General features: G+C 41.3%; 1 protein-coding gene, 1 long non-coding RNA gene, 2 other non-coding genes and 3 pseudogenes across 13 annotated transcripts; 5 read left to right on the top strand and 2 right to left on the bottom strand.

Moving 5' to 3' along the window:
* Positions 1-187946: 187946 nt before the first annotated feature.
* Positions 187947-188048, bottom strand: LOC129542934 (U6 spliceosomal RNA). Its single transcript, XR_008683188.2, has one exon. It is a non-coding gene; the product is annotated as a U6 spliceosomal RNA (small nuclear RNA).
* A 62465-nt stretch (positions 188049-250513) lies between these two features.
* LOC148774848 (uncharacterized) lies at positions 250514-485793 on the top strand. 2 transcript variants are annotated; one of them, XR_016035275.1, is made up of 4 exons: positions 250514-250628; positions 319827-319889; positions 322066-322184; positions 485492-485793. It is a non-coding gene; the product is annotated as an uncharacterized LOC148774848 (long non-coding RNA). The 2 variants fall into 2 exon arrangements; XR_016035276.1 differs by lacking the exon at positions 485492-485793 and adding an exon at positions 406368-406947.
* On the top strand, positions 431150-431646 carry LOC148774850 (vesicle transport protein SFT2A pseudogene; annotated as a pseudogene).
* On the bottom strand, positions 461826-465370 carry LOC129542674 (hsc70-interacting protein pseudogene; annotated as a pseudogene).
* Positions 467406-471187, top strand: LOC148774849 (eukaryotic translation initiation factor 1 pseudogene; annotated as a pseudogene).
* On the top strand, positions 473216-473289 carry TRNAN-GUU (transfer RNA asparagine (anticodon GUU)). Its single transcript has one exon. It is a non-coding gene; the product is annotated as a tRNA-Asn (tRNA).
* A 1450-nt stretch (positions 485794-487243) lies between the features above and the next one.
* On the top strand, positions 487244-543983 carry JADE1 (jade family PHD finger 1). 9 transcript variants are annotated; one of them, XM_088828028.1, is made up of 13 exons: positions 487423-487440; positions 501686-502904; positions 503556-503751; positions 506740-506817; positions 516896-516981; positions 519157-519314; positions 521153-521340; positions 523594-523805; positions 526303-526470; positions 527671-527787; positions 531126-531647; positions 536801-536918; positions 540166-543983. In XM_088828028.1, exons 4-13 carry the CDS (start codon positions 506766-506768, stop codon positions 541074-541076), a joined length of 2532 nt encoding a protein of 843 aa, XP_088684154.1. In that variant the 5' UTR covers positions 487423-487440; positions 501686-502904; positions 503556-503751; positions 506740-506765; the 3' UTR covers positions 541077-543983. The 9 variants fall into 9 exon arrangements, with proteins under 9 accessions (XP_055260468.1, XP_088684154.1, XP_055260466.1 ...); XM_088828029.1 differs by lacking the exon at positions 487423-487440 and adding an exon at positions 490093-500105 and having other exon boundaries at positions 503623-503751; XM_088828027.1 differs by lacking the exon at positions 487423-487440 and adding an exon at positions 490093-500105.
* The last annotated feature ends 6651 nt before the right edge of the window (positions 543984-550634 follow it).

Below are 550634 nucleotides of genomic sequence, written 5' to 3'. Positions count from 1 at the left end.
TGTAAGTTATGTGGCCTGCTATGCCTTTTAATATTATAAAATCATAATATAAAAGATGGCCCTCATATGAGAAAATAAAAGACAAAATAAATACCTGATAACTATAATAGAAGCTCTGAGCCTATAGATCTCTAATATTTCAGGAGAAATAACACTTTTTAAAGGGACCCAGTCTTTGCTTTCTAAGTAACTTGGGTCTTTAGAAAATGAGCTGCTTTTTAGATTGAAAAAAAAAGAGATTAAAGCTTTAGTTTAATGCAGAATAAACTGTTCTTGAATCTTCTGTCATAAATTGGCATGCATAATTCAAATATTGTCATATGCTAGTGGAAATTTTGACTGGCTTTGACTTTGTTATGCTTACTGAAAGGAGGTTCTCCAGCAGCACACAGATTTTTATTGGCAAGCAGGTACAGGAATTTCTAATGAGACGAACCAAAAGATCTCTGCTTTGAATCTTATTTTTCTCTTGTCTGCAGCATACGATCAAAGATCAAGTCCTGTTGATCCCATCTCCAAAATATTATTCCAAATTTGACTGACCACTTCTCACCATGCCTACTGCTACCATCTTGGTACAAGCCATCAGCAGCTCTCATTTAGACCATGACAGCAGCCTCTTGTCTAGCTCCTGGGTTGCAACTCTTATCTTCATAGAGTTTACTTTCAGTCACTAGCCATTTAACAATATAAATCAGATTATCACTTCCTTACATCACTTCCTTACCTATACTTCACTGATGTTTTTACCTTGCAATTAAAATAAAATCCAAACGCAATAATCACGGCCTTTATGATCTGTTCTACACCTACCCTCTGATTGCTCTTGAGTCACATTCCTTGCTTTTTGATCTCCAGTCAGATTGGTTTTCTGTCTTTGAGTGTTCCGAACTAATTCCTGTATTTGAGATTTTGCATTTGCTCTTTTCCAGGCCTGGAATTATCTGCTCCCAGATTTTCTCATGGCTGATTCATTCTCGTTGCTTAGGTCTCAGCTAAAATGTCCATCCCCTGGCAAAGGAAATGGCAACCCACTCCAGTATTCTTGCCTGGAGAATCACATGGGCAGAGGAGCCTGGTGGCTTATAGTCCATGGGGTCACAAAGAGTCAGACACGACTGAAGCGACTTAGCACAAAATGTCCATCTCTCAGAGAAGCCTTATCCTTATCTGTCACCCCTTCTCCCAAACTTTCATTTCCTATTCTGCTTAGTTGTTTTCACAGTATTTGATTCTGCCTGAAAGTATCTTATTTTTCACATTAAAAAAAAATCTATCTCTTTGCTAACCTCCAGTAGAATGTGACTCCATGATGGGTAGAGCTCATCTGTCTTGTTCCCTGCTATATTCTCAGAGCTTGCAATGAAGGTTGTCATTAATGGAAGTTTATTGAATATTTGCTGGATGAATGAAAGACTCAAGTCCAGATGTAGCCCGAGGGGGCCTCCCAAGAGGCCTTTGCGTTAGTAATTTACCATAGTTCAGGGTTGTGGCCCTTTGTTTTAAATGCTCAGATGTCAGCTTTTGCCAGCACATGGAGTTTTTTTCCTCCAGGGCAGAACTTATGTTAGCCAAAGTATAAGATTGACATATAAAATCCATACGCCAATTTATTAGTTTTCAGTGAGCAGTATAACTGTCATTTGGACCCAAACTTCTCAGATTCCAGATTCACTTCCAAGTCTTTAATTATGCTTTTGTATGCCTGTCTCCTTCTATCACTCTCACTCACACCATTTTCAAAAAATGTTGTTGGATTAGTCCTCCAAACTGTAAAAGCATGTTCTTTGCAACAAGACAGACAACCCAGAGATATGCAAAGAAAGATTTTGCACAAAAACTTTCTTTTCTTTTCAGTACCACACATACATACATAGTGTGCTTTGAAATATATATACTTTCAACTAAAATATATCTATGCTATAAAATTTGTATAGTTCTCTCCTGCTCCGCCAACAGGATATCCAGTGTTTGCTGAATGCCAGGCCCTATGCTTTATCGTATTTACGCCACAACTACCATATAAGGTAGGTACTATTATCCCCAGTGGGTAGACAAGGAAATGAAATATAATTAATTTGCCCTAGGTTGCAAAGATAATGGGAGCAGTAATTTGAACTTGAGCAATGCAGCTCTCAGGTCCACTGCTTTTTGCTATCTTCCAAATAATGCTATTTTTGTTCATTTCAGTTACTATTAATATTTTTATGGAGGCCCAGAATTTTTTCAATTATTCTTCTGTTGATGAATGTTGAGGCTGTTTTTTTGCCACTTAAAATACCTCAATATGTAATTCTCCAAAGTGGGATTTGAGGTCAGAGGTCATACTTATTTTTAAATCAGTACATGGCCAAATTATTTTTCAGGGATTGTGTAGCATTTTTATATCCCCCAAAATCATGGGATAGTAGTGTCTGTTCCTCACTAGTTCTGATGATGCTGAAATTTTTAGGTTTAGTTCTTTTTTTGGGGGGGCTCTTTGGTCAGTAGGAAGTGCATATTTGTTTTGATTTGCAAGTTTCCTGACTACAGATGAATTTGAGAATTTTTCTGTGTGTTTTGGGATATTTGCATTTCCTGTTCCATGATTTGTCTATTAATTTCCTCTCGGGTTCATATTTTCTGTTGGATTGTTTGTCTTTGATCATTTTAGGGGGATGGAGCATATTTATAGTAGTAGTAATATTAACCCGTTTTCTGACATATGTTCAAATATTTTCTCCTCTTGGTTCATTCGTCTTTTCAACGCATCCTTGAGTTTAATTGGTTTGTGCTCAAACCTGTTGGTTTTTCCCTCATGGCTTTTGAGTTTCTTGGATTTAACAGGTTTTAGGCATCTCTCTTTTAAGGGTTGGAACAACCAGCTGGGACTCTCCTTGAAGAGTGCTTAATGGTCTTTGATGACTTTTCTCAGGCTCTTTTACCTTTGCTGCTACTTCATAGTCTCCTGAGGGATCTGTTTTCTTGAGATTTGTTACTACATTCAAGCAAATCCTTTCTGGCCTGCGAGTCATTTGTCACTTACAAAAATGCGTTTGCATATTTTTGGTCTTATTTACTATGTGCTCATTTTGTTTCTCCTAGTTTCAAGAAGCAATTACCGTGGTGTCTTCTATTTTACGTTCTGTGTTTTGAGTCATCTTTAGCCTCTGAGTTCTTTAACTTTTTAGAGGCAGTTTAGAGGAAAGATATGCCCTGGGTGTAAGACCTATGGATAGTGAAGATAACTTGGTAATGGGGAAGTTGTGGGCTTGAGAGGAGGTTCAAGAGGAGATTTGATTCTGTCCTTGATTACAGCTGTATAATCCTGGGGAGGTTGTTATAAGCCTCAGGGCCCTTTTTCATAAAACAGAAGTGATAATACTGCTCCGAGGCCACTTTTTGACATAGGATAGGCTTCTAACAGTTTATTTAGATGTTTCTTCCTTTTTGGTCACATTTCAAGAATATTTTAATGAAATCAGGTCTTCACAAATTACCTTGATATCCCTTTTGGCAAAACAAACTCTTTTCATTTGCTGTCAGCTTGTAAAAGAAGGACAAAATTTCTTGGCCTTAAGGACTGGCATTCTTTACAGCTTTCTGGAATGAACTGCCTATATTTCATTATCGAAAAAAGAAACATTTAAACTCTTAGTGGAAATTATATATTTGAGGCCATTGTATGCAAACCACAACTCAGGGCCAAGGATACAAGATAGAGCATGTGTGGATTGGGGGTAGACACTAGGGAGGAGCCTAGCCTGCATTTTGGTGGATTTTAAAATATCCAACTGAATTCATTCTAAGTCATCATTAATGGGCAGATAGAAAAGAAAGTTAGAGGGAACCTAGATTCATCACCCAGGCCTGTCCCCTGCCCTCGAGCTGATGATCATGAAACCAATTAGTGAAAGCAGTTGATTGAATTGATCAATTGATAATATACCTGGATGATAACTAATTTGAGGATTTGAGGCTAAGTACTGAGTCCAAGAAGCTAAATAGAAGTGGGTCTTGGGAGAACTTACGCTTATCCTGTATGATGATCTTCGTTCTTTGCCTTCCACCTCCACATTTGAGGCAGCATCGTGTCTTAGATCAGGATCCAGTAGATGAGGGGCAGGAAACCTAAACCAGTTCCTGGCTAAAAAGTCTTGCTATCCTTCAAGCTCAGGCCTTGAAGGATTCAGACTTTCTGCAGGTATTCAAATCAACTAACATATTTGATTGCTATGTGTAAGGCATTGTGTAAGATGGTGAGGGTGTATGTTTGAGAGAAGCAGAGAGACGTGTTGAAGAGGGAGGAGCGGGTGCAGAAGGCAGATTTCTTGCCCACAAGTAGCAGAGCTTGCTGGTAACTCTAACACTTAAGAGGTCAGGCATATTAAGTTAGTTAAGTGGCTTTGCATGTGTAAGAGAATCTACAGAGTAAACATGGTAATTAACAACAGATACTTTTGTCACTGACAGTAGAAGGTGGTGTGGACTTTGGTAAACTGGAGTCCCTATTTAACAGGAATAGCGCATGCAAGGATCTAGCGTAGTACTTCTCAAAGTATCATCTCTGGACCAGCAACATCAAAATTACCTAGAACTTGTTAGAAATGCAGTTTTTCAGTCCCATCCCAGTCCTAATGAATCAAAAACTCTTGGGATGGGGTCTTGCAGTCTGTATTTTAATGATCTCTCCCTTTGATTATTATTATACTCCTGAACATTTGAGTGTTGCCTTGTGGGAATTTGGGCCCAGTATTGCTAGATCTTTTGATTTTTCAAGAGAAGCTAGAAAAGTAAATTTTTATGGGAGTCTCATGATTCTTAAACATGATAAAAAACTAGAGGATATGTGTAAGTTTTGTTGGGTGGGAGCAGAGGTACCTTTTGTAGTCCAGACTGAAGGCTAAGGAAAGCACATCTATGGGCTTTGGGGTCTCCACGCTTCCAGTTTCAGCTTACAATAGGGTAGTCAAGTATTATGTTGACAATAGAGTAATTGAAAATACTATTGGACTAGAGGACTGACTCTCTGTGTGTGTTTGTTGGGGCGGAGTGGGGCAGCAGGGCATTGGAGTCTGCAGGAGGAGGCTTTGAAGAGTTGGACAGATTCTTAGACTTTACCAGCCCAAATGATTCCCTACTTCCTGCTGTGGTGACCGTCCTAACATTGTCAGACACTGTTCCTCTTGCAAGTCCAGAGCATATCCAAGGGATATCCAGTAAAGTGACAAGAAGCCATGTCACAGGTCTAGAGCTGGTTTATAAACTGTTTTAATATCTGTCTTTGCATCAGATCTTTACAACACATACAATAGGTGTAATGGTTATTGTTTCCATTTAAGGCTGTTGAAACAGGGACTTCCCTGGTAGTCCAGTGATTAAGATTTTGCCCTTTCAGTGCAGAGAGTTGGGAACTAAGATCCCACATGCTGAATGATGCAGCCAAAAAGAAAAGCCGCTGAAATAGGCCAAGTGATTTGTTGAAGGTCACCTAACTTAGAACAGGTAAACATGAGACTAGATACCTAATCTTATAATTTCTAAGTGTTTTTCTCCCATATGTAGTTTTATGTATTTATGTGTTTAACTGTACCATCACTAATTCTTGAAAAAATCTGATGTGGCGCACTTCACTATGACTGGTGACTGGACCTCAGCTGGTCCCCTCCCTGGCTTGGTGTGCTTCCTGGGACCCCAGATCTTCTGTGGGCTGAGAAAGTACCTGCTTTTAAAAGTTCCCTCCTGTCAGACTATAATGCCTAGCAGACACACATACATTCATTCCTCTAGTCCAACAGTACTTTCCATTACTCTATTGTAACAAGATATTAGATAGCATCACTGACTCAGTGGACATGAATTTGAGCAAACTCTGGGAGATAGTGAAGGACAGAGAAACCTGGTGTGCTGCATTCCTTGGGGTCACAAAGAGTCAGACATGACTTAGGAACTGACCACAACACAACAAGATACTGAATTCCTCCTACCAGTTGTTCCTCTTGGAACCCTTCTTCATTACCAGCTTTCCTTTTGGCTCTGTGGTCTTCTGGATTTCCTTGTTCTGGACTGTTTTGTCACCCAATAGGCCTCAGGGGAACACTCTGAATCCAGAGCTGTCCTGAGTACAGGTGGCATGTGACCTGGACATCAATTGTCTGGAATTGGACTAAGCACTCTGACTCTTTACATAGGCTGCTAAAAAGCTCCCAAAGTTGACATATGGTAAATTTGGATGATAAACGATAGATATTATTAAGGGACCTAGAACATGGGAAATAGATGGGGAAACAGTGGAAACAGTGTCAGACTTTTTTTGGGCTCCAAAAATCACTGCAGATGCTGATTGCAGCCATGAAATTAAAAGACGCTTACTCCTTGGAAGGAAAGTTATGAACAACCTGGATAGCATATTAAAAAGCAGAGACATTACTTTGCCAACAAAGGTCTGTCTAGTCAAGGCTATGGTTTTTCCAGTGGTCATGTATGGATGTGAGAGTTGAACTGTGAAGAGGGCTGATCACTGAAGAATTGATGCTTTTGAACTGTGGTGTTGGAGAAGACTCTTGAGATTCCCTTGGACTGCAAGAAGATCCAACCAGTCCATGCTAAAGGAAATCAGCCCTGGGTGTTCATTGGAAGGACTGATGATGACTGAAACTCCAATATTTTGGCCACCTCATGCGACGAGTTGACTCACTGGAAAAGACTTTAATGCTGGGAGGGATTGGGGGTGGGAGGAGAAGGGGATGACAGAGAATGAGATGGCTGGATGGCATCACTGACTCGATGGACATGAGTTTGAGTGAACTCCGGGAGTTGGTGATGGACAGGGAAGCCTGGCATGCTGTGATTCATGGGGTCACAAAGAGTCAGACACGACTGAGTGACTGAACTGAACTGAAAGTATTCTCCCTAGTCTAGCTTAAGATGCAACAGTCATACATCTGGGTATCACTACCAGAAGAATTTTAGTAGTCTGACATTTCTGGGGTTCATTAAATGCTGGAGTTAACCCTTTTCAGCAATAGCAGGCGGCTGATGGTGTAATTGGGGGACCCTCTGGTGGAGTAGAAAGTCCCCATATGATTTAAAATCGGCTTTCCCTGCATGGGTACACTTTCTCCATATTAGCGGTTCCATATCTGTGGATTGAACAAACTGGATTGTTCTAGTATTTACCATTTTAAAAAATGTATTCTAGTATTTACCATTAAAAAAAATTTGTATATAAGTTGGATCCATGCATTTCATACCTGTGTTATTCAAGGGTCAGTTGTATTCTGAAGAATTCTGGAATGTGCAAGATTAGGTGGACATTGTGGCTATCTTTGATATAGCCTTTTAAAGGGATTGTTTCTTTCATGTCTGGAAACTGGCCAGGGAAGAATGGTGGGGAGAGCTGGTTACTGCTGGGTATCTCAGTACTTATAACAGAGCTCTGCATGTCAACTGTATGAAAAGCTGTTCAGTCTATTCCTTCTCATCTTCGCTCCAAACCATCATTGAGACTGACTATGTGTTTGAGAGGGAGAGAGACACAGGGTGAGACAGAGCGACAGAGAGACAAGAGCAAGGGAGGGAGGAGGGTGTGGGGGTGGTGGACGCTTAGGGACCAAGAAAGCATTGCGTGACAAAATGGCTTGGTACAACCTTGCTGTGAATATTTGTAGGAGGAAATAGTGCCTTTTGCCAGGACCTTGCTTTGCCCAGGATTGGCTTCGATTACAGTTTTTTTTAATCAGGAGTGGCAGATAAGCAGTGGGAAGGGTGTGTTTCAGCCTTATCTTGAATGCTTCCTTACTTTACTTGACTTAATTAAAAAACTGGAGAACAGTCTAGTGTGTAGTTTGTACCATTTCCTTTGCATGTAATGAAAGTTTTATTTAAAGTCCTCATAAGCATTTCCACTTTTTTCAGCAGTAAGAATAATCAAATGAGAACTGTAAACACTTTTGAGGCCACTTTTATTCGACAAAACAATTCTCTTAAGCTAGAGTTTTCTCTTTCACTGTCTGAAACACTTAGGGGCAGGAGAGTCTGACTTTTTTAGGAAAAATATGAATTCTTGTACATTGTCACATACTGTTCAAGGTTTCTTCAATTTAATAATAAATATTTTAAAACCAGACAGGGACTTATTGATATGCTTGTCTCAGACTTCTTCCAACAGAAATAGAGAGTGCAAAGTATTTCTCAGATTATTTGAAAAATATAGCAAGATATTTTAAATTTCCCTCAGTGACCACATAAAATGTCATTTATCTGTCTATTTCAACACAGAGATATTGGTAGCAAGTGAAAACTGAGGGTGGCTTAGAATAATAGCAGCTAATTTATACAGTTGTATGCCAGACTTGTTCATACATGTTTGTGTAAGTTCATACACACACACACACATATTCCTTTTAATCCTCACAATAATGTGTTGGTCAGGTACTATTATTATCACAACTTTACACATGAACAAGCTGAGGTACAATGAAGTTAAACGACCATCCCAGGCCACACAACTAAACTCTGATCACTCACATCCAGGCAGTCAGTACTATATGGACTCCCCTGACATGGCATTGCAGGGGCTCAGTGGAGGGTCAGGATTCTCCCATGCTGGCACCTGTGCCAAAGTTGTCCCACGGTGTTCCTATGGGACATGGCTGCTGTCACTCAGCAATCCCCAAAGGCTGCAATGGCTGACACCCATTGAGTCCTTACTACTTGCTGGGTCATGAAGGAAGTGCTTTACCTATATTATCTTGCCAGTTCTCCCAGCAACTTTATGGGGTAGGAGTGGTTTCATCTTCATTTTACATATGAGGAAACTGAGACCTAGAAAGATTAAGTCACTTGTTCAAGATCACCAGCCAGTAGGGCCAGGACTTACCATTGTGCTCTCCTACTCTTCTGCTCAGGAGCTAGGCTTCTAATTTCTTTGCACTCCTAGTGAGGCTCTGCCAGCACACATTTTCTATATGTCATGACTGTTTTACTGCTGCTGCTGCTGCTGCTAAGTCACTTCAGTCGTGTCCGACTCTGTGTGACCCCATAGACGGAAGCCCACCAGGCTACCCCTTCCCTGGGATTCTCCAGGCAAGAACACTGGAGTGGGTTGCCATTTCCTTCTTCAATGTGTGAAAGTGAAAAGTGAAAGTGAAGTCGCTCAGTCGTGTCCGACCCTTAGCGACCCCACGGACTGCAGCCTACCAGGTTCCTCCACCCATGGGATTTTCTAGGCAAGAGAACTGGAGTGGCTTGCCATTGCCTTCTCCGGATTGTTTTGCTAGGAACTTTGTATTATGGATTCAGAGGTACTTTCAGAGAGAGAAAGCCCAGTTTACCCGGGAATCTGGAAGAGAGGAGATGACAGGGACTCTTCCATTCAGGGGGATGTGTGCAGATACATTATAGTGTGTTCCTGTTGGGAAGGGGGCACTGACTATTAAAATGGGAGCTGTCAAAATACTTGCTGTGGTTGGTTACATCTTGGTCATCATCCTTAGTACCCATTAGCCTTTGGTTCCACTATATGTAATATCCATTGTCTATTTCTCTTTTATTCATTCATTTGGCCACTTTTGGCGCCTTAAGTGTCTAACTGCCTATTACAGCTGTAAAGCTCTAGCAGCATTACTTGAAAATAAAATCAACTCATCTACAGTCGTACCTCAGAGATATTGTAGGTTCAGTTTCAGATGGAACAATAAGGTAAATATCTCAATAAAGCTAGTTACATGAATTTTTTTAAATTTTAAAGTTTATATAGAAGTAATATTTACACTATATTGTAGCCTATTAAGTGTACAATAGTATTATGTCTGAAAAATAACATACAACTTTTTTTTTTAACATACAATCTTAAGAAATACTTTATTGGTAAGAAATGCAAATCATCATCTGACAGTGCAGGGTTGCCACAAATCTTCAATTTTTTAAAAATGTGGTATTTGTAGAATACAATAAAGTGAAGTACAATAAAATGAGATATGCCTGTATATAAGCTATCAATCAGCTCAGTTCAGTCGCTCAGTCGTGTCCGACTCTCCGCGACCCCAGCACGCCAGGCCTCCCTGTCCATCACCAACTCCCGGAGTTCACACAAACTCATGTCCACAAAGTCGGTGATGCCATCCAGCCATCTCATTCTCGGTCGTCCCCTTCTCCTCCCGCCCCCAACCTTTCCCAGCATCAGAGTCTTTTCCAGTGAGTCAACTCTTCGCATGAGGTGGCCAAAGTACTGCAGTTTCAGCTTTAGCATCAATCCTTCCAATGAACACCCAGGATCGATCTCCCTTAGAATGGACTGGTTGGATCTCCTTGTGGTACAAGGGACTCTCAAGAGTCTTCTCCAACACCACAGTTCAAAAGCATCAATTCTTCAGCGATTAGCTTTCTTCACAGTCCAACTCTCACATCCATACATGACCACGGGAAAAACCATAGCCTTGACTAGACGGACCTTGGTTGGCAAAGTAATGTCTCTGCTTTTTAATATATTATCAAGGTTGGTCATAACTTTCCTTCCAAGGAGTAAGCGTCTTTTAATTTCATGGCTGCAATTAGCATCTGCAGTGATTTTGGAGCCCCCAAAAATAAAGTCTGACACTGTTTCCACCATTTCTCCATCTATTTCCCATGAAGTGATGGGACCAGATGCCATGATCTTTGTTTTCTGAATGTTGAGCTTCAAGCCAACCTTTTCACTCTCCTCTTTCACTTTCATCAAGAGGCTTTTGAGTTCCTCTTCACTTTCTGCCATAAGGGTAGTGTCATCTGCATATCTGAGATTATTGATATTTCTCCCAGCAATCTTGATTCCAGCTTGTGCTTCTTCCAGCCCAGCATTCCTCATGATGTACTCTGCATATAAGTTAAATAAGCAAGGTGACAATATACAGCCTTGACGCACTCCTTTTCCTATTTGGAACCAGTCTGTTGTTCCATGTACAGTTCTGACTGTTGCTTCCTGACCTGCATACAGGTTTCTCAAGAGGCAGGTCAGGTGGTCTGGTATTCCCATCTCTTTTGGAATGTTCCACAGTTTATTGTGATCCACACAGTCAAAGGCTTTGGCATAGTCAATGAAGCAGAAATAGATGTTTTTCTGGAACTCTCTTGCTTTCTCCATGATCCAGCGGATGTTGGCAATTTGATCTCTGGTGCTTCTGCCTTTTCTAAAACCTGCTTGCCAAATTCAGACTTAAATTGAAGAAAGTCGGGAAAACCACTAGACCATTCAGATATGACCTAAATCAAATCCCTTATGATTATACAGTGGAAGTGAGAAATAGATTTAAGGGACTAGATCTGATAGATAGAGTGCCTGATGAACTATGGACGGAGGTTCGTGACATTGTACAGGAGACAGGGACCAAGACCATCCCCATGGAAAAGAAATGCAAAAAAGCAAAATGGCTGTGTGAGGAGGCCTTACAAATAGCTGTGAAAAGAAGAGAAGCGAAAAGCAAAGGAGAAAAGGAAAGATATAAGCATCTGAATGCAGAGTTCCAAAGAATAGCAAGGAGAGATAAGAAAGCCTTCCTCAGTGATCAATGCAAAGAAATAGAGGAAAACAACAGAATAGGAAAAACAAGAGATCTCTTCAAGAAAATTAGAGATTCCAAGGGAACATTTCATGCAAAGATGGGCTCGATAAAGGACAGAAATGGTATGGACCCAACAGAAGCAGAAGATATTAAGAAGAGGTGGCAAGAATACACAGAAGAACTGTACAAAAAAGATCTTCACAACCAAGATAGTCACGATAACGTGATCACTGACCTAGAGCCAGACATCTTGGAATGTGAAGTCAAGTGGGCCTTAGAAAGCATCACTACGAACAAAGCTAGTGGAGGTGATGGAATTCCAGTTGAGCTATTTCAAATCTTGAAAGATGATGCTGTGAAAGTGCTGCACTCAATATGCCAGCAAATTTGGAAAACTCAGTAGTGGCCACAGAACTGGAAAAGGTCAGTTTTCATTCCAATCCCAAAGAAAGGGAATGCCAAAGAATGCTCAAACTACCGCACAATTGCACTCATCTCACACGCTAGTAAAGTCATGCTCAAAATTCTCCAAGCTATCAATATTATATTATAAAAATAGTTGTAGTAATTCCAGTTATTGTAAAATGAAAGTATAAATATAAAATATCAGATTTTACCTGAGAATAATAAGTGTTTAATTCTGTGTTTAATTAGTGCTGTTATAATAAACAGTTAATTCTGTTTTTATAGTATATTAGATGCTTTACCTGTGATTGGGATATGACTCTCAATACCTCATGTTGCTTTTGTGTTTGAATATGAAGTTTCTGACAAAAAAATGTGTTGATAGAATATATCTCCATCAATGGGAGCAATTAGTGAACTGACTCAGTTGTCATGAAGGAATATTTAAATTTTCTTTTTGACAAAATAGTGATTTATTAATAGTGATTTAAAAATATTAATAGTAAGTAATGCATTGGGGAATTCCCTGTTGGACCAGTGGTTAGGTGGGCCACACTTTCACTGCCAAGGGCCCAGGTCGGGGAACTGGGATCCCACAAGCTGGGAGGTGTGGCCAAAAAACAAATAAACAAAGGAAAAGTGGTAAGTAATGCATCAACAATTGTTAATTTTTTATGACGTATCATTAAAATAACAATGAAGGAAAAAATATAGAAAGACTTCACTTATAGTTACTGTTTTTATTCTCCAATGTTCTTTTCTAGGCCTAGGCTCTACGTTTGTGAAGCTGCCAAATGGGGTTCCTGTTGCAATTCTGTGGTGGAGGAATTCTTGTGGAAAATTGTGTTCCATTTGAGGGTAGTACTTCAAACCAGCTCTGGTAGTACCCACATTTAACTTACTGTAATTAGCTAGCTTTAGTCTGTTGGCTTAGAACTTTGGTGGCACCATTACAATACTGAGATGTATCTTTGGTTTTTTTTTGGTATTGATGGTGGGGCTATGACTTTACCATCAGCACATGGAAGAGGAGAAGGCAGTGGCACCCCACTCCAGTATTCTTGCCTGGAAAATCCCATGGACGGAGGAGCCTGGTAAGCTGCCAGTCTATAGGGTCGCTACGAGTCAGACACGACTAAGCGACTTCACTTTTCACTTTCCTGCATTGGAGAAGGAAATGGCAACCCACTCCAGTGTTCTTTCCTTGAGAATCCCAGGGACGGGGAAACCTGGTGGGCTGCCGTCTATGGGGTCACACAGAGTTGGACACAACTGAAGTGACCTAGCAGCAGCAGCAGCATGGAAGAAGAGCTATACAATACTAGGTTTTCATTGTATCTTTTGTTGTATATAGTGAGTTTGTGGGTATTAATAGGACTTTACACATTGAATTCCCTCTTTAGCTTGGATTCCTGTGTATTGTTGAAAAGTTCTCAGTTCAAGATAGGCAGTGGATGGGGCCTGAAGTGATAATCTACCTAATTCTTTGAAAGGGACAGCAACATGTATTCCCAAACTCAGAGGATAAACAACTTCCTCTGGCCTCTCCCTTTTCCTAGTTTTCTTTCTGAAATTGTGGATTTCTTATCTTAGTATTTGGAAAACTTGCCTGATTATAAAAATCATCTAAAGTGTTGGTGAAAAACACAATTTTCTGGGTCATTTCCAGGCCTGTTGAATCTGAATTTTGAGGAATAGTATACTTTACACAGAGCTTCCCTGGTAGCTCAGCTGTTAAAGTATCTGCCTGCAATGCAGGAGACTCTGGTTCTATTCCTGGGTCGCAAAGATCCCATGGAGAAGGGATAGGCTACCCACTCCAGTATTCTTGGGCATCCCTGGTGGCTCAGGCAATAAAGAATCCACCAGCATTGTGGGAGACCTGGGTTCAGTCCCCGGTTGGGAAGATCTCCTGGAGGAGGGCATGGCAACCCACTCCAGTATTCTTGCCTGGAAAATCCCATGGACAGAGGGGCCTGGCGGGCTGTAGTCCATGGGGTCACAGAGAAGTCGGACATGACTGAGCAACTAAGCACAGCACACAGCATGGTTTAAATAAGCACCCTGGACAATTCTTACAGTCTAAGCAGACTTGAGAAACAATAGTTTATTTGAAGCAAATTCATAGCCATATGAAATATAGCACAGGAGATCAGATTAGGTGGGAAGATCATCTTACCCATCCAAAGTCATCATGCAGAAGACTGCCACAGCTGTCACTTTGCCTCAGTGAAGAGGGAAAAATGTGTAGATGGATAATTTTCTCTGTGTCACTTGCAGCTTCAGGATTCCACTCCTCACTGAAATTACAGTTAGGTACATGATGGGATGTGTGTACATTTAGAATTTTTTCTAATGCTTCCTTCATGTGGTTATTGGGTTGTTTAAAATTCAGTTTATGCACTGAAAAATTGCTCCCTCATTAAACTCAGTGGTTTAATTTGAAAGATAAGCAGAGTTTATGTAACTCTAGGTCATTGCCCAGGTCTGAAGTAGTATTCCCTGGAAGTGAACTGGTCCCAAAGTTGGGAAATATTGGGGCTTTTTGAGTTTAAACTCATTTCCTTCCTCTCCTCACCCTGGGGCATCAGGTCTCTCCTGCTGTCCTCCAGCTGCCTACTCTGTCACCTCTCTCTCCTCTTCCTTCCTTGGTAGTGTTCCATGCCCCAAAATCATCTTTCCCTCCATTTGAAGGTCTTCCCCTGAGTCAAAAGATAAAACAGAATGGCAGAAATAAAGCATAATCCATATGCATTTATGGAATATGGTCAATCAATAATCCAATAATTCTTATCCTCTAGATTTGGTGATTTCAGCCAGCTAGTAGAAAGAAAAGAATGGATAAATGCACACATGCCCTAGTGGGAGTGACTGATGGATGACTTATTGCATTAACAAACTGTCCCACATTGAGAATAGACTGTTGGTTGCCAAGGGGAAGCAGGGTAGGAGAGGGTTAGGTTGAGGGTTTGCGATTAGCAGATACAAACTGGTGTATATATAGAATGGATAAACAATAAAGTCTTACTGTATAGCACAGGGAACTATATTCAATATCCTGTGATAAACCATAGTGGGAAAGAATATGAAAATGTATATGTATGTATAATTGAGTCATTTTGCTGTACAGCAGTAATTAACACAGCATAGTAATTCAACTATACTTCTCAATTAAAAAAGAAAAAAGTGTCATTGGCATTCTAAGACAATGCATGTTACTAAAGGAATAAGTCTCAAATACATGCTATCAGGCAGTTACAGTGGAGAGTGAGGGGAAATTTGGGGCAGAGGGATCTTTAAATCAAACCAAAAGGGCCGTAGTTCACTCTGCTACCCAAGGTCAGCCTAGGGTAACACGTTGCTCTTGGAAACACGTTGATACGGTGTTCAGCCAAGAAAACCAGGGAGACATGCTTTTGTCTGGTTAAAGGGCAATTCCAGGCCTTTCTCCCCACCCTCTTGGTTTCTCTCACCTCTAGCAGGGCACACTACCTGGCTACCCTCTGCAGGTAGGTTGTTCCAGGAGCAGACAGTTTCCAGAAGAGCCACAAACTGTGCAAATCCACATTCAGAGTCCTCACATTTTTTATATTTAAGGCTGTTGACTTGTGGATTAAATGGTTGTCAGAGTCCTTTTACATAGATAGAATCAAGAACCTTTGGCTCAAGCTCTTATCACTCTGTGTAAAGGTGAAAAATTGATTGGAAGAAAACATGGCATTTTATTCTCCCTCGTGTCACTTGAAAGTTTAGTTTCCATATCTTTCTGTGTCACTGAAATAATAAATGCAAATCCAACCAGGCAGGCTTTTTTTCCTTCACTAAAGGGTTCTGAATTAGGAAATGAAAAATTTGACAGAGTAAATGCAGAGTGAATAATAGGAAGCACGTTGTATCCCCCTTTCCTAAGCCAAGATACAAAGCTCAGTCATTCATCAGGCTGTGTGTTGCGACATTTTATGCCATCCTTCGGTCCTTAGGTATCATGATTGCTTGGTGATTTTCAGTGATGGGGCAGACCTACAGAGATAAGATGGGATGTGGCTCTGTTGAATTCAATTTTCACCCCCCCTCACTCATTTACTGCTTTTCATATTTAAAAATCTGAAATATTGGTAACAGAAATTTGATGCGCCTGGTTTCCATCTACAAGATGTATTGAATGATACTGAAGAAATATTTTGGCTCAAGACCAATGATTAAATACGCTAAGAGACCTATTCTTCTGAGTGCCTTTGTATTTAGTGTTGCATTTTAAGTGACTTTGAGGTAGAGTTAGTGTTTAAATTACTTATTCTTTAAGGAACAAGTGTAGATATTTTATTATGAAATAGTAAAGAGTTTATCAGTAGTAAGTGACACTTCCTGGGTGCCAGGCTCTAAGTGTTTTATGTGTATCATATGTTGTTCTCACTACAACCCCAGGAATGGCTGCCATTTTTGTCGGTGTTTTTAGATGGGGAAACTGAAGCACAGGGATTTTGATGACCTCAACAAGGTCTACCCTGGCTAGAGGTGCTGCTGGGCTGTGGGCCAGACAGCACTACTCCACAGTCTTCATGTGCATCCATAGAGCTGTACTGCCTCTGCAGCAACAAGAAAAAGATCTAGAAGAATGCACTGAAACCTGGCAGAACAAGCCCCCTCTAGGATTGCGAGAACTTTTATTTATGATGATAATGTATTCATGTAATAAATGTGATTGAAACTTGTAAAGTTAATGTTGTCAAAGTCCTCAGTCAGGTTATTAATTTCCATAAATTTGTTGCTACTTGAAAAAATTGTCAATTAGACTCTTAAAGCTGGTAAAGAATCTAGGGATTATGTTAAAGAGATTATCTTCTTGTTTTTCAGATGAGGAAACTGAGGTTATATGACTTGCTTAAGCACATAAAACTAGTTAGTGACAGAGCAGGTCTGCTGATTTTGTGTGCTTTCTATTGCATTTTTGAGACATATCTACGTGGAGTAATTTGTAGATCTTAAGTGAATAATTTGAGAATTTTATCAAATGCATGTACTCATGTAACCAATTTCAGAACCATATGTATGATTTAGATCCTGTGATAAAAATAATTTCCATTGCTCCTGAACTAGTTCCCTTGTACTAGGCAACTCTTTGAAAACTTTCCTTGTGTGTATTAGTAAGAATTCAAGTACTTACATTTTATATGTATCCATACATTTTACCTATCTAAGCAAAGATACATCTTAATGTGTATGTGTGTATACTTCTTAAAGACAGAAATAGGATTTTCACAAAGTCGCATGAGCTTCTTTTTATCCTTTTGCAAACCAGTTCCTAATTGATGAAATTGCTAATTGGTGTTCCTTGTTTACAATCATTTGCTCCAGTTGGTCTATAGCCTGACATTATTACATACAAAAGAATTTTTGAGTTGTTTGATGCTCAAGTTCCCCAGACACACTTAGAGTCAAACTATACATGTCCTTTTTTTTTTTTTTTAACTAAGCTTACTCCTTGGAAGGAAAGTTATGACCAACCTAGATAGCATATTAAAAAGCAGAGACATTACTTTGCCAACAAAGGTCCGTCTAGTCAAGGCTATGGTTTTTCCCGTGGTCATGTATGGATGTGAGAGTTGGACTGTGAAGAGGGCTGATCACTGAAGAATTGATGTTTTTGAACTGTGGTGCTGGAGAAGACTCTTGAGAGTCCCTTGGACTGCAAGGAGATCCAACCAGTCCATTCTAAAGGAGATCAATCCTGGCTGTTCATTGGAAGGACTGATGCTAAAGCTGAAACTCCAATACTTTGACCACCTCATGCGACAAGTTGACTCACTGGAAAAGAGTCTGATGCTAGGAAGGATTGGGGGTGGGAGGAGACGGGGACGACAGAGAATGAGATGGCTGGATGGCATCACCGACTCGATGGACATGAGTTTGAGTGAACTCCGGGAGTTGGTGATGGACAGGGAGGCCTGGCGTGCTGTGATTCATGGGGTCGCAAAGAGTCGGACACGACTGAGCGACTGAACTGAACTGAAGCAGTTTTTGTATTGAAGTCTTGAGAAAGTTTTGTGAAGAATAAGATGTATTGACTAAAGGCAGTGTGTCTGAGCATGGGCATCTTTGGTCTGCTGTGCTTTGTGTTCACTAGAAAAGCTTTTCAGCTGAGTTGGTGGTGAATCAGCACAGTGATAGTCTGTCATCTTGGCTCCTTGCACATCCTCCTCTTTCTCTTTCTGCTTATTCTGCAGGCTTGGTGAATGGTGTGTATGTGTAAGAGCTGTTGTCTGGCAATGGTACCAGTGTTCATGAGTGATTTTCAAAACCTATTCCATATTCAAAAGTATGGAAAATGTCCTCCAGGGTGAGTGGATCTCAATTCATGTAAGTTTGACATCTAAAATAGTAGTCTTCTTTTTGTATCTTGTTCTACAGAATTATTCTAAAATCCCTAGCAAATGTTCCCAAAGGAAGTAAAGTAGTTTTTATAGCTATATTCATATCAGTAATACTATAATTGAGAAAATTGGCGGTAACAACTGTTCAATAGAAGAATCATTATATCATAGTGAATATATAGTTACTAAAAATGATTGATATGTGGCCAAGTTTTTACATGAAAATGTTTAAATAAGATAATATTAAACTAAAAAGAAGATCCTAAAGTTTCAATCGCTATTTTAAGTACAATAAATAGTAATTTTTACTTATGTGAAAAGTTTATACCTTAGAAAAAATTGCTTATAAAACTTTTATGCATGAAAATAATTTTAAAAATTTTTTTAATTTTTTGGCTGGGCCATGCAGCATGGCAGATCTTAGTTCCCTGACCAGGGATCGAACCTGTGACCCTTGTAAGTGGAAGCAGGGAGTCTTAACCACTGTACTGCCAGAGAAGTCCTTGGAAATCATTTAGACTTTAATGTTTTAAAAACATTAAAAGAGTTTTTTTATTTTGAAATAATTTAAACTACAGAAAAGTTGCAAGAATGATGTCAGTAACTCTCCCTGACCCTATACCTATAGTCCTTGATTTTTAACATTTTTTTATATTTGTTTTCTTACTTGCTTTCTCTCTTTCCTCATATAGGTACATATTTTTCCTGAATCCTTCGAGAGTAGGAGGTACATCATGCCCATTTACTCCCTTAATCTTCAGTGCATTTTTCCTAAAAACATCAATATTCTCTTGTGTACATACAGTAGAATTATTAAATTCAGGAAATTTAACATGGATATATACAACTTTATTTTTTATTTATTTATTTTTTAATTTTTATTTATTTTTTTTTATTTCTAAAAAAGAATTTTATTAAAAAAGCACAAATGCAAAGAAATGAACAGAGGAAAATTTATATACAACTTTAAACAATGTACAGTGTATATTTCAATTGTCCATTGTCCTAACATTGTTGTTTTCTAGCATTTGCCCCTCTCCAGTTCCAAATTCAGTCCAAGATCATATATTGTATGTAGTCATGTTGTCTCTTTAGTTTCCCTTAATCTTCCCCACCTTTCTTTGTCTTTTATGATATTGGCATATTTGAAGAATATGGACTGGTTATTTTATATTGCTCAGTTTGAATTTGTTTGATGTTTCTTTGTGATAAGATTCAGATTTCTTCCTGAGGAAATTCAATGTTTGACTAGAAAACTACAAAAGAAATGTCATGTTCTTCTCAGCATGTGGCATCTGGAGTCACATGATGTCTATCTGCTCTTCGTTGGTCATATTAATATTGATCATTTGCTTAAAGTATCTGATTTCTGCACAGTATGGTTGCGATTTTCCCCCTTAACAGCTGGTAAGCATTCTGAGGAGAGATGCGTTATGAGAATAGAGGATAAGTATGCTCCTTATCTTACTCTTGGGACTTCCCTGGTGGCTCAGACGGTAAGGCGTCTGCCTCCAATGAGGGAGACCTGGGTTCAATCCCTGGGTCGGGAAGATCTCCTGGAGAAGGAAATGGCAACCCACTCCAGTATTCTTGCCTGGAAAATCCCATGGATGGTGGAACCTGGTAGGCTGCAGTCCATGGGGTCACAGAGTCGGACACGACTGAGCAACTTCACTTTCACTTATCCTACTCTTTCCTCTAGACTTAGCATCTGTCTTGGTTTCTTTATAAAAACACATTTCCCAAGACTCACATATACATACTCTTGATGAAGAGGAAAACTTGAGTGATTTTGCTGAGATTCTATCTTTGTTTGTGATACTCCCATTCAACCCTATCTAGTTTGTACCACAATTTAAGCCTATCTCAAAATGCTGTCTGTACTTCCCTATTTGTAACTAGGTTTAATGTTTTCCTCTTTGACATCCAGGAGCACTTTGTACTTTTCTTGGGGGACATATTAACTTTCTTTGTGCTTGTAACTAATGGTGTACTTCCTCCGTCTTGATTACCACACAGCCAGTGCCTTGAGGGCATGGACTGTGTCCTAATCTGCAACCTTTACTGGGCTTAGAAGAGGCAGTTGATGGGAGACACAAGATCGGTGTTTTTTCGTGAAATGTGTATTTACTCCTACTACTCACTGCTTCTGATATGCTAGAAATACTCAGTTGCATGTTTCAAGAGCTCAATTTCATCTATTTAACATCTCTACACCTCCTGTTTAATAACATGTTGCTATTTTGCCCTTGAATGGAAACCCTTCAGTTTCTGTCATTTTTGTATCCTTAGCTCAGGTGTTAAGAAAAGTGTTGTTGAGTGAATGAATTGCTTCCTTACTGTGAGGATTTGTGTTTTATGTTGTCATGTAAGTTTCTTAATAGGGCACTGGGCCAACTTTTTATGGCTTTGACAAGAAGGTATGATGAGGTCTGCTCTTCCTCTGGGGCATGCTTCTAACACTCATTAAGAATAACTCCATATGGGTATAGATAGGAGAGCAGTTCCCTACCTCAGGACTCCTCTGTGTATAGGCTTTAGAAACTGAAAGTATAACCTGCCAAAATCACAGGAGTTAGGAGCCAAGGTTATTAATTTGTTCACATAGTATTAATTTATTCTGCCAAGACATGTAAGAACAAGCATTAATTTAGTTTGTAAGTTTAATGAATGTTTAGAAGAACTGAAATTCTAAGTAGGTCAATCAAATCTTACGGTACAGCTAACTTGCAATTATACTGGGAAAAGTTGTCCAGACAGATGACACTACACTGCATGTTACTTTATACAGAAAGTGTATAAAATGCATAAAATCCGTCTTTTCTATAGTGTATTTTTTTAGGTTAAGTTTTTGAAATGGATGAAGGCATATCATTCTTCATAGTGGGGCTTTCCTTTCGAACATGAACTGGTCTATTATTTTAAACATAATTTTTAAATTTTACAGTACTTTTAGATTTCCAGGAAAGTTACACAGATAGTACAGAGAACACCTCACCCAGTTTCCCTCTATTGTTAACATCACATTTCAGTATGTACATGTGTCACAAGTTAGAAATAAACATTGGTATATTATTCTTAACTAAACTTAATACTTTATTCAGATTTCACTAATTTTTCTCTAATGTCCTTTTCTTTATTCTGGGATCCCACAGAGGACACTACATTATGTTAAGTTAACATGTCTCCCTAGCCTCCTCTGGTCTGTGACAGTTTCTCAGACTTTTCTTGTCTTTGATGGCCCTGACAGTTTTAGAAGTGTTCAGTTCAGTTCAGTTCAGTCGCTCAGTCATGTCTGACTCTTTGTGACCCCATGAATCGCAGCACGCCAGGCCTCCCTGTCTATCACCAACTCCCAGAGTTCACTCAAACTCATGTCCATCAAGTCGGTGATGCCATCCAGCCATCTCATTCTCTGTCGTCCCCATCTCCTCCCGCCCCCAATCACTCCCAGCATCAGAGTCTTTTCCAGTGAGTCAACTCGTCGCATAGGTGGCCAAAGTATTGGAGTTTCAGCTTTAGCATCAGTCCTTCCAATGAAAACCCAGGACTGATCTCCTTTAGAATAGACTGGTTGGATCTCCTTGCAGTCCAAGGGACTCTCAAGAGTCTTCTCCAGCACAGTTCAAAAGCATCAATTCTTTGGTGATCAGCTTTCTTCACAGTCCAACTCTCACATCCATACATGACCACGGGAAAGACCATAGCCTTGACTAGACGGACCTTGGTTGGCAAAGTAATGTCTCTGCTTTTTAATATGCTATCTAGGTTGGTCATAACTTTCCTTCCAAGGAGTAAGCGTCTTTTAATTTCATGGCTGCAATCAGCATCTGCAGTAATTTTGGAGCCCCAAAAAATAAAGTCTGACACTGTTTCCACTGTTTCCCCATCTATTTCCCATGAAGTGATGGGACCAGATACCATGATCTTTGTTTTCTGAATGTTGAACTTCAAGCCAACCTTTTCACTCTCCTCTTTCACTTTCATCAAGAGGCTTTTGAGTTCCTCTTCACTTTCTGCCATAAGGGTGGTGTCATCTGCATATCTGAGGTTATTGATATTTCTCCCGGCAGTCTTGATTCCAGCTTGTGCTTCTTCCAGCCCAGCGTTCCTCATGATGTACTCTGCATATAAGTTAAATAAGCAGGGTGACAATATACAACCTTGACGTACTCCTTTTCCTATTTAGAAGTGTTAATCGGGTATTTTTTTTAAGACTATCCCTCAATCTAGATTTCTTCAGTGTTTTCCTCATGGTTAGACAAGGGTTTTGGGGAAGAAGACCACAGAAGAGTAGTGTCACTCTTATTACATCATATTAAGGTTACATATAGTCAATATGACTCATCATGTTGATGTTAACCTTGCCATGATGGTCAGGTTTCTATACTGCAAAGTTACTTTTTACTCCTTTTCAATACTCTACTTTTTGAAGCCAGTCATAAGGGCCAGTCTACTCTAAATGGAGTAATAGGGTGGAAAATTAAGTTTTGCTTCTTGGGGAAAGCATTATTGTGAATTCTTCTGTAAGGGATATTCGTCTCTTCTTATTTATTTAATCATTTATTTGTACCAGTATGATCACATTGTATTTGCTTTATACTTTGTGTTATAATAAAATGCTTTGTTATTTAGTTTGTTTTTCAGACAGTTCCAGCTTTGGCCATTGGAAACTCTTTCAGCTAATTCCTGTGTCTCTTTGATATGTACCCATCGTTTTTGTTTTTGGAGCACTGCCTTGTTTTCTGGTGCTAGAGGATGCTCTGGGCTATCTTGTATATTGTTGGACCAGCCCTAGAATCAGCCATTTCCACAAGGAGCCATGGTTCATTTTGTAGGAGAAAGCAAGATCTGGTCCAGTTTTTGATCATATAGTAACCTCATGCGACGAGTTGACTCACTGGAAAAGACTTTGATGCTGGGAAAGGTTGGGGGCGGGAGGAGAAGGGGACGACCGAGAATGAGATGGCTGGATGGCATCACTGACTCTGTGGACATGAGTTTGAGTGTACTTCGAGAGTTGGTGATGGACAGGGAGGCCTGGCGTGCTGTGATTCATGGGGTTGCGGAGAGTCGGACACGACTGAGCGACTGAACTGAACTGAACTGAATGAATTTTGCAAATGAAAGTGAGGTAGAGAACATATGCTTTGATAACAGCTTTAAGTTACTTTGAATCATATCTCCACCATGAATAGGCTGATCAGTCACCCCAGTTTGCATAGACCTGAGAGGTTTTTCCAGGGATATGGGACTTCCAATGAGAAAACAAGGGTGAGTTGTCCACTCTAGTCATGGAATTGGTTATGTTCTTTGGTTGCAAGAGACTGAAATTCAAATAAAGTGACCTCAGTTTAAAAAAGGAATTTAATGACTCATTTAACTGAGAAATGTAAGGATGTATGGATTATAGGAAGAGCTGGATCCAGGGATCAAATTATTTAATTGGGGCTACCTCCAACTTCATGTTTCAACTCCACTTCTCTCAGTGTATTGATTCTTTCTCAGACTTTCTGCATGTGGTGGGAAAACTGTGGACTCTAATGGAGAAGAACAGCTGACCTCAAACCCTAGAATAGGGATCAAAACTGTGCTTAGAGGAGTGAGGCTTGGTGGAGGACAATAGGGAGTGATGGGAACTTTAAGGGAAGCTCTAGTTATCAATGCTATGCAGGAATGCAAGTTTACTATTGCCAAATACTGCCGTTTTTTCAAAAGAAGCCAGAAATGTGAAACCTTGATTTTTAAATGTTGGCAATTAATTAAATAACAACAGCAACAACAATATTAACACTGTTTATACCAAGTAAATGCACCTATGGGGAATATATATTAAAATGTTTTGGGTTGCCAGTTTATAACCTCTGGATTGAGAAGTTCATTGCCACCATCTGTCAGCCTAAGGACTTACTTGGGTACATACCTGTGGAAGGTGGCTCACTTAGTGTTCTCAGGATACATTTACTGCTTTTGAAAATAGATCCCATTTAACTTAATAATCACTAAATTCACCAAGAACTTTCTGTGTGTCAGGCATTGTGATAAGCTATTTATACATCTCTTTTAATCCTTAAAGTAACCTATGAAATAGTTAGTATTATCACCATAGTCCTCCTACAGATGAAGAAACTGGGAGCAGAGAGGATGTGTATTTTCCTCAGTGTTTATAACTGGAAGCACCACGGCAGGTTTTAGATCCCTGTTGGGTCTGACTGCTCAGATTCTTTGCTCCATTGCTCCATTGCTTCAAATGGCTGCAGAGAAGAGACATCTTATGTCTCAGAGTCAGAGAAGGTCTGGGATGGAAAGAACCTTGGAGATTATCCAGTATGTTAACTTCCTTATTTTAAGGTGGGGAAATTGAGGCCAAGAGCATGGAGTGATGGGCTCATATCAGTGGTGAGCTGGGTAAGTGTAAAGCCCTTTTGATGCTTCATGTAGCTTCTGGGATTTGCTAACTGCAAGACTAAATCCATGGTGGGTTTTACAAAGCATTCTGAAGTCTTGACAAATGATCCTTGCAATTGCTGTTTCTGAATTGACATAATTCTTCATGTCTCATGTTAGGCTTTTCAGAGGGAAGGATATTTTCCTGTCTTTTTAACCAGGAAAGAAGTTACGATCATTTTTCTCTAAAGTGATAATTTCATCTATATGCTTAGCCATCACTGTGATTTGAGTATGAGGCCAGAGTGAGATGGGGAAGAAATTTCACAACTGTGATAAATATGTCTTTTAAGGTATTTCTTTCAATTCCTAAGAGATACGTCACCAAGATGCCTTAAAAGTTACATTTTGTCTGCATACAAATGATCATAATGTTCAATTTCAAAAATACTAAATTCCAATGTGTGATTCCTTAAAGGTATATACATGTGAATTTAACAGATATTTAAAGAAAACCATTTTTTTAATTGAAGTATAATTTATTTCTAATGTTGTATTAATTTCAAGAATACAGCACTGTGATTCAGCCGTACATGCATACATATATATCTGTTCTTTTCCCTAATAGGTTATTACAAAATGTTGATTATAGTTCCTTGTGTTATACAGAAGGTACTGTTGATTATCTGTTTTACATTATATATAGGATTGTGTATATGTTAATCCTAGGCTCTCTCCCACCTGCTTTCTCCTTTGGTAACTATAAGTTTATTTTCTATGTTGGTCTGTTTCTGTTTTGTAAATGAGGTCATTTGTATCTTTTTTAAAGATAAGCAATATCATATGATATTTGTCTTTCTCTGGCTTACTTCATTTATTATGATAATCTCTAGGTCCATCCATGTTGCTATATATGGCATTATTTTATTCTTTTTTATGGCTGAGTAATATTCCATTATATATATATACATCAATAGACCACATTTGCTTTTTCTATTCATCTTAGAGACAGCCTTTTGTGTATGAGAAATTTTGCTCGTTTTGGGGGGATATAAAAATTAATAAGGCATGACTCCCATCTTCAGGAAGCTTATTACATAGTATAAAAAAAGATTTATTATTAATAAACCTCAATTACAATAGAATAAAATAAAAGAAAAATAAAACCACTGAGGAAGTACTGGAAAAAGAAGCATCAAATCTGACTGAAAAGATCAGGGAGGACTTCACAAAAGATTTGAGCTGGATTTTGAAGGCCGGTCAGATTTTAGCAGCTACAGACAGGGATGAAAGCTCTAAAGAGAAAATGAAGTGCATGAGTAAAGATACAAAGTGAGAAACACAGGATCCCTTAAGAAAACATGTGATAACAAATCTGGGCATATGTGCAGGGCTCTCTCATTGCCAGGCTAGAGTCTGCTCTACTTGGTAAGCCTGGAGGATCTGTTATAGACTTTGAATAGAGAAATGAGATGATCAGGGATTTTTACGGGTGGACTTCACAGGACTGAAGGTGAACAGACTATTAAAAAAGCTATTGTGAAGCTTTCAACAAGAGCCAGTTCTGGTCTCATGAGCAGCTTGACAGTGGGAGTAGAAAGAACATTGAAGGACATGGTGGAAGTAGTCTTTGGACTTGATAGTGGGATGTGGTAAGGGCTTAAAAGAATTATAGGTGATTTCTGTGGTTGAAGCCTCTGTAACTGGGAGAATGGTAGCATTATTATAGAAATGGGGAAGAGGGAGAGGAACTGGTTTGGAATAGAAGATGGGATAATTTCAAATTATTGAGATTGATGAGCTGTCTAGCTATCAAGGGCAATATATGTACATTTGGGCCTGGGGTTCTGGTATGAGTATAGTTTACAGATTTAGGCTTGGGAGTCATTTACATGGAAAATAAGAGACAGGCTTAGCTGTTTATTATACTATGCCTGTTATTTTCTCTTTTTTCTTCATTTTTTTTTATTGAAGTATACTCAATTTGCAATATTCTGTTAGTTTCATGTACAGCAAAATGATCAGTATATATTTTTTCAGATTATTTTCCATTGTAGGTTATTATAAGATATTGAATATTGTTCCCTGTGTTATATAATAAATGCTTCTTGCTCTGCTATTTTGTGTATAGTAGTTAATATCTGTTAACCTCATGCTTCTTACTTATCCTTCCCCATGCCCCTTTCCACTTGGTAATCAAGAATTTGTTTTCTATGTCTGTAAATCTGTTTCTATTTTATATATAGAATTATTTGTATTACTTTTTAGATTCCACAGATAAGTGATATATATATATATTTTTTCCTCTGTATGACTTATTTCACTTAGTTCATATTTTCTATGTCCATCCATCTTTCTGCAAATGGCAATATTTCAGCCTTTTTATGGATGAATAATATTCCATTATGTATATATGCCACATCTTCTTAAGCCAATCATCTGTAGATGGGCATTTGGGTTATATCCATGTCTTGGCTATTGGGAATAGTGTTGCTGTGAACATTCAGGTGTGTGTATCTTTTCAAATTAGAGTTTTTGTGTTTTCCATATATATGCCCAGAAGTGGGATTATTGGATCATATGGTAGCTCTATTTTCAGTTTTTTAAGGAATTTCCATACTGTTTTCCATAGTGGCTGTACCAGTTTACATTCCCACCAACCATGTAGGACAGTTCCCTTTTCTCCACACTCTCCAACATTTATTATTTATTTGTAGACTTTTTGATGATCGGTATTCTGACCAATGTTAGGTTATACTGCATTTTTGTTGGCCATCTTGGAAACATGTCTGTTTAGGTCTTCTGCCCGTTTTTTAATTGAGTTGTTTGTTTTTTGATATTGAATTGTATGAGCTGTTTGTATATTTTGGAAATTAAGCCCTTGTCAGTCTGCCTCATTTGCAAATATTTTCTCCCATTCTGTTGGTTCCCTTTTTATTTTGTTGATGGTTTCCTTTTCTGTGCAAGAGTTTTTAAGTTTGATTAGGTCCCTTTTGTTTATTTTTGCTTTTATTTCTTTTGCCTTGGGAGACTGATCTAAGAAAATATTGCTACAATTTATATCTGAAAATATTTTGTCTGTATTCTCTCTAGGAGTTTTATGGTGTCATGTCCTATGTTTAGGTCTTTAAACCATTTTGAGTTTATTTTGTATATGTTATGAGGGAGTGTTCTAATTTCATTGATTTGCATGAGGTTGTCCAGCTTTCCCACCACCACCTGCTGAAGAGGCTGTCTTTTCTCCATTGTATATTCTTGCCTTCTTTGTTGTGGGTTACTTGACTGTAGGTATGTGTGTTTATTTTTGGGTTCTTTATTTTGTTCCATTGAAACAGAACTGTTTTTTGTGCCAATACCATGTTGTTTTGCTTATGGAGCTTTGTAGTATTATCTGAAGTCTGGTTGGGTTATGCTTCCAGCTTTGTTATTTTTCCTCAGGATTGCTTTGGCAATTCTGGGTCTTTCATGGTTCCATATAAATTTTAGGATAATTTATTCTTGTTCTGTGAAAAATGTTTTGGATATTTTCATAGGGATCACATTAAGTCTGTAGATTGCTTTGGGTAGTGTAGCCATTTTAACAATATTAATTCTTCTAAGCCAAGAACATGGGATATCTTTCCATTTTTTGAAATCATCTTCAATTTCATTTTTCAATATTTTATAGTTTTCAGTGTATAGGTCTTTCATCTCTTTGGTTAACTTTATTCCTAGGTATTTATATGATTTTTAAGCAGTTTTTTTTTTTTTTTTTTTTACTTTCTCTTTCTGGCATTTCATTGTTAGTGTAAAGAAGTACAGCAGATTTCTATATATTGATCTTGTATCCTTACACCTATTATTTTCTAATCTTCAGATGTGTTTTTTAAAAATATATTGTAGCATTCAGTTCTCATCACAACACCATGAAACTGAGACCCAGAGAGGTTGATTAGTTTGATCATATTCTCAGAGTTTGTTCATCCCAAAGACCAACTTTTTGCCGGATCTTGTTCTGGTGAGAGGCAAAATTTGAAGCATACTGAGTTGAGTTCCTTGTAAGAAAGCTAAGATTTGACTGTATTGAAAGGAGGCTGAGATGGAATGAAGCCAGAATTTACTGGGATTGCAGAGAAGGGAGGCCAGAGTCCTAACAGGGTTTATTGGTAGGTATGGGTCTTCCCATGGTGAAGAGGAAGAGCCAAGGATGTTGCTGGAAGAGCAGACATGGGGGAAGACGTGGATGCTGGCTCTAAAGCAGCTAGGGAAGGGCCTTTTAGGTCTATAGACAGCAATGAAGAAGGAGGGCAGATAGTGGGGAAGTCAGATGACCTTTACCTGAGATTAGGAGAGATTATTAAGTAAAGTTTTAAAATAAGACGGTGTGAGAGGAGTGAGGAAAGCCTAAAGAATGCTTATTCACATTGGAAGGGAGATCTAGAAGATGCATGTAAGTGAAACAAGATGGTTGATAACTAGAGTACATTTGGATGGGGATGAAGATGCTGGTAGCTGGTAAAGAGGAGAGGAAGAGGGATGACAGAAACATTTGAGAGGAGGCTGGAGGGACTGGAAGGTTCTGAAGAAGTCTAGTTGGTATGCTGGCTAGATTACAGTTCTGTGTATACCCTAAAGTGGCGCTAAACCTAACTGCTATAAGTAAACATAGCTCAAGTGTGTCATACTATATAAATATTTTGGAATACAGAATGGAGCTGTTGTACAACAATGCCTGGAATGCTTTCTTTGTATTGACTAATCAAGTAACAATCAACCTGAAAAGGTCAGGAGAGTTCTCTCTTCCTCTCTTTTTAATGGAACAAATGTCATCATATATCAACATTTTCAAATTTGTGGTAGCTACATAAATAATTCTGTGCTTGGGAGGAATAATTCTCACACCTTTTGGGGTTAATTTTACTTCCTTTGAAATACTGTAGAGTTTTAAACAAGTTCCCATTTTTGGATAACTGCCATGCCAGCTTTTAAAAGTGCTAAATGGTTTTGTGTGTATGTGTTTGTGTGTAGATGTGATATTTAATTAAAAAGAAACCTGAAGTACACCCAACTTTTAAAACAACACTTTTCTTTCTGAATTTCAAGCCCCACTCTATGGTTATAACGGACAAGGTGGTGTTCATGGAATTGCTACAACACAGGATCTGGCATCAGATATCCTGCACATAAGGCCAAGCCTCCCATATTTTAATGGAGTGACTTGGTGACACTGCTTAACTTTCTTCAGCTTCAGTTTCTTCATTTGTAAAATAGGAATGGAAACATCTTGCCCAGAGATTGCACATGAAGACGAAGTGAGGTAAGAGTGAAATGATCAGCTTCAAGGGTTGGGTGCTTGGAGCTTAACGTTATAGCTCTCTGTATTGGGGAATTCAGACGTACAGCAGTGTGAGAACTTAAGGTCCAGAATATGGCTACTTTCTCATCTGAGTCTCTGAAATTTCCCATAGGTTCTGTAACCAAAAATAAAACTGCAGTACTTATTTAAAGGGAAGATATAGGAAGTCTTATGGGCCACTGAGGGAATCGAATCAGTTTACTACAGGAATTTTAAGTAGCCTTAGGCACGGCCCTTGAAACTCTGCTTCTGATTCCCTTCTTGAGCTGCAACCTACTGGCTAATCCTTCTTGAGAGACAATGCAGGTTTCTCATCATAATGGTGAGATTAACTCTGATTTAAGAAACTTGTTTTCCTGGCAAGAGTAGAGTTTGTGTTCTATTTATAGCAGATCTTTGGACTAATGCTCTCTCACTTTGCCTCTGAACTGATTCATATACTCCAGGGATTTTAAGATCGGTTCTGATTCAGAGGTTAGGAAGACAGTTCCAAAGTGGCCTTCTAACTCTTTGACCTTTCCTACTTATCTACATTAGTCTGGAAGTTGTACTAATATTTTTGGATGTAGAAGTTGAGGGATTAGGAAATTAGCTTTCATTTTGCTAATTAGATTTTAAATAAGATTATCCTTTTCATGAGGTTGTAGGAATGGATTAGTCCAAAGAATACCTAGACATTTTTTTAGCCCTTAAAGGGTTACCCAGATCCTAACTCATCTCTTCACTTCCCTAACTCTCTTTTCCTCTCCCCTCCTCTCCCTTACTCTTCTCTCTCTTCCTTTCCTTTCTCTTTCTTTCCCTGTTCTCACTCATCTATTATCTGTCATCCATCTATCAGTATGCCTATCCTCTTTTTTTCTCTCTCTCTATCGTGAACCTTTGTCTACCTATATTTGTTTTAGTGGGAATGGGAACAAAGGTGATAGAAAGCAGTAGTTATCTGAAGTTTCAGATATCACTGGAGTTTTTTTGAAATGTTGCATGAAAGCACTTCAATTTTACCTGTCTCGTATCATTTCTTAAAATAATGGTCAAGGAAGAAGAGGACTTTTCTAGAGTCCAAAGAGATACAATTCAGTGTAATGAGACAAAACAGAGCAAAGGAAACTTGTTGGTTAAAAGCTAGAATTCCTGGTGATAAGCAGTTAGGTTTAGCGCCACTTTAGGGTATACACGGAGAAGGCAATGGCAAGCCACTCCAGTACTCTTGCCTAGAAAATCCCATGGATGGAGGAGCCTGGTAGACTGCAGTCCATGGGGTCGCTAAGCGTCAGACACGACTGAGCGACTTTACTTTCACTTTTCACTTTCACACATTGGAGAAGGAAATGGCAACCGACTCCAGTGTTCTTGCCTGGAGAATCCCAGGGAAGGGGGAGCCTGGTGGGCTTCCGTCTATGGGGTCACACAGAGTCGGACACGACTGAAGTGACTTAGCAGCAGCAGCAGCAGCAGCAGTTACCTCTTAAGAAGAGGTACTAGTGGCTCCAGCTCCTCACCTGGCCTCATTTTCCAGTTGCTGTAAAACTTTCTGCCCTGAAATAGACTATAGCCCTTCTGTCTGTGCCTCTCATCTGTGTAAGAAACCATCAGCCCACCAGTGCTATGTAGGTGATCCACTCAAAACCCTGGTCTCTTAATTGCTTGAACTTCTCAATTCCCGTAATCCCCCCACTCCATTGCAGCCAGTCACTGCCACTCCTGTGGTTACACTACCTATTTTTGGTAGTGTTACTAATAGCTTCTCCTCCTTCAAAATCTCTGGACAGTAAATTTTGTCCTGCTATCTGATCACTACCTTCTGAACCTCAGTCTCACTCCTACCAGTTCCCTTTGAACTCTTCTTGGATGCCATAGGGACATTCAGTCCATTGACCCTAGGCTTTCTAAAAATTTTCTTCTCTTTCATATTGTTGTTTACCTTCTTGCCCAGCTAGTTTCTGTGATCTGGTATTTAGTCACATCTTTGCAGAAAAGCTGAATTCAATTGTTGTTCTCTCTCTCCGTAGTACTCATTTGGAAAAATCCAACTTTGTGAAGCCCTGTTATCCTATGCTGTGACCATACCTGAGCAACTGCTGTTTGTAGAGAAAGTTTATACAATTGTGCTGACTGGGCTTGTCTAAATTTATCCACCCTAAATCTGAAATGGTATCCAATGCTGCCAGACAATGCTATTATAGTTTCCTGGCACATTAACTCTACTACACACTAGGATGACCTATATTCTCAAACCTCCATATTTTCATCCTATTTATAATCTTAACCAATTAAATGCAGATAACTAATTGCTACCCTATCTCTCTATCACTGAAACTATCAACCTACCTGCATCTGTACCTCCACATATTTTATTTTCCTTCTGTTACACTGGGAGTAGTGTTTCCACTCCTCACATCTGATGTATTACTATGGATAGTTGTTTAAAATTAAACTGCCTTTGGTCCCACATCCCACTTGTATGTTCTGTTTCTCTCTCTTTCCTTACATAATCTTCAAATTATTTATTTATAACTGTCTTCGTTTCCCATTTTTCTTTCCACAGGTCCATTCCAGGGACACTTTTTGTACCCACCATTCTACTGAAATTGGTCTGTTTACTACCATCTAATCGGTCAATTATCAATTTAATGGTCAATTTCTATCCTCACCTCATTCAACCTCTTACTAGCATCTGACGCTCCAGTGTTCTTGCCTGGAGAATCTCAGGGTCAGGGGAGCCTGGTGGGCTGCTGTCTTTGGGGTCGCACAGAGTCGGACATGACTGAAGCGACTTTGCAGTAGCAGCAGCAGCAGCATCTGACGCAGGTGACCTCTCTTTCTTTCTCCTCTTTCTTCATCTTCTTTTCATATTTAATGATTTTATTGTTTGTTTCACAAATGAAACATGGTAGTGAATAATTCTGAAGTGATGACTGTAAATAGGTAATGAAATCCTGTTGACAACTGAGTTTGACTCCTTCATAGGTGCAGCTTTCCCTTTTTTAAAAAAAGTTTTTAAAAAATATCTATTTACTTGTCTGCACTAGATGTTAGCTGTGACACTTGGGATCTTTGATCTTTGTTGCGGCATGAGAGATCTTTTAGTTGCGGCATATGAGATCTAGTTCCCTAACCAGGGATCAAACCTGGGCCCCCTGCATTGGAGCTTGGAGTCTTAGTCACTGGACCACCAGGGAAGACCCCATCTTTCCCTTTTGAAATTCCTCAGAGATCTCCTGGTAAAGCACACTTGATAATTGAATATGTGACATATTTTGAAGAGTAACTGCTAATTCCTGATTGAGTAGATAAATATCTCCTTTCTTCTTGAAACTCTTTCTTCTCTAAACTGCCACATGTTTCTCTGACTTTTTGCTTATCTCATGGGTTGACCTTTTTGGATTTTTGCTGGTTATTGTTTATTATTCAACCTCTACATTGGAATGCTCCAGCATTGGGAACATAGTCTCTAGAACCAAATTGCTTGGGTTCAAATTCTGTTTCTGTCTCTTCCTATCTATATGACCTTGAGAAATTTACTGTATTATTTTCCTCATTGAGAAGTGAGGGAAAATCACAGTTCCTGCTTCCTAGAGATATTGTAAGGATTGAACAAGTTAATATATAGAGAACATGTTGAAAGTTGTCTGTTAATTAGTGCTATATATTAATGTGATATATTAATGGCAGCTGTTATTATTACCCTCACTTTTTAATTTGGTGCTAAGGTGAAAGGGGACTTGCTTTTGGGTCATGGAGCTGGAAAATGCCAATTGATAACTTCTGGTGGCCCTTTTTTTCTGCTATGTGGAGAAAGTCAACATGAAAAGAATGAGCCCAACATATAAAAGTAGCCAAGAAGTAAGTGAGTAGTGTAATAGTCAGCATTCTTGGTTGTGAACGGCAGAATCAATTCCAGATAGTCCAGCTAAATTAAACAAAAAATGGATTTATTAAAAAACATTAGGTAGCTGGAGGAATTTCCAGGATTACTGGAAAACAGAACTGATATTTCATTGCCATGAAATATTGCAGCCATGAACAGTATAGCTAAGAAAAATGGCTAACCTCTTTAAAAAATTATTCTAGGAGAAGCACCATCCCTACTACCTGCTGCCACTTAACCTGCCCCAACCCTGAACCTGATGTCAAAATCTGTGCCACTGATGCCCCAGAAGACTAAGACCACTCGACTACTGATATTGTTGGAAAAATCAACAAATTTCCCAGTGCGAGGCCAACACTGCAAGTCTTGTGTGGCTAAATTTGTTTGGCAAAGCATAGATCATATTTTTTGCTCTAGTTGCAAAGGAGTCTGGTGAATGTAATTTTTATATCCTACTTTTGGAAGGCAGAATTGACAATGTGGAAAACTATAAAGATATAAGAATAATTTTGGACAGCTACAAGTGATACATTTCCAAATAGATTTGTGTTGTAGAAAGGGGGACCTGTTGATTTCATGTAAATTCCTTGATTTAGTTGTACCTAACATCTATTTCTGCTTCATTGACTATGCCAAAGCCTTCGACTGTGTGGATCACAATAAACTGTGGAACATTCTGAAAGACATGGGAATACCAGACCACCTGACCTGCCTCTTGAGAAACCTGTATGCAGGTCAGGAAGCAACAGTCAGAACTGGACATGGAACAACAGACTGGTTCCAAATAGGAAAAGGAGTACGTCAAGGTTGTATATTGACACCCTGCTTATTTAACTTATATGCAGAGTATATCATGAGGAATGCTGGGCTGGAAGAAGCACCAGCTGGAATCAAGATTGCCAGGAGAAATATCAATAACCTCAGATATGCAGATGACACCACCCTTATGGCAGAAAGTGAAGAGGAACTCAAAAGCCTCTTGATGAAAGTGAAAGAGGAGAGTGAAAAGGTTGGCTTGAAGCTCAACATTCAGAAAACAAAGATCATGGCATCTGGCCCCATCACTTCATGGGAAATAGATGGGGAAACAGTGGAAACAGTGTCAGACTTTATTTTTGGGGGCTCCACAATCACTGCAGATGGTGATTGCAGCCATGAAATTAAAAGACGCTTACTCCTTGGAAGGAAAGTTATGACCAACCTAGATAGCGTATTAAAAAGCAGAGACATTACTTTGCCAACCAACGTCCGTCTAGTCAAGGCTATGGTTTTTCCCGTGGTCATGTATGGATGTGAGAGTTGGACTGTGAAGAAAGCTGATCGCCAAAGAATTGATGCTTTTGAACTGTGGTGCTGGAGAAGACTCTTGAGAGTCCCTTGTACTGCAAGGAGATCCAACCAGTCCATTCTAAGGGAGATCAATCCTGGGTGTTCACTGGAAGGACTGATGCTAAGCTGAAACTCTAATACTTTGGCCACCTCATGCGACGAGTTGACTCACTGGAAAAGAGTCTGATGCTAGGAAGGATTGGGTGTGGGAGGAGACGGGGACGACAGAGAATGAGATGGCTGGATGGCATCACCGACTCGATGGACATGAGTTTGAGTGAACTCCGGGGGTTGGTGATGGACAGAGAGGCCTGGCGTGCTGTGATTCATGGGGTCGCAAAGAGTCAGACACGACTGAGCGACTGAACCAAACTGAACTGAAGCCTGCCCTTGGAGAAGGCAATGGCACCCCACTCCAGTACTCTTGCCTGGAAAATCCCATGGACAGAGGAGCCTGGAAGGCTGCAGTCCATGGGGTCGCTGAGGGTCGGACACGACTGAGTGACTTTACTTTCACTTTCATGCATTGGAGAAGGAAATGGAAACCCACTCCAGTGTTCTTGCCTGGAGGATCCCGGGGACAGGGAGCCTGGTGGGCTGCCGTCTGTGGGGTCGCACAGAGTCGGACACGACTGAAGTGACTTAGCAGCAGTAGCAGCAGCAAGCTTGCCCTTGAATCTTCCTGTTTTATGAGAAGATAAGTTTCTTCATTTAGTTAACATAATTAACAGGTTTTTTTGTTGATTCTATTAATATTTAATGTTTTTATAAGTACAGCTGTGTTTTTTTTTTCCTTCTGATTTAAGTTCCACTATTACAATATCCTCTCAGTTGGTGTTTTAATCTAGGCCTGCCTCCCCTCCCCTTTGTTCATTTTCTTCTCTGGAGTTTTGGATAGTCTTTCATCAACGTAAGCCTGTGTCATTCTTCTGGTTAAAACCCTTCCTGAAAATTAGAGATTCCAAGGGAACATTTCATGCAAAAATGGGCTAGATAAAGCACAGAAATGGTATGGACCTAACAGAAGAGGTGGCAAGAATACACAGAAGAACTGTACAAAAAACATCTTCACGGCCAAGATAGTCACGATAATGTGATCCCTGACCTAGAGCCAGACATCTTGGAATGTGAAGTCAAGTGGGCCTTAGAAAGCATCACTACGAACAAAGCTAGTGGAGGTGATGGAATTCCAGTTGAGCTATTTCAAATCTTGAAAGATGATGCTGTGAAAGTGCTGCACTCAATATGCCAGCAAATTTGGAAAACTCAGCAGTGGCCACAGGACTGGAAAAGGTCAGTCTTCATTCCAATCCCAAAGAAAGGGAATGCCAAAGAATGCTCAAACTACCGCACAATTGCACTCATCTCACACGCTAGTAAAGTCATGCTCAAAATTCTCCAAGCCAGGCTTCAGCAACATGTGAACTGTGAACTCTCAGATGTTCAAGCAGGTTTTAGAAAGGGCAGAGGCACCAGGGATCAAATTGCCAACATCTGCTGGATCCTGGAGAAAGCGAGAGAGTTCCAGAAAAACATCTATTTCTGCTTCATTGACTATGCCAAAGCCTTTGACTGTGTGGATCACAATAAACTGTGGAACATTCCAAAACAGACGGGAATCCCAGACCACCTGACCTGCCCCTTGAGAAACCTGTATGCAGGTCTGGAAGCAACAGTCAGAACTGGACATGGAACAACAGACTGGTTCCAAATAGGAAAAGGAGTCTGTCAAGGCTGTATATTGTCACCTTGCTTATTTAACTTATATGCAGAGTACATCATGAGGAACGCTGGGCTGGAAGAAGCACAAGCTGGAATCAAGATTGCTGGGAGAAATATCAATAACCTCAGATATGCAGATGACACTACCCTTATGGCAGAAAGTGAAGAGGAACTCAAAAGCCTCTTGATGAAAGTGAAAGAGGAGAGTGAAAAGGTTGGCTTGAAGCTCAACATTCAGAAAACAAAGATCATGGCATCTGGTCCCATCACTTCATGGGAAATAGATGGAAAAACAGTGGAAACAGAGTCAGACTTTATTTTTTTGGGCTCCAAAATCACTGTGGATGCTGATTGCAGCCATGAAATTAAAAGACGCTTGCTCCTTGGAAGGAAAGTTATGACCAACCTAGATAGTATATTAAAAAGCAGAGACATTATTTTGCCAACCAAGATCCGTCTAGTCAAGGCTATGGTTTTTCCCGTGGTCATGGATGGATGTGAGAGTTGGACTGTGAAGAAAGCTGATCGCTGAAGAATTGATGCTTTTGAACTGTGGTGCTGGAGAAGACTCTTGAGAGTCCCTTGTACTGCAAGGAGATCCAACCAGTCCATTATAAAGGAGATCAATCCTGGGTGTTCATTGGAAGGACTGATGGTAAGGCTGAAGCTGCAATACTTTAGCCACCTCATGTGACGAGTTGACTCACTGGAAAAGAGTCTGATGCTGGGAGTGATTGGGGGCGGGAGGAGAAGGGGACGACAGAGAATAAGATGGCTGGATGGCATCACGGCCTCTCTGGACATGAGTTTGAGTGAACTCCGGGAGTTGGTGATAGACAGGGAGGCCTGGCATGCTATGATTCATGGGGTCGCAGAGAGTCGGACACGACTGAGCGACTGAACTGAACTGAACTGACTTTCCATTGCCTTTGGATAAAAACATAGTGATTGCACAGTGTACAGCTCTCTATAATCTGGCCCTCCTTTAGTTTATCTTTTTGCTGCTTTCTCTGATCAAATCTTGGTAGGCTTCATTTCATTCTCTTTCATATCATCTTTCCTTTTCACTTTTATCTGTGCATTCTGACTGTTTCTTGTCTTCCTTACTAAGGACTTAAGCCTGGGATACAGCCTCTCATTTCTGAGGGACTGTTCCAAATAGGTCAGGAAGGGAAGAGACAGAGTATATAGAGGTTTTTTCAAAAACAATCAAATCAAAATAAAAACCAGGCAGTTGAACATCAAAGGATTACTGCTAATTAAAGAAAAACCAGACACCTCTAGTTAATGAATCTCCTTTTCTATGTGTGGAAAATACTGTACAAGAGTCTGGGCTTTTTGAAGCTGTTCTTTTAATGTGCACATTAGCTGTCTTAAGCCAGTATCTTGTCTCAGTCCTGAGTTCCCCTCTGGGTGCTAATGAGGATGGTCGCAGTTGCTGAAGGCTTTTGTCTGCAACATCCTTTGTTTACTGTGATGGCAGCAAAAGTCTTTGTTCAAGTCCTTGACCTGCTTCTCACTGGGGTTCTTGAGAGAGTCAAATGATGTGTTCTGTAGAGGGTCTTCTGGTCCCCAGCCTTTTTGGCACCAGGGACTGGTTTTGTGGAGGACAGTTTTTCCATGACCAGAGTCGGCGTATGGTTTGGGGATAATTCAAGTGCATTACATTTATTATGCACTTTAAGTCTATTATTATTACTTTGTGATATATAATGAAATAATTATACAACTCACCATAATGCAGAATCAGTGGGAGCCCTGAGCTTGTTTTTCTGTGACTAGATGGTTCCATCCTGGCTGTGAAGGGAGACAGTGGTAACTGCTCCCCAGCACTGACATCACTGCCTCAGCTCCACCTTGGATCATCATGCGTTAGATTCTCATAAGGAGTGGGCAACCAAGATCCCTCACATGCACAGTTCACAGTAGGATTTGCACTCCTATGAGAATCTAATGCTGCTGCTGATCTGACTCCGGCAGTAATACAAGCAAGGGATGCGTGCATGCTAAGTTGCTCAGTCATGTCCAACTCTTTGCAACCCCATGGACTGTAGCCTGCTTGGCTCCTCTGTCCATGGGATTCTCTAAGCAAGAATATTGGAGTGGGATCCTCCAGAGGATCTTCCTGATCCAGGGATTGACCCTGTGTCACCTGAATCTCTTGCATCGGCAGGCGGATTCTTTACAATTGAGCTACTTGATCTGACAGGAGGTGGATCTCAGGCAGTAATGCTAGCAGTGGGGAGAAGCTGTAAATAAGGTGAAGCTTAGCTTGCTCACAGGCCGATCACCTTCTGCTGTGCAGTCTGGTTCCTAACAGGCCACGGACTGGTATTGGTCTGTGGCCTGGGGGTTGGGGACCCCTGTTCTAATATAAAGGTGCACTCAGCTACCTTTTTTGTGAGTCACAGTACCGTGTTCTTCCCTGAGGTGATGTGTGCTGCCCAAGGCAGGAGTGACTTAAACTCACAGCTCATCTCCTATTTCATTAGATCTGTTCCACCTGATATGTCTCAGATGCTGCCTGTTCTTTCCCCTTCCCTGGAGCCACTAGAGCTGCATTGTGTTTTAAAAGGATGGACCATAAAAGCCTTTGTTAACTTGTCCGTGTACCCTTTATGTCTGTACTTATATCAGATTGTAAGCCCCTAGAGGAGCAGAGCCAAGTTGTTAACTCACATTCATGGTTCTAAATTCAGTGCAGTGAGCAGATCGGGTTTATCATCATCATGATGATGAAGAGGAGCTGGAAGATTTTTCTTCCATTATATCGAGTACAACTACTGAATTTATAGGCTCCGTCTTAGAATTTTCTGGATGGTCTCCTCTTTTTCACTTGAATACCTTATTCCCCTGAAGTGAAATGCAGGATAGAGAGGTAAATGGTCTGAAAACAAATGTACTGTAATACATTCACTTTGGCTACAAAAATAAAACAACCCAAACCTAGTTTTTCTTGCAGTCTTTAAATCCAGATGGTAGTAAAATTTGACATTTCAATTCTGTTTGTGAAATTCATTTTGTTTTTAAATTGGGAAGAACCATAGAGCTAAAAATTGTCTAAAGTACTAGGAAGGCCTGGTGAGACCTCTTTAAGAGTGTTATTAATAAGGGCTTCATATTTTAAAGTAAATTTAGAGAGACTGCAAATAACTGTAATGATTGTGACTAAGGACCCTGATGTCAGGCGGTAGTGTGCTGCCCCATACCTAAGATAAAAAAAGGCAGAGGACTGGCTTGGACAATGAAGGGAAAAGAGAAATCTGGACAAAATTAGAGACAGTTTAGTAGCTAAATGTAGTTAATATTTTTTAGAGTTCTCATTTTTGTTTATAAGTCTCATTCCAAAAGATACATTATCACTCTCAACAAGTCTGTCTTTATATAAAGTTCTAAAATTTAGATCATGTAAGGTCTCTTTATAAGTAAGTACTTATACTGTAAGGATCCAGTTTAATCAGTTAAGCTCAAGATTTAAGGGTCCAGTGTCCAGAGTGTTCAACACCCGAAAAAAAAAATGACCCCCTTATACCTCTGCCCCTCCATTGGCAAGGCATGTTTCTGACTGGGTCTGATCTATATATATATCCCTGGAAGAAATCATAGAAACAAATCAGCAGCTATATGTTATAAGTAGTGTACCAGTTAAGTTTGCTTTGGTTGAAAGTGAAGAAAGTTTAATCTAAATGATTTTAATTAAAAAGGAGTTTATTGACTTTTTAAATAGTCACAGTGGGGTGACTGGCTTAATTGTTGCTTGACACAGATGCTCCAGAAATAGTCTCGAGGGCTGTGTCTTACCTCATCTTTTCTCTCTTCCGTGTATAGATCTCGTTCTTAGAATTATCTGTTGGGGCACAGAATCCTTCTCATTTTCAGCAGATGATCAAAAGCCCTGTTTCTGGTTCTCAATGCCTGCAGTAGGTCATATACTCATCCTTGAATCTGTCACTTTGTGTAAGAGAATTGAATCTGCTGATTAACTTAGTTCTGTCATGCCTTGCTCTCAATTTAAGAGTGGGGACACGTCATTCAAACCACATGCTCTCAAGCTGGTGGGAAGGTAATTCCTTTAGGGAGTTTCATGATGAATATAGGGGCTAATATGATAGATATCAGTTATAAATAATATTTAATCAAACTACTTGAAATTTTGATGGAATATTTACTGCTGTTGACTGTTTACTGTGTGGTGGGACATGTGAAGATGAATACGAAAGCCTCCTCCTTCATGTTTCTTATGGGGAAACCATCTAACTCTTAAAGTAAGGCTGCTAGGACAGCTTTATGTTTTCTAGCTCTGATATGTTTAATTATAAGAGTTTGAGTACCTGGCTGCTTTGATACATTGTAGGGGCTCAGAGGTTAAAGTGTCTGCCCCCAATGCAGGAGACCTGGGTTCAATCTCTGGGTCGGGAAGATCCGCTGGAGAAGGAAATGGCAACCCACTCCAGTATTCTTGCCTGGAGAATCCCATGGACGGAGGAGCCTGGTGGGCTACAGTCCATGGGGTCACAAAGAGTCGGACACGACTGAGCGACCTCACTCACTTATGTTAATGATCTACTTTGTCTTCAGGTTTCTCCAGGGAAACACACATTCTCTGGAGATGGAGAGAACAAGTTTTTTTGTATTCTCTCTTCCTTTTACTAACCACATTCTGTGTATAGGCTAAAAGAAGAAAGAGTTATTTCTGGCATTGGACTGAAGGAAATTCCTCTGTGTGTTTATTGCTGCTGTATACATAAACTGAACATTTTGTGTGCAGTGACAGTTATAGTTTCCTCCACTGGCTCTGGTTCATGTTCTTTTCTCTCTGGTGATTTCTTCTCTGTTTTCTTCCATGTCTTTTCTCCTCCTCCATAAATGCGTAATACATAAATGTGTGTGTGCATGTGTGTATAAACAGTTGATATGAGAATATTTAACAAATGGTGTGTCATATTCATTTACTAATTAGAGTGGATGCCACCTATAAACAACCAGCACAATTGTAGTGGGACACAAAGCCTGTAAAGAAACAGAAACCAAATCTTAAACAAGAAAGAGGAGATTCAGAGATACGAAGAAAAGTGTTAGGGAGCCAGTCGAGGTTGAGAGAAGGGCAGAATTAGGTTGTGAGTGAGAGAGAGCAAAATGGAGAGAACGCTCAGTCTCAGAACTACCTCCAAATTCAGAGGCTTTCCTTTTCCCCGAGGGCTGTCTGTGCAAGTTCCTTTGAGATCCTGTTTCCCTTATTGCTCAATTGATTCTTCCACTAAACTGCCCTCTTCCCTTTAAAATCTACCTTGAGGGACTTTGTTAGTAGAAACTAAAGCTAGCTGTCTAAAATGAGTGGAATTATACTATCTATAGTGTTTTTTAAATTGCTGTAACAACTTTGTCTTTCTCTTATCAATAGCAGACACCTCTCAGGTCAATAGATAACAGAACAATGTCATAGCTTTTGTGGCATCTGGTCTTTGTTAGATACCTCTGTCTCTCATACCTCACATTCTCTCAGCCCCAGTTTTACTCCAGCCTTTGCACAGGTGTTACCTTACATGTACCTGCTTTACCTGCACCAGGTATTTCTGTTTCTGCCCTGGGTTTCTCATATCCTATATGGGAAATCCATGGGGACCCATTTAGCATTTGAGCATGGGCATACTTGAAGTGTGAGGGTGTTAAACTTCATGGGAAAAGCTTCACCAATCGGGTATGAGAGTTGGTGGGTAAATGTTCCCTGATTCTATCTCCTGGAGAGGGACACTGTACATAATTCCTTAGAGGCTTCCAGTCAGATCAAGCTTCAATTTCTCATAGTTTCTGGTTTGAAAATACACCTTTATATTGGGTTTTCCTTTCCTTGTCCCATTCTTCCTGGACCCTTACTACCATTCCCTGGGTTCACCTCTCAAAATAAACTACCTGAACTCAAGCCCTTTAGACTTCTACTTTATGTCCAGACCTAGTCTGAGAGAGTTTTGCTTTGCCCTGGATGCATTCTTATTTATTATTTTCTTTTTAATGGACACGTTGATCATTTCCTTTTTTCACTGTTATAATCAATGTTGTGAGGAATGTTCTTATAAATACATCTTTGCATACTTGATGCTTCTTTTCTTAGAAAAAGATGACTATAAGTTTACTTGCTGAGTCTATTACTGATCAACAGGCACATATATTTTAAAGGCTTTTGAGACATACTGGAGCAAAAACATTTGTATTTAACAGTTTCATATGTTTGTCAAAAAAAATTAGCCACTAACCTGAGTGCATAATCTAAATGACTGAGATGTTGAAGGTTGGCTGCCTTCCATAACTATAAGCTAGCAGCTCAGTTGTGACTGAGGTGGAGAGACTTGCTTCACTTGATCCAAATAAAACTTACTGCCAGGTTCTTTGGGCTTACCTTTGTCCATCACACTTTGGGTCTTTTTAACACTATGGAGTAATAAGTGGCAAGAGATTAAAAATATTAAAAGTTAATCAAGAGACTCACTTTTAGATATTATAAGATGATTCAGTTCAGTTCAGTTCAGTCGCTCAGTCGTGTCCGACTCTTTGCGACCCCATGAATCACAGCATGCCAGGCCTCCCTGTCCATCACCAACTTCCGGAGTTCACTCAGACTCATGATTAGGCTAGTGATATTGCCACTCAAGAAAGTTTTCAAAGAAACAAAGACTTTTAATCTCTAATGCTGAAACTTTTAAGTTTACTACAAGAAAATTTTTCTTGAAAGAAGGGAATTTACATATCTCTGTGTCAGTATCATTGAAAAAGTCATAAGGGGCCCTATGTCTCTCTTCCTTGAAGATGCTGTCAGAGTTGACCCAAAGTAAGCCTCCTAAATTCTGAGTCCTTGGGAAAGGTGCCTCTCACCTTTTGCTTTACTGAAGTGAAAATAAAGGGAAAGTTATCAAGTAAGCAAAGAAAATGGTGTAAGTGTTGATAGCATATCATATTAAATGCATTCTTATGATTGGACTACCTTGATTGCTTACATAAAGTTTAGAATAATATACATGGAGGTGAATTATAGTTGACAATAGACAGTGATTGTAGGTTCCACAAAGGGGTACTAAGTAGATGCTTGGTTAGAAGTATAGCTATTTTCACAGAAAAGAAAATCCTACCGACACTATTTTGACTTACAGCACTTCTTCCACTATCTTGACCTGAAATAAATGTGTTGGGCATTAGCTTCTTAGACAAGAGTGAAAATAGTTATAATGACATTTGTTCTCTGGGAAAACTAAAGTCTATTTACTTTATGTTGATTTAAAATAGCTTTTCCATGAACTTAACTCACATAAATGAAGAATTACTTGCCTCACAAATCTTTTCTCTTTGTATAAACTTATAGGATATGTGATTTAAAATATTAATACAGTTTTAAATTGCTTCTGAATACTATTGCTATTGATTAAATTTGGACAGAAGAGGTGGAGCCAGAACTTAGAAGCTGAGATATGACAGGAGTTTGAGATAGGCTACGTGGAGCCATTTGAAGCTTTTGAGACTTGAACTAATCAGAACAAATCAGGATTTTCAAAACTATAATCTGGCCAGGATGTACATTTTAGGTTGAAAGAAAGTTGGGGGATCAGTTAAAAAACTGGCTTAGGTGATAAAGGCCTGAGCTTATTGTGCTGGCTCGAGAGGCAAACATAAATGAGATAAAGTCATTTGGAAGGATGCAGTGTGCTGAATAATAGAGGGACTGGGGAAAAATGATCAGAAGGACTGTAACTTTGTGTTTGAGTGACTAAGGGCAAGGACTTTGGCTTTTCTACCACTATATCTTTAGTGTCTAAATTAGTGCTTGGCACAGAGTAGATAAATATTTGCTAAAAGAGTGAAGGGCATTTATATCACCAAAAATGAGATGAAATTACCCATATGACCTTCTCAAATTAATTCCTCACTTGATATTTGTGAATCACCCACATGGGACCCAGTGCAAATATTTACCAACCATATAATGTGTGCTTTTTCTTTCACCAGCAGACGTGATTTGGCAGATTTGTTTTGTAACATGTACATCATGTTAGCTTTTCAACTTCCTCTAGAAGTGAATTTTAGTCTCTCTAAGGGGTAATGCTTATATGACTCTTTCATCTTTGAAACAACAAAATGATTTTCTGATAGACCTGCCTATTTATTTACTTCCTCATGAAGTCATGCAGAGCAACATGTTGCATTAGTATTTTCTTGTTTTGCATGGTATACGGAAACTGGAAGGAAAGGATTGACTTGCAGGGAAGAAGCCTATGGGGTCAGAGTTTATGCCTACAGAATCACTCATTAAACAAGGGTTATGGAATGGAAGGATGATCTAGAAAGCTAAAGACCTATCCTCAAGAAACTCAGGTAGAGGAGGCCAAAATAGTATGGTAGAAACAACCTATGCAGAAAATAAAGAAATCTCAAATGATAAAGGGTCTCAAAGACCCTTTCCTGCCTCTTATTTTCTTCATGTTAGAAAAGAGAGACTTGGGTTAGGTACTGTTAGATTTCTTCCAGCCCTAAAGTCTACTATTTTTTTTCTAACCTTCAGTGCATTGACGAAAATATTTATTCTTCACTGTGGCTTCCGTTTGACTTCCTTCTGAATACTTATCCCGTGTTCCATGTTCCTTTTAGCACTTGCTTTAAGCCCGTACCAAACATTTTCATTTATGGAATATTTTTACTATGTTCTGTAGCTTGTTATGGCAGCAACTCCTGAATAGTTTGTTAAGATTTGATTACTTAATCTAAGTCAGACAACACAGCAGTTGTGTTTGGAACAGCTAGTTTGATAGGGTTGTAAAAGGTATCCAGAAATTTATTAAGAGCTGCCTCAGACACAAATCAGTTTGTCTGCCCTTAGCTACTGTTTATAACCTGCATATTTACACTCTCACCACATTTCTCCTTGAGCCACATTATTCCACTGAGGATTTGGGGACTGTGGTTGGCCCTTTCAACTCTAGTCCATCTCTTGAACCAACTTTCTTACCTAATGCCACATGGGCACATAGTCATATCATAAGCATTATTAAAAGTAAGCAGGTTTCTTGTTAGGTGGCACCTCCTACTTGCTGTAAAAGAAGGTCTGAGTTCTTTCTCATATTCTTGATTCAACAGATTTATTATCAGATCACTGTCTATTCTGTTTTTTGAAAGACTACTACATCTCTGAAAAAATTCCTAAATAAATATGCATAGTATTGTTGATCTCAGATTTCTTCATATTTGTTAGATTTGAATGGTAGAGCTTAACAAGGATGGCATAGATTTCCATTGACAATGTAGTACAGTGTCTGTGGTGGATTGATTCCAGGACCCCCACAGATACCAAAATCTGTGGTTATTCAAGTCACTTATGTAAAATGGTTTAGTATTTACATGTAACTTACTCCAGTACTCTTGCCTAGAAAATTCCATGGATGGAGGAGCCTGGTAGGCTGCAGTCCGTGGGATCGCTAAGGGTCGGACACGACTGAGTGACTTCACTTTCACTTTTTACTTTCACACATTGGAGAAGGAAATGGCAACCCACTCCAGTATTCTTGCCTGGAGAATCCCAGGGAAGGGGGAGCCTGGTAGGCTTCCGTCTATGGGGTCACACAGAGTCAGACACGACTGAAGTGACTTAGCAGCAGCAGCAGCAGTACACATATCCTCCTATATATTTTATTATTTGTTTACTTTTTTTTTTTTTAACTGTGTTGTGTGACTTGTTGAGATCTTACTTCCCTGACCTGGGATTGAACCTGGGCCCTCTGCAGTACAAGTGTGGAGTTCTAACCAGTGGACTGCCAGGGAATTCCCTCACCTTATATATTTTAAATCATCTCTGAATTACTTATAACACCTAATACAATGTAAATGCTGTGTAAGTAGTTGCTGGCACATGGAAAATTAAATTTTGTGTTTTAGAACTTTCTGGAATTTGGGGAAAATATTTTGATATGCAGTTGGTTGAAACCACAGATGCTGAACCAATGGATATGGAGGGCCTACTGTATTGGTTATAAATTATTTGTAAAGATTGAATAGAGATGCAGGGTTTCAGTATAACTTTTAACCTTTGCCAATAAATGCAGTGGTGTTGACTCCCTTTAAAAAGGTATTTTTTAAAAAAGAAATGAAAATAGCATACAAGTGCTTAAAGGTACCAAGGACCCAAGGGGAAGTGTTACTCCTGTCTCTTTGGTTGTTGTTTGGATGCTTGATTCACTGTGTGGGATTGGTAGCTGTCTCATTTGTTGTTGTTCAGTTGCTCAGTTGTGTCTGACTCTTTGCGACCCCATGGACTGCAGCATGCCAGGCTTCCCTTTCATTCACTATCTCCCAGAGCTTGCTCAAACCCATGTCCATCAAATTGGTGATGTCATCCAACCATCGCCTCCTCTGTTGTTCCCTTCGCCTGCCTTCAATCTTTCCCAGCCTCAGGTTCTTTTCTAATGAGTTGGCTCTTCGCATCAGGTGGCCAAAGTATTGGAGCTTCAGCTTCATCATCAGTCCTTCCAGTGAATATTCAGGATTGCTTTTCTTTAGGATTGACTGGCTTGATCTCCTTGCAGTCCAAGGGACTCATGTGAGCTGTCTCATTTATGGAGTTCCAGTGGGGACTCTTAATGAATCCCTCATTCAAATAAGAGACCAACTAAGGCTTTCAGTTTAGGAGCTTGTTTCTTAGGGGAACTAATTTACCCCTTGATAAATTTCACATAGGGAAGTGGAGGCTTGGAGAATGCTTATATTCACATACATGGCATGGGCTTTTAAAATATCTGGACAAAAATAAGTCTTATTAAGACTGGATTCCGTAAAGAGTGCCTGCTTTGGTAACTGTGTAGTCTAATAGAGCTCACACAGCCCAATTGTCTGTGATTGGAGATTTCTTCACTGTCTAGTCTCATTCAAGTTCACATGCTGCTGAGGGCTACCCTTTCATGAACCATTGCTCCTCTGGGTGTCATGCACTTAGGAATTTCCTAGGATATCCCTTAAAATGCATTTCATATGGAATTCAGCATGCTTTGGGGCATGTGGATATCTATCGGTTAGATGTTTCAAGGATCATGTGTCAGCCTTTGTCAATAGTGTATTTTCACTCTGAAGTTCCTTAGCATGGCTGACACATGGTTTTCATTAGTATGATATTGATTACTTAATGAGTATTGGCTCAGCTTCCATATGTTTGTCTTGTGTTAATTACCATGTGGTTCTTCCAGGTCCGTTTTTATTGTTTACAAAAAAAAGAAAATCACCTGCACCATTATTTTCCTCTGAACCCCAGCCCAAGGGATCCTGGGAGAGAGAGATTAACCTGGGAGAGGCCAAGAGGATCATTTGCCTTTCTGTAGTCTCTTCCAAGTTTATTACTATGACATGAACTCAGTGCCCTGCTCCTGTAATTATTGCTGTAACTGTCCTAATTCTCTGTTTGGCAATGTGGGTTCCTGAAATTGATGAAGATAGGATCCCAGGAAATTCAGAAAAATAGAGCCATAAAGGTTAATGTTTTAAGATACTATTAATATGTCACTACATATTTCAAAATAGCAATGTCTGGAAGATTTCCTTACTTTGAAGTTTTATGTAGATGTTGAAAGTAATTGGTGGCCCAACTGATCCTAGATTGCTAAAAGACAATTGCATAAGCTCTCCAAGGGTTCTGAAATCCCTGAGAAGCTGGTGAGAATGCAAGTTGAGTAGCTTAGAGAAGAGTTTAGGTTAGTTTCCTGTTCTTGCTCCATGTGGCCTGGGGAATAAAAGACTGTGAGTTTTTTATTACTGATTCCAGTCTGTGCATTTTCCCATAGTCCAGTCTTTAGCACTGAGGCTTAATCAACTGTTATCTGTGGGATGTTTGCCTCTCTGTGAAGATTTCAGTCAAAATTGGAAGTGGATGTGCAACACTATGGTTCTATTTCTACTGGACTTTATATATATATATATATATATATATATGTATGTATGTATATATGTGTATATATATGTCTGTATCTTTCTTAGCAGATAAATTCTTTCTGAGGGATCAGATCTTTTTGTCCTATTATGTTGATGAGAGAGAAGTTACAGAGTCTGTCTTTTCCTTAAATAATTAAAAAAATTTAAATTTATTTATATTTTTGGCTGTTCTGGGTCTTTGTTGTTGTGTGTGGGTTTTTTCTAGTTGTAGTGAGCAGGGCGATTCTAGTTGCGGTGCATAGGCTTCTCATTTCAGTGACTTCTCTTGTGGAGTACAGGCTCTAGGTGCATGGGCTTCAGCAGTGGCAGTCTGCAGGCTCAGTAGTTTCAGTGTGTAGGCTCTAGAGTGTGGGCTCAGTGGTTGTGGTGTCCAGGCTTAGTTGCCCTGAGGCATGTGGGATCCTCCCGGACCAGGGATTGCACTTATGTCCAATTGCATTGGCAAGTGGACGCTCCACCACTGGACCACCAAGGAAGTCCCTAGAGCCTGATTTTGGCAGCAGTCCCTCTTTTCTTGTAGTCCCCCATGTGGGTAGTCCCATAAAATATTTTGAGTAACAACTTAAAAATTCTCCTGGACAACAGTGGCTTGATGTGTCCAACTCTTTGTGGACCTTCTGGACTGTAGCTTGCCAGGCTCCTCTGTCCACGGAATTCTCTAGGCAAAATGCTGGAGGGGGTTGCCATTTCCTTCTCTAGGGGATCTTCCTGACCCAAGGATCAAACCTGCATCTCCTATGTTTGAAAGGTGGATTCTTTACCACTAGTGCCACCTGGGAAGGCCTATAATTATGATTATGTAAATATTATTCACATTTATCTGAGTCACAAAAACATTTACTTCCCTATATAACTTTTTGTGGTTTTTTTTGGGAATTAATAATTTCCGTGTTTACAAATTCATTGATTTTTTTCTGTGCTTACATTGTTATTGTTCAGTTGCTAAGTTGTGTCTGACTCTTTGCGACCCTATGGACTGCAGCATGCCAGGCTTCCCTGTCCTTCACAATCTACTGGAGTTCAGATTCATGTCCACTGAGTCAGTGATGCTGTCTAACATCTCATGCTGTGCTGCCCTCTTCTCCTTTTGCCTTCAATCTTTCCCAGCCTCAGGGTCTTTTCTAATGAGTTGGCTCTTTGCATCAGGTGGCCAAAGTATTGGAGGTTCATCCTCATCAAGAGGCTCTTTAGTTTCTCTTCATTTTCTGCCATTAGAGTGTATCATCTGTCTATCTGAGATTGTTGATATTTCTTTTGGCAGTCTTGATTACAGCTTGTGATTCATCCAATCCTTCCAATGAATATTCAGGATTGATTTCCTTTAGGATTAACTAGTTTGATCTCCTTGCTGTCCAAGGGACTCTTCTCCAGCACTACAATTTGAGGTCATCAATTCTTCAGCACTCAGACTTCTTTATGGTAAATCTCTCACATTTGTACATGACTGCTGAAAAACCACTACTTTGACTTGATGAACCTTTGTTGGCAAAGTGATGTCTCTGCTTTCAATATTCTGTCTAGGTTTGTCATAGCTTTTCTTCCAGGGAACAAGCATCTTTTAATTCATGGCTACAGTCACCATCCACAGTGATTTTGGAGCCCAAGAAAATAAAATCTGTCACTGCTTGCACTTTTCTCCATCTATTTGCCATGAAGTGATGGGACTGGATGCCATGATCTTCGTTTTTTGAATGTTGAGTTTTAAGCCAGCTTTTTCAGTCTCCTTTTTCACCCTCATCAAGAGGCTCTTTAGTTTCTCTTCATTTACTGCCATTAGAGCGTATCATCTGCCTATCTGAGGTTGTTGATATTTCTCCTGGCAATCTTGATTACAGCTTGTGATTCATCCAAGCATTTTGCATGATATACTCTGCATATAAGTTAAATAAACAGGGTGACAACACACAGCCTTGTCATACTCCTTTCCCCATTTTTAAGCAGTCAGTTGTTCCATGAAAGTTTCTAACTGTTGCTTCTTGACTCACATAGAGGTTTCTCAGGAGACAGGTAAGATGGTCTGACATTCCCACCTCTTTAAGAATTTTCCAGTTTATTGATCCACACAGTCAAAGGCTTTAGCATAGTTAGTGAAGCAGAAATAAATATTTTTCTGGAATTCTGTTGCTTTCTCTAATATCCAACAGATGTTGGCCATTTCATCTCTGGTTCCTCTGCCTTTTCTAAGCCCAACTTGTACATCTGGAAGCTCTCGGTTCACTTGCTGTTGAAACCTAGCTTGAAGGATTTTGAGCATAACCTTGTTGTTTCTGTTTGGTTTTCCAGTCTTGTCTGACTCTTTGCAACCCTATGGACTGCAGCATGCCAGGCTTTCCTGTTCTTCACTATCTCCTGGAGTTTGCTCAGACTCATGTCCATTGAGTCAATGATGCCATCCAACCATCTCATCCTCTGTTGCTCCCTTCTTCTCCAGCCCTCAATCTTTCCCAGCATCAGGGTCTTTAACAGTGAGTTGGCTCTTTGCATCAGGTGGCCAAGGTAGTGGAGCTTCAGTTTCAGCATCAGTCCTCCCAATGAGTATAACCTTGCTAGCATGCAAATTGAGGGCAATTGTGTGGCAGTTTGTACGTTCTTTGGCACTGCCTTTCCTTGGGATTGGAATAAAAGACCTTTTTCAGTCCTGTGGCCACTGCCAAGTTTTCAAAATTTGTTGACATATTGAGTGTTGCACTTTAACAGGATCATCATATAGCATTTTAGACAACTCAGCTGGAATTCCATCACCTACACTAGCCTTGTTTGTAATAATGCTTCCTAAGGCCCGCTAGACTTCAAACTCTAAGATGTCAGCCTCTAGGTGAGTGATGACACCATTGTGGTTATCTGGGTCATTAAGACCTTTTTTGTTTAGTTCTTCTGTGTATTCTTGCTGCCTCTTTTTAATCTCTTCTGCTCCTGTTAGGTCCTTACCATTTCTGTCCTTCTCATGCCCATTCTTGCATGAAGTGTTCCCTTGATATCTATAATTTTCTTGAAGAGACCTCTAGTCTTTCCTATACTATTATTTTTCTCTACTTTGCGTTCCTTTAAGAAAGTGTTCTTTCCTTGTTATTCTCTGGAACTCTGCATTCAGTTCGGTTTTTCTTTCCCTTTCTCCCTTGCTTTTCTTCTCTTTTTTCCTCAGCTGTGTAAAGCCTCCTCAGATGACATCACTTTGCATTTCTTTGCTTATATTAGGGGGCAGCAAACTATACCTCATATGCCAAATTCAACTCACTACCTGTTTTTGTAAAAAATTCACTAAAATCATACCTATATGTTTACATACTGTTTATATCTGCTTTCACCCTGCAATAGCAGAGTTAAATAGTGTACCAGCCTTCATCCCCTGAAAAACCTAAAACATTTACTCTTTGGCCCTTATAGGAAAAGTTTGCCTGTATTCATTTTTTATAATTTAGCCTCAAACTCTGCAGATTTGCAGAGTACCTCCTCTAAGTATATCCAGAAACAATAGATATTCTATTAACTTCTTGGAGCAGTCTCTTCTAGAACTTTCTAATTTGGTTTCTGATCTTTCAACCTAGACTGGTTTCGCCTGGCCTGGTACACAGCTGTCTGTCTGGTGTTACCCATTATTACCTGTTTGGGGATTCCCTTTGCTGTCTTCTGTGTCACCCTTGTTAAGAAGGAGTCTTAGACTTCCCTGGTGGTCCAGTGTTTTAGAATCTGCCTGCCAATGAAGGAGACATGGGTTCAGTCCCTGTTCTGGGAAGATTCCACATGCCATGGGGCAGCTAAGCCTGTGTGCTGCAGCTACTGAGCCTGTGAGCCACAACTGCTGAGCTCGCATACCACAACTCTTGAGCCCACGTGCTGCAACTGCTTAAGCCCATGCACTCTATAGCCCAAACTCCACAACAAGAGAAGCCATCACAATGAGAAGCATGCACTTTGCAGCTGGACAGTAGTCCCTGCTCGCCACAACTAGAGAACACACATGTGTAGCGATGAAGACCCAGTGCAGACAAAATAAAAATAAATTTATTAATTTTTTAAAAAGAAAGAGTCTTAAAAGATGTGAAATGTGACATGAAAAGCAAAATATATGTGTGGGGGCAAGTAAAACTCCAGAGCTTTAGAATGTATTCAAACTTAACTTGTTATCAACTTAAACTAGATTGTTATAAATATAAGTTGTTATGTCTAAGTCTTATGATAACCACCAAGCAAAAACCTATAGCAGATACACAAAAGGTAGTGAGAAAAACATCTAAGCATGCCACTAAAGAAAGTTGTCAAAATACAAAGGAAGAGATAAAGAGAAGAAGAAAAGAACAGAGGAGCTACAAATAGCTAGAAAGCAGTGAACAAATGGTATTAAGTACATACTTTGCAACAATTGAGCTTCCCTGGTGGCTCAGAGGTTAAAGCATATGCTCGCAATGCGGGAGACCTGGGTTCGATACCTGGGTTGGGAAGATCCCCTGGAGAAGGAAATGGCAACCCACTCCAGTATTCTTGCCTGGAGAATCCCATGGATGGAGGAGCCTGGTGGGCTACATTCCATGGGGTTGCAAAGAGCTGGACACGACTGAGCAATTTCACTTTCACTTGGCAACAATTCCTTTAAATGTAAATAGACTGAATTCTCCAATCAAAAGACATAGAATGGCTGAGTGGATTAAAAACAAGACCCATCTGTATACTGCTATGATAGGCTCACTTCAGATGTAAAGATATCACAGATTGAAAGTAAAGAGATGGAAAAAAAATAGTTCATGCAAATGGAAGCCCAAAGAAAGTTGGGATAGCTATACTTATATCAAACAAAATAGGCTTTAACACAAAGATTGTAATAAGAGACACAGAAGGGTATTACATATTGATAAAGGGATCAATGAAACAGGAAGATATAACATTTGTAAATATTTATGCACCCAATGTAGAAGAACCTAAATATATAAAGAAAAATATTAACAGACTTGAAGGGAAAAATAGCAATATAGTAATCAGTTCAGTTCAGTCGCTCAGTCGTCCCCACTTATATCAATGGATAGATCATCCTGACAGAAAATCAGTAAGGAACTATCAGCTGTAAATGACATATTAAACCAGGTGGACTGAACAGATATATACAGGACATTCTGCCCAAGAACCCTGGAATATACAATCTTATCAACTGCACATGGAACATTCTTTAGGCTAAATCATATATTAGGTTACAAGTCAATACTTAATAAACTGAAGAAGATTTCAATCATATCAAGTCTTTCCCAACAACAATGGTATGAAGCTAGAAATCAGTTATAAGAGGATATCTTCAAAATTAAAAAAAATATTTGGGGATTAAACAGCATGCTTCTGACACAACCAATGAATCAGCAAAGAAATAAAAAGCAAAGTTTTAAAAAATATATCTTGATACAAACAAAAATGTAAATACAACATGCCAAAAATTAGGGGATACAGCAAAAACAGTTCTAACAGGAAAGTTTATAATGATAAGTCCCTACCTCAAGAAACAAGAAAACTCTTAAATAGACAACATAACTATACTTCAAGAAACTAGGAAAATAAGAACAAATGAAGCCCAAAATTAGTAGAAAGAAGGAAGTAACAAAGATGAGAGCATAAATAAATGAAACAGAGCCTAAAAAGGCAAGAGGAAAGATGAGTGAAACCAAGATTCTGTGAAAAGATAAAATTAAAAAAACATTTAGCTTGACTCATCAGAAAAAAGAGCAGATTCGAGTATAAAATCAGAAATGAAAGAAGTTACAGCTGATACTGCAGAAATAAAAGGATCATAAAAGATTACTCCTTCCTGAGAAAAAGGTGTGTGGAATAATTTTTTGAAAGATTATGTAGTCAGGGTTTTGCCCTGGCAGCGTATTTGAAGGCAGACCTTCTTAATTAGATGGGTGTATAAAATTACTTTGTAGAATTTTAGAGAGATATATGCCCAGGCTTGCCTTGGAAAAGAACAGAGATCATTCTGTCATTTTTGAGATTGCACCCAAGTACTGTGTTTCAGACTCTTTTGTTGACTATGAGGGCTATTCCATTTCTTCTAAAGGATTCTTGCCCACAGTAGTAGATATAATGGTTATCTGAATTAAATTCACCCATTCTGGTCCATTTTAGTTCATTGATTCCTAAAATGTTGATGTTCACTCTTGCCATCTCCTGTTTGACCACTTCCAATTTACCTTGATGCATAGACTAACATTCCAAGTTCCTATACAATATTGTTCTTTACAGTATCGGAATTCACTTCCAACACTAGTTCCATCCACAAATGGGTGTTGTTTTCACTTTGGTTCCATCTCTTCATTCTTTCTGGAGTTATTTCTCCACTCTTCTCCAGTAGCATTTTGGGCACCTACCGACCTGGGAAGTTGATCTTTCGATGTTGTATCTTTTTGCCTTAATGACCCAGATAACCATGATGGTATAATCACTTACCTAAAGCCAGACATCCTGGAATGCGAAGTCAAGTGGGCCTTAGAAAGCATCACTACGAACAAAGCTAGTGGAGGTGATGGAATTCCAGTTGAGCTATTTCAAATCCTAAAAGATGATGCTGTGACAGTGCTGCACTAAATATGCCAGCAAATTTGGAAAACTCAGCAGTGGCCACAGGACTGGAAAAGGTCAGTTTTAATTTCAATCCCAAAGAAAGGCAATGTCAAAGAATGTTCAAACTACCACACAGTTGCACTAATCTCACACATTAGCAAAGTAGTGCTCAAAATTCTCCAAGTGAGGCTTCAATAGTACATGAACCAAGAACGTCCAGATGTTCAAGCTGGATTTAGAAAAGGCAGAGGAACCAGAGATCAAATTGCCAACACCTGCTGGATCATAGAAAAAGCAAAAGAGTCCCAGAAAAACATCTGTTTCTGCTTTATTGACTATGCCAAAGCCTTTGTGTGGATCACAACAAACTGTGGAATATTCTTAAAGAGATGGGAATACCAGACCACCTTACTGGCCTCCTGAGAAATCTGTATACAGGTCAAGAAGCAAAAGTTAGAACCAAACATGGAACAACAGACAGGTTCCAAATTGGGAAAGGAGTACGTCAAGGCTGTATATTGTCACCCTGCTTATTTAACTTATGTGCAGAGTACATCATGTGAAATACTGGATTGGATGAAGCACAAGCTGGAATCAAGACTTCTGGGAGAAATATCAATAACCTCAGATATGTAGATGACCCCACCCTTATGGCAGAAAGTGAAGAGGAACTAAAGAGCTTCTTTAGTTGCTGAAAGTGAAAGAGGAGAGTGAAAAAGCTGGCTTAAAACTCAATATTCAAAAAATGAAGATCATGTCATCCGGTCCCATCACTTCATGGCAAATAGATGGGGAAATAATGGAAACTGTGACAGACTTTTTTTGGGGAGCTCCAAAATCACTGCAGATGGTGACTGCAGTAATGAAATTAAAAGATGTTTGCTCCTTGCAAGAAAAGCTATGACCAACCTGGACAACATTAAAAAAAAAACAGACATTACTTTGCCAACAAAAATCTGTCTAGTCATAGTCTGCTTCTGCTACTAAGTCGCTTCAGTCGTGTCCGACTCTGTGCGACCCCATAGACGGCAGCCCACCAGGCTCCGCCATCCCTGGGATTCTCCAGGCAAGAACACTGGAGTGGGTTGCCATTTCCTTCTCCAATGCATGAAAGTGAAAAGTGAAAGTGAAGTTGCTCAGTCGTGTCCGACCCTTAGTGACCCCATGGACTGCAGCCTACCAGGCTCCTCCATCCATGGGATTTTCCAGGCAAGAGTACTGGAGTGGGTTGCCATTGCCTTCTCCGAGTCATAGTCTAGTCATAGTCAAAGCTATGGTTTTTCCAGTGGTCATGTATAGATGTGAGAGTTGAACCATAAAGGAGTCTGAGCGCTGAAGAAATGATGCTTTTGAACTGTGGTGTTGGAGAAGACTCTTGAGAGTCCCTTGGACTGCAAAGAGATCAAACCAGTCAATCCTAAAGGAAATCAATTCTGGGATGTTCACTGGAAGGACTGATGCTGAAGCTGAAACTCCAGTACTTTGTCCACCTGATTTGAAGAACTGACTCATTTGAAAAGACCCTGATGCTGGGAAAGGTTGAAGGCAGGAGGAGAAGGGGACGACAGAGGATGAGATGGTTGGATGGCTTCACCAACTCAATGGACATGAGTTGAGCAAGCTCTCAGTATTGGTGATGGACATGGAAGCCTGGCATGCTGCAGTCCATGGGGTCACAAAGAGTCGGAGATGATAGAGGGACTGAACTGACGCCCAGGCTTCAGTCCTAGTTTTTGACTGATAAATAACTGCATTTGGCTTTGTATCTGGGGTATGATACTCAGTATGTATATTTTGAAAAAGCCCTTGGGGGTAATTCTGAGAAGCATCTCTGAAAAAGAGCCATTACTTTAAGGCAGCAACTCTAGAGTATAGTCTCAGGAGTGTGGAATCATGGAGTACAGTAGAGTGGAAAAAATAGTCTTTGAAATCAAACGAGTTCAGTGACTCCTCCTCAACTATCATAGTTGGTTGCTGTGTGATCTTGGGCACATGTTAAATGGGAATAACAATGAAGAACTTGCTTGGGGTTTTGTGAGGTTAAATATGAAAATGCCCACCAATGTGCCTAGCAGCACAGTAAGTCCTAAATTTCCTCCTCTCAACCCCTGCATGTGATATTGAGAAAATAGGTCAGGGTTAGTGTTTTTTTTTGTTTTTATTTTAAGGGAACAGGTAAACCATAGCCTGTGTTTTAACAGAAGGGCATAAGTATCAGGTAAATGCTCTTGTGTGAGTCTTTCATTCTTCACATTCTCACAGCACTTGGAAGCTTGATTTATATTATATTGACCTGTGTTTAGATCTTATGTCACTCAATAATTGCTCTGAAAATAGTTCTGATGGACATTTTGCCTATCCAGTCAGATGACAGATTACACAAAGGTAAGTGTACTCTGAGTAATCCATAGTATCTAGAACAAGGTTCTGTGCATTAAAAATTTATTTCCTCAAATGATAACAACCTAACATTTATCCACTTCTCTGATTGATTGAGGAGACAGAGCATGAATAAAACAGAGCTTAGGAATTTAGGAGAATGTGATTACCAACTCAAATATCCAGCATGATGTTTCTCAACAGTTATATGAATGACAACATAATGATACTGATTTACTGGTGTGTGCATGCATATCGGTTGCTTTAAAAACCACTTAGGAAGATAATTGCAGTAAATTCTTTATTTCTACTTACTGTTAACTATTCATCCCTTTACTGTTCTGCTTGACGATATTGGCATATGTAAAATTGCAGTATGTGAAACATGCATGGTTTTCATTTTATTCATAAGATCCTTCAGGGAAAGAACCTATCCTTAGTAAATTTCATATTTCCGATACCTAGAATAGTGTGTGACACACAGTAAGCATTCAACATAAATTCTGTTGATAAAACCATTTATATATACACATAATACTGAGTAATGATGGAGGCCAGTGATTCTTTGTGATGATAAGCATTTCATCATTTTCAAAACAGAACATTAGTTCTTCTCAGTCTTTTGGGAATCTGTGGACTTTTGGGCATTTAATCATAGATATCTGTAATCATTTTACATTACCAAAAATGTTATGAATTTGGGATTTATGTTATTTGACTTCATAGCATTGCTACTTTTTAATTCAATACACTATTCACCAAATATCATCTGTTTTCAGGATTCCTTGAAATTCTATTATAATGGCAATTTTATTTAAATTTAAGTTAAGGCTGACATTTGATAATTCAAGCAGTTTACAAATAATTGTATTGATAAGTGTACTTTTTTAAAAAATTTTTAATTTTTTATTGGAGGCTAATTATTTTACAATATTATATTGGTTGGTTTTGCCATACATTGACATGAATCTGCCCCAGGTGTACATGAGTTCCCCCTCATGAACCTCCCTCCCACCTCCCTCCTCCCTTTATCCTCCCTCTGGGTCATCCCCACACACCAACCCCGAGCATCCTGTAACATGCTTCGACCCTGAACTGGTGATTTGTTTCACATATGACAACATACATGTTTCAATGCCATTCTCCCAAATCATCCCACCCTTACCCTCTCCCACAGAGTCCCAAAGACTGTTCTATACATCTGTGTCTCTTTTGCTGTCTCATATACAAGGTTATCATTTGCATCTTTCTAAATTCCATATATATGCATTAGTATACTGTATTGGTGTTTTTCTTTCTGGCTTACTTCACTCTGTATAATGGGCTCCAGTTTCATCCACCTCATTAGAACTGATTCAAATGCATTCTTTTTAATGGCTGAGTAATACTCCATTGTGTATATGTACCAAAGCTTTCTTATCCATTCGTCTGCAGATGGACATCTAGGTTGCTTCCATGTCCTGGCTATTATAAACAGTGCTGCAATGAACATTGGAGTACATGTGTCTCTTTCAATTCTGGTTTCCTCGGTGTGTATGCCCAGGAGTGCGATTGCTGGATCATATGGCAGTTCTATTTCCAGTTTTTTGAGGAATCTCCACACTGTTCTCCATAGTGGCTGTACTATTTTGCATTCCCACCAACAGTGTAAGAGGGTTCCCTTCTCTCCACACCCTCTCCAGCATTTATTGCAAGTAGACTTTTGGATAGCAGCCATTCTGACTGGTGTGAAATGGTATCTCATTGTGGTTTTGATTTGCATTTCTCTGATTTGATAAGTGTACTTTTAAAGTATTATTACTGTGGACTATCTTAGAACTGTACTACATTTTAAAAATTATTTAGTTGCCAAATGATTTTTTCATTGTAAAATTAATGTAATATAAAAGTCTCATTTTAACCATTTTTAAGTATATAATTCAGTGACATTTAGGACATGCACAGTGTCATACAACTATCACCACTATCTAGCTTTAGATGTTTTCATCACTCCTAAAGCAAATGGGAGACATTAAGCAGTCACTCCCATTCTTTTCTCCCCAAAACCCCTCGAAACTAGTCTGTTTTCTGCCTACTGTAGATATTTCATATAAATGGGATCATACAATGTGTTACTTTTATGATTGGCTTCTTTTATTAACATAATATCTTCCAGGTTCATCAATTTTGTAGCATTTATCAGTACTCTATTCCTTTTTAAGGCTGAATAATACCAAGGTCCGTCTAGTCAAGGCTATGGTTTTTCCCGCGGTCATGTATGGATGTGAAAGTTGGACTGTGAAGAAAGCTGATCGCCGAAGAATTGATGCTTTTGAACTGTGGTGTTGGAGAAGACTCTTGAGAGTCCCTTGGACTGCAAGGAGATCCAACCAGTCCATTCTAAAGGAGATCAATCCTGGGTGTTCATTGGAAGGACTGATGCTAAAGCTGAAACTGCAATACTTTGGCCACCTCATGTGACGAGTTGACTCACTGGAAAAGAGTCTGATGCTGGGAGGGATTGGGGGTGGGAGGAGAAGGGGACGACAGAGAATGAGATGGCTGGATGGCATCACCGACTCTGTGGACATGAGTTTGAGTGAACTCCGGGAGTTGGGGATGGACAGGGAGGCCTGGTGTGCTATGATTCATGGGGTTGCAAAGAGTTGGACACGACTGAGCGACTGAAATGAACTGAACTGAACTGAATATTTCATTGTGTATATATACTACATTTTTTTTATCCATTTATTTGTTGATGGACATCTGTTTTTCCCACCGTTTGATGTGAATAGTGCTGCCATAAACATTTGTGTATAAGGCTCTGTTTGAGTCTTTATTTTTGATACTTTTGGGTATATACCTAGGAGTAAAATTACTGAATCATATGGTAATTCTATGTCTGACTTACATCTGGTGAACTGCCAAGAAGTGTCACCATTTTATATTCCCACCAGCAATGTATGAGAGTTCCAATTTCTCCATATCCTCATCAACACTTGTTATTTTTTAAAAATATAGCCACCTTACAAATGATTTGAAACTTTGTTATAAATTCTTATCCTTCCATGGGGCATATTTGCAACCCTCCATTGTATATTTTCTGGGACAGCTTTGAGTTTTGGTCCATTGCAGAATTAAGGACACTTGTCCCTTGGGGAGAATGAGCGGGATGCTTTGTGTGATTTTGTGGTTAATGCTATTGATAACAGGGCTCTTTGTCTAGTCAGCACTGTGTTGTTTAGATACCCAAGAGTGTCAGACTTGGAGTGCTGCTATTGATTGCTCTGAACAGTTTTCATCTTTGTAGGGAAAATTTGCAGGTTTATGGCTAGAGCAAGGACTCTTCTTGGTGCTACTTTTGCCACATCCAGATAAGTCTATTGCAACAAATACAGGATAAGTAATCATTCTTACTATTTTGATGTCAGAAAGAGTACATTAGTAATAATTTCACTCTTCTGCTGAAAAGAAGCAGTGTTTTCCTCTGTTAGAAAATTATTTTAGAATGTTGACAAGTTTAAGAGTTTTACTTTCTATTTTTTAACATTTTCTCCTTTGAGAGACAAGTTTACACAATAAAATATACAAGGAGTTGTATAGCAATGTTTAAATACATGGTTACGTGCAGGCTTAAAATCCTGATCTAAACTTTTGAAGAAATGTATAAAAGAGGTTATTTAGGGGTATCAAAGCTACCATATGTATTGTCCCATTTTCAAATGTTATACGTTGCTTTAAGAGTCCCAGAGATCTTTGAGTTAAGTACCGAGATCTAGAGATAAATAAAGAAAGACAATGATCCATTCTTTCTATTAATCAACGGTATTCCTCAGGATAAGTTAGATCATGAAATTAAAGGAAAAAAAGCAATGGTACAACTTATTGATTGCTTAAGGATGTGGGTTAAGTATTATATTCAGTTCAGTTCGGTCCCTCAGTTGTGTCCAACTCTTTGTGACCCCATGAACCTCAGCACGCCAGGCCTCCCTGTCCATCACCAACTCCTGGAGTTTACCCAAACTCATGTCCATTGAGTTGGTGATGCCATCCAACCATCTCATCCTCTGTCGTCCCCTTTTCTTCCCGTCTTCAATCTTTCCCAACATCAGGGTCTTTTCAAATGAGTCAGTTCTTTGCATCAGATGGCCAAAGTATTGGAGTTTCAGCTTCAACATCAGTCCTTCCAATGAACACCCAGGACTGATTTCCTTTAGGATGGACTGGTTGGATCTCCTTGCAGTCCGAGGGACTCTCAAGAGTCTTCTCCAACACCACAGTTCAAAAGCATCAGTTCTTCTGTGCTCAGCTTTCTTTATGGTCCAACTTTCACATCCATACACGACCACTGGAAAAATCATAGCCTTGACTAGACGACCCTTTGTTGACAAAGTAATTAGGTTGCTATTAACTTTCTTATGCACTTTTCCAAAGAACCTATTAGGTAGAAACACAAATGTGTGAAAATATTTTAACACTACCTGTTACATTATTTAGAAAGAAATTTTAGCTTTGTTTAGAGAAAATCAGTTAATACTAATTTAAGCTTCTCAAAAGATATATCTTCAAGATGCTAATAGCTCACCTCAGTGGTACAGAAACCATTAGTAAAAATAAGAAAATTAATGAAAGACCAATAGAGAATAAAAGACACAGAAAGACAAACTATATCTCATAGTTTCTAGTGTGTAAACATAGAATTTTAGGAAGCTCTATTGTACAAAGACATGCATTGTAGGCTTTCAAAAAGTGTAGAATTAATTTGAATAATGTAAGATACAGAAAATGCTATAAATTGAACTAAAATATTCAACTTAATAAGTCGGACAATCCAAAGAGGAAGCGTCATTTGTTTCTATCGCCAAAGGAGCTCAACTTATACTGATCATTCAGCAGTGTTTATTTAGTACCTTCTACACGTCAGGCACAGAGATGAACAGGGAGAGGAGATGATGAGAAGGCCGGGGATGAGAGGAATGTAAACAAAGATGTGCAGTCACAGAAGTCGTTCAGAGGTCAGGAGCAGGCAGGAGAAGGAACTGACATTAACACTGACAAAGTAACGGTGGCCTGTTAGAGAAGATTAACCAAGGAGATGACTGTAGCTCACTTTTGAAGGTACATTCTGGTTAAACAGAAAAGCAATGCACAAGGAAATTCTGAGCAGCTAGAACATGGGCTGATGTGGAGGCATGAAACAATACGGTGTGATCAGGAATTACAAATAATTTGGCATTAGTGGTTCTGAAAGTATAAAGTGTGAGAAGGAATTGTGAAATATAAGCCCAGAAAGATATTCAAGGCCTAGGTCTTGGAGGTTTCATATTCCATGATAAAGGACATGAAAATTATTCACCTTGTAATGATGCGCCATTCAGTTGCTTTGAACAGAGAACTGGCAATTGAGAGTTGGGATTCTTAGTGAGATTCTGTGTGGAGCAGCATTTCTGCTAGGACCACAATGTTACCATCTTCTGCAATGCTTTTTAAAAATTCAGAGGCCTGAATTGCACTGAATCGAATCAGAATTTCCAGGGGGAAACCTTTGGAATCGGCATGTGCCTTCCACCTTGTAGTTTCAAGCTCACTTTCTCAAAGTAGGATTGAGGGAGGAGTGGGCAAGACTAAACGCAGGAAGATCATCTAGGAGGTAACGTGATTATCCAGGTGAGAGGGCTTGAGACAGCCACAGTGGGGATGGAAGGATTAAGAGAAGATTATGAACTTGAGAGATATTTTGCAGATAAAATCAAATGCAGTTGGTGATTAGACTGAGTGAAAAGGAGGGTTTCAATTCAGGTTTCTAGAATAATTGGGTCATGCACAAATAGCTATTATTAATATTTTAATAAATCATAATTTTCCTTTAAATATATGATTTAAAAATTTTATGCAGTCTTAAATTTGATTTGTTGATTTTTGGGGGGGTGGGTAGAGGGTGCCAATCTTTTTGTTGCCATTGAGTTTTATGGTAGAAATAAATGAAAAAATGTCAATTTATTGATATCTGTTACAGTCAACTTATCAGGAAAATATTTATTTAGTTTTAATGCCCCAAATACCTACATGCCCTTTGAATAAAGCAAACAGATTTAGTTCTGATATTTTTGAGAGGACTTATATTTACAAAATGGCAACCCACTTCGGTGTTCTTGCCTGGAGAATCCCAGGGACGGGGGAGCGTGGTGGGCTTCCGTCTATGGGGTCACACAGAGTCGGACATGACTGAAGTGACTTAGCAGTAGCAGCAAGGTCTAACTCATCACACAGCCAAAGTCCTTGAAAGTCTGAGCAGTGAGCTGGAGACACAGTGGGTGTTTTTTTTCCCCCCACTTGGGGTTTAATAGATTTCTCTATTAACTGATTTTTTAAACTGATTTTTCAAGTTGGGCAAAACCCAACAGAACTCTCAACTATGTACGTTTTTCTCTCATTCTTTTTTTCTATTTTTTCATTTCTAATTCTGTCCTAAAGAAGAGATTCCTTACATACTACAACTTGTGTCTATTGTTGTTAACTAACTCTTAACTGATGTATTGATAGATATGAAGCAAAGCTATAATTCTTTATGAGTGTGCTAGAGAGTGTAGTGGTTACTCACTGCTTTGCTTTCATATATTTCCCAGCTGTCTGTGCAATTAAGTTGGCCATGTGACTGATTCTGTACAGCAGAATGTGAGTGGAAAGGAGGTACGCCACTTGTAGCGTCTTCCCTTGTGGCTCAGCTGGTAAATAATACGCCTGCAATGTGGGAGACCTGGGTTCAACCCCTGGGTTGGAAAGATTCCCTCTGGAGAAGGGAATGGCTAAATTTCATAGGTGACTATTAAGGACATTTAAGTCACAAATGAATGGAGCTAATGACAGACTGATAGGCATGGGGGTGACTCTTTTGGTTTGGCCTTAAAACATCGTGAAGTCTACCCTTCTTGAGCTTTGTATTGTATTGAAATCAGAATTTGTCTCTTACTTGTTTGGTCCTGCTTCCATTGTGTTTTCAGTTTTTTGATTTGCAAAATGGGGTGATTAATACCCGTGTAATAGGATTATTGTCAGTATTAAAGAGATGCCATATGTAAAATGTCTAGACCAGCGCCTAGCACATAGCAGGTGCCAGAGCCATCCTGGGAGAGCATCAGAGATGCAGTCCCATAATTAACTTTGTAAATTTCTGATGTGATTCACAGATGGGTGTTATTTACATTAGTGGCAATTAGTGGTTTTAAAATTCCTATCTAAAAATGGAATTTTCCAAATTCCAATATCAGAGGGCTCTGACCCACCTGCCCGAGTGGGTGTATAGATAAGAGTGCAAATCAGTGGCAACTATTGTATTTTCCTGTTGCTCTTCAAAAGTAGATGAGGGCAACATTGCCATTGTGAGGACTGATTATTCTCCAGGCTTGGGCCAGAAAGTCTGAATCTTCATGGCTAGGCTTGTTAGCTAGGCAATGCTGTACAACTGATTGGATTGATGCCAGTCTAACTGATTTGTTCTAAAGGCTAGAAAAACTCAATTGAGCCCTGGACATAATAACTACAGTTCTAATCATGTTTATCCTCAAATTGTTTCTTTGTATAAACAATAGCAGGAAGAGTGTTAAATAGGGGTGGAGTGGTAGATTTCAGAAAACTTAAGATCTGATCTCCATAGTCCTCAGTTTCACTGCTGTGTTCTCAGCTTTACTGCTGTGTGACAATAAAAGCTTTCCAGTTTCATTTTGTCACCTTTGAAATGAGAGCTTGGACTGGGGTATCTTTAAGGATCCTCTAGGATCTAAGGATCTTTTCTGTAACCTGTTATAACCCAGACATAAATGAAGTTCCATAGGGCTCAGTCTCTGTGCAAGGATAATTCAAAGAAATGATGTGGTACCCAAAAAGTAATTATATATTTAGCCACCATGTGCCACGTGGGGTCTTATTTTCTTGACCAGGAATTGGACTTTTTGGGCATACTGTGGCTTGATTGCTCACTTGTTTTTTCTCTGTACTTGCAGTCAACTCTACATAATGCGTAACCAGAAGACAGTGTTGTTTCTGAGGAAGGCCTAGGGTTTAGAGGACAAACTGCTAAGTAATTTCTTGCAGATTGACACAGCTTCCACTTGTCTTATTTCTGCTGTCACAACTGTAAGGCTATACTCACATTAGTTTTGTTTTCACTTCTCCCTAAGGGGAGCGGGGCTCAATAGTATCTCTGGGAGGGTGTGGGTGTGTCCAGGCAGGATAGGCCTGCCCTTGCCTGCAGCTGCAGGCCCCTGCCTGATAAGGCCATAAGCTCACTGGAAAGTCATCCCCACGCATTTTGAAAATTTCACTGTGCCCCAGGTTGTTCAGTTTGTTGTTTTACTGAATTTCATACTGATGAAAATCAATTAAAGAATAAATATTTATTAAGCACCTGCTGTCGGGAAGATCCCCTGTAAGAGGACACAGCAACCCACTCCAGTATTCTTGCCTGGAGAGCCTCATGGACAGAGGAATGGTCCATAGGGTCGCAAAGAGTTGGACATGATTGAAGCAACTTAGCACTCACACACATATATTCAAAATAATGCCCTAAGTATTCTGTGTAACGGTGGCTTCCTGGGTGGCTCAGATGGTAAAGAATTTGCCTGTAATGTGGGAGACTCTGGGTTCGATTCCTGGGTCAGGAAGAGCCTCTGGAGAAGCGAATGGCTCCCCACTCCAGTATTCTTGCCTGGAAAATTCTATGGGCAGAGGAGCTGGTGGGCTAAGTCCATGGGGCCGCAAAGAGTTGGGCATGACTAAGTGACTAATACTTTCATTTACACTTATTCTATGTAATGCATGGTCACTAGCCTCATACAGTTTTTAAATGGAGAAGTATATATAAGCACATAGAACTGAAACTTTTAGGGCAACTTGAATTTTTTTCTTAAGGGAAAATATCTTTGTAATAGGTTGATTGTAATAATATATTTACTATAAAATATTTTGTAATATATAGAAGTATGAAGGAGAAAATATGAGATGAAAAAATTAAAAAAAATTTTTTTAATTTTTTGGCTTACCATGTGGCATGTGGGATCTTAGTTCCCTCACCAGGGATCAAACCTACATCCCCTTCAGTGGAAGCATGGAGTCTTAACCAGTGAACCACCAGAGAAGTCCCAGAAAGATGAAAAATTCTGCTTCCTGGAAATATCTACTGTTTTGATGAACATTCTTTGAGCCATCTTGGTATGCCATACACTCACACATATATTATACATACATAATTTTACATAAATGGACTTATAACACATTTGCTATTTGTAACCTGCCTTTTTTGACTCAAAGTACATCAGGAAACAGCTTCTCTATCAATAAATGTTTACTGGCATCATTATATTTATAGAAGACACCATAATTTATTTAACCAGTCTTTTATTAATGAAAACTTAAATCATTTCCAGTTCTTCAGAATGTTATAAATAATCATTGCATATGTATCCAGTTATTCCTTTACATAAATTACCTGGAGTGGAATTGTTATGTCAAAGAATATGAGCATCTAGACTTTTGATACATAATGCCACTGTTCCCTCAAAAACCAAACACTTGATTCAGATACTGTTAGCCCCTTGGCCCACTCTGGAGACCCCTCAAATGGAGCAGGTTTACAGCCTCTTGTGTGTCTCTGCCAAGGTCATTCTCTAGCTTCCACAGTCAAGAAGGCAAGAAGTGCCAGGGAGTTCATGTGACTCCTAACTGATAAAGAATTGGTGGATAAATGCCCCAGTTTCTTGCCCTTTGGTGGGACTCTTCTGAGATGTGTTCTACACAGTCCTCGGAGGAATTCAGTCTGTTGCCTGTACTGAAATCTTGCTCATTAACTCACTTGTTTGCTTTCCTCCCTTACTGAATGACTTCCTTACCCCTTTACTTGGCTTCCTGGGATTTATACTCAAATCCTTGCCTTAGGGTCTGCTTTTGGGGGAACCCAAATGAAGACATCTTTCATATTTCAGATGAAAAGTGTAGTAGGCATGGTAATGGGCCCCCAAAGATGCCTGCATCTTAGTTCTTGGAACCTGTGAAAATGTTTACCTTATGTGGGATTCTGAAGATTGAATCACATATAAAGAACCTTGAGATGGGAGGATTATCCTGGATTACCAGAGTGGCCTCAGTGTAATCATCAGTTCAGTTCAGGTCAGGCCCTCAGTTGTGTCCAACTCTTTGCGACCCCATGGACTGTAGCACGCCAGGCCTTCCTGTCCATCACCAACTCCCAGAGTTTACTCAGAAACATCAGTAATCATAAGAGTCCTTAAAAGTGACAGAAGGAGGCAGGAGAGGAGAGTCAGAAGGAAATGTGAAGAATAGTTGGGGACATGCAGCATTATTTCCTTGGAAGACAGAGGTAGAGACCATGAGCCAAGAGCTGTGGGTGGCCTCTCAAAGCTGGAAGAGGCAAGGAAATGGACTTACCTTTAGAGCTTCCAGAATGGAATAAGCCCTGCTGGGTTAGCAGACCAAGGGGCAGACCAAGATTGTAAGGTTCGTGCAGGGTATGAAGGGATGGAGTATAAGGTCAGGCCACTCAAATGTTTGTTCTCTTGCCCTCTGTACATCCCCTGCCTCCTTCACTGGTAACCTGCACATGTAACTAACCTTCCTCTGTGTTAATACTTGCCCCAGGCCCCAACTAGTGACTGCTATTATCAAAGGGGCGGTGATGTGCATGCCACTCTACTGGTTCGATGGCAACTAATGAGCCCACCTGATGCTAGGTCCCCAGCCCCGTACCTGGTAATCCCCCCCCACCCCACATAGTGAGGACTGCCATCTCGTCCTGCCTGCTTACTTGCCGTGTGCCACACACAGGACTTTGCGTCAGATACGTAAGCTCTTTCATACACTAAACCATTGATGTCTTTGTTTCCAACTTCAGGCTCCCTTTTCAGTCTTGAAGTCTGGCAAGCACTGGGCTTGTAGGCCTGTGGGGTGCAGCCCAGTAGGACCCATTCCGTTCCGTTCCGTTCCGTCGCTCAGTCGTGTCCGACTCTTTGCGACCCCGTGGACTGTAGCCCACCAGGCTTCTCCGTCCATGGGATTCTCCAGGCAAGAATACTGGAGTGGGTTACCGTTTCCTTCTCCAGGAGATCTTCCCGACCCAGGGATCGAACCCGGGTCTCCCGCATTGGAGGCAGACGCTTTAACCTCTGAGCCACCAGGGAAGCCCATATTAGACTTCTAACCTACGAAATTATAATATAATAAATTTGTGCCAAGTTTGTGTAATCTGTTATGGCAGCAGTAGAAAACTAATAAAAAAAAAAGTTAAATAATACAAGGCAACTGATGCCAGAAGCATCCTGTGGCAGTGCGTATAGTCCCAAAGGAAAGGCATGAACAATGAGGCTTGGAGAAGGAGGAAATTGTGAAATGCATTCCTTCCTCTTGAGCAGTCATGGTTTGCCTATGGGTAAGTTCAGGGTAGATGACTCAGTGACCACCAAACATAGGCCTGGGCCCAGAAACTCTCCCAGCAAGCTAAGGGGTTTGTGTGAGTTTTAATTTACTTGCAAATTCTATTAAGTTCAAAAACTTTCATGAGTGTGAAAACTACCTGGGAAAATAAAAGTTAAAGAAAGGTCATTTGGGGAATTTGTTAAAAATGCAGATTTTTTTATCTTATTTACCAGAGGTGCTGATTCAAAGGTTTGGAATAGGACCCAGGGAATAACATGTAAAAACTAGGTTATTCTGACACATATTGCCTTAGGGACTCTCCTATTAGAAACCTTTGCTCCTTGGCAGCTGGGGATGGGGGTCTCCACGGCGCCTGCTTTCTCAGGCAGGTTGTGGAGGGAAGAGCAGAAGAGAAGGAAATCGCTAGAAATTATCTACTGTTGTATCATGTGCAGGAATCCTACTTTAGTTTCTGTTTGGGAGAGTCAGTCACAACAGTAATTAGAGTTAACTGCAGCCTGATATTAATAAATGGAGGTGGCCTGTGTCATCAGAGACAGAGTATCTGGGCTGCTGGACCCCTGAGGATCTTTTGATCTTGTGGTTGGTTTGCCTGCAGTAGCATTTCCTCATTTGGCTAATGGGCATATCATTTCCAGATGACCTTGGAGAGCCAGGGCAGTTCTGCTCTTACTCACTGGAAAGAAGTGCACTCAAACATTTGGAACATTCTAAGGATTACAGATGTGCCCAAGGGTGTCTTGGATCTCCTCTAATTAGGGCTGTGGAGGTCACTCAGAAAGAATTCTTGCATTTGCCTCATGCGTTTTTGAAGGAGGGTCTGTGCTTGTCTAGCTCCAAGCAGCTCTCTGAAATGTCAGGAGATAAGAAATGCCTCTCAGCACGAAGGCTTCCAGACACATATGTGACAAGAAATTTGGCATCAGCTTTACAAGTGTCAGATGTCTAGGATAAAGCAATATGGGTATAGTATTTCTCGTGCTATTTTGGTGCCTTGTGCATGAGCCTGCAGCATTAGAAAAACTGCTTTTCAACTTTGGGTGATAGCCTGACTGGCTCTCGGCATGCACGTCTGAAAGTACAGTTGGGTCACAAACTGGTGATGGGATGCAGCAAGTCACCCACAGTCATGGTACCAAACTTCAAGGGAGTGCCTTTGAGGGAACCAGACATTCCTCAGCCTGTGATGACTTGGGTGATACAGCCAGAGTCTTGCATCAGATGATGCCTTAAAAGCATTAATCGACTTTTGCAACACCTGCGTGAAGTTGGTAAACACTTATCCTTGCTTTTCAGAGAGAAAACTAAAGCATGGAGGGGTCCAGCAGACAGGGTCACAGAACTAGTTGGTTTTCTTACCTTATTGTTTAATGATGACAGGTGAATGATTTCAGAGCAAGTTTCTACTTTGTATAATTCAGGGAATATGTCTCTTGGTGAGAGAACATTTTTGGCGGTTGTGACTCTGTAGAAGACTTGAAGCTCTCAGTCTGGCTGTTCATTGGTTAGGAGCAAATGCCTGGGGCACTTGACTTAACGACTGTCATAAGTGGTGTGAAAATATGTGTAAGAAAAAACAAAATATGGTGATGTAGTGAGGTTGTTACAGCAATAATATTCAAATAGGAATATTTTATATATTGTCTAGGTGGTAATATAGCCTTTGCTCCCAAGGTACTCAACACTGGCTCTTCTTTTAATTTAACTTTTATTTATTTATTTTTTAAAGTTCAGTGATTAGCTGTGGACACCATAGTTTAAGAAAGTTAGAAAGAGCTTACAGTGGTGACTCCCCCGAATGATTCAAATGTTGAAAAAGAAGTCCTGTGAGAAAAGATGAAGGCATTGCTCTTAACTTGTAGAAAGAAGGTTGATGGAAAGTTATATGGTCTATAAGTATATCACAAGGTATTATTTTTAAAGGCACTTTAATTGTCTATTGATGACAGAAGTTGAAAAAAGTGGGTATATCCAAGAGCATGAAAAGTTTATAGAGTCATAAGAAATAATTTTCTGGTGTGAAAGATGGTTAAAAACCAGAATAGTCTACCCAGAAAAGAACTTCTCTTTTCTTAAGGTCTCATATAAATAGGCTAAATCAGCAAGGCGTGGCTAGTTAGCAGGGTTAATGGCTTCGTATGATAGCCCATGTATCCTGAATGGGCTGCCTAGTTAGTGATGGTAATAATTTTTTTTTTTTCCTGAACTTTTTTGTTGAAATACTTTTAGACTTATAGAGCAGTTGCAGAAATAGTAAGTAGAGTTCCCATATTATCCTTCACCCAGCTTCTCCTAATGTTAACATTTTATACCACGATGGTATAATTATCACAACTAAGAAGTTAATATCAGTACAAAATGGGTATCCAAAATTAATATCCAAAAATGGATAGGGACTTTTGAGGGGATGAGGAATAGTTAAGGCTATGGATAACCACCTATCCTTCAACAGAAGAAATTACTTTGTTTGATATGTCAGAACTCCATGTGAGACTTTGTTTATGCAAGTGATCCTATCGCAAAAAATTAAAAACCCGTGGCTCTAGGGAGAGAGGTAGTTAGATTGACCTCTCTTAGGAAGATTTTGTGCTTTTTATAATTATTTCACTTGTTAAATAATTAATTACAGGGTAAATGTGTTTGGTAATGACACTTATTAATATAACTCAATGTTACAGATTCTTTTTACTGTTTTTTCTTGATTTCTTCAGGCTTGTCTTGCCTCAGGCAGACTCTTTATACTTGCTTTCTCCCCAGCACCAAAAATGATTCCCAACCCAGAGTCTGTGCTTAATTAATATTTGTTCATTGAAACAAATTGGCATACTCACACTTTTCTCATTTTTTCCACATATTGTTGCTCTTGTTGTTCAGTCGCTCAGTTGTGTCTGACTCTTCGTGACCCCATGGACTGCAGCATGCCAGGCCTCCCTGTCCTTCACCATCTACTGGAGCTTTCTCAAACTCATGTCCATCGAGTTGGTGATGCCATCCAACCATCTTATCCTCTGTCATCCCCTTCTCTTCCTACCTTCAATCTGTCCCAGCATCAGGGTCTTTTCTAATGAGTCGGCTCTTTAAATCAGGTCGCCAAAGTATTGGAGCTTCAGCTTCAGAATCAGTCCTTCCAGTGAACATCCCAGGGTTGATTTCCTTTCGGATTGACTGGTTTGATCTCCCTGCAGTCCAAGGGACTCTTAAGAGTCTTCTCCAACACCACAGTTCAAAAGCATCAATTCTTTGGTGCTCAGCCTTATTTGTGGTCCAACTCTCACATCCATACATGACTACTAGAAAAACATTACCTTTGACTAGATGAACCTTTGTCGGTAAAGTAACGTTTCTGGTTTTTAATACGCTGTCTAGATTGATCATAGCTTTTCTTGCAAGAAGCAAACTTCTTTTAATTCCGTGGCTGCAGTCACCATCTGCAGTGATTCTGGAGCCCAAGAAAATAAAATCTGTTACGGTTTCCATTGTTTCCCCATCTATTTGCCCTGAAGTGATGGGACCAGATGCCATGATCTTCATTTTTTGAATGTTGAGTTTTAAGCCAACTTTTTCACTCTCCTCTTTCACTTTCATCAAGAGGCTCTTTAGTTCCTCTTTACATTGTGCCATAAGGGTGATGTCATCTGCACATCTGAGGTTATTGATATTTCTCCCAGAAGTCTTGATTCCACCTTGTGCATCATCCAGTGTGTCATTTCACATGATTTACTCTGCATATCAGTTAAGTAAGCAAGGTGACAGTATACAGCCTTGATGTACTCCTTTCCCAATTTGGAACCAGTTCCATGTCCAGTTCTAACTTTTGCTTCTTGACCTGCATACAGGTTTCACAGGAGGCAGGTTAAGTGGTCTGGTATTCCCATCTCTTTAAGAATTTTCCACAGTTGATGGTGATCCACACAGTCAAAAGCTTTGGCATAGTCAATGAAGCAGAAGTAGATGTTTTTCTGGATTTCTCTTGCCTTTTCTGTGATGCAGTGGATGTTGGCAATTTGACCTCTGGTTCCTCTGCCTTTTTTGAATCCAATTTGAACATCTGGAAGGTCTCACTTCATGTACTGTTGAAGCGTGGCTTGCAGAATTTTGAGCATGACCTTGCTAGCATGTGAAATGAGTGCAATTGTACGGTATTTTCAACATTCTTTGGCATTGCCCTTTGGGATTGGAATGAAAATTGGCCTTTTCCAGTCTTGTGTCCACTGCTGAGTTTTCCAAATTTGCTGGCATATTGAGTGCAGCACTTTCACGGCATCAGTATTTGAAATAACTCAGCTGGAATTTCATCACCTCCACTAGCTTTGTTTGTAGTGATGCTTCCTAAGGCCAACTTGTCTTCACACTCCAGGATATCTGGTTCTAGGTGAGTGATGACAACATCGTGGTTATCCGGATCATTAAGATCTTTTTGTACAGTTCTTGTGTGTATTCTTGCTACCTCTTCTTAATATCTTCTGCTTCTGTTAGGTCCATATCATTTTTGTCTTTTATTGTGCCCATTTTTGCACGAAATGTTCCCGTGGTATCTCTAATTTTCTTGATGAGATCTCTATTCTTTCCCATTCTATTGTTTTCCTCTAATTCTTTGCATTGATCACTGAGGAAGGCTTTCTTAGCTCTCCTTGTTATGCTTTGAAACTCTGCATTCAGGTGGGTGTATCTTTCCTTTTCTCCTTTGCCTTTAGCTTCTCTTCTTTTCTTAGCTGTTTGTAAGTCCTCATCGGACAACTATTTTGCCTTTTTGCTTTTCTTTTTCTCGGGAATGGTTTTGATCACTACCTCCTGTACAACATTACAAACCTTCATCCATAGCTCTTCAGAGACTTTGTCTATTGGATCTAATCCCTTGAATCTATTTGTCACTTCTGTATAATTCTAAGGAAGTTGATTTTGGTCATACCTGAATGGTCTAGTGGCTTTCCCTACTTTCTTCTATTTAAGTCTGAATTTTGCAATAAGGAGTTCATGATATGAGCCACAGTCAACTCCCAGTCTTATTTTTGCTGACTGTATAGAGCGTCTCCATCTTCAGCTGCAAAGAATATAATTAATCTGATTTTGGTATGGACCATCTGATGACGTCCATGTGTAGAGTCATCTCTTGTGTTGTTGTAAGAGGGTGTTTGTTATGACCAGTGTTCTCTTGGCAAAATTCTATTAGCCTTTGCCCTGCTTCATTTTGAACTCCAAGGCCAAACTTGCCTGTTACTCCATATATCTCTTGACTTCCTACTTTTGCATTCCAGTCCACTATGATGAAAACGCCATCTTTTTTTTGGTGTTAGTTCTGGAAGGTCTTGTAGGTCTTCACTGAACCATTCACCTTCAGCTTCTTCGGCATTGGTTGGGGCATAGACTTGGATTACTGTGATATTGAATGGTTTGCCTTGGAAATGAACAGAGATCATTCTGTCACTTTTGAGACTGCATTTCAGACTCTTTGTTGACTGTGAGGGCTACTCCATTTCTTCTAAGGGATTCTTGCCCACAGTAGTAGATATAGTGGTCATCTGAATTAAATTTGCCCATTCGGGTCCATTTTATTTCACTGATTCCTAAAATGTTGGTGTTAACTATTGCCATCTCCTGTTTGACCACTTCCAATTGACCTCGGTTCGTGGACCTAACATTCCAGGTTACTGTGGATTATTGTTCTTTACAGTATCATATTTTACTTTCACCACCAGACACATCACTACTGGGCGTTGTTTCCACTTTGGCTCAGCCGCCTCATTCCTTTTGGAGCTATTTCTCTGCTCTTCTCCAGTAGCATATTGGGCACCTACCTACCTGGGGAGTTCATCTTTCAGTGTCATATCTTTTTGCCTTTTCATACAGTTCACATGACTTGCTCCTTATTCAAATATCTGGTCTTCCCTGTTGGCTCAGATGGTAAAGAATCTGTGTGCAGTGCAGGAGAGTCAGTTTCGATCCCTGGGTTGGGAAGATCCCCTGGAGAAGGAATGGCAACCCACTCCAATATTCTTGCCTGGAGAATTCCGTGGGCAGAGGAGCATGGTGGGCTATAGTCCATGAGGTCATGAAAAGTCGGACACTACTGAGTGACTAACACTTCACCTCACATCACCAACCTGGGGAGTTCATCTTTCACTGTCATATCTTTTTGCCTTTCATACTGTCCTTGGACTGCAAGGAGATCCAACCAGTCCATTCTAAAGGAGATCAATACTTGGTGTTCATTGGAAGGACTGATGCTAAAGCTGAAACTCCAATACTTTGGCCACCTCATGCGATGAGTTGACTCACTGGAAAAGACTCTGAGGAGTCTTTGGGGGGAGGGATTGGGGACAGGAGGAGAAGGGGACGACCGAGGATGAGATGGCTGGATGGCATCACCGACTCGATGGACATGAGTTTGAGTGAACTCTGGGAGTTGATGATGGACAGGGAGGCCTGGTGTGCTGTGATTCATGGGGTCACAAAGAGTTGGACACGACTGAGCGACTGAACTGAACGGTTCACATAAGTTGCTCCTTAGTCAAATATCTGGTCAGGCATTTCTTGACCACCCTAACTAAAATAGCATTCCTCTGTCTCTCTTACTCTCTCTTTATGTTCTGTGTTATTTTCTTTTTATTCAAAGTACTTTTCACTACCTAAAAGATACTTTCTTTGTTAAAAGTTGTATGATATCTCTCCTACTAGTAGTAAGCTCCTTGAGCACACTGACCTTGTCTTTTTTTACTGAATCCCTATGCCTAGAACAGTATTGGGTAGGTGAGTTTACGTGAAACGCTCTTTAAGGTGAATAAATGAATGCAGACATGGTCACCTGTACTTTGTACTTTGAAGATACAATAGTCAACTTCAGAAAGCTTCACTTAAGCATCTTTGAATATACAGTTTGCATATATGAAAACAAACAGTTTGACTATTTTTCAATCAGATCATTGTACTTCTAATTTTCCTTATGCCTCTTACTGATGTTGAAAAATTATTTCTTATTTTAAGATTAAATAATGATACTGCAGCTGGTAACCCCATAGGCACATTTTTGAGAGAAAATGGATAACGTCTGCGAAACCCTTTGAGCTCCAAGAGAGATGATAACTACAGTCAAGATATTTGTATTGTCATTATTAACTAGTGTTATGTAAAAGTGAAAGAACCACACAGTCCAATCAGTGTCATGGGATTCGGACCACCCACCAGATTAATAGGAGCTCAGATCCTATTAAATGAATTAAAATCATTCAAAATATTATACACGTGAGCATCCCACCATATGACAACTGAATTATTTTTTAGGTCCAGCATCATCTGTACACAGAGAAAGATTCACTTGTTATCTGTCTATATGGATGTGAGTGAAGCCCTTAGTATATATTTGCTTTTTTTTTTTTTAAGCATTCTTTGTGCACAAAGGAAAAAAATCTTCATGGTGACAATATTGTGCAAGGTTTGAAAGGGCAGTTTAGGGCAGCTCAGTCTGGAGCTCTTTGCTTTCTTTGATCATTTGGCATTTGTATGGTTTAAGAGCTGGATAGAGGCTTCCTATCCTATACTGAGTGTGGTAGGCAGAATAATGGCCTCCAAAGTTGTCATGTTCTAATCCTTGGAACCTGTGAATATGTTAGGTTACATAGCAACAGGGAATTAAGGTTCTTATAAAATTAATATTGCTTAGCAGCTGACCTTAAAATGGGGAAATTATTTTGAATGATTTGAGTGAGCCCACGGTAATCTGCCTGCAATGCAGGAGACCTGGGTTCAATCTCTAGGTCAGGAAGGTCTCCTGAAGGAGGAAAAGGCAACCCACTCCAGTATTCTTGCCTGGGAAATCCCATGGATAGAGGAGCCTGGCAGACTATAGTCCATGGGTTTGCAAGAGTTGGACCTGATTTAGCAACTAAACCAAAAACAAGGTAATCACAGCATCCTGTATGAATGAACTGAACTGTGTGAATGTCATCCACAGTGAAAGAGGAAGGCAGAAAAAAGTGTTGAGTGTGGTCATGTGAGAAACAATGACCATTTTTTACTTTGAAGTGGAAGAGTATCATGAGCCAAACTCTAGGGCAGCCTCTAGAAGCCAGAAAAGGCAAGAAAGTGGATTCTCCCTTAGAGCCTCCAGAAAGGAATGCAGCCTTGGTTTTAGCCCAACCCTGGTTTTAATAGTTGATGAGATTCTAATTAAAGTACGGAATAAAGATGGCAATCAGTTCAGTTCAGTTCAGTTCAGTCGCTCAGTCGTGTCCGACTCTCCGCGACCCCATGAATCACAGCACGCCAGGCCTCCCTGTCCATCACCAACTCCCGGAGTACACTCAAACTCATGTCCACAGAGTCGGTGATGCCATCCAGCCATCTCATTCTCCATCGTCCCCTTCTCCTCCCGCCCCCAACCTTTCCCAGCATCAGAGTCTTTTCCAGTGAGTCAACTCGTCGCATGAGGTGGCCAAAGTATTGGAGTTTCAGCTTTAGCATCAGTCCCTCCAATGAACATCCAGGATTGATCTCCTTTAGAATGGACTGGTTGGATCTCCTTGCAGTATAAGGGACTCTCAAGAGTCTTCTCCAACACCACAGTTCAAAAGCATCGATTCTTCGGCGATCAGCTTTCTTCACAGTCCAACTCTCACATCCATACATGACCACGGGAAAAACCATTGCCTTGACTAGACGGACCTTGGTCGGCAAAGTAATGTCTCTGCTTTTTAATATACTATCAAGGTTGGTCATAACTTTCCTTCCAAGGAGCAAGCGTCTTTTAATTTCATGGCTGCAATCAGCATCTGCAGTGATTTTGGAGCCCAAAAAAACAAAGTCTGACACTGTTTCCACTGTTTTTCCATCTATTTCCCATGAAGTGATGGCAATAGGACTCACCTATTTCTGACTTCCAGAACTGTAAGATAACAGATTTGTGTTTTTTAAGTCACTAAATTAAGAACTGTACAAAAAAGATCTTCACGACCAAGATAGTCACGATAATGTGATCACTGACCTAGAGCCAGACATCTTGGAATGTGAAGTCAAGTGGGCCTTAGAAAGCATCACTACGAACAAAGTTAGTGGAGGTGATGGAATTCCAGTTGAGCTATTTCAAATCTTGAAAGACGATGCCGTGAAAGTGCTGCACTCAATATGCCAGCAAATGTGGAAAACTCAGCAGTGGCCACAGGACTGGAAAAGGTCAGTCTTCATTCCAATCCCAAAGAAAGGGAATGCCAAAGAATGCTCCAACTACTACACAATTGCACTCATCTCACATGCTAGTAAAGTCATGCTCAAAATTCTCCAAGCCAGGCTTCAGCAATATGTGAACCGTGAACTCCCAGATGTTCAAGCAGGTTTTAGAAAAGGCAGAGGCACCAGAGATCAAATTGCCAACATCCGCTGGATCATGGAGAAAGCAAGAGAGTTCCAGAAAACCATCTATTTCTGCTTCATTGACTATGCCAAAGCCTTTGACTGTGTGGATCACAATAAACTGTGGAACATTCTGAAAGAGATGGGAGTACCAGACCACCTGACCTGCCTCTTGAGAAACCTGTATGCAGGTCAGGAAGCAACAGTCAGAACTGGACATGGAACAACAGACTGGTTCCAGATAGGAAAAGGAGTACGGCAAGGCTGTATATTGTCACCTTGCTTATTTAACTTGTATGCAGAGTACATCATGAGGAACGCTGGGCTGGAAGAAGCACAAGCTGGAATCAAGATTGCTGGGAGAAATATCAATAACCTCAGATATGCAGATGACACCACCCTTATGGCAGAAAGTGAAGAGGAACTCAAAAGCCTCTTGATGAAAGTGAAAGAGGAGAGTGAAAAGGTTGGCTTGAAGCTCAACATTCAGAAAATAAAGATCATGGCATCTGGTCCCATCACTTCATGGGAAATAGATGGGGAAACAGTGGAAACAGTGTCAGACTTTATTTTTTGGGGCTCCAAAATTACTGCAGATGCTGATTGCAGCCATGAAATTAAAAGACGCTTACTCCTTGGAAGGAAAGTTATGACCAACCTAGATAGCATATTAAAAAGCAGAGACATTACTTTGCCAACAAAGGTCCATCTAGTCAAGGCAATGGTTTTTCCCGTGGTCACGCATGGATGTGAGAGTTGGACTGTGAAGAAAGCTGATCGCTGAAGAATTGATGCTTTTGAACTGTGGTGTTGGAGAAGACTCTTGAGAGTCCCTTGTACTGCAAGGAGATCCAACCAGTCCATTCTAAAGGAGATCAATCCTGGGTGTTCACTGGAAGGACTGATGCTAAAGCTGAAACTGCAATACTTTGGCTACCTCATGCGACGAGTTGACTCACTGGAAAAGACTCTGATGCTAGGAAAGGTTGTGTGCGGGAGGAGAAGGGGACGACCGAGAATGAGATGGCTGGATGGCATCACCGACTCTGTGGACATGAGTTTGAGTGAACTCCGGGAGTTGGTGATGGACAGGGAGGCCTGGCGTGCTGTGATTCATGGGGTCGCAGAGAGTTGGACACGACTGAGCGACTGAACTGAACTGAAATTTGTTGTAATTTGTTAAAGAGTAGCAATAGGAAACTAATGTACAAGGCTCATTCATATCCATGTAAGACCCTCCTTTGGACCTACCCAGCATTATCTGCCTCTCCTATTGTATTTCTGCTCTTCTGCTTCAGTGAGATTGGTTTCCTCACTCATGATGCATGCATTCTCACTCCCTAGATCACTTCCAAACTCATCCGTATGTGGGTTTCTATAATTGAGAAAGAATTTCTCCCCCTTGCTAGGATGAATCTGTGTGAACCTTACTTATTCTTCCCTTGAACTACTAGATCAACCTTGATGGCCCTAAATCTTCAGGTGCCCAGATGTTAAAAGTTTAAGCAAGATGAATTGAATATCTCCCATGCACCAGTATTGTTGTCATGAAGATGAAGAAGATTACACGGCTTATTTTTAGGGACACACATGTTGGCTAGCTGAAGAGAGATACACAGAAGCAATTAGGAAACAGCATGCCATATTCTGTAACTGAAATATGTTTGGAGTACTAAAGGAATGACTAACTGCTTGATAGGGTAGATATGAGGGTCACAGATTGGATTACAATAAAACTTCTCAGGTGAGGGAATGTGTGGGCTCACTCATGAACGATGAAGCAGCAAACATATCCAAGGCCTCTGCTTCGTTTATGAAATAGGTATGTTCCATAAATATCAGATGAAATGTAAGATTATTTTGCTTTACTTTGGAAATAATCAGTTCAGTTCAGTCACTCAGTCGTTTCCGACTCTCCGCAACCCTATGAATCACAGCATGCCAGTCCTCCCTGTCCATCACCAACTCCCGGAGTTCACTCAAACTCATGTCCACAGAGTCGGTGATGCCATCCAGCCATCTCATTCTCCGTCATCCCCTTCTCCTCCCGCCCCCAACCTTTCCCAGCATCAGAGTCTTTTCCAGTGAGCCAACTCGTCGCATGAGGTGGCCAAAGTATTGCAGTTTCAGCTTTAGCATCAGTCCTTCCAATGAACACCCAGGACTGATCTCCTTTAGAAGGGACTGGTTGGATCTCCAAGTTCTAACTAAAGTACAGAATAAAGATGGCAATCTGACCCCCAGAGACAGATCTGGAGCCAGGCAATGCTTTCAGGGGGCACCAGTAGAGCCTAGCCTACTTCAGCAGTCCTTGAATCTTTGTGTGTGCAGGCAGAGCAAGATTAATGTGGGCAAAGAAAGTGATTCCAACGACATTAACATACTGATTGCAGTTAAGTGCACTGCTTATTCAACAAGTCTTCAGTAGACTAAAAAATATTTAATTAAAGTAATGGGAAATGGAAAACATCTCTTATTCATGATATTATAAAAATATGTTTCTCATGTCTTCAGTTAATAGTTCTGTGTTTTTGATTCTCAAATATTTCTATCTGTAGTCATTAATTCTCACTTTTACTCTAGTCCCTGATTGAAAACCCTTACAGGACATTTCTAATTAGAAGTTCTGTCATTTCATCAGTGTTTATATAACTGAAACCAAATTAATATTATCTAAGAGCCCGTAATCTTTCCCCAAATCTCAGTTTCTTTTGTAGGTATCACTAATATTATAGTCCTCAAAATTTTCTAAATTGAGAAGGAGTTATAACAAAAAATTCTGGAATAGTTGTCAGAATTTTGGGGTTTTAGTTTAGATTCTGCCACTCACATACCTACTTTTGGTTCATTCACATAACCTTCAGGATCTATTTCCTCATGGGCAGAATGATGGGCCTGGGCTGGAAGCTAGGTGACTCACTCATGTATTTAACAAATATATTTTCAGCATCGACAATGTGTTGGTCAGTCATTAACAGAGCCTGCTGTGGGGATATGATTGACTGAGCTGGGCACAGATCCCAGCATCATAGACCTGTTCTCTGAAAGACCCCTGCATCAGTCTTTTCCTGTGTCCTTTGATTCTGTCCTCAGGGTACCTCTGGGTGGGCTCTTGCTTCTGTCTCACTTTAGTCAGAGAGGGCTCTTACCATCTCATGCTGAGGTGTCTGCCAGAGCACTTTCTTTGTCTCTTTGCATTCTGCCCACACTAATCCATGCTGCATAGTGTACTCTTAACAAATGACTCTCCTCCTCAAGAGTCTGATACCTCCTATTGCTTCTTATCAGTTCAGTTCAGTTGAGTTCAGTTCAGTCGCTCAGTCGTTTCCGACTCTTTGTGACCCCATGAATCACAGCATGCCAGGCCTCCCTGTCCATCACCAAATCCCGGAGTTCACTCAAACTCATGTCCATTGAGTCGGTGATGCCATCCAGCCATCTCATTCTCTGTCGTCCCCTTCTCCTCCCGCCCCCAATCCCTCCCAGCATCAGAGTCTTTTCCAGTGAGTCAACTCTTCGCACGAGGTGGCCAAAGTATTGGAGTTTCAGCTTCAGCATCAGTCCTTCCAATGAACACCCAGGATTGATCTCCTTTAGAATGGACTTGTTGGATCTCCTTGCAGTACAAGGGACCCTCAAGAGTCTTCTCCACCACAGTTCAAAAGCATCCATTCTTCAGCGATCAGCTTTCTTCACAGTCCAACTCTCACATCCATACTGTGAAGAAAGCGATGTCTTATTTTTTAGACTATTGTCAAGGGTCCCTGTAGTTTGTCCTTGAGTGTGTGCTCAGTCACTAAGTTGTGTCTGACTATTTGTGATTTAATGGACTATAGCCCATCAGGCCCCTCTGTCCATGGTATTTCCCAGGCAAGATTACTGGAATGGGTTGCCATTTCCTTCTCCAGGGGATTTTCCCTACTCAGGGATTGAACCTGCAGCTCTTGCATTGCAGGCAGATTCTTTACCACTGAGTCATCTGGGAAAGTCTGTATGTAGTTTGTCCTTACTTCATGTCTAATTTTATCTCTCTTGTTCAACATGAAACCTAGTTTTTGTCAGGTCAGTCTCCTCATTCTTTGCCAATCACAGCTCACACATACATCTCTGCACTTGGTGAGTCTCCCTCTGAGACACTTCCTCCCACCTCACCTCTTGACTAATGGTGCTCCCTCAAAGCTCAGTGAAAGTCCCAATTCTCTAGGAAGTCTTCCCAGAATCCACAAGCCACTGTCTCCATTCTCTCATTTATTTTCCGAGACTCTTAGTGTATATTTTTTGTATTTTGGACATTTGGCTACAGAATGTGATAGCATCCTCCTGTGCATGATAATATGCTTGGGAACTCTTTAAGCACAGGGACAGTCAGATGTTTTCTGTGGCCCAGCCCAGTTCAGGAACGTAAGAGTCAAGGTTAAGACTGTTGTTGTTGTTGTTCAGTCACCAAGTCATGTCCGACTCTTTGTGACCCTATGGGCTGCAGCATGCCAGGCCTCCCTTGTCCCTAACCATCTTCCGGGTTTGCCCAAGTTCATGTCCATTGAATTGGTGATACCATCCAACCATCTCCTCCTCTGTTGCCCTCTTCTCCTTCTGCCTTCAGTCTTTCTCAGCATCAGGGTCTTTTCCGATGTCATCTGTTCACATCAGGTGGCCAAAGTATTGGAGCTTCAGCTTCAGCATCAGGTTAAGACTATGAACTTGTAAATCTGGCAGCCTGAGTTCTTAAGATGGCTTCACATTTTCCTGGCTGTGTGACCACAGGTGATTTACTTATCCTCTCTGAGCTTTCTGTTTTCTTATTTGCAAAACTGGGACAACCATATTACCTGCCCCATTTATTCACCAGTTAATGTGAGTAAAGGGTTTAGAACATATCTTGGAATATAGTGAGTGCTCAAGAAGTTTTAGCTATTATTATTTCATTGAATTATTGTTAGAATTAAATGGAATAACTTATGTAAAACCCTCAGCATAGTGCCCAGCTTGCAGTAAGTATTCAATTAAAATTAACTGTTGTTGTTATTATTCTTTTTAGCAGATGAGGGGGCTTTGTTGAAAGAAAATGGGATGGCATCACCGACTCTGTGGACATGAGTTTGAGTGTACTCCGGGAGTTGGTGATGGACAGGGAGGCCTGGCGTGCTGTAATTCATGGGGTCGCGGAGAGTCGGACACGACTGAGCGACTGAACTGAACTGATAGTCAACATTGTTGTTACATATTTAAAATTTATGAGGTACCATTATAATCTCTATTTTTTAAAGTTGAGGAAACTGAGGTTTACAGAAGTTAAGTAACTTGACAAGGTCACACACCTAGAAAGTGATGAAACAGATTAAACACCTGGGAAGCCCAACTGCAGAATCTGTACCTTTTAAACCAATATTCTTATGTTCCTGGTCCTGGACTAGGCAATTCAGGGGAAATTTTTATCTGTTAGTGAAAATAAACACAAAATTTGGGTTTTCAGTTTGGATTTTCCTATTTCCCATCCTGTCCTTACCACTTACCTGGTCAAGATATTTTATCCTTCAGAGGTTATGTTTCCTTATCTGTAAGATGGAGACGGTAATACCTCCTTCATATGATTGTAGTGGGAACTAAAGAAGTAACGTAAGTAAAGGTCTTCCAGCATAAGACCTGCACTTTAGTAGGTATTCAGGACATTTTGGACTCCTTCTTTCTCTCCCTTTTGAAATTTTATCTAAAAGTTGTACATTTTAGTGCTTTTAATTAGTCTGTGATATGAATTAGAATGCAGCATAGCAACCAGATAAGCAGCCCATGAGACTCGGCTTCTGTTGCCCTGACTTTGTGTTATAAATAACCAAACATGGCTGGTATTCTTGACATGTGAACACATGGGCACAACTTATCCATGACCATTGTCCAGGCAGTGTCCCTAACTAGATGGAGTTCTTTCTACAAGTTGTGGCACGTTCCACCAGGAAAAGCCTTTTGCTCAGCAGGTGGGGGTGAGTAAAGAATTTGAACCTGCCAGTATAGTCTCAGTTGGGAATGCTAGGGTGTGCATGTGAGGAGCAGAGAATGCTGGCACTTTGAGCAAGCATTTCAGTAAGCCTTTTGAAGGTCATGTCCCTCTTTGATGAGTATGCCATGGGAATTTTCCAAGGATTGTTTTACTTTAGTCTTTGGACTGAGTTGGTGGTCACACAATCTGTGGTTGAAAATAGCTTGAGTAATTAGGATAGAGAGAACATTAATGTCCCAAGATGTTAATAAAGCCAGCTACTAAGAATTTGTAGGTAGGAATTCCCTTCCCAAACTTGATTCCTGGGCCCAAGTTATATGATCCATTTCAACAGCAAGTAAGAGAAAACATTAGTTTCTTGCATATGTTGTAACCTTCAAGTAGGCATTACAGAGGCTACACTTTCCTTTTCTTCCTTTTAAAAATTTAATCAAGACGTGTTACCTTACACAGAGTGGATGATCCCCTGTGATTCACTGCTCTCTCTCTCTCTCTCAGGAAAGCTGCTGGCTGGCACAGTCAGCAAAGACAGCACCTTGGGTTTCCATGTGCTTCCCTGTTCTGTTTCCCATCTGATCTCTCATTTCAAGGATCCTTCATAACAGAAGCCTATCTCGTTTCATGGGATTAATTTAGGAATAAAATCATTTCCTAAATATATCCTGCATAATACTTTGCATCAACATATTTGAAATATTTCACATCTGTGATAGAATGAAAGCAGTTGATCATTAAGAATAAAACCCTCAACATTTCTACAGATGTGATTTTTATCAGAGAGACTAGATTAAGCAAGTAGTGCTCTAAATGTAGATTGTCTGAGTTCAAATTCTGGCTCTACTGCTTATTAGATGTATTGCCTTAAGTAGTCTGTTTAACCTATCTGAGGTTATCATGAGGATAACCTTATGAAGCTATCATGAGGATAAAATGAGATAATACAAGTAAAGCCATAGTGCAGTGCCTCTCAATAAACATCAGCTATTTTAAGTACTGCTAATATCAGTATTACAGTGGTCTGCAAGGTTGGACTCTCCAAGAGGTAAATAAGATGGTACTTAAAAAGCCCCTTAATACTTGAAATTGACTAAGCATATCCTTTTGAAGAAACTTGCTTACCTATAAAGAAAATGGTTGGATGAAGAAGAATGGGATTATTTTTCTGCCGTTTAAATGGGTAGGGGAACCACAAGGGGGGAAAGGAGTAAGAGAAATTGGTTGATGGTATTGTCATCTCTATTAGTCCTCAATTTGTCTTCCAGTAAAAAGAAGACATCATAAAAGAGAAAAATTCATGTTAGATTTGCTCAAGCATCTGCTTCTTCACAAAGTCTCTGAGGATTCCCTCTGTTTGTCCATCATTCATGCATCCATCCATCTAAATATTTATTAGGAGGAGAAGGGGACAACAGAGGATGAAATGGTTGGATGGCATCACTGACTCAATGGACCTGAGTTTGAGTAAACTCCGGGAGTTGCTGATGGATAGGGAGGCCTGGCGTGCTGCAGCCCATGGGGTCGCAAGGAGTCAGACATGACTGAGTGACTGAACTGAACTATATTTCAGGGACTAAGTATTTTACTGAAGCTGCAAAGGGGTGAAAAGGGATGAAAACCAAGTTTCATCCCTTAAGACATTTACAAACTGGTAGGGGAGACAGATTGGAGAAGGCAGTGGCACCCCACTCCAGTACTCTCGCCTGGAAAATCCCATGGATGGAGGAGCCTGGTAGGCTGCAGTCCATGGGGTCGCGAAGAGTCGGACATGACTGAGCGACTTCACTTTCACGCATTGGAGAAGGAAATGGCAACCCACTCCAGTGTTCTTGGCTGGAGAATCCCAGGGACGGGGGAGCCTGGTGGGCTGCCGTCTATGGGGTCGCACAGAGTCGGACACAACTGAAGTGACTTAGCAGCAGCAGCAGCAGGGGAGACATATATGAAAACAAATGGTTTTGGGACTTCCCTGGTGGTACAGTGGTTAAGAATCCATCTTCCATTGTAGGGCACATGGGTTTGCTCCGCAGTCTGGGAACTAAGATCCCACATACTTCAGGGCAGCTAACCCCTGTCAGTGTAACTAGAGAAGCCCGCGCACCACAGCAACTAAGCCCATATAGTCTAGAACCTGCACACTGCAACTACTGAGCCTGAGTGCTCTAGTGCTCATGTGTAGCAACAAGAGAAGCCCCCGCATGCTGCAACTAGAGAAAGCCTATGTGTTGCAAAGAAGAGCCCACATGTTGCAGCGAAGATCCAGCACAACCAAAATAGATTTCAAAAAATAAAGAAAGAAAACAAATGGTTTTAAGGCCTTTACAGAGTACGAGGGGAGAGGAATGTGAAAACAAATGATTTAAAAGAAAATAAAGATAAAGGAACATATAAAATAACAAGGATACTTTTCTATTTGGCTTTTACTGAATTCTAAGCAGTTTGCAAGTGTCAGTGCATCATTGTAGTACTAACAATGTTTGAGTTATAAAAAGGAGATACTTCTACATGAAATGTACATATCTGTCACATGACACATTCTGACTTCAGGAATGAGAATAGGTAAAAACTTTGTACCTTTCCCTGAAGAGAATACAGAAATTGAAAGAATTTTTAAGGACCCTCTCAGAGCATCCTCAAATGTGCCTTTCTCTGGAGAGGCATGTAAAGATTTAGGAAAGGTCTTGCTGGGATTTAGCCTCCTAAAGTATCAAAGATGGCACCTTCTGATGGGTGAGGACTCAGAAGGTATCACAGAGGAGGGTGTCATTGAGCACAGAGCTGACAGTAGGTCGACTCTTGAGTGATGAGCCTGAATTCTCCAACATACCCAGCCCTAGTGAGTATTTCATGCCAGAGGCTAAAAGGAGCAGTGCAGGCCTCGTCATAGGTCCTTCGCTAGCTTCTCCAAACAAGGGTCTCCAAACCCAGTTCAGAAAGTCAGTGTCAGGAAGGACGAAACGATTTAGAGCTTTTCCCTGCGAAGAGGCTGGGAAGAGCCATTGTTCCAAAGTCTGAGATAAATGAACTGCTGGATTCCTGTTGGGAGGTCACCAATGCCTGAAGATCATGTCTGATTATTTTTGTGAAAGCACATCTTTGTTGACTTCAAAATAAATAAAACTTCAAAGGTGATAATCCAATAGTTGTGTCATTGGCTGCACCCTTATGAGCCATGGACAGACACTGAAACAGGCAGGAATCAGGCAACTTTCCAGAGCACAGATTAAACCTGAGAGTGTGCTGCTGATTTCAGTGTGATTATTACACCAATAAAAAGTTCTCAAGTTTTCTGAAGCATGAGAGGCACAATGGATAAAACAGGGGCTTTGGACAGCTACTTTTATTCCTTTATGTAAACAAATTAACTTGGGTAAATAACTTCTATGAGCCTATAAAGGCAGTGAGACCATTTACTTTAGTGGTTGTGAATATTAAACCAAATGATATGGCCCAGAATAATGCCTGACAAAAATCACTGCGGACAGTGACTGCAGCCATGAAATTAAAAGATGCTTGCTCCTTGGAAGGAAAGATAGGACAAACTTAAACAGAGAGACATCGCCTTGCCAAAAAACATCTGTCTAGTCAAAGCTATGGTTTTTCCAGTAGTCATGTATACATGGGAGAGGTAGACCATAAAGAAGAATCGATGCTTTTGAATTGTAGTGTTGGAGAAGACTCTTAAGAGTCCCTTGGGCATCAAAGAGATCAAACCAGTCAATCCTAAAGGAAATCAAACCAGAATATTCACTGGAAGGACTGATGCTGAAGCTCCAATACTTTGGTAACCTAATACAAAGAGCCGACTCACTAGAAAAGACTAATGATGGGAAAGATTGAAGGCAAAAGGAGAAGAGGGCGACAGAGGATAAGATGGTTAGATAGCATCACTGACTCAATGGACATGAGTTTGAACAAACTCTGGGAGAGAAGGACAAGGGAGCCTAGTGTGCTGCAATCTATGGGTCACAAAGATTCGGACATGACTTAGCAACTGAACAGCAACAACACAATGCCTGGCAAAAAAAAAAAAGGATTTACTTCTAGATTTTCCTTGTTGGATATGGCAGCCAGTCGTTAAGTAATTCTCCAGTGATTCATTCTCAAGGTATAACAATAGTGAACAATTATTGAATGTTTGCCATGTATCAGATACTATACTGGCTGCTTTACAATGTTATCTCATTCACTCCTTATAATAAGCCATTGAGTTAATAGTATTATCCCTATTTTATAGATAAGGAAACTGAGCCTTAGAGAGGTTCAGTCATTTACCTAAGTTCACAGGTTTACCTAAGTATTAGAGCTAGGATTCTCTGCTGGGTAGTCTGACTCTGAGGCACATGTATCCAGCCATGATATCACGACATGGATTTGATAAGTGAGGATACCTAGAGCTTGTGGCATTCTCTCCTGCACTTTGAGGACGGCTGTAGTCTGCCATCAAGAGAGGCCTAAAGGGAACATGCTACCATTCTGGATTCAGGTGGTTGAGAGATTTGTGAACACTAGGCAAAGACTTAGAATTTCCATAGACTGGCAAGGAATGTACTGTATTATGTGGTTTGAAGTGTAGTGTGAGTGAAGGTCACAGGAGGACTGTCTACTATCACAAAAGTAGCAGCTGCCATGTAACTAGAAAGGCTAGGGTAGGGTGGTGGTGTTGAGGTCCTTCACTATTCAAATCCATGAGGTAGTGGGGTGATACTACCAGTCCATGGTATCTCATGTGTATGCACAGGATGATGAACTTTAGATTGTATGGTTTTTATCACTCCAGTTGTTTTTAACAAAATGAAGATTTTCTCCTTCTGACTGTATGAATGGATTGGTGAGGATGTTGGGTCTCGGAGCTCAAGGAGACTGTTTTACTCTCTGTTTGTAGTCTGAAGTTGTCACAGTCGTCTCAAAGTGGTTGCTTTGATTGAAACAGCTTTCTCAAACTTTTATCACTTTGTAGTCCTAGCCTTTAGTTTGAGAAAAGAGACTCAGCTTGTTTCTTTTCCTGAACTAGAGATTACGATAACTGTGTTCAATGATATCAAGGATGTAACTGATCAGACAGATATTAATACTGCCAAATATTGGGTAGGATATGAAGGAACTGGAAGCCACAATCCTGTCCTCAGGGATATTTTAATCTCGATTAAAGAGAAAACAAAAACACCACTAGCAAAGCTTAATTGCAGTTTTAAGGATTAAGATTACATCTAGCAAAGTGGCGTTAATGAAACACTTTATGAGGAAACTCATGAAATTTTACTGGAAAAATTATTTCAGCATTTACAGGTCTGAATACTTGACATTTGGATGTGAGCCTAACTGAATGCTTATGAACAGAGAATGATGATTAATAACTATTTTTCCAAAGAAGGTTGAAATGTTTAGGAGGGATGAAACAAGGCTCTTTTAAAATTCAGCACATTTACTAATAGATGAGGGAATAGATAATATGGAGCACAAAGGGTAATGGAAACCTTATTCATGATAAAGAAGAGCAAATGGTACTGGGTTGCCTCTGTGTCAGCTCAGGGAAGTCATTTGATATCTTTGAACTCAGGTAAGAAATTTTTTTTTTTAATTACTGAAAGATTATTATTTTCCATGCATTTGCTAAGAGATTTACATATGCCGTGTCATTTGGTTCTTACTATAATCCTATGGGGCTTCCCTGGTGGCTCAGAGGTTAAAGCGTTTGCAATGCGGGAGACCCGGGTTCGATCCCTGGGTCGGGAAGATCCCCTGGAGAAGGAAACGGTAACCCACTGCAGCATTCTTGCCTGGAGAATCCCATGGACGGAGAAGCCTGGTAGGCTACAGTCCACGGGGTCGCATAGAGTCGGACACGACTGAGCGACGGAACGGGAACGGAACGGAATAATCCTATGAGGCCTTTCCAGGTGGCGCTAGTGGTAAAGAACCCACCTGCCAATACAGTAGACGTAAGAGATGCAGGTTTGATCCCTGGGTGGGAAAATCCCCTGGTGAAGGAAATGGCAACCCACTCCAGTATTCTTGCCTGAAGAATTCCATGGACAGAGGAGCCTGGTGGGCTATAGTCCACAGGGTTGCAAAGAGTCAGACACGACTGAGGCGACTTAGCATGCACACACACACACACAGAATCCGATGAGGTAGATACTGTTATAGTCCGCATTTTGAAATGAAAGCTGAGAGGTTAAGTAAACTGCCCAAATTTGCACAGCTACTAATTGACAAATCCAGAGTTCAAACCATGGAGTCTCTGACCCTGAAGCTGTTTTTGACCATTCCTCCCATATATTTTATGAGGATGGTGGTTGGGAGTAATGTAGGATTATTACATGCAGCAAACCTCAGTGATAGGGTTCTACAGTTATGAATATTGAGGATTTAAAGTGATTTATCTGGAGGTGACTGAAGCTGTTTCTCTGGCCATCATTAACCCCCTCGCAAACACCCCACAGTTGCAGGTGTTCGAGTTGATGCCTTGAGCTCAGCGAGATGTGTTGAGTAGAGGAGACTCAGATCCAGAAATGGGATCTGCTGAGGGACTATGGTGCAACAGCAATGGGCTGTTTAGTCAGCCATCTTTTCTCCTGTGTGCAGTGGTCTCTTCAGCTCAGATGGATTAACTCTTTGGCCAGAAGTACTTCTCAGCCTCTGGTATTTCTTAACTCAATGGAATACTTTACAAGCTTCAAAAGTAGACGCATAAGCACCATATCTCAAAATCAGTTCCCTCCTTCAGAGGCTACTGACTGGTTTGTTTACTTTTGGATTCTGTGGATTAAGTACTGGAGCAAATAATTCTTAAAACATTTTTTTCTTTCATTCAGTGCTTTTCTCTCTCTCTCTCTCTGCCCTTTCGATTCTTCGATCATACCCTGTAACGTACTCCTTTCCTCCTTCTCGTTCTGGCCTTCTTTCCTGGTGACCTCTGAGAAATGGTGTTGAGTGTTTTTGTCAGCACCATCTCATAACCCAGAGGCCTGTACTGAGTTGATTCCTCACAGCTTCTTGAGTGGAGACGTGCGGGAAAAGCTAAATATAGCGTGCTGGTCTTTGACCGGGGCTTCTGATCTATACACTTGAAACCAGCAGTCCCTGGGCAATGTGGTTCTCGCTGGTATTCAGGCTGGTATATCAGACCTCCATGTTCTTCAAGAAGTGTCAGCATTCATAAAAGTTGAATATAAGTGAGCTACTCTTATTTTTATAATTTCATTTAAATAATATAATTTATTATCATAAATTTACATGTTACTGTACTGCAAATTAAGCTCTACCAGGCTTAGCTCCAAGCACAAAGTATATCCCTTGTGAATATGATCCTTTTCATAGAGACTCTTAGGAGGGACATAGATTGTATTTTATATTTTAAGAAGTCATTTATTTTCAGAGAATTCTGGGACTCAACCACTGTGATTATTTGTCCAGTCTTCCCAAGATCCCACAAAGCAGGCAATGTTGGGCTCGATGGGACAGTACACTCCATTTATTTAGTCACTGCATATTTATTGAATACCTCCCTGTTCCAGGCACTGCTGTGTGTTAGAGCTGTGGGGAGAGTGGAAATGAACTGGGATTGCTGCCTTGACTATAGAATGTGTCACTTGACTCCACACCAGAGAGCCCACGTGGTCAAAAGTAAAACCGCTTAGCAATGGACACAAGGGAAAATGTCTTCTGGTGAAGCGGCTGATTTGACATTGAAGAGAGATTTATGACTGAAGCAAAACAGGGCCTGCTGACACTCCTACTGATTTAGGGCCTCCTACCTAGGGTTGCCTGCCCAGTGTAGCCTCCTACCCTTTAGAACTGGGGGTTATTTTAGGTGCCACCAACTCCAGGGCCACAAGAGGGTGCTTTCCTCCTTTCAGGTTATATGCCTTTTGGAAATGCAACTCTTCACAGGTCTTAAAGCCAAGTTTCCTGGGTCTTGGCAAATTCGGTCTATTCAGTGAGGGCCAGCAGACTTGATTCTAAGGGAAAAGAAAGATGTAGGCTTGAAAGTGTGTGTTTATTTATCTAATACCTGTTTTTTCCACTGAACTGTGCGCTCTATGACCAGGTCTTGTCTTTTCACTCATCCTTCTTTTCCTGTGTCTGGATTAAATTCTGGCACATACAAGGCCCTTGGTAAATATCTGTGCGTTTAAAAACCTGATCTCACTTCAAGTCTCACTTCTCAGTGGTTTTCAACTTTTCTGTGTATCAGAATCACCCAAGGTCAGCTGGCCCTGGGATTTTCATTCAGTAGTCTGGGATAAGATTGGGAATGTGATTCTAGAAAGCTCTGTGGTATTCTGATTTGAGGACTGCTGTCCAGTTTTTCCTGCCCTGTACATAGAAATTTCATCTTGTTCCTCTGGACTTTGGGGCCCGTGTTTCCTCAGCTGCTTGAGTCTGGACAGCACATTTCTTTTGCTTAAACTTTTTATTTTGTATTGGGGTATAGCCAATTAACAATGTTGTATAGTTTCAGGTGAACAGTGAAGGGACTCAGCCATACATATGCATATGCAGCCACACATATCCATTCTCCCCCAGACTCCCTTCCCATCCAGCCTGTCACATAACATTGAGCAGAATTCCATTTGCTATACAGTGGGTCCTTAGTTGGTTATCCATTTTGAATATAACAGCACATTCCTTTTTCTTTAGCATGCCTCCAATATCCCTTCAGTATGACCAAATCTCCTCCCCATTCTCCTCTTCTCATGAGCATCTCTTCCTGTCATCCCATTCTATAGGAGAAGGAGATGTTCCAAGAAGCCTTCATCTGCTGGTCCAGGGAGGACACCTGGGAAGACACTTAAAACATAAGATCTTGGTTGCCACCCACAGGGTCAACCTCGTTTGAAAGCTGGTGTTCAGGGCCATCACTGGTGGATGACACCAACTTCAATTACACTTATACATACACACTGATGCTGGAATAGATACCACCTTAAAGTTGATGAGAGCCCTTTCCTTATAACAGAGGCTGATAACATGGCTTTCTGAGATCTTTTTTCTATGTTTTTGAGAAGGAAATACATGTGTATCGTGACGAGTTTGGAGGAGAGTAAGTTTTTTTTTTTTTAAACTGGAAAAACTTATTTGAAAAATATATGACAGAGAAGCAATTAACCTTTTTAATATAGAATAAGAAATTATGCTTCAATAAAAAACCAATTTTTATACATACTTAACAATGTTGAACCTCGTTCATAATTAATGGAACAGTTAAATGAGGTCTTATTTTCCCCCATCAGGTTGAGAAAGATTAATAATAATATTAATCGCAAAAGAGGAGTCTTTTTGTTATATGGTTTGGCATTGCTAGAGTAGCACAGGTAATGCAAAGAGCTTGGGCCTTGGAGGCAGATGGCCCGATACAAACCCCCCAACCTGAATGTCTACCTCATTTGGTGTATTTGTGAACAAATCAGTTAACCTCTTTGAGTCTTAACTTCCTTATCTACAAGGCTGGAGAGTGATGTTGACTTTGTAAGGGTTCAAAACAAGCCTACCCCAGATGTTATACTTTTGCATGAACATTATTTTGAGAGGCAATTGAGACTATATATAGGTTCAAGAGAAACTACTGCCCCTCCCTTTACCACCTAGAAGAATTTAAATTGGGCATTTATTCCAGAAAAGTTTTTATCGAAGATAAATTTTTATCAAAACAGACCCATCTATAGGCTGGACAAACATCTAATCACCAAATTTCAGGCCCCCAGCCCATTCTTTAGCTCAGGATGGCATATATACCTCATTTTACCTTTCTGTCTCTGACCTTCTCATGTACATGGGGTTCCTATCCTAATGAAATTAAATTAGATTTTCTCCTGTTAATTTGTTTCATGTCAATTTAATTTTTAGACCAACCAAAAGGGCCTAGAAAGGTAGAGGAAAATTTTTCTTCTTTCCCAACAACTTCACAGGGTTTTAAAATAGCCCAGCTCTGGGCACAGTTGCTTTTAGTTAGTCAAAAGCCATCAGCTTATATTCAAATGTCACTATAAGCAATAGAGTTTGACACTTGTATTTGAAATTTTATTGTAAGGATATTGTTGAGGAAGTTGTTTTGTCCATCATTCAGTGTTCCTCTCCATTGGAGAAATTCTTATTTGGTCTTAATATCAAGAAGTTTCACTTCTCCTGCTGTGCTTTAATCTTATGGATTTGGTGATTTGTATACCTGACTGGTTTTCCTTCTTTGAACTAGCTGCTAGAAAGCCTGGAGCCAAACGTGTGCTCCATCAGTTTCATACATCATTATGGTGTACAATCTTGGCCTCATACCTGGCTCCATTTATACACTGTCATTGTTTTGTTCTGTTTTTTAGATTTGCTTTCACTTTTCATTTATGTTATTGTGTTTTATTTATTCTAAACTGCTTTTTTAGCCTTTCTGAAAAGAGGCAGGATAAAAAAGTCATTACTAAAAAAAGAAGTAAACACATTTAAAGCAGTTTTCACAGTGCCTGGCCAATAGTAGGTACATAACATAAAAGTTAATTTTATATTCCCTTATAAACAAGTCTAATTTTGTTTGTGGACACAGATTGGCCCTTTGTGGAATATATTAGAAAGGATGTGGAAAAGTGATGTTTTTACCATAGACAAGTATCCCAAACTGGAAAGGTGTTACCACACTAGGTAATGGTAGGTATAACTCTAAAGCAAGCTGAGAGCCCAAATGGTCCAATCTGTGCATGGAATCCCCTATAAGTAAGCCCAGCCTAGACCACAAATTATTTAAAAGTGATTTCAGTCTTTGCTTGGGTCTCTCAAAGGACACGAAAGGGGCACTTGTTCTTATCTGTCAGATGCATATCATGAAATGTGGCTTCTTTTCCTTTGCAGTTTTCTTTTACTCACTACCACCCAGCGTATCCACTGACAACTAGATTTACCCTCTCTTACGCCCACCTCCCAGCTCTTTATTATGTAGACTGACCAAGCTTCTCTGATTGGAGTTTTCCTTTTTTCTCACGCCTCTCTGGACTTCTTTCCCACTCCTCATTCTCTGATTCTGTATCATAAAAGATTGATGAACTAGGCTGACAAAGACAATTCTTCTGCTTGCAGGTGGGTTGGGGAATTCTCACCTGTTAATAAATCTTCTCTGTCACCTAGGAAATAAAGGGTGATAATGTGTGATACAGTCCATGGGGTCTCAAGGAGTTGGACACAACTGAGTGACTAAGCACACACACACACGCACACAATGTGTGATAGAAGAGAACACTTTGGAGTGTGGCTGTAGCTCAGGAATACATTCAGGCATGTTGGGGCAAAGGTCAGGGCTTAATTCTTCTGGTCCTGCCTTTACCAAAGCTTCCCTTGCCCAGAGTAAGGGACTTTATGACATCTGTAACTTGGAGGTAGAGTCATGATGACCTTATGTTGGATGGAGTTGAAGCTGTTGGTGCAGAGTACAGGAATAATCTGTTTTTTAGTTGCAAAGTCGTGTCTGACTCTTTACAACCCCATGGACTGTAGCATACCAGGCTCCTCTGTCCATGGAGTTTCTAAGGCAAAAATACTGGAGTGGGTTGCTATTTCCTTCTCTAGGGGATCTTCCCAACCCAGGGATCTAACCTGTGTCTCCTGCATTGGAAGGCAAATTCTTTATCGCTGAGTCACCAGGGAAGCCCAAGAGGATAATGACGGGGGCAAATGATCTGTCCTCTTCTTGGTTTCCTGTGGACTGTGGGAATGGCCATCTAGGCTTACCTCCCTCTGGGTGGGTTAGGCTGAGAGGACACAGTCTTAAATTCATTATACCCAGTTTGCTAATGCAAAATGAGACGCCAAACACTAATTACTTTCTTGCTTTTGTAAACCTATATGCTTATTTATCTTTCACATCAGCTTCAGGGTACCTAAAATCTCTGATGTAAGGTTCACAGTAGAAGAGAACCAGAATGAGAGCTAGACCAAGTCAAAAAATTGAGCCACAGAAATATTGACCCAGTACTGTGGTTAATTAGTTAGTATGATTCCCTTCACATTCTTTTCTTCAGTGACTGTTTATTGAAAGCCACTTGCCAGTTCTTCTAAATGCTGAGAACTTTAAGATGATAGACCAATGGCCCCTGGTGTCCAGGAGCCATAGTGTAGATAGTAAGGGAGACTGACCTAAGAAGGATAATCAGAAACATGGCGTTCAGTGCCACATTTGAGTTATAAATGAAATGTCTTGAGAACCCAGAAGAGGGAGAGAGACTAACTTGAGAGAGTCAGAGAGGAGGAAACACTAGAGTTGGGGTTTCAGGATAAGCAGTCATTTGCTAAGGCTTCCCTGGTAGCTCAGTCAGTCAAGTATCTGCCTGCAATACTGGAGACCTCGGTTCAATTCTTGGGTCAGGAAGATCCTCTGGAGAAGGGATAGGCTACCCACTCCTGTATTCTTGGGCTTCCCTGGTGGCTCAGCTGGTAAAGAATCCGCCTGTAATGTGGGAGATCTGGGTTTGATCCCTGAGTTGGGAAGATCCCCTGGAGAAGGAAAAGGCTACCCACTCCAGTATTCTGGCCTGGAGAAGTCCATGGACTGTATAGTCCATGGGGTTGCAGAGAGTTGGACATGACTGAGTGACTTACACACACACACACACACACACACACACACAGGCATGTGTTCATTTGCCTCAATTATATTTACCTGATTTTAGTTTGATCACATGACCTTATTAATATTAGAAAACACTGTCTAGCCAAATGCAGTCTTAGCATTTGGTCTTTTGATTCTGCAGTTAGAGATAGACCAGAGTGGAATTCCTGGAATGTTCTTCTGAGCTAAAGAATTTGAAAGATGTCATACATAGAGACAAACCACATCCGTAGGGCTTAGCAGATAAATGCTTTGGGACTTTGTTAATGAGGGTTATGGGAGACTTTCACTTGGGCCACCCAGTATTTATTTCCTGTGGCAGTAACACCGTGTAAAATATATGCCGATCAGATGGGAAACGATGGCCACTTGAAGCGTGAATGGGGAGCTCCAGATCCAGGATGAATGGACAGAAGTTGCTGTTGTTTGGGATGTTGGGAATGATGGGGGCTCAGCACATACAGGGGGGATTTCCTTCCAGCGGGAGTAAGGTTATTGGGTCACAGCATGAAACTGGAGGTCTTGCTGAGCACTTGCTTCAGAATCACCACCAGCAAGGGCAGCAGGCTGGCACTCTCTCTCTGTGGCTTTCCTTAGCACTGCAACATATTTCTTTCCCTTCTTTAGAAATAAATTCTGATTTACTGCTTTATATTTCTTTAGTATCTGTTATAAAGGTGACCATTAAATACAGAGTTTTAGTGACTAAAACAGTTGGAGATCACAGCCAGACTGACAGTTTTAGGAGAGAGTTTATTTTCAATTTTTTTCCCCTCCAGCCTGGCTTTAGCTTTAAATTAGATTGTAATAATCATAACAAAGCTCCTCCCTACCTTTAGTTGAAAGCACATTGCAGACCTGGACTCTTTCTGGGACTTAATTTATGGAAGAATCTCATACTGTTTTAGAACTTTTATCTTCCAGGTTGTACAGCATTTTATGGGTCTCTGTTTTCTATAGCATTTCAGAAACCAGTTCAAAACAATATGAATTTTCTAGGTGCTAGAAGGATCTTTAAGAAGAGCAAATCTCCCTGCCTCCCCCACCCTGCCTCATTGTCTGCATTGATGTGTCTCTCATTGCGTTAATACTGGAATACACAGTAAAGTAGGTTAGTTAAGCTGTTGGTTCTAGAGCCTTATTATTTGGGTATATTTCTCAGCCTAGCCATTTACTCACTGTGTGACCTTAGACCCCTTACTAAACAATTCTGTATAGCAATTTTCCCAGCTGTGAAGACAGAACAATGGTAGTGTCAACCTCAGAGGAAGGTTGGGAGGATTTATCAAGTTAAAGTACTTAGAGCACTTAGAACAGTTCTTTGCAGCAACAAGTGCTTAACAAATGTTAGCTGTTGTTATTAGCTCAGAAGCTCATGAAGTTATCTATAATAGATGAATGATACTGAATGGTCTAATAGTCATCAAATAATTCCACTCTGGTTGGTCTGCATGTCCATGCTTGTTAATGGTACGGTTAGGAGATTTAAAACTCTACACAACTATATTCAATTGGCAACTACTTAGAATTATAATTTCCTAGTAGCTTAGAGCATTGAGTTTGTACAAGTTGAGCTCTTCTTGAGAGTATTGGGATTGGAGTCAGACTGTCTAGTCAAATACCAGTTCTATTACTTATGCAACCTCTTGATGGTTTGGTTCCCTCATCTATATAATGGAGGTAATTTCTCATGAGATTGTTGTAAGGATAATGAATATAAATGTTTGGAACATGTTCCAAATATTCACAACAGTTGTCGAGGGGAAGGAGAGGAGGGATTGATGGCTCGTGGGTCAGGTTTGTTTATGACTAGTTCCCTGGTAACAAGTGATCGAAGCTGGGGATTTGCTCAGGGCAGCAGGCATCTGACAGCAAAGGGGAAAACACTCAGTCCTTTAAAACTTCAGGAATGTTGAGAGATATTACAAAACTCAGAAGGGCAAAACTCAGAAGTGTAAGGGTGGACACTTCAGATGAATCATTCTGGATGTGTCCTGTCTCGTCCAAGAATTCCATTTGCATAAGATGGGGCGACATCAGCAGAGAAAAGAAAAGCAGAGGACCAAGTCTTTCTTGTTACTCCTGGAAATAGTGATGGTGGCAGTGCTGCTGGGGGGGTTTATTCACTGTTACAAAGTTCTCAAACTGTAATGGGTGTAAAACTCAAATATGGAACTTGTTTGAAGGCCATCTTTCAGAGTCTCGTCCACAGAAGTTCAATAGGCTGTCAGTGTAGCCTGGAAATTAGCTTGTTTTCAGACTCTCTAGGTGTTTCTGATGCAGGTGGTTAGACTACACTTTGAGAAAGATGCCTCTGGTGAGACTGGGCAGAATGAATTCCCCTGCAGAAGGTGACTGCCCGTGCCTTGGCGTTTTCCCCAGCATGATGGTTTGCTTCTGGAACTCAGAAACAAAAAATCCAGTTTTGCTTTATTTTGCGCCAAGGCACTGTTTAATAACCGATGTTATTTGTTAATTGTTTCTCACAACACTGCACAGATGACAATATTAATTCTATTTGACACAAGAGGAATCAGGGACACAAGGAAGATTTCTTTAAGGGTGCAATGTGGTTTGGTGCAAGCGTGAATTATGGCAAACATTATACGGGTCCTTCAGTTTGTCCCCAGCCATCTGGGTATTGCTAAACACATCTGTTCCTTCTCCTGGAGAGGATGTTCCAGTGCTGGCACACGATTTAAATTATGTCAAGAGAGAGGGTTCCATTTGTCCACTTCTCTGGTGCGTAGGGACGACTCCCCGGAGCCTTAGTTCACCGGGACTGGCGTTTATTCAGTGCCTGGGTACTTAACTCTGAATTTTGATTTGGGCATTTGCCAGGCATGATATTCTGCCAAGGCCTTCCCAGTCTGTTCTCTGCTGTTTTGCTCCTGAAGATTTACAGCTAATGAAGGGATAAAGAAAGGTCACGGCAAGAGGCGGCAGCATGTGGTAGTGACTCATGGTCTGGGCCTGGTGAGGAGCCAGTTTGGGTGGAACGCTCCACTAGCTGCTGCGCTTGTTTTCACGTGGCTCTCTGCCATGGCCCTGCAGGAAGCAGTTTCTCGCCTGTTGCCAGTCAGAGGGAAGGCCTGGTCATTCTCTCCATCCCTGTTGTTATGAACTCAGCTGAAGCCAATGAAGCCTGGTAGCCACTTGACAAAGAATCTTGTGGAGTGGGAACTCAGGAGACAGTGGGATGGTCCAGTCCTGGGAGGGGTCAGGTCTTCGAGATCAGCCACAGATACCTGCCAGGGGCACTTTGACTGTGGGACTAAAGGGAGTCAGAGATGCTGGGACTGGCAGGCAGGGTTTCTCAACTTTGGCACTACTGACATTTTGGACCAAATAGTTCTTTGTTGTGGGGAGGAGAAGTGTGCTGCACATCGTAGGATGGTTAGCAGCACCCCTGGCTACTACCCACTGGATGTCAGTGGCACACCCCATGCTTCCCCTTTGCCCCCAATTAATGCAACCAGTAAAGTCTCTGGACATTGCCAAGTGTCCCCTGGAAGCAAAATACCTCCTGATTGAGGACCACTGTGGTCTTGTTGAATCCCAGGCATGGGACCAGTGTTAAGGATCCACTTTCCATCCTGTTTTCCTCGTCTTTTTTCATTATCATCCCTAAAATTTATTGAGCACTCACCATGGGACACATACTCAATTTTGCATTTGTTATCTCATTTAATCCACACTACATCCCAGGATGAAGAAATTCGTATTGTTCCCATTTTGTGAAAAAGAAAACTGAAGTTTATAAAAGTAACTTGCCCAAGGTCGCATGGCTCGTAGTTGGGGCTTAAGCACAGGTTTAGGCGCCTCTTCCTCACCCTGCTGCCATATGTAATGGAGCCATAATATGTGGGAAATGCTGACACGCAGCATAAAAAGGGGGCTGCCGACCAGAGGCAGGACCTCCACTTCAGGACTGGCATTCAGGATTATAAACTGTAAGCTCTGTGGAGATAATTAAGAGCTTAGATAAACTTGACTACTATGCAGTTGATTCAGATAGAGATCCAGCTACTGGATGCAGGTCAGGGCTTGGTCACAGCTGAGCCTCTGCCTGCTCCCAGCTGTTGTCTCCTGTCCGTGTCACTCCATCCCTGAGATCCCATCCACCTGATGGGATCCCAGTGTGCCTTTTTCATTTCAGATACTGTCCATAGGACCATGGTCTCCCACCCCAAACCCCAGTCCTTCCTTCTGCTTGAATCACTGCTGCTTCTGTTTAAGTCCTGCTGCCAAGTACTGGGGGCATATCTGCTGAGTAACCGACATACGAGGTTGCCCATCACCTCTGGTGCACTAAAGATTCTATGACATGGCAACTGAAGCTGATGTGATTTCTGGTCTATGTAAAATAGTTGTAGTTTGTGGGAACTGATGACTCTGAATTGAATACCAATAGTCAGAGACAACTTTGGGAAGGTTTGCTGGGCAACAGTTGAGATTTTTAAAGGAAGAGTCAGGGCTTCTGGGGGTGTGCTTTTCTCAGTATTAGGGGCACCAGGTGGAGGTGTGGAAGATGTTACTTGAAACCCAAGTGAACCTCTTCAGTGGGCCTTTTAAGTATATTTTACACTTAGTGGGCAGAAGAGATTTTGGAATGCACAGTTGTTTTGTAGTCTGCTTGACACCTAGAACCAAACGGCCTTTGACATTATCAGACAGCACTTGCTTCAACTACGTGGACTTCTGCCACATCCAGTTAGCATGTAAACTCATGTGTGATGTGAAAGCTGTGAGTATCTTTGCAGAGGGAGAATTCCAGCTGACTTGCAGAGGGCTTACTGAGGCCAGCAATAGTGTAAGGGGTTCTTTTTCTTTTTGGCTGCACTGGGTCTTTGTTGCTTTTTTTTTGCAGGCTTTCTGTAGTTGCAGCGAGCGGGGGCTACCCTTGGTTGGCGTGTGCAGTCTTCTCATTGCAGTGGCTTCTCTTGCTGCGGAGCACAGGCTTTAGGCACGTGGGCTTCAGTAGTTGCATCATGTGGGCTCAGTAGTTGTTGACCCATGGGCTCTAGAGCTCAGGCTCAGTAGTTTTGGCTCACAGACTTAGTTGCTTCGCAGCATGTGGAATCTTCCCAGAACAGGGATCGAACCAGTTTTCCCTGCATGGCAAGATGGATTCTTATACACTGAGCCACCAGGGAGTCCTGTCTGGGGACTTCTGCTGCCCTTGTGCCTGATGGGTACTGATGTCCTGTCACGCTTCCTCCATGTGTTAAAGTATATCTTGAATAGTCACCACACAGGCTTCAGCATTCCTGTAAGACTGAAATCATCTCTGCGATTGCCCTGTGTTCTAAATTCCCTCTGCCCTTCCCTGGTGGTCATGCCCTTTCTAGAGGATATTGGGGTTGATAACTTGGCTGGTTTAGTGAGGTGTCAGTTGAGTATAGCAAAGCTGCTCACTGGAAACTTTTTGCTTTTGCTCACTGTCTTGTTACCTTTAACATATCTTTTAAATATTAGAAAAATAATATAAGTTTATTGAAGACAAATTAGAAAATGCAAATAAACAACAAAGGAAAGGAAAAGAAAAATTACCTTTTAATCTTATAACTCAGATATAGCCTCTGTTAACATTTTGGATATGTTCTCATGTTTTTGTTTTGCTTTATACAAAGGGAGGAATTAGAATAAATTGCCATAAGACTTGTGGCATATTCTTAGTAGAATATTCAAAATGATGCTTAAATAAATCTTGATTTCTTGGCAAATGGGCCCTGATAACTTTTGACAATATACATGGTTTTAGAAATCTAAAGAAATGCCATGTATTTTTCTCCTTGCTGATAAAGGGTGTATCTACAGGAGACAGTGTATGTGCATGTGTGTGTGTGTGTGTGTGTGTGTGTATGTGTGCATGTATGTATGTAAATGGAATGTCTGTGGCTCCTGAAAAAGAAATTCTGTTGCTGGATTTGCTGACTCACTGCCAAGCCCTGCTGCAGGCAGGGAACAGATTCTGAGTTATTCAAGCCAAACATTTGGCCCTCATGGTTTATTGGCCACTGTGACAGACTTCTCCTCACACCTCACCTCCTCACGTCTTCCTTGTTGGCACGTGGACATATCTGGCATTTTGTTCATTTTGCCTCCTCATCCCCTCCTATTTCTTTCAGTTCCTCTTTAGCATTTCTCAAATTTATATCAGTACCACCACAGTTCCCTAGTGCACAATGTTAGAAATACCCAGACGCTTCCTTCCTGAGGTCACTGCAGGAAATCACCGTCTCTTTCTAGGACCCTGTCTGTGCACGCTGTGCCTTTGCAGGGCTCCTGATGTAATGGTCGGGAGGAAGACTGACCTTCATTTGTTCCCAGTCACTCATGGAGTGGTTCTCTGTTTCCTTTCCCAGCCCAGAGGAGATCAGGGTATCAAATGAACCCTAAGTTTCGTCCCACCCTGAGGTGGACAGGCTTGGTGAGATGAGGGAGAGGAACTATACAGCTTCATTGGATGATTCCTTTCAACACTGAGTGGAAGATAGTTGTATACTGACTGGTATGGCCAGTAATGCTGTCACTGAGAGGATGCATCTTAGGATCATAGTTTTAAAAAGTTAAAAAGAGAAGTGCTTAGCTCTAGTTGGCAAAGGAACCAGATACAGTGAATGATACTGTAGCTTGCTTGCCTTAACAGATCACTAGGTATGAAGGAGACTGGAATGACATGGGCTTTATACGAAAAACTTGTTTTCGCACTCTGTAGTGTTCCCCCCCCCCCCACAGCCAGTTTTTTGGTTTGCCGTTGGATAATTTTGGAAAAGATCGTCAGCTAAAACAAGGTTATCAATAATTGCTTTCTAAGTCCTAATAATTGTCATTCTAAAATTTCATTCTATGTGACAGATCATATAGTCACTCATTTATACCTTACAAAACCTCCATGGGAGGATCAACCACCTCTATTTTACAAACATGGAAACAGAGTATATACTTTAAGAAACCTACCCAAGGTCACATAACTGGTCACCATAGCACCAGCACTTGGGCCAGGACTCTGACTTCAGAGACGACACTCTGCTCCACCTCATCTTGATATAAATCAGGTGGTAAGACTCTGAGTTCCAGACGGAGCCTTACTGTGTTATCTCAGGCAAGTTAGTCACCTCTCTGCGCCTCAGTTTCTTCATTTAGCTAAAATATCCTGTGATGCTATGGATGCATTTATGCCATTCTCCTCCCCAACCCGTCAATTCTTGGACTGCAGGTAGAGAGAGAAACGCAGTTTGCCTCAGAAGAGATCCAGACTTGGTTTTGCATCCAGTGCTTCCTCTGCTCTTGATTGCATTTCACCTGCAGGAGCGAGCTGCTCTCCTACGGTGGGGGGAGGGGAGGTTTTTGCTATAAACCGAGAAGATTCCCTTGAGGCGGCTAATCTCATTGGACTAATCCTACTGTTATGAGGAAAGGTTCACTATAACTTTAACAAGAAAAGATTTGAGAGAGGGCAGTCCACAAAAATGGAGACAATTCTTCAGTCAGGAAGTGCACTATTCCATGTTTTCAAGACATTTTTTTACTCCACAGACCCAGGACATATTCAAAAGGAGACATAATATGGTTCTGGGGATGAAGCAGTGAATTGGCTGAGGCAAATGCCTTTTTCTTGCTGATTTGCCACATGTTCCCCATAAGCCATATGACCATTTTAGGCTTCTGTTTCTTTGGTGAGCTTGCTATGGTAAGGCCTGAAGAAATACACCTCTACAAATACTGACTTCTGATGGTCTCGTTCAACCTCAGGAAGTTAGGTGTCTCAGCATCTCATCTGTCTGTAAGTCTGCCAGGGGTCCTGCTGCCCTGGTCCCTACTAGTTGAGCAGCATTTTCTGACTCCTGTGGTAGTCTGAGTTAATTCCAGCAGTGTGGAGATGGGGGGTGTGCAGAGAGCCTGCTCCACCCGAGTAGGAAAGCTGCTATAGACTGGAGCCACATAGATCCCCCCATGGTTCTTGTCCTGTCTGACGATGGCCTCAACCGAGATTGAGCTGTCTGTGTGACAATGGTGATAGCAAACATGGCGAATGGGAAAAGGCTTTTGACTTTGTAATGAGTCACCATAATCAATAAAATAGCTTACGCTGTGACATGATGTGTGCGTTTTACTATTTGTAAAACTAGTTCTGTTCTAGCTGTTACACTAAACTTAAGATTGACTTTCTAATTCTTTATCTTCTGGAACAAAATCCATCTGTCTTCCCCTTTTACCATGAATATCATTCTCATTACCTATCATCATGGCCTAGTTTTTAGGGGAAAAAAATTAAGCCTCAATTTCTTCTCTCATTCTTTTTACAGTCTTTGTTTTCTAACTTTTGTCCCATGCACTGCAAGACTCAGTCTTGTCTCTGCTTCTGACCTTTATAAGAATGTCTCAAGACTCAACTTCCATTAGGTGAGATTATCATTCCATAAATGTCTAGGCAGTGTGCCTAGGAGGAGAGCAAATCTTTGCCCTGACATTGGAGAAGCTGAGCACAGATACTGTGCTGAGGTGGAGTGGCAGGGGATTACGCCAGAAGGGAAGATTGGCGTCAGATTGAGATAAGTCCCCTATGTCACACTGAAGGGGGTAGATTTTAAGCTATAAACAGCAAGAAGTTCACAGAAGGTTTAAACAGATCACACGCACATGCACACACACACAGATACGTCCCACACCACATGGATTCAAGACTTGTTTGATTAGGTTTAGTTTATAGTTTAATACAAACATTTGATAAGCACCAATTTTGCATCAGTCTCTGTAACAGGTGCTTGGCGTACAAAGATGCAGAAAGCATCATTATTGCTTTCAGGGAGGAGTCAGAACTACATCATGACATAACAGTACGAGAGAAGTTCAGATTAAGTGCTTAGTCATTTACACTGAGGAGGACAGTTTTTAAGTTTAAATAAAAATACCTGTGATATTGGTGTGGGGAGAGTAGAAATCGTCTAAGTATTAACTGTAAATTTCTATGCAGTGTTGGTTGTCTTCATTATCATGATGTCTTCTGCCAGTTTTGGTCCTTTTGATTTGTGAAACCTGGTATTTCACACTTTAAGAAATCCTACCCAGCAGATTTCTTTCTAGGATTCAGTAGGTAACATCTATTTAAACACAAATAAAACAAAATGAGAGTACCAAAGGAAGAAATCAGTTGGTGCCTGACCAGATTTGCTTTGTATACCATGAGCCCTTGCCTGTTTCCAAATGTTCTGGGTAGATTGTTTGGAGATTGTCCAGCTGAGACTTCTTATGAATAAAAAATGTTGCTATAATTAACGTCTTGCAGACCCAAGTTACCTTTTTCCAATGATTCACTTGTTATTTATGCTTAGAGACATATATAATATCAAATTACCTAAGTGGAGAGGAGGAGGGTGGGAAAGAAAACCAAGCTCTGTTGTAAGGATCAGTTGTCAGAATACTGCTGACTTCATAAACCACTCGGGCTTTTTTTTTCCAGGCAACACTTGATGTATTTATAGCCTTGAAATTTGGTGACCTATCACTTAGCTTATATGTGAGTCACCCATGAAATATATGCACAGAGGCCAGATGGACTAACTGCAAAGGTAGAGCACAGGTGGGAGAGCCCTGTCAAGACCCCTGTTTTAACAACAGTGGCAAATTGTGGGGAAAAGATCATTTATCATTAAATGACATTAAGACTCAATGGCAGAGCTTTTGAGTCTGGATTTAGAGAGCTATTCAACTTTGCTCCTGTCAAGCTGGGCTCCCTATCTTGGAGTCACAGGTTTCTAGTTTGATATGGTATGCTTGCTTCATGGAGTGAGAACCGCAGGGAGAGGATAGTGGTGGGGAGGATGGTAAGGGAGGTTACAGGAGAGGGAATAAAGAGTTGTTTGAACAAAGGCACTTGTGGTAACTTAACTTGGCTTCAGAAATGACATTCTGACATAGCTGTCAAGAATTGCTTTGCATTTATTTATATTTAAACTTCCAGATTATTCTTTCCCTGGAATGATTTTCCATTCCAGACTCTTACCTGGTGAAATCTGATCCATCTCTCAAAATCCATCTCAAAAGTGACTTCCTTCATGGAAATACAGGAAATACATTTTCTTTCAGGCATGTACTAGCATTTTACATTCAAGCTGAAGGTATTATATTTAGGAGGAAGAAAATTTCAAGTTAAAAGTGAACACATTGTCTGGTATTTAACAAAGGCATATTTAAGGTTATTTCATTGATTATTTCTAAAGCTTTCTTCCGCGACTTGTGAAATTGTGATTTCCACCTAGCGTTAAGAGAAACGAATTAGTTACATTCAGGACAGATGGCATACTTTCCTCTCCCTGTGCTTGTCCTTATACAGAGAGAGAGAAAAAAAAAAAAGAACCAGATGTTGGGGAATTTTCTTAAATGAAGTATTCAGGAGCCACCCAGACCTGAAAAATTATTCACTGTGCTCTGAATTTGGATGCAGTGTTTTATCTCTCGACTTGACTGAGTGGTCCATTTCAGTTGTGGAGACCTACCTTCAAAATGTTTTGGCAACAGAGAAACTGAAAGCCAGATAAATTATTAAATTACAAACAGTGAGCCCCAGTATTTAAAATCAAACCTATCACAAACTAATGTTTTCATGCTGTTTAATAGATTCGCTCCAAGCCTCCTTTTGAAGGTTGAATGACGGCCTAATGTACCTAACAGCTACAGAGGGAAAACTCCCCCTTGGCATTTGAGACTTTTGTGGAGCTAGAATCATATCTGGATGCAGGGAGGGTGAAATCCCTGCAGCCAGTGCTGATCACGGTTGCTGGCAGGTCTTGGTAACTGTGCTTCGGAAGCTGCTGGCGATCACTGGGAGGGATGTAGAATTATGTGTGTGTGTTAGTTGCTCAGTCATGTCCGACTCTTTATGACCCCATGAGCTGTAGCTCCTCTGTCTAAGGAATTCTCCAGACAAGAATGCTTCAGTGGGTTGCCATTCCCTTCTCCAGGGGATCTTCCTGATCCAGGGATTGAACCCTTGTCTCCCACATTGCGGCAGATTTTTACTGTCTGAGCCATCAGGGAAGCCTGTGGAATTACAGTGTGCCCGACTCGAGGGCTTTTCAATTGGAAAGATTCAGCCACATTCAGTCAGACAAAACATCCATTGTACTCTCCTCCGCCTTAATTCCTTCATTGTATACACAAAGACTTCATTTAAGAATGGCTGAAACTTGAGCTGTCATTCACTCATTTATTCATTCAAGAGAAAGTTATTGAATGCATATTATATTCTGGGTACTGTGTGAAGTGGAAAGAAATAAATAGGATCTTTTCCTACCAACCTCCTATCCTGTCCAGGCTGGTGTGGGATGAATTGTTCTTGGTTAGTTTATAGGAGGTCCTAGAGATTAGCAGCTTTTTCTAAATTGCTCATGAATCATTTTAAAAACAATTTAAAAATATAAGTAAACCACGGATATGGTTTAAACTAAAAAAAAGAAACGTGTGAAAGAGTTACTATTGCGAAATTGCATCATCACACTCCTAACTTCTCAGAAACTGACACCTTTAATTATTTCTGCTTTTAGTTTGTTTGATGTTACACCTCCATATCTCTAAAAACACATTTACTATATGTTTATTTATTTTTGGCAGCATTGCATGCTTGCGGGATCTTATTTCCCAAACCAGGGATCAGACCTTCACCCTCAGCAGTGAAAGTGCAACATCCCAACCATTGTACTGCTGTGGAATTTCCCCTACATATTTGTTTATTCATCTGCTATAGACATTTTATAATGATACCCTAGCAAAATTACTGCAGAGAGGAGTTAGAGGGTAAAGGAAGTGTTTTTTAAAAAGGCAGAAGGTATGGATAGCCTCATCTTAGAAAGTAAATGGTCAAGAAATTAAGTTGATTGTTGACTGACCAAGAAAAAGATTTAAGTACATTATTTTGAGTTCCAAAAGTAACATTTACAAGAACTAAAAATAGTGATATAATAACATTACAAAAATAAAGAAAGATGAATGAACCAGAGTTTCACCTACCTTTTCATCTGGAATCAGCCTAAATTTAAACCTATAATGTCAACCCTAAAGAAGACTTTCTGCTCTTGACGGACTGGGGTTTTTTGTTGATTTGTTTATGCAGCAAGAGAGATGGTTCTTTTATGCAAACTTTCTTTACACCTCACCTTTTGCGCCTCCAAGTGGGTTTGCCCCTCTTTGAGGAGTTTGAGTTTTAATTTCACCTTAACTCGGAGCAAGTAAATCACTCGATAACCTTGTGCTTCTCGTTGTAGTTTCCTCCTCAAGGATTTTGCATCCCTGGGCTGGAATGGAGTCAGGCAGAGCCCCAAGGTTTGTCTTTGACAAACTTGAATCTTTTCCACAGAGGAAAATATCTGCTTTGATGCTCATTTTTGGGGGACCTGAATCAATGTGTTTGGGATTATAGCTGGCTTTGGGTTGCAGAAACAAGACTTGACCTGTTTTATTCAAAATTATAATGAATATTTTTAGATCATGTCTGATGAAGAAAACATTCAAAATATGCATACTCATGTAGAAATTACTTCAGACCAAATGTTAATTGATGGATCCATTCATTCCATACAGCTAATCTTTATGGCAGAAAGTGAAGAAGAACTAAAAAGCCTCTTGATGAAAGTGAAAGAGGAGAGTGAAAAGGTTGGCTTGAAGCTCAACATTCAGAAAACAAAGATCATGGCATTTGGTCCCATCACTTCATGGGAAATAGATGGGGAAACAATGTCAGACTTTATTTTTTTGGGCTCCAAAATCACTGTGGATGCTGATCGCAGCCATGAAATTAAAAGATGCTTACTCCTTGGAAGGAAAGTTATGACCAACCTAGATAGTATATTAAAAAGCAGAGACATTTCTTTGCCAACAAAGGTCCGTCTAGTCAAGGCTATGGTTTTTCCCGTGGTCATGTATGGATGTGAGAGTTGCACTGTGAAGAAAGCTGATCACCGAAGAATCGATGCTTTTGAACTGTGGTGTTGGAGAAGACTCTTGAGAGTCCCTTGTACTGCAAGAAGATCCAACCAGTCCATTCTAAAGGAGATCGATCCTGGGTGTTCATTGGAAGGACTGATGCTAAAGCTGAAACTGCAATACTTTGGCCACCTCATGCGACGAGTTGACTCACTGGAAAAGACTCTGATGCTGGGAAGGATTGGGGGCAGGAGGAGAAGGGGACGACAGAGAATGAGATGGCTGGATGGCATCACCGACTCAATGGAGATGAGTTTGAACTCCGGGAGTTGGTGATGGACAGGGAGGCCTGGCGTGCTGTGATTCATGGGGTTGCAAAGAGTCAGACATGACTGAGTGACTGAACTGAACTGAATCTTTATTGAATGCCTAATACTAGGAACTGATAATAAGAAAGGATAAGATACTTTCTCCAAGAGGAAGCCATAGCAGCTGTGGAGGCAGTGAATTACCTATTCAGAGAATGACTAGTACTATACCCGTTTGCTTTGCATTAGATAGAGAACTTCAACATGGCTCTGTAGCCAAAGATTTTTATACCCAATGCTACCTGCCTGCTAAGTTGCTTCAGTCGTGTCTGACTCTTTAAGACCCTGTGGACTGTATCCTCTGTCCATGGAGTTCTCCAGGCAAGAATACTAGAATGGGTAGCCATTCCTTTCTCCAGGGGATCTTCCCAATCCAGGGATTGAACCCTGAGTCACCTGTATTTTCAGGCAGATTCTTTACCATTTGAGCCACCAGGAAAGCTCAATATTTTCCTAGGAACAGGAGTTTTTAAAAAAATGACCAATCTGATATGTTTGCAAAGTGTAGGTTTGTTCATTTAGGTAGACCATTTCACAGCATGTGATTGTTCTGATCTATCACTATGTGTCCTACATCCCAAAAGAGACTGAAATGGATTGGCCTGTGTTTCCCACACTGGCAGCTTAGAAGTACTACCGATACTGTACATTGTTGGTTTGAAGTGTCAAAGAGAAATTTTTCAGCTTAGAATTTATTTAATCAGTCATTCATTTTTGCTATAAGTGAAAGTTACTCAGTTGTGTCCCACTCTTTGCGACCTCATGGACTATATACAGTCCATGGAATTCTCCAGGCCAAAGTACTGGAGTGGGTAGCCGTTCCCTTCTCCAGGGAATCTTCCCAACCCAGGGATCAAACCCAGGTCTCCTGCATTGCAGGTGGATTCTTTACCAGCTGAGCCACTAGGGAATCCCAAGAGCTAAATATATACTACATTGTACACTTTTAGATCTCCCTTCCTTTCTGAAAATAAAACCAAACCCTGCTTTTTATTAAGTAGCATGATAATCTTTCCAAAGGTGACTAGGAAATTGTTTTAGGTTAGTTCCTATTTAGTGTAGTTTCCTGAATGAATATTTATTTTGCAGTGTGAGATCTGCCTGTTTCTTATTAGAAGCCCAAGTGAGACTTCAAAGTGTGTGTGTGCGTGTGTGTGTGTGCATGTGTGTCTATGTGTGGTGGTAGTGGTGATGGTGGGGACATCCATTACTTTGAAACACATCAGCATAACTCCTTATTCTTATTCATTATTATTCATTTGGTTCCTCTTACAATATGAATAGGAGAACAACATTTATAGATCACTTAAAACATTTTACTAGAAGAAAGGGTACAAATTAGCCTACTTGAATCACTAGCTTTGCAGAGAATGAGCAGAAGATATATTTAATCTTTCATCAAAGACTTTATTTGAAATTACTAATATACAGTTTCACTCAGAACACTGTGAAATGAGTTATTAGAACATTTAAATATGATCATCATTGTTTTTATTAGCAGCATTATTCCTTACTCCTTTTGTTAGAAAAACACCCTGCAGTGTGTGCAGATCTGTTTAATTGCGATGCTTTTATATTTTTCCTCAAATGCATTTGACTTATTTTATAAATATTTCAAGTATGTAATTGCTATTTTGCTTTAACAAAAATCATGGATGTATTTAGATAATCTAAGGACTTAGAATCCATTTGCTTCCATGTCAGGTTTATAGGAGAGGTAAGTATGATTTGTTGACTTTATGACTTTATGGACTAAAGGAAAGTCTCTCATCCCCATAACCCCCTGCTGTACATTTTCAGAATGAACACCTAAGGAACGCAGTGAAAGCTGTAATATCAGATAGACTTGGACTCCAAGCTCAGTTCTTTTACTGAATAATTGGGTAACCTTTGTCAAATCCTTTATCTTATTTTAGGCCCTGGAATGTTTTGCAGAAATTATTGAACATAATAATATCAAACCTGCCAGACCAACATGAAGATAAATAGATAATATTAGGCACCTAACAGAGGGCCAGGCAAATAGTAAGTATTCAACATATGAGATTTCTTTTCCTGTTGGCTTGTTTTAATTGATAGAAGAGGCTTGCTAAGGAGAGTCTCAAGGTACTGATCCCAATTAGCAGAGATTCATCTGCTTTCTAAAAAATTACTGGGACTAAGAACCCCTGATTTAACCTGGGACCATCTCTTCTCTTCTGTATGCTATGTAAAGAAGTGTATCTTTATCCTCATCCACCCTCATCTTTGTGGTTCAGCAATGATCACAATAGCAAATGTGAAGATGTAGCGGTTGTCTGGAATGGAGAAAAGTGGAGCAGATGCAGAATCCAGGGCTTGGCTAAGGGTGCAGGGAAGTTTGGATGAGGTGGACCTTCTGGGAATCCAGAAAAGCAGATGCCTTTGCAAGGCTGTTCAAGCTGGGGATAAAGGGGATGGGGCAGCGAGGCAGGCAAAGGTATGGTCCTTCTTATTTGGGCAGGGGCAGCTATGTGCATCTTCAGAGAATCCATCCCACAGCCAGTGAATGTTATTTGCTTCTGGAAAGTATCTGGGAAATTGTCCATGTTTTCGTCACTTCACTTTGTAGCTCCGTGCCTGAACAGTGCTCACTGACACACTTTGAAGTTGTTTGGCAAGTTCCTCAGTTCTGTCTCGACACAGCAAAGATTTGGAGTGATGGACATTAAAGCCCTTGGTGTGTCACAGCTCTCAGGTCTCAAATAGGCCATGTTATAGCTCTTAGACAAATCTGTCTTACAGTTCCATGGTCTATTTTATTTAGAAAACAGCAGGAAAATCCATCCTCGAGGCATGAGGGCATGTCGACCCAAAGACACAAAGAGAAGAGCGCCTCAGCACACGGGAGGGGGATAAAGAGAGAGAGAGAGACCCCTGGCCCTTTGGCTCCTCTTTTTATATGTCTTTTCCTCTCGCTGGGCCTGGCCTATGTAAATTGGGCTAGCCAGGAGTGTTGTTTGTTCTACCTGAGGTCCTGACTCCGGTCCTCGGACCTTCCTTTGTTTTGTTTTTGCGGGCTTTTCCCTTCCTTATCTTTTAGCCACCGCCATTCTGGACTCCTGTTTCCTATTCTAACTACGTAACAAAGTTAAACCAGTTACTTCAGTTAATGGCATAGTCTAGCGACTTCCCTTCCAGATACATCTTTCTTAAGGCTTTGTGCTAGAGAATGTAAGCTGCAGGCATGAGCTCATGTGGTTTTTGTGTGCTGCTGTCCTGCTGTGGCCAAAGGGGTAGCTTTGTCTTAAATGCAGTGCCTTGAAAATGTGGGATGTTCAGTGCTTTCTCTGGTATTGTTGCCCAGAGAATGAGTAGGTTGACTCTATTTGTTGTTATTTGTCCCCTATACTACTTCCCTGGGCCAATTTGCAACCCACTGTAGAGGTGTGATGGAAATTGAAGTGGCAAGGCCAAATCTCCATTGACCATCGGTCATTCTGAGGCCCGGAGAAACCAAAAGCTTCCCTGGGGGTTTCTACCCACTCTGGACTGAGCTGAAAGGATCACCAGGCCTTCCTGGGAGTGGAAACCTTTTCTGCACCTCTCACAGTGCCCTGGGCAATGTTGTAACCACAAAACAATTGCTCAGTAAATACTTTCTGGGTGAATAAAAGTTTCTTTGAGACAGGCTCTTTTCATATTTGCCTCTTACACTTGTCTGCTGTGCTTATCATTGTCATCATTGCCAATGTCATCATTATAGTTATAATCAGTAAGAAACATCTATCAAGTACTGATAAAAAGGGTGTGGTAAAAAGGAAAATCTAACAACATACAATCTAAGTGGAATTTGCAGGGAGCAGGGTTGTTATTTTTCAGTAATTAAGTCACGTCCAACTCTTTGTGACCCCATGGACTGTAGCATGCCAGGCACCTCTGTCTTCCACTATCTCAAGGAGTTTGCTTAAATTCATGTTCATTAAGTCGGTGATGCTGTCTAACCATCTCATCCTCTGCCACTGCCGACTCCTTTCACATTCAATCTTTCCCAGCATCAGGATCTTTTCCAATGAGTCAGCTCTTTGCATCAGGTGGCCCAAGTATTTGAGCTTCACAGTTAGTCCTTCCAATGAATATTCAGGGTTGATTTCCTTTAGGATTGACTGGTTTGATCTTCTTGCTGTCCAAGGGACTCAAGAGTCTTCTCCAGCACCACAGTTCAAAAGCATTGGTTCTTTGACACTTAGCCTTCTTTAGGTCCAACTCTCACATCCATACATGACTACTGAAAAAAGCTTCAGTTCAGTTAAGTTCAGTCGCTCAGTCGTGTCCGACTGTCCGCGACCCCATGAATCACAGCACGCCAGGCCTCCCTGTCCATCACCAATTCCTGAAGTTCACTCAAACTCATGTCCACAGAGTCGGTGATGCCATCCAGCCATCTCATTCTCGGTCGTCCCCTTCTCCTCCCGCCCCCAACCTTTCCCAGTATATGGACCTTTGTTGGCAAAAGTTTCTGCTTTTTAATACACTGTCTAGGTTGTCATAACTTTCCTTTCAAGGAGCACACATGTATGTGTACTAAGTCACTTCTGTCACATCCAACTCTTTGTGACCCTATGGATCATAGCCCACCAGGCTCCTCTGTCCATGGGATTCTCCAGGCAAGAATACTGGAGTGAGTCGCCATGCCCTCCTTCAGGGGATCTTCCCAGTGCAGGGATTGAACCAGCCTCTCTTATGTCTCCTGCGTTGGCCGTCAGGTTCTTTACCACTAGTGCCTCCTGGGAAGCCCTTCCAAGGAGCAAGTGTCTCTTAATTCCATGGCTGCAGTCACCACCTGCAGTGATTTTGGAGCCCAAGAAAAGAAAATCTGTCACTGCTTCCATGTTTTCCCCTTCTATTTGCCATGAAGTGATGGGACTGGATGCCTTGATCTTAGTTTTTTGAATATTGAGTTTCAAGCCAGTTTTTTTCACCCTCCTCTTTCATCTTCATCAGGAGGCTCTTTAGTTCCTTTTCACTTTCTGCCATTTGAGTGGTATCATCTATGTATCTGAGGTTGTTATTTCTCTTGGAAATCTTGATCCCAACTTGTGATTCATCCAGCCCAGCATTTAAGTTAAATAAACAGGGTGACAGTATACAGCTTTGTCATATTTCTTTCCCAATTTTGAACCAGTGAGTTATTCCATGTCCAATTCTAACGTTGCTTCTTGACATGCATACATATTTCTCAGGAGACAGGTAAGGTGGTCTGGTATTCCCATCTCTTTAAGAATTTTCCTATTTGTGGTGATCCACACAGTCAAAGGTTTTAGAGTAAAATTGAAGCAAAATTAGATGTTTCTCTGGAACTCCCTTGCTTTCCCCATGATCCAGTGAATGTTGGCGATTTGATCTTTGGTTTCTCTGCCTTTTCTAAATCTAGCTTGTACATCTGGAAGTTCCTGGTTCATGTACTGCTGAAGTCCAGCTTGAAGGATTTTGAACATAACCTTGCTAGCATGTGAAATGAGCACAATTGCACGATAGTTTGAACATTGTTTGGCCTTGCCCTGCTTTGTCCCAAATGGGACTGGAATGAAACCTGGCCTTTTTTAGTCCTATGGCCACTGCTGAGTTTTCCAAGTTTGCTGATATCTTGAGTACAGCACTTTAATAGCATCATCTTTTAGGATGCTAGCTTTGCTTGTAGTAATGCTTCCTAAGGCCCACTTGACTTCTCATTCCAGGATGTCTGGCTCTTGATGAGCGATCACACCATTGTGGTTATCCAGGTCATTAAGACTTTTTATTTATTTTTTAATAGTTCCTCTGTGTATTCTAGCCACCTCTTCTTAATATCTTCTGCTTCTGTTAGGTCCTTACCATTTCTGTCCTTTATCGTGCCCATCCTTGCATGAAATGTTCCCTTGATATCTCCAATTTTCTTGAAGAAATCTCTAGTCTTTCCCATTCTGTTGTTTTCCTCTATTTCTTTGCATCGTTATTTAAGAAGACTTTCTTATCTCTCCTTGCTATTCTCTGGAACTTTGATTCAGTTGGGTTTATCTTTCCTTTTTTCCCTTGCATTTTGCTTCTCTTCTTTCCTCAGCTATTTATAGTCTCCTTGGACAAATACTTTGCCTTCTTGCATTTCTTTTTCTTTGGGATGGTTTTGGTCACTGTCTCCTGTACAGTGTTACAAACTTCCATCCATAGTTCTTCAGGCTCTCTGTCTACCATATCTAATCACTTGAATCTATTTGTCACTTCCACTGTATAATCATAAGGGATTTGATTTAGGTCATACCTGAATGGTTAGTGATTTTCCCTACTTTCTTCAATTTAAGCCTGAATTTTGCAATAGGAGTTCATGATCTGAGACACAATCAGCCCCAGGTCTTGTTTTTGTTGACTGTATAGAGCTTCTCCATCTTTGGCTGCAAGGAATATAATCTGTCTGATTTCAATATTGGCCATTTGGTAATGTCCATGTGTAGAGTCATCTCTTGTGTTGTTGGAAAAGAGTGTTTGCTATGGTCAGTGTGTTCTTTTGACAAAATTCTGTTGGCCTTTGTCCTGTTTTATTTTGTACTCCAACGCCAAACTTTCCTGTTATTCTGGGTATCTCTTGACTTCCTATTTTTGCATCCCAATCTCCTATGATGAAAAGAAGATTTTTTTTTGGTATTATTATTATTTATTTTTTTGGTAGTCTTTCTTTTTTTTTTGGTATTCTTTCTTTTCTTTTTTTTGGTGTTATTTCTTGGTGTTGTAGGTCTTCATAGAACCAGTCAGCCTTGAATCTTAACTGACTTTTCCTTCCTAGAGCCTAGCACAGTTGAGGCACAGCAGGTTGTTGAATGGTACCTGCAGGTGTGAATGTGCAATAAGAACAGATTGGTGAAAAGGCTGTGAGAGCTGAAGAGTAAGCTTTTCCAATCCTATTTTTCTTTCTTTGTATCAAACCACCTCCCTAGCACCTCCCACTGCACACCTGAACGAACTCTGTTTTTGTTTAGTTTGGTAAAGGAGTGCATATTGCCTCTCAGTGCTTGGATCTATTAAGGTGAGCTCAGAATGTGGTGCTGCTGTAACATTAGGATCTTGGCTGCCTTGAAATTTGCAGAGAGAAGAATTCTTTCGAATACTAGGAATAGATAAATACCCTGCTCCTGTTATTTCTCTGTGTCCAGGACACCCACTAAAGTCAAGAGGAGATGGGGGTGTGGGGGGGGACCGTGGAATAGGGGGTTTTGTCTGTTAATTTGAGTTTCATTCTGTCATTTCACTCTGTAAGGTGATTCTGAAAGATGAATACATTTATAAGGCTATTAATAACCATATTTCTCCCCTAATCATTATGATTAAGTCGTTGGTACTGCTAGGTGCCTGCAGCTTACATCACAAAGCCCTGAACAATTTTGCTTTGCCATTTGACTACACTTGAGATGCTCTGACTGACTCTGCCTGAGGAGTTGCTACTGATTTTCTTTCCTTCTTTGTTCAATCGTTTTAAATTCACACTGAAAACAGAAAGTAAAGTTTAAAATAATATTGTAAATCATAAAAGTCATTCTTCAGTTATGGAACAGTAAGTCAGCTTTCCTTTTATTAGACTATTCCCAAAGGTTTTACAGTCAAAATGTCACAGCTTTTTTCCCCCACATTTTCTCTTCTTCCATCTTGAGTGTCTCATGATCTAGTCATTCATTGCAGCCTGTGATTCCTGATACTTTATTCCCCACATTGTATTTCCTGAAACAAGGTCCCATATCTCCATGGATTAACTACTACTCTCCCCTACCCCATCCCCTGCCACCAACAATATTCTGGTGTACATTTGGTAACATCACAGAGCAAGGCAGAGCACAGTCCCTGGAGAGAGCCTGCCTAATTTTGAGGCCCAGGCCTACCGTTTACTAGCTCTGTGACACTGGCAAAGGAGAAACCTCACCAAGCCTTCATTTCTTCATCTGAAAATTAGAATTATATAGCTATCTCCTGGGTTGGTGATGAAAATGAACTTTCCTGGCACATTATAAGTACTCATTGGAGCACTTTTGTTGTTTATGTGAAAGAGGAAAGCAGTCCTCAACATCCAGGAGCCGGACAGACACCAAGGGGTCTTAGTGCTTTCCTGTTAAACAATTTCACAAGCCATCAACATCAGACAAGGCCACTCTGTGACTGTAGAGGATTAAAGAAAGCAACAACAACAAGACTACTGTATAACCATGTTTGAACACAGACAAAATATGGGCATTGTCCAATCCACAAACATAACCAAACATTTCTTTATCCTGGCTAATGTGAGTGACTGTGGATTCTTTAGCAATTACAGTTTCAACCTGGCTCTAGTCTTCCTTCTTTTTTGGAGTGGTGGAGTGCTGTACTGAGCAACATGCGGAACTCCCCAACCAGGGATAGAGCCCATAGTTCTAGTAATGGAATCGCAGAATCTTAACCACCATACAACCAGGGAAGTACTTGTCCCTCTCTCTAGATAAGATTTATTAAGATAGTCATACAAGTACTCCCACTTCCTGATAGCATCCAATCCAGAGGACAGCCTACTTCCTTAATCCCTCTCCCAAATTATCTAATAGAGCCCAAATTCTGTAAGTCCTTTTTAACACTTTCTTATGAGATGCCCTGTGGTTCCTCTGGGTGTGTTTTCCCCACAATCCTAACATATTCAACTATAGGTGTATTTCTGGTGGTCTCCGGCTGGAGGGCATTGACAGTATTCCTTTTGATAACCATGAGTCCCAGGATTTAAACACATACAGCACAGAGCAATGAAAAGGACATTTGGGGACCTTGTGCAAATTATTTAATATCTGTTAGTTTTCTCATTTGTTGAAAGTAGGAGATTACGCTCATGAATTCTATGGTCCTTTTCAGCACCAGCATGCTTTGAGATCTATGTCAGATACTTATCAACATTAGGAGTGCCATGGAACAAAAATAATTAACATAGGAATGTTCTCAAGCTCCCTATCCTTCCTTGGTTGGCAAAGAGAATCCTGTAATTACCAACCTAATTTCTCCCCTCCTCCCACCTGTTTATGGAAAATCTCTGTCTTTGTGGGAGATAGGCTAATATGCTAAGAGTAGGAGGAGTAAAAGGAAAGAAAACCAGTAGTCTAGGGACGGAGGAGGATGTTTTCTGGGGATCACAGAGGCTGGTGGAGAGATTTAAACATCAAAAGGAAGTAGATGAGAGAAGCATAGGAAAAAGGAAAGTCTACACAGATCATGTATGTAGGTAATCTTTATTGCCTTTAAAAAGAAAGCACGTAAATAATAGAATTGATTATTAAATAATTTGGCTTGTTGAACTGTACTTCCTGAAGGGAGTGCTCATTAAAAACTGAACCATGCGGGTCTCTGACTTTGTTAGGGTTTAAGCAGTACCTTACGTTTCTCATATAGTCAGAGAAGCCACCAAACAGGAGGCCTCTTTCTCCTGAAGGGCTTGCCATTTTATAGCTGGTGAAGGAAATAATGGATTCCCAGGTGGCTCAGTGGTAAAAAAAAAAAAAAAAAAAATCCACCTGCCAATACAGGAGATGTGTGTTCGATCCCTGAGTTGGGGAGATCCCCTGGAGAAGGAAATGGAAACCCACTCCGGTATTCTTGCCTGGAGAATTCCATGGACAGTGGAGCCTGGTGGGTTAAAGTCCATGGGGTTGCAAATAGTCGGACACAACTAAGTGACTAAACCAGCACCACCCAAAGGAAGAAATAAACTTTTTTGCCCATGTTTCCAACAGGACCCAGGATTTAACCACATACAACTCTTCCTCATCTCCAATTGGAAGGACTCACCGAGACCACGTCTTGCGTGGATAATAGTGAGAATTTGCTTAAAGGGAGCTGGGTGGAAGGGGCAGAAATTAGTGTTACTAGCTGAAAGTTTCTCCTGGCAAGGTGTTCATGAGGTTTAGTTAACTAGAGCTTTTAATTTGCATGGAAACTCAAAGAAGCTCATCTTTGTCAGATCAGGTAGGGTAACCAGACATTCTGGTTTGCCCATGATTGTGGGGATGTGGGACTTCCAGTGCTAAAATCAAGGATTCCTTGGCAAACTGTGGTTACCCTCATTAGCATTCCTCTTCCTTCACAGCCTCAACTTGTCTTCCTTTCTTCATTCTGTTTTAGGATTAATCCTTCTTTCTAACATGCTCTTTGTATACCAGATCTCTGCCAGTAACGGAGTTCCAGAACTGGAAGGGATTCTCAGATGTCATGAAGTCATCCTCTGCCTCCTAGCAGGTTTCATTTAAATGGTCCCCTCAGACCATCTTTTCCCAGTGACAGGCTGGGCAGGGCTGTCCACAGGTAATGAACAGGTCAATGCTATTTCTATCATTTTATAATTTTTGCTATTTGAATTTCTTACATCCTATCCAGGTTTTTTTTTTCCTTAGAAGTCGTTACGGGATTGGAAGAGAGGTGTTGCTGCCCAAGTTTTTGTAAGGGATTTATGAGGGTGTCCTAAGAGTTTAGAACTGCAGAGCTCTTATTTGTTAGCAGCAATTATGATTGTGGAGGGGGGAAGCTTCCCAGGTGGCCCTAAGTGTTAAAGAGCCCGCCTACCAATGCAGGAGACTTAAAGAGATGTAAATTCGATTCCTGGGTTGGGAAGATCCCTTGGGGGCATGGCAACCAACACCAGCATTCCCACCTGGAGAATCCCATGGACAGCGGAGCCTGGCGGGCTACAGTTTATGGGGTCACAAAGAGTCAGACATAACTGAAGCAACTTAGCATGTATGATTTAGGGGAAATCACTGCTTTGTAATGGGACATTTAAATAAAAATTTCCAGGACTAGAGGTCTAAAAAGGGTTCTGTGTTTAGGGGATTCCTCTCCTCCAAATTGCTGTTAGAACTCTAAGGAGATTGACTTGTCTGGTTCTTAGATGAGAAAGTTGCTGACATTTCAAATTCTGCTAGTTTTACTTAGATTTGGCTGAATTTCAGTCTTTGGCTGGCTAATTCTTTATAGTGGGTTTTCTCATGTCTTATTCAGATATATGTATGTTTCAATAACTTGAGTTTCAGAAAGTGTGATCCATTTTCTTTTGTATATATACAAAGCCCTTTTTATTTTTATTTTGTATATATACTAGCCCTTTTCTAGCTCATCCAGGGTAGATAATTTGTCTAGTCTCAGTTGTTCAAACTGCTATCGAATTCCAGTCATCTTATCTTGGGTAAACTGTACAGAACTGGTTCAAACACTCAGTAGAGAACTCTATTTGTCAAATTCTAGATCCCAAACCTTGGCTTAACTTAATACTTCAAGATATATACATATGTATTGTGTTGTTGTTATTGGTATATAAATGATTTTGTCCCAAATTTATAACCAGTATATGTTCACTATAGTAAAATTTGTAAAATATAGAGAATAATAGGAAAAAGAGAAAAATTACCCTGATTCTACCCAGAAACAGTGACTGGCTTGGTGGGTATTCCCTTCATTCCTGCGCAGCTTTGCTTGTTTTGCATATCACAGTATTGCACCCTTCTTTTTTTCCACATGAATTATAACATAAGCTTTTTTCCCCTGTTTTGGATTCTTTTTTAATAACATTTTTGGTGGTTGCTTAAATCCATGGAACGCAGAGGCATTTCAGAAAGGATACGGCTTGGTGGAGGAGACCACAACATACACATAGAGTCAGCTTTGAGCATGTTCCCAAATTAGTAAGGCAGGGTTATGAAATCTATGGGCAGCAAGAGGGTGGGAGCAGTTGTAGTGTATCTCAGCATGGCTTTTCTTGCTTTGCACTGAACCAGATGAGACACGTGGCTTCAGCAGATACTCTTCATAATAGGTGTCTGGATCTGGAAGGCTCCACAACCCTTTCACCAATATTTTGCATTCTTGGAAGAATTTACGTCAATAAGCTATACACTTTTGTTGAAGATAATTATTACTACACTGAACTTTCCTGGAACCAAAGTCAATAAGAATAAGTGGTGTTCCTGCCTTGGAGGACGTGTCAATTACCAATTTATTGCTTCACAGTTGCAAATTTGTCTTTCATTTTCTACTCTGAGAGAGTGGATAGTAGAGTGTGTGTGCTCTTTTGCGTCCGACTCTTTGTGATCTCATGGAGTGTAGCCCTCCAGGCTCCTCCGTCGATGGGTTTTCCCAAGCAAGAATACTGGAGTGGATTGCCATTTCGTTCTCCAGGGGATCTTCTGACCCAGGGATCAAACCTGAATCTCTTGAGTCTGCTGCATTGGCAGGCCGATTCTTTACCACTGAGCCACCTATGAGCCCTTTAAGTGTTCTTTTCTTTACCAGGTGGCACCATGTTAAGCTTTGTCAGTAAACAATGCTTGAGAGACATTGCAGGAGGAAAGAATTTTGCTTTCCAGCCTGGCCTTTGCGCCCTAGGTAGGTTCCTGGAGTGATGTGGTTTCTCCAGCACTTGGCTCTGAGCAGCACCTATCATATATGGCAGCCAGCTCTACCCAGTGACCTTCATGTTACTCTTTCATCTCTTCTTGGGTGGTTTTGTAGTGAAATGCCTCTAGTGAGACATCTCCCTGTGAAGACCTTTCCCAGCGCACTAGAGCAGGAATTTCCTGCAAGTTCCAGAAAGCAGATTTCCAGCACATTTGGTCAACATGACGCCATCGCTGTTTCTCTTCCATTCATTCTGCGTGTGTGCCCTCTCCAGTGAAGTCTGGATTTCAGCCCTGTTTGAGGTGAGGCTGAGATTGTCCCTTAGGTACTGTGTCTTAGCCCTGGGAGTTGTAGCTCCTCCTTAATTCCATATCCTTTAGAGTTTCTTTTACTTCTTTGTGGCCACTTCCCTTTTACTCCAATCTGCTGATGTAGTTAGTAGTTCTTTATATTAAACATTCCTGTTAAATCACTACGTGTGCTCCTTCTCCTGATTAGACCTAGATTAATAAAGGGGAGGAAGCAGAGTGAGAGCCAGAGTGTCTGTCTCTCCCTTTCTAGCATGATGGAGAGGCCATTTCCCTCATTAGTTACTCCTTGACTCAGCCTTCCTGAGCCCCAGATTCCTCATCTGTAAAATAGTGCTAATGATAGTAATAGTACTTGTCTCACAGAGTTCTTATGAGAGTTAAAAGAGATAATGCATATAAATTATTTGAAACGTTGCCTGGCATGTAGTAAGTGCTTCAGTGTATGTTATTTGTCATTATAGTTTAATCTCGGTAAATCTGTCATTGAGTTTAATTGGAAGACCGCAAGTACAAATTCAATTACTGACAAAAGCGTATACCACAGTTTTCTTCACCATTCCCATATGGTAGACGTTTGGTTGTTTTTGCTATTTTATTATAATAAACAATGCCATCATGAACATCTTTATGTATAAAACCCATTTACTCTGGGATTATCTTTCTTTATGAGGGAAGATGGACAGTCATTTATCCTTCGGGAAGTGCTTCATTAATGTAAATTCTGGCCTGGCCCAATAAGGGAAGTAGAATTAGAAAGTATAGAATAAATCATGTTGAAGATCTCAGCGATTCTGAGATATCACCAACTTCTCAAGAACCTCTTAATGACTTTGCTCCTTAACATGTAACAAAACTAATATTTTCTTTTTGAGGAAATGCTAATAACTAATACACATCAAGTAATCATAGTTCTTCAGATTCTTTTTGTTCTAAGTTAGATACCTTGGAGGTGCCCGTTCTCAGCCAATCAAATTTGTCAATTTTATTAAAATGCCAAATGTTTTAGAAGTTAAACAATTTGGGGATAGAATTTCAAGAATGACTTAATGTTATGTGACCTTGGGCAATTTATTTTAGCTTTTGTGAGTCCTAGAAAAATTCTTTTGGCTTTTCTGAGATGCAGTTTCCTCAAAGTAAATTGGAGATAATCTCATATTAACCCATTAATTAATTCAGTTATTCAACAGTAGATAGTTGCTGAATAGCTATCTACTGAGCTTTTTTTCCTATTTGCCAGATACTATTCTAGGTACTTGGGCGTGCATCAGTAAAAAATAAAATCCTTGCCCCAAAGAATTTTGTGATATAGTGGAGATGGTGAGAAGGAGGGGGACAGATAATAAATGATAAGCATGATGCTTAACTAAATTTTACAGCATATTGAAAGATTGTAAATGCAATGGAAAATATAGAGTCGAAAAATAAAGGAAGAGGAGAATTATGTGTACTTGGAAGAGTTGGGTTTTTTAAAGGATAGATAAGGTGGGCTTTATTGAGGTAACATTTGAGCAAAGTCTTGAAGTAGATAAGGCAGTCAGCCGTGTAGCTCTATGGGGAGAATCATTCTAGGTAAAGAGGAGTGTGTGGACAAAAGCTCTAAGGCAAGAGCATGTCAGGCATGTTTGAGGAATAGCAAGAACACGGCTGCTGAAGTAGAGTGAGCGAGAGGGAAAATGGCAGGAGGTAAAGTCACAGAAGTAAAGTGCCAGATCGTGTTGGACTTCCCAGGCCATTGTCAGAGCTTTGGTTTTTACACTGAATGAAATGGAGAGTCACCATTTCATTGTGCAGAATGGACATGATTAGACTTAGATTTTGTTAAAATCACTCCAGCTTTTGAGTGAGAATAAACCCTAGGGGTTGAAGTTGCTATTGCAACCCTGTCTCCATCATTTTTCCTTCCACGTGGAGGAGACAGCATGATAGTTGAAATTATGGGGCAGTGAGGGGGCTTGGAGAACCATGCAGAAGTAAGGACTGGGGTTGGGGAGGTATAGGCTGGTGGGTCAGCGGCTGAGAATATGGTGGAGAGGGTATGGTGTGGAGGTGGTAGGCAGAACTGGCCAGCATGGTAGGGGTGGGTCAATTATATTGAGCAAATTAGTAAATTAATTGTGCATGTAAGTAAATATAATGAGGATAATAGGAGCCAAGTTTCTCACTGCTGGAGAAGGAATTAATGAGCACAGAAAGGGGAGAGTCTAGAAAGAACTCTGGAGTGTTGATTCACTCAATCTCTTCCTCAAGATAGATATATAAGTATGTGTGTCCATAAATACACATATACATACCTCCTAGTTCTGTCAACTGAGAGGACTTAGAAGCAATGGCATCCAAAAACTATGAGTATGATGAACAACCAGATAATGGTGTCTAAATAACCATCCTGCAATAAAAGAAGCTAGGGATCCATGGAGAAATGGCCAATGGCTGATTCCAAGATGGGGGCATGATCTGAAACATCTTGTGTTGGAAAATAAGGAAATACTCAATGAGTGATGGGGACATTTCAGAAGGATTCAGGGGCTCCCACTGGCCAAATCAGGGACACTCTTAGCATTAAAAAATGGATAATAGATTACAACTCATTGAATATATCAGGAATCCATGAATCCATCAGTTCAGTTCAGTTCAGTTCAGTCGCTCAGTCGTGTCCGACTCTCCGCGACCCCATGAATCACAGCACGCCAGGCCTCCCTGTCCATCACCAACTCCCGGAGTACACTCAAACTCATGTCCACAGAGTCAGTGATGCCATCCAGCCATCTCATTCTCCGTCGTCCCCTTCTCCTCCCGCCCCCAACCTTTCCCAGCATCAGAGTCTTTTCCAGTGAGTCAACTCGTCTCATGAGGTGGCCAAAGTATTGGAGTTTCAGCTTTAGCATCAGTCCCTCCAATGAACATCCAGGATTGATCTCCTTTAGAATGGACTGGTTGGATCTCCTTGCAGTATAAGGGACTCTCAAGAGTCTTCTCCAACACCACAGTTCAAAAGCATCGATTCTTCGGCGATCAGCTTTCTTCACAGTCCAACTCTCACATCCATACATGACCACGGGAAAAACCATTGCCTTGACTAGACGGACCTTGGTCGGCAAAGTAATGTCTCTGCTTTTTAATATACTATCAAGGTTGGTCATAACTTTCCTTCCAAGGAGCAAGCGTCTTTTAATTTCATGGCTGCAATCAGCATCTGCAGTGATTTTGGAGCCCAAAAAAACAAAGTCTGACACTGTTTCCACTGTTTTTCCATCTATTTCCCATGAAGTGATGGGACCAGATGCCATGATCTTTGTTTTCTGAATGTTGAGCTTCAAGCCAACCTTTTCACTCTCCTCTTTCACTTTCATCAAGAGGCTTTTGAGTTCCTCTTCACTTTCTGCCATAAGGGTAGTGTCATCTGCATATCTGAGGTTATTGATATTTCTCCCAGCAATCATGAATCCATACATATACATAAATAAATGAAAAGAGAAAGCTTGTCTTTTTGTAGAATGCCAACTAATAAATGTAGCATGAATAATGTAAATAGAACTGTGATTTGGAAGCCTGAACAGATTTGGTTGATTTTGGCTGAAACAGGAAATCAGCTAAGGTTGAAGGGCGAAGATTCCATGAGGAACAGGGTATTTCAGTATAATCTAGGAATAGCTCTTCATAAAATATCGAACAATTACAAAGAGAAAAGAAGTGGAGAAACTTGGCAGATATCAATATGAATAAGTGATCAAAGTTCACATCACCAGTGTTGTGTGGATTGATGTTACATAACTTTTACACTTTTACACCATGAAATTAAAAGGCTCTTGCTCCTTGGAAGAAAAGCTATGACAAACCTAGACAGTGTATTAAAAATAGAGACATCATTTTGCCAACAAAGGTCCATATAGTCAAAGCTATGGTTTTTCCAGTAGTTGTGTGGGGGTATGAGAGCTGGACCATAAAGAAGGCTGAGCACTGAAGAACTGATGCTTTTGAATTATAGTGGTGGAGAAGACTCTTGAGAGTTCCTCAGATAGCAAGGAAAGCAGTTAATTCTACAAGAAGTCAACGCTGCATATTCATTGGAAGGACTGATGTTGAAGCTGAAGCTCCAATACTTTGGCCACCTGATATGCAGAGCTGATTCACTGGAAAGGACCCTGATGCTGGGAAAGACTGAAGGCAGGAGGAGAAGAAGGCAACAGAGGATTAGAAGTTTGTATGGCCAACTCAATGGACATGGGTTTGCGCAAACTCTGGGAGATAGTGAAGAACAGGGAAGCCTGGTGTGCTGCAATTCATGGGATTGCAAAGAGTCTGACATGACTTAGCGACTGAACAACAACATCTTTTATACTCGGTGTTATGAATCTCAGTGTGAAGCACTGAGAAGAGCATGGCATTGTTTCTGTGGAATTCTTGCCAAGAATAAATTTCCTGAGACTGATCATGAGGAAACATCAGACATCCCATGTTGGAATTTGCTGTGGTCTGAATGTGTTCCTCCAAAATTCATGTGCTGGAATCTCAGCACCCAATGTTATGGCATTAGGAGGTGTGACCTTTGGGAGGTGTTTATGTCATAGGGGTGGAACCCTTCTGACCAAGATTAGTGCCTTGTAAGTGAGGCTCCAGAGAGATTCCTTAGCACCCTTCCACCATATGAGGACACAGTGTGCAGATGCGTACTATGAACCATGAGAGGGCCTTCACCACAAAACATGACCATGCTGGTGCCTTGACCTTGGATTTCCCAGCCTCCAGAACTGTGAGAAATGTTTGTTGGTTTTAAGGTATTTATGATATTTTGTTTTAACAGCCCTAATGACTAAGAGGTTATCCTACAAAATGTGCCATATGCTACGGAGTGTCTAGTAAATGAGAAATGGAGAAAGACTGAGGAATCGTTCTGGGTCAAAGGAGATATAGCATCATAATAGCTAAACACAATATGTGTTCTTAAGAGGACCTTGAACTACAGAGGAAAAAGGAGCATTCTTGAGATAATTAATGAAATTTGAGTGGGATTGTGTGGTATAGTAGTGGTATTGTCTCAGTGGAGCCTGGTGAGCTACACTACATGGGGGTCACAAAGAATCAGACATGACTTAGTGACTGAGTGTGCACACACAATGTCAGTTTACTAATTCAAAGATTTGAATGCTGGTTATATAGGATAGTGTTCTTATTTTTGGAAAATACTTGTTAGGCGGTGCTTTGAGCTGATAGGACTTACTCTAAAAAAATTCAGAATATTTTGTTAAAATTATCTCTAAATAGTTTTATTTATTTCTCTTTTTTTTTTGAACAACATCACTTTCACTTTATTTCTATTATTATATTATTACATCAGCTCCACCACACGTCACCAGGCATTAGATCCTGGAGGTTGGGGGCCCCTGCTCTAGACAGTCAGAGCCTAAAGCTGTGGTGACAGCAGAAATTTTGCTGTTGGATCATTGGGATTAAAAGTAAGGGGAGCAACTCCTATTTCTACCCACTGATTCCTGGACCCATGAGTCTTGGCAATGGGAAAACTGGCACCATAAGTTGGATATTGATTTAGATCGTAGATAGCCTCCTTACTCCAGACCTGCAAGGTTTTCCTACCCCACTGGCATTCTAATTGTGGCTGTAAGATTACTTTAGTCTGGGAATTGATTGAGGGGCTAGTATTAACACAAGTTCATGTGCCCAACACACAGCAAGGTCAAACGAACTGAAAAATTGGGAGTTTGGAACAGAAAAGGGTTTATTGCAGGGCCACACAAGGAGACAAGGTAGCTCATGCCCTAAAAAGCCTTGAGCTCCCCAAAGTGTTTTGGCAAAGCATTTTTATCTTATTTTATTTTTTATTCATATATATAAATATATATGACTGTAACACTTTGCTAGGACTTTAAAAAAATTCAGAATATTTTGTTAAAATTATCTCTAAATAGTTTTATTTCTAAGAGAAGGCTATTGGAGGTGAGAGATGATGGTGACTTAGACCAGGGAGGTGACAGTGGCATTGATGGAAAATGGTCAGATTCTAGATATAATTTGAAGGTAGAACCAGTAGGACTTCCTGGTGAATTTGACATATGTTATAAAAGAAAATCAGAGTATAAGAACGACTCCAAAATTTTTGGCTTGAGCACCTGAATTAGTGGGAATTCCACGAACTATGGGTTGGGCAGGTTTTTTGTGGGGAGTTCTGTTTCAGATATGTTGAGTTTGAGATACTTGCCAGGCTTCCTAAAGAAGATGTCAAAAAGGCAGTTAGATACAGAATCTGAAGTTCAAGACAAGATCTAGGCTAGAGATAGAAATTTGGGAGTTGGCAGTAAGTGTACATACAGTATTTAAAGTTAGTAGGGGATGAAATCACCAAGGGAGGGAATGTAGATTGAATAGAAAGAGGACATTCACAGGACTGCTTGGCCAGGGTTTTTAAGCCTAGGTAATCTCATTGGACGGAGAAGGCAATGGCAAGCCACTCCAGTACTCTTGCCTAGAAAATCCCATGGGTGGAGAAGCCTGGTAGGCTGCAGTCCGTGGGGTCACTAAGGGCTGGACACGACTGAGCGACTTCACTGTCACTTTTCACTTTCACACATTGGAGAAGGAAATGTCAACCCACTCCAGTGTTCTTGCCTGGAGAATCTCAGGGATGGAGGAGCCTGGTGGGCTTCCGTCTATTGGGGTCACACAGAGTCGGACACTACTGAAGAGACTTAGCAGCAGCAGCAGCAATCTCATTGGAAAATGGCTCCAAAATTTCTAGCTGCAATTTGCCCTCAGTATTTGAGAGATCCACATTCATAGATTCAAATATTTGAAACAAAATTCTGGAAAGTTCCAAAAAGCAAAGTTTGAATTTGCTGCACACGGCAGCAATTTACATAGTATTTACATTGTATTTACAACTATTTAAGTAGCATTTACATTATATTAGGTATTGTAAGTGTTCTCAAGGAAGTCTCCAGAAGGTTGTGCATAGGTTATATGTATGCCATTTTATATAAGGGACTTGAGCATCTGTGGATTTTGGTGTCTTTGGGGAATTGGTATACCAAGGAAAACCGTATGTAAAATTCTGTGCTCCAAATCCTAGCATTCTTTGTCCTCAAAGAGTTAACAGTTCAACACATGAAAATAGGATAAATAACATAAAAAAAATGACGATACTATAAGCATTAAATTTACATTATATTTGCTGTGTCAGGCACAGTGCTAAGTGCTTTATATGGATTATCACATTTAATCTTTACCTTAACAATATGAGGAGGTAATAAAATTCTGCTTTTTTTTATATGAAGAAACTGAGTCTTAGAAGATTTAGATAATTTAAGACCTCACAGCTAGTGAGGCTTGAAGTTCATACCCTTGTGCTCTAGGTACATTGCTTTTCATTTTAGTGTCTGCACTGTCCTGCTTAAAGACTAGAACAAGGGCAAAAAAGTCTATAATGGGGCTCTTGGTTCCTCTTGATAGGCTGAAACAACCAAACCAAACCAATATACTCACACACACACACACACACACACACAATTTGTAGCTGATGATTTAAAGGATTTGAGAAAATTCCATCCCTCAGAGTGACTGCTCCTCAATTCCTGGAGGTGCCAGCCTTTGTAGAAGGGTCCCAGAAACTCTGGTGTGATGCTGGGAGGACTGTTGTTGTTGTTTAGTCGCTGAGTCATTTCTGACTCTTTTGCGACCCCATGGATTGTAGCCCTCCAGGCTCCTCTGTCCATGGGATTTCCCAGGCAAGAATACTGGAGTGGGTTGCCATTTCCTTCTCCAGGGGTTCTTCCCAACCCAGGGGTCAAACCGGCATCTCCTGCATTAGCAGGCAGACTCTTTACCACTGTGCCACCAGGGCTTCCCTGATAGCTCAGTTGGTGAAGAATCTGCCTGCAATGCAGGAGATTCCGGTTTGATTCCTGGATCGTGAAGATCCCCTGGAGAAGGGATATGCTACCCACTCCAGTATTCTTGGGCTTCCCAGGTGGCTCAGCTGGTAAAGAATCTGCCTGCAATGTGGGAGACCTGGGATCGATCCCTGGGTTGGGAAGATCCCCTGGAGAAGGGAAGGGCTACACACTCCAGTATTCTGGCCTGAAGAATTCCATGGACTGTGTAGTTCATGGGGTTGCAAAAAGTCAGACACAACTGAGCGACTTTCACTTTCACTTTTACCAGGGAAACCTTGGAGGAAGGGCTACAGGTCAGTAAACTCAAGTTTCTAAGAACCACAGTCCAACAGTAGGTAGCAGAGAGACTCTTCTAGGCTCCCAAAAGAACCAACTATTCCTGGGTTCTGAATACAACCAAGCCTGTGTTTTTAAGACTATATCTTTCCTGAAATTTCCTTCTTTTGGCTTGCTGTTATTTGCAACTTTTATAAGCTACTGAACCACATCAATGGTGTGAACAGTTTCAGAGCTTACATATTTCTTCTTGTAATCAATTTAGTCAATCTTGTAACTATAAAGAGTGAGATGGTAAATCCCGAGTTCCCATTCTGAGTCAGAATTTATGACAAGAACAGCGTGCTTGTGCCCAAACAGAACCATGCATGTATGGTAATATGGCACTTGAAATTTATGTACTTCCTTTTATCCAAGGAACAGAAAGTGCTTTGATAAAATGGATTAGGAGCCAACTGTCTTCAGCAGGCGACAAGAACAGTTCAAAATAAGACTGTGGAGGGAATCATTTAACTTCTGCAAGGCCAGGGTTCATATTAAACAAGCATGTTTCCCAATGTCTTACAGAAGTGGTTCCAGGAGACCACTGCCATTTCAGCCCCTGCTTAGCAGTAATGAATTTAACTGCATCTTTGCCCATCAGCTGTGTAATTGAAGAATTTCCTTCCTCACTTCTATTTGGAGCTGGTTGCCATACAGGACTAGCTTCTGCTATTTGCTGAGGGTACTAGTACTCATTCCTTTCTACTCACTACTTAGCTCTTCTCGTTAGTAAAGGCAACTCTATCATTTTCTTTACTAGTTTTAAAAACTAGCCTTGTAAATAAGCCCACTTTAATTTACAACCCCACTATAAAATAAAATGGCTTCTATATATTACACATTTTAAAATGGCCATAGTGTGATGGCTCCTTGTATCTATTCCTTATTCCTGCAGTGTAACAAATTACCCAAAACGGAGTGCCTGAAAACATTTATTATCTCCCAGTTTCTGCGGATCAGGAGTCCTGGTGTGCCTTGACTTGGTCCTCAGCTTCAGGGTCTCTCGCAAAACTTGAGGCAAGGTGTTACTCAGGGCTATGGTCAAACCCAGGCTTGAGCAGGGGAGAATTGCTTTCCTTCACGTGGTATTTGACAGGATTCCATTCCTCGTGGGCTTTTGGACTGAGGTCTTAGCTCCTCACAAGCTCTTGGTCGAAGGTTTATCTCAGTCTCTGTACACGTGAGTGTCTCACAGGCGAGCGGGTGAGGGAGATGTCAGCAAGAAAGAGAGTGTTAACAAGATGGAAATCAGCCCTTTATATCTTAATCACAGAAGTGACCTCCCGTCACCTCTTATTCTATTAGTTCTATTAAGCTACCAATTCATGCTTAAGTGTGGGGGATTACACAGGGCATTGAAAGCTGGGGGGCCAGGATCATTGTTAAGCCATTTTAGAAGGCTGCCTATCATGGTCCTTCACATATCTTGTCTTACTTTATTCTCATAGTAATTTTCCAACGCGTTTCGGGTCCTCCCATTTTATAGAAGAGGCAACAAGTTCTCTGCCTCTCCTACCTGTACCTACTGACGTTGAAATTCATCCTTAGTGACTCATAGTCTTTATTCATTTGTGTATTTATTTCATGAATATGTAGAATTATAAGATGTTAGATATGCTACTGCGTTAGATAAGTTTGTATTCTTGGTAGAATATAGGTGTATACAAGCATCCTAATAGTGCTTAAGCAAGTGTTTCTTAAAGGGAGCAGCTATTCATAAAGTATATTATAGTGACTAATATAGTACCAGAGATCAAATTGCCAACATCCGCTGGATGAGTTCCAGAAAAACATCTATTTCTGCTTCATTGACTATGCCAAAGCCTTTGACTGTGTGGATCACAATAAACTGTGGAACATTCTGAAAGAGATGGGAATACCAGACCACCTGACCTGCCTCTTGAGAAACCTGTATGCAGGTCAGGAAGCAACAGTCAGAACTGGACATGGAACAACAGACTGGTTCCAAATAGGAAAAGGAGTGCGTCAAGGCTGTATATTGTCACCCTGCTTATTTAACTTATATGCAGAGTACATCATGAGGAACGCTGGGCTGGAAGAAGCACAAGCTGGAATCAAGATTGCTGGGAGAAATATCAATAATCTCAGATATGCAGATGACACTACCCTTATGGCAGAAAGTGAAGAGGAACTCAAAAGCCTCTTGATGAAAGTGAAAGAGGAGAGTGAAAAGGTTGGCTTGAAGCTCAGCATTCAGAAAACAAAGATCATGGCATCTGGTCCCATCACTTCATGGGAAATAGATGAGGAAACAGTGGAAACAGTGTCAGACTTTATTTTTTTGGGCTCCAAAATCACTGCAGATGCTGACTGCAGCCAGGAAATTAAAAGACGCTTACTCCTTGGAAGGAAAGTTATGACCAACCTAGATAATATATTAAAAAGCAGAGACATTACTTTGCCAACAAAGGTCTGTCTAGTCCAGGCTATGGTTTTTCCCGTGGTCATGTATGGATGTGAGAGTTGGACTGTGAAGAAAGCTGATCGCTGAAGAATTAATGCTTTTGAACTGTGGTGCTGGAGAAGACTCTTGAGAGTCCCTTTTACCGCAAGGAGATTCAACCAGTCCGTTCTAAGGGAGATCGATCCTGGGTGTTCATTGGAAGGACTGATGCTAAAGCTGAAACTGCAATACTTTGGCTACTTCATGCGAAGAGTTGACTCACTGGAAAAGACTCTGATGCTGGGAAAGGTTGGGGGCAGGAGGAGAAGGGGACGACGGAGAATGAGATGGCTGGATGGCATCACCGACTCGATGGACATGAGTTTGAGTGAACTCCAGGAGTTGGTGATGGACAGGGAGGCCTGGCGTGCTGTGATTCATAGGGTTGTGGAGAGTCGGACACGACTGAGTGACTGAACTGAACTGAACTGAATATAGAGTGACTTAGCAGCAACTTAGCAGTAGCAGATATTCATAAGAATTATTAATCTGTTAATTTTTTTCAAATATGTAACATAATTTTCAAATATATCTTCTGGTTTTTGAGTGTCTTGGACCCAATCACTGCTGTTTCAGAGTTGAAACACAGATGAGTAGTGGTTATGATATGAACAATGCCCCAGAAACTGAAATGGAGAATTTCATTCTAGTCCTATTTATAGCTCAACCTCAGTGTACAAAGTACATGGGGAAAAAAAGCCATATGTAACTTGAGTTAGCTCCACATTAAATGCGTGAGTATCCACCCCAAGGCTCATCACTGTATTGCTGGTGATATAATGTACAGAAATACTTTTATAAATTAAAAATGCCTATAAACATGAGATGAATCTTTAAAACCGTCGACACTGCTGCTTCCTTAACTCAGGGAGCCTACAATGTGCCAAGCCCTGTGCTAATTGCTTCTTAAAATGCTATTTATTTAATCTTCCTCACAACTGCTCTGAAAAGCAAAATCAGAGCTGGCAGTTACTAGTTGTACAAAAAGGGTTCAATTCTGCTTGCTGAGATGCCTCTGGGGGTGCGTGAGTCCTTGGTGGCCAGAGAAGAAGAGCTCCAAATGAATCCTCCCATACTGACATGGTGAAATCCTAGAGTTTTTGAAAGTGGGGTTGTGTTCCCATCACCAAGACCCACACAGAAACAGACCTGTGCAAGCATGATTTTCCTTTTTAGAAAGGTATAATGCTTTTTGAGATAACAGAAAACACTCTGGGATTTGAAAGTTAGTGAAAGGAACTACTCATGTAGGGTATTTCTTGACTAACGGAAAGGTAGGAGTTCTTCCATGGGGCGTCATCTAGCAGACGAGATGTAGCCCAGAGATGGTGATGTGGTCATCTCCCATCTATGCAGTTACTCTGAGGCCAAAAGGAAAAGCAAGCCCAGTTTAATAAAACTCAACAACAAGCATCTAGAGAATCAATAAATGTTGGTTGATGCCCACAGGGCAACTTGGAAGCAAAGTTACATCAACTGGGGGACCTTTTGCAGATAGTTATTTTTGAACAGCAATCTAAGATGTATAAAAGCAGAAATAGAAATGAGTGATGGCAGGAGCCCTGACTTGTGCCTTAAATCATTCGTATGCTGTTGTTGATTTGTACTTTTTATGGTGTGGTCAAGAGGTCCCCATGATTCAGTGCCTCTTTTTCCTACCACCTGCCTCTCTTAGAGAAAAAAGTAAAACAAAGCAATACTAATTTATTCCTTAGAAATTGAAACCTCTAACGCAGCAGAGCAGGTAGGAAGTAGCTGCTGTAGTTTCTTTTACTTTTTTTCCTCCAAATATCCAGATTTCTAAGGGTGGAAAAAGCACAAACACAAAAACCTCATTAGAATTTTGGATTAAAGACAGCTATCTGTCTTGTCTCATTTTTGATATGCCAGCTGATAATTGGGCTATAGCTGAGTCTAAAAATAACATACCGTACATTGAAATAATATTCCTTGGCTACATTTCCAAAGTGGTATTCTGGGACTTCTGTGCATTAATCCTGTAACAATAACAGGATTTGCGCTTTTAACTCCCTGGTGTAGCTTTGAAAATCTAGCCTAAAGCAGCTAATGTTGCTGCTGAAATCATCCTCTCACTATCCTTAGGGAAACGTGAAGATTAAAAAGATGACAACCCAACTGCTCAAATGACCTATACCTGGGAGAATAAGAGAAACAATCTATTTCTTCTCAGGAACTGGACTGATCAATAAAAATATTTCAAACGGACCATCATCCAGTAAAGGCCTTAGAATTTGTATCCTACTTCAGAGCATCCACCCCGGATATTTCCCATAGGTAGGAGAGGCAGTGTGTTCGTTGAATAAGTGGAATTGACTCACTTGGTGCATGAGCCCGTGTGTGTGTGTCTGTAGAGGGAAGGAAGCTGTCATTATTGTGTATGTTTCTGGTAAACATTCTTTTGCCCTACAGAAATTGGGCATATCCCAGAAATTAGGTAATGTTAATCACATCAACTGAAAAGAAAATGCATATCCTAAAATTTGCACACAGCTCTAAATTGAAGCTCTAACTGGCTCTAAATGGAAGTGGCAGGAGTTTTTCAATGATACCATTAATTGCATTTTATTAATTGAGAAAAGGGGCTTTTGTGTAGCCCTAGTTGTGATGGGCTAGATTTAATCAGTGTAGGTACCACTAACAGGCTGGCAGTGCTTTCGGCCTGCAATGCCTTTGAAATTCTAAAATGGAAAAGGAGGCCAACACACTGAGCAATTATTTCGGAACAGATTGCCCGTTAACATTTCATAATATCACTAAAACACATCCTTTCTGGGACGGAGACTTGCTTTGGCTATGAACCTCCAAGAGGTGGCAGCACCCCACGCTCTGTCGGCTGCTGCATCTTCCAGACCGAGCTCACCACGGAGGTCTCATGATTGCGTCACCTGAAAGCCAGTTTGCAGGGGGGGGTGGGGTGGTGATAGAGGGGAGATACAGCATTTTGCATCTCAGTTCTTCCGGAGAGTTCAGGAAACAGCTGCACAGATTGCTTTAAAAGGATTTGAAAAAGGTTTTTTCTTTTCTTTTTTTTTTTCCCCTGAAATCTTCGGGCCTATGTGATATCTTCCTGTGAAGGCCACATGGGTGCACTTATGCATTTCCTGGTTTGCTCCCTGAGGGAGGAAGAGTTTCAATTGTCAGGGATCCCCTGAGACCTCATTTTCAATTGCCTGTACTTGTCTTTATAAACACAGGAAGGTGGGATTAAGACAGCATCATCGACAATCATTTTTGGAGCATGCGTTTGTGCACGGCACTTAACACAGCGTTGAGAATGTGACGCTGTCCCCGGCCCAACACTTCTCCTCTTCCCCAACCATTCTCCCAGCCCCCTCCCTCATCTTGTGCTAAAAATACACCACAGAACAAATAGCTTTTGAGATAGCATGAAAACCTGCACAAATGAGTAATAGTATATAGCCTGACATGCAAAGTGTCAAATGCCTGAGAGGAAAAGCATCAGGTGATGTGGGTAAGGGAGCTTTGGACCTGGTCCAGACTGGCCGACGTCCAGCTCTCTGTAGAACCTGGCCCTCTGCTTGTGTGTTAGTTTGAGGGAAAGAACTGGGATGCACTGAGGGCACTTTGCTGATGGGGGTAATTGGCAGATACAAGGGACAGGACTCTTACGGGAAACTAGTTTACTAGAGGCCACAAGGAAGCTGAAACTGGGGAACCCAGCATGGCTCAGCCATGGGAGTTCCTGTCCCTACTTTAGCCATCATAGGGACTTGCTTGTGTGTCCACCACAACTACAGTCACCAACATGGCCTAACTTTTAGCGCTGTGCATCTTTTCAGTGGTTTATTTCTTTAGTCTCAACTTTGGCACTCTCATACCTCTGTCTCATAGTTTTCCCACATGGCGTGTGCTTCCTGTATACATTTTTCCAGTTTCTGTTCCCACTGACAACTCAATGACCATATTCCCCGTATTTCTCATTCAATTTCCAGAAAGAGAAAGGAAGAGAGGGAGAGAGGGAAGTGGGGGGGTCAGGGGAGAGAGAGAAGGAGAGTCTCCTTGGCTTGATTACATAATCACATAGTCTCTGTGTGGATTGAGGTTTGGAGGCCTACCCACCTCGCGAAAAATGAGCCAGACTGTGATTGGCAGTCCTTGAGTCACCTTTGTTAAAGACCTGCTTAGGGTGCTCCTCAGCCTGGACAGTAGGCACCGACATTCCTTTCAGGATGGCTGTGGATGTGAAAGGCACTGACTGATGTTTTGTCCTTTCCTCCACACAAGGGAAGGAGCAGCATTGTTCTCTGAGGCCTGACAATGCTGGATGTCCTGTTGTCAGGGTACTGCTGCCCTGGTGGGTTGCTCAAACTCTAGTAAGAGGTGAACTCTTCACCTCTTCTTTGCCGGAGTTCAGTCATGCAGCTTGGAGGATCATCTTAAGGGTGGTATTTTACACTCAACGTTCAATGATTCTGGAGACTTGGAGAAAGGGAAATAGAACCTTTATTTGAACCATGATGTCATGCGATTTTTGTACAGCACAGGTTTGTTTGGGCCAGGCTAAGGGAGGAGAGGGTAGTGGTTGGATTAGGTACCAGTCTCCTTGTTATAATCAAGTTTTTCTTAATAAGATCTGGCTTATATTTTAATCCCAAGACAGATTCTCAAGGGCTACCTCTGGGTGCCATAACATATGAGCAGTGAGCAGCTTACTTGTGGCCCATTGAGTTGGCAGCACCCCTGCTTGTTACTGACAATCATCTGGAGCAGGGGTGAGGAGGGCATGCAGGGTGTGATGGCCAGGTAGCTGCTACCGTTTACTGGTCTTGGGCCTTTGCCTTCCTCTAGTCTCTTCACTGTTACACTGAGGGCGTGTAGCCAAACGAGGCAGGCCTCACAAGGCTGCTTATTTGCTTTTGGTTATAAACCGCCAGAATTTGAGGAACTCTTTCTTCTGCTGTGTGCCTTGAGAGCCTGAATATCCTCTCTGACTTTTCCAGTTGTACCAGTCTCAGCTGTAAGTACTGACAGTCATTAACAGTGGCTGTGAGGATAAAGTAGGGTGCAAACTACTGTTAGGTTTGTGGTGGTGATAGAGTTCCTTCAGCCCATCTATAAGGATTTTTATACATGGTGAATTTGGTCACTGATTGCACTGGTTCATGGCATCATGTTTATCATTACCTGAAGTTTTTTAAGAAAAAAATATGAATTGATGTTTCCTGATGTTCAGTTTGAACTCACTAATTAGGTTGTAAGTTCCTTGAAAGAAAGAAAAGGCTTCTGTACTGCTAAACATCTCCCACAATGTCAAACATCATTTTATATAAAGAGTGGGCGCTCAATAGATACTTCTAATTTCAGGAGAGTTTTTGTTAGATCCTAAGGAGTCTATATCCTTTCCAGTTATCTGTTTGGTCATTTTGACCGAATTCTACCTTCTCTTGATCGTTCAGGAAGAACACCTAGTGAGTTTTTCAGCACTCCGAGTCCCAGGTCAGTGATGAGATTCAAAATGTCCAAGAATCTTCAGCTTTTGGCTTATTACTTTAAAAATCTTCATATATTTATGTATTTCTTTGGCTCCACTGGGTCTTAGTTGCAGCATGCAGGATCTTTAGTTGTAGCATCCGAACTGTTCATTGTGGCATGTGAGATCTAGTTCCCTGAAAGAAAAAGAAGTCACTCAATCATGTCCGACTATTTGCAAGTCCGTGGACTATAGCCCTCCAGGCTCCTCTGTCCATGCATGGAATTTTCCAGGCAAGGATACTGGCATGTGTTGCCATTTCCTTCTCCAGGGAATCTTCCCAACTCAGGAATCAAACCCAGGTCTGCCACACTGCAGGCAGACTCTTTACCATCTGAGCCACCAGGGAAGCCCTTGACCAGGGATCAAATCTAGGTCACCTGCATTGGGAGCATGAGTCTTAGCCACTGGACCACCGGGGATCCCCACTAATTACTTTTAAATTTTCCTCTTAGTTAACTTCCTCTTTCACCACACAGTTCTCTCCTAGTAGGATAGGTGAAGTTATGCTGCAGTGAGGATAGCTTCCAGACTCAGGACAGATTCTGCCTGTCTGAGTGACCCTGGGTCCTAATAGCAGACAGCCTGTCGTCTCAGCAGGCTCTGCGGGGGCTCTGCGGCAGAGGGAGTGAGAGCAGATAATTGTGCCCTAACTCTTAACTAAGTCTCCTCCCCCGCCCGACCCTCCCCCTGTAAAGTGGCACACTTTACACCTGATCATGTTCATTGGCTGGAGCATGTCTTGTGGCCATGCTTGTCTTCAGGGGGATGAAGAAGTTCAGTCCATCCTTGTGCCTTCAGGAGAAGAGAACCAGACATGCCCGTGACCTCCTTGATGACCTACACAGCTCCTCAGAGAGCTTCTAAGTTGCCACCTTCCAATTCATCCTTTATTGAGTCATGGAACCCTTGAGAATCAATAGAAACATTTTGTTTTTTGGGTTTCGCTGGAATTAAAAATCAAAATAAATATTTTTTTTATTTTAAACCCATAATCAAGATGATTTATATCAATAAAAATTTAAATTTATTATGTAAGTATCATTTTTTAAATGTTTTTGGCTCAGCTCAGTGATCAGAAGTAATCAGTGCACTCCTTTCTGAATGCCGTCTGTAAATAGATGGCTGAGGTAAGCAGTCCTCTGTGTTTATAGGTGCAGGTCTGTTCTTGTTTCTGATGCTTCCTGCACCTCACAATCACTTGGAGGCCAAGCAGTTCAAAGACACCTCCACAGAGCAGAGTCGCTTTAAATTCATGGGCTGTGAGGTCCCACTCTTTATTTCCGCCCTATACCTGATTAGACTCTGTTGGTTGCAAAATAAGACCCCAGGCTATTCCAAAGCAGGCAGGAAGCTGACCTACTCACTCAGTTGTCCTGTTTCTCACTCCCCTCAATAATTCCCCTCCCTCCAAAGAATTAATTCTAACCATAAGAATATGAAGTTTATTCACCAGTGTAGTGAGTTTGGTATGCAACTCTTTCAGTCCAAGTCAATGGACTGTTACTTTGATGTGCGAGATAAGAGCCAACCATTATGTGACTGAAAGAGCCTTTGCATTAGAGTCTGAAAGTTGTCAGTCTCATGTTCAAGCTGTGTTACCTTGTAAAAGTCAGTTTGCCTCTCTGAACCTTCATTGGTGAGATTAGAATAATTATATTTACCTTCCAGGATGGAGTTTCCTGTCTATATAATGTAAATTATATCTACCTCTCGGGGTCACAGGGATTTAAGTTATTTTGACAAAGACAATTTCCGGGAAATATATAAGTATGTATATCCCAAGCTGGAAACTTCTTCCCTCCTTTTTTGCTTGCTAATTAAGAGTCATAAATAAAATGCTGACGAGCTGCAGTCTGCCGTCTGTGCTGTAGCTGGAGGGCTGTTTTGACTTTGCCTGACAAATGGCTAACCAGCCGCTCCCGCCATGCCCAACTCAAGTGTTCAGCACTGAGAAATCCAGCTACTGCCAACAGCATCTTATAAACTTGTCACTGTTTACTTACTCGGTGACAGTGTTTTTGTTCACTGATCATCCCTGAGATTTCACCCATCAGGGTGTGTCTGTTTCCCTCAAAATGCCATTTAAACACAATCATTTCCCAAACCACATGAAAGTACTGAAGATCCCTAAGTGAGACTTGGTGCCTTTACAGTTCGTCCCCATTGCAGTGCAGGTGGGGTGGAATGTCGTCTTTACAAAGCAGTAGCTAGATATACCTGGGACTTTATTCAATGGGCAGAAACTTCAGAGTTGCTTCAGTATACTACTAGCCAAGATTCCCAGGTAACCGTGGTTTTGCAAGGTGGTTGATAGTATGTTGGTAAATGGAAATGAGCCGTGGTGGGAGTGTTTGTGCATGTGTGCTAAGTTGCTTCAGTCGTGTCTGACTCTTTGTGACCCTATGGACTGTAGCTTGCCAGGCTCCTCTGTCCATGGGATTCTCCAGGCAGGAATACTGAAGTGGGTTGCCATGCCCTCATCCAGGGGATCTTCCAGACCCAGGGATCAAATCCGAGTTTCTTACATCTCTTGCATTGGCACGCAGGTTCTTTACCATTAGCGTGGGAGTGTTTGCAGCATGAAAATTGGCAAACACTACAAAATCTGGCTTTTTCTCCTGGAGAGCTGGTTGCTAAACATTTACAAGCTCACCACGTGCAATATAACCAAGTCTTTATGTGTCTCGGTCAAGCCCAGATGTGACTGAGGATGGGAGAAAGGACACTACAGATCAGAAGTATGAATGAAACTGTGGAGGTGAGTTAAGGGAGAAGGAGTTAACTTTCTTGAGCCTGTACTGTGCGCCAGGGTCTACTAGATGTAATCTAGATGATTGGGATTGATACATACCAGGAGGTGTTTAGCAAGTTAATGGAGAGGGCCTACCGTGGAGGATAGAGACTCCCAGAGCCTGACTCAAACCTGGTCATAAGAGAGGAGAGACAATTCAAGGTACAGCAATGTGCTTTTCACTTGGGTTTCTATCCAGGCCCAGATGAGACTGGTGGAGTCTGTTTTGGGGAAGGGGTTTAAGTAAAAGCTGAAAAGGCTGCTTCATCAAGTCTGTAGTACTAGGCAGCATGTTTAGATTTGTCATCTTGTTTGTTCCAGGACCTTAGCTGCAGCAGTGTGGGGACAACAGAGGCTTAGCTGACTCCCTGGAGCTCAGTGAGGTGGGCTCATTTGTGAGCACTTTTACAAGAGTACTTTGCAGAGGTCTACAGTGCTGTATGAGCAGATAGGGGCAAGGGTCAGTAGAATTTATTCACGTGACCTGGTATGTACCTTAGCTGATAAGGCAAGGGGGAAGCTTGGTGGCACATATATTTTCTCAGTGTGTTCTCACAACAACCATATGAGAAAGGCATTATTATATTCATCTTATAAGAAAATGGAGAAACTAAGGATCAGAGAGCTTGATCAACTTGCCTGATATGATGCAGAAAATGAGTAGAAGAAGGATTTCCCTGGTGGCCTAGTGGTTAAGACTCCACACTTTCACTGGAGCGGGCATGGGTTCAACCCCTGGTCGGGGAACTAAGATCCCACATGCCAAAAAAGAAAAGTAAGTGGAAGAGCTGAGATCCAAACGTGGCATTGTCTGACTTCAAACACCCCTGGGTTCCCCCTATGTCCTCCCTTTACTCCATGTCTCCGGATATTCTTCTGTCCTGTCCTTCTTTCTGGTCTTGGGGAAAAATTGTCTCTCTTCTCACTAACGTCAGCCTTTTCACTTGTGTCTACGATTTCTGTACCCTCCCACTTTCTGCCCCAGAGTCTTTATAAAGCACTCCCTTGCTCTGCTGTTCATCTTCGATCTGTCCCTCACCACAGATTTCTTTCCCTCTATCACTTGAAGTGAGAGGCTATATTGGTTCCTTCATCAGTCTTCTCTCTCTTCGCCTTTCAGCCACATTTTACACAGTTCAGATTCTTCTTTATTCTTGAAACTCTCCACACTCGGCTTCTATGACTCGATTTTCTCTGCCCTCTGTTACTCCTCTGGCCGCTTCTGGCTCTTCTCCCTTTTTCTAATCCTTGAACTGTAGGCACTATTCCAGGAGTCTTGTGTTGGTTCTCTTCCTCTTCCTCAGTCTTTCCCCCTTGAGGTTCCCTTTGGCCTCAGCTCTCTACACAGAAAATCCCAAATCAGTAATCCACAGGTCTGATTGGGAAATGAATAGAAATAACTTGACTGGGTCTCTAGGGCCAAGAGCAGTCTCTGGCATAGAGTGAGCACTCAATAAACAAATGGATTTCAGATGAAGGGAACATTGTGAATGGAGCTGGAGCACATGTGAATTGATTTATTTGAAGGTTACCCCCTTTAGGGACTGAATTCATCAAAGTCAGGAACTGTGCCTTTCCCCCATTTTTGATTTCTGATCCAGCATAATACATAATAGCTGTTCAATAAATGTCCCTTGAATGAATGAGTCCAAGCTTGCTAATAACTCAGCACAGAATTGTGGCAGTCCTTATATAGGAATTTAGACTTCATTCTATGTGCAGTGGGCTTGGAGCCATCCAAAGGTTTTTCTCATTTGAGTAACTCAATTGGAGCCGAGCTCTAGGATGACTCATCTGGCTGCAGTCAGGGTTCAGAGCCTTGCACCATCTTCCTCCCTTGCCCTTGCTATTCTATCTCTGATCCATGGTCCAAACTTGTTGATTTTACTTAAGAATATGGCTTTATGACTTGTGTCTGTGTTTTTGTTTCTATTCTCATGGCAACTTCCAAGGTTAGCCCTAATTACCTCTCGTCTGGGTTCCAATGCTGGTCACTCTCACTCCAGTCACTGTTCTGTATGCCACAGGCTTTGGCTATTCTACTAATGGTTGGCTCTGTGTTTGAAAAGAAAGAAAAAAAGAACAAAGCTGAATTGGTTCTGGGAAAGCAAGAATAAAGAGGACTAATATAACTCTCCATTTTCTGCCTTTAATCTTATAGGTCCTTTAAATCTGCTTACTGCTTCGGTTTTACCCTTGAATTGCCTGAGTGGATTTATCCTTTCATTGCTTCTTATAACAAAGACTAGGATTTCATCCCCACAATAAAGCCAAGTTGTAGGAGAAAGAGAGTGGACCATTGGAAAGGTTGTGCTTAACTATGATGTTAAAGAGAACAGAGGAAATGTTCTGTCTTTTCGAAAGGAAGAACAGTCTTTTAGGAAGGGGAGGACAAGGGAAGGGGAAAAAGTAAGAGATGGGAGAAGATCTTTAGATAATAGATGAAGGGAAGAAAAAAAGAGAGAACAGCTGAGCTTCTGTCGTTTTCTCATAGGTAATTTTGGGTAAACAGGCCCTTTCTGAAAATACTTTTTTAGAACTTTGTGGATCCAGAATTTATGCTAGTAAAATTAGTGAGCTGATGGGCTTTAGGGGACCTCTTTGGGGACTCCCACATTTGAAAAAATTAGGTCAGTGTTAAGCAAAGTGCGACCTGCCTTCTGCAAGGAGTTAAGTACAAAAATGACAGCAAGTAGGAACTTTTTAGTAATTGTACATTGCCGCTGTGATGGGCTGAAAGTAGGTGGTACCAGCTGGAGGGAGCCAGTTACAGGCATTCCTTCCCATCTCTGTGGCTCAGTAACTTCAGATTGGTAGCTTGGAATCAGTTATGACAAGAAGTATTTTTATCTAACAAATGGGCAAATGCCACAGATCAGGACTCCTCCTCCCCCACACCCTGGGTGCTGAACATCACCAGCTCATCACTGCCTAGCTGCCATATTCACACACCGGATCAGGGGACACTATTGAATAGAATGTTGTTAAGTTTGCACAGTGAGTTGCTTGTGACTGCTGCTGCCTTCTTAGCAAGCATAGTAAGATCTTGTGGCTGCTGCTGCCTTCTTGGCAAGCATAGTAAGATCATGTATCTGTCAGCCAAAGAATGGGGGAAAACTGGTTCTTCATCACGGGGAATTTGAGATGCACTGCCTTAGATCATCCTCAGCTTGTACAAAGCATTCCAGCAGAAGTCTTCATAATAATCACATGGAGTAGCCCACAGGTTTGGAAACGCGCTACTCCAGGTAGCTGGATCCAGGGCAGCATAGAGAAGCAGAGAAGTGGTATGTGAAATAGATGAAGGGGTGTAATTAGTCTACCAGGGCTGCTATAACAGAAGACCATGGACTGAGTGGCTTAAACAACAGAAATGTATTCTCTTATAATTCTGGAGGCTGGAAGTCCAAGATCAAAGTGTTGGCATTCTTTCCTTGGCTTGCTGATTGCTGCCTTTTTGCCATGTCCTTACGTGGTCTTTCCTCTGTGCATGAGCAGTTCTGGTGTGTCTTCTTTTTCTTATAAGGACATTGGATTAAGGGCCCACCCTTTTGACCTTATTTAACCCGAATTACCTCTTTTAAGGCCCTGCCTCTAATGACAGAGTCCAGTGTTGACTCTCTGGACTCATATTGCATTCCAGTCAAGCGTGGGGTAATGACATGAAACTGTCATTTTGAGGAGGCTTCAACTTCACTCTAGGGATATCTTCTCACTTCTCCTGGAAGCAGCTTTCACTTCCCAGCAGTCTCCAACCTCACCAGGTGCTTCCCCTCTGTTGGTTCTCATCTCTCCCATCTAGTCTTCTCTGACTCCTCCTGCTTGGAGAGGAGTCTCCCTCACCTGACTCACCCTAGTGCTCTTGCTGTGTATTGTTAAGTTGGTGATGAATCTTGGCAATGCCTTTCCTGATATCATCTCAGTATATACACTGCACGTATTTAGGGCCTATCTACCCAGCTGGGTTGTAGGTACCTTGAGAAGTGGATATCTCACTCTTCTTGACACCCAGCCTCCTCCATTCAGTGATTAATTAGCTGTGTGCTAATTAATTTTATAGACTAAGAAGTCGATGAATATCACAGAGTTGATGTAGCTTTTCCTAAAACAGTTAAGGTCTTCATACACTCAGAGATGTACGTGGAATCAAATTCATAGCGGTGAGTACTGAGACTTTTTCCCCCTTTATTGTGGGTATTGAGCCAGAATTTTCTAGTAAATGCTCCTGCAATGTCATTTGTGGATATCATTGTTCCAGTGAGTTATTATGATTTTTAACTCTGACACAAAAGAACCCTGGATTCAAGTTCTGGTTTTCCCAGTTACTGCTGTCTGGCTTTGAGTAAGTTATCTAAATTCTGTAAGGCTCCGTTTCTTCATCTGTAAATCACAAGTAATAATCATACCTTATTTCACAGAGTGGTGACAAAGGAGTAAAAGAGACACAAGTAGCACTCTGTGGATAGTAGATATCCGTCACTAATATTACTCTGGTACACAGAGGGAAAAAAGGTAGAAATCTTAACGGTAGATGTAAGTCTCCACTACTCAGAACCAGAAGTAACATGAAAAACATTTGCACACCATCAGAGGGTCAGCCATCAGAGGGTCAGCTGTGCAAATACCACATTTTTCGCCCGATGCCAAGTGCTCCTGGATTAAGAATATTTCGAAGAATCCGGAAGGAACACTTTACTATGATGTGTGTGCTAAGTAACTTCAGTCGTGTCCGACTCTGTGTGACTCCATGGACTGTAGTCCACCAGGATCCTCTGTTCATGGGATTTTCCAGGCAAGAATCCTGGAGTGGGTTGCTGTGCCCTCCTCCAGGGGATCGTCCCAACCCAGGGATTGAACCTGTGTCTCTTAAGTCTCCTGTGTTGTCAAGCGCGTTCTTTACCACTAGCACCACCTGGATGGGTTGACTTCTAAGCAACCTTTGGCCTTCTTGTGTTGTCATCAACCCCCTTCCAAGTCCCACTTCCTTTTGTAAAGCATAAAACATCTTTGCCTACAAAACACTGTACATGTGTGGAGTTCTGTTATTCTGGAGGCTGTTGGGTTGCACAGAATGTACAACATCATTAACTGGAGATAAGTCAGCATGACATTTGTCTTGAAGTTAAGAATAAAATAAAGTTAAGGGACTTTTCCTGCAGTCCAATGGTTAAAACTCTGCCTTCCAGCGCAGAGGGCTTGGGTTTGACCCTTGGTCAGGGAACTAGGAACCTGCATGCCCTGTGGTATGGCCAAAATTTTTAAAAAATTTATAAAAGGCTTCCCTGGTGGTCCAATAGCTAAGAATCCTCCTGCCAACGCAGGGTACACGGGTTTGATCCCCAGTCTGGGAAGATCCCACATGCCTTGGAGCAACCTAAGTCTGTGTGCCACAACTACCAAGCCACAAGAGAAGCCACCACAATGAGAAGCCTGCACACCACAATGAAGAGCAGCCCCTGCTTGTTGCAGCTAGAGAAAGCCCAAGTGCAGTGACTAATACCTAGCACAGTCAAAGAAAAAAAAAAAGAAAAACTTCAAAAAAATGTTCTATAGTCTAACTAAAACTTCTAAATGTTCCAGAGCAAGCTTAGGTGGGAACACTCCTGTAGAGAGAGCGTGAAGGCAGTGAGTGGGAAGACAGCATGATCCTGTGCTTCTCTAGGCCAGTTGGTGCAAAGCAGAGGCTTCCTAAAAGACACAAAGTGGCTTGTCAGCTTTTCCACATGTTCTAACAAGTTAGAAGTACATCCCAAAAGGTATACTGCAATATTAAAGTTCATTTATATACGCTATAAAGTTTCCCCTGTGTGTCCCGCAGGCTGGGAAGTGTCCATGGGTTAATCCCTTTGTGAATTACGTGGAGCTGACAGGGCTGAAACCCACAATGACCTAGATGAGGACTGAAGCTTGTGCTGAAAGAGTGGCTGCCGCCCCAAACATGTAAGCAGGTAATGTTAATCCCCACTGAGCAGAGTGGTGCAAAATTATTAAGGCTGCCTCCTGAAGAAACTTCTAATGCAGTGTGTAATGAAAATGTCAGGTGCGTGAGTTATTAGGCGCTGCCCTGCTGTCCTGAAGCACCAGGTATTTCTCTACCTGTTATCCAAGCAGCAGAGTCTTGCAAGGAAGGCAGTTGGGCCTGAGGAGAGCAGGTAGTTATTTGTGCTGAGAGGATCATAGAGAGTGACAGCAGTGAAGCCAGCCTGAGGAGAGGGTGGCATGTCTGTGGTGGAGAGGGGTGTGTGGGGAAGACGTGTGAGAGGACGATCCTGACTGGCCTTTGACCCTGCATAATGTCACGACCCAAATCATCTGGCCCTGTGGATTTAAAAATTGTTCTCAAGGCAGCTTTCATTATTAGGAATTCAGATGGGATCACTGCAGAAAGAAATATGTTTATGGTTATTTCTGTACTTGTTCTAGAAATGCAAACTCAGTGTTCCGCCTTTATTTACATGTATTATTTATTTTGGACCTCATGTAAGTTTGCATCTCTCCAACCCGTGTGTTGCTTATCTCAGCCAGATTCTTGGAGTCTCTCTGGCTTCCTCTCTTCTCTCAGTCATGTCCATTCATTGTCAAACGGCACTGAGCAAGTTAATCTTTCTTGGTCTCCATTTCCTTGAGCACTACCTTTGCTGTGTTCCTTATAGTCTGTCCTGTTTTCTCTTTGCCACTTTCCCTGCCTGTACTCTGTCTTGTCTAGACTTCCTTCTCTCTGGTCTCCCTTATTCCATCTCTTCCCCTTTGACCTTCCTACGCAGAGCATAGCAGGAGGATAGCTAACACCATTTACTAGATGCTTTTTATGCTAAGCCTTGGAGGGGGGCGGTGTTATGTACATCGTATCTAATGTTTCAGTAACCTTGGAAATGGTATTGTTACTTCCACTGTTCAGCTTGGGAGGTTCTATCCATACTGGCTAATGAGAGCCATGGCTAGAAATTATAACCTAGGGTTGGTGAACCTCACAGTTCATGCTGTTCCCAACATGTGCTGCTTTCTCTGCTTAGAAATCTTCAGTGGCTCCCATTGCCTGATTAGTAGATCAAATCAGGTTTGCTTGTTTTTTTTCTTTTGAAGTCCAGGCTCTTGTAACTCAGCATTCAAGACCCTTTAAAAATCTGTGTTTCTAGGCTCTTCTGTCAACCCCTGTCACACACACTACTATTTAGCCAGAAAAAACGAATAGCCAAACAAACAAAAAGCCTATTTTTATTTACACGCATATTTTCTTTCCTAAGTGCTTTTATACATGCTTTTTTTTTCTGCCTGCTGCAGAGACTCTGTCATTCCTTCCTCTGTGTAAGCAAGTGCTGCCCAAGCAAACACTGAACAGAGTTAAGCTGGAGATCCATTTATTTTCTGGTTCACAAAGGGTATATTGGATCTTTATTAAATAGTCTAAAATGTTCTTTCAATAATGTTTTTCTTTAATATCTTTTTAAAAGACATTTAAAGTGAATCAGAAAGCAATTAAATGATTAATTGCTGCAGCCGGATTCTGCTGCCCTTAGCCCCTGTGGATGCTATCTGACCGATTAACCTCTGTTTCTGAGCTCTGTCTGATTGAAGAAGGCAATGACGGAAAACGCTTGGCCTATCACATGACTGATCTTTGCTGTCATGAGCCATCGTTTTCTAACTGCAAGCTTTCATTTTCAAAGTCCTGGCATGATTTCAGGAGCTGTAAACCCTCGTGTGAGTAAGTGAGCAGTAAGAACTGGCAGTTTTTCAATCTCAAGTCTCCTCAGCTTTAAACCTACATTTAGCTGTGATTTTTTTTTTTTTCCACCTTGAGTTGAGCATTCTTTTTGATAAATAAAATAGGGTAGAGGTGAATTCGACTGAAACAAATATGAGTTGGTCCAATTAGGGCTGACTTTAGAAAATAGCCACAGCTGCCCCAACATTAATTCCATAGTCAGGTTAGGAGGTGAGAGAGGAGTAGTAAATATATGGGGTTCCTAGTTTTCCTTCTACACCCAAGGCCAGAGGGTGGGCAGCACTGAAAATACAGCTGAAAATTATGAGTCCGTTGATGGAGATGACCCATATGCCAGTTCTGATGTCTTGGGGAAGGTCAAGGAGTAACTTCTCCAAGTTCTGACTCTGAATGGAAGAGCTTTGTGAGATATTAGGGAAGGAGATATCATTGAAAATATTACTTTCCTAGTTATAATGCTTAAGTAGTTAGAATTCAATTTAATGCACAATTTAATTGTTCTTAGTGCATTTTTAGCTGGACAGTGTGATTAATATTATTTACATTAAGGGGTGGGTAATCTGAAAACAAAAATGTGAATATACAATGAAAGACTTCCTCAATGATTTGTTCCTGCTTGATGGTTTTATTTTTAAATTTGTATACCAAGTGTTCTGTTATCCTCTTTTTATTTCTTAGCTTTTAAAACAAAGTAGCAAAAGGAGGATAGAGGAGGGAGAGAAGCTGTGCATACCACAAGAATGTTACAGTCGGCAGTGTGTTGAAAGCTAATTGTAATTTCATACTAAGGTTTTGATTCTACATCTGTTTTTTGTTGTTGTTTTTTTCTCCTTTATCATCATATCTAGCAAATAATTATTGACCAGCCAGTGTCCTTATGGTACCATTTTAAGAAATTTGATATAAGAAATCCTATAAGGAAAAAACCATATTTTCATTGTATGAAGCTCTTTTAGAAGACAGTTGCAGACAGCCACAGAAATAGTAGTAGCTTACATTTATGGAGTCCTCACAATTTGCCAAGCCCTACTAAGTGCTTTGTACAGTATTAGCTCCTTTAAGTCCCTCTCAACAACTGTGTGAGAATGGTACTATTATCACTATTTTATAAGTGAGAAAACTGAGACACAAGGAGATTAAATTATTCATCTACATTCACATAGGTGACGGGATCCGTAATTTGAACCCTGTCAGTCTGAATCCAGAATAAAAAGATAAAGCAAATATAACCATAATGAAAGTAACATTGTTCTTTTTAGATTGCCTAAACTTGCTATCACCACCAGTGAACTCTGAATGGTGATTAGTATAGAACTTGTAAGACTCGAAGAGGAATTGTTCGAGAAGAGAGATGGTGAAAGAGAGTGAGAAAAAGTGAAGATGTTAGCAAAGGCACCTGTGTGAGTTTTAAGGTGAGGGTTCCAGGAGGTGGTGTGGAGTACCTTCTGTGTGTGCTAAGCTGGGCCACAGCCTGGACGGGTGGGCAGTGAGGCCTAGTGGGTCAAGGAGTGTGGCTGCTGACTGATTTTTGTCACTCAGTGCACTGCTTTCCTGCTCCTCTGCTGAGATAGGTAATGCCGACAGCTCGCCTTGAATTCCATTCCATCTGAAGCACTTTTAGATTTGCAGTTCACATCTCCTTCTGCAGAGCCAGAATGTGTTTCTTTTCTCAGACCTCTTACTATCTCAGAACACTTAGGACAGGTCCACCATCCTTTGTCTAAACACAAAGAGACAGATATGTTTAGAAAGCCAAAATCTTCTAGGTTTTAGAAAGGTAAAGTGGTAGTTGTCTCATATATTGTATATTATTTCCAGTGGAGTCTGGATCAGCACCCCATACTCAAATATTTTATTTCCACCACAAAATGTATGTGTCATCACACTTTGAGTGAGACAAAGAATGACTATCCTCAGCTATATGTTAAGAAGGTCAGATTTTGGCACCAGACAAATTTTTGTGCCAAATTTATGGGACAAACTTTTGGTTGCAGGGCTTTTTGGATTTTGGAATTGAGGTTGGGGAATATGGAATATATCGTCATCAATTCCTTCCACTCTAACTTGTCAAGAAGTTGACAAAACTGTTCCTGCATTTCCTACACTGGCCAGGAAGGAGTCTAACTTGGGCTGAGCCTGAAGAACCTCAAGTCTCGTCTTCTCATTCCAGGTTTTAGTTGGGAAGGCAGACAATCTGGAAATAGAGTCAATATCTATACACTATATATTCCCTGCAGGTTTGGTGGACAAAAAGTAATAAAGAAAATACAAACTCAGGAAAGACAAGATTTGGGTTTTTTTTTTTTTTTTCCTTTGAAAAACTTATTTTCGCTAGTTAGAAAAGCCTCTCCCCTTCTCTTGGGAATCACTTAGCTTAGCTTGGAGAACCACAGATTAAAGTACAATGTAGTGAATATTATTAAAAAACAACCGGAAAAATGCATTATCCCAAAGATTTAGCAGCTAATTTTCTGTTGCCTTTACTTCTTACATCATTTTTTTCTCTCTCAGTGTATAACCTTCTTTAAATTTTATGTCCTGTTCTCAAATTCCTCCTGGGTTTAATGACTAATCTCTATTTGTGTTACCCTGGTGAAGCCTATAGAAGTAAAATAATAAATTAATGGCATATGTTTGTAGCTGTAAACAGGGAACAGATTCAGAAATATACAAACATGCCAGGTACCCTGTTTCCTAGAGCTGCAATGCTCAGTTCCCAATTAACCTTAGATTTACAAGCCTAATCAAATGGTCCAGTCTGTTTCTGTTGAAAAGCTGTGCAATGTGTATAATCTTTCACCTGACCTAAATATCTAGTAAACCTTGGAAAGTAAACATCTTTGTGGAGCTAGTCACTTTGTTGGATGAAGCTAATGCCCCTTTCTCAGGCCCCAGGCTACCATTTCATGTGCTATAGGGCAAGTGGCAAAGTGACAGTCTGTGGTACTTTATGTAGGACAGTCCTGACTGCTGACCCAGGTCTGTGATAGAGTCATTTGCACTTTGCCCCCAGGTCTTCCTTCCACTGGCAGAGGAGCCTGGTAGGCTACAGTCTGTAGGATCACAAAGAGTCAGACATGACTGAGCATGAAGGCACACACGATACTTCAGTAAACTTTCTTTACAAATAGGGTATGATTTTGGAAGATAATGGTACCAAATATTTATTCACCACCTCTCTGGGTCAGCCATGCATTCTTTGAAGCTCTCTCCACCTCTGAACTCATTTAATCCTTTTAACAAGCAAAGAAAGAGTCAGGAAATGTTATGATCTTCGTCTTAGGATGCAGAAGTTCCAAAAAAGCAAAACTTGAATTTTCCAGGTACCAGCAAGTATTTACATAGCTTTTACATTGTATTTACAACTATTTACATAGCACTGAAGTTGTATTAGGTATTATAAGTAACCTAGAGATGATTTAAAGTACACGTGAGGATGTGCATAGGTTATATGCAAATACTATGCCATTTTATGGGGCTTTCCTGATAGCTCAGTTGATAAAGCTACCCACTCCAGTATTCTGGCCTAGAGAATTCCATGGACTGTATAGTCCATGGGGTCGCAAAGAGTCGGATACGACTGAATGACTTTCACTTTACTTTTTTTGTGTGTGCCATTTATATGAGGGAGTGGAGCATCCAGGATTTTAGTATCTGTGAGGCCCTGGAATAGACCCTGGTGGATTCCATGGTACCACTGTATCAAAAATGATATAGATGCAAATATGTGTGGACTTTGGAGATTACACTTCAGGGTGAACTAGAGGCTACTTTCCTGGGCAAGACTAGATGGAAAGCTGATAAGGAGGAAGGTGGAGAATGCCAGAAGAGATGAGAAAAGAAAGCTTGGTGTGGAAGAAAAAGCTTGTGATTAAGGAAAGTGATGAACAGAGCTTAGGTTAGGTACTGAAATGACCAGTTACGCCTTGTGAGTTGGATTGCTGAAAGTAGGGTTAGGGAAAAGTAGAAAAAAAATTGAGTGAGGCAAGATCAGAGAGCCAGAATGGAAACTTTCCATGTGAAATGGCCAGAGCTCAAAGGACCAAGGAAGAGACTCTCAAGGCTTTATGTAGATAAAGTCCAGAGGAATAAAAAACTAATGTGTAATTTAAAAAAATAAAGTTTATGAAGTTAGTAGATCTGAGAAAAGCAAAGAATTACGGCAAAGCATTTTTATCAGGTACTTTGCCTTGCCCTCAACTAGATGGATTCAAAACTGGTTGAGTGACCTTTCTCTAAAGGTGCTTCCTGGTGGATTACTGTCAGCCTGGTGGCCTTGCTCTTTATTTTATAAAGCTAATGCTCTGACTAAACTCTGACACTATGTGTCACCAAATGATGTTGATCTCATTTATCCTGTGTGTCCATTTCATCTTTATCTAATGGTTGTTAACATGGGTTCCTGGGTGAGCCTCAGGGGGTCCATGAAGCCTCTAAAATTATGATAATAGGTTTCTACTCACATTTCTGTATCCCTTGCTAGACTGTGAGCAACCTGAAGGGATAAGGCAAGTTGTAACTGAGAACAGAAGAGCAATGTATGTATTAATCTATAATTGAGCTATAATTCACTCATTCATTCATTCAACCTTTTCTTGAGTATCTCTAACATGCTTATTACAATCAGCTACTGGGCACACAGGAAAGAGGGGTCAGAATAAATTAACAAAGAGCAAAATAATAATAATTATTATTATAATGTGACGTAGCCTGGAGGCTTAGGTTATCTTCCTAGAGAGGACACTTTACTGCAGCTGTTTTTGGAAGGATACATAGGAATCAGTTGGGTTGGTGGTCCAGCAGGAGTAAGGGAAGGGCATTCCAGGAACAGAGGTGAGAAATAGCATACCTTCGGTGGTTAAATGGGGTGGATGTGGCAAAGGGCATATTGTAGGGGCTGATGTAGACAGGGCTAGGTGGTGACAGGCCTTTTATACCATGTTAAGAATTTATATTTTATTCCCAAGGTCATTGGGGCCATTAGAAAACTGAAAGGGTGTGATGTGATTGAATGTTTATTTTGGAAGAATTGTATTAGCAGTAATGTGAAGAATGTACTAAGGGGCAAGACTGAGGCTAGGGAGTAGTTTTAGAAGGCTACTACAGTAATGGAAGTTAACAGCACTGCCGTGCCATTACTCACTGCTCTTGTTGCTGACATTGACACTGGTGCTGTTTCTTTGTCTATTGCTATTACCACTGCCACTACTCCCACAGCAATGGTAAGGCTGACGGGGAGAAGGTGTGAGAAGCTGAAGAAGAGTCTGAGAAGTGTAAGTGTGATGTTGTGATTTATAATAAATATATATTTGGTCTTTGTCCTGTTTCTGGCACCTAGCTCCTAAAATCCTTGGAATTTTCCAAGTGATGAGAGCAGTGAAGGTGTCTTGTTATGTTATTAATGAGTGACTTTTAGAAAGTTCCTGCAGGAACCTAAGGAGGGGAACCGCCTGCTAGGAGAACAAATCATGTGATTAGAGTGTTGGAACTTTCAGTCCTACCTCCTCCCCCCGCCCCTACCCCCAGCCCCTGGCCTCCAAGGAGGGGAGAGGGTTTGAAGATTGAGTTCAGTCACCAACGACCAATGACTTAATCAATCATGCCTCTGTACTGAAACTTCCATGAACCCCCCAAAAGGACCAGGTTGGGAGAGCTTCAGGTTGATGAACACCTGGAGGTTCAGGAAGAGTGGTGCTCTCAGAGAGCGAGGAAGCTCCATGTCCTTTTCCATACCTTGCCTATGCATCTCTTTCACCTGACATTCCTAAGTTATATTCTTTTATAATAAACTGATAATCTAGTAATTGCAATGTTTCTCTTGAGTTCTGTGAGTTTTTCTAGCAAATTAAAGGAACCCAAGAAAAGGGTTTTTGGAACCTCTGATTTATAGCTGATGAGTGAGAAGCACAGGTGACAACTTGGACTTGTGATTGGCATCTGAAGTTTGGATCAGGGGGCAGTCTTGTTGGACCAAGGCCTAAACTTGTGGAATCTGAGGCTTTGTCCAAGCAGATAGTGTCAGAATTGAGTTGAACTGTAGGAAGCACAGTGTCACGGAATTGCATGGTATGGGGAAAAAAGCACACACATTGGGGTTGGGTATAGAATCAAAGTAAGGAAGGTAGAGGAACTCCGAGGGGTAGAGGAAAATCAGGAGATAATGACCTCCTAAGAGAGGATGGTGAGCACGAACAGGTGATTAGGAGAGGTGAAGGGAAAAAAAGAATTCAACATGTGTTTGTTTATTGATAAAGAAGTTGAGTTTTCTTTCCAGAGCTTCATTAACTTACTGTGATTTGACGAAGTTACACTAGTGGAAAGCAGAGGGTTCAAGGGTTAATACCTGAGACTTTAGAAAGGTAGTTTCCCTGGTGGCTCAGACACTAAAGAATCTGCCTGCAATGCAGGAGACTCAGGTTTGATCCCTGGGTCAGGAAGATCCCCTGGAGTAGAAAATGGCTACCCACTCCAGTCTTCTTGCCCGGGAAATCCCATGGACAGAGGAACCTGGTGGTCTACACAGTCCATGAGGTTATAAGAGTCAGACATGACTGAGTGAAACTAACATTCCCTTTTATAGGCTTTCCTGGTGGTTCAAATGGTAAAGAAGCTGCCTGCCATGCAGGAGGCCTAGGTTCGATCCCTGGGTTGGAAAGATCCCCTGGAGAAGGAAATGGCATCCCACTCCAGTATTCTTGCCTGGAGAATCCCATGGACAAAGGAGCCTTGTGGGCTGCAATTACACAAAGTTGGACACAACTGAAGTGACTTAGCACACACACACAGGAGACTTGTGTCAGTTCCTTGAGTGTTTGAGAAATACTTCAACTCCTGGCCAAGGAAATGGGTCAGTGATGGGTGCCTGTTGTTGAGAATGATGCCCTTGGAGACTTCACCACAGAGGAGAAACTGGCTTGTTTAAATCTGTTCTCAGATAATAAAATACAGGCAAAGGCAACCTGCAGAAATACTGCACCATGTACTAATTCACATCTGATAGTTTCAGATACCCCTTATATATTCAAGTTAGCAGAAATGAAGTAAAAACAAAACTTGTCTTTCAGTTCTCCCCATGCATTTAAAAAATTGTTTCACCCTTGGTTCCTCTGCAACAGCCCAGCAGTCCCAGTGGTGTATATTCAGTGGCAGGTAAGGTGACCACTTGTCTCAGGATTGGCCGCCCCTCCCATTCTCTGATTTCTAGGTGTACTTGGGGAGAGATGTAGCCCTGGCACTCCAACCTCTCACCTGATTTGAAGGCTCAAAGCATTTCAGAAATCAGGTCTCAGTGTTAAAACCCTCAAGTGAACTCTGATGGGCTTTATTGTCAGTCACTTCCCTGGAATGTTGATGAGGAGCAACCAGCTGGCCCACCCATGATTAAAAAAAAACAAAAAAAATTTCTAAAAACCCATGAGCAGAACTATTTTGAATTATGAATAAGAAGATTAAGGAAACATTAGTTTTTGCTATATTTAAAGTATTTTCAAAGGAGAAGTTCCAAGGAGGAGCTGTGCCAAAGGATACACACAAAATTCAGAATCTCTTACTGTAAAATCCAGGTGCTCTCCTGGCATTTACAGAGACCTAGATAACAAATGTGTCCTTCTTGTTTCCTGTAATTGTTATAAAGAAAACAATCCCAGCATCAGTGGAATCTTCCTCAACAACCTCTGAAGTGTCATTTGTCAGTTGAGAGTAAGGCACATGCTTGAAGAAGTTTCAAGTAATTCTCATTTGTACTGGAGTACTTAATCTTTAGTAAATCTGGGGATTGACCCTAAGTAAAGATAGGACTGGGCCGACTGAGCTCCCAGCTGACATAGCAACTTACCAGTCATGTGAGTGAGCCACCTCAGAGATGGGTCCTCAGGCCCAGGAGGGTCACCCCAGCCAACAGCTGACACCGCTGGAGCAGAGGTGACAGGTTCCCACTGAGCCCTGCCCAAATTGCAGATTCTGAGAAAATTAAATGATTCTTGTTTGGTTAAGTTATAAAGTTTTAGGGTGGTTTTTATGCAGCAATAGGCAATCGCGACATTTGATTTCCAGGATGCCATACTCCTAGTTTCTTCCCGCCTCATTGTCACTTTTTCTTGGTCTCCTTTGATGATTCCTCCTCATCTCTCTGTCATTGTTTTCAGCTTTTTTTATGGAAAATTTTACTCATACACAAAGTGGAGAAGTATAATGATCCTCCGTGTACCCATTATGCAGCTTTATAGCTATCTACTCAGGTCCAATTTTATTTCATTGATGCTCCTACCCACTTCCCTCCATCCCAGCCCATTTATTATTAACCAGATTCTCAGACCATTTTTTTGATATCATATTCTCTTGGTGATCTCACGTAGACTCAAAGCTTTGAATTTCCTTCATAACTGAAGACTCAGATTTATTACCTACACTATATCGCTGTGGCTCAAAGCATGGCTTGTGTTACTTCCGTGCCTGAATTAAAATCATGGCCCATCCACAGACTGCCTTTGTGAGCTCAGTTACTTAATCTCTAATGCCTCAGTTATCCAGTCTGTTAAGTAAGAGATGGAACTGAGCAGAACTCTGCAGGCCATCCTTCCTGCCCCCACAAGCACAAAAGCCCCTCCATGTCCCCTGCCTCCCCTATTTATAAAAAAGCTGAAGTCTTCCAGGCCTCTCTTGAGTCACAAAAGTGCAGGCTCAAGCAGCTAATGATTAGGGTGATAGAGTCACAGACTTAGTTTTTGATGCACTTGCCTGAGTTGTTTTAGAGTTATTCTAATTGCCACCAGAGGGGAAAAGTTAACTACATATAGACCAGACTGTGGCTATGACAAAAGCTGCTACATCTTGAGCAGTACTGAATCTATGGCGAGCACAATTCCAAGAACTGGCCTTAGAGAATGAGGTTAACCTATAGCTCATAACCATCTATATCTTTATGGGCATCAGAACACTTGTAGCTTGTTCCACCCATTTGTGTAAATGGGCAACTATAACGGTCAGCAAAGAGATGCCACAGACCCATGTTGACATCCTCCACTCTAAGAATACAATGCCCTATGTCAGCATGAAGTTCCAGAAGATGAACCTTCACCCACGATCCCATAGAAATGGAATGGCATTCTGACAGGTGGGGATTTGTAACTAGCTTTGGGCAGGAAGGATGCTCTACTCATCTCTGGCCCTAGCACACCTTTCAGATCTTTCATTTGTGCATTACCTTGCCTAACCTGTTGGTTCTTTCTATAGATCAAAGAAGTAGAAATGAAGAATGAGTAATTTATAGATGACCAGATCTCCTCCCTAACTTCAACTTCAGTAATCTCTTGAACAAACTGTGTGAACAAGCTATCATCTAAGGAAAGATCATGAGAAGTCGACAAACCTGCATGCAGTGCAGGATGGCTGTGACTCTGACCCCCTATCTCAATGATTGACTGAAATTATTTCCCTTTTACTCTTTAAAAAAATTCATGACTGAGCAGAATCTCTGGAGGTGGTTTTGGGGGGATAGTGAATCCAACCTCTTCCCCAGATTGCCAACCATAGAGCAACTTTCCTTTCTACCAACAGCTGGTATTGATTTTTGAGTGGTGAGTAGGTGGATCTGAGTTTGGTAACAGTGATAATATTTCCTACTATCTCTTGGGATTGTTGTAAGGGTTAAATGAATTAGCAAATATAAAATACTTGTAACAGTATATATGCATGTATACCTATTGGCTTTATTATTATATGTCTAGGCCACACCTTTTGCCTGAACTCCAGGCTTATACAACCAGTTGCTTACTTGGCATCCTCACTTTGATGTCAAATAGACATCTCACATTTATTATTCCAAAATCAAATTCCTGATCTAAACATCAAAATGTCATGTAACCCCTCCTTCAGTCTTCTTCATCTCAGTTAATGGCATCTCTATCCTTCCATTTCCCTGGAAAAGGAAATGGCAACCCACTCCAGTATTCTTACCTGGAGAATCCCATGGACAGAGGGGCCTGATGGGCTACAGTCCATGGGGTTGCAAAGAGTCAGACACGACTGGGTGACTGAGCATGCATACATGCATCCTTCCATTTGCTTAGCCTCAGATGCCATGATGTCATCCTTTCATATCTTACATCTTTCTTGCTTTTGTATCTTACGTCACATCCTGTGGGCTCTGCTTTCAAAATGTATCCAGAGCCTTTCACTATTATTACTCTTGTAGAATCCTCCATCGTCCATCACCTGCCATAGTGCAGTAGTGTTCTCACTGGGCTTCCTTCTTCCACTCTTCCTCCCCTCACCCTCCCTGAATATCTACTCTCAACACCACAATCAGAATGATTCTTTAAAAAATTTAAGTCAAATCATGTCACTCTTCTGCTCAAAAGTCTCCAGTGGCTTCTAATATGATTCAAAGTGAACACCAAAGTCCTTACAACCCTCTCTGACCCCATCTCTATCTATACTCACTCATTCTTCTGCAGCCTCACTGGCCTCCTTTCTGTTTCTTGAACCTGCCAGGAGGGCTCCCACCACAGGTCTTTGCAATTCAGCTGTCCCTCTTCTTGAAATTCTCTTTGCTTGGCTCTTCACAGCTAACCCTCTCACTTTCTTCAGTATTGGTTTAAATGTTACCTTCTCATTTAATGAACATTCTTCTCAGTCAGTCTGAGTCCTGGCCAACCATCCTACTCCCACCTTTAACACTCTCAGTCACTCTTACTCTGCTCTACATTTCTCTTTTCCTTGGTATATATCACCTTCTAACATACTTTATAAAGTGCTTATTGTTTTGTTTATCATTTGTGCTTTGTCTCCTCCTATGAAAATGTGCCCATCAATGAGGCCAACTGAATCTGTTGTTCGCTATTGAATCCCAACACCTAGGACAGTGCCTGCCACAAAGTATACACCAGATGGATAGAACAGATAGGTAGGTAGGTAGATAGAAAAATAAATTTGTGTTTATTGATTCTGTTTTTAATATTTGTCTATTGATGTGGCTGCACTGGGCTTTGGTTGTGGCTCATGGAATCTTCGTTGTGGCTGTGGGATCTTAGTTCCCCGACCAGGGATTGAATCTGGGCCCCCTTGCATTAGGAGCACAGAGTCTTAACCTCTAGACCACCAGGGAAGTCCTTAGATCTGTGTTTTAGAAAGATCACTCAGGAAGAGTTTAGATAGTTCAGAGGCAAGAAAGAAAGGAAACTCTTAAGATCTGTTCAATAATCCTTGGAAGAAATGATGATAAGAAACTGAGCTAGAAAAGAGGCAAGAAGAGTCACAAGTTTTTGTTGGTAGAACCAACAGAAATGGATGGCAGTCAGTTATGGAGGCAGAGAGACAGCAACAGGTTGAGTGGTAACTTTCAGATTCTTTTCCCTTTACCTTTTGTTCTTGACTGAGACCTCCCTGTAATAAAAAACAGATTAACAGGAGAAAACCAGACAGAAACTTAATAACGTGTATACCTCATGTATACCTGGGAGATGCCCAGGAAAACAGTAAATCTCTCTGAAATGGCCCAAGCCACCACCTGATATATCATCATCAGCTGAAGACAAAATAAAGCTGTTAGGGGGTGGGGAGGTCAGTTATGCGAAGTTATCAGGAAAAGTAAGGTAAACAAGGGTAAGATTGTTATACAGAATTAAGTGTCCTTCTCCATTGCTAAGATTCTCTTGTGACCTAGAGTCATCCTTCTCTTTCTGGTACAAAGAGGGAGGTACCTTACAAGTAGAGGTTTCCCTTACAAAAGAGTAAATTCTATATGTTTAGAAATTCTCCTGTGTACATTTTTTTCTAAAAAATAATCAGCTTAAAATAATATTTAAGCCAAAGAGGAATATTTAGGGATGGCATATTCTGCTACCCTTCAATTGTCACCTCTTTTTGTTTGTTTCTGCTACTTGCAGTGATGAACTAATAGCAGGACTTTGACAAATGGTTGTGATTGACTGATAGATAGGCTGAAACATATTTTTAAAATGAAAAAAAGTGGGAATTCCCTGGTGGTCCAGTGGTTAAGACTCGGTGCTTTCACTGTCAAGGTTTAATCCCTGGTTGGCCAAAATAAATAAAAATGAGAAAAGTTTAGCTAATCACCTCACCCCCCAGTCGTTGCTAATTATACCTATGGCACACTGCTAGATGACCCTCAGTCCTCAATCCATTTCTGCCTTCTCCCACAGTGATAGAGTTTTAGCTGGAAACATGGTCACTTGAGAGAAACTGTATTTCCCAGATACCCTTGCAGTTGGATGAGGTCAAGTCACTGAAGTTGGCCCAAGTGATGAGAGTGGAAGTGATGTGTGCCATTTCTAGAACTTTGCTTTAGAACAGTCAGCCAGTGATCCTATTTGAGCCAGCCCCTTGTCCCTTAAGTGAAACAGGACTTTTTCATGACTCAGATTTAGTTTCAGGAAGGGAGACCCCTTTCATAGTCCAAGAGGGTGCTCTTGTCTAACACTTGAAAATGAATTGTCTAAGGAGACACACATGCTGAGCAAGCAAGAGACTTTACTGGGAAGGTGTGTCCAGGAGGGGAGCAGCAGGGTAATGGAACCCAGGAGAACTGCTCTGCCACATGACTTGCAGTCTTGGGTTTTATGGTGATGAGGTTAGTTTCTGGATTGTCTCTGGCCAATCATTCTGACTCAGTTTCCTTCTTGGTGGCGCAGACATTGCTCAGCCAGGATGGATTCCAGTGAGAAGGATTCTGGGAAGTTGGTAGGACATATGGACTGGTATCTTCTCTCTCTTTTGACCTTTCCTGAATTCTTGCTTTTGGTGGTAGCTTACTAGTTCTGCCTTCCTTACCAGGACTTCCTGTTGTAAGATAGCTCATGCAACTGACCACCATCTTGCCTGGCCAGGGTGAGTGGTTTCAGTGTTTCCTTTAACAACTTGACCATGCAGATTAGGTAAAATGCCCTATAGAGGTGGAAAAAAATTCCCTTCTTTCTTTCTAGGTTCTTTGGTTCTAGATTCTGCTTTAAAATTAAATTGATATAGGAAAGGTTAATAGAAAAACAAATTTTAATAACATGTAACTTACATATACTCCCTGTATACATGGGAGATGCCCAGGAAAACTGAGTAACTCAGTGAAATGACTGAAGTCATTGCCTTAAAAAGCACCTCTTCAGCTGAAGACCAAAGAAGATTTGGGGAATGGGGAATCAATGGTTACCTGGACAAGCACAGTAAAAAATGGTTGTTATGAGGATTTAAGTTGTTACCTTTTCCATTGTTAAAAATTTCTTACTTAGAGTCATTCTTCTCGGTAAGAGTGGGAGACGCTTTTACAAATGGAGATTTCTCTTGTGAATGTAATTTTTTTTTTTTTTACAAAAAGGCTAACTTGTACTCAATTTTCAGAGCTTCTGTCACATCTGAAGTTTTTTAAAAAGTAACCAGCTTGAAATAATGAATATGCCAAGGAAGCATATTTTAAGGTGGCAAATCTGCTCCTCTTCAGCCCTATAGGATGGTGGAGAAATAAGATAAAAGGAACCTGTAGCCAGAGATACTCTGCCAGTTACTTGGGAGATAAATAAATGTCTATCATCTCTAAACTTCTGTATTTTGGGATTTCCTCGTTACAAACACTTAGCCTTTATCCCAACTAATACAACAGGTAAACTCAGTTGATGTCTTTGTTCCTCTGTTCCTCCATTATTCAAAGGAAAGATGGGTACATAGAGTTGAGAAATTCTTGAAACACTAATAAAATTATTCTCTTAATTCTGTTTCTTGCGTTGGTAAATGCTTGTTCTCTGAATGTGATAAAGAATTACAGAATCATAAAATGAAAGCAGGATTTGACTCAGGACACTCAAGGTAACTTAATACTTTGATAAATACTGTGGTATTCACAGTGGGTTACTAATTTGGCACAGCAACAGATATGTTTAATTTTTTCCCATCATATCTAGTTCTTTTCTTCTAGTTTCAATTATTTTTTTCTTTTTAATCTTTTTAGACATTCTTTTAAAATAGGCTATACCAGATTATTTTACTATCTCAACTATTTGAGTGTGCTAATCCTCCAAACGGAGAAGGCAATGGCAAGCCACTCCAGTACTCTAGCCTAGAAAATCCCATGGATGGAGGAGCCTGGTAGGCTGCCGTCCGTGGGGTCGCTAAGGGTCGGACACGACTGAGCGACTTCACTTTCACTTTTCACTTTCACACATTGGAGAAGGAAATGGCAACCCACTCCAGTGTTCTTGCCTGGAGAATCCCAGGAATGGGGGAGCCTGGTGGGCTTCCATCTATGGGGTTACACAGAGTCAGACACGGCTGAAGTGACTTAGCAGCAGCAGCAATCCTCCAAAACTTTTTTGTCTGCTCACTCTTTCCCAAGGTAGATTATTTCTGCATACACTTTATGAGCTCATCTTCAGCTGCAGTGGTTTTTTCTATAAAGTCTTCCTTGCCCTAGAGAATGGTTTTGATTTCTTTTTAATACGTGCCAGTCTGGGACCGGTTTTTATGTTCATTTTCTCAGTGTAAATGAGAACTCCTAAAGTGGACATGTCATAAATCTGTGTTTTTTATTTTTCACCCAAATATTCTGGGAAAGGAAACCCTCTTTTGTGTTCTTTGTCACTTCTCTGATGCTGAAAAACAGACATTTTTGGACCCTTTCACTTTGGGCATTAAACTTTGTAACAGCTTTAGTTCAGAATTTCTGTTCTAACTTTCTGTCTCATATGAGCCCAAGGCCATATCACCTGACACCTATCACAACTAATATCCTAGCACTTAATGGACTGAGGTCTCTAGTTTTTAGTCCAGTCCCTTCTCTGGGCCACTGTTACTACTTCAACTTTATGTTTCTTTTTTATTTCTGATACCTGGGGTATCCTTTCTTTGAATCTCAACTATATTAAAAACATTGTTTGTTATATTATGTCAGTCATTTTTAGTCTGTAAGATGAAGGGGTTCTGTGTTGGCTTTGTTAGCCACATGCTGGCATGAGACACCTTTAAGTACTTTTTAGTATTTAGTTAGCTGAAAGACTGAGGTCTTTTTGTTTGTCTTTATGTTCTTTGGTTTATTCCCAGCACCACGAACTGAACACAGCATATAGAGATCATTCAATGTATTTGTACTGAGTGAATGAATGAATGCTGGGTGGCAGGGCTCAGCCTCTCCTGGACATTCTAGTTCTGGATTTAAATATGCAAACCTCACCCTACAAAATAAGAGTCTGCTAGTCATCCCAATCTCACCTCATTAGAACACAACTGAGGGCTTGTCTGTCATGACTTTGTCATAGCCCTTGTGGAATCTCTTCTACCTCCAGCAGCATTTAAGGCATTGCTTTCAGACACATTCAGTATATTCCCCAAAAGGATGCCTGGTAAATATAATTTTCAATAACCTGGGGTTATATTTTCAGTGGAATTTGAGCTCCCAGTCATGTTATAGTTCCTGGTTAAGGCTGTAGTTCTGGGCTTTACCTGGCTGGCCTTACCTGGCTTGTTCATCTCAGAACGGAAGAGGCCAAAGTCTTGCTATACCTTTGTTCATACACAGCTTTTGGAAAGGAAGATTAACTTGTGGTCAACAGAATTCGTACTTTCCATGTGATTATGAGAGCCGAATCAAAAAATTTTTCACTAGGCAATTAGTGACTTTCTGGAAACCTTGAAAAATGGGTTAGACTGGTCCCTAAGACTTTCTGCAACTTGAGAGTATTGCAACTACCCAGGTACTGAAGGGGTCAGAGTTCTCTTACTGCCACATATATGAGGGTCTTTCACCTCCAATGAGCCAAAGTATTAGGTAAAATATTAAGCCAACAAGAAGGGCATGTTTTACTGTGTTTTACATTTTATAGAGCTCTGTGTACCATTAACAGTGAGGCAGTCTTAGCTTTATATTGACTCTGCCACTTACTAACTTTATGCCTTTAGCAAGTCACTTGATTTCTTGGAATCTCAGTTTTTTCATCACAAAAAAACAATACTCATTTTATGAGGGTAGTTGTGAAGATTAAATAATGTAATAGTAGTGAAATACTTAGCACAGAACTTTGCACTAATAGACACTCACTTGAGAAACCTGTATGCAGGTCAGGAAGCAATAGTCAGAACTGGACATGGAACAACAGACTGGTTCCAAATAGGAAAAGGAGTACGTCAAGGCTGTATATTGTCACCTTGTTTATTTAACTTATATGCAGAGTACATCATGAGGAACGCTGGGCTGGAAGAAGCACAAGCCGGAATCAAGATTGCCGGGAGAAATATCAATAACCTCAGATATGCAGATGACACCACCCTTATGGCAGAAAGTGAAGAGGAACTCAAAAGCCTCTTGATGAAAGTGAAAGAGGAGAGTGAAAAGGTTGGCTTGAAGCTCAACATTCAGAAAACAAAGATCATGGCATCTGGTCCGATCACTTCATGGGACATAGATGGAAAAACAGTGGAAAGTGTCAAGACTTTATTTTGTGGGGCTCCAAAATCACTGCAGATGCTGATTGCAGCCATGAAATTAAAAGACGCTTACTCCTTGGAAGGAAAGTTATGACCAACCTTGATAGTATATTAAAAAGCAGAGACATTACTTTGCCAACCAAGGTCCGTCTAGTCAAGGCAATGGTTTTTCCCGTGGTCATGTATGGATGTGAGAGTTGGACTGTGAAGAAAGCTGATCACCGAAGAATTGATGCTTTTGAACTGTGGTGTTGGAGAAGACTCTTGAGAGTCCCTTGGACTGCAAGGAGATCCAACCAGTCCATTCTAAAGGAGATCAATCCTGGGTGTTCATTGGAAGGACTGATGCTAAAGCTGAAACTGCAATACTTTGGCCACCTCATGTGACGAGTTGACTCACTGGAAAAGACTCTGATGCTGGGAAAGGTTGAGGGTGGTAGGAGAAGGGGACGACAGAGAATGAGATGGCTGAATGGCATCACCGACTCTGTGGACATGAGTTTGAGTGAACTCCAGGAGTTGGTGATGGACAGGGAGGCCTGGCGTGCTGTGATTCATGCGGTTGCGGAGAGTCGGACATGACTGAGCGACTGAACTGACTGACTGACTGACTGACATTCTAGGTACCTTTATTCCTATCTACTTTCCCATCCAGGCTCAGTACTTGGACAAAGGGATAGGCTACCCACTCCCTTCTCCAGCATATCTTCCTGACCCAGGAATCGAACCAGGGTCTCTTGCATTGCAGGTGGATTCTTTACCAACTGAGCTATCAGGGAAGCCCCAATATTGCATAGAACTTCTATTTATATATTTATTTGGCTGCACTTTCATTGTGGGATCTTTGATCTTCATTGCATCATGTGGGATCTTTAGTTGCGGCATGCAAACTCTTCGTTTCAGCATGGGGGATCTAGTTTCTCCCTGGATTTTGAGCTTGGAGTCTTAGCCACTGGACCAGCCAGGAAAGTCCCACAGAGAACTTCTTTTTAAACCTCACTTCTCAAGAACCACAGACTTGGATCAGAAAGTTGTCCGTACACTAAAGTATTATTAATCAAATCCTATTTAAAATGTACAGAGGAGGTTTTTCAGAGTCTCCATTCCCTAAAAGTCACTGTGGATTAGAGTTAGTGGTTAGGGTTAGGGTTTAACTTGACTGAATCCAGAGGAACTGAACTATGATAACAAGCAGATGCATCACTGTTCTATAGAAATAGTGTCAGACTTCAGATTAAGGAGGGGTTAAGGAGAAAGGCACGATAGTTCCTGTTGAGAGTGATGGGAATGCTGATCTACTGGTTGAGGAGGGAGAGTAAGAGTAAGAGGAGTTTATTGGGGGGGGGGCGTGCAAGTTAAGGGAAAGAAACTCTGGATCAACTGAGAACCTACTGGACGAACATTAAAAACAGACAAGGGAAAAAAACAGTTATAAAGACAAGAAAAAGCACTTAGGATAATAGCTGTCATTTCGAAAACTCCCGTTGGTTAAGCACCTGCTATGTAACAGTCCCAGGCCTAGATGCTTTATCAACACTCAACTTATCCTCTTATTCTCCAACCAACTGGGTATTATTATGCCCAATATTGATGGGCAAATGGAAGCTCTGGAATATTACAGTGAGCGGCTACTAAGTTGTGGAGTCAGAATTGGGATTCAGACACCAGTACCCATTTCTTTCCATGAGGTGTAAGTGCCCAGGACCAAAAGAGACTCTTCCCATAGGGTCTCCAAATGCTGGTGAAAGATTTTTACCTAAAACTGAGAAAGGAAGAATTAAAGTTGTGGAGAAATAACAATGGGTACCCTTCCTCAAACAGTATGCAAAGGTTGGTAGCTGACTTGCATCAGGCTCTTGGGTATGATCTGAAATGTGGAGCTTGGCAGAAAGAGGAGGCTGGGAATAGTTTGCTCATTGAAAGAGAAATAAAATGCTTCTCTTTGATCCCTCCAAATGTTGGCAGAAGAAAATTATCCAAAGCACATAGTAGCAGGAACCAACCTGGGAGCTGTCATTTTACCACAGGGGTTTGCTGTAAAGGAATCCTGTGGTGAATCTTGAAGAAAGTGTAAATAACATCCTTTCTCCAATTTATCTTTTCTATAACTCTGACTTTTTATGTCTTAGATTCTTTGACAGTAAATTGAAACCATAAAGAAAAATTTTAAAATATTTACTAAATGTCTTGTTTATTTTGAACAATATTCAACATTATGAAACTACAGTGTTGGGAAGATCTCTGGATACCTTCTCAACATTTGTCATGATGACTTGATTTGTAACTGAAAATAAAGTGTTAATTGAAAAACAGTTTTTTTGCACGTCACTTTTATTTTTAAAACTTAAAGTAAATTGGCAATCTGAATTCAGCAGTTTTTACCCTAGCAGGCCAGGAAACAATGTGATATATATTTAATCATAAAGAATGCCACCCAGTGGTAACTGTGGTACTTGGATTATGATTATGTTTTAATTCATTTTGTGCTGAAGGGCATGACCATTTAGAAAGCTGTCCTATAAACATGCCATGTACTAGTCACCTCATGTTATCAGCCTCCTCCTGGAGGAATAGTGGATTTTCTTCCAGTTCACGCTGTGCAATCTCTTCGTCATGTGTGTGAATTTTGCAGGATGTCAAGTGCCCCATTAAAAATGAATGGAGTATTTGAGGGGCTTCTGCAAACCCTCTAATGATCTTCCCCTTTGAACAGACAGAATTCTATTGTGTAAACTACAAAACAACACAGAGCCTGGCATAAAGAAATGGAGAAACTGGCATTAGAACAAGAAAAAACCTGGACCTTAGTCTAAGAACTCGGGAAACATTCAAATGTCACAACAGAATCGTTCGTTTGAGTTGCATAGGAACACTGACAGAATAGGAAATCCTTTATAATGTGGAGTTGGGTGCTAGGTCTCACTCTCAGGTAGAACCCAAGTGAACATCACTGTTCTCTCTGTTGGGCCTTATCCTCTGTCTTCTCAATAGTACTATGATCCCCTTCCCCACACCGTCCCCCCTCCAGTCAGTCACAGTGTGGGAAAACCACCCTCTTCAGCAGCATCTCTTATCTGCTATATTATTGATATCACTAATACTTGATGTTGCTGTGTTTGTTTCTTTTCAGCTGAGCTTTCATCAGTTCAGTTCAGTTCAGTTCAGTCGCTCAGTCGTGTCCGACTCTTTGAGACCCCATGAACAGCAGCACGCCAGGCCTCCCTGTCCATCACCAGCTCCCAGAGTGCACCCAAAACCACATGCATTAGTCGGTGATGCCATCCAACCATCTCATCCTCTGTCATTCCCTTCTCCTCCTGCCCTCAATCCTTCCCAGCATCAGGGTCTTTTCAAATGAGTCAGCTCTTTCCATCAGGTGGCCAAAGTATTGCAGTTTCAGCTTTAGCATCAGTCCTTCCAATGAACACCCAGGATTGATCTCCTTTAGGATGGACTTGTTAGATCTCCTTGCAGTCCAAGGGACTCTCAAGAGTCTTCTCCAACACCACATTTCAAAAACATCAATTCTTCTGCACTCAGCCTTCTTTATAGTCCAACTCTCACATCCATACATGACCACTGGAAAAACCATAGCCTTGACTAGACGGACCTTTGTTGGCAAAGTAATGTCTCTGCTTTTTAATATGCTGTCTAGGTTGGTCATAACTTTCCTTCCAAGGAGTAAATGTTTTTTAATTTCATGGCTGCAATCAGCATCTGCAGTGGTTTTGGATCCCGGAAAAATAAAGTCAGCCACTGTTTCCACTGTTTCCCCATCTATTCCCCATGAAGTGATGGGACCGGATACCATGATCTTAGTTTTCTGAATGTTGAGCTTTAAGTCAACCTTTTCACTCTCCTCTTTCACTTTCATCAAGAGGCACTTTAGTCCTTCTTCACTTTCTGCCATGAGTGGTGTCATCTGCATATCTGAGGTTATTGATATTTCTCCCAGCAATCTTGATTCCAGCTTGTGCTTCTTCCAGCCCAGCGTTCCTCATGATGTACTCTGTATATAAGTTAAATAAGCAGGGTGACAATATACAGCCTTGATGTACTCCTTTTCCTATTTGGAACCAGTCTGTTGTTCCATGTCCAGTTCTAACTGTTGCTTCCTGACCTGCATACAAATTTCTCAAGAGGCAGGTCAGGTGGTCTGGTATGCCCATCTCTTTCAGAATTTTCCACAGTTTATTGTGATCTACACAGTCAAAGGCTTTGGCATAGTCAATAAAGCAGAAATTGATGTTTTTCTGGAACTCTCTTGCTTTTTTGATGATCCAACAGATGTTGGCAATTTGATCTCTGGTTCCTCTGCCTTTTCTAAAACCAGCTTGAACATCTGGAAGTTCACAGTTCACCTATTGCTGAAGCCTGGCTTGGAGAATTTTAAGCATTACTTTACTAGTGTGTGAGATGAGTGCAATTGTGCTGTAGTTTGAGCATTTTTTGGCATTGCCTTTCTTTGGGATTGGAATGAAAACTGACCTTTTCCAGTCCTGTGGCCACTGCTGAGTTTTCCAAATTTGCTGGCATATTGAGTGCAGCACTATCACAGCATCATCTTTCAGGATTTGAAAATAGCTCAACTGGAATTCCATCACCTCCACTAGCTTTGTTCATAGTGATGCTTCCTAAGGCCCACTTGACTTCACATTCCAGGATGTCTGACTCTAGATGAGTGATCACACCATCATGATTATCTAGGTCATGAAGATCTTTTTTGTACAGTTCTGTATATTCTTGCCACCTCTTCTTAATATTTTCTGCTTCTGTTAGGTCCATACCATTTCTGTCCTTTATCAAGCCCATCTTTGCATAAAATGTTCCCTTGGTATCTCTAATTTTCTTGAAGAGATCTCTAGTCTTTCCATTTCTATTGTTTTCCTCTATTTCTTTGCATTGATAACCGAGGAAGGCTTTCTTATCTCTCCTTGCTATTCTTTGGAACTCTGCATTCAAATGGGTATATCTTTCCTTTTCTCCTTTGCTTTTCGCTTCCTTTACACAGCTATTTGTAAGGCCTCCTCACACAGCCATTTTGCTTTTTTGTATTTCTTTTTCTTGGGGATGGTCTTGATTCCTGTCTCCTGTACAATTTCACGAACCTCCGTCCATAGTTCATCAGGCACTCTGTCTATCAGATCTAGTCCCTTAAATCTATTTCTCACTTCCACTGTATAGTCATAAGGGATTTGATTTAGGTCATACCTGAATGGTCTAGTGTTTTCTCCATTTTCTTCCATTTCAATGTGAATTTGGCAATAAGGAGTTCATGATCTGGGCCACAGTCTGCTCCTGTTCTTGTTTTTGCTGACTGTATAGAGCTTCTCCATCTTTGGCTGCAAAGAATATAATCAATCTGATTTCCATGCTGACCATCTGGTGATGTCCATGTGTAGAGTCTTCTCTTGTGTTGTTGGAAGAGGGTATTTGCTATGACCAGTGCGTTCTCTTGGCAAAACTCTATTAGCCTTTGCCCTGCTTCATTCTGTACTCCAAGGCCAAATTTGCCTGTTACTCCAGGTGTTTCTTGACTTCCTACTTTTGCATTCCAGTCCCCTATAATGAAAAGGACATCTTTTTTTGGGTGTTAGTTCTAGAAGGTCTTGTAGGTCTTCATAGAACTGTTCAACTTCAGCTTCTTCAGTGTTACTGGTCTGGGCATACACTTGGATTACTGATATTGAATGGTTTGAAACGAACAGAGATCATTTGTGCTCTAGAAAGTAGAGACTCAGTGTTAGAAGGTTCCCTAGAGAGCTTAAGCCTCTTTTCTTTTTTCCCCAGCTTTATTGGTGTACAACTGACAAATAAAATTATAAGATTTTTTTAATTAAAAATTTTTTAAAATATTAATCTATTCATTTGACTGTGCCAGGACTTAGTTGTGGCATGCTGGATCTTTATCTATGACATGTGGGATCTAGTTCCATGACCAGGGATTGAATTCATGCCTCCAGCATTGGGAGCACAGTCTTAGCCACTGGACCACCAGGAAAGTCCCTATAAAAAATTCAAAATATACATCATGATGATTTCATAAACATAGACATTGTGAAGGGATTCCCACCATGAAGTTAATTAGCACATCCGTCACCTCACATATTCATCTTTTTTCTGTGTGTGTGTGTGTGTGTGTGAGAACATTGAAGTTCTACTTTCTTAGCAGATATTGATTATATAATAGAGTATATTAGGAACTTTAGCTACCATATTTTATATTAGATACTCAGACCTTATTCATCTTATACCTGAAAGTTTATACCTTTTTCCCACCTTCTCCCTGTTTCAAACACCCTCACCCCCAGTCACTTTATGAGTTTGACTTTTTTTTCTTGATATCACATGGAAAAAAATGTGATACCATGTAGTATTTGTCTTTTCTGACTTATTTCACTTAGTATAATGTCCTCAAAGTCCATTCATGTTGTCACAAAGGGCAATTTTTATTTTTTCTCAAATTTAAATAATATTCCATTGTCTATATACCATATCTTCTTTATGCACTTATCCATTGATGGACACTTAGGTTATTTCCATGTCTTGACTATTGCAAATAATGCTGCAGTGAACGTAGGGGTGATGTGTCTTTTTTGAATTAGTGTTTTTCTTTTCTTTGACTATGTACTCAGAACTATCATGTGGTAGTTCTACTTTTTTAAAAAAATTATTTTATTGATTTGGCTGCACCAGGTCTTAGTTATGGCACACAGGGTCTTATGTCTTTGTTGCGGTTTGCAGGATCTTCATCTGTGGCATGCAGATTCTTAGTTCTGGCACGTGGGATCTAGTTCCCTGGCCAGGGATCTTAATCCAGGCCCCCTGCATTGGGAGCATGGAGTCTTAGCTACCGGGCCACCAGGGAAGTCCATCTATTTGTTGTTGTTGTTGTTGAGGCAAGGAATACACATTTATTTGGAAAGTCAGCTGGTCAAGAAGATGGCAGACTAAGGTCTCAAAGTAACCGTCTTCAAGTCCATCTATTTTTAATTTTTAGAGAAACCCTCATGCTGTTTTCCATAGTGGCTGTACCCATTTACATTCCCACCAACAGTGCATTGGGTTCCCTTACTCTACATCTCTGCTAATACTTGTGTTTCTTAACTTTTAAGAATAGCCATTCTCACAGATTTGAAGTTATACCCCTCATTGTAGTTTTGATTTGCATTACCCTGATGATTAGTGATGTTGAGTACTTTTCCTGTACTTTGTCATTTTTATGTCTTCTGTGAAAAAAATGTCTATTCAGATCCTCTACTCATTAGATTTTTTTTTTTTTTGGCTCTTGGGTTATATGAGTTCTTTATATATTTTGGATATTAACCCTTTATCAGATAAGTGATTTGCAAATATTTTCTCCCTTTTGGTAGGTTGCCTTTTTGTTTTGTTTTGTTTATTTCCTTTGCTGTGTAGAAGCTTTTTAGTTTGATGCTGTCCTTCTTACTTATTTTTGCTTTTGTTGCCTTTATTCTTTGTGTCAAATCCACAAAATAATTGCCAAGATCCATGTGAAAGAGTTAAAACCCCTTTTGTGATTAGCATAAAGAAAGCAACATGATTTATGTGATTAGCATAAAGAAAGCAACATGATTTATGAAACATCTGATTCTTAAACAGTATCCCCAGGGTGGAGATAGCCTGGGGCTTATTGATTTTCATGACTTTCTGCTTATTTGGAAAAGGGCCTTTTTTGACATTATATGGTTTTACAATTTCTATTTAAGGGTGTACATCTGGGTATATTATTGTTATTGTTTTCATTTTAGATAGCAAGTAATATGAGTGAACAACATGGCTTTCCTGCTGTAAAATTGTTAGTTTATTAAAACTGTCATCTGGCACTTAGATGTGAATTATTTATATATTTTTTCATAAATTGCTGACAGTGATAAGAGGACCAGAACCATAGTCTGGTTTAGGAAGGTGATTGACTCCTCTGCTTTTCTTGCCCTTAGGGAAAGTTGCAGACAGCATTATCTTTATCATGACTTGTCACTTTATATATACCGACTACTTACAGGCGCATTACAACTACAGGAGTTAGAAAGAGAAGCAGTACACCTCTTTCCTTGTGTCTTCGGGTCAAAGTGTGCCTAAATTCTGATAAAGACTCACCTGTCAGAAGAGGCAGAATGTCAAGAGTCCATCCCAAGGAATCATTTTATGGCTTCTTGATAGGATTAAGAGATCAATCCTGTAACTTCACAGTATAACTGATTATACTTGGTCTACATCAGACTCAACTTGTATCGTGGCATCTCATTACTCTCCTCTTTCTCATTCAATCGCTGGTCCCTTCAAGTTAATTTTTGGCTCTCTGCTTATTTGTCACATTTTGGCTTGACATCCCAGATACTCTATTCCTCTTCTGCTTCATCCACCCATTCAGATGAATGAATCGACTTCATTCAGGACCACTCACTATCTTCCTGAGCCACCAACTTTCTCCTGAAAGAGAGGACACAATAGACCCTCCAATCCTTATTCTCCATGCTGCTGCTGCTGCTGCTGCTAAGTCACTTCAGTCGTGTCCGACTCTGTGTGACCCCATAGACGGAAGCCCACCAGGCTCCCCCGTCCCTGGGATTCTCCAGGCAAGAACACTGGAGTGGGTTGCCATTTCCTTCTCCAATGTGTGAAAGTGAAAAGTGAAAGTGAAGTCGCTTAGTCATGTCTGACCCTCAGCGACCCCACGGACTGCAGCCTACCAGGCTCCTCCATCCATGGAATTTTCTAGGCAATAGTACTTATTCTCCATACTCTACACAAATTGTACACTGATTGGGATGAATGGCCTGCAACCAGTAGGGAGATTTAGAAACAAATATAACTTTCCAGTGGAAGTTGAGAAATGATATTGAATCTGGGGCCCTTCTGTCTTTTGGTCTCCTTTATCATTGTGATCCAGAAATCTGCTTTTGCCAGCCCTGCTTCAGCCTGCTTCACAATTGCAAGGAAAAAAAGTCTGTGGAGAGGAGAGACCATTTCAACTAGGCGACATAGCCTGAAGATAAAAATAGAAGTGAAACCAAGAAAGTATGTTTGGTGAACTGGCTTGACTAGAGTTCATGTTTCAAGTTGGAGAGTTTCAAGTAGGAGGAAGATAAGTGAGATAAGAATATTAAAGACCATTAAATAATTTGGAACTTGATAGCTGGAAATCATTAGAGATATTTTTATGATATTACTGATATTTAGGATAATCATTTACTGAGTAAAGGGTGTAAAAAGCTCTCTGTATGATGGTAGAATGTTTTTTTTCCCTTGAAGTTCTGTCAGTTATTGCTTTATTTAGAGACTGTGTTATTCATTGCCATGCAACTTGAGAACTATTATATCTTCCTTGTAAGTTGACTTTTATTATATAGTGATCTCTTACCTGGAATGATGAATTTTCCTTTAAATCTACTTTGTATGATATCAATACTGTAACACAAGTTTTTTCTTCCTTCCTTCCTTTTTTTCTTCCTTTCTTCCTTCCTTCCTTCTTTCTTTTCCCCAGAGCGAAATATTCTCTTTGGCTTTGGAACATCTTAGAGTTTTGCCTCCTACGTTTCTAATCTATCCTCACTGTGTCTTTCCTTTTTTTCCCTCCTCCTCCTGGTTACACTGAAAACCCAGGCCTTGTGCATTTGTGTACCTGGACATGCATGCTAACTTGTGTTGCTGATTATTTTATCCTAAGAGAGTTTATCCTGTGGTTTTAGCTGTGACCCTATCTTTGAAGCTAGATCTCACATCTTCTCTCCAATCTTATGTTTCTGTCTCTCAGCCTACCTCCATTATCTTCCTCCCAAAAATGAACCTCCTCCCTTTATCTTCTACCCCATTATCTTTTTATCTCGGTTTTGGAGCCTTGGAATCATCTTCTTTTCTCCTTTATTCTCTATATTGTCATAAATCCCTTGGTCCTGGATGGAATGTTAACAGAATCTCAACAGTAAGTTCACAGGGAAGGAGCAAAGCCAGAATCCAGGTGGGTGGGTAACTAATAACTAAAGTCTTACAGATTATCTTCTGAAATTCTCTCTCTTATCCTCAATTTTTACTCCTTTGAAGCCTTGGATACAATAACTGTCCTAGAAAGTATTCCAGTCCAAGATTCCAAAATTCTTAATGAGAATCTTTTTGGTGAAAGTGACATTCAGTGAAAATCTCTGGCAGCATTTTCCCCAATTGGAAAAGAATTGAGGATAAGACAAAGGTTCTGGGAAGCCATGACTCCACAGTGTGTAAACCATATGTTGATAGCTTGTGAAAAGGGCTGGTGGGATGTGCCTGTCCCAGTGAGGAAAACTTCTTCCTAATTAGACTATTGTTTCCCAGTTCTCCCTGAACCCCACGATGAACTTTAAAAAAGAAAATAAGTTCTCCCTAGAAGATTTTCCTTTATTTTTCTCTTTTCTGTATGAGCAGCATGGATGAAAGAGTTCTGTGATTGCGTTGAGATTCTCATCTAACTATTGGGCCATGACAGCGGGTATTGAGCATCACTATTTGTTGCCATATAAGGAACCGAGTGGGGTTTGCAGTTTTAAATGTTATTGTTTTTCTCTATAGTAATATCCCTGTAATCCCCTTGGTTATCCCTTTCCAGTGATATAAAATGCTCTGACTTGTGTGAGAAGTCTCTAACCTTTAGAAACCCTCACTCAGCTTTCTTTTACTGGAGAATTGATTTTCATTCTGAGAAAATGCTCCTTCCTTTTACTGAATAGTGAACTGAGAGTCCTTAAGTAGAATGAAGGGAGATAGGAGTGGGCAGGTCGAATTTGCCATTCTGTCCCCCAGTGAATGAAGAATCTAGTTCTCTGGAATCTAGAGTTTCAGGGGTCTGCCTGAAAGGGAAAAGCCATTCCTTGGTTATTGTAACCTATTTAAATATTCTGTGGAACTTGCAGTCACTTGAGATTTTTCTAAGAAAAGAAAAAGAAAGTCTAAATATAATCCTAGAAGGCAGTTAACCTGACAACAAAGCACACCCAGTTGCAGAGGTTATTTCTCTGTAAATTGGCGAAATAGGCAAAAATCTTCCCTGGTATTACTGGCTGTAGCTACTGCTATTCTTTATTTCATGCTCTCTCTTCCTGGCAGCATCATTGGTCTTTTTCCATGTGGGCTTCCCCAAACCTTATGCCCAGGGGCACACACATGCTTACTCCTCTTATCTGGAAAGCTCTGCTCCATTCTCCCCAAGCTCTCTTCCCACCTGCCCTCAAAAAGCAGCTTGACAACACTTCACAGAGATAGCCTGAATGCCAGCTCTTCCATTATGCCCTTGGTTCTTCCTCCCAACCTCTCAACTTTTAAAACCTGTTAGCAGCGTATCCGGAGAAGGCACTGGTGACCCACTCCAGTACTCCTGCCTGGAAACTCCCATGGACAGAGGAGCCTGGTAGGCTGCAGCCCATGGGATCGCTAAGAGTCGGACACAACTGAGCGACTTCACCTTTCACTTTCATACATTGGAGAAGGAAATGGCAACCGACTCCAGTGTTCTTGTCTGGAGAATCCCAGGGACGGAGGAGCGTGGTTGACTGCCGTCTATGGGGTCGCACAGAGTCGGACACGACTGACGTGACTTAGCAGCAGCAGCAGTGTATCAGGTCCATTGTGCTCTAATGGGGGACAGCAGGAAATGCTGGGCCAGGCTCTTTGACCAGTAATGGGGAGGGATTTCTCCTGATCTGCCCACACTCTGTCATCCAGTCGACCAGCAGAGGCTGGTGGTGAAGGCCAATCATGGAACATGAGGCTCACCTCAGCTGAGCTGCACAGATGCAGCCTGCAGCAAGCAGTGTCTTGTGTCATACTTTCCTGTCCTTCATCTTTATGAATGTTTGACTTCGTCTTTTCTCCCTGGTGGCAGGTGTTTCTATAGACTTTGTGCTTGCGTACATTAAAGAATATTGCTTTGTTGAAAGAGGATAATAAGCAGCTAACATTATTGGGAACTTTCAATCTTGTAGGCATTCTTATAAGCATTCTTTAATGTGTATTAAATTCATTAACTTATTTAATCCTCCCAACAAATACTATGGGGTAGGTATTATTCCATTTTATAATTGGGTAAATTAAAGCACAGAGAGATTCAGTTACTTTCTTAGGGTTACACAGCTCATAAATGCCAAAGCTCAAGCTCCTAACCCTGAGACTATGGTCACTCTAGACTTCAGAGTCATACAAGATATTCAGGGCTTAATAAACATTGACTGGACTCATGAGGAAGTTCAGTCATCTGATATTGTCATTAAACTTGATTTGAAGAAGTGGCTGAAAGTTGATAGAGCTTAGAAATTTAGCTCTAGATGAGACCTTAGGGGTCTTGTCATCAGGGAACCTGAGGCCCTGGAGCAGTTATATGAGAGTACTGTGTACTTCATCTCATCTGACCTGCATCTTCCTGTCGAGGCTCCCAGCAGGAATGAACAGGGAGCAGTGCTTAGTTTGTGTTGTGTGTTCACAACATTCCAGGTGCCAAACAGAATTCTTAAGAAGTGGAAGTTTTGCCCCTTGAGGGTTTTATGTACTAGGATGTGGTTTTAGCATTTTAATTATTCAAATCATAAGAAGGTAAATATGTACAATAATTAAAACCTTTCTTATTTTATATAAAAGGGAAACTTTGGAAACTTAGATTTAGAAACTAACTTTTATTTAGAAATGTCGTTGCATCTGACGAAGTTCACTATCTAAGTCTGAAACTTTCAGGATTGTTTTAATAAAATTTGAAAAAGTAATTTGTCATACTGATCTATAAAAGTGTGAATTACTCTAGGGATTAGCAGGTGAGTTTCTGCAGTAATTAGGTGTGCCAGAAATAATTCCCTGCTTCCCTCCCCATCTTCCTCCCTCCTTTTCTACATTTCCTTGCATTCGTCCTGGCCTCTCATGTCATTCTTCCGGGATTGTCTAATGTAATGAATTTCTCTTCCTCTACCCTAGAAAGTACCACTGTTTCCATTATCTCATGGAGCTATATGTGTGTGTGCATTTTGTTGATCTTGTAGTATTTCAAAGAACTATAAAAACCTAAAATCAGAAATGACCACAGAAAGGGAACTTTATTTTTTTTTAATTTATTTATTGGAGGCAAATTACCTTACATTAATATATTGGTTGGTTTTGCCATACATTGACATGAATCCGCCCCGAGTGTACATGTGTTCCCTTTCTTGAACCCCCCTCCCTCTTCCCCATATCCTCCCTCCAGTTCATCCCCGTGCACCAGCCCCAAGCATCCTGTATCATGCGTCGAACCTGGACTGGTGATTCATTTCACATATGATAATATACATGCTACAATGCCGTTCTCCCCAATCATCCCACCTTCACCCTCTCCCACAGAGTCCCAAAGACTGTTCTATATACCTATGTTTCTTTTGCAATCTCGTATACGGGGTTAAGGTTACCATCTTTCTAAATTCCATATATATGTGTTAGTATACTGTATTGAGGTTTTTCTTTTCCGCTTACTTCACTCTGTATAATAGGCTCCAATTTCATCCACCTCATTAAAACTGATTCAAATGCATTCTTTTTGATGGCTGAAAAATACTCCATTGTGTATATGTACCAAAGCTTTCTTATCCATTCGTCTGCAGATGGACATCTAGGTTGCTTCCATGTCCTGGCTATTATAAACAGTGCTGCAATGAACATTGGAGTACATGTGTCTCTTTCAATTCTGGTTTCCTCGGTGTGTATGCCCAGGAGTGCGATTGCTGGATCATATGGCAGTTCTATTTCCAGTTTTTTGAGGAATCTCCACACTGTTCTCCATAGTGGCTGTACTAGTTTGCATTCCCACCAACAGTGTAAGAGGGTTCCCTTCTCTCCACACCCTCTCCAGCATTTATTGCATGTAGACTTTTGGATAGCAGCCATTCTGACTGGTGTGAAATGGTATCTCATTGTGGTTTTGATTTGCATTTCTCTGATTATGAGGGATGTTGAGCATTTTTTCATGTGTTTGTTAGCCATCTTTATGTCTTCTTTGGAGAAATGTCTGTTTAGTTCTTTGGCCCATTTTTTGATTGGGTCACTTATTTTTCTGGAATTGAGCTGCAGGAGCTGCTTGTATATTTTGGAGATTAATCCTTTATCAGTTGCTTCATTTGCTATTATTTTCTCCCATTCTGAAGGCTGTCTTTTCACCTTGCTTATAGTTTCCTTTGCTGTGCAGAAGCTTTTGATTTTCATTAGGTCCCATTTGTTTATTTTTGCTTTTATTTCCAATATTCTGGGAGGTGGGTCTTGGAGGATCCTGCTGTGATTTATGTTGGAGAGTGTTTTGCCTACATTCTCCTCTAGGAGTTTTATAGAATCTGGTCTTACATTTAGCTCTCTAATCCATTTTGAGTTTATTTTGGTGTATGGTGTTAGGAAGTATTCTAGTTTCATTCTTTTACAAGTGGCTGACCAGTTTTCCCAGCACCACTTGTTAAAGAGACTGTCTTTTCTCCATTTTATATTTTTGCCTCCTTTGTCGAAGATAAGGTGTCCATAGGTGCGTGGATTTATCTCTGGGCTTTCTATTTTGTTCCATTGATCTATATTTCTGTCTTTATGCCAGTACCGTGCTGTCTTGATGACTGTGGCTTTGTAGTAGAGCCTGAAGTCCGGCAGGTTAATTCCTCCAGTTCCATTCTTCTTCTTCAAGATTGCTTTGGCTATTCGAGGTTTTTTGTATTTCCATACAAATTGTGAGATTATTTGTTCTAGTTCTGTGAAAAATATCGTTGGTAGCTTGATAGGGATTGCATTGAATGTACAAATTACTTTGGGTAATATACTCATTTTCACAATATTTATTCTTCCAGTCCACGAACATAGTATATTTCACCATCTATTAGTGTCCTCTTTGATTACTTTCACTAGTGTTTTATAGTTTTCTATGTACAAGTCTTTTGTTTCCTTAGGTAGATATATTCCTAAGTATTTAATTGTTTTCATTGCAACAGTGAATGGAATAGTTTCCTTAATTTCTCTTTCTATTTTCTCATTATTAGTGTATAGGAATGCAAGGGATTTCTGTGTGTTGATTTTATATCCTGCAACTTTACTGTATTCATTGATTAGCTCTAGTAGTTTTCCGGTAGAGTCTTTAGGGTTTTCTGTGTAGAGGATCATGTCATCAGCGAATAGTGAAAGTTTTACTTCTTCTTTTCCAATTTGTATTCCTTTTATGTCTTTTTCTGCTCTGATTGCTGTAGCCAAAACTTCCAAATCCTTGCATTCCTGGGATAAAGCCCACTTGGTCATGATGTATGATCTTCTTAATGTGTTGTTGGATTCTGATTGCTAGAATTTTGTTAAGGATTTTTGCATCTATGTTCATCAGTGATATTGGCCTATAGTTTTCTTTTTTTGTGGGGTCTTTACCAGGTTTTGGGATTAGGGAAAGGGAACTTTAATGGAACAATTTTTTTCTTGACCTGAGGGTTAATCAGGATCCTTCTCTCCATAATTTTTCAACTTCTCCATTGCAACTTTTTTCCTAATCCATGGGTGCACTCTTTGGACTTTGATGAAATGTGAGGCTTTCTGGTGAAAAATGCAAATTGACCAGCAATAAGCCCTGTGTTCAAGTCTCTGTTTTGTCACTTGCCAGCTGGGGAATTGAGTCTTCACTAAGCCATGTGTAAAATAGAGAGAGGAACATTTACCTTGCCTACCCATCAGGACTGCAGAGTGTACCAAATTACATAAAGAGAGTAGAAAAGTCTTGAACAAGCCTTAGGTTTTATTTTGAAGAAGGTGACAACTACCAGGTTTTGAGTGCCAGGAGCCAGGTGTTCTACATGCATTATTGTTGTTTCTGCAACAAGCCTGAAATCTGTCTGCTTTTTTTTATAGATGAGAAAAGTGAGACTTGAGAGATAAAGTGAATTTCCCAAGATTACATCACAGTGGAAAATCACAGTGGAACCAATTTCTTTTATAGCAAATTGTTTCCTTAATTAATGTAAGGCCTTTGTTCTGAGTTCCAGTTCTTGCAGATAAATAAAACTATATATAAGTTTGGCCAGGAATGTAATAACGTTAGGATGTACTGTTTTGCTTTGGGCCCTTTTAATTATAAGAAGCCTTAGGTTTCAGAGAGATTTTGGAGGAATCCAGAGACAAAAATTGAATTATAGTTGGGTCTAAAGGGAAGCTGTAATGGACCGAGGCCATTCTTGTCTCCCTCCTACTTCTTTCTCTGGCTTCACAAACAAAACATTCCTTTTGTATGTTGCCTCCACCCTCTTTTCTCTATTGCCTGGCTCCCTTATAACCACATCTATGTGGCCTATAGTAAGGACTCCAGACCTCTTATGTCACGGCACCTCTTAACATGTCCAGTTGGCTTTTACCCCTCCCGATAACTGAAAATTTCCCTAGAGTCTTTTGGTTCCGTTTCCTAAGGGGAGGAATTTGACAGGCCAAACTCATCTGTTTTACTGATTCCAGGTCATTGATTGCTGACAGGCCCATGAATTGGCTGCCTTTGCATTAGATATCTTCCTTTGGTTATGTCCATTTAGGAAAAGTGGTAGGAAGAGTAGGAAAGGAGAGTTAATATGACAGCTATATCACTTATATCTATTATAAGAAGGTATTCGTTTTTACAGTTCCTAATTTTTCCCAATCTTATTAAAATTGACATATAATTTTAATATTTTACGGTTACATTTTAGCCTTTGTTCCAAAATACCCCTGCTTCTAACATATTCTCAATATTTGGATTCCAAGTGATTCAAACTTTAAGGTATAGACTCTAGGAAACACTGCATTTCATCTTCTGAATCAGCATTACTGATGTTGGTTCTGTATTTCCATATATCATTACTTTATGTGTTTTTGAAGAAGATAGTAAAACATAGTACTTCAAAAGATCTTCTTTCTATTAATGGAAACCATCATGTCCTCAAATTATTGCTGAATTATCTATAATTTAATTTAAAAGGTTATCAAAATAAGAAATGCAAGGATCTCTAAGCATTGTGAATGCATGGAAAGTGAAAGGAATGGTTCATTCTCCAGGAGGGTCTGCAGAATTTGGAACTGTGAACACACCTTTGCTTCCTTTTCTCCACACTTCCTGGTTTGTTTGTTTTTTTCCACTTTGCTGTTGCTCTGCAAATGTATAAGGTACACCTAAGCATAATGTGACTTTTTTTTGGTTAGATACAAAAATCTATATATGTCAGTTTATATAAGTGATTCCAATCCTTTTAATCCTTTGGCACATATAGAAAATTGTACAATTTTGTACAGCACAGTAACAAAAGATGGAATTGATTTGAAAATGTTCTATGTTGTTGTTTAGTCACTAAGTTGTGTCTGACTCTTTTGGACTTTAGCCCACCAGATTCCTCTCTCCATGGGATTTCCCAGGATTTTTCAGGATTTTCCAGAATACTGGAGTGGGTTGCCATTTCCTTCTCCAGGGGATCTTCCTGACCCCAGGATCAAACCCAGATCTCCTGCATTGACAGGTGGATTCCTTACCACTGAGCCACCAGGGGAGCCTGAAAATGTTTTGTAGGGTTTAGCAAAATATTTATTACACATTCTTCATTTTATATAATTATAAATATATATAAAACATTAGATCAGACATGATTATATTTTTATATGCCTAGTTAAAATGTTTTCACATTTTTATATGAGAAACTTTTTTTCATAAACATAACCTTTTTGTATCAGATTTTATATTAGAAATGACTATATACCATTCCTGATCAAGACTTATTTAATAATGATCTCTTCTAATCTCTCCAAATTGTTGTTATAAAAAAAAGCAATGAGAAACTTTGGCCAAATAACAAAAATTACTTAAGACATTTAAAAAGCAATTCAGTTGAAAATGCTTTGAAATCTTCTAAAGCTCTTTATTTCACTGACCACTGTAATGTTGAAATTTCTTATTCTAGCTCATGCTGGTGGGTTCTAGCTTGAGTTTGCTCTCCCTCATTTGCACCTGTTTGGCCTACTTGGTGGACCTCATATCCACTATTAAATACTAAAAGTACAGCTTTATAGAGACTACTTAGCCAGCCACCACAATTGTATAAGGTCAAACCTGTAACAAATCTATCATCTGGGTATATAAGTATGTATCTCTCTATGATCTATCTAACAGTCAATATATCTATCCAGCTAGCTAGGTAACTGATCTCCTAGTGGTTCTGCTTCAAGGATTGAACTCAGACTTTGGCAAAAGACAAATCCAAACAAAAATTCACATAATGAGTGGTTTATAATTCACTATGCAAATGAACTGTTAGAGCAGTTACTTGCCTCTAGCTTGGCAATTACTCAAGTGCACACTGCAGCCATGAAATTAAAAGATGCTTACTCCTTGGAAGGAAAGTTATGACCAAACTACACAGCATATTAAAAAGCAGAGACATTACTTTGCCAACAAAGATCCATCTAGTCAAGGCTATGGTTTTTCCAGTAGTCAAATATGGATGTGAGAGTTGGACTGTGAAGAAAGCTGATCGCTGAAGAATTGATGCTTTTGAACTGTGGTGCTGGAGAAGACTCTTGAGAGTCCCTTGGACTGCAAGGAGATCCAACCAGTTCATCCTAAAGGAGATCAGTCCTGGGTGTTCATTGGAAGGACTGATGATGAAGCTGAAACTCCAATACTTTGGCCACCTGATGCAAAGAACTGATTCATTTGAAAAGACTCTGATGCTGGGAGGGATTGGGGGCGGGAGGAGAAGGGGACGACAGAGAATGAGATGGCTGGATGGCATCACTGACTCGATGGAGGTGAGTTTGAGTGAACTCCAGGAGTTGGTGATGGAAAGGGAGGCCTCTCGTGCTGTGATTCATGGGGTTGCAAAGAGTCGGACGTGACTGAGCGACTGAACTAAACTGAACTGAACTGAACCATGTTACATCCCCTCACTATGTAATAGGTTTGGGGATGGAGGAAATAGGGAGATGCTGGTCAAAGTATACAAGTCCTCAGTTATAAGATGAATAAGTTCTGAGGATCTCATGTATATCATGATGACTCTAGTTAATAACACTGTATTGTATACTCGAAATTTGCCTGAAATTTGCCAAGAGAGTAGATATTAAGTATTCTGAGAGCAAAGGCAGCTGATTAGCACAATAATAATGACTAACTCAAGGTTTTGAAAGAATAGAATTAAATAAGTAATAAAAGACATAAGATGGGAAAGGGTGATCAAGCAGATAAAAAATTAGTAAGAATTTAGAAAATTTGAGCAACATAATTAAGAAGTTTGATTTAATTCAGAGCTACTAACAGATGTGCTGGGTACCCTGGAATGCCAAGTATCAATTACAGATATTGATCCCCTTGGCCCTCAAGACAGGCTGGCAAGGCCTGCCGGCAGCCCCAGGTTATGAGAAGCCACAGCCAAAATTCCTTGGAGGGAGGCTGGAGCAGAATAAGGTTTGACAGGTCTATGATCCATGGAGAAGCTGAGCACAATGAGCAACTTGGAGCACTCACTGCTCTGCCACGGGCAGCTTGCATGACCAGCATGCTCTCCCACCGAGGGGTACTTCAGCAGCCACAGCAGGGCAAGTCTGACTCCTGGGAACAAGGGGCCAGTGGAGCTTCAGGAGAGTTGGTGTTCTAGGTGCCCAAGGAGGAAGGGGTTGCTGGATCATATGGTAATAGTATTTTTAGTTGTTTTTAAAGAAACTCCATCTTGCTTTCCATAGTAGCTGCACCAATTTATACGACCACCAACAGTGTAGGCTGGTTCCTTTTCTCCATTGTAATGGTTTATATTATGTAGTCAACTTGACTATACTACAGAATGCCCAGAAAGCTGGTAAAACATTATTTCCGGGTATGCCCGTGGGGTTGTCTTTGGTAGAGATTAGCATTTCAGTCAGTTAGACTGAGTAAAAAAGATCATCTTCACAATATGGGTGGGCATCATCCAATCATTGAGGGCCTGATTAGAAGAAAAAGGTGAAAGAAGAGTAAATGTTCTCTATGCTTGAGCTGAGACATCCATTTTCTTTTGCCCTCAGACATCAGTCAGTGCTCCTGGTTTTGGAGCTTTTAAATGCTGACCAGGACTTATTATTTTTTTTAATATAAATGTATTTAATTGGAGGCTAATTACTTTACAGTATTGTAGTGGTTTTGCCATACATTGACATGAATCTGCCCCGGGTGTACATGTGTTCCCCATTTTGAACCCCCTCCCACCTCCCTCCCCATACCATCCCTCTGGATCATCCCAGTGCACCAGCCCCGAGCATCCTGTATCATGCATCGAACCTGGACTGGTGATTCATTTCACATATGATAATATACATATTTCAATGCCATTCTCCCAAATCATCCCACCCTCGCTCTCTCCCACAGAGTCCAAAAGACTGCTCTATATATCTGTGTCTTTTTTGCTGTCTCACATACAGGGCTATCATTACCATCTTTCTAAATTCCATATATATGCATTAGTATACTGTATTGGTGTTTTCTTTCTGGTTTACTTCACTCTGTATAATAGGCTCCAGTTTCATCCGCCTCATGAGAACTGATTCAAATGTATTCTTTTTAATGGCTGAATAATACTCCATTGTGTATATGTACCACCAGTTTCTTATCCATTCATCTGCAGATGGACGTCTAGGTTGCTTCCATGTCCTGGCTATTATAAAGAGTGCTGCAATGAAATTGGGGTACACGTGTCTCTTTCAATTCTGGTTTCCTTGGTGTGTATGCCCAGAAGTGGGATTGCTAGGTTGTATGGCAGTTCTAGTACCAGTTTTTTAAGGAATCTCCACACTGTTCTCCATAGGGCTGTACTAGTTTGCATTCCCACCAACAGTGGAAGAGGATTCCCTTTTCTCCACACCCTCTCCAGCATTTATTGCTTGAAATGGCAACCCACTCCAGTATTCTTGCCTGGAGAATCCCAGGGATGGAGGAGCCTGGTGGGCTACAGTCCATGGGGTTGCAAAGAGTCGGACATGACTGAACAACTTCACAGAGACTTTTGGATAGCAGCCATTCTGACTGGCGTGAAATGGTACCTCACTGTGGTTTTGATTTGCATTTCTCTATGAGTGATGTTGAGCATCTTTTCATGTGTTTGTTAGCCATCTGTATGTCTTCTTTGGAGAAATGTCTGTTTAGTTCTTTAGCCCATTTTTTGATTGGGTCGTTTATTTTTCTGGAATTGAGCTGCAGGAGTTCCTTGTATTATTTTTGAGATTAATCCTTTGTCAGTTGCTTCATTTGCTATTATTTTCTCCCATTCTGAAGGCTGTCTTTTCACCTTGCTTATAGTTTCCTTTGTTGTGCAAAAGCTTTTAATTTTAATTAGGTCCCATTTGTTTATTTTTGCTTTTATTTCCAATATTCTGGGAGGTGGATCATAGAGGATCCTGCTGTGATTTATGTCAGAGAGTGTTTTGCCTATGTTCTCCTCTAGGAGTTTTATAGTTTCTGGTCTTACGCTTAGATCTTTAATCCATTTTGAGTTTATTTTTGTGTATGGTGTTAGGGAGTGTTCTAGTTTCATTCTTTTACAAGTGGTTGATCAGTTTCCCAGCACCACTTGTTAAAGAGATTGTCTTTTCTCCATTGTATATTCTTGCCTCCTTTGTCAAAGATAAGGTGTCCATAGGTGTGTGGATTTATCTCTTGGCTTTCTCTTTTGTTCCATTGATCTAAAAATATGGAACACTTCACGAATTAATATGTCATCCTTGAGCAGGGGCCATGCTAATCTTCTCTGTATCGTTCCAATTTTATGTGCTGCTGAAGCGAGCACTGAACGGGACTTTATACATCAGTCCCCCACTGTCAGGCCTTTGAATTTGGGCTGAATTATGTATACCACTGGCTTTCCTGATTCTCCAGCTTGCAGATGATGGATCTTGAGACTTCTGTAATAAATTTCTTATTTCACTCTCTCTGTATATATCCCCTTGGTTCTGTTTCTTTGGTGAACTCTGACTAACATATGCTTGGTTTTTTGTTGTTTCTTTGGTGTGCCTCAGGATCTTAGTTCCCCATCCAGGGATCAAACCCAGGCTGCAGCAGTGAAATTGCTGAGTCCTAACCACTAGACCATCAGGGAATTCCCAATACATGCTTGTTTAAATTTACCCACATTTTAAATTCCCACTATATGCTTATTTAATTTATCTGATCATCCTTGCTCTTTGCATTCCACTTCTTTACTTTTTAGCTAAAGTTTCTTCTTCATGAGTACATACTTAGTATTTTTTTCAATAGAGGTCCACAGATTTAGACTTTTAAAATATGCCTTTTTGTCATTTATTTAAGATCTTTATGCAAAAAGAAAAGACTGGCAACCAGAGGCCAGAACTATGTATCACGACTCATTTCCTTATGCATACATTTTATAAGTTCTTGTTTATATGTGAATACGAGTTTTCCTTCCACCCTCATGCAAACATTTACCCCTTCCAAGAATTACTTTAGGATCCACAAGGAAGGGAGGGCTAGTACTCACAAATAAACAAACTTCAAAAGACAGTCAACTTTACATTGTCAAAACAAGAAGGCTGAAAGAGTTCAAATGTATATATATACATATGTACATAAAGAGATTCAAATATACCTTTTAAAAGAAGGAGGTTCAGAAACTGCTCTGGTGGTTCAGTGGTTAAGACTTTGTGCTTCCACTGGAGGGGTGAGGGTTTGATCCCTGGTTGAGGACAAAAAAAAAGAGAGAGAGGGTTCTTTGTTATGAAGAAATAGAGGAATATGGCATTGAAGATCTGTAAAGGGGTCGTGATAGTTGTTCAAGTGAGTAGAACATTAGAGTATTTTTGTCAGTTCAATTTTTAACTTTTAGAAATCATAGCATAAAGTTTGGTCAGTTATGGAGGTGCTAATTTCATCATTATCTGTGAGCAGTAAACTTTCTCGATCTTTAAAAAGAATATTTCACCTTTACTTTTAATGAGAGTTTAGCTGGGCATTGAATTCTATGTTTATGATTATTTTTGCATAGCATTTTGAGATCTCTTATTTGTCTTTGAATTGCTGAAGTTTTATTATGTTTTGGCTAACTTTGGAGTTAGTTTAACTTATTCTCAGAATTTATTATTATTGAACTTCAGGATTCAAGTTTTTTAGTCATTTATGTAAAAGTTCAGCCATTATCTTTAAAAAATTTTTAAAAAGTATTCTATTTTCCCTATTTTCTACTTTTGGAATTAAATATATATTAGACTTCCTCATTCCCTCTTCCATGTCTCTTAATCTTTCATGTTTTCCAGACTTTTATGTCCTTGTGCCTTCTTGATAAATTCCTGAAATCTGTTTTCCAGTTTATGAGCTTCTTTGCTGTATCAAATTGCTATTTAACCCATCCATATACAGTTTTAATTTCCTTGACATCTCCCTGTACTGATGGATGGATTTTTACTTAGACTGCCTTTTCACATAGGGTATAATCCGTTAAGTGTTGTAACTCTTATGCAGTGTTCTCAGTTCCATCTTTGTCCATATGGGCCCAGTGCCCACGCTATGTCCTCACACAAGCATGAAATTCCAAGCACTTAGGTGAATAGATCAATAATAAACTTTCCATCACTATAATGCAGCTACATCATGAGCAGACACTTTGAAACTTTGTTCTGTTTTCAATTACCTCTTTGTTTCTGGTGCCTGTGGATTTTTCTTTCTTTCTTGAGAGCTTAGCTATGAGTTTAAAACATTTACAAATTATGTTTTATACAGCATTTCTAGGTTTTTGTAGTGAGATTTATCTTAGTCTGCGTTTTGCTAGAACAGAAAGTCTTGAGTAATACTTTAATAATGAAGGGGAAAAAGATCTCATTATTTGTTTTAAAAAGAGAATGACAATATGTGTTGATCTGGGACCAGGACAAATTACTCACACAGCACAAGCCAAAAAGGTTGGCTCTGTCTAGGTTTTAAAGCATGATGGTGGATCTCAAAGCTATCCTACCTCTGCATCTTAGTGGCCACATAATTTACCATCAGAGAGCAAGAACAATTGTGTGATGGGTTTACTGTCAGTCCATGTGAAGTAACTCGTCATAGTGAGTATCAGAATTTTGAGTTCTAGTCATTGGGTCTACCACTGACCGAAAAGGTCAGGATGGCCGGGACCTAATTATTTATTAAATGATTTATAATATTAATTAATTAGATGTTATTAATACAACAAGAAAAGGATTGTGAATCACCTACTATACCAAATCCCAGAGATATGGAAGAGAAGCAGATAAAAGTTGCTGCTCTCAAGGAATTTCCAGTTCAATAGTAAGAGACTGGCTCCTGGAATCCGTTATGATGTAAGTTTACATGGACTTTTGTCAAGGTGCAAAGGACTGGGTGGCAGTTGAATCTTGACAGTAGAGGTGATAATCAAAAATGTTCTGAGTGTAAGAAAGAAGAGAGTTGGAGGCTACTGCTCTTGTGATCAGAGATTTGTAGAAGGATATTGGAGGATACAGGCTCCTCAGTGAGCATGCTCAAAGCCTCTGGAGAATGGATACAAACGTACAGACTTCCGATATCCTTTCCTGGGTATCAGGAGACTTAGAGAGATATCTGCAAAATGTTCGAGACTGCTGAAGAGCTGCGCTACAGGACCCAGGGGGTCTTGCCCTTCTCCGACCATTCAATAAATAGCACTCAGCGGAGATTCTGTCTGAGGAGACTTGTTTTCAAAACAACAGCTCTGAGCCAACCTACTTAAGTAGTTCCATATGTTTCTCCAGAGAGTTTATGGATTGTGGCCTTTGGAATTCTTTTGTTTATCACTGGGAATCCAAGCCCTGAAAGCTGCTAACCAGCCATGAGGTTTGCCGGTTATACAAGCTGTTGGCCCTCTTAAGGACTTTGACATAAAGACCACTTTCCGTGGAATAAGAATTAGTGGTTTAAAAAGAGTGCACTTAACAGTATCATGTAAGTATCAGTTTCTGTATGCCTTTACTGGCCAGACTTTTTTTTTTTTAAACTGGTCTGTGCTTACTTGTGTGTGCCTTTAAGGCCCTTAAAGGGAAATCTGAGCAGAGCCTTCAGAGACTTATAATCAGAGAGGTCTTTTAAAAAAAAAAAATGAATGACTATCTTCAGCAGATCTAAAACTGTGACAGAGCGATGGAACCTTCCCTAAAATGAGCCCCTTTACCCAGAAAGATGGGGACCCAAGGCATAGTCCTTGAAGCCACTGAGGACCCTTCCTTCCTCTGGGCAACTTTCCCTTCTTTGCCTGCCCCACCCCCACCAATACCCAACTTGTAGATATTCTTCTACCCTTTACCTATCTAATGCCAAACACATGGGGGATCTATCCTGTTTCCAGGAAAGAGGTTTCCATGGATTGCCCCAACGGCCTTAATAATAGCTGCTATTTATCGAGCACTTTGTGCAAAGCACTGTACTCTTTTTATACTTCATCCCCTTTAATCCTCACAATAGCCCAATGAGATGGGTGCTATAATTATTCCTCATTTTACAGATAAGGAAATCGAAGCTCAGGGAGTTTGCTTAAAGTTACTTAATACCTACATTAGCCTCCTACTTATAATTCCACTATGAGTGGCAGAGAAGGGACATGAATTTAGGATGCCTGACTCAAAGCTCTTATCCACCATGCTGGATACCCTCCCACTCTCTTAGGAAAGTACTTTCAACTTGATCTCTAAGCCTCTGTCCAGCTTGAAAATGCTATGGCTCTTTTCAAATGTCAGTTGTGTTGCGATTCTTGCTGTTTTTTTTGTTTTCCCATATAGAACAGTGCAGAAAAAGAGGTTGGTCATCTCCCTTCACAAAACAGTCTTCCACACATTTGAAATCATCCATGGTTCAATATAGAAGCTTCTTCACAGAGTGAACTGGCATGGCTGATGCTGAAGGGTAACATCCTAGCAAGGCAGGTCTGAGACCTTGCAGCTCTGCCTGGTACATATTTCTTAGCGCTGACAGGTGAGTCAGCAGAAGTGAACAGACAATATACTATGTTTGGTTTTAACATGATGAGTCAGCCCCAGAATGTGGCCAGCTTCAGTGTAGCCCCCTGAAGTTTTAACAGAATATTAATTGCCCTGTCACTTCCCGTTCCACACAGCTGGGTGGGATTGCTACCAGCCTCGCTGTTGAGAAGTTACACATTTCAACCCAGCCCAGAAAGGTTTCCTGTGGTGGGTGAAATGACAACATGCACAAAGGTCAAACTCCAGATGTGGAAATCTGACTTTTTTCCTCTTGGGGAAAACATTGCCTCCTTACAGTCTCGGAAGATATTTAGTACGGGTTTAAGGCCAAAGTCTACGGAAAGATCCAAGTTCCTCTAACCTGGAGGATAGTTGTCTGTTTCATGTAAATTTGTCTAAGAGTCTGAGACCACCTATTAGATTCCTGAACTGAAGGATCAGAGGAAGAGGGAGGTGTTTCTGAAAGAGGGGACCTGAATGGAGAAGCTGCTGCTTGCTTCTGGAAGTTGGAAAGTACTGCAAGAGGAAGAATGGGTTATTTCTGGACTGATACCTTGACTGGATAGAAATGCCAGGAGGTGGTGGTAAGAATACACAGTAATATGGTAGGGAGTTTATCATTCATTTGGTCATTGATCTGTTTATTCCACAAAAATTCCTATCAGGTTTGCAGAGTTCATCCATATTATATTGAAAGAGGAAAAGAACATGTAGCTTCTTAATTTTTTGTGTATTAATTAAAATAATGTTCCTCCCAAGTTTCCACCACTGGATTCCAAGGTGGGAATGAAATTTTAGTTCATTTTGGTAAACTTAGTCCAATATTATGATCAGGGTAAACACTCAGCTTCCTTTCATCTTCCATATTTCTTCTCCCCACCCCTGCTCCTTGGCAAGTTGATCTCTGGTTATAGAGCTGGCAATGGATGGAATCTGTGGCTCATAGGTGTTGTGACACTATCAGCAGAATAAGGAGGCTTTCCAGTTGTCGCTGGTCACCGGCAGAAAGGTTGATGTGATCTGCTCTCTGGATGGGGAATCACTGAAGAATGTGGCATTCTTTGATGTACTGGCATTCATCCTTGGAGCCCTGGTCATGAAGTCCATTCCTGTGGTGGTGAGGAGTGGCTGCTTTTGTTCTGACCCCGAGCCCTTGCTGCTTCACTAGCACTCTCTGCTGGGGGACTAGGGAAGGGAATTAGCTTTCAGATGAGATCTGTCAGTGAACTTTTGTACCAGTGATGCATCGTAACAAAATACCATTGAGCCCCAGGGGCATACAGCAATGAACATTCATTTAGCTCAGAAGTTAGCAGTCTTTTTCCTTAAGGGGCCAGACAGTAAGTATTTTAGGCTTCATAGGCTGTGCAGTCTCTGTCACAGATACCGAATTCTACCCTTGTAGTGCAAAAGCAACCATAAACAATATATAAACAAATGCATGTGTCTATGTTCTAATAAAACTTTATTTATGGAACTGTAATTTGAATTTCATATAATTTTCAGACTATAAAATATTATTTAATGTGTTATGATATGTTATTTTATTTTTTTAAATCATGAAATTGAATGGCCTGTGATTATTTTTTTTCCACAGGCCATACAAAAACAGGTGGTGGGTGATTTGGCCCATGGACCATAGTTGGCTGGCACTTGATTTAGCTCATGACTCTTCTTTGTATTGGGCTTGGTTTCTCTGGGCTGCACTTGTTTATGAATCTGTGGTCATTTGTGAGTTGGCTCAGCAACTCTGCTGATTTAGGTGGGGTTCATTTACTTGTCTAAGGATTGGTGGGCTACTCTAGGATAGCCTTGGCTGTGTGGCAACCAGGACAACTTGGCTCTGCTATATGACTAGCCAGCAAGTTAGTCTGAACATGTTCTCACAGAAATGGCAGACACACACGAGTACAAGTGGAAATGTGCAAGCACATTTTTTACAGCCTCTGCCTGAATTATGTTTGCTAGCACCCCTTTGGCTAGAGCAAGTCCCCTGTCTGATCCCAGTGTCAAGGGTAAGGCAGAAAATTCAACTCAAAGCATGAAGGCACTGCCAAGGTACATGACAAAAACGAATATAATGAATACATGAATACAATCAATACCAAAGGACCTAAATTGGGAGGAATTTTTAAAATATTCTACTTGTGACCTCTTTCTTTAGGTGTTATGATAGACCAGGGTATGAATGTAAAAGATATAAATGGGAGACATAGGCTTGGCACAGAATGTGGCCAAAAGTGTAGAAACATGAAAGAGCTGTCTATCTATTTCTTGGACTCCAAGGAGATCAAACCAGTCAGTCCTAAAGAAAAATAATCCTGCATATTCATTGGAAGGACTATTGTTGAAGCTGAGACTCCAGTACTTTGGCCACCTGATGCAAAGAGCCAACTCATTGGAAAAGACCCTGCTGCTGGGAAAGATTGAAGGCCAAAGGACAAGGGGGTAACAGAGGGTGAGATGATTAGATAGTATCACGACTCTATGGACATGAATTTGAGCAACTCCAGGAGATAACGGAAGACAGAGGAGCCTGGTGTGCTAGAGTCCATGGGGTTGCAAAGAGTAGGACACAACTTAGCTACTGAACAACAACATCTGTATATCTATCTTCTAGCTATCTAAGATATGTGGGTCTTCTTTCCTTCCTTCTCTCTAATTTTTCCCTCCTTTCTTTTTTAAAAATATGTTTGAACTGGGTGAAAGGGGAAAGTGGTGCTTCATATACTACAAACTCTGACTAAAGTCCTTGGCATCATGGAAAATTCCTTGATTTGTTTTGTGAAGGTTGGCTGTACCCCCAGATTCCACTATTTCAAAGTAGAGATGTGTGTATATGGCTTAGGTTTTATGTAAGGACTATGGAAGATTCAGGTATAAAACATAATGTGCAGTCTTCCTAGGTTCCCAGTAGCAAAAAAGAAAAGTAGATCTATTTGCTATAGAAATTTAAGCTTTAGTTTTCTTGTAATTACAGACGTACCTTTGAAGCTTATTGCAGTAAATTTGAGACCTTACAATTTAAAATGAAAATCAAATGTATTTGGAATTAAATATCATAGCTTTCAGAGTAGAATATTTTTAAAAGCATAAAACCCAAAAAGGTTCTGTATTTATATTAGCTAAATGTTAATGGTTTGCCCTTTTCCTTATCTCTTAAGTCCTGCTGTCCAAGAGCCTTGATTCTTTGGTTAGAATCAATGATGTCATCTAAAAGTAATGTTTGGAGCTCTTTCCTACCTCCACCCCAGTATTTCACATGGCATTAGCTTAACTAGGAAAACAGGCTTTGAAAACAAGTTAGAAGAGAATGATTATTTGTGTTTTGCTTTTATATTTTGCTGCTTTCCCCTCTGGATTATCTAGTTTAAAAAGGAACTTTCATCATCCTTGAAGTTTCATGTTGGTCAGATATTTTGTCTTGGTAATTTCCCCTCATTTTTTTTTACATTACATTAGCAAAGGAAACACAAAGGGGCTGAAATAAATCTTGCCTCACTTTGCTGACAAAGGTTCACGTAGTCAAAGCTATGGTTTTTCCAGTAGTCATGTATGATAATGAGAGTTGGACCATAAAGAAGGTTGAGCGCTGAAGAATTGATGCTTTCAAACTGTGATGCTGGAGAAGACTCTTGAGAGTCCCTTAGACTGCAAGGAGATCAAACCAGTCAATCCTAAAGGAAATCAACCCTGAATACTCATTGGAAGTACTGACGCTGAAGCTGAAGCTCCAGTCCTTTGGCCACCTGATGGGAAGAGTGACTCATTGGAAAAGACCCTGAAAGCAAAAGCTGGGAAAGACTGAAAGCAAAAGAAGAGGACAGCAGATGATGAGATGGTTAGATAGCATCACTGGCTCAATGGACATTTGAGCAAACTCTGGGAGATGATGAAGGACAGGGAAGCTTGGCATGCTACAGTCCACGGGGTTGCAAAGAGTCGGACACAACCAAGTGACTGAATAACAATAAATGAGTTAGCCACATGCTTGGGAGCTCTCCATTTACCCCAGTTCTGTAGGCAGCTACCCTGCTGAGGTAATCTCATCCAGGCCCAGAACTTTATATACCATAAATATGCTGATGGCCTGAGTCATATCTCCAGCTCTGATTTTACTCATACCTTTAGATTTGTATCAGGACTGATCTCCTTTAGAATGGACTGGTTGGATCTCCTTGCAGTCCAAGGGACTCTCAAGAGTCTTCTCCAGCACCACAGTTCAAAAGCATCAATTCTTCGGCGATCAGCTTTCTTCACAGTCCAACTCTCACATCCATCCATGACCACAGGAAAAACCATAGCCTTGACTAGACGGACCTTGGTTGGCAAAGTAATGTCTCTGCTTTTTAATATGCTATCTAGGTTGGTCATAACTTTCCTTCCAAGGAGTAAGCGTCTTTTAATTTCCTGGCTGCAATCAGCATCTGCAGTGATTTTGGAGCCCCCAAAAATAAAGTCTGACACTGTTTTCCCATCTATTTCCCATTGTTTAACTCAGGAGACTCTTGGATGTCTAACAGTCAACTTCAAACTCAACATGGCTAAAAGATACTCTTGATTCTACATACACTTCATTTACTTGTTCCTCTCTCAAACTCCCCATTACCAGTAAATAGTACCACTGTTTACTCAATTGCTTTGTCAAATTCCTGGAGTCACCCATTATCCTCCACTTTATATTATACCTTACCTATCATCCATCATTATGTCCTAGAGCTTCACACTGTATCCAAAGTTGACCACTTCTCAATGCCTCCACTATTACAGCTTAACCATGCCACTGTTCAGTTCAGTTCAGTTTCAGTTCAGTCGCTCAGTCGTGTCCGACTCTCCACGACCCCATGAATCACAGCACGCCAGGCCTCCCTGTCCATCACCAACTCCCGGAGTTCACTCAAACTCATGTCAACAGAGTCGGTGATGCCATTCAGCCATCTCACTCTCGGTCGTCCCCTTCTCCTCCCGCCCCCAACCTTTCCCAGCATCAGAGTCTTTTCCAGTGAGTCAACTCGTCGCATGAGGTGGCCAAAGTATTGCAGTTTCAGCTTTAGCATCAGTCCTTCCAATGAACACCCAGGATTGATCTCCCTTAGAATGGACTGGTTGGATCTCCTGGCGGTACAAGGGACTCTCAAGAGTCTTCTCCAACACCACAGTTCAAAAGCATCAATTCTTCGGCGATCAGCTTTCTTCACAGTCCAACTCTCACATCCATACATGACCATGGGAAAAACCATAGCCTTGACTAGACGGACCTTTGTTGGCAAAGTAATGTCTCTGCTTTTTAATACGCTATCTAGGTTGGTCATAACTTTCCTTCCAAGGAGTAAGCGTCTTTTAATTTCATGGCTGCAGTCAGCATCTGCAGTGATTTTGGAGCCCCCAAAAATAAAGTCTGACACTGTTTCCACTGTTTCCCCATCTATTTCCCATGCCACTGTTACAGTCTCCTAATTGTCTCTCTGTCTCCTTCCATAGCCATTCTTTCTACAGCAGTTGGAGAGATCAAGTAAAGATCAATCTACTGTCACACTTACATTTATTTTATGATTTCTTTTCACTTTGAAATAGAATGTAAGCTCCTCACCAGTGCCTGCAAGGACACACACCTCAGTCTTCCTCCTCCCATTCCCTGTCTCAGCCTCTATCTTTACCTGCACATTCTGTCCCTCAATCTGCCCAAGGCACTCATGTCTCTGGGCCTTTGCTCTTCCCAGCTGAAATGTTCTTTTCCCAGAAGTTTACTGGTTGCTTTCTTTTCAACATGCGGGTCTAATATGTAGTCCTTAGAGAGTCCTTTTTGGACTGTCCTAGCAGAAGCAATGGTAGATATAATGGTCATTTGAGTTAAATTCACCCATGCCAGTCCATTTTAGTTCACTGATTCCTAGAATGTCGACGTTCACTCTTGTCATCTCCTGTTTGACCACTTCCAATTTGCCTTGATTCATGGACTAACATTCCAGGTTCCTATGTAATATTGCTCTTTACAGCATCGGACCTTGCTTCTATCACCAGTCACATCCACAACTGGGTATTTGTTTCGCTTTGGCTCCATCCCTTCATTCTTTCTGGAGTTATTTCTCCACTGATCTCCAGTAGCATACTGGGCACCTACCGACCTGGGGAATTCCTCATTCAGTATTTTATCATTTTGCCTTTTGATACTGTTCATTGGGTTCTCAAGGCAAGTATACTGAAATGGTTTGCCATTCCCTTCTCCAGTGGACCACATTGGAATCCCTTAGAAGAAATGGAGTAGCCATCATGGTCATCAAAAGAGTCCGAAATGCAGTACTTGGATGCAATCTTAAAAACGACAGAATGATTTCTGTTCATTTTGAAGGCAAACCATTCAATATTACAGTAATCCAAGTCTATGCCCCAACCAGTAATGCTGAAGAAGCTGAAGTTGAACAGTTCTATGAAGACATACAAGACCTCCTAGAACTAACACCCAAAAAAGATGTCCTTTTCATTATAGGGGACTGGAATGCAAAAGTAGGAAGTCAAGAAACACCTGGAGTAACAGGCAAATTTGGCCTTGGAGCATGAAATGAAGCAGGGCAAAGGCTAATAGAGTTTTGCCAAGAGAACGCACTGGTCATAGCAAACACCCTTTTCCAACAACACAAGAGAAGACTCTACACATGGACATCACCAGATGGTCAACACCGAAATCAGATTGATTATATTCTTTGCAGCCAAAGATGGAGAAACTCTATACAGTTAGCAAAAACAAGACCAGGAGCTGACTGTGGCTCAGATCATGAACTCCTTATTGCCAAATTCAGACTTAAATTGAAGAAAGTAGGGAAAACCACTAGACCATTCAGATATGACCTAAATCAAATCCCTTATGATTATACAGTGGAAGTAAGAAATAGATTTAAGGGTCTAGATCTGATAGATAGAGAGCCTGATGAACTCTGGACGGAGGTTCGTGACATTGTACAGGAGACAGGGACCAAGACCATCCCCATGGAAAAGAAATGCAAAAAAGCAAAATGGCTGTCTGAGGAGGCCTTACAAATAGCTGTGAAAAGAAGAGAAGTGAAAAGCAAAGGAGAAAAGGAAAGATATAAGCATCTGAATGCAGAGTTCCAAAGAATAGCAAGGAGAGATAAGAAAGCCTTCCTCAGCAATCAATGCAAAGAAATAGAGGAAAACAACAGAATAGGAAAAACAAGAGATCTTCTCAAGAAAATTAGAGATTCCAAGGGAACATTTCATGCAAAGATGGGCTCAATAAAGGATAGAAATGGTATGGACCTAACAGAAGCAGAAGATATTAAGAAGAAGTGGCAAGAATACACAGAAGAACTGTACAAAAAAGATATTCACGACCAAGATAGTCACAATGGTGTGGTCACTCACCTGGAGCCAGACATCTTGGAATGTGAAGTCAAGTGGGCCTTAGAGAGCATCACTATGAACAAAGCTAGTGGAGGTGATGGAATTCCAGTTGAACTATTTCAAATCCTGAAAGATGATGCTGTGAAAGTGCTGTACTCAATATGCCAGCAAATTTGGAAAACTCAGCAGTGGCCACAGGACTGGAAAAGGTCAGTCTTCATTCCAATCCCAAAGAAAGGGAATGCCAGAGAATGCTCAAACTACCGCACAGTTGCACTCATCTCACACGCTAGTAAAGTCATGCTCAAAATTCTCCAAGCCAGGCTTCAGCAACATGTGAACTGTGAACTTCCAGATGTTCTAGCAGGTTTTAGAAAAGGCAGAGGCACCAGAGATCAAATTGCCAACATCCGCTGGATCATGGAGAAAGCAAGAGAGTTCCAGAAAAACATCTATTTCTGCTTCATTGACTATGCCAAAGCCTTTGACTGTGAGGATCACAATAAACTGTGGAACATTCCAAAAGAGATGGGAATACCAGACCACCTGACCTGCCTCTTGAGAAACCTGTATGCAGGTCAGGAAGCAACAGTTAGAACTGCACATGGAACAACAGACTGGTTCCAAATAGGAAAAGGCTGTATATTGTCACCCTGCTTATTTAACTTATATGCAGAGTACATCATGAGGAACGCTGGGCTGGAAGAATCACAAGCTGGAATCAAGATTGCCTGGAGAAATATCAATAACCTCATATATGCAGATGACACCACCCTTATGGCAGAAAGTGAAGAGGAACTCAAAAGCCTCTTGATGAAAGTGAAAGAGGAGAGTGAAAAGGTTGGCTTGAAGCTCAACATTCAGAAAACGAAGATCATGGCATCTGGTCCCATCACTTCATGGGAAATAGATGGGGAAACAGTGGAAACAGTGTCAGACTTTATTTTTTTGGGCTCCAAAATCACTGCAGATGCTGATTGCAGCCATGAAATTAAAAGACGCTTACTCCTTGGAAAGAAAGTTATGACCAACCTAGATAGCGTATTAAAAAGCAGAGACATTACTTTGCCAACCAAGGTCCGTCTAGTCAAGACTATGGTTTTTCCCGTGGTCATATGGATGTGAGAGTTGGACTGTGAAGAAAGCTGATCGCCGAAGAATTGATGCTTTTGAACTGTGGTGCTGGAGAAGACTCTTGAGAGTCTCTTGTACTGCAAGGAGATCCAACCAGTCCATTCTAAAGGAGATCAGTCCTGGGTGTTCATTGGAAGGACTGATGCTAAAGCTGAAACTCCAATACTTTGGCCACCTCATGCAAAGAGTTGACTCACTGGAAAAGAGTCTGATGCTAGGAGGGATTGAGGGTGGGAGGAGACGGGGACGACAGAGAATGAGATGGCTGGATGACATCACCGATCTGATGGACATGAGTTTGAGTGAACTCCGGGAGTTGGTGATGGACAGGAAGTCCTGGCGTGTTGTGATTCATGGCGTCACAAAGAGTCGGACATGACTGAGCGACTGAACTGAACTGAACTGAGCAGAAGCAATAGTACTTTTCTTCCCCCATCACTCTGTTCTGTTTTAATAACTATTTTAATTTCTTCTTAGCACTTAAAACTCTTCAAAATACTTTTGTGTTTATTGTCTGGCTGGCTGTTACTAGCATGTAAACTTCAAACTAGTGGAGGTGATGGAATTCCAGCTAAGCTATTTCAAGTCCTAAAAGATGATGCTATTAAAATGCTGCACTCAATATGCCAGCAAATTTGGAAAACTTAGCAGTGGCCACAGGACTGGAAAAGGTCAGTTTTCATTCTAATCGCAAAGAATGGCAATGCCAAACAATGTTCAAACCACTGCACAATTGCACTCATTTCACATGCTAGCAAGGTCATACTCAAAATTCTCCAAGTCAGGCTTCAACAGTACGTGAACTGAGAACTTCCAGATGTACAAGCTGGACTTAGAAAAGGCAGAGGAACCACAGGTCAAATTGCCAACATCTGCTGGATCATAGACAAAGCAAGAGAGTTCCAGAGAAACATCTACTTCTGCTTCATTGACTATACTAAAGCCTTTGACTGTACGGATCACAACAAACCGTGAAAAATTCTTAAAGAGGTGGGAATACCAGACCACCTTACCTGCCTCCTGAGAAACCTGTATGCAGGTCAAGAAGCAACAGTTAGAGTTGGACAAGGAACAATGGACTGGTTCCAAATTGGGAAAGGAGTCTATCAAGGCTGTATATTGTCATCCTGTTTATTTAACTTACGTGCAGAGTAGATCATGTGAAATGCCAGTCTGGATGAAGTTCAAGCTGGAATCAAGACTGCCAGGAGAAATATCAGTAGCCTCAGATATGTAGATGATACCACCCTTATGGCAGAAAGCAAAGTGGAACTAAAGAGCAACTTGATGAAGGTGAAAAAGATGACTTATAACTCAACATTAAAAAAACAAAGATCATGGTATCTGGTTCCATCATTTCATTGCAAATAGATGGGGAAACAGTGGAAACAGTGACAGACTATTTTCTCAGGCTCCAAAATCACTGTAGATGGTGACTGCAGCCATGAAATTAAAAGACACTTGCTCCTTGGAAGAAAAGCTGTGACAAACCTAGACAGCATATTAAAAGCAGAGATGTCCCTTTGCCAACAAAGGTCTATATAGCCAAAGCTACAGTTTTTCTAGTAGTCATGTGTGGATGTGAGAGTTGGACCATATAGAAGGTTGAGTGCCCAAGAATTGATGCTCTTAAACTGTGTTGTTCGAAAAGACTCTTGAGAGTCCCTTGCACAGCAAGGAGATCAAACCAGTCAATCCTAAAGGAAATCAATCTTGAATATTCATTAGAAGGACTGATGCTGAAGCTCCAATCCTTTGACCACCTGGTGCCAAGAGTTGACCCTTTGGAAAATACTCTGATGCTGGGAAAGATAGAAGGCAGGAGGAGAAGGGGACAGCAGAGGATGAGATGGTTGGATGGCATCGCCGACTCAATGGACATGAGTTTGAGCAAGCTCCAGGAGTTGGTGATAGACAGGGGAACCTGGCATGCTGCAGTCCATGGAGTCGAAAAGAGATATGACTGAATGACTGAACGACAACAACAGCAAAACTTCATGAGAACTTGATTTTGTCTGTTCATTTTGGTATCCCTGGCGCCTAGAAGGTGCTTAGTACAATGTGAGTAAGCAATAAATATTTGCCAAGTTAATGAAAAAACACTAATGGGGATTTCTCTGGTGGTTCAGTGGCTAAGACTCCCAGATCCAATGCAGGAGGGCTGGGTTTGATCCCTGATCAGGGAACTAGATCCCAAAGTCTGCAATTAAAAGATCCCACATGCTGCAATGAAGACCTGGCGCAGCCAAAGAAATATATACATTAAAAAAAACAAAACAAAACACTAATGAGGGAGGATTTATCTTGATGATCTCAGTTTTCTTTTTAAAGCCTGCACTGGGTGTTTAATTCTCCCGGGTACAGATGCCTTTCTCTTACTTGTAGGTCTTAAGAAGCAGGCCCATGTTGCTAAGCCCTGGTTCCTTCCAACTCATGCTCTTATCTTCTCTTCACCAACATTACATCCACCAAACATTCATCTCACTTCCATTATACGCCAGGCACTCTTCTAGGCCCTGGGGAGGTAGATATCAACAAAGCACACATAAACACCTCCTTTCATGCAGCTTAAGTCCTATGTATTTGGCCTATGTTTACCTTTGTCCACGCCCCTACACCACACAAATGTGAGGGAATCAGCTCTGTACCAGTGTCGTGTCAATGGGAATTAGTCTAAACAGTGCACTTTGCTTTTCAGTCGCTAAGTTGAGTCTGACTCTTTGTGACTTCATGGACTGCAGCATGCCAGGCTTCCCTGTCCTTCACTATGTCCTAGAGTTTGCTCAAACTGACGTCCACTGAGTCGATGATGCCATCCAGCCATCTCATCCTCTGTTGCCCCCTTCTTCTGCCTTCTATCTTTCCTAGCATTAGGGTCTTTTCCAATGAGTTGGCTCTTGGCGTTAGGTGGCCTAAGGATTGGAGCTTCAGCTTCAGTCCTTCCAATGGGTATTCAGGGTTGATTTCCTTTAGGACTGACTGGTTTGATCTCCTTGCTGTCCAAGGGACTCTCGGGGGTCTTCTCCAACACTACAGTTCGAAAGCATCAATTCTGGGACACTCAGTCTTCTTTATGGTCCAACTCTCACATCCATACAGTGCATAAGTTTCCCTTGTTTATCAGACATGTGAGGGATTCCCAACTGGATTGCTTGCTTGACCCATAAAAGAGCAAGTGAGACAGCCTCGGCCAGAGTAGGATCAGGATGGCCTTAAGAATGGGATGGGATGCAAGCAGCAGAACAACAGGTCTGCTTGGCATGAATGCATGGGCTTGTGCTGGCAGGTTTATCAGTGCTGTTTAAGAAGTATGTATGTGTGTGTGTTAGTCATTCAGTCATGTCCAACTCTTTGCAGTCCCATGGACTGTAGCCTGCCATGCTCCTCTGTCTATGGAATTCTCCAGGCAAGTATACTGGAGTAGGTTGCCATTCCTTTCTCCAGGTGATCTTCCTGACCCAAGAATCAAACCTGCGTCTGCTGCATTGCAGGTAGATTCTTTACCATCTGAGCCACCAGGGAAGCCCTTAAGAAGTATAAAGTGAAGTGAAAGTGAAGTCACTCAGTCATGTCCGACTCTTTGCGACCCCGTGGACTGTAGCCCACCAGGCTCCTCCGTCCATGGGAGTCTCTAGGCAAGAATACTGGAGTGGGTTGCCATTTCCTTCTCCAATAGGTGAACTTAATTAGCCCTTGGGAGCACAGAACAACCCATGGATGCAGCATCTACTTCCCACTCAAAGGGTTTCATCTGGCCAGAGCTGTTGTCCTTGATTTGTCTTTGCTGCCTGTGGGCTTAGATGTTTTCTAAACCTGAAATTACAGTGAGTTCACCAGTAACACTGTTAGAGACCATTTTTAATTAGAAAACTCCTGTGCAGTCCAGGTAAACTAAATTGTGAGGCTAGAGCTTTTGTCTCAAAGAACAGCTAACTGCCAGGCTAGCATCTAACTTAAAAAAAAAATATATTTAGAATCATTTCATTGTTCTAAAGAGTCAAGTAGTTTTCTCTACAAAAAACGACCAAAACAAAGAGAGTCCTTCACTTGAAAATATCCTCTGAGGCTGCCATTCTGTCTACCATGAATGACAGGGTGGTGGAGTCCTCAGAGGCCACAAAGACAGGACATTCCAAAGCCCAGACTCGCCAGCACTCCCTTTTCTTGTGCACAGGCCAACTCTTATCACCTCCCCCACCCTCCCTGTCCTGGTAACCTCACTGCTTGGCAAGTTAAATGTGATCTGAAGGGCCCGGTGAAGTGATGTTCTGGAATTTAGGGCGGATTAGATGTGTATTCCCAGATGGGCTGCTTCTTGTAAGGGATCAAGCCTCTTGATATTTTAAGTATTTGCCATCTCTCTTGAGACTGAGCAGATTAATGATGAAAGGAGGGTTTCCCCGCCCCACCCCCTCAGCCATTGAACTTCCTGCTGCGAGAGTTCTTCCTCCATATTTGTCACATCACAGTCACTTGCACATAGAAGGTGTTTGTTTTTCAAGGCCCAGGGACAACACCCTTTTTCTTTTCCCTGCTAAGGCTGAAATATACTTCCTCTTATAGGTAGAGTTGTCCTTAGTATCACTATGCCCTTCTGACCCTTAGGTATGAGATATTGGTGCTTACTAGTAAGCTCTTTCACCTTGTAATTTTTTCGGTTACCTCTGAATAGTCTATTAAAAGTGAAACAAAAGGAACAGTATATGTGATTATATTAGTTTTAGAAGGACAGGTTCATAGCTTGCAGCTGGAGACACTAAATTTGCCTTAAGTTTGTTGTGCTTTTTAAATAACTGCTGAGATGTCTCATATAGAGTCTAAATTCAGTTTATTGAGTGCCTAAGAATTTGGCTATGGAACATTATTTTAAAATCGTAGCTTTGTATAATTTTAGTTACTTGATTATATTCATGTAAGAATCTCCTTTCCTCTTTGTAGATGCTCTTTAGGGTCTTTTTTGGTTCTAAACATTTTGATTCCAAATAGTTTGCATTTGGGGTTTGTGTGGATCATTTTTAGTTTGTGGAAATCCTGAGGTGAAAGAATGGCTGTTTCTTTGTTCATCTTTAAGGTGGTTTGCTTGTGGGTGTTTTCCCACCTCCTTAGGAGTGATAATTGAGTTATTGCTCTGTTATTTAAGGCCATTCATTTAAGGGTAGTCCTTTTTGTAGGTGATTACTCAAAATCTGTCAGCTGCCACCAAAATACAATACACTCTCACACTTCAGAGTAGGGGTCTGCTCAATTGCTTCTTGTCAAAGTTTCTGAGATCTGAGCTTTCCCTGTCATTTCTTGATCTTACAAATTGAAGTTTTTATTTAATCACAGGAACTTCACGGGAAAACAGTATTATGTGAAATATTCATTCATCACAGTAATGGTGTAATTGAGGAATCTCAGCAACTGCCCTAAGACCATGGTTGTGAGAATACAATTAAAATTTTAACATGTTTTGTGAAACACTTTTCTGTAGTGCTCAGCTTTCAAAGTAATGAGGAACTGTATATGGTGCTTAAGTATTAATATAAACTCCTACTTAAAGCCCTGTTGTAAGTTTAATGATGAGAAAACATCTTTTTTCTTTGACAAATTCAAACATATTGGCTTATGGATTTTGATAGTTGCTGAAATTCCTAGGTTTAGTCTCAAAGTAAATCTTCAGAATATTGAATGCAAAGATTCTCAAAAGTTTGTGTGGATAAGAATCCTCTGGTGAACTGATTAAAAATGCAGATTTGGCTCAGTTGCTGATGACTTTTAGGGAGCACAATGATTTTGACTATTATGAACAGCTGTGAATGTTTTAGGTTGGGTTATTGTGGTGAACATATGTATATGTTTCTGTGGGGCATATAGCTGGGAATGAAATTTTGGCATTATCAGTTAGCCACATATTCAGTGTTAGAAGAATACTGACTCATTTGAAAAGACCCTGATGCTGGGGAAGATTGAAGGTGGGAGGAGAAGGGGACAACAGAGGATGAGATAGTTGGATGGCATCACTGACTCAATGGACATGAGTTTGAGTAAACCCCAGGAGTTGGCGATGGACAGGGAGGCCTGGCGTGCTGCAGTCCATGGGGTTGCAGAGTCGGACACGACTGAGCAACTGAACTGAACTGAACTGAGAATACTGACAAAGAGTGTTCCAAAGTGATTATACCAATTTATAGTCCCTCTTTTGGTGTGTAAGAATTTCTGTTGTTCCACATCCTCACCAACACTTGGTGTTTTCTGTTTTAATTTTAACTATTCTGGTGGTTATATACAGGTATTTATCATTTAAATTTAAGTTCGATGAGTAAACAGCTTTTGGTATAATCACACAGTGGAATACCATTCAGCCAAAGAGAATGAACAGCCTACAGCTACATACAACAATATGGATGAATATCATAAATATAATTGATAAAGGAAGCCAGGCAAAAAAGAATGCATACTGTATGATTCCATTTATAGACTTCAAAAAAATCATAACCTCAGATGAAACTAATCTGTGGCCTTAGAAGTTAAGATAATGGTTAACCCTGAGGTGGGGAAATAGGTTGTGAGTGAAAGGGAGCAGAAGGGGACCATATTGGTGATATTCTGTTCTTGATCTGAGAGCTGGTCTTTGAGACAGGTTTAGTTGTGAAACTTCAGCAAGGTGCCCATTTATGGTGAGTATACTCATCTGTATGTATAATAAACTTTTTATTAAAACCTTTATCGAGTACAGATTTTCAGGCCCTTATGATGAAAAGTATGTTCCTTTGATGGGGCCAGGGACTTTGCATGCTTAAGAAGCACATAAGTGTTTGGGAGGCAGGTGACCTCAAAGTGCACTCTGAGAAACATTGGTGAAGGGGTTTAGAACAAGGCTGTCCCAGATGTGCCACTTTGACATGTAGACTCTTCTGAGCTAAAGGCAATCTACACCCAGCAGATTTTATATTTTACCTTCCCCTTCATTGTCTAAAAGAAACTAGGTAGAGGGCCTGGTCTAGGAAGAGACCTGTTACCACAGATAATTACATAGAATATGGGCTCAGTGTGGCAAGCAGGGGGTGAGCAGGGCTGAACTGGAGATCCAGTTCCTCCTTGTCTCATTGTACTTGCATGGAGTATATGTTACCAAACATTTGGACTTCCCATCTTGCAAAGAACTGCTTTTTTCCCCCTTGAAGTGCCAGATCCCTACCCACTTCTCCTTGGCTCAGAATGGCATATATGCCTCAACTGCCTAACTGCTTGTGGGTTTCATATTCTTATGGGGCCCTTGTACATAAGTAGTTAAATTGGTTTTTCTCCTGTTAATCTGTCCTATATTAATTCGATTATTAGACCAACCAAAGAACCCAGAAGAGTAGAGGAAAAATTTTTATTCCCTCTACATTGGTAATTACATTCAGTGCAGCAATTTTGAAAGCATTCATCAGCCCTTCAAAATAATTTAATCAGCTGCTTTGTACATTGCAGTTATTTTAGATCATTTCAGAGGGCCCCCCCGCCCCTGCCTGCCACCTTTCATCTTCTGAGAGTGAATCAATCCTGGAAAACGAAAACAGCAAGCGAGCTTCATGTGGGAAAGAGCTGCAGCTTATACTTGATGTGGAAAGGACAATCAAGTGAGAAGTAAATCCATTAGGTAGGAAGAAAAAAACCCCATCAACTGCTGGAATCATAGAAACTCTCTCTGGGAGGAGGACTGATCATTTCTGATGAAAGCCCATTTCATTTATTTAGCCAAGAGTGATAAAGTATGCCTGTTTCTGAGGCATTTGGTGGAGGTTCTGTAAAAACCAGGTTAAGGATTCAATCAAAATCTCTTCCAATTACATGAGAGAGGAAGCTTAGAATGCAAATAACTATAAAGCTATTGCTTGTTGTGACTAAAAAGTCCCCCACATGGTAAGGTCTGAATCAGTTTTCATTTCATCACTAAGGGGAAAAACAGAGCTACCAGACACAATTACAGGCAAGTTTTTAAGGGGAACAAAAGGAGTGGGAAAAAACCATCACTCAGAGCTTGTTTAGAGCTTGCTCTATCCACCAAGTCCTGAGAAAGAAAATGCTCTCAAATGTCAAGAGGGAAGTGGTTCTTAACCAATTAAAAAAATCCTCAGCTTTTAAAGGGGCATTACTCTCCATGGAAATATGGGAGTATAGACAATATTACCTACAGGCAAGCTGATATTAAGCTGATATTCACTGATGTAGCTGTACCAGTTGTTTAAAAAAAATTGAAATACTTTCATACCTGTTGTAGGATTCCCTGAGAGCCCCTCTCCACTTCCACACTTCCTGGCTCCTCTAGACCTCTGGACAGTACAGCAACTAAGGAGTTGATGTTGGGCAGTCCTGGAACTGCCAACTCTCTTCAGCCCTAAGCTACCTCAGAGGTCTTTGCTCTGTGGTAATACCTGTGAAGAAGTAGCCTTGTTTGGGAGGGTAGGCTGAGGGACCCTATCTGTGGTCTTCTCATTCTCTTTAGGCTTTCACTGACCTCCCTCCTGCAATGCTGCTGCTGCTGCTAAGTCACTTCAGTCGTGTCCGACTCTGTGTGACCCCATAGACGGAAGCCCACCAGACTACTTCCCGTGTAATTTGTCATTCTTTAGCTATTTCTCACTAAAGTTATATTCTTAGGCAATGACGGATCAATAATTAAAAATGTAGATATTTTGTCATTAGATTAACCTTTGATTCTGTCAGCCCTCGATATCCAACAGCTTACTGATTCACTCACTCACTCTCTCACTCATTCAGCAAACATCTGTGGAATGTCTGCTACAAGCCAGGCATTATGTTTACCAGTAAGACTCCATCCTCAGCCTAAAATAAAGCTCACAGTCTGGTGGGGATGACCAACCCATAAATAGATAATTTTGGTGCAGTAATAGAAGTATGCAAAAGCATAACAGGAACATAAAGATTATGATGGGACTACCATCTAAGATAGCCTGAGATGTGTCAAGGATGACTTCCTGGAATAGGGGGTTTGAGCCTGGTCTTAATGGAAGAATAGAAACTAGGTGGATGAGGATACAGAATAGAGGAAATTTTGGACAGAGGACTGTATGAATAAGTGAGAAAGATAGTATGTGCAGGCAACATAGTGTAAAATGTGAGAATAAAAGTTGGTAGGAAGTGAGACCTAAGAGGAAAGTGGGGTCAGGAACACTGCCAAGGAGCTGAGATTTGAGTCTGTAAGTCGGAGGCTTTTTGACTCACCAGGTATAACTAAATAATGTGTTACTAATAATAAAGTGTTAGTTTTGTGATGGCTTTACTCCTTTAAAAACTTAAATTAGAGCAAATTCAAGGTTATCCCCATAATATAGTGACTCTCTCCCACTGGCATTCCATATGCTTTTTTGAGAAAGAGAGAAAGAAAGGGATCAAGCTAGGGCTAGAAGCCAGGGCTTGAGAATAACTCTCTGCTCACCTCATCCAAGCAGCAAGCTAGCTTATGGCATTAACGAATCACCTCTGCATTTTACCTTCTTATCAAGATTTTGGGACTTCATCAAATATGGGTACATCCAGAGGACAGTGCACCTCCATATGTGTATATTACTCATTTTGTTGGTCATGAGAGAACTGTGGACACTGGGAATTCAAAGCTGTGGAAGGTTTCCCAGGCTGTGGGCTCACATGCGTTTTATGGCAATTCCTCTGGCTTCACACAGCAGTGATTGGACATCCTGTGGGCAAGAAAATTTCAGCCACATACTCCCAAAGTAGTTATTTTTCACGTAAATTACATATGTTTATTGCTGTGCTAATATTGTACCCATTTAAAAACATCTTCCAAAATGGAAATTGTAAAAGGATAAGAAAATGAGATTAAAACATTTAGAATAATTAGAATAATTTTTATTTTATTTACTTATAGAAAAATCTCATGATTGAATGTGTCTTTTTTTTAAATCTTGGTTTATACTTGTGATACTATGATTTGTAGGTCTTGCACTAAGTTTATCTCAGTTTTGGTTTTAATGGCTGATGTAGTGGAAAAGGCCTCATAAAATGATGTTGACCCCAGAAGTACACTTCCCAAGTCATGAGACTCAGTTCTAGTTCTATCTAGAAATTACATAATCATTTTGTTGAAATTCAGGTCAGTAAATTTTCTTTATCCCTGGTATCAATCAATTGTTCTTATAAGCTAATTGGCATGGGTACGTATTTTTCATAGTGTTAACAGCTTCAGTTTTTAAACCTCTGTTTAAAAATTATAAAAATAAGTGAATAAATTCTGTGTCTATGCCAGATCTTTAAAGTGTTCTGTACAAATGTTCGTATACATGATGCCTTTATATCATTTTGGCAGTGATACCACAAAATGATGGAAACATTTCCAAACATTCTATTCAAATTTCTCTTCAGTAGGGGTTTCTTTTGAAAAGCAGTTATTTTTTCTTTTCTCATTCATTGTCAAACTGTTATCTTTATTTTGAAGGCACTATGTGGTTTTTGTTTATTTGCTTTTGTTTTTGTTTTCAGAAACAACTGCGAGATAGTGTACTGATACCATCAAAGAAAAGGGCAGCAAACGTAGGCTATTGGTCTTTTTGTAAAAGAAAAAATATGCCTCTTCTATAGGTTTGGCAGTTTGAAAACTGTCCTCATTGGATGTTGGAATGGGTGAGAGGAAGGGGTCCAGAGCGAATTCCAAACTTTCCAGTGTGGACGTTTGCCTGAATGTGGTGTCACCAGACGAGCTAGATGGAGGAGAGGATGAGAGCCAGTTCAGGAAGATAATGAGACAGCAGCAGATCTTTGAGCTTGCTGAATTCAGATGCCTAGAGGACTTTCTGCTCTTACTTCATGCCCAACTCATCCTTGGCTTTATGCCCAAACTTCCTTTTCCTCTGTCTGCCTATGTTGGTGGCACCACCATCTCCCAGTCACTTAATACTACAGACTTTTGAGCCATGTGTGACTCGTCCTTTCATTTTCACCTGTATCCAATATGTAACTAAGATCTTTCCTTTGTCATTTGTTCATGCTATACATATATTTATTGAGCACCTGATAAGTGCCAGGGGCTTCCCGCCTAGCTCAGTCAGTAAAGCATCTGACTTCAATGCGGGAGACCTGGGTCGGGAAAGTTCCCCTGGAGGAGGAAATGACAACCCAGTATTCTTGCCTGGAAAATCCCAGAGGAACAAGGCAGGCTACAGGTCACGTGATGGCAAGAGTCGGACACAACTTAGAGCTATCTTTCTTTCTTTCTTTCTAAGGTACTTAGTTAAGCCCTGAGGATATGTGTGAAGGAAACAGACAAGGTCCTTGCTCTCATGGAGCTTATATTCTGTCTTCGGAAAATAGATAATAAACAAGTATGTAAGCATATAAATCAGAAAATTATTGGGAAGTGCTCAGAAGAGAATTAAAGTAAGTGATGTAATCCTGCCTGGGTGGTTGCTATAAAGGAGCTATCCAGGAGGTGCCATTTAGGGTGCATCTGAAAGTCCATGCACTAGCCATAGGGGAAGGAGCTTTCCAGGCAGAAGGGCTCAAGCCCTGGATGAGCTCCGGGAGGTCCAGGCACAGAAGGCTAGTATAGCTGGGGCTTGGTGGCAGTGGGGAAATCCTAATAGTCATGACTTTTTAAAATCTCTGCTACTTGGTTCCTGTGCTCCGTCATCTCATATATGGCCTATTATATGATGCCCTCTAATTTCTCCCTGCTTTCACTCTCTTCTCCAAACTATTTTTCATATGCATGTCTAATTAGCCTGGAATTTTCACATCATTCTGCCATGGTAAAAAGGCCTTCAGTAGTTGAGGAGTAGCAGGCTGACCTTTGGAGGTCAAAAAAGACAGGCAGTTCTACACTCGGGGTATTTGCTTCCTGTGAGATTTCCCCAGCAGCCTTGGAAGGAAATGATGTTTGTCTCTTGTCACCCTCTAGTATTTAACCACCTGTGTGTTCGTTTTCCAGTGGTTTTGTTGTTGTTTAGTTGCTAAGTTGTGTCTGATTCTTTATCAACCTCATGGACTGTAGCCCACCAAGTTCCTCTGTCCATGGGATTTCCCAGGCAAGAATACTGGAGTGAGTTGCCATTTCCTTCTCCAGGGAATCTTGCTGACCCAGAGACTGAACCCATGTCTCCTGCATTGGTAGGTGGATTCTTTATCACTGAACCACCATGGAAGCCATTTCTAGTAGCTTAAACAACACAACGGAGAAGGCAATGTCACCCCACTCCAGTACTCTTGCCTGGAAAATTCCATGGATGGAGGAGCCTGGTAGGCTGCAGTCCATGGGGTCGCTAAGAGTTGGACACGACTGAGCGACTTCACTTTCACTTTTCACTTTCATGCATTGGAGAAGGAAATGGCAACCCACTCCAGTGTTCTTGCCTGGAGAATCCCAGGGATTGGGAGGAGGAGCGGCTGGTGGGCTGCCATCTATGGGGTAGCACAGAGTCGGATACAACTGAAGTGACTAAGCAGCAGCAGCAAACAACACAAATTTATCCTTTTACTGTTCTAGGAGTCAAAAGTCTGAAATGGCCTTACTGGGGTAACATCAATATGCCAGCAGGACTGTATTCCTTTCTGGAGGCTCTGTTTCCTTGTCTTTTTTCAGCTTATAGAGGTCTCCCAAATTCCTTAGCTTGTGGCCTCTTCTTGCATCTTCAAAACCAGCAGGGTAGCTTCTTCCAATCTCTCACTGACTCCAACCTTCACTCTCTCACTTCCTACTTCTACTTGTAAGGACTTATAAGTGATTACACTGGATAGGATGAAAGTGAACTCATCTCAAAGTGAACTCATTGATAACCTTGTTTCTCCCTTATTGTGTCACATAATGTATTCAAAAATATCAGGGATTAGGATATGGCATCTTTAGAGGTCATTATTTTGCCTATGACACCAAGCTTTATTAGACATCTGTGAGTCAAGGGGACTTCCTACAAATGGAAAACTGACTAAGACTAAGAGAAGGCCTGTCATGGGACTCTGATTGCTTTGGTTCTGTACACATAGTGAAGCTTTGCCCATCAATGGAGCAGGATTGTTACATTTTCCTGCAAGGGCAACTGAACATAGGATGATGAGAATAACAGCCATTGTTACTAATAAAGATCACTGACCTTTAGGGTACCTCCTAACCCTGAGAGTTTATGATCTTCCTATTTGATGAAATGACACCCAAATGAGAATGCACTTGGAAGGTGTGGTTATGGAAATAGAGGAAATCATATTAGATAGCATAAGCTCTAAACTCTCAGAAGATTTATTATTGAGATTTATTTTAGTGAACACATCTGTCTTCCCCACACTTGGGTTATTTTTAGGTGAAGAGATACCAGAACATTCCTCAGTGAGACATTCTTCTACTCTCTTCAACCTCTAAGTTATGTCTATATTCTAAAGAAACTATTCTTTGGCAGGAAATCCAAGTGAACTGCCATTATATTGATTTCCATTGGACAATGATCATATGTCCTGAGTTTATGGAAAAGTTATTGCATATAATTTTATTCTTCTCAATAAAGAATTAATTAAATATATAACTAAGCTCAATTAATTTTATACCTTGGTAAGGCTTTTGAACTGTGGTGTTGGAGAAGACTCTTTAGAGTCCCTTATACTGCAAGGAGATCCAACCAGTCCATTCTAGAGGAGATCAATCCTGGATGTTCATTGGAGGGACTGATGCTAAAGCTGAAGCTGCAATACTTTGGCCACCTCATGCGACGAGTTGACTCACTGGAAAAGACTCTGATGCTGGGAAAGGTTGGGGGCGGGAGGAGAAGGGGACGACAGAGAATGAGATGGCTGGATGGCATCACCGACTCTGTGGACATGAGTTTGAGTGAACTCCGGGAGTTGGTGATGGACAGGGAGGCCTGGCGTGCTGTGATTCATGGGGTCGCGGAGAGTCGGACACGACTGAGCGACTGAACTGAACTGAACTGAACTGAAGACTTTTCATACAAATAACTTCACAAAGTAGAACAAGATACTCTGTCTTAATCTATCTTAATTTCAGCTTGAGGAAGTATAGTCAATATATCTTCCTAGTGGTGGAATTTTTTGCCTGAATAACCATATTGCTACAAAACATTCTTAGTCAGTATAGCTGGAGACAAACAAGACTTACTTCTAGGCTCTTTGTATAAGCACCAAATTGGTATTTGGTAATACATTTACTTTGAAAATAGGTAAAAGGAAGAAACATTAAGAACAATGATATCTAATATATATTAAACACCTGACATAATTGAGGCACTGTACTAAGTGCTTCACACATATGGCATTTTGGTTTCAATCTTTAAACCTAAAGATTTACCTTTATTATGGATAGAGAGGCTGAGACACTTAGAGCAATGTTTCCTAATAATGCATAAAGCTGGAAAAGGGAGAATTGATATTTGGATTAACTCACTACCTCCTAAAACTGCTTTAACCCTAAACTTTTCTTCATCTAAGCTCCTCAAGGAGGAGGAGAGACTTTGGAATTTAGGTGAGTTTTAACAGGGAGGAGGTTGGGGTAATTGGGATGGGAAGGCCAACATAGCTGAGGTGGGATTACAGTGGTGTTCTAAAGGGATAGGAACTGGACTGCAGAGAGAACCTATGAGAATATCTCACCAGATCAGGATCCAGGGACCTCTGTGTCTAGGATAGAGATCTTGCTTTGGCATCTTTTGTGATGAAGACCTGATCTGCCACTCCAATCTGACCCATTTCAGAAAATAGCTCACCCTTCTCCCAGCCACTCAAACCTTAGCTTGGAGTCATCTATACTTCCTCTCCTTTTCCCCCTTCCTCAAATCCTACTCATCAGCAAGTTCTGATTGTCCTACTTTAAAATATATCTAGAATCTGGACTCTCCTGTCCATCCTAATAAGCACCACCTTCCTTGGTCTAAAGATCCATCTACTCTCGCTCTCCTGAACTGACAAAACAACTCCCCAGCTGGCTGCCCTGCTTTCAATCCTGCTTTCCTAAAATTATACCATAAAGTCAGCTTTTAAAAACATAAATCAGATGATGTCTTTGTCTCTCCTCCTAATCTCCCTTGACATATTCCTACTGCATTTAGAATAAAATCCCAATCCCTTAAAAGGGCATACAAGGCCCTGGGTGAGCTGGATTTTGTCCCCTTCTCTGAAGCCCTCTGGGATCCCATATGTCCTTTCCCATCTCAGGACCAATGTAGAACCTGGGTTCCCTCAGCTGGGATCACCTCTTTCCTTAGATATTTGACATCATCTCTTTAAAGAAGCCTCAGGTAAGCACACCTTCACATGTGTCTCTCAAATACTCTATCGCATCACTCTTAAACTTGTTGTTGTTCAGCAGTCATTCCAAACTATTATTATTTTATTTGCAGATTGGTTGGTCTTTATCTCTTCTATGGGAGGGCTAGAGCTCATCTGTATTAATTTTCAGTTTCTGACAAATTAGGAGTGCATTAAATATCTGATAAAGATATGAAAGAATGCATCTTAGAGATGTTTTTATTTTTAAGTCCTTAAGCTGGTTCATATAGGGGACACGTTTTGTTTTGGAGTGTCTGCTCAGCTCATAATTACCCTTTTAACTGGGTTTCCAGATTTGGAGGAAATGGCCCCAGGACCATTTGGTTGAATATAACCTTGATCTCTAGCCACATATCCAATCTCCAGTAGATTGGATAGCTGACCCAAGCTGGGTAAACCAAAACTGCAACCCTTGCAGTTTGGAATTAGGACTCAGAGTTATACAGTTGGACTGTACTACTGTATCCTGTATCCTCAGGAGACCTGAGCAGTCATAAGTTCTGCTCTAGGGATCAGAAATGGCTCATGAGCAAACACAGAGAAGACTGAGTCAGTGTGCAAAGAAAAACTGTGACATGAGACACAGGGAGAGAGTCTGGGTGACTTTCCAGGTTCTGATTCCAGTATCTTCTTGCTGCCCAGCTGACCTCTTGCCCTTGAGTTCAGGAAAATATCAGCTGTCTACCCTTCAAACTGGGGCTTCCCAGTGGTGCATTGGTAAGGAAAATGCCTACCAATGCAAGAGACATGGGTTTGATCCCTGGGTTGGGAAGATTCCCTGGAGAAGGAAATGGCAACCTACTCCAGTATTCTTGCCTGGGAAATTTCACGGACAGAGGAACATGGCAGGCTACAGTTCATGTGAGTCACAAAAGAGTCGGATATGACCAAGCGACTGAGTGCACACACACCCTTAGAATGCCATCCCATATGTAAAGTCAATGTGGTGAGGATTTAACACTTCGGGAAAGCAAATTTGCCATTACCATGTTGGTTCTGCTTCAGCACACGCTGCCCTATGTTTCCACCTTATATGATGATAGATGATTGCTTTCAGCTAGAAACTGCATAAGTGAGAAGGTTTCTAGAAGAAGCAAAAGAAGAAAAAAAAAAAAGGCAGTGAGAGCCCAGCATCTTCATGGCATCCCTTGTAAGGAGAGAGTAAGGCAGTGTCTGAAAGCAGGAGGTGTGAGAGATGGAAAAGCAAGAGCTGTAGCAAATAGCAGGGAGCTGTGTGGGCTCAGAGCAGGGCTGCTGAGAACTAGGGGACTTGTCGAATATGAAAGGTATGGTTGCAAGATAGGAGTTTAGGAGCAGTAGAGTGAATCTCCTCAGGTGATGGATCATTATGCTGAAATCAATCTTCACAACAGAAGGCAAAGTCAGCAAAAATGAAATATCCTCTTGAAACCAGAGGTTTAAAGTATAGTAGGCTGCTCCACCATTAGTAACAAATCAATCCCAATTCAGTTTAATACCACACAATCCGTTCTTAGCCCGACCTCATTACACCTGATACTAATGAGGGACTAGCATCTAATGGTCAAGGCTCAGAGTTGTTGCTACAATCTCACCAATTCCAAAGGCCTTTATCAGCAAAAGCGTGGGGGAGGAAAATATCAAGCTCTCAGCAATGCAGCCAGCTGTAAAGTATCTCTCAATGAGTTCACCAACGTGTGAACTTCAAAAGCCCAGCAGGATCTACTTATATTTGAAGATTATTTAGGCATCTGCTGCAGAGAGGAACTGATTCTGAAAATGGTGCCTCTGACTGGTTACTTGTGTGGCAAACCCCAGAACACGGAGCTCTCCAGTGTAACTTTCATTCTTATGAGAGTCTGCATCTCACTCAGCTTGGAGCGTCATTTCTCCTGCCAGGGGTGTCTGGACAGCTTGGGGAGAGCAAGTGGATTCTAAGGACACCAAAGAGTTGAACGTTAGTTACTTTTGTACAGATCAACAGACAACCTGCTACTTCCATGACGAATGCTTTTTAAACCCAAGGTAAGAGTGATACACAGTCAAAGGCTTTAGCATAGTCAATGAAGCAGAAATAGATGTTTTTCTGGAACTCTCTTGCTTTCTCAGCGGATGTTGGCAATTTGATCTCTGGTTCCTCTGCTTTTTCTAAAACCTCCTTGAACATCTGGAAGTTCATGGTTCACGTACTGCTGAAGCCTGGCTTGGAGAATTTTGAGCAGGACTTTACTAGCGCGCGAGATGAGTGCAATTGTGCGGTAGTTTGAGCATTCTTTGGCATTGCCTTTCTTTGAGATTGGAATGAAGACTGACCTTTTCCAGTCCTGTGGCCACTGCTGAGTTTTCCAAATTTGCTGGCATATAGAGTGCAGCACTTTCACAGCATCATCTTTCAGGATTTGAAATAGCTCAACTGGAATTCCATCACCTCCACTAGCTTTATTCGTAGTGATGCTTTCTAAGGCCCACTTGACTTCCCATTCCAGGATGTCTGGCTCTAGGTCAGTGATCACACCAGCCTTTGACTGTGTGGATCACAATAAACTGTGGAAAATTCTGAAAGAGATGGGAATACCAGACCACCTGACCTGTCTCTTGAGAAACCTGTATGCAGGTCAGGAAGCAACAGTTAGAACTGGATATGGAACAGCAGACTGGTTCCAAATGGGAAAAGGAGTATGTCAAGGTTGTATATTGTCACCCTGCTTTTTTAACTTATATGCAGAGTACATCATGAGGAACGCTGGGCTGGAAGAAGCACAAGCTGGAATCCAGATTGCCGGGAGAAATATCAATAACCTCAGATATGCAGATGACACCACCCTTATGGCAGAAAGTGAAGAGGAACTCAAAAGCCTCTTGATGAAAGTGAAAGAGGAGAGTGAAAAGGTTGGCTTGAAGCTCAACATTCGGAAAACAAAGATCATGGCATCTGGTCCCATCACTTCATGGGAAATAGATGGAAAAACAGTGGAGACAGTATCAGACTTTATTTTTCAGTTCAGTTCAGTCGTGTCCGACTCTCCGTGACCCCATGAATCACAGCACGCCAGGCCTCCCTGTCCATCACCAAATCCCGGAGTTCACTCAAACTCATGTCCACAGAGTTGGTGATGCCATCCAGCCATCTCACTCTCGGTCGTCCCCTTCTCCTCCCGCCCCCAACCTTTCCCAGCATCAGAGTCTTTTCCAGTGAGTCAACTCATCGCATGAGGTGGCCAAAGTATTGCAGTTTCAGCTTTAGCATCAGTCCTTCCAGTGAACACCCAGGATTGATCTCCCTTAGAATGGACTGGTTGGATCTCCTGGCGGTACAAGGGACTCGGGGGCTCCAAAATCACTGCAGATGCTGATTGCAGCCAGGAAATTAAAAGATGCTTACTCCTTGGAAGGAAAGTTATGACCAACCTAGACAGCATATTAAAAAGCAGAGACATTACTTTGCCAACCAAGGTCCGTCTAGTCAAGGCTATGGTTTTTCCCGTGGTCATGTATGGAAGTGAGAGTTGGACTGTGAAGAAAGCTGATCGCCGAAGAATTGATTCTTTTGAATTGTGGTGCTGGAGAAGACTCTTGAGAGTCCCTTGGACTGCAAGGAAGTCCAACCAGTCCATCCTAAAGGAGATCAATCCTGGGTGTTCATTGGAAGGACTGATGCTAAAGCTGAAACTCCAATACTTTGGCCACCTCATGTGTTGAGTTGACTCACTGGAAAAGACTCTGATGCTGGGAAGGATTGCTGGTGGGAGGAGATGGGGATGACAGAGAATGAGATGGCTGGATGGCATCACCGACTCGATGGACATGAGTTTGAGTGAACTCCAGGAGTTGGTGATGGACAGGGAGGCCTGGCGTGCTGTGATTCATGGGGTCGCAGAGAGTCAGACACGACTGAGCGACTGAACTGAACTGAAGTGTGATACACACAGTTCACATGTTCTTAATGAGTACAAATATCCTGGGACTCTTCAACTTCAGGGAACTCTGCATCTGTGGCTGCATCCAGGCCGCGCTGGAGTAAATGGCCATGAAACGTAGCTGAAGGAAGTTTCTTTGCCACAAAAGAGAGGTTTCTAAGACCTAGAGCAGTGTTTCCCAAACTGATCTCAACAGGGTGTTAGTATATGTGAGGAGATAAAAGGATTACATGGCTAATGTTTGTGAGATACTGAATTAAACAAGTTAAAATTTTAAATGTATGTATGTGTTAATAACTTTCATGTATAACAAAAATCTATATAAAAACATATGATGTGTGCGTGTATGCTAAGTTGCTTTAGTCGTTTGTGTCCAACTCTGTGTGACCCTATGAACTGTAGCCTGCCATGCTCCTCTGTCCATGGGATTCTCCAGGCAAGAGTACCAGAGTGGATTGCCATGTGCTCCTGTGTGTAGCAATAAAAAGCCATCTTAATAAATGCAATATTACCAATCCCATCAATCCACCTGGATGCCTGTATCTGATTGTGTCCTCCTCTCTCCCCATGTAACCAGTTTTCTGAATTTTGTGTTTGAGTTTTGCTTTTCATCTGGTTCAACTATATGTGTGCTGCTGCTGCTGCTAAGTCACTTCAGTCGTGTCCAACTCTGTGTGACCCCATAGACGGAAGCCCACCAGGCTCCCCCGTCCCTGGGATTCTCCAGGCAAGAACACTGGAGTGGGTTGCCATTTCCTTCTCCAATGTGTGAAAGTGAAAAGTGAAAGTGAAGTCGCTCAGCCACGTCAGACTCGTAGCGACCCCATGGACTGCAACCCACCAGGCTCCCCCGTACATGGGATTTTCTAGGCAAGAGTACTGGAGTGGCTTGCCATTGCCTTCTCCACAACTATATGTGTATATCTCCTTAAATAATGTAATTTAAAATTGTATATGCTTTTGAATTATCTTTAGATCAATAGCATACTGTAGACATTTTTCTGAGATATGCTCTTCTTTCAACTATGTTCCTGGTTTTTGTAGGCATTGACATGCACAACTGTAGTCGTTTTCATTGTTATTATCTGTTCTATGAATATGCCACAATTGTACCATTCTCTTTTTTATGGATATCGTGTTGCTTACAGTGTTTTGCTGTTTCAAACAGTGGAGTTACAAACTTTCTTGAACATGGTTCCTGAGGCACGTGTGCAAGAATTTCTCTAGGGTACATATCTAAGAATAGAATTTACTGAATATGAGAGTTGGCACTTCAACTTTGTAGTATAAACCAACCAAAGTGATGGTTACAATTTTTATACACTTCAGACTTTAAGTTCATTGCTGTGTATCCTCATCAACACTTGGTAATGTCAGAGTTAATTTTTTTTTTTTTTTTTGCCTATTTCATTGTGATTACTCTCTTACTTGTGAGTTTAATCATCTTTTCAAGTTTATTCATTTCAGTTTCATTGTCTATAAATGCTATGCTGTTGCTCGGTTTCTAATTAAATTGTTTTTTCCTTATGAATTTGTAGGAGTTCTTTCTGCATTCTTCATTGGAACTCTTAATTATATGCTTGTAAATTTCGTCTCCCTATCTGTGTTTCAAGTTTTTACTTTCTTGAAGATATCTTTTCGTGAAGAGAAGTTTTACATTTTAACACAGATGGATTTATTAATCTTCTGTTATAGTTGTACTTCCAGGGTCTAATTTAAGAAGTGTTTCTCTCCCCAAAGGTTATAAAGATGCTGTCCTTAAAATTCTAAATTTTTGCTTTTCACATTTAAATTAATCTGTTTTTTAATGAATGGATTTCTTTCCCTCAGGACTTCTCAGTTGTGGACCTCCCTGAAGGGAGATAGAATGCAACATTTCCCTGTTGAAATTTGGCCTTGGGTTTATTTTTCAGAAGCCTCTTAAGGAATGCCTTGGAACACACTTTGAGAACCATGGCTCTGTAAATAGAAATGAAGCCCACTTTCTTCCTACAGTCTTGACCAGTTCTGGAACCTAGATCAACTGTGGGGTCACTTCCTTGAGATTTGCTTTCCTTAGTTTGAAAATAATGACCTTATTGCCTCAGCTAAAATGTAAAAAGCAATAAACTAATATGTGTCAAAACACTAGGGTAAAAACATTAGTGGGCTTCCCTTGTGGCTCAGCTGGATGCTGAAACGGATAAAAGTTATTTTGAATATTCACCATCCCCTCTCTTCCCCATGCCTGTCACTGGGGACAGGAGTATTGTGTGGGAGGTTCCTGCCTGCTGGATTCTCCCCTAGGCTTTCCTGTGGAGAATCTGGGGAATGGCTGGGTGGCAGGAGGGCAAAGAGGCTGAAGTGATGATTCTGATGAAGAGCTTGAGGAGGGGTGGTTCACAGGGGTTTGGGGTATAGACAAGCCTTGATTCCTGCCTATTGGAGAGTTGTCTGGGGGAAGACTTGAGAGTGAGAAGTTTATAGAGCAAGAGGCTCAAAACAACCATGGAGTATGAGAGAAGTGGAGAGACGTTTAAGGGACTATACAAAATGGTGCTGTGAATAATAAAGTAGATCTCTTTTAATGCCCTTGATGAGGTACAAGAAAATATCAGGATAACTTTAAGTTGCTGGGTTTCTTTTATTGCAATGCCACACTAAGGCTTACTAATTGGGGTCACAGATATAAAATTCTTTTACTCATGTGATTTCATAACAATCATTCAGTGAGGTGGATAGGTAAAACATTACCTATCCCCATTTCATCTCGAGAATACTGACTTAGAGACGTCAAGTGACCAAGTCTAAATCTGAGAGTAGTTAGACAAGATTTGAATTCAGAACTCAGATATGGAGTGTGTCTTCCTACCATACCATGCAGCATGTAGGGAAGTCAGATGTGGATGCTCCTGGATAAAATACTTGTGCAAAAACTAACCGCTTCCAAATAAAATGACTATTTTCTGTTATTTGGGTTTCATGATCATAGTTTCTTAAGAAATGCCACAATTTCTTAAGAAATGCTACTCAAAGATTACTGCAAAGTACCTGTATCTTATATTGTAAGATTATTTTAACCCAGTGTTTCTCAAGTTTAGCTCACAAAGATGACTTTAAGTGGACATTTCCATTAGTAATAGGAGTATCTTATTCATAAATTCATAAGCATATAGTTCAAATGTTTCTGTATATTCCTGAGAAAATGATGGCAGAATGGCAATGGAGGAGGCAACTTAATGTTTGTGTTCAACAAGATTAAAAAGTTAACAATCCCTAGGGAAATAAGCCCCCTAACAATTCAGTGAAATACAATAAGATGTTCTCATTTGCTGAGAAATGTATAATACTTAACACTATGGTTGAGAGGATCTCACTTTTCCATTTCACAAAATACATGTGTATATTAATGTGTACTTTCAAGTGGTTAAAAAGGGGCCATCTTAAAACTTGAGATTAATATAACTATTGGTGTTGCAAGGCTAGAGGATTTCAGGTGTTGGAGATATTTCAAGAAATTGTTATTTTATTAACAGTCTCTCTTACTCCTGGCAATTAATTTTCAGCAGTTTCAGCTGAAGTTAATAGTATTTTTTTTTCTTAACTGAGAATTTTTTTTTTCTTCAATAATGCATTGGGAGTCCTATTGTAGCCCCATCTTGGCTGCAGTGTGCAGTTGTTCTGTGCATCATTTCTTCCAGTGATTGGAATAAACGTGAACAGGTACCCCAGTACATAATATATAAAGTCAGATCTGTGGCCCCAATATGATAGCAACAAAAAGTGATTAATAGTTTGTTGTAATGAGGCAACTGGCATTTAATAAGTTATTGATTTTTCTCAGCATCTTACTAAAATGATTTGGAATGTGAAAAAAAATCCTCTATTCATATAAGGCAGTATTGATTAAGTATGAATTCATACACTGGGATTCTAGATGCCTTGTTATCTCAGGGCCAGTGCATATTACCTGATTAATATTGATAGTACTGTGCTCATCAGTGAATTCCCAAGCCATCGTTTTTTAGTCAAGGAAGAATGAAGTGTTTAGTGTGACCCTGAAATCACTTTGTAGCAGATCCAGAGAAAGGTTGTTGATGATTCAGAGCAAGTGGCTGCAGATTTAATTTGTTGAACTGGATTTAATTTGTTCCAGTTGTTTCAGTGTTGTAGTTATGCTTAGAAGATGTTTCCTATTGATATTCTTTTACTTCATTATTTTCATGCACATTTTTCTTTGCCCAATAAATTCCTTCTCTATTTTCTATATGGCAAATTTCTAGTCATCCTTCAGGACCCCACTCAAAAGTCATCTCCAGGACCCTGTTGTTGGTTCCCTTGGGAATATTTTGTTCTCTTGGATCCTCCTACTACCCTTCGTTGTACATAAGTCTTCAATGCAGAGGGATAATACTAGTAATTTTTTTTTTTTTTTTACTGTGCTGGGTCTTCATTGCTTTGCATGGTCTTTTTCTAGTTGTGGTGTGTAGGCTTTTCATCGAGGTGGGGGCTCTTGTTGGGGAGCACAGGCTCTGGGCATGCGGGCTTCAGCAGTTGTGGCTTGTGGGCTTCAGAGCACAGGCTCAGTAGTTGTGGGGCATGGGCCTAGTTGCTCCATGGCACATGCAGTCTTCCCGGACCAGGGACTGAACCATGTCCCCTACAGTGGCAGGCGGATTCTCATCCACTGAGCCGCAGCGAAGTCCAGTAATTATGTTTTATATCTGCTCCCTACTAAACCATGAACTTCTTTTGGACAGGGAAGTAAGTTTTCTTTGGTGATTTGTTTGCCCGGATAATTCCCAGTATCTGAGAAGAAAATATTAATACACAGCTGGCTATGTGTAAATACTTGCTTCTTCCACAATGGGTAGGTGTCTCTTCACAATACCAGAAACATAAACTTCTTGTTCCACAGGATTTGAATGAGCTTTATACTACCTTGGAATTTGGGAGATAACAGGTATCACTGTGCCAAGTATCTTTATTACTCCTACTACCACCACTACTTGTGGAGTGCACCGTGCTCAACACTGTAAACATAGAATCTCAGTTTCTCAGTATGGAGCAAGGTGATTATTAAGTTCTCCATTTTAAAGATAAAGCAAGGCTTAATACTTTCCCAAAGGTCATATCACTAATAAGTGGTGAATCAGAGAATCAAATCAAGTTCTTTCTGACCCCGTAGCCCATGTCTACAGTGTGACTTGAGACACTCTGGTAAAGGTTAATCCAAACGAGGAACCCAAATTTCCACCCTTAGAGATTAACTTCATTTTAAGTCTTGTAGGCTTTACAGGGGGCAGCTGTGGTAGGATGGTAAAACATATTCAGAGTATTCTAATAGATTGGAAATAGTTGGTGAACTGTAACATATTAAATTCCTGCCAACTAATTTCTAATTTGCAAGGAGATCCAACCAGTCCATCCTAAAGGAAATCAGTCCTGACTGTTCATTGGAAGGACTGATGTTGAAGCTGAAACTCCAATTCTTTGGCCACCTGACGCGAAGAGCTGAGTCATTTGAAAAGAGCCTGATGCTGGGAAAGATTGAGGGCAGGAGGAGAAAGGGACGACAAGAGGATGAAATGGTTGGATGGCATCACTGACTTGATGGACATGAGTTTGAGTAAACTCCAGGAGTTGGTGATGGACAGGGAGGCCTGGCATGCTGCAGTCCATGGGGTAGCAAAGAGTCGGACATGACTGAGTGACTGAACTGGACTAATTTCTCAAGGTGGGTCAGTCAACAACTAGAAAAAAGCTTTCCCTTTAGCGGTATTTTACACAGGAAAGAGAATACAGAAAAGGGAACCAGAGAGGATCTGAAAGGAGAGCAGAGGTGCTAAAGACTAAAGGGAGTTGGGGAGGGATTCCTTTTGGTTTTTATAAAGGCTCTGACCACCACTGAGATAATGGTGTTACTTCAAGTAGATCAAAATTGAATGGGAAAGGCAACATTTGCTGCTGTAATAATATGTGGCTTAGAACAACATAAATTTACCCCCTTATCATTCTGGAGATTTTCTTCTAGAGGCTCCTAGGAAAGAAGCTATTTCCTTGCCTTTTCCAGCTTTTAGAGACTACCTGTATTCCTTAGCCTGTGGTCTCTTTCTCTCTTTCCATCCTCAAAGCCAGCAGCATGACTTCTCTGACAGACTCTGGCCCTCATTCTCTTGCTCCCTCATTCACTTAAGGACCCTTGTGATTATTTTGGGCCACCTGGATAACACTGGATTCTCTCTCCACTCAAAACCTGTAACTTAATCATATCTGCAAAGTCTCTTTTGCCACGTGGGGTTCCATATTTACAGATTCTGCAGATTAGGAGGTGGATATCTCTGGGGTACACTATTCTGCCTCCCACAGATGTGTTAGAGTGGAAGTGAGAGAGCAGGAGATGGGTTCCAATCTTGATGCTACCATTGAGATGTCATGTACCTTGGGGCAAACCTCAGGCTCCCTGGGCCATGGCTTCCTGGGCCATTGCTTTCTTTACCTAAATGTTGGGAGACATGGCTCCGGCTAATTAAAAGCCAGACTTGTTTTTACACACCTGCAAATGATAACGTAGTATTTATTTAAGGCCACTGCTGAACATGTCATTAGTCCTTCTAATGGTGTTTCTGCAGGTTCTCAGCTGATTTCTGCTCACCATCCAATATTTACTTACACCTTGCCTACAGAGCCTGTAAGTTTTCAATTTCTCATTTTAAATAGGGAGCCCCAATTCTGTAGTGTGGTCGATACATTAAATATCCACAGCCAAATTGCTTAACGCCCAGGTTTTTATCCCCTTCAAATTAAAGCTTTTAAAACACCCAGACTCCATGCTGGCTGAATGACACACACAGACTTTCTACCGGCTCTCAGGGGCAGGTGATACTGGTTCCTGTCAAGTTCTAAATCTGGATGGTTTTTTATAGTGGAATAACTAAAAGGAATTGCTTCCTTATGATATATAACCACTACTTATTATAGATGGATCCATTTTGCAGTGGGAAGGTGGCAGGCAGGGGGCTGGTTCTTGTTCTTCCTCCAATCTTAGACCCGAGAGAAAGTAACCTTCTAATTGCCTTTTCCATGACAGCATCATAAGCTTCTTTATGGCAGCTTTATTTCACAGTGACCTGCCACACTGCTCTAATTTTTCTGGTGTCACTCATGCAGGTTTAAAAAATGATTGGTTTTATGGCTTTTATTTGGGAATTTGTCAAGGTTTTACATTTGTGGAAGCTTTGAAGCGGTGGCCTAATAGTTCATAATTTGGTGTTTAAAAGATATTGGTGGGTAGCCTGCTCGTGCCCACAGGTGCCTATAGTGATCACATCCTTATGCCTAGCGGGGAAATCTCCATAATTTCTTTTATGCTACAGTAAACCTTTGCTGTCAGAAAATGCCATTCCAGGTTCCAGAGGGCTCCTGGCATCCTGAGATGGGAGAAAAGCCTTTCAAGCTTCATGATCAGGTTGATATTTAAACCTAATTCCCATGAAATGTACTTCAGGTGTTAGTAAACCCAGACTTGGGTCAGCGTATTCTGGCCAGCCAGATTTACGCACTCTTTTTTTATGACTCACAGTCTGGAAATGAAAAGCACTGGACTCTGAATTCTCTCTAGCTCTCTTGCTCTCTCTCCGTAGGATCTCAAAACCCCTAACAGATGTTTTAAAAAGCTTCACTTTTGAAGGCTGTCTTGGCCTCCTGCCACTGTGTATACTTTAAGGCTTAATGAAAATTGGTGCCTCCCGAGCTCTCCTCCTAAGGGGGAAAGCAGCTCCTCTCTGGTGAACTTGCTCATTCCTGCTCAGAAAGAACACACGGGGCTGGTGAGGTCGTGTGTAAACACGCAGCACACACACCTGCTCTGTCCCTGGCTCCTTTCTTTCCTGGCTGCCTGGGTTGCCTCGGCCCGGGGCATACCTGCTGGTGTTGATCACCGCTGGTGTTTCTCCCCCTCCAGTGCGCCTCCGCGGAGCCGGGGCTTCTTTGAGCGGTGGGCGATCTTTCTGAAGTGACCTCCGCGGGCTGGGAGATTTATGGTGGCGTTAGCTTTCATTATGTGTGGAGGCTGCCTCCTGAGCTCACCGCGTCGCTGTCAGAGGAAGAGCAGAACGCTTCCCAGAATAAGCCCCCGGTATTATCTTTGAACATATGTTCTTGATTAAACGAGAAGAGGAAAGTCTCTCCGTTTTTCCCATTTGGAGGTTAAAGTGGAGGGTTTGTCTAAAAACAGATTGCAGTAAATTGTGGGTTTATTTGAACAGTATGTCAACATTATTTACTCATGGAAAAAAAAAAATCTCAAATTGATAGGTTTCTTTTAATTACCTCATCTTGAAAGCTGCTCTCCACAAACAGAAAATATTTCAGAAGCCATTTGGATAAGTCTGGGAATGTTGAATTACTGGAAACCTGCCGAGAATAATACCTTTGAAAACGTTTCCGTCGTTCTGGGTATAAGAAAATTTGATTAGGAAACAGCTTGTCACTGAGCAAACCGGTATTGCCTTCTGTGATCTTGATAGCCTCCTCCTAAAAGATGGATTCTTGCCTAATGATGATCACGCCATCCTGAAGAACAGGTACCTTTCTGAAGCTAGGGTGTTACTGTCCATCACTCCGACCACAGTGGCCTTGTTTAACCCCACTATGATAATATCTTTCTCTTGGGTTCTGTCCAGAAAACACAAAAGCTCAATGAAAAAAGGTTCAGTAATTGAGTGAGTGCTGGGCAAGTCCAAAGCACTCTTCTTGCAAATCCAGGCCAAAGCACATTTTATAGACAGTGTCCTTTGACTTCATGGCTTGGTCCTGACTAGATGAAAAGATCATCTGATAGATGCAGCCATTCCCAGGGCCCAAATCTATTTAGTGGGTGAGGGAGGTAGTTGAGGGGAAGAGAGGACAAGGAGACTCGCGTGCCAGCCACTCATAGACACCCCGGGCTCATGTCCTTCTGTGACATCCTTTCAAAATTGCTTCTGATGTTTGCTTTCTGTGTGTGTGTGTAAGGCACTGTGGAGTGGTAGCAGGGGTTCTGTATGTGAGAGGTTGGGGTGAATTTGGGGCCAGCATATCATGATCTACCCTGGGTCTCAAGTCCTTTGCGGACATCCCATACTTCGGGCGATGTGCCATGCAACAGCATATTGTGTTGCCTTTACCTCTTGGGAAACCTATAAGTAGAGTTTCTCAGTAAGAGTATTTCATATGAAATGGACATATGCAGGGCTGACTCCAGGACTGCTGTGTGTGCTGGTACAGTTGTTTGGTTGTTAAGTATTGTTAAATATTGATATCACTATCAGTTGGTCAACCACTGCCTGAGATGCACAGCCAGGCACCAAGTGTGATTGGGCACTAGAGCCTCGCCACCCTGAGTGTATGTGCAGTTGTCTTGGCCTGAACTTCAGAGAGGCTTCCCTGCACCTGCCTAGACGCTCAAGGCAGCCAGAGTATTGAACTCCTTTGGACCCAATTTGGGTCTGTGTGGAGGAGGTCAGACAGAAAGAGACTTGCCAGGGCACTGCTCCCAGCCATGCCAACAAAATTCACTTTGTAAAAGAAGTTTTGAGTCATGTGGGACATCAAAGGGTCTTTCTTCCTACCCTTGCAACTCTTTCCCTCCACATACCGGTGTGAAGTCCTGAAGCCTTCACCGTGGAGACCAGTTCAAGGACGGAAGATGTAATTCTAGCCCCAGCTCCAACACTTAATAACTCCATGACCTTGGGCAAGGGACTTAACCTCTCCACACTGCAGTTTTCTCATCTGCAGAGTGTTGATATTGGCCTTGATTCCTTCCAGCTGTAACAACAAATGATTTTTAGTCCTAAATTTCTGTTTACCAGCCCATTCACCCACCCAAGTGGAATATCAATGGCTATTCCATTTATGCTTCAAGGAAAAAAAGAAAAATAACATCACCTGCTAACAAATAATGTTTAAACATGAGTTAAGGTAAGAATGATGCCAAGTGCTCTGATGTAGCCTGAAAGAGGGAGTTGACAGGCACAGGAGATGGCTGGCTTGCTCCACCCTTGCTCACCGCATCATCAGCACAGATGAGTACTCTCGATGAGCTCAGCTGATGGAGTTTATGTTAATAGAGCCCTGGCCACTGATACAGTTCCTACTCCACCTGGCTGCTGCTGCTGCTAAGTCACTTCAGTCGTGTCCGACTCTGTGGAAGCCCACCAGGCTCCCCCGTCCCTGGGATTCTCTAGGCAAGAACACTGGAGTGGGTTGCCATTTCCTTCTCCAATGTGTGAAAGTGAAAAGTGAAAGTGAAGTCGCTCAGTCATGTCCGACCCTTAGCGATCCCATGGACTGCAGCCTACCAGGCTCCTCCATCCATGGAATTTTCCAGGCAAGAGTACTGGGGTGGCTTGCCATTGCCTTCTCCGACTCCACCTGGCTAAGGTCATCTTATCTCGTGGTGCTACCCTAGCAACCACTTGAAAAATGTGCATTGTGGTTCATGCCAATGTGCAAAGGGCCTCTAGAAAGTATGCAGATGTGTTAGTGTAAATTCATTATGAACAGGAAAAATAATCTCAACATACAAGCAATAATGTCATATACTTGACATAGAGGGGCATTGTGTCAATGGGATTAACATTGTTTTTGATGTCTCATTTTGAGTATTGCAGTTCTAAGTTATACATCGTGCCATTTCTTTTTGATTTTAAAAGTTTTCGGTCTTTCAACTGGTGATTTTTTTTTCTTTTTAATATGTTGGGCGTATTTTGAGATGGGGGAGAGGAGGGTAAGGTTCCACCTTTCATTTTAGAATAACTATCATTCATAACTTCACAGCCAAAATACAGAAGTTCGTTTTATAGATTTTTTTCTTATCAACTTATTCCCTCCATGGAAACTATCATTAATCATATAACATAGTCATCAACAAGGATTACTATGACCAAAATACCATGATAGTTACTCTTATCTGCTCTTGGGAAGGTTGTTATTTTGTGCTTGTTAAGGACAGACGCATTTATAGATTTGTGTGTGAGTCTGTGGCTTTCTGAAAAGTTTGAGTTCTGGCCCAGGCCATATGTCTAAGGTCTTCAGTGTCATGGTGTCGATAGACAAGGGTTGTGGTGGTTTTATGGTCACCCTTGTTTTTTTTAGGAAAGTCACTTTTTAATCTAGATTCTCATCTCATATCTCTGTTTCACTTTGGCTTCCTCTCTGTCCTCATAAACAAAACTCCTACCAGGCTTGAACTCCAGCTTGGTTTTAGGAATCACAGCCAGCTTTTTTCCCCAAGCGACACTGCAGACATTTAATGAAAGAATTTAAGCTGAGAAATTTAGTACTCTTGAATTAGGACAACCTGGGATTTGTCCCTATTCAACACACTTCTTAATTTAAAAGCTAAAAAATTGATAAATGTCATCCCCAGATGCACATACTAAATTCAGGATCTAAAAATAGCTGCCTAAGTACAACACACACAAGTACAGTATGAATGGGTTGATGTTCCTTCAGCAGTTTAACCTGTCAGTATCTCACACTGAGGGTTTGTCATTGTTGTGATAGCATTTTAGGTTTGAAACTGACTTTACTGTAGTGCCGGATTTATCAGCCATCCTTTGCCCGTCTTCCTTCCTGTGTATTAAAGGACCATGCAAGACCCCTTGGTGAATCGAAGCCTGATCCACCAAAGCTTAGCACTGAAGGAAGAATCTGTACCTTGGGGACGGACAGCCAGGTTTTATGGCAAACATTTGTTCCCAAGACTTCCCTTGCACTTAGGGATTTCGTAGTATGGTATTATCACCACGTTCATCCCCATCAAACATTCCTCCTCCACTAATTCTCAGGACAAGAGTGGACTTAATTCTCCAAAGCACAGTGTGGCTGTGACCAAACTGTAACTTTTAAACAAATTTTTAGGTACCAAAAACTTGGGGCAACAGAAATAAATACTAAGAGTTACATAAAAATGAATGACCTGGTTTGCAAGATTCATCTCTCTGCCTCATTTCTGCCTCATTTGGAGAAAAACTTCTGTCTCTACCACCTGGTGGTGTCCTCTGGCCAGGTCCCCAAGAGAGAAGACTGTTCCCTTCCCACCTATCTCAGGATCTCTCTTTCCAGTCAGGGACCTTCTTCTCTTGGATGGCAGATACTGGCAATGTCCATCCTTATTCTATGGTCTCTAAAAGATCAGAATGAACCTGGCTTGGCCCAGAAGGCTTATGAGACCTACAGGAGGGTGAGGTGTATTTATGTCTGGGCAACGTAGGAAAGTGAGGACCAAACCCCAAATGCTTTCTTATAATAATGATTATGACCCTTTTTGTGTTTACAGAATACTTGCCAGTATTAGAATTTTTGTCAGTACACTTGAAAAAAAAGGAAAATTAGCAAGTCAACAGTCTTTATAGAACAATAACTTCTATGATATAACAGCTCTTGTTGGTCACTAAGAGTTGGACATGATTGAGCTACTAACATACAAGTTGGTTGTGTTTTATCACTTCTCTTGAATAGACCAATGTGTTGATCTGACATTCTCTTCAAGCCTCCAAGAGCAAAGTTCTCCTTTGTTCCAGTGAATACTTTTTTATTTGTTTTGGTTTGATGTTACCACTACCTTATGTCCAATCCTAGCAAGTTAGCCTCCATCCTAAAGGCGATCAGTCCTGAGTGTTCATTAGAAAGACTGATGTTGAAGCTGAAACTCCAATACTTTGGCCACCTGATGTGAAGAGCTGACTGTTTTGAAAAGACCCTGATGCTGGGAAAGGTTGAAGGCGGGAGGAGAAGGGGACGACAGAGGATGAGATGGTAGGATGGCATCACTGACTCAATGGACATGAGTTTGAGTAAACTCTAGGAGTTGGTGATGGAGAGGGAGGCCTGGTGTGCTGCAGTCCATGGGGTCTCAAAGAGTTGGACACGACTGAGCAACTGAACTGAGCAAGTTATCCACTTGTTCTACATCATGTTGCTTCTGTCCATCTAATGGACATCATAATAATAGCCTTCATGCTTGGATGTAGCCAAAATAAAATTTTCACATCATTTAAAATGTATTAGCACACTTATGAAGCTTTCTCTGACATACCAAAGTGCCATAGGACCTCTTTGACAATAACTTTAGTACATTATTATTGGGCACACAGCTGAAAAAGGACACGTGGCAAAGGCGCACCCATAAAGATGGTGCCTGACGGATGTCAGGAGGGCGCAGCCCCAGATAATCACAAAAAATTGTGATTGGCCCCTGAACACTTCCCCTCGCATGAACAGTGCATGATCACCCTAGACATCTGTTGTGATGTCAGCGCGTGACGACCTGAGCTTTAATATGATTGGAGCCAACCGCAGGAAGTCCCTTGCAAAACCCCGCGCTTGCCTTTATATACGGAGAGCTTGTAACAATAAAGCGGAACTGCCTTGACAGAACCCCCGCTGCCTCTGAGTGTCCTTCTCCGGGCGAGGAGGGCTGTGGGGCGGGCGGCCAGCTCACCCTTCCCCTGGGGTTTCTTCCCCACCGCTCTGGCGCGGGGAGGCAAAACGGGCTCCACATCCGAGGCTGAGGACTCGCCGACGCCTTGCTCTCCCCCGCGGCGCCACCAGGGGAAAAGCAAGGGGACCCTACATCTGGCTCCATGACTTGGATTCCTTCGGAGAAAGAGGGCCCTCATCGCACGGTCTTGAAAGAGAGACGACGAAAAGGTTCCACTAGCCTCTGTGCGATGCTCCCATCGAGGAGTGCAACCCCAAGGCAAGTGTATTAAGGTTGAAAAGAAACCTTCAAGGGTGGGCGCTATAATCCTTCTCTCTCTCTCTCTCCCCCTCTCTCTTACTCAGGGGGTTCAGTGAACGGCAATCGCTCGCAGGCGTAATTGAGGCTACCTGCCCAGGGCACTCCCTGGGGGAAGCCAAAGACCCCTCGAGCTGAGAGCTCAGTAACTGGAGCCCAATTGGGTGAACCCCCCCTTTTGTTTCCCTTTCCTTCTCTCACTTCTTGCCGAGAGTGAGGCCAGAACCCCTGTGGGCACGGGACGGGCACTTAAAAGCCGATACGGCGCCCGCCACTTGAAGACTCCCGTGACAGGATAAGGGGGTCACGGAACAGGCTAGAGGCCCCTAGGGCGCCCACCTCCATCAAGAAAATTTCCGTGCAACGACAAAGGCACACAGTTCCATAAGCATCACACAGGCCCAATCACTCAGCCACCAGCGCTCCCCATAGCACCTTTCTCGGTGGACACTCTCGGCAAACGTGCCTTCCTCTGTCTGCTCACCATGGGGACTGCCATTAGCAAAACCGATGAGCCCGCTCTGAAGGCCCTGAAGTACATGCTTAAAAGTAGAGGACTCGAAATCTCCGACACCCAGGCCATCAAAGTCTGGGGGGCTATTACCAGATTGACCACATGGATAGATTCGGCCAACCTATTCTCATGGGACGCCTGGGATAGGGCCCAAACCCTAGCTAGAAAAAGGGAAATCCAAGACGGAGAGGAGCCACCCTTGAGGTTCTACCCCACAATCTCCGCCCTTAAGACTTGTTTCGCCCCCAAAAAGGGACAGGTAAATGAGGGAGAAATTACCACCCATAATACCGAGAGGCAATGGGAACAATTTGACGATGAATGAGCCACCATAAATTCCGGGGAGAAAGAAGGAAAAACCACTATAGCCAATAATTTATGGCCTCTCCCAGGGGAAGAAAAAAGGTCCAACCAGACTGAAGACTTCCTTAGCACTCCCAGTGCCCCAGAGGCCCCAACTTATAAGTCTAACTTGTATCCTCCTCTGGCCCTCCCTTTCAAGGGGGGACTCAATAACGCCCCCCCACCCCCGGAGACTGGAGGAATCTCCATGGAGAGGAAGGACCTATCCTGAAGACCCTTGGGGGTCACCATCACCATGTAATGCAGACTCAATACAGGCCTTCCCCATAAATGTAAACCCCGGGGGAAACCGGCCGGTGGCCTGGTACCCTTGGGAAGCCCAAGACCTAAAAGAACTCAAAAAGGCGGTAGCAGAAGATGGCCCCAATTCTCCATGGGCGGAGACTATTTGCCAGGGTCTAGCTCATCAGCCTTGCACGACCCAAGATTGGAAAATGCTATGTAAGGCGGTACTCCCCAGTAACACCTACATTAAGTGGTGTGCCTTTTTCAAGGAGGAATGTCATGCCCAAGAGGAAAGAAACAAAGCTGCTAACCCCGTCATCCCTGTAACTTTTGGGATGTTATCCGGGACGGCAGATCAATGGAGCATGGGACCCCAACAGGCCACTATCCCTGCTTCTTATACAGACCAGGTGCGAGCCATATGCCTAGCCGCCTGGAGAAAATTAGCTGAGGGTCCCAGCGAACCCCCCATATCTGGCATTACCCAAAAAAATAACGAGGACCTCTCCACCTTCATAGATAGAGAAGAAAAAAGTATGCAAAGAAAATTCGCCCCAGGTCCCTTAAGAGATCAATTTGTCAAAATGCTGGTATGGGAAGGGATGAATTCCGACCACCAGGTGGCCTGCGCAGGGCAGAAAGATCGATCCATGGAATGATGGGTTCAGTTCAGTCGCTCAGTCGTGTCCGACTCTTTGCGACCCCATGAATCACAGCACACCAGGCCTCCCTGTCCATCACCAACTCCCGGAGTTCACTCAAACTCATATCCACAGAGTTTGTGATGCCATCCAGCCATCTCATTCTCTGTCATCCCCTTCTCCTCCAGCCCCCAACCTTTCCCAGCATAAGAATCTTTTCTGAAAGTGAGTCAACTCGTCGCATGAGGTGGCCAAAATACTGGAGTTTCAGCTTTAGCATCAGTCCTTCCAATGAACACCCAGGATTGAGCTCCTTTAGAATGGACTGATTGGATCTCCTTGCAGTCCAAGGGACTCGCAAGTGTCTTCTCCAACACCACAGTTCAAAAGCATCAATTCTTCGGCAATCAGCTTTCTTCACAGTCCAACTCTCACATCCATACATGACCACGGGAAAAACCATAGCCTTGACTAGACGGACCTTGGTTGGCAAAGTAATGTCTCTGCTTTTTAATATACTATCTGCTGCTGCTGCTGCTGCTGCTGCTGCTGCTAAGTCACTTCAGTCGTGTCCGACTCTGTGTGACCCCATAGAAGGCAGCCCATCAGGCTCCCCCGTCCCTGGGATTCTCCAGGCAAGAACACTGGAGTGGGTTGCCATTTCCTTCTCCAAATATACTATCTAGGTTTCTAGGTTGGTCATAACTTTCCTTCCAAGGAGTAAGCGTCTTTTAATTTCATGGCTGCAGTCAGCATCCGCAGTGATTTTGGAGCCCCAAAAAATAAAGTCTGACACTGTTTCCACTGTTTTTTCATCTATTTCCCATGAAGTGATGGGACCAGATGCCATGATCTTTGTTTTCTGAATGTTGAGCTTCAAGCCAACCTTTTCACTCTCCTCTTTCACTTTCCTCAAGAGGCTTTTAAGTTCCTCTTCACTTTCTGCCATAAGGGTGGTGTCATCTGCATATCTGAGGTTATTGATATTTCTCCCAGCAATCTTGATTCCAGCTTGTGCTTCTTCCAGCCCAGCGTTCCTCATGATGTACTCTGCATAGAAGTTAAATAAGCAAGGTGACAATATACAGCCTTGACGGACTCCTTTTCCTATTTGGAACCAGTCTGTTGTTCCATGTCCAGTTCTAACTATTGCTTCCTGACCTGCATACAGGTTTCTCAAGAGACAGGTCAGGTGGTCTGGTATTCCCATCTCTTTCAGAATGTTCCACAGTTTATTGTGATCCATACAGATCAAAGGTTTTAGCATAGTCAATGAAGCAGAAATAGATGTTTTTCTGGAACTCTCTTGCTTTCTCCATGATCCAGCGGATGTTGGCAATTTGATCTCTGGTTCCTCTGCCTTTTCTAAAACCTGCTTGAACATCTGGGAGTTCACAGTTCACATATTGCTGAAGCCTGGCTTGGAGAATTTTGAGCATGACTTTACTAGCGTGTGAGATGAGTGCAATTGTGCGGTAGTTTGAGCATTCTTTGGCATTGCCTTTCTTTGGGATTGGAATGAAGACTGATCTTTTCCAGTTCTGTGGCCACTGCTGAGTTTTCCAAATTTGCTGGCATATTGAGTGCAGCACTTTCACAGCATCATCTTTCAGGATTTGAAATAGCTCAACTGGAATTCCATCACCTCCACTAGCTTTGTTCGTAGTGATGCTTTCTAAGGCCCACTTGACTTCACGTTTGGGTAGTAGCCACCAAAGATATAGGGACACAGCACCACCAAACTCAAGCGATGGTGGCTACAATGGAGGCTCAAACCAAGGCGATAGCTGACGCCCTCGCCTCTGCCTTCAGCAAGGTGTCCATGGCCCAAGGTGCCTCCCCTGAAGGGACCCTCAAAAATCAAAAAACAGGCAATTGTTTTCAATGTGGAAAGGAAGGGCACTTTAAAAAGGACTGCCCCTGAGGCCGGGGAGAATTGGAAATAGAGGGCCACCTACAACCCCCTGTCCACGTTGTAAAAAGGGATACCACTGGAAAATAGATTGTAGGTCCAAATTTGATAAAGACGGGAAACCTTTAAATTAAATGAGGGGCACTCCCCAGCCCCATCATCCCAAGGGGAAACCCCAAGCCCCCCTCCCGGGGTATGCCAGCCTGAGGTTACTGAACTCTCCCAAGAGATGTCTGATAAATTAGAAAAGCCTTTCCCCAGGTGCAATTCTACCAGAAGGCCCCCTTACCAACTAATAGGCATTAATAAGCCCCGACCTACCAGGCAAGAGATTAAATGGACTGTCCCTATAGTACCAGGGCTGAGACCAAAAATGGATATAACAATAGGAGGAAAAAGATTTAGATGTCTAGTAGACACCAGGGCAGACAGAACTATACTGAGGCAAGAAGAGGTTCCTCCCACGTGGCCCATGGCCGAGGGACCTCAACTAGCGGGCGTCGGGGGCGTTACATCCTCCAAGGAATCCTCCAATTGGCTCAAATGGGAGGATCCTTATGGCTCCGAGGGCCTAGTCAAGCCCCTAATCGCCATAGGACTCAATGCCAACCTATTAGGGCAAGACATTCTAGGGCAAGCCGACGCCTATATAACCACTGATTATCGGGGTTTTTACCAAGATTTATTAGATGAAGAAGAATATCAACAGCAATTCCAACCTCCTGGAATCCCCAACTACCGGGGGGATCCAGAATTTGAAAAGATAAGGAAGGGAGAACCACTGACTCGGTGGAAGCCTCACCCCCAATCCTAAGGGCCACTGCTCCCTCGGCGCTCCCTATCATTTGGACACTGGGACCGCCTATATGGGTGGAGCAGTGGCCACTTCCCCTTCCCAAACTCCAGGCATTACAATCCTTAGTAGAGGAACAACTTAAATTTGGACATATCCGGCCATCTAACAGCCCCTGGAATACCCCCGTCTTTGTTATCATAAAGGCCTCTGGAAAATGGCGCCTCTTGCAAGACCTCAGAAAGGTTAACGAAAGGATGAAAATTCAAGGGACACCCGTAAGAGGGATGACCTGGGTCCCCACCATTCCCATTGCCCTGCACCTCCTGGTAATAGATATTAAAGACTGCTTCTTTTCGATACCTCTGGACCCACAAGATTATGAGAAATTTGCCTTTTCGGTATCTTCTGTTAATTATGAAGGTCCAGATAAACGATATGAATGGGTTGTCCTTCCTCAAGGGATGGCTAACAGTCCATCCTTCTGTCAACAATATGTGGCTAATCTTACTCAGCCCATCCGACTGCTATCTAACATCTTATTATACTTATATATGGATGATATCATTCTTGGGGCGCCCAATACCACCGAGCTTACACAGGCCTCCAAACTACTATTTGATTGTCTCGCCCGGGGGCAACTCATAATCTCTCCTGACAAAATCCAGCATGTCCCGCCTTTCAAAGTCCTGGGGACCCAACTTACCCTTGAGGTGGTCTCCCCCCTTAAGCCACAGATAACTATCAAATAAACTTATTCCTTGGTTGAGCTCCAAAGCCTTCTGGGGGAAATCAACTGGCTACGGCCCTGGATCCCCATATCCACAGGGGACCTAATACCTCTCTTTAATTTGCTAAAAGACAGACTCCCCCACGAAAGAATCACCCTGTCCCCGCCCCATAAATAGGTTATTAAAAGGGTTCAACAGGCTCTCGATACTGCTCAACTTTCTCGCTACAACCCCACTCAAGAGCTTCAATTATGGATCTTGGCCTCCCCAGAAACACTCTTGTCCGTGCTAATACAAACAGACAAACCCTTACAATGGATCCATGTCTCTCTGGGGGGAGGACCCCGAGTCTACACCAGCCTAGACCAGATGGCTGATCTGATACAAAAGGGAAGGGACACTTCAATCAGGTGCTTTGCCCGTGAACCCAATAAGATTGTTGTCCCCTACAGATTAGCTGACTTCCAATGGATCCAGAGAAACAACAACTGAATGGCCTTAGCTTTCAAAGGGTTTTTGGGAAAGATTGACTGCCACTATGGGCCTTGGCTCAGAGGTTAAAGCGTCTGCCTCCAATGCGGGAGACCCGGGTTCGATCCCTGGGTCTGGAAGATCCCCTGGAGAAGGAAACGGTAACCCACTCCAGTATTCTTGCCTGGAGAATCCCATGGATGGAGAAACCTGGTAGGCTACAGTCCACGGGGTCGCAAAGAGTCGGACACGACTGAGCGATGGAACGGAATGGGCCTCACAAATGGGTTGCCGCCTTTTGCCAGTTACCCTGGAGGGCACCTCAATTATTCCCTTCCAAGCCCATAATAGATGCCTCCAAGGTCTTCACAGATGGAGGAAAGCACGGCGCAGTCATTGTCATCTTTGAACCCTCCTCAGCCCTTACCGGCGCCCCCCACCAACACCATTGCCCATGCCAGGGCTCAGCGCAATACAAAGAACTCTTCGCCGTCATCCTGGCGCTCTCTAAGGTCCCAGGTCCCATGAATCTTTTTACCGACAGTCTCTATGTGAAAAATTTGCTCCCTGGGCTTCCCCAATCTCATATTCGGTTAGATGATAATCCTATTACCCCCCTTATGATACAGGCACGCACACTCCTCCAGGCGAGGGATCAACCTATCTATTTACACCACCTCAGAGGCCACCAAAATCTGCCCGGGATGCTATCATTAGGGAATTCCATGGCAGATCAGCTGGCGTCTACCCATGTATACACACTCCAACAGGCACAGGATCTCCATGACCTAACCCATATTAATTGGAGAGGCCTACACCAAAGGTTCCCACAAATACCTATCAAGGATCTAAAGAGGATCATACATACCTGCCAGTCCTGTATCCCATTCTTGCAGGTTCCTCCATTACAATCACCAGGGGTTAACCCTCGAGGACTAAAACCTAACATAATATGGCAAACGGATGTTACTCACTACGCCCCGTTTGGTAAACTAAAATATATCTTTGTATCTGTAGATACATATTCCCATGCCTGCTGGGCCACCGCCCATACAGGAGAAAAGGCACCACGTGCCAAGAGTCACTTTCTCCAATGTTTTGCTACTCTGGGCCTCCCAGCCCAAATAAAAACAGATAATGGCCCTTGCTTCATAAGCAACTATTTGCGAGATTTTTTTAAACAATGGAACATCCAACACACTACAGGCATACCCCATAATCCTCAAGGGCAGGCTATAATAGAACGCCAAAATAAAACTTTAAAACTGCAACTACAAAAGCAAAAAGGGGGAATAAACCCTCATCAACAGTTAGGAATAGCTCTCTTTACTCTAAATATTTTCAATTTTTCAAAAAATGAACCACTCACCCCATTCCAGAGACACTGGTCCAACCAAGAGCCAAGACCAGAGATAACAGTTAGATGGAAAGATCCCCTTACAGGGTTATGGAGAGGGCCAGACCCACTCTTAACATCAGGAAGTGGGTTTGGATGCGTGTTTCCCACAGGGGAAACAAGACCCATCTGGATACCAGCAAGGAATCTTAAATATCTACATGATAACCACCAATCAGCCCAAGAACCATGAAAGTTCATGAGGCCGCCTTCTACTTTGGATCTCTTACAGATTGGCAACTAAGAGGCCTTGTCACAGGCTTAGATGAACTCTCCCCTTGCCACCTGCAAATCCCAGGATCGTCGGTCTAACTGTGACCTGCCCTCGGACCCCATAGCTGATTTCACGCGGACAACCAAATGACCCTTGTTTTTGTTTTAGCTGCACTATTAAGTGTGCTCTGCATCTGTTGCCCCAGAGGAGTGGCCTCCTGCACTCCGCTACTCTCTGGCGCTAGGATATCTCGCCTGTTGCGGCTTACTATCAATAGATTACTCCTTTGTAACGACCTATCACTCTCGCTTTCTGACCCGCCCTCTGGCATAACGGTTTAGCCATGATCTTCCTGTGCCTTACCCTGATGGCACTCCCTGGGCTTTTAGACACTGCTTCCTGTCCCTGCTCAGAAATTTATAGCTATGTCCATTCCTCATGCTACCGCACGACCCCTACGCCATTCACCATGCGCATCAACAGCAAACAGACCAAGTCCTTACTTACTGTTAAGGTGCAAAAGACAGGGAGCCAAACGAGCAACTGCTATAAGCCAAATGGGAAAAACATATGTTTTTACCCCCGCACTCACATTGGATACTCAGATGAAGGTGGGATACAAGATACTAACAGACATAAGGCACAACAGCAATACACAAATAATATAATTACCCAACTAAAGGCGACTCCTGAACCTTACAAACGCATAGACCTACTCACTCAGCTGAGGCCTCTCCTGCACCCCCGACCCCGCCGACGATCTACATGTCACCCGCCTCCTCAACACCTCCTTCCAATTTTTTCAAAGTTCACAAAAAAAGCCCTCCGAGGCATGACTGGATATACATGTCACTAACCTCCTCACCGCATATCGCAGTTCCTTTGCCCGACACCTGGGTATCAGCAGGCAATTACACTCTCAAAACCAACAATACCACTGAAAGTGTCACACAGCTTATTGGGCCAGTTGCTGACGATGTCTTGCTTGCCGCCTCTTCAAATCTAACTTGCCTTCTTAATACCTCATCCTCTAATGCTTCCTATTATAACGACACCCACTCTTGCACCTCATGGGTCCCATGGAACAGTACAAGCAACTGCACCAGCCCTGGGATCTTTCTCCTCTGTGGGACCTATGCCTATTCCTGCCTCCCTCCGGACCCTACAGGGTGCATCTTGGTTTTCTTAGCCCCAGGACTAATCTTCATCAATGAAGGGGATATGGATCAAATCGTTGACCATCATGAGGGGTTACCAACAAAGCCTCCTCACAGAGGATGGCAGGCTATCGTTGCTCCTATCCTAATCAGGACTGGCATAGCGATGGCCCTAGGTGCTGGGATCGGGGGCATTTCAACTTCTGCTCATTTTTATTACAAATTGTCTCAGGAACTTAATGAAGACATGGAACAAGTGGTAGAGTCCCTTGTATCCATCCAGAGACAGATTAATTCACTGGCCGCAGTGGCCCTACAAAATAGACGGGCCCTTGACCTCATCACTGTGGAAAAGGGGGGAACCTGTCTCTTCTTGGGGGAAGACTGTTGTTACTTTGTTAATGAAACAGGCATAGTCCAGGGAAAGGTAAAAGAGTTAAGAGATAGAATTGAACGCCGGAAAAAGGAATTGCAAAACTTTTACGACATCCAAGGCCTATGGCATCAATTCCTCCCCTGGCTGCTCCCCTTCCTGGGACCAATAATTATCATTGTTATACTTCTTTTAGTTGGACCCTGTCTTGTCAACCTTTCCCAGAAGTTCCTGCAGGAGTGGATTCAGACCATTTCCCAGGAACAAATGAAGACCATCCTCCTCGCTCAAATACAGGGGACAGACCCAAAATCCCGAAAGACCCCTGGCGCCCCTCGCCAATAGGCTACAAGCCTAAGATGGGGGGCACTCCAGCTGCCCCAACGAGCCAGTCTACTCGCCCGGGACATAAAGGGCCAAAGAACCTCAACACCCGATGGGTCTAGGGTCCAGTGGCGCTTGCGCAAGACCCTTTACTAGTCCTACCCCTGTCCAATACAATATACCTCCATCCAGTGCCATCCCGAAGATCAGTTATAGGCCAAGCCCCTCGCCACAAAGCCTAAGTCCGGCCATCCCTCTGAAAGACCTTCAGCCAGGTCTTAAGCCGCCGGGGCCTATGCTTGACTGGGTAGCCAATGACGGGTAAGATCCCCAGAGGGGGACAACCTAAGACAGGCACAGTCACTGAGTCTCCGGCGAGGCCATGCGGGTGGCCCCCGATGGCTCCCAAGAAAGACCCCACGAATAAATAAATAAAGGGGGATACATAGGGCGCACGGTTGAAAAAGGACACATGGCAAAGGTGCACCCATAAAGATGGCGCCTGACAGTTGTCAGGAGGGCACGGCCCCAGATAATCACAAAAAATTGTGATTGGCCCCTGAACACTTCCCCTTGCATGAGCAGTGCATGATCACCCTAGACCTCTGTTGTGACATCAGCGCGTGACGACCTGACCTTTAATATGATTGGAGCCGACCGCAGGAAGTCCCTTGCAAAACCCCGCGCTTGCCTTTTTGTACGAAGAGCTTGTAACAGTAAAGCGGAACTGCCTTGACAGAACCCCCGCTGCCTCTGAGTGTCCTTCTCCAGGCGAGGAGGGCTGCGGGGTGGGCAGCCAGCTCACCCTTCCCCTGGGGTTTCTTCCCCACCGCTCTGGCGAGGGGAGGCAAAACGGGCTCCACATCTGAGGCCGAGGACTTGCTGAGGCCTTGCTCTCCTCCGCGGCGCCACCAGGGGAGAAGCAAGGGGACCCTACACATTATTAGGGTAATTTGAACAAGATCAGAATTTTCATAGTGCATGTTTTTGGCTAATCTTATTATATAAGCTTGCCTTTAGTGTGCATGTGATAGGTATGTAAAAGATATTTGCATTTAAATTTCCTACTTGTATGTGAATTCAGGTATATGTATATGTTTTAAATAAGCAATATGACAAGGAATGTTGGCTCGCATACAAAGCTCTATAGATGACTTTCTCAGCATGGGCCCTTGGGTTTTGTGGTGCTGTGACTACCTCAAAACAAAGGGAAATGTTTTGCTATGAATTTCCTGTTCCTGGAAGACTACATGGTTGAAAAAATGTCTTCTTCCCTCTTGAGAACTATTCATGTGCCAAAGTAAGAAGAAGCCCTTGAAAGGATTACTCAGTCTTCCCCCCACATTTTCTTCTCACCCCCAAAGTCTAATAATTTTTAAAAAGAAACGGAAGAGCACTTGTCACTAAACTGCTTAACACTTTAAAATAGCCAGATGTAGTGCATGCATCTCTGTCAAGTTTGGACTCACATCAACCATGAAAATGCTCTGTCTTTTTTTAAGGAAATAAATTGCATACATATCTCAAAGAGTATTCCAAAAAGTGGTTTCCTTTTTGCTTTGTCTGAACTACTCACACGTCAGTTTTAACCATGCTCTGAATCCATAAGCATTTTCTTTAGCTTGCCAAACTTCACCGCCTTCTCTGCATATTCACCCAAGTGGCTGTGCTATATCAGTTAGTTGCTAAGAGGTCAAGATCCCTGAATCTTAGGCTTGGACGAGACATTGAGATAGGCTATAAAATGCCCCTCTATTTTTTTTTTTTTTTTTAATAAATGAAGAGATCAAAGCTCAGAGATATTGACTGGCTTCTGGAAGCCACAAACCAGTAGGTAATAGACTAGGACCCAGACTTCCTTAGCTGATTTAAGTTCATAACTGCTGCAGCTTTAGTGAAACTCCTTGAACACTGCTAAGAGTTCTATACATGTAAGGTGTCCATGGAAGGTCGATGAAATTGTTGCTGTGCTCAATCCTTTATCGAAAGTACAGAATCCACCAAAAGTTTGTCTAACTCTAATAAATACTTCAGGGTAAAGAGGACCCCTTTCCTTTGGCCAGCCTTCAGCTATCTCTTACTTCTGAAATGGCTGAGAAAATACAATTCATTATTATTTATTTAAAGCTTTCAGAATTTAAAGTTTGTGAAATCTAGATGTGAACACATAATTGTTACAGAAACACAAATTCAAAATAAGCATTTATTTTGAAAACAATAAATACTTAAAATTTTTCCTATAATCTAAAATCAGCAGCTCAGAAAATGATTTAATTAAAATGCCTTTATCTTCCAGGTTCAGCATCTAATTTGACAAAACAAAATACAATGTTTATGACACCTGACTGTGGAATAGTCTTAGGCTTGTTGATTTGTGATGGGTTTTCATTCACACTAATCTTTATTTTATCCTTTCTTTAAATTTGGGCTGCAATTGTTTGATATTGTGATTACACAAAAGTAACAAAATGATCCACTCTCCTAATTCTGTGATTAGCCTTCACATTTCATTGTTCTGTTGAACCCCTCACTTACCTTTTGCCCTTTCTCCCAGTGCATCCAGATAACTGAGGTTTACATATGTGTCATTTTCTCAGTAACGTCAGAAACCCTCCAGGAATAGAGGCAGTATAGCAGTGCCCGCTTCTTTATGGTAGAGATCCTGGAGAAGTGCCTTTTGCACTGAGTAGCCAGGCTTCAGCAATACATGAACTGTGAACTTCCAGATGTTCAAGCTGGTTTTAGAAAAAGCAGAGGAATCAGAGATCAAATTGCCAACATCCGCTGGATCATCGCAAAAGCAAGAGAGTTCCAGAAAAACATCTATTTCTGCTTCATTGACTATGCCAAAGCCTTTGACTGTGTGGATCACAATAAACTGTGGAAAATTCTGAAAGAGATGGGAATACCAGTCCACCTGACCTGCCTCTTGAGAAACCTATATGCAGGTCAGGAAGCAACAGTTAGAGCTGGACATGGAACAGACTGGTTCCAAATAGGAAAAGGAGTACGTCTAGGTTGTATATTGTCACCCTGCTTATTTAACTTATATGCAGAGTACATCATGAAGAACGCTGGGTGGAAGAAGCACAAGCTGGAATCAAGATTGCTGGGAGAAATATCAACAACCTCAGATATGCAGATGACACCACCCTTATGGCAGAAAGTGAAGAGGAACTCAAAAGCCTCTTGATGAAAGTGAAAGAGGAGAGTGAAAAGGTTGGCTTGAAGCTCAACATTCAGAAAACAAAGATCATGGCATCTGGTCCCATCACTTCATGGGAAATAGATGGGGAAACAGTGGAATTAGTGGCTGACTTTATTTTTGGGGGCTCCAAAATCACTGCAGATGGTGACTGTAGCCATGAAATTGAAAGACGCTTACTCCTTGGAAGGAAAGTTATGACCAACCTAGACAGCATATTAAAAAGCAGAGACATTACTTTGCCAACCAAGGTCCGTCTAGCCAAGGCTATGGTTTTTCCCGTGGTCATGTAGGCATGTGAGAGTTGGACTGTGAAGAAAGCTGATCGCCAAAGAATTGATTCTTTTGAATTGTGGTGATGGAGAAGACTCTTGAGAGTCCCTTGGACTGCAAGGAGATCCAACCAGTCCATCCAAAAGGAGATCAATCCTGGGTGTTCATTGGAAGGACTGATGCTAAAGCTGAAACTCCAATACTTTGGCCACCTCATGCGACAAGTTGACTCACTGGAAAAGACCCTGATGCTGGGAGGGATTGGGGGCAGGAGGAGAAGGAGATGACAGAGAATGAGATGGCTGGATGGCATCACTGACTCGATGGACATGAGTTTGAGTAGACTCTGGGAGTTGGTGATGGACAGGGAGGCCTGGCGTGCTGTGATTCATGGGGTCTCAAAGAGTCGGACACGACTGAGTGACTGAACTGAACTGAGGTTACCTCTAGCGTCATTTAAAGAATGTTTGCTATGGTATCTATAAGTCTATGTAAACATGTGTTATGATATTTGCTTTTAATTTGTTTGGCAGCCAGATTGCCTCAGTTCCTTGTCCCAGGCTAATTTTCAGGGCTTCTTCACAGAATCTAATCCAGGATTATGCTCAGTCATTTGAGACAGCTATGAAGCAGGGTCAGGCTGCCTGCTGTCTGGGTGAGAGTAACTTGTTTATTGAATAGCTGGAACTCAGTGGAGTTTATTCTTCTGTTATTGTCTGAAAACGTGCTCTTGGATCTCCCTTCCCCATGAGTTTCCAGCCATTTTCAGGTGCCGTATATTAAGGTCCACTCAGATCTTCTCCCTTCTCTCCTAATAACCCTAACCCGCAGCTTCTAGGAAGCTTAGGTATCCCCTGGAAGGAGGACAAGTGTGGTCTTTTCTTTCATTTTTCTCTTTTTCATTTCTCGTCAGTTGTTGCCTGTGGTTCTCTCTTCCTTCTTTGCACATAGCCAGGGAAGAGGGATTAGGGACCAGGTGGAAATGTCTCTTATCTGTCAGTGTTATGATCTTGTCTCTGTACCCTTGGTTTTCTTCCAGAACCCTTCTCCCTCTGGCTGACGTACTGTGACCCTTAACAGTATACTCACAGCTGGCCTCTCCTTGCAGCCTGCTTAGTCTTGAAATCTAACCTACTTTCCAACCTACAATCGGCTCCTGGACCACTGTCAGCACCTGCCTTCAGAGAAATTCACTTTCATATATGTGTTCTCACTTGCTACTTTGGTTTCAAATCAATAGGTTTGTTGTTTTAGTTTGACTTTGTTTTTTCCACCCTAGGTGCTTTCCCTCATTTGATTTGAGTCTCGGAGTGTACTTAAAATGTTGTTTCATGCCAGATCTAGTTATTGTAGGGTCTCCTACTGTACTAAGTGTACTATACCAGGGAACCAGAAATTGGACCTTTGAGTTTGGGAAGTTTTGCAAATATCCAGACAGGGAGAAACATGACCATCTCCCTTCATTGCAGAATTGCCTATTCTACAATTGCGTCTGTTCCTATGTGATCCCTCTAAGAATCTATTTTTAAATTTCTAGTTTTACTAGTCTGGACAGTGTGGTAATAGCTGAACTGACTTTTTTGTGTTTTAGTAAGTCTTTTTTTTTTTTTTGGCTCTTGTGTGAGTGCTTAGTAATTACTGTCTCCAGCTTTGGGGCTTTATCCAAAATTCTGAGACAATAGGAAGTGTTCCATCTTGTTCTGTGGTACATAGTGCATGGTTGAGCCCTGGTGTTTTTAGACCATAATGCTTAGTCTCATTTGAAAATGTAAATACTACTTAAACTAGTTAATCCCAGCTTTCTGAGGACCTGGGCTCTACCATTAATTGAGTTGTCTGGTGAGAACTTTGGTTGGCAAAACTGGTTATATGTTTGACTTGAGGTTTCTGGTGTTCTTCTACAAAGTGTAAATATTTAGATTAGCCACCATGGCATATTTGGGATCTTCAACATATATTTCTAGAAAATGAAAATCAATAATCTATCCTATGATGTTTTCACCTTGAGCTTGGACTTCATTGAAATAAGCTGTGTATGACAGGGACTTTATAGTAACAACGTTGGAGAAGGGGGTGTGAATGGGAAAAGCTCATGAGAAATCAGGTTAATGGCTACCACAGCCATTAAGAGCAAAGCTGCTGGTTTCTAATAGCTTTAGCAAAATTCCACATCAAGAGGTTTCCCAAAGGTATGGAAAGCTTCAGGAGGCTTTGGCAGCTTCAAAATACATTGAGCTATATTGTAGACCCCTGACTACCACTCAAATGTTATTGAACCCTAGAATTTTGCACTCTGGGAAGTTTTCTAAACACAGATCTCTGAGAATGATGGTTTGAAGGGTCTATTATCTTATCCTCATGTTTTAATACTCCTTTTCACTCTGCAGCCATGTATTTACGCTATGCAGTCCTCTGGTCTTAATTGATTGGATTAGGGTGGACAAGTTGACCCCTTCTAGGCTTGAACTTTCTTTCAAGAATTTGGAATTGGCACCCAAAAAATATAAAGTCTGTACTTGTGGCTGAATGTTAAGTCTATAAACTCAGGCACTGTACATGGAGAAGCATAAAAGAGACAGGAGAAAAAGAGACACTTTTCCTTGTCTCCTGAGGGTTTTCCAGTTTCCAGAGCACTAACAGCTCTCAGAATTCTTCTAATGAATTTTCCTTTTAGAAAAATTACACAAGTTAATGTCTCTTCTTTAAAACCAAGACAGCCTTGACTAGACAGATAGCCCTCTAGTTTTATAGTATTACTTATAGTAATTTATGTGAATTCTATGAACATGATTTTACTTTTGTTTATGTTGTGAAAAGAGCAGGAGACATGTAATAGAAAGAGGGTTACTGCATTGCTCAGGATTCTGAGTTGCAGACACCAGACTCCACTAGAGTTACTCTAAGCAGAAAATGATAAATTTAAGAGTATTTGATAGTTCACAGAAATTTCTGAACAGAACCAGGCTTAGAGGCTACACGACAAGAACAAATCAGCCAAGTACAGCACATCCAGAACAATTGCCCAGCTATACCATGGCATTATTCTTAGAGGCACCTGTGATGTTGAAGTCTGGGTGGCAGAAATGCTTCCAAAGCTACCCCCAAGTGAAAAGGGTTCCCGATCCCAATTCCAGCATGATTCTGACATGATCTACTTGGAGACAGAATCAAACTCCACAGGCAAAGAGCTCAGTCCCATAAGACCACCCTCCACTTCAGATGCCAGTCACATGTCTAGATTATTACCTGTGTTTCTGACCTAATGACTGTAAATCAAAGGTTTGCATGACCCCCTCTTTGTGTTTGATTAATCTGCCAGACCAGCTCATAGAACTTAGGGAAACCCGGTTACTCAGTAAATTACGAATTTATTATAAAAAGATATTAAAAGATATGAATCAATAGCCAGCCAAAGAGATACATAGAGGAGATCCGAAAGAGGCTTCTGTCCTCTGGTATGGTGGCATAGCATGGCAGAGTCACTGATTCTCCAAGAAGGGTCAGAAAACTATCCTTTTGAGTTTTTATGGAGACTTCATTGCATAATCATGATTGACTAAATCCTTGGCCAGAGATGCTTGATTCAACCTCCCTTGCCTGGAAATCAGTGGATAGGACTGAAAGTTCCAACCTTTTAATGATATGGATCTAAAGTCACCTTCTCTGAAGCTTTTTCAGGAACTGGGGAGGAGAGACTAAATATCCCATTGCTCTTACAGGTCAGGAAATCCCAAGGGTTTGGGAATCTGTGAGCCAGGAACTGTGGATGAAGACCAAATATATATGAGAAATACATACATGCACACATATATATGTAGACACTTGGTCATCTGAATGACCTAATATGTGTATATATTTTCCTATGCATCAGTGTCACACCAGGAAAAGCCAAAGATTTCTTCCACTGTGTTTATTGGAAGAACCTGCTTCTCTGAGGGTTTTGCCACTGCCTCAAATTACTTTCACCTCCAAATCAGTGTTGCTGTGAACCAAGAGTTCCCCCTGAACCTGAAAGGAGTACATAGAGGTTTTGATAAAACAGTGAATCTGAAGAGACCTAGAAACAAGACAAGGAGGTCACAAAGGGTGGAGACCTCCAACCTGGAGGGTATGAGGCGGGAACCTCAGGATCCAGCAGTGGGTTCCAGCTTAACCCCCTTGACTAGCCACACCTTGATGGACACCAGCAGAGGGCACTCAGAGACTAGACGAGACCAAAAATACCAGCTAGCTGGAAGACCAGAGCTCCCTCCTCCTTTCAACTTCCGTCCCTCCCTGGAGGCCATCTTGGGAAGTAAGAGGGAGAGAAGAGCCCTTTTAAAGGATTTGTAAGAATCATCATTGAGAGGAGATTTAACTTTGAATTGATTGACTATTTACCTCAAAGAGGGTGAGTACAATAGAGATTTTTCTAAAAGCAGAAGAGACTGAGGTCTAAATTAAAAAAAAATTCTCTCTCCAGCTACTGAGTGGGAATGGTGTGCCCTGTAGAAAATTGAGATTCATAATAGAAAATGAGTTACATATTTTGCAGTTTTGAGTCGTAATGTTTACATCTCAACCTCCCTGAGTGCAAACTGGGAAAGCTGTACACTCCCTTGGAGCGGCATCTGGTGGTGTTTTGGAAATGGCTGGGTGGGAGTCAGGAAGGGACAGTGGTAGTCCTTTGCTTTTTGTTGGAGCTGATGTTGGCAGTACAAGTCTCGCTAAGTTTCTGGTGGGCCAAGAGAAGACTAAGAGCCTGCTCAGCTGACTGAAGAGACCAGCCAAAGCTGAGGGAGTGGATGGTTGAGGTAGGGAGCAGACACACCTCCATACTGTCCTCCACGGCAACGGCCTGCAGAAGAGGTGCCCTGCTGGCCACTCATGACCACTCTGTTATGGCATGAGGGAGCCAGCCACTAGACGCTGCCAGTAACAGAGGCCTGCTGGGTAAAAAGACTAACGCAGGAGACTGCAGGACTTCCCAGCTGCCCTCAGCAGCGGTGTCTACCAGGTGGCCAGGCACTAGCAGGCCACAGGGGCCCCTTCCCTATAGACATGAGGACATGACTGGGCAGTTACCCCAAAGAGAGAGACTTTATCTGGAAGAAGCTGCTTAAACCTGAGGTGAAGAGAGAAGATAATTTTAGTGGCAAATTTAATTTTATTTCTCACAGTTTAGCATAGTGACTAAGAACTATGAACTCTGGAGCCTAATGACCTGCTCTATTTGCAAGCTGTGTGCCCTTGGGCAAATAACTTGAATCTATGACCTTGGTTGCTCATCCGCTAAATGGGGATCCTAATAGCACCACCCCCTAGGATATGTGAGGATTAAATGGTTAATATATCTCATGTCCTTGGAAGAGTGCCTGGCACACAAAGCAACCAACAGTAAGGTTTTGCTGTTATCATTGTCCTCCAGGATGATGATTCATGAGGAAGTTGAAATCCGTTAGAGAAACTTTAAAAAAAAATGTTCCACGTCTGCTCCATCTCATCTGTGTTGTGTAAATTTTGGAGCCCACCAGAGACAGATACTTGGCTCCAATAGAGTCACACCTACGATAGCAGCCCCTGGGGGTCGTTTGTCAATAGTCCTGCTTCATCCTGTAGACTAAGCTTAGAAACACAGGCTGCAGGGGGCGGTCATAGGTACTCATCCGCCCCTTTAGAGCCATTTCTGTCTTTCAGCATTCTAGGGCCATTTTCAGCCCAGGGGCAACAGGCTGCTCTCCTGCCTTGGTCTGACTGCCTGTTTTAGTTGTTGTTCTTTTATCTCCCACCACTGGGTGAAGTTGCTCTCTGAATTTTTATAGCACTTCAGGATGAGGGAGGCTATTGTTACAAGAAGAAACTTAAGTGTTTTGTTCATTCCTTTGAACAGAGATTTGTTGTTATTTTCAAATTCTAAAGCTTCGGGGCAGTGAGACTTTTAGAAGAACAAACTTCAGTGTGTAATGACACTGGCTCTGTGTTATTATGAAGTGGGAGAACCCTGGTGTCAATTGCCTGTGGTAGAGTCTGATGTTTACAAAACTCAGGTCAGCCTACTATCTTCCTTGGGCTGAGGCTAACTATGCTCTCTGCTCCCTGGCAACACTCTCAGAAGGCCACCTATGGATTTATACAGATATTTACTTATTAAGGCATTGGTGAGGACAGGTGAGGGACCTCGTACGTGATGACCATTTGCTGGGCACCTGCCAAATGCCAGCATCATACCAGACATTCTGCATTAGACACTATATTTATTAATGTCCTAGGGTAAAAAGATCTGATTACCACAGACTTGGTGATTTAAAACAATAAAAATCTTTCTTTCACCATTCTGGAGCCTAAAAATCTGAAATCAAGGTGTCTACAGGGCCATCCTCCATCAAAGGGAAGCTTTAAAAGCTCTAGTGGCGAATCCTTACTTGCCTCTTCTGATCTCAGCTTCTGGCCACATCACCCTAATCTCTGCCTCTGTGGTCACATTTCTTTTTCCCATCTGTGTCTTCTCTCCTGTCTCTTATAAGGATACTTATCATTGGATTATCTTTATGGGTCCTTATCATAAGTGATCCAGGAAGCTCTAAGATTCTTTATTTAAATACATCTGCATAGATCCCTTTTTAAAATAAGGTCACACTCACAGGTTCTGGGGATTAGGGTTTGAATATATAATCTGGGGGGAGAGATCATTAATCCACTATAATACCTCTGAGATTCTTGCCATTATACTCTGAAAACATGTATCATTATCTCAAAACTCAACTTCAAGAAGTTTTAAATTGCTCAGCATGATACTCTTTGTGTGACAGAGCTGATTTTAAAGCACAATTGTCTGATTTCAAAGCAGTTGTTCTTTCTACTATATCATGCTAAAAATAACCATAATAATAAATAACTATAGCTGATATTTATCAACTATCTACTATGTATCAAGCAGGCTAGAAGTATTAGAAATGTTTTTTCTAAGCTTTATGACAATTCTGAAAATTAGGTCTTCTTAGTCACAATTTATAGATGAGGAAACTGAGGCTCATATGAGTTCAAAAGGGTCCAGGTCATATATCTAATAAGTGCTTAAGCTGAAATTTGGAATCAAAGACAGAGCAAGTTAAAAGCTGCTGGAGAAATCTTCAAAGCCTGAGGAAACCTACTGATAGTAGCAGCATGACTTTTGGTAGATGAAGGATTGGCTAAGTCTCTTAGAAAGGCATTAAAATTACTGAAACCTTAGGATCAGCTTAACCCTATCTGATACAGTCTGGTTTGGGCATTTTTCATACTGTGAGTGAGGCAGAGATTTAAGGCATTTTCTTCTTTTTCCAGCCCCTGAGCCTGTCTTGATTGTCAGGTTCTGTCCATGCTTTGACTTTGCCCAGTTAGAGAGAACTGCCTTTAACTATTTAGAAAGGAAAATAACTTCATTTGAAAAGCACCTTAGCATTTCAGAGCTCTGTCTCATTTAGTTCTTAGAACAGTCCCTGAGGTTGGCAGGTAATTATCATTATCAACGTTGTGAAGTTGAGGAGACTGTTTCAAAGTGAGTTGTTACTGGCTATTTTTTTACACAGAGGCAGAAGCCACTTGAGGCCAGAATGTGTGACCGCAATTCTAATTCCTTTTTGAGTGCACCATGCCTGTTTTCGATTAAGGGAAAAAAGGAAAAAAAAAAGAAAACAATAAAGATAAATTTGGCTAGCACCAGCTTTTGGTAGGGTAAGCAAAAAAAAAAAAGTAGGAAAAAGATCTCCTTTCCCTTTTCAGTCTTGCGGGTAAACTATTGCATTTCAGCTGCTGCTGCTGCTAAGTCACTTCAGTCGTGTCCGACTCTGTGTGACCCCATAGATGGAAGCCCACCAGGCTCCCCCGTCCCTGGGATTCTCTAGGCAAGAACACTGGAGTGGGTTGCCATTTCCTTCTCCATTTCAGCACTGGTACTCAAAAGTGATTCGCAGCTGAGAATTTTTTCTTAAGGGCACTTTGCGACCTTATTTTCCCTACGATTCCAAACAAGGGGGCTAAATGTGCTCCGTTATGTCCAGACTGGTGTTTATAGTCCCATCCTCAGATGATAAATGTTACTTTATCAAGTATTATGTAGTTCTAATTCCCTTTTCCAAAGACCGGAGCTGTACATGCCAAAATGTTATGATGACAGGTCATAGAATTGGAATGAAAGAAATGTGATACTCAAATCCTACTAACTTAGATAATAGACAGAAATATCTTTTAAGCTAATGGTTTTTGGTTCTTAAGGCTTCATACTTGAAAGGGAGGTGATTTCCTAATGTTCAAAGTGAAGCATTTAGCCCAAGGAGGATGATTGCTACTGTAAGAATTATTCCTTAACTGTGGTGTAAACGCTTCTTCTTTTCTCTTGAATTGTTATTTCCAACACAAAGGCCATGCACCTTCTTAGATAACTGCCCACTTCTAGGATTTTCAGCTACTCAACAACCATCTCCCACCTGCTCCCCCTTCCAACACACTCCCTGGCTGAGACTGACCAGAGGCCTTGGAAGTTCTCTTAACCCCTCACCTCTCAACTGCAGACATGTACCCACCCCAGCCAGCACTCACCTAGAGTTTTTGGCTCTTCCTGTTATTTCCACATTTGGATGAAACACCACACATCAAGTTGTGGGGTCTAGCACCCCTAATAGTTAGGAAGGTCACTTGATATAACTTGGAAATGTGAGAGTTAATTCCCAGTGGGGCAAATTTTGACCAAGGAGAACCAGACAATGGGAAGTAGCTGGGAAGATAAACTCCCTCTCCTTTGTCCTTCCCAGAGAGTATTAGAGGCATGTTTTCTCCTTGTACCCCATTTTAAGAGGTCTCACATAGTGAAAGTCAGACCTGCTGAGTGACTCACTGTGCCTCCTTATGGTTCGTCACAAAGCAGAAGCCAGTCCTGTCAGGCACCACTTTGCATCGCTTCAAATTCTTCCCTTCATTCCTTTTTCCTTAGCCTTCCTAGCCTGGGTGTATACTTCCCAAATAATACATCAGCCCTCTAAATCCTTGCTTTAGGCTTTTTAAATTTTTTTCCAGAGAATCTAGGCTATTTCTTATTGGATTTTTGTCAAAGAGATCCAAGAATCGTCATTCTCACTTCCAGGCACTCCCCTTCCCCTGTCAGTCCAACACACCACATAAGCATATGTTAAATGTGGCATTCTCCTTTTGTGGGCCCCATTGTTTGTAAAACAGAGCCCACATTCCATCATCTGCATTAGAAGCCCTATAGATTTGCTCTCAAACATTTTCCAACTTTATTTTCCGTGATTTTTCATTTATACACACTGTTCTCTGGCCAAACTGAACTACTTGAAACTGTTTTATTATCCCATATTTTCTGATCTCCATCCTCTTAATCATGCTGTTCCCTCAATCTATAATGTCCACAATTATGTCTCCTTTCCACATGCTTAAATTCTGTCCATCAAGGGCAAGTTCAAATGCCACCTTCTTCTCAGATTAATCATAAATTCCCTCCCCTCCACTGTCAACCCATAAAATCCAATAATCTCTCTTTTCTGAACCCCCAAACCATCTTGTCTGTATTTCTTTTGTGGTATTTACTACTTTTTAACTACTCTGTAATATTTTGTTATATTCATTCTCTCCAGTTAGAGCATAGGCTCCTTGAGGGCACATCCTGATTCATGGTACCTTTCTTTTCCTGACAGTTAGCATGGCTACTTGTGCATAAGTGGTGCTTAAGAAAATTTCATGAAATGAATGTATAGTCCATTCATTACAGAAAAGCCCAAGATTATGCAAAAACTGATTAAATATTTCTTAAGCTCTAGATCCTTGGTTTTTCAGGGATATACAGAAAAAAAAATGGCCACAGGGATGCTTCTATTTGTAAGTTGAAAGGTCAAGAGATATTAATAGTGAGAATGCCATGGCTTCCTGCCTGGGGCCGTCAAACAGAACAAGCCATAGCATTTTGCTGACCTTGGACAGTTGGCTAAGATGCAGGACCGAATGATCTAGCTTCTTAAGACATGAGTAATCTACAGGCTTCTGAATAATTATTCCTCCTGATAATGGAGTAAAATTTTGATTAAAAAAATTCCAACCCGAGTGTATTTTTACAGTGCTTTTAGCATTTTAAAGTCTAACAGGTCAGAGACCATAGAATTTTGAGGAAATTTATAAACTAAACATACTATTTATAGTCATTCCATATTAATCATTTCTACTGGGAGGGATTGGGGGCAGGAGGAGAAGGGGACAACAGAGAATGAGATGGCTGGATGGCATCACCTACTCGACAGACGTGAGTTTGAGTGAACTCCGGGAGTTGGTGATGGACAGGGAGGCCTGGCGTGCTGTGATTCATGGGGTTGCAAAGAGTCAGACACGACTGAGTAACTGAACTGAACTGAAGATAAGTGAAATCTTCATAGGAAGAGTAGGCAAAATCATTGGCTGAGTATTTTTCTGCTATGAAATGATAAACTATGAAATTCAAAAGTATTTGGGAAATTAAATCATATACATATTAACAGTTAGTGAACTTATATAGAAACTCTTACACAGAAATTCAATAGTATCGAGAAGGTAAATAAATAGCACTATTGGGCATTATTAGTTTCCAGTTTATATTAAAACTATCATGTTTATATGACTGATATATATTTAGGTATGTTATATACATATATATTGGATTATATTTGAGATTAGGAAAACTTGTTAAAATAGAAATACATTCTAATTAACAAATTAATGTGAATGGAAAATTATTCTTTTACATACTCCATATGTAAAAGGGTATAATTGTGTGGTCATTCATTTATAGTTAGATTTTGTTGGATAAATAGACTTCATTAAATCAGTAGAAGCAGGCAAATATGAATTGGTCAGCCAGACACTTGGAAAAATACTTAACGATGAATAGCAAGAGATGATCAAGTTTTTCATTCTTAATAACACAAGAGAGGAAAGAAATGGGTTTAGTTGAGATAGTAAGAGAGATCAAATTAAAATAGCTGGGTTAGGGATGAAATAGGATGCAATGAACCTATGCACTCTGGAGTTTTTTGGGCATATCTGTCTGTGGTTTCTCCCATTGGACCATTGTGACTAACATAAGTGAGCCAGCTGTTTGTGGATCCGGGTTGCCTCACTGGTCTTACTTATAGGTATCACTTGTTGGCATGAGAGAGAACAGATCTCATACTTTTCAAGGCTTTTATGGGCCGATTCCCATTTAGGAATCACTGTGATAACCTGCTGCCCCAGTGATTCTTCTTGCTCCTAATCCCTGCTAAAAATCGATGTTTTCTCCCAGAGGAGTCAGCAACAGCTTATTCTAAGTGATTACAGTCTGGGGTCAGGCTCATAAGGCCCAGTTCAGATTAATGCCCCATATAAATAAAAGGATATACTTGTTGCTGGCATGATTTTAAGAACTTGTGTTTTATAGCTTCCTCTTAAAATGGTAAAAACTTTTAAAGAAGATACTTTTTTTTCTTATTAACTATATACTAAGCTAGTTTTCCCAAGTTAGTATTCCCAGCCCTATTGCCAGTGCGCCGCTCCCCCAGAAATTCAGACACCACGGTATTTGAATCATTTTTAGTGCTTCCTCGTAATGCTTTTTTCTGCCTCCCTGTTGGTGACTCTTAGGTTCTCTGCTGTGTTTACCATACTACCAAATCACTAAAGTATGTATACTCTGTGTGAGATGTCAGCAAAAAAAACTTGCTGGGGACAGAATAAGTACAAAATAAGAAATAACCATTCTTCCACCCTAACAAAGGAACAAAACCTAAAACTCTAGGTTTTGTTTTTTGAGTTGTAATTGGTTTTCAATGGTGTGTTAGATTCTAGTGCACAGCAAAGTGATTCAGTTATATACATATATATATGCACACACATACATATATATACATTTTGTATATATACATATACTATTTTTTATAGTCTTTTTTAATGTAATTTTATTTTATATTGCAATATAGTTGATTTACAGTGTTGTGTTACTTTCAGTGTACAGCAAAGTGATTCAGTTACATGTATACATATATCCATTCTTTTTCAGATTCTTTCCCCATATAAGTTATTATAGAATATTGAGTAGAGTTCCCTATGCTATACAGTGAGTCCTTGTTGATTATATATTTTATATATCCTTTTTCATATTCTTTTCCTTTATGGTTTATTGCAGAATATTGAATATAATTTCCTGTGCTACACAGTAGGACCTTGTTTATTTTCTATATAGTAGTTTGTATCTGGGCTTCCCTGGTAGCTTAGTAGAGTCTGCCTGCAATGCAGGAGACCTGGGTATGATCCCTGGGTTGGGAAGATCCCTTGGAGGAGGGCATGGCAACCCACTCCAATATTCTTGCCTGGAGAATCCCTGTGAATAGAGGAGCCTGGTGAGCTATAGTCCATGGGGTCACAAAGAGTTGGACGCGACTGAGCAACTATCTACTAATTGCAGACTCTTAATTTATCCCTCCTCCACTCTCTTTCCCTTTTGGTGACCATAAGTTTGTTTTCTACGTCTGTGAGTTTACTTCTGTTTTGTATATAGTTCATTTTTATCATATTTTAGATTCTGCATATAAGTGATAAAATATTTATCTTTCTCTTTCTGACTTACTTTATTTAGTATGATAATCTCTAAATCCATCCATGTTGCTGCAAATATTATCTCTTTCTTTTTATGGCTAAGTACTATTCCATTATGTATATATACCACATCTTCTTTATTCATCTGTTGACGAATACTTAGGTTGCTTATATGTCTTGGTTGTTGTAAATAATGCTGCTGTGAACATTGGAGTGCATATATCTTTTCAAATTAGAGTTTTCTCCAGATATATGCACAGGAGAGGGATTGCTGGATTATATGGCAACTCTAGTTTCTAAAGGAACCTCCATACTGTTCTCCATAGTGCCTGTACCAATTTATATTACCATCAACAATGTAGGGAGGTTCCCTTTTCTCCACATTGTCTCCAGCCTTATTATTTGTAGACTGTTTAATGATGGCCATTCTGACCACTGTGAGGTGGTATCTCATTGTACTTCTGATTTGCATTTCTTCAATAATTAGCTTCCCTGGTGGCTCAGATGGTAAAGAATCTGCCTGCAATGCAGGAGACCTGGGTTCAATCCCTGGGTTGGGAAGATCCCTTAGACAAGGAAATGGCAACCCACTCAAGTATTTTTGCCTGGAGAATCTCCATGGACCAAGGAGCCTGGTGGGCTATAGTCCTTTGGGTCACAAAGAGTTGACACAACTGAGTAACTAAGCTCACACACAATAATTAGCAAAGTTGAACATCTTTTTATGTGACTATTGGTTATCTGTATATCTTCTTTGGAGAAATGTTTATTTAGGTGTTCTGCACATTTTTTTATTTTTTATTTTTTGTCACTTTATTTTTTAATTGAAGGATAATTACTTTGCAGAATTTTGTTGTTTTCTGTCAAACATCAACAAGAATCAGCCATAGGTTGATTCTTGAATGGGTTGTTTTGGTTTTTTGTTTTTGTTATTAAGTTGTATGAGCTGTTTGTATATATTGGATATTTAGCCCTTGTCAGTCATATCATTGCAGATATTTTCTCCCAAGGCATAGGTTGTCTTTTCATTTTGTTTATAATTTCCTTTGCTGTGCAAAAGTCTATAATTTTGATTAGGTTCCAATTGTTTATTTTTGCTTTTATTTCTGTTGCCTTGGGAGACTGACCTAAGAGAACATTGCTATGATTTATGTCAGAGGATGTTTTCCCTATGTTCTCTTGTAGGAGTTTTATGGTCTATATTTAAGTCTTTAAGTCATTTTAATTTTATTTTTGTGTAGGGTGTGATGGAGTGGTCTAAATTCATTGATTTGTATGTCCTGCTTTCCCAATACCACTTCCTGAAGAAATTGTTTTTTTCTCCATTGTATATTCTTGCTTCCTTTGTTGCAGGTTAATTGTAGGTTTGTTTCTGGGTTCTTTATTCTTTTCTACTGATCCATATGTCTGCCTTGGCCAATACCATGATGTTTTGATTATTATAGCTTTGTAGTATTGTCTGATATCTGAGAGTGTTACACCTCCAGTTTTGTTATTTTTACTAAGTATTTCTTTGGCAATTCTGAGTCTTTTATGGTTCTATATAAATTTTAGTATTATTTGTTCTAGTTCTGTGGAAAATGCCATGGGTAATTTGAGAGGGATTGTGTTAAATCTGTATATTGCTTTGGGTAGTATGGCCACTTTAAATTATTCTAATTCAAGAACATGGTATATTGTTCTACTTCTTTCAATCATCTGCAGTTTCCCTTATCAGGGTTTTGTAGTTCTTGGTATATAGATCTTTTATCTCCCTGGTCAGGTTTATTCCTAAGTATTTAATTATTTGATGCAATTTTAAGAGATATTTAATGCAATCAATTTCTGTGTGTTAATTTTGTATCCCACTACCTTGCTGACTTCATTTATCAGTTCTAGTGGTTTTTGTGTGGAGTTTTATAAAAAGTATTTATATGTATTATTTACTTATTTATTGGCTGTGCTGGGTCTTTGTTGCTATGCACAAACTTTCTCTATTTTCAGCAAGTGAGCAACTTTCTCTAGTTGCAGTTCATGGGCTTATCATTGTGGTGGCTTCTCTTGTTGCAGATAGAGCACAGGCTCTGGGGCATGAGGGCTCAGTAGTTGTGGCACACAGGCTTAGTTGCCCTGTAGCATGTGGGATCTTCTTAGACCAGGAATCAAACTGATGTGCTCTGCATTGCAAGGCAAATTCTTAACCACTGGACCACGAGGGAAGCCCTATGTGGACTCTTTAGGGTTTTCTAGGTAGAATATCACGTCATCTGCATATGATGACAATTTTACCTCTTTCCTTCTGATCTAGATGCCTTTTACTTTTTTCTTGTTTCATTGCTGTGACTAGGACTTCTAATACTATGTTGAATACAAGTGGTGAGAGTAGGCATACTTGTCTTGTTCCAGATCTCAGTGAGAAGGCTTTCAGCTTTTCACCATTGAGTAATATGTTGGCTGTGGTTTTTTCATAAATAGATTTTATCATGTTGAGATATGTTCCCTCTATACCCACTTCAGTGAGAATTTTTATCATGAATGAATATTGAATTTTGTCAAATCCTTTCCTGCCTCTATGGAGATGATCATGTGATTTTTGTCTTTTCTTTTGTTGATGTGGTATATCACATTGAATAATTTGCACATGTTGAACCATCCTTATGACCCTGGGATGAATCCAACTTGATCATAGTGTATGAACTTTTTTATGTGTTGTTGGATTCAGTTTGCCAATATTTTGTTGAGAATTTTTGCATCTATATTCATCAAAGAAATTGGCCTGTAATTTTCTTTTTCGTTAGTCTGGTTTTGGTATCAGGATGATGGAGGCTTCATAGAATGACTTCTGGAGTGTTCCCTCCTCTTCAATCTTTTGAAAGAGTTGGAGAAGAGTTGGTATAAATTCTGCTTTGTGTTTGGTAAAATTCCCCAGTGAAGTCATCTGGTCCTGGACTTTTGTTTGCAGGGAGTTTTTAAAATTACAGATTCTACTTCACTTCTAGTGATTGGTCTGTTCAAATTATCTATTGCTTCTTGATTCAGAACTAATCTCGTGAGTTTGACTCCTTATGACTCTATTAAAATTCCAAAATATTCTTTATGCGTTAAGTAGGGACAGTGCAAAGCTCAAAATTGGATTGAAGACCAAGGGTTCTAAGAAGTAAACACAAATAAAGATTATAAGATATTGTTTTAAAAGAGTTTGAAAAGAATTTGGGACTTCCCAGGTGGCGCTAGTGGTAAAGAACCCATCTGCCAATGCAAGAGACATAAGAGATGATTCCTGGATTGGGAAGATCCCCTGTAGGAGGACATGACCACTCTCTCCAGTCTTCTTGCTGGAGAATCCCATAGACAGAGGAGCCTGGCGGGCTACAGTCCACAGGGTTGCAAGGAGTCGGATACAACTGAAGTGACTTAGCACAAAGAATTGTTGGGAGCAGTAGTTGGGAAATTTTGATAAATTTCCATGGATTCTAACGTTTTGGTTGTGTTTGTTTTATCAACCATAGACCCTTTGTAGCAGAAAAATTCAGGTCAGAAAACATACTCCACACATAAAACTCTCAGTGTAATAAGTCTGCATCATTCCCAGAGGAGTGAGGCTGGCTGAGAGCCTCTCCACTTGGCCAGTTTGAACCTGGTATCCATGTTATTGAGAAAGTATAGTCTCTTAAGTACCTTTCATAGAGTGACTATTCTGTTTATGAGGGTTTTTTTTTTTTACCATTGGGTTAAAATATTTTTTTATTAAAAATTATCACACTTGGGACTTCCCTGGTGGTTCAGTGGCTACGACTTTGAGCTCCCAATACTGGGGGCCGGGATCTAATCCCTAGTTGGGGAAGTTGATCCCACATGTCACAGCTGGGAGTTTACATACCGCAACTAAAGATCCTGCATGCCAGAATGAAGATCGAAGAACCTGTATACTGCAGCTAAGACCCTGCACAGCTGAATAAATCATTTTTTAAATATTTATTTTTATTTATCACATAGTGAAATTTACTTTTTAAATGTTTGTATATAGTTCTATGAACTTAAATACATATATACTTGTGTAACCACTACTACCCATAATATACATAATAGTTCATATGAGATGTTTTTATTATATATGCACTTTACTTTGGGATTCAAGTAGTCAGTGAATATCCAAATCAACGTGCTCCACAGAGTTTGGTCCCCTAGAGAACAGTAAGAGTTAAATATTTAATAATAATAATAGTACTAATTTCAAAGAGTTTTTAATTCTTGGTATGCTCTAGGATGCTTGACTCCAAATACCTGCCCAATGTTAGTTACATGGGCAGCCCATGCTTACCTACTCCTTCGATTGTAATGCCTGTAGCACTTTGAGAAACACTTTCTTTGAAATCTCATTTAATCTTCACAACAATCTTGTATGTTATATATCTTGGATTGGCCAAAAGGGTCATTTATTTTTTTTTTGTAAGATGGTTCTAATAGCACTTAGTTGTCTTAAACTTTATTCAAAAAAATTTGTTGGATTATATTGTGACAGCTGTCATATCAGTGTGCATTTTTAAAAAAACTTATCAAAATTGATGAATTTATGTGTAGCCATTTTAATGCTGAAAGTGGAAGAAAAAAGCAACATTTTCAGCATATTATGCTTTATTATTTCAAGAAAAGTCAAAACACAGCTGAAACACAAAGATTTGTGCAGTGTATGGAGAAGGTGCCATGACTGATCAGACGTGTCAGAAGTAGTTTGTAAAGTTTTGTGCTGGAGATTTCTTGCTGGATGATGCTCCATGGTCTGGTAGACAGATAAAGTTAATAGTGATCAAATTGAGACATTGAGAACAATCTACATCATATGACGTACTCAAAATATCCAAGCATTGAAAATCATTTGCAACAGCTTAGTTATGTTGATTGCTTTGATGTTTAGATTCCATGTAAGTTTGGTGGTGGGGATGGGGTGGGAGTGTATCTTCTTGACGGTAAGATGTTCTGTTTTTTAAACCAAATTGTAAAGTGGATACTTTATAATAATGTGGAATGGAAGAGATTGTGGGGCAAGCAAAGTGAACCACTACCAGCCACACCAAAGGCCGGTCTTCATCCAAAGAAGGTGATGTTGTATATATATGGTGGGATTGGAAGGTAGTCCTCTATAATGAGCTCCTTCAGGAAAACCAAATGATTAATTCCAGCACTTACTTTTCCCAATTAGACCACCTTAAAGCAGCAGTCAACAAAAAGCATCAGAATTAGTCAACAGAAAACAGGAATTAGTCAACAGAAAACACATAATCATCTTAAGAATAATGCAAGACCACATGTTTCTTTGATGGCTAGACAAAAACTGCCATAACTATGATGTGGAACAGCCGAAGAAATAATAATAAAAAATACAATAGAGGAGTGGGAGGAAAACCATGTAAGTAGATTTTTACTGCTAGTTTTATTTTTTTTTTAAAGTTAAATATTTAAAATTATTTAAAGTCATGTGAAGCTGATACCATGATTTCAATGCAGTGTTTAAAAGAAGTCTCAGGAATCTCTGCCTGTTTTAACCAACAGGACAGTTTCCATTGGTTTCTTATGTTTTTCAGTGTTGAGGACCCCATACCAGGCTCCCCACCACCACCCTCCTAGTTGGCGAGTCTAAGAATAATGGAATGGAGTATGCTGACTTAATTTAATTCTTAAAAGTACTCCTGAAGGTCTGGAGCACTAACGCTTTCTAGCAGAACACATCATAGTATCGAATTTCTCTACAAAGTTGAGATAAATTAGAGGAATTCTGAAGAAGAAGTTCAAGAGTATGCAGTTAATTTTTGTTATTCAAGTTCAGAATAAGCTGCTTAAATAGTTTTTATTATTGGAAATTCAGTTTGTACTTATCTGTAAACAAGTAATGCCAGGGTCTGCCAGGGACGTCGATGGTAATAGTCTGTTCACTTTTTAGAGAGGATCCTTTTTCCTCCACCCCCACACAAAAATGCTGAATAAAGAAAATCACAAATTTATATCAGTCTGGGCAGTTGAGTTATGAGTTAGTTACATCAAGGCTAGCAAAAGTGGCCAATGCCTAAATAGTGTCATTGTTATGAATAGTGGGAAAGCACAGGACTGTAAGAAACAGAGGTAGCCCCAAGAAGGGCGATGTGCAGATAAAGTCCCTACAGCAGCCATGAGAATGACCTCCAGGGAATCTTGACCCTTCCTCCCCATCTTCAGCCCCCTAACCCTTGGCTTTCTGTAACTCTCCAAGTACAATCAAGTAGGATGTAAAACATGTCTATCAGAAAACACTGATGTGTTTTAAGCTCCTAAGAGAATTTCAAGGAGAATCAAATTAATAAAAACTCAAAGGCTCTTGGATTCTAGGCTATAAGGTGATCCTGAAGTGAAAACCTAATTCACAAAAGTCTCAGCTCCTGTCACAGGGGCATTTTAACTTAGAATGTGCAAGTGCCTGAACATCCACTTTCTCCATCCTTTGTGGACGACACTCCCCAGTCCCAGACCAGACCTATCACTGTAATCTTTTAGGAGAGTTATCTAAAAGCCTGAGAAAAAGAAGTTGTGCTTCCTCACCAGAAAGGTTACAGGCCATCTCAAGTGAACCCTGATGAGAACATATAGCCTTGGGCTTATGAGCTATATAAAAGGCCAGAGTTATTACAGGGTGGAGGTTTAAAAGTGCATCTTAAAAAACAGCAAATGCATTCCATCTGGGGGTTGATTTTAATGTTTGGGTGGGCATTAGTACTATGTATTAGACATAATCTAAAACAAAAACACTTTCTTCTTTAATATGCCACGTTTGACATCTAATGTTTTTCTGTCTCTGGGAACTGGATTGTGGGTTTTACAGGTCTCTGTGCAAAGTCCATGCCCACCAGCTACCCCTAGCATGACTCTAGTACTCTACTGTCTGGCTATGTCAGCATCACAGGAAGAATGCCCTGGCATTCAAACCATTCCGGTAAAGAAGATCTTGGAAATCAGCTAGCCGCTGAAGGGGACGCAGTTAAAATCACTAACTTGTTTTCATCCAGAACAGAAAAGGGCATCTCCTTTGTCCTCCATTGGTCCAAAAAAAGCTTTTAAACATTCACATGGGAACAGTTTGCAAATGGCCAGCGTACTGGTGGTAGTTATCAATCTGAGTCCTGTTTCCCAGTCTGGAGAAGCCCATGTGTGCAGTCGCCTTTCTGAAGGCTCACTTCCTGCAGAGGTGTTGACAGGGAAGAGGAGAAAAGGAGAATAACGTGACCTCCTTTCACCAGGAAGCCTCAGATCACTTCCCTCTTTCTCTGTGCTCCTCTGTGAGATTTTGACCCAATCTGCTGTAGTGAGAAGAAACTCTCAACATTATTAAAAACAAAAAAAACCCACCCCAACTTTCATTTTCCTCCTAAGAAATGGAATTTTATTTCTGGATGACAAGGGCTTTGGAAGGCCTTGGTATGGTATATGAGTGATCCTTTCACAGCTGTGGAACATCAGTGGACTACATATCCCGAGTATAGAAGTAGCTCTTAAAATATCAGCCAAACGAAGAGTTGAGAGAGAGCAGTGTCTTTAAGGAACTATGTGAATGTTACTGAATCCTTCAAATGATGGTATAGCCCTCTGTGATAAAGCAACAGTCTCTGTGGGCTGTATTTATAGAGATCTGACTTCATGGAGATAGCACAGAGGTCCCTAGAGATGCAGGACCCCTTGTTAGCCATTATCTATTATTAGTCTTTTTCTACACACACTATCTACTGTTTCTGCGTGCCCTGGATTCTCAGCAGAAATACTTTAAGAACGTCTGTATCTTAATCTCCTGCCTGGCATCACCTAGGAGTCCGGGAGTATGGTGACAAGAGGTTAACTGAACTCTTGGAGAAAGGGGCCGTGGGCATAGAGGTAACAAGTTGGTGGAGTCACTCTTCCCTTGGTGATAGGGAAGAAGGACTCTGAAATCCCACAGTGCTTTCTGACATTTGCCACCCACATAAATTAATGAGTTAGTTATTAAGGGCCTTTCTGTTTAATTAGAAATCAAACCAAAGACCCTGGTATCATAATTTATTCTCCTGCAAAATGATGTGACCTGGAGGTTCCAGCCATAACCACAGAAAAATTGGAAGTTGGTAAATGACTCTCCAACTGAAAACTCCAAAGACATAGAAAGGGCAGAGGGAAGAAAATATACAATTAATAAACAGGATGAGGCAAGTGGGCAAGCCTTCACCTATGATGTCACCTGCTTGTATATGATAAAATATTACACAGCCAGTTTTGGAATACCATTTATCATAGGACCCCATTTTTTATTACTTCAACAATGAGAGATACTAAATTAATGTCACATTATTTTTAATAGTTAAACAAAAGCTCAATTCTGTCTGTTGTAATTCACAGATGAGGGAAGTACATGATACGGATGTACTGTGATTTCCTCAGCTACTGCTCTGTCAGTGGGCACCAGTGTTGGTCCCAGTTCTATAAACAATGCTGCAACAAACTTCATGGTTCATGGAAGCTTATATATCAAATGTTTATTCACTTTTTAATGTTATAAATATTTCTAATATACAGAAAGAAATGGGTGATAATACAAAAACACTAGAACACTCAACATTATTTTTAAAATATTTATTAACATTTTGAATATTTACTTCAGATTTTAAAAAAATATATATTAGAATTATAAAGACCTCCTCTTTAAAACTTTTTATTATGTATTGGGTTATAGCCAGTTAACAGAGCTGTAATAGTTTCAGATGAACATCGAAAGAACTCAGCTATGCGTATACATGTATCCATTCTCCCCCAAACTCCCCTCCCATCCAGGCTGGCACATAACATTGAGCACAGTCCCATTTCTACTGTGCTGTATACATGAGGTCTTCCCTGTGGCTCAGCTGGTAAAGAATCTGCCTGCAATGCGAGAGTCCTGGGTTCAATCCCTGGGTTGGGAAGATCCCCTGGAGAAGGGAATGGCTACCCACTCCAGTATTCTGGCCTAGAGAATTCCATGGACTGTATAGTCTATGGGGTTGCAAGAGTGGGACCCAACTGAGCGACTTTTACTTTCATACAGTAGGTCCTTGTCAGTTATCCGTTTTAAATATAGCAGTGTGTACATGTCCATCCCAAACTCCTTAACTGTCCCTCCCCCAATCCTTCCTCCAGTAACCACAAGTTTGTTCTCTGAAGGATCTCTTTATATTCCTCTTCCATTCTATTTCTTTCCCTTCCCTTATAGCTACTTTAAACCAGCTATAATTGTTCACCTCCATGTTTTACTATGTATACCCAGTTCTCTCTAATTTAAAAATTTATATAACTAGGCTCATACTCCAGGTGTTGTTGTTGTTCAGTCACTAAGTCGTGTTCAATTCTTTGTGACCCCATGGACTGCAGCATGCCAGGCCTCCCTGTCCCTAACTGTCTCCTGGAGTTCACCCAAGTTCATGTCCACTGAGTTGGTGATGCCATCCAACCATCTAATCCTCTGCTGCCCTCTTCTTTAGCCTTCAATCTTTCCCAGCATCAGGGTCTTTTCCAGTGAGTTGGCTCTTCACATCAGGTAGCCAAAGGATTGGAGCTTCAGCATCAGTTCTTCCAGTGAGTATTCAGGGTTGATTTCCCTTAGGATTGACTGATTTGTTCTCCTTGCTGTCCAAGAGACTCTCAAGAGTCTTCTCCAGCACTACAATTCAAAAGCATCAATTTTTTTTGGCATTAAACCTTCATTATTGTCCAGCTCTCACATCTGTACATGACTACTGGTAAAACCATAGCTTTGACTATATGGACCTTTGTCGGCAAAGTGATGTCTCTGCTTTTTAATATGCTGTCTAGATTTGTCATAGCCTTCCTTCCAAGAAGCAAGCGTCTTCCAATTTCATGGCTGTAGTCACCACCTGCAGTGATTTTGGAGCCCAGGAGGAGAAGATCTGTCACTGCTTCCACTTCTTCCCCTTTATTTGCAATGGAGAGATGGGACTGGGTGCCATGATCTTAGTTTTTTTAATGTTGAGTTTTAAGTCAGCTTTTTCATTCTTCTCCTCCACCCTCATCAAGAGGCTCTCTAGTTCCTCTTTGCTTTCTGCCATTAGAATGGTATCGTCTGCATATCTGAGTTTGTTGATATTTCTCCCAGCAATCTTGATTCCTGCTTGTAACTCATCCAGCCTGGCATTTCACATGATGTACTTTGCATGTAAGTTAAATAAACAGGGTGGCAATATACAGCACTGTCGTGCTCCTTTCCCAGTTTTGAGCCAGTCAGTTGTTCCATGTAAGGTTCTAACTGTTTTGCTTCATGAACCACATACAGACTTCTCAGGAGACAGGTAAGATGGTCTGGTATTCCCATATCTTTAAGAATTTTCCACATTTGTTGTGATCCACACAGTCAAAGGCATTCATGTAGTCAATGAAACAGAAGTAGATGTTTTTCAGGAATTCCCTTGCTTTCTCTGTGATCCAACGAGTGTTAGCAATTTGATTTCTGGTTCTTTTGCCTTTTCTAAACCCAGCTTGTACATCTGGAAGTTGTTGATTCAAGCACTGCTGAAGCCTAGCTTAAAAGGATTTTGAGCATAACCTTACTAGCATGGGGGGCTTCCCTGGTGGCTCAGATGGTAAAGAACCCACCTGCAGTAGGACATGACTAAGTGACTTTCACGCTTTACTAGCATGGGAAGTGAACCCAATTGTCAGGTAGTTTGACCATTCTTTACCACTGCCGTCCTTTGGAATTGGGATGAAAATTGACTTTTTCCAGTCCTGTGGCCACTGCTGGGTTTTCCAAATTTGCTGACATATTGAGTGCAGCACTTTCACAGCAGCATCTTTTAGTATTTTAAATAGCTCAGCTAAAATTCCATCTCTTCCACTAGCTTTATTGATGGTAATGCTTCCTAAGGTCTATTTGACTTCACACTCTAGGATGTCTAGCTATAGGTGAGTGACCACACCATTGTGTTTATCTGGGTCATCAAGACCTTTTTTGTACAGTTCTGTGTATTCTTGCCACCTCTTCTTAATCTCTTCTGCCTCTGTTAAGGCTTTACTGTTTCAGTCCTTTATCCTGCCCATCCTTGCATGAAATGTTCCCTTGATATCTCCAATTTTCTTAAAGAGATAGTCTTTTCCATTCTGTTGTTTTTCTCTATTTCTTTGCATTGTTCATTGTAGAAGGCCTTATCTCCTTACTGTTCTTTAGAACCCTGTATTCAGTTGGGTATATCTTTCCCTTTCTCTCTTGCTTTTGCTTCTCTTCTTTGCTCAGCTATTTGTAAAGTCTCCTCAGACAAACCACTTTACCTTCTTGTATTTTTTTCTTTGGGATGGTTTTGGTCACTGCCTCCTGTAAAATGTTATGAACTTCTGATCATAGTTCTTCAAGCGGTCTGTCTGTCAGATCTAATCCCTTGAATCTATTTGTCACTTCTACTGTATAATCATCAGGGATTTGATTTAGGTTATACCTGAATGGTCTAGTGTTTTTCCCCACTTTCTTTAGTTTAAGCCTGAATTACGTTATAAGGAACGGATGTTCTGAGCCACACTAAGCTCCAGGTCTTGTTTTAGCTGATTGTATCAAGTTTCTTCAGGTGCAAAGAATGTAATCAATCTGATTTTGGTATTGACCATCTGGTGATGTCCATGTGTAGAATCACCTCTTGTGTTGTTGGAAAAGGGTGTTTGCTATGACCAGTGTGTTCTCTTTGCAAAAATGTTAGCCTTTGCCCTGCTTCATTTTGTACTCCAAGGCCAAACTTGCTGTTATTCTGGGTGACTCTTGACTTCCTACTTGTGCATCTCAATCCCCTATGATGAAAAGGACATCTCTTTTTTCAGTGTTCTAGAAGGTCTTGTAGGTCTTCATAGAACTCATCAACTTCAGCTTCTTCGGCATCAGTGGTTGAGGCATAGACTTGAATCACTGTGATGTTGAATGTTTTGCCTTGGAAATGAACTGAGATCATCCTGTCATTTTTGAGATTGCACCTAAGTATTCCATTTTGGACTCTTGTTGACTATGAGGGGTACTCCGTTTCTTCTATGGGATCCTTGCCCAAAGTAGTAGATATAATTGTCATCTGAATTAAATTTGCCCTTTCCCATCCATTTTAGTTCACTGATTCCTAAGATGTTGATGTTCATTCTTGTCATTTCCTGCTTGACCACATCCAATTTACCTTGATTCATGGATCTAACATTCCAGGTTCCTATGCAGTATTGTTCTTTACAGCATCAGACTTTACTTTTATCACCAGACATTCTGCTTTGACTTAGCCTCTTCACTCTTTCTGGAGCTATTAGTAATTGCCCTCTGCTCTTCCCCAGTAGCATATTGGACACCTTCTGACCTGGGAGGGCTCATTTTCTGGTCTCATATCTTTTTGCCTTTTTATATTGTTCATGGGGTTCTCACCCCAAGAATACTGGAGTGGTTTGCCATTTCCTCCTCTAGTGGACCACATTTTGTCAGAACTCTCCGCTGTGACCTGACCATCTTGGGTGGCCCTGCATGGCTTGACTCATGGCTTCACTGAGTTACACAAGCCCCTTTGCTGTGACAAAGTAGTGATCCATGAAGGGGATACTCCAGGTATCCTTCTGCAATTTTTCTTTTTATTCAACACTGTATCTTTTAAGACCTGTCCACATTAACACATGTAGAGAAAATTCTTTTATTCTATTTATTTAATTTTTGGAGGGGCTGCTCTGGGTCTCTGTTGCTTTCTTTAGTTGCAGTGAGCAGGGAATACTGTTAATTGAGGTCCATGGGCTTCTCTTGTTTGGAGCACAGGCTCTAGGCATGTGGGCTTCAGTGATTGCGGCACACAGCCTCAGTAGTTGCAACACACAGACTTGGTAGTTGTGGCTCATGAGCTCTAGGGCACAGGCTCACATTGTGGTGCACTGGCTTAGTTGCTCCGCGGCATGTGGGATCATCCTGGACCAAGGACTGAATCTATGTCTCCTGTATTGACAGGCAGATTCTTATCCACTGCACCACCAGAGAAGTCCTAGAGGCCATTTTTTAATTTTGATGGATTGAATCTACCAGTTTACTTATCTGATAATCACTTATAAGAGGCAATACTACTTGTATTAGTTCCACTTATTTACTGTTTTAAACCATGGTCTATTAATTTTCCTTATCCATATCTCCTTGAGGTTATAAGGGGGTGTGTATGTATGTATCTGTTCCGTTCCGTCGCTCAGTCGTGTCCGACTCTTTGCGACCCCGTGGACTGTAGCCCACCAGGCTTCTCTGTCCATGGGATTCTCCAGGCAAGAATACTGGAGTGGGTTACCGTTTTCTTCTCCAGGGGATCTTCCCGACCCAGGTATCGAACCCGGGTCTCCCGCATTGGAGGCAGATGCTTTAACCTCTGAGCCACCTATAGTTATGTGTAAATCTGGCTGTGAAGTTGGTGGGACAGGTACTGACTGTTCTTATCAACTTCATAATGATATTGCCAAATTTGAAATAATTTATACTCCTATAATGTGTAAGAATTCTTATTTCCCCACATTTTTACCAGTGCTTGTTAATCTTTGTCAACCTTGTCATGTGAAAGGTATCTCATCATAGTTTTTCTTTTTCATAACCTTATTTATTTTTGGCTGTGCTGGGTCTTGGTTGCTGCACGTAGGCTTTCTCCAGTTGCGGAAAACAGGGGCTACTCTCTAGTTGTGGTGAACAGGTTTCTCGTTGCAGTGGCTTCTCCTGTGGAGCACGGGCTCTGGGGTGTGTGGGTTTGGTCGTTGTGGCTCCTGGGCTCTAGAGCACATGCTTAGTTGTTGTGGCACGCTGCCTTAGTTGCTCCACAGCATGTGGGATCTTCGTGGATCAGAAATTGAACCCCTGTCTCCTGCATTGGCAGGTGGATTCTTTTCCACTGAGGCATCAGGGAAGCCCTTCATCATAGTTTTTATTTCCCATATTTCTGGTGATTTAAGCATATTTTCAAACATTTACTGGCCATTTAGTTTTCCTCATTTGTGAATTCATATCTTTTGTCCATTTTTTTTCTCTTAGATTGATGGTCTTTTTTAAATTGATTTGGAAGAATTCTTTGTATTAGGTTGAATCACACGAAATTTCCATTTTTGAAAGTCAAAATTACTGAATATTGGCAGTTACATATATATATATATATAACAAAGCTTCCTTGGTGGCTCAGACTGTAAAGAATCTGCCTGCAGAGTGCGAGACCCAGGTTCTATCCCTAGGTCAGGAGGATCCCCTGGAGAAAGGAATGGCTCCCCACTCCAGTATTCTTGCCTGGAGAATTCCATGGGCAGAGGAGCCTGGTGGGGTATTGTCCATGGGGTCGCAAAGAATGGGACACAGTTGAGTGACTAACACTTTCACTTTCCACATAAAACAAGTATTTCTTGACATTAATCTTTTGATCATTATATGAATGTCAGCCGCCTTCTGCCAGTTTAAGACTTTTATTTTAAATGTGTTTAAGACATCCTTTGGCATGTAGAAGTAAACATTAACATAGCCAATTTATCAATGTTTTCCTTTATGTTTCATGTTTTTTCTGTGTGTTGTTTAAGGAATCTTTCTTTACTCCTGTGCCATCGAGGAGCTAGTTCAGATTTTGCTGGTGTTGATTTACTAGAAGTGGGATTTCTGGGTTAGAGAATATTTGTGTGTATTTAAATTTTACCAATGTGTTAGAGTATCCCTTTCCAAAAAAATGCCTATTTAATGAGTGAGGAGGAATATATCATTGTTTTTTAAATTTATATTTCCGTCTGGCGGCGCAGGCGCAGACGCAGGAGACGCCTGGCTCCGGCGGCGCAGGCGCAGACGCGGGAGACGCCCGGCTCCGGCGGCGCAGGCGCAGACGCGGGAGACGCCCGGCTCCGGCGCAACCTACCACGTGCAGAATCGTGGCTGAGATGAGCTACCCCGCGCCCAGGGTTAGGGCGGTGGCCGAGAGGAGCTGTACCACGTTCAGGAGGCGGTGGCTGCTTGGGCACCGGAGGGCCGAGAGGAACTGATCTACATTCAAAGCAGGAGGCGTGGCCTTGAGGAGATACCCCTCGTCCAAGGTAAGGTACAGTGGCTGCACCTTGCTGGAAGAGATACTCCACAACCAAGTGGAATATAAGAATCCAGTGTTCTGGGGAGGAAGGAACAAGATGGCGGAGGGATAAGATGGCAAGACCACTTTCTCCCCCACAAATTCATCAAAAGAACATTTGAACGTGGAGTAAAGTCCACAAAACAACTTCTGAATACTGGCAGAGGACATCAGGCTCCCAGAAAAGCAGCCCATTGTCTTCTAAAGGCGAGAGAAGAAATCCAGCTCCACCCACCAGAACACCGACACATGCTTCCCTAACCAGGGAACCCGGACAAGTCACCCGTCCAACCCCACACACAGCGAAGAAACTACATAATAAAGAGAACTCCACAAACTGCAAGAAGAGGGAAAGGCCACCCCAAGCAAAGCAATATAAGCAAGATGAAGAGGCAGAGAAATACCCAGCAAGTAAAGGAACAAGATAATTGCCCACCAACCCAAACAAAAGAAGAAGATATAGGGAATTTACCTGATAAAGAATTTCAAATTTTGATGGTGAAAATGATTCAAAATCTTGAAAGCAAAATGGAGTTACAGATAAATAACCTGGAGAAAAGGATTGAGAAGATGGAAGAAAGATTTAATAAGGACTTAGAAGAAATAAAAAAGAGTCAATATACAATGAATAATGCAATAGATGAGATCAGAAACACTCTGGAGGGAACAGACAGTAGAATAACAGAGGCAGAAGACAGGATAAGCGAACTAGAAGATAGAATTGTAGAAATAAATGAAACAGAGAGGAAAAAAGAAAAACGAATTAAAAGAAATGAGGACAATATTAGAGACCTCTGGGACAATGTTAAACGCTCCAACATTCGAATCATAGGAGTCCCAGAAGAAGAAGACAAAAAGAAAGACCATGAGAGAATACTTGAGGAGATAATAGTTGAAAACTTCCCTAAAATGGGGAAAGAAATAATCACCCAAGTCCAAGAAACCCAGAGAGTCCCCAACAGGATAAACCCAAGGCGAAATACTCCAAGACACATATTAATCAAATTAACAAAGATCAAACACAAAGAACAAATATTAAAAGCAGCAAGGGAAAAGCAGCAAATAACACATAAGGGGATTCCCATAAGGATAACAGCTGATCTTTCAACAGAAACTCTTCAGGCCAGAAGGGAGTGGCAAGACATACTTAAAGTGATGAAAGAAAATACCCTACAGCCCAGATTACTATACCCAGCAAGGATCTCATTCAAATATGAAGGAGAAATCAAAAGCTTTACAGACAAGCAAAAGCTGAGGGAATTCAGCATCACCATACCAGCTCTCCAACAAATGCTAAAGGATCTTCTATAGACAGGATATACAGAAAGAGTATATAAACTTGAACCCAAAGCAATAAAGAAAATGGCTACGGGATCGTACTTATCAATAATTACCTTAAACGTAAATGGGTTGAAATTTTCAAAAAGGCTAGGAAACAATTCTCATAGCCATCAATAGCTCAGTGTTGAGTTCATGAATAGTTTTTAAAGTTTGGGACAAACTGTAGTATTTGCTATTTGAAGTACTATTTGTAATTGGCATATTACGATGTAACATTGGTCTTCATTTCCATCTTAAAACGCCTAAAAATGCCTAACAGGTTTTTAGATTTGTGAATTTTAGTTGAAATGTATTTTACGATGTTACTAAACCTGCAGAAATATTGAAATATTTCAGAGAACTTATTCACTGTACATTTAATTTATTTTATTTATAAAAGTTATGAGCTGTAGAAAGTTTTACTTGTTGGGTCAAATGCTTGTTGCTTCAAATGCTTGTTGCATTTGAAGTGCTAGTTACAAGAAAATCAAATACCTTCAATGTATAAATGCTATTAAGTTTTTAAAGGACTCTATGGATACGACTGAAGTGACTTAGCAGCAGCAGCAGCAGCAGAGTGTAAGTAAGTTTGTTTAAAGAAATTTAGTCTGTTCAACTTGAAAAAAATAAATAAAATTGGAAAAAAAAATAAATTTATATTTCCCTGGCAACTAGTGAAATAAAGCATCTTTTTTATGGATTTCATCATCATTTGCATTTGCTCATCTGTGAGTTTTCTATTCATATTATTTGCTTTTATGTCTGTTATAACTGCTTATCTTTGTCTTACTAATTTGTGGGAGTTTTGGCATTTTACTGAGATTAGCCCCTTATCAGACATATCCATGCCAATTTTTCCCTAACCTAGCATTTACTTTTTAACTTAATCGATTGTATGCCTTTTTTAAAACAAAATTTTAAATATTTTTATATATCAAACATATCCATCTTTCCTTGTATCACTTCTATATTTTTTTTTATATAAACTGTAGGGAAGTCTCTCAGATCCCTAGCTTATACATATAGTTTCATAAAATTTCTTTTGAGAGTTTGGTTTTAAAAAATTCTAAGTATTTAATCTCTCTTGACTAAATCTTTATATTTAATATAAGGTAGGTGTGCAAATAGAATGAAATAATTTTTTCATCCTTGGGTATACTGATATATAAATAATATCACATGAAATCATTTCATATATGTGTTGAAAAGTTATGACCAACCTAGATAGCATATTAAAAAGCAGAGACATTACTTTGCCAACAAAGGTCCGTCTAGTCAAGGCTATGGTTTTTCCATGGTCATGTATGGATGTGAGAGTTGGACTGTGAAGAAAGCTGATCGCCGAAGAATCGATGCTTTTGAACTGTGGTGTTGGAGAAGACTCTTGAGAGTCCCTTGTACCTCAAGGAGATCCAACAAGTCCATTCTAGAGGAGATCGAACCTGGGTGTTCATTGGAAGGACTGATGCTAAAGCTGAAGCTGCAATACTTTGGCCACCTCATGCGACGAGTTGACTCACTGGAAAAGACTCTGATGCTGGGAAAGGTTGGGGGCAGGAGGAGAAGGGGACGACAGAGAATGAGATGGCTGGATGGCATCACCGACTCTGTGGACATGAGTTTGAGTGAACTCTGGGAGTTGGTGATGGACAGGGAGGCCTGGCGTGCTGTGATTCATGGGGTCGCAAAGAGTCGGACACGACTGAGCGACTGAACTGAACTTAACTGAACTGATGTGTTACATGTTTGATTTGCTCCACAGCTCAAAGGTAAAAGAGTGTTAACACACCATTCTTGTTCCAATTCTATTTCAATGAGACTCAGTCCCTTCCATCATGATTGTTGGAGAGTCTGTTCTCAGTCATTTTGAAGGGAGCCCCTTTCACTCATTTGGGATCATAAAAGAACTCTTGTAGCCCCTAGTGGTCAAGGATAAATGGGGATAAAGTCCCTGGTTATCAGTCGTGGAGTTTCTCTTTGAGAGCTTGGTCTTCCTGCCCACAGAATGTATTTGTGGGCGGGCAACTCCTCTGGCAACATCTCGTTCTCTATGCTGGTGCTTGGGCACTGATATCTTCACTGAGCCTCCCTCTCAGGATGCCACGTTCCCGGCCTGCCTAGGCACACACCTGCATCACTGCTGTAGTTGCTATCAGCTCTTGGAACTTAGCAGTTTAGAAAGGTTCAGCCTACTGTCTTCTGGGAGCCAGTGCTCCCTCTTCCCTCTCCCAAAGGTTGGGTTCTTCTGCCTTCTTGCTCTCCAAATAGGCAGCCTTGATCTGAGCTTAGATTCTCTTCCTTGGGCTTGAGAAACATAAAATATGTTACCAGTAGGATAGTGAGGAGTGAGGGCACAAGAGAGTTTTGGTGAAGAAGGTCTAGACTTTATGGTCAAAGTCCTGGCTATATTTTCTCCGGGTAAGAAATATCACTCTTCAGATGTTCAGTAACTCATCTCCTCTACACCAAGTATGAATAGTACGCTTTTCCTCAGATAACAAAAGTTTTATTATATGGTTCATTCTGCCTGTTCTGCTGCATTTAATTGTCGACAACTCACATATTATATACTATATCATATATTATATGTATTTGTGTATATATTTGTAATATATATTTATATAATTGTAAAATATACTATAAATTGTGTATATAATATATGTAAAGATCTGGAAGGATTACATTAACTTACTTGTGGCTGACTCTAAAGGCTAGGAATTACGAAAACTTTTTTTTTCATTTCTATAACTTTCGAATCATTATCATTTTTATCTCTGCAGCTAGAAAAATATATTTAGGAAAATGTCACAGAATGTTAAAAGGATGTTGGTAGCAATCAAAAGCTTTCTAAACAAAACTTGCAAAAGTTTTCCAGATATTTACACTTAGAAAGACCCTTTTTAGGTACTTAGGGGAAGGAAGTGATGATGACTGGACAGTAACAAGTGAGAGATGTCTTATTTATTTCAAAAAGCTGTTCGGTATAATGAAAAGATCCCTGAATTAGCAGTCAGGCCATTTGGAGTTTTGTCATGGCTTTACTGTGAAATACCTGTGTAATTTTGATAAGTGTCTTAAACCCTTAGCTTCTAATTTTTTCCAAAAACTGGACAATCTCTAAAGTCTCCTTCAGCTCTAGAATTTTATAAAAATATGATTTAGAGATTCTTAGCTAATAGCTATGACACCAGTTTCAGCTATCATAGGGTCACTAGCCATAAAACATCCAAACTAACTTTCCTCCTTGAGAAGGTAGATGTATCTGCCTGCCATTCCTTCAGCCCTTCCTGATTTGCAATGACCACTGAACCAAATGCTTATTAGAGCTTTTGCCTGGAAAATGCCACACTGACTGGAGAGCTAAGATTTTGCTCCCCATATGGTGGAGTTAAACAGACTGCCACCAGATCCAACAGCTGGGCTGGCGCCTTCTGGGCAGCCTGCCAGCACATGAGAACAGAGATGTGCTTGCTGGGCACTGGGATCTCCACAGACATTCTTGCCTCTGCTTACTGTCTCTCCTTAGGCCTTCAAGGCCTGAACAGCTGTGCAACTATGTCCTGGTCACCAGGAGAAGCTGCCTTTACGTGGTAAAGATGGCTCTGAGACACTGATCTCCAAAGCTAATTGCATGTCTGTAATCGATTTGTTCTCAGTTTCTACCTTTTAATCGTCTTACTCAGCTCTGCCCTAGGAAGCACTAATAGTTTTAGTCTCCTACCATACCTAACTGAATAGTTCTTTTCAACAAGGTAGAAGAAAAATCTGTTTCCATCATCCCAACACCAGGTCCAACCCACCTTTATACCTGGGGTTTCTTAAAAGTAGCATTTTGGAGAACTGAACCAAGGATGGCAAAAGATGATGCTATTTCCTATAACAGAATCAATGTTCTTTTATCCCTAAAGATGTTAACTCCAGTTATGCTGGGTGTGTAGCCGAGAAATCCTAGGATTTCAGCGTTGGCTATGTTTCAATATCATATTACCTGACTAAATTTCCATATGTTCTATCAATTCATATTAAGAATATATGACTATTCTTAATTCATATGAATAAATAACATGCCCCAGTTCCTGTTGACCAGTCTAGCTTAGAAGTATTGTTGTTGTTCAGTTGCTAAGTTGTGTCCGACTCTTTGTGACCCCATGAACTATAGCCTACCAGGCTCCTCTGTCCTTTGGATTTTCCAGGCAAGAATATTGGAGTTGGGTGCTATTTCCTCCTCCAGGGAATCTTCCCAACCCAGGGATTGAACCCTGGGTCTCTTGTGTCTCTTGTGTTGGCAGGTGGCTTCTTTAACACTGCACCACCTGGGAAGCCCATTTACAGTATATCTGGGCCCTATTTAATAATGGATGATAAGATAGAATGTGATTCATAGGGTCACAAAGAGTCAGACACGACTGAGTGGCTGAACTGAACTGAAGATAGAATGGGATATCATTCTAGAGTAGCTTTTATTTTTTAATTAAAAAAAATTCATTTATTTATTTATTCATTTAATCACTTAGTCATTTGGCTGTGCCGGGTCTTAGTTGCAGCATGTAGGATCTTTAGTTGTAGTATGCGAACTCTTAGTTGCACCGTGTGGTATCTAGTTCCCTGACTGGAATCGAACCTTTGGCCCCTTGCATTGGGAGTGTGGAGTCCCAGCCACTGGACCACCAGGGAAGTCCTAGAGTAGCTTTCAAAGTAAGAAATGCCTAGATTCTAAAAGAATTCTAGTGATAAAAGAATTTAGTCTCATTTAAACCCAGGAGGTTTTAAGCATAAATAAATGAAATTTCTCATTTCTCCCGTGCATGGTGAGTTTGGATGTGAGTATTGGTGGATATGCACTGTGATGTTGTGTATCCAAGCAGACTGTTGTGTTCTTTGAGCCTACTGTTATGAGAACCATTGGAATGGGGAACAAAGAGCATGGGGAGATGGAGTCCTCATGCATTTAATTTATGAAAACTCAGTATATATTTAAATATAATCATTTAAGTTGTACTGGTAATTCTTTCTGACATTCTACATACTGAGGTTGTGTTAGAGAGACTGACGTGCGAGGCAGGGGTCGCTGACTTACAATGTGTAGACCATTTATATACATAGAAATGTGACTTTGTTTTTTCTATAACTGAACACAACTTAGGTCTCAAGCCCTCATTTTTGGTAGGCAAACTTTGTTATTTAAAATTAACTCAGTCACTTCTATACTTAGTCTCTTTGGTCACATACTTGGACACCAGTAGTATTCTTCCCTTCACCATCCTTCTCATCCTTCATCTTCCCTCAGGGAAGACCCAAGTTACAGGTCTTGTCCAAGTGTTCTCTGGTCTTTGCTGACCTCAGCTGAGATGTGACTCTCCTCTTTAGTTTGTGGACTTTGTAACAGCATCTTACTGCTGATGGTTGGCAGTCCAGGCTCCAAGTTCACATTCTGCACATTGCCCTTGATCTAACCCAGGCCTCTTTTGGTCCAATGGCCCTCTTAGCATGTCTTCATCTTCCTCGTGGATGAAGGAACCTTCAGTTTTTCTCCCCTGAATAGTGGAGTACATGGACTGAGCGGCAGGGGGTGAGGCTGCTTTCAGACCTCTGATGCCATGGATGCCTTTGACTTGATGACTGAGAGATGTATTGCCATTAGAATTACTAGAAGCAAACAGAACTCATTCATTATTATTTCAAATCAGACGACACACTGACCTGCTGTTCTCTCAATCAGTCCCCAGTTACCAGAGGCTGAATGCAATTCTGGTGTTTTAAAGATAGTTTTTATCAATAATATTGCCCCTACATGAAAGTCAACCATTTACTTTAGTGCCTAACCAAAGTCAGAGAAAACACTAAGTTAGATTTACTCAGGTATAGCATGTGTTGGGGGACAACAGAGGATGAAATGGTTGAATGGCATCACCAACTAGATGGATGTGAGTTTGAGCAAGCTCCAGGAGTTGGTGATGGACAGGGAAGCCTGGCGTACTGCAGTCTATGGAGTGGCAAGGAGTCAGATATGACTGAGTGACTGAACTGGCTGAGCATGTGTTGGTTTCCAGCTTGGTATCGTCTCACAGAGAATTTCAAAGCTGCTTTTGCTTATTCACAATATTCACCTTATATTCTGATTTTATAAATGTTTTATAGAATTCTGAAGATATGAATCACAGAATATTTCCCTGCTCTGTGATTAATGACTTGATTGCTGAAATAGGATGCAGTGTCTGAAAGAGAACTAATGACAACACAGCTCTTAGAGGCAGAGTTTCTCAGCTGGAGTTTAGAGAAGCCCAGCTAAGAAGGCTGAAGAACTGTGGCTTATACCTTTCATGTAGGAGGGCAATGGCTTACCTGTCTCGTCCTCCTCTGAATCCCTAGCACCTGGCATTGTATTTAGTGCATATTGAGTGCTCAGTATATTTGTTAAATACAGTAAGTGAATTGACAAACTTCTAAATAGCAGTTTTACATCAATGGGACATAGAATGTGCTGGTTATTGAAGCAAACTAGATCAGTTTGAGGAAGTTATGGGCTTTCCAGGGAGCTAGTCATTGGAGAGAGTCTGTATGTCAGGAATACTGACTTTTAGGCTGATCTGATTACTAAAAAAAAGAATAACATATTTTACACATACCCTGAATTAAACTGCCTCCTTCAAGTCTCCAAGTAAGGCAAACTCACCTGATATACCTGACCTTTTGATTTTACATTAAGGAATTATATTTACTTCAGACAGACTATTTTGTCCCCTTTAGGATTTCAGCTAACTCAACCCACAGAAACAGAGACATAATTATTACAAAAGGCCTCTGAATATCCCCAGATAGCTCAAGGTATGAATGAATGGCCCTCCTAAAACTCTCATTCAAACTTGTTTTCATGCTTATATATATATATATTTTTAAGATATCCTTGTTTGATTGCATGATGCATAGAAATTTGAGACCAAAACCTCAGGGGGACAGGGAAGGAAGGCTACTGAAGCCAGTCTCTGTGTCCTTGAAGGAAGAGGCAGGAAAACTAAAGCCCAGGCATGGAAGTGCAGCCCTGTTGATGGACATTTCCCCACTCCAGCTTCCTCTCCTTTGGAGACATCCTCTTCTCTATGTGTTCATCACACTGTGTATAATGCCCCCCACCACGGGGGTAAGTGCTGAAATGATGCTCAGCCTTCCTTGAAACGCAGCATAAACTGGTGCTGGGAGCATGCAGCTCCCGCACACGACTAGCACAGAGGATGCTGACATGAGGCTGCAGATGGCCTTTTCTCTATCACATGGAGAGAGGCATTTTTGAGATTCTTTATAATACAGTGATGAGAGAAAGAGAAGGTGCTCTGATATCTCCAGGCCTCAATGTGGTCCTGAGATCCCTATTCACCAGCTGATGTGAAACTAAAACTGCTTGTGTGTTTGCCCAGGCAGTTTTCAGGAGCTCTTGACACTTACACCTTACAGTCCACGTGGCCCCCTAGCAGGCCCGCGGTAATCTGCTCCCACCCATCCCACCTGCTGGTGCCCCTGCCTCTCCTCTGGCCACGCTCTGCTCTCCCTGTCCCAGGCCTGGAAGGACCAGCTCCCCACTCCTTCTACCATGTCCTTCCGAGGCCACAGAATTTTTCCACAATGCTTTCAGTCCACATCCACATCTTACCTTCTCTGATTTCTTTTGCATGTTTTATCTTTACCTCACAGCCGCTTGTCACAAAGCATCTCTTTCCTCATCACTCCTCAACACTTTACCCTGCTTTAGTTTCTGTACAACACTCACACTTTGACATATTCTGTGTGTGTGTGTGTGTATGCACAGGTGTACTTTGGGACTTTCTGTCTTAATTGTGTTTTTGTCCATTAGAATGTCAGTGACACAACCCCAGCACGAAGAATTGTTCCTGGAAAATGATAGCTAAGTATTTGTGGAATGAATTAGTGCTGTGCTGCTCTCCGATTAGCAATAGAACACATTTGAGATTTTCATTAGTGTGTGTCGTCTGTGGCGTTTCCTCTTTAGAGACTGTAACAATCAGTTTGTTCTGCTTGATAGACATAACTCTCTCAGCCTTATGTCTTAACTCTATCCTTCTGATTGCAAAGTTGAAAGCAAAGATCGGTTCTTACCCACCTTTGTGTCCAAGTTGCTTTTCATACATACAGTTTCTTCTCATATTAGGCCCCGTAAAGAGTTTGCTGTATTTCCTAGTTATACGGAATCTCTCTAGCTAGTCTTTATAGATGGGCTTCCCTTGTAGCTCAGACACCCGCAGTGCAGGAGACCCTGGTTCAATCCCTGCGTTGGGAAGATCCCCTGGAGGAGGGCATGGCAACCCACTCCAGTATTCTTGGCTGGGGAATCCCCATGGACAGAGGAGCCTGGAGGGTTATAGTCCGTGAGGTCACAAAGAGTCAGACACAACTGAGCGACTAAGCACAGTCTTCATCTATACCAGGAACAGTTTTACCTTCTTTATAATTCTTCTGTGTCTCTGAAAGCACCACACAGAGAGAATTGTTCAGAAAAGCATCATGACTTGCTGTGTGTGCGTGCTGAGTCGCCTCACTTGTATCTGACTCTGTGACCCCGTGGATTGTAGCCTGCCAGGCTTCTCTGTCCATGGGATTCTCCAGGCAAGAATGGTGGAGTGGGTTCCCATTTCCTCCTCTAGGGGATCTTCCGACCCAGGGATTGAACCTGAGTCTCTTACGTCTCCTGCATTGGCTGGTGGGTTCTTTACCGCTAGCGCCACCTGGGAAGCCCCCATGACTTGCTGGACTGATCTAAATGCACACACTGAGGCATTACAAGGCCCAGTGTGTTTGGACCACACCACCAGCGTGCACAGCCATTCCACATCCATTTCTCTTGCATCTCCAGCACCATGATACTGAGAAACCCCAGCTGCTGGTGAGTGCTCTCCACAATGCCAGGAACCGATTCAGTTCTTTGCATACATTTTCTCAATTAATCCTTACTTGAGGCATGGACTATTATTATCTTCCCTCTACACAAGTGGCAACTCGGGCACAGAGAGATTAAGCAACTTGCCCAAGGTCACACAGTGAGTCATTGGTGGGGCTCAGATTCAGACCCAGGCCCCTGCTCCAGAGCCCTCACACTTAATCTCGTTGTTCTGCTGCATCTGTGTTGTCTGCTTAACACATCCACTGAGGAAGACTCTAGCAGCCAGGTTGGCTTCCTGTGTAATGTCTAATCCATAAAGGTAATATATAATGTGATTAAAAGTTAAAAAAAAAAAACAAACACAAAATCACAGCCTGTAATTGAGTGCCTCTTTAGCTGCAGGGTGTAGGGAATACAGGCTACAATGCACTTATCTGAATCCTACGCTCTCACGGTCCAAACTTCTACAACAAGCCCAGGCCTATCAGTGTTTGAAATCTGCTTCTCAGTTCAGCATTGTGATTTTATAATGATTTCCACATGCATTAGCATCCCATTAATGGGCCAGTATATGGGAACAGTTGTCTTATGAAGTGAGGGTTTTTTTTTTTTTTCTTCTTTTCTTTTCCATTAAAACCACAGGTCTACAGAATGAAAATGCTCAATCTAATGAGTATAACCTGGAAAGTAATTTCATGGGCTGTAGTACTTTGATGGCAATAATTCTTGGATGTCAAAGGATAAGGACACAGTTTTCTGCTTCTAATTTTATTCTTAGAAAATGATGGTACTGAGCCATCCACAGAGTCCCCAGTAGATTAATTCCAGTTTTTCTTTTGTAGAGGAGATTTAAGGGAAGTCTTAATCTGCTTTATATTTAACTCTTATCTCCACACTATGAATTAAAAATAGAAAGCTCGACTCTAGTCTCACCTCTGCAAACCCTCTGAGGGCTGAAGTTACCCCAGAGAAAGGATGGTCTGTGAGCCACTCCAGGTCTCTTGTCTGGCTGAGCACCCCTCACTGACTTTCCCGACAGTTGCCTCTTTCTAATTTTCAGTCCTCATATTAACATGTCTAGAATGAGCTGTCTTTATCCTATGATGCTTGAATGACATTTAGCATTTTCCTCAGGTACTTTTCATTTGTCGAAAAACTCAGTTAATTCTGAAATTTCCTGCATCCTCTGGTTGTTTTTTCCTAAATCCATGCTTAAGGTGGGAAAAGAAGTGAAGAGTAGTTTACTCTGCTTTCTCTTCAGCCAGTAAAAATTGCTCTGAAGTAGGCTTCCCCAATGCTCCTTATCTTCTTTTCTACCCTCTCTCTCCCTTGCATTTCCCATTCTCCCCACCTTTTCCCAATCCTCTTTTCCCTTCCTTTTCTCCTCCCAGGTCAAACCAAGGTCTGAGACAGCAGGAAGGGCAGGAATACTGCAAGTGCTAGGGGAGGAGTTGGAGTTAGGCTCAGTTTCCTGCCCCATCTCCTAACTTGAAACTTCTGAAATACAGTCGAGAGTCATTTATCCAAGAACTAATCATCTAGTCAATCTAGATAGGAAAGAGTAAGAAACCTCTAGGAAAACCTCTACAGTTTGGGGTTTCTGACACTTCAAACCCGGTGAAGTTTAACATTGTGAACTTGTGAATTGCGGCTTATGTGACTGTGGGGAGAAAGCCAACCACACAGTAAGCAAGCTGAACATCTCTCTGTTCTCCCTTAATTCATAGACACTTTCCCTCCCTCACTTTTTCCTCCTGCATCTTACACCAGTGACAAGTTTCAGTTCTAAAGTCTTAACCCAAAATACCCAAGAGAGCATTTTATGCTTAATTGTAAAATTGTACAACTTCAGGGAAGAGGAGCTGTTGTATTTTTTCTGTATTCCCTCCTTTTCACCACTAAGTCATAGGAGCAATGACAGTGACCCCTTACTGAACACATGCTGTGTGACTGACTGGCAGGGGGAGGGGTCCTGAATGTACATTCAGAGGAAACGGAGCTCTCAAATCGTGGGGCCACCCACCCCCTTTCGGACAAATGCAGACAGACTCCGGGACAATGCTTCTTAAATGGTAGATTGTTTAGTAGAACAGGTTAGTTGTGGAGGTTGGCATTTTTAAAAATAAAGAAAATGGAATGACATAGAACAAAACAGAAAGGTATCAGAGGACATTGCATGTGGTAGGAGTAAGTACTATTTTGTGAGCCTTTGATTTTAGTTAAATACTTGTCTAGAGTGGAGAGTCTGATAGTGCTTACTGGGAGCTCCGCCCGCTCTCCTAGTCTCCCTTACAACCAGCCAGGTGACTGAGGTCTGGCTGTGGTAGCATATCCAGGGTGATCGACGATCACATGGAACTCGCCCACATAGGCTCCTCCACTTTCTTCCTTCCATATATCCGGTGGATGACACCTTGAAGCCACAGGATGTCAGAGCCACAATGTGAAGCAGCCTGGGTCCCTGAGTCATCACTGGAAGGAATGCCACCCACAAGAGTCACTTGACCAGGGACACCAGCTTTCAGCTTTATGTAGAAAGAAATTCTATTATCTTACGCCAGATTGTTCCACCTTCCTTGTGTGTGTGTACGTGCATGTGCCTTATGCTACATTTATTTCTAAATGTAGATTATAGTGAGAGACATTTGAAAGGCACTGCTCAGGACAGAGTGTGGTCCTAGATCAATTGCAGTTGAATCATGTGGGATGCTCATTATTAATGCAGATTTCTGGGCCCTGCCAAGATCTGCTGTGTAAGGATCTAGGGCCTGGGAATGTTTGACAAACTCCACAGAAAAACCTTCTGAACACTTAAGTGTAAAGAGCACTTTGGCCTCAGTATTGGTAGAAATATTTTCTTGGCAGCCCTGGGGCTGGAGAAACTTTATACCTATTTTCTTTGGTCACTGTCCAAAGTGTGAGTCTCTCCCTATTCTCCACTTTATCTATACTCTATATATAATCTTATTACAATAATGCTCTGTACTGATTCACATAATCCTTTTCTAAGAACATTTTCCACTCCTCCCCTTTTTCCTAAACACTTTAACTGTCCTCTAAAAAGTCTGCTGTGTAATTAGCAAATGCCCCTACGCCTACCTCTTCCCTAGACATTTTCTGCCTCTCCCCTGAGTTATCAGTTCTGCTCCCTGTTCAAATGGGAGTTGTTCATTTTCCATGTTTTTAGGTGGAATTTTATGTGTATTCTCAGGGTTGGAAAGCGGGGCAAGTCCCTTCCTCGTTACTCAGCTGCAGCTTCCCAACCATGACTGCCCCCATCCTTTTGGATATGCTCATACTAATTAATGTATAGAGTTACAAAGGAAATTCATAATCTCACATTATAAAAAATGTGATTCTTGAGTGATAACTGGCTAATTCAGCAACTCTTTCCATATTTCTACTTTGTCTTCTTCCACATATTTATCCTTTAACTTGTTTCTTCATGGTCACAAGATGGCTGCCATAACTCCAAATATGACATCCCTCACAGCTATTTCAGTATGAATTTCCTATGGCTGTAACAAATTGTCACAGACTTGGTGGCTTAAGCTATGATAATTTATTCTCTCACTTGTTGGAGGCCAGAAATCTGAAATCAGTATCACTGAGCTGAAATCAAGGTGTTGGCAGGGCCATTTTCCCTCCAAATGCTCTAGGTGCGAATCTGTTCCTTGCCTCTTCCAGCTTCTGGTGGCTGTCACTATTCCATGGCTTATGGCTGCATTACTCCAGTCTCTGCCTTCATCTTCACATTGCCTTTTCTTCTGTGTGTGTCTTTCTTTTCTGTCTGTATCAAATTCCTTTCTGCCTATTTCTTAAAAGTGACATTTGAGACACGTGTGATTGCATTTAGGGCCCACCTGGATAACTCAGGATAATCTCCCCATCTCATGTCCTAACCTTCATCATATCTGCAAAGATTCTTTGCCCATAAAAACTCACATGTATAAATTCCAGAGATTAGCACCTGATATTTCTAAATATTGTTATTTGGCTTACCTACAATATCCAAAGATACAAAGGGCAGTGTCCCCTCATCTACAGTTTCTTAACAGGGAGAAATTCTTTTCTCAGAAGTGCACCGTTTAGCCGGTTCCAGACTGTCAGAATACTATAGACTGGGTGGCGTAAACAACAAGCATTTATTTCTCACAGTTCTGGAGGCTGGAAAGACCAGGATCAAAGCACTGGCAGCCCCAGTATCTGGTGAAATCACTTCCTGATTTGCAGACAGTTGAATCTTGTTATTTCCTTATGTGGCTGAGAGAAAATTTCTCTCAATCACATTTTTTTTTTCTTATAAGAGCACTAACCTCATTTGAAAGTGTCTACCTTCTTGACTTAATTACCTCCAAGAGGCTTCACTTCCTAATACATGGTGATGGTGGTGGAGGGGATGTTAGAATTTATACCTACAAATTTTGAGAGAACACAAGCATTCCGTATGTAACACCCCTACCATCAGTATGTTTCCTGCTAATCCTGTTGGCTGGATATGGATCATAAACCCATATGTAGCCTCTGTGGGGGACAGAGGCTCTGTCACCAAAAAAAGAAAAAGATGAAGGATGAGGGAAGGCTATTGGTTAGACCATCAATAATCTACATTAGGATTCATATCTTTACGGTTCATATCTATTAATATGATATTGATGTTATTCTCTTTTGGTTTTTTGCTGACTCCTTACTTCTGACAATTCAGTTATTCGACATCCTCATATATCAGTGACCATTCTCTGCTCTATCTCTGTCTTTCGGTGCCATAGCTTTACCCTGGACCTGAACATCACCTGAAACTTCTCCTTTTCTTAAATAGCAACTACAGACAACTGCCTCTCTGACCACCTTCTCCCATCCTTCCAGCTTACTCATTTCAATTCTCCTCTGTCCTTTCTGCCTATCCATCAACCATTCCTTTCTTGAGTTTCCTTCTATCCAGAATATATTGCCCGTATTCTAAATTCCCTTGACTCTTGGTCCTTCCATTGAAGTTACCTTGCAAAACCCCAGTCTTGGATGAACCCTCTCTCTGCTTGCTCAAAATTCTTCCTTGTCATTAATCCTTACCCTTTCACTCTCAGCAGATAACTTTACTTCCTTTTTTAATTAAAATAGAAGAAATCTGATAGAAATGACTCAATTTCTCAACACTACATTTATTGTCTGTGTACTGAGATGTTTAATCTTCTGGTCTTGTTACGGTGAAATGGAACTTTTCTGCTAGAGGCCTATCCATCTGCTTATCCTGTGGAAATACAACTAAGTTCTGGTCAATGAGATGTAAGTGGAATTGTAATATGGAGGCATTTAGGAAGCTTTTTAAAAGACAGTGGGAACATATCCTTTGCCCTGCTCCTCTAGTCTGTTCCTCCATCCAGATTCCTGGAAATATGTATGCAATCACTGGAACTCCTGCAGTTATATTTTAAGAATGATGCTCATGTAATGGCAGAGTAGCTAGACAGAACTACTTTAAGTCATTTTTACCTTCTTTAAATCATTCTAATTTCTCATCCACACAGGTATAATGCTTCTCTCAGATTCTCAAACTACACTCTTAGGATGTGTTTAAAATTTTGTTATGCTAAAATAACTTAATTTTTTGCCTGAAAAGTGTTAGTCACTCAGCTTAGTCATGTCCAACTCTTTGCAACCCCATGGACTGTAGCCTGCCAGGCTCCTCTGTCCACGGAATTCTCCAGGCAAGAATACTGGAGAGGTAGCCTTTGCCTTCTCCAGGGGATTTTCCTGACCCAGGGATTGAACCCAGGTCTCCCACATGGCAGATTCTTTACCCTCTGAGCTACCAGGGAAGCCCATAGTACTGAAAGAACTTCTGTCTTCTTCCCAACCTTGATATATATTAATCTCTTTCCATCAGCTTACCTCTGGAAAAGTCCATGTCCCATTGTCCTTTCCCAATTCCTGGCTTTCCTCTTCCTCACAGAGATGATATTAATAGATGTTGAGGGAAAGCAGGGGAGTGTTGTGTATGAAAAGAAGCAAAATTGTATCAACCTCTCTTTTCTCTTCTCTTGTGCTTTAGTTTCTATGCTCCTTTTACCTTGTTTAGAAGTTGACCCAGAGCAGAAACAATACTCAAACTATACATGAGCATCATCAAGCTTTCATTCTTTTTGCTTTCTGATATTTTGAAAATATTAAAATATCTGTGATTTCTTTCCACAGGGGCACAGAAAACACCTTCTTGATGGAAATATAACCTGATTGTTTGTCTCAGAGTCTGAGTTGAACCGAGAAAAGTTTCTTTCAAAAGTTGGCCAAAAAGGAAATGGGGGTAGCTGGTTTACCTCCCCCATCTGACCCCTTTCTTCTGCTTTGCTGCCCAAGTAGCAATTTTGAGAGGCAAACCTGACTGTTCACTCCTACTTAAAACCCCTCGGTGGCTGATCCTGATGCCATCTTTCACCTCTGTCCACCTCACACCCTGTGCCTCCAGTTACCCTGAATTACTTGCAGTAACCTGTGCTATTTCCCAAGTCTGCACTTTCTTTCTGTTGTTCTTTTCTGGACTGACCTGCCACCCCATCCTTCTATTAATAAGAAATACCCATTCACCTTCAGGGCTCAGTTCAAGAAACTTCTTGTCATTTGTGAAGCTTCTTGTCCCCCTTTACCTACCTGTTTCCAACTGACCTTTTCCTTCATTTTGTCCTTCTCTGAATAAGTCTAATAACATGTGCCATACTTGACTGCAAAATTACTTGACGTGTCAGTGTCCTTCTATTTTGACTATAAGCTCACCAAAGGCTTAATCATTCTTTCATTGCCCAAGTAATTCAGAAACATTTTCTTTTTGTAAAAGAATCAACCAATACAGAACATGAATGTTTCCTTTCACTTCTCACTCCCTCAGTCTCCCGACCACCGTCTTATTCATATTTGAACCCTCAGTGACTAGTTCAGTGTCTGGCACACAGAAACACAACGATTGTCTTTTGAATGAATGAAAGAGAGACTAACTATCCTTTTAAGGTTGTTATCAACCAGTAACACATCTGATCATAAATCTGAGTTTAAATATCCACTCATAGTGTGCAGCTTCCTCACTCCACGATAACATCAGGTATGTGCTCTCTTGTGGTTTATTTTTGCTAACTCACTGTCTGAGTCTTCGGTCTCCTTCAGGTCCTGTTTACTTTATTCAAAGCTCTGCTCCTCTGCTAGTGCAGTTTACACTGGGAGGAAGTTTTCCTATTGCCTGTGCAGTGTAAATTGGTTTCTAAACAATCGTGCCCACAGTCTCCATTAACACAGCACTGTAAAGCAAGGCAGGATAAAATATTCAAAGTAGCAGGAGTTACTTTTTAGGATGATTGAATATGATGAGGGAGCCAAGGACAAAGGGTAATTTATTCCAAAGGAAGTCAACACCTTTGCTTTGCACTAGCTCTTGCAGCTAAAAAATAGGGCTGGTAATTGGACTTGCTTTATGAAAATCTCATTAGCATTAGCATATAACTAAAATGCACAGCTCCATAGTTAATTGCAATCCTGCACTGCGGTTAACAACTACAGTGATGACATTTGCATATTGCACATAAAATTAAAAATGCATGTCAGATAGGTGCTCTTTTAGAAAAAAAATCCTTGAATAACATTGCATTCACTACAATAATCGGAAAGATTTTGAATTTGAATGGAAATTATATGTATAGTATGAGCTTTAGAAAGACAGAAGAGCCTGATCAAAGAGGAGGGGAAGCTAAATATGAAGCATTGCATAGGCAGAACTCCAGCAGCTGGGATCTTCTTCAAGGGCAGGGACCTGTAATACTGAACTGTGTGTGCTTTGTGTGAATGCCACCCTTTCTTCTGAGAGTTTCATTTCACTTTCCAGGCATCAGTCTCATCTTGATGCTTTTCCTCTGGACTATAAACTCCTTGAGATCATGGACTTGATCTTTTTAGACCTTTGAGTCCCACAACGCTTAGCATGTACAGGCACTCAATGATTTGTAGGTGTGAACCAACTCAAGCCCTCTCGAATTAGATCCAGTAGACCTGAGGGGCTGTGTACTGAAGTGATTGAGAGTGGATGTTTTCACTTCCATGCCCTTGAGCCAGTTGCTTCAACCTCCCTAAGCCTCTATTTCCTCTTCTATAAAATGTTTTCTGCCTTATAGGATTTTTGAGAAGATTTAGAAAGATAATGCATAATAATACTTACCATAGCACAGTGCCTGGCACATAGCAAGTGCTATTATTGTTGTGGTTGCTGTTGTTTTGGGGTTAAAGATCATGGGAAAGGACATGTTGAGGCTGAGTGTTAGTCTTACTGCCAATCAACTGCAAGACAGGACAGTGTTACTGTGAGTAATAATACTTACCACAAGGGCTGATAATTTTTGTTCCATTTCACCAAAAAAGAAAATGAGTTCTTGAAAAGAGATTGGCAGGGGCATAAGACAACCATACCACTCTCTGTGGTTACAAAGATCCATGACCAGGTTTTGTACATGGGATTCCTCTGAACCACAAATTGCCTACTTCCTGGAAGACAACCATAAGCTAGGAAGTCAGGAAGGAAGTCAAAGTAGGGCCTTCTGTGAGGTAGGGCTCTTTATTTCTTTTATCATTCATTCATTGTTCAGCTAACGCTATTTATTGTGTCCATACCTATGCAATGCATTATGCTAGGAACTCTGAGACAGAGATGACCTTGCATGTGACCTGATTGATATACACTTGGAAATTCTGGACTAGAAGTAAAGTGAAGGATTGGAACTAGAGAAAAAGATATGTGTGTCATTGGCATAAAGAGAAATTTGAACTCTAGACATAGGTGAGGTCCCTTTGGCTGTTCACTGGGAAGCACTCCCAAAACGAGGATAGGAAAGGGAATTGGTACCAGTTGAAGCAAAGGGAAGAGACTGAAGGAGATGAAAATTCTGAAAGAGATGGGAATACCAGACCACCTGACCTGCCTCTTGAGAAATCTGTATGAAGGTCAGGAAGCAACAGTTAGAACTGGACATGGAACAACAGACTGGTTCCAAATCGGGAAAGGAGTATGTTAAGGCTGTATATTGTCACCGTGCTTATTTAACTTATATGCGGAATACATCATGAGAAACACTGGGATGGATGAAGCACAAGCTGGAATTAAGATTGCCGGGAGAAATATCAATAACCTCAGATATGCAGATGACACTACCCTTATGGCAGAAAGTGAAGAAGAACTAAAGAGCCTCTTGATGAAAGTGAAAGAGGAGAGTGAAAAAGTTGGCTTAAAACTCAGCATTCAGAAAACTAAGATCATGGCATCTGGATCCATCACCTCATGGCAAATAGATGGGGAAATAGTGAAAGACTTTATTTTGGGGGGCTCCAAAATCACTGTAGATGGTGACTGCAGCCATGAAATTAAAAGACACTTGCTCCTTGGAAGACAAGTTATGACCAACCTAGACAGAATATTAAAAAGCAGAGACATTACTTTGCCAACAAAGATCCATCTAGTCAAAGCTATGGTTTTTTCCAGTGGTCATGTATGGATGGGAGAGTTGGTCTATAAAGAAAGCTGAGCACCAAAGAATTGATGCTTTTGAACTGTGGTGTTGGAGAAGACTCTTGAGAGTCCCTTGGACAGCAAGGAGATCCAGCCAGTCCATCCTAAAGGAAATCAGTCCTGAATATTCATTGGAAGGACTGATGTTGAAGCTGAAACTCCAATACTTTGGCCACCTGATGCAAAGAACTGAAAAGACTCTGATGCTGGAAAAGATTGAAGGTGGGAGGAGATGGTGACAACAGTGGATGAGATGGTTGGATGGCATCACTGACTCAATGGACATGAGTCTGAGTAAACTCTGAGAGTTGGTGATAGACAGGGAGGCCTGGCATGCTGCAGTCCATGGGGTCGCAGAGAGTCTAACATGACTGAACGACTGAACTGAACTGAAGGAGATGAAAGTTTCAACTTGTAGGGTGGTAGTTGCCAGAGTCAACTCTGTGTAAAGTGAGTGAGGGTTATTGGATTTGGTGATAAGGAAGCCACGAGTGATTCTTCTCCAAGAGGAGGGTTACTGTAAATGAATTTGGAAGAGAACTTCACATCAAGGGTAGGTAGAGAATGGCAGCTGCTGCTGCTAAGTCACTTCAGTCGTGTCTGATTCTGTGCAACCCCATAGACGGCAGCCCACCAGGCTTCTCCATCACTGGGATTCTCCAGGCAAGAACACTGGAGTGGGTTGCCATTTCCTTCTCCAATGCATGAAAGTGAAGTCGCTCAGTCTTGTTTGACTCTTCGTGACTCCATGGACTGTAGCCTACCAGGCTCCTCCGTCCATGGGATTTTCCAGGCAAGAATACTGGAGTGGGTTGCCATTTCCTTCTCCAAGGAGAATGGGAGGGTAGGAAGCAAATGCAGGAAAGTGTAGGCTGTGCTTTGGCAGTAAAAAGGTAAAAAAGCTCAGCCAGCAGCTTGAGGACATAGCACAGTTGAAAAACAACATGTATCATGTTGGAAAGACCAAAAGTAGGAGCCACTGAGAAAAGAGGGAGACAAGACCTGAAACAGCTGGAGGTGGTGAAAAATCAGTCGAAGTCCCAAGCTGCACAGTTATCTTGTGAGTGGTACTATTCTGTGGGACTGAGGCCAACACCTTCTCATATGGGTGAGGTACCCCTTTTCCTTGGCCTACAGCCCTGGTTCTTACCTGTATCCCAGTACATCATATTTTTATGATGTATTCGATTCAATTCAATAAATTGAATTGTTATTTTTAATTTATTCATCTGTCTCCTCCTTTGATGGTGAGCTCCTCAACCACAGGAACCATGTCTTATTCATCTGAACATCTTCATTGCCTACTTCAGGGTCTGGCACTGTCAGTAAAGATTATTCAATTCAACCGCATAGTCCCTCACAGCCAGTCTGTTCCATCAACTGGAGTTCCCAATAATTACACAGTTCAGTTCAGTCGCTCAGTCATGTCCGACTCTTTGCAACCCCATGAATCACAGCACGCCAGGCCTCCCTGTCCATCACCAACTCTCGGAGTCATTCAAGCCCATGTCCAAGTCGGTGATGCCATCCACCGATCCCATTCTCTGTTGTCCCCTTCTCTTCCTGCCCCCAATCCCTCCCAGCATCAGAGTCTTTTCCAGTGAGTCAACTTGTCGCATGAGGTGGCCAAGTATAGGAGTTTCAGCTTTAGCATCAGTCCTTGCAATGAACACCCAGGACTGATCTCCTTTAGAATGGACTGGTTGGATCTCCTTGCAGTCCAAGGGACTCTCAAGAGTCTTCTCCAACACCACAGTTCAAAAGCATAAATTCTTTGGCAATCAGCTTTCTTCACAGTCCAACTCTCAAATCAATACATGACCACTGGAAAAACTATAGCCTGAAGAATTGATGCTTTTGAACTGTGGTGTTGGAGAAGACTCTTGAGGGTCCCTTGTACCGCAAGGAGATCCAACCAGTCCATTCTAGGAGAGATTGATCCTGGGTGTTCATTGGAAGGACTGATGCTAAAGCTGAAACTGCAATACTTTGGCCACCTCATGTGACGAGTTGACTCACTGGAAAAGACTCTGATGCTGGGAAAGGTTGGGGGCGGGAGGAGAAGGGGACGACCGAGAATGAGATGGCTGGATGGCATCACTGACTCTGTGGACATGGGTTTGAGTGAACTCCGGGAGTTGGTGATGGACAGGGAGGCCTGGCGTGCTGTGATTCATGGGGTCGCAGAGAGTTGGACACGACTGAGCGACTGAACTGAACTGAACTGAACTGACTAGATGGACCTTTGCTGGCAAAGTAATGTTTCTGCTTTTTAATATGCTATCTAGGTTGGTCATAACTTTCCTTCCAAGGAGTAAGCGTCTTTTAATTTCCTGGCTGCAATCAGCATCCGCAGTGATTTTGGAGCCCCCCAAAATAAAGTCTGACACTGTTTCCACTGCTTCCCCATCTATTTCCCATGAAGTGATGGGACCAGATGCCATGATCTTCGTTTTCTGAATGTTGAGCTTCAAGCCAACTTTTTCACTCTCCTCTTTCACTTTCATCAAGAGGCTTTTGAGTTCCTCTTCACTGTCTGCCATAAGGGTGGTGTCATCTGCATATCTGAGGTTATTGATATTTCTCCCGGCAATCTTGATTCCAATGGTCTCCTTCCTAGAAGATAATGATGGGCCAGGAACCAGAAGCAGGGAGGAAAGATAAGATAGGGCTTTCTGTGGTGGACTGGGCTATTTTATTCATCATTCAGCTAATATTATTTTTTGTACCCATACCTATGCAATGCACTGTGCTAGGAACTGAGACAGAGCTGATCATGAATGTAGACCCGATTGGTACACAGTTGGAAAGCCTGGGCTAGAAGTAAGGTGAAGGATCAGAACTTGACAAAAATATGTGAACACCTCTGTCTCCATCTTACATATTTCTGATATTAAGGTTACAGCTGCAAGGAGTCTGTGTATAGTTCACTCACCTCTCCATGCCTGGGGGAGTGGAAAAAAACACTTGGGAGCCCTGTCTCACGATACACTAAGTGAGCTGTATGAGCCAATAACAGATGTAACTGGGAAGCCACAATCCTGTTTTCTCATAGCTTTTCCTTAGAGAGTCTCTGCCCTGGAGTCTTTCTACTTCTCTCTCTACTCTTTCCATCCTGGCTAATTTTTTTTTCCCCTCTCCACTTCCTGTATCCTATTTCTACTTTTGGAAGCCTGTTTTTAGACTCAAGCCTTTCATTTGCTTTCTTGTTGTTCAGTCGCTAAGTTGTGTGCAACTCTGTGAACTCCATGAACTGCAGCTTACTGGGCTTACCTGTCCTTCACCATCTCCTGCAGTTTGTTCAAAGTCAAGTCTGTTGAGTCGGTGATGTCATCCAACCATCTCCTCCTCTGCCACCCTCTTCTCCTTTTGCCTTTAATCTTTCCCAGCATCGAGGTCTTTTCCAATGAGTTGGCTCTTGGCATCAGGTGGCCAAAGCATTGGAACTTCAGTATTAGTCCTTTCAGTGAATATTCAGAGTTGTTTTCCTTTAGGATTGATTGTTTTGATCTCCTTGCTGTCCAAGGGACTCTCAAGAGTCTTCTCCAACACCACAGTTCAAAAGGCATCAGTTCTTCCGAGCTCAGCCTTCTTCATGATCCAACTCTCCCATCCATACATGACTACTGGAAAAAGCCATAGCTTTGACTTTGCAAAGTGACGTCTCTGCTTTTTAATTTGCTGTCTAGGTTTGCCGTTACTCAAAGTTTTCCTGTAGACACACTATCTCTAAGAAAATGATTTTGAACCATAATCTGACAGTTGGGATTGTACCAACATTTTTCACCCCTCCCTATCCCATGTGGGTCCAACTCAGACAAAACCCAATACATAAGATCTTTTGCTTAACAGCTTACTCTTGGGCCTCCAATGTACAGTGATGGGCCTTCATGGAAAGCAACAGTCACTACCAAGTCGTCAGAGTTGTGTACCATACTGTCCTCATTTTCCTCAGTAAGCCAATTACTAGCAGAGCTTTCCAATTAGCAATAAAGAAACTTTTTCTTTTTCACTCATGCTTAAAAAATAGTTACTTTTCTTTTTTCAGAAAGTGTTTCACTGGTAACCTTTTCTGGTCTGCTGTTGCTGCTGCTAAGTTGCTTCAGTCATGTCTGACTCTGTGCGACCCCATAGACAGCAGCCTACCAGGCTCCCCCGTCCCTGGGATTCTCCAGGCAAGAACATTGGAGTGGGTTACCATTTCCTTCTCCAATGCATGAAAGTGAAAAGTGAAAGTGAAGTTGCTCATTCGTGTCCGACTCTTTGCAACCCCATGGACTGCAGCCCACCAGTCTCCTCTGTCCATAGAATTCTCCGGGCAAGAGTACTGAAGTGGATTGCCATTGCCTTCTCCACTTCAGGTCTAGTCTCCTGCTATTCAACCTAAATGTGCTGGCTTTCCACATGTTTCGGGATCAGGACAGGTCTGTAGTGACCCAGGGCACCAAGGGGCCGGCAGAGTATGCTGTAATTTTACTCCTGTCACTGACCATCTTCTCCAGGCCACTGCACACCCACCCTCCTGTGAGTTGGAGGTTGCAGGAGCCTGGGGTCTAAGAAAAGGAAGTATTGTCTCCCAGCTGTAAGTCAAGAGTTGTGTTTGTGGGTTTGGTTTTCCTGCTTCTGGCTCATACTTGTTCTTGTTTTCCTGGCACGAGGGCATCTGTGCCCAGAACAGCTGCTTATCTCAGCTGACTGCTATTTGCTGATACCTGGCTCATTCTGTTGTTCCGAAAAGCCCCACAAAGGAAAAAATTGGGAATTCTTTCTGATGCTACATTGAACTTATCTGTGTTAAATATGTCTCAAAAACCCAAACTGCCTTAAAACCTAAACCAAGTTCCACAAGTGACTCACTCTTAGGCATGCAGGCAGAGGGTAAGGTGGGAGAAGGGGAGTTGGGGAGAAAAGCACACATATTCTGATTGCCTACTTTTACAAGTCTTGTCTATTTCATGCTACCACAGACTTAAACCCACAGCTTCTCTCTTGAGTCTCTGGGTTCCTGATTGACACAAGGCTCTCTCCTTGCTCAGTGGGGTTCAGAATTCAGCACTAAGTGGCTTGGGTGGTGAGAGTGGCCACACACAGCGACTCCAACTATTTCCGAATGGGACTGCATCTAACCAGCCTCTTCTCACTCCTTTTCTTGACTGGCTTTGTGGGCTGACACGATTTGCCATTCAGCCTCTTTCTCCCTTCCAGTGCCTGGTGCCTACTTGGACATCTGTTGATGTCCCTGTCTGATGCTGTTTTCTAGAAGCCTGTTGTTTTTGTTCAGTCGATAAGCCATATCAGACTATTTTCGACACCATGAACTGCAGCATGCCAGGCCTCCCTGTCCATCACCAACTCCCGGAGTTCACCCAAACTCGTGTCCATTGAATTGGTGATGCCATCCAACCATCTCATCCTCTGCTGTCCCCTTCTCCTCCTGCCTTCTATCTTTCCCAGCATCAGGGTCTTTTCCAAACAGTCAGTCCTTTCAGTGAATATTCAGTTGTTTTCCTTTAGAATTGATTTTTTTGATCTCGTTGCTGTCCAAGAGACTCTCAAGAGTCATCTCCAATACCACAGTTCAAAAGCATCAATTCTTTGACATTCAGCCTTCTTTATGATCTAACTCTCACATCCATACATGGCTGCTAAAAAAACCATAGCTTTGACTACATGGACCTTTGTCGCAAAGTAATATCTTTGCTTTTTCATATGCTGTCTAGGTTTGTCATAGCTTTTCTTTCAAGAAGAAGAAAGCTTTTCTTCCAAAAAGCTGTTCTACCAAGTCTTTTAATTTCATGGCTGCAGTTACCATCCACAGTGATTTTGGAGATGAAGAAAATAAAATCTGCCACTTTTTCCACCTTTCCCCCACCTATTTGCCATAAAGTGATGGGACCAGATGCCATGATCTTTATTTATTTTAATGTTGAGTTTTAAACCAGCTTTTTCACCCTCTACCCATAACATAGAATCATCTGAAGCATATACCTAAAGACTTTATTCTGTCATCTCTGCTTCCGCTGCGGCTCACCAAAACTGGAGCTGCTTGTTTATCCAGCTGTCAGCCATTTCCCATAAATGTCTGGCCCAGCTTGCTGCGCTGTGGCAGGCATTACTCTAGAACCAATAGGTTGGCCCTCTGCCAGGTCTTCATTGCTGGCTACTCCATCTTGCTATTGAATGCTGAGTATGAGTCAGAGGTGATGCTGATGAAACCCTGGGCAGGTCCTGACAGCAGGGGCAGACCAAGCCACCCAGGGAGAGTAGGTCTGACCTCCTCTCTGCAGAGCTGTGGTTAGTTCTAAAGCTTGGTGCCATCTCAGTGCAAACAGTGTGAGATGCAATTCAATGACTCCGATGCACTCGTCACTGGAGTGGGTTGTCAGAGACACAGAAGAAGTAGATGTTGGTTTCTGTAAGAGCTGTGGCCAGCAGCCACAGGTTCTTAATTGGGTTTAGTTTGAAAATAAATGCCTCACTGGACGGTGACACTTATCAACTCTTTTTTTTTCTTGAAGAAAATTGTTGCTTTGTGTCGGCTGATGTGTAACTTTAATAATCTTATCCTTAGTCCCAAGTACTGTGCTAATTTGTTCCTAGTTTTCTTCATCTTTTACTGTACTTATATAGCAGCAGCTGGTGAATGACTGTATCATGAGATAATACCCGTATTTTGAGAGGTTAAATTTCCTAGAAACCAGTTTCTAGTTTTTGTGTGTCCTTGCTTGTGCTCTTTGAAGAGACTGAAAAAGAATGTTCTACAAAATCCTGTCTTGCTCTGCGGTGATCAGGTCAGACAGACCTCCGCATGAGGCTAAGTAAAGCTGCCATACAACTGTGGGGTGGCTTTGGAAAATTGCAGACATTTGGGGCTCACTTAGTCACCACCACAGCTCAATCCCATGGCTCCTGTCACCACTTCGGTGAGTTGGTAGTACAATAGAGATGTCACTGTGGTAGGGCCTGGAATGAGGGCAGTCATAGGGCAGTTTCACTGGTAAAATGAAAAATAAGTTCTTTCTAGTCATTTCTTATTAGAAGGAATTTCTGAATGGAAAATTCTCCTCCACTAAGTAGGATTTTATCTATATAAAACTTTATTGCTTATGACTATCAGGGTCAATTCCCATTGGCACCTGAGAGCTAGAAAATGATATCTGTCTTCACAATAGAAAGAAGTATTTGTTCTTAAATTGGTCAAAAGCCAAGTCATTAATTGCCTCTAAAGTTACAAAGGGAAAAAAGAATTAAGGGTTTTAATTGCCACAGAAATTCCAGATAGAAAATTTTACATTCAGTTGCACCTGAGGTAGCAGAAAACTCCAAGGGACTAAGTCCAGTGGCCAAACCAGAATTTGGTTTATATAAGATTCCCTAGAAGTGGATCACTGGGACTTGTACATATATTTGTTATATAAAGGTTTTTTCTCAGTATAGCTTCAGGTGGATTATAATTAAATGTATATAAACCTGTATATGTTACCTGTATATTCAGTCTGATGTATTAACCATAAGATACCAAATTATTAAAATTATTTTGAAAGCCTCAAACTATGTGAGGGTAAAGATATTATCATGTAAAATGCAAAAATGCTTTCCAGCTATGCTGATATTTTATGCCAACTGAATGCAGAATTTAACTTAAAACCATAAATTTGTGTATTAAAATGAAATGAAAAAATGTTGACCAGCTATATAGAAAGGGCAGCCATCACGGCCCATGATTTTATTTATAGTCTTAATGTTAAAAAGCCAGGGTTTTCCTCCACACTGTAAAGCACTGGTAATATTTTCAATCGATTCCTACCTATTGGAATATAATGTAAATTCTTGTATGTGTTAATAATTCTTTAGAAATCATTCTTTAGATTGGTATTCATAGAGTGAGAAAGGAATTACTTGATGTATTCCATGTGTTTTTATTGAAACCAAGATTTTAAAAAAAAATGATAAGGACTAGGTAAGTGCAGAGTCACCTCAGATTTTGGTTAGAGGAGGCAGAAGAAGAGAGTGAACGGTGACACGATAGTGGCTGTGGTGGAAGCCATCACTGGGCATAGTGGCTGCAGATGGCTTCATGGGATGACACTCAGAGGTTGTCTTTGATTTTAGTTTATATATTAAAGAAGGTTTTACAGTGTTTCACACAAATAGCTTGACAACTTATATTTCACAGTATTGTTTTGCACAGACATGTCCCATTCCTGGGACATGTTGACTTCACGTTGAAATTCCACCATGTGGAAGGCAGTCTGTAAATGCTATGGTTACAGAAAAGAGATCAAGTCCTTTGGTTTTCTCATCTAAGACTATAAATTAATTCATTAATTTATTCAACAAATGAGCACCCATAATTCTGTAAGAGTATGGGAAATAGTTCTTTTTTTTTTTTTCTGAACTGTGCAGTTGGTGGGATCTCAGTTCCCCAACTAAGGATTAAACCTAGGCCACAGCAGTGAAAGCACCAAGTCCGAACTACTAGGCAATGAGGAAACTCCCTGGAAAATAGTCTTCTATGAGTTGCAATATGCAACAGTTAGTAGTAATTGTGGAATTAATAGAGAAACCTGAATTACCAATCAACATAAAGGAGTCAGGAGTAGTTCAGAGCTCTCCCTGGAGCATGCTGTGTAACCTGGCCGTATAGAAATTGGGCACGCGTTTTGCTATCTAGACAGTTGCTACTGCTCAAATTGCTGCTGTATACCTTAGAGGATGAAATAAGCACAAAATTCTATCAGTAAAATGTAAGTCTTGAAAGATATAGGGAAAATGGGATTTTTTTTGTAAAGGACTTGAGTCAGAAAGGACCACAAGATAGAGACTCACCTTAAACATCATCAGATTACACGATCAAGAAGGAGGTGAGTTTACGATTCAAAAGTCCAGAATCAGCACAATCTATATAAATAGACCTGGTCTGAGAGAAGCAGCTGTTTCTCTATGACTCATTTAAGATGCCTTACAAAACCAGAAGCTCTATAACTTGAGCTTGAAGATATAGGAAACTAGAGCTTAAAGATGTAGGAAAATTAACTACAAATGGAGCAATATTTAATAGCATAGCCCTATGAGTACTGTACAAAGAAAATTTGCTTTTTCATCTTCATCTGGGTATATTTCTATTGAAATACAAACACAATGTACCACATTTTGCAAAACCCAAAAGAGCTCTTAAAATGGGTACTTATGCTTGTCATAACTAGGTAGGGTGGGATGGAGTTCTTCTAAGAATGAAGACATTTACATGCAAAAGCCAGATTGATATAAACCATTATCATAAAAGAAGTGGAAGAAATGTCATGAGTGAATGCTCTGTGGCTGAAGTACAATTTGAATCAGCAAAAGGCTACTATGTGGAAATGATGTGACCGGTAGGCTGGTCTATTGTGAACAGACCCTGATTGACTAGACTTTTGTACTCTTTAACACACTTATAAGTAGTAGAAGTAGAAAAATTTCAATGGCTATAGTCATAACTAGAGAGGTAATACTGTTATTTTCTGAATATGTTAAAACCAGTGTAAAATAGTAGCATTGTTTCATTGCTAAATGCCCCTAAATCATCTGGCTATTTCTATTATGAATGATTTAGATACAATTCCATTGCATTGTAGGAAACAGCTCAGATAAACTCTTGGAATATCTCCAAGTCTATAATTCCCTTGTGAAAAGTACACATAAGAGGAAAAAAAAATTTTTTGCATGTGTGTTTTGCCTAAGATTGTCTCTGCTCAGTTACTCCATTTTCCTCTTCCTTCCATTTGCCGAGATATTGAACCACTGAATATATAACAGAAAATATGCTTAAAATTCTTTCCTAACATTCCCCCCACCTAAGGGCTGTGAGCTGTGGTGAAAATAATGGAGTAGATGAGCAAGCATGTGTTTTCACTACAAACATTATTTTTATTGTAAATAAGTAATACGATGCATATATTTGTGTGTGTGTTAGTCATATCTGATTATTTGTGATCTCGTGGACTGTCGCCCACCAGGCTCCTCTGCCCATGGGATTTCCCAGGCAAGAATACTGGAGTGGACTACAATTTCGTTCTTCAGGGATCTTCTCAACCCAGGGATCAAACCTGCAACTCTTGCATTGGCAGGCGGATTCTTTACCTGTCTGACCAAGAAGGAAGTATAAATCCTGTAGTAATTATTCATTTCACAACATTAGTAGGTTTATAGAAGACTTTTTTGTTACATGTTTTCTCATCCGACTGAATGCTGAGAATATAAATACAATAAAATGGAGAGTCCTCAAGAATTTTTGACTTTAGAAAGGAATTTTAAAACTTGTCACAGGAAGAATTAGGGTGTTAGATGTGGAGGATTCTCTTTGAGGTTAATTTTTCCTATTTTTTTCCTGAGGAGAATATCAGTAGGAGATGCAACAGGAATATTTTAGGATGTTCTGGATGATATTATGTCTGTTTCCACAAAAATTACATGCCTACATTTAATTATGTAACCCTTAAATAGGGGAAATTATAATTCTATTCATTTGAGAATGTATAATCTTCTTCAAACACATTTAGATATAAGCCATATGTTAAATTGAGTAAATCAGGTGTTGAAATAATGTGCTTTACTTTTGAATACATTACCCCAGTATTTTTAAAATTATGAAAAGTCAGTAGCAGCCTGAGTGTAAGTATATCAGAATAAATTATCAGGCTCTTAGCTCTCCTGGAAAAGGATATTGTTTTGACAGTTGAAATTTGGCAGTTGCTAACCTGGTAGATGGTGGTGGATAATAAGATGATACCTGTAGTTTAAGAGCAAGGAGCTTGTGTTCAAGTGTCAGTGTTGTCTGTCCTCGTATCCATTGTCATCAGTGCTGGCCATAGACTTGGGACGTCCAGTTTTTTTGTTCATGCCACCCGTAACTCTAGTAGCATAGTTATCTTTCTTTGGAATGGATTATCCATGGAAGATTATTGGCAGCAGTTTTAATCTGCACCTTCTCTTCTGTCACAATGTTCATTCATTCATACATTGAGAAATACTTTTGGTGTGCCAGGAGCTATGCTCAATGGCGAGATATAATGGTGAACAAATGCAGCCACAGTGAAAAATAATCATGCAATGAATGTACAAAGTAAGATAGGTACTACAGGCCGGGATGAGGGTCATGAGGGACTGTGAACCCAGATGGGGACTTAGATAAGTCTGCCCTAAAGGAGTTGGGCTTGAGTAAGACCTAAAGCTACGCCAGTAAATATGTCCCACAAACTCTGTGATTATTTAGAGGCGTTAAAATTAAATCACTTTTAAAATTTGGTTTCTCCAGCGCACTCAAAGCTGGTGCACTGGGACAACCCTGAGGGATGGGATGGGGAGGGAGGTGGGAGGAGGGTTCAGGATGGGGGACACATGTACACCCACAGCTGATTCATGTCAGTGTATGGCAAAAACCACTATTGTAATATTGTTAAGTAATTAGCCTCCAATTAAAATAATTAATTTTACAAATAAAAATAAAATTTAGTTCTCAATCTCACAATCCACATTCAATGTGTAGCATTGGTCCCAGAGGATTTACCTTCAATACCTACTGGAGTGTTGATTATCTCAGAAGTTAGGTGTCAAGAATTCCGCAGATTAGGGTGACGGATTCCACATGAGGTATTAGGAAGCTCAGAGACTTGGTGTTAATCCAGTCTCAGTGAATGGAGTATTGGCAATCCTGTATATGTGGCATGTATCACTTGCTGGTCAGGTAAAGATGTACATCTCCTAGAGATATATGTGTGTGTATATATGTGTGTATTTGTATACATGCATATGGGTATATACATGTGTGTATAGTGCTGTGACATTATTAGAACTCATGGAATTAGAATTTACTCTGGGTCATTACATACAAGATTCTCAACCTTTTTAAGTCAACAGCATATCCTCATAAGTCTCTAATTGTAGATCAGAGGATCTTATATCAAATATAATCATTGAGCCTGAAATTCAGGAACTCTGGTTGCAGCACACCCTCAATTTTTAAATTGTGAAAAGTTGTAGGAGCTGCAAGCTATGTGCTACTTGTAATTTACTTCTGACAAAATCAAGCTGGAAGGTTTCTCACAGATTAACAAACACAGATTATTGAGATTATTGTTTTAATTATGTGACATTGTCTTTACCACTGACAAAATCAATCAAAATGACTAAAATTAAATCTGTTACAATGACTAGATTCCCAAAGATTATAAGTGTTGTTGAAAAACATTTATTAAATTTCTTACATGTTACTCCAAAAGTGTTACTGAGGTAAATACCCTCCTCCTATGGATTTCAGAATGTGGCTAGAAGTAGATGTAATTCTGGAGATCATTTCATCAACTCTCTCACTCTCTAGATCAGGAAACTGACATTTAGGTCAGGTGCACTGACCATTTTCAGTGACTTTAACCTATACGGATAAAAATGTCAGCAAGACTTTGATAGTAACAGGAACTAGACTGAATGACAATAATACTGTAAGCATTAAATCTCTGATATTACAGAATTGCAGAGTTTTAGACTTTGGATGACTATCGCAGTGCCTGGTCCGGTGTTGGAGTCGCCTTGACAACAGCCTTGTAGGTGGTCACCTGCTGCTACTTAAATACTTACCCTGACAGGAAGCTGGAAAGCAGCCCATTCTATTATGTGGTAGCTTTTCATATTGGAAAGTCTTTACATTGAGTTGGTATTGTTATCCCTATGAATTTCTACCCATGGGCTCTGCCCTCTGGAGCCAAGGTCTGCAAAGTGTTTGCTGACAGCAATTATGTTTGCTCTAATTTTCTTTTTCCAGGAAACACATCTCTAGTTCTGAGTTATATGTCATATTTGGGCCAAAGGTCAAGTGAAAGAAAGAAAATAATGTGCTGTGGCTTATTATTAGAACTCAAGGAGTTGGAATTTGTCCTGGGTCATCAGATGTAAGCTTCTCAACCGTTTTGAGTCAACAGCATGTCCTCATTAGTCCCTAATTGTAGATTAGAAGATCTTATATCAAATACAATCATTGAACTTTGTAATTCAAGAACTCTAGTTGCAGCACATCTTTAATTTTTAGCTTGTGAAAGGACTAGCCATACTAAAAGAAATCAAATGCCATGAATTGTAACATGAGTGGGAGATTCAGTGAAATAAGAAGTGAGACCTTTTGCTTATAAAGACTGTGGTCTGAGACACCTAGATTAATATTATTAATATTAATAATTCTACAGTCTAGAACCTGTAGACTTTATATTGCACTAAAATGCAATAAAATTTTACTCAATATTATAGCTTTGTTATAAAAAATAAAATTCTTAGCAGTTATTTAACTCCATCCTTAAAAGAAAATGTCTCTTCACATCTCTTCCAGTATTAGTTAAAATTCCAGGAAACAACTGATATGCTAGGATATTCTTAGCTACGATTTAAATTAGATTTGGGAAAGTTGTACCGTTTCCAAGTGGTTTGCGGACTGTAAAAATATGTTTACTTGATTTTTAATTTAAATTTAAATCCTAGAAGGCTCTCTTCTCTTTATTCTCTAGAAAACCTAGTACATGAATGGTGCTTATTTAAATATCTACTAATATAATTGTCTTCATGAATTCAAAGTACAAAATTACAGATTTTCTAAATACAGGGGCGAATAAATACATACATTTATCTGGCAAATCTAGCTACACAGATGCTGATGTTTGTTCAAAAACTGATGTACCTACAGTCAGAAGTATTTTTAACAGTCTAAGAAACCAAAGACAAATAGACTTAAAATGGAATTTTGTTACAAATTGCTTTGCGTCTGGTGGGATTTTTGATTTCTGACCATAACTAGATTTGGCTTTATGTAAATTTGCTGTTTAAAGGCCTCAATATGTATAGGCCGATAGCCATTTATTCACTTACCCATTACACATCATTTTACCTAGTGAGAACTGGCGAAAAGTGGATTGTATTTACTAGATTGCCCATGGGAAAGAGTAGGTCCAGTGAAAATATTTTTGCTAAGTGTTTGCTATTTATTTGCTAGGATGATAGCAATGTTAAGCTTGGAGGATGTGTGCATATGCATGTTAAAATTAAATTTGGTTCTTAAGTTGTTGTTTTATACAATGATTTTTCTGTTTATTTAGAATCCTCTACATCCTAGGTAGCTTGTCAAATGTTAGACAGGATGTAAAAATGAATAAGATTGTTCCTGTTCCACATTGTGACTGGTGAAACCAATGCTCAAAGAACTAGTAATATACGTGCTATCTTATAGGATGTACAAAATGTTGTAATATAACATAGCTTATTGTGACATAGGAGAAAATTTCAAATACAAGTTCCAGGTTGAGTGGAAGACTGAAGCTATGTAAGGATCCACCTGCAATGCAGGAGACCTGGGTTTGATCTCTGGGTCTTTAGGATCCCCTGGAGAAGTGAATGTCTACCCACTCCAGTATTCTTGCCTGGAGAATTGGTGGGCTACAGTCCATGGGGTCTCAAAGAGTCGGACACAACTGAGTGACTAACACTTTCACTTCACTTTTTCATGCTGAACCATACAGAAAATTTTTTTAAAGTGTAAAATGAAATTAGCCAGCTCTCTCAAAATCTTTTGTTTTCCACATGTTTCTTCTTTTAAATAAAATATATTGTTTATTTCGTCCTAGCTTTCTGAGCATCTTACTTTTGTTTTAAAGCTTTCCATAAGCTTTTTCAGGGAACTTTCTTGGAGGAAAGAAAATTTTGAGCTGGGGATTGAAGAAATGAAGATTTTCTGAGGAGGTGGGAGCACAAAAGTACTCCAGGTATAGGGACTTGCTTGTGCAAGGCAGGAAGCAGTGAATTTGGGGATTGGGAAACACTGGGCTGCTTACTGGGGTGTGAGAAGGGAAATGGGAACAGATGCAGCTAGGAAAGACATTGAAGCCAGGCTATTAAGCATGTAATGTACATCCTTGGGTAGCAGAGAAACAGCAGAGGTGGTTTTTTTTTGGGGGGGGGCCGCGGTAATTTATTGGCTGTGCTGGGTCTTCATAGCTGTGCAGGCTTTTCCCTAGTTGTGGAGAGTGGGAGCTACTCTCTAGCTGTGATGCGCCGGCTTCTCATTGCGGTGGCTTCTCTTGTTGCAGAACACGGGTTCTAGGGCGCTTGGGCTTCAGTAGCTGCAGTTCCTGGGCTCTAGAGCAGAGGATCAATAGTTGTGGTACACAGGTTAGCTGCTCCGTGGCATGTGGGATCTTCCCGGATCAGGAATTTAATCCTGGTCTCCTGCATTGGCAGGGGGATTCTTTACCACTGAGCCACCAGGAAAGCTCCAAAAGGTTTTAAAATTCTTACTCTTAATTATTTGTAAATAACTTCAGATTTATAGAAAAATTGTGAGTATTAATAATATAAGGAACACACAATACACACATATATATATATCCTTTACTCAGATTCACTTGTTGTTAATATTTTCCCATTTGCTTTTTTATTTGATCTGTCTCTCCTTATTACAATACATACTAAGTGTGTGTACACATATACATACACATATATTTTCTTGTACCACTCAAGAGTAAGTGGAATCATGATTCTCTTCTCCTAATACCTTTGTGTGTTTTTCGTAGAAATAGGGATGTCCTCTTCATAACCACACAACAGTTACCAGCTTTAGTAAATTGAACACTGATATAATACTTTTTAATCTAACTTGGAATTCATATGCCAGTTTTGTCTACTGAAACAATAACATGTTTTAATAGCATTTTGCCCCTTCCAGGACACGATCCAGTCTAAGATAAAGAATCACATTTAGTTATTATGTCCTTTTACTCTTTTCATCTAGAACACTCTATAGCCTTTCTTTGACTTTTATAACATTAATAGTTTTTAAAAAAATAGAACTATCCTTTTTTGGTGCTGGAGATTTTATATAGGGGGTTAAATAATCAGATCTGAATTTTAGAAAATATCATTCAAGAGGCAATGTTAAAGATGGACCAGAAGACAAGGGACTATGGATATGGCAATGAAATAGGGCTTCCTAGGTAGCACTTCCCTGGTGACTCAATGGTAAAGAATCCACCTGCAGTGGGAGACCTGGGTTTGATCCCTGGGTTGGGAAGATCCCCTGAAGGAGGGCATGGCTACCCACTCTAATATTCTTGCCTGGAGAAATCCCCATGGACAGCAGAACCTGGAGGGCTACAGTCCATGGGGTCGCAAAGAGTCGCACACTACTGAGCGACTAAGCACACCACAGCACAGGTAGCGCTAGTGGTAAAGAATCCACCTGCCAATGCAGGAAATACAAGAGATGCAGCTTTGATCCCTGGATCGCAAAGATCACCTGGAGAAGGAAATGGCAACCCACTCCAGTATTCTTGCCTGGAAAATCCCATGGACAGAGGAGCCTAGTGGGCTACAGTCCATGGGGTCACAAAGAGTCTGGCCCAAGAGCCTGACCAGTATCCCTGAAAGTTGGCACAGGCATAGGAATGGAGAGAAAGCAATTCAAAATGTTTGACTCCTGGGTTAGGCTGCTTCAGAAAGAAAAGAATAGTCTGAAACACCAGGTCCATGGGAGTTGCTGGAGAAACAAGACCGAGATCTAAAACAGTGGGCTTGGATTTTAGATTGTAGCATAAAGCAGATCACATAATGTGAGGATCCTGCTGAAAAAAATAGCATTAAATGCATAGTTGAGCTTACAGTATGAAAAGTAAATCCCCAATAAAATAAAGCTAAGATTGAAGAAAAATAAAAATGCTAGGCATGAACTGAATTCTAGCAAACTTGAAAGGAGATTTCTGGTGGCTGCAGGAAGTTAAGCCTTGAGTGCCAGTGAAGCAGGGGAAGGAAAAGGGGTCAATGCATAAAGCAAAGATCATTGAGGGCTACACCTGCCATAAAATAAATAAAAAATAAAAACAAAGCAACTATGGACACTGTGAAGTGATAAGGAAGCTTTCCTGTCTTGGCCTGGGCTTTGGATAGAGGGAAAAAAAAATTTCTCATGTAGGTTTGGATTTTAATTTATACTGCTTGAATTGTCTAAAAAAATTTTCAGCCTAGAAATCCACATAAAAAGCCAGAGATAATACAGATTTGCCCAATAAAAGTAAATGAAGACCTTCTTTGGAGAAACATAACTTCAATGTAATCTATACAAAGATTCCTACAGATAAAGCCTTGCTGAAGATGAATCCAATCAAAAACTATAAAGCATGTGTGAAGGAAGAGGGTCTCTACTGTAAGAATCCACAGAGACAATAAGATAGTAGAGTTAAATTCCCAGAGATTTGAGATAATAGAACTACTGACTTAAGATTATAAAATAAACATTTAAAAATGGCTCAAGACATAAACGGATTACTCTAAACCATAAGAAAAGAATAAGATGCTTGGAGGGTAATACAATTTTGAAAAAATGAACAAGATAGAACTTCTAGAAATACAAAGTATAGTTATTTAATTTAAAATTCAGTTAAATAGAAATTTGGCTACAATAGAAGAAAAATTAGTAAATTGGCAAAATAGAAAAAAGATATTTAAAAGAGTAAGAGATATGGAGGAATGAGAAGAATTATCTGGAATACCAGAAAGAGAGAGTAGAGATCATCATAGAGACACAGTATTCAAAGAAATAAGAGCTAAGAATTTTCCAGAACAGATGAAAGATATGAATCATCAGATTCTGAAGGCACAAAGGGACCCAAATGAAAATAAATATACACTTAGACACATTGTTGGGGAACTCCAAGAAAAAATAATCAAAGGAGAAAAAATATATTAAAAGAAATTTAAGGTAATTAAAAGAAAAAAGATATTGTTTTTATGTTTTTAAACTTTTATTGAAATATAGTTGATTTATAATGTTGTGTTAGTTTCAGTTATACAGAAATGAATATATCAGTTCAGTCCAGTTGCTCAGTCGTGTCCAATTCTTTGCAACCCCATGAACCGCAGCATGCCAGGCCTCCCTGTCCATCACCAACTCCCATATATATATATATATACACACACACACACACACACACACACATGTATATATATTTGAGATTCTTCTCCATTATGTTATTATAAAATACTGAGTATAGATAAAACATAGTCTTTAAATATTCCGTTCCTTTCCGTTCCGTCGCTCAGTCGTGTCCGACTCTTTGCGACCCCGTGGACTGTAGCCTAACCAGGCTTCTCCGTCCATGGGATTCTCAAGGCAAGAATATTAGCAACTGACTAATAGCAACAATAGAAACCAAAGACAACAAAATAATATTTTCACATGCTAAAATAAAATAACTGTGAACTACAAAGTCATACACTGACAATCACTAAAGAACACGAGGGGCGTAAGAAACATTTCTGGACATACAAGCACTCATACATAGATTTATATTTTATTTATTTTTGTGGCTGCACCATATAGCTTGCAAGACCTTAGTTCTCTAATCAGGTGCTGAACCTGTGCCCCCTTCAGTGGAAGCACAGAGCCTTAACCACTGGACCACCAGGGAATTTCCTACAACCAATTCTTAATAAAAGAATTTATAAAGGATGTACTTCAGGAAGAGAAAATTTTTATGCAGAAAGTTTAAGTGTAAGAAAGAATGATGGACAAACAAGTTGTTAAACATGTAACTGAATAAGTATATAATTGAATAAATCACAAAATTATAATGTCTGATTTCATGTTAAGAAAAAGAATTAAAAATTGGACAACAATTACATGTAAAATGAAGGAGAGATGATCAAAGGGATGTTAAAGGGATTTAAGGTTCATGTGTTTAAAATTAGAGCAATTGATTAATTTTAATTTTAATATAAATGCTTTTAAATCTTAAACACTAAGAGAGTAGTTATAAGGTATATATACTGTCCAAAACTTTAGTGAAAGGAAACAGGATTAAATTGTGATTGATCCAAGAGAAGGCTAGAATTTTTTAAAAAATAAAAACAGCAACAACAACAAAAAGAAAGGCAAGGACGAGATGTAAATTAAGACAAGAGAAATAACTAAATATATCAAAATTATAATACATACAAGTGGACTAAATATTCCAGCTTAAAGATTGAGATTCTCAATTGATTTGAGAAAAAAATGATCATCTTTAGCATCTTTACAAGTAACATTCCTAAAATTTCAGAGCATACTTGAAGTACAAGGGTTAAAAATAAAATCAACAAATTAGACAGCTGTATTCTCCAAATCAATATCAAACAAAATATTTTTTAAGGAATGAAGTATCATAAGGGATTAAATAATGAAAAGAACAATTCCCAGGACAATATAACAACTTTTAATTTAAATAGGGCTAATAACATAGCTTTAAATTATATAACAAAATTTGATAGAATTGTATTGGGAGAGAGAGGTGTAGGAGGAAGTTAAATTTGAAATGAATATCTGTGAAACCTCTAATTAGAGACCTTGAAGGGAGTTGGATATAACTGGTCTGTATCTCTAGAGAGAGGTTAGATTTTAAGTGTAAACATTTGAAAGTAGAAGAATGTATTACTCCAAGTTCAGTAGATTCTGAGCTTCTTGAGGAGGAGAATCATATATTAAACTTTGTAAGGCCCTTGTGCTAATCACAGTGTCATATACAAGTGCTCAATAAAGATTAAGTTGACTATATTCTAATAGTTTGAGTGTACTCCGGGAGTTGGTGATGGACAGGGAAGCCTGGCGTGCTGTGATTCATGGGGTTGCGGAGAGTCGGACACGACTGAGCGACTGATCTGATCTGATCTGATATTCTAATAGACAATGGTTTTTTTAGGTTGTGCACATTTTTAGATCTAGAGATTAATATTTAGTGAATGAATACGATGAGGACTATACAAAAGGTTTAAGACATAGTTCCTGCCTTTAGGAATATTGTAATTCAGTTGAAAGATTTTTTTTAACCCAGTAACTCGAGAAAGAGCAATTATCAATTTTCCATAATTAAAGTTAAATTGCCATGGTATCTGGGTGAAAAGAGAAAGTTCACCAGAGATTTGAAGTATTATAGAAAGCTGTACATAGGTGAAATTATAGTTCTTGAAAAAAATGGGCATCTTTGGTTGAAAAAAAGAGGGAAGAGGACATTTTGGTTTGAGGAATTAACATAAACTATTCAGAAGTAGAAATTATTGTGTGTATTTGTGTGACAGTGATGATGGTAGTTTCACTGCAGTTTAAATACTGAGGAGTGGTAAGAGAAAAGGCTGGATAGGTGGTTTTATGAAGTTATGGAGGATCTTAAAAAATTGTCATTAAGGGTATTGGGATTGCTTCAGTTCAGTCACTCAATCATGTCTGACTCTTTGTGACCCCATGGACTGCAGCACACCAGGCCTCCCTGTCCATCACCAACTCCTGGAGTTTACTCAAATTCATGTCCATTGAGTCGGTGATGCCATCCAACTATTTCTTCCTCTGTTGTCACCTCCTCCTCCCACCTTCAGTCTTTCCCAGCATCAGGGTCTTTTTAAATGAGTCAGTTCTTTGCATCAGGTGGCCAAAGTATTGGAGTTTCAGCTTTAGCATCAGTCCTTCCAGTGAACACTCAGGACTGATCTCCTTTAGGATGGACTGGTTGGGATTGCTTATGAGGTTATAAAGTATCATGGCTGGTCTGGCATAATGTTTTAAGCTATTTCTATGAATAATCTGGAAGTAATATATGAGAGGGCTTTAAAGAAGAAGAGAATGGTAAGCAGGAAAATCTGTTAAAAGCTGTTAATATTTAAATTAATTCAGGTATAAACTCATAAGGTCCAGGGCTAAGGTAGAACCAGGGAAATGGAAAAAATGGGATAAATTTGAGAGGCATTAAAAAAAATGATGAAGTTTGGTTTGATTGGATATAAACAAACAAAACTAGAAGTATGTCAAAGTTAAGCCTAGAATCATGGTAGTATCCTGGACAAATGACTAATGTGAAGAAGAGTCAATAATTTATAAATTCAAATTTAGAGATCATAAGGACCTTAGATCAATAACCCCCTATTTGCAGATGACATCACCCTTATGGCAGAAAGTGAAAAAGAACTAAAGAGCCTCTTGATGAAAGTGAAAGAGGAGACTGAAAAAGTTGGCTTAAAACTCAACATTCAGAAAACTAACATCATGGTATCTGGTCCCATCACTTCATGGCAAATAGATAGGGAAACAATGGAAACAGTGAGAGACTTTATTTTGGGGGGCTCCAAAATCCCTGTAGATGGTGACTGCAGCCATGAAATTAAAAGATGCTTGCTCCTTGGAAGACAGGCTATGAGAAACTTAGACAGCATATTAAAAAGCAGAGGCATTACTTTACCAACAAAGGTCCGTCTAGGAGAAGGCAATGGCACTCCACTCCAGTACTCTTGCCTGAAAAATTTCATGGATGGAGGAGCCTGGAAGGCTGAAGTCCATGGGGTTGCTGAGGGTCGGACACGACTGAGCGACTTCACTTTTACTTTTCACTTTCATGCATTGGAGAAGGAAATGGCAACCCATTCCAGTGTTCTTGCCTGGAGAATCCCAGGGACGGGGGAGCCTGGTGGGCTTCCGTCTATGGGGTCACACAGAGTCGGACACGACTGAAGTGACTTAGCAAGCAAGCAAGTCAAAGCTATGTTTTTTCCAGTAGTCATGTATGGCTGTGAGAGTTGGACTATAGAGAAAGCTGAGCTTCGAAGAATTCATGCTTTTGAACTGTGTTGTTGGAGAAGACTCTTGAGAGTCCCTTGGACTACAAGGAGATCCAACCAGTCCATCCTAAAGGAAATCAGTCCTGAATATTCATTGGAAGGACTGATGCTGAAGCTGAAGCTCCAATACTTTGGCTACTTCATGCGAAGAACTGACTCATTAGAAAACACCCTGATGCTGGGAAAGATTGATGGGGGGAGGAGGAGATGACAGAGGATGAGATGGTTGGATGGCATCACCAATGCAATGGACATGAGTTTGAGTAGGCTCTGGGAGTTGGTGATGGACAGGGAAGCCTGACATGCTGCAGTCCATGGGGTCACAAAGAGTTGGACATGACTGAGTGACTGAACTGAAAGGCCCTTAGATCCCTGGGTTGGAACAATCCCCTGGAGAAGGGAAAGTCTACCCACTCCAGTATTCTGGCCAGGAGAATTCCATGGACTGTATAGTCCATGGGGTCTCAAAGAGTCAGACATCACTGAGAGACTTTCATTTCACTTCATCTCAAGGACTTTAAAAGTTATACTCACAGACACTTCTTTTCAGATGAGTAAGTTAACATCAGAAAGTTTATGTAATTAGTTCATGGTCATCTCAGTGATTAGCTTTAGGAAAATGGCTGGAATCTATGAAGAGATACTTTGAGCAGTTGGGATTGTGCTACTGATGGGAAATCACCATTGGATGGATAGATCTGAGGAGTCGTCTGAAAGGCAAAGACATGCAAATGGACATACTCTTCAAAGAGAGATTACCAACAGACAAGAGAAGAGAAATGATGAATGACAGTCATAAGAAATCTCCACTATTAGGAATTCAAACTAGAAGGGAGATGGCTCCCAAAGGAGTTCAGGAAGGATCACATATGAGGACAATCAGAAGTGGCCAGATCCAGATCCTGTAGTGTGTTGCCCTTACGATACATTCAATCTTCTGTTACTTATTTTATTTTGCATAAAAATCAGTATCCTACTGCATTTTTATGTAAACACCATCACATATTCTGTCAATACTTTATTTCTTGTTGATTTTCTTCCTAAGTATGTCCCTTTCTTTGATTATTAATATTTAATAATAAGCAAACGTGAACTAGCATCTCATGTTTGAAACATTGACAAAAATCTACCCGTGTCCTGCTCTTCCATCTCATCTCTCTGACTCACTACAAATATAAGCACTATTATTTGCATTTTTGTATAGTTTTGCCACTATATGTATATACCTGCTAAATGAATTTCATAGTTACTTTTTTACTTTAAAGGGGATATTGTTGTTTTTGTTCAGTCTCTAAGTCGTGTCCAACTCTGCAACCCCATGGACTGCAGTACGCCAGGCTTCCCTGTCTTTTACTATCTCCTAGAGTTTGCTAAAACTCATGTCCATTGAGTCTATGATGCCATGCAACCATCTCATCCTCTGTTGTCCCCTTCTCCTCCTTCTCTCAATCTTTCCCAGCATCATAGTCTTTTCCAGTGAGTTGGCTCTTTGCATCAGGTGGCCAAAGGATTGGAGCTTTGGCTTCAGCATCAGTCCTTTCAATGAATATTCAGGGTTGATTTCCTTTAGGATGGACTGGTTTGATCTCCTTGCTGTTCAAGGGACTCTTAAGAGTCTTCTCCAGCATCACAGTCTGAAAGCATCAGTTCTTCGGTGCTCAGTCTTCTTTACTCTCACATCCTACTTGACTACAGGAAAATACATAGCTTTGACTATATGGACATTTTTTGGCAAAGTGATGTCTCTGCTTTTTAATATGCTATCTATGTTTGTCATAGCTTTTCTTCTAAGAAGCGAGCGTCTTATAATTTCATGGCTGCAGTCACCATCCACAGTGATTTTGGAGCCCAAGAAAATAAAGTCTGTCACTATTTCCATTTTTTCTCCTTCTGTTTGCCATGAAATGATGACCCCGAATGCCATGATCTTAACTTTTTGAATGCTACGTTTTAAGCCAGCTTTTTTGCTCTCCTTTTTCACCTTGATCAAGAGGCTTTATAGTTTCTCTTTGCTTTCTACCATTAAGGTGGCATCATCTGTATATCTGAGGTTTTGGAACTTACTTTTTCACACAGTATTATGTTGTTTAAGATTCATCCATATGGGGGCTTCCCTGGTGGTCCAGTGGCTAAGATTCCAAACTCCCAATGGAAGGAGCCCAGGTTTGATCCCTGGTCAGGAAACTGATACCACATGCCCCAACTAAGACCCAGCACAGCCAAAAGATAAAGATTCATCCATATTGTCATATGTAGCTGTAGTCCATTCATTTTTACTGCTCTGTAATATTTCATATATGACCATATGCTTCACTTTATTTTCCTATATCCAGAAATAGGAAAATTTCCACTTGCCTGTTACCAGATAGTTTATTTTGAATAGTGCTTCTATGAACATTCTTGTGCTTGTCCCCTAGTATATATTGCAAGGACTTCTATTGGGTATATATATACTTACATTCATTTAAAACTCTTTTTGTGAAACATAGCACATTAGAATGGCGCTAGGTGAATTTTCTGATTGTGGAAATTCAAGTCTAAAATAATCAGCATCTTTTCCTAAGGTGAAATATTCAATTACCACCTAGGAGCCTTATATACTACACACTCTAGATAAGGGTTATTTACCAAATGTTTTCTTGGGGAGCAAAATTATAAGCTGGGGTTGGTCACTGATTTTTTTTTTCCACTGACCCAATTTAATGTCAATGCTATTTTCAGGATACAAAAGGAAAACTGAGGGCCAGAGGCAAGGAAGAGAGGTAACAGGTTAACTGAAGCTTAGCACTGTTTGGCAGCTAGTCCAGAAAAATTCACCTTCATCTTCTTTGAGGGTCCTCTTGCCTTCCCTAGCAGCCCTCCTTGTGTGAGGGTGAACAATGTGAACAAAAAGAACCAAGGAGAAGGGCTCTGTCAGCTTTGTTCACGCGGAATCAGTTGATTGTCTGCCAAGAAAAGTTTCTCATTTTCAAGAGGTTCTGAGCTTAAAATTCTCATCTCTTTGTGAACACACAAGAAAGAGCTCTTCTGTGGCCAGGGATCCTACATGTGTGTATGTATGTGCACAGAGGCACAGACAGACGTGCAAAGAAAAAGTGAACACTGGACAGACACAGAAGCTATACTGCCGTTCTCTTTACTATCATTTTCTACTTTTGAAATGTAGCAGATATATTTTCACGTAAATATAAATTGTTAGTATACCATAAATATCAGTAACCTTGCTGCTAAAACTTCCCACTCATTTTTACTTGTAGTAATCTACCTTGAAAATCTACTTAGGTTTTTAAGTCAAACCTCCTAGTTTCCTGCTTTTACCAAACATCTTAGCCTTTGTGCCCAATGACAGTTTACTCCCTTTCACACCCATCTCACAGGGTGTCATGATGAAAGAGAAAGAATGGGTATCTGATTATCTATGGATGCAGAAATGGAGGACCATCCAAAGGGGTCAGTGAATCAGCAGTGTGACGTGAGCCATATTGCCTTTCAGTGGAATCTTCTTTGACAAGATCTTTAGGGAAGAATTTTGTGGTCTGTGATTTCTAGTTATTTGCTATACTCCTATTTTCTTCTTGGTAAACAGATTTTTTAAAAAGTTGAATAATATACAAATGGCATTTGTTTAGGTGGATCACAGTGCCAATGCATTACCAATTATTCCAAGCCCACACACAAAACATACATAAAGAAAGTATTGTTCCTGAATTGCTATGTGCATTCTACAAGGAGATATTTAAATCAGGATGGAAACAGCAGAGGTTTCTTCCTTCTTTGGACAGTACTATAAGGCATAAGAATTCCCCTTACTATGTCAAATGAGCATACATTTCTTAATTTGTTTACCACCTCCATTGAAAGGGCTGGACGTAAATTGTATCCAATTAAGGTCTGTGCCTACAAGTACATTCCTGTAGAGTAGATATTATTTGGAAATTCTCTGTGCAATACCTGTTCAGGATTTATCTAAGCATATTGTTAATATTTAAGTTTTCTAGACTCAGTCCTATGAAATAATATTGCTATCATTCCATGTTTACCCACCTTCAGTTTCCTTTAAAAAATATGAAAATTTGACTGCAAATTGGTAGAGTAGAAAAGGTGAATTCTTCTTGTAGAAAGAGCATTAACTGGAACATTCTGATTCTTGAAAATTAGTACAGCAATTTTTTTAACAGATAAAAGAACCTCTTATCTTATGAAGTGCTGCATTAATTACAGCCTGAAATTCTGTTTCATGCGTCCTCTTTCAGAGCCAAGGAGAAAGCAGAAAAGATGTGTGTTGTTGGAAGTCTGTACTCCATTTTCTTTTTTCTTTTTGTAAAATATCTTTCTGAAAGGTAAATAGTACAGAAATGCCATGAGTTTAGATGGAACACAGTGCCAAAACAATACTAATTTTTCCAACAACAGTAGCTATAACTTTAAAAACAAAAAAACAAATTCCAATGTTATGAGTAACTTTGCTGATCATAATGAAAGAAAATGAAATTTAATGTCAATAGCAGTATGAGTATAGGAGGTAATTCTATTTCATTTTATTTTCAGACAAAACAGAAACAGAACATGGTGATACAAGCAAATCAAATACAAGCAAATGGAAAAATCCAGGTAAAGAATATAGACATATCTTTGATCTATATTAAGACCAAAAGTTTTGGATTTAGAGCTATAAAAGGCAGTTTTCATTTTCATTTCATTTATTTCATTTTCATTTTAATTATGTTAAGACCTTATGTTCCCTTATTTCCTGATATTACCCTTTCTGGGTAATAGTGATCAACTAAATACACGGCTATATAAGAGGGACATGGGAATAATCTATTGAGCAGATATTCTCTATAATGGCAATACTATTGTACATGCAAAGTTCACCAATATCTGCTTCCTATTTTCTTTGTCCCTCTTAATGAACTTTGTCCCCTTTCCTATTTAGCAACAACCCTTGCCCAAGCTTTGTGCAATGATTGGTTTAAATCCAGTATATGTGTGCATACAAGCCTGCTATATAGTGGTGTTATCTACATGCTTAGGGTTAGGGGGAAATTCTTTCATTTTTTTAATGCATCTATAAAAGAAGCCAGGATATTTTTTTTCTCTCTCTTTTTTTTTAATTGGAGGCTAATTATTTTACAATATTATATTGGTTGGTTTTGCCATACATTGACATGAATCTGCTCCGGGTGTACATGAGTTCCCCTTCCTGAACCCCCCTCCCACCTCCCTCCTCCCTTTATCAGGATATTTTTATGCACTGGTAAGAGAGACCACATTCTCCATAACACATCCAGGAAAAAGATCAGGTCAAATGGAATACTTATAAGATATGAAAGAATTTAAAGTAGCAGCAAGCAAGTCTAATTCTATGAGATAAAACACAAGTAACAAAATGGCAATGCACTCTGGTATTCTTGCCTAGAGAATCCTGTGGACAGAGGAGGCTGGTGGGCTGCTGTTCATAGGGTTGCACAGAGTCGGACTCGACTGAAATGACTTAGCATGCATGCATGCATGCATTGGAGAAGGAGATGGCAACCCACTCCAGTATTCTTGCCTGGAGAATCCCAGGAACAGAGGAGCCTGGTGGGCTGCTGTCTATGGGGTCGCACGGAGTCAGACATGACTGAAGTGATTTAGCATGCATGAATGCAACAGTCTTATTCTTCTGTAAAAGTTCTAGATAAATGAACATGTTGAGGCTGGTAAAATAACTGAGTCTAACAGGGAATTGAGAGTCATCAAATTAAAGTCAGTGTCCTTTGGTGCTCCGAATGGGTTCACGTTTACAAATGGTGCTGCCTAATGTAGTAGAAAGAGCCCCACAAACCTAGATTTGAATTTCAGATCTGCCATTGATTGGCTGGTGACCTTGGCCAAGTGACCTTCTGATCCTCAGCACTCCTCCACAATGGGGGAAAATGATGTTTAGCTTGCAGAGCTGTTGGTAAGGATAGCTATTCATTGGGTGGTTGTTCTATAAAGTGTCTAGAAGGGTGCCTGACACATGTGGGCTCAAAAGTAAGTTGCTTTTGTTTTTACTGTTATTACACATCTTGACACACTGCTTTTCTATCAAATGCCTCTAATATTATAATTAACATAAAGACCCCATTGAACCTGAAATCATAAGTAAGATAATAAAATGCCTTAAATTTGATCCGGAGTACTCAAAATCCTCCCATTCTAATTTCTCCCCCGATTAGTTTTGTAACGTGAAAGGAATACTCTTGTGAGCACATCCAGGAGCAGGGGTGAGACAGGATATCACTACCTGGCTGCACCACTTTTACCAGCCAATCCAGGCTAAGTGAAGGGACAGAATGGCACCAGGAGGAAGGTGGGCAAAAGGAAACAAAGAGTGAAGTCTTCACATCTTAGGCCACCAGGGATGTCTCAGAGGATCCCATCCACTTACACATAATGCAAATCAATTTGAGTCACCTGCTGAAAAAATAAATAAATAAATTGGAAAACGTTGCAATTTATATAGAAGCTAAGAAGGAAGGCAAAGACGTGGGTTCCTCTCAAATATCATTTTTAAAAAAATTTTGTCCAGAATTAGCCCAGTCATTGCTTCCCTTCTCGGCTTTTCTCAAGCTGTCAAAAGAGAGCCAAACTTAGTTCTTAGTTCCTTCAGGTTTCTTGCTGGCTGCCAAATATGAGGTCCTTCATCTCCTCCCTGGTGTTGCAATCCTTCACAATTGCTTCATCCACCAACTGCCTCACGCCAACACTTTGTCTACTGCTTTCTTCTCTGTGTCTCCTTCCTGTGTGGCCACTTGGCCAGTTTGCCAGCAGCGGATTGGCCCAGAACAGCCGGCCGTCATATGACCAAGTCCCAGCCTCTGCGAAGCACCCACGTCTGAATTTCCATGACGCACCTGCTGCCGTCACATTGGCTCTCAAGTAAGTCAGTGGTCAAATCTTTTCCAAAAGTGGTTTTGACAGAGAACAGCTTAAATCACCAAAGATGTTGACAAATGCACTGTTATCTAGGAAAGTGAGTAAAGCAACTCATTTGAAGGACAGGAACAGATAAGGCCCACCTCTTTGTCTCCTTGCCTTTTTACACTGATATTCTTGTGGAGACAAAGGGAAAGAATGGAAAGGAAACAAAGCCAAATCTTTAGCGCTGGCTGTCCCAGGGTTGATTAGGATGCTGATCTGTGTGGCAGGTTTCTAGGTTCTCACCCAACTTCTTGGCTGCTATTCAAAGGATTTAACAGTGCGCTTTGTAAATAGTGGTGTACAAAGCCGTTCTAAAAATAGTACATTTCCAGGGTCTGAATTGAGTGAGTGGAATGAGTGGCGATGACTGTATTGTACAAGACAGATTACAAGCAAGTTACTCGATGGTACTTGATATGCAGGGTTATTTACATGCTTCCTCTGGCTTGGTTAAATAATGCAAACACATTTATCAACGTACATGATCATTTTGTTTATTTGTGCTCTGGAGAACTCGTGTGTGTTTATGACTGACAAATGTATGTGTTCTATTTTCTGACAATCAAACAAAGCTCTTGCGATGAGGTAAATAGCTGAGTTAAATAGTGGAGCCGACACTCCTGAGAATCGCTGATGTGACACTATGGTGGTTGTTAATGACAGGTTTCCTGCTGCGCTTTCTGCCCGAAAGGATTTTTGCTGAAGGTGGGAATCAACAAGAGGCTCTGATGACTAGGGGGACTGCTGGGTTTGGCTAAAATCTCTCTGGAAACCATGTACGTGAAAGCTTGTGCCTCAAAAGTAATTTTTTACCGAGGGAGCTACTGCTCTTGTTCTTCCTCGCCCTGGCGCCTGTGGTTGGGCTGTGGTGGGACCTCAGAGAGTAGCACAGTCCTTGCTGTCGCCTACTGCAAAAGGCAGGTCAGAGGTACTTTTCACAGAAGACTCAGGCTCAGGGAGAGCCCCAACGGAACTTTAAATAAGAACATAATTACCTGAAATGAGATGCTGTGATGTGTTTGCAGTCATTTGAATGCAAAAGATACCCCTTCCATTTTCAACTGTAAGTGGTGCTTGTACATTCTGAGAAGAGACATGTTCTCTTACCAAAATGCAATATAATTATTTCTGTGGTGCTTGTACATTCTGAGAAGAGACATGTTCTCTTACCAAAATGCAATATAATTATTTCTTACATAAATAGTTGTCTTTCAGGCAGTTTGGAGATGCTCTTTTTTAATATCAGTAACGATGTGGAAAATCTTAGGTGAAGCCCTTGATTGTTCTGACAGGTCAATTTCCTCTTAGAAGTCAGAAACTGAGAATAGGGACAGCTCTTGAAGGAGTCAGACCAGGGAAATACATTAAAGAGGATTAAAAAAAAAAACCTCAACCTGTCACTTTAGCAAACATTTCTCCTACCCAAATTTCATGCCTATAACTTGATACAGTCTTGGGTAGATTGGCTCTGACAGTCCAATACTCCTCTCTCCCCTACTTTGGAAAGGTCCAAAAACTCTTTGACTCTCCAGTTTTCTCATCCATGAAATGGTTAGAATAATATCCTCCTCACTGTGAAGATTAAATTAGGTAATGTAAACCATGTTCTTGGCCCATGGTAGTAAATGGAATGCAGTTAGACAGCATTCCTGGACATGGCCTCTCACCTGTCAAATAACATCCTAGTCTCCCTCAAAATAGGTATCATCTAATAGGCTGAACACTATTCAAATGTCCAATTCCTTTGAGAACTACCACCCTCATCATTATGATTTTCCTGGTTGTTGAAGAATGAACAGTCCAGACAGCATTAAATCAGAAGTTCCTAGCATTTGCGTCTTTATCAATATCTACCTGATAATGGGTGTTAGGGCTTACCTGGTGGCTCAGACAGTAAAGAATCTGCTTGCAGTGTAGGAGACCTGGGTTCCATCCATGGGTCGGGAAGATCCCCTGGAGAAGGGAATGGCTACCCACTCCAGTATTCTTGCGTGAAGAATCCCACGTACAGAGGAGCCTTGGGGCTACAGTCCATGAGGTCTCAAAGAGTGATACACAACTGAGCAACTAACACAATGGGGGTTAATTTTTCTTTGGAGCTGCCTTGGAAGAGAACATACACCATGATTCCAGCCATGGAATTTCCTCAATCTGGCTTTTATTTCTTATGTAAAGGAATTATGGTTTTTCCCCCACTAATAGGTGGATATTTGCTTACATCCCTAGAGAGTCAGAAAAATGATATAGATTTCATTTCTTGTTTGAGACTGATTTTTTTTTCAAACAGATAAAAGAATATAACTGAGTAGACTATTGGAGGGCACACTCTCAAGCGTGAACAAAGTGAGCTCTGAAAGAGCCTAATGCAGTTATAGGGGGATGAAGGCCAGGTAACATCCTCAAAGTCATGGTCACAGCTCAAACCCTTACCCACCATGTTTGTGAAGTTAAGAAGGGCATATGAGGTGGCTCTATAAATGGAAAAATAAAACTGTGTAAAATAAAGTGTAGATGGTACCTCTGCTAGTGACTATTTTCAAAATTGGCTTTCAGTATCTGTGCTAGTGTTCTATAAATTTATTCTACAAAGAAGATGGTTAGTGATCATCATCCAAAGTTAATTAAGTTACTGTAAACAAAATCTCAGCCAAATATGTGAAAATATTGGAATTGACCTTTTTTAAATAAAGCTTTCACATCAGTATACTTAAAAATCATATTGAAAAGACAAAGGATTTTGAAAAATGTCCAACTTTCATTTTCACTGGCCAAACTGGATTAAATGTTCTGTTTTCTCTTCAGAGGGGCACAATGTTGCCTCTAAGGGGCTTCTCTTCTCAAAGGGATAAAATGTACAAACACAGCAACTAAAAGAATGACACTTTCAATTCATTTGAGATTTGTTTTGCTTTTCTGTTTTATTGTAAGCCTATCTGCTAATGTGCTGACCGTGTTCTAAGCATTGAGAGGAATTAAAAGCTGTCACTGTGCTAATGGATCTTGTTGAGGGTGAGATGACTTTCATCTGAAAACTATTGTACTCAAGACAGTGTCTGTAAGTCTCCAATTAAATTTAATCAACCGCTAATATAATGCCGGAGATCTACAAGGCTGTGTACGGTTAACAGCAGGTAGGCTGGTGTGGCAGAGAAGTGGAATTTAGTAATGGTAGATGAGGGTGGCTGTGGGCTAAATTATGTGCCCCCTATCTCAGAGAGTCGGACACGACTGAGCGACTGAACTGAATTCATATGTTAAATTCCAATCCTGGTTGGTTTTCAGCCTAGAATAGTCCTAGCAGTCCTTGGGGACTCCTGTATTGTGTCATATAGGAACAAAAGCTGTCTGCAGATTCCCACCTGCTGCCACCCTCCCAGGATTGCACAATTCAATGTCACCAGGAGTAGAAGAGAGGAGAGAGCCCCTGACCTGTGGCCTGGTTGGCCCTTGGCCCTTGGTGATGGAGAACTGCTAAGGCAGACGCGAGAGACGCCCGGCTCCCGGCGGCGCAGACGCGAGAGACGCCCGGCTCCCGGCGGCGCAGACGCGAGAGACGCCCGGCTCCCGGCGGCGCAGACGCGAGAGACGCCCGGCTCCCGGCGGCGCAGACGCGAGAGACGCCCGGCTCCCGGCGGCGCAGACGCGAGAGACGCCCGGCTCCCGGCGGCGCAGACGCGAGAGACGCCCGGCTCCCGGCGGCGCAGACGCGAGAGACGCCCGGCTCCCGGCGCAACCGACCACGTGCAGAATCGTGGCTGAGAGGAGCTGCCCCGTGCCCAGAGTTAGGGCGGTGGCCGAGAGGAGCTGTACCACGTCCAGGAGGCGGTGGCTGCTTGGGCACCGGAGGGCCGGGAGGAGCTGATCCACATTCAAAGCAGGAGGGGCGGCCTTGAGGAGATACCCCTCGTCCAAGGTAAGCTGCAGCGGCTGCGCCTTGCTGGAGCAGCTGGGAAGAGATACTCCACGACCAAGTGGAATATAAGAATCCAGTGTTCTGGGGAGGAAGGAACAAGACGGCGAGACCACTTTCTTCCCCACAAATTCATCAGAAGAACATTTGAACGTGGAGTAAAGTCCACAAAACAACTTCTGAATACTGGCAGAGGACATCAGGCTCCCAGAAAAGTAGCCCATTGTCTTCTAAAGGAAAGAGAAGAAATCCAGCTCCACCCACCAGAACACCGACACATGCTTCCCTAACCAGGGAACCCGGACAAGTCACCTGTCTAACCCCACACACAGCGAAGAAACTACATAATAAAGAGAACTCCACAAACTGCAAGAAGAGGGAAAGGACACCCCAAGCAAAGCAATATAAGCAAGATGAAGAGGCAGAGAAATACCCAGCAAGTAAAGGAACAAGATAATTGCCCACCAACACAAACAAAAGAAGATATAGGGAATCTACCTGATAAAGAATTTCGAATTTTGATGGTGAAAATGATTCAAAATCTTGAAAGTAAAATGGAGTTACAGATAAATAACCTGGAGAAAAGGATTGAGAAGATGGAAGAAAGATTTAATAAGGACTTAGAGGAAATAAAAAAGAGTCAATATACAATGAATAATGCAATAGATGAGATCAGAAACACTCTGGAGGGAACAAACAGTAGAATAACAGAGGCAGAAGACAGGATAAGCGAACTAGAAGATAGAATTGTAGAAATAAATGAAACAGAGAGGAAAAAAGAAAAACGAATTAAAAGAAATGAGGACAATATTAGAGACCTCTGGGACAATGTTAAACGCTCCAACATTCGAATCATAGGAGTCCCAGAAGAAGAAGACAAAAAGAAAGACCATGAGAGAATACTTGAGGAGATAATAGTTGAAAACTTCCCTAAAATAGGGAAAGAAATAATCACCCAAGTCCAAGAAATCCAGAGAGTCCCCAACAGGATAAACCCAAGGCGAAATACTCCAAGACACATATTAATCAAATTAACAAAGATCAAACACAAAGAACAAATATTAAAAGCAGCAAGGGAAAAGCAGCAAATAACACTCAAGGGGATTCCCATAAGGATAACAGCTGATCTTTCAACAGAGACTCTTCAGGCCAGAAGGGAGTGGCAAGATATACTTAAAGCGATGAAAGAAAATAACCTACAGCCCAGATTACTATACCCAGCAAGGATCTCATTCAAATATGAAGGAGAAATCAAAAGCTTTACAGACAAGCAAAAGCTGAGGGAATTCAGCATCACCAAACCAGCTCTCCAACAAATGCTAAAGGATCTTCTATAGACAGGAATCACAGAAAGAGTGTATAAACTTGAACCCAAAGCAGTAAAGAAAATGGCTACGGGATCCTACTTTTCAATAATTACCTTAAATGTAAATGGGTTGAATGCCCCAACCAAAAGACAAAGGCTGGCTGAATGGATACAAAAACAAAACCCCCATATATGTTGTCTACAAGAGACCCACCTCAAAACGAGGGACGCATACAGACTGAAAGTGAAGGGCTGGAAAAAGATAGTCCATGCAAATAGAGACCAAAAGAAAGCAGGAGTAGCAATACTCATATCAGATAAAATAGACTTTAAAAGAAAGGCTGTGAAACGAGACAAAGAAGGAAACTACATAATGATCAAAGGATCAATCCAAGAAGAAGATATAACAATTATAAATATTTATGCACCTAACATAGGAGCACCGCAATATGTAAGACAATTACTAACAAGTATGAAAGGGGAAATTAACAATAACACAATAATAGTGGGAGATTTTAACACCCCACTTACATCTATGGATAGATCAACTAAACAGAAAATTAACAAGGAAACACAATCTTTAAATGATATAATAGAAGAGTTAGACCTAATAGATATCTATAGGACATTTCACCCCAAAACAACGAATTTCACCTTTTTCTCAAGCGCACACAGAACCTTTTCCAGGATAGATCACATCCTGGGACATAAATCTAGCCTTGGTAAATTCAAAAAAACTGAAATCATTCCAAGCATCTTTTCTGACCACAATGCAGTAAGATTAGATCTCAATTACAGGAGAATAACTGTTAAAAGTGCCAACATATGGAGACTGAACAACACGCTGCTGAATAATGAACTAATCATAGAAGAAATCAAAAGAGACATCAAAATATGCATAGAAATGAATGAAAATGAAAACACAACAACCCAAAACCTCTGGGACACTGTAAAAGCAGTGCTAAGGGGGAAGTTCATAACAATACAGGCATACCTCAAGAAACAAGAAAAAAGTCAACTAAATAACCTAACTCTACATCTAAAGCAACTAGAAAAGGAAGAAATGAAGAACCCCAGGGTCAGTAGAAGGAAAGAAATCATAAAAATTAGGGCAGAGATAAATGCAAAAGAAACAAAAGAGACCATAGCAAAAATCAACAAAGCCAAAAGCTGGTTCTTTGAGAAGGTGAATAAAATTGACAAACCACTAGCCAGACTCATCAAGAAACAAAGGGAGAAGAACCAAATCAATAAAATTAGAAATGAAAATGGAGAGATCACAACTGACAACACAGAAATACAAAGGATTATTAGAGAATACTATCAGCAATTATATGGCAATAAAATGAATAACCTGGAAGAAATGGACAAATTCCTAGAAAAGTACAACTTTCCAAAACTGAACCAGGAAGAAATAGAAAATCTGAACAAACCCATCACAAGCACGGAAATTGAAACTGTAATCAAAAATCTCCCAGCAAACAAAAGCCCAGGTCCAGACGGCTTCACAGCTGAATTCTACCAAAAATTTAGAGAAGAGCTAACACCTATTCTACTCAAACTCTTCCAGAAAATAGCTGAGGAAGGGAAACTTCCAAACTCATTCTATGAGGCCACCATCACCCTAATCCCAAAACCTGGTAAAGACCCCACAAAAAAAGAAAACTATAGGCCAATATCACTGATGAACATAGATGCAAAAATCCTTAACAAAATTCTAGCAATCAGAATCCAACAACACATTAAGAAGATCATACATCATGACCAAGTGGGCTTTATCCCAGGAATGCAAGGATTCTTCAATATACGCAAATCAATCAACGTAATACACCACATTAACAAACTGAAAAATAAAAATCATATGATTATCTCAATAGATGCAGAGAAAGCCTTCGACAAAATTCAACATCCATTTTTGATAAAAACTCTCCAGAAAGTGGGAATTGAAGGGACATACCTCAACATAATAAAAGCTATATATGACAAACCCACAGCAAACATTATCCTCAATGGTGAAAAACTGAAAGCATTTCCCCTCAAGTCAGGAACAAGACAAGGGTGCCCACTCTCACCACTACTATTCAACATAGTTCTGGAAGTTTTGGCCACAGCAATCAGAGCAGAAAAAGACATAAAAGGAATACAAATTGGAAAAGAAGAAGTAAAGCTTTCACTGTTCGCTGATGACATGATCCTCTACACAGAAAACCCTAAAGACTCTACCAGAAAACTACTAGAGCTAATCAATGATTACAGCAAAGTTGCAGGATATAAAATCAACACACAGAAATCCCTTGCATTCCTATACACTAATAATGAGAAAATAGAAAGAGAAATTAAGGAAACTATTCCATTCACTGTTGCAATGAAAACAATTAAATACTTAGGAATATATCTACCTAAGGAAACAAAAGACTTGTACATAGAAAACTATAAAACACTAGTGAAAGTAATCAAAGAGGACACGAATAGATGGAGAAATATACCGTGTTCGTGGATTGGAAGAATAAATATTGTAAAAATGAGTATACTACCCAAAGTAATTTATACATTCAATGCAATCCCTATCAAGCTACCAACAATATTTTTCACAGAACTAGAACAAATAATCTCACAATTTGTATGGAAATACAAAAAACCTCGAATAGCCAAAGCAATCTTGAGGAAGAAGAATGGAACTGGGGGAATTAACCTGCCGGACTTCAGGCTCTATTACAAAGCCACAGTCATCAAGACAGTATGGTACTGGCATAAAGACAGAAATATAGATCAATGGAACAAAATAGAAAGCCCAGAGATAAACCCACGCTCCTATGGACACCTTATCTTCGACAAAGGAGGCAAGAATATAAAATGGAGAAAAGACAGTCTCTTTAACAAGTGGTGCTGGGAAAACTGGTCAGCCACTTGTAAAAGAATGAAACTAGAACACTTCCTAACACCATACACCAAAATAAACTCAAAATGGATTAAAGATCTAAATGTAAGACCAGAAACTATAAAACTCCTAGAGGAGAACGTAGGCAAAACACTCTCCGACATAAATCACAGCAGGATCCTCCAAGACCCACCTCCCAGAATATTGGAAATAAAAGCAAAAATAAACAAATGGGACCTAATTAAAATCAAAAGCTTCTGCACAGCAAAGGAAACTCTAAGCAAGGTGAGAAGACAACCTTCAGAATGGGAGACAATAATAGCAAATGAAGCAACTGATAAAGGATTAATCTCCAAATTATACAAGCAGCTCCTGCAGCTCAATTCCAGAAAACTAAGTGACCCAATCAAAAAATGGGCCAAAGAACTAAACAGACATTTCTCCAAAGAAGACATAAAGATGGCTAATAAACACATGAAAAAATGCTCAACATCCCTCATCATCAGAGAAATGCAAATCAAAACCACAATGAGATACCATTTCACACCAGTCAGAATGGCTGCTATCCAAAAGTCTACATGCAATAAGTGCTGGAGAGGGTGTGGAGAGAAGGGAACCCTCTTACACTGTTGGTGGGAATGCAAACTAGTACAGCCACTATGGAGAACAGTGTGGAGATTCCTCAGAAAACTGGAAATAGAACTGCCATATGATCCAGCGATCGCACTCCTGGGCATACACACCGAGGAAACCAGAATTGAAAGAGACACATGTACTCCAATGTTCATTGCAGCACTGTTTATAATAGCCAGGACATGGAAGCAACCTAGATGTCCATCTGCAGATGAATGGATAAGAAAGCTTTGGTACATATACACAATGGAGTATTTCTCAGCCATCAAAAAGAATGCATTTGAATCAGTTTTAATGAGGTGGATGAAATTGGAGCCAATTATACAGAGTGAAGTAAGCCAGAAAGAAGAACATCAATACCGTATATTAACGCATATATATGGAATTTAGAAAAATGGTAACCTGAACCCTGTATAAGAGACTGCAAAAGAAACATAGGCATTTAGAACAGTCTTTGGGACTCTGTGGGAGAGGGTGAAGGTGGAATGATTGGAGAGAATGGAATTGTAGCATGTATATTATCATAAGTGACCAGTCCAGGTTCGACGCATAAATTTTCCTCTGTTCATTTCTTTGCATTTGTGCTTTTTTAATAAAATTCTTTTTTAAAAAAAAAAAAAAATTCCAATCCTTATACCTCAGAATGGGACTGTATTTGGTATAGGGTCTTTAAAGAAATAATTAATATGAGGCCATTAGGATGGGCCCTAATCCAATGTGACTAGTATCCTTCTCAAAGAAGATTTAGGATGCAGACACACATAGAAGAGAGGTCATGTGAAGAAACCAGCTCTGCTGACCCCTTAATCTTAGACTTTTGGCATCCAGAATTGCAAGGAAATAAGTTTCTATTGTGTGAGCCACACAGTCTGGGGTACTTTTTTTATTTATGGGAGCCTGTGTAGACTAATACAGCGGCCTTTGAGGATGAGTAAGATTTGTTTAGGTTAAGAAAAGAGGGCAAGTAGATGCTACACTTCTCTCTCTCCTGTTGCTCTTATTTGGATTTTATTTTCCTTGTTTGTGTCCTTGTCCTACTGTTAGGTATAGAAGTTAGAAGAGAGTGGGGAGAAAAAAAAGTGAAGTCACTCAGTCGTGTCCGACTCTTTGTGACCCTGTGGACTATTCCCTCCGTCCGTGGGATTCTCCAGACAACAGTACTGGAGTGGGAGTGGGGAGAAGGGACTTGGGAAAAGAATTTGGGATGAAAGAGGCAAAATCAGAGAATGAATGAGACTGTTGGAGACCAGACTTGTGTTTTACTGGAGACCATCAGACATGGAAAAGCAACAAAAAGCAGCAACTGTAAAAGCAGTGAGCAGTTTTAAAACTAAAGGATAGCATTAAGAATAAGAAACTGTAGAGTGGTTAACAGGATTTTCAAAAGTCTGAAATTTATCTGCACTCAATAAAGAGGTCTTTATTGCTTACTGGTGGCATCTTGTTAAGTTCAGCCTCTATTTCTAAAGATAAATCCCAATATTATCATTGTAGTTATGACTTATTTGATATTTATAACACCCCAGGGTTGCCTTCTTGCCACATTATTTTTACACTGTTGAAGTTTTTTTACAATGGATATAAATGATGTAAATATAATAAGGAAGCATTTATGTCAATAGTAAAGACATGGCTGGACTACTGAGTCGACTAGAACTTGTCACTCAAGTGATTCTCATTATCTATTAAATATTTCCCAGTGATTGAGGGGTTTTCAGTTGTATGAAACAGAGAAAGCAATGGCAACCCACTCCAGTACTCTTGCCTGGGAAATCCCATGGACGGAGGAGCCTGGTAGGCTGCAGTCCATGGGGTCACAAAGAGTCGGACACAACTGAGCAACTTCACTTTCACTTTTCACTTTCATGCACTAGAGAAGGAAATAGCAACCCACTCCAGTATGCTTGCCTGGAGAATCCCAGGGATGGGAGCCTGGTGGGCCACTGTCTATGGGGTCGCAGAGAGTTGGACACAACTGACGTGACTTAGCAGCAGCAGTTGTGTGAAAACATAGTAGGGACAAACACCAGTGTGTAAAGATAAAATACTGCCTCAAATCTAAGCTATTAATCCAAACTCATATGTTCTTCCCTTGTGGCTCAGCTGGTAAAGAATCCACCTGCAATGTGGAAGACCTGGGTTCGATCCCTGCATTGGGAAGATCCCCTGGAGAAGGGAAAGACTACCCATGACAGTATTCTGGCCTAGAGAATTCCATGGACTGTATAGTCCATGGGGTTGCAAAGAATCAGATACAACTGGGTGACTTTCACTTTCATGTATTCTACCACCTGGACATAGTTTGTTTTCAGTGTGTAACGTCAAGAACTTTGTATTTCAGTCGCCACGTGCAGATTGTTGTTTCTTAAGGAAAGAGCCTGCTGCTGCTGCTGCTGCTGCTAAGTCGCTTCAGTCATGTCCGACTCTGTGCGACCCTATAGACGGCAGCCCACCAGGCTCCCCCATCCCTGGGATTCTCCAGGCAAGAACACTGGAGTGGGTTGCCATTTCCTTCTCCAATGCATAAAAGTAAAAAGTGAAAGTGAAGTCGCTCAGTCGTGTCCGACTCTTAGCGTCCCCATGGACTGCAGCCTACCAGGCCCCTCCGTCCATGGGATTTTCCAGTCAAGAGAACTGGAGTGCGTTGCCATTGCCTTCTCCAAGGAAAGAGCCTATGTTTGGCCTAACTCCTTTGAGTACTTTAGTCTCAATAGTGACTTTAGAGAAATGTTTCTTTCATTACAGTTTTGCAAGTTATGTTGGGGAGTGGGCAGGAAACAGAATTACTGAAGAAGGTTTTTATACTCTCGTCTAAACTATTAGGAAAATACTTGGTGTGGAGAACATTTCTCCCTTCAGAACTCTTTTTTTGTTCTCCCAAGAACTAAAAGGTCTGGGTGACTTTAGAGGTCCCTTTGGAGCCAAGGGCCATCTTCTGCACAAGAAGTTCCTGCCCTGGGCGGCTTACAGCCTCTGGGGGTCATGCCAGGCCCTGCCTCAGCCTGCCGGCTCTGCCCTGTGTGCTCACTTTTGTCCGCTCTCTGGTCCAGATTCACACTGTCTATGCATAAAGGGCTTTGATCTTGATACTTTGACCTTCAGTTTCTGGGCTGAAGTGACACTTTAATCAGCTTCCTATAATCAGGGACAGTATTCTTTATTCTCTTGCCTAGCTCTAGTTCCAGAAATTCCTGGCTGAGTATCTGCTTTCTCAGGAGAAAGAGGTGAGCATGTAAAAAATCTGAGTACTTTTCTTTGTATCTCGTTGATAGTAAAATGCTCAGTACACATTTAATGCATGAGAGAGAGGAAAAAAAGAAAATAAAAAAAAGGACAGGAAAGGAAGAAAGACAGAAGGAATAAATGTTGTTTCTTTGCACAATTAGAGGCTTCCCTGATAGCTCAGTTGGTAAAGGATCCACCTGCAATGCGGGAGATCTGGGTTCAATCCCTGGGTTGGGAAAAGCCCCTGGAGAAGGGAAAGGCTACTCACTCCAGTATTCTTGCCTGGAGCATTCCATGGACTGTGTAGTTCATGGGGGTGCAAAGAGTCAGACATGACTAATCAACTTTCACTTTTGCACAATTGCTGCACTTGGCAGTGTGGTCTGAAGCAGTAGGAAAAAACCAGCTAAGTTTCTGTAGCAATTCTGTTTTTAATGTTCTCTTTGACCATTAGCCCCAACCATTATCTCCTCCTAGGGGTTTCCCTGGTGGCTCAGTGATAAAGAATCCACCTGCCAATTCAGGAGATGCCAATTCAGAAGATGCATGTTGAATTGGGAAGATCCCCTGGAGAAGGAAATGGCAACCCACTCCCTTATTCTTGTCCAGAGAATTCCATGGACAGAGGAGTCTGGTGGGCTACAGTCCATCGGGTCAAAAAAAAGTCAGACTCGACTTAGTGACTAAACAACAGTTACCTCCTAACTCACCCACTTCTGTAGAGAATTCTTTTCTCCATAGAAGGATTGTCCCTGCCATCATATCACCAGACTCAAGGGATTTTCCAAGGGTAGGCAGAAACATATCAGAGAACACAACAAGAAGTCAAATCTAGGAAGATAAGGAAGGTCTAAAAAGTACATAGCCTGCCTGCCTTATTTATTCTAGTGATGTTGTTATTGCCAGATCCTGTGTTAGTTCTAATAATCTCCACTTTAGTTATCACAGGGCCTTACATGCCCCAGAATATCTGAATAATTTCCCCCAACTCTTTTCTTAGACTGGCTATATCTCATATGAGATGAAGGAAAAAGCCACTCCAGTACTCTTGCCTAGAAAATCCCATGGATGGAGGAGCCTGGTAGGCTGCAGTCCGTGGGGTCGCTAAGGGTCGGACACGACTGAGCGACTTCACTTTCACTTTTCACTTTCACACATTGGAGAAGGAAATGGCAGCCCACTCCAGTGTTCTTGCCTGGAGAATCCCAGGGACGGGGGAGCCTGGTGGGCTTCCGTCTATGGGGTCACACAGAGTTGGACACGACTGAAGTGACTTAGCAGCAGCAGCATATGGCAGATACTGGGCTAGGTACCTGTGGAAAACACATTTTGAAACGTCTACACAGCCCACAAGGATCCACTCAGCACACTGCTCACCACGAGTGAGGCCCTTTAGCCCTGTTTATGCTCAGTCTACACCCAATAGCCCTAGCCACCCTCCACTGAGAGTGGAGGGAACTCTTGCCATAAGGTAAAGAATCAGATTTTCTTGTGAGACTTAAGAATTGGAGTTATGGATTCCTGTTACCTCTGTGTTAGTGTCTTCGAAAAGGATGCATAAGCTTGAAGGCTATGGGTCAGTCAGCTCTGTTGGTCTAGGGGAGAGAAAGTGAATTCTCACAAAAGGAGAAAAAAATCCAATACACAAAGAGACGCTACAGTGGATCCTGATGGCTTTTTATTTCTTGGTCACGACCTCATTATAAGGTTTAGCTGAATTCTTAACTTTAAGAACAATGGGAAATCACTATAACCTTATAATTAATTTTTTCTGTCTCATTCCCTCTCACTTTTTTCCTTAAACCAGCTCAGGTTGGTTTCTATTACCTGGAAGGTAAGGAATCCTAACCAATAAAGTGATGTGTGTGCTGTACCTTATTTAACATGATTTTCACAACAGTTCTGTGAGGTATTTTCTGTTTTACTGATGAGGAAACATGAATTAGTAACAAAAGTTGCCTAGGCTTTATACTTCATGAATTTCCGGGATGGCATTTGGACTCAAGTTTTGGGCATTCTGAACCTAATCTTTTCCCACTGGGCTCTTACTCTCTTGGAGGTGCTCTGATGTCTAGGGACACCTTCTCCCGTGCTCTCAGAAAGACCCTGAAGTTTTGTAAGCCTTAAGGTAACAAAGATTCCTAGGATCACAATTGTCCCCGGCTCCTGATTCTCTGGCAGGACACCAGTTTCTGACTGTTCTGCCTCCCCTACCCAGTGGGAACACGGACTGTGCATTCTTCTAGGCCTGGAGGAGACACTCTTAGGCTCCTTGGGGAACAGGATACCCCACCCCTGTTCCCACAAAAGAAAAAAATGTCAAGTCTAAAGGATAGTCTGTCCTTAGGATTTGTTGTCTTCTGGCCCCTAAGAGTTGGCAGGGAGCTACAGCACTAGGCTGGTGCACTGCCTCCTGCATTAAGCTCAGAACGCTCCTTCCACTAAACAGTTGGACCAGGATGGGTCAGTCTATTCTTTCCCTGGAACATAGGGTCCTTTTTCCTTCCATTGAAAGCTGTTTTCTGTTTCATTCAGTGATTAATTATTTGGAATTCATCATTTAGACCCTGTTGGGGAGGTAAGAATGCTGCCCATGTGGGACCTGTGGCAGGGAAGTTCTCTAGGACTCCTGTCTTGACCAAGGCCTTTGATACCTTGGTATTGGCTTAAGAACCTGTTAAAGACATGGACATATTCCCCCCGTCTTTCTAATGACATGAGTGATCATTAAATTCCTATTTTGTGCTCAGAATGGGAATTATGATTCTCCCTCTGTGGACCCTGAGCCCATGTACTGAGACCAAGTTCTTGAAATTCTCTCCCTCTGAGGCAGATTCAGCATCACACCACAGAGTTGATAATTGATTTTTTTTTTTTTCCTTTTCTGTGTGATGGTTTGATGATTGCTGTAACCACAGTTGCCTGGCCAGGGTTTACAAAAGGGGAATAATAATTACAATTTGGAGATCACTCTGAACTCCTATCTTCATTTTCAGTTCCCTCTATCTATAAAGGTTTCCCTTTATCTTCGCCAAAACTTTGTTGGCTTAAGTGGTGGCCAGTTTAAGAATTTGGATTAGTTGTTAATGTTGCACTGATAGTTTTCTTAAGTACTTAGAGGGGGAGGTAAAGGAGACTAAGATTAATGTTAGGTTAATCTCACTTTAGTACTTGGTACAGAGTAGTCTCTGAATAAATGTTAAAAGGAGGAATTACAATGATTATAAAACATTGAATAAAAATAGAATCTATGGTACATCACTATACTCAATGAGAGGTAGAAATAAAGAAAAGGAGAAAGAGGAAGAGAAAATTCTTATCTATAGAAAGGGATTAGATTAGGGGAAAAAAAAATCACTGTTTTGCAATCCCAGTGTAATATTTGGTCCAGGCAAGGAACATCAACAAATGCTAAAGCCACTGGGTGAAGGGTTATTAGGAAATAAGTTATTCACAAGTCTCAAAACATCAACTATCAGATCACTTATTAATTACCAAGGGGAAAGGATATCTTTGTAACAGAGAAATAGAGCAAACAACAATTTAACCACACTGTTACTCAAAACATTACCAATAATGGAACAAAGTGATATTATGTCTCTCTTGGTATACAGTTTGAAGTATGCAATGGTATCACCCCCCTTTTTTTTCCCAATAAATATTTCAACCAAAGCTAATTATGAGAAAACTATCACACAAATTTAAAATGTTAGACCTACAAAATAAGCGACCTGAACTTTTCCCAAAAAAGTTAATCTCATGAAAGAGGAACAAATTAGGGAGCTAGTTCTAGATTAAAGAAGCCAGAGACATAACTGACTCTAATGAGTATAAACTGAACAGATCCTACAGCTTAAAAAATATGAGGAAGAACATTTTGGAAAAAATTATGAATAACGATTTGGAAAATTCATATACAGCATATACATTTCATGGTATTAATCAATATTAAACTTCTTATGCGTAATAATGGTTCTGACGTTGTCTAGAAGAATGCTTGTCTTACGAGATACATCATAAAATATTTAGGGGTGAAGTGTCATGATGTCTGTGATTTATTTTCAGATGATTCAGTAGTAAGATTATACATATAGTGCACACACACTGTAGTATGTGTGTGTGTGTGTGTGTGTGAGAGAGAGAAGAGAGAAAGAGACAGAAATTGGTGCAAAATGTTAACAGTTGCTGGATCTAAAGTGAAGAGTGTGTATTGATTGTCCTGTTCTTTCAACTTTTGTGTGAGTTTGAAATTTTTCAAATAATTTGCAGGGGGTAAAGAAATGACAAACACACTGACTTTTATTTTATGAAAAAGTTAGAAAGCCCAGGTAGCTCTTTTTCTGAAATAGGTGAGAAAAATGGGAAAGCCAGGCAGAATGAATAGAAAATAGAATCATAGAATACTATCATTTGAAGGATCTTTAAAGTATGATGTTCAGACTGATTCTGAGAAACAATCTGGAAGAAAAAATTTCTGGCTAAATGGGGAAACAAGGCACTACTCTCTCTCTCTGTCTTGGAGAATCACAATGAATATTATTAGCATGCTAAAGGTCTGAGTAAGGAAATGTGTTTAATATTGTTTAATGTCACAATTCCTAAACGTATTTGATCACAGAACCTCTTTTTAAAAAACATTACCCCATTAATTTCCTCAGAAGCAAATGTTCCCCAAAATAGAGAAATCCTAATCCAGCTTTATTTAATAAGGAAAGAAATAAAGACTCAGAATAGTTGATTTTTTCAAGGTCACAGTGGAAGAGATGAGCCAAGAACTCAGGAGAAAGGTGATTCAAAGACAGTGATTGGTGGCATTCACAGAGGAAAAAAATGTTTCTTACAAAGATCATGCTAATTGAAATAGTTAATGCCATTTCAACCAGCAAAAACCCTGTATTTTATCCCATTTATACAAGTTCTACATATAGGATCTGTTTTGCAAACATGCCACCTTTGTTTATAACCATGGAGACATATGTTGTTTGCTAATATCGTACCATGCACGAGAAAATGAAATGCCTTATATATATATGATGCAAATCTAAGTTTCATTCTGTTATATGGAGTAAATATTACATGGAATTGTGATCAAATCAGCCTGTCTTAAGTTACACTGTTTACTCTATCAGCTGTGATAGGCTAAGGGGGAAAAAACTCCCATGTTCTGTTGCTTTATAAGCCAACCACATTAAGAACATACATCTGCTTTAAAACTATGCAATTTCTTTTCTAATGCCCAAGCAGATTCGCTCTGGGCTCAAGCAGTTATCAAACCCCGCTCTGTCTCTGATGGCTGCAGTTTGCATTCGGAGCATGAGCACAGCCCTGGTGCAGGACGGGCAGTCTCAGGCAACAGATGTCAACTCCCTTGTAAAGGCGCTGCTCTGTCTAACAACTGGCAAAGAGAACTGAAGGAGTTCCCTTCCCTTTATGGCTTTTATCTCTCTGGTTAATAGGGGATGGTGCTTAGAGGAGGCAATTCTTGAGCTATAAATCCAGACAGCAAATAAAGCAAGGGGAGAAGGAGGAAAATTACAGTGTAAGAAGTTTCCTTTGTTTACTATGTTTAATTGGGATTCCACACATGAATGAAGAAGAGAAGAGGTTCTCTCTCCCAGGGTGACTAGGAAGGGGAAAAAGGTGGGTTTCCCTCTGTCTGCTTGCTTTTTAATGTGCAAATTAGTTAGAGCCTTTCCCAGCCTGAGGGAGTTTGTAGTTTTGAGTCCAAGGGCAGTGTCTCAGTGCGTGCTCAGTAAATATTAATTGAAGAAGATGATGGCTTTGAGGAGTGGTCTTAATTATATTCTCTCAGGCGCAGCCCTCTAGATGCACACAAAGGTCACTCTGTCTCTTGCCCCAGGTACTACCCCAGTGACCCTTTCAGTTAATGAGAAAGGTCTTGTTCTCTCATTTGTCTCCTACCTCATCTACAGTTTCATTCCCAACCCACCCTGTGGTCTGTGCTCAGAGACTGATGAGAACAAAAAGTCAAAAGTGGAAACAACAGCTGCTGCAACCTTACTGCTTGTGTGGTCTTTCTCCACTGGACTCAGCACAGTACCCTCCTTGGGCTGGCAGCAAGGGGAGGGGGCTGAAGGAATCAACTGGAGAATTGGGTGGGGGCTGCCAAAGGGAATCTGGTGTGGTGGATTGTGTTGTCATGCCCAGCAACTCACACTCCTTCTAACAGGATTACACAACTTGCAATGCCTCCTGAGGGAGAGTACACAGTTTCTGCACTTTTGATGTCAGGCTTGGACTTGTGAGTACTCTGGCCAATGGATTGTGGGCAATCTTGACTATGCCTCATTCAAGTGAAAGCTCTGAAGCTTCTGTGAACTAAATGTTTGTTCTCCTCTCCCAAAATTCATACATTGAAGCCCTCACGCCCAGTGTGATAGTTTTAGGAAGTGATTAGGTTGTGAGGGTGGAGGCTTCATGAATGGGATTAGTGCCCTTATAAGAAGAGACACATGGTGTGATCACTCACCTAGAGCCAGACATCCTGAAATGTAAAGTCAAATGGGCCTTAGAAAGCATCACTACAAACAAAGCTAGTGGAGGTGATGGAATTCCAGTTGAGCTATTTCAAATCCTGAAAGATGATGCTGTGAAAGTGCTGCACTCAATATGCCTGCAAATTTGGAAAACTCAGCAGTGGCCACAGGACTGGAAAAGGTCAGTTTTCATTCCAATCCCAAAGAAAGGCAATGCCAAAGAATGCTCAAACTACTGCACAATTGCACTCATCTCACACGCTAGTAAAGTCATGCTCAAAATTCTCCAAGCCAGGCTTCAGCAATAAGTGAACCGTGAACTTCCAGATGTTCAAGCAGGTTTTAGAAAAGGCAGAGGAACCAGAGATCAAATTGTCAATATCCGCTGGATCATGAAAAAAGCAAGAGAGTTCCAGAAAAACATCTACTTCTGCTTCATTGACTATGCCAACGCCTTTGACTGTGTGGATCACAATAAACTGTGGAACATTCTGAAAGAGATGGGAATACCAGACCACCTGACCTGCCTCTTGAGAAACCTGTATGCAGGTCAAGAAGCAACAGGTAGAACAACATGGAACAACGGACTGGTTCCAAATAGGAAAAGGAGTACATCAAATACATCAAGGCTGGATATTGTCACCCTGCTTATTTCACTTATATGCAGAGTACATCATGAGGAACGCTGGGCTGGAAGAAGCACAAGCTGGAGTCAAGATTGCCAGGAGAAATATCAATAACCTCAGATATGCGGATGACACCACCCTTATGGCAGAAAGTGAAGAGGAACTAAAAAGCCTCTTGATGAAAGAGAAAGAGGAGAGTGAAAAAGTTGGCTTGAAGCTCAACACTCAGAAAACAAAGATCATGGCATCTGGTCCCATCACTTCATGGGAAATAGATGGGGAAACAGTGGAAACAGTATCAGACTTTATTTTTTTGGGCTCCAAAATCACTGCGGATGCTGATTGCAGCCATGAAATTAAAAGACGCTTGCTCCTTGGAAGGAAAGTTATGACCAACCTTGATAGTATATTAAAAAGCAGAGACATTACTTTGCCAACAAAGGTCCGTCTAGTCAAGGCTATGGTTTTTCCCGTGGTCATGTATGGATGTGAGAGTTGGACTGTGAAGAAAGCTGATCGCCGAAGAATTGATGCTTTTGAACTGTGGTGCTAGAGAAGACCCCTGAGAGTCCCTTGGGCTGCAAGGAGATCCAACCAGTCCATCCTAAAGGAGATCAATCCTGGGTGTTCACTGGAGGGACTGATGCTAAAGCTGAAACTGCAATACTTTGACCACCTCATGCGACGAGTTGACTCACTGGAAAAGACTCTGATGCTGGGAGGGATTGGGGGCATGAGGAGAAGGGGACGATGAGAATGAGATGGCTGGATAGCATCACTGACTCAATGGAGGTGAGTTTGAGTGAACTCCGGGAGTTGGTGATGGACAGGGAGCCCTGGCGTGCTGCGATTCATGGGGTCGCAAAGAGTTGGACACGACCGAGTGACTGAACTGAACTGAACTGAAGAAGAGACATGAGAGAGACGACCTTTTTCTCTCAGCTGTGTGAAGATACAATGAGAAGACAGATATCTATAAGCCAGAAGGCAGACCCTTACCAGACTCTGAATCTGCTGTTACCTTGTTCTTGGACTTCCCAGCCTTCAGAACTGGGAGAAATAAATGTTTGTGGTTTAAGGCATTCACTCTGTGGTATTTTTGTTATTGCAGACTTAACTGACACACACAGATTCATTGTATATTTCCATCAGCTCTCTTGATGTTTTCTCTTTGCCATAATAATGGCATGGCCAAAAAATGGACTCCTCTTTCATCCAGGATCTGGAATGAAGAAAACACAAAGACAAGGCTGATGCCCATGTCTTCTTCATTACAAATCCCAGAAAAAGCCTTTGTAGTTTTAACTAAAAAGCTGGGGGTTGTTTGCATAGCAGCAGAGCTGACTGATTCATGCCATTTGAGTGGAGTAGGAAAATGAAGTTAGTGACTTGACTGCTCCATCAGTACTGGTCTTTACCTGTCAAGCTGCCAACCTGTGATGAATAATAGAAGCTCCTTCAGCCCTTGTGCCTGCTGTTTTGACACTGCCCCCACAGCCTCCTTGAACTAAATAAAGTTGTATGGCATACCATTGCAACTGCCGACAGATCAAGGAAGGGGCTTCTTTGTGAGGGTGCGCTTCTCCAAGGTTAGAGAAAACTTGGCTTTCTCCAGGGACCTGCATGAAAGGCATTGTATCTTTCATTTCTCTGAACTGCAGTCCAGATTTGCCTTAGTATCTCCTCTAACACTGCAGGTACCAGCAGCCTTCCAAGAGGAGCAGTGGGGTCTATGGTAGAGTAGCCTGACCACATGGATAACTTTGACTCATTTGTGCTTTGCATTAGTATTTACGTGCTTTCCCCAAAGCACTTACCTAGTGTATGTTATAACTAAATACTGACTTAGACTAATGTCCTAAACAGGAAAACAACTGAAAAATTAAACATTTATGAATTTGAATTGAGTTATAACTTTGTGTTAAGTTTATTTAGGGATCATTATTTGTTGTTTTATGTTATGCTATGCCTATATAAAGATAGTTGTATGAAAATATTGAATCATACAGCCTCTTTCAGGAACTCTGTGACTATAAAATTCTCATACTCTTGCTAAATTTAATCAGATTACATATTACCAATAGATTTTGACAGCTATCATAAAACAAGGAATTCAAACCAACAGATGATTATAACTGACAACAGTAATGTAACTGTGAACTTTGAAAATATGCTAATGCTATCCCTGTATAGAAATATTAGCCTAAATTCTTTCTATGACATATGTGTATGTGTTTATAATCTATTTTTGTACAGAGTTTAAAAAAAAAATCAGTTCCAGAAATATCACTCTCCCCTTTGACATTTATCAGTGATAGCAATAATGTCAGGGAACGTTAGTATGCTGAAAGAATACAGAGACGCTGCCTAAAGCATACACTTGGGTTTTACTTTAAAAGAGTGTGATACACATCCTGAACACTGGCCTAATTTTAGCTTTAGATCAAATTCCTACATACTGGGTGGTCACTATGTTGGGTCTTGAATCTGGTCCTATTTATCTTTTTAGGCTCAGGAACTTGCATAAAACCCACTAAATAATAGGGCCTTGACTCCGGCAGTTGGTGATGGACAGGGAGGCCTGGTGTGCTGTGGTTCATGGGGTCGCAAAGAGTCGAACACGACTGAGCAACTGAACTGAACTGAAACAATAATTTGGATAGACAGACAGATGGATGGATGAGTGGTGGATAGAAGAATAGATAGCTGAGTCTCCTGTCCTCCTCAAAGACAAGACAAAAAAGTAATCATATTGATATTAATTTAATCAATTTAAGGAAGAAGGCCATGCATGCTTTTAATATAAGTAAGGTAAATCCAAATTAATATAAATTAAACTGTGATAATCATTATCATAGTGATAGCTTACGGTGAACGATGTTGGATTCATGGTCTCTGAAGACGACTTAGCTTTGGGACCATGGACCAGGCTTGATCACTCAAGAGCTTTTGTGTAGCAGAGTTTTATTAAAGTATAAAAAGGGACAGAGAAAGTTTCTGACAGAGACATCAGAGGAGGGACAGAGAGTGCCCCCGCTTACTAGTTTTATCAAGGCCTTATGTACTTTTCCCAGACCCACTCCCACAACATACATCTTAAATTAACAAGATTAGAACAATAGAAAGGTCTTCCCAGACCCACTCCCACAATATACAGTCTTAAAATAACAAGATTAGTCAGAAGGTTCTTGTTAAGGAGATACATGTCCTTGAGCAGGATACATTGTTACATTGACTAAGACAAAGCAATGTAGAAAAAAATGTTTGTCATTTTCTTCTCCTTGAGAGCCCCAGACCCCTTTCTCCTTCTCAGGGACCCTGGACTTACCAACCTACCTAGGAATTGACTCTTTCAGTAGTAATAAATTGGAATGTTCATCTGAAGGCATCTTTTGCTTTAAGTGCTCCTGGAGGCTCAGCAGTGATGGGTAATTTTCTTCATGCCCTCATAGGTTTTCCTTGAGAAGCTTTCCACAGCAACCCCACAGTAAGATATTAATAAGACTGCATCATGTAGGGGGCATATGCTTTAGAGTTCTTGTTACTCTAACGTATAGACAAAAGTTTCTATCTTATTCCTGCAATGCCTTTTATAAGGAAGAAAAGGAACTTCAGATGGGAATATGATTTGATGAGATCTATTGTTCTTGCCTGGAGAATCCCAGGGATGGGAGAGCCTGGTGGGCTGCCATCTATGGGGTCGCACAGAGTCGGACATGACTGAAGCGACTTAGCAGCAGCAGCAGCAGCAGCATAGTTGTTTTAGGATTTCCCTGGTGGCTCAGATGGTAAAGCGTCTGCCTGCAATGTGAGAGACCCAGGTTCAATCCCTGGGTCAGGAAGATCTCCTGGAGAAGGAAATGGCAACCCACTCCAGTATTCTTGCTTGGAAAATCCCATGGACAGAGGAGCCTGGTAGGCTACAGTCCATGGGGTAGCAAAGAACTGGACATGACTGAATGACTTCACTTACTTACTTATAGTTGTTTTAATGACAGGTTGGTTGTCATAACCCTTAGATCCATTGGGTTTTAGTCATGACTATTTGTTTCATCCTTTTTAAAAAATTCTGACTTCTTGCTCTGTGCATCCATTCTCCTCCTAAGTTCTTTGATCATCTTTGTGATAATTACTCTGAACTCTTTCTCAGGTAGATTGCCTGTCTCCACTTCCACTTAGCTCTTCTGGGGTTTTATCTTGTTTCTTCATCTGGAAGATATTCCTCTGTTGCCTCATGTTGTCTAAGTTGCTGTTTGTATTTTTGTGTCTGTGGTGGGTCAGTTATGTTTCTTAACCTTGGAGAAGTAAACACCTTGTAAGAAGTAAGAGCCTTCTCTGTAAGACATCCCATGCGTCCCAACAGTGCACTCCCCTCTCATCACCCAAGCATTGTGCTCTCGGGGTTCCCCCTGGGAGGGCCACATGGGTCCTTCTGCTATGGTGGGCTGATTATGTGGGCAATCTGGTAGCCTAGTGTGGTTGGCTGCCAGGCCCTGTCTTGCGCAGATGCTTTTGGCTGTTGTTTAGCAGGGCTTGGTCATGACGCAGCTGGCTACAGAACCCTTGAGGGCCCTGGGGCTAGTGCTGGCTCACTGGTGGGCAAATTCAAGGTCCTGAAGACTCTGGGGCTGTTGCCCACCCATTGGCAGGTAAAGCCAGATCCTGGGGTAAGTGTTAGTGTAGTGTCAGACAGAGCCAGTTCTTGGAGTCTGACTGCAGGACCCAGGGATCCCAGAGCTCATTTCACATCATTGTGTGTGTGTGTGTGTGTGTGTGTAGGCTGGGAGGTGTTTCTGACACAGTTGGGTGTGGGGTCCAGGGACCAAAGGAAAGCAACCCTGGATATTCATTGGAAGGACTGATGCTGGAGCTCCAATACTTTGTTCACCTGATGCAAAGAGCTGACTCACTGGAAAAGACCCTGATGCTGGGAAGGATTGAAGGCAAAAGGAAGCAGAGGCAGCAGATGATGAAATGGTTAGATAGCACCATCGACTCAATGGACATGAATTCGAGCAAGCTCTGAGAGATAGTGGAGGACAGAGGAGCCTGCCTTGCTGCAGTCCATGGGATCGCAAAGAATGGGATAGAGAACTGTCCCACTTAGCAATGCTAAGTTTGGGGGATACAGAGATGAAAAAGACATGCCTTACCGTGAAGGAACTTGTAAGGGGAGAGGAAGACAAGTAAGTGAAAAAAGGCAAGCAAAGACAAAGTGAGTGTGGCATTTAAGAATCAGAAACTGTGACTGTAAGGAGGAGGAGAAAGTGATACTTAGTAAAAGCATCAAGCAGAGACAGCAGCAAGCTGGACCTTGGAAAATGAGTATAAATTTCCCCACTAAAAATGGGACAGTGGGAAGGGTAGGTTTCCGAAAACAGGGAAAGTATGAGCAAAGGCACAAGTTGTAATTGCACAGCTTATTTCATTCACCTCTTCACCTAGTTGGAGCTCATAAATTGCTCTAACCTCAGAGAAGAGGGAGTAATATGGTGTGCTAACAGCACTGTACGAAGGAGGCAGGTGGCGGGGAGCGGGGAGTGAAGGGGTATGGGAGTAGAAGAAACTAGAAAAGTAAGTTGGGGCCAGCCCATGAAAGCAGATGTTGTTTCATTTATTTGAATGAAATGTACTCTGTACTTCCTGTGAGAAGGATAAGCCCGCTGAATTTTAGGGCTGACATTCACGTATATAGTTACAAAATAATGTAAGTTGACATTAAGTTGAAAAAGTACTGTCATGTGACTTCCTGCCGTACACCAGAGAAAATCATAGCAGTAAAATAAGTGTTTAGTGAGCCAACACACTTTAGATTCTTTTCCAAGCCTCCCTAGGCAGCTTTGGACAAAAATGGGGGGTTGGGGGGAAAGAAAGATGAAGAGAGAGAGGAAGAGGATAAGGGGAGAAGAGAACTGGAGGGGGACGAGAAGGGGAAGAGAGAAAAGGAGGAGAAAGGAAGAAGGAGCAGACCAACAACTCTGTTCTCATACTGAGGCAGTCTTAGCAGGGAAGGGAATGCAGAGTTTATCACACTGCTTTTAATGAGCCTTTGATACCTGCACACCTCACCAGGAACATAAAATCTGGTTTCTCCAATCAGAGGTGGAGTTTTTTTCTTTTATTTTTAGAGATGGATATGCTTTACTCTTGTTAGCCTTAAAGGGACATGAAACATGGTCACCATTCTCCAAGATAGGATTTACCTGAGGCTGGCTAGAAAATGTCTCAGTATGGAATTCATCTCTTCTTCATTCCTCCGAGAAGGAAACCAAAAGAATCTTCTTTAAAGAACAGCACCAACAATAGCTTATAAAGTGACAACGTGGAAATTTGAAAAGCTAGATTTTTAAAACTAGATTATGCATAGCAGTGGATCAAAGGCTGTGTTTTATTAAGAGAGATTAATATGAAAGGATTGATCTGAAAGGATCAGGTGTCAAGAAAGGGAAGAGGCTCCCTGTATTTGTAGCTAGTGGTTGGCTGCCATGATGAATGTGAAGACCAAGGCGATAGAGGAAGAGTTCTAGTTTGGATCAAGGTCATCTGAAGAGGACAACTAAAGAAGAAACTATTAATAAATCAGAGATCTGGCTTCCATGGGTTGCTGCCCAGAAGAATGGGAATAATGTCTGTATGAAATGCTTGCTGGTGAGCAAAGCAAAGTCATTTCCCTTCTTTGTGGCAGGCGGTTGTGTGACACACAGGAGAGCACACCTCCTAATCATAGTAGTAGGATTGGTTTATCTGAAGAAACTGTTAATGTGTTTGAATTGAAAAAGAAATTGCACTTACAGACTGTATAAATGAGAAACTTGCACCTCAAAGGGTTCATGCAGATTTAGAAGTAAGGCTTGAGAAGCCAGAAAGAAACAGTGACATTAACGTGGTGTATTTAAAAGAGATGAAATCCAAGGGAATTTGCCAGATCCAAGAGGAACTCCTCTGTGTTCTATCCAAGCTGAACATTCCATTTTTACAAGGGCTCCTTTGTTGTCATGTTTATACACAGACTAATAAATGCTTGACCTTTTTTAGTGATGAAGGAACAGTCTGTGCCTCAGGAGCATATTATTTCAAGAAGCACAAATGAAGAGAAAGTCCAAACCCCTCTGGGACAGATGGACTAAATATTTTGATATTGGAACCACATGGAGAAGGGCAGGGATTAGGAAACAGAATGGAGCGCTGATAAGGGAACCTGGAAACAGCATCAGTCTTCTCAGATGTTTCAGGCACTCCAGGTATGTATGGACCTGGACAGCAGCCTCACGTGAGGAAGGGATCACGGTGAACTAGACTTTTACCTTGATGTATAGTAAATATGGACCATAAATGAGAAACATATTTGTGGTCTGGCAAAAGTGTTGATTTCTCAACTTTTGGGTTCTGTATAAAAATCACTAGTATTCATCAAGCATTTACTGCCTAGCTTGAACTAAGAGCTTTATATGAATTATTTAGTCATCCCGTTAACTTTATGAAACAGGCACTATTATTTCCACCCCAATCTTTTTTTCTTTTGTAGACATAGAAGTACAGAGAGGGTAAGTAACTTCTGAGAGTCAGAGTACTGGAGTGACTTTGAACCCATTTAGACTGATGCTCAGATCCCAGTGCCTCCCAGTGACTTTGGCATCGTTAGATTCTCATTTGCCTCCCTCTTCTGATGCTGCGTTATTCCCCACTCCCTATTCTAAATAAAAACTGCTGCTAAATTAAGGGTGAACTTCAGATCATCCATTTGAGGTGTGTGTATTTGCCCTTAAAGTACCTCCACACATTTGTGTGTCTTTGAAACAACAAATCCAGGGCAGTCATTACAGTGGTGTGGAGGCATGCTTAGAATGTGGCACTTTACCATTTCTTACTCAATGTCGTTGCTAGTATTATACTGTTCAGACTCATTTTGAGAAGAGAGAATATTAATCAGTGGTGAGGGTGACAGAATGGTCATTTTAAAAATTAAAAATAACATAACTTTTGATTCAAAAAGGCTTTACTTTGGAGGGTCAGAGACGAGTGATGAAAGGTGGGATTCCGAGTGCAGAGCTGAAACCACGGGTATCTAAAATGCAGCGGAAAGAAGCAATGAAGATGTGAAAACCCTAAATAGCATGAAGTGATTGGTCTCGCTGTGGGGCATAATGAACTCCTACCCGCGCTCAGTGCCACACAATGCAGAGTTTACAGCCCCTCTGAGACTGTTCACAGAGAGCAATGTCCAGGGGGAGTGGGGACTGTTCTGCTCAAGGACAGCAAGGTGGTGGGGGCGCGGGTGGGGAGGGGGTGGTGTCCACCCCACCCTGAGTCAGGACCCGCCTGGCCTCAGCACATCCCCCTGCAAGAATCTCAGAGCTCAAGCGTTGACTTTACTTCCTTCATTCTCCCTTTACCCAGCTCCTGTTTTCAGAAGCAATCCGATAAACTCATTTATGTTGAAAAGTTTAATGTGTGACTCTTCCAAGGGGAGTTGGTTTTAACAGAAAATCAAGGCTTAGAACAAAAGTTGCAACAAGGTCTCAAATTTAACTTGCTGTACTCAGAAATGTGAAAAACAAAAGGTAGCTTTCCTAATTTCCAGAAAAGATCTAATCTTACTTTCCGAGCTTTCCCCACACTGGGTGCTATGGGGAAAAAAACAAAACAAACTTAAAATTGCCATTTAAAGCCATTTTAGTCTCTTCCAGTTTCAGATAGTCTTATTTTGAATAATTATTCAGTCACTACAATTTGCTACCTTCATTAGTTTTCTGTTGCTGCTGAAAAAATTAACGTAACTCTATTGGCTTAAAACAGTACAGATCTATTATCTTACAACTCAGAAGTCTGAAATGGGTGTCATTAGGCTACAATTAAAGTGTTGGCAGGGTGGGTTCCTTTCTGGGTCCGCTAGGGGAGAATCCTTTACTTTCCCTTTTCCATATTGCTTGGATTATGGCCCTTTTATTCCATTTTCAAAGCCAGCAACAGCAGGCGAAATTCTTCCATCTTCCTTCTTCCCTGACTCTTCATTCCACATTGAAGGACTCTTACATTACATGAAGGCTTCCCTGGTGGCTCAGTCAGTAAAGAATCCTCCTGCAATACAGGAGACCTGGGTTGGGAAGATCCCCTGGAGAAGTAAATAGCAACCTCCTCCAGTATTCTTGCTTGGAGAATCCCTTGTACAGAGGAGCCTGGAAAGAGCCTGGCACGGGGTTGCAAGAGTTGGACACGACTGAGTGACTAAACCACCAATCCAGGATAGCCTCTCTACTTTAAGGTCAGTTGATTAGCAACTTTAATTCCATCTGCCCCCTTAATTCCCTTTCCTGTCTACCACACCACCCTTTCCAACTTGTTTCTCTCTTTCTCTTGTTGTTCCTTCCTAAAATGGCACACACACGCATTGGGGGAGGGGATAGAGAGCCTCAGACCCAAGGGTTCTCTCTCCTCTGGATCCTTGCTGGTTTCTTTCTTTTTAATATTCATTTGGCTGTGCTGGGTCTTAGTTGCAACACTCAGAATCTTTATAGTTGCGGCAAGTAAACTCTTTGTTGTAGCATGTGGGATATATTTCCCTGACCAGGGATCCAACCCTGGCCCCCTGTGTTGGGAGCATGGAGTCTTAGCCACTGGGCCACCAGGGAAGTCCCCTGCTGGTTTCTATTATAAAGTGCTGGACTGGGCTTGTTTCTGACTGAGCTGGACCTCACTGATTAAAATCTGTGACTAGTGAATTTGTGTTTGTTATTATTATCTCATGATGTGTAACAAACCACCTCCAAAGTTAGTGGCTTAAACCAACAATGTTTTAATCATTAAAACAATAATTTCTTATGATTCTATGGATTGACTGGGATCAACTGGACAGTTTCATCGTTCTAGAGGGCTCTAAATTTATGACCGGTTGAGGTGATGTGCCCTGCAGCTCCTTGCCCCAGGGTCATTAAGCTTCCCCCGCGATAACTCCTGGTAAATGCTCCAGTTGGTTCCATTATCTACATCCTGTAGCTCCAGGGCTGGTCAGAACTCATGGGCACTTTTGGTGCCACAGGCTGCTGGTGGGAACTGAAGCTTGATAATGCTAACTAACTGAGGTAGCTCAAGCAAAGTGTACTGGGCCGTCACCACCACTCTGCTGAGGCTTCTTGGCCACAGTGGAGTACCTCACATGGTGGCGTCAACTGGGAGCTGGAGTTGGAGATAAAATGTGCCTGCTGATGAATTAAACCATTAGGGCATTTTCTGATCTGAGTAGAGGGTCACAGACTCTCTCTACCTTTGGATTTCTCTTGAAATCTATCTCATTGCTCTTTCCTCCAGAATGTTACAACGGAGGTCTAATCAGAGAACAGATGGCTAACTGCTTGATTCTCATCATCTCCAAGACAGAACGATTTTCCCCTCTCCCTGGTAGTGGCTTTTCTAAGTTCATAACTCCTTCACAAAAGGTAGATTTTGTCTGGTCCTCTGCTTACACTGCTGGGATTGATAATGGCAAAAAAGGAGATTACAAAAAAAAAAAAAAAATGGATGAATATTTCCAAAAAACACCGTCCCTATTAATCTCTCATTAGGACATTTAAAGCATCACTCATTCAGGTTGGTAGACTAGAGGTTCTGCCCTGGTGTTTCTCTGCACTGTGACTGCAGGAGCTGTTTCTCTTTGGAAGGTGGCTGGCTTCCAGGAAGCCAGGGCATGAGCGGAAGTTCAGAGGAGACTTTCATGCTGTACTGCCATGTTACTCATTCTCCCCCACTACCAAACACACACACACACAGTTTATATGCACAGTCCAAGAGTCACCTACCAGGACCTGTCACTGATCCTGCTCAGTTCATGGGGCTTCTGTCCCTTTATGCAGTGAGGGCCCAGTGCTTTGATGCCACCCAGTAAGCTGGCATTGAACACATTGTTACGAGTTGGAAGTGGAGCTACAACTGTAATTTGTGGAGGTCATGCGTTGCCCAAGGTCTCTATCCTCTCTGCCTTTGTTGGGATGGTCGGAAAATGCATGATTTTGGACTTGTAGTATATAGCTGGGAAATCCATCTACAGTTATGTGTGTGTTATATTCATCGTCCAGTGTATATGTGTTATATGTAAATATTTCTCATAAGAATTCTGCCTAAATTTTTCATTAGACACAATTATATACTGATGTGGAATATCATTGCTATAGTACTTTGATCATTCTAATGGGCTCTAAACTTACAACATTGAATACTGAAAAAAAGGAAGAATAAGACAATTCCACAGAGCTTAGCAATGGAAAAAGTGTTGATACTATAAAGTTCCTGGAATGTTAGAACTGACCGTATACGCCTTACTTCCAAATTAGGTGGTTTTGATTCAAAAGACTCAGTAATTGCATCTTGTGACTCTTCATTCTCTTGCAACCTAGAGATACCCATATTTAGGATGCACACAGTCCTTCATAAACAGGTGGGTAAAAGGACCAGAAGCTTGCAATAATTGGATCCAAACTGGTCATAGGCTAGAAACCTAGGAGTTAAGAGTTAGAACTTAGTGTGAGGGTCTAGAGAATTTTGCCCACCAGCTGGGAGCTGCTTTAAATTATGCTTTGCTAAGAGTAACAGTGTACTGGGCCAGGAGTCAGGATAGCTGGATTCTAAGCAACTGTCTACGCATGTAAGCTTGGGTGACTCAATCCCTCTGAACCTCATTTTATTTGTCTATAAAATGAAAAAGGTTGCACTACAGGTACTTCATAGTATAAGGTTCTCCTCTTAACATATTCCCATAATAACTATGTACTAATGAGAAGAAATAGAAGGCATAAAGTTACACTCAATCCTGTTCCCACTAGTAGGGTGCTGTTGAGATCTCTGAATGTCAAATAACAAATAGTCACAGAGTCCATTAAGATCTAAGTATCTGCTTTCTTGCTGAAAAAGGCTAGAGTAGGGGAATAGGACTACAACTGAAATCAGGCCTTCTACTCCTTTGCCTCAAGTCTGAACCTTGGGACTTATGGGAGGAACATACTGGATCTGCAGAGCACACACCCAGGCAGCAGGTAGGGTGGCCGGCTGGCTTCTCACTACGTGGTCCTCCAGACCACATGGAATACCGTGTGGGTGCTGGAACAGAGTGCCAGCTTGTCATGTAGGCAGGCAGCTCTGTAGAGAGAGCCCACCCAAAGTAACTGGGTAACTCCCTGAGATGACCCAAGTTACCGGTTTATATCCTATCTTCCCCTAAAGACAAAAGGAAGATTGGCAAGGGCGGTGCATGCATGCGAAGTTCCTTCAGTTGTGTCTGACTCTTTGAAACCCTATGGACTGTATCCTCCAGGCCCCTCTGTGCATGGGATTTTCCAGGCAAGAATACTGGAGTGGGTTGTCATGCTCTCCTCCAGGGGATCTTCCTAATCCAGGGATTGAAGCAGTGTCTCTTGCATCTCCTGCAATACAGGTGGGTTCTTTACAGCTGAGCCACCAGGGAAGCTCTGGGAAGGATGGGGAAGCCACTTATGAGAGGTTACCAGAAAAGGCTCAGTAAACAAGGGTAAGGTTTGCTATGCAGATTTAAGTCTGTGCCATCTCCACTGACAAGAGTTTCTTCTGTTTTGGAGTCATCCTCTTTCTGGTACAGAGAGAGAGATGCTTAAATAGAGACTTCCTTTATGAATATAAATGTCCCTTCTAAAAGGGTAACATCTACTCTGTTTCAGAGCTTCTCCTCTGCCTGTAGTTTCTCAAAAGTAATCAGCTCAAAATAATCTTATTCTAGAACTAAGACTAGAACTCAAATCTTACACCCAAGTCTGTACTTTAAAAATACTTAACGGTGAATTTAGAAACACTTTTATCCAATTCAAAAACCAGTGGAACTGGTTTTGTGGAGTATTCGACCATGTTAGATAATTGATTTCCTAAAGGAAATCAGTCCTAAATATTCATTGGAAGGACTGATGCTGAAGCTGAAACTCCCAATATGTAGGCACCTGATGCAAAGAACTGACTCATTTGAAAAGACCCTGATGCTGGGAAAGATTGAAGGCGGGAGGAGAAGGGGATGACAGGGGATGAGATGGTTTGATGGCATCACCGACTCAATGGACAGGAGTTTGAGTAAACTCTGGGAGTTGGTGATGGACAGGGAGGCCTGGCGTGCTGCAGTCCATGGGGTCCCAAAGAGTTGGATATGACTGAGTGACTGAACTGAGATAATTGAGAAGTTTGAGAACATAGTAAAAGTGCTGATAGAACATTATAAAGCCTAAGGCTTAGGTCAAAGACCCATTGATTAAAAATGATGAGTGCATGGAGCCTGGGGAGTGGGAATTTGGCTCCAGAATTAGACCTGCCGGATGATGGAACAGACAAGGTGGAACACAAGACTGCAGAACCACTAATTGTTTCCTACGTGAAAACTGGTCTGTTGGTCCTCAGTTTTAGTCATGAGAGCTGTGATGACAATCATTATGTCATACTCACGAAACAACAGTGAAGATAGGGAAGGACTGGGAGTCAAAAATGTAGGCTTGCTGAAGAGAGACTCTTTATGGAGGCTGATCTAAAAGCCTGAAACTGTGAACAAAATCCGGGGGTCACTTTAGTACCTGCTGAGTGAAGAGGCAAAGTGAATAATGATATTAAATAGTATCTATCCACAGAGAAATGTGAATTAAAAACAATGATGGCCACAGAATGCTGACAGATATTTTTGAAAAAGAAACTGTGAAAAAAAAAATCAATATTTATTTCCTAATTTTAGCAACGGAGAAGGCAATGGCAAGCCACTCCAGTACTATTGCCTAGAAAATCCCATGGATGGAGGAGCCTGGTAGGCTGCAGTCCATGGGGTCGCTAAGGGTTGGACATGACTGAGCGACTTCACTTTCACTTTTCACTTTCACACATTGGAGAAGGAAATGGCAACCCACTCCAGTGTTCTTGCCTGAAGAATCCCAGGGATGGGGGAGCCTGGTGGGCTTCCGTCTATGGGGTCACACAGAGTCGGATACGACTGAAGTGACTTAGCAGCAGCAATTTTAGCAAGGTACTGCTCTGCTCTCCACTTGCTGGACAATGCTTCCTTTCTGTCTCTGCAAATAATTATTGTGTTGCAGTCTTAAAATTCTATAATAAATGCCAACTGACTATGTCTAAATAAATACATCACTGATCTGTATTATCAGAAAATGAAATGTTACAAAGAAGTGAGTGCTTCATTGAACTGAAGCTTAGACCCTTTAAGTAGCAAACTTTAAAAAATTTAGCTATTTTGATGGAAATTGTATTAAAATAGATTCCATTCTTCTTGGCCTCATTAAACCAAGCATGTACCTGCGTGTGTGCTTAGTTGCTTCAGTTGTGTCTGACTCTTTGCAACCCTGTGGGCTGCCAGGCTCCTCTGTCCATGAGGTTTCCCAGGCAAGAATACTGAAGTGGGTTGCTGTACTCTCCTCCAGGGGATCTTCCCAATGCAGAAATCAAGCCCACATCTCCTGTGTCTCCTGCATTGCCGATGGATTTTTTACCCACTGAGCCACCTGGGAAGCCCAAACCAAGTATATTGAATATCATTTAAAGTTTTCTTAATAGCTCTGAGTCATTGCTGTGAACACCAACTTTACTACTGAGCAGTAGTACAGGACCTCCTCAGGGGTTGGTGAAATGTGCACGGTTCCACTGCAGTCTTTCCTGGGCCCAGAAATGATGCTCATCTTTCCTGCCTATGACCATTATACTGGCTTCCACTCTTAACCCCAGGTCCCACATATATTCTGGTTTCTATTCTTTCTGCTTTAACCAGTGATGCTCTAATACATTATCTGTAACCTTTTTGTGTACTGATAGCTGTTATAGAAATCATATCAGTGATCTTTTAAAAACTGCACCATATTTTTATAGAATCCTTATCAGGTTATAATATAAAGGCTTAGAAATGACCTGGGCTTCTGCCATAAATAAATCACATAGACTTGGTGTCAGGGAGTTTCCTTGATACTTGGACATCTTTTACATTGATGCTACCTGAATCCATAGCTATATTCTGTGTGCTTTTGATATTTTGCAGTCTTATCACCAGATAAAATATTATTATTATAAGTTTTATTTTCCTTTGTTTTCTAAGATGACATTACTCAACACTTGAGTCTCATACTGTTCAGTTCAGTCAGTTCAGTCGCTCAATCGTGTCTGACTCTTTGCGACCCCATGAACCGCAGCACGCCAGGCCTCCCTGCCCATCACCAACTCCCAGAGTCCACCCAAACCCATGTCCATCGAGTCAGTGATGCCATCCAACCATCTCGTCCTCTGTCATCCCCTTCTGCTCCTGCCCTCAATCTTTCCCAGCATCAGGGTCTTTTCAAATGATGCTCTTCGCATCAGGTGGCCAAAGTATTGGAGTTTCAGCTTCAACATCAGTTCTTCCAATGAACACCCAGAACTGATCTCCTTTGGGATGGACTGGTTGGATCTCCCTGCAGTCCAAGGGACTCTCAAGAGTCTTCTCCAACTCCTCAGTTCAAAAGCATCTATTCTTCTGCACTCAGCTTTCTTTATAGTCCAACTCTCACATCCATACATGACCACTAGAAAATCCATAGCCTTGACTAGATGGATCTTGCTTGGCAAAGTAATGTCTCTGCTTTTTAATATTCTGTCTAGATTGGTCATAACTTGCCTTCCAAGGAGTAAGCATCTTTTAATTTCATGGCGGCAATCACCATCTGCAGTGAGTTTGGAGCCTAGCAAGATAAAGTCGGCCACTGTTTCCCCATCTATTTGCCATAGATGGGGAAAGCATAGTCCAGTGTTAGGACTCTGTCCTTTCACTACTGAGGGTCCCAGTTCAATCCCAGGTAACTAATATCCCTCAAGCTGCATAGTGTGTGTGAGGTGGGGGGATATCTCATTCTATCAGATAACTTCTGCTGTGTAAAAAACCATCCCAAAGTGTAGTAGCTTGCAACAAAAAAACATTTATCTCTCTCCATTCTGTGGCTTACTAGATAATTTTCCTAATCTGGGACAGTTCAGTGAGGGCTGGAGCAGCTGAGATCTTTCTCCATGTCACCTCTCGTCATCCAGCAGACAAGCTAGGCTTGTACATGGTGGACAAGAGAAAGTGAACCTCATTATGCAAGCACTTTTTGTCTCTACTGTGTCATGTTTGCTAGTCACCTGGAGGCCAAAGCAAGTTACAGTCAAATCCAAATTTCAGGGAGAAATACGCTCTGTCTTGATGGGAGAGACTACAGAGTCACAGTGAGAAGCATCAGGCATACAAGGATGGATTTCGTGCTCATTTTGCAGTCTCCCATGTTCATGGTACTCATGCCATGACTCAGCAGCATGCGCACCTCTTGGAGACCAGCTCTGCTACCCCTCTGACATACTAAGCTAGTGCTCATCTTCCTACTACCATGAAATTTCCTACAGCAGTAACTTTTCTTATCTCCTCTACCTCCTTCTCCTGGATTCACTTCTTAATTCTTGAAAGCCGATTTCTGTAGCAGCTAAGTAGCTACAGAGGTTATAACTAGGTTAACTAGCTACTGCCCAGTTATCAATGACGTCTTTGCAGACCCTATCTCCCTTGACTGTAGTTTTTAACACAGTTAGCCTCCTTTTTTGGAATTCACTTCTTATAGTTTCTATTACAAGTAAATATGAATTTTCTTCCTAGCTCACTGACTGCTTTTTCTATTTTCTTTTCAGAGCTCTGTTCCTCCTCGCATGACCACATGTGTGGTTCCGTCCTCATCCACCGTCTCCTTCTTACATCTTCTCAGTAAACTCACTCACATTCACAGCTTCATTACAAACCTCTAGGTACTTGATTTCATCAGTTCCTGAACTTCTATTAAATTTGACTCCATCTTCCACCAAGTGGCCCACTGACTAGTTTCACCCAAATGTTTGACCTATATTTCCCCTGAAATCTTTTTTAGCTTCAAACAAAGGAGATAGTTCTGGGAGCTGTATAATGCCCTTACAGCCTGTAAGTCATTTGATTCTAAATTTTCCTTCAGATAAAAGGGACTGGGAGGGAGGAGGTAGGCAGTATGTGACTAACATTTGCTGAATGCCTACTTTGCGCAAGGTGCTGTCGTCCCTCTTAACTGGCCAGATGAACATCTTCTAGGATTACTTTCAAACAGAAGAAAAAGAGGCAGACGTGGAATCTGCACAGGTAGTATCCCAGACAGCTAGTGATACCCAGGTAAAGGCTGCAGTAACACCAAAGGAAATGAGACTCTGGAGATCTCTGTTTGTTGTAATAAACAAGAGGTATCTGACAGCCACAGACTGCTTTCAAAGAGTTTCTGCTAAACGTATCTTAGGGTTTGCAAAAAGAAACATTTTTCTCTTAAGAAAGATCTGGTTTCTGGGGAAATGGATTATAAAATAAAATTGCAGTTCTCCTTTTTTCCCCCTAATGAGAGTGCTTAGAGACTTGTACGGCCTAAATCAAGCTCCTGGCAACATTTCTTCTGTTCTAAGTAAATTTCATTCAATGAAAGGAAAATTTCTTTTTTTAATTAATTGATTAATTTATTTTTGGCTGTACTGTGTCTTGGTTGGTACATGGGTTTTTCTCCAGTGGCGGCAAAAGTGGGCTACTCTCTAGTTGCGGTTGTGGGCTGCTCAATGCGGTGGCTTCTCTCGCTGTGGAGCACAGGCTCTAGGCAGCGTGGGCTTCAGTAGTGGCCATACGTGGGCTCAGTAGTTGCGTCTCCCCAGCTCTAGAGCACAGGCTCAGTAGTTGTGGCGCAGCAGCTTAATTGCTCCAAGGCATGTGGGATCTTCCCAGATCAGGGATCAAACCATGTCTCCTGCATTGACAGGCAGATTCTTTACCACTGAGCCACCAGGGAAGCCCTGAAAGTGAAATTTCTGATGGTCGTAAGACGGACATACTTCCAGTCATTTCCTGTTTTCGATTCCTTGAGGGTGCTCCTGTGGACAGGTCTGTTACAGAAGTATCTGTTTGTAGCCATACTACTGTGTATGCTGAGGGGATACTAAATATAATTAATCTAGTCATGACTTGATATGGAACAGATTCTGAAGATGTTATGAGACGATGATGATGACCTAATAATAGGTTCTGAACCTACATTCTAAATATAGTTGTCTTTCCTTAAAAGTATAAAATAAAACTACCTTTGTTCTTTTATTTTCATATCAATAATGCACATAGTTTTCCAGTGCCAAAACAGAACAGTGTGATAGAATGCCGGCAGGCTGGTAGAATGAATGAAACATCATTCTCCAAGAAGAAGCAACCTACTAGGTTGCCATATGGCCTGAATTATATTAGTGTATCCCCTTTTTTTTTCATTGGATTTTATAAGAATTTGAAAGTGTTACTTATTTTTTCCCTTCATTTTTGGTTTGTTTATATTGCTGTAAATATTCTTGCAGAGCAATTGTGACTCTTCTCATTGACTGCATTCTCTGAGGGCTCATTCTAGGAAAATGCTACTTAAGTATTGTGTATTGGGTATGAATTATCCTGTATTGTTCGTGTATCTTACTGCATTGTCTTTCTTATTGTCAGTGGCAGTAAGTACCATGGTTAGTGAATTTGGCTAACAGTGTTTGAAGCAGATGAGACTTTAGCTCACTCCTTGATAGCTGCATTGGCTCAATCTAAGCTAAAGTCTTATTTTCATTAAAGGAGCAGACATGCTGAGGAAGAAGGTGCTATTTTTACATAGGGACTTTTTCTACTGAAACCACATGATAACACTATGCTGTTAAAATGATCTCAAGCATGCTGAGTTAGCTGAAGAAACAATATGCATGTTGCCAAAATCAAGGCAGTACTATTCTGAGCCTCCTCTGAGGTCCTCTAGCTCTCCTTGGTGGTCATGAAGAGGAGACTAGGAGAGGAACTGGTGAAAATATATGAATTACAGGTGAAGTGGAGGTGACTTTCTGCTACCTACAAGAGATTATCTAAGTTCTTGGTTTTGCCATCAGCCATTGGGATATGAAAAGTTTGGTTACTCAGGTATTTGCATACCACTGTTTGATGAGTACTGTTTTTATTCTCTCTCTAAACACACAAACACACACACACACATATGTTGTTGTTTTAGTCACTAAGTCGTGTCAGACTCTTATGCGACCCCATGGACTGTAGCCCACCAGGCTCCTCTGTCATGGGATTTCCCAGGCAAGACTACAGGAGTGGATTACCACTTCCTTCTCCAATATATACACATATGTATATTTTAAGCAAAACTAGCACAAAACAGTACTAACTTTAGAACATTAGAAACAAAAGTTTAGGCAGAGACCCTCCAAATCTAGTTAAAAAGTGTCTTTATTATTATGAATATGGATTACTATGATCTATTATATAATATAGTAGATATTATACTAAGCATTTTACAAACATTATTTCATTTAGTCCTTATAATATTCTTGCACAGCAGCTATTACCTGCATTTACAGAAGACAACACTTCCCTTTCTTTTCCTTGCTTTTCTGATAGCTGTCACACAAGTTGTACTCAGTCGGAAAGTGACTGAGTTGGGATTCAGGTTTTGGTATCTAGCTCCTAAGTCCGTGTTCTTTCACCAGGTCACGTTTCATCTCTGAGGATGACATGTAGAGTCAATTAGGAAACTGGCCCTCTAGCAACAGTAGTTTTATTCTTCACTCTTCCTCCCCCATTTTCAAAAAATATTAATGAGAATAAGTTATATCACACCAAAATGGAAAAACAATATCTCCCTTCCTGCTAGTCTTCAGCTGCTAAATGTAAATCCCCATCAGAGTTGGCTTCCCTTGTCCTCAACAAATCCTTCTTAGCTTCCATCATTTTACTTCTCTCCAGCTCTGGCACCCTCTGGTAGTTTTTATTGCAAAAGTCACCAATCTGTCAAAGATTTTATGAAAACTGATCTTCTTCACACACTTAAGTTTAACAAGCATTTTAACAGATTTCTTAGTCTCTCTTTGTTCATAGTTAATCAAAGAAAACTTTTGGTTTATTTTAATTTCACATGAAGCAGCAGATAAATAAGGAAGTGTTAAACATAAAGTTAAATTTTGCAGGGTTTTGTAAAAATCTCATTTTGCAACAAATTCCAAAAATTGCAATAACTTTCAGGTCTTAGTTTCTTTGGGATCATTTCTAATTGTTTTCAAATGTTTCCGCAGTTACATGTGTGCGTGTGCTCAGTCACCCAGTTGTGTCTGACTTTGTGATCCCCATGGACTGTAGCCTGCCAGACTCCTCTGTCCATGGGATTTACCAGGCAAGAATACTGAAGTGGGTTGCCATTTCCTCCTCTAGGGATCTTCCTGACCCAGGAATCAAATCCATGTCTCCTGCATTGGCAGGTGGATTCTTTACCATTGAGCCACCTGGGAAACCCACAGTCACATATTTTGCACTAAAATATCTTCTCTTTTGAAAAATTCATCATAGATTTCATTTATATTTCGTAAAAATTGAAAATTTTCTTCTTAGCAAATATCATCAGTTCTGTCACTCAGTCATGTCCAACTCTGCAACCCCATGGACTGCAGCACACCAGGCTTCCCTGTCCATCACCAGCTCCCCACTTGCTCAAACTCATGTCCGTTGAGTCAGTGATGCAATGCAATCATCTCATCCTCTATCGTCCCCTTCTCCTCCTGCCTTCAATCTTCCCCAGCATCAGGATCTTTTCCAATGAGTAACTTCACATCAGGTGGCCAAAGTATTGTAGCTTCAGCTTCAGTCCTTCCAATGAATATTCAGGACTGATTTCCTTTATGAGTGACTGGCTTGATCGCCTTGAAGTCCAAGGGACTCTCAAGAGTCTTCTCCAACACCACAATTCATCATCAATTCAGCATCAATTCTTTGGCTCTCAGTTTTCTTTATGGTCCAACTCTCACATCCATACATAACTACTGGAAAAACCATAGCTTTGACAAGATGGACCTTTGTCAGCAAAGTAATGTCTCTGCTTTGTAACATGCTATCTAGGTTTGCCATAGCTTTTCTTGCAAGGAGTGTCTTTTAATTTCATAGTTGCAGTCACCCATCTGCAGTGATTTTGGAGCCCAAGAAACTAAAGTCTGTCACTGTTTCCATTGTTTCTCCATTTTCCATGAAGTGATGGGACTGGATGCCATGACCTTCGTTTTCTGAATGTTGAGTTTTAAGCCAGCTTTTTCACTTTCTTCTTTCACATTCATCCAGAGGCTCTTCAGTTCCTCTTCGCTTTCTGCTATAAGGTGGTGTCATCTGCATATCTGAGGTTATTGATATTTCTCCCGGCAATCTTGATTCCAGCTTCTGTTTCATCCAACCTGGCATTTTGCATGATGTACTCTGCATATAAGTTAAATAAGCAGGGTGACAATATACAGTCTTGATGTACTCCTTCCCCAATTTGGAACCAGTCTGTTGTTCCATGTCTGCTTCTAGCTGTTGCTTCTTGACCTGCATGCAGATTTCTCAGGAGGCAGGTAGGGTGGTCTGGCAGTCCCATCTCTTTCAGAATTTTCCACAGTTTGTTGTGATCCACACAGGCAAAAGCAAATATCAGAGAAAATGTCTAAACGTTAGTGACTGTCCAATCCTTTGAGTAAATGATAGAAAATTCAAGGAAAATTTGAACATTACCCTTTTGATAACTTCTGGGTAGCACCTTTGATTGTTTTGATAGCTTATCTCTCTCCAACAGTTTGAACTTTCATCTGTTGGTTATAACTAATAGTATTTCATATTAAAAATGTTTAATAACTAATGAGTAATTCTTAATAAAACTACAACTTTGCCAAAATTACTTATAACTATTAGTACTAAATTATATCACCAATGTAATATTTTATTCTCTTGATTTACTTCTAGTTCAAAAATGATTATCAATTTAAAAAGAATGCATTTCTATTTTTAAAATAGCATTCAAAATAAAAATATTTCATGTATGAACTAAAACCTGCATTTAACAAAATCACTGCACAAATAAAAGCAAACGGTCACATAGATTGACAACTGAAGTAAGAAGTTCTGTTACTTAATCTTTAAAGGTGTTGGACTATCATTTATTACACATCACAATTTTAAATACAGGGATATGAAGTACCTCAGAATATGTGGAGCCGAGTCTGATGTCGGGAGGCCTCAGCCTGCCACAGCTTAGAACAGGGCTTGGGTTCCCAACCAGAGATTGGGGTTGGGTAGCGGAGGTGAAAGCTCGTATCCTAGCCACTGGATTAGTAGTCAGTGCCAAGCGTCCTGGCCCTTTGCTTTGCTCAAAACAATTACCAGAAAGACAGAAAGTAGTAAAGCATGTAAAGTATTAAGAGGGGGAAAAGTACAGTACTTGTTGACAGACACATGGGCGGACTCAAGAAGAGAGAGAGAGTCACTGAGTTTGCACCCTTGTGGCAGTTTGAATTACTTTTATGGGGCATTTCTTCCATATTTCCTTTGGCCAATCATTGTGAACTTGCCCCGTTCACAGTCCCTATTTGATATATCTCAAGATCCTTCACTGTGTGCACAGGCATCTCTTAGCCAAGATGGATTTTAATGAAAAAGCATCTGAGTAGAACATCCCTTGACATAACTCCCATTTGGCCTCCAAGGAACCTATCTGTGTGTGTGCAGTCAGGGAGGTCTCCTGACTTCGAGAACGAGAGTACGTGGTGTGGGCAGGGACCAGACTCCTTGCCTTAATTGTTTTGCTCTTCTCCTCTTGGAGTTTCTGTTCATAGGGATGACTCTCTCATTGCTTTACCCTGTTGATCAGTAGCTTAGTCATGTCTGACTCTTTGCGACCCAATGGACTACAGCATGCCAGGCTTCCCTGTCCTTCACTGTCTCCTGGGGGTGGGGGTGGGTGCGCATCTACGTCATCCCTCAAGTCTGTTTGTCTTTTCCTCCCTCAAGTCTAAGGCTACCTGGGTAATTGGAAGACCTCTGAATCCATTTCTATATGGACTACAATGTTTATTAAAGAAAATGTAAGAAATGTGTGAATCTGAAGCCTATTTATATATTAAAAGTTAACAGTAACAGCAGCAATTGTTGAGAATTTAAATTTAGGCCAAAAAAATTTTTTTCCCAGTGAGGGCAATTTCATCACTGACATTGTTTAGAATTACAGAGAATGATGTTAATAAAAAGCAGACTAACTCTTAGTTGGTTTTATTATTGTTCAGTCACTCAGTTGTGTCCGACTCTGCGACCCCGTGGACTGCAGCCTGCCAGGCTCCTCTGTCTGTGGGATTATCCAGGCAAGGATACTGGAATGGGTTGCCAATTCCTTCTCTATGGTTTTATTGTAGTTTTTACATTCTCTAGACAAGGCTGGCCCTGACTGCCTGCCCAGAGAGGTTTGCCCCACGTCTCTGCCCTTGATAAGTATGCCTGAATGTTTTCAGCAAGGAGGAGATATAACGAGCAAAGTGCAGATAATTTTGAAATTAACAACGATAATAAATATTTAAGTGTACATAAAACTTTGTTTAAAGGTTGGAGTTGAGGTAGTAATTTAATGATTTTAAAAGTCAGAAGAATATTGTTTTCTTGATTTTTCTGATTTTAGTTACTAGCTAGGTTTTTGTGAGAAGAGTCATTTAAATATGTATTATAAACACCCTTTGTAGGGTTGCAGCAAGTGCCTTTACTTTCATAAACATCCTTCTCAGTGTAAGTTAAATATCTTTCCGGCCCTTTCAAGGCTAACAATCTGTGATGTCTATTTTGTTTCTTGTGAATGAAAGAACAAACAATCACCCCTACCCCCACCGCTTCATCTCCCACGATTCTCCGCCTTACCCCTAATCCTCAGGGGTCTGCTTGAAGAAGAGATTAAACTTGCACATCTTTCTGCATTTCTATAATCTCCACACCAGAAAGATGTAAGACATGGGCTAAATAATTAGGGGAAAAAACCATAAATACTAAAGCATTTTCCGGGTCTTTGTGAGCCTAAGGGTGTCCATGGAGAGGTTGAGTGCTCTGGGATGGGTCCCATTTCTTATGCAGTGGTGGGTCTCATGATACACAACGGGGAAAAACAAAGGGAACTGACATTTCTCTGCATAAAAATGGCAATGAAAGCTACTATCTTCTTCCTGGGAAGCAGCAGTTCTGAAATTATGATGCATATAGGATTTTGACTCTGTTGTTTCGGAAAATTAGTTTTTGTCCTTGGGAAATGCAGTGTGTGTGTGTGTGATGCAACAGACGCCTCGACAGAAGCCTCCCCCAACCCCACCCCACCCACTGCCTCTTGACTACTAGAGGACTTGTGAAAGTGTATATTCACCTCATACACCACACTGGGAAAATCTGAGGTGGTTCAAATGGAGTGAGTGTGACAGCCCTCCTTCAACTGTCCTGCTGAAGGCGCTTTGATACTGCTCTTGACAGAGTAACTCACTTTGGAAAATATACTGCTGGAGATTGCTAGCTCCTACAGGCCAGAAGAGAGGTGAATCCTATGGTAAGACCAGATCCTAGGGGTGTAATTATCTTCTTTCTTCTCCTCCTAGTGCTCCTCCTCCTGCTGCTTCTTATTTTTTTAATTAATGTACACCAAAAAAGATGGAATGGACTTCCGTGTTCCCATCACTCATTCACAACTTTTGTTCATCTTACCCCATCCTGCTACCTGACACATACAACTTTAAAGCAAATCACAGGTACATATGATTTCATTCTCAAGTTAATGATTCCCTTTTTTACTTGGCCATATTACTTTTATCTTACCTTTAAAAACTAGTAATTCCTCAGAGCATCAAATATCTACTCAGTGTTCACATTTTCAGTTGTCTCATGACTGTCTTTTTTATGTTTTACATTTGTTTGAATCAGTTTCTGTAATGTGAGTAGTTGGTTTTTCTTATTTTCTGTTTTCATCTTTTCTTCCTCACTGAGGTGGAGTTTTCTTCAAGGAAGGTAGAGGTTTGCATTGAGGAAGTATACATACAAATAATGATATCTAATAATTATGGGTGTAGTAATAATAATTACTTGACACAGCATGTACTTTGTGTCCATGCTAGATGAAGTACTTAGCATTTAATCCTCGCAGCAACTCAGTGGGTTAGGAACTACTATTCCCCAGTTTTGCAGCTGAGAAACTGGGGCACAGAGAACTTCGGTAACTTGCCACTGGACATACACCTTGAAAGAGGTGGAGTCAGGGTTTGAATCCAGTTTGTAATCATATGCTGCTGCTTAATGGCTAACAATTATGTAGCACTTATTGTGTCAGGTGGCTCAGACATAGAGAATCTGCTATGTGGGAGACCTGGGTTCCATCCCTGGGCGGGAAGATTCTCTGGACAAGGGAATGGCAACACACTCCAGTATTCTTGCCTGGAGAATATCATGGACAGAGGAGTCTGGCGGGCTACAGTCTATCCATGGGGTTGCAAATAAGCAGACACGACTGAGCAATTAACACACACAAGGCTACTAGTGTCAGGCACTTTTCTAAGTGCTTTACTGAACTCGTTTAAACTTCACAAAGTCCCCATGAAGGCAATACAGTCATGATCCTCATTTCATAGATGGGTAAATCAAGACACAGGGTTTAGATATGAGAAGGGTTTTAAAAAATGCGGCTCCCAGATGGATAACTCAGCAGACTCAAGAGACTACTCACTGTTACCCCAGAATGCTAAAGGAGGAGATCTTTAAAGGGAAATGAAGGAGGCTGACATGTATGTTACATCCTTTGCTATCCTCTCAGTTCGCTATTGGACTTGGTCTCTTCCTTCTGCAGACGCTACACCATTCAGACACTTAAGGGAAACTTTAGAATCCATGTCATCGTTCTCAATAATATTCTCTTACGTCTATTCTAAACATGAGTTCAAAACACTTAGAAATAACTTTACACTCTTCAGCCCTGGAGGCCAGTTACTGCCCAGCTCTAAGGGTCTACAGAGAATAGCACTACTTCACAGAGCTCACCTCAAAAGACCCACTGCATGCACTGCACCTTCCTATCTCCCGTCTTTTCTCTCCACTTCTCTCTTGGGTTTTCTGTACTTGTGAATATTTCTGTGGACAGATAGCGGCTGTACTTAAGTACTTCAGTTCAGTTCAGTCGCTCAGTCGTGTCCGACTCTTTGCAACCCCATGAATCACAGCACGCCAGGCCTCCCTGTCCATCACCAACTCCCGGAGTTCACTCAAACTCATGTCCACAGAGTCGGTGATGCCATCTGGCCATCTCATTCTCGGTCGTCCCCTTCTCCTCCCGCCCCCAACCTTTCCCAGCATCAGAGTCTTTTCCAGTGAGTCAACTCGTCGCATGAGGTGGCCAAAGTATTGCAGTTTCCGCTTCAGCATCAGTCCTTCCAATGAACACCCAGGATCGATCTCCCTTAGAATGGACTGGTTGGATCTCCTTGTGGTACAAGGGATTCTCAAGAGTCTTCTCCAACACCACAGTTCAAAACCATCAATTCTTCGGCGATCAGCTTTCTTCTTAAGTACTTAGAAGTCTGCAAATTCAGGTAGAGTCCAAGCTGACCTCAGACATTGATTTACACTATAGACAGTAATTGAGAGAGAAACCTAGCCACTTTAGAGATAATATTTGGTTCAGTTCTTTTAACACAATGGGAGTGGGTCTCTCTTGACAGATGCTGGAAAAAATCTGGGGCCTCTTAGGGAAAAAACATTATTAATGGTTGCTGGAAAAAATTAATACATTTTTAATTGAGGTTGGAGTTGTTAAAAGATAATTTTTTTAAATTAAAGTCAAGATTATCATGCAAGGATGAAGTGAACCAATGCTAAAGATTTTACTGGGTGCTTTCAATAGTGATTAAACCAGTAAGATGTTACTACCAGTTTAAAGGAAAAAATCTGAAGAGCAAACACTTATATACAGGCAATGGGAAATGAGAAAATTAAGCTGCTAATAGATGTGAAAACTTCATGGGCTAATAAAATGTAATTGTTGGAATCTTCTTTTCTGCAAGGGAAAATCAAATGTATCTCTACAAAACAAAATTCATTTGCCTCTCTGTGGACAAGAATCACTGCATTACTATCAGCCTTCTACTATTTACAGAGTTGTAAAGTAGCCTAGTCAAAGGCAGTAAAAGGAACAGATCCCTATAAAATCAGATAAGCCTCATTGGTCATCTAAACAATGCCCTGGCTTCCCACTGAAAGGATATCCAGTAACCTTTTCCCCATTTCAAAGTCTTTCACAGGGACTACCTTGGTGGTTCAGGGGCTAAGACTCCATACCCCCAATGCAGGGGGCCCAGGTTCAATCCCTGGTAGGGGAACTAGATTCCACATTCCCCAACTAAGTCCTGACACAGACAAATTAAAATAATAAGCAAATAAAAAATTTTTAAATGTCTTTCACAAATTTTCCTAACAGACCCACAAATAAAAACATATTTATCAAGTAGAGTAACCAGGCAAGGTGATTTCTTAAAAAGATTTCTTTAAAAAGATGATGTTCACAGAGAGGCTCTGTAAGCCAGTTATCACTATCCTGCTGTATCTCCCTTTTCCATTAAATTGTCTCTTTTAAGTTGTCATCATGGAAGATTTGGTACTGGGGTAAGGTAGAAAACTTTAACTTTGTATCCAAAAAGTTTGACTCAAGAAAAACGAGGAACTGTCACATCCTTGTTGGCAGGTGGTTTACTCCTAACACTTTTGAACCACCTACAGAAAGCTGATTAGTTACCCACCGACTACTTCAATGCAGTCTCCGATGAAGCGCAGTTTCTCAACATACTTTATGTTCATTAAATTGTACTGACATTTTCAATATCCAACGTTAAGATAAAAATATTGACCAGTGGATGGTTTTTTGGTCTAGAAAGCTCACATTCTCCTCCTTCCTGTTTTAGTGGCAGAGGCCATAACTGGGATGTAAAGCATAACCCTGATGTAAGTTTCACATGTTAGCTTTTCCCAGGCTCTAGTCTCCAAACATGCTTGGGGCATTGTTCTGTCCTGCTGACTTGGACCTCAGATTGTGCCAGTTATTACCTGTTCTTTCCACTCATTTGGATCTTCTTTTCAAACCTGGAGCCAGAAATTTTCAAAAGCACAAGTATTAGAGCCTCCAGGAAGTTCATTTGGCTTAGAGAAAAGGGATCATAACCACAACAGTCCAAAACCAAAGGCCCAGTAGGGATGATTATCCAAACAAGAGTGAGTGCAAGATATTGAAACTTCTTACAGCAGCATGGAACAACCCGCTGGAAATATTTCTCAAGTGAAAGTGTAAGATACTATCCTCCTCACAAAGCTGGAAAATACTTAACTAAATACCCAGTGCCAATGAGGGTTTGTATCTTGGTAAAGACATTTGGGAAATTGAATGGCTCTATGACCAAGAGCCCTAGAACTTCATACCTCTTGGTCTACCATGTCCTCTTCTGGGGACAATTCAAAATATAGTGAAAAGTTTATGTACAAAAAGCTGTATTTTAATACTATTTGTAGCAATAATAGAAGCAACCTGAGTTTAGCAATCAAGATTGATAATAGACATTTGTCTCTATTTTTAAATAAGACATAGGTATTTAAATAATTATTATGAGGAGCTTAAAAAAACACCACAGGAAAACATGATAATTGAATTTTTAAAACTTTTTACTATGGAAAAATATTAGACAGACAAAAAAAGTAGAGAAACTTACATGATGAACCCTCACATTGAACAGTTTGTTATACAATCATTAATGCAAAGCAAATTCATTTCATCTACTGTATTCACTTTACTTCCCAGATTATTTGAAGCCAATCTGAGATGATATCATTTCATATGAAAATGTTTCAGCATGTACCTCTAAGAGAAAAGAATCCCTTAAAAAACATACATGCCATCTAAAAAATTAATAAATATACCCATCAGAAAATAAAACATTCAAAATCCAACATTCCAAACAAATAACCACAATTATTACATCCCTTTCATCAGCTCCTTTGATCCTGTTCTTATTCTACTGGGTCTTGGGTTAGCAATCTGAGTTCACAAAGTTATCAGCTTCAGGACCAAAAAGTAAGTCCTGGAAATCCTGACTCAGAGTCTTGGTACAGACTGAAAATTGTCTAAGGGCTGTCAGTTCAGAAGCCTGTATTCTGAGTCCATTCTTTGAAGTATCGATAATTAGGAAGCCCCAGGACAGTTGTTTTCTTGAGGTTCTAAGTTTTTTTTTTGTTAAAGATCCAACCCGATCTCTGATTTGTAACTTAGAGTGGAGCCTTCAGGCAAGTATGAGAGAAAAGCAGAAATGATCTCTAAGACTGAATGGCTGTGGTTAATTTATTACAGTAACCAGCAATATCAGAATGGAGAACAAAATTGTCTAATGTGTGCATGTTGCATGAGGGTCTGATCAGTGTTTCCCCTGAGGATAAGAACATATTATGGACATCAAGGGCAGTGGCAGTCTTAAGACCTCTCTGTAAATTGTACTATTTCTGAACTATTTATAATAACATTTTACCTCTATAAACTTAACTTGGTGAACGTTGAGCATCTCTTCTGATTGGACAACTCTTCCTATGCTACTCTTAACAATAGTATTGAATTTAAGAATGTACTATGCTGCCCAACAAATCTAATTATGTCTAATATTCTTTTTTCATAAAGTAAGAGAACAAATCTTTGGATTTTCTAGAGGTTGAGTATCTCCAAGATAGTTTTCTGATCATTTTATTTTTTCTGAACTTGGGGGCCAATTTTGGGAAGGCAAAAGCAACAGATTTAATAGAGTAGACTTGGTCCATGATTAAAATAGGATCATGGATGCTTGAGAAAAAAATTTACCTAATCATTAAAACAGTATTTAAAATAGTGAAGTAGGTCAAACAAATTTAAGCAATATTGGCTCTTTCATATGTGAAGAGACTTTCTCCTTTGTTCTTAAAGTAATCACAGACATGATATAATCAACATAAAGAAGCTTATTCTCATGTAATATAAATCTCTGCTATCTGAATGGATTACACAAAAGGTATAAATAGTAGCTGTTTGTTACCTCTTGTTAAGAGCTCTAATACAAATTTAACATTTTAATAGAGAGAAAGGCAGTCTATTTTGCATTAATTCAATATTTGGCAATAAAGAATTCCAAGTTCCTTTTCAAAAAATTATCTTTTGAATAAACCCATCAAAATGAAGATATCTCTGCCAAAATTTGAACATATTTCATTGCTTCTTTTTAGGAAAAAAATGACAAACATGCTTTACTTTCAGTAAACCTCCTACAATTTTCTGTCTCCAAAGAGTGTTGTCTTTCCCTATCGTGTTTCATGTTCTGGAACAGGTATTTTCATTTAGAACAAAGCTGCTCACTTTTTCATTGAAAAACCAAACAAATTTCTCTACAAATGTTGTTCTTGTCTTCATTATAGCTTACACTACTGTCACTATTGTTCTTAGTATGATCTTACTACCTATAGTAGGGCTTCCCAGGTGGCTCAGTGGTAAAGAATCCACTTGCCAATGCAGGAGACGTGTTCAATCCCTAGGTCGAGAAGATCCCTTGGAGAAGGGAGTGGCAACCCACTCCAGTGCTCCTTTCTAGAGAATTTCATGGACATAGGAGCCTGGTGGGTCCATGAGGTCACAAAGAGTCAGACACAACTTAGTGACTGAGCACACAGCACACACACACTACTCACATTAACCATAACTTTAAAACAAACTAACCTCCATTTCACAGAGAAACCTGGGAGATGGGTGATTGATAATTGAGTACTTATAAACAAGCACAAATGAACTTGTTCATTAACATGATATAAATGTATGCTACTCTATAGCATGGTAATAAACAATGATATATGTATTTATTTAAATTATGTTTAGTAATCATTGTTTTAGCAGTTGTAGAGATTATCTAGGTATCCAAAGATTATTCATCAAGTTGGTAATATTAGTCCAATATTTTAAAGAATATTAAAAGTTATATTTTAGTTAATATACTATAGAACATAATAATTGTTGATACCAAAAAGATTGTCACAATTTTAATTCAATTTGGTTAGACACATAATCTTACAGTTTTCATAATCTTTAACATTATTAAATAGTAATACTAACTTATTTCATCAATAACCAGTAGAAAAAGTTGAGGATGCTTAGAAAACAAACTCAGATCTTCTAAAAAATAAAATGTACAAATATATTCTGATTACACTAATATGAGGGGAAAAGATACATTTTTTTCTTAAAACACAATTATAAGCTAGTGTGATTTATCCAGAGTCACTTTAATTGTGTGACTTTATTATGAATTATATATTATGCATATATATTTAAATTATCATATAGAATACTTCTTAGCATTTTCTAAAAGATTATTTTTGCTGAAAGGCTAAAACATTTATAGAGTATTCTGTTGTAGTATTTATTTTCTAGAAGTTCTGGAGATGCTAGATTTATGTATTCATACTGTAAATATAAATGATAGACTTCCTCTTTAAGCTTCCCTGGTGGCTCAGAGGTTAAAGCATATGCCTGCAATGCGGGAGACCTGGGTTCAATCCCTGGGTCGGGAAGATCCCCTGGAGAAGGAAATGGCAACACACTCTAGTATACTTGCCTGGAGAATCCCATGGACGGAGGAGCCTGGTGGGCTATAGTCCACGGGGTCGCAAAGAGTCGGACACGACTGAGCGACTTCACTCACTTCACTTATAAGTCGAGCAGAGTTCCTTTGATTTAAACACCCTATTAATACCCTCCAGAGGTAAGAAAATGTTTTACACACACAATGAGAGAGAAAAGCTATTCTCAGCTATAACATCCTGACTTCAGCTCTATAACTTCAGCTACAGTTGAACTTCAGCTTCAGTTCCCAGTAAACTTTGAAAGAAACCTCACCACTCTAGTTCTCAATGGGCTGTTTCCTTTCTATTGGGCACAAAATTGTTTCTTAATTGATTCGCGCTCACAGTAGATAAATAGCCAAAGAAAAAGACTAACAATTTGGATTAGCTTTAAACTCTCACCTGATGGAAAATAGATGCCCATTATCCACCTGACAGAGATCATCAAATGGTCAGACGGTAAAACCAAATTTCCTATTATAATCAGCCATGTGCTCATCAGAACTACATATACCCACGGGGTCAAGTCTTAACTTTTGAGTTGAGACCTGCCTAGAAGTCTTGATTCTAGAAAAAGACTTGGCCCAGCTTTTAAGTTTTATAGGGATGCTCTAGATTATGCAGTTGAGACCTGTCTAATGGTTAGAGACAAGACATGGACTTAGTGCCTGGACCTAGTTGTGGAAAGACATGCATAGGTTCATATATACCAGCTCTCCCCCCAAACAAGCCATAAAGTGTGCTTATTTCTGTGGTGTAAATTTTCCTATAATTTCTCTTTTTGATTGTGTTACCAACACAACATCATGAATGAAGAATTGGGAAGGGATTCGTATATTTAGTTCCCACAAACCAATATAATCTGCTGCAGGACAAACTGCTTGACCGTAAGTTAATCAAGACAGACAGACAAGCAAACTTGTCTAAGAACAGAAACTAAAGTACAAAATCAGGAAAAATAAAGAAAATCTTTAGAAATACAGTTATTTGGCATTCAGTCTGAGATAAGAAAAAATATGCCTGAGTTTAATCACTTCTTGGGCCATGCAGTTTACTTACACTAGCAAGTAAAGTCCATAGGAGTATCTCAACAGATCTCCCAAAATGGCCCTAGTACACAATATTTCACAAGATTTGTTGTTGTTTTAGTTGCTCAGTTGTGTCCAACACTTTGTGACCCCATGGACCATAGCTGCTAGGCTCCTCTGTCCATGGAATTCTCCAGGCAAGATTACTGGTGTGGGTTGCCGTTTCCTTGTCCAGGGGATCTTCCTGACCCAGCAACTGAACACTCATCTCCTGCATTGGCAGGCAGATTCTTTACCACTGAGCCACCAGGGAAGCCCATGTAACAAGATAACTTGTTTTATTTGTGAACAATTCTCGTAGTTCAGTTCAGTCGCTCAGTTGTGTCCAACTCTTTGCGACCCCATGAATCACAGCACGCCAGGCCTCCCTGTCCATCACCAACTCCCGAAGTTCACTCAAACTCATGTCCATCGAGTCGGTGATGCCATCCAGCCATCTCATTCTCTGTCATCCCCTTCTCCTCCTGCCCTCAATCCCTCCCAGCATCAGAGTCTTTTCCAGTGAGTCAACTCGTTGCATGAGATGGCCAAAGTATCGGAGTTTCAGCTTTAGCATCAGTCCTTCCAATGAACACCCAGGATTGATCTCCTTTAGAATGGATTGGTTGGATCTCCTTCCAGTCCAAGGGACTCTCAAGAGTCTTCTCCAGCACCACAGTTCAAAAGAATCAATTCTTCGGCGATCAGCTTTCTTCACAGTCCAACTCTCACATCCATACATGACCATTGGAAAAACCATAGCCTTGACTAGATGGACCTTTGTTGGCAAAGTAATGTCTCTGCTTTTTAATATGCTATCTAGGTTGGTTATAACTTTCCTTCCAAGGAGTAAGCGTCTTTTAATTTCATGGCTGCAATCAGCATCTGCAGTGATTTTGGACCCCCCAAAAATAAAGTTTGACACTGTTTCCACTGTTTCCCCATCTATTTCCCATGAAGTGATGGGACCAGATGCCATGATCTTTGTTTTCTGAATGTTGAGCTTCAAGCCGACTTTTTCACTCTCCTCTTTCTCTTTCATCAAGAGGCTTTTTAGTTCCTCTTCACTTTCTGCCATAAGGGTGGTGTCATCTGCATATCTGAGGTTATTGATATTTCTCCTGGCAATCTTGATTCCAGCCTGTGCTTCTTCCAGCCCAGTGTTCGTCATGATGTATTCTGCATATAAGTTAAATAAGCAGGGTGACAATATAGAACCTTGACGTACTCCTTTTCCTATTTGAAACCAGTCCATTGTTTCATGTCCAGTTCTAACTGTTGCTTCCTGACTTGCATACAGGTTTCTCAAATGCAGGTCAGGTGGTGTGGTATTCCCATCTCTTTCAGAATTTTCCACAGTTTGTTGTGATCCACACAGTCAAAGGCTTTGGCATAGTCAATGAAGCAGAAATAGATGTTTTTCTGGAAATCTCTTGCTTTTTCCATGATCCAGCATTTGTTGGCAATTTGATCTCTGGTGCCTCTGCCTTTTCTAAAACCAGCTTGAACATCTGGAAGTTCACGGTTCACGTATTGCTGAAGCCTGGCTTGGAGAATTTTGAGCATGACTTTACTAGTGTGTGAGATGAGTGCAATTGTGCGGATGTTTGAGCATTCTTTGGCATTGCCTTTCTTTGGGAGTGGATTCTCATAGTTAGAAAAGTTTTTATTTGTACTTAGCCAAAATTTCTATTTTCCTGTAACTTCTAACCAGAGGGCTTAGTTATGCTCTTGGGAAATGCACAGAATAAATCTAATCATTTATTCAGTAAACTTTCAATAATGATTACAGTTATCTTAGGATTTTAGTGGTAGTCCAACATTACAAATAGGAAACTGAGACCTAGAAAGGTTAATGACTTTCCTCAATTCATATAGTACTGTGATTTGTCACATTTGATGCAATCACAGATGAAACTTAAAAACTGTCACAACACATCCCTCTTAAGTCTTTGTACCATAGTTATGTTAATACTTTAACTAACTAATGTGTCTGTAAGACCTCTCATCATCTTAGCTGCCCTCTTCTTATATAAACAATGTTACTCTGAACATGAGGTTTTGTTGTTCTTCAGTTGCTAAGTTATGTCCAACTCTTTGTGACCCATGGACATGCTAGCATGCAGGCTTTCCTGTCCTTCACTATCTCCAGGAGCCTGCTCAAACTCATACCCATTGAGTTGATGATGCCATCCAACTATCTGTTGCTCCCTTCTCCTCCTGCCCTCAACCTTTCCCAGCATCAGCGTCTTTTCCAACGAGTCAGCTCTTTGCATGAGGTGGCCAAAGTATTGGAGCTTCAGTATAAGTCCTCTGATGAATATTCAGGGTTAATTTCCATTAGGATTAACAAGTTTGATCTCCTTGAGGTCCAAGGATATATCCAGAATCTAATCAGATGCCACAGGCGTCAGCTGATTAGTTCAAGGAACAGTGTATTCTGAATTCTGGAGTTAATATTTTCTAAATAATTTGGCCTGTCACTTTAATTTTTGACTCCTTGTCAAATAACATTTTCAAAAGTTTAAAGCATGGCTTTCATAGAAATATAAAATAAACACAAGTCAAAAAATTTATTCAACTCATTAATAAAGGAAACATAAGACATTAATAATAAAGCTAGTTTTAAAACTGTTTGAGAAGCTAAGAAATATATAGTCCACCAAGAAGTGCATATTGCAGTAAGTTTTTTAAGTTAGAAAAAAATATGTTTAATACCTTATTGGTCAATAAATCATAACTTTTGAAGTTCTCTTTTCCATTAAAGAGAAATCATTTGCATCTCTATCAGGTAAAAACCTATAAGGTGATATTACTTTCATAGTTTCTAGGCTCTAATTGATAAGTAAATAACAAAGCCGAACGAGGTCACTCCTAGCAAATGGAAACATCCTTAACTGATCTCTTTAAACAGTCTCCCAGTATGACATTAAAAGAACGTATAGCCTACTCTTTTGCTTTACCTATAGGGCTTCCCTGGTGGCTCAGAGGTTAAAGTGTCTGACTCCAATGTGGGAGACCTGGGTTCGATCCCTGGGTCGGGAAGATCCCCTGGAGAAGGAAATGGTAACCCACTCCAGTATTCTTGCCTGGAGAATCCCATGGACGGAGAAGCCTGGTAGGCTACAGTCCACGGGGTCGCAAAGAGTCGGACACGACTGAGCGACGGAATGGAACGGATCATAGAATATGTCAACATATTTTATGAGTCATTATTTTGTCAGTCTCCTAAAACCTGATAAAGTGTAACAAGACAGTTTACATTTATTTATATGAAGTTATTTCTATTATTCTAGTTTGTCTTCCTTCCCAGTGCAGGATTCTTTTCTGTTATGTCCATGATAAGTGATGGTCAATGTTGAGGAGCTCTGTGTATTGCCAGGTAGCTCAATTTTTGTTAGAAACTCTCGTGGTTAGAGAGGTCTTGCTTGTACCGGCAGAAATACGCTCCCCTGTAATTTTTACCCACTGAATATTTGAATGAAGGGGTAGAAAAACCAGGCGGCTACTGAGTATTAATTTTAAAAGGCGTGCTAAAGTATCGATGGACATGGGTTTGGGTGAACTCCCGGAGTTGGTGATGGACAGGGAGGCCTGGTGTGCTGCATTTCATGGAGTGGCAAAGAGTCGGACACAACTGAGCGACTGAACTGAACTGAAAGTATCCCTAAGCTCAGTTGTAAAATGTTGACAGTTAATACACATCACTCCTCACATAACTGAGGTCCTGTAAACTGGTTCTGCTAGAATTAGACAGTGCTGTCAAGGGGAAATTGAAAAATGTATATTCCTCATCTACATTAAGTGATCTCTCTTGAGTATTTTTGAGAGGCCAATGCATGTTTAGCATAAACAGATAAGGGCTGGTCCCCCAATTCCAGAACTTTCTTACTGGCATCTAACAATTTGATCACCTAAAATTCCAAAACCCAATAATGCCATGATATTTACTAGAAATGGTTGGTTTATTTTATTATAACAAATTATAAGCACTTTATTAGGCCATAATTTTCCCACCGAGATAATAAAATAACCTAAGATTACAATATAGTACATATTGGATAAAAGAAGGAAATGTGCACCAGCATGAAAGTCAGATAAAGAAACTCAAATGTATTTGGACAGGATATTTAATGACACCCATGTAAATCACCTCTTTTCTTACTTGAGAGCGTAAGTGACTTAGGCTATCCAGTTGTGAGTGACATAAAAGCTGTGAAAAAAATTTTAAAAGTTAAAAGCATACTGATATGTTACCATGTTAATAAATCCTTTGTTTTGGGCATAAAGAACTACACATTTTATTGGCAGGAAAAAAAAAGGTTTCTCCTGCTTTTGCCAGATACATGTTTAACAAATATTAAAGAAGTGCAGGCTTGCATTGCCACCAGATTATGAGCTCTCATCTCATTCTTGCACTGCTGATTAGTTCCAGCTCTAACATCTGGAGCCGTGCCAAGTCAGTTTAATCCAGCTTCCATCTGACCTTCAGATTCTTGAGAACAGTTACCCCATTCTCCTGCTGTCTGTCTTCTTCAGATTAAACAAGTATGCACCTCCTTAGGAATGGCTTCAGGATTGCTTATTTTCATGATTACCTTCCTGCAGAAGCTTTTTAGTTTTCAGTGTGTCCAAAACACAACATAACACATGTCTGATGCCATATTGACATCAGGCCGTCATCTCGCTCAACCTGCTTTGCCAACTCTGTGTTAAATAACAAGGGAAAGTGAAGGAAAATAAACATCTCATGTCCCTTTAATGGAGTGGCTTAGCCTGTTAAACTTCCTGGAGCAATTTAGAGTTCTCACTAAGCTCAGGGGTACTCAGTCAGGGTCTAGTCAAGAGACAGAAACCACATCAATTATTTGAAGAGAGAAGATTTAATGTAAAGCAGTGTTAGCAAGGTAGTAAGTTGTTTAGTAGGTAATTGAAAGGGTAAAGAGGAATTCTAAAGCATTACAGAGTAGTAACTGTGTGAAGCTGTTATTACCCTGTGTTAGCCTACCTCAGGGTAGATGCTAAGACAGGAATGAACCTGCAAAGATTTTATTAGGGGAAATGCCTGTGTAAAGGAAACCCAGAGGGAGCAGGGAAGGCTGAAATGCAGGTATAACCTGAGTGAGAAAGAAATGGCCATAAAATCAGAGGATATTTTGCCAAGCCATAGAAAAGTTATTGGGCCAAAGAGGCTGGTCAGAGGAGTTCCAGTCTCCCAGGAATCAGACACCCCATTGTTTTGGCAGGCTCAGTTAGTATGGTCAGTTAAAATTAGGTTTGTCAGATAAAATGTAGGACATCCAGTTACATTTGAATTTCAGATAAACAATGAATAAAATTTTAGTATAAGTATATCCCAAGTGTTGCATGTGAGATACTTATATTAAAAAGTTATTTGTCATTCATATTTAATTGGCATCCAACTGACAGTTTTATTTGTGAGGACTCTCAATCCTAATTGTACTTCATACGGCTGAAGGTCTGTGAGGTGCATTCTCATGGCTACCATACACTCTTGGGCTTAGGAGAAGAAAGGTAAGAGGTTACAATTATTAAAACTTCAAATCTTAAAAGTGGATCTGGAGAAGATGAAACTCAGACATCTAAGGAAAGGGTCCCCAGTATCTGGGTGGGGATAGAACCGGTTTTACAGCTATTGGAAAACTACAAAGTGGATTTAGCTGCTGCCCTGGGAAGGAACCGCTTGCTCTGGGGATGAAGTGTTGCTGGACAGGACCCCAAGCCAACTGGAAGCAAAGAGAAAGCAGGAAGAAGCAAATCCCTTCTCCCTTCTCCAGCCTTGTAGTCTTGCTTCAGCACCTGCTACTGGCAGAGTCTCACCTGGAGCCACGGGCAAGGCACAAATGCAGAGCAGAGTGTCAAAGACTGGGGTTTGGGATTTAAAGTAAAAATTTAGTAACTAGCACAAATGCAGATTACCACGGATCACACGCAGTTAAAGAAATGCTGGGAAATGACAGGCTATTGCCCTACATGATTGCAGCATGACTCCCAGCTTACAAATTCCATGGTTTAATGGTGATGCTTTGGGACAGGCTATCCCAACAGCAGGTGTTGGGAGTCTCTGAAGTCCTTGAAGCAGGTCATAAGACCCTCATGTGAGAGGTGCCCTCTCCATACCCAGAGGAAAAGAGCATCCTTATCTCCTAATCTCCTTATGATCCTTATCTCCAAAGATAGAGAGACAAGCTGAGCAAACAGGCTTTGCTAAGTGTTTCCCAGTTTACCATTCACAACTTACATCCTTTGTCCTATCTCATTTTTCCACTACTTTCCACTCAAACCTAGTATAAAAATATTCAGGTTTAAGGGACTTCCCTGGCAGACCAGTGGTTAAAATTCTAAGTTTCCAATGCAGGGAGTATGGGTTCAACCCCTGGTTGGGGAACTAAGTTCCCACATGCTGTGCTGTGAGGCCAAAAAATCTTCAAGTTTAACCTGTTCTTCAGGTCTCCATTTCCTTATGAAGGCTCCTCCCTCGTGTAAAACTTACATTAAATACATTTGTATGCTTTTTTCTTATTAATCTGTCTATTGTTACCAGGTCCCAGCCAAGAAAAAAGATATTTTTCTTCCTCTGTGTTTTTTAACAGAAAGATGCTGGTCACCAATTTCCATTCCCCATTTCAGGCAGATTACATGAACAGCCAACATGCCTAGAGACGAATTTGCCTTTCCTTTTGAAATTCTCTTCTTGAAAAAACAAGAGAGGTCCTAACTAGGGTAGGACCTCAAGTCCATAGTGAAGATTGGCAGAGGGATAGGAGAGGATATGCAGTCTTGTGTTACATAAAAAAAATAGCCACAAATCCAAAAGACTCCAGTAAACCTAATCACCAAGGAAAACAGGGATTAGTATCCCCAGGTTGCCAGTGGACACTCATCCCTTAGAACATGGAAGACCTTATAAGGAAGAGGATATGTCACATGTGAATATGCCTCATGGTTCTCCTAGACATTGTCTTGTTTTGAGCCCTGTGTATTTCCACACATGGGGTAGGGGAGCTGATGACTGACCTCAATCCAGAATATAATGAATATTGGAAGTTTTTAAGTGAAAAGGTAATATAGTCTGTGTCTATACCTTAGAAAAGAATCTTACCAGAGGGCAAAAGATAAGGATTTATCAGTAATTCAAGAGATAATGAGGCCCTGAAGTAAACTCTTACTTTAGAGCTTAGAGTGAGTGAAGTCTCTCACTCGTGTCTAACTCTTTGCAACCCCATGGACTGTAGCCTACCAGGCTCGGAGGAATTTTCCAGGCAAGAGTACTGGAGAGGGTTGCCATTTCCTTCTCCAGGGGATCTTCCTGACCCAGGGATCGAATCCGGGTCTCCCACATTGCAGGCAGACGCTATACCATCCAAGCCACCAGGGAAGCTCACTTTAGAGCTTACTCTAGTCCAAACTGGAGCATTTTCTCCAAGATGAAACAGGATTTTAAAGGAGATTTAAAAAGTAAAATATTTAATGAGTAATAGGGGAATTGTATCTAGCTTTTAGTTTTTTAAACCTTTTTTATTGGTATTTCTGCTCCATTCGCATCCATGCATTCACTTGCAAATGATGCCCATCAACCTTTCAAATGTTAACAGATGGAAAGAAAAGTAGCATTTTGGGTGGGATTTCTGTGATCCAAATGAATGAGAGTTAAATGTAAATAGCTGGGAAAAAAAAAAAGAATTCTCTGATAGTGCAATAATTGTTATTTTCATTTCAAAGGTTTCAAAAAACAGAACAGTATCTTCTGGTAATTGCTTCCTATATTAGTTATCTATTATGGCATAACAAATTTTCCCCAAACTTAGTAACTTAAAACAACAAACATCTGTGATCTCTGGCAGTTTCTATGGGTCAGGAATTCTGGAGCAGCTTAGGTGGGTGATTCTGGCTCGGGGTCTCTCAAGAGCCTAGAGTCAAGACATTAGCTGAGACTGCAGCAGTCTGAAGGCTTGATGGGGCTGGAGGATCCCCTTTTAAGATTGCTTATACACGTGACTTGGTTTTGAGGAGGAGAACTTCTCATAAACTTTTCCTAGGGATTCTCCAGTGTTCGCAGGACATGGCAGCTTTCTTCCCCTCAAGCAAGTGACCCAAGAGAGTGAGAACCAGGCAGAATCAATCACTCTTAATGAGCTGGCATTGGACATAGCACCACTTAGCATCACTTCTACCACATTCTATTCATCAGAAGCTCTTCACTAAGTCTTGCCCACATTCAAAGGGAGGGAAATTAGGTTCAACCTTTTGATAGTAGGTATGATAAAGATTTTGTGAACATGTTTAAAAAAACACACACTTTAACTTAAAACAGGTTTTGGCATTTTGTGGACCAAATAAAATTTCCAGCTCATTGAACAGCTTCACAAAACCAAGTGACCTTGCTGGGAATTGATATGTCACTTCTTTGGTCAACAGTAGCTTGCCAGTTTGCTCTGAGATGTCTAAGAGTTGTGCAGTCATAGATGAGTAAAGTGTGAACTTTGTAATCCAAAGAGGGGAAAAAAAACCCTAAAAGGCCCCAAACCACAGTGGTTTCATCATCTGAATTATTTGGCTTGAATTTCTATTGAAAAGACAGTTTCTTAAATTCAAGCTTCAATGTCAGAGAAATGGAAAAGCTCTAACTTGTTCCTAGGAGTATAATATGTAAGCGATGGAATTCCAATAATTTGATACTTACTGTGGTGTTTTAGTTGCTAAGTTGTGTCTGACTCTTGAGACCCCATGGACAGCACTTACGTATTATAGAGTACTGTCCATTATAGAGCGACTCAACCACCACAATACTTATTAGGAGTCAGGAAGAATGTTCCCACCGGGAAAACTAAAACTTCATTACAGCCAAACAAGAAGCATTTCTGCATTTATGTCTTCGTCCATTTGGACTGCTGTAACAAAACAGCATAGGTTGAGTAGCTTATAAACAACCAACATTTATTTCTCATAGTCCTGGAGGCTGGGGAATCTAAGATCAAAGGGTTGGCAGATTCTGTTTGCTCTGAGAGGCTAGGCATCCTAGACAGCTGCCCTTTTACTGTGACCTCAAAAGGTGAAAAGGGTGAGGTATCTCTTTTATAAGGACATTAGGTGGCACCCTCATGACCTAATCACTTCTCAAAGGCTCCACCTCCATATACTATCACTTTGGAAGTTAGGATTTCAACATATGAATTTGGGGGAAGGATATAAACATTTAGTCCATGACAATTTAACTAACTGGAAAAGAAAAGAACCCTCAAGATTTTGAGAATGGCATCTGGGAGAAGAATCAAAGATCAACACTCTAATAACTTTGGGGTTTTTTTGGGGGGGGAGGTGATAACATTCAGAATTCCTGTTATAATTAGCTCAGCTCTTGTTAAAATTCTTTTTCTAAAAATTTTTAGATATAGTCCATATTTTATTGATTTTCATTGGAGTATACTTGCTTTACAATGCCATGTTAGTTTCTGCTGTACAATGAATAAATCAGCTGTATGTGTTCATATATCCCCTCCCTCTTGAAACTAATGACTTTGGTTGCTTCTTCATTGATATGGCAGTTAAACTTAGAACTTTGACTTCCTTTGCTACTGCTTCTCCTTTGAAAAGGTCTGCAACTGTAGCTGTTAGACCTGAAAGATTGGTAACCTTTATCATATATATATATATTTATTTATTTAGCTATACTGGGTCTTAGTTTGAAAGTGAAAGTGAAGTCACTCAGTCGTGTCCAACTCTTTGTGACCCCATGGACTGTAGCCCTCCAGGCTCCTCCATCCATGGAATTTTCCAGGCAAGAGTACTAGAGGGTCTCCCGCATTGCAGGCAGACGTTTTACCATCTGAGCCACCGTAACCTTTATCTTCTTTATATATATATATATATATATTTAATGTATTTGGCTGCACTGGGCCTTAGTTACAGTACATGGGATCTTTAGTTGTGTCATGTGAACTCTTAGTTGTGGCACTTGGGATCTAGTTCCCTGACCAGAGATTTAATCCAGGCCCTGTGCACTGGGAGCATAGTTTTAGCCACTGGACGACCAGGGAAGTCCCCTAACCTTTATCTTTTGCCTCTTGGTTTGATTCTTGGCTTGTTAGAATTCCTTTGCACCTGAGCTGAAATCATGAGTTAACTTCAGAAAACAAATCCCAGGAAGTAAGGCGAGTCTAGCTGAAAAGAAAAATAATACTTTGCCTAGAGCAGCAATATTAACAAGGACCTTTTCAAACTGGTATTGCTTCCTTCTCTCAGGGGCAAGGGGAAACATAAAATTCAGTGGCTATTGCTTCCTTAAGAGAAAGAAGAGACGTGCCCTGCGATTATAGTGTTAGGAGAGAGGGGGGATTTGGAGTCTTTGGGATTGCAAAAGGAAGAATGAAATGAACTTACAGAAACTAAAAAGCAATCAAGATCACCTAGCATTGGCAGAAAACTGAACGTCTACTTGTAAATCATGGGACATGCTGACAAAAGCACTATGGTGTTTGGTGTAGAATTGTAGGAGAGAAGCATACAGTGTGGAAACTGAATGTGTGTGTGTGTGTGCTAGGCTGCTTCAGTCATGTCCTACTCTTTGCAGCCCGTGGACTATATAGCCCACCAGGCTTCTCTGTCCTTGGGCTTCTCCAGGCAAGAATATTGGAGTGGGTTGCCATGCCCTCCTCCAGGAGATCTTCCTGACCCAGGGATTGAACTGGTGTCTTTTAACATCTATCTGCATTGGCAGGCAGGTTCTTTAACCCTAGCTCCACCTAGGAAGCCCTGGAAACTGAATACTAAGAGTTTAAGAGCTTGTGAGTATTAAGGGATCCTGGAGACATCCTCTCCCACTTGGTCCCTACACTTGAGTTTGTTCTAGGAGATAAAGAGTATTGATCTGTCAAATTAATCTTCTACCTCCCCAAACCAAACCGATTTATAACTTTACACCATCTGTTGGAGTTAGTGGTGTGATTCTCTCCTGTACTAATTAATGGCTCAAAAAGAGCTTCAAGGACTGAGTTGTGAATTTTTGCCAGTTTCCACTATGAGTAAATTAAGGTTTCATCTTAATTTAGACCAGTGTCCTTTACTTGTCCCCAAGCCCTCAAGGATCTGCCTTCTCACTCGTAGGAAGTTCAGTTCTCTCCCTTTTTCATTGCATCCCTGCCCCTACTACCGTATTTCTACTGGATACTTCAAGAGAAAGTTTAAAGTCTGGGCCTCTAAACAGAACTTTTAGAAAAGGTCCTTTTACCTCTAACTTCAGTTAAGAAAGCCTTTCCTTTGTCAGGGCCCTTCACACTGGAAGAGAAGTTTGACAGTATTGTAAAAGTGAGAAATCCAGTGTTGAAAGAAGAGAACCTTTATTCAAAGAAAAAAAAAAAAAAGCAAAGTTAACTTTCAGAATCACTGTTTCACAAAAATCAAGTTTCCTAGATTCGCTGATGAATCATGTATGACTTTGCAAAAATCACTGAATTTTCTGTGCCTTCGTTTCCTTATCTCTCAAATGAGAAACCTAGACCAATTACTGTAAAGTATAATTCTAAAGTGACAGGATAGTATATCAACATCCCTCAATGGTCATTGACTGTGTGATATTTGCCACTATCCTTAGGGCCTAACAAAGTATGTGCTATGTCTGGACATGGCACCTTCTAAAATCAGGGTGAAAACTGCTCCACAAGTTGCTTGGGAAGTAAGCAGGAAGTTGAGGGGCAGCTGCATAGTGGCTAGTTGCCTAGCTTCACAATACAGTTGGCTCTCGACATCCATGGGTTCCTCACCTGCCTAGGGAGGGCCAGCTGTATTGCACTATTTTTATAAGAGACTAATGCATTCTTGGATTTTGGTATCTGGGTGGGGGTGAGTCAGGGGGTAGTCCTGGAGCCAGTCCCTGTGGTCACAACCACTCTTCCCCTCCCAGACCCATCACTTCTTCCCTTTCTACTTCCCTGATGTTCCCCCGCCACACCCAGATTCCTAATTCCTCCCCAGGGCTCGAAGTCACGGAGAGAATTGCCACTATCTTCAGAGTCATCCCAGGTGGTGTCCCCTGGGGGCGCTGCCTAGATTAGATGTGGGGTAGCAAAATACCTGACACATTAAAAGCAAGACTCATCTGGTGGGAGAGGTAAAGATTGTTTTTGGATTTATTTAGTTAGTCCCTTTTGCCTCTCAAAATAAACATCTTTGTGCTCAGTTAAAAAGCTTTCCAAGATGTTCACTAGAGAAGGGGAAATTCTTGCCAAAAACTTAAGCCCAGCCAGACAGGGATACTGAAATTTTGCTGCCTGTGGAAGCACGTGGCCAGGCGAGACTTTGGCATAAAATAACAGTAATCTGTGTTTAAATGATGGCAGAGTAGACTTCTGGTGTTCAGAGGCTACATTAAGGGAACCCAGGCAGAGTATATGGGGTCCAACAACTCCCATCGACAGTTCCCCTTCAGTTTCAATTCACAGCACACGCTTGTCTATTTACAGAACTTACAACTCGGCAAACCATGGTCCTTATGGATGGAGGGGTAAAGAGAAACACTCCTCTCCCTCTTCTCACAGTTTTAGTTCTGCTTCCAATTCTGAGCAGTTGCAAAATGCTTCAGAAGATTTAGGCCTGAGAGCCCCATCTGCAGCTTTGCAGTGTTGTGACCTTGGCCAAGACACTAACCATCTCTGAGCTGCAACTTTTTCACCCATAAAATAGTGATAATAATGCCTGTTCTACTTTACTTGCAAGAATGTTGTGAAGATCAAATAAAATAACATAAATGAAAACACTTTGTACTTTAAAAGATGCTGTGTAAACTCAAGCTATTTTTAATTATCAGGTGTCTCTTCTTCCTCTGCTTTTTTTTTTTTTTTAATCTCGTCTGTTTCCGTTTCCTTTAAGCATCTTCATAGTCTTTTCTTAGTCTGAGATTCTCATTGTTGTTAATGCTCAGCTTCTTAAATACGGATGGGCTTGTTCCCGACCAGATAAACCTGCATCTACAGATCTATCTAGCTACCTATTCAGAGACAAATCTACAACCTTTAGTTGAACCTCATTCATTACAACAGTCAGGTATGGAGCACTTAATGACTCGGTGTCCCACGTCAGTGATACACACTTGAATGGGCAGGTCCAACCTTCAAGGAACACACCATCAGATCCAGGCATCTCAGATCAGTCAAACAGATTAGTCAGGTCTATATATAAACTTCAGCAGAATCTTTTCTCTCTGGCCTCTACTCCTTGAAGGTCAGGTCTATCTATTTGGACCATTTGGGCCAAAATTTGAACTTTGAAGTCCCTCATACCTTTTCCTTTGGGGTTTCCCAATTGGCTCAGTGATAGTAAATCCTCCTGCCAAGTAGGACCCATGGATTTAATCCCTGGGTCTAGAAGATACCCTGGAGAAGGAAATGGCACCCCACTCCAGTATTCTTGCCTGAAAAATTCCATGGACAGAGGAGCCTGGTGGGCTACATACAGTCCATGGGGTCGCAGAGTCAGACATGACTTAGCCACTAAACAGCAGTAGGAGCAACAAACTTTTTCTTTTAGAGAAAACAGGTAACTTTATTCAAGTCTTCTTGGAACTATTTTCCTCATCCTTTTGTTGACCAACCCCATATCTCTTATCCCTAATTCAATACCTAACTCAGTGCTGAGGTTCTGCCCTGTGTGAGATTCCATATCAGGCAATGAGATCTGATCCCACTTGTATATCCATATAGCTTGACTACCAGGACGGAGACCTAAGACTACTTGTGGCAACATGACTTATTATTTGTTCTAGGAAATTCTTGCTCAGGAAGATAAACTTGTAGAACAACAAATAATTTCACTGTTTGCATTAGGAAATTCCCCCAAACCAATTTTTTTGAACAATAAATTGCTTGTTAGAGCAAATGATTATTCTCAGGACAATAGATTAATTACCTGAGCAAATGGCTCTTTTACCAAATAACTATTTATTTATCAAGATGGCTTCAAGACCCTCTTTTAGCTATATCTATCAATTCCAAACTACTGTATCATAAATTTTTCCTAGTGTTAACCTGATTCTCACTTGAAAAGACCCACACCACAAACCCTGTACATTCTGCCTCTGACCTCTCCTTCTGAGGTATTCCTAAGATTTTGCCCAGGAGGTAATTGCCCCCCTTGCAGTAGGCTTAACAAACTTCAGTTCAGTTCAGTCGCTCAGTCGTGTCTAACTCTTTGCAACCCCATGAATCACAGCACGTCAGGCCTCCCTGTCCATCACCAACTCCATGCTTAATCAACAGTGACTTCTTAGGGAGTTTGTAGTTGACAACTTTGTGTATCAATCAGCAAAGCAAGAGAAACAGAGGTGAAAAATGTTTTCATCTTATATCTTGCCATTTCTTTTTAAAAGACTTCTATAGTCATCATCATGTTAACACTCAGAATTTCTTTAGCACTTATTCTTATATGATTTGGAGTAGTTTTTATCTTGAATTACCCATGAGATAGTACACATAATTGTTTTCTTGCTTGGAGCTTCTAGAGGGTTCTAGCCAGTCTTGGATACCTCTAAAAATCTCTGTCACAAAACACTCTCTATTCTATCCTTTGTATTTCCACCGCATGTTAGAAAGTGATTAGCTCCTTATGTTCATGGCAAAGTAACTGACTAGTATTTGAGGAACTTAACTGAAAAATCTTTAGACGGGTTGTATTAGAGCCAGTTCATTGTTCACACTAAGTAAAATGACTTGTAATCTGGTTCTCTTATCCAGTTTGAGACCTAGAAGCATATTAAAAATGTCACACATGGAAACGAGCAGTTGTTTAAATTCATGAAATAGCAGTCATTTAGAGAGAAGAGCTTGGTGAGTCAGAAGCCAGTCTTACAGTTCAGTTTGATCCCTGCCAGACGTAGCCTATTCTGAGTTTATAAACTGAAAAAGTTGAAACCAATATAGCAGTCGTGTTAGTTACCATGATCCATGATGTCATGGAGCCTGATATCATGATAATATGTTGTTTTTGTTTTTTGGCCACACATTGCAGCATGCAGGATCTTAGTTCCCCAACCAGGGATTGAACCTGTGTCTCCTGCAGTAGAAGCACAGAGTCTTAACCACTGGACCATCAGAGAAATCCCTCTCTATATATTTTTAAAACATTTTAGGTTTCCAAAGGAAATATTTAAATTTGATATTGCCTTTTGTTGACTCCAAAAGACTTATAATCCTCCTTATCAGTATATATCCCATGGTAAATTCAATCTTATTTTTTTCCCTTATGGATGTCTTTTATTTAGAATTATTTCAGAAAATCTAAATGTTGTAATACTTTAGAGTATCTTGCATGTAGAAATTTAACATACCCTCATTTTGTAAGCAAACTGAGAAAATGAACGTTCCTTGAGTACTGTGTGCCCAGTAGAGACCAAGATGCTTTCAAATACATTACACTGATTTTGACAAAACCCCTGTGAGTTGAGTAATAACCTCCCTATTTTAAAGCTGGTGAAGCCAAAGTTCAGAATTTAAGAAGTTTATTAAAGATCTTGGGAGTGAGTGGTAGAGTCAGACTGATTTCAAAGCCTAATCCACCTCATGCGACGAGTTGACTCACTGGAAAAGACTCTGATGCTGGGAAAGGTTGGGGGCGGGAGGAGAAGGGGACGACAGAGAATGAGATGGCTGGATGGCATCACCGACTCTGTGGACATGAGTTTGAGTGAACTCCGGGAGTTGGTGATGGACAGGGAGGCCTGGCGTGCTGTGATTCATGGGGTCGCGGAGAGTCGGACACGAATGAGCGACTGAACTGAACTGAACTGAATCTTGTTTAATATCTCACTGTGATACCTTACCACAGTATCACAGACGTTGTCTCAACCATTTTTGAGTTGTCTTTGTCTTCCAATTCTTTTATATATAAAAGGATTGGAAGCTCCTCTCTCTCTCTCATATATATGTATATATGTATGTTGCTCACTTATTTATGGCTACAGTGGGTTTTCATTGCTGCGTGGGCTTTCTCTAGTTGAGTCTAGTGGGAACTCCTCTCTAGCTGCTCGGGCTTCTCATTGCAGTGGCTTTTCTTGTTGCAGAGCATGGGCTCTAGGGCGTGTGGGCTCAGAAGTTGTGGATCCCGAGTTCTAGCACAGACTCAATAGTTGTGGCACACGGGCTTAGTTACTCCATAGCATGTGGGGTCTTCCTGAATCAGGGATTGAACCCATGTCTCCTGCATTGACAGGTGGATTCTTTACCACTTAGCCACCAGGGAAACCCTTTGTCTTCCAGTTCTATCATTAATAAGTACTAGTGAATGATATAATTTTCAAAGAATGTATAAGGGTTTTTTTAAAGCTAGGACCAAAGCTCACATGTTTATATACTGACATGCTAATCAAGGTCAAGACTTTTACTTAAGCGAACAAATTATTATCCTAAGGTGAAACTGAACCAAACTCTTTTTGTGAATTTGCTAGTTTGTCTTCTCTATTTGAAAACATTATTCTCTGTGATAAATACATATTGATCTTAATGTATTTTAAATATTTCATCTACGGACATACTATATATGTTCATTATCTTATCAAAAGTTACTTTTCTAATCCTGAAATTCTATTACATTTTGTAAAATGATCAAATGGCAAAGCATCATTTTTTTCAGAAATCTACTTGATTAACAACAGTTCATATAATAGGAAACTGTACCATCTTAAAAGAAGAAACGTCTACTATTAAATTCAGTACATCTGCTTTTTTTTTAACTAAAGATTCAAGATACTAAAGAGATGTAGTCGCATTGGTTGGACTATTTCTCTTTTTTAAATGTTATTTAACAAGTTCTCTTAGTGATCAGAAGGGATTCTCTTCTGCTGCTTATTTTTGTCTTATGCTTTTTTACTCTTGGTCTGTTATCTATCCCATTTCATTTTTACGCCTTCTTACTTTTAAGGACACATATCACACCCTGAAAATGCTGCTTGCACATCTCTGTTCTGTTTATGACTAGAGTAATGTCAATGGCATTTTAATATTTCACAGCATCAATCAAGAGCAGACCTTCCCCTCCTTATTTTTCCTTTTACCTTTCTACTTCTTACTCTTTATTTTACTTAAAGCCTAAATAATAGAGCACCTGTATGAAATTGAAAAAATGCTGATTTTTAAAAATAAGGAGTGGTTATCATTTTGAAGAAAAAAAAAATATTAATACATACCCTGACTGCTCCACAAGTAGAAAGCTGGCAGGAATCCTGGAACATGAAGCCAGTGAAAAGGACCCAGCTTTGTGGGGGAAGAGGAGTTTCTGATTGGCCTGACTACTTGAGAGAGGTTATAAGGAGTGTGGAAAACCTGACCTTTCTTGAAATGAGGAATGCCTTGGGGGGATTCTGCATACAAAACAAATAAAGGCTCTCCAATCACCTGTGGGCTTCCATTTTACGTTCAGAGCAAGGCAGCAGTCTCTTGGTTATTCTTTGGCAGATTTCTTCTACTGTGGCAAAAAGCCTGAACTGATGACCTTTACAACATGTATTTAAAATGGTGTTCCTGAATGGGTAAAACAATGTAACTGCTGTCTTCAACTCAGGCATAGCATAAAAGCAAAGAAATAACTCCTGGTTTCTTCATCTACAAGCTGGCATTCAGCCTTTCTTTTGTCTTTCACTCCTGTCTTCCTGCATTCTAAAGTTCACAGAAGTCTCAATAGTAAAATTGATAAGTCAGCTTAAAGAAAAGCCAAGCTCTCAATGAGAGAAATATATAAATTATCAAAGCCCTGAATTACTACTAGTAATAGTACTTTGTGGAAATTTTTTAAAATTTCACAGTACTATCAAAATTAACCATTTGTCAACCTACTGTGTGCCAGGAACTCTTGGATGATAGAGCTGTGTACAAGAGAGGCAAGGCCCCTGATCTTGTGTAGCTCATACTCTAAAACAGTGGAGTTTTAGAGTATGAGCTTTAGAGTAGAGTTGGTGATGGACAGGGAGGCCTGGCGTGCTATGATTCATGGGGTCGCAAAGAGTCGGACACGACTGAGCGACTGAACTGAACTGAACTGAACTGAAAGAGACCGGATAAGGCAATGGCACCCCACTCCAGTACTCTTGCCTGGAAAATCCCATGGACAGAGAAGCCTGGTAGGCTGCAATCCATGGGGTTGCTAAGAGTCGGACACGACTGAGCGGCTTCACTTTCACTTTTCACTTTCATGCATTGGAGAAGGAAATGACAACCCACTCCGGTGTTCTTCCCTGGAGAATCCCAGGGACGGGGGAGCCTGGTGGGCTGCCATCTATGGGGTCGCACAGAGTCAGACACGACTGAAGCGACTTAGCAGCAGCAGCAGCAGCAGCAAAGAGACAGACAATCAACAAGTAAATAATAAATAAACAGAATATTTTCAGATAATATAGACAATAAGCAAGGTGATATAATATGATGTAATAGAGAATGGCTGTGGACTGTGACTATTTTAGATTGGGTCACACAGGTCACAGTCTCTGTAAAAAGAAAATAGGGCAGAACTTCTTAGACTTTGTGGAGAACTTTAAAACCTATCTATTCTTCCTTATCCTCCAGATATGTTACTGAAGAGAAAGCATAGATCCTGGATATTTACCTCCATTTATGGATGAGAAAACTAAGATCAATAGAAGTTAGTTAAAGTCTTGTAGTCACTAACAGGTGGTGCTTGGCTGTCTCATACAGTGCCTGGGCAGGTATAGTCCTGCAGGTAGTGGCTTGGCCATCACACAGCTCCTTTGTACTTATTAGAAGACAGTGCCCTCTTCTCAGCCAAATGTCCTTATGCAGTGTGCAACCTACACATATGTACATGACATTCCTGCTCATGAAGATGGTGTATCTGGGAATCAGAAGGTGACCCTCATTTCTCTGAGTGGGTGGAAGAACAAGTCATCTAGGAACAGACAGAGTTTCCTTATGGAGCATTTGGTGACTGATGCCCCTTAGCTTTGTAAGTTAGGATGCATAAGTATTCATTTTCTGGGGGAAGGATGTGATGAAAATTTGGGGGACCTGTCAAAGGCAGGCAGGTTTTGACCCTTGATAAGCAGAGCTTTTTGCTGAAAAGAATAAGGAAATCATCTTTAGAGAATTTTCCTAGGGAAGGAGATGACCTCTCTTAACTAAAATTAAAATTAAAGAAACCCATTAATATGGACCAGAGTGTCCTAAGACTTGGTGTCAGATAAAAGCAATAGTATAACTAGCATAACTTTGGCTTGAGTGGTAAAAAGGTGGAACAAGAATGTTTTGAAATAGGAGAGATAAAAGAAGTATGGATCCATAAGGTGACAGATATTTTTTTTAAGAAGGTCTTGAGATGAGTCTGCTAATCACAATCTGTCCCTGTCCCCTTCTCCACCAAACTGTGCTCAGGTATCTGCTTATGCCTCAAAATTCACACACTAATGGGGCAGGCTGGAAGGCCATTGCAGGGTGACTTAGACATGACACGGACAAATGTTCCTTCAGGATGGGACAGACAATTGAATGTGAGTCGCAGGGCTGCCATGCAGTGGTGGTCACAACCTTGATTGTATAGGTTGTATCCATTACAAAGCACTTGGCCCAGGGCTCTGAGAGGGTCTGACATCTGGCCTGATACTCTTTAGCATCAGCTGGGAAAAGGAGGCTCTTTTCCAAAGGGTCTACTCTGAAGGAGCAATTCAGAGAGTCCTATTTTCTGAATCTCACAATGGAATCATCCTTGCAGACATTGTCTCCCAGCCATTCCCCCACCCCCAGTCCCCATTAGAGCAGGTGTAAATTTCAACCATTCTCCTTTCCTCAGTGCCCTGGCCACCTTCCCTAAACATGCACCATCAAAAAGCATAAACTTCTATCTGCTTGTCTATGTGGACCTTTCCCTGCTGCTTCCATTACCTATGAGTCATGAGTATGCATAGTGGTCACTTGGCTCCAACTTTTTTTCTTTGAAAAAGGAAAAGGCAAAAACTTTGTGGCTTAAAAGTAGAAGTGTCAAGATGGTGTTACAATTATAGCACCAAAGTCTGGAGAAATGCCTCAGACATGGAAAGCATTAAAATATAGAAAGCTGGTTTTCTAAAATAGTTTTATGGCACTGATTTAAATGGTTTGGATTTTTCCCATTTTCTCTTTAGGTTTATTTTAAAGTTTATTTTACTTCTTTCTCCTCTTTTGATTGTAATCAGTCATCTATAAGACCACTAGGGGAGGCCTTTGGGAACAGTAGTTTTTAAATGATGATGTGATATCAAAGTGACTTTAGGAGAAAAAAATAAGAAAAGATAACCACAAGTACAGTGACCCAGAAAGTAGCTACATGCATGCAAAGAGATACACAACTCCAGAGCTTAGGTTCAAGGCCATTTCCCATTGCTTAAGGGCTTGACAACAATGAAGGAGAAGATTCCACAACCCCAAACAACAGCAATATAAAATACTGTCACCCAAAGTCTTTCTTCCCAGAGGAAAAATGTCAAGGATATTTCTAAGTTAATTGGACAAGCAGAAGTGACTGTTCTTTTAAGATACCTTCTTCCTTTGAAAGACCTGTGGGTTGATGTCTCTAAACCAGTTCCTTCATGAAGATATTTCATTTTCAGCAAAAATGTGTAGCAAGTCATGTGCTATTTCTAATTTTTTATGTTTTTAGAGCTAATTCTTTTGAGCCACCAGTGATGCTGGGCCTCCTGTTCTAAATAATGCTAATGTTAAGAGTCACATAACCCCAAGCCCTGCCACCGTCTGGAAGTCTACTGGGTGGACATTTCATCAGTGTCGGTAGCTTCATGAAGGGCTTGTGATATTTTTCTGTCTTGTTCTATCATCTCATTATATTAATGAATGCCACCGACAATGGAAAAAGTAACATTTACTGCACTAGAGAAAGAAAAATAAGGTAAGATTCTAATATTGCTAGCCATTTCTCTTGGCAACATATCAGCACCTGCAACATATGCCATAGCATTTCCCTTTTCATATAAATACATCTCAAAAAATGCTCTTTTTTGTCCCACGCCTACATTGCAAAAAGATAAAAGTCAAAATTTTAGTTTAAAGTTCACTTTTTTTAAGTTTATGTAACCAACTTGTGAGAGCTAATATTATAACCAGAGATAATTCAAGTAAAAAAGTCTTATTATATTATGATATACTGGGAAAAAAAAAGAATAGCAGACAGATAAACAGAATGCAGCCTCAGTGACAAATGACTCTGTGAGCAGAAGCGTCAGGCAGTTCACAAAGCATAAAGCAAGCTGTAAACAGCACCAGGCAGAGGGCAGTCTTAATATGCATGTTGTTGTCTGAAAGGCCTGCAGGGCATCAATCATTTCAGTTACAGCACACAGATACCTACTCTAGAAAACCTCTGTGTTAACACCTAACAAAAGGAAAACTGAGATCAACAGTAAGATGTCAAAGACACCCCAAAATATACTGATTTGGGTGGTATGGCATTAGGTCTTGAAGGAAAGAAAATGGGCCACAGATAGCATGCATCCATTCATTCATTTAGCAAAAGTTTATTGAATATCTAAGTACCAAGCACCAGTATGTCCTGGGACCACAAAGATAAAGAAAATATGGTCTCTGTACTGTAAGTGTCAGTTTTTACTAAAACAAATGCTATCTACATATCCTCAATAGGTAGGCATTCTTATGGATATGGTGCACTGAAAGATAGCCCAAGAATTTCATAACAGCTCCATCTGTAGTTCTCCAAACTGGAAATAACCCAGATGCCCTTCAACAGAGAACGGGTAAACTATGGGGTATTCACACAGTGAAATACTACTCAGTAATGAAAGTAACAGCTCCTGAGACAATATGGATGAACTTACAAGCAATGTTGAGCAAAAGAGGTAGATAATAAAAGTCATCCTACATTATTCCATTCATGTAAAGTTTAAAACAGACAAAAAATAAAATGTGGTGAACAAATACCAAATAGGACTTACAGTGGGTTTGTGGCAGTTGAAACTGGTGGTGAACAAGGGAGGCTGCTGGGTAATGTTTTTGTTTTCTGATCTGAGTGGTGGATATATAGTTGTGATCACTACTTACACTTCTTCTTACACTAGTGTAGTGTACTTACACTACAATTCTTCATACACTTACATGCATGTTTGCACATTTTTATTAAAAATATAGTGAAAAATATGTGCCAGATGTTTTAAGGGCTACATTTCAGTATATGTCAATTGTTGGTGGTATTTTAATTCTAGAATCTATTCTTGGCATCTCTAAAACTTGCCTCAGTTTTCCCATGCTGGGCCTGTGTTCAAAAGAGAATAAGCAGTTAGAGATATTGTTAAAGATCTTTAAAAAATTCCTGCTTTTCTTCCAATTTTGAAAAAAAAAAAAAAACACCACATTTTCGTTCACTCATGGGCTCCCCTGGTGGCTCAGGCAGTAAAGAATCCACCTGCAATGTAACAGACCCAAGTTCGATCCCTGGGTTAGGAAGATACCCTGGAGAAGGAAACGCCAACCCACTCCAGTATTCTTGCCTGGAGAATACCATGGACAGAGGAGCCTGGTGGGCTACACCCATGTCAAAAAGAGTCTGACACGACTGAGCAACTAACACTTTACTTTCATAATTTAACAGCTGCACTAGAATATTTAGAATTCTACCAGAGATTTATCTTAAAAGCAAATTAGTATACAAAAACTTGGCTAATATTTGTTTAAATTCAGATCTCAAATAGTTACTTGTTGTGTGCCTTCATTTTTTTTTTTTTTTACTTTTTATATGGTTTTGCCTGCGCTGGGTCTTTGTTGCTGTCTGTGGCCTAGTTCAGGTTCTGTGAGTGGGGACTACTCCCCAGTTGTGGTACACGGGCTTCTCAATGTGGTGACTTCTCTTGTTGTGGAGCATGGCTCTAGGGACACCTGGGCTTCAGTAATTGCAGCTCCCAGGTTCTACAATGTGGGCTCAGTAGTCCTGGAACATGAGCTTAGTTGCTCCGCAGCATGTGGGATCTTCCCGGATCAGGGATCAATGTCCTCTGCATTGGCAGGTGCATTCTTAACCTCTGAACCACCAGGGAAGTCCCGCCTTCTTCATAGAGGCATTTGTCAGGATTTTCTCTTCTGAGAGATACCTCTTTTGGAGGTGAGAAAGTCACACCGCTGCCAGCTCCTGGCTAGTAGCTTTTGCTTATATGGGGCAGAGGCCCTAGGTGAAACCAAAATTTGTCATTGAATAAGATTAAATTCTCATGTAGTGTTGGGGAGAGCACCATAATTCATATTTGTTCAGGGCTAGGACCTTGAATTGACAAGTTTTATTCAGTTCAACTAGTAAAGCTCAGAATTTCCACAGTGCGTTTTCACGTAAGACCATGAGTGTGTTCTCAGAATGAAAAGTACTTTCCTGGGCATTCTGGAGGTATAAGAACACCTTCAGTTTCATCTAGATGGCCCAACTTGGGGACTCACATAGTGTTTAATTTATAAATGGTATTTCATAAAGCACAGAATTCAAGAGCTAGAAAATGTTGTGGTACAGAAACAGCAAATAAACAGGAAATAAATAGCCCTTCAACAGTGGTAAATTATGACACAAAGACAATGCTGAAATAAGCCTAACCTAAATCGTGGCTGCCGTGTCCTTTAAGTGCTACTACATTATTTGCTTTAAAACAGAATGAAAAATTCTCAGCTGTAAATCCCAAGGAGCAGCGTCATCTCCCTCAATGCGGCATAACATCCATTAAAAATATGTCTAATCGTATCAATTTTCAAACATACACAAAAGTAGACAGAAAAGCACAATGTAACCTCATGTATTAATTACACAGTTTCAATAAAGATTAACATTTTATCAGTCTCATTTCATCTATCCCCTCCCGACATACTCTTCTTTCCCTCCTCTGTTTCTTTCCTTCCTTCTTTCTGTTGAAAAGTTGTAAATAGTCTCAGATAACATGTCATTTCCCTTGTAAATACTTTAGTAAATATCTCTAAGTGAAAGAAAGTGAAAATGAAATTGTTCAGTTGTGTCCGACTCTTAGCGACTCCGTGGACTGTAGCCTACCAGGCTCCTCCGTCCATGGGATTTTCCAGGCAAGAGTACTGGAGAGTGGGTTGCCATTTCCTTCTCTAGGAAAATATCTCTAATAAGATGTTAAAAAAAAAAAAAAAACCCACCATTCCATTATCATACCTAACAAAATTACGAATAATTTCTTAATATCTAATGCTTAGGCCATCTTTAGATTTCCCCAGATCTTTTTTAAAAAATTTCTTTTTTATTGGAGAATAATCGCTTCACAATATTAGGTTGCTTTCTGCCATATATCAACATGAATCAGCCACAGGTATACGGGTGTCCCCCTCCCTCTTGAAAGCCCCTCCATATCCCTGCCCATCCCACCCCACTAGGTTGTCACAGAGCACTTCCCCAGCTCTCTTAAAGATGTATTTTCCAGTTGGTTTGTTTGAGTTAGGATCCCCAAATGGTCCATACAATGCATTTGTTTGTTATGGTTCTTAAGTCTGTTTTTTTCTGTAAGGGCCTCCCCCTTCTCATTTCCCTAGCTCTTTTCTTCTTATGCATCAATTTGGTATAGAGACTGGCTCTTTGTTTTCCTGTAGCGTGTCCCCAATTCTGCTTTCGACTGTTTCCTTGTGGTTATTTAACTTGTTCCTATACTCCCTATAATTGATGGTTAAGCCTAGAGGTTGATTAGATTCAAGATTTTTTTTTTTTCCTTTAGCAAGGCACCCATTTTAAACCTTAATCTGCCCAGTCTGCTATAGTTTATTTAGTATGATCTTGGACTCTACATAATTTCCTTCTACATCATTTTGTTTGTTTGTTTTTAACCCCGATTTTTTATGGTGCTTTATTTATAGTTACCCAGCCACCTATCTGCAGAACTGAGGACAGAACCTGAATCTCTGCAGGTTTCATCCTGGGCTCTTTCCGTCACAAAATGCCTCTAGAAGAAGAGCTCTCTCCCCATTTCTCACATCCGCCATGATCTTTTGAAACTAGAACCCTGCGGCAGTCTTGGAAGAAGTACAGTGACATTCTTCCCAGTCAGGATCTCACAAAATCCACAGTGAAAAAACAATGTTTACGTTGTTTTTCAGCTGAAAATTTTCTTTGCCACCCAGCAATTTCTTTCACAGTATTAAAACTGAATGCTGGGCCAGAGGAAAGCAAGTTTCTACTAATTGACTACCGTCCTTTTCTTTTTCCTCCTGTAAAACTTTCCAGATCAGATTATCGTTGTTTTCATTGTGACTGTCTTAATTATTGGAGCTCTCCCTAGTATTAAATTTCTTCTTTTCCTCAAAGCTGGCAAAATGTTGATAATTGCTGAAGTCAGAAAATAAGTACTCAGGTTCACTATAACAATCTCTCTTTTGAAATAAAGTGATGAAACTGGAAAATTATTATTTTTTCTCTTCTCATCATGCCTAAATCAGGTGTCCAGTAGAGACAAAAACATTTAGCCAGGTTGTTTGTCACAGTGACTCAGAGGTTTTGGAAGCTGTCTTTTGACTTGATCACTAAAAACAAGCTTGGGATTTTTCTGAAAGCCCCTGCATTTGGTGCTATTTATTTCAATGGAAGTCAGTGATTGTGGTTTTAGCCTCGCCTCTGTGGAAGTCTATCTGTTATCAAAAGCTGCACTTTATGTTCAAAGACATAAAGTATGAAGTCAGTGTTGTTCTAGATCAGGGAGGGCACAGGGGTGTGACTGTTTTGCTGAAGGGCCGAGGGAAGATTACCTGCCTGAGCCCTGCTTGGTTCTGCTGTAGTGAGGTCATAAAACTCATCAGGTGCAGCTTTGTGAATGAAAACAAGGATGGCCTTTTGCATGCAATTATGAACCTTTAAAGGCAAATAAATGAGTATTAGAGAAACATTATAGCTTCTTTACTGAAACTGCAGATCCTTAAGACCACTGTGGGAAGAAACACTCCAACATCAGAGGTGTGGAAACATAAAAAAGCAAGGCAAAATTTGTTTATATTTCAATAAACAACAGATGTTTTAAAAATTAACGAAATTTTTCACAATATTGACAATTTCTGAAATACATGTTTTATTATTTCCTTTGTTGCATTTGAAAAACTTTTAAATGAAAGGAACTCTTTGCAGGAGAGGAATCACGAGAAATGGAAATATTTACTGTGTATCCTGTCCTGCCTCAAAGGTGGGACTCGAAGAGGAAGGAAAAGTGGTTACAGCTGCAGAAAGAGGTCCTCTAGCCAAATCCCAAAGTGCTTTGGGAAGAGCCAAAGATGTTAGCCTGTGATGAAAAAGCAGTGAAGTTGGTAGGAAGCTTCAACCAGCTTGAGGTCTAATTGTTTCCTCAATAGGTGATGGATTTAGGTAGAGGTCCTCAATGCTAGCTGCACATTAGAACCACGGTGAGTTCTTTCACATACCAGTGCTAGGTGGGAATAACTAGGTTGGGGTGGGGCCTGGCATTTTAAATGCTCCCAGGTGTTTCTTGCATGCTATCAGGGTTTAGAATAACTGAGTTAAGGTCTTTCTCACTTAATATATTTATTTTGCAAGTTCAGCATCTGAATATGTTTTTTTCTGGTTTATTATGTGCTATTACTGTATCCTGCTGTTACATGAGTAATGATCTATTGGTTCTGTGGGTCATGGTCTAGCTAGGCTTCAAGTAGAAGAAACTAAGAAAAAACATTTAGCATACTCATACTTTTTAAAGAAAAAATTAAGTGTACTTTTCAAACACAGTTAAATACAATAAGAGCTGCTATACCTTAAGATAATATCTTGAATAATCTTTAAAGAAATAAATACCCAGAACCAAACTAACGCCTCCTTGCATGCAGGCTAAGTTGCTTCAGTTATGTCTGACTCTGTGACACTATGGGCTGTAGCCCACCCAAGCTTCTCTGTCCATGGGATTCTCCAGGCAACAATACTGGATTGGGTTGCTGGGCCCTCCTCTAGTGAATCTTCCTGACCCATGGATCAAGCACGCATCTCTTATGTCTCCTGCATTGGCAGGTAGGTTCTTTACCACTAGCATCACCAGGGAATCCCTAATTGCAACCAACTGATGTTTATCCTAAGCTTGGTTATTTATGATCAGACTTTAAAATGCTTCCTCCACTCTCTGAATCTTTATCTTAGAGATAGACCACCTTATTTGAAACACTAGTGAGTTTTGGGTGACTGCTTTCATCCAAAAGAAGTTTCTACATTTTGGAAAGAATACTGAAATAACTTGTCCATTTTCCCATACCTCTTTAGTTTCCTTTTTTATGTCTTCTGCAAGTTAAACATGTGATGTACTTTTTTCACCTTAATAACCATAATACAAATTTATTTCTCATATATCTGCCATATAAAAGATTGCATTTATTTTCCTACAAAACATTACATTTTAAAACAACATACAGTAAAAGAAATGGTAGAGTTTAAACATGATCATTTTGCAAGCATTATAGAAATAATTGATTCGGTCCAGAATTGTCAGTGGGTGCTAAAACCATTGAATTCTGAAAACTTGGACAGGATATTTAATTAATCTCAAAGTACTTCCCTACAAATTACAATAACAAAGGGAAAATCTTTGGTAACTGCTTAGTGGAGAAACCTGGGGGCACTACCTTAACTAAGGGAACACAGAAGAGTCAAACTGATGTTAGCTGTCTCCTGATGCGATGCACTGAGAAGGACACAACATCCCTGTATGGTATTCCTGCCAAAAATGCATTGCCTAATCACAAAACAAAGCAGACTAACTCCAGTTCAGGGACAGACTGTAATGGGCCTGCACTCTTCCAGATTGTTTATATCATGAAAGGATGAACTGTTCCAGGTTAAAGGAGACTAAAGAACACAGCACCTGAACTAAACGCATATCCTAGGTTAGATTCTAGATAGAAAAGATAATTATTCTTTTCTATAAATGACAATAGGAGACAGCTAGAAAAAACTGTATATGCATTGTATAGAACTGCACAAATGTTAAATTTCCTGAATATGATCATTGTACCATATCTATGAAATAGAAGTTATTGTTCTTATGAAATACGTGCTAAGATTATTTAGGGGTAAAGAATCATGATGTCTGGAGTTTACGCTCTAATCTTTCATAGCTCATGAAAAGTAATAAAATTATAACAATTATATATGTATTGAGAGAGAGAGGGATAAAGACAGTGTTATAAATTGATGAACACAGATGACAGATATACAGAAGCTCATCAGACTGGATCTATAAGTTCTTCATTTTTTTTCAAAAAAACCATATAAACAGAAAACCCATATAAACCATTTGGAAAACCCATATAAACAGAATACTCAGTAGCCTTGTAAAAGGACAAACAGTTTTTCAAAGGTCATTTTTTCTTCACCTTTTCCTTTACCCACTTTTGGCTGCTTTAACAAATGTTTAATGGTTTGTGAAAAGACAGTAAAGCTCTAGGAAGCTTCCATAAAGGAAATAATTTGAAAATTGACAAATCCTTTTATAGTCCAATAACTATCTCCTAATTTATTGGTTTATTAAATTCAGGGTTTTTGGTAATTAGGCTATTATTTTTTATTTTAATAAAATATACATAAAGTTTACAATTTTACCCATTTAAGAATATTCACATTTAAAGAATATTGACATCATCATTGTCCATCTCCAGAACTTTTTCATCATCCCATACTGATAAACCCATCAAACAATAACTACTATTCACACTTTTATATGCCTTATATACCTTTATATACTCTGGGTATTAATCCCTTACCAAATAGTGATTTGCAACTTTTTTCCCCATTCTGTGGGTTCCTCTTTTAAACTCTGATGCACAAAGGTTTTCAATTTTGATGAACTCCAATTTGTCTCTTTTTCCTTGTGTTACCTGTGTGTTTGATGTTACATCCAAGAAATAATTTCCATTCTGCTTCTTAAAGTTGTGAATAGCATACATTTTTTTCTTTGCACATTGGAATAGGAATGATAGTCATATTTGTTTATGATTTCTGAAATGCACAATCCATACATTTTTGTCTCAGGAGTGTGTAAGTTCAAAATGAAGTTACATTTCCTTTTTATAACTAAATTGTCATTATCCTTTTGCTGAAATGTCCTTTTAAGTCTTCCCTCTGCTCTTCATGGAGATTTCTCAGGGAATTCTCTCATGTACTCCAGAATAATTGATCAATTTTGTTTTCTGTTCAAACCCCTTTCTTTTGCCTGTGCTGCTGGTGACCGTTATGAGATGTTCATTCTGCTGGACACAATTGTATTCCAAATGTATCTGATCCAGAGAAATGAGGAGTTTTTGCCTTCCCCTCATCCCTGATGCAGGTGCCTTGAACTTCTTGGCACAGATACCTGTCTTCAATTCCCTGTTCCTGGGCAGGCACAGCATGTAGCCCTACAGGTGGCAGAAAGGGATTGTATGTCCATGTTCGGAGTCTCAGGGTGGGAACGTGAAGTACTGTTACCAGAAAATTTATTCAGACTCCTACTAAGACAATAAAGAAGACTCTAGTCAGGATGGTTGCAATAGGTTGTCAAGACTGGCAATAATGAAAACAGATCAGACTCAACTCTGAATACAGCAAGGAGAAGTGCAGATTTATAGCCAAGTAGCAAGAGTGAGAAGGAAATGGCAACCCACTCCAGTGTTCTTGCCTGGAGAATCCCAGGGACGGTGGAGCCTGGTGGGCTGCCATCTATGGGTTCACACAGAGTCGGACACGACTGAAGCGACTTAGCAGCTTAGCAGCAAGAGTGAGAGGGGTCAATGGATGGAAAATCACAGAAAGATAGGAAAATTACCATCAAAGGTGGGGGATTCTTGTGGAACTGACTTACCAGCATTCTTACTGAAGACAAGAGTGATTAGGTGTTAAGAGTGGGAGTTGAGGATTCTGATCAGACATCAAGAGTAGGGGATTCTCTCTAAACTGACTTAGCAGGAGTTTTCCTACAATTGAGCTCTGCAGATCCAGGAAGGATGGGGGCAAAGGCATAGTCAAAAAGAGGGCTCAGAGGAGCATGTCTACAGTTTGGTCAAATAAAGTTTTTGTCAGTTCCTCTTCTCATTCAAGGAAAGAAGACACATTTTTTTTCTTCCCTCAGATAATTTAAGTCCATTGCTTGTCAGTTGCTTTTTGTTCAGGGACTAGCTGAACCATCTGTTGAGACTTGGCAGCCAACTGAGACGATTTCTAGACGTTGGCCTTGAAACATCCTAAGATGGTGGAATGAAATTGATAATGATCAATTTCCTGGCTTGTAGTTTGAATGTCTCTGACAGACATCAGTGTCACATGCTTAGCCACTTCAATCGTGTCTGACTCTTTGCGATCCTATGGACTATAGCCCGCCAGGCTCCTCTGTCACAATTGTGGTTATTTTCTGAAGCAGAGCATGGAAGATGTAAGTCTTCCAGTGAACTTTCCAAGTGGCCCACACAGCAGCAGCTCCGGGCACAGAGGGTGTTCAATGTCCAGCTTTAGTGAGCAGGACTTCTTTAGGTACAAGATGACCCAGAATTCAGATAAAGACCTGGACAGTCAGATTCTAATTCTCACTAGCTCTAAGGCAGGAGAGTGTGAGAAAAGTTGAAAATATTATTTTGAAGAGTTGTAGCCAGATATTGGAGGAAACGAGAAAAATTGAAAATTTAATAAGGACTAACAAAAAGTGCAATAGAGCAGGACCTAGTTTAATTTACAGATAGAGAACAAAACCTCATAGACAATGAATCGGACCAGAATCTAATAACCCACAAGGGTGTGCTATAGTTTTCCTATAATTTATGAAGTGTACCTACTTCCTATAGTTTATGAAACACGAAATTTCTTTATATAGTCACTCTCCTTTTTGATTCTTGTTTACAAAATAAATCTGATTTCATTATATTTGGCTCAATAATTTACATAAGTTCAGCAACAATGTATTTGACCACATAGGCTTTTTTTTTTTTATTTTGCTGGAACTTTTAGTAGGGAATCTCAAAAGACTTTTAGAAACCTCATGAAACTAGGAAGCCAAGCCAAAAGCATACTACCATACTTTACCTGAAATACCTGTAGATTTGGATGATTTCCTCTCTTCTTGAGGCCCCTCAAAATATCCTAGGTTTCCGGGGCCTGCCAGGAAGTGACTTTATTTATTTACCTGTAAGACTAGGAATCCTGTAAGTCAAGTACCAGGCTGGTTTTTCCAAGAAGGCTTCATAAGCACTGGCTCCATAAAGTCAATCTTAGTTTTTTAAAACTATCTGGTTTTATCTGATCATATCTGATTCTAGGTTCATCATTCTAAAAATGACATTCTAGTCAAAGCTTGGTTATATAACTAATTTTTCCAGTTATGCTGTGTTACAAAAGGGACAGATTCTTACTGAATTTATGCAAGTAATTAATACTCTATGAGAATTTCTTAATTCTGGAGAAAGACTGGAAAGAAAAAACTGTATTCAATTTGTGTCTAAAAAATATAATTATTAAATTGTTCTGGCTTAAGAAAAGGGAAAAGGGTACTATCAGAACATAGAACATTAAAGAACTAGCAAAGTTCCAAAGACAAAGCCATAATTATCCTTAATCAGCTCATTCAGTCTCATGTAATTAATTTTTCTTCTGCTTAATCTTGAGTTAGCAGTTTTATGAACCTGTAGCTTCTCAACTAGAGTTCTGGAAATTCTTACTCATTTCACTGATATGGTCTCAAAGTTATTTAAGCAATGCCATTTTGGTGACTTTTGGCCTGTATCCCAGAGTACCTGTTGTGTTCTTTTCCCTGAGTTTCTGAGTCCGTCTCTTTTTGTTGAAGATGAAGCACTCTGGCCTGTAGTTGCTTGCAAACACTTTAAAGAAAGTATTACAGTAAAAGAATAACTACTTGTGAATGACAAAAGACTTAAAAGGACCATTGTTAAAGATCTGATGGGAGTTCATTTGGGGGAATTTGGTTATTTCTGTGGCATGCAACATTTAAAAATAATAACTGAAATTATGACTGATAACATTATACTGGACATATGGACAGCAAGGGTACTGACAAATTTCCATAAATGTCACAAAATTTTAAAAATATTTATATTAATGATATTTACCCATGCAAATATAATCAATGGAAAGTTAAGCATCTCTTCTTACTTGACAATGATTTTCATGTCATTCAACATACAGATAAATCTAATTAATTTTTAATATCTCTCTTTTTACAAGGTAAAAGAACAAACTTTTGAAAATTTCCAGAAGCCCTCTGAGAAATCTCAAAGTCAATTCAATATCAAAATTTTATCTAGAATTTGATTTAGGGGAAGGCAAAATTGTCAAAAATTTCAAAAAGCTTGAACACTTGATTAAATAAGATCATAAATCACTGTGAAATGATACTGAGTTACCTGTTTAAACAAAGTGACAAAATAATTCAAAAATAACTATAGGAGGTATAACATGATTTTAATTTTTTTTTTCTTTTCCATTATGGTTTATTATAGGATACTGGATACAGTTGAGCTATTTCAAGTCTTGAAAGATGATGCTGTGAAAGTGCTGCACTCAATATGCCAGCAGATTTGGAAAACTCAGCAGTGGCCACAGGACTGGAAGAGGTCAGTCTTCATTCCAATCCCAAAGAAAGGCAATGCCAAAGAATGCTCAAACTACCGCACAATTGCCCTCATCTCACACGCTAGTAAAGTCATGCTCAAAATTCTCCAAGCCAGGCTTCAGCAATATGTAAACCGTGAACTCCCAGATGTTCAAGCAGGTTTTAGAAAAGGCAGAGGCACCAGAGATCAAATTGCCAACATCCGCTGGATCATGGAGAAAGCAAGAGAGTTTCAGAAAAACATCTATTTCTGCTTCATTGACTATGCCAAAGCCTTTGACTGTGTGGATCACAATAAACTGTGGAACATTCTGAAAGAGATGGGAATAACACAACACCTGACCTGCCTCTTGAGAAACCTGTATGCAGGTCAGGAAGCAACAGTTAGAACTGGACATGGAACAACGGACTGGTTCCAAATAGGAAAAGGTGTACGTCAAGGTTGTATATTGTCACCTTGCTTATTTAACTTCTATGCAGAGTACATCATGAGGAACGCTGGGCTGGAAGAAGCACAAGCTGGAATCAAGATTGCTGGGAGAAATATCAATAACCTCAGATATGCAGATGACACCACCCTTATGGCAGAAAGTGAAGAGGAACTCAAAAGCCTCTTGATGAAAGTGAAAGAGGAGAGTGAAAAGGTTGGTTTGAAGCTCAACATTCAGAAAACAAAGATCATGGCATCTGGTCCCATCACTTCATGGGAAATAGATGGAAAAACAGTGGAAACAGTGTCAGACTTTGTTTTTTTGGGCTCCAAAATCCCTGCAGATGCTGATTGCAGCCATGAAATTAAAAGACGCTTGCTCCTTGGAAGGAAAGTTATGACCAACCTTGATAGTATATTAAAAAGCAGAGACATTACTTTGCCAACCAAGGTCCGTCTAGTCAAGGCAATGGTTTTTCCCGTGGTCATGTATGGTTGTGAGAGTTGGACTGTGAAGAAGGCTGATCGCCGAAGAATCGATGCTTTTGAACTGTGGTGTTGGAGAAGACTCTTGGGAGTCCCTTATACTGCAAGGAGATCCAACCAGTCCATTCTAAAGGAGATCAATCCTGGATGTTCATTGGAGGGACTGATGCTAAAGCTGAAACTGCAATACTTTGGCCACCTCATGCGACGAGTTGACTCACTGGAAAAGACTCTGATGCTGGGAAAGGTTGGGGGCGGGAGGAGAAGGGGACGACGGAGAATGAGATGGCTGGATGGCATCACCGACTCTGTGGACATGAGTTTGAGTGAACTCCGGGAGTTGGTGATGGACAGGGAGGCTTGGCGTGCTGTGATTCATGGGGTCGTGGAGAGTCGGACACGACTGAGCGACTGAACTGAACTGAACTGAACTGGATATAGTTCACTATGCTATACAGTAGGACCTTGTTATCCATTCTATTTGTTTTTTTTTTTAATTAATTTATTTTTTATTGGAGGCTAATTATTTTACAATATTATATTGGTTGGTTTTGCCAAACTTTATTGTTTCTTTTTAAAAATGAGAAGACTTGATCTTCATAAATAATCAAGGGTGTGATAAATATTTACATGAAGCGCAGGAAAATTCTGATATGACACAAAATTTTGTTTTCCTAAGCATATTATGCAAAAAGTAAAGAAAAAGATTTACAATCTCTTATTAAGAGCAGAACAACAATCTAAAAAATTCTTACCATTTTTAGCAGAGAGAAAGTCAAATTCTATTTTTGCATCAGTATTCTTTTGATATCTAAGTTCATTAAGAAACTTATAAATAAGCACATAAAATCTGAGTCTGCTTTGACCACATGAGATAAGATTTCCTCTTTAAGATTCCTTTTCTGCAGACTTTTCACAGAAAAACTTTATATTCATTCAGTTTTTGTCTTATACTTTCCCTTTTCTCATACTGGAGCAACCAGTCATTTAATTTAGGACAAAATTACTCTTCTTCCCTTAACAAAACTACCTCCTACATTTCCTTCTTTTCAGGCAAAGTTATTTCTCTTCATCATTATTATTTGTAGTAGTTTGATTTACATACGATGATTCTTAGCCATTAGTGACATTTTTTTAAAGTTTCCTTCTTTCTTTACCTTTGGCCATGCTGTGCAGCATGTGGGATCTTAGCTCTCCAACCAGGGATCTAACCCAGGCCCTGGCAATGGAAGCATGGAGCCCTGACCACTGGACCACCAGGGAATTCCCTAAAATTGATTTTTTTAAAATGACATGTAATTGCTTTACAATGTTGTGTTAGTTTCTGCTGTACAGCATCATGGATCAGACTTCCCTGGCAGTCCAGTGGTTAAGACTCTACGCTTGCAGTGCAGGGAGCATGGGTTCCATCCCTGGGTCAGAGAACTAAGATCCCACATGCTGTCAGGCCAAAAAAAAAAAAAAAAGAATATGCCAACATTGTGAATCAGCCATATGATACATCTATCCCCCCACTTTGAGTCTCCCTCCCACGCTCCCATCCCACCCCCCTAGGCCTTCACAGAGCATGGAGCTGCGCTCCCTCTGCTGTACAGCAGCTTCCCACTGGCTATCTATTGTACACATGGTAGTGTGTTTATGTCAGTGCTACTCTCAATTCGTCCCCCTCCACTCCTTCCCCACCTGTGTCCACAAGTCGATTTTCTACATCTGTGCCTCTGCTCCTTCCCTACAAATAGGTTCATCAGTACCATTTTTCTAGATTCCAGGCATATTTGCTGGTGTACAGTATTTGTTTTTCTCTTTCTCCCATACTTCACTCGGTATGACAGGCTCTGGGTTCATCCACATTACCTCAACTGACTCTGTTTCGTTCCTTTTTGTGGCTGAGTAATATTTCATTGTCCCCTGGAGAAGGAAACGGTAACCCACTCCAGTATTCTTGCCTGGAGAATCCTGTGGACGGAGAAGCCTGGTAGGCCACAGTCCACGGGGTCGCATAGAGTCGGACACGACTGAGCGACGGAACGGAACGGAACGGAACGGAACGGAACGGAATATTTCATTGTATATATGTACCACATCTTCTTCATCCATTCATTTGTCAGTGGACATCTAGGCTGCTTCCATGTCCTGGCTATTGTAAATAGTGCTGCAATAAACAATGGGGTACATGTGTCTTTTTGAGTTACAGTTTTCTCAGGGTATATGCCCAAGGGTGAGATTGCGGGGTCATATGTTAGTTCTATGTTAATTTTTTAGTGGATCTCCATTCTGTTCTCTGCAGTGGCTGCACCAGTTTACATTTCTACCAACAGTATAAGAGAGTAACCTTTTCTCTACATCCTCTCCAGCATTTATTGTTTGTAGATTTTTTGACGAAGGCCATTCTGGCTGGTATAAAGGGACACTCATTGTAGTTTTGATTTGCATTTCTCTAATAATTAGTGATATTGAGCATCTTTTCATGTGTTTGTTGACCATCTATATGTCTTCTTTGGAGAAATGTCTGTTTAGGTCTTCTGCCCATTTTTGTTTTGATTGTTTGTATTTTTAATATATAACTCCATAAGCTGTCTGTATATTTTGGAGACTAATCCTTTGTCTGTTGCTTTGTTTGCAAATATTTTCTCACATTCTGATGATCTTCTTTTCATCTTGTTTATGGTTTCCTTTGCTGTGCAAAAACTTTTAAGTTTAATTAGGTCACAATTGTTTATTATTATTTTTATTATCTTAGGAAGTGTGTCAAGAAAGATCTTGTGGTGATTTATGTCAGAGAGTGTTTTTTCTATGTTTTCCTCAAAGAGTTTTATAGTGTCCTATCTTTCATTTAAGTCTTTAATCCACTTTGAGTTTATTTTTGTGTATGGTATTAGATAGTATTCTAATTTCATTCTTTTACATGTAGCTGTCCAGATTTCCCAGCACCAGTTATTGAAGAGGTTGTAACCTTTTTTCAACATAGGAAAATTAGGAAGTAGGCAGTTATGATTGTCTGTCACATACCACCATTCTGTAGACTAGTGAATTTAATGAATATGTAATCTGTATGAGTTAGGGCTTTCCAGAGAAACAACAAATAGGATATATATAGATAAGAGAAGATTTGTTATAGGAATTGGCTCACACAATTACAGAGACCAAGAAGTCCCACAGTCAGCTATCTCCAAGTTGGAGAGCCAGGCAAGGTTGATTTAATTCAGTCTGAGTCTAAAGGCCTGAGAATCGAGGGCCTGATGGTGTAAGTCTCAATCTGATTCCAAAAGTACAAGAAGTCGGAGCTCTGATGTCCAGGAGGAGGAGAAGTCGGATGTCTCAGCTCAAGTAAAAAGAGCTATACCTTTTTGTTCTATTCAGACCCATGTTGATTTAGATGATGCCCACCAGCATTAGTTAGGATCATCTTCTTTGCTCAGTCTAGTGAAGCAATGGCTAGTTTCTTCCAGAGACAGCCTCATAGACACACAAAGAAATAATGTTTTACCAGCCATCTGGATATTCCTTAGCCCAGTCAAGTTGGTACATAAAATTAACCATCACTCCATCTTACAGTTTTTATAGGTATAAGCTTCCTCATAGTACAACTTTTCGATGTGGCCAAAAAAAAGCATGTTTATTAACAAATCCAAATATGTTTAGCTTCTGTGTTCCATATAAAATAAAAAGCCAAAAGTATGTAACCTTGTGCTTAGTAATGAATGTTTCAGTAGTTTATCTTACTTAGAAATGATCTAGATATTTAACACATATCTGTTACTTAACTTAGCATAACTCAAAGTTTACATGTTACCAGAAAGACTTTGGAAACTATTTTCAGGCAGATATGTTATTAAACAAAGTTAATCATTATCTCAAGTTATTTCCTTCTTAACTATTTTTACAGCATATGCATGTTAGGCATGTATCACAAATGCAGAACCTATAGAGGTTAAATACATGGGTTCTTTTGTTTTACTGCTGTGCTTGATATGCATAAAGTAATGGATATCACAAAATTTATTTATATTGCATCTTGTCCATTTGTTCTTATAACTTTTATAGTCTTAAACATCTAATAGATATACTATTACTTTATTTGACTAGTAAACCCAAGTGAAATAAAAAAGTATGCTTAATGCTAACACTATGACGTAGTCATTTTTATGATACCAGACTAGTCAAAAATTTACTCAGGTCACATGAATTTCAAAAACATTTGGGCTCGTTTCTATATTTCTGAGAGTTTTAAGAATATTTTATTTAAGGTCTTTAAACCAATTTGAGAGCTACTTTATGAGATTGTGTAAATTAAGTTGGTAATACCATCTGGAAGCAGAAAAATATCACATATACATGACACATATACATACATAAACATATACAAATACACAGACACGAGACCAAATAGCTCCCATTCCGAGATTTTAGTGTTGAGTCTGATAAACACAATAATGTGAACTCACCGATTTACATGAAATAGTTGCTCCGCTTTATATTTTTATCTGAATTATGTTTCTGGCAAACAGGACAAGTTGAGATTACTTACTCAATAGAGAGCTAAAGGATTTTACCAATATTTGTGGAGGAAACATTAAGATTTTCTTTTGCTCTGATGTGTAATCTTAGGGAGGCTATAGAGAGAGAACAAGATGGCAGAGGAGTAGGTAGACATGGAGAACATCTCTCTCCACGGATATATCAGGAATACACCTTCAGACACAGAAGTACCTGCAGAACACCAGCTGAGAGCAGACAGGAGTACCTCACCAGTGGAAAAGAATATACAGACCAACACAAAACTCAGTAGACGAAGGAACTTGGGGGAGAAACAGGAGTGTGAGTAGGACTGGACCTGCCCTCAGCAGGTGAGGGAACTGAAGCAGGGATCCAATCCCCAAATCAGGGCAATTGTCTGAGTCAGAGGAGAAACATTTAAGGCTGAGAGTGAAGCAGCTAATCTGTGGCAGCCTAAATGGAATGAGAATCAGACAGTCCTTGCCACAGCCATACACACCCCAGACAGGGACACATTCCCCTGGAAGGCACAGCAGTTGGGAGCTGGAGTTTAGGGATTGTGAAGCAATCCCTGGGCGAGGGCTGCTGTTGACTGTGGAGAGATGGATTGAGGGGATGTGAGGGAGGAGATTGTGGTGGGAAATGCCTGTGGAGAAAAGCCGAGCAGTCACGGAAGCAAGGTGATACTGCTGAGTCATGTGTAGGGGGTGGAGCCATCATCATAGCCTCTCTCCACCAACATTCCAGCATTGGCAGATGAACAATAGAGTCTGGTCTATCAAACGCCTGAAGCACTGAACTACAGAATAGGATCCCAGCCAGTGTGCCCCTTGAATTGCCTGACACACTGATCTACAGAGTAGGATCCCAGCCAGGGGGGCCCCTCTTATGTGCCTGACGCACCGAACAATGGAGAAGGACCCCAGGCAAGGAAGCCCTCTAAGTGCCTGAAAGGACAGAGCTAGGGATAAAGACTGGCCAAAGAGGCCTTCTGATTGCCAGCTACCAGAGGCTCAAAAAAAGACTCTGTAGGGCCATAACTCCTGCGGCAGAGGCAGTCTGTGTCTCTGTACACTTGGTGCTGCCAGGGCCCCTGCAAGCCAAGCAGCTGTGCCACCTTCATGCTCAACTCTCACTGGGACAGAGCTGCCACAGGCAAAAAAAGTCTTGCATCTATGTGCGCAGGGTCACTTCGGTGGTGTCCAACTCTGCGACCCTGTAGACTGTGGCCTGTCAGGCTTCTCTGTTAGGGAGGGGGTTTCTCCAGGCAGGAATACTGGAGCATATTGGCCAATACTTGTTGCCATACCCTTCTAGAACACTATATTTCCTGCTGCACTAGCCACCAACTCCCCTGAGTACCTGGTGCTACCAGAACCCCTATGACCCAAGCAGCTGCACCACCTCCACATCTGGCCCTCACAGGGGCAAACCCAAGTCCTCCAGGGCAGCCTCAGGAGCAAACCCCAGTGGATGACCCACATTCAGAGGTGGAAATAAAACTACAATTGAAACCTATGGACAGTGTGGCTAAGGAAGAAGGCCCCAAAACCTCCCACCAGCTGTACAAGCTACAGATTAAATCCACAAGATTAACTAGGACTCTGTGTCTATGGGATATATAAAAGGTAAAGAGGAGAGTGAAAAGGTTGGCTTGAAGCTCAACATTCAGAAAACAAAGATCATGGCATCTGGTCCCATCACTTCATGGGAAATAGATGGAAAAACAGTGGAAACAGTGTCAGACTTTATTTCTTTGGGATCCAAAATCACTGCAGATGCTGATTGCAGCCATGAAATTAAAAGACGCTTACTCCTTGGAAGGAAAGTTATGACCAACATTGATAGTATATTAAAAAGCAGAGACATTACTTTGCCAACAAAGGTCCGTCTAGTCAAGGCAATGGTTTTTCCCATGGTCATGTATGGATGTGAGAGTTGGACTGTGAAGAAAGCTGATCGCCGAAGAATCAATGCTTTTGAACTGTGGTGTTGGAGAAGACTCTTGAGAGTCCCTTATACTGCAAGGAGATCCAACCAGTCCATTCTAAAGGAGATCAATCCTGGATGTTCATTGGAGGGACTGATGCTAAAGCTGAAACTGCAATATTTTGGCCACCTCATGCGACGAGTTGACTCACTGGAAAAGACTCTGATGCTGGGAAAGGTTGGGGGCGGGAGGAGAAGGGGACGACGGAGAATGAGATGGCTGGATGGCATCACCGACTCTGTGGACATGAGTTTGAGTGTACTCCGGGAGTTGGTGATGGACAGGGAGGCCTGGCGTGCTGTGATTCATGGGGTCGCGGAGAGTCGGACACGACTGAGCAACTGAACTGAACTGAACTGAAACTCCCACAAAAGAAAACACACTCGTTCTCATAGCTGTGGGCATTGGAGGCAAGAACACAGGAGTAGGACCAGATTAGAATCTGAGCTGCCCCCACAGCAGGTACAAAGATCAGCACACTGTTAGAGGGCATCCTAGGGAGGTGAGGTGGACTGTGACTCCCAGAGAGGGAAAGGACTCTAAGAGCAGTGACTCAAAAAAAACATTTATTATTCTTATGTTTTGACTTGTCCTGTAGATTCTTTTGGAATTTTTTTCTTATTTTTACCATTTTTTTTCCCCTCTCTGTTGTGGTTGTTGATTTTATTGGCACTATGAAATCTATTCAGGCTTTTGAGCTTTTTTTTTTTTTGCTTTTTTTTCTCAGTCACATTTTTTATTGTTGTTATAGATCTCTGCCTCTATGTTGGGCTTTTGCATTTCTGGAGAGTTTTCCTTTTTTTCCTTTTCTCTTTCTTCTTCCATTTTTTTTTCACCTTTTTATAATTTTAATTTTTTAACCTATTATATTTTTTCTATGTTTATTCTTTTGTTTGCCTTTCCTACTGTTCTTTTCCCCTTGCAGTTAATCTTTACTGTATATAAATCTTCTTCATCTACCTCTATTTAACTTTCCATATCTATTCTTTCTTTCTTTCCTTTCCTCTCAACATATTTGTTAGTTTTGTTTTCGTTGCTTTATTCCCCACTTGGTACCCTGCTTCAGTTTTGTTTTCCACTTTGTGTTTTAGTTAGTTTTGTTCTTAACTGGAAAATATAATTCTTTATTTCTTTTGTTTGCCAGGTCAATCTATTGTACTTTAGTTTTCTTGGACTGTTTTGACTTTGCTCATGGGTATATATGTATATTCCATTATTTTAATTATTATTTGCCTGATTTTGTATTTGCCATTTGTCTGGAGTCCATCTTTGGTTTCTTTATTTTGGATATTTGTTTTAATCTCACTTAATGCCATGGCAAACCACTTGTAGAATTTTCATTCCTGACCAGAGATCAAGCCCTGAGCTTGAAGTGGGAGCACTAACTCCAAGACCCTGGACTACCAGAGAACTAACCCTAGGGAGTATCAAATAGTGAGAACTCAAACAAAGGAAACCACTTGAATACAAGACCTGGCATCACACAACCACCAGTAGCACCCTGTGCAGGCTGCCTCATCTAAACAACAAACAAAACAAAAATACTAACCCAATCATCAGCAGATAGGAGTACTACCTCACTCAGCCTTGCCAATCAGAGGAGAAACAAACAAAAACTCAGCACAAATCTCATTCTATACAGAGCTACACAAACCACTGGACCAACCTTAGGAGGGAAGAAAACAAAAAGAAGAATGAGTTCAACCTTGAAGCCTGGGAAAAGGAGACCTCAAACATAATAAGTTAAAAAAAAAGATAATGAAAAGGCAGAGAAATACTACACAAATGAAGGAACAAACTAAAAAGACAGAAGTCCAAATAAATGAAGAGGAAATAGGCAAACTACCTGAAAAAGAATTCAGAATAATGATAGTAAAGATGATCAAAAACCTTGAAAACATAATTGAGAAAATGCAAGAATCAATTAACAAAGACTTAGAAGAATTAAAGAATGAACATACAGAGACAAACAACACAAGTAACTGAAGTTAAAAATACTCTCAGTTCAGTTCAGTTCAGTTGCTCAGTCGTGTCTGACTCTCCGCGACCCAAGGAATCACAGCACGCCAGGCCTCCCTGTCCATCACCAACTCCCGGAGTTCACTCAAACTCATGTCCACAGAGTCGGTGATGCCATCCAGCCATCTCATTCTCCGTCGTCCCCTTCTCCTCCCGCCCCCAACCTTTCCCAGCATCAGAGTCTTTTCCAGTGAGTCAACTCGTCGCATGAGGTGGCCAAAATATTGCAGTTTCAGCTTTAGCATCAGTCCTTCCAATGAACACCCAGGATCGATCTCCCTTAGAATGGACTGGTTGGATCTCCTTGCAGTATAAGGGACTCTCAAGAGTCTTCTCCAACACCACAGTTCAAAAGCATCAATTCTTTGGCGATCAGCCTTCTTCACAGTCCAACTCTCACATCCATACATGACCACGGGAAAAACCATTGCCTTGACTAGACGGACCTTTGTTGGCAAAGTAATATCTCTGCTTTTTAATATATTATCAAGGTTGGTCATAACTTTCCTTCCAAGGAGCAAGCGTCTTTTAATTTCATGGCTGCAATCAGCATCTGCAGGGATTTTGGAGCCCCAAAAAATAAAGTCTGACTCTGTTTCCACTGTTTCCCCATCTATTTCCCATGAAGTGATGGGACCAGATGCCATGATCTTTGTTTTCTGAATGTTGAGCTTCAAGCCAACCTTTTCACTCTCCTCTTTCACTTTCATCAAGAGGCTTTTGAGTTCCTCTTCACTTTCTGCCATAAGGGTGGTGTCATCTGCATATCTGAGGTTATTGATATTTCTCCCAGCAATCTTGATTCCAGCTTGTGCTTCTTCCAGCCCAGCATTCCTCATGATGTACTCTGCATATAAGTTAAATAAGCAAGGTGACAATATACAGCCTTGACGGACTCCTTTTCCTATTTGGAACCAGTGTGTTGTTCCATGTACAGTTCTGACTGTTGCTTCCTGACTTGCATACAGGTTTCTCAACAGGCAGGTCAGGTGGTGTGGTATTCCCATCTCTTTCAGAATGTTCCACAGTTTATTGTGATCCACACAGTCAAAGGCTTTGGCATAGTCAATGAAGCAGAAATAGATGCTCTTCTGGAACTCTCTTGCTTTCTCCATGATCCATCGGATGTTGACAATTTGATCTCTGGTGCCTCTGCCTTTTCTAAAACCTGCTTGAACATCTGGGAGTTCACGGTTCACATATTGCTGAGCCTGGCTTGGAGAATTTTGATCATGACTTTACTAGCGTGTGAGATGAGTGCAGTTGTGCGGTAGTTTGAGCACTCTTTGGCATTGCCTTTCTTTGGGATTGGAATGAAGACTGACCTTTTCCAGTCCTGTGGCCACTGCTGAGTTTTCCAAATTTGCTGGCATATTGAGTGCAGCACTTTCACAGCATCATCTTTCAGCATTTGAAATAGCTCAACTGGAATTCCATCACCTCCACTAGCTTTGTTCATAGTGATGTTTTCTAATGCCCACATGACTTCACATTCCAAGATGTCTAGCTCTAGGTCAGTGATCACGTTATCGTGACTATCTTGGTCATGAAGATCTTTTTTGTACAGTTCTTCTGTGTATTCTTGCCATCTCTTCTTAATATCTTCTGCTTCTGTTAGGTCCATACAATTTCTGTCCTTTATTGAGCCTATCTTTGCATGAAATGTTCCCTTGAAATCTCTAATTTTCTTGAAGAGATCTCTTGTTTTTCCTATTCTGTTGTTTTCCTCTATTTCTTTGCATTGATCACTGAGGAAGGCTTTCTTATCTCTCCTTGCTATTCTTTGGAACTCTGCATTCAGATGCTTATATCTTTCCTTTTCTCCTTTGCTTTTCGCTTCTCTTCTTTTCACAGCTATTTGTAAGGCCTCCCCAGACAGCCATTTTGCTTTTTTGCATTTCTTTTCCATGGGGATGGTCTTGGTCCCTGTCTCCTTTACAATGTCACGAACCTCCATCCAGAGTTCATTAATAGCAGAATATATGAAGCAGAAGAACGAATTAGTGAATTGGAAGATAAAATGGTGAAAATAACTTCTGAAGAGCAGAATCAAGTAAAAAGAATGAAAAGAACTGAGGATTGTCTCAGAGACCTCTGGCACAATATCAAATGCACCAACATTTGAATTATAGGGGTCCAGAAGAAGAAGAGAAAAAGAAAGGGTATGAGAAGATTTTTGAAGAGATTATACTTGAAAATTTCCCCAACATGGAAAAGGAAATAATCAAGTCCAAGAGGTGCAAAGAGTCCCATATGGGATAAACCCAGGAATAAACATGCCAAGACACATACTAATCAAACTAACAAAGATCAGACTCAAAGAAAGAATATTAAAAGTAGCAAGGGAGAAGCAAAAAGTAACATAAAAGGGAAACCCCCTACATTTAACAGCTGATCTTTCAGCAGAAACTCTGAAGACCAGAAGGGAATGGCAGGATATAGTTAAAGTGAAAAACCTACAACAAAGATTACTGTACCTGGCAAGGATTTCATTCAAAATTTATGGAGAAATAAAAAACTTTTCAGACAAGCAAAAGTTAAGAGAATTCAGTACCACCAAACCAGCTTTATAACAAATGTTAAAGGGACTTATATAGTCAAGAAATACAAGAGAATAAAAAAGATCTACAAAATCAACCCAAACAATTAAGAAAATGGCAATAGGAACATATATATCAATAATTACTTTAAATGTAAATGTATTAAATGCTCCAACCATAAGACACAGACTGGCTGAATGGATACAAAAACAAGACCCATATATATGTTGTCTACAAGAAACCCACCTCAGACCTAAAGACACATATAGACTGAAAAGTGAGAGGATGGAAAAATGTATTCCATGCACATGGGAAGCACAAGAAAGCTGTAGTAGCAATTCTCATATCAGACAAAATAGACCTTAAACTAAAGAAGACTACAAGAGATAAGGAAGGACACTACATAATAATCAAGGGATCAATCCAAGAGGAAGCCATAACAATTGTAAATATCTATGCACCCAGCATAGGAGCAGCTCAGTACATGACAAACACTAACAGACATAAAAGGAGAAATTGACAGTAACACAATAATAGTAGGAGACTTTAACACCCCACTCACACTAATGGACAGATCATCAAAACAGAAAATTAATAAGGAAACAAATCTTAAACGATACATTAGATGAGATGGATCTCATTGATATCTTCAGGACATTCTATCCAAAGGCAGAAGAATATGCCTTCTTCTCAAGTGCACGTGGAACATTCTCCAGGATATATGACATCTTGGGCCACAAATCAAACCTCAGTAAATTTAAGAAAATTGAAATTGTATCAAGCATCTTCTCTGAACACAATGCTATGAGACTAGATATCAATTACAAGAAAAAAACTGTAAGAAACACAAACACATGGAGATTAAACAACACATTTCTAAATAACCAACAGGTTACTGAAGAAATCAAAAGGGAAATTAAAAAATTTCTAGAAACAAATGACAATGAAAACACAACAACTCAAAATCTATGGGATGCAGCAAAAGCAGTCCTAAAAGGGAAGTTTATAGCAATACAGTCCTACCTCAAGAAACAAGAAAAACATCAAACAGACAACCTAACTTTACACCTAAAACAACTGGAAAAAGAAAAACAAAAAACCCCAAAATTAATAGAAGAAAAGAAATCATAAAGATCTGAGCAGAAATAAATGAAAAAGAAATGAAAGAAACAATAGTAAAAATGAATAAAAGTAAAAGCTGGTTCTTTGAGGAAATAAACAAAATTGACAAACCTTTAGCCAGACTCATCAAGAAAAAAAGAGAAAAGAATCAAATCAACAAAATTGGAAATGAAAAAGGAGAGGTTAGAGACAATGCAGAAATACAAAGGATTATAAGAGACTATTATTAACGACTATATGGCAATAAAATGGACAACCTAAAAATAAAAACCATTAGATCATCTCGATAGATGCAGATAAAGCCTTTGACAAAATTCAGCACTCATTTATGATTAAAACTCTTCAAAAAATGGGCCTAGAAGGATCCTACCTCAACATAATAAAGGCCTTATATGATAAGTCTATGACAAACATTATTCTCAATGGTGACAAACTGAAAGCTTTCCCCCTAAGATCAGGAACAAGACAAGAGTGTCCACTTTCACCACTATTATTCAACATAGTTCTAGAAGTCCTAGCTCCAGAAATCAGAGAAGAAAAAGAAATTAAAGGAATCCAGATTGGAAAAGAAGAAATAAAACTCTCACTGTTTGCAAATAACATGATAATGTACATCAATCAGTCAGGCAGTTCAGTTGCTCAGTCCTGTCCGACTCTGCAACCCCATGAATCACAGCCTGCCAGGCCTCCCTGTCCATCACCAACTCCCCTAGTTCACTCAAACTCATGTCCACAGAGTCAGTGATGCCATCCAGCCATCTCATTCTCTGTCATCCCCTTCTCCTCCTGCCCCCAACCTTTCCTAGCGTCAGAGTCTTTTCCAGTGAGTCAAGTCATTGCATGAGGTAGCCAAAGGATTGGAGTTTCAGCTTTAGCATCAGTCCTTCCAATGAACACCCAGGACTGATCTTTAGAATGGACTGGTTGGACCTCCTTGCAGCCCAAGGGACTCGAAGAGTCTTTTCCAATACTACAGTTCAAAAGCATCAATTCTTCAGTGATCAGCTTTCTTCACAGTCCAACTCTCACATCCATACATGACCACTGGAAAAACCATAGCCTTGACTAGGCGGACCTTTGTTGGCAAAGTAATGCCTCTGCTTTTTAATATGTTATCTAGCTTGGTCATAACTTTCCTTCCAAGGAGTAAGCGTCTTTTGATTTCATGGCTGCAATCAGCATCTGCAGGGATTTTGGAGCCCCAAAAAATAAAGTCTGACTCTGTTTCCACTGTTTCCCCATCTATTCCCCATGAAGTGATGGGACCAGATGCCATGATCTTCGTTTTCTCAATGTTGAACTTCAAGCCAACTTTTTCACTCTCCTCTTTCACTTTCAAGAGGCTTTTGAGTTCCTCTTCACTTTCTGCCATAAGGGTGGTGTCATCTGCATTTCTGAGGTTATTGATATTTCTCCTGGCAATCTTGATTCCAGCTTGTGCTTCTTCCAGCCCAGCGTTCCTCATGATGTATTCTGAATATAAGTTAAATAAGCAGGGTGACAATATACAACCTTGACGTACTCCTTTTCCTATTTGGAACCAGTCTGTTAATCCATGTCCAGTTCTAACTGTTGCTTCCTGACCTGCATACAGGTTTCTCAAGAGGCAGGTCAGGTGGTCTGGTATTCCCATCTCTTTCAGAATTTTCCACAGTTTATTGTAATCCACACAGTCAAAGGCTTTGGCATAATCAATGAAGCAGAAATAGATGTTTTTCTGGAACTCTCCTGCTTTTTCCATGATCCAGCAGATGTTGGCAATTTGATCTCTGGTTCCTCTGCCTTTTCTAAAACCAGCTTGAATATCTGGAAGTTCACGGTTCACTTATTGCTGAAGCCTGGCTTGGAAAATTTTGAGCATGACTTTACTAGCATGTGAGATGAGTGCAATTGTGCGGTAGTTTGAGCATTCTTTGGCATTGTCTTTCTTTGGGATTGGAATGAACACTGACCTTTTCCAGTCCTGTGGCCACTGCTGAGTTTTGCAAATTTGCTGGCATATTGAGTGCAGTACTTTCACAGGATTATCTTTCAGGATTTGAAATAGCTCAGCTGGAATTCCATCACCTCCACTAGCTTTGTTTGCAGTGATGCTTTCTAAGGCCCACTTGAGTTCACATTCCAAGATGTCTGGCTCTAGGTGAGTGATCACACCATCGTGATTATCTTGGTCATGAAGTTCTTTTTTGTACAGTTCTTCTGTGTATTCTTGCCATCTCTTCTTAATATCTTCTGCTTCTGTTAGGTCCATACCATTTCTGTCCTTTATCAAGCCCATCTTTGCATGAAATGTTCCCTTGGAATCTCTAATTTTCTTGAAGAGTTACTGTACATAGAAAACCCTAAAGATACTGTCAGAAAGTTGCTAGAGCTGATCAGTGAATTTAGCAAAGTCTCAGGATACAAAATCAATACACAGAAATCATTTGCATTTCTATATATTAACAATGACAAATCAGAAAGAGAAATTAAGGAATCAATCCCATACACCATTGCAACAAAAAGAATAAAATATCTAGGAATAAACTTACCTGAGGAGACAAAAGAACTGTACACAGAAAATTATAAGACACTGATGCGACGAGTTGACTCACTGTAAAAGACTCTGATGCTGGGAAAGGTTGAGGGCGGGAGGAGAAGGGGACGACAGAGAATGAGATGGCTGGATGGCATCACCGACTCTATGGACGTGAGTTTGAGTGAACTCCGGGAGTTGGTGATGGACAGGGAGGCCTGGGGTGCTGTGATTCATGGGGTCACAGAGAGTCGGACACGACTGAGCGACTGAACTGAACTGATGAAAGAAATCAAAGATGACGTAAACAGATGGAGAGAGATTCCATGTTTCTGGGTAGGAAGAATCAATACTGTGAAAATGACTATACTTCCAAATGCAATCTACAGATTTAATGTGATCCCTATCAAATTACCAAAGGTATTTTTTATAGAACTAGCACAAAGTGAAAGTGAAAGTCGATAAGTTGTGTCTGACTCTTTGTGACCCCATGGACTATACAGTCCATGGAATTCTCTAGGCCAGAATACTGGAGTGGGTTGCCATGCCCTTCTCCAGGGGATCTTCCCAACCCAGGAATCGAACCCAGGTCTCCTGCATTGCAGGCAGATTCTTTACCAGCTGAGCCACAAGGGAAGTCCTGAAGTAGCACAAAAAATTTCACAATTCATATTCACACAGAAGACCCTGAAAAACCAAAGCAGTCTTGAGAAAGAAGAATGGAGCTGAAGGAATCAACCTTCTGACTTCAGATTACACTACAAAGCTACAGTCATCAAGACAGTATGGTACTGGCACAAAAACAGAAATATAGACCAATGGAGCAAGATAGAAAGCCAAGAAATAAACCCATGCACCTATGGGTACCTTAGTTTTGACAAAAGAGGTAAGAATATACAATGGGGCAAAGACAGCTTCTTCAATAAATGGTGCTGGGGAAACTGGACAGCTACATGTAAAAGAATGAAATTAGAGATGTTCCTAACACTATACACAAAGATAAACTCAAAATAGATTAAAGACCTAAATGTCAGACCAGAAACTATAAACCTCTTAGAGGAAAACATAGACAGAACACTTGATGACATAAATCAAAGCAAGATCCCCTATGACCCACCTCCTAGAGTAATGGAAATAAAAGTAAAAGTAAAATAAACAAGTGGGACCTGATTAAACTTAAAAGCTTTTGCAGAGCAAAGGAAACTATAAGCAAGGTGAAAAGACAACCCTCGGAATGGGGGAAAATAATAGTAAATGAAACAACTGACAAAGGATTAATTTCCAAAATACACAAGCAGCTCATACAACTCCATGCCAGAAAAACAAACAACCCAATCAAAAAGTGGGAAAATGACCTAAACAGACATTCCTCCAGAGAAGACATACAGATGGCTAAGAAACCCATGAAAAGATGCGAACCATCGCTCATTATTTGAGAAATGCAAATCAAAACCACAATGAGATATCACTTCATACCAGTCAGAATGGCCATCATGAAAAAGTCTACAAACAATAAATGCTGGAGAGGCTATGGAGAGAAGGGAACACTCTTGCACTGTTGGTGGGAATGTAAATTGATACAGCCACTATGGAAGATGGTATGGAGATTCCTTTAAAAACTAGGAATAAAAGCACCATATGACCCAGCAATCCCACTCCTAGGCCTATACCCTGAGGAAACCAAAATTGAAAAAGACACATGTATCCCATTGTTCATTGTAGCACTATTTACAATAGCTAGAACGTGGAAGCAACCTAGATGTCCATTGACAGATGGTACATATACACAATGGAATATTCAGTTCAGTTCAGTCGCTCAGTCGTGTCCGACTCTATGCGACCCCATGAATCAAAGCACACCAGGCCTCCCTGTCCATCACCAACTCCCGGAGTTCACACAAACTAGCCATAAAAAGGAATACATTTGAGTCAGTTCTGATGAGGAGGATGAACCTAGAACCTATTATACAGAGTGAAATGAGTCAGAAAGAGAAAGGTAAATATCATATTCTAATGAACATATATGGAATCTAGAAGAACGGCACAGAAAAACTTATTTACAGAGCACAATGGAGAAACAGACATAGAGAATAGACTTATGGACATGGGGAGAGGGGAGGGGAGGGTGAGATGTAAGGAAAGAGTAACATGGAAACTTACATTACCATATGTAAAATAGACAGCCAATGGGAATTTGCTATATGGCTCAGGAAACTCAAACAGGGGCTCTGTATCAATCTAGAGGGTTGGGATGGGGAGTGAGATGGGAGGAAAGTTCAAAAGGGAGGGGATATATGTATACCTATGGCTGATTCTTGTTGAGGTTTGGCAGAAAACAATAAAATTCTGTAAAGCAATTATCCTTCAATAAAAAAAAAGAAAAAAGAAGCTGTGGAATGAATTTTAGATGAGAGACTGAGGGGATATTCAGTCAGTTGTCTAAATGTTTCCAAGGCTCATCTGAGTGGATACGATATCCAGTCTGTTTAAAATTAACCTTTTTTTTTTCTTCCTCGCGTAGTTGCTTCTGGGGATCCCTGAGTCCCTTGGGAGCCCTCATAGGGGCCAAATTCTACTGACTATAGGGAGTTGAGGGTCTAGACAGGAAAGAGAAGTCCTAACAAGGCTAGGTAAAGGAGTGAAGGAGGCATTGTTTGAAGGTCGATTTATCAAAAGGTTCAAAGAATGAAGGGAAAGGGAAAGTGGTGAAAGGAAGAGAAGTGATGGGAAAGTCTTAGATGAGTCAGTTCAGAGAGATCCTTAGTTGCAAATTATCCTTCATAATATCATGCCAACAAGAAAGGAAGTGGACAGTTAGTCCAGTAATGGTGGAGCATGTAGTTAGCAAGTGGTTTCAGTCAACTGAGAAGTTCTGTGGGGGAAGCAGGAATCAAACAGAGAACAAAGAGGCTTCAGAAGGAGCTAGGAAACAAATTTCCAGCCCAGGAGTCAGAGAATAAATCACCATTTGAAAGGAAGAGCCAGGAAGAACTTCCAGCCCAAGGGTCTGATGATGAATCTGATCGCATCTAAGTTGTAGCACCATAAGTGTTAAAGAAAAAGTTGTTCCTCCACCTGTTAAAACAGTAAGAAAGACTTTATTCACGACTATTTTGATAGGTGATCAAGACTATGGCCGTAGGGGAGAGAGACTGGGCTGAACTCTAAACGCAGTAAGAGTGAGTAGAGATTTACAGCCAAGGAGTGTGCGGGGGTCGAGGGGATGAGTCCCTGGGTAGAAAATTAATGAAGAGGCATCAAGAGTAGGGGATTGTTGTTAAATTGACTTAGCAGGTTTCTTGCTAAAGGCCGGCTATGGTGATCTGTTATCACCGGTGGGAGATTCTCTCTACACTGACTTAACAGGATTCTTGCTACATTTAGGCTGTCCAGCAAAGTTGGGGGCCATAGTTGACAATGAGTCCAGAAGAGATTCCAAGGAGTCTAAAATTTGGTCAAGGAGCAAGTCTGTGCTGTTTTGTTACAACAGCCCAGATGGATTAATCCAGGTGGGTCTAACCGACCTTGTTACTAAAACACTTGACTTAAAGACAAATTCCAGTTCCCTGCCCCCACCCAGAATTCAGAAGCAGTCCCCCAAACTGCAGATTTCCAACTTTAAACACTGGAAGATTCAGCCTCCCCCAGTTCTCTGATAGTAAAAGCTCCTGCTGCTGTAATTACACTAAGATTCTTTGACTTTTATTTTCACCAGGCTTTGTGTGTTCACCTTATGTCACACTTTTCTGCCTTCTGAACTTGTCCTTCAAAAGTTTTCTTCACTTATGCGCTTGTAGAACAAGACAAATTTGACAGGAGAGGTGAGAATGGGGAACTTACTATTGAAAATAAAATAGTTTCTTGATCTCTCCATTCTGTCTACATTTTAAGTATTTATAAAAACACATTATATCTTAGTCTCTGATTAAGTAAAACTGAGTACCAAATGGATTGAAAATCTTAATGTTTTCATTCTGAAAAATTACTGCTTTATGAAAACTTCATCTGTAGCAGACAGACAGTGGAGAGAATGATTATTCATATTGCAGACTAATTTTCCCGTTTTCAGAATATTTTACAGAGAGCTACTTCTTGCCCCCAATTCATATCCCGACATTTCCTTTCTTTCTTCACTGCCAAATACTTTCCCATTTTTGCAGGTCTTATAATCTGTTAATACAAACATTTGAGATTTACAGTTTTTATGCCCGAGAATGACATTATGTCTGACATTTCATTTAGTTTTTAAGACTTCAAAGCCTTAATCTCAGAATAGCAAGCAGCTTCTTCTAGAAGGCTAACACCAACAGTTGGTAGTGGCTCTCTGAGTGACACTTTTGCATTTAGCAGAACAGAAAATCATAGTGGGTTAGTGCTGTCTACCCTGAAAGTGGAATGGGGAGTGATGGCAGGGGGGTGCCACATATTTTTCTAACCTTATTTAGCCCAAAGGGAGGGTAAGGTGACTTTTTTCAAGCACCATGGTGGAAACAGTCTGTGACAGGAACCAATAACAGAAGATAGTTTGGGTTGAGAAGGCTTTTCAGTGCCTCTGAAATCTCACTATCCCTACTCCTCAGCTTCTAATTACATGCCCTGGTGGTTCTGCCTTCTGGTTGGTCACCTTTTGATGATGCTTCTCTTACTATGTACAGTCCATGATGGAATGGATAATAGAACATCTTACATATGATGGAGTACAAATCTGTCTTCTTAAGTTGATCTTTTTAAAACCTGTGTTTCCTTATTTTTGGCTGTGCTGGATCTTTGTTGCTGCACATGGGCTTTCTCTGGCTGTGGTGAGCGGGGGCTGTTCTCTAGTTTCAGTGTGTGTGGTTCTCTTTGCAGTGGAGCACAGGCTCTAGAGCTTGCAAACGTCAGTAGTTGTGGTGCATGGACTTACTTGCCCTGTGGCATGTGAAATCTTCCCGGACCGGCTAGCAAACCCATGTCCCCTGCATTGGCAGGCAGATTCTTAACCACCGGACCACCAGGGAAGTCTGAAATGTGATGTTTTTATTGAGCCATTTTGATACAGTTAACCCAAATATGTCTTCAGGGTTATGTATTTCTCTCGAATTTTGTAGGGAAGGAGAAAGAATAAGCAGAAATCAAGACCAGAGGGTGGACTCAACACATGTGTTTGAACATCCTAAACTACTATGATCCTTCTCAGGCTGGTGATGGGTGACATGGTTGAAGTGGAAGGAAACAGGGCAAGTCAGAAGACCACAATAACTGCAACTTTCATGAAAAAACCGAGAGAGGATGGGTTTAACAGTTTGGGCAAAATGAAGCTTGTACTTTGTTTTGCTATACTATCTCTGATTACTGATACTGAGCTTCAGGATATATAAAATGAAGTCCACACCTGATGGCTCAAATGGTAAAGAATCTGCCTGCAATGCAGGAGACCTGGGTTAAATCTCTGGGTTGGGAAGATCTCCTGGAGAAGGAAATGACACCCCACTCCAGTATTCTTGCCTGGAGAATTCCATGGACAGAGGAACCTGGTGGGCTACAGTCCATGGGGTCACAAAGAGTCGGACAAGAATGAGACACTTTCTGTACCATATCAACCTTCTCTAATGTCTTTGTTTATCCTGTACTTGTTAATTTAACTTATGAAAATGATGTCTATATGACTTGAGTTTTCCTAAAATCTGGCGTGAATTCTTTTGATTCAGAGGCCATATGAGTGCTTACAGTCTTTAGGTAACAGAACTGTAAAATACAGAGCCTGAGTTCTTCAGCAGGTTTCTGCCAAGTGTAAAGATTGAAGAGGGATGGAGGAAGAAGAGCTCTAGTTTGGCTTAAAAAGACCCCAGGAATAAAAACCTCAGTTAGATTCTTTGCAAGCTGCTTTCGAATTAAAGTTCAGATTTGAGAATTTAACTGGGTTAGAGTAACTCTAGAGGACCTCAGGGTTTCTGGGATATCTCAGAACCCCAGAAAGCTACTCATCTTCAGAAGACTCAAATCAGGATAAGCCTGGAAGTTGACTAACCAAATTTGGAGAATCCTGCCTATAGAAATCAACAGTAAAATAGCTTTTCACTCTTAAGGCAACCTCAGTCTCCTCAAGGACTAATGTAGGAGCAAATCAGGCAGTTATTAAATATCCAGTTTACTGTTTGAGCAACAGATCAGAGTGCATGTTAGTTTCATGAGCATAGGAAATCCTTTCAGTCGTAGTGTGGATTTGTGATGTCTGTTCATTTTATATTCTTTGAGTAGGAAAGACTGCAGAAGGGAACTCCTCAACACAAATTACAATGGCTTCCAAGACAGAAGTGATGCTTCAGAAATGTCATGTTGCTAGACACACGGGCTTTTTGAACTGTACATCAGAGTATTTGTGTAAAATACTACTGTGAGAGTCCTTTCTGCAAAGCTGTCTATAAACATTTTCACTTCCTTGTAAATAATTACCATAGGATAAAAGGACCAACTAGAAAGTATGAGTTCTATGTCCTAAGTTCTTGTGCCCCATCTAAATTTGCTTTATAAAATCTCTCTGGAAAAATAAGAAATGTGAATTTAATGACCTGGGTGGGTTCTTGCATTGTAAGTCTACAAAGCAGTATGTTGAGAAAGCTTAGTGCTCGGAATCACCCAATGTACTTTATACATTTATTTAGAGAAGAATAGTTTAGTTTTAATTATTTATGATAATAGCTCTCAATACACTAGTAAATGTCCTTGGGTGCATATTTTGTAAAAGTAATGAAGTCTTTGTAATGTGAGCTTTCTCTGCAGCTAGAAGCTGCCTTCTCTTTGCTAAAAAACCAGGGCAGAAGAGTGTGTCTGTGTTTTTGCATAAGACTGTATATAAATTACCAGGCTGAAGGTTTAGCAAGATGCTAATGAACTTGATCAAGGATTTCTAAGAACTATTCCTGGGTATACTCACTACCCCACCCCACAACCACCCTCCGTCTCAATCATAACATTAGCAACTTGATCAAAGAAAACATCACCATGAGGGGAATGACCTGCCTATCAGAACACTGTTGTTATGCTGTTTCAGTGTTTTTCTTGTTGTTCTTCCTTTCTTGCTACAATCTTACGGTATTACAATAAAACACATAGAAAGAAGCAATGTAAATCTACTCTATTTCCTTCTGGCCTGAGTTATATATACTGTGGTCTATGGATAAGTCTTATTATGTCAAAGAGCCTTCTTTCTTCTTTGGTTCCTTTCTTCTGCTTCTCTCTACCCAGCTCCTCTGCCTAGGATTAGCTTTTTCTTCCCCCCTTCACTTATGGGGAATTTATACACACCAAAACCATGGGAGTGTCCACAGAGCAGTCAGCAAGTATGTGTCATTCATTCAGCTAACAGTTTAAAGGGCTAAGACCACCAAAGTTACAGGTTCTGTTTTATACCTTTTTAGTAGTCCCCCTAGTGCTGAGTTAGGGTTCCAACATACCTTGATGATGAGAATGATCTATACTCAGACTAGAGTCAGTGGGGCTAGCACATTTTGATTTAACTTTTACAGCTTTGCTATTTGCAGGTGACCTGAAAAGTGCTGGTGTATTGTTGTCTGTAATCAGGAATCCCATTTCCTAGGGATTTTGTGAGAGTTAGATGAGATGATGCCTTTAACGTACTTTGCATAAAAGAATCGGCCAAGCTTGAAAGCTGGTGGCTGAGATTCACTTAGCTAGTAAACAAATCTAGTTGTGTCTTCATTACAGAATGTTGGAAATCTGGATACTCAAGAAGTCTCTAGACATAGCCATTAAAATTTTACTGTAAAAAAAAAAACAAAAAATTTTACTGTAAGAATATTATTCTGTTTAGCCCTACCATCAGTCCATAGGCTCCCAGACAGAGACTGATTATTAAGAAAGCTGTATGTCAGTACCTCTTACTCAAATGAAATTGCACACAAATCATTGTCATTCGGACAGGAATACAGTTCTAGTAATATCAAAAGTATCCTGCAAATTAAATATGGCTTTTTTGTGACTGAAAGAGACTGACCAGTTTTGCTTAAAGTTCTGTCTTCAGGAAAAGAGCCTCCTGTACATCTGATTTGAAATAAATGAGTCACTAGTGAATTAGAAGCAAGGGCAGAAACCAGATAACCTGGCCATGGGCAAGGGGCTGCCTCTTGAGAGGCAAATGTAATACATGATCCATGAGGCAGTAATGCCAAACAAGACATGAGGGAAACCTGGGCTGATCAGGCAACCTGGATGGGCACAAATGGGGAGTGATTTCTAAAACTAATGGCAATGCCACCTGCCCATCAAGGATGGAATGCCAGCTCATGGGTGCACCAAAAAGGATAATGACAGGTGCTTTAATGAACACCGTTATTCACAAAGCTTTCTCTTTAAATGAAAGGGGTCTGCTGCAGTTACGTTCTGCCGTGTTACAAACGACTCCAAAATTATTGGTTTAAAACACATCATTTTATTTATTTGCTTACCGTTTATGTTTGAATCCATTAGTTCACAATGAGATCCTTCCTCTCCCCACCCATAAATACAGACTATCAGTTTTATTGATCACCTTTAGAGGAAGCTAGAACCAGCTAGCTAATTTAAAATGTGATTAATAGGCAGAATTAAGAACTTATCCCATCTTTCCCATATTATCTGCATTTCAGTGTAACTCAGTATTTGATGGGGGAAATGATTTTTTCTACAAAAAAAAGTCCAAGCTAATAAAGAAGGAAAAAGAAAATATATCATCATGTATATCCTCTAATTGATTCTAGGGTAGTGACCATCAATATCTGGTAATGTCATAATTGAACATTATATGTTTCCTGATACACGTGTGCAGCTCCATCCATGAAGCTATCTTGCCAACAAACACCATGCATATAAATAAACAAAACCCTGAATCTGCTCCAGATTTTAGATATAACTATAATTTCACAGGAAACATAAGAGACAGTGGAATATATTTTCTTAAAAAACTTTAAGGGATGCAGTCAGCATAACATAGACTGTGGGAAACTTAGTAGGTTAAAAAAAAGTTTTTTCACTTAAAAAACAAATTACAAGATTTCTCAGTGGGCAAGAGGGGCAGGCAGGGCAGCTGCCACTGCTGTGGCCCCAAAGCGGGGCCATGGAGAAGCTGCTATGGGTCCTGAGTGTCCAGGACAACAAGGAGCAGGGCCTGACCATGCAGGTCCTTGATGCCTTATCCCTTAGTTTCAACACCAGGCTGAAGTGGTTTGCGATATGTGTTGTCAGCGGCATCTTCTCCATCCTTGGAACTGGATTGCTGTGGCTCCCTGGAGGCATAAAGCTTTTGGAAGTGTTTTATACCTTTGGATATACTGCTGCCTTAGCCAGTACATACTTTTTAATGGGACCGGTGAAACAACTGAAGAAAATATTTGAAACAACGAGATTGCTTCCAACAATTATTATGCTTTTGTGTTTGGTGCTCACATGTGCACTGCTTTTTGGTGGCATAAGAAGGGGCTGGCTATATTATTCTGCATATTACAGTTCCTGTCAATGACCTGGTATAGTCTGCCATACATCCCATATGCAAGGGTTGCAGTAGTTAAGTGCTGTTCTTCTCTTCTGAGCTGAAAGCTCTTTGGAAAGAAGGAAACTCTTTTTTTTTTTTTAAAAAGAATTTTATTAAAAAAGCACAAATGCAAAGAAATGAACAGAGGAAAATTTATGCGTCAAACCTGGACTGGTCACTTACGATAATATACATGCTACAATTCCATTCTCTCCAATCATTCCACCTTCACCCTCTCCCACAGAGTCCCAAAGACTGTTCTAAATGCCTATGTTTCTTTTGCAGTCTCTTATACAGGGTTCAGGTTACCATTTTTCTAAATTCCATATATATGCGTTAATATACGGTATTGATGTTCTTCTTTCTGGCTTACTTCACTCTGTATAATTGGCTCCAATTTCATCCACCTCATTAAAACTGATTCAAATGCATTCTTTTTGATGGCTGAGAAATACTCCATTGTGTATATGTACCAAAGCTTTCTTATCCATTCGTCTGCAGATGGACATCTAGGTTGCTTCCATGTCCTGGCTATTATAAACAGTGCTGCAATGAACATTGGAGTACATGTGTCTCTTTCAATTCTGGTTTCCTCGGTGTGTATGCCCAGGAGTGCGATCGCTGGATCATATGGCAGTTCTATTTCCAGTTTTCTGAGGAATCTCCACACTGTTCTCCATAGTGGCTGTACTAGTTTGCATTCCCACCAACAGTGTAAGAGGGTTCCCTTCTCTCCACACCCTCTCCAGCAATTATTGCATGTAGACTTTTGGATAGCAGCCATTCTGACTGGTGTGAAATGGTATCTCATTGTGGTTTTGATTTGCATTTCTCTGATGATGAGGGATGTTGAGCATTTTTTCATGTGTTTATTAGCCATCTTTATGTCTTCTTTGGAGAAATGTCTGTTTAGTTCTTTGGCCCATGTTTTGATTGGGTCACTTAGTTTTCTGGAATTGAGCTGCAGGAGCTGCTTGTATATTTTGGAGATTAATCCTTTATCAGTTGCTTCATTTGCTATTATTGTCTCCCATTCTGAAGGTTGTCTTCTCACCTTGCTTAGAGTTTCCTTTGCTGTGCAGAAGCTTTTGATTTTAATTAGGTCCCATTTGTTTATTTTTGCTTTTATTTCCAATATTCTGGGAGGTGGGTCTTGGAGGATCCTGCTGTGATTTATGTCGGAGAGTGTTTTGCCTACGTTCTCCTCTAGGAGTTTTATAGTTTCTGGTCTTACATTTAGATCTTTAATCCATTTTGAGTTTATTTTGGTGTATGGTGTTAGGAAGTGTTCTAGTTTCATTCTTTTACAAGTGGCTGACCAGTTTTCCCAGCACCACTTGTTAAAGAGACTGTCTTTTCTCCATTTTATATTCTTGCCTCCTTTGTCGAAGATAAGGTGTCCATAGGAGCGTGGGTTTATCTCTGGGCTTTCTATTTTGTTCCATTGATCTATATTTCTGTCTTTATGCCAGTACCATACTGTCTTGATGACTGTGGCTTTGTAATAGAGCCTGAAGTCCGGCAGGTTAATTCCCCCAGTTCCATTCTTCTTCCTCAAGATTGCTTTGGCTATTCGAGGTTTTTTGTATTTCCATACAAATTGTGAGATTATTTGTTCTAGTTCTGTGAAAAATATTGTTGGTAGCTTGATAGGGATTGCATTGAATGTATAAATTACTTTGGGTAGTATACTCATTTTTACAATATTTATTCTTCCAATCCACGAACACGGTATATTTCTCCATCTATTCATGTCCTCTTTGATTACTTTCACTAGTGTTTTATAGTTTTCTATGTACAAGTCTTTTGTTTCCTTAGGTAGATATATTCCTAAGTATTTAATTGTTTTCATTGCAACAGTGAATGGAATAGTTTCCTTAATTTCTCTTTCTATTTTCTCATTATTAGTGTATAGGAATGCAAGGGATTTCTGTGTGTTGATTTTATATCCTGCAACTTTGCTGTAATCATTGATTAGCTCTAGTAGTTTTCTGGTAGAGTCTTTAGGGTTTTCTGTGTAGAGGATCATGTCATCAGCGAACAGTGAAAGCTTTACTTCTTCTTTTCCAATTTGTATTCCTTTTATGTCTTTTTCTGCTCTGATTGCTGTGGCCAAAACTTCCAGAACTATGTTGAATAGTAGTGGTGAGAGTGGGCACCCTTGTCTTGTTCCTGACTTGAGGGGAAATGCTTTCAGTTTTTCACCATTGAGGATAATGTTTGCTGTGGGTTTGTCATATATAGCTTTTATTATGTTGAGGTATGTCCCTTCAATTCCCACTTTCTGGAGAGTTTTTATCAAAAATGGATGTTGAATTTTGTCGAAGGCTTTCTCTGCATCTATTGAGATAATCATATGATTTTTATTTTTCAGTTTGTTAATGTGGTGTATTACGTTGATTGATTTGCGTATATTGAAGAATCCTTGCATTCCTGGGATAAAGCCCACTTGGTCATGATGTATGATCTTCTTAATGTGTTGTTGGATTCTGATTGCTAGAATTTTGTTAAGGATTTTTGCATCTATGTTCATCAGTGATATCGGCCTATAGTTTTCTTTTTTTGTGGGGTCTTTACCAGGTTTTGGGATTAGGGTGATGGTGGCCTCATAGAATGAGTTTGGAAGTTTCCCTTCCTCAGCTATTTTCTGGAAGAGTTTGAGTAGAATAGGTGTTAGCTCTTCTCTAAATTTTTGGTAGAATTCAGCTGTGAAGCCGTCTGGACCTGGGCTTTTGTTTGCTGGGAGATTTTTGATTATAGTTTCAATTTCCGTGCTTGTGATGGGTTTGTTCAGATTTTCTATTTCTTCCTGGTTCAGTTTTGGAAAGTTGTACTTTTCTAGGAATTTGTCCATTTCTTCCAGGTTATTCATTTTATTGCCATATAATTGCTGATAGTATTCTCTAATAATCCTTTGTATTTCTGTGTTGTCAGTTGTGATCTCTCCATTTTCATTTCTAATTTTATTGATTTGGTTCTTCTCCCTTTGTTTCTTGATGAGTCTGGCTAGTGGTTTGTCAATTTTATTCACCTTCTCAAAGAACCAGCTTTTGGCTTTGTTGATTTTTGCTATGGTCTCTTTTGTTTCTTTTGCATTTATCTCTGCCCTAATTTTTATGATTTCTTTCCTTCTACTGACCCTGGGGTTCTTCATTTCTTCCTTTTCTAGTTGCTTTAGATGTAGAGTTAGGTTATTTAGTTGACTTTTTTCTTGTTTCTTGAGGTATGCCTGTATTGTTATGAACTTCCCCCTTAGCACTGCTTTTACAGTGTCCCAGAGGTTTTGGGTTGTTGTGTTTTCATTTTCATTCATTTCTATGCATATTTTGATGTCTCTTTTGATTTCTTCTATGATTAGTTCATTATTCAGCAGCGTGTTGTTCAGTCTCCATATGTTGGCACTTTTAACAGTTATTCTCCTGTAATTGAGATCTAATCTTACTGCATTGTGGTCAGAAAAGATGCTTGGAATGATTTCAATTTTTTTGAATTTACCAAGGCTAGATTTATGTCCCAGGATAAAGGTTCCGTGTGCGCTTGAGAAAAAGGTGAAATTCATTGTTTTGGGGTGAAATGTCCTATAGATATCTATTAGGTCTAACTCTTCTATTATGTCATTTAAAGATTGTGTTTCCTTGTTAATTTTCTGTTTAGTTGATCTATCCATAGATGTAAGTGGGGTGTTAAAATCTCCCACTATTATTGTGTTATTGTTAATTTCCCCTTTCATACTTGTTAGTAATTGTCTTACATATTGCGGTGCTCCTATGTTAGGTGCATAAATATTTATAATTGTTATATCTTCTTCTTGGATTGATCCTTTGATCATTATGTAGTTTCCTTCTTTGTCTCGTTTCACAGCCTTTGTTTTAAAGTCTATTTTATCTGATATGAGTATTGCTACTCCTGCTTTCTTTTGGTCTCTATTTGCATGGACTATCTTTTTCCAGCCCTTCACTTTCAGTCTGTATGCGTCCCTCGTTTTGAGGTGGGTCTCTTGTAGACAACATATATGGGGGTTTTGTTTTTGTATCCATTCAGCCAGCCTTTGTCTTTTGGTTGGGGCATTCAACCCATTTACATTTAAGGTAATTATTGAAAAGTAGGATCCCGTAGCCATTTTCTTTACTGCTTTGGGTTCAAGTTTATACACTCTTTCTGTGATTCCTGTCTATAGAAGATCCTTTAGCATTTGTTGGAGAGCTGGTTTGGTGATGCTGAATTCCCTCAGCTTTTGCTTGTCTGTAAAGCTTTTGATCGGAAAGAAGGAAACTCTTTGAAAAGACCATTTGAAAGTTGATTTTTTTTTTTTTATGTTCTCTTTTTGGTGAAATGTACTTTTCCTGATACAGTATTCACTCCAGAACAACTGCACTGACCATCTAAGACCATTTTGTATACCGATAAAAACTACATGCTGATTAAACTGTTAAATGCTTGTGACAGTAAATTCATTGGGTCGTTAATCTACTTTCCCAGAGACAAGGAGATTTTAATCATTGCCAATTGTAAATGATATTTAGCCAGTTTTAAAATCTTTTGTAAACTTGATGGACATAAGTTTGAGTGAACTCCGGGAGTTGGTAATGGACAGGGAGGCCTGGCGTGCTGTGATTCACGGGGTTGCAAAGATTCGGACACGACTGAGTGACTGAACTGAACTGAACTGAAACAGCATTTGGGATGTGAATATTTAAGGATAAGCCTATTCTGCAAGATATAATCAGCTTTTTTGGTTGTTTTTAAGTGTCTACATTTTAAAAATACCTTTTTAAAATAAAAGCTTTAAATGTGAAAGTTTTTACCGGGAGTTGGTGATGGACAGGGAGGCCTGGCGTGCTGTGATTCATGGGGTCGCAAAGAGTCGGGCACGACTGAGCGACTGAACTGAACTGAACTGAACTGAAAGATTGCTTTATTATATGTAATAAAAAATAATATATAAATCTTCATAATTTTGAAATAAACTCACACTTGGGAAAATCAAAGAGCAAATTACAAGATAAAAACAGAAAGAAGGGAAACAGAGAGAAAGGAGAGAGAGACTTAAACACTTCCTGAAGAACTGCAGTGTATGGACCTTATTTAGATACTTACCCAAACAATTGCAAACTGCCAAAAAAGGAAAAAAAGGAAGACAAATGAAGGCCATCAGGGAAGTGTGAACACTGACTGGATATTTGAGAATATAAAAGGATTATTTTTAATGTTTTTAGGTGTGGTACTACCATTGTGATTATATATATTTTTAAAAGAGTCCTTATCTTTTAGAGATACATAGTAACATATGTGTAGATAAATTAATGTACTCTCTCAGTTCAGTTCAGTTCAGTCGCTCAGTCGTGTCCAACTCTTTGCGACCCCATGAATCGCAGCACGCCAGGCCTCCCTGTCCATCACCAACTCCCGGAGTTCACTCAAACTCATGTCCATCGAGTCGGTGATGCCATCCAGCCATCTCATCCTCTGTCGTCCCCTTCTCTCTACGAGTTTTTCAAAATAATCAAAGGTGGAGCAAAATTGGCAGTTTATTTATACCTGATGAAGCTAGGCAATAGGTACATTGGGAAATTTATACTATTCACTCTATTTATATGTGTTTGAAAAATCCCATTGTATTTTTTTTAATTAATGGAAATCACTAAAAGAAATGAAACATCATAACTTCCAAACAGTATAGGGTGATGGAAGGACAAGAGGACAAGGAGAAATAAAGCCCAGAAAACCTTACCCATTTAATAGAGGTAGGAAAGAAGGGAAGGAAAACAAAAACAAAAACAGTTGCCCAGTCATCTCCCAGTAAATGAAAATTCTCTAGTAAGCCTTACTTAGCCATGCTTAGACTCTAGAAATCTCACCTCCAAAGTGAAAGCGCTTTTTTGAACTAGGACACTGGGTTCTAATCCTGATCCTCCCTGCTGTAGCCATGATGCTCTCTGGGCTAAACTGTGCAGGACCCTCAGGCTGTATAAGAACCCAGACATCCTTTGGCCATTGGCAGCTCTGTGACAGCTGGCTGGGACTAGAGATTCAGTTTGTGCCACAAAGCTAGCAAAGCCAACTGGGTCGCCTGAGGAAGTAATCTGAGCCCTTAGCTCTAGCCCGGTGAGCTAACTTTCAGTCTGCCCCCTGCTGCTGTGGCTCTTCAGGCAGAGCCTAAAGCTCTGCAACCTAACAGCCAATCCCAAAACACTATTCTAAGAGCATCATCTCTTACAGACTTTTGAAATATGATTTGGCAAGTTTCTAGTAAGAGTGATTTGCAGCCTATTTGAATGAAAATAACTGTCAAAAGACAGGGCAATGGGAATGGAGGTGTGAATATCACAAAGATTGCTGCTGGTCGGGCATGGGGATTTTGAAAAAGAAGAAAGCCTTTCTTCATTCAAATGTGAATTTAAGCTGTTTTCTTCTTTCCAGGTTCATCCTTTCAGGTGCTTTCTATGTATTTTCCCACATGTTCTATGATTTTTTTTTTCTTTTGGTTTCTCCTTTCAGAGTAGAATGGTGCTTATTGTCATCTCCTAAGCACTGCATGGATTCCCATATTTCTCCCTGGATATGCAGTTTTCATATGGCATTTCCATCTCCATTCCTGTTCCCATTTCCTTTTTGTCAAAACTTGCCTCTTTTTAAAAAAAAAAATAAAAAAATCTCTTCTTTTTCCTCTAAATCTCTGTACTTTATTCTCTCTGAAACTCTATGGCTTATTCTGTTCTTGCTCTTGTCCCCTCTGGTGCATAAGATATCCATGAAAAGATTAAGTAGCGAAAAGCTCTCCGAGTAAGGTCAGGATGTGTTGTGATGTGGAGAAGCTTCTGTAGTTACTGTGCTTTATTGGTTGAGGTTGTTGTCCTTTTTATCCTCCTGGGCATTCACTAGGTATAATGTCTGGATTCTTTCTTCATTTGGCTCATAAACTCTCTTAGGGCTCTAAAAGTCAGATTGCCTTTTCCTTTGTATTTCACTTCTCAATTTGATTATCACCCTACGTGGCATCTGGTTCATGATGAGAAGAAAAGATTCAGAGAAAGAATGAGGGGAAAAAAAAAGACCTATGCTACCTTACCAAAATTGACCTTGAACATTGATGAAGTCATAGCTAACTCTTTCTATAGGAAATTAAGGTATACCAGCATAGGCACTGAATAATACAGTATACTTTGATGATCATGGGGGATCTAGAGCTATTTTAAAAAGGGAAAACTGTGTGAAAGAAAGTAAAGAAAAAGAAATTGTAAAAAAAAAAAAAAAAAAGGTAAAAGAACTCCCAGGTAATTGACCCACAAATTACTTATTTCAGCAGAAATAATAAACTTACTACATCAACACAGTTCACAGATTATGTTTACTCATAATCTTCTTCACAGACCACTACTAGCCCAACTCTGCAGATGAGAAAGCTGAGGCCCAGAGAGGATGAGTCTCTTATGGTTACACAGCTGGGAAGTGGCAGCTCTGGGATTTGATCCCAAGCAGCCTGGTTACACTGTTCATGTAATTAACTGCAGTAGCATTTTGATTTTTTAATAGAATTTGTACTTGTCTTCATTTATGAAGATTTAAATGAAGTTTATTTCTCTAATATTTCAGTAGAAAATGAGTCTCAGGGTATGGGCAACCTAAAAATTTTGTGTGGACCTGATCATATTCCAGATCTTTGCTCATATTCATGATTCCAAACAAGTTATAATGAAGAGTACTTAAAAATCCAGCACAGAATTTTCAACAGTAGCAGTAAGGAACATAAGACAATTGTTAAATGATAGTTATCAGAAGAACATTTTATGTGAAAAATTCTAAGTAAAACCATAACATAGAACATAACTCAGAATTTCAAACAACCAAGAAGATAATCGGTTAAGATTAAAATCTAAAGGATCAGAATGTATATACTTGATGAAAGTATGTGATTTTCAAAATCAATATGCAAATTTTAATTTAGGGAAATTTTAACACAGATATATACAGCTATGACATGGATGTGGTATTTATAAATATATCATAGGTAAATTATCAAGGTAATATAAATCTACCACCATTGCTGGTGGTAGAAAAGATACGATTAGTGGCTCTGTCCTGTCTGACTCTTTGAGACCCCATGGACTGCAGCACACCAGGCTTCCCTGTCCTTCACAGTCTCCCAGAGTTGGCTCAAGCTCATGTTCATTGAATTGGTGACGTCATCCAACCATTTTATCCTCTGTTGTCCCATTCTCCTCCTGCCTTCAATCTTTTCCAGGATTGGGTCTGTTCCAATGAGTTGGCTCTTTGCATCCGATAGCCAAAGTGTTGGAGCTTCAGCATCAGTCCTTCCAATAAATATAAAGGGTTGATTTCCTTTAGGATTGATTGGTTTGATCTCCTTGCTGTCCAAGGGACTGTCAAGACTCTTCTCCAACACCACAGTTCAAAAGCATCAATTATTTGGCTCTCAGCCTTCTTTATGGTCCAGATCTCATATATGTACATGACTACTGGAAAACCATTGCTTTGACTTTATGGACCATTGTTGGCAAAGTGATGTCTCAGCTTTTTAATAATGCTGTGTAGGTTTTTCATAGCTTTTCTTCCAAGGACCAAGTGTCTTCTATTTTCATGGCTGCAGTCACTATCCATAGTGATTCTGGAGCCCAAGAAAATAAAGTCTGTTGCTGTTTCCATTATTTCTGTTTGCCATGAAGGAAAGGAACTAGATGCCATGTTCTTTGTTTTTTTGAATGTTGAGTTTTAAGCTAGCATTTTCACTCTTCTCCTTCACGTTCATCAAGAGGCTCTTTAGTTCTTCGCTTTCTGCCATAAGGGTGGTATCATCTGCATATCTGAGGTTATTGATATTTCTCCTGGCAATTTTGATTCCAGCTTGAACTTCATCGAGCCCAGCATTTCACATATGTACTCTGCATATAAGTTAAATAAGCAGGGTGACAATATAGAGCATTGACGCACTCCTTTCCCAATTTGGAACCAGTCTATTGTTCCATGTCCGGTTCTAACTTTTGCTTCTTGACCTGCATACAGGTTTCTCAGGAGGCAGGTAAGAAGATGGTATTCCCATCTATTGAAGAGTTTTCCACAGTTTGTTGTGATCCACACAGTCAAAGGATTTACTATAGTCAGTGTAGCAGAAGTAGATATTTTTCTGGAATTCTCTTGCTTTTTCTATGATCCAGTAGATGTTGGCAATTTTATCTCTGGTTCCTCTGCCTTTTCTAAATCCAGCTTGTACATCTGGAAGTTCTCAGTTCATGTTCTGTTGAAGCCTAGCTTGGAGAATTTTGAGCATTACTTTGCTAGTGAGATGAGTGCAATTGTGTGGTAGTTTGAATGTTCTTTGGCATTGCCTTTCTTTGGGATTAGAATGAAAACTGACCTTTCTCAGTCCTGTGGCCACTGCTGAGTTTTCCAAATTTGCTGACATATTGAGTGCAGCACTTTCACAGCACCATCTTTTAGGATTTGAAATAGCTCAAGTGGAATTCCACTTCCACTAGCTTGTTTGTAGTAATTCTTCCTAAGGCCCACTTGACTTCATGCTTCAGGATATCTGGCTCTAGGTGAGTGATCACACCATTGTGGTTATCTGGGTCCTTAAGACTTCTTTTGTATAGTTCTTCTGTGTATTCTTCCCACCTCTTCTTAATATCTTCTACTTCTGTTGGGTCCATATCATTTTTGTCCTTTATTGTGCCTTTGTTTATCCTTGCATGAAATGTTCCCTTGGTATCTCTAATTTTCTTGAAGAGATCTCTAGTCTTTCACATTCTATTGTTATCCTCTATTTCTTTGCATTGTTCACTTAAGAAGGCTTTCTTATGTCTCCTTGCTATTCTTCGGAACTGCACTCAAATTGGTATATCTTTCCTTTTCTGCTTTGACTTTTGTTTCTCTTCTTTTCTATTTGTAAGGCATCCTCAGGCAACTGTTTTGCCTTTTTACATTTCTTTTTCTTGGGGATGGTTTTGATCACCACCTCCTGTACAATGTTACGAGCCTCTGTCCATAGTTCTTCTGGCACTCTGTCTATCAAATCTAATCCCTTGAATCTATTTGTAACTTCCACTATATAATCATAAGGGGTTTGATTTAAGTTATACCTGAATGGTCTAGTGGTGTTCCCTACTTTCTTCATTTTAAATCTGAATTTGGCAATAAGGAGTTCATGATCTGAGCCACAGTCAGCTCCTGGTCTTGTTTTTGCTGACTGTATAGAGCTTCACCATCTTCAGCTGCAAAGAATATAAGCAATTTGATTTTGGTATTGACCATCTGGTGATGGCCATGTGTAGAGTCTTCTCTTGTGTTGTTGGATAGTGTGTTTGCTGTGACCAGTGTGTTCTCTTGGCCAAAGTCTCTTTCCCTTTGCCCTGCTTATTTTGTATATGTGCTGCCAAAGTGAGCACTGCCCTGATTATTTTGTACTCCAAGGCCAAGCTTGCCTGTTATTTCAGGTATCTCTTGACTTTCTGCTTTTGCATTTCAGTCCCCTCTGATGAAAAAGACATATTTTTTTGGTGTTAGTTCTAGAAGGCCTTATAGAAGGTCTTCGTAGAACCATTCAACTTAAGCTTCTTTGGCATTAGTAGTTGGGGCACAGACTTGAATTACTGTGATATTGAATGGTTTGCCTTGGAAATGAACTGAGATCATTCTGTCATTTTTGAGAGTGCACCTAAGTACTACATTTCGGCCTCTTTTGTTGACTGTGAGGGCTACTCCATTTCTTCTAAGGAATTCTTGCCTACATACATGCTAGGGTGTGTGCATGCTAAGTCACTTAAGCCGTATCTGACTCTTTGCAACCCCATGGACCGTAGCCCACCAAGCTCCTCTGTCCATGAGATTCTCCAGGCAACAATACTGGACTGGGTTGCCATGCCCTCCTACAGGGCATCTTCCAGACCCAGGGATTGAACTGGGGTCTCTTAAGTCTCCTGCATTTGCAGATAGGTTCTTTACCACTAGAGCTACCTGGGGGTATAATGTTCATCTGAATTAAATTCTCCCATTTCCATTCATTTTAGTTCACTGATTTGTAAAAAGTCGATATTGATTCTTGGCCATCTCCTGTTTGACCACTTCTAATTTACCTTGATTCATGGACCTAACATTCCAGGTTCTATGCAATATTATTCTTTACAGCATCAAACTTTACTTTTACCACCAAACACATCCACAACTGAGTGTTGTTTCTGCTTTGGCTAAGCTTCTTCATTCTTTCTGGAGCTGTTTCTCCACTTCTTCTCTAGTTGTATATTGGGCACCTACAACCTGGGGGCTTCATCTTTTTGCCTTTTCATACTGTTCATGGGTTTCTCAAGGCAAGAATGCTGAAGTGGTTTGCCATTCCCTTCTCCAGTGGTAGAAAGGATAAAACTATATAAATCAATTTAGGAATTATCTGTCACTCAGAGAAAGAATTATCTGCAAAATACAATATTTTGACTATGAGCTGGAAAAAGGCTGTTGAACCTTACTGTTAGCTCTTGCTCCTGTGAGGCTGTAGAAATCTGTCTCTCTTGTGTTGTTTACAGTGCATTATCTGTAACCTTTTAATGGTTGTCAGTGAACTTGCTGGGATAGCTGAGTAATTTTCGGTTCTTATACTATACAGATCAATACTCCATCATTAAACTTAGGACATAGATTTCAACTGACTGAGAGGAGAAAGAAACTGACCAAGTTGTTTTTCCAACATCCTGGTGGCAGGTGGTATAGGAGAGTAAACAAATTGTAGCTTGTGGATAAATATCTTTCAGACTCTAAAATTCAAAAGATCACCAGGACATCAAGGATGATTTAGACCCACCTCTTCAATATCTTGTTCCTGGTTCTGTTCTGTTCATATTGGTGGATATTCTGTGTGGCTTATAGACGTTGATAACACACTTGGAACTTCTGCCATGGTCTCTTCCTTTTTTTCTTACTAATGTAAGGTTGAACTAGTGGTTGAATCAGTGGAACACAATTCTTTTGATGTACGTGTACAAATGGGTATGCATGCATGCCTGCAGTTCCTATTCCATATTATAAATAATCGTAAAGAAATTTTTTTCTGATCCATCAACTTTTTAACTTGAAAAATTTTAAATAGATAATTTGCATAGTTCAATTAAAAAGTATTTAAGAGAGTACACATTAAGAAGTCTTTCTCCCCTCTGTTCTCATTCCAACCAATCCATTTTCACTCCTGCAAACAACCAAAGCTATTAGATTTTTGGTATCCTTCCAGAGATATTTTATGTATATACAAGAAAAATTATATAAATATACATTTTTTTCTTTCCTTTTTTCATACAAACGGCTATCTGGTTTATACATTGTTTAGCTTACTTTTTTCAGGCAGCAATAAATCTTGCTGTCTTCTAATACTTTCTCTGCCCTGGCTGTCTCTCCTGTTTTGGTCCACTCTTCTATTTGTCACTCCTAATATGCATTCACTCTCCGCTTTTGTGTGCTAGAAACACATTCACTCATTAGTTGACTTCTTATGCTAAAGATTCTTGTGACTTTTTGTGCTAAAGATTGTACATTTATGCACTCAATGTTGTCTGCTTAAATGTAATCCCCCAAAGGATGTAGTCTTTTTTGGTGTAGACTCTAGCATAGCACCAAGAATAATTACGAGTTGAATGAATATCTTCTCCTAACTTTGACTTCTGATTTTTTGCCATCCACTTAGTGTTTTAAAACCAGATCTATCTACTTTTACTAGAGTGCTAGCTTGTTAACAGACAACATGGATTGGCCAGATTTTGATAGAAGATATATAGAATCATTCTTTTAGTAAGTCAGTATGATAGGAAAATAGATATGAAATAGTTATAAACCTTTCAGTTCTTTTAAATTGTATCTATAAATTTCAAATTTGATCTATATTATAACCTTAAACTACTAAATTTTAAAAAGGACTTGAAATATTTTTGATAACCATACCTAAAACTCATATGAAAATGACATGTGAATAGCTAATTTTTAAAAACAAGATGATAAAAAAGAATAAAAAGATATTAAATTATACTACAAAAGAGTAATAAAAACAGGGTAGCAATGGCAAGCCACTCCAGTATTCTTGCCTGAAAAATCCCAGGGATGGGGGAGCCTGGTAGGCTTCCGTCTATGGGGTCGCACAGAGTCGGACACGACTGAAGTGACTTAGCAGCAGCAGCAGCAGTGTTGGCACAAGAACAAATTAATGAATGGAACAGAATAGACAGAGATACACTAATGTATATATGAAAGTGAAAGTGAAGTCGCTCAGTCGTGGCCAACTCTTTGCAACCCCATGGACGGTAGCCCACCAGGCTCTGCCATCCATGAGATTTTCCAGGCAAGAATACTGGAGTGGGCTGCCATTTCCTTCTCCAGGGGATCTTCCCAACCCAGGGATCGAACCCGGGTCTCCGGCATTGCAGACAGACACTTTACTGTCTGAGCCACCAGGGAAGTCCAATGTATTTATAATTATTATTAATTTTGTGGTATCACAAAAATGATAAAGAGAAGATAACTTAGTAGATAGTTTTGGAAAAACTCATCATATGAGAAAAAATAAATGTAACTGGATACCTGCCTAAAATCCCACAAGGATTAAAGGCCTAAACATGAAAGTTGAAATTATAAAATTAATAAAAGAAAATATAGAAAACTATTTGTGACCTAGGAGGAGGAAAGAATTTGTTTTTCATTTTTTCATGCTGAAAATTTTCAAATATGTCAGAAGTATGATGAATAGAACAATGAACTTTCATATAGCTATCACCCAGATTTTAAAATTAGTAAGATTTTGCCATGCTTGCTTCTTCTACCCTTTTTTCATTAAAATTTTTACTTTGTCAAAGTATCTTAAAACAAATTCAAGATTTCATATAATTTCATCCAATATAGTCCACAGTGTAATTTAAACAATTTGGGCACATTTTCTATTTGTATCTGCAATGCCATCTTTTTACCTATAAAAGATAATAATAATAATTTTTTTTGGTCATACCATGCAGCCTGTGGGATCTTTGTTCCCCGACCAAGAACTGAACCCTGTTCCTGGCAATAAAAGCACTGAGTCCTAACCACTGGATTGCCAGGGAATTCCCAAGATAACAACAATCATGTAAGGGCTTTTTAAGCAATCAAACTTGTACACATCAAGTATATTAGAATAATTTCCTTGGGTGGGGGAGAGAAGGAAAAATGGGAATGAAGCATGGAGACAAAAAAGAATAAATAGAATGAGAGAGAAAAACGTACCTGCGTCAGTGATGATAATATACCATGAAGTGAGGGATAAACTCACCCCCTTTCTGTGCCCAGGCATGTACAGGGATAGGAGGTGGAGAGTAGGTACAATTTATATCTGGATGAAAATAGTCACTTTCCACAAGATTTGAGAAACTAGACACAAATATCTGAACAAATATCTCTCCCATTGCGTGAATCTCAATATAAGAGATTGACCGTAAAAGATTCTTTCGTAGACTGCAAGAGGGGTCATGAAGTGCTCAAAAAACAAACCAAAACATGGGGAGAATGTCACCAGTAGCCAAAGTTGGAACAATTCAAGCAACTTAATAAGGTACTGTAGTAATGAACTATAACCCAAAATACATATCCACGAGTTCTTACTAATATAAATAAATTATTGAATGAATTAATAAATGGGGAAGAAGAGACATATCTCTTATGCAGAAGAATTCCGAATAATTGATGCAGATGTTCCACACACAATAAGGAGGAACATAACTCTACATTACATAAGTGTGGGCTCACATAGTGACTTCCTTCCAAAGAGGGCAGTATGGGGAAGGGAAGAAAGGATAAAAGAGAACTTTTACAGTGGAGGAACCTGACAGATGCTGTCTCAGCCAGGTAATCAAAGGCGATGTCAAGAGTCGTAAATCTGGTTGACAGTATGTACTCTGGGTGTGATGTGATGAGAATATCACTATACCCCAGTGAACTTCTTCCAGCACTCCATAATCGCACGCTAATTATGAGAAAGACGTCAGACAAATTCCAGTAGAAGAGGATGCTACAACATACCTGATCAGTACTCCTCAAAACTGTTAAGGGCATCGAAAACAAAGACAGTCTGAGGAAATCTTTAACATCCCAGAAGAGCCTAAGGAGACATGACAAATAATATAATGTAGTATCCTGGAACCACAAAAAGGCCATGAGGTAAAAACTAAGGATATCTAAATAGAATGGGCTACAGATATTAATAATGTATCAATATTGATTCATTAATTATAATATTATTGTACTAATGTAAGATTCAAAAATAGGGGAAACTTGGGGGTTAGGTGGAGTTGGTATATATTATGGAAACTCTCCATCTCCATTCTTTCTATAAATCTAAAACTGTTCTTTGAAAGAGTGTCATGAGGCACTTCCCTGGAGGTCCAGTGGTTGAAACTGTGTGCTTCCAATGCAGCTGATACAGGTTCGATCCCTGACATGACCAAAAAAAGAAAAAAAAGGAAGGATCCTGAAGTTGGTGGTTAATGGAATTCAAGGCAAAAATGTTCTTTCCTCTCTTCCAGTTGGGAAGGGTTTTTTGTTTGTTTTGTTTTATTATTACTTTTTTTGTTTGTTTTTGCTAAACACAGGAGATCTTTGCAGAGAGACACAGGAAGTGTTTTTCTTCTCCCACTTTTGGGATTATGAGTGAGCTTGCCAAAGTTGAAGACTTCAGAACTCTTCAATAGATAATATAATTATATAATTAGTTGGAAGTTGGAGAGATTCCCAAGACAGCTGAGAAATGGCCAGTAGTGTACACTGATGGGCGGGAGCTTCTACATGTTAGACCAGGGGACTCACTCCTTTGCAATCTTCAAAGTTCTGCCACATGCAGTTAGAATGATAGTTTTAGCCAATCTGAAGTAACATAAGTGATGCTAGTCATAGGATCTCTGAGCAAAGTGTTCAGACAGGGTTACCTGTTGGGGATGTCATCTCTTGCTCCTAGCACGTTGCCTGACATCCAGTAAGTACTTAGCAAATGTTCATGATGTAAAAGGTAATGTGTTCCTAGAGGTCAGTGCCAGATTACAATATTTTACATCTGGTTCTAAGAAATAAAGAGCTATATTGCCTGGCTGGCAAAATAATTATCACCTGAAAAAAGCATTTATTAAATCTATTCTAATTCATGGAATATATCCTTTAGTAGTTCATCTACTGTTTGTTTCAAATCTCTGAATAACAGAACTGTGTCTTTCATTATGCGTAATGCAGGACCACATGTCACTTGAAAGGTGTCTTTCCCTAAGTGTTTTTTAATGTACTGGCTTGAACTCAAAACTGGCCTATCAGGGATGGTTAATGTTTTCCTCATGAGGAATCTCGATGCAGTTGAATATTATAATTTTTGCATGTATTTTTATTAACTCAGAACCTTTTCAGTTCATTTTTGCTAATCTACAATTCCTGTAATTATCACAAAAATGTACTCTGGCAAATTAACCCCACTTCTTGATGCAGGCTTAATAGGAAAAAGTTGTTTTGAAAACACAATGGTTTATAAGCACTGCTTTACAAAACACACTGCAACACACTTACACTTTGAAATACACTTTTAAATAGTTAAATAAGTTCACTGGTATTAAGTGGGTTTATTTCCATTCTTTATTTTCCCCTGTTAACTTCATTACTTAATATACATCTGACTGTTGCTGCTGCTAAGTCACTTCAGTCATGTCCGACTCTGTGTGACCCCATAGACGGAAGCCCACCAGGCTCCGCCGTCCCTGGGATTCTCCAGGTAAGAGTACTGGAATGGGGTGCCATTGCCTTCTCCAAGGCATGAAAGTGAAAAGTGAAAATGAAGTCGCTCAGTCGTGTCCGACTCTTAGCGACCCCATGGACTGCAGCCTACCAGGCTCCTCCGTCCATGGGATTTTCCAGGCAAGAGTACTGGAATGGGGTGCCATTGCCTTCTCCGATACATCTGACTAGATATTGGCAAAGGACCTCCTGGAAGCATGCAGTTATGGTGAAGGGGAGTGAAAAGGAGCCCTTGTTTGTGGAGGAGAGTGGACGTCATTAGAAATAAGTGTGATTTGAACAGCTGACTCTGATGGAAGATTGTTGAGAGAGTAAAAATTGGTTACGTGAAAGTCGCTCAGTCATGTCTGACTCTGCAACCCCATGGACTGTAGCCTGCCAGCCTCCTCTGTCCATGGAATTCTCCAAGCAAGAATACTGGAGTGGATAGCCATTCCTTTTCCAGGGGATCTACCCAACCTAAGGATCAAACCCAGGTCTCCTGCATTGCAGGCTGATTCTTTACCATCTGAGCCACCTGGGAAGTCCAATAAAATTATAATCAGGGATTATGCAGTGAATCTGTGGATTGAAAGTAACTAATAACTGCTCCATATAATCTAAGATTCAGAAATACCTATGATAAAATAACTAAGAAGAGGTAGAATCAAAACGCAGTCCCAGATGTTTTGATTATTGAAGCTGGAACAATGGGAATAACCATGAAAGCTTCTAAAATAAATCCTTATAGGAGTCAGTGAGCAGAGACAAAAGCAGACTTTTAGAACTAACTTCAAAAAAGGTTCTCTATATAATAGGCGTCAAATTGTTAAACTAAAATGATCAAGTCCTCCCAGAGATTCTAGGTCATGTCTCAGCCATCACTGTTGACTCGGACTTTTCTAGAGACCTGGTACATTCACTCTTCATTCTCCACTCCACTCATGGCCCAGGTTTCTGGGCACTAAAATGCCCCATCAGTCGGCTGGATGGTGGTACAGGACCAGCCTCTAAATACAGAGCTCCCTGGGCTCTGCTGTTCACTGGAAAAGGTCTTGTGAGAGCCGGAAAGTGCAGCCTGAGTGTCTGGTGAGATCAAACCTGAAGAGAGAGGGAGATAAGGAGAAAGTTGAGTCATTAGTCACTTCTTTTAACTAACTCTCTGAAGTTGGCTGGCTTCACACTAGACCTGGTGATTAAGGGGAAAGAGATGGCTCTTACAATTCAACTTCTTTAAGTAGAAAGAAATTTAAAGCTTCCCCTGAGCATTCCTCTTTAAATGCTTCAAAACAAACCTCAGTGTCTCTAGGCTAGCACGGGTTCTCATCTTGCACACAGCCGTTGATGGGGAGAGGGAGTGGGTCAGGCGTCTCCTATTGGACGGTGACTCCTTGGTTCTCTGCCTTTTCACAGCAATCTCCCAAAGGGAGGAACAGAGTCACAGCACCCAGGGGCAAACTGGCAACCCTGAGAGGTCATTCCACTCTCAGAGAGCACACACAGGCTGTTATTCTGAAGCGGGGAGACTGCTTGCAGTTTTCCAAGTAGGTAGTCTGGAGTTTGCTAAAGAAGTCCTTTTTTGTTCCCTCATAGAAGAGAACATATATAAAAGTTAAGAAAATTCAATACTAAGAATATTTTCTAATACATAAGTGTGATTCTTACTTCCAGAGACTCAATTACTCAGTTATCAGAGATAATATGGATAAATAAGGTAACAAGACCTATACCATCTACCTCAGTGCGCAAACAGAAATCTAGGATTCATGTTGTTCCCTCTCTTTTCATACCCAGTCTATTAGCCTCATTATTTGTCCTTAATGTATACACATATGTACATATATTTTTTAATTTGTCTGCATTTTGAGTCTCAGTTGCATTGTATGATTTCTTTCATTGCGGCACATGGGCTCTCTAGTTGTGGCACGCGGGCTCAGTAGTTGTGACACATGGGCTTAGTTGCTCTGCAGCATGTGGGATCTTAGTTCCATGACCAAGGATTAAATCCACATCCCCTGCATTGCAAGACAAATTCTCAACCACTGCACCACCAGGGACGTCCCTCAAAATATTTTAATTCATCCAGTTTTCTCCATTCCCATGATACCATTTTACTTTAAATCACAGCCCTATCTCACCTGAACAATTACAATAATCTCTTAAATAGAACTCACTCTTACTTCTCTATACTCTGTCTTGTGGTAGCCAGAGATTTTTTTTTTTAAACATCATACCTTTCATGAGGTTGTGTCATCTTCAGTGGCTTCCTTCAAGGGCTATAGATGATTTGGCCCTTCCCTACCATCTAACTTTATTTCCTACCATGCTCTGCCCTCATACCATGGGCCTGTTTGAGGTCCCTAGGCTAAGCCAACTTCTTATCTGCCTCAGACTTTGCCCTCGTTTCCCCTGGCTGTAATGCTGGCCTCCTCATGACTGGTTCTTTCCTATCTTTTAGGTCTTAGCATAAACATCACCTCCACAGATAGGATCTCCCCAACCTGTCCCCTTCCCTTGTTTTTTTCCTTTTATTAATATCCTCTGCTTATCATGTTCATAGCACTTATAATCTGAAATTGTCCTATTTATTTAATGTATATGCTGACTGTTGATCTCTTCTCTCCCACAACAGAATCTAAGCTTTTCCCAGATAGGAACCATACTTGCCTTTGTGACATCACTGCCTCTACAATACTTGTAACAGTGCCTAGAACATAGTAGATATTCAGTGGGTATTTGTGAAATGAATGAATAAAGAATAAAGAAAGATCTTCTGAGCATGGGTTAGCAAACTCTAACTAACCCGTCAAGGGCCAGAGAGTAAATATTTTAATGTTTGCCACCTACAATCTCTGTTGCCTGTTCTTCATGTAATGACCATTCTTCGCTGTTACAAAATCAGACCACAGGCTGGATGTGTCCCAAGGGTCATGGTTGCCAAGCCCTCATCTAGACTAAGGGAGAAGTTTACCCATGACCATAGTTACCTCTGATATCTAACCTTTGTAAACTTGTCTGAGTTCTAGGATGTAGTAGATAAACAGGAGCAGCTGTGTCAGTTGTTATCTTCTTGTTCATAACCCCTTTTTAGTGAACCAGTTCCCCTCAGTTCTTGGAGAGGAATAACTTTATCAGATAAGATATCGCTCAGTCGTGTCTGACTCTTTGTGAACCAATGGACCGTAATTCACCAGGATCCTCTGGCCATGGCAGATTTCTGAAGTGGGTAGCCATTCCCTTCTCCAGGGGATCTTCCTGACCCAGGGACAGAACCCAGGTCTCCCACACTGCAGACAGATTTTACCATCTGAGCCACCAGAGAAGCCCTATTTATGGGAATAACCACCAGAGAATAAGTTTCTATGCTACCTGATTTCCTCCACACCTCCTACTTGCTACTCATGGCCAGCTGTACTAGAGCTGAACTCTACCCTAATCACATGATGTCTCTGTGGAATTTGGAATTGGGCCACTAAAATTTAACCAATTAGATGCTGTGATGGGCTCTTGAAATAAAATAGTTGAGTAGATCCAAAGCAAATGTAAGAGTGTATTTTCAGAGAATAGAGATACCACAATAAAAAGGAAGTTAGTCTACTAAAAACACTGAGAAAGAAGGAGCTACACAGGTAGAAGCCGAGACCTAAAGCCCCAGGGTCCTGTGAAAAGGACTAGCCTTGGGTCCTGTACACCCACTCCCATGGCCTGCATGGTCTAGGACTGCTTTGCTTACGTCCTTGCTATCTGTGAATTGGTCTATTGTTATCTCTCCTTAACTGACCTAATTTGAGAGAGCTTCTATTCCTGACAATGGGACTGACTGTTTCAAGTTACTATCAAAACTATCAATCAGTACACACATATTTGACAGATGCCTGCTATGTTTAGGACATCTGATAGATATTATATGTATAAGAAATTGTTACTGCCTTTAGGGAGGGTAAATATAGTTGAGGGATGAGGCAGAGATATACAAAATAATAATTAAAAGCGTAAGGACGTGTGCGGTAAGTACCTCATGACAGGATTCTGTGTCTAAGGTTTTAAAAAAATCAATTTTAATGGTATTTAAAGCAAAATGAAAATGGATGCTGAGGAAATAATACTATTTTTTCAAAAGACTTACACAGTGCATCCTTACAAATGAAATTGCTTTTTATTAAGAATTACACTTTTCCTTATCTATTTAAAGGACATTTTAGCAGAATTTTAAAATTAGCCATGAGTCAAATCTATTCAGATTAACCAAGAATAAACCATTCCTGTACTCTTTCTGAAAGAGATAATGACTATCCTCAGACTATCTAAAAAATGTTTGGTCTTAACAACAAAGAACAGATAAAGTCCCTGGTGTATTCAAAGTGAACTCAGGGTATTTTATCAATACAGGCATCAGGTTACCAATTGCTTTAAAAATGCACTCCCTGATATTGTCTCTGTGTGGACAAAATATTCACTCTGAAAAACCATCTCTAGAAATCTGTGTCTAATATAGGTGTGTATAGGAATTAATTCGGAGAAGGCAATGGCAACCCACTCCAGTACTCTTGCCTGGAAAATCCCATGGACGGAGGAGCTGGTAGGCTGCAGTCCATGGGGTCGCAAAGAGTCAGACACAACTGGGTGACTTCACTTTTATTTTTCACTTTCATGCATTGGAGAAGGACATGGCAACCCACTCCAGTGTTCCTGCCTGGAGAATCCCAGGGACAGGGGAGCCTGGTGGACTGCCATCTATGAGGTCACACAGAGTCGGACACGACTGAAGCAACTTAGCAGCAGCAGGAATTAATTTTTCCTGAAAAATGTGTAGAAATACCATTTTCTAGGGATGCTACCTATAAGATCTAAAGATCTCCTCAGTCTGAAGCGGAAATAAACTCCATGAAGAGTTTATCAGGATTGTTTGTTGTTGTCGTGGCATGGGGTATCTTTAGTTTTGGCATACAAACTCTTAGTTGCAGCATGTGGGTTCTAGTTGCCTGACCAGGGGGGCCCCTGCATCGGGAGCACAGAGTCTTAGCCACTGGGCCACCAGGGAATTCCCTATCAAGATTTTTTTAAAGTAAGTTTTTTATCAAAGCATTGTTTTAAAAGGAAATAAAGATGGGAAGTGAGGAGTAATAAGATTAATTGTCTGTTGTATGAATGCATAGAAATTCAGCATATGTACCATAATCTACATTTCAGGTACAAGCGTTTCTTCATCCACTGGGTATATACACTTGATGCAAAACAAGGTAGGAGTCAGTAATTAATTTGTGTTCCTATGCCAATACTGATAGTATTAATATTATACCAGTTAACTAATCAGTGGTTCTCCAGCTTAAGATCAGAATCACTTGGGAGCTTGTCGAAACAGATTTACTGAACTCCCAGAGTCTCTGATTTAGTAGGTAGGCCTAACAATGTGCACTTTTAACAAGTTTCTAAGGTGATACTGATGCTACTGGTCTGAGCGACTGCACTGAGAACCACGGAACTAACAACATTCACATAAGCCTGGACTTCCCTGCTGAATATGCCTAGAGAGTCCACTAGAACTGTGTGAAGAAACAGTCTGAGGTGATTTTCTTATGAATTCTAATGCTCAAAAGTCAGACAGTGATTCTGGGGATTCTGTCTGTAATTCTGATTGATTTTTAATTTCCTCATTTTCACATAAGGCCCCGTGCCAGCTCATAGTGGTGGCTTAGGTAAAGAGGTGCATATAGCAGGCTCCCGTGAGAGTCACCAGCAAAGGACCACAGCAGAAAATCTTCTCACCAAAGAAGTTCACACTAATTGCTCTAGTGACTGTGCTGGGCTAGTCCAGTTGCCATGTTTGAAAAGGACCGTCCAAAAGAAATGGAGTACTGACACATAATACTACATGTGTGAACCTTGAAAATAGTATGCTCAGTGAAAGAGGCCAGTCCTCAGAGACCACGTAATATGTGATCCTATTCATATGAAAGTTCAGAACAGGGAAGTCTATGGATACTGAAAGTAGATTAGTAGTTTTAGAGCTGATGGGGAAGCGGGAAGGAGGGGGAGATGGGGAGGAGGTCATCTAAAGGGTACAAGGTGTCTTTTGGAGGTGATATAAATGTTCTAAAATTGTGATGGTTGTACATACCTGTGAATATACTAAAAACCATCGAATTGCACACTTCAAATGGGAGAATTACATGATATCTGATTTATATCTCAATGAAACTGTTAAGGAAAAAAATACTGTCCGCTGGCAGTCTGGTAATCCTCATGCCATGCTCACCATCTTCCTAGTGTCCAAAAGCTTTCCCTGGTACTTGGGCATGCACAGACTGTCTCAAACAAATGGCCAGGCACTAATACTAGTGGCCATTTCTAAAAGCAAAGAAGGGATTCCCAAAATATCATTAAGCTTTTGCTACCTATTCCTTTTTCCTGAAGTGGCAGAAGAAAGGTTATGAAAAAAGCACGAAAGACCAACAGAACAGTTTTCTGGCTTCTTTCGAAAGTGGTTTGTAAAATAAAAATGAAATGTTCCAAGTGTAAGAATTAGGAGAAATCACTGAGGCGAGGCCTACACCCTAGGAAAGCACAGTTTGAAGGGGACCATGAAACTTGGGCTTCAGAAAGCATCTTTATATATCCCACTATAGAGATGTTATTAAGAAGTGAAGTAACTTTTCTTTCAAGGGCTACATGAAGAAGCTGGTATGTGAAGGAAAATGCCCTGAACTGTCCAGGGCACACTTGGGCACACTTTAAAAAAAAAAAAAACAACTTCAGAAAATGCAAGTCATCCCAAAAGCAAATTACCTCAGAGGTAATTCATGACTATGTTCGTAAAACATTTTCTGAGCACATATAATAGGCCCCAGCACTATAGTCAGACACTGTCCTAGGCTTAAATAATACTGAGGAAAGAGAGGCTGTCCCAGGCTTTAAGAAGCTTATTGTTCTACTACTTTCTGGTGACCACTTTGACAAATTGTGCTTTGGAAGCATAGAAAAGGGACAGGTAAATTATAATGTGGGCTTAGAGACAACTTCCTGTAGAAAATGACCCTTGAGCTGAGTTTTAAAGGATAAGTAGAAGTTAGCTAGCTAGAGAATGAAGGGATAGGACGTGGCAGTGTGACCTTAAGAGCAAATGAGGAAGCTTAGCTTTGGAAGGCACTGTTGGCAGTGGCTTGGCTCCTTCATGGTCCTGGCACATGCAGAATCAGTCTACTGTGGTTCTAGAATTCCCTGGGTAACCCTGATCCCTGGGATCTGGTGACATTACTTCCTCCTTTTATTTTTCCTCTCATAGAATTTACCATTGGTGGTGGTTTGCTATCGTTGCTTGCTTCTGCTTGTCTCACCATCCTGATTTACTTCTTAGCTCTTTCATCAACTCTGTAACCAGTTTACTATAGTAAATGTCCTCTGCTCCAAAGACCAAAAAACGAAAAAAGTGGGAAGGCATAGAAACAACAGATAGTATCATTTCTGATAGGAAACAGCAATTACCTGCGAATGGCTGGGGTGAATGGTTGTGTGAGGGGAGAGGAACAGATACAAGAGAGGTACAGTGTTAGGTGCTAAACTGAAAGCCACAGAGAGTCACGGAAGGATGAAGCAGGTGTCTTATTAGCATTTAGTAAGATCACCTTAGGGCTTCCCAGAAGGCACTAGTGGTAAAGAACCAGCCTGCCAATGCAGGAGACATAAGAGACTCGGGTTCTATCCCTGGGTCAGGAAGATCCCCTGGAGGAGCGCACAGCAATCCACTCCAATATTCTTGCCTGGAGCATCCCATGGACAGAGAAGCCTGGCGGGGCTACAGTCCATAGGGTCCCAAAGTGTTGGACATGACTGAAGTGACTTAGCACACACACATGCAAAATCCTTGGTAGTAATGCAGAGAGCAGGTTTATTGGGGTTGGTCATGCTCAGCTTATCAGTAGGAAAACCATTTAGGAAACTGTTTCAATAACCTGGTGAAGGATGATACTGGCATGGACTAGACATTGGACCAACATTTTGGTCTCAAGCGCCCTTTATACTCTTGAAAATTATTGAAGTCTCCAAGATAGCTGACTTAGTTCTCCACAGCACAGACACAACAAGGTAATAGAAAAGAGATTACTTGTTGATGAATATTTCCATCCAAGAGCCTAGACAACTTTTCTGAAAAATCTCTTGGCTGATTCTCTTCTAGTGCTTAAACTAGTCACTGAGAAGAGGGGGCAGAGGAAGCATCATGTCCTCTGTTTAAAACTAATCGTGATTCTGTCTCTAGAGCCAGGATTGGGGCTGGATTCAGCCTCCTCTGAAGCTGATGGAGGCATCTACCAACAAGGAAGGCTGGGGAAAAGGTAAGGGGTATTAGGGCAGCACTCTTGGTGGCTGTCATAGGACTCGTCAGTGTAGAAGTTGTCCATCAAAGTCCCGGATCTAGCGATGATTAACCAGAGAGACAATGAAGTGAAATGAGCTGTGACCTGAGGACTGGACTGTAATGCTCACTGACACTTACCGAACAAAGGAAAGGCATGCTCTGAAAGAAAGTCTGGGATAGAAGGAATAGTGGTTAGAATCGTTGGGCTCTAAGTCAGGCTGCTATAGTTGAGCTCCAAGAATGCTGTTACCTGTCTGATCTTGAGAAAATTACTTAGATTTTCTAAATCTGTCTTCTCATCTAAAAGATGGCAGAAATAATTATGCCTATTTCATTAGTGCTATTAAGAGGGAGGATTAAATATAGTAATTGTGTAGTTGGCACAGAACCCTTATTAAATGAGGGCTATTGTCTTATTAGCATTTGTATTAATGAGGATCTGCTTCAGAGATGGAAAGATAATCAGATGTACTAGAAGTCAGGAGGGAAGAGAATTTAAAAAAATATCTCCAGTGAGAAATACTGAAAAGAAGTCGCTTAAGATAAGGACTCTCATGAAATACTTAAGGGTTATCCTACTCATATTTTTAGCATCTACTATTGGCTTATATTAAACTAGCAGTCAACTAAATCCACAAGATATTTTTACACAAGCTCCGGTCAGACTAGGCTTTCTGTACCTGTGTAGCTAGCTGCAAGATTTAATTTATGTACTACGTTGTCGCTAACCACTCGCCTTGTAAGATTAATTTGAATCTTTGATCTATTTTGCTTACATTAGGTGACATTTCCATTGTTAATGTCATCTGCACATTTGATGTGTATATCTTGTTTATTTTTGTCTAGTATTTTACCAGTTAAGTGGTAAGTTACGTTTAGAGTCGGACTCAACTGAGTGACTGAACTAACTAACTAACTGTTTCATTCTGTTTCCATATTTATTTCACATAGGGTTGTGATAAATAAGTAAATGCTTGAACATGCCTAGTACTGTGTGTAGCACAAAGAAGATGTTCCTAAATTCTTCCCTACTGCCTTCTCTCTTCTTCCCTGGATCACTCTTCTTTTTCTCTCCTTTCATTTAAAATTTCTTTAAAACTTTGTTTTAACATATTGCCTTGCTTACAAAGAGAAACTACATATAGAATAGGATAGTGTTTTAAAATCCAATTGGCTGGAATAGATTAAACTGAATTTCATGCTTTGAGTTGGTGACAGCTCCGTAAAGTGAGGATAAAGGCATAAATATACTTCTGTCTCCTTTTCTCATGGTTCGCTAATCCCTGCTCGAATGCTCTACCTCCCATCCCTCTCTCCCACATCCGCTCTAGACCCTCGAAACAGCACAGTCACTTCACTGCTAATAGAAATGAATTTATTGAGTATCTATAATGTGTACAATGTCAGGTTAGGACTGAAGTTAAGATACTTGAAGCCAAAAACAGTCTCTCTGCCTTTTAAGACCTAATTAAATCTAGTATCTGGGTTTAATTCCCTTCTGCTGGAGTTTCTTTGTTTTCCTGTAAATTGTCGATCCCATGCTAACAGCTAAGGGAAAGAAAGAAAGGAGATCCCTTGTGGATTTTGCCCTCCCTCCCAGGTAATATGTACATTTTGTACATTTCCTGCTTCCAGCAAATATTTCTGAAACTTACATTGTGTGCCAGGCATGATTATAAATACTAAGGGTACTGTGGAGAATAAGGCAGGCAAGGTCCTTATTCTCGTGGGATTTATAGTCTAGACGGGGTAGACAGACAGTAAACACAAGGAAAAATGCATGTACAGGGCACTGTTAGACATAAATGTGATCTAGAGTATTTGAACAAGTGACACGCTGCAGAGTGGCTCCTTTGGGTTGAGTGGGCAGGAAAAGCTCCTCTAAGCAGGTGACATTTCAGCTGAGACCTGAATCACAAGAAAGAACCAGTTACACTAAGATCTAAAGAACATTCCAGGCAGAAGACTAACTAGTACAGAGCCCCGGAGATAGGGATAAAATCCCTGTGTTCACAGGGCTGAAAGGAGGCCAGCATGGCTGGAGTGCGGCACCCGAGGCGGAGAGTGGTATGAGATAGCAGGAAAGCCATGGGCCAGATCACCTGGCAAGGCCTGGCCAAGCTGGGGGCCTGAGAGAGTGTCCTGGGGAGCTTTAAAAATACTGGGATCCCTCCTCCAGAGGTTCTGATTCACTTGATCTGAGGTGGAGCCCAAGCGACAGAAGTTTACAGAGGCCTCTGTGCAGCCAGGGTTGAGGATTGGTGATATCTGGGTTTCACAAGGCGTGGTAGGGAGTTTGTATTTTCTTCTAAAGTGGAATGGGAAGTCACTAAGGGGTATTAATCAGAAGAGAGATGGGATCTGAGTAATTTATTTAAAAGATCCCTCTAGATGCTACATGGAGAATGAACTATAGAGGATCAAGAGAGGAAACAGGCGATTATTGTCTTTTTGTGGACATATGCTTTCATTTCTCCTGGGTAAATACCTAGGAATGGAGTCGCTGGAAACAATCCAAATGTCTATCAAAAGGTGAATGGATAAATAAACTGTGATGTGTCCATACAATAAAATACCATTCAGGAATAAAAACCAAGAACTACTGCAATAGCTTGGATGGACCTCAAAACCATTATACTGAGCAAACTCAGGCAGACACAAAACAGTATATACTATACTAATCCTCTTATGAGGTTTAGGAAAAGGTAAAACTAATCCGTGGTGATAGCAATCAGAAGAGGCTGCCTCTAGGCGCTAGAGATGAGGTTTAGTAGAGAACTTATTAGGGTAATGGAAATGTGTATTTTGATTACATGAGTATACATGTTTATCAAAACTCCTTTGAATTGTGTGCTTAGGATCTGTGCATTTCATTGTACATGGATTTTATACCAATTCAAAAAATGAAAAAGGACTACTACAAACCTACTGCTGCTACTGCTGCTGCTGCTGCTAAGTCACTTCAGTCGTGTCCGACTCTGTGTGACCCCATAGACGGCAGCCCACCAGGCTCCCCCGTCCCTGGGATTCTCCAGGCAAGAACACTGGAGTGGGTTGCCATTTCCTTCTCCAATGTGTGAAAGTGAAAAGTGAAAGTGAAGTCGCTCAGTCGTGTCCGACCCTTAGCGACCCCAGACTGCAGCCTACCAGGCTCCTCCATCCATGGGATTTTCTAGGCAAGAGTACTGGAGTGGCTTGCCATTGCCTTCTCCACACACCTACTAGAATGACTTTAAAAAATGCCAGGTTCTGGAGAGGATAAAGAACAACTGGGACTCCCAGATGTTACTGGTGGGAGTGCAAAATGGAAATTAGTTAAGTATTTCTGATAAAATTAAACAGGCACTTACCATACGGTTCACCAATCTCACATGTAGATGTTTACCAAGAGAAATAAACTGTGTCACAAAAAGACCTGTATGTGAATGTTTATAGAAAAAAGCAACAAGGGTTGTAGTTAGGAGGCTCTTTGCAGTGTTCTGGTGAAAGATGATGGCATAGTCTTGCTAAGGAGATGTAGGTGAAAGATAGGAGATGGAATGGAGACAGCCCATGGAGATGAAGAAAAGTCAGCAAGTTCAGGATATGTTCTGGAGGTAGAATCTGTGGGAACCCCATTGTTGATTTTGTGAGAAGGAGAGAGGAATCAAGAGTGACTTAGGTTTTTGTATAAGCATCTGGATGGTTGATGATGTCACTTACGGAGCTGTTGAAGACTGGGATGAGTAGGCTAGGGGAGAGGGAAATCAAAAGCTTTTCTAAACCATGTTAAGCCTGAGATGTTTATTAGACTGTGGATATTTTAGTAGTGGGCTGCTAGAAAATATGCTTCCATCTTGTATTGTTAAAATATAAACCTTCAGGACTTCCCTGGTGGTCCAGTGGTTAAGACTCTGTGCTTCCACTATAGGAGTGTGTATTCAAACCCTGCTTGGGGAACTAGGATCCTGCAAATTGTGTGCTATGCTCAGTTGCTCAGTCATGTTCGATTCTTTACAACCCAATGGACTGTAGCCCACCATGGAATTTTCCAGGCAAGAATACTGGAGTGGGTTGCTATTTCCTTCTCCAGGAGAGCTTCCTGACACAGGAAGCATCTTTACCACTGTGACACTTGCTGCGACAAACTGTGTGCTGCTGCTGCTGCTAAGTCACTTCAGTCGTGTCCGACTCTGTGTGACCCCATAGACAAACTGTGTAGTGCAGTCAAAAAGAAACTTTCAATCTGGTCAAGTGGAGAATGCTGTGATGGTAGGTGGCCATAGAATGTAGTTCCTTGAAGTTGTGATAGAGTCAGTAACAGACTTATGAGAAGGAGAATGATGCTAGGAAAGGTTGGGGGCGGGAGGAGAAGGGGATGATAGAGAATGAGATGGCTGGATGGCATCACCGACTCTGTGGACATGAGTTTGAGTGAACTCCGGGAGTTGGTGATGGACAGGGAGGCCTGGCGTGCTGTGATTCATGGGGTCGCGGAGAGTCAGACACGACTAAGCGACTGAACTGAACTGAACTGAATGTTTCTCTATCATTGTGGACCTAACACATAGAAAAGACAGGAAAAAAACTTCAGGGTGAAGTGAAACAATAAATAGTTTTAATCCAAGCCAGTGGTATAATCACTTGACTGGAGGTTTATGAGAACCAATCAGGCTTGAAAATTAGATAATGATAGGATTTGGATTTAGGGATATGGGCTAATATGGCCATTCCTTGTAAGTTATCTCCTGCTATATAACAAATTACCCCCAAATTTAAATTAATAAGAATATAAATGTTTATTATCTCACACAGTGTTTATGGATCAGGAATTTGGGACCAGCTTAGCAGGTTTTGTTTTTCAGCAGAAAGGGCTGCTTAATAGCTGTTCTTGTTTTAATACTTTTCAGGTTTTAAAAATGTTTAAAATTTTTGATTCCCAGTAGGAAAATATTATCTGAATGATTGTTTTAATGTCAAACCACTGAAAATTGTTTCAGCTTCATTTGGGACAAAGGGAGAGAGAGTATCTTCAGAGCACTGTAGCCTTTCCTTCATCAGCAGGTCAGAAGTACACTGGATTCTATTACTGTGACATCTATTAGATGATCTCAGTTGCTTTTCCTTCAGCTTGGACTTTATTTGTCAGAAGGACCTTAGGCTTGCCCTCCAAATTTGGCTGAAAATTTTCTGATATTTCAACATATTGAAGTTCTGGATCACATCCTACAAAGCCGTCATAACTTCTGAAACCTGCATGTCTGTAAGAACCTCTGGATCACTAGTAATTTCATTGAGCCCAAGCATTCCTGCCATTCCAGGCATACCCCATCCCATTCCAGGCATTCTTCCAGGAAAATTACCAGGTGTTGCCCAGGGAAAGCCACCTGAAAAATAGCTATATTGAGCTCCTGTTTGTCTTCTGATTTCTCCCTCCTTCTGGCGTCTTTTCTGTTCCTCCCAAGCCTTCTTAACCCTTTCCATTTTTTCTTCGAGCCTTTGGTCTTCATGGTTTCACTCACACTTTCTCTGTTGTTCAGCAGTTTTCTGGGCCCTTGGTTGAACTTCTTTCAGCATTCCACTAACATCTTCATTGTAATCTAGTTTACAGGCAAGGGCAGGACCGTGGACTGCTTCTACCCAGTGGCCCAGAGGTACATGTGCTTTTCCTGCCCATTTGTAAGGCTGAGCTGAATCAGGATTTATTTCAGTATCTCTGTCAAAGTTTCAGATGGTAGTATTTGACTTCTGTAATTTGATGAAGACTCTGGCTCTCTTGGCATACAGAGAAGATTCAGCTTGCTTGGCATCTGTGAACATATCAATCGCTTTCTATAGCTCACCATCATTTAGGGCCTCAATGGCAACCACATTTTTATCATTTGCCTGATCCACCATCCCCTGTTATTTCAACATTTTCATCTCCCATTCCGTGGCAGGCATCAGTGTTTGATTCAATCACACTTTACATTTTTATTATAAAACACTTTAGTTCAGTCCCTCAGTTCAGTTCAGTCGCTCAGTCGTGTCCGACTCTTTGCGACCCCATGAATCACAGCACGCCAGGCCTCCCTGTCCATCACCAACTCCTGGAGTTCACTCAAACTCATGTCCATTGAGTCAGTGATGCCATCCAACCATCTCATCCTCTCTCATCCCCTTCTCTTCCTGCCTTCAGTCTTTCCCAGCATCAGGGTCTTTTCCAATGAGTCAGTTCTTCGCATCAGGTGGCCAAAGTATTGGAGTTTCAGCTTCAACATCAGTTCTTCTGATGAATATTCAGGACTGATTTCCTTTAGGATGGACTGGTTGGATCTCCTTGCAGTCCAAGGGACTCTCAAGAGTCTTCTCCAACACCACAGTTCAAAAGCATCAATTCTTCTGTGCTCAGCTTTCTTTATAGTCCAACTCTCACATCCATATGTGACTACTGGAAAAACCATAACTTTGACTAGATGGACCATTGTTGGCAAAGTAATATCTCTGCTTTTTAATATGCTGTCTAAGTTGGTCATAGCTTTTCTTGCAAGGAGCAAGCATCTTTTAATTTCATGGCTGCAGTCACCATCTGCAGTGATTTTGGAGCCCCCCAAAATAAAGTCTGTCACTGTTTCCATTGTTTCCCTATTTGCCATGAAGTGATGGGACCAGATGCCATGATCTTAGTTTTTTGAATGTTGAGTTTTAAGCCAGCCTTTTCACTTTCCTCTTTCACTTTCATCAAGAGGTTCTTCAGTTCCTCTTCACTTTCTGCCATAAGTGGTGTCATCTGCGTATTTGAAGTTATTGATATTTCTCCTGGCAATCTTGATTCCAGCTTCTGCTTCATCCAGTCTGGCATTTCGCATGATATACACTGCATATAAGTTAAGTAAGCAGGGTGACAATATACAACCTTGATGTAATCCTTTCCCAATTTGGAACCAGTCTGTTGTTCCATGTCCAGTTCTAACTTTTGCTTCTTGACTTGCAAGCAGATTTCTCATGAGGCAGGTAAGGTAGTCTGTCATTCCCATCTCTAGAAGAATTTTCCACTTTGTTATGATCTACACAGTCAAAGACTTTGGTGTAATCAGTGGAACAGAAGTTGATGTTTCTCTGGAATTCTCTTGCTTTTTCAATGATCCAGCAGATGTTGGCTATTTGATCTCTGGTTCCTCTGCCTTTTTAAATCCAGCTTGACCATCTGGAAGTTCATGGTTCACATACTGTTGAAGCCTAGCTGGGAGAATTTTGAGCATTACTTTGCTAGCATGTGAGATGAGTGCAATTGTATGGTAGTTTGAACATTCTTTAGCACTGCCCTTCTTTGGGATTGGAGTGAAAACTGATCTTTTCCAGTCCCGTGGCTACTGCTGAGTTTTCCAAATTTGCTGGCATATTGAATGCAGCACTTTCACAGCATCATCTTTTAGGATTTGAAATAATTCAACTGGAATTCTATCACCTCCATAGCTTTGTTCATAGTGATGCTTTCCAAGGCCTACTTGAGTTCACATTCCAGGATGTCTGGCTCTGGATGAATGATCATACCATCGTGGTTATCTGGGTCATGAAGATCATTTTTGTATAGTTCTTCCGTGTATTTTTTGCCACCTCTTCTTTATCTCTTCTGCTTCTGTTAGTTCCATACCATTTCTGTCCTTTATTGTGCCCATTTTTGCATGAAATATTCCCTTGTATCTCTAATTTTCTTGAAGAGATCTCTAGTCTTTCCCGTTCTATTGTTTTCCTTTACTTCTTGGCATTGATCACTGAGTAAGGCTTTCTTATCTCTCTCCTTGCTATTCTTTGGAACTCTGCATTCAAATAGGTATATCTTTCCTTTTCTCCTTTGTCTTTAGCTTCTCTTCTTTTCTCAGCTATTTGTCAGGCCTCCTCAGGCAAGCATTTTGCCTTTTTGCATTTCATTTTCTTGGGGATGGCCTTGATCACCGCCTCCTCTACAATGTTACGAACCTCTGTCCATAGTTCTTCAGGCACTCTGTCTATTAGATTTGATCCCTCGAATCTATTTGTCACTTCCACTGTATAACTGTCAGGGATTTGATTTAGATCATACCTGAATGGTCTAGTAGTTTTCCCTACTTTCTTCAATCTAAGTCTGAGTTTGGCAATAAGGAGTTCATGATCTGAGCCACAGTCAGCTGTTGGTCTTGTTTTTGCTGACTGTATAGAGCTTCTCCATCTTTGGCTGTGGAGAATATAATCAATCTGATTTCTGTATTGACCATCTGGTGATGTCCATGTGTAGAGTCTTCTCTTGTGTTGTTAGAAGAGGGTGTTACTTACCTCACTGGATATGTACTTCTTTAGTGACTCAGACCATAAGGAATCTGCCTGCAATTCAGGAGGTGCAGGTTCAATCCTTGGATTGGACAGATCCCCTGGAGAAGGGAATGGCTACCCACTCCAGTATTCTTGTCCGGAAAATCCCATGGACAGAGGAGCCTGGCCGGCTATAGTTGGATACCACAGAGCGACTAGCATTTTCCTTCACTTGAAAGTTTGTCTGTCTTTATGTTTTCCTCTGCCTTCTCAGTATCTGGCTTTTCTTCCTTGGTATGTTCTTCTGACTTAGTTTTATGAGTAGCAAGTGGTATTTTACCCCCGCTACCCTCTACCCAGTCCCTCAGTAAGTACATTTCTTCAGTGTGCAGGACACTGGAGTCTTGCAAACACATTTTCATGCTGGTTCAAAGCTCTCTCACTTTGAGGATTCCTCGGTCCAGCAAGGCTGAGGCTGAAACCAGGTTCCACACCAGGACCACACAGTAGGGTGAGACTGCTCAGTTTTGAGTCTGGATATCTCCTCATGTCACAGGCAGTGTGTTCGGCAGGACTACAGTTATTTGGAGGCTTCACTGGGGATAGAGTAGCTGTTTCCCAGATTCATAAACATGGCAATTGAGTTCTATCTGTTGGTAGGAGGACTCAGTTCATCACCACACAGACCCCTCCCTGGGCTGCCTGAATAGCTGGCTTCCTCCACAATAAACAATCCAGTGGTGTGCAAGGTAGAAGAAGCAATGTCTCTTATGACCTAGCTTCAGAAGTCATTCTCCATCATTTCCACAATATCCTATTGATTACAGGTCAGGCTCATTCAGAGTAGAAGTATCTACACAGGGGAGTGACTAACAGGAGGATAGCATCATTGGAGGCCATTTTGGAGGCTGGTGTCAAGTCCCTTTTCAGGTTTTGTAGTTTATGATATATTAAGAGTATAAAGGGACTCTTCTTTGTGGTGCTATATGAGAAAAATTCCCCTAGATATTTATGGCTCCAGACTTTATATGCAATTCAACCAGCTTTAGAATATCGTCAAAAGAATTTGAGAAGATAAACATTTTTTTAAAAGCAATAAGCATTTTTTAAAACATTGGGAAAGCTTACAATTAAATATAGAAATGTACTAAAAATGAAACACATGGTATTAGTATTTTTGTGTAAAGGATTCTGTATATTTAGTATTTTAAGTTTTTGTAATATTTAGGAGAAGACCTAATAGAATAATAACACATTATATATGTGTAATGCTTATTTAAAAGGTGTAACTAAGTAATTCATTTGCATTTGTGATTTTAAGTGGAAATGTTTCAAATGTAAATGCAACATTAGACATTTAAAAGAACTTAAAATTAACATATTTATAAGATTAATTTATTAGATATATGTAAATTACTTAAGTACTTGGAAAGTGTTTTTTGGTTTCAGTTGGATTTTTTGGTCATTTAACAGAAGAACTCAATATATGTATTTATATATATTAATGTTTATAAAGTTATAAATTTTTTAAATAGATTAATTAAATGTGACTAACCATTAATCGAAAGTCCCCTTAGAAGGGATTGTTTAACTATATCTATAAAAGTTTATAAATCTATATATAAGCTAACATAAATATCTCCTTGGATTTTGATTTTGTAAAGGCAAGCATTAATTTTTCAAAACCAAAGTAACTTTTGAATACTTTTTCTTGAATACACTAAAGTTAACCTTGAGTAAACAGATTCACTTGGATGGCAGGTGGGGAAGTAGGGTATGAGAGATTTTGACTGATGGGTCAACCCTGCCTGGAGAAGCATGGGCCTGAATCGTGCTCCGGCCTGATGACTGAGCTGGTCCACAGATAAGAGCTCTTCTCCGCCTGGGACCGAGGGTGGGGGAGGGGGCAAGGAGCCAGACCTCTGCCGGTGTGGTCTGTTCCCCCTCCCTCCTCCTTGATCTCACGTGCTCCATGCATGTAATAAGTGCCACACTAGCCTTAATTCCAAGTCACAGCATGATTCTTTTTTTCTCCAAAAAAGCTGAGCACATAGCATACTGGTCTTCATTAACTTGCTCTTTGATTGTCCAAGGGACTTCTAACTGACCTGCAGGACTAATTGTGGCTGTATTAAGCAACGAGTACAGTTAAAAACAAAAGAACATCAGCAAGTCCCTAGACATAAAAGCTGCAAGTTCACCACATTGTCATAATGTGACTTATAAAACAAAAATATAGCCAAACACTGATTAGTATGGCTTATAGCATAGACTCACATTTAGCTTTTGGTTGTAATACTGAAGTTTTAAATTTACTGTAACTGATCTTATGCCTGAACCTCCTACCCAGCTGGGTTGTTGGCAGGAGTGCTCTTAAATTTTCCATTAGCTGTATGTTTGTGTCTTCTATCAAAGTTCAACTCCCAGTTCATGCTCTTTGCCTGAGATGGCATCTGGATGCCTGAGAAGAGCCTTGGAAGTGCCAAGTGCCAGGGTGAGGGCTGCTGTCTGACAGAGGATAGCCTGCTCTTCAGAGTGGCACCTGTCCAGTGCCTGGCCCTGTTGGCCTTCCCACCAGTTTTAACATCCACTCCTGAGGAGTCACCATAACCTCTCAATCCCAATTTCTCCCGGAGGCCTCTTCTTCCCCCACCCCAACCCTCCCCAGCACCCCTCCCTCCTCCCTCCTCTGCCCTTCAGCGGTGCAGGGCGCACCTCCCCACTTCCTATCCTGCTTTGAGAATTCATGGTCTAGTGGCCAAGATTAACATATTTTGTGGAAAAGGTGACATTTAAGCCAGAGTTTGAAAGGTGTGTGCAGTTTCGGCAAGCAGAGATAAAGGATAAAAAATGACTTCCAGAAAAAGAGAAGCATGAATATCAAAGGACACAAATGGTTCCTTTTTCCTTCCCCCTCCTAGTTGTACTTCTATAAAAATCATCTTCTTGGTACCGTATGATCACATGGTCTCTATAAGAATCATCTTCTGACCATGTAATATTAGTTGGTAAATGTTGGTGGAATTCATACTCAATGGGCCAATAGTTCTTCCTTGGGAATTTTGAACTGTAACTAAGAAAAAAAGTAGTCACTTTCTCTTGGTTAACAGAAGTTAAGTTTTGGAGCTCTCGATGACTATGACCTTGAGAAGAGAAAGAAAAGAGGAAAAGAGAAAGGAAGAGTAAGAAAAAGAAATGGAGCACATACAGAGGGGAGAAACATCACAGACCGAGAATCCTGGGGACCGTTGTGTCTCTGATTTTGGACATTCCTGAGGTTCAACTGCATTTCTGTGCTTGGGATCCTTGAGATATAGTAATACCTTTCTGATAAATTTCTTTTCCCTTAAGCTGAGTTTTCTGGATGTTTTTTTGTTGTTGTTGTTGTCTTTGTTTTTTGTTTTTGTTTTTGACAATTCTCCTAACGAATTGTGTTAGTTTCCTATTGCTGCTGTACTGAATTATCAAAACCTGGTGCCTTAAAACAACAGTTTGTTCTCTCACAGTTCTGCAAAGTACAAGTCCACAACCAAGGTGTCAGCAGTGACATGCTCCTGCTGAAGAGTCTAGAAAAGATTATTTCCTTGACTCTTTCTGGTTTCTGGTGGTTGTTGGCAAGCCTTGGCATTCTCTGGCTTCTGGCTGCATCGCTCTCATTTCTGCCTCCATCTTCACGTGGCCATCTTCCTTCTGTATGTCTCTCTGTGCCTTCACATGTCCTTCACATTAGGACACCAGTCGTTTGATTTAGCGCCCCACTATCCAGCAAGATCTCATCTAAACTGATTACATCTGCAAAGGTCACACTCTGAGGGTCCAGATGGACGTGAATTTGAGGGGATACTATTCAACTAAGTATACCGTTCAACACACAAAGGCCCTGGGGCTACACGTTCAGGTCCTGTTTCGAGCCAGGTGCTTGAGGAGGTGGCAGGCTCTGCTGAGAATGCTGAGGTTTGCCCTCTACCCACCGAGGAGGCCCTGAGTGCTGCATGCAGGAGAGTGTCGTGGTCAGAGTTTCGTGGAGGACTGCTTTGGTCACAGCGTGCTGAATAAACTGGGGCCGGGAGGGCTAGGGAGGAAGGAACACCAGTGTTCCCATTGGGTAATTCAAGTGATAGGAGATACCATCTTGAGTCAGGACAGATGGTATGGGAAGAGGAGGAAGGAACAAGTGGGAGACATATTGCAAATTCAAAGTTAACCAGTTGTTGTTCAGCTGCTCAGTCATGTCCAACTCTGCAACTCCACGGACTGCAGCGCACCAGCCTTCCCTATCCTTCACAATCTCCTGGAGTTTGCTCAAACTCATGTCCATTGAATTGATGATGCCATCCAACCATCTCATCCTCCGTTGCCCCCTTTTCTCCCTGCCCTCAATCTACCAACATCAGGGTCTTTTCCAATGAGTCAGCTCTTTGCATCAGGTGGCCAAATGATTGGAGCTTCAGCATCAGTCCTTCCAATGAATATTCAGGGCTGACTTCCTTTAGGATTGACTGGTTGGATCTCCTTGCTATCCAAGGACTCTCAAGAGCCCTTCTGTAGCACCACAGCTCAAAATCATCAATTCTTCGGTGCTCAGCCTTCTTTATGGTCCAACTCTCACATCCATACTTGACTACTGGAAAAACCATAGCTTTGACTATACGGACCTTTGTCAGCAAAGTAATGTCTCTGCTTTTTAATATGCCGTCTAGGTTTGTCACAGTTTTTCTTCCAAGGAGCAAGCGTCTTTAAATTTTATGGCTGCAGTCACTATTTGCAGTGATTTTGGAGCCCAAGAAAATAACTTAAAGTTAACCAGACTTGGCAGTTAATATGTTGTGGGCGGGAGGAAACGAGCACAGAAAGGGAAGCATCTAGGTGACTGTACAATATGGGTGGTCCCTGAACATGGCTGAGTGGTTGCCAAGTGAGAGATAGTATTACCCGGAGGTCTTGGATTAAAGGGAAACGCAAGGCTTGAGGATCCCACAGGGTAGACCCCAGAGACTTTATGAGTGGTCAGGGAGATGGAAGTAGGCTTTTTCAGTTGGGATTACTTCCACGAAAAGCATCCCATGTTTGTATAAGAGGATTCCGCGGCATAGTCCTTACCTGCTTTTGCTTTTGTGTTTTCAAATACTCTTTACCTACATCAGGGTCTTTGTCTGGACAGTGTATTTTTTAATTTTAATAGATGTTGCCAGGTTACTTTCCTAAAAGGCTGTAACAATTCACTTTTCTACTGGCATTGTATGGGAGTACCCTTTCCTCCTTTTTCCCACGATTGGTAGGTATTTCACTCTAATTTTTGCTATCTGAAATTATGACTTCTTTTAATGGCTACAAAACATTCCACCATATCAACATACCATAAAATGCTTAAATATTTTCCTATTTTTGGACATTACATTGTTTCCCTTCTTTGCTATAATGAAATTAATAACCCAGAAATGGGCATTTTTACATAAATCTCTGTCTATCCAATGATACTTAGTTATAAGTATAACAGTATGACTGTTATAATTTGAAAGAATATAACATAGATATAGTTTCCCCAGGCTCTTGCTTTGTTATTTTTCTTCCTGTGTGCCTTTCTTTCATTTCACTTGGAATATTTTAGGTGGACAGAGGAGGGTATAAGAAAGGGAAAGGGTTAAAACAAATAGATTTGCCCAGTCACTGAGCCACCACTAAGGACTCAGCAGCCTAGCAGCCTCTCCGTCGAGCCCCCTGGCTTCCCCACGCTCTGCCCCCGCTGCCTGCCTTCTCCGACCACTGCCTCTGCTGGCCGCTTCCACTGAGGAAAAGGAATCATATCATAGGTCTGCTATCCAGAACCTCCACTCCTTTGACTCCTTTGTTGATGCAAGTAAGGGTGGTGATCTGCATTCTGCTGGCACTGAGCGTTATATCCATATAAGAATTCAACAGAGAAATGGCAGGAAGACCCTTACTACTATCCAAGGGATCGCTGAAGATTATGATAAAAAAACAAAACAAAACTAGTGAAGGCGTTTAAGAAGAAATTTGCCTGCAGTGGTACTGGAATTGAACATCCAGAATATGGAGAAGTAATTCAGCTACAGGGTGACCAGCGCAAGAACATATGCCAGTTCCTGGTAGAGATTGGACTGACTAAGGATGACCCACTGAAGGTTCATGGGTTTTAAGTGCTTTTGGCTCACTGAAGCTTAAGTGAGGATTTCCTTGCAATGAGTAGAATTTCCCTTCTGTCCTTTGTCACAAATTTAAAAACCTCACAGCTTGTATAATGTAACCATTTGGGGTCTGCTTTTAACTTGGACTAGTGTAACTCCATGCAATGACCTGAAAAGAGCCATAAAAAATAGATTTTTAATTTTCTATTAATTCTATTCCTGTCTGTCCTTACTAAAGTGATCTGAAATTGCTGTTAAGCCATTAAATATATATATATATGTATATGTATATATATATATATGTATATATATATATTTATTTATTTGACTGTGCCAGTTTTAGCTGAGCCACAAGGGATATTCAGTCTCTGCACATGGGATCTTTTTTGGTTGAGGCATGTGAACTCCTTAGTTGTGGCTTGAGGGACCTAGTTCCCTGACCAGGGATCAAAACCAGGTCCCCTGCACTGGGAGCATGGACTGGTAGCCACTGGACCACCAGGGAGGTCCCTGAGCCATTATTAATTCTCTAATTTTACCTTATCCGTACATGAAGTTTCTCATTTAATGGAGGAAGAACAAATGCATCCTAGTATCCTAGCACTGTCTGTAACCTACAAAACCAGCTTAATTATTTTCTTAGACATTGAAATTCTGAAAAGCATCAAACTTTTCATGCCATGATGATGAAAAAAAAAAGAGATTTAAATCTTTATACTATAAATGGTGTATGTTATAATTGTTGTTTAGTTGCTCAGTTGTGTCTGACTCTCTGCAGCCCCAGGGACTTTAGCCTGCCATGCTCCTCGGTCTATGGAATTTTTTCAGGCAAGAATACTAGAGTGGGTTGCCATTTCCTTTTCCAGGGGATCTTCCCACCTGAGGGATTGAACCCTCATCTTTTGTGTTGAAGGTGGATTCTTTATCACTGAGCCAACAGAGAAGCCCATATGTTATGATATATGACTGGAGAATAAACATCTTTTTCTATATTCCTCTCCCTTAAACTTTAGCTATTAGAGTCAGAATGCTTCGATTGCAGAATTCTCACTTGAGCAAGGTTTTTATGTAACATTATTCATATTCTTGGCCTTGGATGCCAATTAAGTCTCTCAAGTCTAAAACTGCTTTGTTTGCTTTTTAAAGAAATCTGCCCACCTTACAGACCTACAAGTTAACTCACCAGCTTGCTCTCCCCCTTTCCCTCCCCAGAGGACTTTGCTTCTGTTGGTTTCCTGCCAGCTCTTACTTTCAAATTGAAATAGTTCAGTTTCTCTGTTTCTAGAACATAGAATTCATTACTCCTGGATTTTTGCCAACAATGTCCCTCTCATGTTTTTAAAACTAAGATGAATGTTACAGAGTGACCTAGTGGGCTCGACCCATGATTAGAAGTCAGTCAGTGATATATTAGATGTCTACATGGATGCTCTATTCTGGGCAGTGGAGCTGCTAGGGGAACAGGCCTCTGGTAGGGTGGGAAGGGCATCGAGGGCGAAGCCTTGGGGCTGGAGTGGAGAAATATGTGTGAGAGATTAGGTAAGATCTGGCTGATGTGAGGAAAGACTCAAATTCTTCCCCTGCCCTCAGGGTCCTGGTGAGTCTCTACCATAGAAAGGGCATAGTCATTAATTCTTCTTGGCCATTTAGATGGAAAACAGAAAGCCAGGTGACAGAGAATATTTATAAAGGGCTTTAAGAAGAACCACTCCTTTTTTCCTTTTTTAAAATTTTTCAATGCTCGTTTTCTCTTACCCCTGCAACCCTGCTTAGCCTTTTGTTTGTACTGGTACTGAAAAGGTGAGCCTTCCTGCATCAGAGCAGAAATCACAGGAACTTATACATCTGCATCACCTTAGGCCACATGAATTTTTCATTGCTGTGGCTCAGTTGAATGACATTGGGAGATTTCTCTACCTTTTAGGCTACTTTCTAGGAATATGTTAGAGTTTAAATTCTTTTCCGATTGCCTATTTTTTTTTTCAATTAAACTTTCCATTTTGAGATAATTGTAGATTCACATATGGTTATAAGGAATACTGCTGGGACATCCTATGTACCCTTTACCCAGTATCCCACAATAGTAACATTTTATAAATACTATAGTACAGTATTACTGTAGTCTCTGTGGTGCAGTCGGTTGGTGCGTTCGGCTGTTAACTGGAAGGTTGGTGGTTCGAGCCCACCCAGGGACGACTGCCTCTATGATGTTTGGGCTTCTCTGGTGGCTCAGAGGTTAAAGCATTTGCCTGCAATGCGAAAGACCTGGGTTCGATCCCTGGGTCGGGAAGATCCCATGGAGAAGGAAATGGCAACCCACTCCAGTATTCTTGCCTGGAGAATCCCATGGACGGAGGAGCCTGGTGGGCTACAGTCCACGGGGTCGCAAAGAGTCGGACACGACAGAGCAACTTGACTCACTCACTTCACAGTATTACTGTAGGAGACATTCATGTACAATATGATTGGCATTGATACAGTCAAGTTATATAACGTTTTCATCACCACAAAGATCCCTCATGTTGCCCTTTTATAGTCACATAGGCTTCCCTCCTTCCCTGACCCCCTCATTATCACTTGGTAAAGATGATGCTGTGAAAGTGCTGCACTCAATATGCCAGCAAATTTGGAAAACTCAGCAGTGGCCACAGGACTGGAAAAGGTCAGTCTTCATTCCAATCCCAAAGAAAGGGAATGCCAAAGAATGCTCAAACTACCACACAATTGCACTCATCCCACACGCTAGTAAAGTCATGCTCAACATTCTCCAAGCCAGGCTTTAGCAATATGTGAACCGTGAACTCCCAGATGTTCAAGCAGGTTTTAGAAAAGGCAGAGGCACCAGAGATCAAATTGCCAACATCCGCTGGATCTTGGAGAAAGCAAGAGAGTTCCAGAAAACCATCTATTTCTGCTTCATTGACTATGCCAAAGCCTTTGACTGTGTGGATCACAATAAACTGTGGAACATTCTGAAAGAGATGGGAATACCACACCACCTGACCTGCCTCTTGAGAAACCTGTATGCAGGTCAGGAAGCAACAGTTAGAACTGGACATGGATCAATAGACTGGTTCCACATAGGAAAAGGAGTACATCTAGGCTGTATATTGTCACCCTGCTTATTTAACTTCTATGCAGAGTACATCATGAGGAACACTGGGCTGGAAGAAGCACAAGCTGGAATCAAGATTGCCGGGAGAAATATCAACAACCTCAGATATGCAGATGACACTACCCTTATGGCAGAAAGTGAAGTGGTACTAAAAAGCCTCTTGATGAAAGTGAAAAGGGAGAGTGAAAAGGTTGGCTTGAAGCTCAACATTCAGAAAACGAAGATCATGGCATCTGGTCCCATCACTTCACAGGAAATAGATGGGAAAACAGTGGAAACAGTGTCAGACTTTATTTTTTTGGGCTCTAAAATCACTGCGGATGCCGATTGCAGCCATGAAATTAAAAGACGCTTACTCCTTGGAAGGAAAGTTATGACCAACCTAGATAGTATATTAAAAAGCAGAGACATTACTTTGCCAACCAAGGTCCATCTAGTCAAGGCTATGGTTTTTCCAGTGGTCATGTATGGATGTGAGAGTTGGACTGTGAAGAAAGCTGATCACCGAAGAATTGATGCTTTTGAACTGTGGTGCTGGAGAAGACTCTTGAGAGTCCCTTGGACTGCAAGGAGATCCAACCAGTCCATTCTAAAGGAGATCAATCTTGGGTGTTCAGTGGAAGGACTGATGCTAAAGTTGAAACTCCAATACTTTGGCCACCTCATGCGACGAGTTGACTCACTGGAAAAGACTCTGATGCTGGGAAGGATTGGGGGTGGGAGAAGAAGGGGATGACAGAGAATGAGATGGCTGGATGGCATCACTGACTCGATGGACATGAGTTTGAGTGAACTCCGGGAGTTGGAGATGGACAGGGAGGCCTGGTGTGCTATGATTCATGCGGTCGCAAAGAGTCGGACACGACTGAGTGACTGAACTGAACTGAACTGAATCACTAATTTGTTCTCTATTCTTATATTTTGTGATTTCAAGAATGATATGTTAACTGAATCATACAGTGAATAACTTTTTTGAATTGGCTTTTTAAACTCAATATAAATTCGTGAAGATTTGTGTATGTATCAATAGTTTTCTCTTTTTTTAACTGCTGAGTAATATTTCATGATATGGATGTACTGCAGTTTGTTTACTATTCACCCATTGAAAGACATCTGGGTTGTTTCCAGTTCTTGGCTACTATGAGTAGAGCTGCTATGAACATTTGTGTACAGGCTTTCATGTGAACATAAGTTTTCATTTCTCTAGGCTAAATGCCCAAGAGTGCAATTGCTGGGCCTTGTGGTAGTTGCATGTTTAGTCTTGAAAGAAACTGCCAAACAGTTTTCAGGAGTGGCTGGACCATTTTACATTCCTACAAGCAATGTATGAGCAATTTAGTTTCTCCACATCCTTGCCAGCATTTGGTGTTGCCACTATTTTTTTTTAATTTTAGCCATTTTGATAGTAGTGTAGTGATACCTCATTGTGGTTTAAATCTGCATTATTTTCCCGATGGCTAATTATATTGAGCATCTTTTCAAATGCTTATTTGCCATCTGTATATCCTCTTTGGGAAATGTGTTCATGGTTTTAGCCTATTTCCTAATTGAATTGTTTGATTTTTTTCAAATTGTTGAGTTTTGAGTGTTCTCCATATATTCTAGATACTAGTTCTTTGTTGAATATGTGGTTTGCAAATATTTTCCTCAGCCTATAGCTTGATATTTCATTCTCTTAACAGGGACTTTTGGAGAGAGAAATTTTAATTTTGAGAGACCCATATCTACCAGTTTTTCCTTAAATGGATTCTGCTGTTGGTGTCAAGTATAAGAACTCTTTGTCTAGCCCTAGATCCCAAAGCTTTTTCCTATATTTTTTTTCCTCAAAGTTTTATAATTTTACATTTAAGTCTATGCCACATATTTTAAAGTAACTTTTTACATCTCTACTGTCTGAAATAAGTCTTAACATGTGGAATCCTTTTTGCCCTCATTTTCTTTCTCAATCTAGTGAGCGCCAACTGACTCACGTCCCTGATACAGTACAATTTCTGACTGGGTACTTGATTCTGAATTTATAATGAATTAGTTGAGTCATATACTTAAAAGCGTGAACTCTGGAGGCAGACTGCTTGGGTTCAATTCCTGATGCTACCTCTCAGAAGCTTTATGATCTTTGTCAAATTAGTTAATCCCCCTGAATGTCAGTTTTTCACATCACTTAGATCTGGATCTGGATGAAAATGATAATTCCTACTTCTCAGGTTGTTGTGAGAAGAAAATGAGATATTAGGTGTGAAATGCTTAGCGCAGTGCCTGGCACATGCACAGAAAACATTCAATAATCGTTTCTTTCCCTCTTTCCTGCTCCCTCTGCAGATTCTCCTGGCACCTTCCCCACAATCCCCATTTCTTTCTTTCTACTTCTTTTGTTCTTAATTATTCTACTTCATTTATGAAACCTGCTTAACCTATTTCAGCATTGTATAGAATTACCTATCTTCAAGTTATTGTAGTATTTATATATGTGGTCAGGTTACCTTTATCGCTTCTATATAGGTATTATGTGTGCGTGCTCAGTTGTGTCCAACTCTCTTTGCGACCCTATGGACTGAAGCCCACCAGGCTCCTCCGTCCGTGGGATTTTCCTGGCAAGAATACTGGAGTGGGTTGTCATTTCCTCCTCCAGGGATCTTCCTGACTCAGCGATTGAACCCATGTCTCCTGCATTTCAGGAGGATTCTTTTACTGCTGAGCCACCGGGGAAACCCATGGAGCTTTCCAAATACATGTCTTTTGAGAGCATACTCCTCACCCTCCACAGAGTCCAGCTCTATGCTGAATAATTGGCAAATACTCAGCAAGTCCCCTGGAGAAGGAAATGGCAACCCAATTCAGTACTCTTGCCTGGAGAATCCCGTGGATGGAGAGGCCTGGTAGGCTGCAGTCCATGGAGTCGCTAAGAGTCGGCAGTGACTTCCCTTTCACTTTTCACTTTCATGCATTGGAGAAGGAAATGGCAACCCACTCCAGTATTCTTGCCTGGAAAGTCCCAGGGATGGAGGAACCTGGTGGGCTGCTGTCTTTGGGGTTGCACAGAGTTGGACACGACTGAAGCGACTTAGCAGCAGCAGCAGCATGTCCCCAGTCATTGACAATGGTGAATCTAAATTACAACCTGTTTCATTGAAAGCAATTTGGTACAATGAATCTGCAGCCTTAAAACTTTTGACCTAGTAATTTACTTCTTCACAATCTATCCCAAGAATGGTAAAGTACATATACAAAAATTTATGCATAGAAATACTTACAGCCTTATTTGTAGAAGTATGGATTTAGAAAAACATAAATGTGCAACATTAAAGAATCAGGAATCATTCAGATTTCATGTATATGGTGAATATTATACTATCAATAAAACTTAATTTTCCTAATCATAGATTATAGAACTCTCCTTGGACTGCAAGGTGATCCAACCAGTCCATTCTAAAGGAGATCAGTCCTGGGTGTTCATTGGAAGGACTGATGCTAAAGCTGAAACTCCAATACTTTGGCCATCTCATGCGATGAGTTGACTCACTGGAAAAGACTCTGATGTTGGGAGGGATTGGGGGCAGGAGGAGAAGGGGATGACAGAGAATGAGATGGCTGGATGGCATCACCGACTCGATGGACATGAGTTTGAGTGAACTCCGGGAGTTGGTGATGGACAGGGAGGCCTGGTGTGCTGTGATTCATGGGGTCGCAAAGAGTCGGACACGACTGAGTGACTGAACTGAACTGAAGGATATAAGGATATTCACTGAAGTACTCTATTAGTAAAAACACAGAAATAATATAAACCTCCAAATATATGGATAAACTAAGTAAAATATTGTCAGAAAATAGAAATACAGTATGACCCCATTTGTCTAAACTATGTATGTCTATTAAGATACACACACACAAATATACAAAAAGCAGTAAAAATATACATCAAAATTTTAGTGGTCATTATCTCTGAGTAATAGCTTTTTGGTGATTTCAATTTTAATTTTGTTTTCTCTGAAACATAATATTTAATACTCTCAGCATTAGAAAATAAGAATGAACATTATCTGTTTTTTCAAATGGTGCTTTGGAGGCTATTTAATTACACAAATATATTGATCATTCATCCATTGCATTAAAAACATTTATTAACTGCCTACCAGCTGTTAGGCCCAGTACTAGAAACATAATGGAGAGAATAATTGACAAAGTCATTGAATCACAGACAGTCTAGTGAGGGGTACAAAAAAATGACAAAACAGTGAGAGATGCGATTATATAGTGATAATACTGAGTGTCATGGAACCTTAGAAAAAGGTGGGGGTTAGGGAGGTAAGATAAGTCTCTTTGGTAGCACTTGAGTGAATCAGAGCCAGAAGTGGTGTAGGTAGGGAAGAATGTTCCAAGTTTAAGGCTAAGATTTTCAAAGGCTCTGAATGGAGACTACTGAAGAAGTGTGACAAGCCATGGAAGCAGGGGGAGGGTTTGGAAGGAGAACTAGCAAAAGTAAGTAGTTATGTTGATGACACATTCTATCCTTAAGAATAAACAAAGAAAAAAAGGCAATTAATGGTGTTAATGAGAATGCTGTGATCATATTTTTGCTTTAAAAGATCACACTGACTATTGAATAGAGAATGAATTAGAAGAGGATAAGACTGCAGACAGTTAGGGGGTGGTTTAAGTCACTGAGATGATGGTAATGGCTTTAGGGATGGAGAGATAAACCTGACATAGATGTGGTCTGGTGATAGATTGGATTAGTGGTGGTCATGGTGGAGGAGATGTCAAGGAAAAGCAAGAGCCGAGGATGATGTTCTGACTCCCAGTTTGGGCAGCTGTGGACGGTGGTACCACTCATTGAGATCTGGGACAGATGAGGAATCACGAAGTGGGAGGGAAAATGAGTTCACTTTTAGGGTACACCAAGTTTGAATGACCCGTGGGGAGTCCAGTACCCGGGGTGTTCAGAAAAGTTGTTGAAGATACAAATACAGATGTATGTTTTGGGGGCGGTCATGTGAGTAGGTGAGAACACTAAGAGACACGTGTAGCATGAGAATAGAATGGGACTTAGGACAGAACCCTAGAGAACACCAACATTTAGGAGACTGAAAGTGAGAAAGCAAATTAACTCAAAGCTGGTGTGGGACAGAAATTTTTTGTGTGATGTAATTTACAACCCCTTCTGGGAAGCAATTAGCATTCCTGATAAAGTGCGTGAACAGTTTTCTGACAGACTTTAATAAGACTGAGAACTCCTTCTGGGAAGCTAGGGTTACCCATCCAGCTGATTGACTAGCCTAATAATCTTTAACCAGATGTTCTTTCTTTTTTCTTTTTGTATCCATTCTAAACATGGTTGGTGAATCATTCCTTTTTTCTTATAAAATGTCTCAACCAAAATGACTCCTTCAGTTGAATTTTTTGAAAGCTTCTCATTTACTCAAAAACCGTTTGTCTGAGGCATTGCTTTAACCAAAGAGAAAGAGGAGCCTCAGAAAGGGAATTAAGAGGGCAGAGAGAGAGGAGAGAAACCAGAAGACTGTTGACATTATGGAAGCCAGGTTGATCTCAGGTGGCCTCAACCTGCAACAGCTTGGAGCCGGGCCTGGGTTCCCAACCAGAGATTGAGGCTGGGTCACGGCTGTGAAAGTACCAGATCCTAGCCACTAGACCGGTGGTCAATGACATGGACTCTGGCCCTTCGGCTTTCCAGAAAAGAATTCCCACAAAGATGGAAAGTAGTGAAACAAGTAAACTATTTATTAAGAAGAGAAAAAAATACAGTACTTGTGGATGGACGCACAGCTAGACTCAGGGAGAGAGAGAGTCGCTGAATCTCATTCTCATGGCAGTTTGACTCACTTTTATGGGGCATTTCTTCCAGGTTTCCTTTGGCCAATCATTTTGACTTATCTGGTTCACAGTCCCTATTTGGTCTATCTCAGGATCCTTCCAAGTGTGCATGGGCCTCTCTTAGCCAGGATGGATTTTACCGAAAAGGGTAGAACATCCCTTGACATAACTACCCTTTGGCCTCCAAGGAGCCTTTCTGCACATGTGTGGTCAGGTATTCTGGTCTTGGAGTTTTGATCCACAGGAAATAAATCTTAAATTGCTTTACCCTGGGTGTGTGCAGTGGTGTGGGGGTGGGGTGTGCTCATCTATCTCCTGCCTCAAGGTGAAAGTATTTCATGAAACAGGGCACAAAGAACAAGTTGTGGTGACCCAAGGACGAAAGAGCAGATAAAACCAAGGAGGGTCTTGGAATGCAGGAACAGAAAAACCAGACCCTTATCGTCCTTCCCTCCCCCATGTTTAACTATTAAAAGATTTCAGTCCTCCTGAGCAGTATAACCTGTCTCGCCTCCTACCCCACATAGGGAGAAGGTATTTGCCTCACCCAGTATCCGTGCCTCATCCAATCAGCAAATAACCTGCAAGACCCCTGTCCCACTCCTTGTACCCTGGGTATAAAAGTGGACTAAGGACCCCTGTTCAATGTAGGTTTTCCCTTGAGCTGGCCCGCTGTTCTAACAGTGTCTCCCACTCTAATAAACTTTATTTCCCTTTCATTCTGTCTCACACCTGGAAATTCTTTTCCAACCGATGCATGGACCACAACACAAGTGTCAAATGGAAGTGAAAGGTCAAGTAAAATATGGATGAGAAATTGCTCCTGATTTTAGCAGTAAGAATGTCAATGGTGATCTTCTTTCAAAAAGTGTGACTGTAAAAGGGAAGACAGAAATAAAAGAGGAAAAGGGAGATTTGAGTTTGTTTGTTTTTAGTGGGAGACAGAAGTTTATTTGAATGTGTCACGGAAGGAATTAGTACCCAGAGAAGTAGAAAATACCTGAAAGAGCAGGGACAATTACTGAGTTAAGAGATCAGGATTAGTCTCAGGATTCTGAGCCCAGGTGGAGGGAAGGACATGTGCATCCCACTGTGATAGAAAAAGGGGAGGGTGGGCCTGTAGGGAAGACCTTCTGTACGTTTGGTGTTAGAAGGTTAGAGGATTTCCTCTTCAGTGGTTTCTGTTATATGTGTGATGTAGGTTAGGAACTCTGCTGAACATGCCTAGGTAAGTGGCAGGATGGCAGAGCGAGGATAGGGAGAAAGCTCTGAGAAAGATCCCAGTGAGACCAGGAGAGTGAACTGTCTGGGGAAATAGTGATCTCAGGACACAGTGGAAATGGTGGGACACCTTGTGGAAACGACCAGCCCAGGTCTCTGATTTTCTCCTGTGGTACTTTGAAATCCTGATTCATGCATGCGGACAATTAACCTGGACTGTTACTGGTGACTCCCTCGTTTGGAGCCTAGGCTCTGTTTTCTTCTTGCTTTATAGACACTTCCAGCTGATCTCATCCACTCCCATGACCTCAGTTAACCTCTCTATGCTGATAAATCTAAACCTTCCTCTAGAACAGCTGACTCTTGATCCCATTGGCCTTGTGGGTATCTTCAATTGTCTGCTGAACTATTGCATTTTTTTTCCTTGGGAATTTCCTTCTTTTCCTTTGCCCTGGAGGCAGGGGTTTGTCGTTTTCACCACGAACTCTGCTCAGTGTTTAATGAATATCTGTTGGAATTTCAAATGTAGGAGTCCACTCAGTTCCCTAAGCCAGAGACTTGGGAGACATCTTTTACTCCAGCTTCTTCACCTCCGACATCCAATCCATCAGACACAGATGTGCCTCATGGCAGAAAAGAAACAGTGAATTATCAGTTATAACACAGAAACTGAAGTGTTGGCTTTACCTCCTCTTCTTTGCTTCATTAACATTGGAACTAAACCAGTGTGTGTGGGGGTGCCCCCTCCCCCCACACACACACCCTGTGACCTTAGAGAAAATGGGAGCCAGTTTTTCATTTGCTAATGATTTGGGCTCAGGTTATAATGGACCATTAAGGTGTTTTGTGGAAGAAAAGAGGAAAATGGAGCTTTCCGGTGGAGGATAAAGAGACTGGAGTGGGGACCCCAGCACCCCAGGGAGGAGGGGCCTGGAATCCGATCCAGGCTTTTCTGAGAAGAGGGGCCAAGAAGGACCCTGCAAGGGGCTGAGTCCTCCTGACTGGGGCCCCCTCGTTGTCCGCCCAGGGGCTTACAGTTTCAGACTCCGGATTGTGTGCAGGGACAGGGCTTGGACAGCTCAAGCTGTTCACTGCCCAACAGGACTTTCGTTTGGTTGCCTAGATGTTACTTCCTTGAGGGACGACTGCCTTTACCAAGTGGGCACCCTTCTGAGATGCCACAGAGACCTCACAGGCCCCAGAGACATCCCTTGGACACCGAACTGGCTGGGGGGAGGAGCTCTCACTCCCCTACCCAGAGCAAATGCTGAGACCCCTGGAGAGCTGGACTGTGTTCCCCAATCCCCTATCACAGGCTGTTTTGCCTACTTTTCTCCCTTGCATGATCCATGGCTGTCACCCAAGCCTCCATCTCTCACCTGGTAACTGCAGAGGCCTCCTAACCAGCCTCCCTACCTTATTTCTCACCTCTGCCCCATCCTTTTGCACACAGAAGCCAGGGGCTTTATTTAAGAAACAAAAAATAAACCTCCAAATCAAGAAAATGATTAGACCCCCCCAACCCCCACCGCACCCCCAATCTGGTTAACACCTGTAGTCTTTTAGGTTGATGCTTCCTCCACACCCTGTAGTTAATTGTCATCACTCCTTTGCATTTTTAATTGCCCTAAGGGCAAAGAATTAGAGAAGGAAATGGCAGTCCACTCCAGTATTCTTGCCTGGAGAATCCCTTGGATGAGCCTGGTGGGCTGTGGTCCATGGGGTCACAGGAGTCCAGCGGGATTAAGCTACTACTCCACCACCACGGGGGGCAGAGAATAGACCTGCTTACCCGTTTTCTTGCAGCCTTGTCTCCCATGCCTCATCACGTACCTCAAACATGGTATATGAAAGTAAAATCTACTCAGGTGGTTGCTAAACCCAGATCAGTATTGTTTGAAAGGCTTGTTAAAACACAGATGACTGGATCTCCCTTTCTGATTCAGTAGGTCTGGGGTGGGGATGGAAGTAATGGATCTCTGACAGATTCTCAGGAGCAGTTGTTGCTGCTGGTTGGAGATCACAATTTGAGTTATCACTGCTCTGCATCTAATTAGAGAGGACTGGAGGGGTAGATTGGAGTGACTTTTTAGATAAGAAGAAAGGTCCGTGGGAAACAAAATTTGGAAGTTATAGAGGCAGTGGCTAAAAGAGATCTTTGAATTTGATATTAAATTTGGCAAAACTTTCCAATAGTTGACAAGTTTGAGGGAGTAACTATGAGAATGTATGGTTCACGTGGCCTGTAGATGAAGTTATGGTATGCAGGCTGGCCAAGACCTGAAAAAAAAAGTTACTTTAGAAAGAAAATACTGAAAAGATAAAAATGAAAGAAGTGAAAAGAAACATTGTAAAATGAAATACGTGACATCATTCAAATACGTGACATTATTAAAAATGCCTAGGAAAAAAACCTGAAAAATATATGGCAATGTTTATAATCGTTACCCATATAGATGCAATATATCATCTTCCTTTGCTTTTCTAAAATTTGAAAATTCTTTCCATCATGTTTTCCATTCATGATTGAGAAAAGCTTCTCCTATTTTGAAGCTCTGCAGTCTTGGACATTTTCATCTGGCTGAATTAAGTTATTTCCTCTTCTGTCTCTCTGTCAGACTTGTTTCTCTTTGACATCTTGCATTGTGCTAAAAGTATGAAAATCAACAAAATTAAAATAACCAAATCAAAGACAAGCAAAAGAAAACAAAAAGGAAGAACCTTGAGAAAGGCAATAATTTAGTCAGTCCTGACACCTGCAAGAAAGCATCTTGGTCGCTGGTCTTCCAATCATTCTATGTACTGTAACCACCTACTCGGAGGGATTACCAGGCTGTTCATGACTGCTGACTTCATCGACTGGTTAGACAGGGCGCTCTGTTCCCCAAATAATATCATTCAATAAAAGTTATTCTTTTCTGTCATTTAGTTATTAGAGTTATTTTAAAAACTACTTGACCACTTAAGCTTGCTTTATAACAAGGTATTGGGGAATAAATTAAAAGTTCCACACAATTAAAGTACATATAAACTTTTAGAACACAACTCATTTTATCCACGAGAGCACTTGTGCAATAAAAATTGTATATACATATGTCATAACATACACCAATTGGCAATGGTACTTGCCAGGAAGAATTTCTTGTTAAATTTCTTTGAAGGAATGAGATTTATAGGGTTTTAGGATACATATCTACTTCATTTCAAAGATGAACAATTCTGAATTTCATGTCAAGGTTTTATAATTCTTTACCTGCAGAGTAGATACAAATGAAATAACTAGGTAAATATTTATAAGTTTAATCATGTATGATTTCAAAATAAGGAATATGAATATATGTATTCAGTATTTCTATAAACCTATTATTATGGAAGAGAATAATTAAACTGTGTATGCCAATAGCAAAATGAAAGTGATATACAGAATGGTAATTATCACCATGAACACTGATCAGATCAGAAAAGACTAGAATCTTGATAACTACACTGACAACTTTGTACCTATTTTCTTGAATGTCCTTTTTATCTCTGAAAATAAAGTGTGAATTAACAGGACCATTCTAGAAACCAGGAAATTGTGATCATAAATGATTTGGTAAGTTAATAAGTGACAGAGTGCTACCAGAAACTCATTTCCTAATTGCCAGCTTAGTACTTCTTATTCTTTAAATGTGCTGCCACAAGACACTGCTGTCCCATTTTAGAAATAGGATGTATAAAAGTTTCCTTTGTGATCTGGCAGAAGACATTTATTATTTAAAAACTGTCAATTGCTGATCATTAATAACGAATTGTTTTTACACATTATCGATACAAGTTGTCCTCCACTTTTACAAATAATCATTAACTTGTAAGTTTGGTAAGAACAATCAGAAATTACTGAATGTTAATGAGACAAGGGGTGTTGAATATCATCTTGTCTATCATCTCAGTGGGGAAACTAAGATCCAAAGACATTTGTGCAGAGTTATAGTGTGAGTTGATCGGAGGCTGCAGACTTTTAGTCCAGGGCTGCTTATGGCACATGGCACTACCTCATCATGTTCCTGGGACCATCAGTCTTAATTACAGAATCAGTGTGGAGGGTCCATGTATTCTTTTACCCCTTTTTTTTCTCATCGCACTTTCATTTTTGTTGTCTGATGTTTTGGGAGTGGGGATAGTCAGAAAAAAAAAAAAGGGTAAAGGCTGAATGGCAAGTGTAGTTTATTTTTTATTTCTATTTTTTGCAGGGGAACGAGTGAAGTAAGTTTCCCTGGAATGTGGAAAAGTTGCAGTCTTCAAAGGCGAGAAGACCAAGAATGAGAGATAGGAGGGATGGCTCTCATACTGCCAGGGTCTCTGCTGGGCATGTTTATGGAGTTATTCCAGTTAACAACCCTTCAGGTAGGGCCTGTTAACCCCATTTTATTACTCAGGAAGAAACTGAGGCTCAGAGTCAGATTCAGTTCAGAGTCTGTCTGGCTATGAAGCCTGTGTCCTTTTACTTCTGCAGTAGAGTGTGTGTAAAGTGAACCAAGGAAAATAGCAGTAACTTCAGGGCAACATTAATAGCAGTAATAATGATAGCATAGTGTTTTACATATGTGGTCTCTTTGAGCAGGATTAAGTGAGCACATAAACAGGACTGATAGGGTGTCCTTGTACTTTATTAGTGAAGCAGGAAAGAGAGAAAAAGGACATATACTTAAGATTTCCTTTGGTTTACTTTGCTTTCTGAAAAATAATTGAAAGACTCAATTAGTTTTCCCACATTTATCAGATTACTATAATCCTGATGTGGGTGGATGGGTTGGTGTGCGACTTTGTGAAACCAAACCTGACATTCAGAATTCTTCCAGTGGACAAGTATGCCTTTGGGTTTGATACTCAATTTTGTAATCAGTGATCTATGTTCCGGATTATTGAATAGTATTTTCAACCTGTATCCCCATTTTTTTTCTTTTCCCTTTTGAAGCAGAATATCATATAGACTCATTTCTTTAACGGGGGTCCATAAGAGAAGAGGGCTTCCCTTGTGGCTCAGAGGGTAAAGAATCGGCCTGCGATGCAGGACCCCAGGGTTTGACCCCTGGGTCGGGAAAACCCCCTGGTAAAGGGAATGGCAACCTACTCCAGTATTCTTGCCTGGATAATCCCATGGAGCCTGGTGGACTACAGTCCATGGGGTCCCAAAGAGTTGGACATGACTGAGCGGCTAACACTTTCATGAGAGAAGTGTGTTAATCTCCACTCCTTTTTTACACATAAATACCGCTGAATTAATCTAATTTTATGTTAGTCTGCAGCTCCAGTTTTAGCATTAGGTTTAATTCTCCCTATTTGGAAGACAATGTCCAGTTCTGTAACACAGTGTAACGTAACAGTGGTGTCAATTTACAAATAATTACTGTCTCCTAATGAATTAATGCTTATTTGGAATTATCATTTCGATACAAACTTAGGTAAAGATGTGTTCCGGCTCCAAAACTGGATTTTCTATATTTAAAAATGTCATTATAATCCGCAGCTCCCCAAAACTGTTACTACGAAAGAACTATTTATTTTTCCATTCATCTAAAAATAAAACCTCTCACCCAAACTACATTCCTTAATAGCCACAGTTTAATCTACATAATTTTAAAGTAATTTGAAAGAATCCTTTTCTAGTGCAGTCATGTCAAACAAGAGTTGAGACTGGGAGAGTTTGAAAGGGATAATTGAAAAGCCCACTACCCTGCTTGGAGACACCTCAAGAAAGTCTAGGCTCACAAGAGAGATGAAGGAAGAGATCTTAAAAGCTGGAGCATGCGGCTCTTTGCAAGCCCCTGCTGACACAGGCCGAGCCTGCTACGGCGAGGGCCGCGAAGAGTTAACGAGGGACAGAGCCCCCCGCACCGCGGTTCCCGGCGAGCTCCCTCCGCCCTCCCGTCCCCACCCTCTCGTTTTGGCAAGGGATTAAAGTGCTCCCCCCTGTGGCAGCAGTGACCCAGAAATGAGTTTGATTCACACAGTCCTTCCTCCATAACAAGCCAAACGCCCGTCCGAGAGTGCCTCCCTGCGCGAGCGCCGGGTGTGTGCGCGCCGGCGAGAGCAGGGGCCCGCCCGCCACTCCGTCCGCCAGCCTGCCGCGGCCCGAACTCATGCGGCGCCGAGCGAGCGGCGAGGAGCCCAGCGCCGCGGCCGAACCCCTCCGCAGCAGGTACGCGCGCGGGCCGCGGGGGGCGCGCGGGGAGGGCGCGCCGACCGGGAGTCCGCGCGTGTCCGCGTGTGGGTCCGTGTGCGCGTCCCGATCCCGCGGCGGCGGCAGCGGCGGCGGCTGCAGGACGAGCCGAGAGGCTCAGCCATATTTGATGGTTTTGTTGCTTTGCTCGGGAGTTCTCGGGAGTAATTTAATGCCGAAGGTCGCTGCCTAGTGGAAATAATATAGTACGTCATTAATATGGCGCCAAAAGATTGGGTTCTCGATATGTAGCGAAGGAGGGAGGGCCGGCAGCCGCCGAGCGCAGCGTTACTATCCCACCAGTAACTTGGGCATTGCCGGGGCGGGGGCCAGAGGAGGAGGAGGAGAGGATGATTTTTGGATCCTGAGAATTGATCTGTGTTGGATCAGTAAGTTTTATTATGATTATTTTTCAGTTTTGGGGGCTGAAGACTTAAGAGCTTTTTCTTTTGGATTTGCGGAGAACATGCGGTTTTCAGGCGAATCATCAATTAAAACGCGTTCAGGAGCAGAAACCCAGTTTAGTTGGCTTTAGTTATAGAATTTTTTAAACAGCCAAAGTGCATTAGGTTGCATGGAAGTGGAAAGCATAATAGCAACTTGGTAGACAGATGGCAATGGCAGAACAAGGTCCGGGTACATATATGAATCCAGAGTGTGTGTGACCGTGGTGGTGGTGGTGCGGGGGGAAGGGACGACGACTGTATAGCCCAAACATAGGTGTGGGTATAGGTACGTCTGTGTAGGGTAGCTGCAGCCCTGTCTCTTATCACCGCGTCACCACATGTCCAGAATATTCATTGCATCAATTCAAGGGGAGTGAGGGAGGGGTGGGGGGGTGCAGGGACAGTTTAGCAATTAGATTCTTCCCAATTGGGTTTCCAGTGAACGGACCTTTTACTTATAGCGAGACTGCCTGTGAAGTGTAAAACCCTTTATCGGTGAAATTAGGAAGGAGTTGCATTGGTAGACCAAACTACCGATTAACCATGAACTTAAAACGGATCGCAAATTGCAACCTTTGGCACCGTCTGCAAATTGTGAGGGTCGTGTCGTGTCGCTTGGTCCGCCTGAAAACGCGCAGTGTGCACCCCGGGACTGCAAGTTGCGAAGCCCTTCAGTGCACGTGTCCTATGCCTGTGAGTGTGTATTTGTGAGTTGGGGGCTGTTGTTCTGTAGCCAGCAGGCTTTCCGGGTTGTTGGCGCTGGCTTGCAAATGCGGGAGAGGGATGGAATGTGGAATGTTGACCGGGGAACCGAATCCTGTCGGAACGGTCCCATTTGCTAGAGAAATTCGATCCCTTCCACCTCCTTCCCGCTCCCCCCCGCCCCGCCTGCGGGCAGGAGGCGGGGCCGAGGACGCGGCTGCTGCTCAAAGTGGCGGAGCGCGGCGGCGGGAGGCAGGTGCACGGCACCCGCCAGTGGGGGTGCCTCAACTTCCGCGGGCGTTTAAATAGCAGCCTCTCTCCCCTCCCACCGGTAATAGGTGACCTGGCGGCCGAGGGCGGCGGGGGGAGCAGGGACGGGGGAGACCCGGGAGCTAGCCTCCGCGGCACGTGGGCAGGTGCTGGGTGGCCCCGGGGCCAACTTTTGTGGCCCGCCTCTGGCGCTGGAGGAGAGGCGGCTCCATGTGGAAATGGGGACGGGCGGGCGGCGGCCGAGGCGCTGCTTTCTCAGCCGCGCTGGAGCGTCACCTAACGGTCCCAGCGGCGCTGCAGGGGCCCGGGGTGGGGGGTTCCGGGGGCGGGGACGCCCGGCCCACCGCGCCCGCGCCGCGGGAGCCCCGCACAAAGCCCCGCGGCGCGGGGGCGGCCACCGCGCTCCCGCCCAGGGAACGGCCCGAAGCCCGTGGCCGTCCCCGCGTTGATTCCGGCGGGCGGCCGCGGGCGTTTGTTTGTTGGTTCCGCGCCGCCTTCCTCGCCGGATGGCTTCCTGTGACAGAGGTGATACACAGTTTCCAGAACTGTCTGGGGGCGGGAGCGGGAGCCGCGTCCTCTCCGCGCTGCTCGCCGTCCCCGCGGCTCCCGCTCCCACCTCGCAGCCGTTTCTCGCCGGCGCGCCCGCCCCCGTCTGAAGGTGCCGCCCGGGAGGGACTCGGGGAGGGGGGCACGGCGCGGCCGTTTCCAGCGGCGCAAGTGGCTTCGAGACGCGAGGGAGCGTTTGATTTGCAACTGGGGCCGAGCGGATTGGTGCAGCTGGCGGCGGCGGGGCGGGAGGAGCGGCGGCGGCGGCGGCGGGGGGTGGCCACTTTCAAACGGAGAGGGCGGCGGCGGCGGGGACGCCGCTGCGGAGGGAGCGGGCCCCGGTTGCGCCACGAGAAGGTGTCATCACTGCACCGGGGCTGATTCCGGCGGAGGTGCCGGGAGTTACTTTCCCCTCCTCCCGCGCTGTTGTTTCTGTCGCCTTGGGAGGCGGCGGCGGCGGCGGCGAGGGAGAGAGGGAGGGGGCGGCGCCGCTGCGCGAAGCCGCGGCTCTGCGCACAGCCCGGCGGGCGCCGCGCGGGGCTTTCTCCGGTGCGGGGCGGCGGCCCGGTCCCCCCGCCGCGGGACCCCGCCCTCCTGGGGTCCCCAGCTCGCTCCGTCCCGCCCCCCGCACGGGCTCTGCACCCCGGGCCCCCGCCCCCGGCTCTCCTCGCCGCGGGCCCCCTCCCCGGTCGCACCCGCCTCTCCCCGCCGCGGCGTGTCCGCCCCGGGCGCCCCTCCCCGACGCGGGGGCGGCCGGAGTCCCGGCACCCGGTGAATGCGGCGAGCAAACAAAAAAGCGGGCGATTTAAACGTGCCTTCGAAACCCGTTAGGAATGCGTCGTCACCGCGAGACCGTTTAAAAGCAGCTTTGGCTGGTTTTCTAGTAACTGGGAGGCAGGCGCCCCACCTCGCTTCGGCGGGGGCGAGGGTCTGTCGCCTTGTTATTTACCACAGCCGAGGGGGAATTTAAATTTTCTCTTTGTAAAGTGATAGCTGCAGTTGAATGACTTAAGACGGCTGCATTTTTAGGGAATAGAGAATCTGAAGTTTCCATTAATGGGAATGCTTAGGGGCTCTTTTCCCAAAGGTTTTTATTAGGTGAACTATTTTTCCTTTTTAGAAAACCCGCTGTGAACGCCTAGCTCTCTAGTTACTTGTACCTCAAGGCTAATACCTTTCAAAGTTAATGAACTAGTTTTAAGATACAGAGAAATTACTTCCCTGGAAGCTGGTATAGGTAGTGATCCACCAGTGGTTAGAGATTAGGAAGTTGTGTTTGACCAGATCGCCGATAATCAAGATTTGATCACTTTTAGCTGGAGAAAGGGAGCGTTCAGTGTAACTATACTTACACTGACAACACTTTTGATAAAATAATTTACTGTAGTAGAGTGGGCAGCACATACTGGATAGATATACTGCATGTTCTTTGTGTGACACTTGTTTGCAAACACCTTCACTCGAGAATTCTTAATACCCTTTTGTCACAACGATTTCAATCTCATCTAATGTCATTTTTAAATCAGATTGACTTTGGTTATTTGTTTTCTCCCTTAAGTTCATGTGTTTTTATATGTGTATTTGATGAGCTGGCATCCATACCTCCTCCTTACAGCAGCCAGAGATAAAGGGAGTTGCCTGAACTTGCAGTAGAATTTGAACTTGATTCCATCTTAAGGTCATAGGCTGCTTTCTAAGAAGAAAATTTGAGTGGGTCGTAACAGAGATTTTTAACTTTGACAAAGGTGGATGTATGTTCATTTAGAAAGAACAAGATTCCCCACCCCCGACAAGTTCCTCCTCCATCACCAGACAGGTTTTCAGCATGCAAGTGAATGCTTTTCGTTTCCTATTGAAGAGTTTGAAAGAGTAAGCTATAAAGGGAAAATAGTGAAAAATGATGAGTGTCTGAAAAGTGGGAACAGGAGAAAAAACTTTTTGGACTTTAAGGACATGTCGTATTTTAGAATGAACAGTTGCTTAGCCCAGAGACTTTGGGTAGAAGGATTAACTAAAAAAGCAAACAAAACTTGGAGGACTTGGTGAGAGTACAAACACATCTCCATGTGTTTCACCTTCATAAATAATTGATATTTTACTTCAAAGAGCCCTTAGTGGCTTAAAGAATTATTACAGAAATGGTGTTATTTTACATGTGCATGTTTTTAACTAGAGAAGCAAATATAAAAACACATTCCTATCACCTAGAAATCATCATTTTATCATTTTCCAGATAATTGTATATACATATGCATAATGAATCATACTGTCTGTACAGTTGTGTAAGGAGTGTTTTTTTTTTTTTTCCTGTTAGCTATCTTGTCTATTTGGGATACATTCAGATTTTCTTACTTAGCCTCCATATATAACAGCAGCTTTGTCTAAAACACTGTCCAATCAAAGATCATTGAATCTCGGTATTTCCTGTAAGTAGACTCTAGTCTGTAGTAACTTTTTGACAGAACCTCTGACATTGAGGAGGCATGTCTTTGGAGTTAATCATGACTGGATTTGAAAAAGTTAGAATTAAAGTAGCGTTTTTGTGTGTAATTTAGAGTCTTCAGTTTGAAGATTATTTGTTTGAAAACTATGTTAAAGAAATTGTATTTATCTGCACACCTGCTGAGAAAAAAATTAACTGTGTTTCAGTACTGAGGTGGTTAGAACAGCAAACATCTAGGCATCAGACACTGACCAAGTCTTGTATTTTTAGGCATTGTCAGGAGTGAGGAGGAGACCGATGACTCTCACAGTCCTGCTTGCTTGCTTCCTTTCTTTTGGTGAAGCTCTTTCCTCAGTATTATGGGGCACCTGTTACACTATTACAGTTCATGGTCTGTCAGAATTTGCATTATATGCCCAGTTTTCCTACATGGTTAATAAAATAAGGCATTCTCTAGAGGAAAATATAACACTTTTGTCAATATCTTGCTGCTTATTTGGATTGGCTCTGAAAAGCTTGACTTAATTGGTCAAACAGTGGGAGTTATACCAATGTTAAACTTCTTTCGTCTCTGTTCAAGCCTGTGATAGAACACTGTTGCCTTGTTTAACAGTAAATTAAAAAAAAAAATTTCAAATAAAGGTGGACTTTGCTTGGAGTTGTTAGTGTCTTAGATTATATCAGAAGCCTGACAGGAACCTTAATTGGGAAAGTTTTAGTTCCTGAGACAAGTAGTTGTTTCCTTTAAAGTTTTAGTGTTCAGCTGGTTTTCTCTATATTAAGACCTTGTTCAGTCATTAAGCTGTGTTCTACTCTTTGCGACCTCATGGACAGCAGCATGCCTGGCTTCCCTGTCCTTCACTGTCTCCCAGAGTTTGCTCAAACTCATGTCCATTGAGTCGATGTTGCCATCCAACCATCTCATCCTGTCACCCCCTTCTCTTCCTGCCCTCAATTTTTCCCAGCATAAATGTCTTTGCCAGTGAGTCGGCTCTTCTCATCAGGTGGCCAAAGTATTGGAGCTTTAGCATCAGTCCTTCCATGGACTATTCAGGGTTGATTTACTTTAGAATTGACAGATTAATCTTCCTGCAGTCCAAGGGACCGTCAGATGTCTCCCTCAGCATCACAATTCAAAAGCATTGTAAAAGCATTGTGTCTGACTCTTTGCAACCCTATGGACTATATAGCCTGCCAGGCTCCTCTCTCCATGGAATTCTCCAGGCAAGACTACTGGAATGGGTAGCCATTCTCTTCTCCAGGGGATCTTCCTTCCCCAGGGATTGAACCCAGGTCTCCTGCATTTCAGGCAGATTCTTTACTGTCTGAGCCACCAGGGAAGCCCATATGAAGACCTGGCAGCACTTTATTTGGTAATGTATTTAAAATTTGGACAGTTGATATGTTTATTATATATAGTATATAAAATTTCAAAAAAGTTGAGACAATTGAGAGTCTTGCTATTTGCTTGGTGAAAGTGAATGGGACAGTCGCTCAGTTATGTCTTGATTCTGTGACCTTATGTACTATACAGTTCATAGAATTCTCCAGGCCGGAATACTGGAGTGGGTAGTCTTTCCTTTCTCCAGGGGATCTTCTTAACCTTGGGACCAAACCCAGGTCTCCCTCATTGCAAGCAGATTCTTTACCAGAGAAGAACTACCAGGGAAGCTACCAGGAATACTGGAGTGGGTAGCCTATCCCTTTTCCAGCGGGTCTTCTGACCCAGGAATTGAACCCAGGTCTCCTGCATTGCAGGTGGATTCTTTTACCAGCTACGCATTTGGGAAGCCTATTTGCTTGGTGTGTTTATGCAAAGAATATTGATATATGATTGTGAGGGATTTATATTTTGGTATTTTCACAGATGGTTGGCTCTGATGGAATAAGTAAACTCTTCATTCCTAATAAATGGAAGAGTGATCCGGGAGCCCCTTTTTACCTTTCAGTTGAAGTGGCTTCTTGTTAAGTTTAGGCAGGGTTGAATGTCGTGGAACAGAGAGAAAATTTAGTCTAAGAGAATGTTGATTGTGACCCTGGCCATGTTATTGTTGCTTGGCCTTATCTAGCCTAGACTTTGAAAGTTTATTCAGGATGTCTTCCTTACCTGAAAGCAACAAAATTAGGAAGAGTCTGGGTAGTTGCATTTTTGAGTCCTTTGTTAACTCTAGTCTAGTGGTGTATTACATGCACTGAACAGATGTTCAAGGACCAAGCTTTTAATGAATACTCTAAAACAAGTTACATGTTTACTTTTTTTGCTTTTGGTTCTTCAGGTAGAGTTAAAGACTGTTAAGGTGACTGAAGTAAGTTCATTTTTTAAACTTTAGGTTCTTTCTGGCTGATTTGTTGAAGGAATTAAATCACAGTTTACTCTTGTTTTGAAAGCACTTTCCAACTGGCAATAATATATAGTTTTTGATTCTGATCTGCACAGGATCAGACATTTAATAATGTCTGCACAGGAGATTTTATTAATTTGAAAATTCATGACAGCTTCTAAGACAGTTTCTAAGCAGTTATTTTAAGTGAGGTTTCACTGGTGAGAGTCCAAACTGAAGAATAAAATGAACATTTTTTTCTTTTACTCCTTTCTCCGGAGTAAGCAGCAAGAATTGGCAAGGTTAACAAGTTGCTGGAGTTTGAGCTGCCTGGTTTGTGTTTGTTTAGCACAAAGTACACTTTACATGATTTAAGATTTTTCTTGATTCGTCATGGTCATTTTTATGACCATCAGTTATTTCAGTGTTGAAATAAAAAGATGCACTTTAGATGTGTAGGCTGAGTACTTGTGACTTGTAACTTTTTTAAGGTCAAGGACACTTGAGATCCAAAACCTGTGGGAACCTCTCCAGCAGAAAAAGTGAGTTACTCAAAAATTTGCATGTCATTTCAGGGTCTGGATGAATACTTTTAAGTGCATCCTTGGATTTCAATTTGGCATTTAAATTCTGGTGACTTCTTTTTATGATTTCTCTCTGATCCTTTTACATCACTGTTAAACCACACATTATAGTTAAAATGCCTATCTAAAACAGTCATTTTTCTGCTTATTGGTTACTGGCTTGAAAATCAGATAAGTTTATTAGTTTTTATAACTTAGTGTACACTGGCCCCAAGAAGGAGCCTCAGGGGTTTTCCTTTGAGAAAAATTCACAAGTTTCTAGACATGGCTTTAATTTAAGTTGCTTAGAACACCACCCCGTTACCCGCTTACTGCTAGTTTGTTGATTTAAAGCAGAGATCAGTAACCTTTTTTAGTAGAGGGGCCAGATAGCAAATATTTTAGGCTCTGTGGGCCTGATAGTCCCTCTTACGGCTGTTCAGCTCTTCCATCGTAAGTGCAAAAGCAATCAGTGGACAAAATGTGAATGAATGAATGTGACTGTGTCCCAATAAAACTTTATTTACAGATAGTGAAATTTGAATTTGGGATACTTTTCAGGTGTCCTGAAACGTTCTTTTGATTCCCTTTCCCAAACCATTTAAATACATAAAAACCATTCTTATGTATTGAACAACAGCAGGCTGTAGACCCCTGATTTATAATGACACAGCCATACCTGTATACATATTGAAAAGCTGTACTACAGTATATACACCTGAAGAACAGTATACACCTGTTAGTGTAATGTGTGCATGCGTGCTGAGTCTCTTCAGTCATTTCTGACTCTTTGTGACCCTGTGGACCTTAGCCCGCCTGGCTCCTCTGTCCATGGGATTTTCCAAGCAAGAATACTAGATTGGGTTTCTGTGCCCTCCTGCAGGGGATTTTTCCGACCCAGGGATCGAACTAGCGTATCTTACAGCTCCTGCATTGGCAGGTGGGTTCTTTGCCACACGTGCCACCTGGCACGAAGCCTGTAGTATAGTACAGTGATACAGTTTTAGCTAGTCACCAGATTGTTTGTGCTGGGACTGAATTCCGTTTCTGATAGGAACCTGAAACAACAAGTTGAAATCAGAAGTTTGTTTGATGAATGTGAAGGCAGTTGACTCATCTGAGGGCTGTGGCTCCTAACTCTGGTTCCTAGATAGCTTTTGAGGGTAGGATGTGTAATACAGGACCCCGTGTACCTTGCAAAACACAGCTAGGTAGTCACACCCTCCCAGGAGGCCAGGCCAAGAAGCCCTGTGTGAGGGAATATACATTATGACCTGGGACTGCATCCAGAGGGAGACGTATCCAGAGGAGTGTGATGTCTCTCTGCGTAGGGTGTGTGTCACACCAGTCAGAAGTGAATACCTGCTGTTCAGAGGACACATAGCCCTGTGATAGTGTTCAGGGAACCACTCGTGTGCAGTCTGCCTGGCTCTCCCTTGTGTATGCTCCAGCAGGCAAAATGGCATTTGCAGCCATCTTCACATCAGCTTGCCAGGAAATATGTTTCAAGTTCTAAGTTAACAGACTGTTGTTTGTTGAGTACATTTTAGTTGTCTGACCCCTGATACCACGTATAGTCCGTGGCCTTAATATTCGCAATAACCTCTTTGTAAATCTCAGGAGGTGTCCAGGAGCAGGAAGTCCATGGTACCATCACCTGGGAGGAGGATGGATGGCACAGAAGGGCTGTTCATCTTGGGGACAGGTCTTTGATTCAGCCTCTGGCTTTGCCCTAGACCCATCTGTGTGTCTTTGCTCTTGCTGCTTAACCTCTCCAGAACTTACTGTACATACCTCTTTTAAAATTAGGAAAGGTCAGTTACCTCCAAAACATTTTCTAGAGGTTAAGTTAGGATTTTATGTGTTTCTTTGGAGAAGATGTCCTGTAGACACAAACCATGGCTGAGACTGTTTTCAGCTTTAGCCTCAGAGACTACTTTGCAGACCTTGCTGCTAGGTTTTGAGACTGTCTTCTGTTTCCATGACTGTAGTAACAGGACTTGTACAATTGTGATGAAATGTGTTTTAATATATAATTCAGATTATGTGTAAATGCAGTTTTTGTTGTTGTTAAGTGAGTCATCTGGATCTTCTAGTGTACAACATTGGAAGTCTGAATTTTATTTTTTAAACTGTACTTTAAAATTTTTTGGTGACTTAACATTGTTAGTGGTAACTGATAGTTTCTGACAACCGGCTATAATCAGGGAACAAAGTTCCTTAAAACAGCTGCATTTCAGCCTGTGCACAGTGTAATTGTCATTCGTTGGTTGAGTTTGGTTTCTGCAGAAGCCGCTTTGTATATCCTGTATAAGAACATCTGGTTTGAGCGTTTAAAAATCTTTTAAAATTACCCTGTAGTCACTTTGCATTTATTGGCTTATTCTTCCAAGAGTCAGATAAGGGAGTGTAGACTCCTTTCCCAACCTTATTTTGACATTGGTTCATTCAGAACTATCTCCTGCTAACTAACACTTAGTTTTTTTGTTTTTTTTTTTAGGTGTTATTTCTCAGTGAAGTTTGATCTGAAGAATGTGCGTGTGTATGTGTTAAAAATTAGAATTTGGTTCAAAGATCCCAAGGCTGAATGAAACACAAACTTTGCAGTGAAGTGTTTTATAAAACACTTTCTTTTCATATATTCTGAAGAGATTGGTCTTATGTTCGTTTTCACCAATAATTTGTTAAAAAGGAAAAGAAAAAAGTGTGAAAAGAGGACCTACAGGGCAAGTAGACTGCGTCTTTCATGTGAATTTTGATACAGTGATAGCACTGTGTTAAGTGTTAAGGAGGATTCTGAGGTCACGCCTGGGCTTGTGGGAAAAAAGAATGACCTAATTTATTAACCATGCCTGCCATGGGTAGAGGAAATGGTGTGTTTGGTAACTATCTCTGGAATGTAGCTTTCTTTTTCTCCCCCAAAATAGTACTGCTCTTGAAATGGATAAGAGGTTGAGTATTTATTTGACTTTGAATTCTGTAAAGGTAGTTTAAACCCTGGTTTTCTTGTCTGAGTTAGTTTTTCTATTCTTACTGCATATATTTTTAGTGACCTGCTACTGGCACACTAGCTATTCTTATGTTTTGAAAACTTTTCACTTTTGAATTAAATAGTGAATGAGTGATAGTAGCATTTTACGGCATTATCCTGTTACCGTTTCTATTTTTTTCCTCCTTTGCTAGTTCATCAGGTATTTTAAAACAAGATAAGCCTTTGATACCCCATCTCAGGAAGGAGGTGGAATATATGTAGTTTGTTGGTAGCTGCTCATTTTAGGCTGGTGCCTGTGCGGGGCCAAGAAGCTGTGCTCCCAGGGTCTTCTATAATGTGAGGAGCAAGAAACAACAGTTCTAGATTTTAAATCTTTACTGTTACAAATAGCATAATGCAGGATCATGGTAAAAAGTTAAAATCATCTAAAAGGTCATTCAGTTCAGTTCAGTCGCTCAGTTGTGTCCGACTCTTTGCGACCTCATGGACTGCAGCACGCCAGGCCTCCCTGTCCATCACCAACTCCCAGAGTTTACCCAAACTTATGTCCATTGAGTCGGTGATGCCATCCAGCCATCTCATCCTCTGTCGTCCCCTTCTCCTCGTGCCTTCAGTCTTTGCCAGCATCAGGGTCTTTTCCAAAAAGTTAGTTCTTCGCATCAGGTGGCCAAAGTATTGGAGTTTCAGCTTCATCATCAGTCCTTCCAGTATTCAGGAATCAGTCCAATATTCAGGACTGATTTCCTTTAGGATGGACTGGTTGGATCTCCTTGCAGTTCATGGGACTCTCAAGCGTCTTCTCCAACACCCCAGTTCAAAAGCATTAATTTTTCGGTGCTCAGCTTTCTTTATAATCCAACTCTCACATCCAGACATGACTACTGGAAAAACCATAGCTTTGACTAGATGGACCTTTGTTGGCAAAGTAATGTCTCTGCTTTTTAATATGCTGTCTAGGTCATATGTTGTAAAAGGTCATAAATGGAAGTAAAATTTCCCAACCTATTCAGTCTAGAACTCTGCAGTCACTCCAGAAATTTTCCATGAATATGCAAGAAGTTGTGTGTGTGTGTGTGTATATATATGTATATATCTTCCCTCTTTTATATGTAAATGGGCTTATATTCTATTTTTCTCCCTTGCAGTTTGTGGGTGTTTCTTTCTTGGTATGTCTTTTGGTATCTTCCACATCTGAACATACAGATCTACTAGAAGGGAATTCTGAATAGATGGAAACAGGGCTAGAAGCTCAGGGTTGGAGTCCATGATGTCTGGTTACCTATATTATTTGGGGTGAATTCATGGAAAGAGAACAAAAATACATCCCAGATACAGATGGTTGGAATGTTTTGTCATAACTGCTCTTCAGGTGCTGACTCTAATTGTCATCAATTACAGAGACCTAGGAGGGATTTAATTAGGGCTCATAAGCAGAGATTGGATTACTTATAAAGGCAGATGGGAGCTGCTTGTGATTTCATTCAGAACCACTCACATTTATAAATTTCTTAAAATCTTGAAAAATCTTTTATTTACTTTTAAAGTCTGGCTTTAAAAATAATTATAAAGATCTTAATAGTGAACTAGTGTGTTATAGGACTTGGATTTTATTAGTGACATTCACAGGGATAAATATTGGATTTATGATTATCTGGGCAGTTATTAAAATATTTTTTGGGGGAGAGGTGGTAGGTTATTTGTTGCTAATCAAAGTCTTTTCAGCTGAATATTTTCAAGTAGATGTCTCTGCAGAGACTGTAGTAGCTTGGGCACCATGTCCTTTAAACAAATTTTGATATATGACATTATAACAGACACATTTTTATAAGTTCTTTTTTTCTGAGTTGAAATATTTAGACAAGATTAAAGCTTTTAACACTTAAGATCTAAGCAGTTTGTCAGTTATATCAAATCTATGACTGTCTTTTTGACCAGATATAATTTTCTGGTTAAAGTGAGAAATCTGGGTTTGAGTTACAGTCACACTAGTATTTTTAAACTCTGAGCATTTGAATTTAGATAATGTTGTTAATTTGAAAACTTTATGTCTAAGAGATTAATGTTTGCTATAAAAACTGAGATAAGAAACCAGCTGATCTTGTTCACCACATTCATTTATGGATAAGAAATTACTTTGAAGTATAGGTCATTATTATATTTGGGGTATTGTATACTCATTGAATGGAGAAGGAAATGGCAACCCACTCCAGTATTTTTGCCTGGAGAATCCCATAGACGCAGGAGCCTGGTGGGCTACAGTCCGCAGGATCGCAAAGAGTTGGACATGACTGAGTGACTTCATTTTCACTTTCACTTTCATACTCATTGAAGATAAGAAGAAAGAAGATCTATTAAGAAAATGTGAGTCTTTCTTTATGGGGGAAGTATTAATAGTCTATGACCAGTGACTGAGGGACCAAATCATGTTGCATAGTGTTTAAAAATAATATTTGAATTGTCTGAACTTAGCAAATAGAGTCACCTCATTACAAAATCTTTTGTCTTTATGTAAGACTTGGTGTCTGAAAGTCCGTTCTTTAATGTATGTTTTTATATTATACATATGCTAAATACATTTTAAAATATAGTACTTTTAAATATTAGATTATTACCTTTGACAGAGAATGGAAGGACACCTTATAAATTTGAAAATAAATAGAAGTTACTCCAGTTAAAGATCAATTAGATATTAAAGTGAAGCATCTCAAATTCTACAAAGTTGAGTTGAACATAGGATAGGGTTTACATGCAGGAACTCAGTCATTCATCCTACATTGGGTATGTTCAGTCACTCAGTCATGTCTGACTCTTTGTGGCCCCATGGACCATAGCCCACCAGGGTCCTCTGTCTGTGGGATTTTCCAACAAGAATAGTGGAGTGGGTTGCCATTTCCTGCTTCGGGATCTTCCTGACCGAGGGATCGCGCTTAAGTCTCTTTTGACTCCTGCGTTGACGGGTGGGTTCTTTACCACTAGTACCACCTGGGAAGCCCCGTTCATCCACTGCGTTAGTTGTGTATTAAGTGATACACAGAGAAGGATTATGTAGAGGTCTTTGAGTACTTTCTAGAACTTCTTGAGAATGAAATAAATAAGAATGAAAACATACTGGACAAAATTGATACGTTGAATGAAAAAAATAGCCTTTCTGCATATAAACCATAAGCAATTAAAATCACTAGGGTGCAATCCTTAATATAGCTGTAGAGTTTATGGCCTGATAAATGGTCCCTGTTCTACCACAGAATAATTCTAATGACTGGACAGTTCCTCAAATCTGTCTTTTTCCCAGGTGTAGCACTGAATAAACATCCTGAAATTCTTAATCGTCTTACTATTTTGTAAAAGTTCTTTTTTCTGTCCTCCAGGGTCATTTCTCATTCTTTCTTGGCTAGAGTCACATACCAGTCATGCCTCCCTGGGACCACACCCAGGTCACTAAATTTGTTCCCTTGCAAATTCCTGAACCACTTGGGGATGGGTTCCTTCAGCTAAGGGCTGCTCTTAACTTAGTGCCTGCCGATTCCCCACCCTAATTTCAGTCCAAGGAAAACATAAATTTGAAGGTTTTGAGGCAGCTTGCTGCCTCATGTACACATCCCGTGAAAGTGAAAGTGTTAGTTGCTCAATCACGTCTGACTCTTTGCAGCCCTGTGGACTGTAGCCTACCAGGGTCCTCTATACCTGGGATTTCCCAGGCAAGAATGCCAGAGTTGGTTGCCATTTCCTTCTCTGGGAAATCTTCCTGACCCAGGGATTGAACCCAGGTCTTCATAACAGTTATCACACTGCAGCTGCTTATCTAGATATATGCTTATCTAGATGTATCTCCCTCTGGGCCATTCCCTGCCTTGTTCATCATTTCTTTGGCATTTAACTTGATACAGCTTTAATTGAATGAACATGTTAACTAATCCACTGCTTTTTAACCCCTGTGACAGGAGAGGCTGAAGGAGAGCGATCTGCATGCAGGATGTTACCTGTGCTTCCTGCGGAGATGATGCCCTGAGCAGCTACCACATGTGCCTGGTTGTCTCAGCTCATCCTCCCTGTTTCCAAAGGATTGCCACTGGACTGATGCAGCCAGGGTCTTTGGCCAATGACTTCCTCTTATTTGGCCTTTTCCAGGCAGTGTTCAGATTATAATCAGGCTTCCTAGGTAGTCTTTTTGCTTTTTGGGCAAAGTCCCAAATGCCTAATAATTAGTATTTTGTCTACCTAGCTGTTAATGCTTCTCATGGCAAATGGACACTCCAGGCTCCTATAAATTATATCACTTTGAAGCCAGATTTGATGAAATCAGATAGGATGTTAGAAGAGCCCTGTTGAGGACTGGACCCAGAGTTCCGGGGGTGCCTGTTGTAGCTGCCCTTTGAAGTCTTTTTTTTTTTTTTTTTTTTTGTGAAGTTTTGCTCAAGACCCATTTCTATGAAGCCTTTATTTCACATTTCAACCAAGAGAATCTAACTATAACCTTTTAGAGACACACATGTATAAAACATTTGAGTGATGATTCAAGGCAGGAGTTGATTGCGTGTTAAAGAAAATAGTACATTAAAAGGCTGAGTGAAAAAGTTCTAAAAGATGAAAAGGTGAAATGAGTGGTATTGAATGTAAATGGTTTTAATTGGAGTGGTGGATGGTACTTAGTGGTTTTGAGCTGAGCCCTGGAGAAGAGGTGGGATTGGGATGTCTGGGTGAGGAGGAAAGGGAGCAGAGGCTGAGGCTGGAAAGAAGAGGTGTTTTATGATAGAGACCAGACAAGCTGGTTAGGGGGTCTTGATAGGAGAGATGTTTGGGTAGAGCAGAGAGGGGCCAGGTTGTGGAAAACCTGGGTTTCTAGCTGGAGCCATTTGCAGTGTGAAACAGGGAGAGATGGACAGAGGAAATAGCTTGGAGAGGTCACCTCATGGGGTGGATTAGTTTGCTGTAATAATTCCATAAAGAAAGCTGAGCATTGAAGAACTGATGCTTTCGAAATGTGGTGCTGATGAAGACTTGAGAATCCCTTGGACTGCAAGGAGGTCAAACCAGTCAATCCTAAAAGAAATCAACCCTGAATATTCATTGGAAGGACTGATGCTGAAGCTCCAATACTTTGGCCACCTGATGCAAAGAGCTGACTCACTGGAAAAGACCCTGATGCTGGGAAAGATTGAGGTTAGGAGAAGAGGGTGACAGGATGAGATGGTTGGATGGTATCATCGGCTCAATGGACATGAGTTTGAGCAAACTCTGGGAGATAGTGAAGGACAGGGAAGCCTGGCGTGCTGTTGTCTGTGGGGTTGCAAAGAGTTGGATTTAACCTAGTGACAGACAACAACAAAGAGAACTGTGGTCATGGAGAAAGGAAGGCTAGTGCCTAAAGCAGTCTAGGTGTAGGTGGCGAAAGACCTGGTGGGGCAGTGGGGGGACTTGAAAGGATCACATATGAGATGATGAGCCTTTGCAATTGAGCAGAAAGGTAAGGATTGTTGTTGATGTTGCTTAGTCACTTAGTCATGATTCTTTGTGACCACATGGACTTTTGCCCACCATGCTGCTCTGTCCATGGGATTTCCCAGGACAGAATACTGGAGTGGGTTCCCATTTCCTTCTCCAGTGGATCAGGGATCGAACCCACGCCTCGTGCTCGAGCCACCTGGGAAGCCCAAGAAGAGATACATATTAGTAAATAAGTGAGCAAATAGTAAGATTCTATTATTGAAGGCACTGCAGAGAGTAATATGTTGGGTTATATATACATATATATGTTAAGTATATAGTGTTTTTTTTTAAATTTTGATTGCTTTATTAAAATGTTCCTCATAGAATTCTTTATAAAAACATTATGTCCTGAAAAAGTCATTCAACAAATATCAAGACCTTCTATGCATAGGACATTGACGGAAAAAGCAAAGGAATCTGTGTTCCTGATCCTTAAAGTGAAGTCACTCAGTCACGTCCGACTCTTTGTGACCCCATGGACTGTGGCCTACCAGGCTCTTCCATCCATGGGATTTTCCAGGCAAGAATACTGGAGTGGGTTGCCATTTCCTTCTCCTAGTATACAGTGTTTTGCCCAAAATGTGCTGTTGCTTTTTGTTACCTCTTTGTTCTTCAGGACTCAGCTCAGAATCTCACTAGTGCCATTAGCATGTGTTTATCTCGTCTTGTGTTGACCACTGTCAAGCACTCACTGTGTTGAATTCCTGCTGACCAGTCTGTCTCCTCAGCTAGACCAGGAGCTCCCTGAGACCAGACACAGTCTGTGTGCTCCAGCACCTCCTCGTACATTAGACATTCAGATGTTTGTGGGATGCATTATATGCCATTATGTTTTCTTGCTGCTTTCTCTGGAGCGTTGCAAGTAGCCCTTTTAATTGATTATTACTTATCTTACTACCATCTAGATAATAATCAGTGAGTGCCCTAAATGATGCTGAGGGCCCTCTGCTTGCTCTCACTGGTTTTCATTGGACAGATGTTTGCAGCTTACAACCACTGTATTGTGTGTCTTAAAGACAGTAACATGTGCATACTTTGATTTCTTGATGGAGTAAGTAACCCCAGGTGAGACAGCTCAGCCTGATGTCACGGTTTAAGTACCTCAGAACCACAGAGGAGGCGATGCTGGCCTGCCCTCGCCCCGTTACTGTGCAGGTTCCCTGGAGAAGTGCAGCACACATAGCATCTTCACCTCCTTTTACTCGGGCTCTTTCAGGGCTGCTGAGAATGGAGTTCATTAGAAGGGAAATACTATTTTTACTTTTCTTTTACTTGTGTATTTTTGCTTGCAAGTATTTGTGTATTAGGAGCATTATCCATTTTGGCCAGTGCTTGCATTTTGCATATAGTGACTGTTGAAAGTGTGTATTTTCCCTGAGAGCTGTGTAGGAACACTTGGAGGAGAGCATTTTGGTTTAAAAAGATTCCAAACTCTTCTGTTTAGGTAAATGCTAGTTGTCCGAATCAGTGAAGATGCAGCCAACATTTGTTGCCTCATTTCTAGCTGGGGAGGGTTTATGGGCTTTAGCCTCTTTCTCGTCACCGTTCTTAACACCTGCTCATGATAGGGGACTGCATTCTTCTTGCCCTGATGCTTCACACTGTGACTCTTAAGGAATTCCTCTTCAGGAAACACTTTCTTTTTCTTTTTTTCTTATTCTCAAGCTCTCTTGCAATGTAGGATTTAGGGAGCTGAATCTGTTACTGGGAACAAGTGGGTCTTTGCCTTTCTGTTTTCTCCTGGTGCCTCCTGACGGTTTGGAGAGGGGGGGCAAGGGTGCCTTCTAGAAAGTGGGAGGACAGCTCAGCTGTCAGCACCTGGCATTTTGGCAGAGGGTGACAGGGCAGGGAGGATAATCACGTGGGCAGTGGGCCACAGGAGTTTGCCGACTGAGGAACTTTCTCTGGGGTGGGCCTGCCCTAGCTTGCTGGGTGTTAGAGTTACGGGAGAAGAGGCTCTGCAGAAAAGCCAGGGCTGCGGGTGGGGCCGCAGTGGTTGACGCTACCTGTGACCCGGATCAGGACTCGTGTCCTGTCTTCCTCTTGGAAATTCTTTTAATCATCTTTTGAAGAATCATTTGGTAAAAACATACAAACCTTAACTGGTGAGTGTCTCAGAAAGGAAATTTACAGTATGGATTAGGGGCCTGAATGTTTGAAAGAATCATATAGGTCTGTTTTGAAGGTGGGAGCAGATGCATTGTATGGTATGCATTCAGCTTTTCTTGACTTCAGTTTTCCAGTTCCACTTAGAGCGGACCTTTGGGTTTTTATTTCTGGCTTGTAGAGCAGTTTCTGTCTTGTTCTGTTCTAGCATAGTGATGCGCCACATTCTTTCCCCACACGGTTCCTGTGGGGAACTCTCAGAAACTCATCACATTGTGATGGTGGGATTCCCAGGGAGGCAGAGGTTGGGATCTACTTGTCTGAGGGGCTGAGCTGGTAGGGGATGGCTGACCAACCATACTTTGACTGGGAAAGCCCTCCTCCCTCCTCTCTCTTTGGGAATTACCGATCTGGCAGTAATATTTGGGCCCTAAAGATGTCAAGGTGATGAGTAATAATTTTTCGTTTGGAAAAGCTTTTTGGTTTTGTTTAGAAAGCTGCCCTGTCTGAATATAACCTCACGGTCATCTGTAGGAGTTCGGTGGTGGCCATTCAGTCAGTCCACTGCCCTCTCTCTCAGTTCTGTGGAGGCCCGTGACCACCAGCTCCTGGCAGGAGCTGACTGGGTGTCTGCTCAGACCGCTTTCTTCCTTTGGTTGCGTTGGGTTGGACAAGGCCTGTAAGGAGTTGGGGAAAAGGTAGTGAAATTGGATTTTGCCTGCTCACAATGTGACCTTGGGCAGGTCACCTCTTAAACCTTTTAGACCTGAGTTTCCTCCTGAGTAAAGGGGAGGAGTCTGGATAAGAATGAATTGCTGGAGGGGTTGGAGATGACTAGGGTAGGCATTTGCATTCTCAGTGTCCCATTTGTTTTGTTCCTAGAATTCTAGGTATTCAGTTTTTAGGATTCTTTCAGCAGTATTTGCCGGAGCAGCAGTGCTGCCCAGTGCAGTGTAAATATTCACACATCCCGGCATAGCCCCATCCCTAACCGCCCCCCCCCCCGCCCCCGCCAATACACGTGTAAAATATGAATCTGTATGTAGTGAGGAAGCACTGTGCTCATTGCCATGGGTTTTTTTCTGCAGAGCTTGCTGCCAGTCAGCTAAAGAGACTCCCGGAGTAGTTGTAGTGATAATGTCACAGGAGCGAGAGAAGCCTGGCACCTTTGGGAGACCTGCTGATGTGTAATTTCTCCGCCTCTCCCTCTCCTTTTTGAACCTGTTCTGTTAATAACTGCACCTAATTATGTCTCTTTGGTCTTTACTGTTTATAATTCAAATGCTGCTTAAAGCCGATTGTTTGCTTTTCGTGTGCTGTAAATCCTGGGCTGCCATCTGAAGCACAACTTGATGGTTGTGTATTATCATCTTGGGTTAAGTGCTGTCTCATTGCTTTGCAGGCTGCCTGCTGTTTCCCGGGGAGATCATGAAACGAGGTCGCCTTCCCAGCAGCAGTGAGGATTCTGACGACAATGGCAGTAAGTTCTGCTTTGTTGTTCTTGGCGCCTACCAGGGTTTGGGTCCATGTAAAAACAGGATTTTTTAATGTAATGCTTTAAAGAGCTGAGGCGTTTCATGTATCAGGGAGGTTAGAAAAGAGCCAAGGCCTGAGCATCACATCTGAGTGGGATGCTGCAGGTCTTTATCTTCCTGGGTGAGGTCGAATGCAGGCGGCATTCCTCAGGCTTCCTGTTTGTTGTCCAAAGGTGAATAATCCAGTTTCCAGAGTCACTGGTGTGTCTGTTTTTCCTCAACATCATTTACAGCACTTCACAGTTGCTCTTTATGAACAGGGAACTTAATCGAAGCCAGTTAATTATTAACTAGTCCAGCCTGATACAAAGGGAGATTGGGCTGCCTGGTGTGATGCGAAAATATCAAGCACAGGTTTTTAGTAGGTCACGAGTCAGTGCTCTTCAGTGGATTTGAACATGACTGTATTTAATAATACTACTGTCTGCGACTCAGCTCTCTGGCATCCTCATATTTTCACAGTGCAGCTGAGAACCAGAAGTTAGTTGGCTTCCAGGCAGTCAAAATAAATGTCACACAGCGTCTGTGTATTGGGAAGCTCACCGACAACCCAGGGAAGAGTGTCTTTCAGATAACAAGGAAATTTTGAACCTAGCAGCATGCCTGAGCTCTGGCCCATTATCTTATGTTTTGTATTACAGATCAGATTTGGGAAACCTTGAAAGAATGCTTGCTCTGCTGAGTGATGGGAAAGGTTTTGGGCCTGTTTACAAGGAACTCTCTCTTTGACACGTGACTCTCCATCAGAGCTAGATCTTAACAGGACAGTTGGAGATGCCTTTCTTAAGCACTGTGGAAATGAATATGTGTAGACACACATTCAGAGGAGGGAGGGGCCAGGGAAACCTATAGAGTAGATGGAAGTTGAGCAGATCCTGAAGGATGAAATTGTTTTATGCAAACGGTTGTTTTTCTCTGCACCAAGTTTTGGGCAGATTCAGTTAAGTTCAGTTCAGTTGCTCAGTTGTGTCCGACTTTGTGACCCCATGGACTGCAGCACGCCAGGCTTCCCTGTCCATCGCCAACTCCCGGAGTTTACCCAAACTCATGTCCATTGAGTTGGTGATGCCATCCAACCATCTCATCCTCTGTCGTCCCCTTCTCTTCCTGTCTTCAACTTTGCCAGCATCAGGGTCTTTTCCAGTGAGTCAGTTCTTCGCATGATGTGGTCAAAGTATTGGAGTTTCAGCTTCAGCATCAGTCCTTCCAGTGAGTATTCAGGACTGATTTCCTTTAGGATTAACTGGATGGATCTCGTTGCAGTCCACGGGCCTCTCAAGAGTCTTCAACACCACAGTTCAAAAGCATCAATTCTTTGGCACTCAGCTTTCTTTATGGTCCAAGTCTCACATCCATACACCACTACTGGAAAAACCATAGCCTTGACTAGACGTGCCTTTGTTGGCAAAGTAATGTCTCTGCTTTTTAATATGCTGTCTAGGTTGGTCATAATTTTCCTTCCAAGGAGTAAGTGTCTTTTAATTTCATGGCTGCAGTCACCATCTGCAGTGATTTTGGAGCCCAGAAAAATAAAGTCTGCCACTGTTTCCCCATCTATTTGCCATGAAGTGATAGGACCGGGTGCCATGATCTTAGTTTTCTGAATGTTGAGCTTTAAGCCAACTTTTTCACTCTCCTCTTTCACTTTCATGAAGAGGCTCTTTAGTTCTTCTTCACTTTCTGCAATTAAAAACAGCAGAATTAAAAACAGCAAATTAGAAAGCAGGGCTTTGCTGTGGGCAGCCACACAGACAGCCAGCAGAACTATTAGAAACAGAAGAACTCAAACACAGTTTGATTGGAGCTTTGGGTGCAGGCATGGAGCAGCTCAGAGGAGAATTAATTGGTGCTGACGGGAAAGCTGTGACCAGATGGGGAAGGACTGGGACCCTCCCGGACGGACAGTGGGGGCTGACCTTTGGCACGAGACGGGGGTGAACTGGGTGAGGAAAGCAGAGACACAGGAGTGAGCACTCCGGGCGAAGGGCTTGCCTTCTGTTTCAGGGAACTGTGTGAAGGGGCTGTACCCCACCTGTGGGAGCCGTTGGGAATGCCTTCTGAACTTCTTGGTACTTGTTGGTACCTCACTACTTGTTTTCTTTAATATTTACTTAGGCTTTTTACTCCTTGAGGTGAAAAGGAGCTTAGGTATTCCTTTTCTGCACCTCTGGTGCCTGTCAAAGTGTCCTCTGGAGTTGTATGCACTCAGTAAGTGCTTACTGCTTGCTGAGTACAGTGTTGCCCTGCAGCAATTGCAAAAAGAAAACATTGCTTTTTAGGTTCAGAATGAATCAGAAGAAGGGTTCATGAATTACTTCCAGTGCTCGATGAAAGGCCCAGAGAGGCCTCTTCCCCTGCGTTTTGGTTGAGGAGCAGGTCTGTGCTTGCTCTGACTCGGGCCTCTTGTCTACTTTGGGAGGGCTGAGTCACAAAAGGTTCTCCTGGGATGTTCTCTCAGACTTAGACCTGTCTGCTTTCTGGAGTAGAGCTGCCCAATAGAAGGGAAATGTTCTAGTGTAAGTAAGGAACTGAGTTTTAAATTTTTATTTTATCTTAATTAAGATTTATAAAGCTGCATGGCTAGTGATTATCATAGTGGACAGTGTAGTTCTGGACTCTGGCCCAGTCCAGGCCTTGTCAGCTGTCCAGAGGCCCTTCCATTCATCATTGCCGGCGGACATAACGAATCCCACAGCCTTTGTGGCTTAAACAACAGACATTTACTTCTCATGATTCTAGAGGCTGGAAGTCCAAGGTCAAGATGTTGGCAGGTTTGCTTTCTCTTATGGGCTCTCTGCTTGGTTTGCAGACTGACTGTTACCCTCTTACTGAGTCTTCACAGATCTTTCCTCTGAGCATGTGCATCCTTGATGTCTCTGTGTGTTTAAATGTCCTCTTGTGATCCAGTGACATTGGGTTGGGACCCATCATTTTAATCACCATTTTAAAGGCTTCATATCCAAATAATATAATACAGTCACATTCTGAGGTACTGGGGGGTTATGTTTCAACATAAGAAATTTGGGGGGAACACAGTTCAGCCCATAGAAGACCACATGCTTCATCTAAACCTGTTTTTTCACCCAGAGCTCTAGGAGGAAGAAAGGTGTCCAGAGACCCCACCAAAACTGTATCCATCAAGTCACCTTCTTTGTAATGGGCTGGTTTTGTCCTCCAGCTAATATGTTTGTGTCTATGCTGGTCTCCCTGAAGAAAGCAGGGATGGAGGACTAAGGTAGATATTTATAATGTGCTGGAGGGTTAATGTAGGTAGACCACAAAGCTGGTTTTTCTTCTTCCCTCGACCCCACATGGAAATTGAGTGGTGGTGGTAGAGGATGAAGACGATAGCTGCTGATAGAAGGGAGGCAGGCTGGCCTCGTCATGGTTGATCCAGTGGACAGTGTGGTGGTTCTTCGTGGCTGTGCTGCCTGTCTCGGCCTGCTGATTTGGTCGTTAGGGTGGGTGATGGTTGTGCAAACAGCTCTCATTTAGAACCCGGAAAATGCCAGATCATATAGACACAAGCACACATCTATACCATAAACATACTTTCCACCTTCTCTGTCCCGTGTGGGCCTCTGCTGCCAGCCTGCCTGTGTGCGTTGGATACCATCCTCTCATGTAGGCACATGGTGGGTGTGAGTAGGGTGCCTTCTGCCTCTGCACTTAGGTACCCAGAGCTGAGCCTGACCTTAGTTGAGTCTGGGTGCTTGGAAGCCTTGCTCATAACAAGGGCTGTGTCAGTGCAGTGGCCACTCCCCAGCGTTTCCAGCCTGCGTTTCTGACGGAAGTTTGGCAGCAGCTCCCAGCCCAGTGCCTCACATGTCCAAGTGGAGAAGAGACAGCTGCGGACATCAGCCTGGGGGCCCCCACATAGCCATGGCTGGGCCCGGCTGGCCTCTTGGGCCGGAGCCCTTTGCTTTGATTTCTGGCTTGGTCCAGGGGAATAGCGGCATGGTATTTGCAGTTGGGGATGCACAGGCACTTTCCGTGCCATGCAAGCCTGCTCCAGCTGCAGGCATAGCTGTGAAAGCCTTTCTCCAGGTGCCCTGGACTGCCAGCCTTGCAGTTGCATGAAACTGTGTTGGGGTGTTCACGGGCTGGGCTCCTGGGACGGGGTGGCTCAGCCAGTCTTGGAAGTTTAATACCTTGTGCCAGGGCGCAGCCTTGGGAAACAAGCGCTTTATTTCTTCTGAGTCCTTGGGCCTTCGTCTTCAGGGGTTTTGGCAAATGCGACAGTGGGGCCACCAGCTATTTTCAGTGTTTCCATCCAGCCTGAGGGGAGAGGAGAGGAGCTGGAGATTGAATTGGTCATCAGTGGCCAGTGATTTAATCAATCATGCCTATATAATGAAGCCTCCATAAAAGCTTGAAAGCACAGAGCTCAGTGAGCTTTCAGGTGGCGAACCTGCGGTGGCTGGGAAAGAGCGGTGTGCTCTGAGAGGGCTTGGATGCCCCGTGCCCTTTCCCCAGGCCTTGTCCTGTGTATCTGTTTATTGGCTATTGATTCATCCCCTTCAATATCTTTTTAATAATAAAGTGGTTATCTAATGTGGAACATTGGAGAAGGAAATGGCAACCCACTCCAGTGTTCTTGCCTGGAGAATCCCAGGGACGGAGGAGCCTGGTAGGCTGCCGTCTATGGGGCCACACAGAGTCGGACACGACTGAAGTGACTTAGCAGCAGCAGCAGCAGTGTGGAACATGTTTCTTTGAGTTCTGTGAGCTGCTCTAACAAATGACTCGAGGGTCTTGGGAACCTCTGCCAGTCAGAAGCACAGGTAGCAAGCTGGGGATGGTGGTCTTGTGGGACCGAGTCTGTGGAGTCTAGTTCTGTCTCCTTGTCGGAATTGAGTTGAATTCTTGGTCATCCTGCTGGCACCTGACAGTTGCTTGTTAGGATGCGGAAGCTTCCACAAGCGCATACTGGAATTGGGTCTAGGAACCGTTTTTGCCTCATGACCCAAATTCCAGGGCTGTGTTGACCTCCCTGTGGGAAGGTCTGGGGTGAGGCGAGGCCTTACCTGGTCTCCCGGTTTCTACACCTGTGCTGACCCTGAAACACTCCTGTCTTTTCCAGTTACCCAGCCAGGTTCTGCTCCCTCACTTGTGATGACAAAGACGCAGGAAACAGCTGAGTAAAAGTCAACCGACTAATTTTGCACTCAGCAATGCAGGTTGATGAGTGACAAACATGAAGTCATGTGAGGACTTTGGTTTTCTTGGGCGCTCTCCAGTGTACAGATACACAGTGAAGAAAGACCAACGTTTTTAGTGGATGAAACGTACTTTCTGATTTGGACCTTTTGTATTAGTTACATTTTTTAATAACTTGCTTTCACTTTTTTTTTAATTTGACTGTGCTTGGTTTCCTTCACGACAAGTCTTCAGAGGTTTCTCAGTGGTTTCTTTTTTGCATAAAGGTTAATAACTCTGCTTCCGCTTCTATTCCTGTGTGACTGGACCTTTAGTTTACTTCTTTGCCACCATCAGTTGAATCTTGTGACCCTGAGCAGTTGTGTAGGAATTCTTGAAATGTGGGAATTCTGGCTCAAGTACTGCAGAGTGTGTGCTGTGCACATGTCTCCTCTAGGTATGTGGAGATGGTTTTATCCCTTTTCACACCCAGCTTGTGGCTTGTCGACATTGACGGGCAGAGCATCATCTTGGGCTCAAGGAGCAACTAGCACCTGATCTGCTACATGGACTTGGACTTAACAGAAGGGCTGGGTCACTATGAAACATTTGTGTCAGTTGGTTGAGGCCCAGGTATGTTGAAACATTCCTGGGCCGGTGCTCTGAAGTGCAGCCATCAAGCTTTGTGCTTTGGAAGATAAACTGCAGAGCTCACAAGCCATGTTGGGAGGGAAGGGGGTTGGACTGTGGGAGATGTGGGGTCAGGTCCTGGTGGAAAGAGCAGTGGTGTGGGAGTCAGGTCTTCTATCACACAGTGCAGGCAGATAGGAACTGTGTTAAATCTGTTCCCTTCGCTCAGACTGGACATTGCGTAGCACCCCCTGACTGGCACAGGGCTGGCCTCGCCTCTCCAGTCTGCACTGTTGTGACATCGGCTGGCCCTCTGGGCTCCATACTTGCTGGTCCTAAGCATCATATTTTGTTAAGCTGGTTTAACACTCCTAAAGACACCAGCGTGGTGGTTAGGGTCTAGAAGCGGGGTCTGTGGCAGGAGATGCATTTGGTCTGGGGTGAGGCTCTTTCGCAGTTTGCATTTGTGGTGGTGTGAGCACTCCGCCCTCCCGTGCTGCCATTCGCTCTGAACCCTTCATGCGCTGCACCACCTGGAAGGCTTAACACATGAACTACCCAATGTTGGAGGTGTGTGCAGTATGTATCAGATTTACTCTTGAGGTTTTTCCCTTATTTTAGATCTAGGGCAAGACAGCATGACTGTATTTCAAAGGACAGTGTGCAGGCGTGTGCAGACTAGAGCCAGAGAGCAGGGTTAGTAGTGCAGAGCACGCACAGCATCACGCTCATGACGCTGCGACCTGCGAGCCTTTGTCACTTTCATCACCCCCCCTTTCTGTTTTAAGGGACGATGGGGATAATAAAACAAAGTGAGGCTTTATTTTTTGCTAATTCTTCTCCGTGTTTAATAGAGATTAATTGTTGATACATGTCAAGAATTTAAAAGTCACTTGTCAGTAGAGTGGACTTAACTTTAGGTAATAATATCTTGTGTATGGGCAGTAAGTAATTTTAAATGTTACTGCCAAATTTTTAGAGTTCCTAACTCTTCTGAAAGCAACAAGAAAATAAAACAAAAATTTACTTGCCATAGTCTTAGCTTGTCAGTAAATGTCAGCCCTCTGAAAACAAAAACGAAATAAGCATTTAACCCAGCGTAATCTTAGCATATGGCTTTTCAGAACTAATGAATGGCCAATATTTTACTGTAGTGTAAATCGTCTCCTAGTCCTTTCATGTTAGAAATACTTGGATTTTTTTTTTTAACCCAACATACTTAAAAAGTTCTATATCGTAACTTTTTAAAATTAAAAATGAGTGAATTCTTCTGCTTGGATCATGGTCTAGGAGGAAGCGGAGAGAGCGTGGCTGAGGGAAAACTGGTGTGGGGATATCAGGCGTTGCTTGGAGTCTCCTGTGGACTTTGCAGATGGAGGTGTGTTCTGGTCAGGAAGCAGTGGCCCCACCGTGCTGTCTTTAAAGACATTAGTGCTTTATTTTCCGTGACCTCATTTTCCTTGAGCTCAAAAGCCTGTCTTCTAGTAGGTAAAACAGCGGTGCATTCTTAGTGCCTGCCGCCTTCAGTTCTTGAGTTATGGTCCTGAACAGCGGCACTGTAGTTTTGTCCACTTAAAGACATTTTTTTAAAACATTAAGAATCTCCTGTGTGCACAGCACTGACTTAGGTGTACTGTATGTTGTAAATAGTTATTACATAGTTTTAAAGGGAATTAGAGGGAGGAAATTGCCAGCAACAAGTATCTGCTGCTGGACAAGAGAGGGAGGGACCAGCTGCTCCTCACTGTTCAGCAAAGTCTAGGTTCTGTATAGACCACCTGCACAGAGTAAGATGGAGCGTGTTCTTCTCCTTTATTCTGAGTGGATGGCAGAAAATCATCAATTATTTTCTGCTCACACTTAAAAGTGTACACTTTGATACATGTTGACATGTTTATACCCATGAAATCATAAAACTGAAGAGAATCCTTCCCTTTCCTCTTTGCCCAGTTAACCTCTGATCTACTTTCTGTCACTATAGATTAGTTTATATTTTCCAGAGTTTTATATAAATGGAATAATGTGTACTCTTTTTATCTGGCATTTTTCACTCCACATAATTATTCCCACATTCATCCATGTCGTCACGTTATCGACAGCTCATTCTTTTTTAATGCCGGATAGTATTCCATGGTATGGATATGCCGCTATTTGGGTGGTTTCTGGTTTTTGGCTTTATAAGTAAACTAAGAACATTCCTCATGTTGGTGGTAATTTAAGCTTAGCTTTTCCTCCAATCTTGCCCTTTCTGCAGGGTGAGTTTAATATTAATTTTTCTCTTCCTCCTTTTGCATTAGGCAAATTAAAAGGAAGAGAAACAGACTATTTCTGGGTGGACCAGCGTTTCTCTTGGGTAATACAATTAGATGCCAAATTTGTAGCGGTTTTGAATATCTTTTTAAAAACAGGCAACATTTTTCAAGAATGTGAAAGCAGTCCTAGGAAAAGTTTCAAAATGATCACCATTCCTTGGATTGAGTTCTGTGCCAGCTGCACGGAACCTTGAGAATCAGCCTGGAGGTTGTCTCTAACACTTCAGAGAGCGATTCACAGTAGAGGGGCCACCCCTTTCCGCCCTGCATCTCTGCCCCCTCCCTGGGCTCCTGGGCAGTCTGTCCAGAGTCGGCTTGTGCTCTTCCCCTGTCTGGGCTGCTGGAGGATGGGCCCAAGGACCGGAGGGTGCGAGACAGGCCTGTCTAGAGACGTGAGCTGCCCAGCCGCCTTCCTCTCTGGGTTCCTAATTTGGTTTCCGTCTTCTTTTTTCCAATAATGACCAGATTTAGAACTTCCTGCAAGTCAGACTAACCCCAGTATGCCCAGAATATTCCTTTCGGTGTGGGACTGAAACTTTCTTGTTCATTCAAGAGTCTCAGACTGAACCACTCAGTGGGGTTCCCAGTAGGAAGTCTTACAGCGCAGGTGACCCGGTAAGCAAGCCTCAGGACTGGGCATCAGCGGCAGTGCTCTTGCCTGTTGAGGGACGCTTTGCAATCCCCTTAGTCTCCGTCATGGCAAATCTGATGATAGGCTTACATGCAGAACCTATTTCTTTATATCCCCAAGGTCTTAAGGGTGCTTTGATTGTGTCCCTTGTCTCTGAAATGTGTGGAGATAAGAGTTTCCTGTTTGAGTGAAAAGTGATTTTGTTAATAGATTGGCAGTCCCCTTCAGGTTTTAGCTTTTATTTCGGGGGGAGGGAGAGTGGTGTTAATTTATGGGAAATGCTACAGTCTCTTCAACATGGAAGAGAGTTATTAGGAAGTTAGACACCCTGCAGGTAGTTTGTGTGGTTTCGGATCTCAGGCAGTGACACAGCATCCAGAGACAGGAGGCAGTGAGAGGGGTGGAGCTGAGGTGCCGGGCAGCTGAATTCCACTCGGCCATTAATGTGTCCTGAGTGAGGAGAGTTTAGAATGACTCTTGAATAGAAGAAGAAGAAAAACAGGGTTGAATAAATTACTGTAGTGCTGAGTTGACCCACCTCAGGAACACCCTGGGCTTGACTGATGTCTGATCTGAAGGTGAACGTTGACCTGGCACTTGGGAGGGACACGAGTGTGGGAACGCAGGGCTGACAGTCTCCCGGGTGAGACTGTGTTTGTGGATGAGCCCTCCTGGGAAAGGACACTGGGAGCAAGAGGACTCGGACGTTGTGGCACTAAGGAGACGTCGGCGGCCTGGTGGGGCTCCCCGTTTGCATGATTTAGCGGGGAAGGGACAGGATAAGAGCATCATTTTCTGGGAGAGGGGAGCAGGCAATTTTAAAGGTGATTTGTCCACAGCCCCTAGTCTGGCAGGTCGGAGTTTTCCTGTTCTAGGCATTGCTAAGTTCTTGTGTGGAGTCAAAACTTTTTTCCTAATGTTTTGGGGTATGGATTTAGGATATAGCACAATGATGTTAGCGTTTAAAAAGTTCCTGAAAGTTTTTTTTAAAAGCTTCTGGATTTATATTTACCACTGAGAGACTCTGAAGCTCTGAAGAAGTGCAGGCTTATGGATGAAGGCACCACCTGCGTGGTGTCCCCCTGAGAGTGCTGTGACACAGCGGCCCTGACCACTGGGTGTGGAGTGGTTTTGCTGGCTTGCTGTGGGAAGTGAGTGTGTGGTGGGAGTGGAGGAGTTCTTGGGGAGAGGGGAGAGCTTGGCGGGGCACTGGCCGTCCCCTGGGGTGGCACTGAGGGCGCCTTGCTGCGATCGCTCAGTGGTTTGTGTTCCTCTGATTGATTGCTTTTCTTGGGACATTTGTGTCTTTAGGCCTGTCGACGACCTGGTCCCAGAATTCCCGATCCCAGCATGGGAGAAGTTCGTGCTCCAGACCTGAAGATCGGAAGCCTTCAGAGGTAACTTCTGAGTGCTGGCGCGGCTGTGCGTGTGTGCGTGAGTGCCTGTGGTTGGCCCACACCTGGTGGTTGGTATTGATGTCCATGCGTCTTGGGTAAGTTGTGTAACCCCGTCTGTTCCACAGTTTCCAGATCGGTAAGATGGGGATAATACAGCTGTTCACCTTACAGGATCCTTATGCGGATTAAGTGGATTAGTACACAGAGGTAAATTTGCTCAGTAAATGTTCAGTTCAGTTCAGTCGCTCAGTTGTGTCTGACTCTCTGCGACCCCGTGAATCACAGCACGCTGTTATTAATTATATTCTTCAGTATTTTTGACTGAAAAATCCCATGGACAGAAGCCTGGTGGGCTACAGTCCCTGGGGTGCAAAGAGTTGGACACAGCTGAGCGTGCACGCACTGTAGGAAGCTGGTACCTGTGTGAGAGCACCAGTCCCCTGGAACCCCTCCTGGTGTCAGCCCTGAGCAGTGTGGATGGTGCTGGCCTTGGCCCTGACCTGTGTTTTGTTCCAGGTTGTTGCTGCTTTTTTTAAGTTTCTGAGCTGAAGTGACTTCATACTGGAAGTGCTGAGGTTGAGCACTGCTGGGGACCTCTGAGCTCAAGTTTGTTTGAGGGCGTCCTGAGTCTCTAGTGCAGAAAGAGTGCACTAACTGCCTTTTCTCTTCTTGTTGCTTCAGTTTGATTTTTTTTTTCTTCTTTGGCAAATTCCCTTATTTCCTATTGATACTTATCAGACTTAGTTGGAACATGTTTTTAACTAATTTGCTTCCTGAAGATGTAGAGCTGAGACTTGAAAGGACTTCTCTCTTTAGGGGTGGGGAGGGCGTGGCTGACAGTTCACGCCCGCTGGGGCATGGACCCCTGGTCTCACTTGTGCTTTTGTGGAAGGTGCACAGCCAGGTTCTTGCCAGTTCCTGGGACTTCAGTGACATACAGGGGGAAAGTCCAGATCCAGAATAGCAGGCTGGAGACACGCCCTTTTATTCAGACCCTGCCTCAGACCTTGTTATGGTGAAGTTTATTAAAGTTATCACCAGCCTGAAAAGTCACCAGGAAAAACAAATATGGACCTATTAGCAGGCATATAATGTGAACCGTACTTCGCAGCACAAGAAAGAACTCCCTGTCCCAAGAAGAGAGTTCAGCATTGTGACTTGTGTAAACAGAGTGTAGCTTACAGATGCAGGCTCACTTCGTGCCAAATACAACTCGGGGTGGTGCTAATGCCAGGGTCAGCGCTTCCTCATGTAGCGCTGAGACCCGAACGGACTGAGGCGAGGCCCTGGTGGGAAGTCTCCATCAGGAGCAGCAGGCGTGTGGGGGTCCCCTTTGTGGTTGGTCCCCCCTTGACCTGCGATGAGGCATTGAGGTGCTCTCTTGGCAGAGGGTACCTTGGAGTCTTGTGGTCTGCTTTTGGCGGGGGGAGGAGAGGGTGGTAGCTTGCTTTCTTCTTTTTCTCTCCTCTTCCTCTCCTTCCCCGACAAATGCTGCTTTCCTAGCAGAAGTTACACTAGGTGAGGGAGTACAAAACACATTCTTTACAAGCTCATTTCTGCCTGGACTCCACTGGTCTGTCGTTGCTTCTCTCCTAGATTTTTGCAGCCTTTGCTCTGCTTGTCATTGGCCACCCAAAACCTGCCCTTCCAGACACCTCGCCAGAGGCCCTGGTGCCCAGTGGGCAGGAGCCAGGTGGAGGCAGCCTGAGGGTGGGAACAGAAGCCCTGGTGGCCCTGGGTTTTGGGTTGGTGTTGTTACATGGTTAGTGGAGTTCTAGTTCTTAAACATTTACCTGGAAATTGCCCTTGAGTGAAATGACTCCCTCCAGGAGTTTTTTAGTCATGTGTCTTCAGCAGCCTGCTTGCTGAATTGGGAGTCTCTTAGCAGTTTCCCGGGGAGGACCCTGAGGTTCCTGTGTCGTGGTGGCTGGTGCAGACGTGGCCGTCTTGCAGAGCCAGGGGAGGGAGTGAGGGCACTGAGAACTGCTGCCGCTCCCATCCTGAGCATGGCCCAGGGTGTAGGCAGACCCAGGGTTTCCTCACTAGGTCAGACTGGTTCTCTGTTGAAACAGTGACCTGGTTACATGGCAGTACCATGGTTACCCTGCAGCTGCCAGCGCTCTGAAGAAGAATGCAAATACCCAGTGTCAGTGACACTTTTCTCTCCCCGTCCAGGTGTTTAGAACAGACCTGATCACTGCCATGAAGCTCCATGACTCCTACCAGCTGAACCCGGACGAGTACTACGTGCTGGCGGATCCCTGGAGACAGGAGTGGGAGAAAGGGGTCCAGGTGCCAGTGAGCCCTGGGACCATCCCCCAGCCTGTGGCCAGGTAGACGTACCTGGGAGAGGGGCTACCCCTTCCCCAGCAGCGGTCTTACTGCCCTGACAGCCAGCTGGCTGTGGGAAGCAGTGTTGGAGTTAGCAGTAGGGCTTCTGGGGGAGTAAGAAATGTGGTAGGAACACGCCTCGGGTCCAGAGGTGGTGCTGTGGGCCTCCACCTTGGGAAGGTGCTGCTCTCCTCGAGAGGAAGGCAAATTCCAGGACTTCCTGGGAAGTGGGGGGCGGGGGTGGGACACCTGGATGTAGGCACAGTGGCTCCCCCTTCTCTGGAGGCTGCTCTCCTGGGGAGGGGTGTCTGCCTGTCGTCCTACTGGGTCAGCTCCACCTGTGGGTGAGGACGGGGGTGAGCAGTCCTGTCAGGTTAGGGCTATGTGGATGGGACCCTAGAGTCCTCCTTGGATAAACTTTGTCCACATGTTCTTAGAGACTTTCTCTGGATTTTACGTCCAAACCATTATTCCACTGAAAGGTTTTGAGGGTTGGTCTTTGATGACCCGCCTCAGCATGAAGCTGGGCCTGTTTGCACACCTGTCTGAGGCTCCTCCCAGGGAGGGAGCACCCGGCTTCGCAGCTGCCTTGTCGTCAGTCAGCTGCCTGCTTTGCGAAACCATCGCGAGTGTGGACTGAGTTTACCCTCAGCTCTCGCCCCCGTCATGTCCTCAGGCTCTTGAGATGATCGAGTCTGATTACTGGGTTAGGGGTCCCTGGGACACATGTCCCCGTAGGTGTGCAGGATTAAATGACCCTTCCAGGCCGGACTGCCGTCTGGGGAGTGAGTGGAGTGTTCCTGGGCTCTTTAGGAGTCGCCCACCCCTGGGGCACAGCACCACCTAACTGCTCGGCGCTGGCATCCCCAGTCCCAGGCATTCCGAGCCCAGCAAAGGACCAGTAAACACCCACACAGCTTGTGGAAGTTTTCACCTGAAACCCTGCCCTTAGTTGAGTAGGAGGAAAAACTCTCTTAAATTTGCCTATGTCAGTGTCATATATTAATAGATAAAGTCACTCTGGTATTTTAAGGGTGGTGGAAACATGATGGACTCTTTGGCCAGCTGGGTGTTAATGCAAACTGCTGGCGCCCTGAGACCTGGAGGTGGAGGGCCAGTGTGGATGTGAGGGGCTGCTGGGCCGCCGTGGTCTCCAGCCAGCAATGGTTGGACTGTCTCACGTGCCATCTTTGTCCTGAGCGGGTGCTAGGACAGCAGTTCTCCAGGTGTTCACAGGTGGAAGTATGAGGAGCAGAGGGACCTTGTCTTCCTTGTTGGGATGCCCAGTGTGTGTTGGGAGCATCCTGATTCTCAGGCTGCCTGGTAATGGCTGAGGCCTGAGTTTCAGCACCAGAGGTGATGGTTCGCCCCTCGGCTCCCCAGCGCTCCGCTGTCCCCGCTGTCTGTGTGGCTACTCTTGTCTCCTCTGTGTCCCAGAGAACCCTGGGCTGGGTGGTCTCCAGCAGGGGCGGGCAGGCCTGGTTCCTGGAGGGTGATTCAGTCGTTGACCCTTGACACTTAGGGCTGAGCGTGTTCCTGTGTGTGCGCACTGCTGTCAGATGGTGGCAGGCACGCAGGGCCCTGGGAAGCCACATGGGAGAAGCTGGTGGTGACAACTTTGGTAGTTTTGTCACTTGTCATCTAGCTTTATTTTAGGGGCTTTAATGACTCCTACTTTATTTTATTAGCAGTGATGTTAGGGTGTTAACTCTCTTAACCAGGCAGTGACCTGGGGTTTAAGGGTCGGAGGTGGAAGCTCACCTGGGGCCTTCTTGACAGACAGATTTGCTTCCTTGTGGCAGGAAGGGTAACCCGGCTGCCTTGTTTTCTTCTTAACCAGGGTCGTATCAGAAGAGAAATCCCTCATGTTCATCAGGCCCAAGAAATACATTGTCTCGTCAGGCTCCGAGCCCCCGGAGCTGGGCTACGTTGACATCCGCACGCTGGCCGACAGTGTGTGTCGTTACGATCTCAACGACATGGACGCCGCGTGGCTGGAACTGACCAATGAGGAGTTTAAGGAGATGGGTGAGCGACGGTTCTGGTGCCTTGTGTCCGGGATGAGTAGAGGCCTGCTGCTCCGCCTCAGCCCTGCATGTCCGGCTCCGGAGTCCGCGTGTGCTCCCTGGCCGAGTGGCAGGGCCGAGGAGGGCTGTTTCCCACGGGGAGGAGAAGGGCTCCTGGTTCCCACCCTGACCTACGGCCCCGAGCCCGCCACTTCCTTACCTCCAGGAAGCTAAGGAGGCCAAGCTCTTCGGATCCCTTCTTCAGCATTGACCTGCTGTTTCTCACAGTAAACTCCACTCCAGCCAAGCGCACCGTTTGCCAAACACAGCATTTGTGCTTTCACCTCAGCGATTCCCCTGAAGTCTTTTCCGTTAGGTGCTCCTCTTGTCTCTCCAGCTTCCCCGGGGAAGCCCCGCCTGTCTGATCTGACTTCTGCATGTCGGTCAGTTCTTGTGTGTGCAGCGCAGGGCTCCTGAACCTCCTTTGCTTGCATGACTCCTTGTGTCATGACCAGGGTGACACTTGGGTCTTGGCTTACACGCCACTTCTGATTGCTAAGGGTTGCCTGAAGTGTGTGGAGATGGCAAGTCAGTGAGGCCCAGTCTGGTTCCCCGTGAGAGACTGTGAGGATTAATTAGCTTTGTGCCGTAGGTCGAGGTCGGGAAGTGGTGGCACAAGCTCTTTGCAGCCTAGCTTGTGTAAGTATTTATGAAACGGTGAGTGGATCTCAAAGCCCTGCAGGACTGAGACAGTGTCTGTGTGGGTCCCTGAGCCTCGCGTGAGGCCTGGCGCGTGATGGCCGCTGCTGTGCCTGCTGCTCCCCAGCCCCTGAATGGAAAGACCCTGTGGACTGAGCTGGGAGTTTCGACAAAGCTGACTCGCTCCTCGTGGTCCTTGCTTTTAGATATTAGTGGCTAGACTGTTAGGAGGCGACGAGGTTGCTTTATAGAATCTGTTCAGAAGTTTTCTCTTGGAACAGAATACTATGTTTCAGCTTCATAGACTGTGGAAATCCCTGTACTCCACCAGACTGGCTGGGTGTCCTGAATTAAGGCAGAGGGACTGACAGCCAGGGGCTGGATGGTTCAAGGGGTAGTGCTGGGTCTCCGTCAGACGGCGAGGCAGTGCTGAACGCTTTGGCAGGGTAAGTGATGCAGTTGTCTAATATGTACTGAACACATGCTTGAAGACGTTTACCTTGGCTTTCATTGGTTTTTTTAATGGTGAAAATTAATTATAGGGTATAGGGTTGTATTTTCAAAGCCAGTTTTCAAAACTGGTAGGAAGAATTGAGATGAAAGCGTCTGGCCGCACAGAAACGCTCTCATTATTAAATAGGGTTTGAGATGAGAGGTGGCTTCTTTGAATATGTGTTTATTAGGACTTACCACAGTGCCAGCACTATTGTGTTCTTCAAGTTTTTAAAAACTGGAAGTGTCAGTTAGATTTATGGTAATGCATAAGCGTTGTTGTTGGCTCTCATGACATTTCTGTTGTTTCTTAGATGTGTTTTACTATTTTTTACAGCCGTTTTTTCTTTCTTGCGTGAGTGTTTTCATTGTAGGAAGTTTGGAATACATCCACAAATGGAAGAAAATAAAAGAACTTATCCCACCACTAGTTATAACCATGATAACTGCTTGAAGTTTATTTTTGGCCATTTCTTGCATAAGAATTCATTTTATTTGATTCACAAGGAGCTGTCTTTGCTTCAGACATTGCTTGTATTTCTGTCTTTCATGGGTCTGATTAGCTTATGCATCTCAGCTAGTAAATTCAGAGGGTGAGGAGGGATAAACCAGGTAAAAACATTTGAGTATTCACAGTGAAATCTGTTCTCAGCACCATTTTAAGCTGAAAAAAATGGAATGTTTTTTGAAAAATAACCAAGCCTTACTACGTGGTCATGGTTTTGAAGTCTGTTACATGCTAGTTGTTATATGTAACATTGTAATGAAATGATAGTCCAGTGTATTCAATACCTAATACCCTTGAACCCTTTTGGGATTTATCTTTCACTTTTCTGCCTTCCAATGCTGTGTCTTCAGTACCTGACCATAAAGAACAAACTTGTGTGGATGCGTCTTTCTGCCTTTTAATTAAAGATCCTTCCTTGAAAAGGTCAGAGAGACATTTAACAGATAATATTTGGGACACTCAGGATACATTTATTTATAATATTATTTATTCATTGTGAACTCGTTAGTATAACTAATTTTATAACATTTATTCATATGGATTTATCAAAGTAGGTTTGTGGCATTTTTCCTCCAGGAATGCCCGAGTTAGATGAATACACCATGGAGCGGGTCCTGGAGGAATTTGAACAGCGGTGCTATGACAACATGAACCACGCTATAGAGACTGAGGAAGGCCTGGGGATCGAGTATGACGAAGATGTCGTCTGTGACGTCTGCCAGTCTCCTGACGGTGAGGACGGCAACGAGATGGTGTTCTGTGACAAGTGCAACATCTGTGTGCATCAGGTAGGTGGTCAGCGGGGCCCGGGAGGAAGCCACAGACAGGCTCGGGGATTAAGGACATGTGCCCATCTTTTTCTTGCTGCTTTTATAGCCAGGACAGTGGGATCCTGTATTAATTTGCTCTGGCTGCTCTAACAGAGTGTACCACCAGCTGGATGACTTAAAATGACAGAAATTATTGTCTTGCTGCCTGGAGACTGGAAGCCTGAATTCAAGGTGTCGGCAGGGCCACGCTCCCTCTGAAACCACGGAAGAGTCCCTCCTCACCTCTTCTGGCTCCTGGTGGTTTGCTGACAGTCGTTGGTGTTCCTTGGCTTGCAGTTGTGCCCCACCCTGGTCTCCGGCTCTGTCATCGCTCAGAGTCCTTGCTGTGTGTCTCTGTCTTTACGCTTGGCCGCTTCTTGTAGGAAGACCAGTCACAGTGGATGAAGGGCCCTCCCTGCTCCAGTGTGAGCTCATCTTAACTGACTACGTCTGTTTTCTTCTGGGTTAGGATTGACTTTAACAAACTTTTCGGACACAATTCAAGACATCACTTTAGCTGACATCACAATAAACTGAGCCCTTAAATAAGTGGAAAGGGGCCCCTTTTCTTGAACGTTATTTCCTGTCCTCCCTGATGTCAATAGGATGGGCATAGAGTAATTTAAAAAGCTTGGGGAATCTCAGTCTTGACTCTTCTTTCATTTATTTTTTAATACAGTAATAAAGTCATCTGTATTTCTGTGGGGACGTGTGTTCATATAAACTCTTCAATACTATTCTGAGGTACTTGCTTTGAGTTCACCTGTTGACGCTGAGATTTACAACAGTCTTAAAGACTTGTGTGGGATGGTGGCTTGGTGACCTCAGGGGAAGAAAAGTCAAGTTTGTGGTTCTTGGTTGTTTTGTCCTTCTGGCTGCCTCCTGGGGGTCCCTTCTGCCAGAGGACTTCACAGGCTGTGTGACCTTACCCCATCTCATCCTCATGAGACGTGAACCGTAGTCTCCTGCTGATTATGTTATAGCCCATCTTGTAGCCCTGGATTTTCAGATGACCAAAGAGCTTTCCTGGGGATAACGGAGAATTCTCATAGAGGTTTTGTTGTCTCAACATCATGAGCATTGTGGCTACCATTTTGCTCCTTTATTGTTTGTGCTGTTTTACTTGGATGACATTTAGTTTTTTTCCCCCTGCCATTTTTACTCAAACCCTGTTTTATGAATGAGTCAACTGGTGTGAGGGTGGGCTGTTCAGAGTCCCACAGTGGGTTACTGGCAGAGTTGAAACTGGAACTCCAGGGTGGGGGCTGGGGGGGAGGGCTCTAGACACCCCACCCCCTGGCCTGGTCTTCTGTTCTTTTGGCCACACCACATTGTCTCTTAGTATTTTCTCTGGTTCCTTTCTCTTTTGAGATGTTCTTCATGACTTGTCTTTAAGGCATCCTTTGTTAATCTTCTAATTTACTTAGACTTGTTTTTCCAGTAAAAAAAATTACCTGTTCAAATGAGGCTTTTCTCTGGAGTGCCTGATACAGACTTTTTTGGTATTTGAAACCTTAATAGTGTCAGTTCTATAAAAAGTGTGTCTTGTTTTGTTTTTCCAGCCGGCCTGTGTTGACAGAGGCCGACACAGTGCCCCTGGGCTCCGGTCACTTAACTTTGCTGCGCTCTCGTCCTGTGGTTTCCTCTCTGCGTCCTGGACGCTCACTTGCATAGCGGCTGTGTTTTTCCTGTCTGGAGGACTGGAGCTCTGTTACTCTGTCTCTCCACTTCCTGACTCGTAGTTAGTTCATTTAAGGATAAAGTTCTGAACAGTTTGGTGTTTTTAAACGGCTCTGACTGTGCTCCTGGTACCATCACAGTTTCTTTCCCCACTTCTTTAACGTTTGCCTTTTCTTTCTCTGACCCATCTTAATGGCTTTTAGTTGCCTTGAGTTCTGCAGTTATTGCTGTCTTGTGTAATTTGCCATCTTACGTAAAGCAGGCTTTGTTTTGAACATCAGCCAAAGAGACCAAATTCTTTTTTCCATCTAGAAGGTCTCATTTTTCTGCGTCTGTGGTGGCAGTCACCTGGGGTGAGGAGGTGTGGGGGCCAGGTTAGTGGAGTTTGCTTAGCCTGGGGACCCAGACTGCCCCCTGGTTCTGTCTCATGTCCAGAGGTGTCTCACGTGATAGCTTTGGGAGACTCAGCTGCTCGCTCTGTCTCACCTGCATCAGTAAATCAGAGAGACGCTACCCCGTCTAGCCCTGGAAAGTATTTTGAGGATTTACTGACTAGTATTTAGAAACTTGGTACAGGGGGTGTCTGCAGCTACACAGCAGATTTCTGTAGGCCTTTCTGTCCTTGAGTGGCTCTCAGGCCCACCCCTGGAGTGTGTGGCGCCCACCTTTCCTGAAGGGAGTGCCTCTGTTTGGTGGCAATTATGTTAAACTCTTTCTAGGTGTTTAAAATTAATAGACATATCGGGAAAAACAACTCTCTTCTCTCTTTTTCTTGGGATGTGTGGTGTCTTCACAGGCCTGCTATGGAATCCTCAAGGTCCCAGAGGGCAGCTGGCTATGCCGGACGTGCGCCCTGGGCGTTCAGCCCAAGTGTTTGCTGTGTCCCAAGAAAGGAGGAGCTATGAAGCCCACCCGCAGTGGGACCAAGTGGGTGCACGTCAGCTGTGCGCTGTGGATCCCTGAGGTGGGTACCCTTCTGGGCGGTTCAGCTCCAGAGCCTGTGGCTGGTCATTCTCATGGGGAGCCATTCGTTAATGAGCAGGCTTCATCTTAGCTGATGAGTAAAAAGATGCCTGTGAATTAAATTGCTCCTTTTTCCACCTTAAATTGAATCTGAAGCATGCTTTCACCTGCTTATGGTGTGTACATTTGTAGAATGTTAACTGAGAGCCACAGCTAGTTGGATTCCTGGGTGGAGGTGTTCAGATTTGTCTTCAGAGGCCATTGCAGCTGACCCTCCACTGCTCATAGGCTCCCAGGATGGACCCATGGCGTTCATGTCGCAGCCTTCCCCTAAGGTGGGCTGTGACGCCCTGGAGCTGGCGAACCATGCAGGCCACACAGTTGTGGTTAAAGAACCACTGCTCTAGGTCACACTTGTGTGATTTTTATTAAAATTCTTACTTAGCCTCGACCTTTTTAATTTCAGGTCTGGTCTAATTTATTTCAAGTCCCAGACCTTGACTAATTTAATTTGCATGGCTCACTCTGAGAATATCATTTGTGATTCAGATTTTAGCATTTTTTGGTGTGTAATTTTGGTGCATTTTCCTCCTGAGGAAAAAAAGTTATCCGAGTGATTTGAAGTGAGGCTTCTGGACTTGGGATCTCACAGTTTGGTATTAACAGGATACAGTTTAGTGATCCAGGCCGAACACGGAGAGGGCACCTTCTTTATCTTGGCAGTTTTCTGTTAGTGTGTAGTAAACATTTCTGACTGAGGAGAGTGGTTTTTCTTTAGTGAGAGAGAGATACTAATTTAAAAGCAGTCAGTATTTACTTACTCAGTTGTTGACAATGTGTTTTAGTATATTTAAGATGGATTTCCAGCCTTGACCACTTCTCTGTGGACCAGAGGTGTACTCGCTTACCTTGTCCCGATATGTACACATCGGGTGAGCAGTGAACGTTGGTTTATCTGAACTTCTTTACAAACAGGATGTTTGCATCAGATGAAACCCAACCCCACTCCCCAGGTGTGGAGCTTGCCCCTTTAAAGTGGGATTTTACCCGTGCTAGGAGGGCGAGGGCCCCTTGGCCCCTCGGCCCCTCGGGTAGGAGAGTCGTGGGGAAGGAACACGTCTCGAAGTTTCTCCTGTCTGTGCTCTGCCTTTGTCTGCCTGGTGACCTCTACAGCTCTGTCTTGCTGTGTCTCGGCCCCCAGGTGAGCATCGGCAGCCCCGAGAAGATGGAGCCCATCACAAAGGTGTCCCACATCCCCAGCAGTCGGTGGGCGCTTCTGTGCAGCCTCTGCAATGAGAAGTTTGGGGCATCCATACAGGTAACCAGCTCAGTCGGGACAGTGTGACTACCCTTCCCTGCATTGCAGGGCAGGGTTCTGAACCAACTCTCACAGGGTTTGGAGATGGGACTGGACTCCAGGAAGCAGGGTGAGGTTCCCGCAGCCCTCTGAGGTTGCTGGGGGCGGGGGTGCCACCGGGTGCGCGTGCCTTTATTGGTAGATTGTGGTCCTCACAGGGCAGCTCAGAAGTCTGCCTGCGCTGCCTGGCGGTTCCAGTCTGTGCCTGTTTCTCTTTGCTGCCACAAGCCTGGCGTCGTGGGGACAGCCCTGGGGGCGAGCTGGAGGCTTGGCACTTGAGGGCCAGTCACCCCCTCACCTGCTGAGGGACCCTGCTGGTGTCTGAGGCGTGCACGTGGGTTCCTTGTCTTTGCACACTGTTTGGAATCAGCTTGGTATGCTGATGCTTTTGTGTTTGGTAAAACAGGGACTCCTTGGAGCACCAGCTGGGTAGGGGGCACCCCTGAGGTGCTGCCCCTAGGGTTCTGCACAGCCTGGATTTAGGACTTTTTTTATGCTCAGTGTATGGGAGGTGGGGTTGGGGGAGAGCCTGTATGTAAAAGTTGTGCCTGCATTTTCTGTGTCCGTTTGCAGGCAAGTGCGAAAGGTCCTAATGTAGGAAGAATTAAGAAGAAAATATAGATGGCCTGGTGGTTTTCCGTGTTGTATAAAAGACTACTTGAGAAGTTAATTTCTGGGCCTCACATTTTTGGCATCTAGACAGTCTTGACTTAAGAGGCTTGAGATGCTGTTCCACCAAGGTCTCCAAGTCCTGCCTCTGGCCCTGCTGGCTCCTCCTGTGGGAAGTGCCCGCTCAGGGCCATGGCTCCACTCCCTCTGCCGTCCTCCCTGCTCCTCCTCAGTCCCCGAGTCATGTCCTGAGGGCAGAGGTGTTGGTTTGGGGTGACTTCTGTCTTGATGCAGAAAACACACATCTCAGCACAGACACATACTGCACAAGCTTGGTCAGACTACCAGTTGCAGGTTTGAAAGAAACGACCTCATTTGACAAAATCAGTTTGTATTTTGGCTGATAGATATTCCTCTTGGTAAGGTATCCAGTGGCTGGTGGTTTTTAAAAAGTTTTTGTTTTACACGCCAAGCAGTTGTGCTTTTCTTCGTTATCACTTCCACTGGTGTTCAAGAATCCAAAATGTAACAAAAATATTCAGAGGGTGAGGCAGGAGACAGCTGGTGGGATTTGGCTGTGGACCTTGAAAATAGTGCAGATTTTTTTGTATGTGAATGGAATATGCTTAAAACTAAAACATGACAAAAGCCTTTGGCCTGAGAATTGTATTCAGAGGACATGGAGGAGAAATTTTCTAAAAGCCACAGAGTTAAAAAAAAAGACATTGGAGCGGGTATATGTATGTGTGTATGGACTGCCCGTGTGTGTATAGACTGCCCATAGACTTTCAGGAAACAAGCTGTGCAAACCAAGGAAAATGAAAATCATTTTCTTCCGAGGTATCTGATGTTCTGAGGGTAGAAATTACATCCTTTACTGAGCAGGTCCTTTGCTGATGCTTACAGGAGGCAGGTGATTGGGATCTCTGCTTCTCTTTTAAACAGGGACGATAAAATGTTTTTTTTTGTTGTTGCTGCTATTGACCTCTTTTTCCCAGAACATTAATTTGAAGGAGGAGAGGCCAAGGAAGTTTGATGATTTTTCATATCTTCACAGAATAGACTGATTTTATTAAAGAATTCCTGTCTGAAATGTCTGCAGCTGGAAAGGCTCAGGCTTATGTTTCTGTAACATCTGTTTGCTGAGTCAACCTGAATGGGAAAACCCAGAGGAAGGCCATTTGGCGTCTTTACAAAGCCCAGCATAAATGTTCTGCTGTGGTGTGTTCCTCTTGCAGGTCGGGGCGCTGATTTAAAGTGTTGTTGGCGCCAAACACTGATAGCGTCTCCGTCGTCTGTTCCACTTTCCTCCCCTCTTGGCTGCCTGCTAAGGAGGAGGAGCACTTGGCCTTTTACTGATAGTGGCCAGGTGTGTGTGTGTGTGTTCTGCCACTAAAGCGGATTTCACACGTTGCTTGGAATTGAGGTTATTATTAAAGACAAAATTACAGATTTATGTTAGTTCCTGTGCTTGAAGTGTGCGCACTGGGGGAACTGATTTTCTGTGAGGCGAGCTGGATTTTCTGTGCTTCTGGGTGGAAGAGACTTTGTCATAATGGAAGAAGTCATGACTGGCCCTGAGTCCCCCTTACATACTGAAGTGATTAGGGGAAGAAGCCCCAGCCCCAGCCTCTGCAGAATGTGATGATGCTGTGCAGGGTTCCTTTGAATGAGTTTAATTAAGCTTTTCAGCTGGCCCCAAGCCACTGGGTTGCGGGTTCTTCTCCTTTCTATAGCTCTGCCGCGCCCAGGATCACTTGGCCTCACACAATACCGTGTTGCTTTTTAAGGGACTGGCTTCAGTCACCACCAGGAATCTCCTCCCCGGCATTCTCCCAGCACTGATCAGATGGGAAGAAGTTAATCGCTTTTCTGCTGCTAGGCCTCCAGCTTGCTGTGTGGATCAAAGGCACTACATGGTCCTCCTGGTGGGGCAGTGCGTGGGAGATAGGGCTGGGTAGTGCCTGACCTTTGGGCTGACCTTCCTTCCACCTGCTGGCAGTAGGCCCCTCGCGGTTGCATTGCCAGGCGCAGCGCACCCAGGTCTCAGAGCTCGGCCTCATGGGCCCAGAGGCCTCTGTATCTGGCAGAGCTTCCCTAGGGTGCAGAGACCAGTCTCATGCTGTCTGTGCAGGGTGGTCCCAGTCTCTGGTTCCTTGCATCTCTTTGGGAGTCTTTAATTCACCTCCTGGGTCTTGAGCAACCCCCGCTTCTGGGAGGAGTGTGCCACCTCTGTTGGGCCTCGTCCTGGGGGGCACAGGAAGGGCCCCCATGATCCTGTAACATCTTTGACTGGTGTCCTTCTTCAGGAGATTTCACCACTCAGGCTTTTAATATACACGTTAAAAAAGCTCGATCGATTAAAAAACAAGTGAATGCCTCAGAGTACACCGTGTATTGAGAACATCTGCACGTGCCACCTGTATAATTACGTCTGCCTTAGGAGGTGATTTCTGGATGCAGTTGCTTTTGTAAGAGTTACTGTTTGGTTAATGAAAAAAAACCTCCTGAATCCCAAGCCATAGCTTATTTAAAACACAATTAGATCTGCCAGGGGTCATCCACGTGAAGCCTTTCTTTCCGTGAGCGCTGGGAGTGCAGCTCTTCCCGTGTGCGTGCGGGTGCACGGGGTGCCTGCGCTCAGGGCCTGTCGCTCCCTAACGCCACCTCTTGCTCTGTTTTCCCGCCAGTGCTCCGTGAAGAACTGCCGCACGGCCTTCCACGTGACCTGTGCGTTTGACCGGGGCCTAGAGATGAAGACCATCTTGGCAGAGAACGATGAAGTCAAGTTCAAGTCCTACTGCCCCAAGCACAGCTCGCATCGCAAAGCCGAGGAGGGCCTTGGTGAGGGGACCGCTCAGGAGAATGGGGCTCCCGAGTGCTCCCCGCGGGATCCGCTGGAGCCCTTCGCTGGCCTCGAGCAGAATCGGGAGGAGGCCCACCGGGTCAGCGTCCGCAAGCAGAAGCTGCAGCAGCTGGAGGACGAATTCTACACGTTCGTCAACCTGCTGGACGTAGCTCGGGCCCTGCGGCTGCCCGAGGAGGTGGTGGACTTCCTGTACCAGTACTGGAAGTTGAAGAGGAAGGTCAACTTCAACAAGCCCCTCATCACTCCAAAGAAAGACGAAGAGGACAATCTAGCCAAGCGGGAGCAGGACGTCTTGTTTAGGAGGCTGCAGCTGTTCACGCACCTGCGGCAGGACCTGGAGAGGGTAATGATCGACACTGACGCCTTGTCGTGACCTAGAGAAGAGGCCGGCAGGGGGCGCCGCTTGCCCGGGCAGGGGACGGTAGCCGCTCATTTGCTCTCAGACCCTGTGCATACCGCAGCGTGAGGTGGTGTTGGTTCCATAGATTTGTGGGCTGGGAAACTCGATGTACACACACGCAAGATGACCACAGAATGGCGAGCTTCTCTGGTTTAATTTTAAACACTTGCTTGTAGTTCTTAACTGTTCTTCTGGGCGATCACATGGGGTGTCTCTTTCCCCTCCTTCATTCTAGAGCTAGAGGGAACTGAGCCCCAGGGAGATGGCCAGGGGATGGGCTTAGAATTGTTTAGACTGAGAAGCCAGAATGGATTTAAGGGTGCGGGGGGTGGGGGCAGGCAGAGGTAGGGAGATCTTTTGTTCAGCCTGGGGAAGCACCCCCGACACGCTGGTCACTGGCCCCCTGAGGAGAGGCCCAGCCCTGCTCCTTGGCTTCCTCTCGGGGCCCTCCCCGCTGCAGTCACTGAGCAGAGCAGGTGTGGGTGCTAGTGTGCGCATCACCGCCACACCCGCGCACGTCTGTTCCCCAAGGTCCTCCCGCAGCGAGGTGCTAAGTCGTCACTGAGGCTGTATGTGTGTTGTGTGTATGTGTGACTGTGTCCATGTGTCTGTGTGCTGTGTCTGGTGTGGGCGTGGGGTGGGGTTCCTGGTGCACAGAGGCCTGTGATCTGACTGAGGAACCCCTGGGCACACTAGCACACTCCGTTGCACACTTCTGGATCACACTTCTGCCCGCAGCCTCCGCTGGCGGCGCTTCTCTTCCGCTGTTGCTGCTTTGTATCTCCCGGCTCTCCAGCATCTCTGGAGTCCCCGTCTGGACCTCTTTTCCTGCTACAGGAATAATCAGGAGCGGGCTGTCTTTTTTCCCTCCGGCCTCCTGCTCCCCGTAGGTAGCTTCTGACTGAAGCTCACTAATTGGCGATGCGTCTCCGAGCACCTTCTGCGGCAGCTCCCCTGATTGCCCTGCTGCCGACAGCCGGCTCCGATTAAATTCATTAGTGCACGGGAGATGGAACGGAGGAGCAGCCTGTGCTGAAAGGCACCCAAGTGGCCTGAAATGGTTAACGCATCTCCCTCAAGCACCTAACTTGTTAGTGATTCACCTGCCTGGGAGAGAGTCTGACTCAGAGCGGATTGAAAGTGAGAGCGTAGGCAACGAATAGGGATACGTGGGAGAAGTACTGAACCAAAAGCCCGGGCTCTCACAGACACCAGCACTGCCCTGGCAGAGGAGGCGTGGCAGTGAGAGTATTGGTGGGCCTTCCTTAAAGGAGACTATTCTAGAACCTGACAGTGACACCCCACCAGGATTCAGGCAGAGGGGAGGTGAGGGGCACAGCATCGAGGCTCTCTTGCTCCCGTGCCCCCCCTGGTGGTGAGTGTGAAGAAGACCTCGCCTCAATCACAGGTCGGTGTGACCTTTTTGTTAGAGATGAGAAAAGGATTCAGAAGGATAAAGTGGAATCCTGGTGAGAAGCCTTGTCCGAGCCCGACAACTGCTGTACTTGGGGTTGCATGAGCTTTGCAGTCCGTCCTCAGGAGGGAGGACGAGAAGTTAATGTCTGGACTGTGTGTGTCTTTCAATCACCACAGAATAAAAGTGTAGAAAACGCTTGTGGTGTACTAACTCTTCTGTACTTAAGATACTCAGATTAACACGCACCTGTAATTCTAAAGTGTTTTTTTTTTTTTTGAGTCATCACTTTTTAAGTAGAATGCCAATGATGTATGAGAATAGGGAATAAATCAGGAATTTTGTCTGTGTGGCATTACTCGCATTTACTTTATTTTAAAGAGTCTTTAAGATTTTAGGGCATTTAGTGTCAGTTCAAAATAAGCTTTTATTAACATGAAAACCATGTTTTCCAAAATGTGCCACAAGGCCTGTTAGGGTAGAGGCTTTAAAAAATGGAAATCCTGGCTGTGCTGCAGAGAGTACAGTTATTTGTAATTATAAACAGTATTGGGCAGAAGACTCAGCAGGGGTGACAATAAGAACAAATCCTAAGTTTGTTTTCAAGTAAGTTAAGTCTTGGGTAATTCACACACTAGCTACGTAGTGTAATTCACACTAGGTAGGTAAATAACATTTCATAGTGGTTAATATGAAGGAGCATGATCAAGGCATGTGTTCCCTTCAGAACTGAGGAGTGAGTAGGGCTCATCAGAAATGCAGACAACGCTGAGTGATAATGGTGGTGGTTCCTGCAAATACACACTTTGGGGGTGCCTTGCACACCTGGGTTCCAGTTCTGGACCAGACAGGTGACAGGAATGGACTCCCAACGGTGTGGGGACCTGAAGACACGATTATCAATGTGGCAGGTGCCATGCCAAGTTGCCAAGGCTGCCACTTCACTCTGGTGGGATCGCACTCCCCCAAACATTGTCTTTTGAAGGAAGCATTAAACATGAATTCAGCAGCAAAAGGAGTATTTTCTCAGATAAGAATATGCCACCTCTGCACTGGGGCATCAAAAACAGCAGGTCCTAGGGGACCATTCTGTCCAACATTCGTAGGGATGGTCACTTTTGACATTCCGAGAGAGGCTACAGTTGTCCGTGAACATAAAAGGCAAGTTAAGCTCTAGTGTTGCAAGCAGTGTTGTTTGGGATTCGAGAAAACTTGAGATCATTGTTGGGTTCCTGAGGGCAGTGGTTCTCAGAGCGTGGCCCTCAGCCTGCAGCTGTATGACCTGCTGACCTTTGGACCCCACCTCTGACTGCAGAAATTCTGGATGTGGAGGCCAGCAGTCTGTATTTTAGGGCCCTTACATGTTGGGGAGCCTTTGCTTTGTGTCTCTTGGGTTTTAATGTGGTAGGAGATTTGGTGTTGGGCACCACCTCACTGGCGATTGGGAGAAGGTGGAGGGGATGAAGTCAGGTCTAGCAGTGCACAGAAAGGCCAGGCAAGGTGTGTCTTGACAGCCTCAGTTCAGCTCAATATACAGGGGCTGCTGATGGAAGTTGCCCTTCACGGGGTGTTTTGTGCATAACGGAGGTAAGGTTTAGGGTACTCACTCTCCTGTGGCCACCCAGGTCTAGGCTGATTTTTCCAATAGAAAACCCTGGGGTCATAGATGTCTCTCCTCTCAGATCATGGGGAATGGAAGTGTGGTTTTCCCACTTAGCAGCCAGGGTGGACATCTTTCCTGGGAGAAGTGGTTGCAGACACCGAAGTTAAATTTCAGTACTAAGAGTTCAAGTTCTCTGTCTTTTCTGTTTCCATTGACCATTTTAAGGAAAAAGAGATGTAACTCTCTTGTACATCTGACTTGAAGAGTAACCTTGTCCACTCCTGGATAAGTCCAATCCTGTCAGAGAATTTACCTTTCCTATCTCCACAAGTTGGGTTCCCTGTCTTAATGTAAAAACCATTCTTCATTTGATTTTCAGTAATTAAGGAGTCTATAATAAGGATATAGGTTTGACTCCTTCCTCTTTTTGAGCTACTCTTAATCTCCTCTCGGTGGAATATTTGTAAAGAAAATCTCACCCACTGGCTACCTCCATCCCCAAACTGGTCAGAATTCTTAAAAAGGACACCTACTTACTGGCCTGGGGCTGGGGGTGGGGTGGGGGGAGGCTGTCAGAATGTGTTTTAACCAGGGTGAATGACACTGAAACAATATTTACTCAGATAGGAAGGCTGATTTTCTTCGCAATTACTTTTATTAACAAGTATTAGAAAATTCCTAAACAAATAGTGAATCATTTGGGATCAATAGAAGCCTGACTTGGTGTTCCTGCTGTTGGCCGGGAAATTACACCACTTATGATGTGTAAAATGCAAACGTGAAAGCCAGCTGACCTTGTGTCCTTTTGCAAAGGCTGTCTTTTAACACAGCTGGGCAAGAACAGATGGAATTGTTAGGGTTCTTTAGGGGCAGTGTCTGAACATAAGCCAAAATTCAGGGTTGTGTGTGTCTTGTTGCCACTCACTGCCAAAAGATGAGTGACCTTTAAGAAGGTGACAGGCGATGGGACTGCCTAAGTGGTGGGAGAGTATAGTTGTGCCTTTGGTGTGGGAGCTCATCGGGATACGAGGTCATTTTTCCCAGTCTTGCCACTGAGCTTTCTGGGAAGGTATTGTTCACATCTTGAAGACAGGTTTAATTGTGTATCTGGTGTGTCGCATTTGCCATTTGTGTTTCCAGGCCCATGTAAACTGACTGGGTTTACCAATTAAGTTTTAGGACTGAGATTTAAGGGTGTTGACTAAGTCATTAAATTTTGCCTCTGTATTGACTGATTACAGGTGGCTTTGAAAACGGGGAGCAAATTTGTGTTGATTAGTTAGTACAGGTTCATGAGGATATGCATGCAGCCCCCCAGTGGTTGCACATCAGATGCCAAGTGGAGTTCGTCGCGCTGGGCTCTTTCAGTTGATGACAAACGGATCAGGAAGCAGGCAGTGTCAGCGTTTCCAGCGCTGATGCAGAGAACTGGCCTTGAGATGCTGATGTAGCAAATCTGTGGCAAAGCAAGGACCCTCCCTAGGTGTTTGCTCTGTAGGAACAAATTAGCTACCTGTAAACTCCAAGGTATTTCAGAGAGCTCAGTGTCCAGTTGATGGAATGTCACTTGGCTTCTTGGTGGCCACTCGGCACTCTAGTGGGCCCCATGCAGGGGCATTTTTGGGGGCTCTTCCCTCCAATAGTCCTTGACCTTGTGCTTGCCTAGTTGCATCTTCAGAAGATGCTCGATAAAGTGCAACCAGGGTGGCTTCTGAACTGCTCGAAAGCTTCTGACAAAAGAATTCATGGGAGGATATCTGGGGTGATAAGCAGAGTCCTTTGGCAAGAGCTGGTATGCTTGGCCTTGGATACCATTGGGCATCTCTTTGCCGGGATGAGCCGATGGCCAGGCTGTTGGTCCGGTTTGGTGTTGGGGGCACGGCTCCCTCCTACAGGCCCTTTCCGTGGTACTTCTTAGCATCCCAAAAGGAGGTCAGAGATTACATAAAACATTTATATTTTGATTTCAAAAGTCAGTCAAGGACCTAGTGGGACACATTTTTTTTCCTCAGGTTAAAAAAAAAAAGTACTGTTATAATGTATATTGCTTACTTAGAATCTTTATTCTCTACGTTCCAGGTTCGGAACCTCACTTACATGGTGACCCGCAGGGAAAAGATTAAACGATCTGTGTGCAAAGTCCAGGAACAGATATTCAGTCTTTACACTAAGCTTTTGGAGCAAGAAAGAGTTTCAGGTATGCATTAAGCCCTGGTAGGTCAAACAACAGGGCAGGGGTTTGTAAGCCTTAACACTCTGTTAAGGGGGAAAAATATGCTAGTGTCTTTTTTTCTTTTTTACTGTAGGAGAATCAAAGGGAAGGCTTTTGTTGTTGAGGGAAATCTCAGGCATTTGAGGCACTGTGGTCTAGGGGACGGGGCTATGAGTTCAGCCTCATATGGGTTAAATCCTATATTCCCTACTTACATGCCCAACACAAGTGAGTCCAAAGTTTTCTGAGTCTTCCATTTCCTCACACGTAATGTTGGGATGAGATCTCCAGCTCCCTCTTGGGAAGTAGTGTGAGACTCAAAGAGCAACTTATGTATTGCAAAGCATTTGATAAATGTACAGTGTCTCGGGGATACCTAAAAAGATGTATTGATTATCTAGCCTTTGGGTCTACCTGTAACATATGGTAAATATATTTCAGATTGGGTACTTAACGCACATATCCACGTTTAGATAACATTTCCAGTGGATTATTTCGGTGTAATTGGAATTTTGAATATTTTTGAGATTCAGCACAAAGTATTTATTTAGTGCTGCCTATTTTTGCATTTCTCTGGCAAAGAAAAATAAGATATGGACTTCCTTCCCTTTGAGGAGCACTTCAGTGACTCTGAGATCAAGTGCATAGTGGGAGAAGTGGTTGAACCTCTCTGAACTCTGTCCATCTGCAAGAGGTTTGGTCCAGAATTCTGGCCTCTGAAGGCCTTTAAGTGCTAACATTCTGTGCTCACAAGCCCCAGAAAGCAGGTGTTAATAAGGATTTCAGAGGAGGAGGAAGAGTGCAGTGTGTGTAGAGAGCTACCCGCTAGTAGGTAGGTCTTGGGAGCTCGTGTCTGCTTCTCTTTGCACGGCTTTCCTTGTGTACAGTCAACAGTCTGCTTTTGTGGCTTTGTGGCTCTGTACATGTAATATGAAACATGGACTAAACAAAGAAATAATCATAACCTATTATGTTGACGTTCTGGGTTTACCTAAAACTATCTCGATATATGTGACCAGAAGTAACTGGTCAGCTGAACAAAGAGGAAAAAAAGCTTGGCAAGTTTTAAAAGATATCCGTGTTTTGATGCTATTAACTTATTTAATAATATTATTCTAGGTAATTTCCTTTGCAAGAGTAAATAGTCCCCAAAGCTGTCAAGGTTTTATTAATAGCTAGATTTGTGAGTTCAGTTGTAAAATTTTTGAAATAAATTTTTTCAGGTAGAGTATCGTAAATATTGGGTTGGCCAAAAAATTTGTATTTTTATTCATAAGATGGTGCAAAAAAACCCAAAAGAACTTTTTGGCCAACCCAGTACCAGCAGTTTGATTCATCAACGTGAACTTATGTCTCTTCATTATTCCTACTTGAATGCAAATAAGAAAGGGGCTCTCCCTCCCTGTGTGCCCACCTGGCTGGCGTGGAGCACTCTCCTCCAGCAGCAGGGGCCCAGGGTCGCCAGTGCAGCTGTGCCCACCGAGTTTTGCCCCTGGAGGGCTTTCTCTGACTTGCTAGGTCCTTATGTCATGAGTGATTACTAATGAGTGAGTTTGCCTTTGAAAATAAGTTGTAAAAGGAAGCTGTAAAGAATACTTTCATCTGATTCTACTTGAGTCATTTCTTACAGCTATTGTAGGGCATTTTTGTTGTTTGTATTTCATGGCGGCTTTCTTTGGGTAAGTGGTTGCGCCTCTGAAGGTTAGGCAGTGTTCTGTGTAACGGCTGTGACGCAGGCCTGTGTTCCACAGCAGGATGGGGTACGTGCCAGGCGTGCCTGCCTGGAGGCCATGCCCCAGGGAATGAAGTGGAAGCCCCCCAGGGTGCCTCTTTCTCCCTTCTCTTTTTCCAGTTAGACTTTCAGTTGTGTTCTTACTTGGCCTCACCTGATCTGCCTTTTGAGAGAGAGGATTCCAAATGAGGCAGAGCAGATGGCCGTGACTTGAATGTGTCCCTAGGGTCCATGCTGACACTGTCCTGTGATTCTAGGGTGGGCAGGGCCGTTCTGCTTGGCTGAGTGTCCTCAGTGGGGACAGTGCTTGTGGGAGTCATGAAGCAGGGGCTCCTCAGAGGCCTGGATCCCGAGTCACGATGGAAATCAGAGGACAGTACCTCTTACCTTTAATATTTTCCCACAGCGGGTGACTGAGTAAAAGAAATACAAATGTGGTGTGAAGGTTGACCCTAAGTTTGGTTACTGAGAAAGCAGGCATTTCTGAGACAGCAGATTGGGAACCCCCTCCCCTGTGGTCCTGGGGATTCTCCCTTGAGAGTCGCTACCCCGTTCTGTCCACATGTGGTGTCCGTTCCCGCCCAGCAGTAGGTTCACGTGGGCTCCCGTGCTACTCTGGACGAAACCTCGTTTCCTGGTGGCTCATGGTCCTTCTGATGAACTCTAGTATGTTATGGGGTTTGCCCAGTATTTTTCAAACTGAGGGTTACAGATTGTTACCGGGTTGTGAGATGCATTTTAGCAGGTCAGCACCAGCATTAAAATAAGTGAAACAGAACAGAAACTGTCAGAGTGCACATATCAGGTGCAGAAGGCTTATGGTTGCATGAAATGTGCACGTTTACTGGGTTATGACTGTGCAACTTCGTTCTTAATGTGATTTGCATAAAAAAATGCTTGAAAAACACCAGTTTAACTTATCTTTGTTTAGATGATAATTCAGTTTAATTCCACAAGTGTGTTGTACATATAATGAGTAAACATATGTATTCTGTGTCAAGAATGATTTTAAACACCTTCCTTTATTCATGCCACACTTTATGTGTATTTGTCCTCACTAGAGCCCTGTGAGGGACAGATAATTTGGAGAAAGAAGCTTAACAGCTCCACTCCTGCCCCTGTGGTTGTGCTGCTCCCAGGCAGCAGGCGAGGCAGGTGCTGAGACCGGGTGGTGGTGGAGGCAATGCTTACTTGACCATGGAAAGATTCTGCAGTAAATCACATAGGAAAATAAGATCAGTTATTTTGTTTGAAGGCAAGTGTATTCCTTGAAAAAATTGTGAACTTAAGCTGTTTTAGAAAAGGGCATCTAGAGTATGCAGATTCTCAAGGCAGGTAGTATCTTTACTATAAAAACCAGATTTTTACAAACTGGGTGATGGTATGTTGTACTGTTGGGTGGGAAGTCTGCATTCGTGGGCCATGCTAAGGGGTCTAAAGTTTTATTTTTCTGGATTTGCTTCTGCTGTAATTTCTTTTTTTGTGGTTTTACGTTCACAGGTGTGCCTTCTTCCTCTTGCTCCTCCTCCTCACTGGAAAGCATGCTTCTGTTTAACAGTCCTTCTGTGGGCCCTGATGCTCCCAAGATAGAGGACTTGAAGTGGCACTCTGCGTTCTTCAGGAAGCAAATGGGTACTTCCTTGGTTCACTCGCTGAAGAAGCCCCACAAGCGAGATCCATTGCAGAACAGCCCTGGAAGCGAAGGCAAAACCCCGCTAAAGCAGCCAGACCTGGGGGGCAGGAGGGAGGGCACGGTGGGCCCAGAGAGCTTTCTGAGTTTTGAAAAGACCTTTGCAGAAGCACGGCTCGTGTCAGCACAACAGAAAAATGGTGTGGTGATGCCAGACCACGGGAACAGAAGAGACCATCGTTTTCATTGCGACCTCAGCAAGGCAGACTTAAAGGACAGACCTGTGAAACAGAGTCACAAGCCTCTGAGGGCCACAGATGTGTCCCAGAGGCACGCGGACCACGCCAGAGCTGCCGCCTCCCCTGGGGCAGGGCAGTCAGCGCCGGGCACGAGGAAGGAGGCGGCGCCCAGGTGCAATGGCTCCCTAATCAAAGTGAACTATAACCAGTCTGCAGTCAAAGTGCCTACAACACCTGCCAGCCCCGTGAAGAACTGGGGAGGATTCCGGATTCCAAAGAAGGGGGAACGGCAGCAGCAGGGAGAGGCCCCGGAGGGGGCCTGCCACCAGCACTCGGACTATCCCTACCTGGGCCTCGGCCGCGTTCCAGCCAAGGAAAGGGCGAAAAGCAAACTGAAGCCCGACAACGAGAATGACGGGTATGTTCCTGACGTAGAGATGAGTGACTCAGAGAGTGAGGCCTCAGAGAAGAAGTGTATCCACGCCAGCAGCTCTATCAGCAGGAGGACAGACATCATCAGGAGAAGCATTCTGGCCTCTTGATGAAACGGGCATGATGGTGCAGGAGACGAGAGCCCTGACACGGGGGAACGAGTGGAAACCCATCACTCCTGAGCTACACAAATACATTTACTTGCAATTCTGATTGAAAATTCTTTTCAGAGTCATTTATAGATCATTATTGTGAGAAGTATGTTATTTGCAACTTGTTGAGGAAACACAAGAGTAGATTGTAACCGTAAGACTGCTAAGACTAGAGGCTGAATTAACACTAAAATAAGAGTGGATGAAGTAAGTTTCTAAAGAGGGCTAGGCTGAACTGAGCCTCACGAGTGCTCACTGCCCTCTGTATCCTTCCCAAAGCACAAACTCTTAGTTACCTGAATATACGGAATCAGAGATGGTTCTTGAGAAACCCTCATGTATCATTTAATAGCCCATAAAACTTATTTTCTAGAACTGTGGTGGATCTTGAAATCATACTTTGGCCCACGGACTGTTTTGTTGCATTGTAGTATACAGGCAGTAGCTCTGAAGCTTCAGTAATTCTAGGGAATTCGTGTGTAAATAAAGCAGATGAGGGAAGAGAAAAGTTTCAAAAAGGTCATTACCAGAAGATCTGAAGGGACAGGGTAGAGCTGCCGAAGCTTGGAGATTTAGGGTAAATGGAAGAAGCAAGGTCCTGCTGCTGGCAGCTCGTGACTGTTCTGGATAGAGGGCAGGTGGAGAGTGACACCATCACAGGGTTCCATCCGCGAGAAGGGGCAGTTGAGGCCCCATCTTCACCAGTCTTCTCAACCTTTCTCTTCCCTAACTGCTGCCTTCTGGGCCAGCTTGGGATTCCACTGGCCATTGGCAATACCTGGCCACCTGGCTTCCAACAACACAATGGCTATTCAAGTTTAAGCGATGAACTTCCAGACTCTGGTGACTCATGTTTCCAGAGCCAACCACTAGTGCATATGCTGGGGAATCCGGCCTTCCAACATGAATGGATTCCTTGGGAGAAAAAAAAGAAAATGAAAAAAAAAAAAAAGGAAAAGAAAAAAACCCAAAATAGGTTATATTTTAAAAATAATAGAAAGGCAATAAGTTGCGATAACCTCTTAACCCTTGACCAAGTTTATACAGGAAAGAGATTGAAGTGTAACAGGTTTTCTGGAGTCAGAGTTCTAAGCTCTAATTCGTAACTTGGACTTTCTGATTGCAAATGGCAATAACTAGTAAGTTATCAGCAATAAATTTAGCATTAAATTTGAGTACAATGTTCTGTTTTTGCACTCACTGCAGTGCGTTTTGTATTAAGACAGTGGATAGTGTTAAGGTCCTGTTAATTTTCTTTGGAATTCAATGTAGTTGTGAATCAAACTTAAAAGAAGGAAAATTTAAGTAGCAATGAGATTTAGAATTATGGGCACTTGGAACAAGCCCAACTTCCCCTAAATTATCCCTTAGTTTGTTAATACCAGTACTCAGATTCCTGATTCATTTACACATTTATTTCCATGTGGCAGGGACATTCTGATACTGAATGAGTAATGCTTTGAGTTCTGTAGTAGTTACCTTTCAAGTCTTCCAGATGACTGTCAACAAGGAAAAAAGGCTTATTGAATTCCATCTTGCTATGCAAGTTTTATCAGATGATCAAATAGTAGATCTGATACATCCCCATTGTATGTATGACATTTTCAAACCAAGTCTTAACTTTTCAAATACATTTTAGTAACTGATTCAGGGGAGGGGAAAGAATGACCCAGGTTTTTAGATTGACTATTTTTGAGCTATGGGGCTCATTTTGCAAAGAATGTTGTCCAGATAAACTGTTGCTACAGATATTAGAAGTTTCGTATGAATCCAAGTTGTACATTAACTCAGCATAATTTAAAAATCAGATCTTTTTTTTTTTCTTTGCATATGAGCAAGAAACCTTTTGCTGGATACAGAAGAAGGTGGACTCTTTATAGTTCTTTTTTGACTACAGCAACAGCTCTGGGTGAGAGTAGAATATATAGAGGGATAATCTGTCAAGCCATAGAAAGAAAATCTAAATTCTAGTAAGTCTATGACCTCTCACCATTTATAAGAGGTACCAGATTCATTTGCACTATTAGGAATGCTAGTTTTGTGCAAAAATAATGCCTTACCTGTTTTTTCCCCACATTTAGGTTGAAAAGCTTTCAAACGTTCCAAGTTATGCTGAACCAAAAAGAAAACAAAACAAAAATAAAAAACCCCACACAAAAACAAAACACACAAACACAAAAAGCCCACACCTTTAATTCCTGCTTCGAAATGCAAATGGTACAGTTTCTCTGACAGTGTAATGACAGCTCTGTAAGTCAGTTTCACGTCCTGCTGGGAATTCTGTATGAGGTGTCTAGCGGCAACTAACCCAACCTGCCCACTTGCACTCTGAGTATGGAACCATTTGCTCTTCTTTTCTTCTTTTTTTAAAGCTTTATCTTTCCGTGTGCATCCTGACCAAGAAATATCTTTGATTATGATCAATGTATTATGTCAAAAGTGTAGGCTAGTTAAACTTTTGTAAAGTTGCCTGGAATGTCATTTGTTAGGTTATAAACACAAAATCTAAATGAAGGGTTATATGTGTTGTGTACAAATCTTAATTATTTTGAAATGGACAAACTTGTCATTACATTTGTAACCTTGTACAGAGGATTTTTCACTATGTGCCTAGCTTGGTGTCCATTCAGCTAAAATTGGGTAAAAAAAAAGGTGCATGAAGAGTTAAAAATCAGAATTAAACAAAAGTATATGTAGAGATGACTATTTTATATTACATGGCCCAATCCTGTATTTATTTCTACCCCCTTTTTGAAAGTATTTATAAAACTAGTTGAGGACAGCTGTATTTTTTTGTTGAACTATTTAGTAGAATTTGTGCCTTTTTGTCTGTATGTGAATAAATGCTGTACATTTTGCAATACATTCTAAAGTGTCATTTGAAATCTGGTTTTGCTAAATATTTAGATTTACATGTACACACTGTCTCCTGTGATGGTACACGTCGGTCGTCTCACTGGCATGGAGACTGCTGGGTACCTGACGAGACTGGATGAGCACTGGATGGGCTGCTTTCTGGTTCAACTCTGGTGGTGAGACCCTGACAGATCACGGTTTGATCTTGGTGTCCCCTTGGAGTTCTTTCCAGAATACAATGGAGAGTCTGAAAACAACCAGTTGAAGCAACTTAGTCAGGTTGTAGAGATGGGTTTAAAGGCTAAACTGTAGTTTACCAGCCACGTGACCTTTGCCAAGTCACCTAACAAATTATAAGCCTCAGTTTTCCCTTCTGTAAAAAGAAGAGTGACATCCCACCATCTTCTTGGGGTTGCTCTGGTATTTAAAGCAAGCTCATGGAGCATCTCATAGAAAGCATGCAGTAGGCAGTTAGTTTGGCTGTCATGTTTATGATTAGGAATAAGAAACTTATTTTTCCAACATAATGTTGACTGGTAAGCCTTCTGAGGCAAAAAAAAAAACATGTTACTCCTGAACGACCGACAGGGAGACTATTAAAAATTATTTTTCAAAGAACGGTTTCATTAAACGCATTATTTTGATCACAGAATTCCACAGTATTAGGGTGAAAAAGAGATACCTCCATTCTTTACAAAGAAGATCACAGCATTAATTAGGCAGTGGCAGAACCGCGCCAACCCCAGTTCTGGTTTTCTAGTCTGGTGTTCTCCCAGCTGGAAAGTCTCTCCTCAACCTCTACACGGAGGCATTAGCATGTAATGCAATGCACCTCTGTGCTGCGAACAGCCAAAGAGGTGAGGGTTACACAGAGATTAATTCTCATATATATTACGATGGACAGGAGCCACAGCAGGGTAGTGGTACAATTCCTAGTTTCAACTTTTGTAAAACTAGCCAGTGGTGTTTTCTTTTTTTTAATAATACGAATTGCTGTTCATCAATTTGGCTAAAAGCTTGTTTATTTCTCCTTGTTCCTCCTTAGTGACTATTTACTTCCGTGTTGCTTGCTCTGAGTAAGACCCCAGAGAGAAATAACTGATGCTTCCTACAAGGTCTTCAAGTTGAGTAACCACAATAGTTCCCAAGGGAAATTAAGTCCCCAAGAGCCAAAGGAAGGGCCTTTTGCTGGCAGCTATGCAACACGTGATGGGAAGCGTGGCGCTAGGGCCCATGTTCGTGGTTTTACCCAGATCACTTAGAAAACAGCTACCTGAGACATTCCCCATCTGCAGCAAACTGTGCAATGAACTTCAAGGTCGAAATCTTAAGTGTGATTTCCCTTCAATGTTCAGAGCTGCATCTGATGATGTACTGTGGTCTGGGGGAGACCAGACCTTTGACTGAAAAAGAGGGTAAAAGCAAGTGTGCTATCTGCTTCCTTGACACTGTCCGTTCCCTAGGCTGCCGAGTGGCGTCGCCGCAGTCCAGCCTTTCCTGAGTTCTAGTGCCCTGCTTGTCGGGCACTTCCTTTTTGACGTGTGCAGGTGCTTGAGATTTGGGAACTCATCTTTTTTCTATGCCCTGCCTTAACAGAATGCCATCCAGGCCTGGAACCTACGTGTATCTCTCCAACTCCCGTAGCCAAATGGTGATCTCGCTGTACATATTATACAGAGTATCTCTTTAGTGTTTCTTGCTTCTTGTTTCCCACTGCCCGTTGCCGCATAGTTGCATGGCATCTCTTGCCTGGATTATTGCAGCAGCCTCTATCTGGTTTCCCTGATTCAAGTCTTGCTCCTCCCAGTTAGCTACAGCCTTGCCATCTCCATAGTGATAACTTCCACAATAATAGCTGACTCTATCATGCCACAAAGTCATCAGAGAACCTCCAGACTCCTGCAGATGGTTACCCAGGGCTTATCAAACGACAGAAGCACTGCTGGGTATTTTATGCGCATTACTTTATTTAAAGCTCACAGCATGACAAACAGGGATTAAGCAGCGTGCTCAAGGTTGGTAGGTGGTAGAACCAAGCGTCTCCAGTCTCCAGCCCCAGGACCCTGCTGCCTCTCAGAATAAAGAGAGCATTCACATAGACTAGTTCGTGTGTTTTTGAGTATACTAAGAATTTTATGTGTGAACTTTAACGAACTTCTATAAAGAAAAGCTAATTATCTTGGTTTAAAATACTATGTTAATGTACTGGTTGAATGACTATGAACATAACATGATATATATTTGGCTTGTGGTCAGTTTAGTCCATACCTTCTAGGGAGAATGGGATTAGTTACTTTAGTGTCCTATACATTTGTAGGACACACATGCACACACGTTTACAGATATAAAATATAAGCATATATGATAAAAAAAATAGCACTCTATCAGGAATGCAAATAATAATTTTCTCTATATCCTGACACATTACTTGGAAAGTTAATCACCTAAAATCACACTGTTTCTTAACAATGACTGCAATTAGAACTAACATTTAAAAAATTTAGATTGATGCTATGCAAAACCTTCAAATCAGTATTTTTGTGATATAAAGTATATAATCTGGTTAGCTTTCATAAATAAGTCAAGTAAAGCCAAATTAAATAGCAAAGGAAAAAGTATACTGTCCTTCCTAATGTGCCACTGATGTATCCCGATATTGTCACTACTACTTGGCTTATATAGTCTGAGTCTTAAATACGACATTAATTATGGGTTAAGTGTGGTTATTTTACCTGTTAATCTGGCTGATGATTCTGATTTCTGGATTAGAACCACGTGAGACAGTTTCTTCACAAAGCAGATCTTTTCTCTGGTGTTTTTCCTCCTCCGTGCAGTCTTTCCTCCTTTTCTTGCTCATTTTGGCTCTGCTTCAGCTTTACGGTTTGAATCATTTCTCTTTCATATGAAATGCTGCTGGGCATATCTTTGCCTCAAATAGTCCCAAATACTCAAAGTAAGTAAATACCTTTCAAACACCATGCTTTAAAATACTATGCTTACACTGACTCAGGAAATCATACAATATTGTATCAACCACTTTATAATTGCTAAACACAATTTAACATACATTTATTATTTTTTGGTAGATATTTGGTAAATAATTTTTTTTGGTGAAATTGTTACCACCTATGAAAAAAAATCTGTCAGTATGTTTTTGAATCTGTCTCCTAAAGCAAAGGAAATAAACCAAAAATAAACAAATGGGACCTAATTAAACTTAAAAGCTTTTGCATAGCAAAGGAAAGCATAAATGAAAGCAACCTACTGAATGGGAGAAAATATTTGCAAATGGTATGGCCAACAACACAACAGTTCAAAATCATCAGTTCTTTGGCATTCAGCCTTCTTTATGGTCCAGCTCTCCCAGTTGATGCTTTTGACTGTGATGTTGGAGAAGACTCTGTCTCTTGGACAGCAAGGAGATCAAACCAGTCAATCCTAAAGGAAATCAACCCTGAATATTCACTGGAAGGGCTGATGTTGAAGCTGAAGCTCCAATACTTTGGCCACTTGATGTGAAGAGCTGAAAAAGACCCTGATGCTGGAAAGATTGAAGGCAGGAGAGGGGGATGACAGAGGACGAGATGGTTGGATGGCATCACTGACTCAATGGACATGAGTTTGAGCAAGTTTCAGGAGTCAGTGATGGACAGGGAAGCCTGGTATGCTGCAGTCCATGGGGTCGCAAAGAGTTGGACATGACTGAGTGACTGAACAACAATAAAATGGTCAACAAGGGGTTAATATCCAGTCTATATAAACAACTCATATAACAACAGAAAAACAATTAAAAAATGGGCAGAAGACTTGACAGTTTTCAAAGAAAGAAATTCAGAAGGCCAACAGGCACAGGAAAAGATGTTTGCTAGTCATCAGGAAAATGCAAACCAAACCCACAAGATCTCACCTCACACTTGTCAGAATGGCTACCGTCAAAAAGAACACAAGTAATAAATGTTGGCAAAGATGTGGTTGGTTGATTGGAATATAAATTTCAGAATGGAAAACAGTATGGAGTTTCCTTTAAATAACTAAAAGTAGTTACTATATGATCCAGCAATTGCACTCTTTGGCATATATACATCTGGAAAAGACAAAAACTCTAATTCTAAAAGACATACACCCCGATGTTCATAGGAGCATTATTTACAATAGGCAAGACACAGAAGCAACCTAAGTGTCCATCAACATGAATGAATAAAGATGTGGAGTGTGTATACACACACAAATAAGCATATAATAGAATACTATTCAGCCGCAAAAATAATGAAGCTTTCACATTTGCAACAACATGGATAGACTTGGAGGGTATTATGCCAAGTGAAGTAAGTCCGAGACAAATACCACATGATATCACTGTGGAATCAAAAAATACAACACACTGGTGAACATAACAAAGGAGACTTACCAATACGGTGAATCAACTGGGCTTCCCTGGTGGCTCAGTGATAAAGAATCCGCCTGCCAATGCCGGAAACACAGGTTTGATCCCTGGGTCAGGAAGATCCCTCGGAGGAGGAAATGGCTACCTGCTCTAGTATTCTTGCCTCGAAAATCCCATGGACAGAGGAGTCTGGTGGGGTCCATGGGGTTGCAAAAAGAGTCAGACATGATATCCAACTAAACAACAAACTACCAGCGGGGAGAGGAAGAGGAACATACAGGGGTAGAGGATTAGGGGGTGCAAACTATTACATATAAAATAGGCTGCAAGAATATACTGCACAATGTGGGGAATATAGCTAATATTTCATAATAACTAAATGAAGCAAAACCTTTAAACACTGTGGCTCTCTACATGGTATGCTTGTAATATCTTGCACAACTATACTGCAATTAAAAAAAGCTTAAAAGGCAATCTAAAAAGGAAAATCTGGAAACATTTCAAGGAAATAACCCACTAATTTATATAACTTCCTTTGCTTAGATCTGTATTTTTCACTACAGTTACTTGACTTTTTAGGTTATGGCCAATTTCTTTTCAAGATTTGAAAAAATTCCACTAGATACGCAAATACTTTTCTCAGGAAGTTTTCTATGTAATGCATAAAGTTTGATAACCAAAAGGGCTCTTTGGGTTAGAGTCAGAATCAGAAAAGGCAAGGAAAGACCCGGTCACAGCTCTGACTCATTATAAGGTTGATGAATGAAAATGTGAAAGAAGTTTTCAAAATCTGTTTTGCACCTGTTATTTCCTATCAACAACACGAATCCATCAACTAAAAGGAAAGAATGGACACTAGTCAGAATTACCTGACGTCTAGGATGAAGTCCGTGTATGAGGGAACCAAGCTGTTTACCGTGAGGTCCAGTTTCCTTGACCAGGGGTCTCAAGGAGCCTGTAGAGGCAACTGCTCGGTCACTGTCAGGGAACGGGGGAGGCGTCACAGGCACGGGTTCCGCAGACCAAGGGTGCAGTGTTGGTAGGAGAAGGGATCTGGGTTGGAGACACCCAGTCCATGACCCTGGGCTAGGTGTCTGACTTTCATGACTACATCTTTAGAAAAGGAATGATGACACGTCCCTAGCAGGGCTGTTAGATTATATGAGATAATAAATATAAAATGTTAGCACAATGCCTTGCATATTGTAGGTACTCAATAGGCATACGTTATTAATACAGATCAGCAAGGTTATTGTAGATCCAGGGAAAGATTCTCCGGTGGATCCAATGGTTTCTTTTGGCCACTTGTAGAAACATGAATATAACCGCCCTTACTCGCCTTTATCTCCTAGAGCACAGTTTCCATGACAGGAAATCCTAGTCTCATATTTTTAATCTTCACAGATTTAAGTGCTGACAGATTTCCTTATACATCACATTATACTCTGATGGCTTTTTTATTCTTTGAAAAAAGGATGAAAATAGGGACTGAGAACTTCCATGATGTCACACTACAAAACTCAAGCATTTAAAATAAACGTAAAAGGAACAAACAGTGATTACTAGGATGCTACATGGATTTACTAAGAAGAAATTTAACTTATCTTTTCAGACAGGATTACTAGATTAGGTCTGGAAAGTGTGCCAGTTGTGGCATAAATGAACCTTCTTAGGAAGAAGCCTAGGTCTCGTTGGATGTTTTTGTGATCGCGTGGAAGCAGCAGACAGTGTATGGGCTACACTGAACTCAGACTGGCCGTGCCTCATGGGTCCTGGGTGCCACCTGTCACAGGAGGCAGGGGTTGGTAGGCTGTGAGCGCCTGACTACTCAGGTCGGTCTAGTTCTTATTTGTTCAGTGATTTTCATGAAAATATGGGTGGCAAGTTCATCAAAGCGATAGATGGACTTCACTGCAAGTAAAAAAAAAAATTGTCATGGATGCAAGAAATATAGCAGCAAAACAAAATTAAATAGATGCAGTTCCTATGCTTATAGGTAACAAACTGGATGGCAGAATGAGGAGGTAAAATGATCTCACTGTAGTAATATAATGAAATTTAGAAGAGACAGAGGACCAGTTTGGCTTCTGGGGCAAAGATCTGGCTGAGCAACAAAACCTTGGGAAGAGACTTAAGATTTCAGTCAACAGTATGCTCAGTGACTTTCTAACAGTGTCATTCAACTTCTAAAAAAAGCTAACATGATTTTAAGTTGCATTAAATGGAAGTAGGGAGACACCAGAACAGTGAGATTCTCACTTTTTTCTCATCCTAAA

This window comes from Moschus berezovskii, chromosome 19 (assembly GCF_049115385.1).
Source record: "Moschus berezovskii isolate FMDL1 chromosome 19, NW_MosBer_1.0, whole genome shotgun sequence".
In the NCBI taxonomy this organism is placed as follows: domain Eukaryota; kingdom Metazoa; phylum Chordata; class Mammalia; order Artiodactyla; family Moschidae; genus Moschus; species Moschus berezovskii.
Note: the sequence above shows the minus strand (reverse complement) of the source record. Positions and strands in the feature narration are given on the sequence as shown.

What these genes read in the sequence shown, in the direction of transcription:
- JADE1 (XM_088828026.1), top strand. An exon ending in AAGATCGGAAGCCTTCAGAG is followed by an intron (nt 516,982 to 519,156) that starts GTAACTTCTGAG and finishes CTCCCCGTCCAG; the next exon opens with GTGTTTAGAACAGACCTGAT. An exon ending in GTGCGCTGTGGATCCCTGAG is followed by an intron (nt 526,471 to 527,670) that starts GTGGGTACCCTT and finishes CTCGGCCCCCAG; the next exon opens with GTGAGCATCGGCAGCCCCGA.